The 529570-nt window shown below is 43.0% G+C and overlaps 1 protein-coding gene across 4 annotated transcripts; it reads right to left on the bottom strand.

The window, feature by feature from the left end:
- Window positions 1-42184: 42184 nt before the first annotated feature.
- HECW1 (HECT, C2 and WW domain containing E3 ubiquitin protein ligase 1) lies at window positions 42185-460926 on the bottom strand. 4 transcript variants are annotated; one of them, XM_040353252.1, is made up of 29 exons: window positions 460642-460926; window positions 334463-334520; window positions 283271-283595; window positions 260968-261075; window positions 212832-212926; window positions 176782-176857; window positions 171903-172072; window positions 155730-155872; window positions 154545-154645; window positions 149868-151202; window positions 145597-145698; window positions 142606-142756; window positions 140019-140137; window positions 134466-134587; window positions 133000-133185; window positions 132722-132856; window positions 130968-131073; window positions 124137-124233; window positions 123813-123896; window positions 109547-109656; window positions 104233-104353; window positions 88831-88944; window positions 83922-84074; window positions 78773-78871; window positions 70586-70715; window positions 60142-60288; window positions 54596-54710; window positions 51240-51438; window positions 42185-42637 (listed from the first exon to the last, which is right to left on the bottom strand). In XM_040353252.1, the coding sequence occupies exons 2-29, from the start codon at window positions 334487-334489 to the stop codon at window positions 42526-42528; spliced, it is 4782 nt and encodes a 1593-aa protein (XP_040209186.1). In that variant the 5' UTR covers window positions 334490-334520; window positions 460642-460926; the 3' UTR covers window positions 42185-42525. The 4 variants fall into 4 exon arrangements, with proteins under 4 accessions (XP_040209186.1, XP_040209185.1, XP_040209188.1 ...); XM_040353251.1 differs by lacking the exon at window positions 334463-334520; XM_040353254.1 differs by lacking the exon at window positions 334463-334520 and having other exon boundaries at window positions 150381-151202; window positions 460642-460925.
- Window positions 460927-529570: the final 68644 nt, after the last annotated feature.

The raw sequence follows: 529570 nt of genomic DNA, 5'->3' as shown, positions 1-529570 counted from the left end.
CCCAGTAAGTCACTGGGGCCCCCTTTCAGCCTTAGTTGCTCTGGACCATAAGGTCCCAGAGTCAGGAACTCTGTGTAGCACGTGCGCCCCAGCCTGGTAGGCCATTTCGCCGGGGCCCGTGATGTGCTCACACCCTAAAGGTGGGTGCCGCACCTGGAACCAGGAACCCGCGAAGAACCCCACAAAATGGCGTCTGCCCCAGAAATACCCTCCCCCAGCATGCCCCACAAGGGAAACACCCCCCGATTGGCTGCTGGAGAAAGGGCGCCTCCGCCTGGACCCCTCTGGTGCCACCTGCCATCCAGAGATGGAACTACATCTCTGGAGCACAGAATGACCCACAGAACAGTCCAGGGCTAGCGACAGCCAAATTTAAACAAATCAACATGGATGAGAACAAATAACTCTCTCATCCCACTAAATTTGAAATAGCTCCTGTACTGAAAAGTACACAGGCGCTACACCTACATGAATTTTTCTTTATCTGATATTCCATTCGTCTGTATTGAACTCCGATGGAGAAAAAAACATGCATGCTCGGAAACATTGAACTTTTTTTCTAGGCTCGTTGTAGTGTTGTACGTCACCGTGTTTTTGACAGTCGGAATTTGGTGTGTTTGTGTGTAGGCAAGACAGCTTGAACGGAATTCCATCGGAAAAACCCATCAGAGTTTATTCTGACGGAAACTCTGATCGTGTGTACAGCAAGGGCGGATCCAGAGTCTAGTCTCGGGAGGGGCACTGCCAGAAAATAAGGTCCGGTGTGTCCGCTGCAATGTTGCAGTACCGCTAAAAAATCAATGATCGCTGCCATTACTAGTAAAAAATATTTAAATATAAATGCCATAAATCTATCCCATAGTTTGTAGACGATTGTCAGGGACTGCAGACATGGTACAAGAGATGGTCAGAGACTGCAGACGTGGTACAAAAGATGGTCAGAGACTGCAGACATGATACAGGAGATGGTCAGAGACTGCAGACGTGGTACAAGGGATGGTCAGAGACTGCAGACACGGTACAAGAGATGGTCAGAGACTGAAGACATGGTACAAGAGATGGTCAGAGACTGCAGACGTGGTACAAGAGATGGTCAGAGACTGCAGACGTGGTACAAGAGATGGTCAGAGAATGCAGATATGATACAGGAGATGGTCAGAGACTGCAGACGTGGTACAAGGGATGGTCAGAGACTGCAGACATGGTACAAGAGATGGTCAGAGACTGCAGACATGGTACAAGAGATGGTCAGAGACTGCAGACATGGTACAAGAGATGGTCAGAGACTGCAGACATGGTACAAGAGATGGTCAGAGACTGCAGACATGGTACAAGAGATGGTCAGAGACTGCAGACATGGTACAAGGGATGGTCAGAGACTGCAGACATGGTACAAGGGATGGTCAGAGACTGCAGACATGGTACAAGAGATGGTCAGAGACTGCAGACATGGTAGAAAAGATGGTCAGAGACTGCAGACATGGTACAAGGGATGGTCAGAGACTGCAGACATGGTACAAGAGATGGTCAGAGACTGCAGACGTGGGACAAGGGATGGTCAGAGACTGCAGACGTGGGACAAGGTATGGTCAGAGACTGCAGACGTGGGAGAAGGGATGGTCATGGTACAAGGGATGGTCAGAGACTGGAGACATGGTACAAGAGATGGTCAGAGACTAAAGACTTGGCACAAGAGATCAATGCAGCCTCATCAGTGCCCATCATTGCAGCCTCACTGTACATATGAATGCAGTCCCACTTTTGTATATAAATGCAGCCCCACTATTGTATATAAATGCAGTCCCACTTTTGTATATAAATGCAGTCCCACTTTTGTATATAAATGCAGTCCCACTTTTGTATATAAATTCAGTCCCACTGTATATATAAATGCAGTCCCACTTTTGTATATAAATGCAGTCCCACTTTTGTATATAAATGCAGTCCCACTTTTGTATATAAATTCAGCCCCACTGTATATATAAATTCAGTTCCACTTTTGTATATAAATTCAGTTCCACTTTTGTATATGAATGCAGCCCCACTTTTGTATATAAATTCAGTCCCACTTTTGTATATAGATGCAGTCCCACTTTTGTATCTAAATACAGCCCCACTTTTGTATATAAATGCAGTCCCACTTTTGTATGTAAATGCAGTCCCACTTTTGTATGTAAATGCAGTCCCACTTTGTATATAAATGCAGTCCCACTTTTGTATATGAATGCAGCCCCACTTTTGTATATTAATGCAGCCCCACTTTTTTATAATAATGCAGCCCCACTTTTGTATATAAATGCAGTCCCACTTTTGTAGATAAATTCAGTCCCACTTTTGTATATAAATGCAGTCCCACTTTTGTATATAAATGCAGCCCCACTGTATATATAAATACAACCCCACTTTTGTATATGAATGCAGTCCCACTTTTGTATATTAATGCCGTCCCACTTTTGTATATGAATGCAGCCCTACTTTTGTATATTAATGCAGTCCCACTTTTTTATATTAATGCAGTCCCACTTTTGTATATGAGGCCTAGTACACACGAGAGGATTATCCGCTGGAAACGGTCCTCCGGACCGTTCCCGCGGATAAATCCTCTGGCGGATTTTGATCTGATGGTTGTACTAACCATCAGATCGAAATCCGCGTGGAATCCATCCGGGGTGACATGTCGCGCCGTCGCCGCGATGATGATGCGGCGACGTGCGCGACGCTGGAAGGTAAAGACTTCCCACGCATGCGTCGAATCATTACGACGCATGCGAGGGAGGGGATCGGACGGATTGATCCGGTGAGTCTGTACAGACCACCGGATCAATCCGCTGGACAGGATTCCAGCGGATAGATTTCTTAGCATGCTAAGAAATTTTTATCCGCTGGAAATCCATCGGCCCGAAAAATATCCGCGGAAAAATATCCGCTGGGCCGTACACACCACAGGATCTATCCGCTGGAACTGATCCGCGGATAAATACCAGCGGATAGATCCTCTCGTGTGTACGGGGCCTGAATGTAGTCCCACTTTTGTATATAAATGCAGCCCCACTTTTGTATATAAATGCAGCCCCACTTTTGTATATTAATGCAGTCCCACTTTTGTATATAAATGCAGTCCCACTTTTGTATATAAATGCAGCCCCACTTTTGTATATAAATGCAGCCCCACTTTTGTATATTAATGCAGTCCCACTTTTGTATATAAATGCAGTCCCACTTTTGTATATAAATGCAGCCCCACTTTTGTATATAAATGCAGCCCCACTTTTGTATATTAATGCAGTCCCACTTTTGTATATAAATGCAGTCCCACTTTTGTATATAAATGCAGCCCCACTTTTGTATATTAATGAAGCCCCACTGTGCATGGCACTCACCATGGCATTGTCTCGATCACACACAGCAGGTATCTCCTCTCCCGACGTGTGTCATGGAACAAACAGGAGCTGTAGGTATGTGTTCGGTAGGGCAGTGTGCTTTAGCAAGGTCCCCCCTTAGACAGGCTTGTGTGATAGACAAAACACTGATTCAATCAGTGTTCTATCTCCATCTACTATCACACAAGCAGGTCTAGCACAGGCAGCACAGCCGAACACAGACCCAGCTCTCACACACAGCGAGAGATGCCCGGTGTCATACACGCAGGAGAGAGGGGGAGCGCTGCAGTCAGCTACAGCTCTAAGCAGCCTCAGGACAGGCAGCCTACCGGGCTAGGCCAGTCCGGCCCTGGTGATTAGAGAGTGAGAGACTCGGCAGCGGCAGCTGCAGGCACAATAAAAGCCAATGTGACATGATTGTCTCGGGGGGGGGGGGGCAATTGCCCTGTTGCCCCCCCCTGGATCCGCCGGTGGTGTACAGGGCATAAGACTACCTATAGATTATTTATTTTTGTGCATGAAATCAATCACAGTGAACTTTAGAGGATAATATTTTAAGCATAATATTTTCTGCAATAACTATTTCCTAGGTGCACACATACAGTATTTTCTAAGTAATTTACATCAGATTTTTCAGGCCAACATTGTTGCATAGCTCGTTCTGTGACTTCTGGAACAGGGTGAGTTGCTGTAGCTATTATAAAGCACAAATATTATGTCTTGCGTGCTCCATAGTAACATAAGCTGCACTTTATCGTGTAAATAATTATGACCTTCAAATAATATTGCATGTCATAATCCTTCATTGATTTGTCATGAGGTTTATGACATTGACAGTGGCAGATTTAAAGCAAAACCATTAAAGCTTTATTTGATATTAAACAACAATTTATTTTATCAACATAATATTTTGTACATAAGCATTTCAGTGTTTTAGGCCTAAAACAGAGATTTTCGATGCAGTGCAGTGTATATATCAGGGGTACTGAATTAAAGTTCACAGAGGTCCGGTCAATAGAACTTTGTTCCAGAAGAAGTCAGAGGGGGTTATTTACGAAAGGTAAATCCACTTTGCAATACAAGTGCAAACTACAAGTGCAAAGTGCAGTCGCTGTAGATCTGAGGGGAACATGCAAGGAAAAAAAAAAAACAGCATTTTAGCTTGCACAGGATTGGATGATTAAAATCAGCAGAGCTTCCCCTTATTTCAGATCTACCCCTCAGATTTTCAGCGACTGCACTGCCAAGTGCACTTTCAGTGCAATTCAAGTGCACTTTGGACTTGCAGTACACTTGTAGTGCAAAATGGATTTGCCTTTCGTAAATAACTCCCAGTCTCATGTTTGTGCTACAATTCAGATTCTTCACATCACAGCCTCCCATACAAATCACAGCCCCCCCCCCCCCCCCACTCTTTAGGACCTGTTCACCCTGGCCCTCATGGAAAAATGCAGGGTTCTACTGTGTATGAACCTGTTAGTGTGAGGTCCAGGAAGTGGTGGTGCAATGCGCATTTAAGTGCATCATACCGTGTTTTTTTTTTTCTTTCAACTTTTTTGAAATGTTAAAATTACATTTTATTCATTTAAATGCACCACAGCTCAGTTGTGATGTATAGAAACAGACTGGAAACAGACTGGACATGGAGCCTTGAACTTCGTCGTTTTTTATTTTAGCCAATAGGAAAAATGATCATCTCTTTCATCATTTATTGCTATGTTTGTATATTTTTTTTTATCTTCTTCCTGGGTGAATGTTCTATTTCACAGAACAGATTAAATCGACAAAACACCCATTGAAACGCTTGTTGTGGCGCTAGACGCTTGAATCGAGCATTTCCATTAGTTTGGGAATCCAAACGTTCAAAAATGCCCAAATCACCCCGATTCGCGCAAAACAAAAAAGGGTCCAGAACTTGTTTGAGCTTTAGGCGTTCAGCTTCAGACGTTTTGGAGTGGAGATGTGAACCATCTCCATAGAGAATAATGTATTTTTTCCCCTCTAGCGTTTTATAGCTTCAGGCTTCAGGCTACAAAACGCTCAGGTGTGAATGCAGCCTAAAACAATCATTAGAAGTTGTTTACCTTTATTACTCACATTTTGTCCATTTTTATGCATTACCTTTGTTCGCTAGTATAATATTCCACTGATAAAAAATCGAATTATCTATAGATGTTAAATCCTCATAATCTGAGCTTTGTGATATTGATAGGACTGGATAAAGAAGGGGTGGCCAACCAGTGGCCCGGGGGCCACATGTGGCCCGCGGAGCCCTCTGATGTGGCCCGCGACCTCCTGCTCTGGAATGGTGGGTTGGCAAGCCCAGATCGCAGGTTGCCGCCCCACCATACCACAGCATCAGTGTTGTGAATGAAGCTGGTGGTAGAAGAAGAAAGCAGCTGCGGAGCAGAGCCCCATAAGCCAAAGCATCCTCTACAGCGCTGGCTTTTGCACAGGTGGGGTCTATGGCAAAGTTCAGCTAAAGTCAAGATAGACACAGGTGCACTACTCTGCACCTGCGGTGTGAGTAAACCACAGAACATCATTGTGAAAGCAGTCTTAGGCCCTTTTCACACGATCAGCCCGACCAAATGAGACCCTCAATTCACCTCTATAGAGCGACAGATGTCCGTTTACGCCCGCCTACCTCCAATCCGAAAAACAGAAGGGAGTTCATCCCCTTTCATCTGGGTGGATCGGAGGGCCTATAGAGTAGCCGTGACCTGTCATCCGCCCGCTACGCTCATTGTGGCCCTTGACCAGGGATGGACTGGCCATAGGGACTACAGGGAGTTTCCCGGTGGGCCGATGGCTCAGTGGGCCGTTTTTTAAAACAGAGATGCTGCTTGGAGGACTTTTTTTTAACGCCCTGGCAGTGCCCCAGTGTGAAAGCACTCGGACTGCAGCGGAAGCGTTTTACAGTCGCTTTACAGGCGCCCAAAAGCACCTAAAAAACGCCTCAGTGTAAAAAGGGGTCCTACACTCACCCCCTCTCTTTTACACTCACTCTCTTTTTCTTACACTCACCCCCTCTCCCTCAACCCTCCCTCTCTCTCATTCCCCTCTCTCTCACCCTCTCATGATATACAATAATGGATGTAGGGGCCTTTTGGTGGGCGTGATTTTTATTTGAATTAAAGTGGGCCGGTCTGGATGAAGTCCAGGGCCGAATTTTTGTCCCACTCCAGCCCTGCCCTTGACTGGTTACCAAGTTGCTTAAGTGGCCCTCGCTCTTCAAAAGGATGGGCACCCCTGGGATAAAGCTTTGTGTTTTGTGTCCATTGGCATCAGGCACAATTTTTATGAGCTGTTCAATGACCATTCAACCACCACTGTAGCCCTCCAAACTCTATATGCAAATGCTGATTTACGCATGCCCCCTCTTAGATTTATTTGTCTCCTTTCCATCATGTCATCAAGAGCAGGGCCGTCTTAATTACTTAATAGTAGGGTTGTCCTGATACCACTTTTTTGAGACCGAGTACAAGTACCGATACTTTTTTTTCAAGTACTCACCGATACTTTTTTTTAATGTCATGTGACTTTTTTTTTTTTTTTTTACACAATTTTTGATTATTATTTACATGTTATTTTTTAAAATTATTTATTACAACATTTTTTTATTTTTTTTAATCAGCCCTTTTGGGGGGGGGGGGCTTTGGTGAGATATCAGGGGTCCTAACAGACCTCTGACATCTCCCCTTTAAGACAGAGAAAGGGACTAGGGACACAGATTCCCCAGTCCCTTTCTCAGCAGCCTCAGCTGAAATGAATGGAGAGAAGCTCCTCTCCATTCATAAACTGAAGCATCGTAAACACAGGTTACGATGCTCAGTTATGTGAATGGACAGAGTCCACACATAATATTCATTCGGAAAAGGTAGGAGTTAGCGGCTCCTACCTCCGCTCTCCATCCTGACAGATTGAGGGGGGAGAGCGGCACGGGGGGGGGGGGGGAGAGCTGCACGGGGAAAGCGGCAGGGGGGGGAGAGCTGCACGGGGGGGGACAAGACGGCATGGGGGGGAGCTGCACGGAGGGGGACAAGACGGCATGGGGGGGAGAGCTGCACGGAGGGGGACAAGACGGCATGGGGGGGAGAGCTGCACGGAAGGGGACAAGACGGCATGGGGGGAGAGCTGCACGGAGGGGGACAAGACGGCATGGAGGGGGACAAGATGGCACGGGGGGAGAGCGGCATGGGGGAGAGCTGCACGGGGGAGAGCGGCACGGAGGGGGACAAGATGGCACGGGGGGAGAGCGGCACGGGGGAACAAGACAGCACTGGGAAACAAGATGGCACAGGGGGAACAAGACGGCACTGGGGAACAAGACAGCACGGGGGGGAACAAGATGGCACGGGGGGGAACAAGACGGCACGGGGGGGAACAAGACGGCACGGGGGGAACAAGACGGCAAGGGGGGAACAAGATGGCACGGGGGGAACAAGACGGCACGGGGAACAAGACAGCACGGGGGGGAACAAGACAGCACGGGGGGAGAGCGGAACGGAGGGGGAGAAGACAACACGGAGAAGACTAGTAACTCCCCCCACCACCCGATACCTGACTGTCCAGATATTGGGTGAAGCATCGGACCATTTCCCCCCGAGTACAAGTACTTGGGAAATGCTCGGTATCGGTAACGATTCTAGTATCGGTATCGGGACATCCCTACTCAATAGCATAATGGACCCCTGGGCAAAGTAATGCTCTGGGGCCCCTACAATGGAGACAGTGCAGGTAAACAGACATTAAGTAGGTAGGAGGCAGACAAACGGAGCTTGGGTGGAGCTCCACATTAACTACATGAACAATCATTCTGTACAGCAAAGAAACAGTGGGAAAATACTCCATACATAAAGTAACAAAGCTGTCCTGGGCATGTAATATATCTGCTATATTGATGCCTCCCCAGCACTCTGACCCCTCTACACCCCAGATATGCCCCCAGAACTCTGACCCCTCTACACCCCAGATATCCCCCCAGCACTCTGAGCTCTCTACACCCCAGATATCCCCCCAGCACTCTGAGCTCTCTACACCCCAGATATCCCCCCATCACTCTGACCCCTCTACACCCCAGATATCCCCCCAGCACTCTGACCCCTCTACACCCCATTTATCCCCCCAGCACTCTGACCCCTCTACACCCCAGATATCCCCCCAGCACTCTGACCCCTCTACACCTCAGATATCTCCCCAGCACTCTGACTTCTCTACACCCCAGATATATCCCCAGCACTCTGACCCCTCTACACCCCAGATATCTCCCCAGCACTCTGACCCCTCTACACCCCAGATATCCCCCCAGCACTCTGACCCCTCTACACCTCAGATATCTCCCCAGCACTCTGACTTCTCTACACCCCAGATATCTCCCCAGCACTCTGACCCCTCTACACCCCAGATATCTCCCCAGCACTCTGACCCCTCTATACCCCAGATATCCCCCTCACCTATACCAATAAAGCAGACAGAAGGAGGGGTCTGAGGAGGGAGCATCCCTCCAGGCATTCCAAACCTTTTGAAACAAACAGTGCTGGACAGCTGGGCTCACCATCACATCATCCACAATGCTACAATGCATTCCAGCTGCATTGGGCGGGGTCAGAGCATTACTGGTGCTTCTGCCCTGCCCCTCCATGCTGGCTGTAAAATAATCAGTATGATTCTGCACAGCACGGCGCACCACTGCCAGCCTGCCTCCCCTGTGTTTCCATCACTCTCAGTGCCATCATGGGGACCCCAATTTTGGAGCAGCGTGGGCTCAAGGACTGGCTGCTTTGGGAAAAGTGCAGGGGCCCCGCATGCAGCTGGGGCCCCTGGGCAGTGCCAAAGTGTGCCCTCTTATTAAGACAGCCCTGAGCAAGAGTACTATACAGTATTTAGGGAAGAATATTGAAAAACGTTTGGATTATCCCAAAGCTCCAATTTAAAAATTTGTCTGCATTATATACTTACATTTGTTATAAATACCGTAAGTTGTATTTGATAATCAAATTATTTTGTTCACTTTTAAAGCTGAACAATATTAATTTTTAGTGACCAATGCCTCTTTAAAAGTACCTGATTTTACTCCTGGCTTCGAATGCCAACAAACCCTTTGTATTTTATGTTTTCTTTATACTGTGCCTATTGTAAAATGTAAATGGGACACAAGTCAGAACAGTAGGGCAAAGGTGCAGTGTTTTGACAAGAATTTATGGTTGCAATTCTTGTGAAATGAAGTGAGTAGCTGCCAAATAGTGCCAAATGGGTTAATCAAATACTGCAGACTTTATATGCCCTTACGTGTGGCTTTCAGTGGCAACATTACGTGACTGAAAACACATATACTTTATCTATGATTTCAGGTATTCCACATTTAAAAGAATAGTAACAATACATCATACTTTGTTTTGTCTGATTAATGTGCATTCCATAGGTGAAAGTGAAAGTTATGTTACAGTCACTGTACTATATGGTCTCCTTTTTGTTTGAAATGGTGGGTCACAATTAGATGCGGAGACACTTAAATGTAAACTACAATGGCATAAGATACATTTAGTTAGATGTCACCTAGCGCTCTCACTTAATCACTTCAATACTGGGCACTTTCACCCCCTTCCTGCCCAGGCCAATTTTCAACTTTTAGCACTGTCGCAATTTGAATGACAATTGCGCAGTCATGAAACACTGCACCAAAACCTATTTTTTTTAACATTTTTTGAAACCGATAGAGCTTTCATTTGGTGGTTTTTAACCTCCCTGGCGGTATGATTCTGTCTGAAATTACGTACCAAAAGCGGTACAATTATTTTGCATGGAAATTCTGCGTTTTATACTGTAGGCCTGCAATTCTTAGGAATAACTCACTTAAATCTGTCCAAACAAGAGTCTAATAGGCATCCCGGGTATGATAAAGTTTGAAACACAAAATCATAAAATTATAATATAATAAATAACTATACATAATTATAACAAATGATAATGTATTTATAATAAAAATTATTCAATAATGTAATCAAATCAAAATCACTGAAATTTTCTCAGTTGCAGAATTGTCGCTGTCATTACTTTAATTTTTTTATGACGGATTTCCCCACAAATCGCTATCGCTCAATTCTGAAAGTGATTCTAATTTATTATCGCTGTTTTCTAGCTGCTCTAAAATCACTTTTGACATAAAGGGACACTTTTGGTTGCTATGGACAATGTACAGTTTGTAGGCACAAAAAAAATGTTTTTATTATATAAAACTACATGCAGGACACTGGGCAGACCACTAGGGACAAGGGGGGTGTGTATTTTTTACATACAGTACTGTAATCTATAAGATTACAGTATACTGTATGTAATGTGTTTGTTTACTTTTTTTAATTTGCCGCCGGTCTCCGCCCCCGTGCGTCGTAACGTCGCAGGGAACGGAGATCGGCGGCACGCGGGCACCGTGTGAATCGAATGGAGGACGCCGCTCGCTCACACAGCGGGGATGCATCGCTGGATCCAGGGACAAGGTAAGTACAGTAACCCTGCCTGGAAAAGGTAAGCCAGCGCGCGCTGCAGGCTCTGCACATCTACCCCGAGCGTGACTCGGGGTTACCGATAATTGCATTGAAAATCCACCCCGAGTCACACTCGGGAATACCGCTAAGGGGGTTAATAACCACAGTTTTTTAGTTTTCTGCTAAACAAATGAAATAAGACTGAAATAAGTACGTTTTCTCCCCTACTGAAGTGCACTGATGAGGCGGCATTGATAGGCACTGATGAGGCGGCACTAATGAGGTGTCACTGACGAGGAGGCACTAATATAAGCACTGATGGGCACTGATAGGCGGCACCGATATGCAGCACTGATGGGAACTGATTGGTGGCACTGCTGGGCAGCCTTTATGTGCACTGATAGGCAGCAACGATGGGCACTGATTTGCACTAATAGGCAGCACTGACGGGCAATGATGGGCACTGATGGGTGGCATTGATAGGTGGCATTGATGGGCAGGCACTGACAGGCATCACTGGGCACTAATTAGCATTACTGATAAGCACTGATTGGCATCACTGGTGGGCACTAATGGGCATCACTGGTGGCCACTGGTGGGCATCGCTGATGGGGCTGCACTGATAACCACTACACTGATTATCAGTGCAGATCCCCCCTGTCAGGAGAGTCGCTTATCGGCTCTCCCCTAATCACGCCCTGTCAGCACAAATAGAGGAATGCAGATAACCACACTTCTTAGTTATGCTGTGATCAGCTGTGATTAGCCTCCCAAACACTCCTGCCTTAGCCGAATGTTGGGCCAATCTCTCAGGTAAATCTCTGAGGCCCCGTACACACGTCCAAGAAACTCGACGGGCAAAACACATCGTTTTGCTCGTCGAGTTCCTTGTAAAGCCGACGAGGATCTCGGCGAGCCAAGTTTCCTCATTGACTAACGAGGAAATAGAGAACATGTTCTCTATTTGGCTCGACGAGTTCCTCGTCGGTTTCCTCGGCCAAAAGTGTACACACGACCGGGTTTCTCGGCAGAATACAGCTCCGATCGAGTTTCTGGCTGTATTCTGCCGAGAAACTCGGTCGTGTGTACGGGGCCTGACACTTCCAGACAGTGTTGGAGCTTACCGCTAAACCTTTCCCCCTTACTATGATGAACAGCTTAATTTGCCAATAAAAATGGGCAGAAGATAGGAAAGGTTTGACAAGGTTAAGTGCAACCAGGAAGTGTCAAAGTTTTCCACCCGTGTATTACAGTCACCCTACGTACATTTATTAGTAAAGGAAACTTGCCATTTGATAAATATTGGGCCACCTTTAATAATTCCTGCTTGGTTGGCAAGTGGTAACTAGGAAAGTAGCATTTTTAGAAGGAGGTCAACAATGTCAGCCACTTTAAGGAATAGATTTTTCTTAATGTGTGCTCAAACAATGGTCTGCTTTTTTTTTTCTTTGGTAGTGGAAAACTACATATAGTTAAAGAATTGATATACCATAGATATAGAGCACATTATCCTGTAAAAGGAATGGTAAATAATGTGTCATACTCAGAACATTATTGGAATTCCTTTGTTGTATTATAACTGAAAACGAAAAAAGCTTGACTAACCCATGACATTTTGACAACAGAGGTAGAATTTGCCCAATAAAACAACCATTTATTGTCACTGCCATTTCAAACATCCATTGTAACAAAGGTTACTTGCTTACTTGTACTGTCGCCTTGCTCTGTATAACTGAGCTGCAACTATAGAACAGAGATAAGGACACACATTATGGCCCAGATTCACAAAGGAGTTACGACGGCGTATGTTCAGATACGCCGTCGTAACTCTGAGTGTGAGGCGTCGCATCTCTGCGCCTGATTCATACAATCAGATACGCCTCACTGTTGCCTAGATACGAGCGGCGTAAGTCTCCTACGCTGTCGTATCTTGGTGTGCATATTTACGCTGGCCGCTAGGGGCGCTTCCGTAGATTTACACGTAGAATATGCAAATGACCTAGATACGCCGATTCAGAAACGTACGTGCACCCGGCGCATTGATTTACGTTGTTTACGTAAGGCTTTTTTCAGCATAAAGTTACCCCTGCTATATGAGGCATAGCCAATGTTAAGTATGGAAGTCGGGACAGTGTTGAATTTTGCGTTGTTTACGTCGTTTGCGTAAGTCGTACGCGAATAGGGCTGTGCGTAAGTTACGTTCACGTCTAAAGCATTGACTATTTGCGGCGTAATTTGGAGCATGCGCACGCGTATGCGCCGTTCGTTAGGAGCGTTAATTACGTGGGGTCACGTGTCATTAACATACAACACGCCCACTACCAGCCTACTTTGAATTAGGTGGCCTTACGCCGGCCCATTTACACTACGCTGACGTAACTTAGGGCGCAAGTTCTTTCAGAATACGGGACCTGCCTCACTAAGTTACGGCGGCGTAGTGTATCTGAGATACGCTACGCCTGCCTAAAGATAGGCGATTCTACCTGAATCTGGCCCTATATTTTGAAATCTGTAACAATTTTTTTTTGTTGCCATTCCTGTTAGAACTGAGGCTAAGCTAAGGGGAGTTGGGCCAGAGATGTTTCCATTATGCCTCCATTTGATTTCTGGGCCCTACTGATATTTGGATACAGAAAGCCTTTGTGCAGCAATGACTGAGAAGAGAGGTTCATCCTTCTCATTGATATGTATTTGTGAATCAGGCTGATATGGGTATATAACTATGGGACATATAGAAAAACAAAAAAATATATGGCTGCAAAGGTGAAAAAAAAAATGGCTGCAGGGATGTACTGTAGGTAAGAGAGCATATACGGCTGGAGGGGGAGGGGCGATATATGGCAAGGATGGGGGTAACAGAGGTAATATGACTGCAGGAGAAGAGGATGATGCATGGTTGCATGAAGGGGGGGGGGGGGGGCAGAGGTTTTGGCAGAGGCTTTATGGCTATGTATATGTGTACAAGAGGAGGAGGATGTGGACAGTGTAGGAAAGATGGATATACATTTAAAAAACAAAACATGTACATTAACCTCCCTGGCGGTATGATTCTTTCAGAAAAAAGGTGCTGAAAGCGGTACCATTATTTGCAAGGAAATTTGGCGTTTTACATTGTAGGCCTGTAATTCTTAGGAACAACTCACTTAAATCTGACCAAACAAGAGACTAGTAGGCATCCCGGGTATGACATTTTTTTAAAAACAAAATTATAAATTATAATATAATAAATAATTATAAATAATTTTAACAAATAATAATATAATTCTAATAAAAATTATTCAATAATGTAATCAACTCAAAATCACTGAAATTTGCTCAGTTGCAGAATTGTCGCTGTCATTACTTTTATTTTTTTATGACGAATTTCCCCACAAATCGCTATCGCACAATTCTGCAAGTGATTATAATTTATTATCGCTGTTTTCTAGCTGGTCTAAAACCATTTTTTACATAAAGGGACACTTTTGGTTGCTATGGACAATATACAGTTTGCAGGGAGAAAGAACAGTTTTTATTATATAAAAGTACATGTAGGACACTGGGCAGACTACTTGGGACAAGGGGTGTGTGTATTTTTTACATACAGTACTGTAATCTATAAGATAACAGTATACTATATGTAATGTGCTTGTTTACGTTTTTGAATTTGGCGCCGTTCTCCGCTCCCGTGCGTCGTAACGTCGCAGGGAACGGAGATCGGCGGCACAGGAGGACACTGTGTGAATCGAGCGAGGTCCCGCTCGCTCACACAGCGCGGTGGCATCGCTGGATACAGGGACAAGGTAAGTAACTTTGTCTGCTGCTGCAGCGAGGCAAGCCCGAGTCTGACTCGGGGTTACCGCTTTTGGTATGAAAATCTCACCCCGAGCCAGACTCGGGAATACCGCCAGGGGGGTTAAACATGATCACAATGGTTACTTGTGAATATGTCCCTTTCCTTAGGATTAACGTGCCATTCAGAATATCCGCAGCCACCTTGGGATTGTGTTATTGGTGTAAAAATAGGGAGTCACCCATGGTAGAGCCTAATGCCGCGTACACACGATAATTTTTCGGCTTGTAAAAAACAACGTTTTCAGCCTCTAGAAAAAATGAAGTTTTTTCCAACTTCATTATTAAAACGACGTTGCCTACACACGATAGCGAAAAAAAAATGCTCTAGCAAAGCGCGGTGACGTAGAACACGTACGACGGCACTATAAAGGGGAAGTTCCATGCGGATGACGCCCCCCTTGGGGCTGCTTTAGCTGATTTCGTGTTAGTAAAAGACGATTCACGCTTTTCTGTCTGGTACAGCGTGATGAATGTGCTTACTCCATTACGAACGGTAGTTTTACCAGAACGAGTGCTCCCGTCTCATAACTTGCTTCTTAGCATGTGCAGGTTTTTCACGTCGTTTAAGCCCACACACGATAATTTTTTACAACCCGAAAAACGACATAGTTTAAAACGTCGTTAAAAAATGGAGCATGTTGCAAATTTTTTTTTGTCGTTTTTCAGAACCCGAAAAATGCTGTGAAGCACACACATGATCGTTTTAAATTACATTTTTTAAAAACGTTGGGCCAGATTCATGTAGATCAGTGGATCTTTAGATCCGCCAGATCTACCTGTTTTACGCTCCGCCGGTGCAATTTAGCGAGGCTAGTGCATGATTCATAAAGCACTTGCCTCGCAAATTGCACCGTCGGATCCTAACTCCCCCCGGCGGAATGCAAATTCCGCGGCTAGGGGGAGTGTACAATTTAAATCAGGCGCGTTCCCGCGCCGATTTAACTTGCTCCAAATGACGTCGCTAGGACGTCATTGTTTTCGGCGGCTAGGTTACTTACGGCCATCCGTATTCCCGACGGACTTACGCAAACGACGTAACAAATTTAAAACTCGGCGCGGGAACGTCGGCCATACTTAACATTAGCTACCCCTCATATAGCAGGGGTAGCTATCCGCTGGAAAAAGCCGAACGCAAACGACGTTGAAAAAGAGCGACGGGCGGGCGTACGGACGTGAATCGGCGGTTCTCCTCATTTGCATATGCGACGTGTAAAAAAAAGCGACGACACCTAGCGGCCGGCGGGAGATTACAGCCTAAGATTCGACTGGTGTAAGTCACTTACACCAGTCGGATCTAAGGGAGATCTATGAGGAACTGATTCTTATGAATCAGTCGCATAGCTCCGACCGTGGGATCTCACAGATCCGACCGTCGGCTCTCACAGATACGACGGCGGATCAGGAGATCCGCCGTCGTATCTCTTGATGAATCTGCCCCGTTGTTTTTTACATGCCGAAAAATGATCGTGTGTACACCGCATAAGATTAAATAGTAGCAAAGAAGAACCAGAGGAGGTGTGAGCAAGTAAGGATGGGGGTGAGAAAAAAAAGAAGAAAAAGAAAAACAGATTGTAGATAGAAAAGGCCAAGCACAAGGCAGGAGGGGATCCCGAACCCCTTTTCCCACATCCAAAGTGTAAAAACCAAGCAGACTAGCTGATTCATCCGGGAAACGCCTGCACCTTGAGGTCTTATAGGGACAAGACCTTAGGTGGCATTGTTACTTCCCCAGTTATCAAGAAGGATAAGCCCCTGGTTCCGGTTACCCTTTCGTGGTCTGAGTCGTCGAGATACAGGCTCTAATCGACTCTGGGGCTGCAGGCCTGTTCATAGATGGTGCCTTTGTGTCTAAGCACTCAATTCCGCTGCAGCTTCGTGCTACTCCACTTGCAATTGAGGCTATTGATGGGATGGGAGACCTCTACAGCATGCCCATGTAATGTAAATCATGAGACTGCTCTGTTGACCATGGCCATAGGGTCTCTTTACCATGAGATAATCCAATTCCAAAGTCATTTCCTCACCTCATTTTCCGGTGGTTATTGGTTATCCTTGGTTACAGAGACACAACCCCTCTTTTGATTGGCTTTGTGTGTTCTTTCCTGGTCACCACAATGCAGTAAGACATGTTTTCAGAAAATGGCTAAGGTTTTGTGCACTTCTTCACTCTCCTCTTTGCCAGAGGAGTGCCACGATTTTAGCGATGTCTGACAAAGATCAAGTAGGAATTTTGCCTCCACAACGGTCGTATGATTGTGCAATTGACCTTCAACCTGGTGTCATACCCCCTCATGGCTAGGCTTACCCTTTGTCTGTCTCGGAGGACAAAGCCATTAAGGAGTATGTTGCCGACTCACTTTCTTAAGGATTCGTCCGCAAAGACCATAAGAATTTCACATTCTTGTCTAAAGCTAAATGCCTCTCTCCCAGAAGGGAGTGATGGACTCTTTTCTTGTCAAGCTTCATCTTGTAATGGCACTGTTGAGCGGGAGTGAACCACAACTGCGGATAGCAAGAATTTATGTGAGATTTCAGTACTGAGCCCCAGGCGTCACTCCACACAAACAGGAGTTTGGGGGTTCTCTACACCATCTCTCTCTCACATAAATGAATGTGTTGATCTACTAGGGGTGGACGCATTACAACATGCGACCAAACCCTAGCGTTAAAAAGATACGATTCAGGAGGACGTTCCAATGCACAACTGTATGCAAGTGATTATCAGTATTAGACCCCAGGCGTCACTCCAATCAGAGAACAGGAGTTTGGGGGGTTCTCTACATCAGGGGTCGTCAACCCCTGGTCCGCGGCCCACTACCTTCTGCAGCCAGGCCGCGGGTGCGAGCAGGCGGCATTAGAGAGCCCCACATGCGGCCCGCGGCACTCTGCCATTCAGACCGTCTCGGTACCGCAAGGAGACTTTTCTTCCTCCTGCCGTCACTCTGTAATCCTCACAGAGCCGTCAGCGGGAGGCGGAACAATTCTGGGTGGAGGGCAGAGCTGCCCAAGGTTATCAAACAGGCATTTGGCTGCTAGGACTGTCCTTCATCCTAGCAGCCATACACCTGTTTGTTACCTCGGCCCTCCATCCAGAACTGTCCTGCCCCCCTCCCTGCAACTCCTCTCCTGTCTCTATCCAGACATGCTGTGCCTCCCTCCGATCTGTCTCTGGAGTGTGGGGGGGGGGACTGAGGACTGGAGTGTGGGGGGGGGACTGAGGACTGGAGTGTGGGGGGGGGACTGAGGACTGGAGTGTGGGGGGGGACTGAGGACTGTAATGTGTGTGGGGGGGACTGAGGACTGTAATGTGTGGGGGGGACTGAGGACTGTAATGTGTGGGGGGGACTGAGGACTGTAATGTGTGGGGGGGGGACTGAGGACTGTAATGTGTGGGGGTGACTGAGGACTGTAATGTGTGGGGGGGACTGAGGACTGTAATGTGGGGTTATGATATAAATAGGGGCAGACGACAGTAATGTTAATGGGGGAGCCCAGAATATGACAACACTACCAGTGACAGGGTGAGTGTGAGCAGGGACTGACTGGGACAAATGTGTACAGGGCCTAGTGGGGGCACTACTTTCATCTGCGGAGGTGGCTGTACCCTCATTTGTGGAGGGGGCACTGCCTTCATCTGTTGGGGCCTTACCACATCTGGTGGCAGGCAGCATGGCAACTGACATTCCGCATCTGGTGGCAGGCAGCATGGCAAGTGACATTCCGCATCTGGTGGCAGGCAGCATGGCAAGTGACAATCCGCATCTGGTGGCAGGCAGCGTGGCAAGTGACATTCCGCATCTGGTGGCAGGCAGCGTGGCAAGTGACATTCCGCATCTGGTGGCAGGCAGCGTGGCAAGTGACACGCTCAAAGCTCCCACTGATTCTGCATTATGGTGGGTTTAATGTTTTTATTTATTACTACAATGTAATAATAGAAATAATGCGCTGACAAATTGCCCGCGAAAAATCGCCTACCCCCCGCATGCCATCCCCAACCTCCCCCAACCGGGCAACATTTTCTTCCACGCAGCCGATCCCCGGTGCCAAAAAAGTTGGGGATCACTGCTCTACATCATATCACGTAAACATACAACAGTGCATTAGGCAACTAAGGGAGTAGGCATGAATTACCTTCAACCCTTAGCAAAGAAAAGTTAGAGCGAACATGTTCAATAACTTAGGGCATTGACCCTTTAACAAATAAGAACTTATATCAAGCACGTAGCAATCAAGAACACTGTATGCAAGCAACACGTAGCAATGTAGTCCTATAAGCGCCTAGATGTCTGCAGCCATCACTTTTGTCGCAACAAGGACATGTGGATAACTTAAAAACAAAAACGCAAATGTGCTTCAGGGAAACATGTATCTATGACATCCCTCAATGCACCCTGTCTAACAGCTTTTACTGACGCTGTGGATGCACATTGCCTCCTTCCATCTAAAGGGAGATTCCACGAGACGACAAGTAGGATCTATGGCCAGGCCTCTTTGCACCCTGCTGTTGTTTCAGAGGGCACATTGATGTCTTAGAAGCATGTGAGTGCATTTATTTAGATTTTTTTATATCTAATAAAGAGATTATCATGCTTTGATATGCGCTTCCCTTGTTTTGCTTTTTTGACTTTTATACATTTTTATAACATACTTTTATAAATAAAAAACATTTTTTTTGTTCCCAGAGTTCAGTTTTAAAATGAAAAAATTATAATTTGAATTTCTGTAAATTCAGGATGAATTCATCTTCGGTCCTATTGCAAACCTAATCTCTTTATACAAACAATCCACTTTAAGTTATATAACTGTGGGAAATTAATCTCTAAAGGGTTCAAAGAACTAGATGCATCATATTCACTACATACTAAAGCATTAAGTCTCTCATAACATTCTTTTATTTTTATCTACATTACCTACAGTATATTAATCAAAAACATCTGTGCCCTATACTCGAAATACAGTGTACAACCTTATGATGTGAGCTGTACAGATGTAACTCATTTATGTCAGTCACATCACAAGACTTTGGCCTACAGTTTTTCTTGATTGTAGGTTTTCTAGACAGGCAAGAGAGGATGGATTTGGAGGGTTTTTAATTATAATTTAATTTAATTTGAGCATCTGTGACATAGCATTCAGGAACGATGCCTGAGATGTGTCAACTAAAAAATGTGCTAGCTCTCGGTAAAACTTTGGGAGCGATACGTTTCATTTACTTACCATGAATGCTTTTTATGTTATACTTAAACAAACAATCTAAGATTTTTTTACTTTACAGTTCCATATGCAAATCATTTTTATATGTATAGAGCTTATCATTACAAAATGAAAAAAACACAATTTTCTGGAGCAAAATTACATTCCCAAACCAATGTACAGATCCTTGCTCAGTTCCCATTCCAATGTAAACTATGGCACATGCTAAAGGATTTGGAATTATTCTCTGGAAATCTTGTAATTCACACATCTCTAACACAGTGCACAGTTATGAAAATTACATAAATTTTTCCGTTTTATTTTGAAAGTTTTCCATACTAGCTTCTAGATCATTGTATAAGGAATGAAAGCGAAGGGAGCTGTTTTAAGCTCCCCGAGCCCATGGGAATGATTGCAGAGGGAAGTTTCCAGGTCCCCTTTTCTGCTTCATCCCACACACCTGTGGATTAGTGGGAGTGGTTCAGTCCTCAAGGGGGGCGGTCTTACCCCCCCTCACACCTGTAAGGTAAGGGCATTAGTTCAGGTGAGCTAGGGACCAATAGGGGACAGGCTTTAGGTCACAGGGTACAGGAGAACATTCTGGAAGGAAGGGAGGTTATTTAAGGCAGGAGCAACAAGCTGTGGTGACCAGAATTTCAGGTATCCACTTACCTTTTGAACTCCATCCCCCCATCCCTTGTCGCGGCCTAAGTATTACGTGGTACCCCTGTTGGTTTTGTGAATAAACAATGGGGTTGGTTTAAAAAAAGAGTTAATATCCAACCTGAGTCGTGGTGGCTAGGTTGAGGACTGTTGGTGGTTTAAGTCAATGAGTGTTGTGTTGATTCGTTACATCACAATGGTTATCTGATTAATAAAGATTGATGAAGAAATAAAATAAATAATACCAGTAATAAAGGCCTGAGGCCAAGTTTAACCCGCTACATGTTTTCTGAGTCATTATTTATGTAGGTAACATTCTGCATACAGTCCCATAAGATGCTGATCCACTGTCCAGTGAGCATGCCAAAAGTGGACAGAAAGACGACATGCTGACAAGACACAACAGCATCACTGAAGTCTATTAGACCTGGAGTCAGTGTTGCCAATCATCAGTATTTTTACTGGCAGCCAGTAAAAAATGGGCACTTTTCTCCTGCCAGTGACAGGAAAAGTTTGCCAGTAAAAAATATGGTTGTGACGCTTGGGTCTAGTGGAGGCGGTGCCTCAGTGTGACGTGTGATGTCATGGTGCGAGTGAGCTAAGCGAAGCGGCTGGAGCCTTGTTTGTAGGTCTGTGGGACAAGAGCAAGACAAGCCGGGAGCGGGACTGTCAGTGTTATTTGGACTGGAGTGGACTGAAGGGACCACCTGGCATGGAGATAGACTGTCACTGTGACTCAGGAGGGGACGTGTCACGTTGGTTAGGTGTCATCATCATCTGTGCTGCTGCACACGGCTGTCAGTGTCATTGTGAGAGTCAATGTCATGTGTGTATGTCACCCATTCCAATTTCTTGCCCTCCTGAGTCCTGTCCCCGCGCTACTTACTTACTATTTCCAAAATAAAAAGAATAATAATATCTTACTAAACTGTAATTTTGTAACTTTGGAAATGCCAGTAAAAACGTGGCTGTGCCAGTACATTTTGGGTGCCATGTCAGTAAATTTCAATCTGGTAGGTTGGCAACACTGCCTGGAGTGCTGATGTCACTGGTAGGTGAACTACCTGATATACCTAGAAGAACTTACTGGCTGTTTCAAGACCATTAATATTACTACACAGTAGAGGTAAACACATTCTGATGCTGCGTACACACAATCAGATTTTCCGCCGGAAAAACATTGGATGTTTTTCCAACAAAAGTCCGCTCAAGCTTGGCTTGCAAACACACGGTCACACAAAAGTTATCTGAACTTTCGTCCATCAAGAACGCGGTGATGTGCAACACTATGACGAGCCGAGAAAATGAAGTTCAATGCTTTGTTGGTGGAAATTCCGACAGCAAAAGTTCAATGGAGCATACATACGGTCGTAATTTCCATTCAAAAGCTCACATCGGACTTTTGCTGTTGGAATTTCCGATCGTGTGTACGGGGCATAACCCTTTTTGAGCTATGGAAATTATGATGCTAGGAGTTGGTCTTTAACCAGTGGGAAGGAGAGTCTGACTAAACAGAATTACCCACTCTTTGACAGGAAAAACAGCTAACATATATGTTTTACAACTGTGTTTTTACTGTTCGTAGTTACAAATATTTGGTGTCCCTACTTTCACTGCCTCATCAAGAGTGATCTTAGCCTCAGAAAACCTTAGTACGCGCCTAATATGAACATTACAGGATGGTGTATTTCAAAGGAGCTTCGATATACATGCACATTTACTTCAAGGCTTCGTACAGGCCTGTCTTGGGGGGGCAATGCTGAGACAGGGTCCTTTAGCACCCAAGGCAAAAAAGGCCAAAAATGCACCTCCTTATAAGCTGCAAACTACTTCAGCAGCAGTCCTGCTACTTTCACGCCCTCCTGTTGCCAAAGGCAGCCACCTCTTCTGTCTACCCCTTGGCCCGACCATGCTTTTGAGCTTTGCGTATTGGTTCTTTTTGAAAACGACATAGATAAACAGATAGTGAATAAATTAGTGAACTTTGTACAGCATTCGCCCAGTCTTCTTAGTTTGCTGATAAAAAAACTGTGAAGTCAGTTGTAAGCCCAAGTGTATATTACATATATCAATATAAAGTTTAACCACTTCACCCCCGGAAGATTTATCCTCCTTCCCAACCAGGCCATTTTTGGAATAGGGCACTGTTTTACTTTACCTGACAATTGCGTGGTCGTGCGACACTGTACCCAAATAAAATGTATGTCCTTTTTTTCCTCCACAAATAGAGCTTTCTTTTGGTGGTATTTGATCACCTCTGCTTTTTTTTGTGCTAGAAACAGTGGCCACCCCCCAGTCGGTCAGCGGCATCCACGACCCCCATGGTCGGATGGATGGGGTAAGCCTGGCACTTACCCCATCTAGGTAGCGGACGGGCAGACAGGCAGGAAGCGTGTCCTATGGGCGGCCGCAGCATGTCCTAGCGTGATCCTCCTCCATCTTCCTAGGCGTCCAATAGGACCGCCTGTCCTTTCGGCCATTCGGAAAACGGGTCTCACATCCGCTTCTGATTGGGCGGATCAGTGTTTCAACAGCAAATATTCTGCTCTCTGCCCCTCCCCTCATGCTGCTATTCCTTGTAAAGTCACTGGGCATAAATACTAGAATCCCCTCTGTTATAGGAAGCTATGTTGCACAGTGTCTATGTTTTTTTCAAATGATGCAGCTCAATATTTTATTTCAGAGCGACGCTGTGCGGCCACGTCACATCCCACCGCTCTCCTTCTTTCCTCCCAGCTGACATCAGAGGAGAATCTCAGCCCCCCCCACTATAGTCCTCAGATAGGGAAAGCAGAGCGGCGGGAGGTCAACATGTGCCACATAGCTTTCTATAACAGAGGGGATTTTAGTAATTAGGCACAGTAACTTTACAACCACTTTAAATAAATAAAAGCTGATCATTGTAAGCCCCTGTGTCAGTAGTACGTGGTTTGTCTCAACTCTGTAACTGCTATATCTGCAGAACAGCTTGTTCTTTTGAAAAACAATAGATTTACTGGCAGGATGACCAGAAAATAAATGAAAGAAAGTCTTAAGAAATTGAATGCAGCCATTCCATCTAAGAATTGTTTAGCTGCAATATAATAAACATTGGCTTTTGTGCTTTAAGTGAGCACAAATAATATATCCATATACATTTAGATTTCAGTTTGTTGTAGAAAGATCAGTTAAGAGTTGCTCTTGGTTACTGTGTAATTTCATTAAGGAAGCATATCACGGTGTGTGTACTGTATATCAGCTTGCAGATTACATTTTATCATTTGGTTTTTATCGGAATATAGTGTGCTTTCACTTAGTAAGGGCTGTGTTACATCAATGGGAAAATGTGATTTTAATAAAATGTGTCACAGTGGAAAAAATGCATAAAAAAGGCATATATCTCAGTGATTACATAATAATGTTCATTGACGCCAGTCTAAATTACAGCACAATTCACGGGTTCTGCAGATCCTGACCCCATACTATGGCTGATTACAGGCTGATGTAACTAATGAACTCATTTATTGTATAAGTGTGTTGCCAAGACCAATCTCAATCTTCAACCCATCTCAGTTAAAGGGTAACTTTGTGTAGCGCACCCCCTTAAGGGCCACAGACGGGGCTGGACTGGGACATAAATTTGGCCCTGGACTTCATCCAGACTGGCCCACTTTGACAGGTCTCTCCCATGTCGGCCGGACAACTCCTGCCCCCCCCCCCCCCGGCCACCCAAGCACCCTCTCCCCCTTCACTAGCCACTAGCCGTTCTACTTTATTAGAGTAGAATAGCTGGTACTGGTACTCTTATAGGCAGTACCAGTGGGAAAGCTAGACATTATTTCACCCGGGGCAAAGAATCAGTTCGGTGCCCCCCTTATGGGACAAGATTAGGCAGAAGTGAGAAACTCCCAGGCCATAGCTGTTGAGTCAGCTGTCTGTCCCCTCCCCCCATGCTCCTCTGTCGTTGTCGTCCCTGCTCCTCTGGTCCTCTCCCTGCTTCTTTGTTCCCCCCAGGTGAGCGCTGCGGGAAGGGGGAGAGACAGAGGAGCGGAGGGACGCGGCATTCCGCTGTCACTGAAGCCGGCCCACTGAGCCTTTCGGCCCACCGGAAACTCCCTGTAGTCCCAATGGCCAGTCCATCCCTGGTCACAGATGAACTGGGATCCCACACCCCGCACAGCCAGGCACACTGAATCTTCACAGGCACACCTAGCATCAGTGAACATTCCAGCGGCTTTGTTTTTGTGTCAATAAATGTGGATAGGGATGGGAGATTATGGGATGCCCACTTGACTTCAATATAAACTTCAGGGACAACTCCTTCTAAATGCAGTCTCTATATACAACTCCTCCAGCACACATGTGACCCTGTTGTAATTTGGTAGCAAAGGCTCATTACAGGCAGAAACTTGCTACCCCCAGGGGAGGGCTGGCAGCCTTAGGCCTGGGGGGCAAGTCCAGTCAAGTGGCCCATAGAGCGTGGAAAAGTGATGGATTGAGGAAAACAGTCTAAGATTTTTCATGATCACAAGAGTCCGCACAGAGCCTTCCCTTACATCAGAGTCCGCACAGAGGCCCCCCTTACATCAGAGTCTGCACAGAGGCCCCCCGTACATCGGATTCCGCACAGTGGCCCCCCCTTACATCAGAGTTTGCACAGAGCCCCCCCCCTTTACACCAGAGTCCGCACAGAGCCTTCCCTTATACATCAGAGTCTGCACAGACCCCATATACATCAGAGTCCGCTCAGACCCCATATACATCAGATCTGATGTAAGGGGTGTTCTGGGAAACTTGACTTAAGGGTGCATGCTGTGGACTATTGTGTAAAGAGGGTCTCTGCTCACCAAAGTCTGCCCCCCTCCCCTTTAACAAAGTCCACAGAGCACCCCTTTTTATACATTGGGAGGCAGGAGAGACTAGAGAGGGTGAGCTTACCAGGATGGAGGCTGAGGCACAGGCAGGCTGTCTGATGCTTTTTTGGGTTCAAACTTCCTGTCCAGTGCCCACACATGCCCAGGGAGTGTGGGCAAGGCAGACTCAGAAGGAGGAGGAGCAGGAGCAGATGAGCTCTATCTCTCCTCGTGTCTGTGCAGAGAGAGAATGGGAAGTGAGCGCTGGTGTGCGCTGAGGCTGAGCTATGTGTGAGACGAGACATCGCTTAGCTATGCAGCCATCTACCTCGGAGCTGACACAGGCAGGGCTGCACAGTGGGAGGTGAGCAGCGGCCGTGACCTGTGTTAACAGACCTCCAGCAGGCATATTCCTGCTCTGCAAAAACAGCATTTGGTAGTGGCGGCCGGTGGCTGTGCATAGTGTCACTAGCCCGGGGGGAGATTTCCACCCTGCCCCCCCTGCCAGCCCTCCCCTGGCTGCCCCTATACTTGAAGCACAGATTGGGTGACACAGCTCACACTTTCCCAGCACTTCCTCTCTGTGGTCACTGATCCCAGCACCACCTCTTCAGGCACTGCCAACCCACCTGGCTACAGCTGTCCCTTTCACTAGCCCTCCCGGCTGACTCTCAGGAGATCTCCCAGGTGGACTGACTTGCTCCTGCTGTCCTCTCTTCTTGCTCTGGTGCCTCAAGGAAGGGTTTCCTCTCTGTGTTGTAAGGGGAATCTTTCAGCAAGTACCCAAGCCTAAGTAGCAACAATAAATACAGTATATATTTATTCAAGGGAAGATAATACATGCGTTGATGTCATCAACAAAAGCCAATTCATAAGGGATACATATACATAAAATGATGGTACATATATGTATAAACAATCATATAACACACAGGCATCAAGTGTGTAAATATATAAGAGCGAGCTGGGTCTCGCAAAACGTGTCGGGTACACTTGATGCCTGTGTGTTATATGATTGTTTATACATATACTGTATGTACCATTATTTTATTTATATGTCTCCCGTATGAATTGGCTTTTGTTGATGACGTCAATGCATTTATTACCTTCACTTGAATAAATATATACTGTATTTACTATTGCTACTTGTATTGGCTAAACTGTGCTCACCTCACTCAAAGTCCCAAGGTGAATTTTCTGTTTTGTTGTATATTTCAGGAATGGAGTTGTGTCACTGGTGACACCAGACCATTCTCGTTTTTTCTATGTGTTACTTATTAGTGGCCTTTGCTGACTCTGTATTACTTACTATTGCTCTCAGAACTCTGAGGGCCAGATTTACGTAGAGCGACGCATATATAGACCGGCGTAGCGCATCTCTGTTACGTTTCGAGACGCAAGTACCGTATCCACAGAGTATTTGCGCCCAGATTTGCGCCAGCGTAACGTAAATTCCGAGGCGTAAGGCGGGGTAATTAAAAGTGGGAAGGAAGTGGGCGTGCTCCATTGAAATGAGCCGTGACCCCATGCAAATGAAGGGACGACCGGACTGCGCATGCGCGCATGATTCTGCACCTCACTGCGCATGCTCAGAACTCGGCCCGGCGCAATCAGTGAGATAGGAACTAGGCCCGGCGTACTTAGTGAGATACGCCCTGTGCATAAATAGGCCCAGACATACGCCCTTCCATTGCAAAAGTACATCCATGTGTTTCCCTTCCTGAAGCAAGGTGCTTTTGTTCTGTTGTCTGTGGCTCTTTGTTGGTTTGTGTAGGAGTGTTAGAGGAAAGATTTATAGGAGATTGTATTAGCTGTCTGTTTTTTGTGTGTGTTTTTGCTGTGTGTTTTTTGGTGTCTGTATTAGCTGTCTGTTTGTGCTGTCTGATTTTGGTGTCTGTTTTTTGCTGTCTGTTTTTGTGTCTGTGTGTGCTGTCTGTTTTTGTGTCTGTTTGTGCAGAGTGTTTGGTGGTGATATGGCACCAAAGAAGAGGAAGCTAAACTTCTCTGTCCGTGAGAAGGAGATCCTTGCAAGGGCCATCACCCTAAATGGGCATTTTTTGCATGGCCCTGAGAGCCCTGACATCCCCCCGGCCAGGAAGAGGCAGATCCTGCAGGACATTGTTGATGACATCAATGTTTTGGGGGGGGAGATGAGGACCGTCAGTGGGATCTCCAAAAAGATCAACGATCTGAGGCGGGTGGTCCGTGAGAAGCTGGCCAAGCTTACAGCACATTCCAGGGGCACTGGAGGGGGACCACCTTGCACCATCAGGCTGACTGATGAGGAGCGTGCAGTGGCCCGGTGCTTCCACAGCCAGCAAGTGGTGGGCCTGCCTGGCTTTGACTCCGATGAGTGTAGATCATTAGTGGCCTCAAGTGCAGCTCATCAGTGGCCCCCCAGTGTAGATCAATAGTGGCCCCCAGTGCAGCTCATCATGGAGCCCCTAGTGCAGCTCGTCATTGGTCCCCAGTGCAGCTCCCAGTGCAGCCCCCAGTGCAGCTCAACAGTGGCCCCAGTGCAGCTCATCAGTGGCCCCCAGTGCACCTCATCAGTGGCCCCCAGTGCACCTCATCAGTGGCCCCCAGTGCAGCTCATCATTGGCCCCCAGTGCAGCTCATCATTGGCCCCCAGTGCAGCTCGTCATTGGCCCCCAGTGCAGCTCGTCATTGGCCCTCAGTTCAGCTCCTTAATGGCCCCCAGTGTAGTGGAGTTTCCATCCCAAAATGTGTTTTGCATTATTGTGCTCAGACCTAAAAAAGAAAAAAAGAAAAAAAAAATGTTTTTTTACTCATCTGGAAATGCCTGTTGCTATGCAGTCCCACCTTTGGAATCACCTAGGATCCTGACATCATCTCCCTCTAATGCTCCTGGGAAATGTGTGTCATCATTTCCCAGGATGCAGTGCGCTACCCAATTATCACTCCCCATCCAAGACTTCCAGGAAGTAAGTGCTTGTGGGCTTCACAATGCCCACAAGCAAAATGACAACGGTGTGGACATCTTTTTTGATTGTAAAATAGTAAGTGACCGGATTTATATTATAAAAACGTATGATGAAAGGACATACATTTAAAAAATGCTAATTGTGGTTGGAACTCCGCTTTAAGCTTGGCATTCAAACAACTTCTGTAATAGAAGTCAATGCAAGTTGCTCCGAAGTTGCCCCCAAGTAGTACAGAAACCTTTTTCTAAGTTGGAGTGACTTGTGTTCACTGAGCCTTACTGGCTAAAGCTTAACTTAAACTATGAACTATGGGCCAGATTCAGGTACAATTGCGGCGGCGCAACGTAACCCGTTTACGTTACACCGCCAAGTTTTCAGTGTAAGTGCCTGATTCACAAAGCACTTACCTGTAAACTTGTGGCGGTGTAACGTAAACCCGTACGGCGCAAGCCCGCCCAATTCAAATGGGGCGTGTACCATTTAAATTAGGCGCGCTCCCACGCTGGACGTTCTGCGCATGCTCCGTTCGCAATTTTCCCGACGTGCTTTGCGCGAAATTACGGCGGCCCGCCGTGTTTGTGAATCGCGACGTGCGTAACGTACTTACGCCGGAAAAAAAATAATTCAAAATCGACGCGGGAACGACGGCTATACTTTAACATGGTGGAGTAATTTTACACCATGTTAATAGCACACTTAACTTTGCGACGGGAAAAAAAGGCCACCCAGAGGCGGCCGAGGTACTGCATCCTAAGATCCGACGGTGTAAGTCAATTACACCTGTCGGATCTTAGGGCTATCTATACGGAACTGATTCTATGAATCAGCCGCATAGATACGACAAGAGATACGACGGTGTATCAGGAGATATGCCGTCGTATCTATTCTGTCAATCTGGCCCTATGTGCTTTTCTACAAATGTTTGTGTAGCAAACCCCAGAGGGAGCTGCTTTTGTTTGTTCAGTCTGTTACTCTGCCTTTCAACCCCAATGAACTGTCCCAGCCCCTCTGGCACAATGTGATTAATGTAATAACTCAGCAGGAATACACAACACAGTTCTTCTTGTAGTTTACTTGAAGAAAAGTAAAATTCAGGTTAACATTAGTCAGCCAGGACCTGTGTTAGTACCCAGGACTTGGTGGAAACAGTTTAAAGACAACAGTCAGGAACACTATGCAAACAACGAAAGCAATAGGTAACAATATGTACAGATTAAATAGATTCCCCAATAACTTTTGGTGTGTGTGGGATGCTGTGGCTAAAGGGGAACCCCAGGGTGGCATATGATACCTCTAGTACACACCCAGTGAAATTATATCAATACTCGTGGTGTGTCCCCTTTAAGAGCAACCATGGTAATGTCCTGGAGGCAGAGCTTTGCGTTTTATTTTCTTCACCGGCAATGTAGGAGCTCTGTGGACAATATTTGGATGTGGTATTCTATGAAAAGCATTAAAGGTTCCTGGGCAAAGCCCCCTCACCAAATCCTGTACACAGTCAGCAGTCTTCCCCTGAGAGATCGATCGATCTTAGATGCAGGTGTGTCACAGTGGCTTTCAGTCCTTGAGCTGTTGCAGAGTGTCCTTCTTTAGCATGGACAGTCTGTTCCTCTGGGCTGCAGCTGCATGAACAATCTGTTCCTCTGGGCTGGAGCTGCATGAACAATCTGTTCCTCTGGGCTGGAGTTGCAGGCTGTGGGCCCCTTGGTGGGCCCCTTGGTAGGCCCCGATTCCACACACACACACAGAGTGGAAGAGATGCTCTCCTGATGGGGTGCAGGCAAAAAGAGGCTCTGGCCTAGTTCCTCTGGCTTTTTATCTCCTCCCCCACAGTCCTTTGTTGTTTTCTGATGATTGGCTCAGGTTCTTCCAATAGGGAGTTTACAGACAACCTCCATTAGGGAGTTTACAAACAAGCAGTTCTGAGAGTCTGTGTGTGAAGAGAGAAAGGGGGGTGAAAAAGCCCACTCTGCTGGAGAAGTACCTGCTACATTTGCATTATCCAAAAATTGCCTTTTTAAATTACCTGACCCAAGAGGATTTATATAAAAATATTAAGATATATTATACAGTATATGGGTCATATTTTGGAGATCCTGAGATTATTATTTTATATGGAGGTCCACTCTTTTTGAAGACAAATTCTCTTTATCAGAATTTTCAAAGCACTGCGGGCTTTAAGCATACCAATATTGTTGTAGGTTTATGTATGCGTATAAGATATGTACCAAAGGAAATACAATTTCACTTGCAAAGCATGTTACTTACTGAGTTGAAAACGGAAATGATAAATGGTTTCCTTTAAACTGTGTCTGAGAAAGAAAAACCACCTCACCACACTTCTCTCTATAATGAGGTAATTGGCTCAGGTCCATGTTTGTTATTACATTTCAAAATAAAGCGTGTGGTTTCAAAATGGTTACTTGCAACTAAATTAGAAACCAACAGGATGCTGTACATTCTTGTAATACAATATTTTAGTTAAACTTTGTTTTCTAATTCTAAAATGCACAGTTCTATGAGCTCCCAGGGACCCAACGTTTACTGAAACTGCCAGTCTGGGTGCTCTTTGTCCCAGATGGACATTAGTATATTGCAGTATATGAGTCTGCTAGATTGTCTGGGCCAGCTCATAAATGATATGCAAGAATGTGTATTGCTTAGAGTTGGCTTTGTAGTATTATATCCAAACTGAAGTATAGATAAATCTGTATTAGCATGACAGCAGTTGAAGCTGAGTGAGGGAGCTAGAAAAAAAAATCAAAATAAAACCTTATCTGAACTTATTACTAGTAGAGACTTTGTATAGTATAGAACAGGGCTCAACATTTCAAGCCATGAGCTTCTAGCCAGGCCTCAAGTGTTACTCGCCACCAGTTGCCTCACCTAACCCATACACTGCCCCGCCCCTAATTCCGCCCCATAAAACGCCCTTGTAGATTATGTCTTGGAATGACACTGTTAAATGTTTTATGCCGAATCAAGTTACACAATTAAATATTACCAACAACAACTTTAACAAAATGGGACAGGGCACTGAGGCAGACCAGAGGGACATGGCACTGGGGCAAACCAGAGGGACATGGCACTGGGGCAAACCAGAGGGACATGGCACTGGGGCAAACCAGAGGGACATGGCACTGGGGCAAACCAGAGGGACATGGCACTGGGGCAAACCAGAGGGATATGGCACTGGGGCAAACCAGAGGGACATGGACTTTTTTACTTCTGCAAATATTGCTCTCCCTCTTATGTACAAGACTCCCTCCTCCTCCTCTGCCTTCTCTCTAGAACCAGGTCTTTTCCCCCATTCTCTTGCTGTCTCCTCTGCAACCCCCATCCATCCCCCTCTCTCTCTCCCTCTCCTATTCTACCCACTCTCATAATCAGGAGCCCGTGTGCGGCTCCACACTTGCATGTCCCCACTTCCCCCTTTCATTGTCGGGCAGTGAGGAGAGGAGCTGCAGCACAGCGGGAGGGAGTACAATCCCGCACCAAGATTCACACATCTGCATAGCCATTGACACCACAACACAGCGCACACTGACACCGCACAGCATACTGCCACTCTCTTGTCAGGGCAACTCTTGGTGAGCGCTGTGCTGCACTGCCTACCTGAGACACCCAGAGTGGTGATAATCGCAGTCCTCCAGCTCACTTGTTCCTTCCTACTCTCTGCTCTCCAGCTACATTGGTCAGGTTGGGAAGCCAGGCTCAGAGAGGTCATACTATCAGGTCCCATGGCTTAGTGAGAATTGTAAGGAGAGCACTTGTGTACTGCTCTGCATGTGTACGGCTCACCCGACTACTTTTCCTGGGCACGCACCTTTCCTCTTAGGCCGCCAATCGCAGCGTGGCTCTAAGTGTAGGCACAGATTGGACTGTTGGTCATGTAGAACTGTTATCACTCGCCCCAGCTTAAATCCACTCGCCAAATGCTAGCAGGCGAGTGAAAATTTGTCATCTGTCTTGCCGTGTTGTTTGGTTGGGAGGTATGTAGAGCTACCCCAGCAAGAACCACTGGTGAATAAGGGATTCCCCACTCTGCACAGTCAGGCACACAGGATTTTCCACAGCACTTTGGAGTCAAGAAACAGACCTTTCAGCTTTTTTTGTGTTTTTATTAGGGGTATTTAACTCGGATGGGGATAGGGGTATTGTGGGATGTCCACTTGACTTTAGCAGAACTCTTCAGGGACAACTTTGTCTGTACAGTCTATTTACACACTCCTTCACTCCCTTGAAGCACAAAAACTTCCAGGACCAGCTGACACACTGTTAGGTGATCTGACAATAGGTCAGATTTTAGCAAATGCCCTTTAAAGGCAGGGACCGCGGGAACCTTGGTTGTGTAGCAAAGTCATAGTGCCCATCTGTCCTTCTGTGGCTACTGGGGGTTATAGGCCTGCTGGCAGAAAAACAAACATTTAAAGCATTTTTTTCTCTCGAGTCTCTGATGGGAGGAGCCCCTTCCCTTGTCAGCAAGCTCTTTTCAAAGGGCTTTTATCAGTCTACTAGGCCTCACCCAAGTTCATCAGCGGGAACAGTTCATCCTTCTGGCACAGGTCAGGGTGGTAGGCTGGCCTCGGGCATAGCAACAAAAACACAGGCAGCAATTCTCCCAGCTGCCCATGTAAAGATCCCCACCTGTAAGCTGCACACTCCAGCAGTCCCTCACAGATAAAAATTAGGGTTTGGCAATCTTGTAATGCTGACAGCTCTCCTGACAGCAACAGAGTGGCTCCTGGCAGGCTGTCCTACTTTTATGACCACCACTCTGTCTTTATAGATTGCCCTCCCCAGCCTCCATTCCTGACGAATGTTCTGAAACTGGGCCCAGGTCTCCTCACAATCTCGCACTCGCAGAGGCTTGGGGATGTGCATGTATTCCTACAAAAGGTCATCCTCCCACTCCCACTTTCTTGCGCTGAACCTCCCACTGGAACCTGGAAAACCTGGACAGTTCTCTTGGCTTCCCTTTTCTTGGAAGGACACAAGCGTTGAGGGACTTCCATACCTACTGTTCGAATTTAGCTGCTCTGGTCTGGGTGGTGGAAGGTCTGTTAAAGAAGGTTTATATGATGCTGACTGGGGTCTTTGCGGCTTCTCCGGTGCCTTCCGCTGGATCTGGTACAATCAACACCTCCACTCCTATTCTTCCTCCGAGCTACTGTGTGTCGACCAATCTGCTAACTCATCATCCGAGGGCCTGAATTCTGCCTGCGTTCTGGACCACCCCCAGGCTATGGCCCTTTCACTTACTTTCCCCACTGGCTTGCTTGAAGGCACATCTCTCTTATGCACTGGCACCTTCCAGGTGAAGTCGGCAGAGCAGATAGACACAGCTGGCTTTTCAGGGACAGTGTGTTGTGCAGTACTCACAGTTACCAGGTCCCCTTCCAGGCTGCAGGCCATGGCACATGGTCACCAGGTGTAAGGAAAGGACGGAGTGTCAGGGAAATGTCCGTAGAAGAAGTACTGGCAATCTTGCCAGTAGAAGAAATGGCCATAGAAGAAGTACTGGCAATCTTGCCAGTAGAAGAAATGGCCATAGAAGAAGTACTGGCAATCTTGCCAGTAGAAGAAATGGGAGCCATAGGCTCATCATGTGACAGGAAGATCCTTCCTGATGCCTATTTAAAGAGAGCTCTGACCATCAGGTGGTGCTGACTGGTCTTCAGCAGTTCCCTGATTTCCTGACGCCTGTATTATCTACCAGATTCCTGTTACCGACCCAGCTTGCTTGACTCTCCCTCTGGACCCTGATTCCTCCTGAATACCTAGCTTCTGATCCCGGCTATCAATTTGACCTTGCTCCTGCTGATCCTTGTGTACCTCGCTGCCTGCCTGTTATGAAACCCGGCTATCCTCTGACCACTGCATTCCAGAAGTTCCCGCTACTTGTTCAATGTGACTTTGCAAGTGGGTTGGAGTTCCTCTTAACTCCAGCTGTTCTCTTCACACCACCTTGCCCGGTGCCTGCTGCTCTACCAGTGTCTTCTGTCTTCACCTCCACCTGACAGCACTCCAAGCAATACTCACAGGCACTTGTGTTCTTCCCAACCTGAACCGCCATCTGTCTCATCCTCAGCGGGGTTCTGGGCTGGAGATACAAGGGAGGCCGACCTCATCACATCAGACTCCTACCAGGTACGTGACACCAGGTTCAGACTCAACCCCGCCTTAAGCGCATGATTCCAGGCCCACACCGGTCTTCCTGGGACTTCTGTGGTTGAAAGGTGCACAGTCCTGACTGCAGGTCCATATTGTAGCTAAGTGGCTCCTATTTGCTGGATGTCAGCTTGGTGAGCGGTTTGTCACAGTGCCCGCACCAAATCCAGGCACTGATCTTATTGTGTATTCTGCATGAAGGACACAGCATGCACCCTCTGTCATCTTGCTCCTCTTTCTCGCTGGACATGGCTCCGCCCCCAAACTTCCAGACTGGCTGGTGCCCGTGATCGTGATAAGTAGGCCTTTTCCCGCACGCTCTGTTGTAACCTTTTGCTTGCTGTACTGAAGTTTGCAGGCATAATGATGATGATGATGACACACTGGCAGGATTTGTCCAGACATGCCGCTCAGCACCGACTGTGCCCGAGCAACTGACAGCATGTGGCAGCAAAGAGTAACAGCAGACATCTCTGTGCATACTTTACTATCTTTAGCAGGATTTTAAAGCATAAAGTCTCTTTCCCATCCTTAAGCAGATCGCTGGGTGTATTTTCAGTTCACTGAAAAGCAGGCTGGGCATGATCGCCTATCGTGGTTGCCACAGGTGACAGCACATGGTAATAGTTTACTGAAAATCAGTTTTTTACACACAAGTGTCCATTGTGTCCATCTCAGCTGCGGTTGGGGTAACTGGGTAAGGAGGGTGACAATAACTCCAAGAGCTGCTCCCGCTGGTTGCTAGGGGCAATGGCACTTGATTCTTAGAGCAACAGTCACAAGCAGACAGATCGCATAAGTCCTTCCCTGGTTCAACCCCTTTGCTGGTCTTGGAACAAGGCACAGTTCCCTGGCGCGATGAGAAACTCAGGTTTCTAGGAGCAATGGTTGGCAGGTAACGCATGGGCGGATATCCTGGACAACCCCCCCAAATGTAGCGCTACCCCCACAGGAGCCACTGGTGAATAAGGGATCTCCCACCCTGAACAGCCAGGCACACAGAATTTTCAACAGCACTCTGGAGTCAAGAAACAGATCTTGCAACTTGACTTTAGCAGAACTCTTCTGGGACAACTTCGTCTGTACAGTCTATTTACACACTCCTCAGCTTTCTCCAGCAAAACTGTCGCCTAAAGCACACAACTCCCAGGGCCAGCTGGCACACTGTTAATCTGACAACAGGGCTCAGTCACATTTTAGCAAATGCCCTTTACAGGCAGGGACCGTGGGGCCCTTGATTGTGTATCAAAGTCCTAGTGCCCAGCTGTCCCTTTGTGGCTACTGATCCCAGCACCACCTCTTCAGGCAATGCCAGCCCACCTGGATGCAGCTGCCCCTTTCTCTTGCCCTCCTAGCTAAGTTTCCACAGTCCTGCCAAACTGACGCTGCATCCATCTTAGTCTACTCTCACCAGGTCTTCTCAGGCTGCCTCTCAGTCATCCCTGACTGCAACACTCACCAGCCCACCTCCCGGATGTGATCACTAGCTCCTGCTGTTCTCACACCTGCTCCAATGCCACTGGACAAAATTCCTCCTTGGGATATCAGAGGATCCCTCTTGCACCTGAGCACCAGACTAGGAGGTTACCCTCGAGGCCCCACCGACAGTCTCCTAGCACTCCATCTCCAACTTCCACTCTAACTCTCCTGCCCAGCTGGGCTGACCCTGAGTATTTGAGGGAGCCTGCCCCCTGCGCGGGATTGGTCAGGGCCCTCATGAATACTCCAGGTAACTCCTCCTTACCTCCAATTCCTCTGAAAGTTCCCAAGCAAGTTCCAGAAGTAAGAAGAAGGTACCAGAGATGCTGCCTGATGAGTCATACAAGCCCTCCCTGGATCACTCACCCGACCCAGATTAAACACAGGCTTGGCTGCCAGCCAAGCCAAAATATTTTGCCTACACTAACGAAAGCCTAACATTACATACTCTAGCACACTAGAGGATGCTACAGGTATAAGTCTTAGGAATAAATGGACAGAAATAGAAATCCTTATGCAGGTAAAACATATATGTGTACTTAATATATGTGATTGTCACCGGCGCAAAAAACAGGTTATATTATATTGACCTGCTGCGGTACTGTGTAAACCTCCAAAAGGGTTTATAAGTGAAAGCAAAGGAATGTGGTTACTGCGCTGGTCTAAATGCCCGATGACACAAAATGGTAAATTAAATCTAATACAATAAAGTGCTAAATCCAGTGCAGTGATATGCGTGATAAAACACAATAAATAACTATACAAATAAATAAATAAGTAAATAAATTGCAATATCCAGCTGTCACAAGCCTGTACTATTGCGTAGTGCTAAGTGCAACTACTGTGCCACCATTATTATTTAAATCTTGTTTGGTGGCACAGTAGTTGCACTTAGCACTACGCAATAGTACACACTTGTGACAGCTGGGTATTGCAATTTATTTACTTATTTATTTATTTATTTGTATAGTTATTTATTGTGTTTTATCACGCATATCACTGCACTGGATTTAGCACTTTATTGTATTAGATTTAATTTACCATTTTGTGTCATCGCGCATTTAGACCAGCGCAGTAACCACATTCCTTTGCATATATGTGTACTTAGCTGCTTGTCTGGATTTTTAAATTTAAAGAAAACCCTTGCTTTGTTCTGCATTGGAACAGCCTAGTGTTTATTCAAATTTCCCTAAGCTCAACCATAGGAACAAAAATGTTCCTTTAACCACTTCAGCCCCGGACCATATTGCTGGTCAATGACCGGGCCACTTTTTGCGATTCGGCACTGCGTCGCTTTAACTGATAATTGCGCGGTCGTGCGACGTGGCTCCCAAACAAAATAAGTGTCCTTTTTTCCCACAAATAGAGCTTTCTTTTGGTGGTATTTGATCACCACTGCGGTTTTTAGTTTTTGCGCTATAAACAAAAATATAGCGACAATTTAGAAAACAAATTATATTTTTTTATTTTTGCTGTAATAAATATCCCCAAAAATATATAAAAAATATATTTTTTTCCTCAGTTTAGGCCGATACGTATTCTTTTACATATTTTTTGTAAAAAAAAAATCGCAATAAGTGTTTATTGATTGGTTTGCGCATAAGTTATCACATCTATAAAACAGGGCATAGTTTTATGGCATTTTTATTAATATTTTTTTTTTACTAGTAATGGCGGCGATCAGCGATTTTTATCAGTACTGCGACCTTATGGCGGACACTTCGGACACTTTTGACACATTTTTGGGACCATTGGCATTTTTATAGCGATCAGTGCTATAAAAATGCATTGATTACGATAAAAATGCCACTGGCAGGGAAGGGGTTAACACTAGGGGGTGAGGAAGGGGTTAATTATGTTCCCTGTGTGTGTTCTAACTGAAGGGGGGGTGGGACTGACTTGGGGAAATGACAGATCGCTGTTCATATATTGTATGAACAGACGATCAGGCATTTCTCCCCCTGACAGGGTTCCCGGTTGTCGCTCTGTAACGAGCAATCGCGTGTGCCCGGCGGTGATCGCGCCCGCCGGGCACGCGCATCGGGACCAGGGGCGAGCGGGGGCGCGCGCGCGCCTCCAGTGGCGTGCACACGCCCCTATTGCTATAGCTACGTCATCTCGCGCAGCCGGCGGCTGGTCGGCTAGTGGTTAAAATGTATTACCCCATATCAACAAACCCAGGTATTACCCTTTAGAACTAGTGGTGACATCATAACTCTAAGCAATGCTGTGGGAGTGCCCTAGGCACCACAGGTTGCCTGTAGAAAACTACAAGAGGAGGACAGCAAGACCACTTACCTTTTACAAGGAGAGAAGCAAGTAAGAATACATATTTTTCTTGTATATAGTCAATAATTGTTTATCCAGGAGCTAAACTTTAGAACACTTTATGGTGTTCTATAAAAAAAATTCCCCAGAAATGTTTATTCAAAACCATTCTTTTACCAGGGTGACAGTATAGTATCAAAAATGGCTGGAGAACACGTAGACTTAAAACTGCAGACTCTTTCTATCAAAGCTTGTGTCCTTTTAGGCATACTGCAACACATCACAGTGATGCTACAAAATAAAAATTTCTAAAGCTTTAATGGCATGGTAGGTAAAATCAAGGGCAAACTCAAAGAATTTACATAGTGCTGTTAGATATTCACAACAGCTTCTTTTTCATGGAGGTACCAAACATACCTTCTTCAATCATCACCTCCGATATTGGGGGTGTGTGTGTGCTGTTATTTTGCAAGCAGTGTGAGATCTGGCCACATTCTCGCACTCAATAATGCATCTAGGAAGTACGTAGCTGTACTGTTTTTTCTAGAAATTGTTTTTTTTTTTTTCATTATAACATTAATGTAATGTTTTGATTGCGGCCATGTGACATTAGAGGTAGATTGTAGAATATGGTTCTCTGGGAGGAGGTTCATGGCCAGTGTCTATTCATTGATGTTTTCTTTGCTGTAAATGCCATAGGATGTAGCATAATGGAAAAATAGTATATCCCAATAAATAAAATGTATTTGCATCTAATATACAGCTGTCACCACCAAGAAATATGTAATATAGACTATGAAGATTCCCTGTGAAAGAGCACACCATATCCATAACTCATACGATCCATAGTTGGTTCCCTTTTTCTTCTTGTTTGACAAAGATAATGTCCAAAAAAGTGAAAAAAAAAAAAAAACATACTTTGAGACCATCAAGCCAAGGCAACTGTGTATCAAGAAGAAATCATCCACATGTGTGTGCACTGTGCACACGTATAGGGTATGCTCTAGCTTGTTTAATGTGACTCTTTCATGAGAAAAGTATGACTGTCATTACTGAGCCATTTTTGCAAATGCTAGTTGCCTAGCTTTGTCCAGCTTCTGACTTTTGAGTCACAGATCCAGAACAGGCCTGGAACGTTATGCCCAGCATTGAAGAGGAGGGCCTACATGATTGAGTTTGCAGTCCAGGCTGTTGCTAGGCAGTTTATAGGTCCAAATAATTGGATGGTAAGAAGGTGTGGCAGGGTAGGGCATTAGGGGTTTTAGTAATCAGTGGGAGTTTACTGTGCATCAGTCTGAGGCCGCGTACACACGGTCGAACCATCCGATGAGAATGGTCATTCTCATCGGTTCACCGCTGAAGTGGCCTGATGGTCTGATGTGTGTACACACCATCAGTTCAAAAACCGATCGGGTCAGAACGCGGTGACGTAAAACACACGACGTGCTAAAAAAAACGAAGTTCAATGCTTCCAAGCATGCGTCGACTTGATTCTAAGTTTTGAACCAATGCTTTTGTGTACTAACCATCGGTTTTGACCAATGGTCAGCCGTCCATCGGTTCGATTTTAAAGCGAGTTCAATAATTTTTGTCCGAAGGACAACAGATCGATGGGCCGTACACACGGTCGGTTTGGACCGATGAAACTGGACTTCAGGCCGCTTTCATCGGTTTGGACCGACCGTGTGTACAAGGCCTGAGAGGTTCAGCCTAGGAGAAACTTTCCCTCCCTCCTTTCCCTATTTGTTACTATTGTCTGTAGTGCATTTCCATGGTTTCTCTCCAGTTGCTCTCTTTATTGGGCAGTTGTGTTCCTGGGGCCGCAATTTTTTGCATGTGGGATAGCGGTGTTGTAGCTGGGGGCAGGAGTTCCAGGCTTTTGAATGTCGGCATGGTCAAATTGTCTGTGGAGAATTATGGGTTGGGCCCATCTTTGGAATGGGTACCTTCCTGTAGATGTGACGTCAGTATGGAGATATTATTAATGGGGCTGTATCGGGTGGTAATGTGGTAACTAATTGTTCCCGAGTCGGTGTAATTGCAGCTGGAAGCCGTGGTAAGTGACTTGGTGTTTGATACAGCAGATTTGGTCGACCATGCTTTCCTCCAAATACCTGGATTTAAGATAGTCAGTATTATACAGTCAGTGAAAAAAGTTAAAGGGGTTGTAAAGGAAAAATGTTTTCCCCCTAAATAGCTTCCCTTACCTTAGTGCAGTCCTCCTTCACTTACCTCATCCTTCGATTTTGCTTTTAAATGTCCTTATTTCTTCTGAGAAATCCTCACTTCCTGTTCTTCTGTCTGTAACTACACACAGTAATGCAAAGGCTTTCTCCCTGGTGAAGAGAAAGCCTCTTGAGGGGGGAGGGGGTGAGCAGGCAAGTCAGGACGCTCTCTACTTTTCAGATAGAGAAAGAAGCTGTGTGTTAGTGGGCGTCCTGACACTCCTGCTCGCCCCCTCAAGAGGCTTTCTCCACACCAGGGAGAAAGCCTCGCATTACAGTGTGTAGTTACAGACAGAAGAACAGGAAGTGAGTATTTCTCAGAAGAAATAAGGACATTTAAAAGCAAAATCGAAGGATGAGATAACCGAAGGAGGACGGCACCAAGGTAAAGGAAGCTATTTAGGGAAAAAAAAATCATTACAACCCTTTCAATCTTTCAGGAAATTAAAAAAATACATTTGTTTAATTGTTTGCTGTTAATAAAATGGCGGCTACGGCTGTTTAAATTCCAACTAAGGTGGTCGTGTTTTATTTACATAAAGTGGGTAAGGTGTAAATTATGTTTTGGTCTTGTCAGCCAACAAATCAGCAATACTTCAGTCAAGAACAAGCATGCTGTAAAGTGTGGCCTCGTACACACGACCGAACATGTCCGCTGAAACTGGTCCGGCGGACCAGTTTCCGCGGACATGTTCGGTCGTGTGTACGGCCGACCGGACAATTTTCCGGCGGATAGGACAGGTTTCCAGCAGACAAATGTTTCTTAGTATGCTAAGAAACATGTCCGCTGGAAGCCTGTCCGTCGGATATGTTCGGTCTTCTGTATGACTCACCGGACATGTCCGCTCGGCCGAAAGCCCTCGCATGCGTCGAAGTGATTCGACGGATGCGTGGAAGCATTTAACTTCCGGGTTCGCGCACGTCGCCGCATCATCGTCGCCTTCACGTCGCCTTCACGTCACCGCTTATTCTGTCCGCACGGATTTTGATTTGATGGTGTGTACAACCATCAGACCAAAATCTCCGAGCGAAAATGTCCGATGAAAACGGTCCACGGACCGTTTTCATCGGACAGATCCGCTCGTGTGTACAAGGCCTGTCAGGAAAGTTTCAGAATATCATTGTATTTGTTTCAGCTCAGACACTCGTAAAGTGTTGAAGCTAAAGCATCATCATGATAGTCAGGGAATTAACATTCTTAAAGGAGATGTCAGCAACGACAGCCCCCATATTTGTCTCATGAAAGAGTCACTTTAAGGAGAAAAGACAGCAATGCTGAAAGCGTAATAACCCAATGAACCATTGTTAGCTGCGTTGGAAATCATATTGGTTGCTGTGGGTTATTGTACTTTCGGCAACATAATCGCTGCATGGACTGTCTTGTTTTTGCTGGATTTTGGTCTGTTTAGAAACCCATTAAAAAAAGGTTTCATCCTTAAAGAATTAAATCTTTGGTCTTGCGAGCCATTAGATGTGTTGTATATGTCAATCATAAGGCATCCAGAGTCCACTTTGTTAAGTGAAAGTAAATTCCAGCTTTGTATAATGGATAGAAGATAATCCTTGCACTTAGATCTTCTGAAGAAACCAAATCTAATGATATGGATTGGCATTACACATAAATTAAACAGCATTTGCTTTGTGTATTTGTTGAAAAATGCAGCATTACAAGACCATAAACTACGGGATATATCGTGATCAGAGACACAGTCAAAGTTTAAATCAAAGCATTGCAATATGCAGCTGTGTTTTAACTTTATTTTGAAGGTATGCACAGATATACAGAGCCTTGAGTCCAGTTGTTATTTTTTTTTTTTTTATATTGCATACGGCTTTGTAGATTGCTGAAACTGGAGGAGGAAAGCACAAAGATAAGATCTCGGAGGGAACCAGTTCCCCATGCATGTTTATAAGTAGCTTCTTTTGAAATAAGAATGCCAAAGGAAATAAATAAAAATGAAATGTGAAAACAAGACCACAACGACAACCTGTGTCTGTGGAATAGGAAGGTGGAGTCAAGTCAGGAAATTTTGAAAAGTTCTTGCATTTGCTTATTCAAGTCCAAAAGTACTCGTCTCCTCAACCGCTATCAACAACTTCTCATTTAACATAGAGTAAGATGGGTACGGCGGAAGATCCAGTCGATTGAAGCATGTGTGCGCCCTGTATAAGAAAAAAAAAATATGAATGTAAGTCATTTATATCAAAGGGAACTGCATAAGAAAAAGAATATTAATTTCCAAGCAACATTTTTACCTACTACCTAGCCAAGTGTATGTATGTCTCTATGTGATTCGGTCATATGCAGCCATAAAAATCTGACAGGGGTTCTAATACTTTCCTACTTTACCTAAAAATAGGAAAAATGCTATTTCCAATTTTAGTTTGAACGTTCCCAAATTGGGAAATTTAAGAATCCACGAAAGGGGTTTATACTCAAAACTTTAAGGCCTCGTACACACGACCGGATCTATCCGCTGGGATTTATCCGCTGATCAGTTCCAGCAGATAGATCCGGTCGTGTGTAGGCCCGAGCGGACATTTATCGGCGGATAAAAATCCAGCCGACGGATTTCAAGCGGATAAAAATTTCTTAGCATGCTAAGAAATCTATCCGCTTGAATCCTGTCCAGCGGATTGATCCGGTCGTCTGTACAGACTCACCGGATCAATCCGTCCGCTCCCCTCCCTCGCATGTTTTGTAATGATTCGACGCATGCGTGGAAGTAATTACCTTCCAGCGTCGCGCACGTTGCCGCATCATCGTCGCGGCTCGACACGTCACCGCGGATGTATTCCGCGCGGATTTCGATCTGATGGTGAGTACAGCCATCAGATCCAAATCCGCCAGAGGATTTATCCGCTGGGAACGGTCCGGCGGACCGTTTCCAGCGGATATCCTCTGGTGTGTACGGGGCTTTAGGTCGCGTACACACGGTCGATCCAAACCAATGAGAATGGTCCGACGGACCGTTTTCATGGGTTCACCGCTGAAGTGGCCTGATGGTCTGATGTGCGTACACATCATCAGTTCAAAAACCGATCGGGTCAGAATGCGGTGACGTAAAACACACGACGTGCTGAAAAAAACGAAGTTCAATGCTCACAAGCATGCGTCGACTTGATTCTGAGCATGCGTGGGTTTTGAACCAAAGCTTTTGTGTACTAACCATCGGTTTGGACCTTTCGGCAGCGGTCCATTGGTTCGCTTTTAAAGCAAGTTCTAAAATTTTGGACCGAAGGACAACGGACCGATGGGCCGTACACACGGTCGGTTTGGACCGATGAAACTGGACTTCAGGCCGTTTTCATCGGTTTGGACCGGTCGTGTGTACGCGGCCTTATTGATTTGTTGCATGTGCTCTTACTAACCAAGGAGTTTTTGGTTAGTGCACTAGGATGACGAATGATAGTTGCTTGAGAACTTCTCAAAGGGGCCTTGACTGGTGTAAGCTCAGCATAAAGGGGAGTAGATGTATATACAATTTTGGCCTGACTGACTGTAATGTGTAAGCGACACAATAACGTTTTATTAAGACCTCATGCACATAGGTGCCTGGGGCCATACAACATAAAATTCAGGTGTATTTCCCCAAAAGGGAGCCACAGGTGCCTACAGCCGCCCCAAGGAAATCAATAGCTGTATGCACACATGTACAGATGTACGGCTCTTGAGGCAGACTTTCTGTGGCCTGTACGTCTGTATACATGTTTATTCCAGGACCAGTACAAGCATATACCCATGTTCAATCATGTACAGCTATTGATTTCTATAAATGGCTGTATGGAGCACCTGTGACTCCTGGATGGCAAAGTACGCTCACAGACAAAAAAGAAAGAAAACCACTTCCAAAACTTCTAAACTAAAGAGAAAAGAAAAGGAACGGGGTAACAATGGGACTTTTTTGTACCACAACAAATCCTCAACTGTTCAAAATGGCTCAGCATACAACTTTATTATATCTCTTATATAAAATAAGACCCTAAAAGCAATCATAGTAACAACATCAATATACAACAATATTGTTGGCTATAACTTGCATGACTTTACATATGCGAGATGATCAGAATCTCATAGATTAAATTAAGTCATTTTTGATATCTCATATAGTTGTTTGTCTTAGGTCCCTGTCAGGGCCATCTTAATAGCATCATGGGCCCCTGGGCAAAGTAATGCACCGGGGCCTCTACCAGTTTGCTCCAATTTACACACCTACTTTCAAGAAATAAAGTATAAATAGTTGATAGAATTAAACATATATATTCATTAGCACTTTAAAAAAAAAAAAGGTTTTATAAATGGAAAACATTCCATAAATCAAAGACTAGTCGACACAAAGGGAACAGTACAGGGGGTAATGCAGAGGGGCACAGTACGGGGAGGGGGGTTCAGGAGGGCACAATACTTGGATCAGGAGGGCACAGTATAGGTTCTGGGACACTTCCCGGGACACGACCATATCGGGACAATTTAGTAAAAAGCATAACTGTCCCAGCAAATCCTGGACAGTTGGCAAGTATAATGTAATGCAAGATTATTGTGGTGCCCCCATGTACCTGGGGCCCTAGGAGTGCCCTTGCATTAAGATGGCCCTGGTCCCTGTACTAGTACACCATCATTCATGGAGATTTTGTGACATGGATCTTGAAGAAGCACACAGCCACAAAACACGTTGATCTTTAGCTCCATACTTAACTTCATGTATTCTGTGAGATTGTGACCAGCTCACATATGTATTGTCATGCAAGTTATATTCAACAATATTATTGTATATTAATGGTGTGACTATAATTGGTTTTAAGGTCTTATTTTATAGAGATATCATGAAGTTGTACGTTAAGCCCTTTTAAATGGTTGTGGATTTGTTGTCTCTATATGGTGAAATAAATGTCCGATTATTACACCCCCCCCTCATTTTTCTCTTTAGTTTAGGAAGTTTGGAGTTGTTTTTCTTGTTTTTTGTTGACTGTCTTTAACCTCCCTGGCGGTATGATTCTGTCTGGAATTACGTACCAAAAGCGGTACAATTATTTTGCAAGGAAATTTGGAGTTTTATACTGTAGGCCTGTAATTTTTTTAAATAACTCACTTAAATCTGACCAAGCAAGAGTCTTGTAGGCATCCCGGGTATGATTTTTTTTTAAAACAAAATGATAAATTATAATATAATAAATAATTATAAAAAATTATAACAAATAATAATATAATTATAATAAAAATTATTCAATAATGTAATCAACTCAAAATCACTCAAATTTGCTCAGTTGCAGAATTGTCGCTGTCATTATTATTTTTTTTTTATGACGAATTTTCCCACAAATCGCTATCGCACATTTCTACAGTTTTTAGGCAGAAAGAACATTTTTTATTATATAAAAGTACATGCAGGGCACTGGGCAGACCACTAGGGACAAGGGGGGTGTGTATTTTTTACATACAGAACTGTAATCTATAAGATTACAGTATACTGTATGTAAAGTGTTTGTTTACTTTTTTGAATTTGGCGCCATTCTCCGCCCCCGTGCGTCGTAACGTCGCAGGGAACGGAGATCAGCGGCACACGGGGAGACTGTGAATCGAGCGAGGAGGTCCCGCTCGCTCACACAGCGGGGTGGCATCGCTGGATCCAGGGACAAGGTAAGTAACTTGCCTGTGGATCCAGCGAAAGGTAAGCCGCGCCGCTGCACACTCTGCACGTCCACCCCGAGCGTGACTCGGGGATACCGATCCTATCATTGAAAACCAACCCCGAGTCACGCTCGGGTTTACTTAAGGGATGATACCCACAGAGATAATTGTGCTTGCGATATCATCCCACCCTTTCACTTATCTATGGGAATATGCCCACATTTTACACTGTACAGCCCTAGGTGCTTGTGTGCATGCGGCCTACGTGGTGTGCAGGGAAAGAAATTTCAACCATCTGATCGGTTTGAGTTAGTTGTGGTTACTGATTAATTCCCTAATGGGTTTTGGGGCAGTCAGATGCCTGCCCAGCACTCATAGTAAGGACAGGCATTTTGGCTATGGTCATAGTATTGTTCCGGTCTACTCATAAAATATGGCCGACACATGTTCCACTTGTAATGGTAATTTAAAGAATGCTATGACATTTTTCACTACTTACAAAGTAAAGGCTAATGCCGCGTACACACGATCAGTCCATCCGATGAGAACGGACCGATGGACCGTTTTTATCGGTTAACCGATGAAGCTGACTGATGGTCCGTCGCGCCTACACACCATCGGTTAAAAAAATTATCGTGTCAGAATGCAGTGACGTAAAACACGACGTGCTGCAAAAAAAGAAATTCAATGCTTCCAAGCATGCGTCGACTTGATTCTGAGCATGCGTGGATTTTTAACCGATGGTTGTGTCTACTAACGATCGTTTTTTTCCTATCGGTTAGGAATCCATCGGTTAAATTTAAAGCAAGTTGGCTTTTTTTTTTTACCGATGTTTAAATAACCTATGGGGCCCACACATGATCGGTTTTGACCGATGAAAACGGTCCATCAGACCGTTGTCCTCTGTTTAACCTATCGTGTGTACTAGGCCTAAGACAATTTTGCCTTTTATGTCTTTATTAGAGAACAATCTTTTCTCTGGGTTTTGATTTGGGGAAAAAAGCCATGGTTATGCCTATGTTTCTCAGCAGTCAAGATGATTTTTCTTTCTGTGCTATGCACTTTGCATATTGAGTATTGCTCTTTTGAAGTTCAACTCTAGGATCATCACTCTTTCATAACTTATGTTATATCTCGGAACCGTCAGAACACCTACTGTTATTTTCTCTGTTTATGCATCATAGCTTTGTTTATAGGTCCATGGAGTGCCTGGAGAAAGTTTTTTTTGCTGCTTACATAGTTTCACTTGATGCTTTGGGACAAGTGTAGTTTCAGGGCATTTCTGGGTGTTACTTTGGCCGGTAAAAGGGAAGGGCTAGGTAGGCTTTTCTTGCAGGGAGAATGTCTAGTCCAAGCAGGACACAGGAGGACAAGCCAAATATAGGCTTGACGGGACAGGATTTGTATGATAACTGCAACCAATTCAATTCTGCTCAGCATCAGCATGAATGCCGACGTCACCTCTGTAGTCTCAAGTACTACAGAGGTGACTCAAAACGACACGGTCCCAGACAGGAAGCAACGCTTAATGTCACACAACCAAAAATAGGCCATGCACCAGAAAGATCTACTTTACAATTGCAGAGAGGCAGTAAAATAAACTACAGGGCAGACCTCATAAGGTTTTTACTAAAGCATTAACACTTTTATCTAAATTTGGAGTTCTGCTTTTTAACAGTCCTCATATTCAGCAAAGAAACAACTAAGCTCTATGACTAAACCTAAATGTCTTCAGATGTTTATTGAAAATTATTAGGTTTTCAGGGTATTAATTATCACATAAACTGAAGTCCCTGTGTTTTATTTATTAGTTTACTAAGAAAAATATGGCCACTTTTTATTTATTAAATGATAATGATAAGAACACATTCTGTGCTTTCCGGAGCAGATTAATGTGTGTATGTTCATATGAACACAGTCAGGGCAGCCATCAGGAATTATGGGGCCCCTTACACAGCTTCAGGCATGGGCCCCCTGGAGCAGAGAACCGGGGGGGGGGGGGGGGGGGGGGGTGCTGCCGAAATTGAGAAGGGGGGGGGGGCCTTTACAAAAAAAAGAAGAAATAAAGAAAAAAAAATATATATAAAAAAAAGGGGGTAGCCTTCTGGGCTCTTTAATAAATAAATAAATATATATATATATATATATATATATATATATATATACACACACACACATACACATATATATACAAATTATTATATATTTTTTTTATAAAAAGAAATTACAAAAAAGGGGGGTTGCCATCCGGGGACCTCTTGGCCCTTTAATAATAATAATAAAAAATAAACCTCTGGGCCCTTTAATAAAAAATATATATAAAAAAAATAAAAAAAGGGGGGTTGCCATCCGGGGGCCCTGGGCCCTTTAATAATAATAACAATAATAATAGTAATAAATATATATACATATATATTTTTTTTATAAAAAAAGGGGGGTTGTCATCCGGGGCCCTGGGGATCTCCAGGCCCCCGTGCCCCTAAAAAAAAAAATTGTCCCTTTAATTAAAAATATATTAAAAAAATATATATATTTTTTTATAAAAAATAAATAAAAAAAAGGGGAGTTGCCATATTGGGCCCTGTGGGCCTCCGGGCCCCTTACAGGTGTACTGCCTGTACCCCCCTGATGGCGGCCCTCAATACAGTAATACATAAATTGAGATTGGAGGGATCAGTATGTGTATGGCAAGCATTGGACGTTCAAATCCAAATGAATACATTAAGAAGAAAAAATGGGTGCATATACCACGGTACAACCCCTCATGGATTTTTTGACAGGCAGACCAAAATGTAGGTAAAATGTTTTTTTTTTTTTCCTTATAACAACATGATAAAATAGTACAAATCAACAATGAACATAGTGTTAAGGCACTTTCACACTGGGGCGTGGGGGAATTCAAGCAAATTGGGTGTGCAGTACTGCATTTCGCCAGAGGTGCAGGGGTGCCGGTGACATTTGGAACGGTTCAAAAATACTCGTAATCACTCGGAAATACTCCATTCCTGGGTGTTTCTGAGCCTTTTCGAGGGTTTCCGAGGTCAGCCGAGCTGTCCCTAAGCATTTTCAAGGCTCTCCGGTGCCCCTCCAACTCTGGCAACATGTGGTATTACATGCCATTGAAGTCAATGCGGAACTAATTATTTTGGTTTCCATTGACTTCTATGGAGAAACTCGTTTTTTTTTTTGAAGGGTATGGGAAACTCGCTTTGATATGCATGTGCTTTGGATAACGATCATTCTCCTGGAACGGATTATGCTCGTAATCCAAGGTTCCACTGTACTTTTCTTATGACTATAATACAATTTAAATGTCTCTAAGTTCCTGCATACCTGTACATCATATTAACAACTCTCTATATCTGCTTATCTATACAGATGAGCATCATAATAAACTCTCCAATGCCCGATTACTAACTGGCAGTTTGGCAATACATGGTGGGAGCCTTTGCTCCGTTACCTGGGGTCCCTTTATGTGCAGTTTTGTGCTCATTTCCTCGCGGTCCTCTTGGTTCCATCTGATGCATGTCTGCACTGCCCTCTCTGAGAAACGACTGATCACTTATTCATCAGTTATATTCAATATTTGGTGTTTATAATTTTGTAAGTATAACATATGATTTGTTTATGCCATATATAGATACATGAATGCACTTTCCTTTGCGCTATATGCATTTTTAAATTACTATGGGCCAGATTCACAGAAGAAATACGCCGGAGTATCTACTGATACTCCGGCATATTTTCAAATTCGCCGCGTCGTATCTTTAGTTTGAATCCTCAAACCAAGATACGACGGCTTTTGGCTTCGATCCGACAGGCGTACGGCTTCAGATCGTAGGTGTAATACTTCGGTGCCCGCTGGGTGGAGTTTGCGTCGTTTTCCACGTCGGGTATGCTAATTAGCTGTTTACGGCAATTCACAAAGCCAGGTTTTACGGGCAAGTGCTTGATTCACAAAGCACTTGCCTGTAAACTTGCGGCGGCATCGCATTCTCTTACGTCGTCGCTAGTCGACTTTTCCCGGCGTATAGTTAAAACTGCTATTTCTTGGTCTATCTTTAGACTTGCCATGTTAAAGTATGGGCGTCGTTCCCGCGTCAAATTTTTTTTTTTTTTTTTTGCGTAAGTCGTCCGTGAATAGGAAAGGACGTAACTCACGTCAACGTTCAAAAAATGACGTCGGTGCGACGTCATTTCGCGCAAAGCACGGAGGGAAATTTCAAAACGGAGCATGCGCAGTACGTTCAGCGCGGGAACGCGCCTAATTTAAATGATCCACGCCCCATTTGAATTAGGCGGGCTTGCGCCGGACGGATTTGTGAATCAAGCACTTGCCCGTAAAACTTGCGGCGGTGTAACGTAAATGCAATACGTTACGTCGCCGGAATTCTACCTGAATCTGGCCCTATGTTACTAATATGATATATTTATATTGTAGAACTACTACTACCCAGTTGACATAAAACCTCCGAAGGACTATAATTAGTCTGAAACATGTAAGGTGTCTACATCAGAATGAAAATCAAAAGTGCTCATTTTAAAGGCTTATATGTAAGTTATTGCCATAAAAAGCATATGGGGACCTGTGCACTGCCCTGGGGGACATGTATTAATGCAAAAAAAGTTTTTAAAACTATGTTTTTTTTCAGGAGCAGTAATTTTAATAATGCTTAAATTGAAACAATAAAAATGAATTAAAATATCGTGTCTGAGGGGTCCCCTTAGTCTGCCTGCGAAGTGGTGCATCTGTGCGATGTGTAGAACGCAGGCGCAGCCCATCCTTAATAGGGATTGTTGACAATTGTCTCATTAGTCTGATATTGGATAAATAGGGTGTCTTTTCTCCAGCGACATAGTACAGAGAGATACAAATTTAGTATTGTGCCCAGGAGTTGTTAAACACAACAAAGAATGTGGAGGATTTAGCAATACATACATCAAAACATACTTTATTATTATTATTATTATTATTATTATTATTATACAGGATTTATATAGCGCCAACAGTTTACACATCGCTTTATACCATATATGCCCCTTTCCAGCATTGCAGACACTTCTTTTAGACTAAAGATTCAGCACTCTGAAGATTTTATCTGTAATCATGTAACATACATAACAATTTCAAATTACCTTGGAAGAGATGTTATTTTCCCCCATTTTTCTATACAGAAGCGTCGGAGTCCATTGCTTCCTCGCAGAGCTGCAAACCCTTCGTATGGCACGCTGGATGTTCCAGTGACAAACTGCAAGAGTCGTAACCTCTGCTCATTGTTAAACCTCTCCACGGCTGCCCAGAACCACCGGATGACAATGTGTCCATCGTGATAACCTTCGAGAAAATAGGATAGTGCAGATTTGTAACCAAGCAAACTGCATAAAATGCTTTTAGGTAAAAATTAAATTTCTGGTATATTTGTGCAGTGATGGTTACCAAATAATATACAGTATGTGCATGTCATGTGGGCATCTTATCACTATGTATGGGTTATGAACTCCACAATGGTGTAGAGAAAATAAAGAAAGAAATAGAGGCCTTTCACCCATCAAAATGGAGGTCCACCGTAGAAAGTGTATGTTCAATTTGCAAAGTGAATGTTAGTGAATAAGATGAACATGAATTCATTTTATTACCCAATGTGCTAGAGAAATCCTGCTTTTTTTAAATGTACCTCATACATAATTAATCCCTTGGTGCGCACTCTTGGCTCAGCTATGTTCCCAAATAGGCAGCCGCTAAGCACCATGGCCCACCCACCGAAAGGCCACATATTTGTGTGCCGTCGCTGCAAAGAGGTTAAGGATTCAACGCGAACACAGCTTCACCTTACTGTAATTACTAACATTCTCTTTGCAAAGTGAACATACACTAACCAAGGTAAACATTCACTTTGCTAAGTGAACAGACTCTGTTAGGCCTCACACACACGATAGGTTAAACAGAGGACAACAGTCTGATAGACAGTTTTCATCGGTCAAAACCGATTGTGTGTGGGCCCCATAGGTTATTTAACCATCGGTTAAAAAAATGCCAACTTGCTTTAAATTTAACCGATGGATTCCTAAGCGATAGGTCAAAACCGATCGTTAGTAGGCACGACCATCAGTTAAAAATCCACGCATGCTCAGAATCAAGTCGACGCATGCTTGGAAGCATTGAACTTCATTCTTTTCAGCACGTCGTTGTGTTTTACGTCACTGCGTTCTGACACGATCGGTTATTTAACCGATGGTGTGTGGGCGCGACGGGCCATCAGTCAGCTTCATCGGTTAACCGATGACAACGGTCCTTTAGACTGTTCTCATCGGATGGACTGAGGCTTAACTGTACTTGAAAAGTATATAAAAATATATGGTGCATTCACCTCTGCATGCAGATCTAAAATCATCTGCATGTTTTCTGTTTAATCAAAAATTAAATCTGTTACTCACAATTAATTGGATCCCACCTTCTGATTTCCTTGAGGCACTGGTTAACTTCGCTGTGGCCTCACAGCTCAAAGCATATACCGCCAGCACACCATTGATCCTCAGAATAACGTCCAAAAATGTATTAAAAGAATCACAGTAAATGTCAAAATTTTGGGGCCATGCAGAACCCCGTTATCAAGCATGTGATAAAGGGGTCCTGCTTGGTCCCAAAATGCCACAATTTACTGTTGTGATGTGATAATTTGAATAGATTTCTTGGTTATGCTAAGGATTTGTGTGCTGGCAGTATATGCTTTAACTTGTGTTGATACTGGTTCCCAGTTATTACTTGCTACAGCACCCACTTGATTCCAACTACTCCAGGAACATGTGCAATGGGAATAGTCTGTTTGATTTGGTGGCCTCACAACTACCTCACAAGTGCCTCCCAGGAAGTTCTCATAGTTAATCTGTGAGATATTGTCTGAAGGAAAATTGATTGTACTATTTTACAAAATTTTGAGGTGTAAACATGATTGGTAGGCCCAGGACAGAGAACTAGGAAGAAGACACTAGCCACCGATGGCATTTCTTTTGAACATGGTGGTATGGGATTTCTGGCATGTGGAGGATAGAGCAATGTCACAGCAAGTCAAGTCAGGCAAGTCACGCTAAGAATTTTTCTGTGTACCCTTTATTCATTTAATTGATGCTGGTATATGGTAAAAGTGTGTGTGTGTAGGGGGAGGTGGGTTTGGCTTTAATAAAATGTGCTGTTAAGTACACAGAGAATGTAATTCCCAACCTAGTGTAATGGAAATTCAGTTAAAGGGGTAGTAAAGGTTCATTTTTAATTTTCTAAATAGGTTCCTTTAAGTTAGTGCATTGTTGGTTCACTTACCTTTTCCTCCAATTTCCCTTTTAAATGTTTTTTTTTCTTTGTCTGAATTTCTCACTTCCTGTTTCTCCTCAGTAAAGTGTTCAGTAAGCTGTTCTAAATGACTTTCCACCGCTCGGATGATGGTGGAAAGCTTACTGAGGAGAAACAGGAAGAAGATATCTAGAAGGGAAATCGAAGGAAAAGGTAAGTGAATCAACAATGCACTAGCTTAAAGGAACCAATTTAGAAAATAAAAGACGAACCTTAACAACCCCTCTAATGGAAAAACACCCATTTTGTCTGGTTTATACAGTACTTCATACCCAGGCCTATTTTTTAAACTACTATTGAATTACACTGCCTATAAAGCATTGTAGATATCACTGTAGCCCTGTAGCTAATGGGTTCTGAGTTCAAATCTCATAATGGGTTCTATCTACTGTACATATTGTATTTATGCTCACTTTGTGTTTGCATTAGTTCACTCTGGGTACTCTGGTTTCCAACTAAAACATACTTGTAAGGTAATTTAAAGTGTAAGTCCAGACAAAAACTAACTCTAAACCTGTCCTCTGCCACATTCTAAACCTAATCTACCTAACCATACAAAAGCAAAAATCGCTGTACTTATCTATTCTGCAGCCGATCCGGTCCGGTTTCCAGGGGCGAAAGCTGTGTGTAGGAGAGAGCCGACAACGGCTGTGGAATGGCTGGGAAGTGACATCATCCATAGACTTGCTATAGGGCTTCCGCTGTCGGCTGCCTCTCCTGCACCTGCCTCCACGCTGAATCCGCCGCTGACACCTGATGCTGGGACCGGAGCGTATTAGCTGCAGAATAGGTAAGTATAGCGATTTTTGCTTTACAGGGTTAGATAGATTAGGTTTAGAATGTGGCAGAGAGCGGGTTTAGCACTAGATAGATTTTGCCTGAACTTCCACTTTAATGAATGTAATACAGATGGAAGATTCCCTTTTGGGGGAACAGGGGATGTGATTTGTTTCTATATAGATTGTTATATGACAGTGCTACATACCTGTAAATATGACAAATATATATATATAGATACCTTTATCGACCCTTAGGCAAAGTAGTGATAGCTACTGATTAAATTACATAGTACTACTGAAATAAAACCTATTGCTGTTAAACTTGGATACATAAAAGCAAGCACCGACACATCATTTCGACACTTTACCTCCGCGGTATTCTGTATTATTCCGCCAGTCAATGAGATCTATTTCTGCAGTGCCTGCAATTACTAGCTCCAGCTCCCGTGCGTCAAAAACCGACACAAGCCTTGAATCAACAACCTGAAAAGAATAAGCCTTTATTATATAGCCAGAAACTGTTCAGATTAGTGAGAAACTTGGAAGAAAGCACAAAAAGTGGCAACAAAACTCTTTTTCTTTCACTCTTGCATTTTAGGTATTCATTTGCAGAAGTTTCAGGTTTAGTTATTACATTTATGTATTGAATAAATGTATGTATAAATGAGTTAATCAATACATGTCTGAATCTGTTTAACAAACAATAAATAACATATTATGGTATGTTTGTGTATTTTGTTTAATCAGACTTTAAAGTTTTGGGCTTTTTTCCCCCACAAAAGAAACAGTTGATATATTCAAGTAATACCCCCACCCCACCTTCAAAACAGTCTCAACAGACATATCATTACTAGGTGTAAAGGTATTCACTTATCCATTCATATAGAACATTGAGTACTGTTAATTACATCCATTCAATGTCTACAGTTCAACAGATAGCATGTCACACAAAAAATATATAAGTGATATGTCCTATTACTGCTTGGCTGATACAATAACAACAGTGGGCCTCTGTACCCAATCCTTGATGATGCAGTGGTTGACAGCTAAGCCAGCATTTTGGGCACATTTAAATAGAATGGCCATCCTTTAATTCCACCTGTGGTATGTCCTCTATTATTCTTCAAACATCGCTACCTAAATCACATATACAGAATGTTTGAAATACTATCACCAACTATACTAACATCACCAATAAATACTATCACCAACTATACTAACATCAAGCCAGAACCCTACGCAAAATCAACGATATAGGCAAAAGGCTTGGGCTTTCTTGCTATTTTCCCCAACATTTTCTAAATGTATCTGGTCATCCTCTATGTTGATATACAAGTTTTTTTTATTTCTGGATAAGAATATTGACTGATTGTTTTCATAAATCATGATTAGGTGGGTATGGCGATTGCCACTTTTGGGCTATGAGTTTCTGTGCGGTAAACAGCAATCGAGTTAGGGTTATTTATACAGTATCTGAGGAGTCAAGAGTTCTTTCTCCATCCAAGAATACATATTTTGGGATACAAAGCTATGTTTGCCCAAAATACAGTGTTAACAGTATTAACAACTCCATTCTTATATCTGATTAGTTTTGTACATCTCCATAGAATACAGTTAGGTCCATTTATATTTGGACACAGGCCCAATTTTTTTATTTTTCCAGGAATTTTCCAAAACATATTTAAGCTATAGTAATATAATTAATATGGGCTGCAAGTGCACACTCTCAGGTTTAATTTGAGGTTATGTACATCCAAATCGGAGGAATGGTTTTGGAATGACAGCTCTTTAGAATAGTAAGGAATTTGGACAATTGAATCACAAGCTGTATATGGCCAGGTGTGGGCAACGCTTTTGTTATTTCTTCATCAATTAAGCAACTAAAAAGTCTGGAGTTGATTCTAAGTGTGGTATTTGCATTTTGCAATCTATTGCTGTGAACCTACATCATGTGTTCAAAGGAGCAGCCCATGCAAGTAAAACAGGCCATTGTAAGGCTTCAAAAACTAAACAAATCCATCAGAGAGATAGCAGCAACATTGGGAGTGGCCAAATCCACAGATCTGAGGAAAGAACAATGCACTGGTGAGCTCAGCAACATAAAAAGGCCTGGATGTCCACGGAAGACAACAGTGGTGGATGATCGCAGGATCCTCTCTATGAAAAGTAAAAACCCATTCACAACATCCAGACAAGTGAAGGACACTCTCCATAGGAGGGCATATCTACAATCAAGAGAAGACTTCATGAGAGCAAATACAGAGGGTTCACCACAAGGTGCAAACCATTCATAAGCCTGAAGAATAGAAAAACCAAATTAGACTTTGGCAAAAAAAATGTAAAAAAGCCAAACCAGTTCTGGAAAAGCATTCTTTGGATGGTTGAAACTGAGATTAATCTGTACCAGAATAACAGGAAGAAAAAGGTGTCATCTGTAAAACATGGTGGAGGCATGGGCATGCATGGCTTCCAGTGGCACTGGGTCATTGGTGATTATTGATGATATGACAAAAGACAGAAGCAGCCGGATTAATTCTGCAGTGTTCAGAGATATACTGTCAGCCCAGATTCAGCCAAATGCAGCAAAGTTGATTGGAAGGCACTTCACAGTACAGATGGACAATGATCCCAGGAGCGTTTGAAGGATATTAAGTGGAATATTCCGCAATGGCCGAGTCAATCACCTGATTTCAACCCAATTGAGCATGCATTTCACTGGCAAAACTAAAGACAGAAAGACTCACAAACAAAGAACAGCTGAAGACAGCTGCAATTAAAGCCCATGGGTTCCAGACTTCAGGCAATCATTGCCAGTAAAGGGATTCTCGACAAAATATAAAAAAAAAAATATTTTATTTATGATTATATAAATTTTTCCAATTACTGTTGAGCCCCTGAAAATGGAGGGGGGGGAGAACTGTGTATAAAAATGGTTGCAGTTCCTAAAATTTGTACTTTATGTTTATGCTCAACCCCTTGAATTAAAGCTGAAAGTCTTGTTTTATTTTTATTTTGTTCTGGTGGCAAACCAAACCAAAAGTATGAAAATTGTGCCTGTGTCCAAATATATATGGACCTAACTGTATGCATAAGACCCTATACACACAATTAGATTTTCTACAGATTTTTGTCTTCAGATTTACCAAAACTATGAAGTGCAAGGGCCTGCCTGATTGCAAATGGAAACTCTTACGGTTTTACCTCATATTATATGCTTTGGTAAATCTGAAGACAAAAATCTGCAGAAAATCTAATAGTGTGTATGGGGCTTAAGTGTGTCTGCATTTTGTTTGTGTATTTTACTTAATTAAATTAGAAAATGCCATGGCAAATTATCTGTTTCCAAAAGTACCAATTAAATATTTTTACGCATTCACAGTGCCACCTTGTGGTTAAATGCATGCATTGTCTATATTTTGTCATATTTTACCATTAATACTATTCATTAGTTTAAACAAAAACAATTTGTGGGATTATTCAAATGATAGTGGAGAGAATGATGTGTAGTTGTAGTATTCCATAAAATAGTTTTCCAAATGCACTGCAATGCAGCATATTGGGGGGAACATGTCCTATTGAAAACAATTGATTTTCAGTTGTCCATGCAGTTTACTTGTTTAGATAAAATACACATGTAGCACTCTCTACCTAGTGTAGGTGCTAGAGTAAGTTTTCTTTTGTAGAACAGGTAAATTTAGCCAGGTCATGATCTGTGGGGCAGGCCATGATCTGTGGGGCTGGGAGTGGCTTAGAGTAGGCTGGTGACTGACAACTAGCTTAATTTTTCAGTTACCTCCCTTCTGCTTCTAGAGGCTTCTAGAAAGAAGGTGGGGCAGAAAAGTAGAGCTGTCTGTGGTGTTCTAAGGAGCCCTGACCAATCCCCAACCTGGATTGGCAAGGGTCAGGCCTCCTTAAATACCTAGAGTCAGCCCAGCTGGTGGAGTTGTTCGGATGGAAGAACTGGAGATGGAGTATTAGGCTGCCGGGGCCTTGGAGGCAGCCCACTACTCTGGGGGGGTGACCTTGGGCCAGGGGCTCGGAGCTGAACCGGAACCCCACACAACCCAAGGGATGTCTTGAACAGGAGCAGGAGAGGACATCGTAAAATACTGCCGGGCAAGTCTCCAGGAGGGATCCACCAGGTATCGGTGAGTGACAGGCACATTTGGGAGAGCTGGGAGATGCATGCCGGAGTGGACTGGGAGTGTGCAGTCTGAGATGGATGTAGAGCCAGTGGGAGAGACTGTGATGTTACTGGCAGTGAAGTCGGGTCGCTGCAGCTGGGAGGACTGTCAGGTTCTGCAGAGGACTAATTGGGACCAGTTGTCCACCAATGAGGGCAGCTAGCATTTGAACGTTTGTTGCTACATCATAGGGGCCCGCAGTCCCTGCCTGCAATAAGGTACTGTTGCTAAGGTCTGTATGAAACCATTGTCAGGTCTAACCGTGTGCTAGCTGCACCTGAAGAACTGTGCTGGAGGGAGAAGGAGAGCTAGTCTGCAGCAAGTTTTGTGCAGGAGGAGAATATCTAAATTGTTCCAAGCCATGCAAGAATCCTTTCTGGGCATCCTATGAATTCCTTAACTCCATCCAAGTTCTAATCCCTCAATAAAATACAAAAACAAAGCTGATGGACTTGTTCATTTTCTTGGAGTGTCTGGAAGTGAATGCCGGCGGGGCATGTTGATTGGTGGGCCACAATCACTCAGAAGCCCCTACGGGGGTACCGCTACACACAAACTGTATTACAATGTTGCTAATGTGAATGAACTCCTAAATAGAAATAAATAAATAATTAAAAGTAAAAGACAGAAGGCTTTTTTTAACAGCTACACTATATTGTCAAAAGTATTGTGACACCTGCCTTTACACGCACATGAACTTTAATGGCATCCCAGTCTTAGACCGTAGGGTTTGATATTGAGTTGGACCATCTTTTGCAGCTATAACAGCTATAACTCCTCTGGGAAGGCTGTTCACAATGTTTAGGAGTGTGCCTATGGGAATGTTTGACCATTATTATAAAAGTGCAATTTTGAGGTCAGGCACTGATGTGGACAAGAAGGCCTGGCTTGCAGTCTCCGCTCTAATTAATCCCAAAGGTGTTCTTTCGGGTTGTGCAGGCCTGTCAAACCCAAATTTGCTCATCCATGTCTTTATAGACCTTGCATTGTGCACTGGTCCAAATCATTTGGTGGAGGAGGAATTATAGTGTGGGGTTGTTTTTCAGGGATTGTGGCTGTCATGGACCTTGCAGTGCTGGAATGTTTCTACTCGAAATCCTAATTCATGTATTTCAGAAGATGGGACATTACTGACAGTTCATTGCAGGAGATACTGGACACATTACAAGTGGTTTAGTTGTCCTGACTAGGTCAATAGACAATGACCCTTCAATGCTTGGCTAAGGCTATTGAAATGCTAAGTGGAACCGGCTTGTGAAATACCTTTTATTGTGTTTGCAGGTTACAAGCGGTTGTCAGAGACGGGGCGTCTCTAGGAGATAATTACCTCCACTAAATGACATTGTGGCAGAGGGGGTAGGTGGGGGGTATTGGTGGAGAAATATGTCGGTGAAAGGAGGGTACATCTCACTAAAGGTAGGTAATGTCTTTGATGCTGATTTTTATTTATTTTTTATTTGGTATAGACAAACTGTACCTTACCCTTCTAAGAGCAGCAGTGCCAAAAGAAAGCAATCACTGTGTTAAAAAGCATCTGCTGCTAAGTTCAGGTCCTGAGAACTGTTGATTTGTGTTTTAGCTGTATTTTATATATAATATTGTTTTATATAGTGCCAAAAACAAAGTGCTGTGTTAAATAGTATCTGCATTGGAGTGCAGGTCTCAAAAACTGTTGATTTGTGTTTTAGCTGTATCTTATGCATAATATTGTTTTATATTGTAAGACATACCTCATAAAACCCCCGTACAAGGGCTTCAGTTTGTTGAACCACTCCTCGTTCCACTCGCCATTTTACCATCTTTTCTATATATTCTTTCTTATTCTTTTCTGTTACTTGTATGTTTGTTCCGCCAGACTTTAGCTCTCTCTCTGTGACCTATCAGAAAGTAAGACAATGCAGGTTAACACTAAGGTATCATCACAGTGGCATAATAACATGAGAAATTTTTACGTAACCTAAAAAGCTGACATGATATATAAGTATCATTTCAAAATTTAGAGTTGTCCCCAGGGCAAGAAGTAAGGAGAAATCTTTCAATGGGGACATCTGTTCCATGGACAACTGTCTAATGCTCTGTACACACGATCAGATTTCTGATGGGATAAAGTCCGATGGATTTTTTTGTCGGATATCCGATGAAGCTGACTTTCATCAGTCTTGCATACACACTATCAGACTAAATTCCAACCGCGCCAAAACGCGGTGACGTACAACACTACAACAAGCCGAAAAAAGTTCAATGCTTCCAAGCATGCGTCGACTTGATTCTGAGCATGCATGGATTTTTCTCCAATGGCGTTCCACACAGACGATCGTAATTTTCTATCCATTGGAAACATTTAAAACATGTTCTATTTTTTTACACCGATGGGAAAAAAGACAGATGGGGCCCATACACGATTGGTTTGTCCGATGAAAAAAGTCCATCAGACTGTTTTCATCAGATAACCGATCGTGTGTACACGGCATAAGAGAGGAATTCCTTTGACTTTGGGAGATGACTTAACTTCCCGTTATGCCTTTGGGACAGGAGGGGTTTAACCCTTCCCTACTTTGTCCAAAGCTGCAAGAAAGTTTTGGCTATGCATATACTGTAAGTGAGGACTTAAAGGGGTTGTAAAGGTACATGTTTTTTCACCTTAATGCATTCTATGAATTAAGGTGAAAAAACATCTGAGGATTAGCGGCCCCCCAGCCCCCCCCCCCCCCGTTTACTTACCTGACCCCTCGAAAAGTCCTACGCTGTGAAAGCGCTGGCTTCTCGGCCATGCTTCTCGGCTCATTCATTGGTTGATTAAAAGCAGCGCAGCCATTGGCTCATGCTGCTGTCAATCACATCCAATGACATGGCGTGCCTGGGGGGCGGGGCCGAGTGATACTGTAAATGGCTATAGCCTTTGGCTGTATCACGGGAAAAACTAACCACCATGCTCGCTCGCTCTTATGAAGGTGGTTAGGGCCAGATTCACGTAGAATCGCGGCGGCGTAACGTATCCTAGATACGTTACACCGCCGCAATTTTTCATCGCAAGTGCCTGATTCACCAAGCACTTGCGATGAAAACCTACGCCGGCGGCCTCCGGCGCAAGGCGGGCCAATTCAAATGGGCGTGTGCCATTTAAATTAGGCGCGCTCCCGCGCCGGACCTACCGCGCATGCTCCGTTTCCGAACTCCCGCCGTGCTTTGCACGAAGTGACTTAATTTTTTTGAACGGCGACGCGCGTAGCGTAATTCCGTATTCCCGGACGGCTTATGCAAACGACGTTATTTTTAAATTTCGACGCGGGAACGACGGCCATACTTTACACAGCAATACGATTGCTGTGTAAAGTTAAGGCACCAAAAAAAACGACTAACTTTGCGACGGGAAACTAGACTAGCGGCGACGTAGCGAACGCGAAAAACTGACGGGGATCGCCGTAACTCCTAATTTGCATACCCGACGCTGGTTTACGACGCAAACTCCCCCCAGCGGCGGCCGCGGTATTGCATCTTAAGATCCGACAGTGTAAAACAATTACACCTGTCGGATCTTATGGATATCTATACGTAACTGATTCTATGAATCAGTCGCCTAGATAGAAACAGAGATACGACGGCGTATCAGGAGATACGCTGTCGTATCTCATTTGTGAATCTGGCCCTTAGTTCTTGCGGGGAGGAGCCGAAACAGCCGCCGAGGGACCCCAGAAGACCAGGTTCAGGGCCACTCTGTGCAAAACGAGCTGCACAGTGGAGGTAAGTATGACATGTTTCTTATTTAAAAAAAAAAAACTACCTTTACAATCCCTTTAATTGTGGACATTTTAGACCTTATGCCAAAAGCTGTTTAAAAAGAGAACAAAGCTGGTTGCCTATAAAAACAAATCAAAATCTTTTTCCACTCTTCAAGAGCAGTATGGGAGTTTGAAAGGGAGAATATAATTCATTGCTCTTCTGTACATTTTCAAATCTTTCTGTAAGGCAGTTGAATACTATCCCATCTTATGGCAGTAACCCAACAGCATCTTATGACAGTCACGACTATACCAGACAGGATAAAAGTACTATGAATGGGAGAAATTAGATTTCATTTTTGATTATCTCATTCAGACAGTTGTTCCGCTCAGTGATAATCTGATTTTGGTTCAAGCTTTTTTGTTACTATACATTTGGCTAGAGATTCTTAACAACAGTCAACTTTACAATTGCCTAGAAACCTATGGTTCATCATTTGTTACCAGCAAAGCGTTTCTTCATGTTGAAAGAATTTCCAATAGACTTTATGAAAAGATGCAGATACAATAAATTCACCAGATTGAGAAACTGAATCCCTGCCTCAAGTGATATGAGCCTTCTTGAGCTCAGTAGGCAAGACTGCATATGGACTGAGGCACAAGTACATACATTCCTTTAAGGTGTGTTTCGATGTACTACTCTCTTATGGATAAGTATGTTCTCATTTTTAAATATTGAAAATATTTTAGCTGCTTGTAAAAAATAAATGCATAGCTTCTGTATACTGACATTTGTAGCAGCCTCTGTGTACGGTGTAGACAAATTTAGTTGGGTTCCTCTGTGGGCAGAGGAGCCAGGGTTTATTTGTTTAGAGTTAGCTGGCAGAGCTCCAAGGGCTGAGTCTCTGTTACCTCCTCCTGGCTTAAGTATCTTCTTGAGGGTTCTAGAACTTAAGAGGGCAGAGGAGCAGAGATTAGGTCGGAATATTTACAAAGTCTCCTCCAATCCCTGGGTGAGGCCCAGAAGGTGGAGAGATGGACCATAAATATTCTGGAACCTGGTCATGTGGGAGCGGAGTGCAGGGTCCAGTTGCCTGGAGGGGACCCCTGTTCTGGAGGGCTCTGCTCCTGGGCAGAAGGAAGGAGCCAGAGGAAGAGAGAGGGAGATCAGAAGCAGCAGAAGCCTCACAACCGGTCAGCCTCAGCTAGGCTTAGTGGAAGCCATCCTGGGATCCATTGGGACCTGTTCAGCAGTCACATGAGCTTCAGGATCCACCAAAGGAACTGAGTGAGTAGCTTCAACCACTACACCCCAGAGCCTGATAGAGGAGAAGCAGCCAGGTGCAAGACCCAGCTTGGTTGCTACTAAGGGGCAGCTTAGAGCCACTGAAAGCCAGTACAGCTTCCCGCTTGCTTGGGGGATCTAAGAAATAACCAGGTGCATCTGCTGTTTCAACAGAAAAATTGCATCTGCATTTAGTGTTTGGAATATTGGGAATATTCAGATCAGCTGATCAATTTATTGCATGGAAGGACACAATAGTGACTTTTGGCAGCCAAAAAGGGAGCAAGTCCTCAAGTAGCATCCAAATAACTGGACTGGTTTTTGACTACAGAGTGAATGACAGAAAATTCCTATTGCCTGACTGTGCATGTGAAGGGAACACAAAAATCCAGTGGCTCCTAAGGGGGTAGCGCTACACATTGTATGCATAGTCTACAGAATATCACTGTTAATCAGAGAGGGAATTTCTGAGGAAATAGAATAGTGATGCTTTTAGAAGGCACTTGGCACCATGCATTTAATCTACATACATTATTTAGTTCTTGTTTACACGTGATTAATAAATAAGTAAAGACTATTTTTATATAGAATATGAATAATGTATATTTCTAGTAAAGAATTAAATAGTAATGTTAAAATATACTAAAACATTGACCAAAAGAATGGCAGTCATCCCACGGTATGTAAAAAAACTTTAAGGAAGTGCCAAACTACTCTTTGTTTCAAATTTTATAAAACTATGATCATTAGGTGGTGAAACAATTAAAGAAGCTGAATGGAGCACATGACTAAAAGTTATTTATTTTGCACGCCACCAGCAATAATGCCTTAATAGTCATATTGTGGTGAAGATATTTATATGTCTTTAAAAAAAATTGTTTATGAAATTAGATAGACATTATGGGTTTCATATATATATATGGGTAAATATGTTGGCAGTAAATTTGATAGATGCTGTGCTAAAAATTCTCATTTACAGATGAGAAAATGCAAAATGACTACCAAGGCAAACTGATATCTGATTTTTGGTGTTATCAAAATAGGATTTCATTCAAACACTTATTTTGCCCCCTCTACAATTTGGCTTTAACATGGTCAGATATTTCAGAATTGGTAATTATTTGGACAGAAAGTCTCACTGATTTGTATTACAAACCAGTCAGTGGGAAATTATAGGAAATGTCTACAAAGTGAGGGAACTGGTGTAAACTGTAGATTGATTCCCATTGTCCCAGTGACAATGTGCACCAGCACAAACAGATAGGGTGAAGGTACCCTGTGGGGTATTTTATCACAGAGATGACAGGAATTTTAATGCTTATCTACTCAAAGGAAAAAAAAAGATTTGGTTATGCATAAATGTTAACATCTTCCCGTTTAAAGTCCCCCTGTAAACAAAGGATGATTGCTGCCAATTAAAGTTTTACCAGTTCCAGGGACAACTATCTTGTAAAACCAAGAAATGGGAGGAATCGTACCTTCCCATACAGTGAATAGGACTTTGAAGGATATGAGATGGAATAAGTTAGGAGGGGACAGTTAGACATGTCCCTAACCTAGCTATTTTTTGTGGATTGCCAGTATACGTGTTCGTTTCTAGGATATGGAGGGCTGGCTGTGAATAGTTGCTAAATTTAATTGGGCTGAGATATGTCAGCCATGTATACTCTTTGTGTATGCTGTCATAGATACATTGGATCTGCTGAGACTGGTCTTCCATATCTTAATATTTCAGATATGTGAAAGGTGTCCACCTTATTCCAACTAAGGTGTGATCCAATGTCTGTCAGACCGAGTCCTAGGTTCTGACACTTTAGACTACATGATTGGGCCTTTGTCCGGTCTTTTTTTTTCATGCTGGAAATGCCAGAATCTGATTAAATCGGTGAGCATAATATTTATTCAATGTCTTTATTGGCTGTGATCCTGTTTTTTGTTTATTGTTATTGAAAAACGATGAAATGATTTGTAGATTTTTATGATTGTAACGATATCCCTTTAAATTGAAAATTTAGATGCATATTTGTCAGGAACCATGAATCAGGCAGAGACAGAAAATGCAGTAAAAATCACACCTTTTAATATAATGGTAAAAATGGAACAAATAATAAACATAGTCAAAACATAGCCAGGGTTCGGTAACCAAAGTGGGTAGTCAGAGCAAGCCAGTAAATTAGAAAGCCAGAGAACAGCGTAGTCAGAGGCAGCAAACAGGACCATGAACCAGAAGGGACGTCAGCCAGGCAAGTCTTTAACAGGAACACAGCAGAGAATCTCCAGATTTGACCAAGGTGAAGGCACAGAAGAAATGAACCAGGCAGTTTAAATAGCCAGAAGGGGCTGGCTGACGAGCAGGAAATTATCACCAGCTGAGCCACTGGGGAGTCTTTTCTGATCATATCATTCAGGGGTTTGACCGTAGATAGTCTCTTTGAGTCCATCAAAAAAACAGAAGTTACATAACCCAGAAATGGAACCTGTTCTCAATGGAACTTGCAGTTTTCCAACTTGCAATACAGGTTATTATCTCTCTCTCAGCCTTTGTAGCACACGGGAGACATCTGTGTGGTGGCTCTATAGAGATTTAGAATATATGACAATATTGTCTATATAAATCACCACACATTGCTGCAACATATCTCGGAGGACATTGTTGATAAATTCCTGAAAAACTGTAGGAGCGTTGCAAAGACCAAGCGGCATTACGAGATATTCGTAATGTCCTGTCTTGGTATTAAACACAGTTTTCCATTCGTTGCCCTCCTTGATCCTCACAAGATTGTATGCTCCTCTCAGATCAAGCTTTGGGAAAACCATTGCTCCCTTGAGGCGGTCAAATAATTTCGTAATTAACAGAATCGGATACGCATTCTTAAGCGATTGAGGCCTCTATAATCGATACAAGGTCTCAGTTCATCACTTCTTTTTCACGAAGAGGAAGCCAGCACCAGCAGAAGACGAAGATTTGTGGATGAACCCTTGAGAAAGTGCATCAGCAACATAGTCCTCCATTACTTTATCCTCCGAGACAGACATAGGGTAAACCCGGCCACGAGGGGGCATGTCACCAGGTTGAAGGTCAATTGGGCAATCATACAACCGGTGTGGAGGCAAATTATCAACTTGACCTTTGTCAAAGACATCGCCAAATTCGCGGTACTCCTCTGGCAGAAAGGAGAGTGAAGAGGTGCACAAGACCTTGGCCACTTTCTGAATACCTGTCTTACTGCATTGTGGCGACCAGGAAAGAACAAAGCCAATCAAAAGAGGGGTTGTGCCTCTGTAACCAAGGATAATCAATAACCATCGGATAATGAGGTGAGGAAATAACTTGAAATTGGGTTATCTCATGGTGAAGAGCCCCTATGGTCATGGTTAATAGGGAAGTATGTCTCTAGAGTCACATGGGCAGGCTGTAGAGGTCTCCCATCAATAGCCTCAATGGCCAGTGGAATGGCAAGAAGCTGCAGCAGAATCGAGGGCTTTGACACAAAGGCACTATCTATGAACAGGCCTGCAGCCCCATAGTCGATTAAAGCCTGTGTATTGATGGACGACTTAGACCAAGAAAGGGTAACTGGAACTAAAGGCTTATCCTTTAGAATCACTGGGGATGTAACAACGCCACCTAAGGTCTGTCCCCAACAGGACGTTAGGTGCAACAGTTTTCTAGATGGGTAGGACAGGACTTCAAAAAGTGACCTGTCTGGCCACAATAAAAACAAAATCTCCCTCCTCCTAAAGGCCCTCTTCTTGGCAGAGAGATATGTGAAGTCCAACTGCCTTGGTTCTACTTCACTAGGGACTCGGTACCAGGAGGCATGCAAGATGAGGGAGTCCAGCCTGGGACTGCAAAGCTCGGAGCCAAACATACAGGAGGCTTCCGCAAGTGCTCCTCGAAGGAAGGTCTCTCTTAGGCCGGGTACTCACGACCAAACATGTACGATGAAAGCGGTCCGTCGGACCGTTTTCACCGTACATGCCTGCCAGAGGGCTTCTGTACGATGGTTGTACACACCATCGTGCAGAAGTCCGCGCGTAAACAATACGCGGGGCGTGTCCGCGTCGTCGCCGCGACGATGACGCGCCGATGACGCGGAGACGTGGGTGGGCCTGCCATTTAAAGGCTTCCACGCATGCGTCAAAGTCATTCGACGCATGTGAGGGACGGCGGGCGCCTGGACATGTACGGTAGGTCTGTACTGACGACCGTACATGTCCGAGCGGGCAGGATTCCAGCGGACGGTTTTAAAACACGTCCACGAATATTTGCCCGCTGGGAAAAGGCCCGGCGGGCAAATGTTTGCTGGAATTCGGCCCGCTCGCGCCTACACACGACCAAACATGTATGCTGAAACAGGCCCGCAGACCAGTTTCAGCATACATGTTTGGTCGTGTGTACGGGGCCTTAGAGTCTGGAGTCAATGAGAATGGCAAACATGATCAACTTCTCCAGATCTGTAGGTATGTCTTGGTCTGCTATCTCATCTTTGCAGCAGAAGTGGAGCATGCAGGAACGTCAAATACCCTTTTAAAGGAAGCCACAACCTCAGGGTAACTCTGGACGATGGGTTTTTGCATCTCAAAGAGAGAGTTTGCCCAAGCTAAGGCTTTATCAGAATGCAAAGAAATAATAAAGCCTACTTTGCTTCTATCCCTGGGGATGTGTGGGGCAGCATCTCAAAGTATATTCCAACCAGGTTGAGAAACCCTCTGCATTGAACTGGATCACCCCCAAATCGCTGGGGAAGCGGAGCGGAACCAGACATACCTCTTACAGAGGTAATATTCGAGGCGGGATCAGGAGCGTCTGTAAGGCTATGGAAAATTGATCCATGTCATGGTCCTGCTCATCAAATCTGGAAAAAAATATTACCACTAGGTAGATTGCCTGCATCTTCTGAATTTGTGGCCTTCGCCTACTGTCAGGAATCATGAATCAGACGGAGACAGAAAATGCAGTAAAAATCACACCTTCTAAAATAATTGGTAAAAATGGTACAAATAATAAACATAGTCAAAACATAGCCAGGGTTTGGTAGCCAAAGCGGGTAGTCAGAGCAAGCCAGTAAATCAGGAAGTCAGAGATTAGCATAGTCAGAGGCAGCATACAGGATCATGAACCAGAAGGGACGTCAGCCAGGCAAGTCTTTAACAGGAACACAGCACAGAATCTCCAGATAGGTTTGATTAAGGCAAAGGCACAGAATAAATGAACCAGGCAGTTTAAATAGCCAGAAGGGGCTGGCTGACAAATAGGAAATGATCACCAGCTGAGCCACTGTGGAGCACTGAGCCCAGCCCTGCTATATTGAGTTTCCCTAAAGAAGCGGAGAACCATCTCTGCAAAACGCATTGGATTATCTATGCTTAAGAACTCATGTTGGGAACAAGTATCATTACTGGCTCTGTGCTATATGTTATTCACACTTCTATATGTTTTTATGATGCTTTTATTGATGTTTATAGAAATAAAAATGACATTTAAACTAATTTTGTCTTTGTGCTTACCTCAGCAACAATCTTATATCCTTTAAAGTGGTTGTAAACCCATACAGACCACTTAAACTTACATGTAAGCTTAGATTAAGGCTTACCTGTAGGTGCAACAAATATCTCCTAAACCTACACGGTTTAGGAGATATTTGGAGAAAAGTCTGCACCAATGTCTACGGCGCATGCACACTGTAGACAACGGCGCAGGCGCATTGAGAGTGAGTGACGTCATTGCGGCTCTGGCCAATCACAGCGCAAAAGCCGCGATACCCGGAAGTAACTCGGGTATCAATGGCGGTGGCGGAGGTGAGGAATGAGAGTCGCTTCGGGGGCTTCGATCTCAGGTAAGTAATTCATAATGAGCTAGTATGCTATGCATACTAGCTCATTATGCCTTTTTCTTGCAGTTTTTTTTTTTAAAGATATGCTTTAGAGGGTTTACTTCCTCTTTAAAGTCCTATCCACTGTATGGGAAGGTATGATTCTTCCCATTTCCGGGTTTTACAAAATATGATTGCTGCTTGACTGATAATAGTTTGTACTGTTTTGGACTGGACTGTAGGGCATCTTTGTTGTGTACAGACATTCTAAGAGTCAACCAATCTCAGGGAAATAAACAATTGTTTGTGACTGAATTTTCTGTCCTAACATCATTATTTCCTTCAGCCAGGCCCAGAGCATAGGGTAGAAACATAGGCACTGTTATACAAATATAGGGCTGGATTCACATACATCGGCGCATATATATTCCACCATAGCGTATCTCTTTTACGCTACGCCAACGCAACGCAGAGAGGCAAGCATGGAATTCACGAAGCAAATGCTCCCAACGTTGCGCCGACGCATTATGTAAATTCGTAGGCATAAGCCAGCCTAATTCTAAGTAGGTGGAAGTGGGCGTGATCCATTTAAATGAAGCGTGACCCCATGCAAATGATGGGCCTAACGAACGGCACATGCGCCGTCCCGTGGACGCATCCCAGTGCGCATGCTCAGAATCACGTCGAAAACACTCCCTAAGATACGTCAAATCACTGCCTACAACTTGAACGTAACCTACGCCCAGCCCTATTCACGTACTACTACGTAAACAACGTAAAATACGACGGCTGTTCCCTGGTCCATACCTTTGCATGAGTTGCGCCTCATAGATGGGGAATAACTTTACGCCGGACGTACGACTTACGTAAACCGTGCATATTAATGCACCGGGCGCAAGTACGTTCGTGAATCGGCGTATCTCACTGATTTGCATATCTAAATCAATGGGAGCACCCCTTGCGGCCAGCGTAAATCTGCGCCCACGATACGACGGCGTAGGAAACTTATGTCGGTCGGATGAAGCCTATTTAGAGGCGTATCTTGCTTTCAAAGTCAGGCGCATAGATATTCGACGGCGCTTATGTGCACTATCTCGAGATACGTCGGCGTAAGTGCTACGTGAATCCAGTCCATAGTGTGGTGGTCACAACTTCCATCTGCCATGCTATATTTGTTGGAGGTCTTCAGAGCTGAGCTGAGCATTACAATCTCTTGGTGTATAGTCAATTTAACTTAAAACTGAACTTGACTGTCATTTTAGACATCTGCATTATATCTATAATACTCAAATATTAAGGGGTAGGTAATACAGCAGTTTACAAGAAAAATTACTAATTAAGAAGGTATACTAACCTGACCAAACACTTCCTCATTGACTGTGAATGTCAGGTCTAAAATGTCTGTGATGTCATTGTCCTTCATCCACTGTAAACTCTGGTGGAACTCTTCATCTAAGTACTCCAGATCACTGAGATCACAGGGTCTAGACAAACATACCATAAAACCAGTCACAATTAATAAATCTACAGGTTAAAATACATGAATGGAAGAAACTGGTTAAAAAGTTATAATGGCATGACAATAAAACCAGCAATCCCAAACGAGATTCTGTCACTGTAAGATTACTGAAACATCCTGACAGGTAAGAAGAAGTGCTCCCCCGAGGTGCTTGCACATATCAAAAAGAGTATTTCCCTTTACTTACTGCCCCAGAGATGCAACAGTAAGTAAAAAAGAAAGCTCTTAAATGTAAGGGGGATTCCCATTTTAGACTGTTGTCACTGGAACAGGTGTGCCAATAGAAGATTTAGCAGGGGTTCTAATCCTTCCCTTCATCATCCAGACCTAAAATAAAAGCTTTGGCTATTTATACAATTTAGGAACTTCTTTATTGTTCTGTAATTTGCATACACCAAATTTCTATTTGCCAGTAAGACAGCTCAACATAACGATGGGCCAATAGATATATTTATGCGTGTGTGTTGGGGAGAGGCTTAGTGACAAACTCTGACACCACCTGAAGTGTTGGAGCTTTATCTGTCAGAACAATCCTGTCCTTCAGGCATAGAACATATTGAAAGCCGATGCAGATATGTGCACCTCACACCTCTGGGTGCCTACACTTTATACCCGTCAGCAGTTTCAGTATCCTTAAAGTGACATGCACGTGTTTTGTATTCTAGTGGCATCAAGGTGTTAAGTAGGGTATTTAACATCATGAAACCTAAGTAGTTGAATGGTTTGTTACTTATCCTATACTGTATTATTATACTTCACACATTTGTATACAGAAAGTCTTCATGGGAAAGCTTTTCAGTTAGATACACTGTGAAGAAAATATAATTAAACTACAAATAAAAATATTATAAGAAATGTCCGGCAACCCAAGGCTTCTTCTTATAAGAATTGTATTTGACACAATAGCAGTGTACAATCCACATAATGTTAACGCGTCTTGGCCAAAGCCTTCCTCATTGCATAAGTTAACAGCAATAAAACCAAACTTATAAAAAAAAATAGCCCCTTTGAAAAAAAAAGGAAAAAATGGGAGGTACAATACTTAATTGACAATCATGGAATTGATTAGTCAAAACATGTAAACAGACGATGAAATAGCAATAAACATATTGAACTAGAGAAACGTATAGCAATTGGTGGTGCTGCTAGAAATTTCTATAAGAAAATATAAATTTAATCTACTAGCATTTTCATATTGATCCCCTAGTATGTTACATTTTTACTGTGCTTAATAGATCACAATAGCTTGAAAGTCATATCTCATAGTACAAAAATCTCCAGAAACGTATTTTAAAACAACATTTTTGCTATCAGTCTTACAGGTTCCTCGGATTGATAAGGATTGATAACCCCTGACACAACTTCAGGGCAAAACCCATTCTGCCTCTGATTCAAATTATGAAAGCCTGCAGAAAAACTGAGAGGGAGATCTGCTTCTTTCGGTGTTCCAGCGTCAAAAAGACTGAACCCATTTATTACCATAGCTTTATAGACAAAATGACATCATTCACATGAGCACATGTGATTGGCTTAGTCCATTTAAGGGTCTTCCTGTCACATGTTCCTGTGCCGTCTGTTCTTGGCATCGTGGCACACTTCAGACTCAGAGGGGCCATCTTTCTTCAGTCGATGGAGTGGGCCGGAAGGAGGGAGTTTAGGAGTGCAGTAGAAGGGGCCATCTGTCTTCACTTAATCATTTCCTGAGCACATATTTTTTTTTTTTTAACAGTAAAATTTTTTATTTTGAAGACAGACAACAAAGACACACACAAATCAACGACAGTACAAGCCACAAGGGCAGCAGAGTGATTACACAATCATAGTAAATCAGCATATATATAGCATAGCTGTGGTGGGATAGTAGGCCGGCCACACAACTCACAGGACAGACTTTAGGAATAAAACAAGTGCCAGTCTCGGGGCACCAACCGCAGGAGGGAGGTAGAAAGGCAGGGGAGACAACAAGGACAAGGGCAGGGGAGGGGGGGAAGGAGAGGGAGGTGAAGGAGAAGGAGGGGGGGAAGGAGAGGGAGGGGGGGAAGGAGAGGGGGGGGGCAGCGACCCGCGGGACACCTCAGTCAGGGGCCATCACAGGGGGGTTATCAACAAATCAGTTAGGTGAGTCAATCCACTTCGACCAGATTTTTTCAAATTTGGCTGGACAGTTCCTGCTCTCATACGTCAACCTATAGAGTGGGAGAACTCTATTAATCGTAGCCAGCCAGGAGGACACTGTGGGGAGCTCAGTGCCCCGCCAGCGCAGCAGGATCTCCCTCCTGGCATAGAACAAAGCAAAGGTGATACCCAGTTTGGTGTACCTGTCACCCTCAACCTCACCCAGGTAACTAAGGAGGAACACTTTCGGATCCCTTACGAGCTCCACCCCACAACGGTCCGAGAGGACCTCCGCCACCTCCCCCCAGTACGAAGCTAACTTGGGGCAGGACCATACCATGTGAAGGAACGAGCCCGTTTCCCCCAAACACCTGGTGCACCTGGGGCTCCTGGAGGGATAAATCTTAGCCAATCTCTGCGGAGTGTAGTAGGCCCGGTGCAAAAATTTTAATTGTATAAATCGGTCTCTGGAGGCGATCATAGACGGAAGAAAGGAAGAGACACAGTCCTCCCAAATCTCCTCGTCCAGATCCGGGATGTCCGCATTCCATTTGGCCAGGGCCTCTGCCGTGGTAGTGTCGTATGCTACCGTGAAACGTAGGTATAGGGATGAAAGGGGCTTCCCCATGACACCCGAAATCAGGAGGCGCTCAATCGAGTCCGACTCGAGCGCAACCGGTTCCGGGAACTGGGCTGCAAGAGCGTGCCTGAGTTGTGCATACCTAAAAGTAAGGGAGGATGGAACCTTGTAGATCCGGCTCAGCTCCTGAAAGGGCATCACCACACCTCCCGGCATAATATGCCGGAGGGTAAGGACGCCCCGCCGAGCCCAGACCACCGGGTCAGGGACCGTGTTCAGGTGGGGGAGGAGGGGGTTACCCCAAAGCGGGGTATGTGGGGAGACGGTGTTGGGCTTCAACATTCGAGCCCTAGAGGTCGCCCACACTCGAATAACGGTCGCCATTGGCCCCGTAACGGAGGGGTGAGCCCTACATCCCCGAAACACCAGGTTAGATAGGGCTGCGTAGGAGCCCAGGACAGCCGCTTCCAAGGTGACCGCCGGGTTCTGGCGTGGCTGGGAAAACCACCAACGGACTGTCACCAGGACCGCCGCCCAGTAGTATGCAATAAAGTTGGGGAGGGCCAACCCACCCCCGGACAAGGGAAGGTAGAGGGTACGTTTCGCAACCCGGGGTGGACTACCCGCCCACACAAACGTCATCACTATACTGTCAAGACGTCGGAAGAAGGATTTCGGGATAGTGACAGGGGTCTGGCGGAAGAAATATAGTAATTTGGGAAGTATCACCATCTTCACGAGGTTCCCCCGTCCCACCGGTGAGAGGGGGAGATTACGCCACGTCGCACAGCGCTTGGTCACATGTGCTAACATCGGGAGGATATTCTTCTCCATGTACGACCCCGACTCGAGGCCCACCCTTACCCCCAGATAGGTGAATTCATCCACCCATCGTAGGGAAGTATGTGAGTCAGTGCGAATCAACGAGGGGTGGAGCGGAAGCAACACCGACTTGTCCCAATTGATTCGCACTCCCGAAAAACGCCCGAACGTCTCAAAATGCGCCAGTGCGTTACGCAGGGAGGTAGAAGCATCCGCCAAGTACAGCAGAGCGTCATCGGCGTAGAGTGACAATTTCTCCTCTAGGGGGCCCACCCTGACCCCTCGGACCTCCGGGTCCAGCCGGATGTGCGCGGCCAGCGGCTCCAAAGCCAGGGCAAATAATGCCGGTGACAGTGGGCAGCCCTGCCTGGTTCCCCGCTCCAAAGAGAAGGAGGGGGACAGGGTCCCGTTGGTGCGAATACGCGCTGTGGGGTGAGCATACAACATTTGTATCCAGGACAGGAAACGGGGGCCAAAACCGAACCGCGACAAAACCGCCCAGAGGTAGCCCCACTCGACCGAGTCGAAAGCCTTCTCGGCGTCGAGTGAGGCCACCACCCCGGGATCACCCGGGCCCGCCAGCGCCAGGTGGGTATGTAAGCGACGAAGATTGATATCAGTGCCACGGCCAGGCATGAAGCCCGTCTGATCCGGGTGGACCAAGGCCGTAATAACAGTGTTGAGTCTATTCGCAAGGACCTTCGCGAAGAGCTTTGCGTCGACGTTAAGGAGAGAGATAGGGCGGTACGAGGAGCACTGGGTAGGGTCCTTGCCAGCCTTAGGTATTACCACGATTACTGCCTCGCACATCGAGGCCGGGAGTGCTCCCGCCTCTGAGGCCGACGAAAAAAGGGATTTTAGTTTAGGGGCCAGATCTTCCTCGTAGGCCCTATAAAATTCGACCGGGAACCCATCCGGTCCTGGCGTCTTGCCTCCCTGCATCATCTTTAGAGCCGCCTGTATCTCCTCGAGCTTAAACGGGGCATCTAGTTTGCGCACAGAAGAGGGAGTGAGAACAGGGACATCCACCTCCTCCAGGTAGCTCAACAGGTCGGGCAAATCGTACGCCACCCTGGAGCTATACAAGCGATGGTAATAGTCAGCAAAGCATCTGTTGATCTCCTGTGGAGTGGAGTGGAGGGTCCCCTCCCCGTCCCTGACCTGAGCTATGGCGGACCCACCCGACTGCTCTCTAGAGAGCCAGGCCAAAAGCCTCCCCGTTCGCTCCCCCTGTTCAAAAATGCGTTGGGACTGATGAAGTAACTTCTTCTGTGTCAGGGCCGTCCGTAAAAGAACTGCCTGTTGCGTCAGGGACTGAAGGCGGGAGTAGTGATGGGGTTCCCGGGTGCGGACGTATAGGGCCTCCTGTCTAACCGCCTCCCCCTCTACATCAGTGAGCTCAGCCCTGCGTTCCCTCCGGACCCCCGCAATGATTGTTTGGTAGTGGCCCCGGGAGGAGGCCTTAAAGGCATCCCACACCGTGGTCTCCGCGGCCGTACCTGGGTTGTCTACCCAGTAGGCCCGGAGAGTGTCGTGGAACCTGGGCTCCACCTCCGGGTCGGAGACCCAGAACCTGGAAAGTCTCCAGAGGGTGTCAGTCGGGTCAGTGGTCAGGGTCAGTGAGAGAAGCAGGGGGGCGTGGTCCGAAATCCCGCGAGGGAGGATGGCTATGTCACGTACCCTGGGCAATACCGGCGCCCCAACATATGCTAAGTCAATTCGAGAGAAGGATCTATGGGTGGCCGAGTGGCAGGTGAAGGCCCGAGAATCCGGGTTCCTCCATCGCCATACGTCTGTAAGCCCATACGTGTCCGCCCATTCTGCCAAGCCCTGGCGAGTAGTACCCGATGGGGTGAACCTGTCCATACCAGAGTCCGGGACCAGGTTGAAATCACCCATCAGGACCACATTGTCGCAGGGAAACTGCGCCAACTTGGCCGCAAGTGTTCCCAGGACACCCAGGGAGGCAGGAGGGGGCAAATACAAACCCACTAGAACCCACGGGATATTGTAAATCAGAGCGTGGACCAGCACAAACCTGCCATCCGGGTCTAGAACCAGATCGAGGAGTTTAAAAGGGAGTGACTTGAGTACCAGGACACTAACCCCCCTGGCATAGGTAGAATACGTTGAATGATAATGGTGGCCTACCCAAGGCTTTTTAAGACTAAGGGTCTTGCTACCCACCAGATGCGTCTCCTGCAACACACACACGTGAGGGCTGTGCTTCTTAATGAATTGAAAAACGAGAGACCGCTTGATCGGGGAGTTAAGGCCCCGTGCGTTCCAGGAGAGGACATCAAGAGTAGCCATAACAATCCCCCAAGAAGATCACCAAAGGAGCGAGCAGACACGAGCGGCCCGGATCGTTCACCCCAGCCAGAGTCTGGCCCGGGGAAGGGTCCAGGTCCACCATCCCAGCAATCACTATATAAAAAGGTTGTCGTACTGTCATAGAACACATAACAATCAAACATAACAGGGCGCCAACCGGGCCACCCAACCCCCCCCCCCACCCCGCCACCCCCCCAACATGGAGGAGAGCTTGCATCCCAAAACAGACCCCAGCCCTCAGGCTGGATATGAGGGCAATGAACAAGCGGCTATCCGCTTCTGTTAAACTAAACAGTCAGTGAACCTGAGTATCCACAGAAGGATAAAGTGTGTGGAACACCCGGAGCCCCGGGGGCGCAGTTCTTAGGTAGTAGAGAGCAAATACTCCCAACAGGGAGACAAGGCAAACAATAGTAGTCCAGTTCTTATACGGAGGGGGGGGGGAACACCCCCACCTAGAATATCAGCAGGAGGTAAAAAATGGGGGGGGGGGGGAATAAGAAGGAGTCCATCCGCTGCAGCCGGAACGCTAAGGGGGGAGCAGGGGAGGCATCAACAGGTAGTCAGTGTAAGGGACAAGGAAAAGGGGGGGTTTCCTGCGGAGCTGCGGGTATGTAGGAGGTCCATGTCCACCATCTAGGGGGGGATGGCCAGCAGGCCCAACAGCCATGGAAGGCGACAGGGCGACCCCCGGGTCCGGGAACTGGGCAAACCCCCTTCAACGGGCACAATATGTCCCCATCCCCCCACGGGAAGTCCCCCTCGGGGAGTTACTCACAGTCAGCCGATGAAGGGTGCAGGAGAATTAGCGTTGCAGCCCGCTCAACGCGGTAGGGACTCGGCCCAGGCCGCAGCATCTCTTGGTGAGGTGAAAAACTGTACCCTCTCTCCATCTTGGACCCGGAGCCTAGCAGGGAAGAGCATGCTGTACTTGACACCGCGGTCTCTCAGCATGGCACGGACGTGGTCGAATGACTTGCGCTGACGCTGCGTTTCCACCGAGTAATCCGGGAAGATCAGGAGCCTGGCGTTCTGGAACTTGAGTTCCCCCTGCAGACGTGCAGCCCGGAGGACGGTATCTCTGTCCCGGTAGTGTAGGAGCTTGAAAATGAAGGTGCGCGGCGGTGCTCCTACCGGGCCCCTAGTGGCCGGTATTCGGTGGGCCCGCTCTATAGAGAAGTAGGGGGAGAATCGGGCGCCCGGGAGAATGACCGGGAGGATCTGTTCCATGAAGGCCACCGGGTCCGCGCCCTCCGCCCCCTCCGGGAGCCCAAGGACTCTTAAATTGTTGCGGCGGTTCCTGTTCTCGGCGTCTTCCGCTCTGTGCTCCAGGACCTTCACTCTGGCCTTCAGCGACTGAATGTCGGCGTGATGATCCCTCTGGACATCCTCCAGATCCGAGACCCGTCTCTCCGCCTCCGACACGCGGTCTCGGAACGTGTCTAGGTCGCGGCGTATGAGCGCCGTTTCCGCCTGGACGTGATCGATCTTGATGGTGAGGGCGGATTGGCAGGTGGAGATCGCCGCCATGAGGGCCTCAAAGGCCGCCGACCCAGCCTGGATCGAATCATCCCGCTGGGGATCCACGTGGGACGCCATGTGGTGTGTAGAGGCCGGCGCTCTAGGCCCAGACTTGGGTGGGGTGACCGCGGCGGCGGCGTTACGGCGGGTCCGGCAGCCCCTGTTGTTCCGGCGCATTCCCCGGGGACTAGGGCAAGAAGTGGTAAGGTAATGGTCCGATTTCCACACTCGGATCAAAGCAGGAGAGGATCTCAGAGCGGGAGCTCAGCAGCTACACGTCTGCTCCCAGCGCCATCTTGGACACGCCCCCTGAGCACATATTTTTAACTCTATAATCTGTTGCTTCATTTTAAGTATAATAACACTTGTAGTATATACCCATACATACATATGTATTATAACTCTCTCTCTCTCTCTCTCTCTCTCTCTCTCTCTCTCTCTCTCTCTCTCTCTCTCTCTATATATATATATATATATATATATATATATATATATATATTAAGAAATAAAAGGAAATAAAAGAAAAGAAAAATAAGGAAAGAAAAGCAACATTTGGATGGTTTAGGAGAAAAGTAACATAACACAAAATATTCATTTTAGTAACTTCCATCACAGGTTAACAGTGAATATCCTAAATATTATATACTCACAGCCTTAGAAGAGCCTTATAAAATGGTCTTGTGAAGAAGGCATCCAGAAGATACTGGTGAATGAGAGCAAGGCCAAGGATTCGTCCACTAAATCGAAACCTATGTCACAACCATTAGGCAAGCATTAGAAAGCATTAGAAAGCTTTAGAAAGCAGATACAGTATACAGTACATCTGTTACAATTGGTTGGAAATCATTTTTTTCCTACAATACATTGACAATTCAATTATTAACTGGTTATTTTATACCAATGTCTGTTAGCTAAGGTACACCTTATGGTGCCTATTATAGGCCAGAATTAAAGCCCAATTACAGGAAATTATTACATTCTTGATTCTAAACACCTCTTTCTGAGCCATCCTACAGTGTGATGGATCAAAATCATGGTTTCCTCTAGGAGCTAAGCTAATTTCTTGCCCTAGGAACCAGGTATTTTTCACTGTTCAATCTATTATAGCAATGGTCGCCTCACTGCTCCATCAGTTTTGTTGCCTTTGGAGCCAATGAAAGAGAACAGGTCGGTGGAAGTGTTGATGCCACCAATAGAAGGTGTCCACAACAAGTAGACAGTGATGTAGACACCCGAATTAGAAACAGAAGAGAGAAGGATCGTCATGTGATTGTGTCTTGTGTCCAGTGAAGTAAAATGGTGATTTTAATTTTTTTTTTTTTATATCAGTGGTTAGGTAGATAGAGATGTGAGTGGGGTTGCTAATATCTTGGAGGTGGGCTTTAATCATTTGTTCCTTCTTGACTTAACTGTGGATGTAGCGATAATAGGAGACTTTTTACTTAAAGGATACGAGTTTTCCAATATACCAATAGTAATTCCGACAAAATTTTATTTTTATTTCACAATACCTGTGTGATTTTGGTATGGTTGGAAAGGTAATGGGCTATAGGCCAACTGAAAGATGATCACATACACAGGTACAATTGCGGTTGGAGAGATTCATGTATCAGTAAGACTTATCCGTTCCAATTTTTAATGTTAATAGATAATAAAAAGCGGTGGTGGGTGTGCTTTGTCAATGTGCCTTATTTTTTGTTCTTTTCTTCTTTTTAGTTATGGGTTATAAACATATGAGTCCATCATATCATTTGATAAACTCTGCTGAGCTATCCAATGCAGAAGTGTATATATTTCTATACTTATGAGCATACTATTGCAGTATAAACATTATTTTGAGTTAGTGGTGTTGGTGGTAAGGTCATCAAATTGACAGATGGTCTGTCATATGCAAGTGCTAAAATGTGCTTTGACAGCAACATACCAAGGAAATTATCCGAAACATACCATACAATGGGCAAGTTCTTTAATAATAACAGTCTGAGAACAGAACATTTTTGGAAAGTCTTGAAGGAAATATAAAGTGCTAATTACGTGTTTGTGAATTAATGAGCCAATCTGGAAAGAAGATTTATTACTTTAAGGTCATTGGATTTTAACCAGCAGCAAATTTTCATGAACTTGTGGCTCTGTACGGTAAATCCTGGCATGTCTATTGAAGATGACTTACAAGCAAAGGGGATAGTTAAATCTCATGTTATTGCTTTGACAGATGATCATGAGCCAATATGCTGACTTAACTCTCAAAGCTCAAGACTTTTGCAGCTTAAAGTGGCAGTAAACCCAGATGCTTTCCCCAGGTATATTGTAGGGAACAGAAGCCTCAATCATTCTATCAAACTCTAAAATCAAAGTTGCCCCAATACAGTTTTTAATTTCATGTGCGCAGGTCTTGCTTCAGTTTTTTTTATTCTCTGACCTCTGGGTTGGTTGGAGGAACTATACTGCAGACCTGGTCGTGTTTCTGCTGGTTATACCTGTCCTTCTCCCCAGATTGTGCAGAGCGGGGTAGTGGAAAAGTCAAAACACACATAGGGCCAGATCCACAAAGCAGTTACGCTGGCGTATCTATTGATACGCTGCGTAACTTCTAGGTTGCTCCGGCGTATCTTTGTTTTATATCCACAAAACAAGATACACCTGAAGCTGGGCTAGATCCAACTGGCGTACGTCTTAGTACGCCATCGGATCTAAGGTGCATATTTACGCTGGCCGCTAGGTGGCGCTTCCGTCGATTTCCGCGTCGAGTATGCAAATTAGCTAGGTACGCCAATCCACAAACGTACGTCCGCCTGGCGCATTTTTTTACGTAGTTTACGTAAGGCTTTTTTCGGCGTAACGTTACCCCTGATCTATGAGGCGTACGCAATGTTAAGTATGAACGTCGGGCCAGCGTAGAATTTTCCGTTGTGTACGTCGTTTGCGTAAAACTTTCGCGAATAGGGCTTTGCGTAAATTACGTTCACTTCGAAAGCATTGACTATTTGCGGCGTGATTTCGAGCATGCGCACTGGGATACCCCCACGGACGGCGCATGCACCGTTAAAAAAAACGTCATTTACGCAGGGTCAATAGGAATTACCATAAAACACGCCGACACAGTTACACTACGCCGCTGTAACTTACGGCGCAAATTCTTTGTGGATACGGAAAATACGCTGTAAGTTACGGCTGCATAGTGTATCTGAGCTACGCTACGCCGGACTTATAGATGCGCCGAGGTACGTGGATGTGGGCCATAGTGTGATTTTAGAAAGGCTCCCTTAAGGAGCCACTGTCAGTCATGTAGTCTGGACTGCTCTGACAGGCACTGCTGCCTGAGACTTGGACAGCTAGGAGCTGGAAGTGACCATTTTTTAAAAAAATAAAGTCAATTGGAGCCGAATGTTAAAAACAAATAAAAGCTAATTCCTAGGCAGGGGCTTGTTAAACAAATTGCATGCTGGAATGAGAACTGCAATGATGGGACATGTACCAAAGCAAAAAAAGAACAATTTTAATGATGCTTAAAGTAAAACATTAAAAATGCTAAATTCCTTTAAACCACATGTCTGGAGGGTGTCCTTAATCGGCCTGTGAAGTGGCACAGCTGTATGATGTATACAACCTACTGTAGTAAAGCTGACCTTTACAAAGAAAGAAGATGCCCTTTAAATTGTCATTAAATGGCAGCTCCCGGCCACTGCTGTTTGTAAACAAAGTAGCTGGGGATTCCCCCCATCTGTACTACCCAACCTTTATCCTAAATGAGGATCTGGTATACAGTATATCTAGATTTTATCATGTTTCTTTCTGGCTGAAATGCAATCCGAAAGCACTTTTGTATTTGTACTGCTTCCAAATTACTGAAGACAGAATGCTGTAAGCAGATTAAAACTGGAAAAGAGCATCATCTCATTGTGACAGTTATCACATCGTGGACATGTCTTTTCTGGCTTAATTACCCAAACACTCTGTCAGGCTTCAGCAGAACACACTGCAGAATCTACAAAGAAAATCTGCATGTAAGCAAATACATTTTTAAGTACCACGTAGTTTTAGCTAAACTTTTTCTAATGTCATAACACTACAGTATAAAGCCACGTACACACGATCAGTCCATCCGATGAGAACGGACCGATGGACCGTTGTCATCGGTTAACCGATGAAGCTGACTGATGGTCCATCGCGCCTACACACCATCGGTTAAAAAAACCGATCATATCAGAACGCGGTGACGTAAAACACAACGACATGCTGAAAAAAACGAAGTTCAATGCTTCCAAGCATGCGTCGACTTGATTCTGAGCATCCATGGATTTTTAACCGATGGTCGTGCCTACTAACGATCGGTTTTGTCCTATCGGTTAGGAATCCATTGGTTAAATTTAAAGCAAGTTGGCTTTTTTTTAACCGATGGTTAAGTAACCTATGGGGCCCACATACGATCGGTTTTGACCGTCGAAAACGGTCTATCAGACCGTTGTCCTCTGGTTAACCTATCGTGTGTACGAGGCCTTACTATATTATAGCAAGGGAAAGTATAAAAGTACCTATTTGTTATTACTAAACAGCCACCTTACCCTAGATGTAAAATAGGTAAGTATCTTCAATGCAAGGATTTTAAATGTTTTACAATGTTTATAACTCTACTTAATGAGGAACTCTGTCTAAAACACTAACAAGACAAGTGTACATAAATAAATAAAAAGTTTTGTATGTCTATCCATTTCAATCATTAGTCCATAAGCCAAGCCTTTAGAGGTCTGCAGTGAAGCTGCTGCCAGTCTGTAGAAGGTAGGTTCATAATTAATGATAAATAAGGACTATTATGAAAACTAATATTGATATTTATCACCTTCAGCTATAAAAAAAAAACACATTATAATATAAAGATATTTGCAGCTTTAAGGACCTGTTCACACCAAAAGTCCGTATGGGAATGGCATGTCCTGTGCGTGTTTCCTGCACTGCACGTGGACCTTGTGAGAGGTATGCACGTGCCAATGAATTGTTAATAGGATGCCAAATGCATCTCGCAAACATAATGCGTTTGCCGCAGGACCATACAGTTTGGTGCACCGTGTTCTCAAAAAGTAGAGCTTGTACTACTTTTTCCGTGTTCTAGTGCATTTTGCAGCCCATTCAAATGAATAGTTTTTCTGTGTTCTAGTGCATTTTGCAGCCCATTCAAATGAAAAGTTATTCTGTGTTCTAGTGCATTTTCCAGCCCATTCAAATAAATGTGCTGTCCAAACTACACTGCACTGTAACACGCAGGATCGCACAGGAAAGTGTGTGTTCCACTGTGAATAGGCCCTAAAATATTTATTGCAAATTATGCAGTCTTTTTAATGAGGTTGAGGTCTGCTATTATCCAACATTATCTGGCTAAATATAACTGGACATAGGTGTATCACTGTAACAAAAAATGATAGCTAAATGGCTTAATCAATGTGGTCGTGAAGACCATAGATATTACATAGTGTTGAGACATTTGAAAAACACCTGAACTATTTTTTAAATTATAACCTTGCTGCTAAAAACATATTCCAGATTCCACTATTATCTCATTGGAATTTAGGTTAATATACAGATATAGATCTGCCTAAATCTCAAAGTTCTTAGGAAAGGAATGTCTTCAGTCAAAGGACATCAAAAGACATATTACTCAGGCTAATGGAAACTGTCAAAACAATGATCATTTCATGTCTGTTGTAAACTTACCTTTATAAATGGCACCATGAGCAATATACAGGAAAAAGGATCTATAAAGTTCATGCAAGCAAAATATATGATTGTGTAAAAAACAGTACTTGCCATTCAAGATGATTTTCCACAAATGCAGACATTGGACTTATCTGCACAGTGTATGTGTCATTTGCTGAATACTCAAATAGGCCATAGTATGGATTGAAGAGCTCTTGTGAGAGGAGGAAGAAGAACTCTCTTGAGGGACCACTGTAATCTAGTCTAAAAAAGAAATAGAAACTACATTTAATGACAAACTAAAAATATACTGTAAGGCAGGGGTGTCAAACTCAATTTCATTGTGAGCCGCATCAGCATAATGATTGCCCTCAAAAGGGCCGGTTGTATCTGTAAAATTAGATGTCCAGCGCATCCCCTCCCTTTTACATTAGATGTCAAGAGCCACCCCACCATCAGAAGTTTAGGTAAAATCAGTTCTGGCTCACTGTATCCAGTGTAGCTGCATTTCGTTATTGTCTCACTGTAATCAGTGTGGCTGTGTTCATTGTTCTTGTCTGTTCTATGTTTCCGTGGCTGCAGGATTGACTGCTTCCCCCTGGCTGATCCAGAATGATTCTGGAAGTTATTGGGCAGGAAGAGTCTAATCAGAAGCTGAATATATTCATACAGCCAATGCTGTATCCTGGCCTAGGCCAACAAGGCCCAGGCCTAGGGCAGCACTTTGAAGGGGGGCAGCATGGAAAGAGCCTCCACCGCCTTGCAATACGTTGTTAGTTAAATCTTCTTAGTCCTTTCTATAGAATTATCAGAAATGTATTGCCTAAAGTTCTACTTTAAGCACACTTTTTTTTTTCATTTTGGATAGAGTAAGGGAGGGTTATTGCCCCTGTCAGTTTATTTTTTACCATCCCTATCCCATTGCAGACATTTCCCTTCACTTCCTGACCCATAGCCAAACAGGAAGTGAGAGGAAATCTATGCAAATTAAGGGAATTTATTGCCCCCCCCAGGCCCTTAGAACTAGTGTGCCCACTCGAAAATTACAGAGCGGGTCTTAAACAGCATCAAGGTGTGTGGCCTTGACAGAAAGGGGTGGGTCATATTTAAATTAGGGGGTGCACGAGTTTAGTCAGGCCTAGGGCAGCACAAAACCTAAATACACTACTGCATACAGCCCTCGCCAATCCCTGTGCCCATATGGTGATTGGCAGTCTGTATAATGACTCATAGACTGAGAGTAGCTGGGTCTTTTTTCCTGAGGAGGAGATCACAGCTTAGGGGGGCTGCTAGGCCAATCTGCAATGTGCCTGCGGGGTGTTGAGGTCTCAGTGTGGCTACCTGGAGGCCTGTGCTGCTGAAAGTTGCTGAAAGCTGGCTGAAGGGCTGTTGTCCAAGAATCTAGTCTGGTACCATGCGGTGAAAGTGTCTTGAGGATATTGAAAGGAGGCAACCAATTTTCCAAGGATATTTGTGAGTACAGACTGGTGAGAGAGATCCTAGAGACTGTGTGCTGGTGCCATTCCTCTGTAAAAGGGGACATTGTGTTCTGTGTCCTAAAGAGCTTAGTTTATTTAAAGTGGAACTTTAGTCAGAAAATTAAGTCCTGCTCGGTCACTTCAAGCTGGCCCCTTTTGCAGGTTTAGCCAAGTAAAACCTTAAAAATCAGTGCATGTGCTGTTTAAAAAACAAAAAATACACTGTCTCACCCTGCTGTGCACATGCTCAGTTGCTCTTTTTTCTATGCCAAATTTGTAGAGACTGTTCTGCTGACAGCCTAAAGATTTACGGCTCTGGATTTCAGCAAAATGGCAGCCTCCAGCGAGAAGAAAACGGAGCAATGTGGAATGTATGTTCGTTGTTAAAGAACATTACTTTTTAACAAGTTGTTATGGGTAAAGTTCCACTTTACTTCTTAGTGAAAGAACATTTCTCAGACTTTACAGAGAGCAAGAATAATCTCCTCAATTTGCTATTACAAAGCCCAGTCCATCCTTTTCTTGTACAAGGACTTGGCTCACAGTTCAACAAGAGAGAGTTCAGTGTTCTCAAATCATTACTAAGGGTTACTGGAGTTTCCTACCATTACCCACTACCTATCCAAGTTCTTATTAAAAAATCAGAAAAAGTATACCCCTAGATTGGTTTATGGGCCTGAAGAGTGACTAGAACTACTACTGGGGTAGCGCTACACACATAAGTAATGTGTAATTAGCAACTAATGTGTAATAAGCCCCACCTTTCCCTCATAAAATACTACATTTATACATGTTTTTAAGCCATAGACCTGGAGCAAGTGAAAGGTTGCAGTCCAGAAGCCTGCATTTTCAAAGAGCAAGTGAGAAATGGTAGGTCATATGTAACCTTTTAAGGTCCTATCACAATTCCAGAGTATACAACCTGGTAGTTTTGCAGGTAAAAAAAATTAGACCCACTATTACATGAAGGTGTCCCAAGCAGTCAGGGAATTTATTGGTTTCTTTGAAACACCTTTTAACAAATAGATCACCTTATGCCATATCATTACTGCATTTCATGTACTATAATTAAGCTGTTATAGCCATATCAGTGTTTTATAGACATGTGCACACTGAAATATTTTGTTTCAGAATTTCGTTTTCATCCGAAAAATAAATTTATTTAGTTACTCCCGAAATTCGTTTTTTATTTATTTTGTTTCGTTATAAAATGCATTCTTCCAAAAATCTGAATTAATTAACCACTTAAGCCCGGACCTTTAGGCAGCTAAATGCCCAAGCCAGGTTTTGCGATTCGGCACTGCGTCGCTTTAACAGACAATTGCGCGGTCGTGCGACGTGGCTCCCAAACAAAATTGACGTCCTTTTTTTCCCACAAATAGAGCTTTCTTTTGGTGGTATTTGATCACCTCTGCAGTTTTTATTTTTTTCGCTATAAACAAAAATAGAGCGTCAATTTTGAAAAAAATTCAATATTTTTTACTTTTTGGTATAATAAATATCCCCCAAAAACATATATAAAATATTTTTTTAGGCTGATACGTATTCTTCTACCTATTTTTGGTAAAAAAATCGCAATAAGCGTTTATCGATTGGTTTGCGCAACATTTATAGCGTTTACAAAATAGGAGATAGTTTCATTGCATTTTTTTTTTTTTTTTTTTTTACTACTAATGTCGGCGATCAGCGTTTTTTTTTTCGTGACTGCGACATTATGGCGGACACTTCGGACAATTTTGACACATTTTTGGGACCACTGTCATTTTCACAGCAAAAAATGCATTTAAATTGCATTGTTTATTGTGAAAATGACAGTTGCAGTTTGGGAGTTAACCACAGGGGGCGCTGAAGCAGTTATGTTTTACCTAGTGTGTGTTTACAACTGTAGAGGGTTGTGGCTGTAGGTCTGACGTCATTGATCGTGTCTCCCTATAAAAGGGATCACACGATCGTTGCACCCGTCACAGTGAAGCACGGGGAAGCCGTGTTTACACGCGGCTCTCCCCGTTCTTCAGCGCCGGGGAGCGATCGCGAGGGGGCGGCTAGAAACAAATAGCCGCGCCCTCATCCTGGATCGCTCCCTGAGGCTTACCGACCGCCGCATGTACCAGGGGGGGTCCCGATCGGACCCCCGACCCGCAGAAAGGCAGCGACGTGCGGGCACGTCGTTCTGCCTGCCCGTGCCATTTTGCCGACGTATATGTACATGCGGCGGTCGTTAAGCGGTTAAGGTCGAATCTGTCATTGAAGGCTTAGGCCGCGTACACACGATCGGTCCATCCGATGAGAATGGTCTGATGGACCGTTTTCATCGGTCCCAACCGATCGTGTGTGGGCCCCATCGGTTAGTTAACCTTCGGTCAAAAAAATAGGAACTTGCTTTAAAATTTAACCGATGGACGCCTAACCGATAGGTCAAAAACGATCGTTAGATCGCACAACCATCGGTTAAAAATCCACGCATGCTCAGAATCAAGTCGACGCATGCTTGGAAGCATTGAACTTCATTTTTTTCAGCACGTTGTTGTGTTTTACGTCACCGCGTTCTGACACGATCGGTTATTTAACCTATGGTGTGTAGGCACATCAGTCCATTAGTCAGCTTCATCGGTTAACCGATGACAACGGTCCTCTGGACCGTTCTCATCGAGTGGACTGATCGTGTGTACGAGGCTTTATGGTGTCTGTTGAATGTTCTAAGAAGATTCGACGGAGCAGTTAAACTGTACGACGCCACAATCGTACATTTTCGGTCGAATGTTCCACCTACAAGCTATAGAAGAATTAAAATGTTGTATGACACTAGTAATAATTATATTTATGAATTATTATTACTAGTCAACTAACATTCAAATTCTTCTATAGCCTATGGGCAGAGCATTTGACCAAAAATGTATGCTCGCAGCGTTGTACAGTTTAGCTGCTTGTCGAATTTCTTAGAATGTTCGACAGACACCATATACCTTCAATGACAGATTCAATGCTTATATGCTTTTCTCTGCTTCGTCGAATCTTTGTCGTCGAATGGTCTACCCCAACACTGTCTCTATAATGTCAAATCTTTTCTCTATAATGTCGAATCTTTCCTCTCTATGTAGAATAATCTTGGACTAATAGAGTTAAGGTTAGGCATATTCGACCGCAGATTCGATAGACACAGATTGACACAGATTGCTATTGTCAGCGTCATGTCGAATCTCCTACCTATATCGAACTGTTGTAGCAACGAAAACAAAAATAAAGCATTTTTTTTATGTTGGATCTTTCAGATTTCGGAATCTGTGCGTTTGTTTTAGATAACGATAACGAAAATACCCGAAATTTGGACGAAAATGCATTCGGACGAAAACAATGCACATGTCTAGTGTTTAAATACCTAAGACACATAAGTCTTTCAAAAGAAAAGTAGCCAGTATATGGCTGCTTCTGTGCTGATATTTTTATTTTAGGAGTTTATTTTAGGAGTTTAGGTTGAGTACCAAAAACTCTCATGGATCCACTTTTAAAACAAATAAATTATATTCTTGAGTATGTGTTCTTACCCCTCCTCTCCCACAAATGTGATATATAACTTGTTCCTCTGAAGCTCTTTGCGGGAGTAAGCCATAACTTGGTTAAACGTGCCTTCCAAAAGATGATCACGTCGTATAATAAGCCTATACAGAAAAATAGTAGAGAAACAAACTGCTTAGAGAAACATACAAACATTTATTTAAAAAAACAACATAATAGAGGCCCTCATAGGATACAAACATTTATTTTAAAAAACAACATAATAGAGGCCCTCATAGGATACAAACATTTATTAAAAAACAACATAATGGAGGCCCTCATAGGATACAAACATTTATTAAAAAAAACAACATAATGGAGGCCCTCATAGGATACAAACATGTATTAAAAAAAAAACAACATAATGGAGGCCCTCATAGGATTTTCTTTAGTATGATATACTTGCTGATACATATTTCATATTACTGTACATTAAAGAGCAACTCACATATCAACACCTGACCTTCTGTCACCAGGAAGGGAAAGTCTCTACAGATGGCAAAAAAAAACTCAACAGAGGTTTTAATCCTCTCCCACTCTTTCCAAAACACAATATTTGTCTGAAGTCGAATTTTATTACACCAAAGTATTAACACAGTGTAAAAAAACAGCAAAGTATGTTTTCTGTTCAAACGGCACACCACTATAGAATTGGTTGGTATGGAAAGCTTGCAACATTCATATACAAATGTAATAAGAAAGTACGGACATGCAGAGTGGTAGAACTGACTTATACAAACAAAGGGGCAGATCCACGTACCTGCGCGTAAGAATCCGCCGGGCGCAGCGTATCTAAGATACACTACGCTGCCGCAACTTATTTTTTTATTTTGAATCCACAACGAATCCGCGCCGTAAGTTACGGTGGCGTAGTGTATCTTTGGCGGCGTAAGGGCGCGGAATTCAAATGGATGTAATCGGGGCGTGTTTTATGTAAATACGTCGTGACCCGACGTAAACAATTTTTTTTTTAACTGCGCATGCGCCGTCCGTGGGGGTATCCCAGTGCGCATGCTCGAAATTAACCCGGAAAAAGCCAATGCTTCCGACGGTGACGTCATTCTACGCACATCCCTATTCGCGAACGACTTACGCAAACGACGTAAACATTTCAAATTTCTACGCGGGAAGGACGGCCATACTTAACATTGAGTACGCCTCATAACAGTAGCTTTAACTATACGCCGGAAAACGTCGTAAAAAAATGCGCGTACGTTCGTGGATCGCCGTAAATAGCTAATTTGCATACTCAATACGGAATTCGACGCTAACGCCACCTAGCGGCTGCCGAAATATTGCACCTTAAGATCCGAGGGCGTACTAAGACGTACGCCTGTCGGATCCCTCCGAGATGCCGTCGTATCTTGTTTTGTAGATACAAAACAAAGATACAACGCGGGAATTTTCAAATTACGCAATCCTTTTGTGGATCTGCCCCATAGGCTCTATCATGATCTGACAGATTTTAATGCACCCCTAAACAATTGGGAACAACATCTACGATTGAGTAAAGGAACACAGAAATACATTAATCATTTACAGTCCTTGCAGACTCTTTCTTTTTAGCAGAGGATTCCCCTTAGGCTATAACCAGAATACCCCAGAGTAGTCAGGGCAGACGAGCCTCAGAGACAGACAGTCCATGTAGGATTTAAATCCCCAATTGGGAAATAAACAGTTATCAATAGCAATCCTGAGCTAGTCAACAGTTATAACTGTGAGTTTTTATAACAGTACTTTTAAGATCACAATCAGGACCAGGTCAGAGATACTCACAGGTTCTTTTTAGGTCACATCATTCTGGTAGCTTTCCTTGAGGGGGTGATGACACGGAACTATTATTTAACTACACACTTTACTCTTTTAGGAGTAGTCTCTCTCCTCTCTATAACTGCTCCAGGGTCACAATGGTCACTGGAGCAATCATACCAAATAGTTCCACTCAGATTCCTGAGAAAAGGCTCTACATCCATCATAGCACTAATGTACGTGTGCGTTCCCTCTTTATATAATTCTCTGCCTTTTTCCTCTGCACCCACATACAGCTCCAAGCTCCATGACAAATTATGCCGACGGGCCTAGCATGCTGATGTCCAAGAGGTCACAATGAGTCAGATTTACATTACTTTGTGTGTATTATTGTATAATTTGAGTATTAGTCCATTATAATACTGTTAACCTCCCTGGCGGTATGATTCTGTCAGAAAAAACATGCTAAAAGCGGTACCATTATTTGCAAGGAAATTTGGCGTTTTATATTGTAGGTCTGTAATTTTTAGAAATAACTCACTTAAATCTGACCAAACAAGCTTCTAATAGGCATCCCGGGTATGACATTTTTTTAAAAACAAAATTATAAATTATAATATAATAAATAATTATAAATAATTATAACAAATAATAATATAATTATAATAAAAATTATTCAATAATGTAATCAAATCAAAATCACTGAAATTTGCTCAGTTGCAGAATTGTTGCTGTCATTATTTTATTTTTTTTATGACGAATTTCCCCACAAATCGCTATCGCACAATTCTGCAAGTGATTATAATTTATTATCGCTGTTTTTTAGCTGATCTAAAACTATTTTTGACATAAAGGGACACTTTTGGTTGCTATGGACAATCTACAGTTTGCAGGGAGAAAGAAACGTTTTTATTATATAAAATGACATGCATGACACAGGACAGACCACTAGGGACAGGGGGGGTGTGTTTTTTTTACATACAGTACTGTAATCTATAAGATTACAGTATACTGTATGTAAGGTGTTTGTTTACTTTTTTGAATTTGGCGCCGTTCTCCGTCCCCGTGCGTCGTAACGTCGCAGGGAACGGAGATCGGCGTCACACGGAGGCACTGTGTGAATCGAGCGAGGTCCCGCTCGCTCACACAGCGCGGTGGCATCGCTGGATCCAGGGACAAGGTAAGTAACTTGTGCCTGTGGATCTAGCGAGGCAAGCCCGTGGCTGACACGGGGTTACCGATCGTAGCAGGAAAATCTAACCCCGTGTCAGACACGGGAAGACCGCCAGGGAGGTTAAGAACAAGTAAGTAATTGTAGAGTGGATACCTTTCCTTGTAGACATAGCCTCTGGTGGTAATAATTATACTAACAGAGTATTATTAACTAGTCTTTATTACTAGATAGATAGATAGATAGATAGAGAGAGAGAGAGAGAGAGAGAGAGATATTTTAGAGGTCTGGACCACTAGCCAGCCTTTTAGGTAAAAGCAGTTTTTATTTCCTCAAAAGCAAAGTAACTTTTCTTTAGCATAAAGCAAACAAAAACAGTCCATACACTTCTGGTACAAAAGCAAAGATTCGGCTCACCACCAGCAGAAACCTGACCCACAACAGGGTTCAGCTTAAGCACAGTGGCCCAGATTAAGAAACGAGATACGACGGCGTATCTCCTGATACGCCGTCGTATCTCTGAGTGCAGGCGGTCGTATCTATGCGCCTGATTCAGAGAATCAGTTACGCATAGATTTCCCTAAGATCCGACTGGCGTAAGTGTCTTACACTGTCGTATCTTAGGCTGCATATTTACGCTGGCCGCTAGGTGGCGCTTCCGTATAGTTACGCGAGGAATATGCTAATGAGGTATTTACGCCGATTCAGAAACGTACGTCCCGCTGGCACATTTTTTTACGTCGTTTACGTAAGGCTTTTTTCGGCGTATATGCTATATGACGCGTAGCTAATGTTAAGTATGGCCGTCGTTCCCGCGCCGAGTTTTGAAAATTTTACGTTGTTTGCGTAAGTCGTTCGCGAATAGGGCTGTATGTCATTTACGTTCACGTTGAATCCAATACGTATATTACGGATGGCGCATGCGCAGTTAAAAAAAACCGTCAAAAACGCAGGGTCAAGTGAAATTTAAATAAAACACGCCCCCAACATCCCCATTTGAATTAGGCGGGCTTACACCGCAACACATACGTTACGCCGCCGTAACTAAGGGCGCAAGTTCTTTCTGCATATGGAACTTGCGCCCAAAGTTACGGCGGCATAACGTATCGGAGATACGTTACGCCCGCAGAAAGATGCGCTCATCTTTCTGAATCCGGGCCACTGAGTTTTACTATTGTTGTGATTAAAGCTGGCCATGGATTGATAGAATTTCAAATGAAACTTATTTGGAAATGTCTTAGACTGGTCTTAGATAATACGATTTTCTTTCCTGCAATCGGGGGGTGCGGGGAGCCACCCCTGCCGGGAGAACACAGTTATTATTGCTAGCGACTATAGCTGCTTGCAATAATTGCATTTTAAAAATCTGACATGCTGGTTGCACCCAAATCAGGCCCTGCTGAACTGGCTGAGATTCGAACCATCTATGGCCGGCTTTAGGAAAATTCTCAGAATATTAGCTTCTTGTTCAAAAGATTTTGTTCACTTTTAACATTTGATTTTGGAATGAATAGACTTTACTGAATGAAAACCACACACACTGTTAGGGGAGACAACGGCTGGTAAAAAAAAAACGGCCGACATTTGGACCGTTCGGCCGGCTTCTGTTGGACGTGCATGCTGGAAAACCAGCATCTGACGACTTCCGATCAGGGCTGTAAGCCACTGGCAGAGAACACTCACATAGTGTTGATTGCTGAACTTACCTTGCATGGTTAATACAGCGGCTCCGACCGAGCTCCGACCAAGCTGACAGTTTTTTTTTCATTCAACCTGTGGGGTTGAACGAAAAAAAAAAACAAGAAAAAAAACCCGGTTTTAGAAAATGTGATTGTTTGAGAAAAAATTTCTATCCTGCGCCTTCTAAATTTCTCATCACTGGTCAAAAATGAATGCCAATTTGACCCAGTAATGATTAGCAAAATGAACAAACTTTCTTAGAACCTTTTTTTCCTAAGAATTTTTATTCTACCCATTTATAGACAGCTTTATGAGGATCAGATCACATTTTGGGGCAAATTACTGTAGCCAGTATATATTAATGGCTATATATTATATCACTTTGGATAATGTATATTGTTTTAAAATCTGTCCATGTAATGTGCACAACTTTAATTGCCCTCATGCTATTTTGTCATATTTTTAGTATAGATGCCTGATTCCATTAAAGGGGTTGTAAAGGTAATTTTTTTATTCCTAAATAGCTTCCTTTACCTTAGTGCAGTCCTCCTTCACTTACCTCATCCTTCCATTTTGCTTTTAAATGTCCTTATTTCTTCTGAGAAATCCTCACTTCCTGTTCTTCTGTCTGTAACTCCACATAGTAATGCAAGGCTTTCTCCCTGGTGTGGAGTGTCATGCTTGCCCCCTCCCTTGGACTACAGGAGAGTCAGGATGCCCACTAACACACAGCTCCTTTCTCTATCTGCAACGTAGAGAGCGTCCTGACTCTCCTGTAGTCCAAGGGAGGGGGCGAGCACGACACACCAGGGAGAAAGCCTTGCATTACGGTGTGGAGTTACAGACAGAAGAACAGGAAGTGAGGATTTCTCAGAAGAAATAAGGACATTTAAAAGCAAAATCAAAGAATGAGGTAAGTGATGGAGGACTGCACTAAGGTAAAGGAAGCTATTTAGGAAAAAAAATTACCTTTACAACCCCTTTAACACATTGAGGGCGACTCTGAAACCTGTTTACCATTATAAACCAAGAAAGATCATAATATTGCATTAGAAAATAACACCCTATCCCAAGACTAATACCTAATGCATGCAGCAGATGCCTCCTTTGGAGATGAGAGACGCTAATAAACTTCTAGCTTCGTCATAAAGTAATACTTTACAGTGCAGTATCACTTACTTTCTGTCTCATAGCTTTGAACCTGGCCTGGATTCATCTACTAGTCTGCATAAAAACGTCAAGTAAATTAATTATTTATATCACCTCTGTTCGATCTCTATAACTTAAATCAGAAACCTACTTATACTCATGTCACGTACACACGACCGTTTTTAATGTCAAGAAAAATTCCTTTTTTTAAATTGGACATTAAAAACGGCCATGTGTAGGCTCCAGAGCATTTTTTTCTACGAGAAAAATGGGCATTAAAAATTTAGAACCTGCTCTATTTTTTCTCGTAGTTTTTTACGTCGTCATTTTTCTCGTCGAGAAAAACGGTTGTGTGTACGCTTTAACGACGGGGAAAAAAACACGCGTGCTCAGAAGCAAGTTATGAGACGGGAAATTAGCATAATCAGCCCAAAGGGTGTCGCCATTCGAATGGAACTTTCCCTTTATACTGCCGTCCTACGTGTTGTACGTCACCGCGCCTTGCTCGAGCATTTTTTATCACGATTGTGTGTATGCAAGGCAGGCTTGAGAGGAATCACGTCGAGAAAAACGTCGTTTTTTTCCATGACATGAAAAATGGTCGTGTGTACACGGATTTATACTGGTTAATATAATAGAACACTGAGATGGCATGTTCAGCAGACAAGACAATGGCATGACGGTAAAGGAAATTATTGGTGCTCTGTGCAGCAAACTGATGCCGCGTACACATGATCGGTCCATCCGATGAGAACGGACCGATGGACCGTTTTCATCGGTTAACCGATGAAGCTGACTGATGGTCCGTCGCACCTACACACCATCGGTTAAAAAACGATCGTGTCAGAATGCGGTGACGTAAAACACAACGACGTGCTGAAAAAAACGAAGTTCAATGATTCCAAGCATGCGTCGACTTGATTCTGAGCATATGTGGATTTTTAACCGATGGTTGTGCCTACTAACGATCGTTTTTCCCCATCGGTTATATAACCGATGGCGCCCACACACGATCGGTTTGGACCGATAAAAACGGTCCATCAGACCATTCTCATCGGTTTAACCGATCGTGTGTACGCGGCATGACTGTTGAAACTAGAAACGTAAGTAATGCTTGTTTTGTTAGATGCAGCTAATACCAAAGAAAGTTTGGTCATTCCTAAATGCTTGGGAGCTCTTATATCATGGGTGCTTCATTAAAGGGGTTTTAAAGGTAAAAAAAAAAAAAAAAAAATCCCTAAATAGCTTCCTTTACCTTAGTGCAGTCCTCATTCACTTACCTCATCCTTCGATTTTGCTTTAAAATGTCCATATTTCTTCTGAGAAATCCTCACTTCCTGTTCTTCTGTCTGTAACTACACACCGTAATGCGAGGCTTTCTCCCTGGTGTGGAGAAAGCTTCTTGAGGGGGCAAGCAGGAGTGTCAGGACACTCTCTACTTTGCAGATAGAGACAGAAGCTGTGTGTTAGTGGTTGTCCTGACACTCCTGCTCGCCCCCTCAAGAAGCTTTCTTCACATAAGGGAGAAAGCCTTGCATTGTAGTTACAGACAGAAGAACAGGAAGTGAGGATTTCTCAGAAGAAATAAGGACATTTAAAAGCAAAATGGAAGGATGAGGTAAGTGAAGGAGGACTGCACTAAGGTAAAGGAAGCTATTTAGGGAAAACATTTTTTACCTTTACAACCCCTTTAAGTAATATTGAATAATAATGTGTGACTGATGGCTGTAGTATTAGCGCCTCTGCTGCAGAGAATGATGGATCAGTGAATGGGTCATTGTTTAATATACAATACTCCAGATTGTGTCACAACTCTATATTACTTTATTAATGGCCTGTGTGACTATGGTGAGGACATTAGGATGTCAGTTCCCTTTGGCCAGGTACTATGGTTGGTTTAAAGTTCGCTGTACAACATTGTACATTACAGTATATAAATGTATAATAATGTTCACATCAATTATTCAATCATATTAATATATAATAATGCAGCTAGTGTAAATTGATCCCAGGATTCCAGTTATACAAGCCATTGAGCAATACTGCTCTATATATATCCATATCAGCAGGGGAGGGGAACAATACAACAATGCTGGAATAAATCAGTTTTTCATTTCTGCTGTTTGAAGAATAAGCACCCTTTACTGTAACTAGTATGCTAGTATGATGCAAAAAAAAAAAAATGTTTTTGCTTTTTCTCATTTGGCTATATTTTATACTGTATATGTTAAAAAAGAGCTGTGCATTTATCAGCACCATAAGGCCTGGATTAATATTGAGATTTTCTATTTATGGAAGACTAGTGAGCGATAAAATCTGAAAAATGGGGAAACATTCCTTATTTTATTTTAACAATAATTTATTATCCCTGACAGTTTACTATGCAGTTTTGCTTGCTCCAATTTTTTTTTACTATATGTACAATATCTCACAAAAGTGAGTACACCCCTCACATTTTTTTAAATATTTTATTATATCTTTTAATGTGACAACCCAATAAGAAATCACACTTTGCTACAATGTAAAGTATTGAGTGTACAGCTTGTATAACAGTGTAAATTTGCTGTCCCCTCCAAATAACTCAACACACAGCCATTAATGTCTTAACTGCTGTTACCAAAAGTGAGTACACCCCTACACAAATATGTCCATACTGGGCCTGGTGTCATGTGACTTGTTAGCGTTACAAGATCTCAGGTGTGAATGGAGAGCAGGTGTGTTAAATTTGGTGTTATCACTCTCACTCTCTCATACTGGTCACTGGATATTCAACATGGCACCTCATGGCAAAGAACTCTGTGAGGATCTGAAAAAAAAGAATTGTTGCTCTACATAAAGATGGCCTGGGCTATAAGAAGATTGTCAGGACCCTGAAACTGAGCTGAAGCACGGTGGCCAAGACCATACAGTGGTTTAACAGGACAGGTTCCACTCAGAACAGGCCTCGCCATGGTCGACCAAAGAAGTTGAGTGTACATGCTCAGCGTCATATCCAGAGGTTGTCTTTGGGAAATAGAAGTATGAGTGCTGCGAGCATTACTGCAGAGGTTGAAGGGGTGGGGGGGTCAGCCTGTCAGTGCTCAGACCATACAACGCACACTGCGTCAAATTGGTCTACATGGCTGTCGTCCCAGAAGGAAACCTCCTCTAAAGATGATGCACAAGAAAGCCTGCAAACAGTTTGCTGAAGACCAGTAAACTAAGGACATGGATTGCTGGAACCATGTCCCTTGGTCTGGTGAGACCAAGATAAACTTATTTGGTTTAGATGATGTCAAGCGTGTATGGCGGCAACCAGGTAAGGAGTACAAAGACAAGTGTGTGCCTACAGTCAAGCATGGTGGTGGGAGTGTCATGGCCTGGGGCTGCATGAGTGCTGACGGCACTGAGGAGCTACAGTTCATTGAGGGAACCATGAATGCCAACATGCAGGGGCGGACTGACCATTCGGACACTGGTCAAGAGCCCCATGCCACTAGGGGGCCCCATCAGGGTTGCAAGCCTTAGTAAAACCAGGGATAGTATGTATAAATCTGCGTTTTTTAAAAATCCCAAGATTATAGCTGCCCCGCCTATCCAGTACCTTTTCAGTGTGTGTATGGGTATTCTGTGTGTATATTGTGTGCCTGTGTGTGTATAATGTGTATGTATACTGTATGTGTGTGTATACTGTGTGGCCCCATGATCTCCTATTGCCCGGGGGGCCCATAAGTTGTCAGTCCGCCCCTGCCAAATGTACTTTTTTTTCTTTGTTTACAACATGTACTGTGACATCTGAAGCAAAGCATGATCCCCTCCTTTCGGGGACTCTGTGATGTCGTCATGGAAGAGTAGAAGAGGACTCCAATGGCAACCTGTGAAGCTCTGGTGAACTCCATACACAAGATTGTTAAGGCAGTGCTGGAAAATAATGGTGGCCACATAAAATATTGATACTTTGGGCTGAATTTGGGCATTTTCACTTAGGGGTGTACTTACTTTTGTTGCCAGCGGTTTAGACATTAATCGCTGTATGTTTTTGAGGGGGACAGCAAATTTACACTGTTATTCAAGCTGTACACTCACTACTTTACATTGTAGCAAAGTGTCATTTCTTCAGCGTTGTTACAAAAGATATAATAAAATATTTACCACAAAGTGAGGGCAGTACTCACTTTTGTCAGATACTGTATAACAGGTTTAAGCTTTGCCTGCCACATCCCAACTGTGTTGTAGTTTCCTAGAAGGTTATTGTGTATGGAACATATTGGAAAATCTCTGTACAACTCGGAACCCATTGTTTGATTTCTATGGAGAAATTACAGAACTACTATATTATGGAGAATAGGAGAATGGGACGGTCTGTAGGGGAGAACCCAGGCAGAGCTGACAACACAGTTTTGAATTCCAGTGCAGCAGAGGCAGCGTTTTCAGATCAAGACATTAGGAGCTCACTAAACTTCTGGCAACTCAACAGTTTTTTCTGTACAGATGTAGTGCACTGGTTTTAACTATGGCCCAGATTCACGTAGAGCGGCGTATCTTTGTGCGGGCGTAGCGCATCTCATATGCGCTACGCCGACGTAACATAGAGAGGCAAGACCAGTATTCACAAAGCACTCGCCCTCAACGTTGCGCCGGCGTAACGTAAATTGGCCAGCGTAAGCCTGCCTAATTCAAAGTAGGAAGGTAGTGGGCGTGATCTATTTAAATGAAGCGTGACCCCAAGTAAATGAAGGTCCGAACGAATGGCGTATGCGCGCGCATGCTCAGAATCACGTCGCATATATTCCCTAAGATCCGACGGCTCAATGCCTATGACGTGAACGTAACCTACGCCCAGCCCCATTCACGTACGACTTACGTAAACGACGTAAAATACGATGGCTGTTCCCTGGTCCATACCCTAACATGACTTACCCCTGCTTTATGTGGAATAACTTTACCCGGACGTACGCCTTACGTAAACGGCGTAGATTACTGCGACGGGCGTATGTACGTTCGTGAATAGTTTACACAGACTTTCACTAAGCCCCCATTCACACCTTTCAGCGTGTTTCCCTGTATTGACTATGTCTAAATATGCTCAACATGCTGAATCCCATTAAAGCAGATTTCCGCCCCCGCACAACATTTTTTAAATAGTCAGCAGCTACACATACTGTAGCTGCTGACATTTAATAACAGGACACTTATGTTTCCTGGAACCAGTGATATCGGCACCCCAGCTGTTGTTTCCATCAGCTCTTGGGTGCTGCCGCCGCCATAGTCGGTAAAGGAAACCGACAGTGAAGCCATGTGGCTTAACAGCCAGTTCCTTACTGTGCATGCACGAACTGTGCTGCGCTCTCTAACTGGCCCGGAGGTGGGGGAAGGAGGAGGGGCCCGGACTTGTGATGTATTTTCACCACGGTGAGGTCCAATGCAAGTGGGGACAGGTACCTGTCAAAAAAGGTATCCGCTCCTACACCCCTAACCCCCCAAGAAGTGTCAAATGTGGCACCGGAGGGGGAAGAAGACATATAAACGGGGCTTCCACTTTTATGCAAACAAAAGTCCCATGTGCCACACATTGTTGCAAGACCCTGTGAAAGTGTAAATGACAGCCTCAGCCTGGGTACCAGCAAAGCCACACTCCCCCATTCCCACTTTCACAGGGTCTTGCAGTGATGTGCGGCACATAAGACTTGTTTTGCTCTTACTTGCATTACTTGAGCTGGGTTGAGCGGCAAAGCACAGGAGAAGCTTGAGCCTTGAGCAGAATCCCTCCTTTGGTTTCTGGTCACATGCAGAATCCTCAGTTTCTTTACCCCCTATACCTTGCACGCAATAAAGTTCAAAAGCTTTTTTTTCGGATCCAGGCTTTTTGACCCTATATATAGACTTCAATAACAGTGCAGTTGAACCTCGGATTACGAGCACAATCCGTTCCAGGAGTATGCTCATAATCCAAAGTACTCGCATATCAAAGCGAGTTTTCCCTTTGAACTCAATGGAAACGAAAATAATTTGTTCTGCATTGACTTCAATGGGATGCAATACCAAATGCGGCCAGAGGTGGGGGGCACCAGAGACCCCCGAAAAAGCCAGAGGACACTTCGGCTCATTTCCTGTGCCCCCGTACCTCAGGCCAAATGAGGTACTGCAGGCCAATGTTCGACTTTTCTCAGCTCCCACTGTGCCCTGTCACACACTGCACACCAGGAGTAATTAAACCAACAGCACCCTTGTGGCTTCCCTTACAGCTGTTGCCTTCTCCTCCTCTCTCCTCCCATCAGCTTCACAGCTTTGGGTGCTGCAGGGGAGCCACAGGGGAATTTAACTGTCCAAATACATACCCCCACTTTTCTGACACATCCTATACTGGCATCCCTGTAACCCTGGTGCCCACTTTAAACTGCCCCAATTTTGTGCATTTTTTGCTTGGGTACAAATGATGTGTTGTTTGCCACTTTTTCTTTCTGGCTTTGTGAACTTACCTTTCCCATCACATTCAAAATATTAGCAGGCTTGGATTTACAGTATTTGAGGCCTCAGCAAGCACCCTAATACAGTCGATCTGGGGTGAAGTCTGAACTGAATTTATTCAATTGACCACTCCCCCCCCCCAGTACTACATACAGTATATACACATATCAAGTGTATAGCACGACCATGTTATAGAAGGTTCATACCTACAGAACACAATGAAGACATCAAAGCAGAAAAGGCCATAAATATTTGAAGACATATACACATGCAGGAAACCAATTCTGCTTTCAAACTTTTATGCGCGTGAGGTGCCGCTGATACATACTTAAAAATTTACATTTTAAATCTAAAAACAAATGGCAAATGCACAAAGACCCTATTGTATAAAGCATAGCCTTTGTACAGTACATGAATCTTTACAAGCAGCTCAGTGAAAACAAGGCCAGAATATTTATAACTTGCTAGTTCTCCCGAGGATTACTTCAGTCAGCTCTGTCTGACTCAGTCCTGAAATTATTGCTCATTTGAGAGCCATTTGTATAGTTTTCTAGGGTTTCTAGGAGAATTAAGGTAGTGAGAGCAGCTTGATGAAAGCTCTATATATATTGTTTTAACCTCAGCAGCCTGATTTTAAGAATTCATGGCAGATAAAGGCAGAGACACAAGAGAAGTAAATGTTTATATTGGGAAGTAAAATACACCAGTTTATGGATTGTCAAAGCACAGTCGTGAGTTACTTTTTTCATCGCCTCCAGATTACAGTATATGCTACACAACAGACAGAGAAGGCAGCGAGATTCCAAATGAAACATTTTGTTTGTATTATTAGGTCACTTTCCCCATGCTTTGTTCAGAGTGCAGAGACACATGAAGAAAGGCCAATGGCGAATTTCAAGCATGTTTCCTCTAAGCTGCTATTATTGTGTTGCGATTTCTACAGATCTTCATGGAAAAAAATGAAAATGATAGCTGTTGCTTTGGTGAAATTTTGGCAAAGCAAACAAAAGCAGGAGGAAGCTGAAAACCTTTGATGCTTAAAGAAAATATTTGATTATATTTTGAAATTACTGAAACTTTATAACCACCCACTTAATATACTTAATACACCCTTTTGCTGCAAAACACCCCTGACACATCGAGGCATGGACACCGCTGGAACCCTTATGATACCTTCAAAAATTGATCCAGTTGGGCATCCGGAGGCTGCCCGTAAGGGGGGGGGGTGCAGTGTCAGGAAAGAAGAAATAAGCCCAGGCATATAGTTTTGTACAAACTGAGAATCTGTGTTAGCCAAATCCATAAACGGAGAAAACCTATTAGCCAAATCCATGGACATAGAATTCAAATTAGCCTGACCCACACGCATGTGCGCGCCACTAAGTGGCACCAAATGGACTATATAAACCCCTCAGCTGCACTAGGACTTTGCCTTATGGTCTACAGCGTTCTGCTCCCTGCTACCTGTTTCTTGTGTTTGATCCTATTGCCATTCTGTTCTGTCTGACCACGCTTGTACTCTACTTGAATCGACCCCTAGCTCGCTCTTAGACCACGTCTCTGATCCCTCTGTTTGACATTGTCAACTCTGGCCTGGACCTGACTACTCTGCTGCCTACTGATTTGTTCCTGAAGTGCCTGCTAGTGACTGTTCTGGGGTGCCTGACCCTGCTCTGTACCCAGTCTGCCAAGTCCCTGCTGTCTGCTACCTGCCAGCCTGCCAAATACCTGCTCTCTGCTACCTGCCAGCCTGCCAAGTACATGCTGTCACGATCCAGTCTGCATCCATGTACGCACAGACCCCTCATCTGCAGCCTTCACCATCTGAACTACTAGGCACTTGCCACTCCATGCTTCCATGCCGCTTGTTTACTCTATTGGGGGCACCAGGCCAGAGGAGTAAGAGATCGCCTTACTCTCCATGTCAGGCTCCATCTCCAGGTACGTGACAGAAGGTATGCTGTGGTATCTGGCACCAAGCCATCAGTAGCAGATCCTTTAAGTGTTGTAAGTTAAATTAATCCTTTAAATAAGTAAGTATATGTAATGCACTCAAAAAATCAAAAGCTCAAAGTCTCATCAAAACTTCAGTTTTTAACATTCACCTGGATGGAGACCCCTCTTTGGATGTGATGATCTCTCTTCACAGCACTGGACTGATGAAGCAATCCTGACAGGGAGATCAGCAGCTGCCACACAGGCAGGCCGCCAGATGGATCGGGCATTCACAGCTTCAACACAAACCCACACTGCTCACTGGGGATGCCGGAAGGAACAGACAGTGATGTGGAGGAGATGAGAAGCATCCAGTTGCTAGCAAGTATCCAGATGTCCTAGCAACTAGACACTTGCCTTCTCCTTCATGTCACTGTCTGTGTGTCAGATGCTCGATTGGATAGGGATCTGGAGAATTTGGAGGCCATGTTAATTCATGAAACTCACTGAACCATTTTTTTCAGTGTGGCAGGGCGCATGATCCTGCTGAAAAAGGCTACTGCCACCAGGGAATATTGCTGTCATGAAGTGGTGTACCTGATCACCTGTTTTACACTTTTTTTTTGTTTTACTAATTGATCATATCCTGGCTTTTGACCTTATGATGACCTTGGACTTCATATATGCGGCAAAAAGAAAGGTGGGCTTTAAAGCCCAGTCGCTGGACATGAGGTTGTGTTTTGAGAGCATGCTCCCTTCACACTACCAGTGCACTGACAAACTCTCCCCGACAATTCTCGGTCCCATGCCACCTCTTGGACATTAAAATGGGACTAAACCCACTGGTTTAACTCTTCCAAAATGGTTACTTTTAAGACATGTCGTAAAATGATAACTTTCACTGCTGCTTGTGCTCTCAACAAAACTGTTAAGCCATCAAATGGCTGGTGTCATAGCTGATCACATGTGCAGCATCATGGCAACTGCAGATCAAACTAGGGCTAAGATGGCAGCTTGTTTGGTTTAAAGGATTGTTCTGCTTTAAAGCCAGCTTAAAGAGCCACTGGGTGGTGGCATTAGGCATCAAAGTTGCCTCAATGTATTAAAAAGCTTATGTGAGATGAATTTTATTCTACTGTCGATGTATGGCTGATATCTATAAAGGGAAAACTGCTTGTTTACCTATACTGCCTATATCCACTTGCCTGCTGTGCTTAATAGCACATGAAATCTTAGCTATATTATCTAAAAACATACTTACTTAATCTTCCCCGGGCCTTGCCCATATCCTTTCGCTTCAAGTTTTCTATAGAAGTTTCTTAACTTGGCTTCAAAATCTCTTCTGTATGGGGAAGGAGCCCTTGCACTAGCACGTTGAAGCCCTAGGGAGAATTAAACATGTCAATATACCATTATAACATGTAATGTTGTCACAATGTTTACAGCAGTATTTCCATAGAAAGTGTTGCTACTCTTTTCTAAAATATGCATAGGAGTTACACAATAGTATGTCCCGATGGCTATGAAAATAGAAAATGTCAGAAAACTGAATTTGTGTGTAAAACTTGTGATAAAAATGAAAAACAGGTTATGGTATAGTTGAAGAGAGCAGGGACAGCCATCCCGAAATGTATGGGCTATGCTTAAAACATTTTGTTTGCTTTAGATAGAATCAGTAATGGTAAAACTGTAAAAAAAAATCCTATGCTTTGTTACAATAGGAAGTATTTCCTTTTTACTTCGTATCTTGAAGGCACAACAGAAAATCAGAGCAAACCTCTCCAAAGTAAAGCTGGCCATACACAGAGCAAATTTTGTGGCAAGTTCCTGGTGAACCAGTTGAAATATGAACCTGGTGGCACTAACCCCGTCCAGTCATCTACCTGAAAATCATAAGAGCTGCACAGAAAATCTTAAGCCAAACACCAGCTGACAATGCAACCACTGTTCGGGTATTCTAACAACTGTTGCGTGCCGATATACAATAGTTGGTAGGAATATCATATCATATCATATCAATATTGTTCAACACACAAGGCTAAATGAGAGAAATCTTACAGCGTTTGGCCAACTTAATAGGAAATCTTTTCTTAGACCGTTGTCACCCGATATGTCTCCAATTTACAAGCCGACCTCAATGCGCTGTCCAATTGGGCGACAATGTGGCAGATGAGGTTTAATGTAGATAAATGTAAAGTTATGCACTTGGAGGCTAAAAATATGCAAGCATCATACATACTAGGGGGAGTTCAACTGAGGGAACCAGTAGTGGAGGATCTGGGGGTTTTGGCAGATCATAAGCTCAATAATAACATGCAATGCCAAGCTGCGGTTTCCAAAGCGAGCAAAGTCCTTTCTTGTATTAAGAGATGTATGGACTCCAGAGAGAAAGATATAATTTTGCCCCTGTACAAATCATTAGTAAGACCTCATCTGGAGTATGCAGTTGATATCGGGGAAATTGAGAAAGTGCAGAAAAGGGCCACCAAACTGATAAGAGGCATGGAGGAGCTCAGCTATGAGGAAGGAATAGAGGAACTGAATTTATTCACTCTTGAGAAGAGGAGATTAAGGGGGGATATGATCAACATGTAAAAATATATAAGGGGTCCATATAGTGAACTTGGTGTTGAGTTATTCACTTTACGGTCAACACAGAGGACAAGGGGGCACCCATTACGCCTAGAGGAAATTAGATTTCATCTCCAAATTCAGAGTAAGAGCGTTGAAAATGTGTAATAGACTCCCTCCCAAGGTGGTTCTGGCCAGCTCAGTAGATTTCTTTAAGAAAGGCCTGGATACGTTCCTAAATGTACATAAAATAACTGAGTACTAACATTTATAGGTAAAGTTGATCCAGGGAAAATGCGATTGTCATCATGCTTTGCTGGGGTTTTTCACCTTCCTCTGGAACAACTGTGGGTATAGGATTGGGTATATGGGATTGTTTGATATTTTTTATTTATTTTTATGGTTGAACGAGATGACTTGTGTCTTTTTTCAACCTGACTATGTAACTATGTAACTATGTTTGTCCCCACTGGAGGATTTCTCTGTTTCAGTGACAACTCAAAATGTTATGCCTTTTTTAATTTCCAGTCACAATAGTCACCAGAGAGAGTGAATCGCCTGACCTGTTGAGGCATGGACACCACTGATCCTTTGAAGGTATGCTGTGGTATCTGGCACCAAGCCACCAGTAGCAGATTCTTTAGGGGTTGTTAGTTTGTAAGCTCAATGAATCCTTTTAATAAGTAGGTTAAAATTACAATATATTATACACTCACAAAATCAAATGCTTAAAGGCTCATTAAAACCACATCTCAGTCTTTAACATCAACCTGGATAGAGACCCCTCTTTGGATGTGATGATCTCTCCCAGTCCCCAGCACTGGACTGGTGAAGCAAACCTGACAGGGAGAGCAGCAGCTGCCACCGCTATACCACACAGGCAGGCCGCCAGATGGATCGGACATTCACAGCTTCAACACAAACCCACATTGCTCACTGGGGATACTGGAAGGAACAGCCAGTGATGTGAAGGAGATTCAGTTACTAGCAAACATCCAGATAGCAACTGGACACTTCCCTTCCCCTCCATGTCACTGTCTGTGTGTCAGATGCTTGTTTGGATAGAGATCTGGAGAATTTGGAGGCCATGTTAACTCATGAAACTCATTGAACCATTTTTGAAGTGTGACAGGGTGCATTACCCTGCTGAAAGAGGCTACTGTCAACAGACAATACTGTTTTCATCACGTGGTTTACTTGATCAGCAACAATGTTTAGGTAGGTGGTCTGTGTCAACGTAACATACACAAATGTCAGGACTAAAGATTTGCCAGCAGAACATTGCCCAAAGCATCACACTGTATCCATGGGTTTTCCTTCTTCACATACAGCATCCTGGTGCCATATTTTACCCAGGTAAGAAAAGCACACGCACCTGGCCTTCCACTTGATGTAAAAGAAAATGTGATTCATCAGACTTGGCCATGTTCTTCCATTGCTCTGTGGCCTAGTTCTGATGCTTACATGCCCACTGTAAGCGCTTTTGGTTGTGGTCAGCATTGGCACCCTGGCCAGTCTGCGACTATGCAGCCCCCATACACAACAAATTTCGAAGCCCATTTTTTCTGCATTCAACATATCAACTTCAGGGACAACATATTTATTTGCTGCCTAATGTGTTCCACTGACTTTTAGATGCCATGAGATAATCAATGTTATTTACTTAACCTGTCACTGGTCAAAAAGTTATGGCTGATTGGTGTCTATATAATATATATATATATATATATATATATATATATATATATATATATATAATTTCACAAAAGTGAGTAAACGCCTCACATTTTTGTAAATATTTTATTATATCTTTTCATGTGACAACACTGAAGAAATTACACTTTGCTACATTGTAAAGTAGTGAGTGTACAGCTCCCTCAAAATAACTCAACACACAGCCAATAATGTCTAAACCGCTGGCAACAAAAGTGAGTACACCCCTAAGTGAAAATGTCCAAATTGGGCCTAATTAGCCATTTTCCCTCCGGTGGCATGTGACTCGTTAGTGTTACAAGGTCTCAGGTGTGAATGGGGAGCAGGTGTGTTACATTTGGTGTTATCGCTCTCACTCTCTCATACTGGTATATTTGGCACCTCATGGCAAAGAACTATCTGAGGATTTGAAAAAAAATATTGTTGCTCTACATAAATATGGCCTAGGCTATAAGAAGATTGCCAAGACCCTGGAACTGAGCTGCAGCACAGTGGCCAAGACCATACAGTGGTTTAATAGGACAGGTTCCACTCAGAAAAGGCTTTGCCATGGTTGATCAAAGTGGTTGAGTGCACATGCTCAGCCTCATATTCAGAGGTTGTCTTTGGGAAATAGATGTATGAGTGCTGCCAGCATTGCTGCAGAGGTTGAAGGGGTGGGGGGTCAGCCTGTCAGTGTTTAGACCATATGCCGCGCACTGCATCAAATTGGTCTGCATGGCTGTCATCCTAGAAGGAAGATGATGCACAGGAAAGCCTGCACACAGTTTGCTGAAGACAAGTAGACTAAGGACATGGATTACTGGAACCATGTGCTGTGGTCTGATGAGACCAAAAGAAACGTATTTGTTTCAGATGGTGTCAAGCGTGTGTGGTGGTAACCAGGGGAGGAGTACAAAGACAAGTGTGTCTTGCCTACAGTCAAGCATGGTGGTGAGAACATCATAGTTTGGGGCTGCCAACACTAGGGAGCTACAGTTCTATGAGGGAACCATGAATACCAACATGTACTGTGACATACTGAAGGAGAGCATGATCCCCTCCCTTCGGAGACTGGGCCGTAGGGCAGTATTCCAACATGATAATGACATGACAGCATCCCAACTTTTTGGAATTGGGGTTGTAATAAAATATTACTATTATTGCAGTAATGTTGAAAATATACTGATTATTGTTTCAGCTGTCCATAAAAACAATTTGGTTGGCAACCCTGTATATTAGGGTGGGAAAATGGCAACAGGGACACCTATGGCTCAAATTTCAGATGGTTTATCAGGAACTGGTGGAAATTGGAAATTTGCTCTGTGTATTGCCAGCTTTACTTTGGAAAGATTTCCTCAAGAAGTAAAGGAAAATCCCCCCAGATATGAAAAAAATAGTTTTATTTACCATTGCCTAGTCTATCTAAAATTAATTTAGCATTAAAAATAACTAATAGCATTATAAATGAACAGGGTAAATATCTGGCATATACTAAACAGTAAGGGGCAAATCCTCGTACAGTGGCGCATTTATGCGCCGGGCGTAGCGTATCTAAGATACACTACGCCGCCGTAACGTACTTTTTTTTTTAATCCACAAAGAATCCGCGCCGTAAGTTACGGCGGCGTAGTGTATCTTTGGCGGCGTAATGGTGCGGAATTCAAATGGCTGTGATGGGGGCGTGTTTTATGTAAATACGTTGTGACCCGACGTAAACAACGTTTTTTTTTTAACTGCGCATGCGCCGTCTGTGGGGGTATCCCAGTGCGCATGCTCGAAATTAACCCGGAACAAGCCAATGCTTCCGACGGTGACGTCATTCTACGCAAATCCCTATTCGCGAACGACTTACGCAAACGATGTAAACATTTCAAATTTCTTCGCGGGAAGGACGGCCATACTTAACATTGAGTACGCCTCATAACAGGAGCTTTAACTATACGCCGGAAAAAGCCGAACGCAAACGACGTAAAAAAAAGCGGCGGCCGGACGTACGTTCGTGGATCGCTGTAAATAGCTAATATGCATACTCGGCGCGGAATTCGACGGAAACGCCACCTAGCGGCCGCCGAAGAATTGCAGCTTAGATCCGACGGCGTACTAAGACGTACGCCTGTCGGATCTAGCCGAGATGCCGTCGTATCTTGTTTTGAAGATTGAAATTTGAAATTACGCGGCGTATCAAGAGATAGGCCGGCGTAATTGTTCTGTGGATCTGCCCCTAAATGGGCACATCAAGTGAATTTTTTTTTCAACTGGCAGATTTAATGCTAAATGACGAGATTTCCCACTTTCGATTTATACTTTACCTGGGGAATTCTGAGGGGAGGAACCCGGAGAACAGCGAGGGGAAAAGCTGTATCCCGGGTGGAAGGCTGCCTGTAGTGGGATGTATGACATGATATCTTCTTCAAAAAGGCTGCAAAAAATTCATAAAGCAGAAATGCAATTTTCAGTCATGCATATAAATATATTGTATTTTGCAAATTTCACATTGATAAAATACCAGCTGCCATTTCAACATTTAAAACATTTTTAAACAACTACCCATTTGTGTGAATGGTATGATATATTGGCATTCCCCAAGTACACACTTGAAGGAAATATAAAGTCTTATTGTATATAATTTTATTTAAAAAAGTTTAAAACTAAAAACATGTAAAATAAATAAAATGAAAATAAAACGCCTTTTTTTCTTTTTTTTTAATCAGAAAAAAAAAGAAAATTGCACAAGAATATTTCATATTTACAGTACATTTAAATCTATATGGTGGAGCTCCATTTGATGTGTTTACTTTCCTATTCTTACCTGCTTCACTGGATAAATATGGTTTGCCTAAAACTCAATAGTTCAAGCTCAAATGTACACATACTAACTGAGAAAGTCAGAGTAGCTCTGTAAAGAAGTTCAATGAAAAGAGAGTCCAAAAGAAAACAGCTTCTGTTCTGCTCCCTCATTACAAATCCCTTAATGCTCTGGTATCAGTGTAGTGTATATTTGTAAAATAAAGTTTTAAATATATATAGGTAAAACAGATATAAAACATCAGTTTTAAAGTTTTACATTAAATGATAGAATAAAGCCTTTAAATATTCTTCTTAAAGCTAATGAACTGTGCTGACAAATCAAGATATCTGAAAGTGGATAGGAAGGGCTATCAAGTGCTAGGACTATTGGACTCATATAATAGCTTTGAAATCAGTTGTTTGGGGAAAGGACTGAGCATACTCTGTTACATAAAGTAAAATATTCATTTGAAGAAAGAACAGCTTTCTTAAAGCGGAGTTCCAACCACAATTAGCATTTTGTAAATGTATGTCCTTTCATCCTGCGTTTTTATAATATAAATCTGGTCACTTACTATTTTACAATCCGCCGCCGATCCGCATAGATATTCAAAAGATAGTTTATAAAACTATATCTACACCGTTGTCATTTTGCTTGTGGGCATTGTGAAGCCTACAGGCACTTACTTCCTGGAAGTCTTGGATGGGGAGTGATAATTGGACAGTGCACTGCATCCTGAGAGATGATGACACACATTTCCCAGGAGCATTAGAGGGGGATGATGTCAGAATCCTAGGTGGTTTCAAAGGCAGATTTCGTGGGGCCGCATAGCAACAGGCATTTCCAGATGAGTAAAAAAAAAAAAAAGATTTTTTTTTTCTTTTTTAGTTGTAAGCTACAGTTTAAAGCAAAATTGTTTTTTTGATGGAACCTCCACCTTAATATGTGTTTCCACCTTTGCAGCCACATTTGAGAAACTCTCATATGTTTGCTATGTGGTCCCATTCATATAGCGTACTTAAGATAATTAAAAATATATATTTCTTACATTTCTAGTTGTTTCTTTAGAGCAAGGTTATGCATATAACTCTATAGGCAGCTTGTATTGTTTGGAATAACTAACAAAGGACCAATTGTTTTAAAAGTGCATTAACAATGTACCACCCACCACTTGAGACCTTTGTGGTAAACATAACTTCCTAGGCCTCCTTGCATAGAAGAGAACTTCAGTTTTGGAGTTTTCAGAAAAAATAAGTAAGTATAAAGGGTCGCAGTTTTGTAAGTTATGCTATGTGAATGGGAACATATAACAAATATAAATTAGGTGTTATCCCAAATTGGCTACAAAAATGGAAATACACTTTAATGTTAGGGATGTCTAAAAAATCCCCTGCACATGCCAAGACTGTCCTGTGGTAGAGAATGTTTTTTCTTTTTTTTACAGACAGGGGTTCCAAAAGTTGACAAAAACTCATTTTTTGGATGTTTACTGAGCAACAACGATCTCAGATTTCAATGTCCCGGTTTCTTTGTGGCAGTAGCGTAATTGTGTCAATAGTATAATTGTAGTACCATAATATGCTTAGAGTTAACAAATAGAGAGAATTTAACCTGATATGGCACACTAACTGGTAACATTACAAGAGTGGGTTTGAACACATTGAAATTAGTATGGTTACGTGTATATTTAAAAATAAATGCACAGAGCAAGCAAACTGGCAAAATAGAAGATAAATACTGTATATAGCCAACAACACTGGAAAAGGGGGCTTCTACTCTACTTACTAATTTATTTAACTCCCCAGTGAACCTCTTGACAGATAAAAGGTAAAGATGGCAGCAGGAAAATTAAGACTTATTAAGGCACCCTCTTCCTGCTTGCTATTTGACCACCAGTGATAGGTGGGTACCTTAAACTAAACTTGTCAGTAAATATGGATTCTGTCATTGCTGATGCCTTTTTGAAAATGCTAGCTACTTTGCTGCCATACTGACCACCCGGATTTAATACTTTCTGATATACTGACATGGAACAATATGCGAATCAGGAAAGTCAGAGAAAAGCCAGAATTATTTATTAGCATACTTTTTTCCCATAAAGGGACTTACAGTGGCTAAGCAAGAGGGTTAGAATGACAGTCATGTTTCCTCTAACACTGGAATGCCTTAAGCTGACCATACATGGTTTTATTTTATTTTAGTCAGCAAGTGGGCTGAATCAAAAACTGAAACATCCACGCATTCGAGGTTGATGGGGGAATCTTCCCCATCAATTACTTTGCAATTGTATTCTGACAGCGGGGAGACTCCTGCCTATTGCCTGCAGTGCTGATTGAGCGGCTTTTATCAGACAGGGCAGTTGAACAGAAGTCAATCGATACATCAAAATTGGAAATTTGTCTGGTCCCTGCTAAACCGTCCAAATTTTGATCTATTTATTGCCAGCTTTAGATTGTAGCCGTTCAGAGACCTAATTTCACCTATTTATTAAAAAAATATATATCACCTGTTTTTTGCTTAGTCTGTGACAGTTATTGCTTTCAATCAATGCAGGCAGAAGAGGTGATGTGGTTATATTTATTTGCTGCAACCAAGGAATGATCCAAGGCTGCTGAAGGTAACAATGGGCTTCCAATATATTACACTGCAGTGCAATATTTCAGGTCTTTTAGTAATGTTTACAGGTCCATTTACATCTTACACGCCCCTTGAAAACATAACTACACAAAACGTACGTCGGCGGCGGTACCTGGTCACGTGTACTATGTCCTACGTCACTTCCGAATCGTCTGGATAGTGGTGGAACGCACACCGCCACGGAGGTGGGAGAGCCAGTGTTTTTTTATCAAAGCTTGCAGCCCCAGTGCTGGGAGAAGGGCACATTTTATGTGAGTAGCCAATTGGCTGTTGTTTTTATCCCATTTTAATAAAATAGCGTTGCACTATGGAAGCTCTCTGTTTGTGTTCTATGTTCTAAAATCTCAACATTCTGAGGGTGATGTATCGTACATGCTCCAGTCCATTTATATGTCTGCAGGCATTATCCTGCTCAAGCGCATCTGACCGTCTGTCAGGTCACCTGTGGCCAGGGGACAAGTGCACCCCGTTGGGGTCAGGGATACACCACGGGGTAGTGAACCCTATAGCCGACTGCTGCAATCAGAGAGGAAGCGTGAGCCCAAGATTCCCCAGGGCGCAGAGTCTAAGACCCAGCTTTGTGTTCACCAGAGCCTCTAGTGGTGAGGATGGCCTTCGCTGCAGCTGGATCCAGGTCGCGACCCCTGGGATCCCCCAGGTCACGCTCCACAGGGAGAGAGGGGAAGCAGCATCCAGGACAAGCGATAGTGATGGGTAAGCCGAGGTCAGGGCAACAGGCAGACAAGGGTAACCGAGGGACAGGCAAAAGTTCAGGGTCACAGGCAAACAGGAGAAGTCAAGGACGAGCCAAAAACGGTACACAGGAAGGTAAACGTAGCACACTGCAGACAGGAACTTAAGCTAACAACAAGGTTGAACAGCAAAGCAGACCTGCAGTGCAACAGTTAATATAGACTTCTTGCGATGGCCTGGGGTGGGGCCATACAGGAAGGAGAGAAGATAAAAAGGCAGCCAGAAGAGGGTCAGGCCTCTAATGGACACATGAGGAGAAGTGTCCATGACACTGTCTTTTTCACTAAAGAGGTTAACCAGGTCTGGTAAGCACAATTTACTACTTGTGCACATTGGGTGTCGTACTAATTATCCAGGTGGTGAAATATCAATAAGTTTGCATGACCGGAGACGGTTTTTGTATCACAGCAAGAAATATATCTAGAGGATATTTGAGCATTGATGTTGTATCTTTGTTTGCACAAATGGGACTTTTATTATTGATTTATTGATTGATTTATCACATACAACAGGACCCTTTTTTATTAATTTACTTGTTGCATATTATAGGATTAGTTGTGTAATTAAATATCACTCTATATGACCCCCAGTACACTTTTTAGCCATTTACACATGCACATTATGCTGTATGTTAAGGTGCATTGCATTAAGGCAGCTAATTCACAAAGAATGTGCTGCCAATGCACCCTAGTGTGCCTAAAATCGCGTATGCACCCTTGTTTCTAACATAATGCACTGCTATTCGTCCCCATGCATTGCAACACGTTACAATGGCTTATTTATAAGTTACTGGTATTAAAAAAAACTTTTCCATTTCAATCTACAGCCACTGTGATCTTTTAAAACTTAAAAAAAAGTGTCTTCCTTGCAAAATGGCAATTTGAAGGTGTTAATTACACCATTGCAGTGGTTCTCAACTCCTGTCCTCAGGACAGACTAATGCTGGCCATACATGGGTCAAATTTTGAAAGATCTTTCTTTTGAAAATCTTATCTAAGAATTTTCGTTCGTATTTCGCACCATTAGTGGGCTGCAGCAACAGCCGATTTTCGGGTGGCCATCAAATTTTAATAATCCAACATGTTGGATATTTTTTGAAAAAACAAACAATTTTCTAATCAATGATGGGAGAATTGTGCGAGAAATGTAATCAAAAAAGAAATGCGCATGTGCAAGAAAAGAGAATTCACGGAAAGAAACAAAGGTTCCTGGAAAGAAAGAAGATTCCCAGACATGAAAATTATTTTCTGTAGGAACATGAGGTGAAATTGAAGGTTTGGTCGGTTGAATTTCGAAATCAATGGTGGCACCATCGCAATACAAAACACGAAAATGTTCTGATTTTCGAAAGAAAGATCTTTCAAAATTCGACCCGTGTATGGCCAGCAATACAGACCAGGTTTGCAAGATAACTGAAATACAGCACAGGTGATATCATTTGCTGCTCAGTGATTGCAGTTTTCTAGTCTGCATCTCCCCAAGGTAATACTTAAAATCTGGCCTGTAATGCTGGCCATACATGGGTCGAATTTCGAAAGAACTTTCTTTTGAAAACCAGAAAATGTGTGCGTTTTGTGATCCGATGGTGTCACCTTTGATTTCAAATTTTGACTGACCAAACCACTGTTCCTACAGAAAATAATTTGCGTGTCTGGGAATCTTCTTTTCTTTCCAGGAACCTTCTTTTTTTTCTGGGAATTTTCTTTTCTTGCACATGCAAATTTCTTTTTCGATTACATTTCTCTCACAATTCTCCCACCATTAATTAGAAAATCATTCGTTTTTAAAAAAAATATCCAACATGTTGAATTATTAAAATTCGATGGCTGCACGAAAATTGGCTGTTGCTGAACCCCACTAATGGTGTGAAATACAAACTGAAATTCTTAGATAGTATTTTCGAAAGTAAGTTCTTTCGAAATTCCACCCATGCATTACAGGCTAGATTTTAAGTAATCCTTGGGGAGATGCAGACTATTAAACTGCAAATGATATCACCTGTGATGTATTTCAGTTGCCTTGCAAACCTGGCCTGTTAGTGGGACCTGAGTTGAGAACCACTGCACTATTGGATTACAGAATGTTACCAGAAGTCTAATTTCTTGCTTGTGTATTTGTCTCCCTACTTTTTCAAGAAGTCTGAACAGAGATTCAAATTCAAGTATCCCTTCCAAAAGGGGTTTCATTTTTGGTATGATACTTTCTAAAGTTTTTCTACGTATGGGATGCAGACACTGAGGGTTTTCTCATTACAACCCTCTGTTGGATGGTTATAATTAAATATCATATTCAGAATGAAAAAGGACACAAAACAAACAACAGTTTCTTCAGAACCGAAAAGGTATAAGTCCTCATGCATGCTGGGCATCTACTTAAAAAATGTGCCTGAAGTTGTATATTTCACACAGGTGCATTCAGGCGCATCAAGCATTTGGGTGTTAATGGATTAATTTGTTTTGGTCATTGGAACACATTAACGCTCAAATGCGCCCAAACACATCTAGCGTTTAGATGTGTTTGCACGCATTTAGGTGCTCTTAGCATTTTCTGCTCAAAAGCTCATCTCCTGAATGCACTTTAGATAATAATTTTTTAGCCTGTAAATGCTCCTCTTCTAATATGCCTGCAAATGCCTATGTGTGAATGGACACATACGCTAACATAGAGGTGCTTTTACGGAGAGAAACGCCTGTAAAAGCGCAATTGTTTAAGCCCAGTGTGCATGAGGCCTAAAACTGTGACCAAGTTTGCTAAAGTCCTTCTCCAATGTATATAACCTGGGTAAGATTGTTTTTCTCTACAAAGCAGTTACACTTACAATTCATTTAGACAACACTAAACAATATCTTTATTCTCCTAAAATAATCTATACACATTCACTACTTAATGGCCCTGTAATCTATTTTCATTAAATCGTTTATTACTGTGTTTTTCTGCCACCTTTTAACATCCCCTGTTAGCTCACAGGTGCATTCAGGCGCATCAAGCATTTGGGTGTTAATGGATTAATTTGTTTTGGTCATTGGAACACATTAACGCTCAAATGCGCCCAAACACATCTAGCGTTTAGATGTGTTTGCACGCATTTAGGTGCTCTTAGCATTTTCTGCTCAAAAGCTCATCTCCTGAATGCACTTTAGATAATAATTTTTTAGCCTGTAAATGCTCCTCTTCTAATATGCCTGCAAATGCCTATGTGTGAATGGACACATACGCTAACATAGAGGTGCTTTTACGGAGAGAAACGCCTGTAAAAGCGCAATTGTTTAAGCCCAGTGTGCATGAGGCCTAAAACTGTGACCAAGTTTGCTAAAGTCCTTCTCCAATGTATATAACCTGGGTAAGATTGTTTTTCTCTACAAAGCAGTTACACTTACAATTCATTTAGACAACACTAAACAATATCTTTATTCTCCTAAAATAATCTATACACATTCACTACTTAATGGCCCTGTAATCTATTTTCATTAAATCGTTTATTACTGTGTTTTTCTGCCACCTTTTAACATCCCCTGTTAGCTCAACCTCTCCTTTTCCATCCCTTACTTCCATTTGTTTGGAACTAGAATTGCACGTTAAGGCACACACGATCGGATTTTCCGACGGGAATTGTGTGATAGCAGGCTTTTGTCTAAAAATCTGACAGTTTGTATGCTCCATCGGACAATTGTTGTCGGATTTTCCGACAACAAATGTTGTATAGCATGCTTTAAAACTTTCTGACAACAAATGTGTGCTGTCGGATTATCCAATCGTGTGTACAGAAGTCCTTCAGAAAAACAAAAACAAATGTGACAGGAAGTCAGGTAAATCTGTCGGTGTTGTCACAGACGGGAGATACATTTCTGCCTTGTTTGGACAATACACCAATCATTATCGGGCGTCAGCTACAAACGTAGCCAGAGAAAGGCCGTTGAAAAACTTCAGCCGTTCAGAATGAGGCAATTAAGGCCTCTATAAGTAGCCCAGAGGATTGCCACTAATTTGCTGCATCCTGAAGCTTTGTGAGGAAGGAGAGCAGTACTGGAAGTCTTGTGAGGAGGTGAGGAGAGGATTGATTTTTCTGTGTGATAAAAATCAAAAGACTATTGTTTTGTGCTGTATGACGAGCACTGTCTGCCCAGCGCTAGGCTGAGTCAGACTCCATAGATAGGTTCCTGTGTGGAAGGTAGACGCCCAGAGTGGCTAGGGTTTATTTTATGTTTGATTTTGTTTATGCTGTTTGGATGCTTGCAATTGTTTTCCAGCAAGATGGAAAAATAAACCAAGAACTTTGTTTTCAACCGTCTTCGACTGCCAGTCTGTAAAAAATTCAGTGTGTGGTGAACCCATCCAAGGGGTCACACACCCCGCTACCGAGCTAACCCCTTACACAAAGTACAAACATGCATACTCAGAAGCAATGCTAACCATAACACAACATTAGCAAAAGTTGCCCAAAGGGTTGGCGCAAAAGAGCTGAAAATCCACGTAGTTTCCTGTTTGTTGGCCGACAATTCTTTGCCGTTTGTATGCAACACAAGTTCATGGCCAATGCCCTTCAGACAAAAGCCCTACGCTTTGTCCGCAGAAAATCAGATCGTGTGTATGAGGCTTTAGATGCAGTCATGTGCACTGCTCTTTGCACACACACTAATCTTTCTCGGAAGTGAGCAAGAGAGGGTGGCCACGTTCTACATACAGTAGGACCATGGAGAACAAGCATAGCCACCCTCTAAAAGAAAGTTGGATCACAGAAGGAACAACAAGAAAAAGTAATCTGGAGGTTTGGAGGAGGCTGAGAGCAATAGAAGGTACTTTTTTGAGCTAAAACTACAAACTTGAATAGAATATTTTTTTATCTAGAGTTTAATGTCACTATAATATCTTTCTTATCTTCCATCTGTACAGTGAATACAATGTTCTGCCACAAATACATCATAGTGCTTAACTGGACCGATGCCAAACAGAGACTCACAGTTGAGAAATGCTGCTGATTATGATATCAGTGTTTACATGGCTCTCTGTTAAACAATCCAGCTTCTGTTCATTTCAAATGATTGCTGTTAACTTCAAAGCCTTGGGAGAACCTAGATAACACTTCACAGCAACTCGGAACGGATTCTGTGAGAATGTTACATTTCCTGATTAAACATGTTTTCCAAATTACTGAACACTTCAGACTTCATCTCCGAGTCTCAAATTAAGCAGAAATGATGTCATACACACCTGCAGCTTGCAATATAATATGAAGCTTGAAGTGAATTCATATATTTTAGAAAACTTTATAGATGAAATCAGGGATAGAACAAAGCATAAGTACGTTTCAGAATCTCTTAGTGCCGGAGGTGATTTTCATTTGATACATTAAACTTTATAATGGGAAGAAAAAGCAATAACCTTTTCATCAAAGTACTTAATTTCATCAGTCACCCAGAAATCAGATACCCACCAAACTGTACCTGTCATTGCAATGGGTTAGGATGCCGGTGGGGTTATGTATGGGTCACAGATGAATAGAATATTTTTAAATTGGACTAAAAAAGTCTATTGGTTGGCCTGACATGTTTAGCAAATATCCTTCTTTCTGTGCCACCTGGACGGCTGTCTGGGTGGACATGTGTTACAAGGCTCCGGGTTGCTAGGCCAGCAGCCAGAGGCCTATCCCTGGAGCACCTGCCTGCTAGGCTGTCTGAGGCCTATCCAGGTTTGAGAAAAGTAGTGCGGGATTGGGGCCTCAGGCCGGAAGCCCAACCAAGTTGCAGAGGTTCCGCCGGACGGGGAACCGAATTGTTGCCAGTGGTGAGGGAGAAACAGTTGCCATAAGGGATGACCACTTCTGTCGCCAGGGGCAAGTGAGGATCAAGACCAGGGGTACAGGGGATGGAGTCGCCACAAAGGGATAGCCACTCTTGTTATCAGAGGCCAGTGTATGGAAGTCTGAAGAAGTAGCAGAGCAGCCTTATCACCAGTTGGGGACAGTGAAGAAGTGGCAAAGCTTCAGCAGAGTGTCAAGCCAGGTCCCCAGCGGGTGCGTTATGTGTATAGATCTCCATTGACTGTTGAAAGTTCAGTTGCCATAGGAGACAGCAGTCCTACAAATACAGTTGCTGCATCCAGCTTAAAGACCCCCCACCTGTATAGCTGTCTGTCTATTATTTTTGCCTCAGAGTCTGCCAATTGCTATTGCATCTGTGTAGAGGTGCCCTGGCCCTCTCTCCACCAGTTCTGTTTAAGAGATAGTAAATCTCTTTTTCTTGCATTCAAAAAGTGACTGACGCCCATGTTTCACCACTTGCATTACACCCACCATGCCTAATAACCCACACTTCTAGGAAGGATGTCAGCTCTCCCTGACTCTGGAGGTCACCATTAGGCCTTTATTAGTCAGGACACTGCTACATGTGAAAAGAATACAAGGCATTTTTTGAATGGACAAGGTTGAGGGAGCAACCCACTATCATCACTGTACTGTCGCCGGAGGTGTGTGTTTCAATATTGTAAATCCAATGCTTACAGTACTCTTTGAGATGAATGAAAGCATGAGTTGTAACTAATTTAGCACCACCCACAAATGTTACACTTATAATTAGAGGTGATCTATTTTTACATATAAAGAATATCCACCCCACCCAAGATAGTGGACTACTAAAATAAATATAATTTTAGAGCATTAGTTATTGCATATATGCAGATGAGCTGTCCATTCCACCCTGTTCTGTCGTTACAGAAGGTCAGCTATCCTATGCACCAATAAGTAAAAAAGAAGATGAAAAATTATCCCACATCTCCTTAAAGTGGAATCTTATGCTTAAGACATCATTGGACACCATGGGCTGGAAAGTACCTGTGTGTTAAAAGTCAGCATCTATATTATTTATATATGTAGCATGTACTTCTCCAGTATGATCTAATCTATTAGGGGACAGCTGTCTGCTGCAGCAGCGTGGGCTTTTTCACCCCCCCCCCTTCTCTTTTCACACACAGACACTCAGAACTGCTTGTTTGGAAACTCCCTATTGGAGGTTGTCTGTAAACTCCCTTTTGGAAGAGCCTGAGCCAATCATAAGACTGCAGCAAAGCACTGTGGGGGAGGAGATAAAAAGCCAGAGGAATTAGGCCAGAGATCTCTTTTTGCCTGCACCCCATCGGGAGAGCATCTGCACTCTATGTGTGTGTGGAATTGCGGCCTATCAAGGGACACATAGCCTGCAACTCTAGCCCAGAGGAACAGATTGTTCATGCAGCTCCAGCCCAGAGGAACAGATTGTTCATGCAGCTCCAGCCCAGAGGAACAGACTGTCCATGCTAAAGAAGGATACCCTGCAACAGCTCAAGGACTGAATGCCACTGCGACACACCTGCATCTAAGATAGATCGATCGCTCAGGGGAGGACTGCTGACTGTATACAGGATTTGGTGAGGGGGCTTTGCCCAAGAACCTTTAATGCTTTTCATAGAATACCACATCCAAATATTGTCCACAGAGCTCCTACATTGCGGTGAAGATAATAAAACGCAAAGCTTTGCCTCCAGGACATTACTGCGGTTGCTCTTAAATGGGACACACCACGGGCATCATTTCAATGGGTGTGTACTGGAGGTATCGTATGCCGGCCTGGGGTTCCCCTTTAGCCACAGCATCCCACACACACCAAAAGTTATTGGGGAGTCTATTTAATTTGTACATATTGTTACATATTGCTTTTGTTGTTTGCATAGTGTTGCTGACTGTTTTCTTTAAACTGTTTCAACCAAGTCCTGGGTACTTACACAGGTCCTGGCTGACTTATGTTAACCTGAATTTTACTTTTCTTCATGTAAACTACAAGAAGAACTGTGTTGTGTATTCCTGCTGAGTTATTCCATTAATCACATTGCTAGGTGTGCCAGAGGGGCTGGGACAGTTCATTGGGGTTAAAAGGCAGAGTAACGGACTGAACAAACAAAAGCAGCTCCCTCCCTGGGGTTTGCTACATATATATATTTATTATACATTTATTATATTATATATACTGCATACATATTTATTGTACATATTTTTAAGAAACTAGTGAAGTTTCTCCTTAAAGTAGAATTCCAGGTTTATATCCAACTACTCTTAAAACTGTTCCCTCCCCCCTTCTAACACCCATGCTAACTAACCTGTATAACAGGGCTCTCCAAACTGTCTAAACAAAGGGCCAGTTTATTATCGTTCAGACTTTAGCGGGGGCCAGACTGTGGCGAGCGGGATTGGAATATTTCCTGGCATCAGTGAGAGGAAACATCGCCACGTTTGGTATTAGGGGGAGGAATAGTTTCTAGACATGTGCACTGTCAAAATATTTTTTTCATTTTAATTTAATTTGTTTATTTTCATTTTTCGGGTCATTCGTTATGATCGAAATTCGTTATTTCGAATAAATTTGTAAATTAGAAAATTCTGAAATTAAAAATCCCGAAATTAAAAATCCCGAAAAATTAAAAATCCCAAAATTCAAAATCCCAAAATTCTGAAATTCAGAAATTCCAAAATCCCAAAATTAGAAAATCCAAAAATAAGTGCAAAAATTTGAAAGAACGGAAATCCGAAAATAAGAACGAAAATTTGGAAAAAATAAAATCAGAAAATGTTCTAATTTTTCAGAAATATGGGGGAAATATGGGGGAAAATGTCCCTGCATCTTATAGTCGGAATATACGGTATTACACTGCCCCACGCCGCCGCTGGCTCCGCCCCTGCCACCGCTCGCATCTCCTCCCGCCAGAACCTCTGGAACCTCTGGAAGAGAGGCAGGAGAGCGGGGGACAGACTTTGCAAACCCCCCTGTTCGCCGGGCGATCTTCCGGCTGGCTGGCTCGGGCTGCTCTGTCTTCTGCTAGGTGGAAGAGCAACGTAAGGTAAGGCTGCATTTGTGGGATCTCTCACACTGCATTTACTATGGTCACTCGGCCTTTACTATGGTCACTCTGCCATTACTATGGTCACTCTGCCTTTACTATGGTCACTCTGCCTTTACTATGGTCACTTTGCCTTTACTATGGTCACTCTGCATTCACTATGGTCACTCTGCATTCACTATGGTCACTCTGCATTCACTATGGTCACTCTGCATTCACTATGGTCACTCTGCATTCACTATGGGCTATGGTCACTCTGCATTCACTATGGTCACTCTGCATTTACTATGGGCTATGGTCACTCTGCATTTACTATGGGCTATGGTCACTCTGCATTTACTATGGGCTATGGTCACTCTGCATTTACTATGGGCAATGGTCACTCTGCATTTCTTTGACAATGGTCAGACTGCATTCCATGGGCACTGGAAAATATTTTAGTACACCATTTGGTTCAGAATATTTTTTTTGTGTTATCCTAAAACCTAGGTGCGTCATATGGTCAGGTGCGTCTTGTGGAGCGAAAAATATGGTAACTAACTAACTAATAATAACTAACTATTGAATTATAGGTATTTGAATTTCCTTTCAAATTTGTCTGTTAGTGAACATAACGAATACAAATTTATCAGAATTTATTATTTATTATTATTATTTATCTATTATTTATTATTATTATTTATTATTATTGTATTTGTTACGTTCACTAACAGCAAAATTTGAAAGGAAATTCCAATACCTATCATTTAATAGTTAGTAATAGTTATTATTGGTTAGTTAGTTATTATTTCAGATTTTCTAGTTTTCAGGTCTTCTAATTTTCAGATTTCCGTTCTGATTTTTGGATTTTCATTCTTTTCAATTTTCAAATTTCAGAATTTCCAATTTATTCGAATTTTCAAATTTGAAAAAAATTTGTTAAGCGATTTTCGGTAATTTGAATATTTCTGAATTAACGAATTTGTCACATTTCGTTGAAAAAAAAAATTCGTAACAAAACGAATTGCACATGTCTAATGGTTTCCCATTGTTGTCAGTTGTCAGAATAGTCTTCTATCAGTGGGAAGAGAAGTGCCCAGAGGGCCAGAAAAAGACAAGCAAAGTGCCGCCCCGGGGCTGCAGTTTGGAGACCACTGCTGTATAAGAAAGATGTACTGTCATACTTACCTATTTTCAGGCCGCTTGTATCCGTCCACCCACCCCAAATACAAAATACAGGCTCCTTTCAGTTATAGGCTGGGGGGGGGGGGGGGTTGGGGAGAGGGACATTGAGAAAAACTTTAATTTTAGGCTGAAATTTCACTGTAAGCCACTAAACCTAATTTAGTAAATCAACCTTGCTGACTATGAGTACCCAAACATCCAGTTTGCCTTTTGAACATTTGGGTGACCATGGGACCTGCACTGGATACAAAGACCATAGAAATATATGGTGTGATTAAAGGCATCAGAGAGGGTAAAGTTAACTCTGAGTTCTGCAATTTGCTCACTGATGCAAACTGAATATATTCACTGCACCTGAACTAGTACAGTACCTTAAAAGAATAACTAAATCAGCATCACAAGACAATTTTTCAAGTCCATGAGTGCCCTCTGTTCTAATGTAATGAATCTTCTCCCTGTAATGCAAAAAGAAAGATTGACCTTTACCCGCTGATGTGGTTCAGGGATTTTCATACAAAGGTACAGCTGTACTTTAAATATAAAAGATCCACACCCAAAATTCCTGGATTGCGTATTACAGAAGGTGTTGTAGTCTATGCACTATGTATACTGACAGATGTTCATGATGTTCATGGATGATGAAATGCTCTGTGTGTGTATGTGTGGTTACGTTTTTAGTGCAAAGAAACAAATACCTGAGCGCATGGTTTCTTGCTAAACTGGGTTGACGTTCCTGTAGCATTTCAAATATGTTTGGCTGTCGCAGAAAGGCAACAATCTTATCATTATAAGCTGAAATGAGTAGAAATAGAGTGATTAAAGTATATGTAAACCCTTATCTTGTAGAACAAACCATTTAGTTAAAAATAGAAATATAAGGCAAAACGTGTGTGTGTATATAGAATATATACAGTGTGTGTATATACAGAATCTCACAAAAGTGAGTAAACCCCTCACATTTTTGTAAATATTTTATTATATCTTTTCATGTGACAACACTGAAGAAATTACACTTTGCTACAATGTAAAGTAGTGAGTGTACAGCTTGTATAACAGCGTAAATTTTCTGTCCCCTCAAAATAACTCAACACACAGCCATTAATGTGACTTGTTAGTATTACAAGGTCTCAGGTGTGAATATGGAGCAGGTGTGTTAAATTTGGCGTTATTGCTCTCACTCTCTCATACTGGTCACTGGAAGTTCAACATGGCACTTCCTGGCAAAAAAACTCTGAGGATCTGAAAAAAATAATTGTTGCTCAACTGAGCTGCAGCACGATGGCCAAGACCATACAGCGGTTTAACAGGACAGGTTCCACTCAGAAGAAACCTCGCCATGGTCGACCAAAGAAGTTGAGTGCATGTGCTCAGTGTCATATGCAGAATTTGTCTTTGGGAAATAGACGTATGAGTGCTGTCAGCACTGCTGCAGAGATTGAAGGGGTGGGGGGTCAGCCTGTCAGTGCTCAGGCCAAAATGATGCACATTGCATCAAATTGGTCTGCATGGCGGTCGTCCCAGAAGGAAGCCTTTTCTAAACATGATGCACAAGAAAGCCCGCAAACTGTTTGCTGAAGACCAGCAGACTAAAAATATGGATTACTGTAACCATGTCTTGAGGTCTGATGAAAAAAACTTTTTTTGTCAGCGATTTAGACATTAATGGCTGTGTGTTGAGTTATTTTGAGGGAACAGAAAATGTACACTGTTAGAGCCGGTTCACACTGGGACGGCATGACTTTGGGGGCGACTCGGCAAGGCGTCCTGAAGACGACTTCAGAGACGACTTGCAAAATGACTTCCGTATAGAAGTCAATGCAAGTCGCCCCCGAAGTCGTACAATAACCTTTTTCTAAGTCGGAGCGACTTGAGTCGCTCCTATTAGAACGGTTCTATTGAATAGAATGGGACGCGACTTGTCAGGCGGCTGAGTCGCCTGACGAGTCGCCCCAGTGTGAACCGGCTCTTATACAAGCTGTACACTCACTACTTTACTTTGTAGCAAAGTGTAATTTTTTCAGTGTTGTCACATGTAAATATATAACATATTTACAAAAATGTGAGGGGTGTACTCACTTTTGTGAGATACTGTATATATATATATATATATATATATATATATATATATATATATATATATATATATATATATATATATCTTCCCAGTCAATATCTGTGTGGGGGGGGGGGTGAGCACAAGCCTGACCACTGGAGTACAGGCAGGTTGTGCTCCCAAGTAAAAAGGAAACAAATGCTTTTGCGCTGAAAAGCTTGTCGTAGGATAAGTATCAAAGAAAATCTCCACAAATCACAGAAATTACACCACTGCATCAGCTGTGCTGCCACTCTCAACAGGTCACCCAGAAGAAACTCTACAAGAAAACAAAAACAGAGGGCGCACAAGCCTTGCGCATTACCTTTGCAACACTAAAATGTATTTATAGGTAAAATAACATACTCACAAACGAGTGATAAAATCAAGCAGATGATTAGGGATGGGCGAACGGTTCGGCCTGAGCATAAGTTCGGGCCGAACATTCGCTGTTTTGTCTTTCAGCAGTTCAACCATTTGTTCCCCCCCCCCCCCCGAACCGACCACAATGCATTGCGGCGCTGAACAGTGCATTGCAAGCCCTGATTGGCTGAAGCAGTGAAAGCTTCAGCCAATCAGGGCACAAAGCACTGTCAGAGTCATGATTGGACACTGTCATCATGACTTTATCCAATCATGGCTCATTCCCGCCCCACAGTAAAAAAGTATTCTTTCAATGGCAGCCATTTTCAGTGTGATTTTGGCGTGGAGAGAGATAGAACAGGGCTCTGTTCAGTGCTATTAATTAGTTAGTGTGCTATACTGTGCTATTTTGCTTCAATTGTCAGTGTAGAATATTAGTTTAGTGTCAGTCTAGGGATTGTGAGTGTAGTGAGGAGATCCGTCATTCAGCTTTGCATAGTGTGCAGCTAGAGTGGTGACAGCTCAGATAGTTTCACTGTAGCGTAGTGAGACTGTGTCATTCCTACATACATTAGTGTAGAGTAGGGACAGCTTAGATAGTTTCAGTGTAGTGTAGTGTAGTGAGACCATGTCAGTAATCTTGACAGTAGTGTATAGCTAGAGTAGGGACAGTTCAGATAGCATCAGTGTAGTGATGGTTAAACGCCGTCTAGAAGTAAATAGTGTTAAACTGGCAGTAACACACAAAACGAAATGGCGTTAAACTGGCATTACTGCCAGTTTAACGCCATTTTGTTTTGTGTGTTACTGCCAGTTTAACACTATTTACTTCTGTGTGCGTTACTGCCAGTTTAACGCCATTTACTTCTATGTGCATTACTGCCAGTTTAACGCCATATTGTTTTGCGTGAGTTACTGCCAGTTTAATGCCATATAGCTCTGTGTGTGTTACTGCCAGTTTAACGCCATATAATTTTGTGTGCGTTACTGCCAGTTTAACGCCATATAGTTCTGTGCGTCACTGTATGTTTGGCACATTATATTGCAGTATATTATATTGTATCCGTGGAATATCTGTGTAGTGTGAGTACTCAAATTAAAGGGCACCAAACACCTCTTTACATTGATTAAAGTGCATCTACGTACAAATTTCAACTTCTCCTTTACATTTGCTTATAAGCAGGCGGTCCTCCCTCCCAATAATGTCTGGGAGGACTACAAGGAGAGGCAGACGTTCCCTTGGCACTGTAAGGGGGCCAGCAACAAGCGTGTACACAGGCAAAGGTGGACTTGGTGGTCAGTCCTCAGGCAGGGCTTCATTTCCTCTGTTTAGTGAGTTTGCCCATGCTATCCAGCCACAGCATGCAGAGGAGGTGGTGGACCGGCTTACTAATCCTTCTTCATCCTCCTCATCCTCTGTCACACAAGCAGAGACAAGTGTGCAGTCCCCTGCAGTTGTCAGAGTGGATAAACCTGTCTCCTTATCCACATCTATTCCTGCCATAGCCCTAACATCAGCCATTGAGAAGTCAGATGAGTTATTTGACCACATCGTCAGCCACTTGCTCCTTGATGATGCACAGCCATTACTGGATTCAGATGCTGATCCTGAGGTTGAGGATGACAGGAACATGAGCCTAGAGAGAGGGAGGAACACTGGTAGACAAATTGTCATTCATGTTCCCCAAGCTGCAGCATGATGATGATGATGAGGTCACTGATGCGACTTGGATGCCAGATAGAGCAGAGGCGGAAACTGAAGGTGAGGCGGCACAACCCCAAGGAGGTTGACATAAAAAAAGAGTAGAGAGCAGCCACCCTATTCCATCACATTCTGTAGCTGTTATCTCCCCACAGCTGAGCTGTCTGGGCATTTTTCAGTACATCTGCAGCAGATGGCACTGTTGCAATCTGCAAACTGTGTCACAGGCACATCAAACATGGCAAAAACACCAACCATTTGGGTACCACATGCCTAACAAGGCATTTAACATCCAACCACAGTTGCGCGCTGGCAAGAGCACCTAAAAGCCACACAAAAGGGGCACAAATATGTCCCTCCTCCTCCTTACCCACTTCAGTCTGCCCCTGTGATACAGAGTCATTACCTTTCAGCAGCCTCCACTGACAGGGATGATGGTATAGCACAGGGTGTCCAAGGTCCTAGCAGCTCATCTGCCAGCAGAACACCACCAGCTGTAGACTGTAGCCTGCAAATTTCTCTGCCATATCCTCTGCAGCGGAAACAAAATACAGTCCCTGCCACCCACATGCCCAGCGCCTGAATGCAAGCTTGTCCAACTTTTGCCTTTCAGCCTGGTGGATTCTGCCCCCTTTCTTAAGGGTGTTCCATCTCTCTACCATCACGTGGAAGGGAATGTTCTGGCATAGTTGGGCAAGGTAGTCAGCCGTAAAATCCACCTTACTGCTAACACGTGGTCCAGCAAGCATGGACAGGGACGATATATTTTGTTCACAGCACACTGGGTAACGCTACTTGCAACTCGAAAGGATGCAGGACAGGGCTCAGTGCTGCAGCTTGTTGTGCCCCCACGTCTCCATACAGCTGGTGGTGATGATGCCAGACCTGTGAGCTCTACCCCCTCCTCCTCCTCCGCCACCTCCATGCCCTCCTCTGCATAATTGTCTTATGAACATCAGGTGCCCCTTAAGCGTTCAAAGGGCTTTTCCCAGAGTCAGGCTAAAAGGTGCCATGCAGTGCTTTAGTTGGTGTGTTTAGGGGACAGGAACCACACCAAAGCAGAGATTCGTGCAGCTCTGCAAGGACAGGCCCAGAGGTGGTTCATACCACGCCAGCTGGAGCCAGGAATGGGTGTGTCCGATAATGGCTCAAATCTCCTGTCCGCCCTTAGACAGGGAAAATTGACACATGTGCCATGCCTGGCACATGTCCTTAATTTGGCGGTGCAGTGTTTCCTAAGTGCGTACCCAGGGTTGCAAGATCTACTAAAGCAGGCCAGAAGAGTCTGTAGCCATTTCCGGCGGTCATACAGTGCTCGGTTGACTGAAATTCAGTAAACCGCCTTATTTGTGACATGCCCACCAGGTGGGATTCAACTTCGGGAATGCTGCAGCGACTATACATGCAGCAGAGGGCCATCAATGAGTACTTGTGTCAGTATGGCATGACTACAGGCTCAGGCCACCTTGGCTTTTTTCCCCACGCCAATGGCTGATCATTAAGGATGCATGCATATCCTGGGGTGTGATCCGATTAACTATCCACACCTAGTGACAGAGCACACCGAAGGGTCCCTGTAGCCTCTGGATGCCTTCCAAATCCTCTGGGAGTCAGAAGAGGGGTAAGAAGCTAAGATTCCCCCTGTGTGACCTGGTTGAGACCAGCCCGGTCTCCTGGCCCTTGGGATCCCTTGCAGGCCTTTGGAATATGGTGTTGAAAACTGACCATGAGGAGGGCTCTGCCTCTGCACCTCCAGGCATACTGGAGGTCATGTCAGCTATCACTTCATGCCAGATTGCCTTGACGTCTAAGATTAAACAGGTCCAGATGGTTGTGGGCTTAATTCGTCAGGATTTGGACAAATCCGCTCCAGAGTTGCTGGTGCAGACTCTGTGTGGCATTATGGACAGGGCACTGGAGGCAGAGCAGGAGGAGGAAGAGGAGGACTTCCTTTCCTCTCAAGGCCCACTTTATCTAGACACCATCATTCCTATATCACAGAACACACAGGAGGAGAGAGGGGAGGAGGATGAGGAGGGGGATTCTGGCACTTTCATAGGCTTTGAAGAAGAGGAAGACATGTGTCAATCTGTAAGCAATGGTTTTCAAACCCCAGAACCCTTGGGAGTAGTACGTGGCTGGGAGGAGGAAGTTCCAGATGATGTCATCCTGAGTGACCCTGAGGAGTCTGCTTCTCAAGCCTCTGCAAATTTGAGGCGCATGGGCAACCTCATGCTTCAAAGCCTGCAAAAGGACCCAAGAATACGTGGCATAAAGGAGAAGGATAATTACTGGTTGGCAACCCTCCTCGACCACCATTATAAGGGGAAGATCTCTGAACTCATCCCGTCCCCACAGAGAGTGCAGAGGATAAATCTCTTGAGGACACATTAAAGAGGATTTTATTGAACATTTTTCTTCCCACCCGATTACTGGCCAGCAGATCCTGCTGGATGATACATATGATGGACTTTTTATTGTCTGCTTGATTTTATCACTTGTTTGTGAGTATTTTATTGTACCTATAAATACATTTTAGTGTTGCAAAGGTAATGCACAAGGCTTGTGCTCCCTTTTTTGTGCGCCCAAGTAGTATATTAAGATGAAAACTGCCCACGATAAAATAGATGTGCTTCCATGCCTGGCGTGGTCAGTTTAAAATAGGAAAGCAGGGGGACTGGCAGGTTTACCAGGTCTTTCACACAAAGGATGCAATGCAGCAGGAGAACACGATCCTTTTTAATACAAGTACACGTTAACACAGACACATATCAGAAATATGAAATGCTGAGGTAACATACAGTGTATGTTAACAAATTACATGCTACTAATACTACTAGTATAAACTACTAATAACAAGTACATATTGTAATCAGAAAAAGCTATGGTATGTATTACAATCATTTTGAGTATTAAACAATGAAAAGACAAGTGATGTACTTGACAAAATTCAGTAAGTAAAATGGGGGGGGGGGGGGGGGGGGGGGGGGTGGTGAACTGTCAGATGTTTTTCACCTTGAGGGTGAACATGAGGGTTTTACAACCCCTTTAATGCTAGCACCATCAGCTGCACACACTGTACTTACCTCTGTAAAGAGAGGAAATGTGCACACATCAACTAGATTCTAGTCGGAGCTTATACAGGGCTGAGGATCTCCCTGCCCCTGAGCACCAGTACTGTCACTTTATAGTCACGTCTTTTCACCCAGTGGTTGAACAGAGCAGTTTAGAAGAGGAAAATTAGCATATGCTGCTTGTGGGGCTACAATTACAGATACCTTCACACTTGCAAATGTCCCTGACTAGGATTAGATGCGAGAACCCCAACTCTCTTATCAAAATATTCCTTAAAGGTCTAGACTAGCTTACCTAAAGGTACTGTTTCCTGTGGATGTTGGCTTCTGATCGCCGTTACCAAGCTATTTCCCGGCCTAGCTAGCAGAGCAGCTCCTCTGTTTCTGGACACTTCTGAAGCCTGTTAGAAAGAGATATAACAATTGCAACAAACAGGATTTTTAAATATGCAGGAACATTGTTGTTTATTTCTACTGTTGGTTTGTTTTGCCGATATTAATAGCACAACAGTTGCAATTTGTGCAAAATCATTTATAAATGGGTACCACCCAAAATTAAATGTGCTTCATTTACTGTGTAGAGAAGGTGACCTTAATGCCGCGTACACACCATCACTTTATGTGATGAAAAAAAATGACGTTTTTAAAAACGTCACTTTAATTGACTGTGTGTGGGGGAAAACGTCATTTTATGTCTTGTAAAAAACGACCAAAAAAAATTGAAGCATGCTTCAATTTTATGTGTCGTTTTTCAAAAGTGCACTTTTTACTTCACAGAAATTGACCGTGTGTAGCAAAAAACTTCGTTTTTTAAGACGTTTTTTCATCCACGCATGCCCAGAAGCTACTTCAATGGTAAAACGTGGTGGAACGTAACCTCACTTTGCAAGAACATTGTGAGAAAAACGATGGTGTGTAGGCAACTTCGTCTTTGAAAATTGAAGTTTCAAAAACGTCATTTTTTACTTCACAGAAAGTGTCGTTTTTTTTCATCACATAAAGTGATGGTGTGTATGCGGCATAAGGGTCCTTGCCCACTGATCTATTTTTTATGTGTTTTTGTTTACACCAATGCGCTTTATGGTGTGTTTTTAAAAGTCCTGTAGGCTGCATCTTTGGTGCTCATCTCCCATCTTCAAAAACACATCAAAAGCACATAAAATAACACCCGCGGTGTGTTTTGGATGCATTTTTTGAGTTACATGTCCAAGTTTTACAGGTACATGATTGGAGTCGGAAGTCCAGAAAACACAGCCAAAAAAAGCATAAAAAAATGCATCAAAGACAAAAACACACATACGTTTTTACCATGTTTTTTCAATGGAGCAGTGTGAAAGCAGCCCTAATGCCCCATACATATGAGCGGAATTTCCGTCATCAAAAGTCTGATGTGAGCTTTTCATCGTAAATTCCGACTGAGTGTATGCTCCATCAGACTTTTGCTGTCGGAATTTCCGCCATCAAAAGTTCGAGAGCAGGTTCTCACTTTTTCCGACATAAAGTAATCATCATCCATGCATGGCAGCACATGTAGATCTCAGGTTACGCTCTTGAATGGAGTTGTGAACGTAAAAAAATAAATAGTGAATATGTGCTGCTTTGTAGTCTGTCTCATAGGCATAGTTACAGTTACACTGACTGCAGTATAGCTGACTGGAGAAGTAATGGTCTATGGGGATTGTCTACTAAAGTTGTTCCTTTTGACTTAGCTCATTATAGCTTTATTCTTTTAATCACAAAATCTTGCAAAAAGTTAAGTATTAATTTTAAGGGATCATTTTAACTATCGCATTGCAGTAACATGCAGTAAAACACACATTTTACTGAGCCTTATAATAATGTGTTTCATTTTGAATGGTGATCAAAAGTGAAATACCAACAAAAGAAAGCTCTGTGTGTGGGAAAAAAAGGACATCAATTTTATTTGTGTACAGTGTCGCACAACCTCGCAATTGTCAGTTAAAGTAAATGGCCTGGTCATGAAGGGGCGTGAACCTTCTGGAGCTGAAATGGTTAAAGATTTTTTTTTTCACAAAGAAGTTATCATACCTCCCCAGCACTATAACTTCTAAGTCGCTGAAGATGCTGTCTGTGTGTCAGATGATTTGGAAGGCGGCCATTTTGAAGAGGGATCCGTGGATCAATGAATGTTGTTGCTCGACTATTATGATCTACAAAGAAAGACTGGCAAAAAAAGATAACATCAATACTACTTTCGTATGGTTTTGTTCCATCTGCTACAGTTGTATCTTACAATACTTTAATAGTGTTTCTGATCCTTCCATACCCACAGTCTATAGTGTTTTTTTATGTATATCTTGAATTACCTTTCCTTGTTGGTCAGTTTTAATCTCCCAGCCACGCGGAAGCTCCAGCCTTGTGTCAGCAAACATAATAATAAAGTTCACCAGGTCCCTATTGTGCTGATAGCGCTCAAAATTCCTGGCGTCCCTGCGGATTTTCAGAACCATGTGCTTCAAGCAGGTGCTGTTAGTGAAGACTCTGTAGGCACTCTAATCGTGGGACAAATATGGAGATGGCAAGTCATTAAAGGAAAACTTCATCAACCTAAATTATTCACACATTCTGCCAAAGTCACTACAGCTGCAAATAGAAAAAAAAACATATACCCTCCCATGCTCACACCAGATTATCAAATAACCAAGAGAACAAAGTTACAATACCTATGTGTCAATGGCTTTCCATTGTGACTAGGGATAAAAAAAAATTAAGAATTTAAGTTTTGGGGAAATTTCTTTAAAACACAGAAGATTTCAGTGGAGTCTTACCAGTCTTGCAAAGTAAATTAATGTCAACAGGGAAAATTAAATGTTTTTTTTAAAAAATTCAGAGTGCAATGGGTTTTAAATGGCTCTTGAAGGCTATGGAAACTCATCAGGGTCACGATGAGACGACTCCAGGAAGTGGGTTCATGATGCCCCAAGCCCCACAGCATCATTCACCCCAGATGAGGACCAGCACTAGACGAGGCAATGAGGCTTTGGGTTACATCGCTGGGAACTTGGTGATGATGATTGCAATAAAAGGTGCTATTTTTATTTTTAATCTGCTAGGCAATGTATTTTTATGTATTTTTAAGAATCAAAATTAACCAATTTGAACTGGACAAAGCCATAGTGAGAAAAAATAATTACATTGTTTCTAATGTGCGTGAAAACTTCACAAAGAATTTTCAGCAATTTTGCAAAGTGCATTAATATTAATAGGGAAAGTGAAAATAAGGTGTATCTAATGGTTTGCAGGGTGCAATCGGCATTAAATGGCTCTTGAAGGTTAGGGAAACGCATCACTGCATTCTTTGCTTCAATGTACTTCGAGCGTAGGGCACCATGATGACACACCTTTCAAGGAGTAGGTCCACAATGCCCTGAGCTCACTACATCATTCACCCCAGATGAGGATCGTCATTAGACCATGAAGCAAGACATCTTTGGGAGACATTGCGGGGGAATTGGTGACTATTGGGCATGTTTATAAACAAATCAACTTGAATTGGACAAAACCAAAATGTACTCTTCAAGTAAAAATTGTTATATAATGTGATCATTTATCCAATGAACTTGAGTTAGGTATCTTAAACATCTTCTTTAAATCTCTGGTGCTCTACTCACACTAGTTCTGCACATATGCAATAAAATTATCTTAAGTGGGCCCCCTTATGTCCCCCCATTTGTCCAGATCAGCATGGAGCTAAGCAGAAAATTGTAAAAATCTTGAAACTCTTTATTGTTTCCAGAGGTTGTCATTTAAATAGTCTTACTGTTTTACTTACATAGTTTGCATGCAGCACGGTAAAAAATTCAGGGTGTGTTATAAACTTGACAGCTGGAGACTGCAGTAATAAGGTAATTTTCTGGGAATTTATAGGTGTTAATGTTGCATCTCTTCTAAGCTCTGCAAAGGAGAAAGCACAATGACCTGCTGTTAGAGGTATGACCATGCCATCAAGTGTTACGGAAACGAAAATCCATTTGATCTCTGCTTCACAAGGGACTTGTCATTATAAATCCCAGGTTACACAGCAAGCATCCTTATGAAGGACTTTATTACAAATGTGAGCAGTTTTTGCAAGTGTCATATATAAATCCAGCAGGTGGTCACCTCTTACTGAACACAAGTAAAAGCAGAAGAGAAAACTTGCAGGCTTTCATCTCTGGGTGTCTGTGTCAATATGAGATTTTCTTTCAACCCAAAAGACAGGTTAATGTTATTTTGTACACGTTATCATGTTTCTGTAAGTTCATAAATTAGAAATACAGATGTTCTTGGGTCCTCTTTTATCTTTATATAGCAACACTCACTTGGCAAATACACTTTCTTCTGACACTTACATCATAAACATAATAAAACACTACTTGTCAAAAATAACCCATTTGTACTCAAAATCATTAATGAACCAGAGCTGCTAATCTTATCTGCCTACACACAACCGTTTTTCATGACGAGAAAAATGTCATTTTTTTAATTGGTCATTAAAAACGATCATGTGTAGGCTCCAGAGCATTTTTCGTGACGTGAAAAATGGCCATTAAAAATTTAGGACATGCTCTATTTTTTCTCAACGTTTTCCACGTCGTCGTTTTTCACGTCGTGAAAAATGGTCGTGTGTAGACTTTAACGACAGGAAAAAAACGTGCATGTTCAGAAACAAGTTATGAGAAGGGAAATTTGCATAATCAAGCCCAAAGGGTGTCTCCATTCGAATGGAACTTCCCCTTTATAGTGCTGTTGTACATGTTGTACGTAACCGTGCTTTGCTCAAGCATTTTTTTTCACGATCGTGTGCATGCAAGGCAGGCTTGACAAAAATCACGTTGAGAAAAATTACGTTTTTTCCATGACATGAATAACGGTCGTGTTTACGCAGCATTACTTTAAGATCCCCATATATATTACACACTTTAGGGGTAAGATCTCAAGCTTTCAATTGTCTTGACAATACTGTATTACTCCTCATATGACTTATTTTTACAACTAGGGATGAGCCGAACACTCCCCGGTTCGGTTCGCAGCAGAACATGCGAACAGGCAAAAAATTTGTTCGAACACGCGAACACCGTTAAAGTCTATGGGACACAAACATGAAAAATCAAAAGTGATCATTTTAAAGGCTAATATGCAAGTTATTGTCATAAAAAGTGTTTGGGGACCTGGGTCCTGCCCCAGGGGACATGTATCAATGCAAAAAAAAGTTTTAAACGTTTTCGAGAGCAGTGATTTTAATAATGCTTAAAGTGAAACAATAGAAGTGAAATATTCCTTTAAATTTCGTACCTGGGGGTGTCTATAGTATGCCTGTAAAGTAGAGCATGTTTCCCATGTTTATAACAGTCCCTGCACAAAATGACATTTCTAAAGGAAAAAAAAATCATTTAAAACTACTCGCGGCTATAATGAATTGTCGGGTCCCAGCAATACAGACAAAAGTCATTGAAAAAAATGACATGGGTCCCCCCCCAGTCCATTACCAGAACCTTTGGGTCTGGTATGAACATTAAGGGGAACCCCGAACCAAAAAAAAATGTGTGGAGGTCTCCCCAAATTCCCTTACCAGACCCTTCAGGTCTGGTATGGATATTAAGGGGAACCCTGCGCCAAATAAAAAAAAATGGCGTGGGGTTCCCCCAAAAATCCATAATAGACCCTTCAGGTCTGGTATGGATTTTAAGGGGAACCCCGCACCAAAATGTAAAAAAAAATGGTGTGGGGTTCCCCCCAAAAATCCATACCAGACCCTTATCCGAGCACGCAACCTGGCAGGCCGCAGGAAAAGAGGGGGGTACGAGAGAGCGCCCCCCTCCTGAACCGTACCAGACCACATGCCCTCAACATGGGGAGGATGTCCCCATGTTGATGGGGACAAGGGCCTCATCTCCACAACCCTTGACCGGTGGTTGTGGGGGTCTGCGGGCGGGGGGGCTTTAACAAAGGTGACTTCCAGATCCCGGCCCCCTCCTACGTGAATTGGTAATGGGGTACATTGTACCCCTACCATTTCACCCAAAAAAGTGAGAAAAATGTAAAAAACACACACACCAAGTTGGGACAAGTCCTTTAATAAAAATAAAAATAATAATTCCAGTGCCGTAATCCTTCTACGAGTCCGACCAGCCGTTACGAATGATACCCCCTCTTTACCTGCGGCCTGCCAGGTTGCGTGCTCAGATAAGGGTCTGGTATGGATTTTTGGGGGGAACCCCACGCCATTTTTTTATTGTGGCACAGGGTTCCCCTTAAAATCCATACCAGACCCGAAGGGCGTGGAACCCCACGCCAATTTAAAAAATACATATCTTTGCTTGCACATGGGTGGATGATGGAAGACAGCAGAACCTCACTTCATCCACTTAAGCTAAAAGCAAATTCTCTTGCAAAGTGAACAGCCTATTTGCTCCGAGTAAACTAACCTCAAAGACTTCAGGGCAGCCAAGACTGGACAAGAGTGTGATTGCTGACATAACAAATCACAGGACCAGCATATAAGGCCTCGTACACACGACCGAGTTTCTCGGCAAAAACCAGCAAGAAACTTGCTGGGATTATTTTTTTGCCGAGGAAACCGGTCGTGTGTACATTTTTCGACAAGGAAACTGTTGAGGATCCCGTCGAGCCAAAAAGAGAGAATGTCTTCTTTTTCCTCAACGGGAAGGGAGAAACTTGCCTTGTCGAGTTCCTCGACAGCCTAACAAGGAACTCGACCAGGAAAGCGATGTGTTTCGCCCGTCGAGTTCCTCGGTCGTGTGTACGAGGCTTCAGATTTATGGGCATATATAGTCAGCAACATCCAGTGGGTAACCTAGTGGATCTTCACTTCAAATGAATACCAAAAGTAATGTCTTTACAATCTATTTTGCACAGTCCAGGGCAACAATATACTGTAGATTATAAGTTTTCTATTTGTTTTTTTTCACCTGAAGTCCACTGTAATTTAATTATTGATCTTAAAACTGTATCTTATAAGATAAACTGCATAATTAACATTTTTATATTGTTATAAAATACTACCACTGTATTTGATATCCAGCACCCTAGGTGTTCATTTCAAGATTACTGTACAAAGAATTACAAAGAAATTTTAACTGACTGCCAGTGCTTTTCCAGTGCTTCCATCCTGCTATTTAAGCTCAAGAAGCTTAACGTATATTTCTATGAAACAGTGACATATGCTGACCATACTGATCTGCTTAACAACCATTTTTCTGCGATTCATCTTTGTATTCTGAACTTACTGAACAGGCCTGATTAAGTCTTTTATCTATTTTGTCACCTTGTGCGCAGATGTATTTAAAGTCTGTTCTGCAATAATCTTTAATAAAAAATGTACTTAATATTGGTGTTTGCAAACCCAAGTCTTCTGATGTTGGGAACTCTCAATGACTCTGCATGTGTGTGGTGTTAGAGATGAATTACATTAGTTACTGACAGTGCATAACCTCTGTGAAATTCACTTCTAAAATACAAGCACACTATAAAGATCTACTTAATAATACACCTGCAAAGCTCTCTTGTAGAAATGACAGAAGAATGTGCAAGAGCTATAAAGGTAATTAAACCTAAACCCTCAGTTCTGAAAGTATGGCCCCTTTCAGACTGGGGCGGGAGCCATGGTGGCGGTATAACGCCGCTAAAATTAGCGGCGCTATACCGCTGGGATTGCCGCGGGAATCAGCCGCTAGCGGTGCGGTATTAACCCCCGCTAGCGGCCGATAAAGGGTTAATACCGCCCGCAATGCGCCTCTATAGAGGCGCATTGCGGGCGGTATTGCCGCGGTTTCCCATTGTTTTCAATGGGAAGGAGCGGTGAAGGAGCGGTATACATGCCGCTCCTCTCACCGCTCCAAAGATGCTGCTGACAGGAGATTTTTTTGTCTCCCGCCAGCGCATCGCCCTCGGGCTTTCACATTGAGTCTGCAGTGAAAGAGTTTTTCAGGCGGGATAGCAGTGCTATTTTTAGCGCTGTACCGCCTGAAAAACTCCTCAATGTGAAAGGGGCCTAAGATGCACTGGCTAATACGTTGTCTTGAATTCATTTATGGGGTGTAGTTATGAAAACAAATCACTACATAACAATTCGCCCAGTGAAAATGCATTTGTTTTTTTTGTTTTTTTTTGTCCCATTCGCACAGTACAGGCACTTTCATTGAAGAATTGCTATGCAATTTTTTTTATATATAAATCCATATGAATGTAATTCTATATTATCCACACAGGGAGGCTTGCTTAAAAAGCTTCTGGACAGGGTAATAAACATATAGAGAGACTAGTATTATACAGAAAGTAGATAGGGGTGTATTTATACACAAACCGAAGAGCTATTTATTCATCATGCACGTTTGTCTGTATGAATGCCAGCAACATTGATTGTTACTAGGTCTTTTTGTCTCCAGGGCAAATGTTTATTGATTCATAAGCATAATGTGAACCAGGAAAATTCCATATAATGTCCACTAGGAGCTGAGGATCACAAGAAATAAATACATCTTTGTTACTACTACTACTATATATATATATATATATATATATATATATATATCCTGTATAAAATAATAATACAAATAATAATTATGCAAGGTCTGCATATAATAATGACCACAGCCTAGGCACAGAAGCACTAAAAAATGTGGACCTTGCCATACAATGCAAAGTCACCTCTAAAATGATCTAATGTTAATAGTTCAAAAGGTTCTTTGTGTAGAAAAAAGTTAGGTTCACTCGTACCCTACCCCTGTTTCTGCATGTCACCACTGTCCTTCCAGGAAGATTCCTGGGCAATGCAGGGCAGGTAAAATCCTGAGATAAGCCACTCTGGTTCTTTTTTATCTGTATTTCCCAGGATCTGGGCAGAAGGAGTGGGATGTCATCACATATGCCTCAGGTGGAAGATGGGGTAAATTATAAATCTAGCTTTTTTCATTACAGGTACTCTTGTAAGCTATTAACAATAATGTACATTATGGCAAGGTCCACTTTTAAATGAATTTTCAGTTTTAAAGCAATTGTATTACAACTGGACACAAAGAAGAGGGTTAAGGTGAGGGAGAGACTAGAACAGGATATGCAGTAGAAAAAAAGATTATCATTCAGCAAAATTGTCCATATATCGAATAAAATCAAACTCAACAGTACATACATTACTCTGATTAAAGGAATGATTACATAATGGCATATTTATGTTGAAATTACCTTATTTCCTGGAATGATTCCATTAAGTCCATCAGTAGCATTATTTTAAAACTGAAACATTTATTATTTTTCTCTGCATTACTTACTCCTACTGCAGTAGTACAGATGGATTACGAATCCGTATTACAATAAACAAAAATACCTGGATTTGGTTGTGACAAGTCAGTTTCAGAATCCCCAACCCCAGGAATTCTGTCATTTCGTCCATCAGCTTCTTCCTCTGGCCGCTCAGTTGCAATAGTCCTCTGAATATTTTGATACCTTAATTTAATATAGAGAACAATATGTCACAATGGAGCTCAAAATAAGGTGACCAGATTTTTTAAATGAAATCCGGGGACATATTTTTTTACTAGTAATGGTGGCAATCAGCGACTCTCTGCCCATCGCCGCCTGTCTGACAGCCGGTCAAGTCTTACTCCTCGGGCCCCGGCTACTACTGGGGGGGGAGCGGAGGACTTGAGCCACGGCTGAAGAAAATGCGAGCGGGAGCAGAACAGACATGCACCCGAAACTGAAGAATATTCCCTCCGATCTGACCAGCACATGATCATCATAATGAAAAAAAATCTGATTTTCTTTTTTATTCTGCAATTACTGTCTATGAAATTGTCCCATGTTGAAATCCAATCTGGGGACAAACTTGGTCCGGGGACAGTGTCCTCAATTCAGGGACTGTCCCTGGAAACCGGGGATGTCTGGTCACCCTAGCTCAAAATAGGATAGTACTGAAACAAGTTGCAATTCCCAGCAACAGAAGAGCTATCATAACTCTCTGGCAAATCATACCTCCTACCATCCCTCAATCTAGCATTGCAGCATCAGCATTCAAAACTTCCATGAGTGTCAGATTCCCATGCCCCCTGCCACATGGTGTGGCTCGTTCCTCTGAAAACGACATCACTTTAGGATACAGTGTCTACTGTATCATATCAACCTCCTTTTACAGATGTAGAGGAATTTGTTAACAATGTTTTCTGACTGGTGGAGTGTTGCTATCAGTTCTATCAAAGAAGGAGACAGGGTACAGCAGGGCAGGTCTTAAAATAGACCTTCACCCTTAAGGGTGAAGGTCTATTTTACCAATAAATGGTCTATCTTACCAATAAATGGTATGTCTATCTTACCAATAAATGGTATGTTGTCCTGCCTACTCCCCCTCCCTATCTTACAGTTGGATATTAATGGTATTTTTCAACTAGGCATGCATGCACAAAGACAGCAATTAAGAAGGTCCTAAACTTTGCCAATGGGCTCTGCCAAGACCCGAATGCTGGGAAGAGACCTTTTTTTACCTCTGTGGAAGCACCATAATGGCAGTGCCAGAGGGAAAGTGGAGCAAAAGGACTGACGTTCCTTCTTCAAACCTATAATTCACTCTTATATTACCCTATACAGTATATAATCAACTAAAACCTAATACATAACATAGCATCTATATATGCTTGTGTGGCCACCAGGAAGCTCTTTCATTTGCTTTTACCTATTTAGATTTTCTAAGTTTTTCAAACTGTAAATAACAGAAATTGCAATTACAGGCACTTTTAAGTACGCAATGGGGTGTATTAACTAAAGATGGAAAGTGCAAAATCAGGCTCACTTCTGCACAGAAACCAATGAGCTTCCAGGTTTTATTAGCAGACTTAATTGAACAAGCTGGGGTTAAAAGCTCATTGGTTTCTATGCAGAAGTAAGTCTGATTTTGCACTTTCCATCTTTAGTAAAAAAAAAACATTGTGTACTTAAAAGTGGGGTATGCCTATATACAAACTATATTTAACCTGCCATGGCATTGTATAATACTAGGACATAGTAAGAAACATAATTATTTGCCTTGGCAGCATTAATGGCTACGTGAGACCCTACCTGCATTTACACCTGAGCAGAGTGTATTCCTAGTGCTTTTTGAGCATTTTTTGGTGTTTTACAAGCTTTGTTCAAGAGTTTTTTTGCATGGGTATCAAGATTTGGGCATTTGTTTGATTTCATTGCAAGAAATGCCAATTCCATTTCTACCATGTTAGTAAATAAGATCCATCATGTGAAAACAGTTTAAAATCTGATATTTTTTGCCAAACCACACACAATATTTTAACATTTGATTACCAACCAATATGATGCTGCTGCATAGCTACTGTTGTTTAAAATGTTACTAAACCCACACCAGTAAAATCAGTCTGTATATGCAGTAAAACATGCTTGTTATACTCACTGTGGAACCCAAGGGGTTAATCCACTGCATTATGTAAAGAACCTGTTTGATCCTGGCTTTTTTGATCCTCCCATCCTTCCACTGTCCCCTGATAGTTTCCTGATGACACAGAGTCTATGGAGTCAAGCTGCACATGCTTAGTTTGGTGTGTATTGCTAGAGAGATTTTTTAATTTCTTGGGAGGGTGCATGTGATCAGCACAGGGCCACTCAGCACTGTCCAGACAGAGGGTCAAGGGTCTTGCAGTCTCATTGTTCAGTCAGAAAACTCCTCCTACAAGATTTAATCAGTGCTTGGCTGGACACTGATAGAAGTTACAAGACTGCTCTAACTGCTGATGAGAAAAGGTATTTAGCAGTTTACATTTACTAAAATAATAACATTTACATGTTCTGTGTACTGTGGGAGGTCAGATATAGTGAATGCAGGGTCCTGGGTTTAGTAACACTTTAAAGGGTTACCATTTATTTCTGATGTTATGTTTCCTTAAATAATATCTATACATTACTGCACATACCTTCGGTTTAATTGCTCCATCTGCTGAATGGACCCAGATCTACTTAATCCATCTGGTGTTGCAGCTGTTGTCGGTCTCTGCCATGTCGTGGTGCGATTCACATGATCCACATAGAATACTCTTCCATGACTATCAATACGAGCCTCCCAGTCTAGGTTTCACAATACAGAATTAAGGCAGGCGATAATTTCCAATAGTGACAAAACACAAACTTGTTTATTAAATAACATGATAGATACAGTATCTCACAAAAGAGAGTACACCCCTCACATTTTTGTAAATATTTTATTATATCTTTTCATGTGACAACACTTAAGAAATTACATTTTGCTACAATGTAAAATAGTGAGTGTACAGCTTGAATAACAGTGTACATTTTCTGTCCCCTCAAAATAACTCAACACACAGCCGTTAATGTCTAAACCGCTGGCAACAAAAGTGAGTACACCCCTAAGTGAAAATGTCCAAATTGGGCCCAATTAGCCATTTTCCCTCCATGGGATCATGTGACTCGTTAGTGTTACAAGGTCCCGGGTGTGAATGGGGAGTGTGAAGGTGTGTTAAATTTGGTGTTATCACTTTCACTCACTATACAGCAGTTTAACAGGACAGGTTCCTCTAAGAACAGGCCTTGCCATTGTTGACCAAAGAAGTTCAGTGCACGTGCTCAGGGTGAAAGGTTGTCTTTGGATATAGACATATGACAATTCTGCCAGCATTGCTGCAGAGGTTGAAGGGGTGGGGATCAGCCTGTCAGTGATCAGACCATACACCACACGCTGCATCAAATTGGTCTGCATGGCTGTTGTCTCAGAAGGAAGCCTCTTCTAAAGATGATGCACAAGAAGGCCCGCAAACAGCTTGCTGAAGACAAGCAGACTAAGTACATGGATTACTGGAGCCATATCCTGTGGTCTGAAGAGACCAAGATAAACTTATTTTGTTCAGATGGTGTCAAGCATGTGTGGCGGGAAGTCTTGCCTACAGTCAAGCATGGTGGTGGGAGTGTCATGGTCTGGGGCTGCATGAGTTCTGTCGGCACTGGGGACCTACAGTCCATTGAGGTAACCATGAATGCCAACATGTAATGTGACATACTGAAGCAGAGCATGATCCCCTCCCTTAAGAGACTGGGCCACAGAGCAGTATTCCAACATGATAATGACTCCAAACACACCTTCAAGATTACCACTGCCTTGCCAAAATTGCTGAGGGTAAAGGTGATGGACTGGCCAAGCATGTCTCCAGACCTAAACCCTATTGAATGTAGCACACTGATATTTAGGCAGGGTTGCTAGTAAATTTACCTGCCAGGTATAGTTGCCTTGGCCAATTGATAGGAGATCTATTGATTCCACCCTAACTCTGGAATTGCTGCACTTCTCTCTTCTATCACTAGATGGCCGGGTATCTGGTGTCATTAGATAAGACAAGGGCATTGAAAGGACAGATTAGGAATAGATGGGGTGTCTCAGTCAATGGGCAGGTTCTTCTTGAGTCCCTTGGCCTGCTGGGAGTGCCTATTTATTTGGGTTAGGCTAGGGTATCTGTGTTTGGTGCCACCTGGATGGCTGTCTGGGTGGACGTGTGTTGTGCTGCCCCGAGCTGCTAGGATAGAACCTGAGGCCTATCCCGGGGACATCTGGCTGCTAGGCTGTCTGAGGGCCTATCCAGAAGCAAGAGAGCAGCGTAGGGTTGGGACTGCAGGTTGCAGTCCAACCATAACTTTCAGTTCTGCCAGCCAGAAAACCTGTCATGGTCATGGATCGAGGGGATGCTGTCACCACTAAGGGGCCATCCACCTTGTTATTAGGGACCACTGTGAGTAGCTAAAGCAAGTACCAGAGCAGTATTCTCGCCAACCAGGGACGGTGATGAATTGGGAAACTTCAGCAGGTGTCAAGCCAGGGACCCAGCCAGCAGAGGTGACACGTGCAGAACAGCCTTGTGTGTCAAGCCAGGGACCGAGCAGGCCAGTGGGGTAAAGCTTGAGGAGTATCTGTGAGTTCCAAGGTAGGGACCCAGCAGGGATGCGGGGGCGACGCTTGAGGAAGATACTAAGTGAGAAGATTGGAAGAGATCAGGAGATCCAGTGGCAGTGGATCAGCAAGTCTAGTGAGAGAGACTGGGAGCTCAGTTGAATGAAGAACTAGAAGGGGAGATTGTATAGGAAGTGAAAGAGTTCATTGTAACCTTTGTTAGAAACTGTTCAAGATTGTTGCCATAGGAGACAGCGTGTCTACACATGCAGATGTGGTTTCCGGCTGGGTGCCTTTCCCTGCATGGCAGTCTACCTATAGAACTTTTGGAGTCTAACTTATTAACATTGCAACTACTAAAGGGTGTCCTGGCCCTAAACCCTCTCTCCCACAGTTCTGTTCAAGAGACAATAAATCTCTTTGCATTCAAGAAGTGTCTGGCGCCCATGCACTACACCCATCATGCCTTATAACCCACTCTACAAAGAAGGATGTCAGCTATCCCTAACTCTAGAGGTTCTCATTAGACCAAAGCGGGTCCAGGACATCGCTACATGAGCATCTGTGGGGCATCCTAAAACGGAAGGTGGAGGAGTGCAAGGTCTCAAACCTCCACCAGCTCTGTGATGTCATCATGGAGGCATGGAAGAGGACTCCAGTGGCAACCTGTGAAGCTCTGGTAAACTCCATGCCTAAGAGGGTTAAGGCAGTGCTGGAAAATAATGGTGGCCACACAAAATATTGATACTTTGGGCCCAATTTGTGTGTGGAGATATTTTGAGTGGGCAGAAAATTTACAAGCAGTACTAGTTCACTAGTTTACATTGTAGAACAGTGTCATTTCTTCAGTGTTGTCACATGAAAAGCTATAATAAAATATAAAAAAAAATGTGAGGAGTGTACTAACTTTTGTGAGATACTGTATATGGCAATGGTTAGCACTGATAAAGATAACATTATTGGTAAAACTTCATGCATATACTGAACATTGTTTTTACAAATAAGGCCTTACTTGGTGGGAGTGGCTCATCAATGGTGGGGTAATGATGGTGATCTGTCCGGAGAGAGGGTAACTGACTAACAGGAGTGGCATTATGTGGCAAAGGACATTCACCTAGAGGATGGAAGAGGGAAATGTATTGGTACACAGGTTAATTATTATGCTTCCATTGTTGGTGATATCAATTCCATAAGCGCACATTTATTAAACTTTATCATAATTTAGATAAAAACAGCAATCTACAAAGAATATGTACATAAAAAGCTTTAACTTGTTCAAATCACTAGCAGCACTTTTCTGGCAGTAGTTTCCTTAAGAACTACCTGTGCCTAATTCAGGCAAGCATTTGAAAAGGACAATAAGGGAGTATTGGATCTTTAGCCAGATTCATTTTGGGTACCTCGGTTGTCTGGGTTTGGAGGTCTGGTGTGGTCGAGGCCTCCAACGCTCGGTCAGGTGCTCAGTCCAACTATTGTAAAATATCATCCTTCATAATTTCTGATGAACAAGTCACCTCACCAGACCAAACAACCGAGGTACCCAAAATGAATTAATCTGTATATACAAAACTATGGATATACACTCACAATAGTGATGGGAATATTGCAACCCCTCCTATATAGATCTATTAACTCAGTCCTTCTAATAGTATCTATATAGAAGGGGTTGCAATATTGCCATCTCTATAGTGAGTGTATACAGTGGGGATCGAAAGTTTGGGCACCCCAGGTAAAAATTTGTATTAATGTGCCAAGGAAAGATGGAACAATCTCCAAAAGGCATCAAATTACAGATTAGACATTCTTATAATATGTAAAAAAAAGTTAGATTTTATTTCCATCATTTACACTTTCAAAATTAGAAAACAAAAAAAATGGCTGCAAAAGTTTGGGCACCCTGCAGAATTCATAGCATGCACTGCCCCCTTTGCAAAGCTGAGACCTGCCAGTGTCATGGATTGTTCTCAATCATTGTCTGGGAAGACCAGGTGATGTCAATCTCAAAGGTTTTAAATGCCCAGACTCATCTGACCTTGCCCCAACAATCAGCACCATGGGTTCTTCTAAGCAGTTGTCTAGAAAACTGAAACTGAAAATAGTTGACGCTCAAAAAGCTGGAGAAGGCTATAAGAAGATAGGAAAGCGTTTTCAGATGTCAATATCCTCTGTTCGGAATGTAATTAAGAAATGGCAGTCATCAGGAACAGTGGAAGTTAAAGCAAGATCTGGAAGACCAAGAAAAATATCAGACAGAACAGCTCGCAGGATTGTGAGAAAAGCAATTCAAAACCCACGTTTGACTGCACGATCCCTACAGAAAGATCTGGCAGACACTGGAGTTGTGGTACACTATTCCACTATAAAGAGATACTTGTACAAATATGGTCTTCATGAAAGAGTCATCAGAAGAAAACCTCTTCTACGTCCTCACCACAAAAATCAGCGTTTGTACTTTGCAAATGAACATATAGACAAGCCTGATGCATTTTGGAAACAAGTTCCGTGGACCGATGAGGTTAGATAATAACTTTATGGCCGGAATGAGCAAAGGTACGTTTAGAGAGAAAGGGCACAGAATTGAATGAAAATAACCTCTGTCCAACTGTTAAGCATGGGGGTGGATCAATCATGCTTTGGGGTTGTATTGCAGCCAGTGGCATAGGGAACATTTCACGAGTAGAAGGAAAAATGGATTCAATAAAATTTCAGCAAATTTTGGATGGTAACTTGATGCCATCTGTGAAAAAGCTGAAGTTAAAGAGAGGATGGCTTCTACAAATGGATAATGATCCTAAACACACCTCAAAATCCATGGTGGGGATTACATCAAGAGGCGTAAACTGAAGGTTTTGCCATGGCCTTCATAATCTCCTGACCTCAACGTAATTGAAAATATATGGATAGACCTTAAAAGAGCAGTGCGTAACAGACAGCCCAGAAATCTCAAAGAACTGGAAGACTTTTGTAAGGAATAATGGGCAAAGATACCTCAAACAAGAATTGAAAGACTCTTGGCTGGCTACAAAAAGCATTTATATTAACTCTGCAGGGTGCCCAAACTTTGGCAGACGCCATTTTTTTGTTTTCTGTAATTTTGAAAGTGTAAATGATGGAAATAAAATCTAACTTTTTTTGACATATAAGAATGTCTAATCTGTAATTTGATGCCTTTGGAGATTTTGCCATCTTTCCTTGGCTTCGTTATGCACATTAATACACATTTTTACCTGGGGTGCCCAAACTTCGATCCCCACTGTATCTGTATATCAATACAGATTGATTCATTTTGGGTACCTCAGTTGTCTGGGTTGCCAGTTGATGTTATGACCCTGATATAATCTTTCATCCTGTCCACTCCCCACTCCAATGCTCAGTCGGATGCTCAGTCCAACTAAAATATCATCCTTGATAATTCCTGATGAAGTGGGCACAATGAACCACTAAACGTGTCGATTTAGGTCTGGTCCCACCACAGGATCAACATGCAAGATATCTGTGATCAAAAGTGTTCTATAGATATAAAGAACATGTTGAAGTGTGTAGGTTATGAGGGTGTCATATGAAGGATCATATATTTTTACATACTGTTTATACATTTAATTTGGTTTGTAAATAGATGTTCTATATGTCTAGGTCTAGAGTCGTGTTACTAGGCCCCATAGTGTAAACAAGCACTTTATTACTTTTTTTATGTGGATATGATCATTTTTTAACTGATAAATAACATTTTACAATGTGAAGATTGAAGTGTTTAGTTAGTATATTGGATTCAGCACCTGCTGTCTATTGTATCTTAGCGTTAGTATGGGCGTTGGACTTGCGTTAATACATTTTAGTATGGGCATTAGACTGGCATTTCACAAGCATTAATGATGAGTTAAAAATACTTCCCAAATGCCCTATGGGTAGTTGTGAAGCATTTGATGAGCGTTAAGCCTTAGGCTAAGTTCAAACTGGCATTAAAAGCAGGTGTTTGAGAGGCGTTAAAAACGTCCCTCAAACGCCTATGCACAAGATACAATAGACAGCATAGAGTACTGTTCACACTATCAAAACATGTGTTTGAAGCCTTGTGTCAAGTCAGGTGTTTAAAGCTTTTCAACGCCTCCCATTCAAACCTATGATAACTCTTCACAAATGCTCTAGCAGGCTTGTGGAGCAGTTTTAACAAACCTAAATGCTCATCAAACACTTTAAAACTGCCCATAGGGTATTTGGAGCGCATATTTAACTCGTCATGAACACTTGTAAAATGCCAGTCTAATGCCCATACTAAAAATCATTAACGCTAGTCTACCAAGAGTCTAAAGCACATACTAACGCCATAGGAGCATTTGTTAAGCGTTAGAAATTTAGTCAAGTGTGAACAAGCCCTTAAAGTCTCAATACCCACAACGTAACAATATGAGGAGATCTTTCTGAAATTGTTTTCTGTTTTACAGCTTACACATTCTAAGCCGCAGGCACAGAGGAAGTATGCCTGTACATTAAACTAGAGTGAAGATGGATCAGCCTGCCTTGCTGTTGTGGCTAGGTTCTGCTTTAGACATATAAAGGTATGATAGAGGGCCAGAAGCAGGCTGTACCCACTTGTTTACAGCATGTAGAATGGTCTGTAAATGAAGGAGAGAATCACGTCATTTATCAGACTTCCCCCCATTCATAGATCATGTCACAAGCAGTGTAATTAATGCACTGACTTTGTTAAGCCCTTTAACACTTAAAAAACACACAAGCACATATTCTTTACTTGTTTTGCAGCCTGACTGCATAACAATATTAAAATACATGGCTTCATTTGGGCTTTTAAAGGATAAGATAAAAAAATTAAATGATAAACATTCATACTCACCCATTACTTTAGTGTCCTTGTTATAACTGCAGCTGACCCAGAGCTGATCCATCATGTGACTGCTAATTAGTCATATCTAAGTATATGCTCCCAGTGGAGGACCTTTAGCTCCAAACTTAAACACATCTTAGCATTTGTACACGTTTTGCATTGTTTCTGTATGAAATGACCAACAAACCCATACAGTATATTTACCTACAGTTACCAATTTCACCAAACTTTCAAAATGATTCACATGACATCAGTGACATCCCTATTCTCCAAATATTACTTTTTTTGTTTTTTGCAAATTTTACTTTACTACTCAACAAAAATATTATAATTTACAAAGTATCTTACATACACTTATGTCACTTGTGAAATATAAGAGATAACCTTAATATTTAATATGATATTTATTGATGATTCCATTGAAGATACTTCAATCTAACCTTCTCTCCTACTGCTTGGCCCTGCAACTGGAGATTCAGGGGCACCAGAAGTCCTCTCTGAAGTAATACTCTGACTAGATAGATCATCAGACCATTGAATTGAGCCATCACCATGTTCCCGGTCAGGCTCTGGGCTTTGATTAGAATCAGGCATGGATTCAAATGCGCTATTTTCCTCCTCATCATCATCTTGAGAGGAGAAAACAGTACTTTCAGAGATCCTGGCACTGTCCACAGAAGAGAAACGTGTGTGGCTCGAAAAACGGTTGTGACTATCATAACAGGATGGACTATAACAAGAGGTACTATAGCAAGAGGTGCTATAACAGGAAGTGCTATAGCATGAGGTGTCACAAGTGTCACAGTCATGGTCCCCATGAACCCTTGGACTAGAGTCACTTTCGCTTTCAGTCCTAGGGTGTTCTTCATCTACACAGAGATGGTTACAAACAGGAAGGTGATCAGAAGAAATATCATGGGGTAAAGTACTTCTACTGTTTTCTAGGTCATCACCTTCATCGGCTACAATGTCAATAGAAGGATCAGCTGCCACGGTTTCTGTTTCGCTCACAATGTCTTTCTCGGATGCCTCTTTCACTGTTGACTCTTCATCCATATCTGCACTGTTTTGATCATCTTCTTCTTCTTCTTCTTCTTCTCCATCTCTGACCATCTGAGCAGAAGGCAGACTATGTAACAAGTTGTGAATCCTTATGTAGTGTGTACGAGGTGTTTCAGGTTCTCCACAAGCTGAAGCAATAACTGTTTCCAGCTCAGACACAGGCAAAGAACATGGTCTGTTTTTTCTTTTTACTGTATTTCTCAGTTTTGGCTCACTGTCCTGCAGCTGACTGCTGTCATGTGACTCTTCTCCTTGTTTCTCTTGATTCTTGTCAGTTTCCATTGGCAAGCTAGCTTCCTCTGCATGTATTACACCAGTGCTCTCTTCTTCATCATCAGCCCTGGAATCAGCAGAACCCTCTACTTTGGTATCAGACTCAATAGATAATTCTGGTTCCTGCTCAGGATCTGGAACACTCACTTCGGAGGGGTCATTTTCTTTTTCTGTTGTACTGGCTACAAGAACTCCAGCACATGTACTTGTGATTGGTGTCTTATGAAAACTATGTTGACTTATTGATCTGCTGTCGATGGCTGGGTGCTTATCATGTCCACTTCTAGAAATGCAATCATTTGGCAATTCTGATGTTGGGTTTTCAGTGGCAACTGATGTCCTTCGCTGGGGCTCATTAGAGAGAACTTCCACTGGGTGGCGCAGTGGACTTTCATTCGGAACTGGGTCAGGATCTGCAGTGATCGAAATATCTTCATCATCTAAAGTATAAATTGCAAATCCAGCATTAAAAAAACAAACAAAAAACAAATCACAATAAAATATTTTTGAATCACAGCAGAAGCATTTAATAATAAGTACTCATTACAGCATGAATTAAACCCATTATTGATTTATATGACTAAATACACATCATTATTCATTATACTACCTCAGTACAAACACAAATTGTTCTCCAGAAAAAAGCTATAAAGAAAGAACATATTAATTAGTATCATGCCACCCATGCATCATGGAAGCTAAAACTTAATTTTAAAGACATAATACTGCTGCCTGGTGTTGGTGATGAATAGTTGTTCATAGAATTGGGTTATGATCAAAGCTTAGGTGTCAAGCGCTCACTTGGTGGTTAACCTTTGGGGGAGTGGATTCGATTTTAAGGGAGACAGGAGGTAACATGCACTTTGAAAATTTAAAATTAGAAAAAAACTGCGCTAAGACAAATTATTTAAATCAGAAAAAACATAGGCAGTAGCACTGGTGGGAGAAACACAAATGTACGTAAATAAAGAAAGAACTGCGCCAAATAGAAATTAATTTAAATCAATCCTCAAAAGGGAAATATATAAAAAATAACTGATAAATTATGGCAATCCCAAGGGTGAGTAATAGTGCCAGTATACCATACAAAACAGAGGACCATAAGTTGTACAGGTCCAAAGAAGTCCAATAAGGTATCCCCGCAGTGCTTGCAAACCGAAGTGCCCACCACCGTAGATAAATTGACCGCTTACCAAAAATAAGCCAAAACGCACAGTCGGCTATGACCTAGCTGCGGGCCTTTAGCTTGTGTACTGTATAGGATGGACCTCAGACCCAATGCGGACACCCTGGACACTCCTCCGGTGAACCATATACTTGTATGCTATATGACAAGCTCCGTAGCGATATGGATCAAAAGTAGGGAGAGGACCATAGGGTGATATCGTCTAGCAAAACATTTATTTATAAAAAGTATCGTACTTACATCACAAATATGTATAAAAGCATAGAAAAGAGTGCTGGCCTGCAAATGCGGAAGCCCTTCCTCGAACGAGCTGCGTGGTGACGTCACAGCGTGCCCCCATACGCGTCATTTGTGACTCTGTTTTTTATGGTATACTGGCACCATTACTCAACCTTGGGATTGCCATTTTTTACCATGCACTTTGCCCTGGTATCTTTCAGCACCAAAAGGTTATCTCTCAGCATAGAAAACTTAACACCTTGGGGAAAATTAATGACAAATGTCTAAGGTATACTTTGTCTCAACTGGGGCACAGCCATTCAGCTTTTAAATCTTCATTTCTAAGCTGAGTGCAAACAATGAACTTTTAACCACTTCCTGCCCACCGGCCGTCATATGATGTCCTTGATTTTGTGCGGGGATATCTGAATGATGCCTGCAGCTACAGGCATCATTCAGATATCATCTTTTTCAGCCAGCGATTCCCTACACCATAACAACAATCATAGCGGCTGTTCCCCTGCTTGATCGTTCTTACAGGAGGTGAGAGGCGATGTCCCCCCTGCCACCGCCCTCCGGTGCGTCTCCGACTCACTGCTGTGATCGGTGAGTCGGAGATCGGATCCGCCGGCCTCGGTTGTTTACCATAGAGAGTCTCTATGATTGTCGGAGGGCGAGCGCAATGTTATGACGTCACGCCCGGCCTCTGCATTCAAACAATAAACGCTGCCTCGCCTGGGAAGCTGAGATTGTTTTTTGTTATTTTTTTTATTTCAGACCTCATAGCCTAGAGGTGAGATGTGGGGTCTTATTGACCCCATATCTCACTGTAAAGAGGACCTGTTTACATTCCACGGAATAGAAATAGGAATAAAAGTGATCAAAAGTATTTATTTTTTAAAGTGTCAAACTAAAAAAAATAAAGTATAATTAACAATAAAAAAAATGTTTTCTTTAAAGCGCCCCTGTCCCCGTGTGCTCGCACGCAGAAGTGAACGCATACGTAAGTCCCGCCCACATATGAAATCGGTATTCAAACCATACATATGTGAGGTATCGCCGCGAATGTTAGAGGGGAGAGCAATAATTTTAGCCCTAGAGCTCCTCTGTAACTGAAAACATGTAACTACTGTAGTAAAAATGTTGAAAGCATCGCCTATGGGGATTTTTAAGTACCGAAGTTTGGCTCCATTCCACGAGCGTGTGCAATTTTGAAGCGTGACATGTTAGGTATCTATTTACTCTGCATAACTTCATCTTTCACAATATGTAAAAACATTGGGCTAACTTTACTCAAAAAAAAATTAAAAAGGAAAAAAACATATATAATGTTTGGGGGTTCTATGTAATTTTGTAGCAAAAAATTTATGATTTTTACATGTAGGAGAGAAGTGTCAGAATTGGCCTCGGTGGCAAGTGGTTAAAGGCTCAACCAAGGAATGGTTAAGATTTGGGGACTCTTGAGGTTAGACATAATTTGTAATTTCTTCAGTCCATGGGGATTTTTCAGTTCACTTTTTTTAGTGGCAAAACCCACTATGCCTATCTTTTGGGGCAAACAAGAACTTTCCTTTAATACATTTATATCTGTTTTTTTTTTACTGAAAGTTTACACAATGGGTAATTGGAAAGCTGGCTGCTTTTGTGGGTTTCAGGAACCTTCGGGTGTGGGTTCAGCTTCTCTGGAGAGCACCCTGGTAATACAAAGTCCATGAGTGCTCTATGCAGGATACTGTCAGCACAGCTTATATTATTTCTACGTATTCACACCTTTTTCGGTTTCTGCACATTCCTATTATTCACTAAGGCCCCTATTTTTTTTATTTTTCTAGAAAATAGTATGACACAGGTAGTGAGGTTACACAAGCAAACTTGGGTCACAATTTTTTGTTATCTATTCAAATTAAGGCTACTGACACACTTTCCAAAAAGGCTGAAAATGCATGCAGGTATTAGGAGACGAATGTAACCCATAAAAAGTCAGCTAACCATGCCTAAATGCAAAAGTTTGCTTTAAACTTTTGATAATATGTCAGATATAACAGAGCATGACTTTAATTTTATATACATTAATCTAAATGATATTTATCTATGCATTAGATAAAACTATCAGGCATATATTACATTAAAGTTCAAGAATCCATAGCAACAAATAGGAAACAATTTTTTATTGTTCTGTCTGCTATAAAACGTATACAAATTAAATGCACTTGGTTTTCAATACACTATTTTAAATAAGGCTGAATATGTTTTAAACTAATTAAAGTTGTGTTCGTATATTTTAATATTCTATTAAGGACAGAACTTTTTTCAAATTATTGAGCAGATTATGCGTTGTACAAAATTAAACTATTAACATAATTAAGAGAGACTGTACCAGGATGTATAGAAGATGTTATTTCAAATCGAAATTGCAGTTGTCCACTAACATGATCCGTTGGCAGCCGGCGTCCTAAGGTGTAGCTAACAACACGATCCCTAAAAGATAAAGGCAAGCATACATTTTACATGTTATTATAGCTTCTTTTTTTTTTCCAGACAAGTGATATACACTATATTGTCAAAAGTATTGGGACACCCTGCCTTTACACGCACATGAACTTTAAAGGGGTTGTAAAGGTTTGTCTTTTATTTTCTAAATAGGTTCCTTTAAGCTACTGCATTGTTGGTTCACTTACCTTTTCCTTTGATTTCCCTTCTAACTGTTTTTTTTCTTTGTTTGAATTTCTCACTTTCTGTTTCTCCTCAGTAAGCTTTCCACCATCATCCGAGCGGTGGAAAGTCATTTAGAACAGCTTACTGAACACCTTACTGAGAAGAAACAGGAAGTGAGAAATTCAGACAAAGAAAACAAAGAAAACAAAACATTTAGAAGGGAAATCGAAGGAAAAGGTAAGTGAACCAACAATGCAGTAGCTTAAAGGAATCTATTTAGAAAATAAAAAAACAAACTTTTACAACCCCTTTAATGGCATCACAGTATTAATCCATAGTGTTCAATATTGAGTTGGCCCACCCTTTGCAGCTATAACAGCTTTAACTCCTCTGGGAAGGTTGTCCATAAAGTATATGAGTGGAATGAGTGAACTATAGGAATATTTGACCATTCTTCCAGAAGCACATTTGTGAAGTCAGGCACTGATGTTTGATGAGAAGGCCTGGCTCGCAGTCTCGACTCTAATTCATCCCAAAGGTGTTCTTTTGGTGTTCTTTTGGGTTGAGGTCAGGACTCTCGCTCATCCATGTCTTTATGGGCCATTGAGGTGACCTAACTACACTGATGGTTACATGAATTTCTAACCATATGGTAAAAATTTAAATAAAAATAAAATTAAAAAAACAGGAATGGATTTGACTGGAACACATTCAACAATAAAAACCTAATCCTTCCCCACTACTAAGATGCATTTTTTGTAGCTGCGCTGGTTCTCATTGAAGAGATATCCCATTTAATCCCAAATGCAGACTGGTGTTTTGTGACATAATTATAGAACCATTAAAGGCAATAATTGTAAAGGCCACAATATAAAGGTGTGTAGTTCACACAGACCATAATACTCACCCAATTGCATGTCTTTCCAAAAGTCGTTGAACTGGCATTGAGAGCTTGCCCAAAAATCGTTTGATAATTGGTCGACTCTTTGCAAACTTATCCTTTACTTCGATTTCCAAGACATCAGTTGGAAGAGATACAAAGCTGAACAACTGCAGAAATATTATGCAATGATGTATTACTATAGTTCAAAATGTTATGCTACTATTGACAAATTATTTTTAGAAAAAAAACTGATTAATTCTGACCTCTTCTAAAAAAACTAAATTACACAGAGGATTATTGCTTTCTTAATGCAAGACTTACTTACCATAACCCAACATTGTGAAGCCCTTCTTTATGGAATTTTAGACTGTATCTATGTTATACAATAGCTATTTCGGATAGGAAAATTCCAGTGGGGCACACAGAAATGTTTAGCACTCTTCAAAGAGTAACAGTTTTTATATATATAATATAATATAATACAATACAAAGACATGCAAGACACGAATGCGAAAGAGTTACTATAATCCTCTGTGCACTGAAAAACAAAATAAAACATATAGTATGCTGTTTTGGTATAAGCTTAGCTTTCAACAGCTTAGGTGTAGTGTTATGGTGTGAAAGGAAGTAATATTACACATTATTTTCTAATAACTCTATAGATATGTTATGGCAGACCAGATTGTGTGCCCTGATGGAACTCTGCCCTGGAAATATGGTTAGAACAATCAGCACCCTTATCCTGAGTACCAAACACAGGAACAAAAATTGTTGTACAGGATACTGTTTTGCAATGTTTTAGCCACCGGGTACAGGTGCAACAATAAAGAACTTCCAAGCAATCCTTCAATATAAACAGCTCATTGGCAAAATAATTCAATCAATGCTAGAATAGCTGGTGTCTACTATTATTGCATGCATTGCCCCATATATAGAGGGGAGGGCTGGAACAAACTGGAAGACTCTGGCTTCCCACAGCGTAAAGCATATCTACACCCAATAAAAATATGTATATATTGAATCTGTGCTCATCTGCAGGGCTCCTCTCTTCTCTCCATTTTTTTTCAGGCGTTGCTGAGAGCAGCAGAAGCCATGGCTCCTGTCACTGTCAGTCAAATGTAGTGAGGAGGGAGCATGGGACGAGCCACACAGTGTGTCAATAGATGCACAGAGCCCAGCTCAGGAGCGAGGCTACACTTATGCCACAATAGAAAGTGGCTTCCTATGGTCGCACACGCAGAAAAGGAGGAGCCTGGAGTGCCGGCCGGGGACCTCATAAGAGAAGGTTTGGGGTTGCTGTGTCCAAAACCATTGCCCAGAGCAACAGAAGGTAAATAAAACATGCTTATTATTTGAGAAAGAAAAAACGAACTTGACAATCACTTGAAGTTATGAGTTCTATGTTTCAAGTTTTAAATTCCATGTTTCAAATTCCATGTTCCATGGTCTATGTTTGGAGTTCAATGTTCCATATTCAAAGTTCCATATTCAAAGTTCCATGTTCTGAATTACATTTAACATAATCCATGTTCCATGATCCATATTCTGAGTTGCATATTCCGAGCTCCTCGTTCTGTGTTCTACATTCAGGGTTCCAGTTCCATGATCTAATTTCCATTTTTCACATTCCAAGTTCTATATTTCAAGATTGGCATTACAAGTTTCTAAATCCATGTTTTATATTTGGAATTCCATTGTTCATAGTCCAATTTTCTTATTCTGAATTTCATATACAGAGTTTCATATTCAATGTTCCACATTGCAAGTTCCATGTTTGAAATTCCATACATATAAGTCCTGAGTTCCAAGTTTTAAATTCCATATTCCAAATTTAATGTTCCTTTAAGTTAATTTTCCTATGTTTGGTGCTCCATGTTCCATATTCTGAGTTCTACGTACCCTATTCTGAGTTCCTTGTTCTTGCCTTATTTTAAATCTCATATACAGACTTCCAAATTTCACATTCAATGTTCTGTGACCCATATTCCATATTCTGGTTTCCATGTATTGTTCCATTCTTTACATACCAAGTTCCTTGTTCCATTTTCTGAGTTCCATGTTCCACATTCTGAGTTCCATATTCTGAGTTACTGCATATAAAGTTCCATATTTCCAGTTCCATGTTTTAAACTCCATGTTCCATTTTCAAAATTCCCTATTCTGAGTTCCATATTTCTTGTTCCAAAAAAGTTCTAAATTTCATGTTTCAAGATCTATGTTCGGAGTTTATCATTCCAAGTTCCATGATCCATATTTTGATATCCATGGTCCATGTTCTGAGTTGCATGGAATGTAAGTAAGTTATTTACTTTTTAACATATTTGAACGAACATTAGATCTTCATTTAACTACATGACCAGGGCATTTTGTGCTATTTAGCACTGAGCTACTGTAACTGGTAATTGCAAGTTCATGCAACGCTGTACACAAAATTTATGTCTCATTTTCCACACAAATAGAGCTTTCTTTTGGTGGTATTTGATCACAACTGGATTTTTATTTTTATCTAAACAAGAAAAGGCTAACAGTTGTTTTACTTTCTGTTATAAAACATATCCCATCATTTTTTTTTTTTTTTTTAATTAAATGTCTTTATTGATTTAGACCACAGTGTATTCTGCTACATGTCTTTGGTAAAAAAAAAAATCCCAACAAGTGTATATTGATTGGTTTGTGTGAAAGTTATAACATCTACAAACAATGGTACATACAGTATCTCACAAAAGTGAGGACACCCCTTAAATTTTTGTAAACATTTTATTATACCTTTTCATATGACAACACTGAAGAAATGACACTTTGTTACAAAGTAGTGAGTGTACAGCTTGTATAAAAGTTTACATTTTCTGTCCCCTCAAAATAACTCAATACACGGCCATTACTGTCTAAACCGCTGTCAACAAAAGTGAGTACACCCCTAAGTGAAAATGTCCAAATTGGACCCAATTAGCCTCCCCGGTGTCATGTCACTCGTTAGTGTTACAAGGTCTCAGGTGTGAATGGGGAGCAGGTGTGTTAAATTTGGTCTTATGGTTGTCAACCCAAAAGGAAGCCTTTACTAAAGATGATGCACAAGAAAGCCAGCAAACAGTTTTCTGAAGACAAACAGACTAAGGACATGGATTACTGGACCCATGTCCTGTGGCCTGATGAGACCAAGATAAACTTATTTGGTTCAGATGGTGTCAAGTGTGTGTGTGGCAACCAGGTGGGGAGTACAAAGACAAGTTTGTTTTGCCTTCATTCAAGCATGGTGGTGGAAGTGTCATGGTCTGGGGCTGCATGAGTGCTGCCAGCACTGGAGAGCTATGGTTCATTGGGGGAACCATGAATGCCAACATGTACTGTGATATACTAAAGCAGAGCATGATCCCCTCCCTTCGGAGACTGGGCTGCAGGGCAGTATTCCAACATAATAATGACCCCAAACACACCTCCAAGATAACCACTGCCTTGTTAAAGAAGCTGAGGGTAAAGGTAATGGACTGGCATGTCTCCAGACCTAAACCCTATTGAGCATCTGTGGGGCATCCTCAAATGGAAGGAGCGCAAGGTCTCTAACATCCACCAGCTTTGTGATGTGGTCATGGAGGCTCGGAAGAGGACTTCAGTGACAACCTGTGAACCTGTGAAGCTCTGGTGAACTCCTAAACTGACAGGCCTGGCAAGGAGAGCATTAATCAGAAATGCAGCCAAGGGGCCCATGGTAACTCCAAAAATGTTGCATAAATCCACAGCTCAGGTGGGAGAATCTATCCACTGGACAAGTTGTGCACTCTACAAATCTTTATGGAAGAGTGGCAAGAAGAAAACTATTGTTGAAAGAGAGCCATATGAAGTCCCATTTGCAGTTTGCAAAAAAGCCATTGGGGGACATAGAAAACATGCGGAAGAAGATGCTCTGGTCAGAGCCCAAAATTGTACTTTTTGACCTAAAAACAAAACGCTATTTGTGGCGGAAAACTAACACTGCACATAATCCTGAACACACCATCCCCACTGTGAAACATGGTGTTAGCAGCATCATGTTGTGGGGATGCTTTTCTTCAGCAGGGAGAGGGAAGCTGCTCAGAGTTGATGGGAAGATGAATAGAGCCAAATGCAGGGCAATCTTCGAAAAAAAAAAAAAAAACAGTTTCCTCAGTCTCATGTCTGCAAAAGACTTGAGACTGAGACATAGGTTCACCTTCCAACAGGACAACGACCCTAAACATACAGCCAGAGCTACAATAGGATGGTTTGGATCAAATAATATTCATATGTTAGAATGGCCCAGTCAAAGTCCAGACCTAAATCCAATTGAGAATCTTTGGCAAGACTTGAAAATTGCTGTTCACAGACGCTCTCCATCCAATCTGACACAGCTTGAGCTTTTATACAAGAAAGAATGGGCAAAAATGTCACTCTCTAGATGTGCAAAGCTGGTAGAGACATACCCAAAAAGACTTGCAGCTGTAATTGCAGTGAAAGGTGGTTCTACAAAGTATTGACTCAGGGGGGCTGAATACAAATGCATGCTACACTTTTCACATATTTATCTGTTAAAAATTTTAAAAACTATTTATCATTTTCCTTCCACTTCACAATTATATGCCACTTTATGTTAGTCTATCACATAAAATCCCAATAAGATACATTTACGTTTTTGGTTGTAACATGACAAAATGTTGAAACTTTCTAGGGGTATGAATACTTTTTCAAGGCACTGTATACTGGAATTTTTATTAAAAAATTCTATACTAGTAATGGCAGTGATCAGCGACTTAGAGTGGGACTGATAGTGCGGAAAGCAATCCAACACTAATTGACACTAGGGGGGAACTGAATAGTTGCACTAACATCTCCAGTGATGCTAATACTGTGGTCACTGTACTAATAACACTGGCTGGGAAGGGATTAACATCTTGGGGAATCAAGGGGTTAAATGTGTGCCTAACAAGTGTTCATGCGTGCTGCTTTTTTACTAAATATCTCATTGTTTCTTATCCCTGCTTTGTAAGATTGATCCCTCTATACAGAACCCTGTGTTGATTGTCAACACAAGGCTCTGGGCTGTTCTTGGACATATCAGCAGGTCTCAACCATGAATCATTGGCTGGGATCTGCTGACTAACTCCCAGTGTATACAATCACCGGGGGAGTAGGCTGGCGGGGGAGCGCACATGTGTGCCTTGTACCAGGAAACAGACAGCGGTGTACAAGTACATTGCGGGTCGGCAGTCTGTAAGCAATTAAATAGTGCCTACAAATAAAGGTGATATTAAATAAATGACACATAACATTGATATGGTGTAATCATTCTCATAATCTAAATTCAGATTTGTCCCATGGAAAAAGTATGTTAGGCCTTGTACACACGACCGGATTATCCGATGAAAACGGTCCGCCGGACCGTTTCCATCGGATATGTCCGCTGCCGGATTTTGATCTGATGGTTGTACACACCATCAGACCAAAATCCCCACGGAAAACATACGCAGTGACGTGTCGCGACGTGGCCGCGCCGTCACGATGACGCGGCGGCGTGCGCGACCCTGGAAGGTAAATACTTCCACGCATGCGTCGAATCACTTCGACGAATGCGAGGGGTGGCGGTCGGTCAGACAAGTCCGGTGAGTCTGTACAGATGACCGAATTTGTCCGACGGACAGGTTTCCAGCGGACAGATTTCTTAGCATGCTAAGAAATTTTTGTCCGCCGGAAAACTGTCCGATAGGCCGTACACACGACCGGATTTGTCTGCTGGAACTGGTCTCAACGGACAGATCCGGTCGTGTGTACGGGGCCTTAATCTCACCACTATTGACTACCACCATGAAATTAGAATCAGGTGATCCACCTTTGGGAGTTTGCAGGTAGAACCTGCTTTATTTGAACTTCAGATATCTGGGGTCTGGTGTTCTCTTTTCTGTTGATATGTGTGATGCAAAATTACCACTTCAACACAGGGCACTTTCACTCCCTTCCTGCCAAGGCCAATTTTCTGCTTTCAGCTTTGTCGCATTTTGAATGACAATTGCGCGGTCATGCAGCACTGTACCCATATGATTTTTTTTTTAAAACATTTTCACATTAGAGCTTTCTTTTGGTGGTATTTAACCATCACTGGGGTTTTTATTTTTGCCAAATAAAGAAAAAAAGCTAGAACATTAAAAAAAAAAAGCCCTGGGTTTTTCTTCGTTTTGCAAAAAAAAATTCTTTCTTTATAAATTTAGGCCAAAATGTATTCTACTACTTTTTTGGTGAAAATAACCCAAATCAGTGTTTATTTTTTAGTCTGTAGGAAAGTGTTATATATAAAGTATCTTAAAATTGTTCAATACTGATGCACCGATGAAAATGCCAGGACAGTACAAATATCCCCCCATTTTTTGGAAAATTACGTTTTTTTTTTTACATACTGTCACCAGTGCAGTACAGCGTCATCATATAACAGGTGTGGTGGTGATCAGGGACACTGACTGGTGACAATATGTAAAAAAATGAAATAAAATTATAATTTTTTTCAATTTATTTTAATTTTTTATGATTTTTTTAACACACTGTTTAACACTTTGTTTTTTTAAACAATATGATTGCTTATACCAGTATATTTCACTGGTATAAACAACAATTTTTACTGAATGAAGTTGATTCATTCTGTGTGTGTTGTGATTAGCTGTGATTGGCCACAGCTAATCACATGGTACAGATGGGCTGTGATTGGCCCTGTCTGTACCAATCACAGCTAGCAATGCAATTTTATGCAATGAATTGCATGAAAGAAAACCATCCATTGTTTACAATTGTGATGTGATCTGCTGTGATTGGAAACAGCGATCCCATGGTATCAGCAGCGGGCCGGTACACTGATCAGTCCACAGCCCAACCCAAGGTGCATTCTGGGAGGACATCATATGACATCTGCCCAGAAAGATGAATATCCTGCACGGCCTACTGTCAATTTTTTTTATCAATCATTCCACTATAAGGAGTACAGTACAGGTGGTGTAGATTTCAAATTATTGCCAATTTGTTCAATAAATTCATTCCAAGAATTGCAGGTTTGATTTTAAAAGTAGCCTTCTAGACTGTGCTGTGGACTGATGAACCAAAGAGATCTTTTTGTCAACAGTCACAGTAGACATTTTTGGTGCAAATAAAAACGGGCCAGATTCACATAGAGATACGACGGTGTATCTCCTGATACACCGTCGTATCTCTGACTTAGGCCAGTCGTATCTATGCGACTGATTCATAGAATCAGTTACGCATAGATATGCCTAAGATCCGACAGGTGTAACTGTGTTACACCGTCGGATCTTAACTGCAATTTAAAAATGGCCGCGGGGGGCGTTCTCGCTGATTTACACTGAGAAATATGTAAATATGTAAATCAGCGAGATACGGCAATTCACGAACGTACGCGGACCCGACGCAGTGTTGTTACGACGTTTACGTAGCGGTTTTCCCGGCGTATACTTACCCCTGCTTCTATGAGGCGCAGCCAATGTTAAGTATAGCCGTCGTTCCCGCGTCGATTTTTATTTTACGTAGTTTGCGTGCGCCGATTCTCAAACCCGATCGTCGCAAGTTACGCTCACGCCGAAACCACTGACGTCCTAGCGACGTCAGTGGGAGCAATGCATGCCGGGAAATTTTGCGGACGGCGCATGCGCATTTAAATTGATTTAAATAGTACACTCCCCCTAGCCGCGGAATTTGAATTCCGCCGGGGGATTTACGATCCGCCGCAAGTTTGGAGGTAAGTGGTTTGTGAATTACCCACTTGCCTCTCAAACTTGCGGCAGCGGATCTTAAATCACATAGATCACGCGGATCTAAAGATCTGCTGATCTATGTGAATCTAGCCCAACATCTCAGAACCTTGTACAAACATGTGAGATATGGCGGTTGCATTACTATGGTTTTGGGTTGCTTTGGTGCTTCAGGACCTGGGCAGCTTGAAGTCTTTGAGTCATCTATAAATTCTGCAACAGTTTGAAGTATGCTTCAAAGAATGTTAGGCCAACTGTCTGTCAACTTGAATTTGTACTGGGAATGATAATTATTTGAAGCACACTAGCAAATCCGCCAAGGAATGGTTCAAAAAGAACAAATACAGTGTTATGGCCTAGTCAAAGCCCTGATATAAATCAAATTAAAATGTTGTGGAATGATTTAAAACAGGCAAGCCGTGAAAGGAAGCCCTCAAACATTTTACTACTAAATAAATTGTGCAGGGAGGAGTAATCAAAAATGTTATCACGTGTTCATTATCATTTTTTAACAAGATTCCCAGCCATTTCAGGCTGTTGACTACCCACCGTGGGCAGAAGCTGGGGGCAACATACGTACTGTATTTATATTGTAACCTTTTCCCTACAGGTACATTTTAACACTACAGTACTGTTATACAGTGATTAAGAAAGGAGGGCCTTAGTCTAAGGTATTTATACCACAGTGGTGGTCCATCCATAGGGGGCGCACGGGCGCCGCCTCCCCTATCCATGCGTCCAGCCCCCTGATCTAGATATCAGTGGCGCTGGACCATTGATTCTAATGTGGCAGGGTGTTTTTTTGAAGCCCCTTTCAGAGCCAGAGGCTCTGATAGGCTTCAAAAAAGGGTCGGCTCGGAGCGCAGAGCATTGCGCTCCGAGCCCATCCAGTTGTGTGACGATAACCAAATACATTTTTGCTGTTATCACACTAAAGTTCCTCCCCGCAAATCAGGAGGCAAGTCTGTGAGACCTGTTTCCCAATAGGCCAAAGAGCCAGATGATCCTATTGGATGCCTAGCGCTTTGGCGCAAGAGGAGACACGCGGCGGGGGAAGCTGGAGGAGCGGACACCGGAGCCGCCGTGGCCGATGCCCACACTCCAGGAGAGGAGAGGACACGACAACCACGCCACACGAGTGGGTAAGAGCCAGACCGCCCACGCAGGGGGATGTTCTGTTTCATTGCCGCACCACAGGTGGAGAGTTGTTTGTTACCCGCCCCCCCCCCCCCAAAAAAAAAGAACCCTCCAGTCGTCACTGGTTTACCCTATTTTCTATGGCAAGCTCTGCTTAAAGAAACCAGGGGATGAAATAAGAGGAGCAACATTTTTAGGGTTTATATACAGTTTAATATCACCAGTTGGTTCAAAACCAACAGTAATCTGTTTTACAGCTCATCATATTGACGATTTGCCAAGACCTAAAGCCATGCACCTCTAGACTGCTTATGCAGTTTCTCTATCCCCAGCCTTACCTACTATATTTACCACCAGCTATCTATGCTACTGGCTGTAAGTGTCAATCACACAGTGTCTGATTAGGTAGCTTTGATTACTTTTGTAAGATAATTATAGAAATGTTTATATGAGCTAGCATACTGGCATATCAAAAAAAGTCCATAAAATGCAAAGCTTGCTTGTGATATTAAATATAAAACCACTTACTTGTCCTTTGCAATTATCCTCTCTGTGCCCAGCACACTAAAATATTTATCAGTTGTGCTTTTAATTATCCTCTAAGAGCATGTAGTAGTATATGCCAAAAGGCAGAAAATGGGACAACCAATTAATATGCACATAAGCATTTTAAAGGAAATTATTACATACAATTTAAATAAAGTCATTTAAAGTGACAGGTTTGATGAGTTTTCCAAATCCTTTTATTTAGTGCCAGACTATCCTTAAATTTGCAGAGCTGCAATTATGTAACATAATGGACAGTAAAAAATAATAAAGCATTCCTTGTATTCACCCATTGTTTAAACATAGGGAAGACTGAAGCAGGCCCCCCAGATGCAGAAGTGGACACGTAGAAAACTCACTGGTGGTTATTAGCCAACCTACTGTATATCAAGCTGAAGAAGAAAACTTATTGTTGACTGCTGGATCTGACCTTCCTCAATCGACTGCCAACTACTATAATCTTCCACAACTATTGAGCTTGCTTTTTCATGGGGTGCTTAAAAGAAATGTACAGTATAGTATTTTCTATATTTTATTTGTGCTCAGGAGTAAAAAAGTAAAGTTATAAAAATATTTGTTTCATGTAAATGAATATATTTGTAAAAAAATTTTTTTTTAGGCAAATTAACCACATCCTTACCGCGTCATTGTAAAATGACGGCGGCAGGAACCCCTCCTCGATCCGGGTGGACGTCATATGACGTCCTGTGTCCCCGGCAATCTAGGGCGCGCGCGCCCGCGGCGACGCTCTTGAACCGGCACGGGTGCCCGGTGGCCGCGATTGCCGCCAGGTGCCCGCGATTGTCGGTAATCACGGCAGGAGTGTGGACACACAGATCCACCTCCTGTCAGCGGTGAGGAGACCAATGTGTGTTCCCAGTACAGAGGAACACACATTGGTCTCCTCCCCTTGAGAGTCCCCTCCCCCCTACAGTTATAACACATCTTAGGGAACATATTAACCCCTTCCTCGCCCCCTAGTGGTTAACCCCTTCCCTGCCAGTCACATTTACACAGTAATCAATGCATATTTATATCATTAATCGCTGTATAAATGTGAATGGTCCCAAAAACGTGTCAAAAGTGTCCGATGTGTTCGCCGCAATGTCACGGTGACAGTAAAAAAACGCAAATCGCCGCCAATACTAGTAAAACAATTAATAAAATAAAAATGCCATAAATCTATCACCTATTTTGTAGACGCTATAACTTTTGCGCAAACCAATCAATATATGATTATTGTGATTTTTTTTTTTACCAAAAATATGTAGAAGAATACGTATCGGCCTAAACTGAGGAAAATTTTTTTTTTTTTTTAAATTGTGATATTTATTAAATAAAAAAGTAAAAAACATTGTGTTTTTTTTAAAATTGTCGCTCTTCTTTTGTTTATAGCGCAAAAAATAAAAACCGCAGAGATGATCAAATACCTCCAAAATAAAGCTCTATTTGTGGGAACAAAATGATAAAAAAATTGTTTGGGTACAGTGTAGCACGACCGCGCAATTGTCATTCAAAGTGCGACAGTGCTGAAAGCTGAAAATTGGCTTGGGCAGGAAGGTGCGTAAGTGGTTAAAGGGGAACTTTATGGAAATAAAATTGGCAGGATGGAGGATTTTTAATGCATGGTCTGTCCGCCCTTGTACAGTGAGCTGCACACATGTAACTTACTGTACAAATTTGGCAATGCTGAATCTGACTGAACTCCCGCACCTGGGCAGGAGTGACATCATCCCCGCCCGGGCCAATGACAGCGGCCGGCGATTGAGGCCCGGTAAGCCGGTCGCCCGAAGATGTCAGCGGCCAGACGGGGAGCTTGAGGACGCCGCATCGCTGAAGCTGAGGTGAGTATCATTTTGCTTTAATGTAGAATACCAGGTCTCCAGGGGTTACTAGGCTAAACTTATTATTATTATTTGAAGCTCAAATTACACACATACAGTATCTCACAAAAGTGAGTACACCCCTCACATTTTTGTAAATATTTTATTCTGTCTTTTAATATGACAACACTGAAGAAATCACACTTTGCTACAATGTAAAGTAGTGAGTGTACAGCTTGTATAACAGTGTAAAGTTGCTGTCCCCTCAAAATAACTCAACACACAGCCATTAATGTCTAAACCACTGGCAACAAAAGTGAGTACACCCCTAAGTTAAAATGTTCAAATTGGGCCTAAAGTGTCAATATTTTGTGTGGTCACCATTATTTTCCAGCACTGCTTTAACCCTCTTGGGCATGGAGTTCACCAGAGCTTTACAGGCTGCCACTGGGGTCCTCTTCCACTCCTCCATGACGACATCACAGAGCTGGTGGATGTTAGAGACCTTGCGCTCCTCCACCTTCTGTTTGAGGATGCCTCACAGATGCTCAATAGAGTTTATGTCTGGAGACATGCTTGGCCAATCCATCACCTTTATCCTCAGCTTCTTTAGCAAGGCAGTGATCGTTTTGGAGTCGTGTTTGGGGTCGTTATCATGTTGGAATACTGCCCTGTGGCCCAGTCTCCAAAGGGAGGGGATCATGCTCTGCTTCAGTATGTCACAGTACATGTTGGCATTCATGGTTCCCTCAATAAAATGTAGCTCCCCAGTGCCGGCAGCACTCATGCAGCCCCAGACCTTGACATTCCCACCACCACGCTACGGGGGCTTCGATCTCAGGTAAGTAATTCATAATGAGCTAGTATGCTATGCATAGGAGCAGGTTTTCTGTAGCTGACTGAAGTAAGCTGCAGGGTGGACAGGACACAGGATAGCACTGGACTTCTGACAGGATCAAGAAAAAAGTTTTACACTTCCAACGGTATATTTAATAAACTAATAGGGTTTAATATATTTCTCTATACTCAGCTTTTAAATATAACTAAAGGCAAAACTTTTTTTTTTTTTCGTTTTGGAGTAGAGAGGGATTAGAACACCTGTCAGGTTTTTATTTCTACCCCCACTTCCATTCACCCCTTGTGTCCTGTTTCCATTTGCCCTGCTTACGGTTGTCACCAGAAGTGAAAAGAAAATCTCAAGTTTTGTCACCAGAACATGATTGGAAAGGAAATCTTTCAATGAGGACACTCCTTCTGACCGAATGCTTCTATGCCCCGTACACATGATCGGAATTTGCGCTGGGATAAACTCCAACTGATCTTTCCGATGGAATTCCATTCAGGCTGTCTTGCATACACACTGTCACACCAAATTCCGACTGTCAAGAACAAGGTGACGTAAAACACTACGACGAGCCTAGAAAAATTAAGTTCAATGCATCCGAGCATGCGTCGACTTGATTCTGAGCATGCGTGTTTTTTTCTCCGTCGGAGTTCCACACAGACGATCGTAATTTGCAATCGTAAAAAAAGAGAACATGTTCTCTTTCTAAGTCCGTCGGAATTTCCGATGAAAAAAATCTGATGGGGCACACATGCGGTCGGAATATCTGATGAAAAAATTCCGTCTGACTTTTTTCATCGGAAATTCCGATTGTGTGTACAAGGCATTACTTTAGCTTTGCTGAAATGCCCACTCATCTCTGGATTTATAGTACCGTATATCCATATATTTATCTGTAGAAATGTCTATGGATGGCTATATAGAAGTGTTGAAAATAAATTAAAAGAAAAATCCAGTTTTGTTACAAAAAAATCAGCTTAGTGAGCTATTCTGTAAAGTTCATCCCTTTCACACTGATACGTTGTCCTGCATTTTTTCCTTGCCAGAAAAACGCAACAAAAATGTTTCCCTTTAAATCCTATGGAACTTTTCACACCACTGCGTTACAGCTGCAGTGCATTTTGAAAAGTCCTGCATGCTTTGGTGTGGTTTTGAAAACTGAAACAAAAATGCAGCTTCCCATCGAAATGAATGGAAATCGCGGCAAAATCACATTTTTGGACAACCCATGCAACCCAAAAACACACCAGAAATGCACAGCAAATGCACCTGAAACACAGAAGAATCACGGGAAAAACGCATATGCATTTTTACTGCAATTTTGCTACAGAGCAGTGTTTAAGTACCCTAAAGGAATGCAGATACTTAAGCCCTGTACACACGATCGGTTTGTCCGATGAAAACAGACCAATTGACCGTTTTCATCGGACAAACCGACCGTGTGTGGGCCCCATCGGTTTGTTTTCCATCGGTGAAAAAAAATAAAACATGTTTTAAAATCTTCCTATGGATAAAAAAAACGATAGAAAAAAACGATCGTCTGTGTGGAACTCCATCGGTTAAAAATCCACGCATGCTCAGAATCAAGTCGACGCATGCTCCGAAGCATTGAACTTCATTTTTTTCAGCACGTCGTAGTGTTCTACGTCACCGCGTTTTGGCGTGGTCAGATTTTTGACTGATGGTGTGTAGGCAAGACTGATGAAAGTCAGCTTCATCGGATATCCAACGAAAAAATCCATCGGATTAGATTCCATCAGATATCCGATCGTGTGTACAGGGCTTAATGCTTTTTTTACTACAAAACTAAGGTTGCACTAGGCGTTGATAACAGAGGATGTACCTCTCATTCAAACATCAAGTTGGCAAATGGCATAATAAAACAAGAGGCAGTTTCTTCAAAATAGAAATAAATATAAGTCTGCAATATGTTTACCAAAATCCTTTACAATGTTCATAGTTCACCCGGAGAAAACGAAATTATTACACTCTCACAAAAATACTGTTGAGCTGCCATCTAGTGGTAACAGTTTGATCATGCTGATTAAGCTAAGGTAATCTTTGGTTTTGTAGCTGTTGAAGATGCTTAGATACTGCTAGAGAAGCAATGCACTTCATTTATTTAACTTAGGCTCCATGCACACGAGACGCTGCTAAACTCGAGTTCAGAGGCATTTGGGCATTTTTTTCAACTGCCCCTGAACACATTTAATGTTATCCTATGTGTCCATGCACACAATCAAGTTTTTTGGCGTTTTAAAGCAGTTGGGTTTATGTCTGTTTTTTCAGACGCAAAATTTTGGGTTCAGAAGCGTTTTATTTTTGCGTTTTAAACTTTGGGAGGGTCTACAATGTCTTTGACATAAGCCCTGACAGCCGCAAGCGCGGAAAAACGCAGCTAATCGCGGTAAAACGCAGCTAATCGCTGTAAAACACTGCACAATTCGCGGCAAAAACTGGCGTTTTAAACGCCAGTTTTTGCCTTTGAAAACGTGAGTTTAGAGGTGTTTGTAATTGCTTCTCGTGTGCATGGGGCCTAAGTGTCAGTGGGCAGCTAAGGAGCAAATGTAAATAGAGAATATAGATAATCTGCTTTTCCCAGCTGTAGATTAGGCTTGTGAATTTGTGACTTTAAAGTGAAATTATACTTTTACCATAAAGGCAAAGTGAAAGATTCCCTTTAAAGAAGGCGCCTTTACTTCTGCTGCCAGATCCCTCAGAAGTCATGTTTAAATGTTACATTTCTGAGAAACTTACAAAGGGGTATATATGTCCAGGCTTGCTGAATGGCCTTTTAGGCTCCAGGCACTCTGCTGCAAGAGTTGGTAAACCGATCGGTTTTTTTTCTATCGTTTTTTTAACCATCAGATAATTTTAAAACAAGTTCCTAGTTTTTTCACCGATGGATAAAAAAACGATGGGGCCGACACACGATCGGCTCGTCTGATGAAAACGGTCCATCAGACCGTTTTTATCAGACGAACCGATCGTGTGTATGCAGCATTAGGGTCCTATTAAATTTTTATACAAAAGGGATTCTCTCAACAGTGGTTTGTCTTACAACTTTACACTCTGTCAGGTTCCTTGCAGTTCAAGTGTCTGATCAATAACTATCATGGGGTAACAAGTTTCTGATACGTAGCAGTTATTTGTTGAGTATGTGTGCCTGGATCTGAACAAATTCATAACACATGCATAAACTGGAAATGGTAATGTAGCAGCATGTTATTATTGGGGGGATTAATGACACTGAAGTTGACATCTTTCCATCTTGGGATGTAATACGCACAACCAAGGAAGAGCCTTCAGTAATCTCTACGTTAAACACTATTCCTGGAAAAAAAATCAGTTGCGAAAAAGCTCTTGAAGTCAAGGAAACCCCCATCCCACATGACAAAAATCATCTATGAATCCCATCAAGCCCTTTACTTGTCTCAGCCCTGCCTGCCAACCTCCACAAGCAAGGACTGATGCTCCACCAGCAGCTTTTCCATGGGTCCAGTCTGCTCCATCCAGTAGTGCCCCCAGGTAATTCTTAGAGGGTCGATCACTGGTTGACATTGCTTGCCCCTTTGTCGGTGGCTGAGCGGCAGCAAGGATCAGAGGGGCATAGTGTAATGCAGACTCACCTGACAGACCCATGCTGCTCCCCTGCAGTACCTTTCTTTGGAGCCAGCTGTGCAGTAAAAATCCTATGTGTGTTCTGCAGTGGGTGGGATTGTGGGAAGGGTGGGATTGCCATCAGCGGGGGTTGGTTTTGCAGGTGCGGTGCTTCAGGAGCACTGCCAGCACTTCTGCAGCAGACCAGCAATCAGTTATAATTTTGATAGCTTAGTCCCAACAATTTCAGGTGCCCTTCCTGAGGTGGCACCTATATGTATATTGCTAGCATGTCTTTGGCCCTGAGTGTTCAGGAAGTACCAGGTAGAACTCTGGGCTCTGGTGGCCTTTTGGGTTGGCAGGGTATTGGGGGAAAGGAAAGTTCAGACTGCCTACAGTGCCCCCTGTAAAGTGAATCTGTTACTTTACTTATTATCAAGGGAAGGTTAATTTAAGGTTAACAGTAATTACATAATATAATGAGACTTACTTCTCTTTTCCAAACAGGATTGACAGTGTTGCATATAATTTTTGACCTTTTCTCTTGGCCATGATGTGGGAGTGCTGGAAAAATGCTGTGTTTACCAGGCTGAATGGAAATTTTTAGATATGGGTCTGGATTGAAGAACATCCCTTTCTTTAACCCCAAAGCTTGGAAATCTAAAACAAAACAAAAATTAAAATGAGTACAAAATCATCAAACTAGGACTTACAAAACAGTCTTCAAACATGTTGCCAAGTACCATCAAACATACTGAGGACAGTTATCAAACCTTATCAAACCTTTACATGATGCATTACTCAGTAAGACAGTAAGCAATTGAGCTGCAAGTTCGAAAATTACTTGCTAAGCTATTGGTACACTTGCCAGGCTTCACAAATGTGTTGCACAATTGCAGCAAGTCCACATTGCATGACTCCAGATCAACTTTCTTTGCAAACATTCTGCAAGTTCTGGTTCAGTTATGTCGTGCAGTAGTCCTCCCACCACAGGGGTCACTGTGAGTTGCAGAGCCCTTTCTGTAGACTCACCGCTGCAACTTTGCCCTGGCTAGAGACTTGCCATGCAAATTTGCTACAAATTGCAAAAGTGTCAACTAGAACTTGTGCTTCAAGTGCTCCACAAGTGCACAACTTGCCAGTGAAAATGTGCAGCAAGTTAACAGACTTACAATTCAACACTGCCAATTTGTGGTAAGTTATCCTTTCTATCTGGGAATGCACAATTGTATATTTGCCTGCTTGAGCTTTCAAATATTCTTGTACATGCTTTTAGTTGTTGTTTTTTTTTTTACCAAATCATGGTTGAAATTATTGTACTTTGCATACCAAAACATGCCGCTACCTGGACATCTGCAATACTGTTAATACTACCTGAAATAAAATACAATTGGCCCTATTTACGGTAATTTGTTTTTAGTCAGATAGGTTCACTTTGAAAACAAATTATAAACACACCTTTTTGCAGGTAAAAAAATGTGCATTTCTTACGATTTTTCTCAGGAGTCTGAAAAGGTATTTGATTAATGATATTTTCTACTTTCTGTCATAAAACATGCAATAAAATCGAATTTCTTCATAAATTGAGTCTAAAATGTATTCCGCTACTTGTATTTGATAAAAAAGTGCATATTAATTTATTTGAGTGAAAAGTATAGCATCTACAAACTACGGTATATAGATTTGAAAATTGATCAATTCTGATGTAATGGCCTCTCATTTCTTGAGGACCTTAAAATGTTAGGATAGTACAAATACCCCCCAAATGTCAAATTTTTGGGGGAAAATTAAGAATGAAGTCAAATAAATTTTTCTTTACATACTGTCACCTGTGCAGTACATCATCACCATATGACTAGTGTGACAGTGATCAGGGATAATAACTGGTGACACTATGGTAAAAAAACAAAAGAAAAGAACAAACAAAAGAAAAGAACATTGTTTTTATTTTTTAACATCTTCTTTCGTTTTTTTTACATGTAACGGTCTCCCCGACTTCCAAGGGCCTGATGGTGACCCCCAGAGCCAGGGAGAAGTGACATTCCTCCTCAGGGTGCAGGTTACTAGGCATAGTGGGTGTAGTGCAGGGTGGAAAGATTTGGCCAGTCACTTTTTGTAAAAATTAACAAAGAGAGTTTTATTTCTCTTAACAGGAACAGTGGGGAGAGAGGGTTTAGGGCACATGGGTTGTAAACCCTCATGTTTTTTCACCTTAATGCATACTATGACTTGAAAGGGCACACTGATCTCCATATCCGTGTACTACTGGAAATACGGTATATACAGTGGCGGCTGGTGCTCCATTTTTTTGGGGAGGCGCAAACAATACCACAACCAACCCCCCCCCCCCCCCCCGATCACTCGCCCGCAATAGGGCCTACAGACAGACAGGTAGATAGATAGATAGATAGACATGTAGATAAATAGATAGATAGATAGATAGATAGAGGAGACAGACATGTAGATAAATAGATAGACAGACAGATAGATAGATAGATAGATAGATAGATAGATAGATAGATAGATAGATAGATAGATAGATAGATAAACTAGAGAGACATACATGTAGATAGATAGATAGATAGATAGATAGATAGATAGATAGATAGATAGATAGATAGATAGATAGATAGATAGATAGATAGATAGATAGATAGATAGATAGATAACTAGAGAGACATACATGTAGATAGATAGATAGATAGATAGACATGTAGATAGATAGATAGATAGATAGATAGATAGATAGATAGATAGATAGATAGATAGATAGAAAGATAGATAGATAGATAGATAGATAGATAGATAGATAGATAGATAGATAGATAGATAGATAGATAGATAGATAGCTAACTAGAGAGACATACATGTAGATAGATAGATAGATAGATAGATAGATAGATAGATAGATAGATAGATAGATAGAGAGAGAGAGAGAGAGAGAGAGAGATAGATAGATAGATAGATAGATAGATAGATAGATATGAAGAGAGATAGATAGATAGATAGATAGATAGATAGACATGTAGATAGATAGATAGATAGATAGATAGATAGAGAGAGAGAGAGAGAGAGAGAGAGAGAGAGATAGATAGATAGATAGATAGAGAGAGAGAGAGAGAGAGATAGAGATAGATAGATAGATAGATAGATAGATAGATAACTAGAGAGACATACATGTAGATAGATAGATAGATAGATAGATAGATAGATAGATAGATAGATAGATAGATAGATAGATAGATAGATAGATAGATAGATAGATAGATAGATAACTAGAGAGACATACATGTAGATAGATAGATAGATAGATAGATAGATAGATAGATAGATAGATAGATAGATAGATAGATAGATAGATAGATAGATAGAGAAAGAGAGAGAGAGAGAGAGAGAGATAGATAGATAGATAGATAGATAGATAGATAGATAGATAGATAGATAGATAGATAGAGATAGATAGATAGATAGATAGATAGATAGATAGATATGAAGATAGATAGATAGATAGATAGATATGAAGATAGATAGATGAGAGAGAGGGAGATGTATCACTGTCCTTCACCAGGGATTTAGTAATGAATAAGAGAAGTATTAGATCAGTCCCCCATGGCCCCCCCTTCTCTCCCCTCTCTTGCCTGACACATGTCTCTCTGACACAGCAGCACACTGTCGGGTGAATCTCTGATTTTAGGGCAGAGTTGATTCCCAGATCTCCCTCCACCACCCCGCATACCAACCCCCACACTCCACTGCACATGATATATAAAATATAATGATGGGGAAGGCTTCAGTTCCTTCCTACCTCGTTGCAGCAGATCCTCTCAGGCGGAGCAGTATTGAGCTGCAGATCTGACTGAGGTGACGTCACTTCCCGACTGTCCTTTGACTGTGTGAAAGAAAGCACCGCCCACTGGGCGGTGACATAGTTATCACACTGTGTGCACTCGCCCGGCTATAATACAAGCCATCACGCCGGGAACAGTGGCGCGTCGGTTTGCGCCACAAAGGCATATTTTAGCTGCCGTCTGCTACTGCAATCTTGTGATTGCACAGACGTAGCGCTACAAAATACCGCACTGTGCCCGGCGCCCATACACAGTGCAATAAGGACTTTTTTTTTAAAAAAAAATCGTTTCTTAAAGGGACATGTTTAAAAAAAAAAATAAAAAAAATTTCGATTTTTTTTTTTTTTTTATATATTTTTTTTTTTACTGCCTGGGGAGGGGGGGGGGCGGCGCCCGGGCGCCCCCTATGGACGGGCCGCCACTGGGTATATACTATGTAAAAATCTAAGAATAAACCCTCAATGTTAAAGCGGAGTTTCACCCAAAAGTGGAACTTCCGCTTAATCCACTCCTCGCCCCCTTACATGCCACATTTGGCATGTGATTTTTTTGGGGGGAGTGGGGGCTTCAGGAGGAGTGGGACTTCCTGTCCCACTTCCTCCTTCCGCCGAGGGGCTGCTAAGGCGAATAGCCTAATCGCCTTTCTGCAGCCCCTCCCTGTAGGCGATCGCCTGGGACACGTGACAGGTCCCAGGCAATCGCCTGTCCAATTGGATGGTGCGGCGCTGCTCGCGCATGCGCCGTGATGCTCGCGCATGCACAGTGGGTGCCAGGCCGTGAAGTCGAAAGCTGTCAGGGCTGGGTGCCCACACTTGGAATGAAGATGCCAGAGAGGGGGGGAGAGGAGCGGAGCCCCGGCCGGCGCGTCGCTGGAACGTGGAGCAGGTGAGTGTATGTTTATTAAAAGCCAGCAGCTACACTTTTTGTAGCTGCTGATTTTAATAAACATAAAAAATGACTGGAACACCCCTTTAAATGATTTTTAGGCAGTGTTCTTTTTCTGGTCAATGGTTGTGTTATTGGCATTAATACCAAAGTAAACAAAGAAGAATCTTACATACTGTATGTTTTCATGCATTACCATGAAAACAGCCAAAAACAGGCCTGAGCTATTTTCAAAAATTGTTCTGTCTATCAGCACTGCCTTTGATTACACATATGTTTTAGAGCATTCCAGCCAGTGTGTTAAAATGTAAATGTTTAAATGCAGCCTTCCTCTCGATCAACTGTGTGTTTAAGAGTCTGTGGTTGCGGATTTTCACTTTAATTAAAACATTTTCTATTGGTTGAACTTGATGGCCATGTGTCTTTTTTCAACCTGACTCCCTTTTCCTTTACAAAAACCAGATCTGGTTTTAGTTACATATGCATTATAAATGGCAAAGCAATACACATTATCACAGTGTGGCAAAACTGAAGAAATATTTTTATCTTCATAAGAGAACTCAGTGGCTTGAACCATCATAACTTTCAACCTAGCCAGTTCTCACAATGAATAAAACATTACACTAAAACATTTACCTGAAAGAGTAAAACTGATGAGCCTACGACTTCCTTGCCCCTGAGTTGTATCTTCATTGTTGATACTTTTGAAGATCTGGAAGGAAAAGACGGTGTGAGATACTGGTCAATACAATATTAGTTTCCATTAATGCAAAACCCATATTCTCAGTCAGAAGGAATCAATAATACAATCATTTGATTGCTTTTCCATTAATTGACTCAAGGCTTCCATAGAAATAACTATGTAGGGCAATGTCACATGATGATTTGACTGACAATGCTTTTATTAAAGGAGTTCTCTGACCTAAAACTTTTAACCCCCGCTGTGCCCGGGCTGTAAAACTATACAAAATAAACTGTCACTTACCTGCCTACGATCCCCCGTTGTTCCGATATCGCCGTCCCGTTCTCCGGTCCCGGGCCCCTTCCGCTTCCTGTGTGTCGGTGACTCATAGTGCGCTCAGCCTATCAGCGGCCGCAGCAATGTCCCGTCGCGGCCGCTGATAGGCTGAGCGCACTATGAGTCACCGACACACAGGAAGCGGAAGAGACCGGGACCGGAGAACGGGACGGCGATATAGGAACAACGGGGGATCGTAGGCAGGTAAGTGACAGTTTATTTTGTATAGTTTTACAGCCCGGGCACAGCGGGGGTTAAAAGTTTTAGGTCAGAGAACTCCTTTAATAGAAACGTGTATATCTGTGCTGTGCAGATTCACAGGAAGGGATATTGTACCCCACTGTCTTACAAGTGCAAAAGAAAATGCTGTTGATCATTCTGCCATAGTCTTGCCTGATGAGAGAGAACAATCTCTATTTAAAGTAAAGAGAGTAACCGCTCCAGGTGGGTGTGTTGGGAGAATCAGCAGCAGTTCAGGAAATCAAGGGTGCTGGCAATGCACGAAGCAATTGATATGAGGAAAGACGGGATGGACAGCCGCACTCCAAAAAAAACCATAAGGTTGTCTTTATTGTAAAAAATGGATAAAAGAGGCACTACAAAACAAGCAGAACACAGGGAAAACAGCCTACGCGTTTCACACTCCAATTAGTGCTTAGTCATGACTAAGCACTAATTGGAGTGTGAAACGCGTAGGCTGTTTTCCCTGTGTTCTGCTTGTTTTGTAGTGCATCTTTTATCCATTTTTTACAATAAAGACAACCTTATGTTTTTTTTTTTTGGAGGGAGGCTGTCCATCCCGTCTTTCCTCATATCAATCTCTGTTTAAAGAACACAGGATATCCCCGAATCTCCCACTAGGGAAGAAATGGTAATATGTGAGTGCCACGCACAATAATAAAAAAAAAACTATATGCATAAAAACAACAATATTGATTAACCACTTAAGACCCGGAGAATTATGCAGGTAAAGGATCTGTCCCCTTTTTGCGATTCGAGGTGAAGGCATAGATTAGCCGGTACTGACTCCACGGCACCACTTACGCATCTGTCGCTTCCGCCCATGGGGCTCTTGACCTGGCCACAAACCTCAATACCTTCCGATTGAGTCGAGACGCCAGGAGATCTACGTCTGGCATCCCCATCTTGGGCAAAGAAGCTGAAACACCTCCAGGTGCAGAGACCATTCTACTTGGTCCAGCATCTGGCGACACATTTAGTCCGCCTGCCAGTTTTCCACAGCCGGAATGTATATGGCCGACAGTGCCGGTATGCTCCTTTCTGCCCACCTTAGGATGTGAGCGACTTCTGACGCTGCAGCCGAGCTACTTGTTCCTCCTTGATGGTTGACATATGCCACCGCCGTGGCGTTGTCCGACTGGATCCAGACTGGACGCCCTCATAGCCGCTGAGACCATGTGGAGAGGCAAAGCCTGATCGCCCGAAGTTCCAGGACCTTGATCGGCAAATGGAACTCCTCTGGAGACCAGCGACCCTGGGTCAACTGAACCCCCCAGACTCCCCCACCGGTAAGGCTGGCGTCCGTCGTGATGACTATCCAGGAAGGAACGACTTCCCGGACAGAAGTGCCGGTGAGGTCAGCCACCAACAAGGGAGGCCCTGACCAAGTGGCTCACCCTGATTAGATAATCCAGGGATGATGGGCGCTTGTCCTATCTGGACAGAATTTCCTTCTGTAGCACTCGCGTGTGAGATTGCGCCTATGGTACCGCCTCGAAGGAGGCCACCATGAGGCCCGGGACTCACATGCAAATCGGAGTGACGACCCTTCTGGGATGTCAACTATCGCACCGCAGCCTGAAGGGTCTGCAACTTTTCCCACAGGGAAGCAAACCTTTGCCTCTGAGGAGTCCAGAATCAATCCCAGATATACTAGGCATTGAGTCGTTACCATTACTGACTTCTGAATGTTCAGTAGCCACCCAAGTGTCTGAGGGTCTGATGTTATAGACACGCTCACCTCTAATTCTGAGGTTGAAGCGGCCTTCAGAAGCAGGTCGTCCAAGTAGCCCACGACAGCGATGCCACGTTGTCTTAGTAGGGCGAGAATTGGGGCAATTACCTTGGTGAACACCCTTGGTGCCGATGCCAGGCCAAAGGGGAGAGCCAAAAACTTGATAGTGGTCTTCCCCGACCGCAAAGCGCAGAAGTCTCTGATGTTTTGTGCATATGGGGACATGTAAATAGGCATCCCTGATGTCCAAGGATGCCAGAAAGTCCCCCGGCTGATGGGCAGTGACGACAGAGCAAACCGATTCCATCCGGAATCTTGTACCTTCATGAAGCAATTGAGGGCCCTGAGGTCCAGAATTGGGCGAACGCCCTCCTTCTTTGGTACTATGAACAGATTGGAGTAAAACCCCTGAAACAGATCTTGTACTGGGACAGGAATAACCACCCTGCGTTTCAGCAGGTCTTGAACTGCCCCAAATAGGTCTTCCTGACGAGTCGGTTGTAGCTGGCGGTTGGAGGGAAAAAACAATCTGTTTGGTGGGCAGGATAGAAGCTCTATCTTGTACCCTGAAGACACTACTTTGCAAACCCACCGGTCGGGGACCTGAGATGTACACCGGGTCGCGATTTCGCGAAGACGTCCCCCCACCTGAGAGATGGGTGGGGGCAAACCTTCATGCGGACGAAGCTTTGTCTGCAGGTTTGTTGAGTTTGCGAAACCAGGGACGTCTCGGTCCTGCACCTGCAGGCATCATCACGGTATAACCACTTGAAGTCCAACGACATACCGGTATGTCGCTGGTAGTCAGGTGGTTAAGATAAGATCAGGTTGGGTTTTTTGGACAGGAATCAGCACAATGATGACATTTTTACAGTTTTGCAATGTTCCAAGCTGTGAATAACTCAGGCCCCGTACACACGACAGAGGAACTCGACGAGTTTTGGGATGAAGCCGCCGAGGAGCTCGGCGGGCCGCCTTCTCCCATAGAACAACGAGAACAACGAGAAAATAGAGAACATGTTCTCTATTTTCTCGTCGAGTTCCTCGGCGGCTCCATCGAGCCAAAACTGTACAGACGACAGAGTTTCTCGGCAGAATCCGGGTTTTGACCGAGTTTCTCGGTGAATTCTGCCGAGAAACTCTGTCGTGTGTACGAGGCCTAAGTGTTTACTTATTTATTTAAGTGTTTGCCAATGCTATCTAAATTGCTGGCAACTTGGAGTTAAAGGGAAAAAGGACCTTTTGACCAATTTATTTATTTTATTAAAGTATAAAATGTGTGTTTTTTTATTTGTTTACACTTTTGCTACATGGTGGCTAAATCTGCTCTGAGGAGACCAGCATCATATGCTGCTTGCAATAGTGATCTGTTTCTGGCTAGCTGTAATTAGCCAGCAATAGAATAGATCACTGTAGTATTGAACAAATGTGATGTTACATTGTGTTTACAGTGCCTTCTACCATCACTTTTACAGAGTGCTCTGTAGCAGGAGCATATGCCCAGAGGCTGATTGATCCCACTCCTGGTTTTAATTCCAGTGTTAGACCATCGTTTTCAGCACTGGAATTGGTTGGGATCTGCATAAGCCACTGGCACGCCCACTGTACTTCAAACCTGATTTAGGGTCTGAAGCCAACAGGTTGCAGGTTAAGCACCACTACTGAGTGCTGGCGACAAAACGGAGATGAGATCTGCCGTGGAATTAAGAAACAACTCTTCCTAACAGTGGCCAGAAATAGCTTCCTGTGCAGCAAATGAGGAACGAAGCCAGGAGGATGCAGGTTCCAACAAAATTATGTAAGTAGGAAAGGTAATTAATGGAACATTGCACCATGGGATATGCTGCAGTGCATTGCAGTTCAGGTGCATTATGTAAAAGTATTGGGGTGCCATTCAAAACATATGGAATGCAACAACGCACATAAGGTGCAAAACAAATACATCTAAATTGTGCTGGCGGCAACACAATGTGCTGGTGTGAACAAGCCCTAAATGTACCCTTTGTCCTGGACCTGAGTTACACTTTCCACCCTCACTGTCTTGTGTTGCCCCTTTAATACCCAAGTTGACTGTATAGCCTTAATATCACACTAACACAATTGGATTTTAAGGCTTGACACACAAAATCACAAAGGTTGAGGACAGAGAAGCTAATAGATTTGTATTTACATTTTTTTTTCTAAATATGCCAAGCACTAAGTCTTATATAGATTACTACATTGTGGCATCCTTTAGATCCTAACTTGATTTGAAAGTTATTTCATTTCAAAGCTGAACAATATATAAAAGCCTAGAAGGATGTACTGAGAGGATATGGTATATACAACAAAGAGAAACGAGGCAAGGTCATAGAGCTTATCAGACATAATTCTGTGGCTGTAGATGCTTTTTTTGGCTTGTTGTACTTAAAGCTGACCTCCAGGCAACCAGCTAAATTTACAGTTGAAATAAATATATGCGAACTGTCATATTTTCCAAAGAATTTGAAATTCAGTTCGACCAGACTTGTAATTAATGTACCTCTGTCTAAATAAAGTGAAGAAGGGTTGGAACAGTCCCCAAATTTATGTAGAAACAGAGAGCCGCCACACACCAGAAAGGTCATTAAATCCATGTTTATTGTATGATACATCCACTGGCATTGCAACAACAGTTCCCACCCCAGAACCAACCCACTAACACGTTTCACTCAAAAGGGTTTAGACCAGCCATTCTCAACAAGGGTTCCGTGAAACCCTAGAGTTCCTCCAGAGGTGGCTAAGGGTTCCTTGAGCTGTGGCTAACAGAGCTATCATGTTATGGTGCCTGCTTAGTTCCAGGTCCAACACCACTTGACAGAGCCAGAGCCATGTCTGTAAAGGGAGAATTCTTCCCACTGTCCACCACCAATGGAGGGGGCACATCCCTAAAGACCACTAATGGACTACTTTTAGTAGGGGTTCCCTGAGACCTGAAAATGATTGCAAGGGTTCCTTTGGGGTAAAAAGGTTGAGAAAGACTGATTTAGACTTAGGCCTTGTACACACGGTCGTTCCAAACCGATGAGAATGGTCCGACGGCCATTTCCATCGGTTCACCGCTGAAGTGGCCTGATGGTCTGATGTGCATACACACCATTGTTCCAAAAACCGATCGGGTCAGAACGCGGTGACGTAAAACACACGACGTGCTGAAAAAAACGAAGTTCAATGATTCCAAGCATGCGTCGACTTGATTCTGAGCATGCGCGGGTTTTGAACCGATGCTTTCTGTACTAACTATCGGTTTGGACTGATCGGGCAGCGGTCCATCGGTTCGATTTTAAAGCATGTTTTAAAATTTTGGACCAAAGGACAACGGACCGATGGGCCTTACACACGGTCGGTTTTGACCGATGAAACTGGACTTAAGGCTGTTTTCATCGGTTTGGACCGACCGTGTGTACGCGGCCTTACAGATGAGGAAGGACCAAGAGAAGAAAGGTTCTTATAGACACACTACAACAAACTACAACACAAACTCAAAACAACTGGTCACATCTCAAAGCTTATCTTGTCTTCCAAATGAGTAACAAGTGTACCAGTTTCATAATCCACAACAATAAAGATATGCATAAACCTAAACCCTACTCTGTGTACTCCATCAGATATAAAATGCTTTTTTATCAAACCTTCATTGGATCTTTATTAAACCTCTACATAAAACCATTAATAGAAAATCTGTTTTCCATTAGTAGCTACATGAGTAATATATGTTAATATCATGGGCTAACAAAAAAAAAAAAAAGATGAGGAAACAATAAAATAATTAAGAAAACGTAAATCATTTCTTTCCCTAATTCTTTCTTTTTTTCTTGATTGTTTAAGGATTTTATCTGCTAATGGCTATGAGACAGTGACAAGAAAATCTGCTGTTCCATCTGGAAAGACAGTTGGTAACTATGCCACCAGGTAGTCCCTTTTTGCAACATCATTCTTCGATCCTGTGTAGAGTTCTGGAGGGAAAAACTGATCAACTAAAGACTGAACAACTACTTCAGATTCAGCGATGTGAGTAAAAAGTGTCTACATCATATTGAACATACATCACTGTTTGCCAAAAGGTTCCATTCTGGACATGCAATTTACCCCCAAGTCTGTCTATGGTGATAAACTGGGACAATAGGTTTGATGTAGCTAATGTAACAGGGCTACTTCTCATAGTTGTCATCGTCTAAAGTAATATTACCATCTGTTTTATGTAGTTTGTAGAAGCTAGTGGGAAGAGATGTCAAAAGTTAACAAATATGTAAATTGCTAAATATGTAAATTCACAAAGCTTTACATAAGGATAAGTACCTTTTTTTCAGTCACTTGACTCTAATTTTCATGTTTTCTTAGACTCAGCTGAGATGACTGTCATTTAAAATAAAAATAAAAAATAGGGATCCTTATCCTGGTCTTTCAGCTTTGTCAATTGAGCCAATTGCAATGCATTATTTATAGGAAGATGTGCAATGTAATCCATCATGGGCAAAATAATGCAATCTGATACTTATTAGCTGTGAATCGATTCTGGTTAGAACGGATTCTAGTAGTGAATTGGTGGACTGCAGACATGCATAAGGCTTGTGCATATCTGTTTAGGAATATATGAATTCAAGTAGAAGTAAATATTGCATATATATGTTTTTTTTTAAGCAGTCTATGAAGAGTAACTAAACAGTGACTGGCTGTACATGCACGATCTAGCCGCCAAAGTTTTCTTCAATAAAGCATCATACTCTAAATAAGCTTGCAAAGACAGGATTTGAATGCTTGTACCCAGGGCCGGCCTTTGCGTTGTGCGAGTTGTGCGATCGCACAAGGCGCCTTGGACAATACGGGCGCCGTGCGGCTGTCACATCTTGCAGTCACTTTACTAAAAATGTGTTGAATGTGGCAGGAGCAGGGGCGGCCGCCGCCCGTGTCACTGCTCAGCAAGAGCACGGCACCCCGGCGCTGCGGAGGGGGGGGGAGCGTCGCGCCCGCTGACACTCATGCACGGGGCCTTGACCCTCCCTCCTCCTCTCCTCTCCTTGTCTCAGGTGGTACTGGCCTGGGTAGCGCTGCGCCGTAGCGTAAAGCGTGCATGCGTGATGCATGCCGCTGAGCTTCAAATCCTAATGGCGCCAAGAGGGAGCAGAGCACTGACCGACTGAAGCCGGGACCTGCCTGACAGACTGCCGTAACTCTGAAGAAAAGTAACGGTAAGGCAGCCCGTCCCCTCCCCCTTATCTAGCAGGCTCACACCTGTCATTCCCTCTCCCCCCCCCCCACCTGTACACCAGATTTGAGCCTGTAAAACATTTTTTATATGTTATAGCAAAACATAAAATTATATATTTTTTTCAAAATTGGTCTTTTGTTAGAGAAAAAAAACCGAAAAAAATAAAACGCAGAGGTGATCAAATATCACTGTGCAGTTGTCAGCTTAAGTTAAAGTGGAGGTTTACCTAAAAAAAATTTTTTATCATTGCATTAGGCTATTTAGTAGAATGAGAATCTGCGTTTGTTTTTTAAAAATGCTAGCGGGACATACCTTTTTCTATACAGATGATCAACGCGGCTTCCCGGTATGGTCGTCGGGGCTGGGCGTTCCTAATTGATTGACAGGCATCCCGACAACGCATACAGCGCATCACGAGTAGCCGAAAGAAGCCGAACGTCGGTGCGGCTCTATACGGTGCCTGCGCACCGACGTTCGGCTTCTTTCGGCTACTCGTGACGCGCTGTATGCGTTGTCGGGATGCCTGTCAATCAATTAGGAACGCCCAGCCCCGACGACCATACCCGGAAGCCGCGTTGATCATCTGTATAGAAAAAGGTATGTCCCGCTAGCATTTTTAAAAAACAAACGCAGATTCTCATTCTACTAAATAGCCTAATGCAATGATAATTTTTTTTTTTTTTTAGGTGAACCTCCACTTTAAGCAGCGCACATAGCAAAACATGGCCTATCATGAAAGGGGGGGGGGGGGGAGGGAAATCTTCCAGAGGTCCAATTTTTTGCCCAGAGTTTATTTATACTTCAGGCAGTCTGTAATTGGCCTGTACTCCTACAGAGGATCACTTCATGTTTGTGACACCCCATGTTTATTGCCTGAAGTATAAATAAACTCTGGGCAAAAAAATGTCACGGTTTAACCACGTGAGCTCTGGAAGATTTACCCCCCCTCCATGACAGTTCATTTTTTGACAACTGCGCGGTCATGCGACGCTGTACACAATAAAATGTGTATTTTTTTCTCTGTGGTATTTGATCACCTCTGCGTTATTTTATTTTTTCTGTTTTAACAAAAGACCAAATTTGAAAAAAATAATTTTTTACTTTCTGCTATATAACATATACAATTTTATTAACGTTTTTTCATAAATTTAGGCCATGGGTCTCCAAGCTTTCTAAACAAAGGGCTGGTTTACTGTGCTTCAGGCTTCAGGAGGGCCAGACTGTGGCCATTTGGAGTACAAAATGTCCTGATGTCAGTGGGGAAAAAACCATGCTCCATCTTTTGTCAATGGGAGAAATTTTGCCCCATAATTGGTGTCAATGGGAGTAATGGTTGCCCCATAATCGGTGTTGTCAGGAGAAATTGTGTCCCATCATTGGTGTCATTAAGAGAAATTGTGTCACATCATTGGAGTCATTGGGAGAAATTGTGCCCCATTATCGGTGTCATTGGATGAATTGTGCCCCATCATTGGTGGCAGTAGGAGAAATTGTACCCGAGGGCCGGAATAAAAGCAAGCAAAGGGCCACATCTGGCCCCCTGGCCGCAGTTTGGAGACCTCTGATTTAGGTCAATGTTGTTGGTACAAAATATCCTAATAAGTGTCTACAAACTATGGGATATATTTATGGAATTTTTTTTTTCTAGTAATGACGGAGATCAGCGACTTATAACAGGGCTGCGATATTGTGACTGACAATCTGATACTTTGTGGGAACCAGTGACACTAATACAATGATCACTGTACTAATGACACTGGCTGGCAAGGGGTTAATCATCTAGGGCAGGGGTCTCCAAACTTATTAAATGAAGGGCCAGTTTACTGTCCTTCAGACTTTAGGGGGCTGGACTGTGGCCACTGGAAATAGCAAAAATGTTCTGGTATCAGGAGTAAACAATGCCACGTTTTTTGGTGTCAGTAAGAGGAGGAATTGTGCCCCTTTGTTGGTGTTATTAGAAGGAAATTGTGCCCCATTGTTGGTGTTATTAGAAGGAAATTGTGCCCCATTGTTGGTGTCATTAGGAGGAATTGTGCCCCATTGTTGGTGTCATTAGGAGGAATTGTACCCCATTGTTGGTGTCATTAGGAGGAATTGTGCCCCATTGTTGGTGTCATTAGGAGGAATTGTGCCCCATTGTTGGTGTCATTAGGAGGAATTGTGCCCCATTGTTGGTGTCATTAGGAGGAATTGTGCCCCAGTGTTGGTGTCATTAGGAGGAATTGTGCCCCATTGTTGGTGTCATTAGGAGGAATTGTGCCCCATTGTTGGTGTCATTAGGAGGAATTGTGCCCCATTGTTGGTGCCATTAGGAGGAATTGTGCCCCATTGTTGGTGTCATTAGGAGGAATTGTGCCCCATTTTTTATGTCAGAAGATGAAATATTGCCCCAAGGGCCAGATAAAAGCAAGTAAAGGGCCACATCTGGCCCCTGGGCCGCAGTTTGGAGACCCCCTGATCTAGGGCAATTAAAGGCTTAACTGTTATTCGAGCGTTATTCAAGCGAAGCCTCATCTGCAATCCCAATGTGCTGGTAAAGCACCGCTAAGACCCTAACGTTTTAGGACGTTTTTGCAACGCCTCAGTGTGAAAGGGTAAGGCGTTTTTACAGCGCTTTTTATTCATTACAATGGAGAGGGGCGTTTTTGGAGCGTTTTTTTTCAGTGCTCAAAAGCTGCTCCAAAGATGCTGCTTGCAGAACTCAGTGTGAAAGGTCCATTGAGACGCACTTAAATCGTCTGTTTGTTTATTAAAACAAATTATTTGTTATAAATATTTTTTTCCTCTTTGTGTATGTTTAGGTGACCAGGGGGCGAGGGGTGAAGATGGGGGGGGGGGGGAGGCGCCACAAGATTAGCTCGCACAGGGCGCCTGAACACCTAAGGCCGGCCCTGCTTGTACCTATGGAGAAGGGAGGGGGAGCACTAAAAACAAGAGTCTTTCTCAGGCCTCGTACACACGGCAGAGTTTCTCGGCAGAATTCACCGAGAAACTCGGTCAAACCCGGATTCTGCCGAGAAACTCTGTCATCTGTACACTTTTGGCCCGATGGAGCCGCCGAGGAACTCGTCGAGAAAATAGAGAACATGTTCTCTATTTTCTCGTTGTTCTATGGGAGAAGGCGGCCCGCCGAGCTCCTCGGCGGCTTCACCCCTGAACTCACCGAGGAACTCGACGTGTTTGGCACGTCGAGTTCCTCGGCCGTGTGTACGGGGCCTCAGAGGAAACAATAGCAGTTTTCTGAGAAAATCCAGATTAACTTTCCCCTTGCATGCTCAGCCAGGGGACATTGGCCAGAGTCCTGGACACTAAAGTGAGCAGCTTCATTGACCAAAGGTGAGGCTTGGGAGGTTGAGAATGGTAGTGCCAAGTTCAACATGAGGACATATCTGCTTACCAGGGTTTAATTCATGTCCACTCTGCCTATGGAATAATATAATTATCAGAAGTATTAGGAAAGGAGAGATAGCTGGATACAGACAAATCAGTCTAACTTTGAGAAATGAGTCATACTGATGCATACCAAAAGTACCAAAACGCAGAAACCTAATAATTTACTATTTCATGATGAAATGCCTAACCTTTTTTGTTTACCTTTTCTGTATGAGGATTTGAGAAAAAAGAGTGTTAAACGTTCTACCTTTTTACCCTGGGAAAGGATGCCTAATTTAAAGTGCAGCTCCAGCTAAAACTTTATTTCTTAGTTTTGGAGTGGGAAATGGTTAGAACTATGGTCAAGTTTTTACTGCTATTTGGAGCTCCTGCTTATAACGTTTTACCAGGTAGGACACGAGGGGAGATCTCAAACAGCAACACAGACAGATATAAAATGCTTTTGTTTTGTAAAGTAGGGGGAGGCTAGAACCCCTACCAGATTTTTCTTTTATTACCATCTATGTCCCTGGTAAACAATTATTATTTCTTGAATAATCTTTATTTTATTTTAGTCAGTAACATAAGTGAACAATTCAAAAGTAAAGGACCAGGAAAAAAAATTGAAAACAGAGAAAACAAACAAGACAGTAAAAAAATAATAATAATATATATGTAGGCAATATAACGAAGTGCCAGGAGTCATTACTCACAACATAGGTGTTGGACACCCAATTTATGCTGGAGGGGATGCGCAGAAACTGGAACTATGTTCCATATATGGTGGACATGCCCCAAAATAAAAGCATATTGGAAAGAAGTATTAATAACAATGGAAGAAATTACGGGCACTAAAATACTTGAGGACCCATGGGCTTGTCTGTTCCACTGGGTTAGTTTGTCCATTAAACAGTATAAGAGATCATGGCTTCCCCATCTCCTAAATGCAGCAAAAAGTGAAATCCCTAGACAGTGGAAAGAAATGCCTCGTTTCCACTGAGCGGATCGGTTCGGGTCGCTTAGAATGGAACGGGTTAGAATGGTCCGGTCTATTCTGCAGAGCATTTCCACTGCAAATCGGACCATCCGGGACCATGCAAGGTTTAGAAAAAAAGCCTAGCACATCCACCAATCAGTGAGATGTATTTGTAGGTCCGCCCTAATGGAACCGTTCCAAAAAAGCGTACCGAACCGATCCGCTCAGTGGAAACGAGGCAATATTCAGAGCCCTTCGCTGAGGAGTTGGTTATGTAAAATAAACAAAACTTACAATATGGAATTTTTAAGGTTTAGCGGTGAAACAGGAGAAGAAGGTTTCGTAAGGAGATGGAAGGATTGGTTGATGTACAGGCAATGACTGAGATATGCTGAAAGGATGATAGAGGGAGGGGTGGAGGAGAGAGTCTGAGAGGGTTGGAACAAAAGACTGGCATTTGAAGAGATCCGGGGTTTGGTGGGCGGGGGTGTGTATTTTTATTTTTTTTATTTTTTAGGGGGGGGTGGGTGGTATTAATTTTAGACTGTACTTATTTTGCATTTGTGGGGCCGGTAGTGGCAGCCCAGCCCCGTCTAAAACAAAAAAAATCTAATAACGAAATGGAAAAAAAAAGTATTGGACACTATAGACTGGCTGAGAGCTACCCCATGGTTCATTAAATACAGGGGAGCTCTCATGTGTCACGGACTTTCGGTGTAAACAATTTATTTTACTTACTGTTTGGCGAAACTACTGTTAGCAGGAAAGGAAGTGGGGGTAAATCTCTATAATGCAGTTCTTCATGGGATGGCATGGCTTGTAATCCTTCACACTAAATCGAAACAGTTTTTGGATTGATATACACTTTAAAATGTACTTCAGGAGCTAATAAAATAACACTACATCCAGTTGATCCCAATGATCAAACTCCAGTCATTTCACACATCCACAGGGTCTTGCAGTGAGGTGTGGAACATAGGACCTTTTTTGTCTGTTGTATCATTGGAGCTGGGAAGAGCTCTGTCCTCAAATATAGCGGTGCACTACAGGAGAGGATCTGTCTGGAGCTTTGTTTGGCACCCCCTACTTCAGGGGTAGTGAATTAAAATTCAAGGAGGTCCGGTCACTAAAAAAAAAATTCCGGCCAAGGAATGAATCACAAGTCTGTGCCATGAACGATTGTAGCGTCTATCTTCCCTTCTTTGGCGCAAGCCGCGCTCTCTGGTGCTTTTCTTACAGTTTCCTCCATATGCTCTGGTAATACTCTGTGAATGTAAATGTCCCCAATAGTGTTCCCCCTTACATCAGGGGCCTTTACCAGAGAAATTCATTACATTGGGTGCCCCCATCAGACTACCCCAATAAATCAGTTGCCATCATCAGGGTACCCCCTTATATCAGGTATATAACCATCAGGTTTCTTCATCAGAAAGCTCCCTTGCATCTGGTGTCTTCCATAAGTGTGCCCCCTTACATCATTTGTCCCCAACAGAGTGTCCCCCTACATTAGGTGCCGTCATTAGAGTGCCCCCTTACATCATTTGTCCCAATCAGAGTGTCCCCTTACATTAGGTGTCTTCCATAAGTGTGCCCCCTTACATCATTTGTCCCCAACAGAGTGTCCCCCTACATTAGGTGCTGTCATTAGAGTGCCCCCTTACATCATTTGTCCCAATCAGAGTGTCCCCTTACATTAGGTGCTGTCATCAGAGTGCCACCTTACATCATTTGTCCCCATCAGACTGTCCCCTTACAGTAGGTGCCATCATCAGTGTGCCCCTTTACATCAGAGGTCTCCATCAGAGTGCCACTTTACATTGGGGTCCCCATCACAGTGCCCTCTTACATCAGATGTCCCCATCACAGTGCCCCCTTACATCAGGTGTCCCCATCACAGTGCCCCCTTACATTAGGTGCCCCCATCACAGTGCCACTTTACATCAGGTGTCCCCATCAGAGTTTCCCCTTACATCAAGTGTCCCCATCAGAGTGCCCCCTTACATCAGGTGTCCCCATCAGAGTGTGAGTGTTCCTTTACACCAGGGGTTCCCATAACAATGCCCATTTAGACTCCATTCACACCTGAGCGACAGTCGCGTTCGGCGGTAGCGGCGTATTTTGCCGCGGGTGTGAAACTTTCATTTTTTTTTTTTTTTCAAAAGTCTTCCCATTGCTGTCAATGGGAAAACGCCACTGTCGCCTGAAAAAAAGGGTCCGGGACTTTTTTCAGGCGACAGGCGTTCGGCGTCTATGAGATGTGAACCATCTCCATAGACAGCAATGGGAATTCTCCCCTCTAGCGGCAGAAGCGTCCGGTGTCGGGCGTTTTGTCGCTCAGGTGTGAATGCAGCCTTACATCAGATGTCCCCGTCAGAGCGTCCCTTTACTTCAGGAGTCCCCTTTAGAGTGCCCCTTTACATCGGGGCCTGCATCAGAGTTCCCCCTTACATCAGATGTCCTTATTAGAGTGCCCCATCACTTCAGGTGTCCCCATCAGAGTGCCCCCTTAACATAATATGAGCCCATCAGCGTACCCCCACTCATCAGAGAGCCCCTTTACATTAGGTATTCCCGTCAGCGTGCGCCATCACTTCAGGTGTCCCCATCAGCTTTCCCTTTAGCATAAAATGTGCCCATTAGAGTGTCCCTTAACATAAATTGTGCCCATCAGAGTGAACCTTAACATAAAATAAGGGGCACTCTGACGGGCACAACAAAATGTGTCCATCAGCATGCCATATAACATAAAATGTGCCCATCAGCATGTCCCTTAAATAAAATGTGCCCATCTGCATACCCCTTAACAAAAAATAAGCGGCATGCTGATGGGCACATTTTATGAAAAAGGGCACTATGATGGGCACAATTTATGTTAAGGGCCACTCAACAAAATGTGCCCATCTGCGTGTCCCTTAACATAAAATGCGCCCATCTGTGTTGCTCTTAAAATAAAATATGCCCATCAGAGTGCCCCTTAACATAAAATGTGCCCATTGACAGTGCCCAGTGCCAGCTTGACCCCTAACATAAAATAAGAAGCATGCTGATGAGCACATTTTATGTTAAGGGGAACTCTGATGGACGCATTTCATTTTAAGGGGCACCCTGATGGCCACATTTTATGTTAAGGGGCATTCTGATGGGCACAACAAAATGTGCCCATCAGTGTGCCCATTAACAAAAGATGTCCATCAGTGTGCTCCTTAACACTGATGTGACATCAAGCCCAGCTGGGAGAGAGCGAGAGCTGCGATGAGGAGCAGGAGGCAGGGCGCACACACGCAACGCCATTTAATGACGGCTGCCCTATTTGTTCTCTGGTCATTTAATACAGTTCTACATACATTATAAATCAATAGATGCAATTTTAACTAGAGCTATGATATGTACTGTATATGAATCTGTGTTAATATTGACCTCCTGTAATCCCCTTGACAGCAAACAAAAGAAAAACAAACAAACAAAACAATATTCCCCCATCCACACATTTTGAGGTGGATGAAGGAAGCCTCCCCGCTGCGCTAATGTATTGGCTGCATGCACTGATCGAATGCAAATTTTTTAACAGTCCCATTCAAGAGCAGTTGCTCACTAGGTTGACTCTTCTTGAAGAGGGAATGCCATAGATGTATCTAAATACAGTAAAACCTTGGTTTGAGAGTAACTTGGTTTGAGAGCGTTTTGCAAGACAAGCAAAATGCTTTAATACATTTTGCCTTGATATACAAGTGATGTCTTGATATAAGAGTAGCGTCATGTCACAACTCAGTATAAAAAAGAAGAGAGGGCATAAGTGTAGTAATATGGTTACATTTAATGAAGGTACAACATTTAGCAACTTATTGCTACACTTAGAGGTGCTTCTCTTCTCTTTTATACCCTGTAAAAAAAATGCTTTGATACACAAGTGCTTTGGATTACAAGCATGTTTCTGGAACGAATTATGCTCACAAACCAAGGTTTTACTGTATGTCCGGCCCCTGCTGAACCGGCCGAATTTCAATCACTGCGGAACCAGTCAAAGTTCGATCCATCTATGGGCAGCTTTAGCTGAAGAGAGGAAAGAGCAGTAATCAGGAGCCAGGAGCCAATCAGGACTATATTGATTGTATATTGCTGCAAGTCTTCCATCCTTAAGGCCTCGTACACACGACCGGATCTATCCGCTGAAATTGTTCCGCGGATCAGTTCCAGCGGACAAATCCGGTCGTCTGTATGGCCTAGTGGATATTTATCCACGGAGATTCCTCGGGCCGGACCATTTCAAGCGGATAGAAATTTCTTAGCATGCTAAGAAATCTATCCGCTTGAATCGGGACCAGCGGATTGATCCAGTGGTCTGTACAGACTCACCGGATCAATCCGTCCGCTCCCCTCCCTCGCATGCGTCGTAATGATTCGACGCATGCGTGGAAGTACTTACCTTCCAGCGTCGCGCACGTCGCCGCGGATGAATTCCGCACGGATTTTGATCCGATGGTGAGTACAAGCCTTCGGATCCAAATCCGGAGGAGGAATCTCCGCTGGAAACGGTCCGGCGGACCGTTTCCAGCGGAGATCCCCTCGTGTGTACGGGGCCTTACATGAAGGTTGAGCACATGAATGGCCCCTTGCTTTATTTTTCATTGACAGATGTCCTGGACCTAGATGAAGCTACATTACTTAACTATGGTGTCCAGATATGTCTAGGATTTGGCTGTGTTAGGCCTCATACACACGACTGAACATGTCTGCTGAAACTGGTCCGTCGGACCAGTTTCCGTGGACATGTTCGGTCGTCTGTACGGCCGACCGGACAATTTTCCGGCGGATCGGACAGGTTTCCAGCGGACAAATGTTTCTTAGCATGCTAAGAAACATGTCCGCTGGAAGCCTGTCCGTCGGACATGTCCGGTCGTCTGTACGACTCACCGGACATGTCCGCTCGGCCGAAAGCCCTCGCATGCGTCAAAGTGATTCGACGCATGCGTGGAAGCATTGACCTTCCAGGGTCGCGCACGTCGCCGCGTCATCGTCACGGCGCGGCCACGTCACAGCGTTCGATGTCCGCGGGAAATTTGATCTGATGGTGTGTACAGCCATCAGACCAAAATCAGCCAGCGGACATGTCCGATGAAAACGGTCCGCGGACCGTTTTCATCGGACATGTCCCGTCGTGTGTACGAGGCCTTAGGGGTAATCAGGTCAAAAGAACGCCTGATTAGCAATCCTTTGCAAGGTAAAGCAATTTGCATGTATGTATTTTTAATTGTGTTTTTAGCTGTTTGCCTGGAGTTCAGCTTTAATCTTGGCACAGCATTGCATTTCGTAAAACCCTCAATTATAACACTGATCCTGTGTCCCAGGGCGTTTCAAGGCCGTCAAAAACAAAGTCTTATAATCAGGTTGAAATTGTGAAAAAGGAGACGTAGCATTGTTATGTTTGCTAACAGGTTGCGGCATTATGTTTGCCTGCAGAATGAGCTCCTTTCCAAGGATTAGATGTCAGTCCAAATGGAGCGGAAGAAAATGTTGGTGTATTTGAGAGATAGATAGCGAGTGCCCTGTAAAAACGATTGTGAAGCTCAGGATTTTTCATAATTATTCTGACAGCTGCCTAGAATATCCAGAGGCCTCTGTGTCAGATTGACAATCTGTATAATCTTTATATGCACGCCACAATGCAGTCAATGTATCAATATCTGTTCTACCTAAAGAAATACCCATGGATGCCTTCATTTAATTGACAGGCAGATATTGAGATATAAAACAGAGGCATAAAGATGTAACTTATGCTCTGTTAGGAATTACACATCTGACAATAAACTGAAGAATGAACCAAAATGGCTATTCATGCTTCAAGGTTATAAGGATAAAAAAAAACTTAAAACAATAAAATCCAATATTGGTACGTCATACGAAAAAATATTGGTTAGGAATTTTACAAAATTTCCTGACATACACATTAGTCAGCATCCAGCCTTTTAAATCTTAAAGCTCTTCAAAAGAAAATAATAAAAAAAAAAAAAAAAATCTTTCGTCAAAATCCTTTTTTAGAATATACAAATTTACTGTTAAACAGGACATACTGAATTGAAACATACTGTACATTGCATATCCCAGCTTATCACATAAAAAAAACTGAAGTTTAATTTACTTACCGTATATACTCGAGTATTATGCCGCGTACACAAGATCATTTTTCAGCATGAAAAAAAACATTGTTTTTCAGCATGTCTAAAAAACGGAAAATTGTATACTCACCTTTCCGTAATTTTCCTTTCCTGACGCATCTTCATGGCAGCACACACTGGGTTGTGACTCCGCCCCCACAACCTGACAGGATTGGTTAGCTATAAATTTGAAGGGGAGACGCCCCGCACCATTCTCTGTATATATCATCATAAAACAATAGGGCGGGCATCTGTGTGCTGCCATGAAGATGCGTCAGGAAAGGAAAATTACGGAAAGGTGAGTATACAATTTTCCGTTTTCCTGACGCATTCATGGCAGCACACACTGGGAAATAACTCGCCAGTCGGGAGGGTGCAAGAAAACAGTAATATTTATTCTCTATAGCGCTGAGGAATTGGCTCTAAGAACAGATCTGCCAAAGTCGACGGTAGCCAGGAGAGCAGAATCCACTCTGTAGTGAGAAATTAAGATGTGTTGGGAAGACCAAGTTGCTGCTCTACCTATGGTTTCCGGTGAAATCCCGCAAAATGCTGCCCAAGAAGTGGCCACTGCTCCTGTCGAATGAGCCCTAATGCTCTTTAGGAGTCGTAAGTTGCTGGATGGAATAGGTCTCCGCGATAGCACTAACAACCAAGAGGTAATGGTACGGGAGGTAGCTGGCTGACCTCGTCTGCTCCCGTGTGGGATAATTAAGACAGAATCCGTCTTCCTGAGATGTAGCTGTGAAGTAACTGGAGATGGTAGACTTGACATCCTAGTCATGGGACTCGCCCCTCTCATTAGTAAAAGATGGAAGGACGATGTCCTGGTTATAATGAAAGGAGGAAGTTACCCTTGGATAAAAATGGTCTGAGGGCTTCAGAACCACTCTGTCAGGGGAGAACACTAAATAGGGGTTCCGTAGCCATAAGTGCTTGTATCTCCGACGTCCTCTTAGCTGAGGTGATCGCAATACGGGAAGCCATCTTCAGAGCTAGGTTCCACGGTGAGACTAAGTTGAATGGAGAAAAGGGTGGATTGGACAGGGCCTCGAGTACTACACAGAGATCCCCTTTTGGAAAGGCTGGCCTCCTAGGTGGTCTGATCTTACGCAGGCCCTGAGGAACAGAGTGACCGGATGATGAAGAGCCCATCTAGTACCCGTCATGCTGAAAGGGCGGATACTTGCACCTTCAGGGTACCCGGGCCCGGGCCCTTGTTAAGCCCTGACTGAAGAAATTCAAGAATTTGAGATGGGATTCCAATCTCTTTGCTGCGACGACACGAACCTCTCCCAGATCCTAGTATAGGTGACATCAGTGGAGCTCCTTAGAGCTTGTAATAAGGTTGATATTACCTCCTGAGAGTATCCTAGTTCCCCTAACCTAGCCCTCTCAACTTCCAAGCTGGCAAATGCAGCTTCTCTGGGCTGGATGGAAGAATTGCCTCTGATGTATGAGATCCCAGGTTACTGGAAGATGTATTGGAGGCCGCGTACCTAGTTGTAGCAGGGTCGTAAACCCTGGCCTCCTCGGTCGTAACGGTATTAGTACAATAACCGTGGCTGAGGACCTCCGAAGTCGGGACAGGAATCTTGTAATCCGAGAAGTTGGAAGAAAAATGTACCCCAGCTCGAAGCTCCATGGAAGAGCTAGGCAGTTTGTCCCTTCGGCTGATGGAAAGTGAGCTCTGGACAGGAACCTCTGACACTTGGAGTTCTTTGGCGTGGCCGCTAGGTCGACTTCTGGTATTCCACAAGTTTTCGTAAGAATGGAGAATACCTGTTGGTTCAGGGACCATTCGTTGTTTGAAAGTGTCTCTCGGCTTAGGTAGTTGGCCAACGAATTCTGTGTTGCCGGGACATACACTGCCCATAGATCTAACAGGTGCACTTGTGCCCTTTCCAATATGGGCAAGCTTCCTCTTGAAGCGTGCGACTCCTGATGCCCCCCTGTATCTGGATACATGACTACTTGTTGTCCATCCTGATCAGGACACTCTTCCCCTCTAGAAGAGGCGCAATGGCCAGGAGAGCCTGAAAGGCTGCTCTGAGCTCTAAAATATTTGACACTATGCCCTGAGCCCGAAAGTGCCACTGTCCTTGGGCTACTTGGTCTAGATAGTGTGGACCCCATCCCCCCTGGCTGGCGTTCGATGTTACTACTTCTGGACTTGGGGGAACTATTGGAATGGACTCCCTGAGGTTGGACGGGTGTGTCCACCACCATACTAATTGCTTTACCCAGTTCGGGATGTGAATGGTTTGGAGTATTGACGTTCCATTCCACTGCCTGAGAAAGGAGTTCTGTAAGACTTGCATGTGTCACAGGGGCCACTGTATCAAAGGTATGGATGCTGACATGGACCCCCGGGTACTGAGGCAGGCTCTGACAGTAGACGTCTGGATGATAGCAGATTCTGTACCTTCTGGAGTAAGGGCTTCAGCCTCTCTTGAGGGAGTTGCACCCGGTACAACCTGGTATATTATTCTGCCCCTAGGAACACCCTGACTTGCTGAATGCTCTGGGTGCTGAGGCGATGCCGAATGGGGGGCACCAAAATTGGAAATGAGATTGATAGATTGAGAACCGAAGGGACCTCTGGAAGGCGGGATGATCGGGACGTGAAGGTAAACGTCCGAAAAATCTAGGAGATAGCATCCAGTCTCCCACGTCCACTGTCAACAAAATGGACTGAAGGCTTTTCCAATCTGAGGGCCTCTATTTTGATCGTCTGTTGAACCTCTTTAGGTCCAGGACTGGACGTAGATCCCCTGTTTTTTTTTTTTTTTTTTTTTTTTTTTTTTAAACGGCGCCGCCATTTGGAAGAGGGCAGAGGAGACCGGCGGCATCATCACTGAGCTGCGTGCATGCGCAGAGCGCTGAGGGGTACGCGGCGGTGACCCCGAGAGTATGGGGTGTCAGAGGAACCACAGGGCTCAGCAGAGCTGAGAAAAAAACAACAGGCAGGCAAAGGTACAAAATGGACTAACCTTAGGTGGCAAATGTAATGATACAAATACCTTTGTGGAAGCACACACTGCACTGGAAGGAAAGACAGAGCGAAAGTGGGGGCCACTGCGAGATTTGAAGCTTCTTTAAAGCTTGCTACAGATGCCAGTATAATTCCAGAGCCCCTGAGACCACCAGAACGGGGGTTCCCACCATAAAGCTCATTTAGAGACTGTACAGGAGGGACTTCCAAACAGGAGAGGCTGAACCTGCTGGGGCGATCTGCGGTAAGAGGCATGCTTCTTGCTTGTTCGTCCAATCTGTCAGGTGAGGATAAAAAAAGAGAATGGTGCGGGGCGTCTCCCCTTCAAATTTATAGCTAACCAATCCTGTCAGGTTGTGGGGGCGGAGTCACAACCCAGTGTGTGCTGCCATGAATGCGTCAGGAAAACAACGTTTTCCCAACTTCATCATTAAAACGATGTTGGCTACACACCATCGTTTTTCAAAAATGATCTAGCAAAGCGCGGTGACGTACAACACGTAAGACGGCACTTTAAAGGGGAAGTTCCATTCGCCTTTGGGCTGCTTTAGTTGATTCCGTGTTAGTAAAAGACGATTTGCGCTTTTTTGTCTGTTACAGCGTGATGAATGTGCTTACTCCATTATGAACCGTAGTTTTACCAGAACGAGCGTTCCCCTCTCATAACTTGCTTCTGTGCACGCGGAGGTTTTTTTTGTTGTTTTAGCCCACACACGATCATTTTTTACAACCCGAAAAACGACATAGTTTAAAACTACGTTAAAAAATGCAGCATGTTCGAATTTTTTTTTGTCGTTTTTCAGAACCTGAAAAATTATGTGAAGCTCACACACGATCATTTTAAATGACGTTTTTTTCATGCTGAAAAATGATCGTGTGTATGCGGCATAAGCCGAGTTTTTCAGCCCATTTTTTTTGTGCTGAAAATGCCTCACATGTGAACATTTTTTCGTCTGGAAGACCTATGGCTGGGGAGCACCGATTTTTCAAAGCCGGGCACCCCTTCCATAGACTCCCATGTTAAACATCAGTCTAGTCAAGGACACAGTGAGGTATGGGCACAGTGAGGCATGGACACGGTAAGCATTGGACACGGTGAGGCATGGGCACAGTGAGGCATGGGCACAGTGAGGCATGGGCACAGTGAGGCATGCACATGGACACAGTGAGGCAAAGTGAGGCACAGTGAGGCATGCAGATGGACACCCTAGGCCAGTGATGGCGAACCTTTTTGAGCCCGAGTGCCCAAACCGCGACACAAAACCAATTTAATTTTTTCAAAGTACCAACATGGAATAAATCTACCAGCGGCTCTGTACAGGAGGATAGGACTGATCATCCCTTTGAATGAGCCCTAAGGGACCAACAACCTTACCATTGTGTCCAGATAAAAAACCTTTGTGCTTTTTCAAAGGAGTGCATTGTGCTCAAAATACAGGGATGGGATGGATCAGAGATGGGATGCTCAAAATACAGGGATGGGATGGATCAGGTATGGGATTCTAAGAATACAGGGATGGGATGGATCAGAGATAGGATGCTCAGAATACAGGGATGGGATGGATCAGGGATGGGATTCTCAGAATACAGGGATGGGATGGATCAGAGATGGGATTCTCAAAATACAGGGATGGGATGGATCAGAGATGGGATTCTCAAAATACAGGGATGGGATGGATCAGAGATGGGATTCTCAGAATACAGGGATGGGATGGATCAGGCATGGGATTCTCAGAATACAGGGATGGGATTCTCAGAATACAGGGATGGGATTCTCAGAATACAGGGATGGGATGGATCAGAGATGGGATTCTCAGAATACAGGGATGGGATGGATCAGAGATAGGATTCTCAGAATACAGGGATGGGATGGATCAGGCATGGGATTCTCAGAATACAGGGATGGGATGGATCAGAGATAGGATGCTCAGAATACAGGGATGGGATGGATCAGGCATGGGATTCTCAGAATACAGGGATGGGATGGATCAGAGATGGGATTCTCAGAATACAGGGATGGGATGGATCAGAGATGGGATTCTCAGAATACAGGGATGGGATGGATCAGAGATGGGATTCTCAGAATACAGGGATGGGATGGATCAGGCATGGGATTCTCAGAATACAGGGATGGGATGGATCAGAGATAGGATGCTCAGAATACAGGGATGGGATGGATCAGGCATGGGATTCTCAGAATACAGGGATGGGATGGATCAGAGATGGGATTCTCAGAATACAGGGATGGGATGGATCAGAGATGGGATTCTCAGAATACAGGGATGGGATGGATCAGGCATGGGATTCTCAGAATACAGGGATGGGACGCTCAGAACACAGGGCCCTTCCCAACAAAGCATTGTCCTCTGCCCCCTTCACATCCCCCCCACATACACAGCAGTGTCCTCTGCGAGCCCTCACCTCTCCCTCCCTCACCCATAGCACTGTCCTACCTGTGCATGTGTTCAGCCAAAGTCCTCCATATTGCCATGCTTCAGTGCTGGAGGCCCGGCCTGCACAGGAAGCCGCTCTCCTATTGGCTGCCCAAGTCCAGGAAGGGAGGATAATTCTTCTCTTCCTGGCTATTCAGAGGCATTGCGCGCTGCTTACAGCAGACACTCCCTCTGTGTTATTTCCATTGGGCTGCTTTAGTGTATGCAGGGAGGGCTTTACAAACATCTGCCGTCCCACTGCCCGATCGCATTAATGATAGAAAGGGAGCCGGCTACTCCGCGCCCGCACGGGTGAAAATAACTGCATTGCTGGGGGATTCCCTCTCCTATCCTGGGAGCCTGCTGAGTGCCCACAGAGAGGGGGCGTGCCAGCTGTGGCACGCGTGCCACAGGTTCGCCATCACTGCCCTAGGCTTATACTCGAGTCAATACGTTTTCCCAGTTTTTTTGTGGTAAAATTAGGGGCCTCGGCTTATATTCGGGTCGGCTTATACTCAAGTATTTACGGTATATGTTGCTTTGTTCCCCTCTCATCAACATACAAATTAAGTTATTAAATGAAATCTTTCCATTTTCATCAAATATCTTATTTAGACTCAGTGATGTAATCACTAGGTCTTTGTGGTTCTAAATGCAAAACAGGCAGGTCATGACTGGCGAGAGATTCCAGCATTACTGAAAACAGAAAGCTGTGATGAAGCCAATCCTGTGAGGCTGTGTCTCCATAAAGGTGGATTCACACCTATGCAGTTTTAATGCTTTTTGCATTTTGCAGATTTGGACTATAGAATGTATTCCATAGGAAACCGTGTTAAATGGACTGTAGTGCAAATCTGCAAAATGCAGAAAGCACTTAGGGCCAAATCCACAGTCATTTTTCCGACGTGCATAGCGCAACTACGTTACGCCGAGCTTTGTGGATTGCGACGGGTCAATAAAGTTGCGTCGGGAAAAAAAAAAGATACGGCGGGAAAAAAAAAATTCAAAATTTAAAAAAAATCGCGTCGCTGGACAGAAAGGTCTGCTTTTACATGGTGTACTAACTTTACACCATGTAAAAGCAGCCCTAATTTTGCGTATGCAAACTAAAACTTACGGAGAAAAAACGAAGCTGAAAAGCTTTGTGGATCTCCGTAAGTGCTAATTTGCATACCCGAGGCGGCATTTCGACACGAAATGCCCCCAGCGGCGGATGCGGTACTGCATCCTAAGATCCGGCAGTGTAAGTCCCTTACACATGCCGGATCTTCTGCCTAACTATGGAAAACTGATTCTGTGGATCAGTTCCATAGTTAGGAACAGGGATACGACGGAGTAACAGCAGTTACGCCGTCGTATCCCTTTTGTGGATTTGGCCCTAAAACTGCATAGGTGTGAATCCAGCCTAATTGAAAGAACTGAATTCCAATGAATGAATGGGATGGGCCAGGGGAAGTTAGGCCAAGGTGGGAAGGACTAGACTCTACTTGGACATTGCAGCTGTAATGCAAGATGAAAGGTAAGGCTGAAATTCAGCTTTTAAAAACAGGACATAACGTATGTCACAAGTCCATAATAAGCTCAAACATACTGGAAAATGCTTATGGAGTTCCATGTTGATATGATCCAGGCCACAATAATAGGACAGCAACAGATAATGAGTTTAATAAATCTATTCCAACAATAGGTTGATACGGATGAATAATGTATAAAAACCTATAGTACAAAAGAGGGGTGGTGCCACCATAGTGGTATGGTATATTCATGTTGTTTGAGGACTGCAAGACGTTCATTTTATGAAGTGCTCCCTTTTCTTGTTGCACGCTGTGCTGGATCTGGTGTATTTGGTTGCCCAAAAAAAAAAATATAGAGGTGTGCTCATTGTTCTCTGGGAAAACACAGAACTTTACTATCAGAGGGGCAGATTAAACTGAAAGCACTGTGCTGTTTAATCTATGTGTAAGGGAACAGGATCTGTTTTATAGTTACAAAATGTTAACCTCCCTGGCGGTAATCCAGAGTGTGACTGGGGGTGAATTTTCAGTACCATTAGCCGTAACCCGAAGAAACTCAGGATTGCATCTCAGGATCCTGGTACAGCTTACTTACCTTGTCCCCAGGATCCTGCGATGTCCCCCCACTGTGTGCGCAGGCTGTGTCCTCCACCCCATGCTCTGTGTGCCAGGCTCCATTCCCTGCGAGTGCCGCGACGCATGGGGGTGGAGCCCGGTGGCAAATTCAAAAAGTACACAAAACATAACACATGCAGTACATTACTGTATGAAATCATTTCACACTCCTTTTGTCCCTTAGGCCCCTTTCAAACTGGGGCGGTTTGCAGGCGCTGTTGCGCAAAAAATAGCGCCTGCAAACCGACCCTAAACAGACGCTGCTGTGTCTTCAGTGTGAAAGTCATTTTGCTATAACTTCAAAGCTTAACAGGTGCCCATACAAAGTTTAATCTAGAGTAAGGGATTAAAAGTTTTAGATAGAGTAAGGGAGGGTTATATGTTAACTGTCTACCAAAGTCACTACTGTTGTCTGGTTTTACTGCTGTGGACATCTGTTGTAGATGCCGACTTCTTCTCCTTCACCTATGATCCCTGGTGTTTGAGTACTTAGACCGGCTCAATTTATTTTCCTTAGATGTGAACATAGGCCTGTGGTCAGTCTGTATTCATCACTTTTATCTTATCCACATTGATTGGGTGATGCGGGTATGTGGTAATGGATGCCAGTGTTCTCTGCATCCATGTCAGCAAATATGGCACAGGTGTCTGTGATTATCAAGTTGTTCACAAAGTTGTTCAAATTATTATTATTAATATACAGGATTTATATAGCGCCAACAGTTTGCGCAGCGCTTTACATCAGGGTAGACAGTACAGTCACAATACAAATCAATACAGGAGGGATCAGAGTGCCCTGCTCGTTAGAGCTTACAATCTTACAAATCATACTGTACCCCACATCTATCCACAGGTACTTTCCTAATAATGGCATCAATCGCAATATTAAAAAGCTGGGGTGAAGTAATATGACCCTAGAGGATCCCGGTTTGAATAGGAAATGATTTGGACAATTCATTTCAGATCTGCACGATGCTCCATACACTGGATCCACAAGAAGAAATGCAATAGCCTGGAATGTAAAAACTACCACAGGGTCAGCCTTCTTTCAATCGCTAGCAGGGTGCTCATGAAGATCATCAAACATTCAAGACTGCAGAAACATTGTGAACAGACCACCCAAGAAGAGAATGCAGGATTTAGGCCACATTGGGGCTGCATCAATCAAATATTCACAATTTTTCAACTGGCATCAGGTATGGAAAGCAAACCATCATTATCTTCATTGACTTCAAATCTGCATTTGACTGCGTTCTTTGACCCACCCTGTGGGGGGCATTGGTGAGAGAGAACCTCTGAATGCCTCTGAAGACATTTGTTCTGATCCAATCAAAAGCCTATCTAGACACATATGTACATCATAGCTGGCAACACACATAACAGTCTGGTTCTAAAATTATTTTCTCCAAGCCAATTTACCATCAAATATGTAATGCAATAGCCAACCTGATCAAATGTACATTTAGGCCCAGATTCACAAAGACTGACGACGGCGTATCTCCAGATACGCCGTCGTAAGTCCGAATGGCCGCCGTCGTATTTATGCACCTGATTCATAGAATCAGTTACACATAGATTTGGTCAAGATACGAGTGGCGTAAGTCTCCTACGCCGTCGTATCATGGGGTGCAATAATTACGCTGGCCGCTAGGTGGCGCTTCTTTGATTTCCGCGTCGAATATGTAAATGAGCAATATACGCCGATTCACGAACGTACGTACGCCCGTCGCAATTAGTTACGTCGTTTACGTAAGACATACGCCGGCGTAAAGATAAAGCAGGTCTCTAGGTGGCGCAGCCCATGTAAAGTATGGACGTCGGAAAAAGCGTATCTTTTTTACGTTGTTTGCGTAAGTCGTACGCGAATAGGGCTGTGCGTAAGTTACGTTCACGTCGCAGGCATTGAGCCGGCTTTTCTTTGGGCGTAAATACGACGTGATACTGAGCATGCGCGCACATGCGCCGTTCGTTCGGCCATGCATCTACATGGGGTCAAGCCTCATTTAAATACAACACGCCCCCTACCAGCCTACTTTGAATTACGCGCGCTTCCGCCGGCCCATTTACGCTACGCCGCCGTAACTTAGGACGCAAGTGCTTTGTGAATACAGCACTTGCCTCTCTAAGTTGCGGCCTAGCGTAAATACGATACGCTATGCCCGCGCAACGTAGAGCGGCCGTACGTGAATCTAGGCCTCAATGTATTGTTTATGCCTTCACATTAAATAGTTGTTAGTACATCTATATGTGTCTATAGACAATTTCTTGTCTATATGTGACAAGAAATTGCACAGAGAAGGTTTACAGATTGTAATGCATGCTTCCAGCTTTACTAAGAAATGCTTACAGCTAAAATATCTTCTGGAAGTGGAACCACATGACCTAAAATGTCTACGATGTTCCAAATGTAATCGTCTATTCTGCTACCGAGATTACAAAGTATTAGGAAGATTATAAAAGGTTTGGAAGAGATTAGGGTTTCCATCTTTCCCAGGTTTTCTATTTAAATTTGTATTAATGTCAAAGACAATTATTAAAATGAAATAATTTTGCAAGAATTAAAATGTTTTACTATTGTGGATTATATACTAGAATATTTTTTTACAAAAAAAAAAAAAAAAAGATATATAGTTTGTATTGAACATTAAATCCTGATAGGAAAAAAAAGGAAATAATTTGTCAATGATTATAAAATCAAAACAAAGGCATTGCATATGACAGACCCTCTGATAATTGTACAGTCTGCCGAATGGATATTAAAGAGTGCGTTTAATAAAAAATACATTGTTGTAAGTACCGTACTTTCCTTTCCTAGATCAGCAAAATTCACAACCCTAAGGCCCCGTACACACGGTCGGTTTGGTCCGATGAGAATGGACCGAAGTTCATTTTCATCGGTCCAAACCGACGGTGTGTATAGCCCATCGGTCTGTTTTCCTTCGGTCCAAAATTTTAAAACATGCTTCAAAACCGAACCGATGGACCGCTGCCCCATTGGACCAAACCGATGGTTAGTACAGAAAAGCATTGGTTCAAAACCCGCGCATGCTCAGAATCAAGTCGACGCATGCTTGGAAGCATTGAACTTAGTTTTTTTCAGCACGTCGTGTGTTTTACATCACCGCGTTCTGACCCGATCGGATTTTGAACTGATGGTGTGTACACACATCAGACCATCAGGCCACTTCAGCGGTGAACCAATGAAAACGGTCTGTCGGACCATTCTCATCGGTTTTGTCCGACGGTGTGTACGGGGCCTTACACAGCCCTTGCTTTTTGATCGCAGAGACTACTTTAGCTGATGTTTCCAGAAAGTATAACAGACCAATGGATATAAGACAAAAGCAACTGACTGAAAAACGTGCAACACATCATAGATTTTATTGACACTAAAGTATGCACAGAGTCCATCCATTCAGACAAATTCTGAACTCAAACTGGTTGCAGTCTGGCCAGAGTAGTAGGGCGGTGAAAGTGGGCCAGCAGCACAGATAGTGCCAGGCGGTTAATGCATTTTACGGAAAAAGCTTTTCTGCACTACATTAAAGCAGGACTAAACCCTCCCATCATTTACAGCCAAGGAAGCTGCAGCATCTAAGCCTCTGTTTGATCTGCAGTTGCCATGGTGTTGAGAGCCCAAGCAACTCTGACAGTTATCATTCAGGGCATGCTTTGAATGAAACTGTTATGAGAAACAGTTAATCGGATGGATTTAGTGCCGCTTTAAGTAAGGCCCTGCATGCTAGGGTGACCACATTTCCAAACTGCCATTCAGGGAAACACCCCCTCTCTCACCTTCCCCCCCCCCCAAAAATGAGCAGGGGCCGGGGGTAATGTAGTCTGTTGATGGGGAATTTGGTGGTGGGTTATTTGTCAGGTGAATGTGCCACTTGCCACCAGATGCAGTGCTGCTTGCCACCCATAGCCTGCTACCAGATGCAGTGCTGCTGTCACTCCCTCTGCATGAGCCACGTGCGTAGAAGGAAAGAAGTGGGGTCACTATCTGGAGAGTGATGATCACACCATTCCCTGCTGCTTGCCGCTGGGTGCCAGAGAAGGAGGAGTTGCTGAGGTGGGTGGGGATAGCAGTGCTGCACTAGGCGCAGGCCTCGCTCTCGGTCTCACTGTCTGAGAGTAAATTGTCACTGGTTGCAAGATGCCAGATGCTGGCCCTAGCCACTGGTTGCAAGATGCTGGCCCTAGCAACCAGTTACGGAAATGTAGTTATTAGTTAGTAGGGGGTGGCTGTGTCCTCTATTTCATTCCGGGACATTGTATTGTCCCAAAATGAAGGTGCCCGGGACATGTCAATTGCGGGACAGTCCCTGGCAATCCGGGACACGTGGGCACCCTACTGCATGCAGAGGCGCATTGCCGGTGGTAAAGCCGTGGTTTCCCATTGCTTTCAATGGGAAGGAACGGTGGAGGAGCGGTAAACACACCGCTCCAAAGATGTGGCTAGCAGGACTTTTGGAGCGGTGCTGCTAGAGCACCGCTCCAGTGTGAAAGCCTCGGGGCTTTCACACTGGAGAAACAGCAGCCGCTGTTTCAGGTCGGTTTGCAGGCACTATTTTTAGAGCAATAGCACCTGCAAAGCGCCCCAGTGTGAAAGGGGTCTTACTGAGGTGATATTATTTAGTACAATGTTACCCATCAGATATACTGTAAGAATAATATCAATGATGAGTTTTACCATCTATAGTTGGTGATATGCTGTGAAATTGATGAATCCATCTAAAAAAAAATTGATATATGTTTTACCATAATAAGAGTAAGGCCTCGTACACAGGACCGAGTTTCTCGGCAAAAACCAGCAAGAAACTTGCTGGGAGAAATTTTTTTGCCGAGGAAACCGGTCGTGTGTACATTTTCGTTGAGGAAACTGTCGAGAAACTCAACGAGCCAAAAAGAGAGCATGTTCTCTATTTCCTTGACAGGAATGGAGAAAATTGGCTTGTCGAGTTCCTCAAAAGCCTAACTAGGAACTTGACGAGGAAAACGATGTGTTTCGCCCGTCGAGTTTTTCGGTTGTGTGTACGAGGCTTCATACGTTTAAACATCTATAGTTGGTGATATGTTGTTAAACCTAATAACCCACCTAAAAACACTTAATATATGTTCTTTGTTGTCATTCATTGTTTTTAATGTTAATTAGCCAGAATTTATGGATACAAGCAAAAATGTACTATAGGCATGTAATCATATATTCTATTTTATTTTGTTTTCATGATCTGCCTCGGCAACATTGTGTTTTGCTGGATCATCCTATCCAAGGTCAAATAAATCATAGAACTTTTAAATAAATTAAGTTTAAGGCGGACCCTGAGTAATTTTTTCAACTTTCAATCTATTAAATCTTTTGCCCTTGTTGTTTTAGCTTTGGATAGTAAAAAAAAAAAAACATTCTGCGAGTAAATACCTTTTACAGCCCACTTCCTGTTTCTTGTCTGGTAAAAAGCCTAGGCTTATGACATAATATACAGCTCTGTTGTGTTACACTATGTGATTTATTATTGCTCTGTGTCTTTAAAGGGGTTGTAAAGAAAAACATTTTTTTTCATAATAAGCATCCTTTACCTGCAGACATTTCACTTCCTCATTGTTCGTTTTTGCTCAGAAGTTGCTCTATTTCTTCTCTGTTCTGTTCACTTCCTGCTTGTCTGATTTTACTGACCACCGTGAAGAGAATCATTACACTATTCTGTCTGTCTACGTTGCAGACATTAATTTTAGGCAAACATTTTCCCTTTACAACTCCTTTAATCCTTTTGAATGTTTCGTTTAATAATGGATAGGTAGAAAAACTTTGGTGTTGTAAGCCACATGAAAAGATGTTACAGCATGTTGGTATACTGAGCAAATGAATGAGAGACAGGAAGGAGAGGAAAATATACAGAGCTATGGTGGGAGAGAGTTCAGCTGGACAGAAGGGGACAAAGCTTAATTGTCTGTCTCTCCAACAGTGAGTTTATTCATTGAGTTAAACTGTCTGAATTGATGCAAGGGATACATAGAACACCAGGTTGTGTAAGGCCTCGTACACACGACGGGACATGTCCGATGGAAACGGTCCGCGGACCGTTTTCATCGGACATGTCCGCTGGCGGATTTTGGTCTGATGGCTGTACACACCATCAGACCAAATTTCCCGCGGACAGCGAACGCAGTGACGTGGCCGCGCCGTCGCCGCGACGATGACGCAGCGACGTGCGTGACCCTGGAAGGTCAATGCTTCCACGCATGCGTCGAATCACTTCGACGCATGCGAGGGCTTTGCGGCCGAGCGGACATGTCCGGTGAGTCGTACAGACGATCGAACATGTCCGACGGACAGGCTTCCAGCGGACATGTTTCTTAGCATGCTAAGAAACATTTGTCCGCTGGAAACCTGTCCGATCCGCCGGAAAATTGTCCGGTCGGCCGAACAGACGACCGAACATGTCTGCTGAAACTGGTCCGACGGACCAGTTTTAGCAGACATGTTCGGTCGTGTGTACGAGGTCTAAGTCCTACATGAAGCTGAAGGTAAAGTTTATGGTCTTGTAGTTGAATCAGAACAAGCTCTCTCTCTCTCAATCTTGTGAGCGTTTCCAGGAAGGAAGGGGGGGACGAGTCATAAGAGGGCCAATCAGAGCTGCAGAGCTGGAGGTGTGCCTCTGTATGTCTGTATAAATCCAGGAAGTGAACAGCCAGCAGCTTTAGCTGCCCACATTTAAAATGGCTGGAGCCAGACTCAGTGGAGGGATATTTCTGCAGCATATTTGGCAAGTACAGAATCACAGTATATATAAAATAATATGCAAAGTGGTAGGAGGGAAGCTTCAGAATGGCAAAGATGTTTTTATTACAAATGTATGTGAGCAGACTGCAGTTCCTCTTTAAATATATTTTTGCAGTCCTCTTCTGTAAATGCCCTATTATCTTTTAACCACTTTAGCCCCGGGCCTGTTTTTCAGAGTCGGTGTTTACGAGACAAAACCATTTTTTTTTGCTAGAAAATTACTTAAAGCCCCCAAACATTATATATTTTTTTTTCTAACACCCTAGAGAATAAAATGGAAGTCATTGCAATACTTTTTGTCACACCGTATTTGCGCAGCGGTCTTACAAGCGCACTTTTTTTGGAAAAAATTCACTTTTTTAAATGAAAAAATAAGACAACAATAAATTTGGCCCAATTTTTTTATATATTGTGAAAGATAATGTTACGCCGAGTAAAATGATACCCAACATGTCACGCTTAAAAATTGCGCCCGCTCGTGGCATGGCGTCAAACTTTTACCCTTAAAAATCTTGATAGGCGACGTTTAAAAAATTCTACAGGTTGCATTTTTTGAGTTACAGAGTAGGCCTAAGGCTAAAATTATTGCTCTCGCTCTAACGATCGCGGCGATACCTCACTTGTGTGGTTTGAATACCGTTTTCATATGTCGGCGCTACTCGCGTATACGTTCGCTTCTGCGCGCGAGCTCGTCGGGACGGGGCGCTTTAAAAAAAATTTTTTTTGCTTTTCGCATTTATTTTTATTTATTTTAGAATTTTTAACACTGAAAAAAAAAAAAAAAAAAAAATTATCACTTTTATTCCTATTACAAGGAATGTAAACATCCCTTGTAATAGAAAAAAGCATGACAGGTCCTCTTAAATATGAGATCTGGGGTCAAAAAGACCTCAGATCTCATATTTGGGCTTAAATGCAAAAAAAAAAAAAAAATTTGGAAATGTCATTTTTTCAAATGACAAAAAAATTAAATGTTTCTTTAAGACGCTGGGCGGGACTGACGTTTTGACGTCACTTCCGCCCAGCAGAGCTATGGGGACGGGCGAAGGAGATTTTTCCTTCAGTCTCGTCCCCGCTCAGCTGCCGGATGGTCGCGATCTCCTCCGCCGCTACCGATGGCTACGGTAAGCGGCGGAGGGCGCGGGAGAGCGGCGGGAGGGGGGGGGCCCTCTCCCGCCACCGATAACGGCGATCTCGCGGCGAATGCGCCGCGGAGACCGCCATTATCGTTAACACGGCCGCCCACAGAAGAGATGAATATCTCGATTGTGGCAGCAGCTGCTGCCGTTACCGAGATATTCATCTCTAAAGTGAGGACGTATAACGACGGTGGGCGGTCGGCAAGTAGGACAAAAGACAGCAGATTTTTATTTTGAGCCTCTGATAAACCCTGAAAGACAATCAGCTCTAACAATTACAAACCCTAAATCCAGAAAATCTCAATTAGATTAGCAAGCATCTTTAAGTAACAAATACGAGAAATAATGATGTATTCCATTTGTGGGAAGTGTAAATTGACTTCATTCCTATGAAGTAAACTGTGGCCAGCAGGCCTTCAGAGTAACAAATCTGCGCAGTGGATCAATGGTGATATGATACCTTCACTTAGCCAGTAATGCCCTATAGAAACACAAGCTGAGACAGCAATCCCCTTGGTGTAGTGTACGCAAGGTCTGACCCGAGTATGGGTTGCAGTAGATGAAGTCATGGCAATTATGCAGAGTGTTCTTGACAGGAATCATAAGGAGTCGGTAGCGGAGAGAAACATGGATTTGAAAGCCTGAATTTGTCCAACAAGCTGGATAGCTGTGTTATTCACATGTCCATCTGCTTTGCTTATTGCTGAATGGCAATTTTGCAACTTTAATAACTGCTATCACACAAAAAATAAAGAATATCGGGGACAACACAATACTAAAAGGAAACGTTTGGCTAGAATTAGGTTTTAAGACTCAGGCCTCGTACACACGACCGTTTTGCTCGACAGAATCCATCAAGAAACTTGGTGGCAGAGCTTTTTTGCAGAGGAAAACGGTCGTGTGTATGTTTTTCATCGAGAAAACTGTCGAGGAACTCGATGAGAAAAACAGAGAACAAGTTCTCTTTTTCCTCGTCGGGAGTCTCAATTTCCTCGTCGTGTTCCTCGTCGGGCTGGATTTAGACGAGAAACACGTTCGTGTGTATGCATAGAAACCCGCACATGCTCAGAAGGGTGGTGCCAGTGGAATCAATCTTCCCCTTTATAGTGCCGTCGTACATGTTTTACGTCACCGCGTTTGAGAGCGAGATTTTGTCTTGACAGTGTGTACACAAAAAAAAGCTTGTCAAGTTTCTCGACAAGCCTAACAAGGAACTCGTCGAGGAAAACGATGTTTCATTTACGACGAGTTCCTCGGTTCTGAGTTCCTCAGAGTCTTCTTTCTGATTTAAATTTAAATTTAATTTAATTTAAAAAAATGTTTTATTTTTGTAGAGATATTCTTGAGTTCCTCCATTGTTTTATTTTGTCAGTGCAGCCACATTGCTGTCTGTTTCATTGTCATTTCTTTGGGGATCACTTAGCAGCTACGCTAAAAAATTACTCATTTGCACTGTTGTATAATGTCTGACGTCTTTGTAAGAAGTTTTCATCTCTTTTTTTAACCCATTTTAATGGCCTTTCTTTTTGCATCTAATATTTTAAGGACCTTAAAGGGGTTGTATTTCTGATGCTCTCTGACGCCCCCACCTCTGGCCACATGCGGTATTGCATGCCATAGAAGTCAATGCGGAAGGAATTATCTTCATTTCCATTGACTTCTATGGGGAAACTCGCTTTGATATGCGAGTGCTTTGGATTACACGCATTCTCCTGGAACAGATTATGCTCGTAATCTAAGGTTCCACTGTACTCAATAAAATTCTCATTTAGTCGCTTGAATCTGCTGTCTGATGTTAGCATCAGGGGCACCTCATTCAGTAATGTAGACTGGTCAGTGCAAGCTGCTCTCTGTAGAGTTTATTACTCTTTTTGACATCCTTTGCACTATGACATCATGAGACCCCTCATGTAACAGTGCAGGACTTGCTGTACCGTTGTATTTTAAAAGCCAATAGACAGTGTTCATGTAACCAGGGTGCCCTCCCACTCTACACTTCAAAAGAGAGAAAAACTGGGATGAAGCCTGTTACATGACCACAGTTTAAAATAGGAAATTGGGTCTTTCAATAACATTTTTTTTTTTTTGTGGATCTAGTGGGAATTAAAAATGTGTTTTTCTGCATGCTCATCTTTCAGCTTTAATGTTAATTTATTAAAACAATACTGAAAATACTAAAAGGGGAATCATAACCTTCAGGACACAAATCACAGCAGTGCACAACATACAAGTACTGCACATTCTTTACATTGAGACCAGCCTTTGATGACTAAGAATTGTCTTTGTCACTGGAAAATCGAAATGGTCTAAGTATGTCATATACATACAGTATACCTGTAAGCTGATAGTGAAGCAACTACTACTTACTAGACATTAATGCTCAGCTGAAATATTGGATATACCTGACGTTTTTGACATATTACCTATTTCACGTTGGAAAAAAACACCTTTCTGCATAAATTCAGAAGAGTACATAAATCAATTACTCACAGGGGCAGAGGGATTCTTCACAGTAACACTGGGTGTTGTAGCACGCAGAGCTCCACTCACGCCATGATAGTACTTAAAGCAGATCTTAGTTTCAGCTGAAAAAAAAACAGGCTGTCAATTTATGAATCAGGGAAGATTATTAACATAGGATAACATTATATGGCAACATTAAAGTGGAGGTTCACCCAAAAAATCAATTTTTAACATTAGATTGAGGCTAATTTTACTAAGCAGAATCGGGTGTTTTTTTTTAAATCAATGCAGTACTTACCATTTTAGAGATCGATGTTCTCCGCGTCTTCCGGGTATGGGCTGCGGGACTGGGCGTTCCTATTTGATTGACAGCCTTCCGACGGTCGCATACAGCACGTCACGAGTTCCTGAAAGTGGACGCAGGCGCCGTATAGAGCCGCACTGATGTTCGGCAACTTGTGACGCGCTGTATGCGACCGTCGGAAGGCTGTCAATCAAATAGGAACGCCCAGTCCCGAAGATCATACCCGGAAGCCACGGAGAACATCGATCTCTAAAACGGTAAGTACTGCATTGATTTTTAAAAAAACACCCAATTCTGCTTAGTAAAATTAGCCTCAATCTAATGTTAAAAAAAAAATTCCGGGTGAACCCCTGCTTTAAGTAGTTTAATACACTATTACAGTTGATGGTACTGAATGGTGTAATATTCACTTTTAGGCATATTTAGGTTGGATTGACATCATCATTTCGTTGCACATTACCTGTGCAGAATGCAGAGCTCAGGGAGGACCCATCAGGTCTACTCACTATAGGCTTCCTGCAGAAAACTATACCAAGGGGCGGATTCAAGACCAGCCACTCTGCATAAGGAGAGAGCAGCAATGACTGGTCTTGATTACAGGAGTTTAGAAATAGAACATGTTTTATTTTTTTCCGATGGAAAAAAAATCCTATCGGAAATTCCGATCATCTGTGTGGAACTCCGACAAAAAACATGCATGTTCAGACTCAAGTTGACGCATGCTCGGAAGCATTGAACTTAATTTTTCTAGGCTCGTCGTAGTGTTTTACATCACCGCGTTTTGGACGGTCGGAATTTGGTCTGACAGTGTGTATGCAAGACAGCTTGAACGGAATTCCGATGGAAAATACATTGGATTTTATCCCTTCAGAAATTCCGATCGTGTGTACAGGGCATTAGGTATTGGAAGCAATATGTGATATGGAGATATAATTCTATTTGCAGCCAGTTCAGATAGAATTTATAAGCAATTGAAGCAGTAAATGATCTGGAAATTAAATTTATTTGCAGCCAGTACAGCTAGAATACTTCTGTTTTTTGGGCATCTATGGGCAAGTAAAATATATATTATACTAAACTGGTACTCATATTTTGGAGGCAAAAAGTGATTTCCTTTTGGATCACGTTTGGAGATTTTCTTTTGGATCACTTTTGGAGATTTCCTTTTGGATCACTTTTGGAGATTTCCTTTTGGATCACTTTTGGAGATTTCCTTTGGGAGAATTTATCTGCAGCCAGTATAGATAGAATACCTTCACTTTTGATGGATTTATAGGAAGGTTGGTAGTGTAATGTAGTATACAGTAGGCTGATACTTATAGGCTTTGTAAACAATGATTTGGAGAGTACTTATTTGCAGCAAGATTAGATAGAATCCCTCTGCTATTTTCCCATTTATTCTATTCATAATATAACAGTAAAAAAATATAAATAAACTGAGTTTAATATACAGTATTTTTTAATTAGTATTACTATAATAGAGAACAATACACAAACATGTTTGTAAGCAGTGTTTTTGTTTTTTAAGTTTTTCACATATTTATCGTCATTCTTTACTTGTGATAAGTCATTCGAAAGACATCCCAAAATATTAATTCTCAAGAACTTTTTATTAAAAATTAAACATATGGTAGGAAATAGAAATACAGATACCAAAAAAAGCAATTCTAGTTTGGCTTCTCTCTTACCTTTACAAATACATAGGGCTAGATTCTCAGAGACTTACGTCGGCGTATCAGTAGATACGCCGTCGTAAGTCCGAATCTGCGCTGTCGTAAATTTAAGCGTATTCTGGAAACCAGATACGCTTAAATTAGGCTAAGATACGAGCGGCGTAAGTCTCCTACGCCGCCGTATATTAGGGTGCATATTTACGCTGGCCACTAGGTGGCGCTTTCGTTGAGTTCGGCGTAGAATATGCAAATGACTAGATACGCCGATTCACGAACGTATGTGCGCCCGTCGCAATTAGTTACGCCGTTTACGTTAGAGATACGCCGGCGTAAAGATAAAGCTGGTCTCTAGGCGGCGCATCCCATGCAAAGTATGGACAACGGAACAAGCGTATCTTTTTACGTTGTTTGCGTAAGTCGTACGCGAAAAGGGCTGTGCGTAAATTACGTTCACGTCACAGGCATTGAGCCGACGTATCTTTGGGCGTAAATACGACGTGATACTGAGCATGCGCGCGCATGCGCCGTTTGTTCGGCCATGCATCTACATGGGGTCAAGCCTCATTTAAATACAACACGCCCACTACAGCCTACTTTGAATTACGCGCGCTTACGCCGGCCCATTTACGCTACGCCGCCGTTACTTAGGAGGCAAGTGCTTTGTGAATACAGCACTTGCCTCTCTAAGTTGCGTCGGCGTAGCGTAAATACGGTACGCTACGCCTGCGCAACGTAGATCGGCCATACGTGAATCTAGGCCATAGACTATAATGCTTATTATAAAATGCCTGCTAGCATTTATGAATTATTTATGTTTTACATAATCCAATAGAGAAATGTTAGTGTTTCCACTGATCTGATAGCCTGGACATTATAAAGTGTAACTGGAAAGGATTAGATTTCAAGTCAATCTTCCCTTGTAGTATACCATGACCATGTCACACACATTTCACCCTACAATCTATGCAAGCACCAATAGTTAATATGGTATACCCCACATAGTTACATTGGGCCAGATTCACAAACGAGATACGACGGCGTATCTACTGATACGCCATCGTATCTCTGTTTCTAACTATGCGACTGATTCATAGAATCAGTTACGCATAGCTAGCCCTAAGATCCGACAGGTGTAATTGAATTACACTGTCGGATCTTGAGGATGCAATTCTAGGCCGGCCGCTAGGTGGCGAGGCCATTGCGGCCGGCGTAGAATATGCAAATGAATACTTACGGCGATCCCCGAACGTCCGAACGGCCCGTCGATCTAACTCTACGTCGTTTCCGCCGAGTTACGCCGTGTAAAACTAGGGCTAAGCCCTAGTTGTCTTAAGCCATGTTAATTATGGCTGTCGTTCCCGCGTCGAAATTTTAAAATCAACGTCGTTTGCGTAAGACGTCCGTGAATGGCGCTGGACGCCATTTACGTTAACGTCTAAGCAAATTACGTTGGTGCGACGTCATTTAGTGCAATGCATGTCGGGTAATTTACCCGACGGAGCATGCGCAGTACGTCCGGGAGCGCGCCTAATTTAAATGGGACTCGCCCCATTCGATTGGGCCCGCCTTGCGCCGGACGGATTTAGGATACACCGCCGCAAATTTCCAGGTAAGTGCTTTGTGGATCGGGCACTAACTTGGGAAATTTGCGGCGGTGTAACTTAAATCGTTTAAGTTACGTTGTGCCCGGGCTACGTGAATCTGGCCCCTAGTTACATAGTAGGTGAGGTTGAAAAAACACACCTATCTGCCATCTCCCCTTGTGTGAGCCCACAAATACGTTCAATTTAGGATACAATGATATGTGCCAGCTCAGATTCCCCTGTGTGCAGGGAGCAGAGCACACTGACAGTGATCACCCTGACCAGCTTAAGGCAACATATATGCAATGCCAAGAAATGTATATTTTATATGCTAAATAAAGTAGACTGCATTGCTTTAACTGTAGAAAGCGGATACCATTGCTTTTGTGTTCAGGCGTCACCGCCCTTCGTTGAGTTCAAATGTTTGAACAGTCACAGAAAATACATATAACTAGAAGAGTGAGAGAGAGTCACCAGCGCTCTTTTGGTCTTGTGCGGTCAAGGAAGAATTGTGTAGGGGTTCAGCTAAATGAGACAGACATTCTTGAACTTAGCACTGAACCCCATTGAAGTCTACCCTTTTTTGGTCATTTTCAAGGCTGATAAGCAAGCTATTGTTGAAAAAGGGAATGCGGAACTGGGCACCACCATGCGGGACATGAACCAATAAAAAAAAAGAAGGGATTTCATGCATTTATGGTGCAACTCTGAAAACACACAAATTCTTTTGAACATTGTTTGGGGATGCCTTACTGCTGCATTGGTTTTACAGGGAAAAAAAGGGTGTGGGATTGTGGGATCACCCTTACCATTTCACCAGACCCTTTTTTTTTTAACATGTATCTTAGGTGACCACACACAAAGCCTCCCCCTCTCCTTACAAGGCCCCCCTTGTATCTGCCCCTCCGAGGGGAATGTGTAGAACCAACAGTTAATGTAAATAAACACACACACACCTTAGAATAGGTCCTTTAAATACATTAGAACACAAGGCCGGGGGGCGATTCCGGCCCACCAGGCCATTTCATGTGGCCCTCGCACCTCTCTTGCAGCTTTGGCACCCCCTTCATCTCTGCCCCCACCATGTTTCAGCAGTCGGCAGCAGAGAGGAGGACAGAACCCCTCTGCCAGATCTTGCTTTTCTCTGTGCAGCCGAGGCTCATCCCCAATCCCCCACTGTCTCAGCAGTCGGTAGAAGAGAGGAGGACAGAACTCCTCTGCCAGATCCTGCTCTTCTCTGTGGCTCAGAGGCTCATCTCCAACCCCCCACTGTCTCAGCAGTCGGTAGATGAGAGGAGGACAGAATTGCTCCTAAAGATCCTGCACCTCTGTGACACCCCTGGTTTCTGCATTCAGCAGACTCTGGCAGCTGACTCCGGCCTTCCTCTGCTCCTCTTCCAGACCCTGCACTTGCTTCTTCTTGGCAGCAGCACATGGTAAGGGGGGGCTGCATTGTGATGTAGTAAGGGAGTGTGGGAAACTCATGACTTCTAATGGTGGGGGGAGCGATTCACATCTCATGTAAGGGGGTGGGGTGCTCTGGACATCTAGTCTTACAGATACAGCCGGCCCTTTAAGGGCAACCATAATGCTGATGTGACCCACGATGAAATAGAGTTTGACACCCCTGCATTAGAATTAATATTTGTTTTAATCTCCAGATGTAATTTATTGTCAGTTACATTGCCAGTCATGACAAAATTGCCATCTACTGTTTATCTGTCTCTAACTGACAGATGACACCAACAATGGTCATGATGTCACCCAGCCAACATCCAAACTGACCTGAAACACATTCCTAGTTATGTGGTTGTTATTTACAATTGAGTTCCCTTGCAGATATACCTGCTGTGTGGTGCTTTAATGAATGCAATGCGTGTGCTGCACTGAAATGGGTGACAACAATGCTGCTTCTCCAAGGATACAGTATAGTTAGTGATTGCTGACATCCAATTAATTTGTTTCTGGCAGGATCACCATATAAAAATAAAGCAAAAAATAAAGTAAAGGCCACACAGGGTCCCTTCATCATTGCAAATGTAATTATAATATATCTTTCTTTCCCCTCTCCGCACTAAAGGACCATGGCCTTCTGCCGACCATTATCACATTCTGCTCTATCCACTGCATCAAATCCATGTTGTGACCTACATTGCTCTCGGGTCTTCATCTACATCATTATTTTTTTGGTCTTCCCCTCTTTGCTTTTCCTTCTTAAATATATTTTTCAGGATACTTTCTTTAAATAAATTTAACATGACCATGCCACCTGAGACCCTGGATTTTTATACCTGCTTTTAAATTGCTTGTTTATATTTGCTATTCTATATTTGTCTTAATTTTCCATTCTATGTTTAGCTACTTTCCACCAAGAATCCTATGAAATCCTTCTTTCTCACCAGTTAAGTCTGCCTATCTCTGCTTTACAAGATGCCACTTGCCACCAGTTTGGCCATATTTCAGAGCTGCAACATCACTGGAGTGCCCAAAAGCACAAGGTGTGCAATACTCAGAGACATGGCCAAGGTAAGAAAGGCTGAAAGACGACCACCACTGAACAAGACACACAAGCTGAAACGTCAAGACTGGGCCAAGAAATATCTCAAGACTGATTTTTCTAAGGTTTTATGGACTGATGAAATGAGAGTGAGTCTTGATGGGCCAGATGGATGGGCCCGTGGCTGGATTGGTAAAGGGCAGAGCTCCAGTCCGACTCAGACGCCAGCAAGGTGGTGGTGAGTACTGGTTTGGGCTGGTATCATCAAAGATGAGCTTGTGGGGCCTTTTCGGGTTGAGGATGGAGTCAAGCTCAACTCCCAGTCCTACTGCCAGTTTCTGGAAGACAACCTTCTTCAAGCAGTGGTACAGGAAGAAGTCTGCATCCTTCAAGAAAAACATGATTTTCATGCAGGACAATGCTCCATCACTAGATAGCATACAAGGGCCAGATTCACAGATATCTGCGGCAGCGTAACGTATCGTCTTTACGTTACACCGCCGCAAGTTTTCAGTGCAAGTGCCTGATTCACCAAGCACTTGCGTGTAAACTTACGGCGGTGTAACGTAAAGCCGTCCGGCGCAAGCCCGCCTAATTCAAATGGGGCGTGTACCATTTAAATTAGGCGCGTTCCCGCGCCGAACGTTCTGCGCATGCTCCGTGTGAAAATTTCCCAACGTGCTTTGCACGAAATTACGGCGCCCCAACGTATTTTTTGAACGGCGACATGCGTTACGTCGTTTCGTATTCCCGGACGTCTTACGCAAAAAAAATAAAAATTTGAAATTCGACGCGGGAACGACGGCCATACTTTAACATGGCTGTTCTAAATGTAAGCCATGAAAAAGCAGGCTTATGTTTGCGACGGGAAAAACCGACTAGCGACGACGTAAGAGATTGCGACGAACGCGCGTATCTTCGTGGATCGCCGTAATCAGCTAATTTGCATACCCGACGCTGGAAAACGACGCAAACTCCACCCAGCGGCCACCGGAAAATTACACCTAAGATCTGAAGGCGTACAAAGCCGTACGCCTGTTGGATCTTAGCCAAAAGCCGTCGTATCTTTGTTTGTGAATTTCAAATAAAGATACGACGCAGCAAATTTGAAAGTACGCCGGAGTATCAGCAGATACTCTGGCGTACTTTTTCTGTGAATCTGGCCTTCACTGCATGGGTAAACTTAGGCCTTGTACACAAGATCGGAATTTCAGATGAAAAAAGTCAGACGTAATGGACTTTTTTCCGTCGTGCGAGTTTAGAAATATAACATGTTTTAACATGAAATTCCAATCGTCTGTGTGGAACTCTGATGGAGAAATAAACATGCATGCTCAGAATCAAGTCGACACATCCTCGGAAGCATTGAACTTAATTTTTCTCGGCTCGACGTAGTGTTTTAGGTCACTGCGTTTTGGACTGTCGGAATTTGGTGTGACAGCGTGTATGCAAGACAGCTTGAACGGAATTCCGACGGAAAATTCCATCGGATTTTAACCCATCGGAAATTTCGATTGTGTGTACAGGGCATTAGATTTGTGGTTAGAGCTATCTATCTACTGTATCTATCTATCTATCTATCTATCTGTAGCGCTACTCCCGGAGGAGCCGCTAAATGATTTGGGACCGGCCTACTAAGTTACCCTGGCAGTGTCTACGGGTGCAACTGTGAGAATAGCAACAGTGAGTGGAGGTCCAGACATCCAATAAAGAGTTTTCAAGGCTTTATTGTCCAGGCCAAACACGGCCAACATCAACATACATTAGGAAGGTCAAGGTCGATGAAGGAAGAAATAGAACCATGCGGTATCAGGCCTGGATATAGAACCGAGCAATACACTGCTCTGCTTTAAACCGAATGTATACACGTCGCCACTCTGCTCGGAGTGGGTAAAGTGCCCCTGGACAGACCTCTATAATAGGCCTGGCAGCCGGAGCGTCACTCTGAATAGTACTGGGAGGAACAGGTCTCTCACACAGACTTGTCTCTAGGGCCCCCGCCACAGGCCAATTTCAATAGAGGACTTAAGTAAATAAGGACAGAGAATCCTCCCAGTAAACTTCTTTTGCAAATGGTCCCCGGATGACAGCAAGCATACCTGTCAGTGGTCCGGACACCCGATCCCAAACTAGGATCCTTTCAATAGGACTCGGAACCCAGTGGAGCACTGGGGTCCCTTCTCTCATCAGGATGAGGTTCGCTGCAAAGTTCAGCTCTGGCCAGGTGGGCCACGCCGGCAGGGTCTATGGATGCGCGTACCCTGAAGGTGGGTACCCCACCTGGAACGGGGACCCCGCGGAAAGTTTTCGACACACGACCTCTCTCACAGATATACCCTCCCCCAGCATGCCCCGCGAGGGAAACATCCTCTAATTGTCTGCTGGGAGAAGATCTGTTCTGCCAGAACCCCTCTAGCGCCAGCTGCCGGCCAGGGGTGGCACTGCACTTCTTGACCACAGTCTGACCCAGTGGAACTTCCAGAATGACAGAGATCATCAAATTTAGACAAACATTGAATGGGAGCAAGGTAACTCTCCCGTTCCCCACTAAATTAAAGCGTAGCGCCCATGCTGAAAGCAAGGGGGCGCTACATATCTATCCATCTATGTTATATAGATATATCTATATGTAGATAACATATTTTTATTACTTCCACATAACTTGGTGTTCTTTTCAAAATTTATTTTCACCACATTCACTAAGGTAAGGAAAAATTCTGTTACAAAGTGACCAGCTTATTTGCCTTTAGTAAATAAACCCCATTACTGCCTTTATGTAAAGTGTTTCTAAGCCCAGCACCCTGCATTCACTATATCTAGTCTCCCACAGTACACAGAACATGGACATGCAATTATTTTAGTAAATATAAACTGCTAAGTACCCCTTCTCGTCAACAGTATGTAGCAGTCTTGTGACTTCTATCAGTGTCTGGTTAAAGCTTGTAGGAGGAGTTTTCGTTTTATTCTGACTGTCCTATGAGGCTGCAGGACACCCAACCCTGCCTGGACAATGCTGATTGGCCCTGCGCTGATAACATGCACCCTCAAAGAAAACAATAAACTCTCTAGCAATACCAGGGCTTTTTTTCAGGGGGAACTTGGGGGAACTCAGTTCCACCACCTCTGGCTCAGACCCTTTGGTGCCTGCTAACCACAATCACTTGTAAACACAGAAGTCTGGTTTCTGTGTTTACAAGTGACAGCTCTGCACTCTGTGTGTAACCCCCTGAACTCTACAATCTGTATGTAATGCAATCCTGGTATTTAATGCCCCTTTAAGACCCTTCTACTGTTTGTGGAATTTGAATGGGGTCGTGGTTGAGTTCCTGCACCTATTTTTTGAGAAAAAAAGCTCTGACACCAAACGGAGCATGTGCAGAGTGACTCCAAAGGCTTCGTCTTATCAGGAGATGGTTTGGTGACTGTGGAAGAAGGGGAGGATCAGAGAAGACAGGACCAAACCAGTCTTTTTTTACACAAGGCTGAGGATTAACCCCTTAGGTTCCACAGTGAGTATAACAAGCATGTTTTACTGCATATACAGACCAATTTTACTGTTGTGGGTTTAATCTGCTAACCATGTATTTTTTTTTTAATCAAATTTTTTTGTCCATTTTTATTTAGTACTTGCTATTGTCAATTGCTTTTCTTGTGCTATATATTTGGCATCCATCTTCTACTTTTGATGTTTTATACTTAAAATGTTCTGTCTAGCATCAATATACATCAATTCCCTGGTTTGAGTTTATTAGTGCTCATATTAAAGATTAATGAGTTCAGATTTCAGCTTTGATTGTTGACTTGGCGTTTAATACATTTGCATACATCAAGTTGCGGCGTTAGGACTCTATAAAACCACCCATGACAGTTAGTTTAATTTTGCTCATATGCGGTCTGACTAATATTTTTCACAGTTGGGTGCCTCTGTGAGAAAGCAATTTCTGTTGCTAAAAGGCAGCTCTTGTTACAGGTACATTAGTTCTCAGTTATGTCATTCATTTTGTTCATTTCACACTATACAGTACTAGTGCTCGTTAAGAGGGGAGGATAACATATAACATACAGCTTAAAGAGCAAGCAATTTAGTGTACTAATGCTAAAGCTAACACAAACCTCGGGATGTCTGCTCAATTAAATCACATAATTTAATTTTATATCATTTTCTACAACCATATTTAGTAGGGCTTTCACAGTGCCCTTGAGAAGAGGGCTGAAGCCTCTTGCTACTCTTCTCCACTCTGCAGACTGTCAACCTTTTATTGCTTTTTGGAGGCTACACCTGGGATGAGACATAACTTGATACTGACAACTGAATTAATCTCATTGACAAGTGTGCCTCACAACTGCAGCAGCCCCGTGGGATGATAATAAACTACATAAGCCCCGGACCATTACGCTGGTCAAAGACCAGGCCACTTTTTGCAATTCGGCACTGCGTCGCTTTAACTGACAATTGCGCGGTCGTGTCGTGCAACGTGGCTCCCCAAAAAAATTCACATCCTTTTTTCCCCACAAATAGAGCTTTCTTTTGGTGGTATTTGATCACCTCTGTGGTTTTAATCTTTTGCAGTATAAACAGAAATAGAGCGACAAGTTTGAAAAAAATGTAAAAAAAATTACTTTTTGCTATAATAAATATCCCCCAAAAATATCTAAAAAAAAATGTTTTCCTCAGTTTAGGCCGATACGTATTCTTCTACATATTTTTGGTAAAGAAAATCTCAATAAGCGTTTATTGATCGGTTTACGCATAAGTTATAGCGTCTACAAAATAGGGGATAGTTTTATGGCATTTTTATTAATATTTTTTTTTTACTAATAATGGCGGCGATCAGCGATTTTTATTGTGACGAAAACATTATGGCGGACACTTTTGACACATTTTTGGGACCATTGTCATTTTTACAGCAATCAGTGCTATAAAAATGCACGGATTACTGTGAAAATTAAATTGGCAGTGAAGTGGTTAACGACTAGGTGGTGCTGTAGGGGTTAAGTGTTCCCTAGGGAGTGATTTTTACTGTTAGGGGGTGTAACGGAATGACCTGTGACACCCAGAGACTTTTGAAGGATGGGGGGTACTCCTGTGCCAGCGTCACTAATGACTCTTGGGTCTAGGGTCATCCTGTGCCCCTTTTGGGCATAGGGTGACTGAGAAATATTAATTATAAATTACATGAGATGGGACATTACTGATAATTCATGTTTTGCAGGATATCTTGGAATATTACAAGTTGTTAAAGTCTGACTCCAAATGGAGTGTTTTCATTCAATGGGGGGACACATGCTTTTGAGGTGTTAATTGCGTCTGCTTCTAGACATTCCATTGTGTCATGCTAATACTGTTTGTGTCCATTGTACTAATTAAGTCTGAAAGGTCAGATGTCTCCTTTCAGGGGTGGGGAATTAGCATGTCAATTATGTTTAGTAAAGCAATGTTTTTTGTGTAACAGGTGAGGGGAACTTGTCGGAGACAGGACGTCTGGGGGATAATTAACTCACCTGAATGCATTATCTAAAAGAATGTGATTGAAGCCTCATTGTGTAATGTGTGGGTGGAGTGTGTCTTTGTCCCTGTGATTAACTGTAACATCCAAAAAGAAGGTACAGCGCTGATGTGAATGAAACGAATTGTGAGTGAACAATACAATTATGAAAAATAATCAGTGACTGAATAAATAAATTAGATATTGATAAAAATAGTTCATAAAAATATCCAAGAGTGAATGTACTGATCCTTCACCAATCAAGAATTAAATATAAGTGACAAAAATAGCAAATGTAAATCAGTGAAAAAAAGAGTCCAATGATAAAAAAGGCAAAATTCTTATTTCTTTATCTTCCACCAAGTATGACACCCGTGTGATGGTATTCCAATCTGCTTACCAGATTAACTGACCGTGATTGCGGTCAGATAAAGCCCAGAGATCTTTTAGAGTCCTCTCAAGTGGACTAAATGGCAACAGGTTATACAGATCATCTACTGCTCCAAAGCTCCAGAGGGAATAGGGATACGCTCATATATTCAAAAAGAAGAAGAAACGAGAAAAAGCTCCATGGTGAAGTACTGTATGTAAGGTTGGTTTATTAAGGGAAAGATAACACTTACAATTCAGATGATATAGACAGGCTTGTCACAAATCCCAGCGTGTGCAACGCGAACTGACAATCGAATCCTAGGTAGCTGTGTTCAGTGTGTATAGCTCTCTCCGTACAAGCGATGACAAGGTACGCTTTAGGCCACTCCTACGTACGTTTCGTCGTAAGACGTCGTCGGGGATGGACCAATAGCGCGCCGGCCAACGCTAGAGCACTATATAGTGTCCGGCCGCCATTTTGGTTGTGGGCGAACGCTAAGGGCAAGCGGAAATAGCTGTATACACACTAGAAAGGAACCGATGGAGAATCGAATCAAGATGCAGATGACTGCCATCTTGTGGAAAAATAGGAGAAGAGTCTTACCACACACTGAAACACAGCATACAGGAAACGAATGGGACATAGTGTGCAAAATGGACTAGACAAATAGAAGTCCATTAATACAAAGAACATAAAAAACCTGAATATCTTAATAGTATAAAATCTATGATAATATCTTTAATTAAATAAAATTAATTAAATTAATTAATTAAAACATTAATATATATGTCTCAATTATTATAATATATAAAATATTAAAAAATATTATAAAAATATTATAAAAATACGGTAAAAAATGGAAAAGCTATGTATTACTGAGAAAACAATTTATATCCCACTCTACATTCAACCCAAAGGGGACAAAACTTTTCATATTAAAAATCCATTGAGTTTCACATTTGGATATAGACCGTACTTTATTTGTTCCTCTCCAGGGAGCATTAAGTTTTTCGATAGGAAGAAATAGAGATCCTGCAATCTGTTTATTGTGGTATTTGGCATAATGTTTAGACAGATTGTGTTTAGAAAATCCTCGCCCTACGTTTCCAACATGTTCTTCCAATCTGACATGTAATGCCCGTTTTGTACGTCCTATATATTGTTTAGAACAAGGGCATTGTATAAGATAGACTACATGATCACTAGTACAAGTGATAAATGAGTCTATACTATATGTCCTTTTGGTCTGAGTGGACTGAAAAGACAAGAGCTTACGTCCGCGAAAGGAATTTATTTTACAAATGTTGCACTTTCTGCAAGGGTAGAAACCTTTCATGTCTTGGAAAAACCCTATTGTGTTTGGTGGGTCAATTACATTCGGGGCAACTTTTAAACGCAATGGGGGTGCTCCTCTAAAGATGACAACTGGTTGATCCGGAATAACTGCCCCCAGAATGCGATCATTTTTTAAAATCTTCCAATGTTTCTTTAAGATTTTTTTAACAGAGAAGTGCTGATTGGAGTAACCGGTGATCATGGCATAACTGAATTTAGGGTCTATATTTTTTCTCGAAGCATTTTTGGTGCAAAGTAATTGATTTCTATCAATTGTTCCCACTTGTTGAATGGTATCGTCAATAGTGGCTTGATCATAACCTTTTTCCAAAAACTTAATTTTTAAAATGTCAGCCTGTTGAAAATAATCTTCTGATGATGTGCAATTTCGCCTAATCCTTTGAAGTTGGCCCTTAGGTATGGCCTTAAGCCATTGGGCATGATGGCAACTATTCAGAGGAATATAGGCATTGCGATCTGTCGGTTTGAAATGGGTTGTGGTTTTAATAACTCCATCGTGAACCAAAATATTTAGATCTAAAAAATGAATCTCAGAATTGCTGGCCTCATACGTTAAAATTATGCCCTTGTTATTCCCATTTAATCTGGCAAAAAAACTTTCTAAAGAAGGGAGATCTCCTTCCCAAATTATCAAAACATCATCGATGTATCTTTTCCACAACCTCAGCTCGTTGGGGGGGTTGGTGTCTATTAGATCCCTCTCCCAAAAGGCTAAAAAAAGGTTCGCTAGGCTCGGGGCAAATTTAGCCCCCATAGCCACGCCTCTTGTTTGTAAATAAAAATTCTTTCCGAACCAAAAATAATTATGAGTGGTTGCAAAAATCAACAAATTAATAATGAAATCTCTTTGGATAATAGAAAGAGTGGAATCTTGTTGAATATAAAAACGAACAGCCTCTAGTCCATCATCATGCGAAATGATCGTATATAAGGAATTTACATCCGCAGTTGCGAGGATATAACCATCCTTCCAACCACATTCATTGAGCAAATTGATCACTTGTGTTGTGTCCCGCAAATACGATGGTGTAGTAATGACCAGAGGTTGTAAAAACTCGTCAATATATTTTCCCAAACGTGCCGTTACTGAGTCCAAACCACTGATAATTGGGCGCCCTGGCGGATGGATGGAGTTTTTATGCACCTTGGGCAGGTAGTACATAATAGGAATTCGTGGTGCTGAAGGCACCAGAAAAGCTGTCTCTTTCTTATTTAATACTCCAAGAGAATAACCCTCATTAATCAAAGTTTTAAGTTCCTTTTTAAATTTAACTGTGGGGTTGATGGCGAGCTTGCTATAAGTAGCAGTATCAGACAACAACCTTTCCATCTCAGAAATATAGTCAGCTTTATTTAATATCACGACTCCACCACCTTTGTCCGCCGGACGTATGACGATGTCATTGCGTGCACAAATTGATTTTAAATTGCTGTGAAATTCAGTATTATTTTTAATCCGCGGGATTTTAAGGTCAATTATATCCTTCATAACTAGCTCTTTAAAAGTTTGAATGGATGGGGCAATAAATCCTGGAGGGTTAAACACAGATGCGTTAGATAAACGTGAGTGCCTAATTGGAACAATATTATCGTTCAAAATAGAAGTCCTAGGCTGAGGTCCAGTGTTATGAGAGACAGGTTGAGTTGTAACTGAACTCCCATGTGGATTGAGCATAAAATATCGTTTAATATTCAATTTGCGTATCAGTTTATGTGCATCGATAAAGGTCTCAAATTTATTCAATGCTCGTGGGGGTGCAAACTTGAGGCCATGGCTTAACACTGACTGTTCTCCTGTAGTTAATTGGGCTGAACTCAAATTAAACACCCCGCTGATATTCACTGTTTTCTTCTCTTTGGCCCTGATGCGCCTCCCCCCTCTGAGGCCCCTCTGTCGTCGTGAGCCCTTTTGGGGGTGGCGTTGGCCCTGGGAAAAAAATGATGATGAACGGACTCATTTCTATTCAGCATAGACGGTGAGTCATGTTCACGTCTAAATCTGGTGGAGTGATTGATATATTGAACCGGGTGTCTAGAAATAGTGGGATCTATTGTCGATTCAACTCTTTGATGGTGCATGAGAGGTGAGAATCTATTATGCGTGGTGATTCTATTATCACTGGGATAAAACCTGGAATTACGATCCCCAGAGCGATCTCTATGGTCATCTCTAGGATGATTGTATTCCGGCTGTCTGCCATAAAAGGAGCCATGGTCGTCACGATAATCTGTGTGTCCTCTAGTACGCTGATAATCATCATAGTCAGAAGGACCACGGCGACCATTGCCCCTTTCGACATAATATCCTCTATCACTGTTCGGTGCTCCTCGAACGTGAGTAGCCCGAGGGCTCTCATTATAGTGTACGTGGTTATATTGGGGGCCAGGTTTCTTTTTTTTCCCTTTATTGTTTTTAGGTCTCACCGTGGTGTAACCCGGTGGGATCTGAGTTGGAGGGTTAAAAACAGCCGGTCCTGCCATGTCCATGGCAGGACAGACCGTTGAACGTTGATCTCCCTGTTCAGAAGGTAATACCACCGGGGTGCCAATCCACGAAGGTAAAATAGGGGCAGAGGAGGCCTCCATTTCCTCGACTAACTTGGCCTGCCATTTGAAAACCAAACCGTTGGAGTAATCGAGAAAATCTCGATTGTATTTTTTCTTCTTTTTTAATTTCTGTTCATGATCTTCTTTCTCTAAATAAGTTTTCAAGGTATCGGATTTATATTTATAACTGTCGAGTTCTTTAAAAGGGATAAGCTTCTCCTTCAATGAAATCACTGCAACCACTAATAGTGATAGACACCAACCCCCCCAACGAGCTGAGGTTGTGGAAAAGATACATCGATGATGTTTTGATAATTTGGGAAGGAGATCTCCCTTCTTTAGAAAGTTTTTTTGCCAGATTAAATGGGAATAACAAGGGCATAATTTTAACGTATGAGGCCAGCAATTCTGAGATTCATTTTTTAGATCTAAATATTTTGGTTCACGATGGAGTTATTAAAACCACAACCCATTTCAAACCGACAGATCGCAATGCCTATATTCCTCTGAATGGTTGCCATCATGCCCAATGGCTTAAGGCCATACCTAAGGGCCAACTTCAAAGGATTAGGCGAAATTGCACATCATCAGAAGATTATTTTCAACAGGCTGACATTTTAAAAATTAAGTTTTTGGAAAAAGGTTATGATCAAGCCACTATTGACGATACCATTCAACAAGTGGGAACAATTGATAGAAATCAATTACTTTGCACCAAAAATGCTTCGAGAAAAAATATAGACCCTAAATTCAGTTATGCCATGATCACCGGTTACTCCAATCAGCACTTCTCTGTTAAAAAAATCTTAAAGAAACATTGGAAGATTTTAAAAAATGATCGCATTCTGGGGGCAGTTATTCCGGATCAACCAGTTGTCATCTTTAGAGGAGCACCCCCATTGCGTTTAAAAGTTGCCCCGAATGTAATTGACCCACCAAACACAATAGGGTTTTTCCAAGACATGAAAGGTTTCTACCCTTGCAGAAAGTGCAACATTTGTAAAATAAATTCCTTTCGCGGACGTAAGCTCTTGTCTTTTCAGTCCACTCAGACCAAAAGGACATATAGTATAGACTCATTTATCACTTGTACTAGTGATCATGTAGTCTATCTTATACAATGCCCTTGTTCTAAACAATATATAGGACGTACAAAACGGGCATTACATGTCAGATTGGAAGAACATGTTGGAAACGTAGGGCGAGGATTTTCTAAACACAATCTGTCTAAACATTATGCCAAATACCACAATAAACAGATTGCAGGATCTCTATTTCTTCCTATCGAAAAACTTAATGCTCCCTGGAGAGGAACAAATAAAGTACGGTCTATATCCAAATGTGAAACTCAATGGATTTTTAATATGAAAAGTTTTGTCCCCTTTGGGTTGAATGTAGAGTGGGATATAAATTGTTTTCTCAGTAATACATAGCTTTTCCATTTTTTACCGTATTTTTATAATATTTTTATAATATTTTTTAATATTTTATATATTATAATAATTGAGACATATATATTAATGTTTTAATTAATTAATTTAATTAATTTTATTTAATTAAAGATATTATCATAGATTTTATACTATTAAGATATTCAGGTTTTTTATGTTCTTTGTATTAATGGACTTCTATTTGTCTAGTCCATTTTGCACACTATGTCCCATTCGTTTCCTGTATGCTGTGTTTCAGTGTGTGGTAAGACTCTTCTCCTATTTTTCCACAAGATGGCAGTCATCTGCATCTTGATTCGATTCTCCATCGGTTCCTTTCTAGTGTGTATACAGCTATTTCCGCTTGCCCTTAGCGTTCGCCCACAACCAAAATGGCGGCCGGACACTATATAGTGCTCTAGCGTTGGCCGGCGCGCTATTGGTCCATCCCCGACGACGTCTTACGACGAAACGTACGTAGGAGTGGCCTAAAGCGTACCTTGTCATCGCTTGTACGGAGAGAGCTATACACACTGAACACAGCTACCTAGGATTCGATTGTCAGTTCGCGTTGCACACGCTGGGATTTGTGACAAGCCTGTCTATATCATCTGAATTGTAAGTGTTATCTTTCCCTTAATAAACCAACCTTACATACAGTACTTCACCATGGAGCTTTTTCTCGTTTCTTCTTCTTTTTGAATATATGAGCGTATCCCTATTCCCTCTGGAGCTTTGGAGCAGTAGATGATCTGTATAACCTGTTGCCATTTAGTCCACTTGAGAGGACTCTAAAAGATCTCTGGGCTTTATCTGACCGCAATCACGGTCAGTTAATCTGGTAAGCAGATTGGAATACCATCACACGGGTGTCATACTTGGTGGAAGATAAAGAAATAAGAATTTTGCCTTTTTTATCATTGGACTCTTTTTTTCACTGATTTACATTTGCTATTTTTGTCACTTATATTAAATTCTTGATTGGTGAAGGATCAGTACATTCACTCTTGGATATTTTTATGAACTATTTTTATCAATATCTAATTTATTTATTCAGTCACTGATTATTTTTCATAATTGTATTGTTCACTCACAATTCGTTTCATTCACATCAGCGCTGTACCTTCTTTTTGGTTGTAATTTTTTTGCTTTGGGTATTTAGAGCAATAGGTACCAGCTGCTTTTGTCTTTTATTATTTTCACAATTTTTTCATCACGTATTAGCGCAGTGTTTTCCTTTGGTTTTTTCCGTAGGTTTTTTTTGGTTTTTTCCGTAGGATTTTTTTACATTTGTTTTTTTCTATACCACAACATTGCTGCTTACTGTCCATCATGGATATTTTTGAATTTCGCACTCAATATAAATTGAACTCTGAAGGTGTGTTTGATGGTGTCAGTACCATCCAGACGGATGAAATAGGAGGAATTTTTTTGCGATTAAAGAATTTACTTGTTTCAGAGTTACACACCGGTTGGGACATAGCCTATCTTGTCCCAAAAAATGGTACCGCGAAGCTTAAGATGGGAAGTTAGCCCACAGAAGGGGGAAACTGACCTTGATGGTTGGCATGTATATTTCAATGATACAGGTGTCAGATTTTTAGAGTTTTTGATTGATAAGAAAAAGGGGAAACTTAGATCACTTAATGAAGAGGTGATTTCATTGAAGGAGAAGCTTATCCCTTTTAAAGAACTCGACAGTTATAAATATAAATCCGATACCTTGAAAACTTATTTAGAGAAAGAAGATCATGAACAGAAATTAAAAAAGAAGAAAAAATACAATCGAGATTTTCTCGATTACTCCAACGGTTTGGTTTTCAAATGGCAGGCCAAGTTAGTCGAGGAAATGGAGGCCTCCTCTGCCCCTATTTTACCTTCGTGGATTGGCACCCCGGTGGTATTACCTTCTGAACAGGGAGATCAACGTTCAACGGTCTGTCCTGCCATGGACATGGCAGGACCGGCTGTTTTTAACCCTCCAACTCAGATCCCACCGGGTTACACCACGGTGAGACCTAAAAACAATAAAGGGAAAAAAAAGAAACCTGGCCCCCAATATAACCACGTACACTATAATGAGAGCCCTCGGGCTACTCACGTTCGAGGAGCACCGAACAGTGATAGAGGATATTATGTCGAAAGGGGCAATGGTCGCCGTGGTCCTTCTGACTATGATGATTATCAGCGTACTAGAGGACACACAGATTATCGTGACGACCATGGCTCCTTTTATGGCAGACAGCCGGAATACAATCATCCTAGAGATGACCATAGAGATCGCTCTGGGGATCGTAATTCCAGGTTTTATCCCAGTGATAATAGAATCACCACGCATAATAGATTCTCACCTCTCATGCACCATCAAAGAGTTGAATCGACAATAGATCCCACTATTTCTAGACACCCGGTTCAATATATCAATCACTCCACCAGATTTAGACGTGAACATGACTCACCGTCTATGCTGAATAGAAATGAGTCCGTTCATCATCATTTTTTTCCCAGGGCCAACGCCACCCCCAAAAGGGCTCACGACGACAGAGGGGCCTCAGAGGGGGGAGGCGCATCAGGGCCAAAGAGAAGAAAACAGTGAATATCAGCGGGGTGTTTAATTTGAGTTCAGCCCAATTAACTACAGGAGAACAGTCAGTGTTAAGCCATGGCCTCAAGTTTGCACCCCCACGAGCATTGAATAAATTTGAGACCTTTATCGATGCACATAAACTGATACGCAAATTGAATATTAAACGATATTTTATGCTCAATCCACATGGGAGTTCAGTTACAACTCAACCTGTCTCTCATAACACTGGACCTCAGCCTAGGACTTCTATTTTGAACGATAATATTGTTCCAATTAGGCACTCACGTTTATCTAACGCATCTGTGTTTAACCCTCCAGGATTTATTGCCCCATCCATTCAAACTTTTAAAGAGCTAGTTATGAAGGATATAATTGACCTTAAAATCCCGCGGATTAAAAATAATACTGAATTTCACAGCAATTTAAAATCAATTTGTGCACGCAATGACATCGTCATACGTCCGGCGGACAAAGGTGGTGGAGTCGTGATATTAAATAAAGCTGACTATATTTCTGAGATGGAAAGGTTGTTGTCTGATACTGCTACTTATAGCAAGCTCGCCATCAACCCCACAGTTAAATTTAAAAAGGAACTTAAAACTTTGATTAATGAGGGTTATTCTCTTGGAGTATTAAATAAGAAAGAGACAGCTTTTCTGGTGCCTTCAGCACCACGAATTCCTATTATGTACTACCTGCCCAAGGTGCATAAAAACTCCATCCATCCGCCAGGGCGCCCAATTATCAGTGGTTTGGACTCAGTAACGGCACGTTTGGGAAAATATATTGACGAGTTTTTACAACCTCTGGTCATTACTACACCATCGTATTTGCGGGACACAACACAAGTGATCAATTTGCTCAATGAATGTGGTTGGAAGGATGGTTATATCCTCGCAACTGCGGATGTAAATTCCTTATATACGATCATTTCGCATGATGATGGACTAGAGGCTGTTCATTTTTATATTCAACAAGATTCCACTCTTTCTATTATCCAAAGAGATTTCATTATTAATTTGTTGATTTTTGCAACCACTCATAATTATTTTTGGTTCGGAAAGAATTTTTATTTACAAACAAGAGGCGTGGCTATGGGGGCTAAATTTGCCCCGAGCCTAGCGAACCTTTTTTTAGCCTTTTGGGAGAGGGATCTAATAGACACCAACCCCCCCAACGAGCTGAGGTTGTGGAAAAGATACATCGATGATGTTTTGATAATTTGGGAAGGAGATCTCCCTTCTTTAGAAAGTTTTTTTGCCAGATTAAATGGGAATAACAAGGGCATAATTTTAACGTATGAGGCCAGCAATTCTGAGATTCATTTTTTAGATCTAAATATTTTGGTTCACGATGGAGTTATTAAAACCACAACCCATTTCAAACCGACAGATCGCAATGCCTATATTCCTCTGAATAGTTGCCATCATGCCCAATGGCTTAAGGCCATACCTAAGGGCCAACTTCAAAGGATTAGGCGAAATTGCACATCATCAGAAGATTATTTTCAACAGGCTGACATTTTAAAAATTAAGTTTTTGGAAAAAGGTTATGATCAAGCCACTATTGACGATACCATTCAACAAGTGGGAACAATTGATAGAAATCAATTACTTTGCACCAAAAATGCTTCGAGAAAAAATATAGACCCTAAATTCAGTTATGCCATGATCACCGGTTACTCCAATCAGCACTTCTCTGTTAAAAAAATCTTAAAGAAACATTGGAAGATTTTAAAAAATGATCGCATTCTGGGGGCAGTTATTCCGGATCAACCAGTTGTCATCTTTAGAGGAGCACCCCCATTGCGTTTAAAAGTTGCCCCGAATGTAATTGACCCACCAAACACAATAGGGTTTTTCCAAGACATGAAAGGTTTCTACCCTTGCAGAAAGTGCAACATTTGTAAAATAAATTCCTTTCGCGGACGTAAGCTCTTGTCTTTTCAGTCCACTCAGACCAAAAGGACATATAGTATAGACTCATTTATCACTTGTACTAGTGATCATGTAGTCTATCTTATACAATGCCCTTGTTCTAAACAATATATAGGACGTACAAAACGGGCATTACATGTCAGATTGGAAGAACATGTTGGAAACGTAGGGCGAGGATTTTCTAAACACAATCTGTCTAAACATTATGCCAAATACCACAATAAACAGATTGCAGGATCTCTATTTCTTCCTATCGAAAAACTTAATGCTCCCTGGAGAGGAACAAATAAAGTACGGTCTATATCCAAATGTGAAACTCAATGGATTTTTAATATGAAAAGTTTTGTCCCCTTTGGGTTGAATGTAGAGTGGGATATAAATTGTTTTCTCAGTAATACATAGCTTTTCCATTTTTTACCGTATTTTTATAATATTTTTATAATATTTTTTAATATTTTATATATTATAATAATTGAGACATATATATTAATGTTTTAATTAATTAATTTAATTAATTTTATTTAATTAAAGATATTATCATAGATTTTATACTATTAAGATATTCAGGTTTTTTATGTTCTTTGTATTAATGGACTTCTATTTGTCTAGTCCATTTTGCACACTATGTCCCATTCGTTTCCTGTATGCTGTGTTTCAGTGTGTGGTAAGACTCTTCTCCTATTTTTCCACAAGATGGCAGTCATCTGCATCTTGATTCGATTCTCCATCGGTTCCTTTCTAGTGTGTATACAGCTATTTCCGCTTGCCCTTAGCGTTCGCCCACAACCAAAATGGCGGCCGGACACTATATAGTGCTCTAGCGTTGGCCGGCGCGCTATTGGTCCATCCCCGACGACGTCTTACGACGAAACGTACGTAGGAGTGGCCTAAAGCGTACCTTGTCATCGCTTGTACGGAGAGAGCTATACACACTGAACACAGCTACCTAGGATTCGATTGTCAGTTCGCGTTGCACACGCTGGGATTTGTGACAAGCCTGTCTATATCATCTGAATTGTAAGTGTTATCTTTCCCTTAATAAACCAACCTTACATACAGTACTTCACCATGGAGCTTTTTCTCGTTTCTTCTTCTTTTTGAATATATGAGCGTATCCCTATTCCCTCTGGAGCTTTGGAGCAGTAGATGATCTGTATAACCTGTTGCCATTTAGTCCACTTGAGAGGACTCTAAAAGATCTCTGGGCTTTATCTGACCGCAATCACGGTCAGTTAATCTGGTAAGCAGATTGGAATACCATCACACGGGTGTCATACTTGGTGGAAGATAAAGAAATAAGAATTTTGCCTTTTTTATCATTGGACTCTTTTTTTCACTGATTTACATTTGCTATTTTTGTCACTTATATTTAATTCTTGATTGGTGAAGGATCAGTACATTCACTCTTGGATATTTTTATGAACTATTTTTATCAATATCTAATTTATTTATTCAGTCACTGATTATTTTTCATAATTGTATTGTTCACTCACAATTCGTTTCATTCACATCAGCGCTGTACCTTCTTTTTGGTTGTAATTTTTTTGCTTTGGGTATTTAGAGCAATAGGTACCAGCTGCTTTTGTCACTTATTATTTTCACAATTTTTTCATCACGTATTAGCGCAGTGTTTTCCTTTGGTTTTTTCCTTAGGATTTTTTTACATTAACTGTAACATGCTTGTACTGTATATAAGAAAGCTAAGATACCATTAAAAGTGTTCATTCATTTGACTCAGAACACAGAGCGTATGTCTCGTCTTTCTGAGGGAATTCTTGTCGGACTGTCGGATAAGCTGTCGTGGCCGATGGAATGGCATATCGTAAACGGTGGTGACCGTTACAGTGGTGGCAGCGTGGCTACACATGAGATGTCACCGATGATCGTTCCCGATCACAGGGAACAGCCATCAGTGACCGTGTCACTAGGCAGAAAAGGGGAATGCCTTGTTTACTGCCTGAGACCCGCGAACACGCTCACGAGGCACTGGGCGGCAGATTTAAAGGGACGTACCTGTACGCCAATCTGCCTGCCCGTGCCATTCTGTCAATGTACATATGCGTGCGGCGGTCGGCAAGCGGTTAAAGAATAGAGTGCAAGATAACACACACTAGCTGGCACAGAGGTTGCAAGACCTAAGAATATTATCAAAATAAATTAGAATGTTAAGATGATAAAATACTATTAGTATTTGTTTAAAAACATTTTTTTATCAGTTTATTTGGTTATTTAACCCCCCTGGCGGTATTCCCGAATCTGACTCGGGGTTAGATTTTTGTGCTATGATCGGTAAACCCGAGTCAGACTCGGGCTTGCCTTGCTGGATCCACAGACAGTGTTTACTTACCTTGTCCCTGGATCCAGCGATGCCACCGTGATGTGTGAGCGAGCGGGACCTCGCTCGATTCACCCAGTGTCCTCCTGTGCCGCCGATCTCCGTTCCCTGCGACGTTACGACGCACGGGAGCGGAGAACGGTGCCAAATTCAAAAACGTAAACAAACACATTACATACAGTATACTGAAATCTTATAGATTACAGTACTGTATGTAAAAAATACACACCCCCCTTGTCCCTAGTGGTCTGCCCAGTGCCCTACATGTTCTTTTATATAATAAAAACTGTTCTTTCTCCCTGCAAACTGTAGATTGTCCATAGCAACCAAAAGTGTCCCTTTATGTCAAAAATGGTTTTAGAGCAGCTAGAAAACAGCGATAATAAATTATAATCACTTGCAGAATTGTGCGATAGCGATTTGTGGGGAAATTCGTCATAAAAAAATAAAAGTAATGACAGTGACAATTCTGCAACTGAGCAAATTTCAGTGATTTTGAGTTGATTACATTATTGAATAATTTTTATTATAATTATATTATTATTTGTTATAATTATTTATAATTATTTATTATATTATCATTTATAATTTTGTTTTAAAAAAAAATCATACCCGGGATGCCTACAAGACTCTTGTTTGGACAGATTTAAGTGAGTTATTCCTAAGAATTACAGGCCTACAATGTAAAACGCCAAATTTCCTTGCAAATAATGGTACCGCTTTCAGCACCTTTTTTCTGAAATAATCATACCGCCAGGGAGGTTAAATGTTTACATTTAGCAACTAGCTATCTTTGAGAAGTGATGCTCAATTAAATTTAAATAAGTTACATTTTAATTACAGTTTTTTAAATATAGAAAACTGCAGCACGGGTACTCATCTGCACCCCCTAATAAAATAAACAATGAGCATATAGACCTCAGCAGTGGCGGCCCGTCCAATAGGGGCGCCCCCCTAATCCATGCACCCGGCCCCTAATCTACATGCAGAGCGCCGGATGCATGAATTCCAATTTTTGAAGCACATGATTAGAGCCAGAGGCCACCTACTTTTGTGACAATAGAGAATTACTATATTCACTATTGTCTTCCTGATTCTACTCCCGGCTAATCAGGAAGTTGGTCTTGAGACCGTTTGGCAAGGAAGTCTGAGGCCCCATACACAAGAGAGAATTTATCCGCGGATACGGTCCAGCGGACCGTTTCCGCGGATAAATCCTCTCGAGGATTTCAGCAGATTTCTCTGCGATGGAGTGTACTCACCATCGCATTGAAATCCGCGCCGAAATCCTCTGGCGATGACGTGTCGCGCCGTCGCCGCGATTATGACGCGGCGACGTACGCGACGCTGTCATATAAGGAATTCCACGCATGCGTCAAATCATTACGACGCATGCGGGGGATCCCTTCGGACGGATGGATCCGGTGAGTCTGTACAGACCAGCGGATCCATCCGTTGGAATGGATTCCAGCAGATGGATATGTTCTGCATGTCAGCAAATATCCGATCTGCTGGAATCCATCCCAGGGGAGATATATCCGCGGAAAAAGATCCGCTGGCGTGTACACACCATAGGATCTATCCGCTGAAACCCATTTGCTGGGATTTATCTGCGGATGGATTCTATGGTGTGTACGGGGCCTCAGGAACCACTTCCTGTTCAGCCGGGAAGAGAATTCTAATGTTTGACTAGTAATAATAGTTAATAATTATAATTATTACTAGTCATACAACATTGGAATTCCACTATAGTGGGCGGAGCATTCGACCGGAAATGTACGATTGCGGCGTCGTACAGTTTAGCTGCTTCGTCGAATCTTCTTAGAACATCCAACAGACACCAGAAGCCTTCAATTGACAAATTCAACCTTAATTAATTCTGATTTCTGTACGAATGCATTTTTTAACTAAACAAAATAAATAAAAACAAATTTTGGGAGAAACTATTTTATTTTTCAGGCGAAACAGAAATTTCAAAAACAAAATATTTCAGTGTGCACATGTCTATATTTTGCACTATATTATCTATTCATTATTATTACATTGTCACTTTGGAAGCTGTTGCACTTTAGATTTTATTATACATTTATGTAATATCATTCAATACACAACACAATCAGTAATGTAATATGTAATATAGCGAATAAACTATGGGGTAGATTCAGAGAGAATCGCCTATCTTTAGGCGGGCGTAGCGTATCTCAGATACACTACGCCGCCGTAAGTTTGAGCAGCAAGTTGTGTATTCACATAGAATTTGCGCTGAAACTTACGGCGGCGCAGTGTAACTGGGCCAGCGTAAGCCCACCTAATTCAAAATAGGCTAGTTGGGGGCGTGTACTATGTAAAATAGTAGTGACCCCACGTTTTTGACGTTTTTAACGAACGGCGCATGCGCGTCCGTGGACGTATCCCAGTGCGCATGCTCCAAATGACGTCGGCAAATCGTCATTGCTTTCGACGTGAGCGTAAATTACGTCCAGCCCTATTCGCGAACGACTTAAGCAAACGACGTAAAAAATTCAAATTTCGACGCGGGAACGACGTCCATACTTAACATTGCGTACGCCTCATAGAAGCAGGAGCAACGTTACGCCGGAAAAGCCTTACGCAAACGACGTAAAAAAATTCCGCCGGGCGCACGTACGTATGTGAATCGGCGTATCTAGGTCATTTGCATATTCTACTCCGAAAACGACGGAAGAGCCACCTAGCGGCCAGCGTAAATATGCACCCTAAGATACGACGGCGTAAGAGACTTACGCCAGTCGGATCTTAGCCTAATTTCGGCGTATCTTGCTTTCTGAATACAGAAAGATGATACACCGGCGCAGCTTTGAATTTACGGGTCGTATCTATAGATACGCCGGCATAAATTCTTGCTGAATCCGGCCCTATGTTTATAGATACTGAAATCATAAGAGCCCATCCTCAGTAAAATATTAATTTGTACTACTACCAGGACAGAATTTCATGGCTATAAGGTCTTTTGCCAATACAGTCTACACGAGGACAGGCAGATGCTTTCACAAATCTCCTGGCACCACGTGACTTTTTTGTCTCATAAAAAGCAATTCAGCGCTGTTTTATTTTTCATGTGTAGGACTTAAGGACAAGGAAAATGCAGAGAATGCCTGCAGGATACGTCATGTAAAAGCACATCAGATCTGCTCTACTTCTTTGATGTTTAAGATTAAAAATTGAAACATATAACTGAATTTTCTTTGAAGATGGGAAAATACATGTTCTATATAGATCCGGTAAAATCTACTGAAATTTCTTTTATTTTTAACAGTGTTAAAAACTGTATATTAATCTAAAATATATGTTGAAGAGTTTTCTGTGATGGCCGCATTGCCATAAGCAGTATAATAAAAAGGAAATAAAAAGGTCTCAAGGCTCAAGTGTAATTCTGCCTACTGATTTTCTACATGGCAATACAATTATATACCAGAGCACTGTGTTTGTATTATAAAGAACAAAAGATTTCCAGCCATTATAAGAGGAGAAATAATAATGCTGCTAAATTATATGACAAACTATAACAAATACAACAATTTATATATAATAAAAATAAATACTGATGAGATATTCATTCTCACTTGCAACAAACGCATTTTACCAATGAAAGATGTGTTAGCTAGTTACACGGGTCTCGTGCTTTAAAGGAACAGGATCCTTTTTTTTTTTAGGGTTACAAACACTTTAATGCTAATTGCAAGTAAAAACTAAAAGGGAAAAACAGTATTTGTAAAGCAATACACAAGTGCATTATGTTAAAAGACAGCGGCTACAAATACTGCAGCTGCTGACTTTTAAAATATGAACACTTACCTGTCCAGCGCGCCCGCGATGTCGGCAGCCGAAGGCCAAGCAATCGATCGTCCCTTGGCTGCACCCGCCGCCATCCTCGGTGAAGGAATCGGGAACTGAAGCGTTGCGACTTTACTGCCCGGTTCCCTACTGCGCATGCGCGAGTTGCGCGGCGCGCCGTCACTGGTACCCGCTCTCTCCTGGGAACAGTGTGTTTCCCAGAAGACAGCGGGGCATGCAGGTAGGGGCGTGACTGCCGAAGAGTGTATTCCCGGAAGTAGGTGCAAATACCTGTCTTAAGGGCCGTACACACGGTGGGACTTTTTGCCAACAAACTTCAAAATCTGCAAGTTTTCAAATTTGTCCGATCGTGTGTACGCTCCATCGGACCAACTTTTTCGGGTTTCATCGGACAAAAAGTTTGGTCTGCAAACGGACAAACTTTACGTCAACAAAAGTCCGATGGTGCCTAGTCCGACCGTGTGTACAGCAAGCCATTGGACTTTTGTACAAAGTGCAAATACGCATGCTCAGAACCAATGTTAAAATCAACCATCAACAATAGCAGAAGTTAACCAAAGGGTGGTGGTAAAGAGCAGAAAAGAGCAGAAAAACCACGTGATGTTGGGAAAGTTTTAGAAAAGTTTGCAGAAATGTCAGAGCGTGTGTATGCTATGGGTGTGACCGGACAACTCCCTTCGGACAAAAATCCAAGGGAAAGTTTGTTGGATGTCCGACCGTGTACGAGGCTTTAGACAGGTATCTGCACCTCCCTCCCCCCCTGAAAGGTGCCAAACGTGACATTGGAGGGGGGGAGGGTTCCGAAAACCGGAAGTTCCATTTGTGGGTGGAATTACACTTATAGTATATTCTGTATAGCCCAATTTTTTTTTCAGTAGTGGATAGAGTAGGAAATAATTAGAAACCTTGAAAAGTTGTCATTGTAGTTTGTGTCCATTCTAGGTAGAATCACCCTCTCTGGCTATCCTGTTGACTTTTTCTATCAATACAGAAGATGATGGGAAATTTTATTTGTTACAGATGACATCTAAGCAGGGAGCGGAAACTCTTCCAATGTTGACACCAACGCTGTATTTTGGCCTAGGCCAACAAGGCCCAGGTCTAGGGCAGCACTTTGCAGGGAGGCAGCACGGAATGAGTCCCCGCCGGCCGGCTTGCGCTACACTGTTTGGGTGGAGCGCCAGTCTTATGGGGTGGACTGGGCTGAAAGACAGATTAGTTTAGCGCCCCCATAAAGTGGCCGCATTGCTTCAAGTATGCGGGTATCATTCCGCAACTGTGGGGGGCCGCTTCTAATTTTGACTGTCCTATCATCCTGGACCACAAACCTTCCTCACTGTGCTATATGTTTTCTGCTGCACCATTGGCATGGTTATATCTTCTTAGTCCTCACCATAAAATTATTAGAAATTTGTGCTTAAAGTAGAACTATAGGCAACACTTTTTTTTTTATTTTGGATAGAGTAAGGGAGGGTTATAGCCCCTGTCAGTTTATTTTTTACCATCCCTGTCCCATTGCGGAGATTTCCCTTCACTTCCTGCCCCATAGCCAAAAAGGAAGTGAGAGGAAATCTATGCAAATTAAGTGAATCCATTGCCCCCCAGGCCCTCAGAACTAGTGTCCCCACTCGAAAATTTTAGGTTGGGTCTTAAACAGCATGGGGTGTGGCCTTGACAGGTAGGGGTGGGTCATATGTAAATTAGGGGGTGCACAAGTTTAGTCAGGCCTAGGGCAGCACAAAACCTAAATACACTACTGGTTGACACACACCTGTTCTGGTGACACTTGTCTGAGAAGGGATTGCCACTAACTTTGTAGAGATTTACTCCTATTGTGTTGCCAGAAAAAGAAAAAGAAAAAAAGAAATACGAATAAAAAGAAACCAAAAAATCTTTTCATCCTTTTTTTGCATCTCATTGCTGCTGAACTTCTCTAGCCTCTGCAGCCACCTTCTACACAGATCTATACAGGACTGTTAGGCAAAAGAAGTGTACTTTGAGAATTTTTTTTTAGATTAGATTACAGTCAAAATGGTTTCAGGCCCCTTTCACACTGGGGCGGGAGGTGCAGTGGCGGTATAGCGCCGCTTAAAAAAGTGGCGCTATACCGCTGGAATTGCAGCGGGATTCGGCCACTAGTGGTGCGGTATTAACCCCGCTAGTGGCTGAAAAAGGGTTAATACCGCCCGCAATTCACCTCTGCAGAGGCGCATTGCGGGCGGTATTACTGCGGTTTCCCATTGTTTTAAATGGGAAGGAGCGATATACACACCGCTCCTCTCACCGCTCCAAAGATGCTGCTTGCAGGAGATTTTTTTCTCTCCCGTCAGCACATTGCCTCATTGTTAAAGCCCTCGGGCTTTCACATTAAGAATGCTGGGCCGGAGTTTTTCAGGCACTATTTAGGCACTATTTTTAGCGCTAAACCGCCTGAAATACTCCTCAGTGTGAAAGGGGCCTAAGGGTCAGGGTAGAATTTCACATTTTACTGTATAATCCCTAAGGCCAGATACCTTGTGTCATCCTCCCACAACTGATTTGGAGATTCAACCCATTACGGACAAACACTCACAGCCCATATTCCATTTATGTTGATACTTTTGTCACAAAGAGATAAGTTGATTGTATTGAAAAATTACAAACTAATGACAAAAGTATCAACATAAATACTAACTGAAACACTAGAAAAACGCAGAGTTAAAATGCATTAATTGTTGTGATGCATTAAAAGAGCATTGCTGTGTTAATTTAAATAGATATAATAAAAACTGATATAGTATTACTAAAGAACACTAATCACTGCACTAGTGTTGTCTAAACCGCACATGCAGGGAAAAGGGGGGGGGGGGGCAATAAGATTTTACTGGATCCGTCAAAGCAATACAATATATCTATATACTGCATTCGTATTGTTGAAACATTTTTCTTTGCCTTGAAAATGTGTGCTTATCTTCAGTTCATGTCTGCGGCGGGTAAAATAAATGTTCTACTTATTGCATAACTACAGATCCTACAGACTTTAGCTACTGTATGTAGTCTGGCCATCTGTTGCTTGATTGAGAAGCAGCTCTGACAGAATGCAAACAGTTATCAAGCAGCTGGTCTGCACCATCCAGAGGCTAGCAAGGAGGAAACATGCTCATCAAAAGGGATGCTGGAGATGAGTTCTTTCACTTAGGCTTATCAGTTACACTTGTAGACTCTTCTCTTAGTGGATCTAAATGAGTGGCTACAAACAGAGATATTGAGGGAGCAGATTGAATTCTAGACACAGGCATAAAGGAACAAAAAATGACAAAGGATTCCTGGAATGATGCTAATGAATTTATGGGAACTAAATGTCCACAACATTTTAAAGATACAGAAAGAGAAAATTGTAAATTGCAACTTGAATGCATATTTATAAATTTTGTTTTTGACTTTAGTTACGCTTTAATTGGCATAAGATTAAGTAGCCGTGGGAACACTATAGATTTTCAAATAGGCTTGCTAGGCCTTACCCAGGTGATCCCTTTTAAAGTAGATTGATCCAGTCAGTGGCGGTGCATCCATAAAGGGCGAAGGAGCCCGGCCCCTCTCTCCTGCAACTGTCTATCACCAATAGATAGATTCATGCACTGCATAAATCTATCTATTGTCGCCGCTGCCGCCCCCTATTCAGGTGTCCGGGCATCTGAATTACAGCGGCGGGGGTGTTTTTGGAAGCACCTGATTAGAGCCGTCGACTTCAAAATTGGTAAACAGCAGGTGCAATGCTGTGCGTTCACTGTTTACACAGTGTTGTGTTAGGGAAGCGAATAAATCGCTTCCCTAACACTGACCCGCCTCTCAGCCAATCAGGTGCTCGGGTCTGGTTACCCTGTCACCTGATTGGCTGAAGGTGTCCAATCATAGCAGAGGATGGGAAGAGGACGGGAGAAGACATGGAGGACTCAGAGCGTGGAGGACAGTGCCGAGACAGGTAAGTGCTGGGCGGGGAGGCACAATAGCAGCATTTAATGGGGCACAGTAGCGGCAACTGATGGGGCACACTGGCAGAAATTGATGGTCACAGTGGTGGCAATTGATGGACACAGTGGCAGCAATTGATGAGCACACTGGCAGCAATTGATGGGTACAGTGGCTGCGCTTTTTTTTTTTTCATTTTTTTTTGCGCCCCCCCAAAAATTCTAAACACCAGCCGCCACTGGATCCAGTACAGCAAATTTTTCGATTAAAAACTGAACTGAACTACCTAGCAGGTAGACCATATTCCCTGTATATACTGTATATTAAAGTTTTTTTTTCAATTATGACGTTAACAATATATATGATCTACCATCACTTATCGGTGCTCAAGAATGTAAAAATAAAAGTGTCTGGATTCAATGTTAATTATAAATAAATATTTCATGAGCTTCATTTACTACACTGCTATATGCAGCTTTTACTGAAATATGCAGTTTCAATTAGCTTTTATTTTCCTTCAGTGTATCTTTATCCTCCCTGCGGAAATAAAAATAGTCACTGGTATCTATTTGAAAGTCTACCTATTTCTGCTGTTCACAGAAGAGCTGTCTCTTGCCGTGTAGTTAGTACTTAAATTGCTTTTACACAGCACGGAAAATGGCTCCTGCTTTACCTGCATCCATTTTCTGATTTCAGTGAAACACCCAGTCACTTAACCCCCAGAATCCGATTCTACTTTCTGAAGACTGAATTATAGCTGAGAACAAAGAAGTGAAAGTATGAAACCCAAAACATACAATTTTGGTCTGGCCGCTTTACAGCTGACTTCCTGAAAAAATGTATACTCTATCATCACAGGCTCAAGAAACATCTAGTCCAAATATATGGTCTCAGTGATGCATGGAGAGATAGTATTGCTTGGTAAATACTCAAAAACACCTTTCATAATAATAATAATAATCTAGCATCACTATAAACTCTAAATACCTAGGCCCGGATTCTCGTACGAGTTACGCCGGCGTATCTCCAGATACGCCGTCGTAACTCTGAGTCCGAGCCGTCGTATCTATGCGCCTGATTCTTAGAATCAGTTACGCATAGATTTGTATTAGATCCGACTGGCCTAAGTCTCTTACGCCGTCGGATCTTAACTGTATATTTATGCTGGCCGCTAGGGGCGTGTACGCTGATTTACGCCTAGAAATATGTAAATCAGCTAGATACGCAAATTCACGAACGTACGCCCGGCCGACGCAGTACAGATATGCCGTTTACGTTAGGTTTTCCCGGCGTAAAGTTACCCCTGCTATATGAGGCGTACCAATGTTAAGTATGGACGTTGTTCCCGCGTCAAATTTTGAAAATTTTACGTTGTTTGCGTAAGTCGTTCGCGAATAGGGCTGGGCGTCATTTACGTTCACGTCGAAAGCATTGGCTTCTTGCGGGTTAATTTGGAGCATGCGCACTGGGATACTTTCACGGACGGCGCATGCGCCGTTCGTAAAAAGCTTCATTTACGTGGGGGTCACATAAAATTTACATAACACACGCCCACATCTACCACATTTGAATTAGGCGGGCTTACGCCAGCCTATTTACGCTACGCCGCCGCAACTTTGGTTTGAGAATACGGCACTTGCCTGTCAAAGTTGCGGAGGCGTAACGTAAATAGGATACGTTACGCCCGCACAAAGATACGCGGTTCTACGTGAATCCGGGCCATAGTCTGTAGAATTATATTTTGATCTTTTGCATGTAGTTCTGCTGTATTCCAGTATAAGTTTCCCTAAACATTTTGATGCTTGCAGCAAAAAAAGAAAATTGTCTTTCTGGTCCTAGGGGATCACAAATGTTCTGGCTTTCCTAGAGATGTCCCAGTTTTTACCACTAAGCTATTTTTTTCAGGATTCATGCTGGGTTCTCCTAAAAAAAGTATTCTCTTATTATAATAGAAATATCGAATTTTGCCAATTTGACAGCAAAGATTAAAACTGCTACCATGTGTCCTTGAATTAAGTGGGAAGGTCATGTTGCTGAAAAAAAGGTGTTAATGGAAATACAATGCCCATGTCTTTGCTACTCATCTTAACTCTCTTTATGTATGATTTCCATCAATTCCTTTTTTGGAGGTGGATGTAGCTACATACAATATAATCAGGGGTTGACTGGGACCCACAGGGCCGGATTCCTCACAAGGCCACCGAGGCCAGGCCTCGGGCGGCAGTGGGTGCAGGGGCGGCGCGATCCCCTCCCTCTGTCCTCAGGTGCACGGATGTCACGGAGCTGGGTCTGTGTGTGCAAGGTCCTGCCCCCCTAGACCAGCTTGTGTTATTGTCGATTAAATCAGTGTTCCGCCTATCATACGAGCTGTTCTAGGGGGGCGGGACCTTGCACACAGGCACAGACCCAGCTCGGTGAAATCCAAGCGCCGGAGGACAGAGGGAGGGGAGCGCTGCGTGTTATTCATCCAGGAAATGGCGAGGCTGCCTGGAATCAGTGGGCACAGAGGCTGCAATTAGTGGGCACAGAGGCTGCAAGAAGTGGGCACAAAGGCTGCAATCAAGGGCACAGAGGCTGCAATTAGTGGGCACAGAGGTTGCAATTAGTGGGCACAGAGGCTGCATTCATGGGCACAGAGGTTGCAATTAGTAGGCACAGAGGCTGCATTCATGGGCACAGAGGCTGCAATTAGTGGGTACAGAGGCTGCATTCATGGGCACAGAGGCTGCAATTAATTGGCACAGTTATTTTCTGTGTTCTCTGTGTGGAAATATGTTTTTAATCAATCTATTGTAGCAGTCATCGATAAAGGACGAGAATGGTGGTATGTGTGTGTGTGTGTGTGGGGGGGGGGGCATTGGAGGACCCGGCCTTGGAGCAGCAAAGGTAGTAATTCCGGGCCTGGGGACCCACCAAGGAAACCTAGGCTTTAGACCCCACCTTGCCAACGTGTCAAAATTTTCAACATGACACAACTACGGCGTTCAGCTGAAAACATTGCTTTTATTTCTAAGGCCACAACATGACACAAGACAATAATATGCTGCAAATATATATCACATTTGCATACAAGGGAATATAAACGTTTGTTCTTTATGTTATTACAGGTATACATCACAAAATATTTGCATCTTGCAGTTGCTAGCTTTATCGTTCAAGAATGAAATATGAAATTGTGCTCTTGATTCCCTATCACCAGACTCTGAGCACATAACATAGGTAGATGCAATCCAGCTTCAGTAACTTGGCATATACTGTCCTAAATTCTTCTATTCAGCTGCTGGGAGTCTATAGAACCACTGCGTGAATCACAAATTACTTGAAATTTGCTTTGTTAAATTTCCCCTGAGGATTGGTTGGATATGTTTTGCAATATGCACAGATGCACAAAGTCTATGGTGGCTAAGGAAACAGTTGTTAAGCTCCACACTAGGTGGTATTAAACACCAAAAAAAGCTAAACTACACAAGTTTTACTCCTCAGTCCCAGAAACTTATTTCAGAGGCTGTCCACACAGAGGCTCACATCTCCATATTTTCTGGAGCTGTAGGGCGATTAAACCAGTTTGGCAGAGGGTGTATGTTAAGGTCGCTGTAATCACAGGGATACAATTTAGCGCAGTTCACTGGACGATTGTACTACACTAGCGCACATCTAAGGTCCAATGGGATTAGGTTCTGAGACTTATGGATGCCATTCAGTTTATGGAGAGGATGCACCATACTATTATGGATACTATGCCTGTGTATATAATAGGAAATGGAACTCTTGGTCTGCTTATGGATTTATAAACACATGATAACATGCCTACAGTATTTAGCAGATTTACTTGATACCCTTGTATTTTTCCTTTCTGTTTTATTTTTTTGTAATTTAGAGTTGTTTTTTTCTTTTGTTGTTTTCTGCCTATTCAATACCAGTTCACATTTAATTATTACCATGGCTAACTTGTTAAAAAGATACTTGGTTGACTCCTGAAAGGGACAACCATTTTGTATGTTCTTTAACATTTATGCAATAAAGACAACAAAAAAAAAGAACAACTACTCAGGAGATAGTAATTGATGGTCGGACTTTAGAGGCAAGACTCTAAAGTCCGACCATCAATTACTATCTCCTGAGTAGTTGTTCTTTTTTTGTCTTCTAAACTTACGGATGTGGCAATGTGAGTGCTCCCCCCTTTTCCCTATTTTTTGATTCAACATTTATGCAATATTGGACTGATACTTAATATATGCAATATCTGTATGTGTTTTACTTGTTTTTTTATATATAATAAAACATCTTTTACAGCCCCAATGTGGCAATGCTGGGTATCTGAGCGATCAAAAACATCACCATTGATACATTGTGGCAGGAAGTTTTTACATACCAAGTAATTGTTCAGGCAAGTGTTGCTAAGTATGAGGCCTCGTACACACGACCGAGTTTCTCGGCAAAAAACAGCAAGAAACTTGCTGGGAGATATTTTTTTGCCGAGGAAACCGGTCGTGTGTACATTTTCATTGAGGAAACTGTCGAGAAACTCGACGAGCCAAAAAGAAAGCATGTTCTCTATTTCCTTGACGGGAATGGAGAAAATTGGCTTGTCGAGTTTCTCGACGGCTTCACAAGGAACTCGACGAGCAAGACGATGTGTTTCGCCCGTCGAGTTTCTCGGTCGTGTGTACGAGGCCTGAGGAGTATGATAGCCTTCATTAGTTATGTAGACTTTAGCAATGTTTCTAGAGTTAGTGAGCATGAAAGAAAATGAGAAAATTTATCAAGGATGTCATCAGGCAAGTGTCACTAAGTATCATGAGCAGTGGCGGATGGTCATAACCCGCAGCCACCCCATCATCAGCAGCACCGGAGCACTTACCCCGACGATTTATTCGCTATTGTCACACAACTGTGTGACTCTATCTCCAATCACGTGCTTCAAACCCCCCTTTTGGAAGCCATGCGTCCGGCACCCTGCATGTAGATTAGGGGACCAGACGCATGGATGGGGGGCAGCGCCCATGCGCCCCTAATAGACGGGCCGTCACTGATTATGAGGATGATGACTGATGTTACAGACCTGAAATCATAAGTGTACCCAGCACTCATGATGTTGACATCAGTTATGTAGACTTGCAATGTTTCTAGAGTTAATGAGAGTAAGGCCCCTTGCACACAGGACCATCCAGCTGTAGTAGGTCCCTCTGGTGATTTTAGTACATCCATTAGGGGCAGGTGTAGCATTTAGCCAAAAAGGAACCAATGGAGGGGAATTATACAATGTATGGGTACCAACATATACCCTCAGGTCACTCACCCGCTCACTAAAAATTAAAGTGGGTCTCCTTGGCCAATATAAGACATATACAAAAAAATACAGTACAGAAAAATCCGCATTTGCAACAGGACCATGTTAATGAGTCGCAGGGGTGTAGTAAACCAAAATGTGAGGAGAATAATCACATCACAGAAGACATAAAGTTAGCTTGTTTGCCACTAGGTGGCTCTGTTTCCAATATAGCATTATAAAGAGAAAGTGGTAATTGGGCGTTAGAACATTTCAGAGCCACACAGGACCCCTTCGTCAGGCACGTAAAGGGGCCCTGCGTGGCTCCGAAACGTTGCACTATTCTTCAATAACAATTGAGACGTAATTGATGATCCTTGGTGTGCTGGCAAATATATACATTCGATCTGTGATGTTTCTAGTTGCAGTTGGTTGTTTCTACTCCTAAAGCAGGAAGGTGTGCAATGGGAAAATCGATACTACTTGTGAGGGGTGTGATGCCTTTTTTTCAGGGGGCTACATCTGCATTTAATTTTATATTCATATTTTATGTAAAATGATTATAAATGTTCTGATTCTTTCTGATACATAAGGAAAACTAAGTTTTACATTTGAAATATGGTACAAAGGGTAATGATATGCAGCAATCCATGGAACCAATGTTTTCAGTCTTTTGCAATGATTACACTAAGCTGCTGAAAGCTAATTTTGATTGCTAGCTTGTTACTGCATGTTGATGGCCTGATGCATGGCTCTAAAATGAAGATACAGTAACTTAGATAAAACACCTTAGAAATACATTATATATATATATATATATATATATATATATATATATATATATATATATATATATATATATATATATACAGTATATTACAGGTGTGTGTATATATATATATATATATATATATATATATATATTGTGACAGGAAGTCAGGTAAATCTGAGGGTGTTGTCACAGACGGGAGATACATTTCTGCCTTGTTTAGAAAATTCACCAATTACTATAAGGTGTCGGCTGCAGAGGTAGCCAGAAAGGTTTAAGGACGTTGGATAGCTTCAGCTGTTCAGAATGGAAAAATTAAGGCCTCTATAAGTTGTCCAGAGGATTACTACTGAATGCTGCATCCTGAGGCTTGTTGAGTTAAGGAGAGCAGTGAGCTGAGGAAGACTTCTGAAGGTGAAGTGGTGGTTGATATTTTTGCTGTGTGATAAAAGAATCAAAAAGACTATTGTTTTCTGCTGGAAGACCAGCAGTGTCTGCCCAGCAGTAGGCTGTGCCAGACTCCATAGGTAGGTTCCTGTGTTCTGAAGGTAGACGGCCCAAGTGGCCAGGGTTTATTTTATGTTTTGTTTTGTTTATGCTGTTTGGATGCTTGCACTTGTTTCCAACAATATGGAAGAATAAACCATAACCCTTGTTTTTCAACCACCCACGGCTGCCTCTCTGTATAATTCAGTGTGTAGTGAACCCACTCAGGAGGTCACACACCCCCGCTACCGAGCTAACCCCTTACAATATATATACAGTATACCGGTATATAATTATACTATTTACTAACGTATAAAAGGTTTTAGTGAACAAAAAAAGCTTTATATAACGCATATGGTTTGAGAAATGATTAGTGCAAGAGAACATCTCTTTAATGCTTACAAAATTGTAATAGTTTCGCAATTATCAGTTCTCTGTGGAGATAGAACTGCAATTTCCCAAAAGAGAAAATGCTTAAGAGCCTGAAGAACATTAAATGAGACAGGTCTGCTCTATGTCCCAAGGCAACATGAAGCCTTAATACGGTTCTCATCATAAGTCTGACAAACCTGTCAGACCCCCTAATTTTTTATGTAGAACTTTGAGATATTAGCCATTGAAAATCTGGGTCACTGATTATCTAATTGGAATTACACATCACAAGACCACAAATTGGAAATTCTGTAAAGAAAATCTTTATATTATATGTGGGTGTCTGGTTCTGATCTTGCTGCGCCTACTCTTGTGTATTTCTTTTATTCTGTATTTGCTTTATTGGAAACCAATGAGATAAGTATAATCAATTAAACAAAAATATAATTAGTTTGTAAATGTACATGTCAATAAATTGGTTTAAATACAGCATATTTAAACCCAAGAAAAAAGGGTAATATACTGTTGTTTACCAGTCCTTAAAGGGTTGTAAAGGTAAAAAATGTCTTCCCTAAATAGCTTCCTTTACCTTAGTGCAGTCCTCCTTCACTTACCTCATCCTTCCATTTTGCTTTTAAATGTCCTTATTACTTCTGAAAAATCCTCACTTCCTGTTCTTCTGTCTGTAACTCCACACAGTAATGCAAGGCTTTCTTCCTGGTGTGGAGAAAGCCTCTTGAGGGGGCGAGCAGGAGTGTCAGGACGCCCACTTATGCCGCATACACACACGATCAGTCCATCCGATGTGAACGGACCGATGGACCGTTTTCATCGGTTAACCGATGAAGCTGACTGATGGTCCGTCGCGCCTACACACCATCGGTTAAAAAAACGATCGTGTCAGAACGCGGTGACGTAAAACACAACGACGTGCTGAAAAAAACGAAGTTCAATGCTTCCAAGCATGCGTCGACTTGATTCTGAGCATGCGTGGATTTTTAACCGATGGTAGTGCCTACTAATGATCGGTTTTGTCCTATCGGTTAGGAATCCATCGGTTAATTTTAAAACAAGTTGCCTTTTTTACCACCGTTTATCAGCTAAGGATTTTGAGAAAAACGAATGTTGCTGTGATTCACTGTCTGCATTTTCATTGCGTTTGTGAGTGTAACTTTTGGAGCTTGTACAGAGTGTTTTTATTAAACTGGTTAAACGATATCACACTATTGTGCACTTTCCTTCTTTTTTTCTTTATTCGTTTGGAAACTTTTTGGATCATATCATTGGATCATGCAAACTGTGTGACACATCGGAGAGATTTGAGGTACATGCTCATTAGCCAAGCACACGAGTGTAAGGCATATTGTTGCGGTGAGTGGCCATTTTGATGGGTGATTGGAGCACTAAACACTTGAAGCCTCGTACACACTACCGAACATGTCCGCTGAAACTAGTCCGTCGGACCAGTTTCAGCAGAAATGTTCAGTCGTGTGTAGGGCCGACCGGACAATTTTCCGGCCGACCGGACAGGTTTCCAGCGAGAACCCGCGCATGACGTCGAAGTGATTCGACGCATGCGTGGAAGCATTGAACTTCCGGGTTCACGCACGTCGCCGCGTCATCGTCGCTGTCACGTCGCCATCATGTCGCCGCCACGTCACCGCGTATTCTGTCCGCGGGGATTTTGATTTGATAGTGTGTACAACCATCAGACCAAAATCTGCTAGCAGAAGTGTCCGATGAAAACGGTCCGCGGACCGTTTTCATCGGACAGGTCCACTCGTCTGTACGAGGCCTCAGGTGTGGTGGAAGTCCTTGAAGATTGGAGGATCACTTACTTTACTTTATGAACTTTTTTAGGATCACTTACTTTACTTTATGAACTTTTTTTGCTACTTCACATCATTTAGTTGTTTCACGGGTTCAATTCATTTACTTATATCCAATCGCATGTTTGTGATATATCTTTGTACATTTATTTTGCATGTTTGTGTAATTTGTGTACATCACTGTTTCATTTAGTAGAATATTTATTTATTCCTTTAGCGCTGTTAATATTTATTGACACTTGATTTAAAGGGTTAATTATCAAGTCTTGCCACATATTCTTAATTGGATTTAGATCTGGAATTTGACTGGGCCATTCTAAAACATGAATATGCTTTGATCTAAACCATTCCATTGTAGCTCTGGCTGAATGTTTAGGGTCGTTGTCCTGCTGGAAGGTGAACCTCCCCTAGTCTCAAGTCTTTTGCAGACTCTAAGGCCCCGTACACACGAGAGGATCGATCCGCTGGAATTGATCCGCGGACCGGTTTCAGCGGATAGATCCCCTGGTGTGTACGATCCAGCGGATATTTATCCGCGGATATTTTTCGGGCCGATGGATTTCCAGCGGATAAAAATTTCTTAACATGCTAAGAAATCGATCAGCTGGAATCCAGTCCAGCGGATTGATCCGATGGTCTGTACAGACTCACCGGAACAATCCGTCCGAATCCATCCCTCGCATGCGTCGTAATGATTCGACGCATGCGTGGAAGTCCTTATATCATCATCGCGGCGACGGTCCGACACGTCACCGCGGAGGGAATTCCGATCTCATGGTTAGTACAACCATGAGATCAAAATCCGCCAGAGGATTTATCCGCGGAAACGGACCTCCGGACCGTTTCCGCGGATCGATCCTCTCGTGTGTACTAGGCCTTACAGGTTTTCTTCTAAGATTGCCCTGTATTTGGCTCCATCCATCTTCCCAGCAACTCTGACCAGCTTCCATGTCCCTGCTGAAGAAAAGCATCCCCATAACATGATGCTGCCACCACCATTTTTCACGGTGGGGATGGTGTTTTCAGGGTAATGTGTAGTGTTAGTTTTCCCCCACACAGGGTTTTGCTCTTAGGCCAAAAAGTAGCAACCTCCCTCGACACAAATTTCAGGCTGGTTTTATCTTGGTTGACAGTGATCTTGTCAGAAGTTATAATGCTGATAACAGAGCAACAAAACCACAGAAAGACACGCGACTTAATGCTTCGGGGAGAGATAAGAAAACACTACAGATATATGTGCTTAGGTCACATTTTTATGAATAAGGTTTACATCCACTTTAAGTGCATATCTAGTCAAATGCAAAATCTGCATAGGTATCCCGGTCCTGCCAATGATAGCAAATCACAGCCGCTGGAGGTGCTCACAGGGCTGGAGGAGATGTAGAGGTGGTCCTCCCCCAAGCTGACATCACTTTCGCCTTATACCCATAGGGGTCCCAGAACTTTTCCTCCAGCCCTGTGAGCACCTCCAGCGGCTGTGATTTTCTATCATCGGTGGTACTGGGACACCTGGCAGATTTAGCATTTGACCAGATGTGTACTTAATATGAGTGCTAACATTTGTAATAAACTGCCCACGAGAGGGCACCTTTCCTTTTCTATACACACCCACACACACAGGAGCAGTGGGGAAAATCGCATGTGATTGCGCCCATTTATATTGTATTGACGCAAATCGCACTGCAAAGTATCAGTACTCTGTATCGACGAGTACTTGACCGAAAGTATCAGTACTCGCTGATAAAAAAACAGGTATAGGTGCTATTCTAGTTCAAGTTATTGATTACAGTGTATTTTACGTAAAATTGTTACACTTTTTATTAGATGTACTTTCTATCCATGCTGATTTACTGGTCTAATAGACTTGTGCACAAAGCTAATTCTAGTTGTTTTCACGCATCATAAAATAAAGTTTTGATTATGCAAAGGCCCCGCCGGGCCTTGTCATGTGGCCAGCGCATCGGCCACCGTCAGCAGGGGGATCTCTGTTATGGCATTAATCAGCCAGGGGCCGAGCCGAGGACAGATAGGCCTGAGAGCCCCGGAAGTCGGGAGAATAGCTCAACCACGGCCGCCTCCTCCTTGACCTCTCCCCCCGCCTCCGCCTCCCAAGAGGTGAGAAGTGGCGGGCACAGCATCTCCTGTGCCTCCAGAGCATGGATTGCTCTAACTTCCCGGGGAACATGCTGACTGGGGACCCAGAGGACGGGCACGCTGCCAGGGAGCTGCTGGAAGCATCAAAGGAGACACACTGCCATGGAAGGTAGGGCTAGCAGTCTCTCGTCATCTCTCTGCCTCCCCCTCCTCCCCCTTTCCCTCAGCTCCACTGTCTCAGTGATCCCAATCACCATTGCTGCAAAAAAAACACAATTGTACAAATATATAAATAAACAAACTCATTTTATATAATTATTAATAAAATGTTTATTCACAGCCATGTTGTTTTTTGGATGGTTTTTATTGATTGTTATATTGAATTAGTTTGTTTATTTATATATTTGCACAATTGTGTGTTCTTGCAGCACTTGTGATTTGGATTCACTACCCAGCAGGGCTATCTTAGAATTATTGAATTTGATGAATTGTTTTATGAAATTTTCTGTACTTTATTTATTTGCTTTATTTGCACAATGAGGTTGAGGTTTCTTGCAGCACCGGTGATTGGGACTTACTATCCAGTAGGTTATTTTATAATATTTCAGTTAATGGAAACTACACATGTCATATTCACACTATAATACTTGTTGAAGCACCGTGCACTTGGGATCAATACCCATTAGGTTTTTTTTTTTTTTTCAACCTTTTTGATTTTTTTCTATATATATTTTGGTTTATATATAGATATACCAATATATATATATATATATATATATATATATATATATATATATATATATATATATATATATATATATATATATAAATATAGAACATTTTCAAAAAGGTTAAATACAAAACCCTACTGGGTATTGATCCCAGCTGCACAGTGCTCCAACAAGTATTATAGTGTAGCTCCCATTAACTGAAATATTATAAAATCCCGCTCCTAATGCCTATGATGGCTAACCTGTGTAGAAAAGATGTAAACACCCATTTTCAGGCTGTCCAGTCATGTTATTCCCTGTGTAAGCCAGTGGTGTATGCAGGGGAGAGGAAGGAGCACCAACAACAGATGGGACACAGGAATCTTTATTTGATGTCACCATTCCAGGCTTTACCAGTCATTGACGAGCACGCTCTCCTCTCCCCTGCAGCCACCGCTGGCTCACACAGGAGATCATGTAACCAGACTATCTGAAAATAGGTAAGTCTGCGAGTCGGGGGGGGGGGGGCAAATTAGCCCGGGCGCTGACAACCCACGCTACACCACTGGTGTGAGCGCAGATATAACCTTTGAGGGCAACCAAACTACTGATGCGGCCCTGATGAATTTGAGTTTGACACCCCTGTTCTAGAAGAAGAATGTGGTCTGCTAGGACAGAAAGTAGATGACAGCTAACATACTTGGGATGTCTCTTTAGTAAGTTGAATTTTCTTTTAAACAAATTGGGAGATATATCTAACCCACCACTTGCCAAGATAAGCGTCACTTTCATCAGCCATACTTACATCAGGAAAACCAAAACAGTTTTTCAACACATCCTTCAGAACATCAGTTCAACTTTAATTTAGAAAAATATTGTTGGGGAATTTTTAGGGTGCTTGCTTTCTGACCCCAAGTTTTAATATATGTTCACAACACCAAATACAAAATAAACTTTGAAGAACATACAATTGTTTAGTTCCATAGACACCACCATTGCAGCCCTTTCCTTAAAAATATTGGTTGCTTGGCTGTACTGCTTTCTACGGCATTGACCTGGATAAGTATGGAGGTCAGGATAGTCCTGAATTTCCATACATGATTGTTTTAGGTTATTATCTTCAGATGGAATGAAGCCATTAGATCAGCATGACAATCAAACTACTAGTATCCTTAGTAGAATGTCAAAGATGGCAGCCCCTATATCACTACAGACTTCCATTACTTAACAAGGAATAACCGTAGATGCAAAATAAGCCCATGCAAGCAATCTAAATCATCTCATAGTAACAGCCTAGTCAGATGATAGCTAGCTTACGAAAACCCAAAGCTTGAGCTTTGCAGAGGTTAAAGGCAGACTTCAATATTTTTTTTTTTTTTTACACCCACCCCCTCTCCCCAACTTCAATGTTTTTATGTGTATAGTCTCCTATACAATATTGCACTTCAAAACATTTGAACTATATCCAGCAGGTCTAAAAGGGCCAATAAAGGAACTTTTAGTTCAGTCAGCCCCCTCACTATATATAGGGTGCAACAGAGTAGCCATAGTGTCAGTGGGCCAGATTCACAAAGAGATACGACGGCGTATCTCCTGATACGCCGTTGTATCTCTGAGATCCGACAGTCGGATCTATGCGACTGATTCATAAGAATCAGTTACTCATAGATCTCCCTTAGATCCGACAGGTGTAAGTGACTTCCACCGTCGGATCTTAGGCTGCAATCTTCCGCTGTCCGCTAGGTGGCGTTTCGTGTTTTACTCGCGACGATTATGCAAATGAGGAGATACGCCGATTCAGAAACGAACGCCCGCCCGTCGCTTTTTTTTTACGTCGTTTGCGTTCGGCTTTTTCCGGCGGATAGTTACCCCTGCTATATGAGGGATAGCTAATGTTAAGTATGGCCGTCGTTCCCGCGCCGAGTTTTGAATTTTTACGTTGTTTGCGTAAGTCGGTCGCGAATACGGATGGCCGTAATTTACAATGACGTCCTAGCGACGTCATTTGGAGCATGTGTACTGGGAAATTTCGCCGGCAGCGCATGCGCAGTTAAATCGGCGCGGGGACGCGCCTAATTTAAATTGTACACTCCCCCTAGCCGCGGAATTTGAATTCCGCCGGGGGAGTTACGATCCGCCGGCGCAAGTTTGGAGGTAAGTGCTTTGTGAATACTGCACTAGCCTCGCAAAATTGCACCGGCGGATCGTAAATCACATAGATTACGCGGATCTAAAGATCCGCTAATCTATGTGAATCTAGCCCACTGAATTGAAAGCTGTTGCAGAAAAAGAAGCTGTCAAACTGCAGAGGGAGAAATTAGGGTCTGTTAGGAAACTGTACTTAAATTCTGATTGCTATCTCTTTGGGCAATCTCCTGTTTGCTGTCATCGTTAGCTGCTAACCTATCCTTATCAAACTTTTTGTTCTTTTGTTCTTTTTTACTGCAAGGCTTCCCTTTCAAAAATTGTATTTTGTTTCGGCTGTTGGTATTTTAGGGGTTTTACATTTTTTTGGGGGTATATTGTTTATTTTGTTGATAGGGCCTTTATTTCAATTTAGGCATGCACATTGGGGCTTAGCCTTGTTGTCCTAAATTGTCCTGTAGCTAGCCAATTTGACACCACTGTATTATGAGTTTTTTAGATTTTGTAGTAAAGCCCCAGCCTGTGCTGTTTGTCTCTAGTAAAGTTTGGCCTAGCCTTGCTATTTGAAATTGTACTGTTGCAGGCCAGTTTTACACTGCTGTGTCATCTGTGGTCTGTTAAATTAGAAGTCCACCCTAACGCTAAAATGCCTGCATCTACAGACATGCACTATCTAACACTAAACTCTCTAACCCTGTAGATAAGAAATCAGTATACATACCTTTTTTTGAAGCCGATCCGACCCGATCCCACACTGAGCTGTCAGCTGCGGCTTTGCTGTGGAGGCGGGTGCAGAGGACACGTCCGACAATGGAAGCCCCATATTAAGTCTATGGGTGACGTCACTCTCTATTCATTTAACAACCATTGTTGGCTGTGTCCTTTGCAGAGCTTCCGGATTGGATTGGCTTAAAAAAAAAGGTATGTATAATGATTTCTTATTTACAATGCTAGATAGATTAGTGTTAGATTGTGTATGTCCATAGATGCAGGGATTCTAGTGTTAGGGTGGACTTACACTTCAATTAATGTCCTTAAACATTTGCCTGTACTCTTTTTCTCCAGTACATTTCAGCCAATTCTCCCTCATTAAAATTGTCCTGGTGCTGGCCTATACTATACTAGTTCTATACTGCCGTGTATTAAATTATTAAATCTTAAAGTGAGTTTGACAGAAATTGGCCAGTGGCAGGCAGTGGAGTATTTAGGTTTTGTGCTACCCTAGGCCTGACTAAACTCGTACAACCCTAATTTAAATATGATCCACCCCTTCCTGTCATGGGCACACCCCTTGCTGTTTAAAACCTGCCCTGGGGACACTAGTTTTGAGGGCCTTGGGGAGGGGGGAGTTCCCTTAATCTGCAGAGATTTCCTCTCACTTCCTGTTTGGCTATGGGGCAGGAAATGAACGGATGGCAAAACAAACAAAAAAAAAACTAACAGGGGCTATAACCATCCCTTACTCTATCCAAAATGGGAAAAAAAGTGTTGCCTATAGTTCTACAAATTCCACAAATTTCTGCTAAATACTGTATATGGAGGACTAAGAGGATATAACCATGCCAGTGGTGCAGAAGAAAACATATAGCTCAGTGTTGAAGGTATGTGGTCCAGGCAGTGAGCAAAGGAAGGATCGAGGGCAGGAACAAATAAATCCATCTGCTTATTTTTCTCATCAGCAATCAACAGAAATAAAATTAAGATTCCCTAATATGTACAACTGACACAAGCAAAGGATTGCAGGAGAGTCCTACTACCTACCTGCCAGGTATAGATGACCATGTCAGTGTCCCTTGTGTTTGCACCATCCCTATCATACCAGCAGCAGTGCGGCCGCTTTATGGGGGCGCCAGATCGATTTATCTTGCGGCCCAGTCCACCTCATAAGACTGGCGCTACACTAAAAGTGTAGCGCAAACTGGCGGGGACTCTTTTCATGCTGCCCCCCCTGCAAAGTGCTGCCCTAGGCCTGGGCCTTGTTGGCCTAGGCCAAGATACAGCGTTGATGGCAGGACAGTTTTGCATCAGTGAGAACATGGACAGCCACAGTGAACTACTGTCCAATTTCGATTTGCCAATCTTTTACCATTGATGAAAAATAATTGTTCGCTGGTAGAGCTGCCTGAAAAAAAAAAAACGAAATATATTTTTTTTTAAACTAAATTTAACTAAGATAATTGTAGATAAAAACAAAAAGAATGATCTCCAGAGCCAAATATGTACCGCCAGTATAAGAGGTCAAAAACTGTCTGTGAAAATCTTACTGTTTTGTAAAACCAGGTACAGTTCTAAGGCCTTCCCTAAATTTGTTATGTAAAGGATTTACTGAAAGTACTTTTAGTGTTGCCCTTGAAAAGACCGTTTCCCTGCTGTACGGTATTAGAAAGAAAAAAAAATTGCCTCTTAGCCCTAAAAATAAGCCAGATTTTAACAACAAAGTTGGCCTCCCTGACTTCATTGGGATTTGTCTCTCGGTTTGGGTTTGCCGAATTATGAACAAGAGTCGCCAACCCCTTGGCATATCGAACCCTGCCAGATTCTCCCATCGTTATCAATGAATAGTTTTAAGAAAGCACCCTTTATATATAAGTGCACTTACGTTCCACAAAGTAAGAGCTGGCATCAACCTTCCAGACTATCTGCCCCCGGTGAGAGCCATTCACACCACGGTTCTTGTAATCCAGAAAATTTTCAGACAGCACTTCATCTGCAAACAAGGTTGAGAAAGTTGAATGAGAAACACAAAGTACTTGAAAAGTGTATATAAGCCCAAGAACAAAGATGTAATATACTGTAACTTAACAGTCTTTAGATGTGGTGGCTAAAGGTTTTTTTTTCAGAAAAGTACCTGCTGATCCTGCCATAAATCCATTGTATTAGTAACTTCACCTGTACTGAATTGAAATCTCAATGTTATCAACTTTCTTAGTTTCAACTTTTTTAGTTCTTTTTGGTAAACTACAGAACACCTCTCCATATGCTGCGGAGGCAAGAAAGAGGAAGGTGTTTGTAGTTGAAATCAGGAGAGAAGCCTAGGTTGACAAACTGTTCCACCATAGATAAGAGTAAAATTAGTTAGCTTTGTCCCCCTAGGACAAAAAGTGTGTTATTTGCAAGATCACCAAGTGAAAATAAAGAAAAGGAAGCAAAAATAAATGTCCAGCCACCACATCTAAATATTACTAAATTGCACCCAATAAGTCTGTGAATGAAATTTAACCACTTCCATACCAGGTACTTACGCAGCTTCCCGCCCAAGCCAATTTTCAGCTTTCAGCACTGTCGCACTTTGAATGGCAATTGCGCGGTCATGCTACACTGTACCCAAACAAAATTGGCGTCCTTTTTTCCCCACAAATAGAGCTTTCTTTTGGTGGTATTTGATCACCTCTGCGATTTTTTTTTTTTTTGCGCAACAACTAAAAAAAGGCTGAAAATTTGGAAAAAAAATTACGTTTTTATTTTTTTCTGTTAATTTTTTTGTAAATAAGTTTTCTCTTTCAATTACGGGCACTGATATGGCGGCACTAATGGGCACCGATGGACATCGATGAGGTAGTACTGACGGGCACAGATGAGGTGGCACTGATTGGCGGCGCTGGTATGCGACACTGATGGGCACACATAGGCGGCACTGATGGGCACACATAGGCGGCACTGATGGGCACACATAGGCGGCACTGATGGGCACACATAGGCGGCACTGATGGGCACTCATGGGCGGCACTGGGCACTCATAGGCGGCACAGATGGGCACTCATGGGCGGCACTGATGGATACTTATGGGTGGCACAGATGGGCACTGGGCATGGATGGGCACTGTGGGGTGGCACTGATGGACACTGGGGTGGCACTGATGGACACTGGGGTGGCACTGATGGACACTGGGGTGGCGCTGATGGACACTGGGGTGGCGCTGATGGACACTGGGGTGGCAGCACTGATTTTTGCCAGGTTGCCAGTCAGTGCCCATTTGTGGGCACTGACTGGCATCTTTTTCTTTATGCTTTTTTTTTATTTATTTTTTAGACTTTTTTTTTTTTTTTTCTGGCATTTTTTTTTTTTTGCCCACCCTGGTGCTCCAGGGTGGGCATCCCTGGTGGTCCAGTGTGGCGATCCGAGGGGGGGCTGCGCTGATAAACAATCAGCGCTAACCCCCCCTGTCAGGAGAGCCGCCGATCGGCTATCCTCTACTCGCGTCTGTCAGACGCGAGTGAGGAAGAGCCATCGACGGCTCTTCCTGTTTACATCGTGATCAGCCGTGGTTGGACACGGCTGATCACGTGGTAAAGAGTCTCCGCCGGAGGCTCTTTACCGAGATCGGAGATGCAGGGTGTCAGACTGACACCCCGCATCACCGATCGCCGCGATGCGCGCCCCCACGGGCGCGCGCGGCATGAAATCCTGCAGGACGTTCTAGAACGTCCTGTCAGGATTTCATAACCACTTCCCGGACGTAAATCGGCCATAGGCCGGGCTGGAAGTGGTTAATGGAATAGCTGGTTATTTTAGTAAGGCACAGAGCAAAATGGAAGGGCAGTAATCCTTAGTAACCAATCAGAATTCCACTTAATAAAACTGAAATCTGGTTGTTATTGAATGCAAATTTTGCATGTCTTTTGCTATTGTTAATACTATTCTGCTGAGAAAACCCTTTGATGAATCCGTCTTCCAGGCGCAATATATATTTCAACCCAGGGGAGGGCTGACAGCCTTAGGCCTGGGGGGCAAGTCCAGTCAAATGGCCCATAGAGCGTGGAAAAGTGATGGATCGAGGAAAACAGTCTAATATTTTTCATGATCACAAGAGTCCGCACATAGGCCTCCCCTTACATCAGAGTCCGCACATAGGCCTCCCCTTACATCAGAGTCCGCACATAGGCCTCCCCTTACATCAGAGTCCGCACATAGGCCTCCCCTTACATCAGAGTCCATGCAGAGGCCTCCCCTTACATCAGAGTCCGCACAGAGGCCTCCCCTTACATCAGAGTCTGCACAGAGGCCTCCCCTTACATCAGAGTCCGCACAGACCCCATATACATCAGATCTGATGTAAGGGGAAACTTAATTTAAGGGTGCATGCTGTGGACTATTGTGTAAAGAGGGTCTCTGCTCACCAAAGCCTGCCCCCCTCCCCTTTAACAAAGTCCACAGAGCACCCCTTTTTATACACTGGGAGGCAGGAGAGACTAGAGAGGGTGAGCTTTCCAGGATGGAGGCTGAGGCGCAGGCAGGCTGTCTGATGCTTGTTTGGGTTCAAACTTCCTGTCCAGTGCCCACACATGCCCGGGGAGTGTGGGCAGGGCAGACTCAGAAGGAGAAGGAGCACATGAGCTCTATCTTACCTTGTGTCTGTGCAGAGAGAGAAGGGGATGTCAGCGCTGGTGTGCGCTGAGGCTGAGCCATGTGTGAGAAGAGACATAGCTCAGCTCTGCAGCCATCTACCTCGGAGCTGACACAGGCACGGCTTCACAGTGGGAGGTGAGCAGCGGCCGTGACCTGTGTTAACAGAGCTCCAGCAGGCATATTCCTGCTCTGCAAAAACAGCATTTGGTAGTGGTGGCCGGTGGCTGTGCATAGTGTCACCAGCCCGGGGGGAGATTTCCACCCTGCCCCCCCTGCCAGCCCTCCCCTGTTTCAACCTAGTAAAAGCACAAATAAAAGTCCAAAAACAACATAAGTTATGATGTTGATATGGCAGTGTCACGCAGGCACTTTACGAGCCAATGCTATTTATACCTTCAATAGCTGTAGATGTCAATTATAGCTTAATGGCCAAACAGTACACCGCAAAATGTATTTTACTATCCTATCCATAGGCTCAGAAAGGCTTCTTTCAGCTGGTTTGAAGGCAGCATCTCCTACCACCTTTTGATGCCTGCATTTTTGTGATGACCCATTATTATGTGACACCTCACCTAAACAAAATTCTTATTCTCAAAAAAACAATCACAGGCATCCACTACATAACGCACAGTTCCACCCAGAAATGGAACTTCCACTGTCTGGATTCCTCCCCCCCCCCCCCCTCCAGTGTCACATTTGGCACTTTCAGGGGGGAGGGGGGGAAGCAGGTATTTGCTCCCACTTCCAGCGAAAGATCGCTGCAGTGATCTACACCATGTCTGGCCCTTCCTCCGTCCCTCCTCAGAACACACAGCGCGACTCGCACATGCGCAGTAGTTAGTTGTGGTTATGTACACTGCTCTATGCACAGTTACACTACACATACCATAGTCCCTAGTCCATATCTGTAGTGAGCAAGGGAGGGTGACTAAGTTCCTACATACAGTGGGACTAAGGAGAATAAAGGTAGCCAGCCTTTACGGCTCCTTCCACGCGAGGCGGACTCTGTCGCTATGGAGTCCTCCTGCTCCCGCCGGCTCAGTGGGAGATCTGTCCGTTGATCTCCACTGAGCTGGCGGATGACAAGCTCCTCTCTGCTCACTGAGAGGGGAGGGGCTTGTCGGGCACCGCTATCTCCTATGGGGAGATCGGACGAAAACGGACAGCATGTCCGGTTTAATCAGATCTCACCTGATCCGATCCGCCATGGACGGATGGGGACGTATCCCCATACGTCTGTTTTTAGCAGATCAGGTCGGATGTCAGCGGACATGTCTCCGCTGACATCCGACGCTCCATAGAGATGCATGGAACGGTCGTTCAGGTCCGCCGTCAAAACTGACAGGCGGACCTGAACGGTCCGTTTGTGTGAAAGGGGCCTAACAGGAATTTATAGCTTTTTTACTGAAAAAAATTATAAAAGGAATTCGGAGTCTGAAAGCATTAAAAGGTAATTTTTGAGTTAAGAATACATACTTGTATATGTATGTATATGTATATATATATATATATATATATATATATATATATATATATATATATATATATATATATATATATATATATATATATATATATATATATATATATTTAAACTAGAGTTTAGGGTCACTTTAAGAACACAGATGTAAGAGGAAGAATGTGATGTAACATGCCAGAACCCATTCACCTTACTGAAATGTTACTTTTACAGCTAATTAACTTCATGTTATCTTTTGGGGTCTATTTAAAAAACATTTGTTGAAGGCTGAACAAAATGTCTCACTACGGGGGTTATTCAGAAAGAGTTAGGCTGGCGTATCAGTAGATACGCCGACCTAACTCGGAATCTGCGCTGTCCTAAGTTTAAGTGTATTCTCAAACAGAGAATATGTAAATCCCTAGAAACGCCTATTCACGAACGTACGCTCGGCCGACGCAGTACAGATAAGCCGTTTACGTAAAGCATTTTCAGGCGTATAGTTATTCCATCAAATAGCTGGACTAGTAATGTTAAGTAAGGCCGTCGTTCCCGCGTCGAAATTTGAAAATGTTACGTTGTTTGCGTAAGTCGTACGTGAATAGGGCTGATAGGCTAATTTACGTCCACGTTAAAACCAATACGTCCTTGCGGCGTACTTTGCAGCAATGCACACTGGGATATGTACACGGACGGCGCATGTGCCGTTTCTAAAAAACTTCAATCACGTCAGGTCAACCCATATTACCATAAAACACGCCCCCTCAGCCTATTTTGAATTGGGCGCGCTTATGCCCGCCGCATTTACGCTACGCCGCCGTAACTTAGCAGGCAAGTACTTTGTGAATACAGTACTTACCTTGCAAACTTACTGTGGCGTAGTGTAAATGCCATACGCTACGCCGCCGCAACTATGCGCCCGCCTACCTGAATCCAGCTATACGTTTTCTAATAGATTAATTCTTGTATCTTCTGCTCCATCTAGTGGCCAAAATATGGTATATTTTCTCAATGAGGTATTTCAGAAAACCTTTCTACTTTGATCACTAGATGGAGCTGATGGCACAGGAATTATTCTATTAGAAAACATACCATGAAATTTCTTTCAACTTGCACAAATGTTTCTAACTTTTGTGCAGCACGTTTTACAAATGGATCCCTTTGTGTTATGAAATGCCGCTGATACTGCCAAGAAGAGTAATTACTGTCAAAATAACTTTAAGTGCAGATAAACTGTACATTGTAATGGCAATAAGTGTGTCTCTGCAGGGTGTAAAAGAACATAGCTTGTTAGTTCCCTACTCATGACTGTGCTAATAAAAATACTAGACTGTTCAGGTAAATGCCTAAATACACAGCTTCATATGTGTTAGATAGAAAAAAATTAGTCCTCCAGTACCACTGTGGACTTAAAGCAGACCTACTCTGTATCTGAGCACCACAAACCAAAAACTTTGATTCATTCACTTTTATTAGTCAAAGCACACTAACCCATCCATCAATGTCTCCATGCTTTCAGTAAGGGCAGATAACGGGGGTGGCGGCAAACAGTGCACCCACCATTTGCTATTCTAACACACCTGGGTGGGCCCCAAGCGCAATGCTCTGCGTCCAGAACCCATCCTATTTTGAAGACTTATTAGAGCCTCTGACTCTAATCAGGTGTTCAAAAAAAAACAGCAGCTGTAATTTATGCGCCTGTCGTCCTGAAAGGGGCTGGACGCATGAATAGGGGGTGGCGGCGATGGAAAGGGGAGGCGGCACCTGTGCGCCCTAATGGATGGGCTGCCCCTGCTCAGAACAGAGAGCAGTCACTAGTGGTGTACCACAAGGCTCTGTACTAGGTCCTGTTCTATTTAATCTCTATGTAAGTGATCTAACTAAAGGTTTGTTGGGGTAGGTATGTCTTTTTGCTGATAATACAAAGGTGTGTAATAGGGTTGATATCCCTGGAGGGGTCTGTAACATGGAACATGATTTGGCATTGTTGGAAGATTGGTCGAAGCAGTGAAGACTGCAGTTCAATGTTTCTAAATGTAAAATAATGCACCTAAGGAGAAAGAATCCCTTGAGAATGTACAACATTGGTGTTACAGTGTTAGCCAGCACTACAGAAGAAAAAGATTTAGGGGTACTTATTTCAGATGATTGCAAAATGAGCAAACAGTGTGACCAGACAGTGGTAAAAGCGAATAGAATTCTGGGGTGCATCACTAGAGGGATCATTAGCAGCAGTATGAGTTTCTGATTCCTCGATATCGATCTTTTGTGAGACCTCATGCAGAATACTGTGTCCAGTTCTGGAGAACTCACTTACAAAAAGATATTGGTAAGATAGAACGAGTCCAGAGATGGGTAACAAAAATGGTGACAGGTCTGGGGGATAAAACATATCGAGAGCGACTTCAGGAACTTAATATGTACAGTCTGGAGGAAAGAAGGGAAAGGGGAGACATGATTGAAATCCAGTGGCGGCTAGTGCTCCAAATTTTTGGGAGGGCGCAAACAATTGAAAAAAAAAAAACATCAATTGCAGCCTCACGGTGCCCATAAAACGCAGCTACTGTGCCCATCAATTGCCACCACTGTGCCATCAAACGCAGCCACTGTGCCATGCCATCAAACGCAGCCACTGTGCCATGCCATCAAATGCAGCCACTGTGCCATGCCATCAAACACAGCCACTGTGCCATCAATTGTCACCACTGTGCCCATCAATTGTCGCCACTGTGCCATCAATTGTCGCCACTGTGCCATCAAATGCAGCCACTGTGCCATGCCATCAAACGCAGCCACTGTGCCATGCCATCAAATGCAGCCACTGTGCCATTAATTGTCACAACTGTGCCCATCAATTGTCGCCACTGTGCCCATCAATTGCCGCCAGTTTGCCCCCCTAAAAAACCCCCCGCCAGATTGCTTCCCCCCGTCCCCCAGGAATTACCTTTCTCGAGTCAGCCATCCTCCCTCCACACTCCCTCAATGTCTTCTCCCGAGTCCCGCCCTCGATGTCGCTTCAGCCCATCAGGTTACCGGTAACCAGACCCGGTGAACCTGATTGGCTGAGACGAGTGTCAGTGTTAACCATAGAACGCACACCCAGTACATCCCCTGGTTAACTATTTGCTGGCTCTGAAAGGCACTTCCAAAAACCAACAAACTAATGTTATTCAGATGGCCGGTGCTCACTAGGGGGCCGGTCATCTGAATAGTGGGCGGTAGCGGCACCGGTAACAATACATAGAGATTCATGCAATGCATGAATCTCTATGTATTATAGACTTGAGTGACGGCGCAGGAAAGAGGGGGCAGCGCTCCTGCGCCCACTATGGAAGCACCACCACTGTTGAAACCTTTAACCATTTTAATATGAAACCAAAATGAAGAACACGGGGACATGACCTCAAAACGAATTTGAGGGAAGTTCAAAACTAATCTTAGAAATTATTATTTTACTGGAAGGGTAGTTGATGCTTGGAATAAACAGAGCATATATCTATAGTCAGACAACAAAGTTAACAAAAAAAAACAAACAATAAAAACAAAACAAACAAGAAAATAAATAAATAAATACAAAAACAAAAAAAATGGGCATATTCAATGGACTACTCTGTCTTTTTCTGCCATCACTGTTCTATGTTTCTACTTGTTTTGGCTATAGGACAGGTAGTGAAGGGAAATCTCCCAAATGAGACATAGACACAAACCTAACCAGGGTTATAACCCTCCCTAAGGCCTGATTCGCACCTATGCATTTTTAGTGCTTTTTGCATTTTGCAGATTTCCACTGCAGTCCATTTAACATGGTTTCCTATGGAACACGTTCTGTAGTGCAAATCTGAAAATTGAAAAAAGGACTAAAAATGTAAAGGTGTGAATCAGACCTTACTCTATACAAAATGACAGAAAAAGGTTAGTTCCACTTTAAGTGTGTATTTGATTATTTCTTCTTTGGGATGCAAGTGCCGTGACGTCAGATTGCCCCTCCCCTAGGCGTTACGCCACAGGGGCATGTGGCTTTCTCAGGCCGCAACTGCTGAGTTTTTACGGTGTCATGTATATAAACAGTTTTAAACAAATGCGGCAAGAGTTTGCTATGTTACAAGCGCCTTGTAAATGTAAGTAGTATATTGAGTAGTGAAACAAAAAAAGTGGGTATCTAAAGCGCTAGCCAACAGTGAAAATGATAAGTGACCAGTGAAAAATCTAAATGCTGCTCAAATCTAAATTGTGCTAACAACAAATAAAAGGTATAAAGTGGGAGTGATGAGCGCAAACTGAAAATCTAAAAGTGAATGAAAGACAGTCAGTCAGCAGACAGTCATCTATAGGTGAACTCAAAAAATGGCAAAGACTGTGAACCATAAATTCAAGTCCAAAACATGAAACAAATGTGACTAATGCATCAAAACATGTAAAAAAAAAATACAAAGTGTATAAATCAAATGGATGAACTTGTTTAAAAACTTCTGCCCTTAGACATCAATGTAGAAAATCTAGATGAGACTTCACAGTGATTGAGCTCACAGAGCGCTTACCTCCAGTTAGAGGATAATGCGTGTCAACGAAATCCTCCAAATGCTGGGATGGAATCCAGGAACGTTCCCTCCAGTCAATGGATAATGTGTGTCCACGAAATCCTCCTAATGTTGTAATGGAATCCAGGGGCGTTCTCTGTGTACAATAGCTGTGCAGGTCCAGGCACAGTGGAGTCAGCTCACAAGCGGCCACAAATGTTAACGGGAACAAAATGAAGGAAAAAGACTCTCATCGTAAAGTATGTAAGCACTTTTAGAAATTTAATGAAGATAAAATGTGCTTACATCAAAGAAACAAATAAAAAAGCCAAACAACGGCACTTCCGGTGGACGGTCAAGGTAGACGTGACCGGAAGTGACGCGATACCCTGACCGTCCACCGGAAGTGCCGTTGTTTGGCTTTTTTATTCGTTTCTTTGATGTAAGCACATTTTATCTTCATTAAATTTCTAAAAGTGATTAAATACTTCACGATGAGAGTCTTTTTCCTTCATTTTGTTCCCGCTAACATTTGTGGCCGCTTGTGAGCTGACTCCACTGTGCCTGGACCTGCACAGCTATTGTACACAGAGAACGCCCCTGGATTCCATTCCAACATTAGGAGGATTTCGTGGAAACGCATTATCCATTGACTGGAGGGAACGTTCCTGGATACCATCCCAGCATTTGGAGGATTTCGTTGACACGCATTATCCTCTAACTGGAGGTAAGCGCTCTGTGAGCTCAATCACTGTGAAGTCTCATCTAGATTTTCTACATTGATGTCTAAGGGCAGAAGTTTTTACACAAGTTCATCCATTTGATTTATACACTTTGGACTTTTTTCACATGTTTTGATGCATTAGTCGCATTTGTTTCATGTTTTGGACTTTAATTTATGGTTCACAGTCTTTGCCATTTTTTGATGTTTCTATAGATGTTTTCAGTCTGCTGACTGTCTTTCATTCACTTTTAGATTTTCAGTTTGCGCTCATCACTCCCACTTTATACAGTATATTGAGTAGACCCCAGATTGTTGTCACAAGATATGTTTACATTACTTGTAACAGAAATAAAAGTGCTAAAAAAAATAAAAATAAAATAAAATGTTTTAAAGTACCCTCGTCCCCCCCATGCTCAAACACACGTGTTGGTCCTGCATGCATATGTCAACGGTGATTGCACCACACATGTAATGTATTGCTACGAATGTTAGGCCACGTACACACCATCGGTCCAAACCGATGAAAAAGGACTGAAGTTCAGTTTCATCGGTCCAAACCGACCGTGTGTACGCTCCATCGGTCTGTTGTCCTTCGGTCCAAAAAAAGAGAACTTGCTTTAAAATCGAACCGATGGACGGCTGACCGACAGGTCAAAACCGATGGTTAGTACACAAAAGCATTGGTTCAAAACCCGCGCATGCTCAGAATCAAGTCGACGCATGCTTGCAAGCATTGAACTTTGTTTTTTCAGCACGTCGTGTGTTCTACGTCACCGCGTTCTGACCCGATCTGTTTTGGAAACAATGGTGTGTACGCACATCAGATCATCAGTCTGCTTCAGCGGTGAACCGATAAACGGTCCGTCAGACCATTCTCATCGGATGGACTGACCGTGTGTACGCGGCCTTAGAGTGAGAGCAACAATTCTAGCACCAGACATCCTGTGCAACTGGTAACCTATAAAGGCGTTTAAAGCATCACCTATGAAGAATTTGTAATACTGTAGTTGGTGCCATTCCGCAAGAGTGCACAATTTTAAAGCATGACATATTAGGTGTCTGTTTACTCAGCGTTGATATTTTAAAAATTGTGTCTTATATTGTGTTTGTGTGCATTAAAATTCCTCTGGTATGGATTTGGGGGGGGGCACGTGTTTTTTTATTTTTTTTTATTTTGGTGTGCAGGGACCCCTTCCTATCCATATCAGACCCAAAGGGCCTGGTATGGATTGGGGGGACCCCACGCTGTTTTTTTTTCACAATTTGTTTTTTTGCTGACAATTCTTTTTTTTTTTTTTTTTTACATTCAGCTGTCAGCAGAAAAAATAACGCAAACCACATCAAAAATTGCATCACAAACGCATCACACAAAATGGCTCCATCTGTTTCGTGTGACGTCACTACGTACCAGCTTGAAGGCGAAGCCGTGGCTGTGTGGAATATTTCCTTTGCTTTCCAAATGTCTTTTTTCCTGTGCAGTGGATTTTTTTTAAATAAATGTTGTTTTTAAAAACTGCACCCTACTGAAGCCTTTTTCTTCCATTATCCTCCTTATATGCGAGTGCCTGCGCTGGGATGTGCTGCATGGATCCAACAGCTATACGGGATACAAACAACAAGTGAAATCTCTACCTCATAAGGAAGGATTGCCCAGAATATAACTGAGGAGTGGAATATCTTTGTTGGCTGATTATTTGTGAGAGCGAATTTGATCTTTATAACCTGAGATCCAATCCTTCTGGTAAGAAGTGAGTATTGATTTGGAGAGAGCACCTGATTGAAGCACTTTTGTTTGTATATCACCTTTCACTGATTGAGCACAGATAATTGGACTATTTGACCGTGGACTGGATTTATTTATTTTTTTATATATTTTTTTTCATGACTGAATTCATTCAATGATTTACCACGGATATGATTTGGAATATGTGTCACTTATAAATAAGTGATAATTACGGTAGGTTATATACTTTATTTATTTACAGATTGGTTGTGTATTTAGGCTTACATAAGTAGCAGCATGTTTTATCACATACTATTTGTTTCACATTTTTCATTTTGTTTTTTACACTATTTGGGCAAGCGCAGAATATTTATATATTTTGAAACATTGTTTGTATTGCTATTAATTAGGGATGAGCTTCGAGTTTGAGTCGAACTCATGTTCCACTCGAACAATTAGGGGTGTTCGCGGCAAATGCAAAAAGCCGCGGAACACCCTGTTAAAGTCTATGGGAGAAATCTAAAGTGCTAATTTTAAAGGCTAATATGCAATTTATTGGGGACCTGGGTCCTGCCCCAGGGGACATGTATCAATGCAAAAAAAAGTTTAAAAACGGCCGTTTTTCCGGGAGCAGTGAATTTAATAATGCTAAAAGTGAAACAATAAAAGTGAAATATTACTTTAAATTTTGTACCTAGGGGGGGTGTAAAGTTAGCATGTGAAATAGCGCATGTTTCCCGTACATAGAACTGTCCCTGCACAAAGTGTAATTTCTGAAAGAAAAAAATACATTTAAAACTGACTTGCGGCTATAATGAATTGTCGGCTCTGGCAATTCAGAGAGAATTCATTCATAAAAAAAAAAAAATAGCGTGGGGGTCCCCCCAAATTCCATTACTAGGCCCTTCAGGTCTGGAATGGATATTAAGGGGAACCCCGTCGTCAATTTAAAAAAAAAGACGTGGGGTTCCCCCCAAATATCCATTCCAGACCCTTCAGGTCTGGTGTGGATTTTAAGGGGAACTCCACCCCAAATAAAAAAAAATGGCGTGGAGTTCCCCCAAAAATTCACACCAGACCCCTTATCCGAGCACGTTAACCTGGCCGGCCGCAGAAAAGAGGGGGGACAGAGTGCGCCCCCCTCCCTCTCCTGATCCATACCAGGCCACATGCCCTCAACATGGGGAGGATGTCCCCATGTTGATGGGGACAAGGGCCTCATCCCCACAACCCTTGCCCGGTGGTTGTGGGGGTCTGCGGGCGGGGGGCTTATCAGAATCTGGAAGACCCCTTTAACAAAGGGGACCCCCAGATCCTGGCCCCCCTATGTGAATTGGTAATGGGGTACATTGTACCCCTACCATTTCACGAAGGAAGTGTAAATAGTTGGAAAAAACACACACACACCGTAGAAAAAAGTCCTTTATTAATAAAAAAAAAGAAAGAAAATCCAGCGGTGGTAATCTACTCGGTCCCAGCTCCCTGCTCCAACGTTGTCTGTATCCAGCGACAGGTGATCTCCGGTCCAGCGATGAGAAGATCCATCCATCCAGAGCGCAGCCACGCAGACCTCCTCTCTCCGCTGGACACAGCCCAGCGAATGACGCGGCTGAAGCTGTGACATTTCTTATATAGGGGAGGCGGGGCAACCCGTCACATGACCCCGCACCCTCTGATACAAGGGGGAAGACTGGGCTTCCCCAGTGACGTAGCAGAGGGTGCGTCAGAGGGGGCATCCCCTATATAAGAAATGTCACAGCTTCAGCCGCGTCTTTTCTGCAGCCGACCAGGTTAACGTGCTCGGATAAAGGGTCTGGTGTGAATTTTTGGGGGAACTCCACGCCATTTTTTTTTAAATTTGGGGTGGAGTTCCCCTTAAAATCCACACCAGACCTGAAGGGTCTGGAATGGATATTTGGGGGGAACCCCACGTCATTTTTTTTTATGAATGAATTCGCTCTGAATTGCCAGAGCCGACAATTCATTATAGCCGTTTTAAATGTCTTTTTTTCTTTCAGAAATGACACTTTGTGCAGGGACAGTTCCATGTACTGGAAATGTACTGGAAACATGCGCTATTTCACATGCTAACTTTACACCCCCCCAGGTACGAAATTTAAAGGAATATTTAACTTTTAGCATTATTAAAATCACTGCTCCCGAAAAAACTGCCGTTTTTAAAACTTTTTTTGCATTGATACATGTCCCCTGGGACAGGACCCAGGCCCCCAAACACTTTTTAGGACAATAACTTGCATATTAGCCTTTAAAATGAGCACTTTAGATTTCAAATGTTCGAGTCCCATAGACTTTCACGGGGTTCTAAAGTTCACACGAACATTTGGTGTGTTCGCAAGTTCTGGTGCGAACCGAACAGGGGGGTGTTCGGCTCATCCCTACTATTAATAAATATACTAATGTTATAGAATGAAAGTGTATTCTGTGACCATAGATTTCCTTAAAGTGGATGTAAACCCCCCCAATTTTTTTTTTTATGTCACAATGTAGAGTATAAGATTTCTTATCATCTGTGTCCAGTCTTGCCACACAGAGTTAATCCAGTGCTGAGCAATCCTCTTTTAATGTTCAGTGAAAATTAACAGAATTCCAGATAAAAACTTGCCAAATTATAAAGTCCGTTTCTCTGTTCTTTCTTTGTGTTACAGGTTATTTACATATCTAGAGCTTGGACATGTTTATCATATGTTATGTTATGTTTATCATAATATGAGGTGATACAAAGTTCATTGTATATTACCAGCATATGTAAATAACCTGTAACACAAAGCAAGAACAGAGAAACGGACTTTATAATTTGTCAAGTTTTTATCTGGAATTCTGTTAATTTTCACTGAACATTAAAAGAGGATTGCTCAGCGCTGGATTAACTCGATGTGGCAAGACTGGGCACAGATGATAGGGAATCTTATACTCTACATTGTGACATCAAAAAGAAAAAAAAAATTTGGGGGTTTACATCCACTTTAAGTACTGCTGTGCTCTATGGGTCTGTTCACACCATTCGGCTACAAAATGCACTTGTATTTGTGCGTAAGTGTTTTTAGAATATTTTAATGTATTATGGTAAAATGTAAAGAAACACAAAATGCGCATTACAAATGTTTCATGTTTGCTTTCAGTACATTTGCTTCTTTTTCATTTTTGTAATTTTCTGCCTCTATTTTGTGTGTTATGCACTAATTTTGCAGCTCGTCATAGTGTTTTACGTCACCGCGTTTTGGACGGTCGGAACTTGGTCTGACAGTGTGTAGGCAAGACAGCTTGAACGGAATCCCGACGGAAAAGTTTATCACGTTCGGAAATTCCGATCGTGTGTACAGGGCACAACTGACAGCTCATCATCATGTTCTTAGCTATTGATTTCACATACAATAACGCTGGGAATGAAAGGAACAACATTTGCATATGCTAAAGAATAAATATGATTTTGCAAAAATAATATGTCTTTGTAACTAATACAGCTGCTAAATTTCCAAGCCTAAAATTTTGGATTGTATATCTGCATCCACACCGAATGCTGACTTGGGCTACAATAAATGATCCATCTGACCACTGGATATACTGTATCGTTTTTACTTTCCTAATAATATTTTTATTCTTATTATAATATTTAGACTTATGTGTAATATTATTATTTTAATAATAGTATTTTCCTTATAATACATTAATTTTATTTTTTACTTTCCTAATACTATTGATTGATGTTTTAGCACAGAGGTCTCCAAACTGTAGCCCGAGGGCCAGATGCAGCCCTTTGCTTGCCTTTACCCGGCCCTTGGGGCACTGTCCCTTCCACTGATACGAGACCCTATTCTGCCATCTGACACCGACAATGGAGCACTATTTCTTCCACTGACATCATTAATGGGGCATTATTCCTCCCTACGATACCAGCAATGGGGTACTATTCCTCCCCCTAATACCAGATGTTTACTCCCACTGATGCCAGGAAAATTTCCACTCCCGCTGGCCAAAGTCTGGCCCTCCAAGAGTCTCAAAGTACCGGCCCGCGGGCCATTTGCGACCTGCAGACCAGTTATAAATGGCCCGCAGGCAGGGTGGAAGTGGGGGGAGCAAAGAGTAAAAAAAAAAAAAAAAATTTTTTTTTTTTTTTTTTTTTTTTTTTTTGTGAGCTGGTGCTATCTGGTGGTGAGCCGTTGGTATTACAAGTTATTACCACCAGATGTGAGCAGACGCCATCTGGTGGTGGCCGTTGGTATTACAAGTTAAGCATTACAAGTTAAACAGCAATTCTAATGTCATTTTACACTATTTTCACTGCCATCTTCTTCCCTCTAATTAGAACCCCCAAACATTATATATATTTTTTATCCTAACACCCTAGAGAATAAAATGGCGATCGTTGCAATACTTTTTGTTACGCCGTATTTGCGCAGCGGTCTTACAAGCGCACTTTTTTGGGAAAAAATTACACTTTTTTTAATTAAAAAATAAGACAACAGTAAAGTTATCCCCATTTTTTTTTTATATTATGAAAGATAATGTTACGCCGAGTAAATTCATACCCAACATGTCACGCTTCAAAATTGCGTCCGCTTGTGGAATGCCGACAAACTTTTTTACCCTTTAAAATCTTCATAGGTGACGTTTAAATAAATCTACAGGTTGCATGTTTTAAGTTACAGAGGAGGTCTAGTGCTAGAATTATTGCTCTCGCTCTACCAATCGCAGCGATACCACATGTGTGGTTTGAACACTGTTTACATATGCGGGCGCTGCTCGCGTATGTGTTCGCTTCTGCGCGCAAGCCCGTCGGGACTGGGTGCGTTTTCTGGCTCCTAACTTTTTTAGCTGGCTCCTAGATTCCAAGCAAATTTGTCAAACCCTGACTTACACTAGTGCTGGTGGTAATAATGCGCTCGCTGACACCAGTGCTGGGCAGGGCCAGATTAAGAACATCATGGGCCTGGTGCTGAGGATTTTGGTGGGGCCTTTTAGGCTGCATTCACACCTCCGCGACAAGTAACGCCGCGTACGCGGCGTATTTTGCCGCGAATAGTGTAACTTTTTTTTTTACAAATCCTTCCTATTGCTTTGTATGGCCGAACGCCAATGCCGCCTGAAAAAAAGGGTCCGGGACTTTTTTTCATGCCGCAGGTGTACGGCGTCTATGAGATGTGAACCATCTCATAGACAGCAATGGGAACTCTCCCCTCCAGCGGCACGAGCGGCCGGCGTCGGGCGTTTTGTCGCGGAGGTGTGAATGGGGTGTAATAAATAATAAATAAATGCGTGGGAATGACATGAACGCAGCCCAGCCAAGGCAAGTGACCAAAGGCACAGAACCCAGAAGGAAGACCGGGTGAAGATGTAAGCGCCCGGGCCCCGCCTGATTCATCGCAGCACTGGAGGGCTCAGTCTGAAAATTGAAGTGTACACTATGTGCTAATATGCTGTGCATACTTGTACGTTGTGGCATAACCTACCCCAGGGCCTCTAAAAAGTAGTAATGTCAGGAAAGTTTACTACCGCTTTATTATCACAGGATCCCAGGAGCCTCTCATGGGGCCCCCTACTGACCCGGTGGACGGTGGCCCTTGGGCAGTGCCTAAGTGCACAGTTGCCAACATTTAAAAAATATTTTCAGGGACACTTTTTTATATAAGTGCTATATTTAGAGTAGCTGAGATCCCCGATGTTCCTCTATACATCATAGTAGTAATCACAAAATTAAATGAGTACTAATAATGGGGCAGAACAAATATGAGAACTGATATTTCCTTTAGTTGAACTAACAAAAGTGTGTCCATTCTAGAGCTGGTAACATTGAGGATATTCAGTATAATTTTAAAGAACTGTTTTTGTGGGTAAGCGACATAGGGGAGGAGTATGGACGGTATATAAGTGGGAAGTATGTGCAGGTGAGGGAGAGGAATGTGGAGAGTCTAACAGTGGGCACTATGTACAGGAGAGGAGTACAAAGGGTACGGAAAAAAGCACTATGTACAGGAGAGGAGTGTGAAGGGTATGACAATGGGCAGTATGTACAGGAAGAGTGAGGGGGTATGACAGAGGGTAGTACGTACCAGAGAGAAGTGTGGAGGGTATGATGGGGCAGTATGTACAGGAGAGGAATGTAGACGGTATGATAGTGGGCTCTATGTATAGGAGAGGAGTGTGGAGGGTATGACAGTGAACACTATGCATAGGAGAGGAGTGTGGAGGGTATGACAGTGGGCACTATGTATAGGAGAGGAGTGTGGAGGGTATGACAGAGAGGAGTGTGTAGGGTGCGACAGTGGGCACTAAGTACAGGAGAGAAGTGTATGACAGCAGGCACTAAGTACAGGAGAGGAGTGTGAAGGGTATGACAGTGGGCGCTATGTATAGGAGAGGAGTGTGGAGGGTATGACAGTGGGCACTATGTACAGGAGAGGAGTGTGTAGGGTATGACAGTGGGTACTATGTATAGGAGAGAAGTGTGGAGAGTATGACAGTGGGCACTATGTACAGGAGAGGAGTGTGGAGAGTATGACAGTGAGCACTATGTACAGGAGTGGAAGGATATTTAGGGACTGAGTAGTGGTTAAGCGGGTCATACATGGATTGAAATTACGCCAATTATGCAGAGACCAGCCATAGTCAATCTATGTATGGGCTAGCTGGTTTTACACAAGTCAATCTATTAATCAACTTGAGTACAACCAGCCTGTTTTTTTTTTTCTTAAAACAATCAGTGCTGCCAGCTAAAGTTAGCAACACTGATCATTGTACGCACTGGCAGAACACAATAACACTGCAGGAGTGATTTCCCCATCCACAGGTCAGCAGGTGAGAGGGTGTGTGGGGACAGGCTGGGGAGAGATACTAGTCAGTGGCTGGGTAGGCACTGGTAGTATCAGAGCCAGATACACACAGGTTACATACGCCACGATCGTTAGAGCGAGAACAATAATTCTAGTACTAGACCTCCTCTGTAACTCTAAACATGTAACCTAAAAAAATGTAAAGCATCGCTTAGGATACCAAAAAAAATTGTGCTAACTTAACTAACTAACTTTTTTTTAATGAATGAAACATTTTTTTCCAAAAAAAATGTTTGAAAAATTGCTGCGCAAATACCGTGCTAGAGCTGCACAATTAATCGTTAAAAAAATCGTGATCTCGATTCAACCTCCCCTGACGTTCTTCAATGCAGAGTTTGCTGATTCTTTCATATAACAAGTGGAGAGACTTTCAGCTGTCAAAAGAAAATATCTGGGCAGTCTGCCAAGTTTTTAACAGGAAACATTGTAACTGACACTTCCTTCTTAGATCAAAGGAATACACTTCTGTGTGTAAAGAACAAATCTGGGCAGTCTGCAAAGTTTGTAAACAAAATGAACATTGTAACTAACTAACATTGTAACTAAATTTAACCACTTAAAGTCCAACACTTGTTTCTTAAGTTAGAAAGCAATATTATTTGCTAGAAAATTACTTGGAACTGCCAAACATTATATATATTTTAGCAGAGACTCTAGGGAATAAAATGGCTATTGCTGCAATATTTTATGTCACACTGCATTTGCCCGCTTCAATGAATAATAAAAACCATAAAAACAAAACAGTGAAGTTAGCCCATTTTTTTTTTTTTTTTTTTGTTTTAATGTGAAAGATGATGTTACGCCGCAACAATCTTGAGAGAATTGTGAGCTATCTTCTAAGCAAAAAAATTGCAATTCTCATTTTAGCCAGAATCGTGCAGCTCTGTACCCTGCAACATAAAAAGTGCAAAGACCACCATAGAGTAATTTTCTAGCAAAAAACAAATGATGATTTTTACATGTAGTAGAGAAGTGTCAGAATTGGCCTGGGTGGCAAGGGGTTAATTACCATGAGTAATATACAAATAATTATTATAAGCACTGTGATCCTATCAGTCTGCTGTAGTGTGTCAGCTTGTATTTATATTGGCCGCTCTGAATGTAGCTTCTGACAGGCTGTGCAAGCAGGCCCGTATCTCCGGGAAACCATAAATGATAGCCGTCCCATATTTTAACCAGTTGTGCGGTAGCTCTTCCCATGCCTACCCCCAAATGTGGGGTTTCTGTGACCTCTGGTCATCGAGCTACAACCCCCCAAATTCGATCTTAAAAAAAAAAAAAAATCTTAAAAAAAAAAAAACATTTTTTTTTTTTTTTTTTTTTTTTTTTTTTTGGGCAAATGGGCCTGTCTTGAGAAAGGGGCCTGGAGCTGCAGCTCCATCAGCCCCATTGTTAATCCGGCCCTGGTGCTGGGGGTTAATAATGTGTTCGCTGACACCAGTACTGTTGTTTTTGAAGTTTGAAAGTTTGCATGCGGCCCCCCATGGCATATGAAAACTTGTCTTGTGGCCCTCAGTTAATTTGAGTTTGAGACCCCTGGTCTAAAGGACAATAAACCGGCCCTTTGTTTAGAATGTTTGGAGACCCCTGTTTTAGCATATGGTACTGCTGCTTTCACCATTTCCTTTTCTCTATAAGAACTGATTTCTGCTTCTACAAAGAATGCCAATGAAAATATATGCAAGATCTGTAGTGAGGAAATTATTTAGGTCACAAGTCAAGCATATCATATACAATGGCCTTGTTCACCTTAATATTTTCTGCAAACACTCAAATGATTCTATTAATTAAATGTTCCTTTTATTGTTTTTCAGGAATTTACCATTAAGCCAATCTAAGTACTGCATGAAAGCATGGCTGTTTCATAATTCCCATAGTTTATTGTTATTTTTTTGTTTTGTGATGATTCTATTCATTTTGGGTCTCACTTGATTTACTTCCCTCTCGGCTTAATAGACGTGAATTAAATAATTCAGTGTTTGTCTCGCTGCAGTTACACAGCGACTTGATTGAAAAGCCATGTTTTTATGTCCTTAGATGAACTCATTAGCTTAAAATAAATTGTAATTCTATGAAATGGTTTCTAAAAATGTAACCATTACAAACCGAAACAATAAAACTGGAGGGTCCATAAAAATATGTTGGAAACTTAACTCAATATGGTGTAGGTTATGAGGAATTTAAAGGATTTGTTTATATAACAGCAGAACCCCATCAATCAGAATCAAAGTTTAACTGCATGCTTTTAAAATATAATACATTGTCCTTGCTGCCTATGAAAAAATGCCATTTACGATGGGTTACTGTACTGATTAAATCACTCCAACAGCATCCATCTTTGCTTTAAAAAAGCCATTCCTTGCCACCACTAGAGGGTGCTGCTTGGAGACTGAAATAATTGCATTGAGATGATTAAACAACCCATTTCAATTAATTCAATTTTTTTTATTGCACTTTAGAATGTGCTCAGGGTTGGGAGGTTACAGTCAGGAAATGTTGAGAAATGGTAAAATATCATACACACATTTTTAGAAGCTGTTGGGACAAGTACACAAATACAATTATAACACAAGTACAGTTAAACTTTAATGGCTAAGTTCACCTTTTTTATTTATTTTTCTAAATTCCAGCTCCCCTATGTACCAATATAGCATTAATGTACTTTACACAGCTTTGCATTTATTTTATACACGCTTACCTCACTTTCTTCATGGCTGTTCAAAAACACTTATTCATTACTTCTGCCTTACTTCCTGGACAGACTTTAGGTTAGTTGACCAGCAGAGTGTAGATGATGCAGCGTGTGTGATAGGCCCCTTTCACACGGGGCGGATCAGTAATGATCCGCCTCCGTATGTCTGCAAGCTCAGCGGGGATCGCTCCATATATCCCCGCTGAGCCAGCGGATGACAGGGCGGTCTCCACACACTGTGCAGGGACCGCCCTGTCTTTTCTCCGCTCTCCCCTATGGGGGGAGCGGATGAACATGGACCGTGTGTCCGTGTTCATCTGATCCGCTCTGCAGACGGAAGAAAAATAGGATTTTCTTCCGTCTGCAAAATCGGATGTTTGCGGAGGTGGACGATTACAGGTGTCAGCGGATGTTCATCCGCTGACACCCGCAATCACATAGGGACCAATGTATATCCCTTTTTCATCCGCAAACGGATAGATGAAAAAGCGGACATACGGTCCGCACGCGTGAAAGGGGCCTTACGGTCCGTGTTCATCAGCTCCCCCCATAGGGGGAGACGGAGAACAGACTATAATAAAAATAGTGTGGTAAATACATACTGTATATCAATCAACTATATTAGGTCACAAGAAACTAAGCTAAGAACTACTAAATGTGATTTATATAAAGAACCTACATATAAAAGGATTATGTGCTATGTGAATTATGTACATAATCCTTCTATATGAGGAGACTTTTTATAGCTTTAGGTGGATGATTAAATAAGTCTTTGTTCAATCATTTTTTTTTAAATTGTTTAAAAAAAGTGCAGGCTGTATGGGTGCCATTCTGATTCTAGGTTCAATATTTAGTGAGTCACCAACCTGGAAAAGGAAAGCAGTATATATACTGTGTGTTTATATAAAGTATATATATATATATATATATATATATATATATATATATATATATATATGTGTATATATATATATATGTATATGTATATGTATATATTGTACAGGACGCCATGGCTGGGTCCTGGAAGGACGTTATATTTCCCCTCTGTTTGGACTGTGGTGCCTTTAAGGGAACGGAAAGGGTTAATGCACCTGTCCAAGGAAGGAGTTTAAAGCAGACAGGAAGTGCAGGTGAGAGTGAAGGAGTGTAGGAGAGTCTATGCATGGTGAATGGTGGACAAGGAAAGCTGTGGAAGCTATGAAAAGCTGTGAAAGGACTTGGCAGTGTGTTGCCTGAAAGCCTGCTACTGAAGGACTTACCTGCAAGGACTATTTAACTGCGATAGCAGTTCTGAGCTGTACAAGTCGGTGAGACTGTTATTTCTTTTGTTTTTGCTGCTGCTAAGCCATTTAAGTTTAATAAACCTTAGTTTTGATTTAAAAAGCCTGTGTCCTGCGATCAAGCTGGTCCCCCAAACATTACAATATATATATATATTTATATATGTATATATATATATTTATTTATTTATATACTGTGTACATTGTAAATACAGGCCCTGATACCTCTAGACACCTAGTTTGACTTATACAGTACATAACTGAAAGAAAGGGTATCGCCTTTAACTGACCGTGCTCTGTTTTGAACACTTACCAATTAGATACATGCCAATCCAATCCCCAGCATCAACTTCTTCTTTAATATCCCAGTAGATAACCAGGTCCTGGGAGTGTCCAATGGCATAATAGGAGCTGCTGACCATTAACGTTGACCGACTATCCGACGTGACGAGGTCGGTGTCACTGGTAGACCGTGGTATGGTTACTCCTTCATGAGGACTATTCCTGATGTCCATGTTATGAAACTGGTCAGGATTGTAGCTGTACCGTAGAGGTTCTTTGCACCGGCGCCTATTTTGAGAGTTCCTCGAAGGAGAAGCCATGGCAGCCAGGCCGAGGAACCTATTTTGGTACAAATTCTGTAAAGAATTGAAAGATATAAAACGTGTAAAAATGTGTAATACAACAAAATAAATTATAAATGAATTGCATAAAACTTTATTTTATAATTCCAGTCTAATAGTCTATTTCCTATTTATCAAAAGCTTAGTGTTCCTCTTGGCAACTAACACATCAGTGTTCACATTTGTAAAATCAAGAACCTCGCTGATCAATTAAATACAGGCTAGAGCGCAGTAAAGATTGTTTGAAAGGACCTTTACCTGATGGGAAGAATGTGGTTTAGCCGTGGTTCACACTGGAACGATTTGACATGTCAAATCTGCGGCATTTGCCGGCAATTGCCAGCAATGGCACGTCCTAATCTGTGTGACACCGCATCTGCGGTGCTGCACAGATTTCAAAAAGCAGTTTCTGTATTACTTTTTGCGATTTTTGGCCTGCGATTTACATTGACATCTGTGCAGAAACTGAACTTGCACGGCTTCACTCCCGCAGCCCAGTGTGAACCCGGGCTTAGGCTTAAAACAACACAGGTTGAGTTGATTCAACTCACATCTGAAACAAAAACGCCCTCAAAACTTACAGCATGTTAGGAAAGGGGTAAGTGTATCCTGCTACTCCTGTGACAATCATTCCTGGATCAACATACCATTAAATGTTTGTTATGACAAAATAATGGGCTGGGTAATTGTTATGCCGCGTACACACGACCGGACATTCCGACAACAAAACCGTGGATTTTTTTTCGACTGATTGTTCGCTCAAACTTGTCTTGCATACACACAGTCACACAAATGTTGTCGGAAATTCAAAAAGTCAAGAACGCGGTCACGTACAACACTACGACGAGCCAAGAAAAAAGTTCAATGATTCCAAGCATGCGTCAAATAGATTCCGAGCATGCATAGGATTTTTGTGCGTCGGAATTGCATACAGAGGATCAGAATTTCTGACAAGAACTTTTGTTGTTGGAAAAACTGAGAACCAGCTATCAAACATTTGTTTTCGGAAATTCCGACAGAAAATGTCCGATGGAGCTTACACACAGTCAGAATATCCGACCAAAAGCTCACATCGAACATTTGTTTGTTGTCAGAAATTCCAAACGTGTGTACGCGGCATAACTCATAAACAGCCAAAAACCTTTTCTGATGAAATTGTGTACAATATTGCTAAAAAAAACCTGCATCAGCAGCATTATATATCCAAAGAACTATTTTTTCCCCTCATCTAGTAATTTACTACTAGCAACTGAGAATTTTTTTAGGGTATGTGTACTTTCACAAACAATGTTGGGAGACAGCCTTATATGAGTCTCTACAGTCTCACTGCACAGGTGTGGACAGCAGGGAAGAAGAGGCAGAAACAGTATACAGTGGAGTAAACTGTGGTTTTCTTACTATAGTAAGTAAGCTGGAGAGAAGGTTGTAAAGGTAAAAAAAAAAAAATCCCTAAATAGCTTCCTTTACCTTAGTGCAGTCCTCCTTCACTTACCTCATCCTTCCATTTTGCTTTTAAATTTCCTTATTTCTTCTGAGAAATCCTCACTTCCTGTTCTTCTGTCTGTAACTACACACAGTAATGCAAGGCTTTCTCCCTGGTGTGGAGAAAGCCTCTTGGGGGGGGGGCGATCAGGACACTCCTGCTCACCCCCTCTCCCCTCAAAAGGCTTTCTCAACACCAGGGAGAAAGCCTCGCATTACGATGTTGAGTTACAGACAGAAGAACAGGAAGTGAGAATTTTTCATAAGAAATAACGACATTTAAAAGCAAAATCAAGGGATGAGGTAAGTGAAGGAGGACTACACTACTGTAAAGGAAGCTATTTAGGGAATTTTTTTTTTTACCTTCACAACCCCTTTAAGGTTTGACTAGTCATACATTGTTAGTTTTTGTTTTGTTTAGCTAGAAAAGTGAATGAAGGAATCCTCCTGCTGGGACGTTATTTTCTGAGAGCTGCACCTACCACCATCAGAATACACGGATCAAGGGCTACAGACGCTGATCAAGAAAAGTTTTCTAGCATGTTCTTTCCACAGAAGTTGTTAAAATGATTGACTTCTAATGAGGGGAGATAGCCACACACTGATCATATTTTGACCAATCCCTGTTAAAGAGACCTAAAGAGACCTAGACCCCTTGAATTGATCAAAACTGGAAAAGACACGATCTGGAACAGCTGTGCATGACAACCGATCAGATTCTAATTTCAGCATTAAAGTTTAGGCATGCATATTTTTGCATAATTGTATTGGTCCAGCCTGGACCAGTGAATGTACAGTAAAACCTTGGTTTGTGAGCATAATACGTTCCAGAAACATGCTTGTAATCCAAAGCATTTTTTTTACAGGGTATAAAAGAGAACAGAGGCATCTCTATGGCCTCGTACACACGAGGGGTCCGATGAAAACGGTCCGCGGATCGTTTTCATCGGACATGTCCATTCGGAGATTTCTCTCTGATGGTTGTACACACCATCAAACAGAAATCCGTGCGGACAGGATACGCGGTGACGTGGCCGCGCCGTCGCCGCGACGTGCGCGACCCTGGAAGGTCAATGCTTCCACGTATGCGTCGAATCACTTCGACGCATGCAAGGGCTTTCGGCCGAGCGGACATGTCCGGTGAGTCGTACAGACGACCGAACATGTCCGACGGACAGGCTTCCAGCGGACATGTTTCTTAGCATGCTAAGAAACATTTGTCCGCTGGAAAACTGTCCGATCCGCCGGAAAATTTCCGGCGGAAACTGGTCCGCCGGACCAGTTTCAGCGGACATGTTCGGTCGTGTGTACGAGGCCTAAGTGTAGCAATAAGTTGCTAAATGTTGTACCTTCATTAAATGTAACCATAACCTCTCTTCTTTTTTATACTCAGTTGGACCATGACACTACTCTTATATCAAGACATTGCTTGTATATCAAGGCAAAATGTAATAAAACATTTTGCTTGTCTTGCAAAACGCTCTCAAACCAAGTTACTTTCAAACCATGGTTTTAATGTATATGCCATACCGGTGAGATCCCAGTTGGTTCTAAAAAGTTACTGTAGTAAGCACTGCTACTAGAATGAAAGCCGCTAGCTTTCTTTGGTTGGACAAGGTGAAGAACGGGCAATGACATCACAATCTGCCCTTCATCTATTCATAGAGGAAATGCAAAGTGTTCTCTGGATGGTGCCTGTGCCAAGCAAGTGACTATGCAGTAGGGCAGCCACTCCACATAGGACCCAGAAGCTAGCATCAATCACTGTAGTAGCAGGATCTACTACAGAGATTTCTAGCTTCCACAGGGATCCCAAAGTGATGACACATGCATACTTACATTGGTCCAAGCAGGATCAATTTAACTAGGCAAATATGTGTATACCTAAATTTCAGCTTTAAGCTTTGAAAATGAAAGATCAAGGTGAATGGTGGCCATGGACACCTGCTCCAGATTCTGTCTGCTCAATTGTTTAATAAATTCCCTTCATGGTGGGTAAGAGTAAGTTTTAAAAGCACACTTTCCCTTTAAGCTATAGTGAGTTAGCCAAGAGAAGTGCAAAAGCCCTCCACTAAATACTGTAAAGTACAATGGTGGTTAAAAATATACTGCACTTTTATTTTCACCCAAAAAGCCTATAGAAAAATGAACAATGGTGTGTGGACTCATGTAAGCCTTTATATCTGTGTGGTCAGCTATACGTTTTGGAGTTGGACTATAATGCAGCTATGGCTTTTAACCACTTAACCCCCAGACCATATTGCTGCCCAAAGACCAGAGCACTTTTTGCAATTCGGCATTGCGTCGCTTTAACTGACAATTACGCAGTCGTGCACCAAACAAAATTGGCGTCCTTTTTCCCCCACAAATAGAGCTTTCTTTAGGTGGTATTTGATCACCTCTGCGGATTTTAGTTTTTGCGCTATAAACAAAAATAGAGCGACAATTTTGAAAAAAAATGAATATTTTTTACTTTTTGCTATAATAAATTTCCCCCAAAAATATATATAAAAAAAAACATTTTTTTTCCTCAGTTTAGGCCGATACGTATTCTTCTACATATTTTTCGTAAAAAAATATTGCAATAAGCGTTTATTGATTGGTTTGCGCAAAAGTTATAGTGTTTACAATATAGGGGGTATTTTTATGGCATTTTTATTAATATTTTTGTTTTACTAGTAATGGCGGCGATCAGCGATTTTTTTTCGGTACTGCGACCTTATGGCGGACACTTTGGACACTTTTGACACATTTTTGGAACCATTGGCATTTTTATAGCGATCAGTGCTATAAAAATGCATTGGATTACTATAAAAATGCCACTGGCAGTGAAGGGGTTAACACTAGGGGGCGGGGAAGGGGTTAAGTATGTCCCTGGGTGTGTTCTAACTGTAGGGGGGTGGCCTCACTAGGGGAAATGACTGATATTCTGTTCATACATTGTATGAACAGAAGATCAGCATTTCTCTCCGTCACAGGGCCGGGAGCTGTGTATTTACACACACAGCTCCCGATCCCCGCTCTGTAACGAGCGATTGCATGTGCCCGGCGGCGATCGTGCCCGCCGGGCACGCGCGCGCCCCTAGTGGCCTGCGCGAGAGCCGACGTATAGCTACGTGCTCTTGCGCAGGGGAGCCGACATGCCGCCGTAAAATGACGGCGGCTGGTCGGCAAGTAGTTAATATACAACCACTTACCCAACTTGCATACAGTTGTCAGTACAAGAAATGGAGGCATTGGCCATTGGGCACACAGCTGCTCTGGCTGCTATCCTCTATCCTGTATCTGTTAATGCCACTACTTTAAAAAGCAATGCACTGCTAGTGGTACCTTATAAACACCAGACAACAAATGACACTAGATTTTTGCGAAGGACTAACGGGGCTGGTTGAGCGCGCTAGATCCTCTCACTCCCTCTGCCCCGTTGGGCTTCAAAGCGGAGCAGGTAGGGCGGGCTGTGTGGGAGGACCCCCTCACACACCCGCCATTGCCACCCAGGGCATGGAGAAAGGTGGCAGATTGCCTCTGGGGGAGGCCTGCCTACTCCCAACTCCTGCAGTCCGGCTCCTCTCTCGAGTACACATACAAAATACACTTTAAAAGAAAAAAAAAAAGAAAGCACTATTTGTGGGAACAAAATGATAAAAATTTAGTTTGGGTACAGTGTTGCATGACCACGCAATTGTCTTTCAAATTGCAAAAGCGCTCAAAGCTGAAAATTGGTCTGGGCAGGAAGGTGTATAAGTGCCCTGTATGGAAGTGGTTAATGAAAAAATAATGACCGTCGGATTGCCTTCCCCACACTTGAAGGGTTTAATGTTCATTTTGTCTAGAGATACAGAAATAAATAGCTTAACTTTAAAACTGCAGCTAATATAGGTAAGCTGTAAGTAAATGATTTTATTAATGTCTGCCAATGTTTAAAAACCCTTGATGCTAAATCTGTAATAATATATGTAAATGGGACATCCTTGTTTTGATCACTGAAAATGAGCTACAATTTTCCGTCTGTTGAAAATGTCTGGTAGTTCCAGTATATTTGAGAGCAGAAAAAATTTCATTTTCATTTTCAGGAAATCATTATGGGGACCTAAAATGGACCAAACTGCACCCTATTAAAAGTATAGGAAGAGATCTTATTTCAGACTAGTTGAACGTTACAATACAACAAAGCAAAAAACAATACAACAATCACATCTGATGCATAGAAACCAAGGAACAGTCCTTTTACTTTGTTTTCTAAACCTAGGGGCATATTTATAAAACTGTTAAAATTATGTCCACCCAACATTTTAAAATACTTGTCACCAGGAAGATACACCTGCAGGAAATGTTTGGTGAGTGTCATATTCACTTGTAGGAAATGTTTGGTGAGTGTCATATTCACTTGTAGGAAATGTTTGGTGAGTGTCATATTCACTTGTAGGAAATGTTTGGTGAGTGTCATATTCACTTGTAGGAAATGTTTGGTGTGTGTCATATTCACTTGTAGGAAATGTTTGGTGAGTGTCATATTCACTTGTAGGAAATGTTTGGTGAGTGTCATATTCACTTGTAGGAAATGTTTGGTGAGTGTCATATTCACTTGTAGGAAATGTTTGGTGAGTGTCATATTCACTTGTAGGAAATGTTTGGTGAGTGTCATATTCACTTGTAGGAAATGTTTGGTGAGTGTCATATTCACTCGTAGGAAATGTTTGGTGAGTGTCATATTCACTGTTTTGTAAAGATACCCCCTACAGTTCAAGATTCTTTATTTTTTTCCAATTTCCACCCATCACATTTTACATTGAGCATGGCATGAATAATAAAGGAAAAGAAAACTTGTGGTGCTGCAACCCCTAAATGTAATGTCCACTGGGGCAGGTGTAATAGCCTATGCCAGGTGTGACAATAGGAGGTGCTGTCACAGTAATATTGGTAGTTTGGGGGACACAGGGTGTGCACATTTGCTTGGTGCAAGACTTCAGAGCGTAGATGTGGACTGGAGAAAATTGCTTTCGCAGCTTTCTCCAGGTTTTGGTATTCTGGCATGGGGCTCTGTAGTTTGGAGAATCCACAGTGTCTGGGGTGGGACGGTATCTCCAACCCTGTTTCCAGATTTTGCAGGTGACTCAAGTGAGCACATACCTTATATTGAGGGTATAGGAAGACCTCATGGCTCCCAGTTGGAGACTGCTCCTCACCCAGAGAGACAGGAGATCTCCAGGAATCAGAGGGGCTGCGGGAGGCAGCCAGAACATGTGTGACTGCAAGAGGCAGTAAACGAATTAAGGACTAAGGCCAGAGCAGAGCTGTGGGCACTAAAGTGAAGCTGTCCACATTGAAGAATCCTGTGGTCTGTGTGACCAGGATAAAGAGCAGAAGTACTGCTAAAGAGAGCCAGGAGGGCTAGCATTTTCCGTTGTGTGTATTTGCTGGAGAAGAACCCCTGCGTGGGAAACTTTATGTTACAGATTTCTATTTGCCTTTTTAATAAAAATGGGCTACCATGCCCTAAAATATAGTTCCCGACTGGCTTGAATCACTGACAAAAGCATCTACCACGAGAGCTAATGGTCCCCCATGTTACACAGGATATAAGCTGTACATACTGTAGACCAGGGATCCTCAAACTATGGCCTTCCAGCTGTTGCGGAACTACACATCCCATGAGGCATTGTAAAACTCTGACATTCACAGACATGATAGGAATTGTAGTTCCTGAACAACTCGAGGGCCATAGTTTGAAGACCCCTGCTGTAGACGAACATCAGAGAGTTAGAAAATCCATCACTGATTTGATTGATGATAATATGCTTTTTTCAACATCCATCATATAAAATAACTGACGTGTTTCTACCTCAACTTTAGGGCTTTCATCATAATCTAAGGACCTGAGTTTGGGGCAGAAATGCATCAATTCTTTTATATGATGGATACTTTTAAGTCTTGATGCATACTTAAATAAAGGTTGAACCATTGTATCATCAATCAAGTCGGTGCCATATTTTCTAACGCTATGGTGTGAATGAGGTACACCTAGTTCTTCCAAACTTATTCAAAATTATTCTGCAAACAAAACATCTACAGATACACAGACAGTCATTTAGTTCTTAGGTATATTTGGTGCACTAGGACGAGTGTCCACCATTGATAAATGACAGCTGATCAATTAAAGTTGAACTCCAGGATTTGTAAAAAAAAAAATACCCTTGCAGTTGTGGGACTTTATGGGAACTGGCATAAAAAAAGATTGCTTTGGAAAGCAACTGTTGGTTAAAAAAGGTACAAGTATGACTTAGGCCTCATACTCGACCGAGGAAACCGGTCGAGGAAACTGTCGAGGATCTCGTCGAGCCAAAAAGAGAGCATGTCTTCTTTTTCCTCTACGGGAATAGGGAAATTTGGCTCGCCGAGATCCTCGACAGCCTAACAAGGAACTCGAGGAGCAAAACGATGTGTTTCGCCCGTCGAGTTTCTCGGTCGTGTGTACGAGGCTTCACAGTATAAAGACAAAAGGACAAGGTTGTGCATAACAATGCATGCATTTTATTTGAAAGTGGATTTGTTCTGACATCTAGAGAATGGTATGACAGTGCTGATTAGACTCTACTACTTACATATAAAAATAGTTTGTAAAAGTAAGCAAAAAATGTATAAATTCAGAATATTAAATATGTATAAAAGAAATGTACGGCCAAAGTTTTTTTTGGGCAATAATTCTCCTGTGAGACACAGGAGTGAACTTACTTGGGCTTAAGTCCGCTGTCAGCTGACATCACAGAGCTGCTGTAGACTCTGGAAGGATCCCAACCATATTGTCGTGATCCACTCAGCTGCCTGATGGACAGGTGGCTGCGTCTCTGAACTTGGCTTAATGCTGAAGCCAGCTGAGCCTGCCCTCTTTCCAGCCTGGCGCTCCAGTGAATACTGGAGGGGTAAAAGCGGTGATTGAGAGTCACTGCTCTCTGCTCAGAGCTGACTGAGAACTGAGTGAACAGCGGTCATAGGATCACTCAGTTCTTGGGTTAAAAACCGGTGGGTCAAGCTGCAACATCACACTGATGCTGTAGCATGAAGGTGAGTATAAAAGTAATTTTTTTTAGCAACCCCAAACTTCTCCTTTAAATGGCACTAATCAGTGTGATTGCTGATTATACAGTCCTATACTTTAATGAAGATTTTTATATTACTAACTCGTGACTAATGCCTCGTACACACGATCAGTTTTACCGATGGGAAAACTGTGAGGAGAGCTTTTGGCCGGGAATCTGACGTGAAAACTGCCACCAGACAAAAATAAATAAATCAGTTCTCTTTTTTCCCGGAAAACCGGTGGACTTTTTCCTGGCGTTTTTTGGCAGTTTTCGTATGGGAAAAAATGCGATGGAGCATACACACAGCCGGGATTACCGACCAAACATCGTTGTTTTCCTGGAAAACCGGCCGTGTGTAGGGGAAAGACTGAACCAAGCAGGTTCCCGGCTTTCCCCTCTGGATTTCCGACGGAAACTTTTCCCGTCGGAAATTCCGTATGTGTGTACGAGGCATATGACCAAATTTTGTCACATACAGTTGTATATGGACATTTAACCATTTGGTTCAATTATTGCACACCAACTGCAACTTTTGTGCAATCTCACTGGACTATTTTTATGATTTATTTGCTATTTACTGTTTTACTATTTTTAATTTATTTGAATATAATTATTTCACTATATATTATATTTCACTAAGCGCTACACATATACCCACATAACCTTCCATTTGCTTTTATTCAATTAGCTGTGTTAGCAGCTTCACTTTTATATTAGTAGCGCAGAGTTCTTCACTATATTAATCATGAGGCCTCGTACACACCATCGGACATGTCGGCTCGGAGATTTCGGTCTGATGGCTGTACACACCATCAAACCGAAATCCGCGCGGACAGAGAACGCGGTGACGTAGACGACACCGACATTCTCTCTCGCGCGAGTTCAATGCTTCCACGCATGCGTCGAATCAATTCGACGCATGCGTGGGATTTCGGTCCGCTGGTTAGACGTACTGTCCGCCGGACAGCTTTCCAGCGGACATGTTTCTTAGCATGCTAAGAAACATTTGTCCGCTGGAAATCTGTCCGCTAGCCTGTACACACGATCGGATCTGTCCCCTGAAACTGGTCCGCGGACCAGTTTCAGCGGACATGTCCGGTCGTGTGTACGAGGCCTAAGAGTACCAAGGCCAGTGGAATACGGAAACACTATCTGGGGCACTATTATCTGTTATCGTCTTCAGGAATCAGGATCCACACCACACAGATGTCCTGATTTATATCTTAACCCTCAGTTAAACTGTTGCTGTGATGTAAAAGAATTAGATTGTATTCTGTATATGGGAAATAAGCCGTATTTAATACTGTAAATAAACTGTCATTTCATTAGGTACAACTGTTAAGTAAGTGTATACACCCTTTGCCTCCAAAACAGTCTGAATTCTTTGCAGCGTGAGTTCAACACCTTCGCTGATAGAAAACGTTTCATTACATTTTTTGGCCATGCTGACTTGATAGAATTTTTTTTTGCAGACTTGTGGGTCAAAAATGAATGTTGAAAAAAAAAAAAAATTTTTGATTTCTACCCATCCTAAAGAGTCATGTATTGCAAATTCTGACACTATTGAAATGTTCCAGCAGAAATAAAAATTCTGGCAGTTTACTGATCTTCTGTTGCCCTAAGCCACCCTATTCAAGATTCTACATTCTGTGCCTTCAGAAATGCTCACCAGTGGTGAAAAATGGTTATTATATCAGCTACAATGAGTTTGGCCATTCCTACCTGACTGCTTTTATTAACAAGATGTTTTTATTCATAGAACTGCCTCTCATTGGATGTCTCTTTCCTCACTTTCTCTGCAAACACTAGAAGCTGTAGCGCATAGCATTCCCAGGAGATCATCAATTTCTAAAATGCTAAAGCCACTAGATTTGGTGTCAACAATTATTCTGTAGTATGATCTAATCTGATTGCATAGCTTCCAACTGTCCATGATTTCGAGGGACTGTCTCTTATTAGAAATAAAGTCCCCCTTTCCTCCTCATTTGTCCCTCATTTTGGTCTGATTTATATTGTTTAATAAAAAATGCACTACTTATCTATCAAAAAGTCAAATTTCCAAATGACTGCATTCATAAACTTCAAAAGCCAGTATAAAGGCTTAATAGTGGTAAAAGAAGCACTTGTGAGTTTAACCAATCATTAATTTTTTTCACAATTCTCCTTTAAAGGGGGTCATGATAGGGGTGTTTCTAATTACTACACACTTTTGCTAATAGGTGTTCCTCATTCCTTACTCAGAGAGTTGTGAGGTATGTGATTGCAATTGAGTCAAAATCGATTAGAAGGGAAGTTATGGCTATTTGATTATTTTGTAGATTCATTATAATCAAATAGGTAAAAAAACATTCTGTATTTATCGGCGTATACCGCACACTTTTTTTCCCTGAAAATCAGGGCAAAATCATGGGTGCGCGATATACGCCGATACCCGCTTCCCGCGCCGTGTTTGAATGCCTGCGCCGACATATACCGAGCGCAGTACACTCGGGTACATTCGGCCAGGCTCGGCTTCGCTCGTAGTCATGCTCTGTGACGTTTATGCGTGAGAAGCCGAGCCTGGCCGAATATACCCGAGTGTACTGCGCTCGGTATACATCGGCGGAGGCTTCAAACTGAGTGCGGGAAGCGGGGATTCGACATGAAGACAGCGCGGGAGAAGCTGGGAGGACACCACCGAGGCCGCAGAGGGACGCCGGACCGGACGAGGCCGCCGATGGATGCTGGGCAAGACACCAAAACTGTAAGTGGTAAGATGTAATAAAATGTTTTTTTTACAGGATTTTAGGGTCAAAATTAGGGGAGCGCGCAATATCCCGATAAATACGGTAAGTGTGTATGGTTACCATTAGACCTGCCCAACTGACACCCCCCAATGATTTCCAATCATGAACAATCCATCTCCTAGAGCAGGGATTTGCAATTAGCGAACCTCCAGCTGTTGCGGAACTACAAGTCCCATGAGGCATAGCAAGATTCTGACAGCCACAAGTATGACACCCAGCGGCAGAGGCATGATGAGACTTGTAGTTTTGCAACAGTTGGAGGTCCGCTAATTGCATATCCCTGTCCTAGACCAAGGTCCAATGATAGCCCTCACTGTCCTGTGTGGGTGTGTTTTTTTTTATAAGAGAGTTTAAGTGAGTTTATACTGGATTCTGTACAGTAGTGGAGACAGGTGTTCTATGCTCCCCTGGCAATGCTTGGCCAGCCACATAAAGGCCTGCCCATCAAGACGAACTTCATTAACATAATCACACCCAAGTACCAGCACAGTGAATGAACATAATCTAGAAATAAGTCGGCAGTCTGCGTTTGCCTTTAACCACTTTAAAGCGGAGGTTCACCCAAAAATCAACTTTCTGCAATTAGATCCAGCATACTGCTGACATCTGCAGTATGCTGGTCTTTTTTTTTTGTACTTATCGTTTTAGCCGGGTTTCTTATCTGGCTCCGAGCAGGGATTTCTGCGGGGAGTAGGCGTTCCCGAAGGCAAGTGTAGTCGATTGACAGGCTTGCATAGCATGTCACGCCTTTCCGAAAATAGCTGAGGTGACACTCAGCTGTTTACGGCGCTATACGGCGCCTGCGCCTGCCGTGTAGAGCTGACTGCGCAGGCGCCGTAAATTGCGGAGTGTCGCTTTGGCTATTTTCGGAAGCCGTGATGCGCTATCCAAGCCCGTCAATCAACTACGCTTGCCTTCGGGAACGCCTATACCAGGAAGTAATCACTGCTCGGAGACAGATAAGAAACCCGGCTAAAACGATAAGTACAAAAAAAAAAAAGACCAGCATACTTGCTAGAAAATGACTTAGAACCCCCAAACATTATAATTTTTTTCTAACACGCTAGAGAATAAAATGGCGGTCATTGAAATACTTTTTGTCACACCGTATTTTGCGCAGTGGTCTTACAAGCACAAATTTTTTGGAAAAAAATTACTTTTTCGAAATTAAAAAATAAGACAACAATAAAGTTAGCCCAATTTTTCTTTATATTGATAAAGATAATGTTACGTCAAGCAAATTGATACCCAACATGTCACGCTTCAAAATTGCGCCCGCTCGTGGAATGGCGTCAAACTTTTACCCTTAAAAATCTCCATAGGCGACGTTTAAAAAATTCTACAGGTTTCATGTTTTGAGTTACAGAGGAGGGCTAGAGGGCTAAAATTATTGCTCAAGCTCTACCTCACATGTGTGGTTTGAACACCGTTTTCATATGCGGGTACTACACACGTATGCGTTTGCTTCTGTGCACGAGCTTGTCAGGACGGGGTGCTTTAAAAAGAAAATTCTTATTAATTTTACTTTATTTTATTGATTTTAAAACTGTTTAAAAAAAAATTGGGTCACTTTTATTCCAATTACAAGGAATGTAAAAAGACCTCAGATCTCATATTTGGACTTAAATGCAATAAAAAATAAAAAAAAATTGTCATTTGAAAAAATGACAAAAAAAATGTTCCCGTTTTGACGTCGCTTCCGCCCTGCAGTGATATGGAGACGGGTGGGGGAAATCTTCCCCTCACTCATCTCCATACCACTGACGTGACAGGACGCGATCGTCTCCGCCGCTACCGACGGCTCCGGTAAGCTAGATAAAAGTGATCTCGCACCGTATTCTTAAACAGAATAGTGGAACAGAAAAAGGCCAGCAATCATGTCATCGCTTTACAAAAAAAAGTAGCTTTTTCAGAGCGGAAAGACTAAAACTTTTTTACATTGACATTGTACAACTTTCTGGCACAATTTTCATTTAGATTTTCTAAAACCATATAATATGAGGTGAAACGTAAACACTTTCAATTTGTATACAATCAGGCACTACACTGTTGAAGATAAATCTAAAGGAAATTGAACAATAAAAATGGTATAATGTGTAGCCAGCTTTAAGCCCTGTACACACGGCTGAATGTCAGATGACATTGGCCGGTTCATTAAAAAGTATTTGGTTATTACCTAGAAATATGATTTTTTTCAGGACAGGTTTCACCTTTGGTATACATACATACATTACCAAATAGGCTTTCATTGTTTTTCAGTTGAATATGAAGTGAAATGGCACCAGAGGGAAAAGGAATTGCCGTATATAAAGAAAATAAGCTCTTCAAGTGTGACAGAGCATGCTGATAATTTACAACTAAGCATCGGAACAAAGGTCTTTCCCTTAAGAAAATATATTCTGGGCAGAGCACAGCCAGACATAAAGGCCTGCTCCACTGTCACATCCCTCAAACTACGTATATCATGGCTGCCTCTCGCCCCTCTAGCTAAGGGAATAAACATTCCCGCCTTTCGTATTGTCTGCATCTTACAGATAAAGGGCTTAAAATGTGCTTGGTAAATTGCATTTCACAGAGAATCACCAATGAATACATTTTGATCCTATGGAAGTGATACATATTACATGTAAATTATTTTGTAACACTTGAAGAAGGTAAACATATTGCAGCTATAAAGAAATATTTATGGAAAGCTACTTGGCATGGCTGGATTGCGAATAGGACATGAAACATTTTAGCTGCAAGGTTGTAATTACCGTATTTATTGGCGTATACCTCGCAATTTTTTGCCCTGAAATTCAGGGCAAAATCGTGGGTGCGCGATATACGCCGATACCCGCTTTCCCGCGCCGAGTTTGAACTACTGCGCCGGCATATACCGAGCGCAGTACACTCATGTATAGTCGGGCAGGCTCGGCTCCTCTCGCAGTCACGTCCTGGACATACAGGACGCACAGGACGTGACCGCGAGAGGAGCCGAGCCTGCCCGACTATACACGAGTGTACTGCGCTCGGTATATGCCGGCGCAGTAGTTCAAACTCAGCGCGGGAAGCGGGGATCGAGCGGGGAGGACACCGGTAATGGACGCCGGACCCGACGAGGAGGACACCACCGAAGCCGCAGGCGGACGCCGGACCCGACGAGGCTGCCGATGGACGCCGCGCAAGACACCAAAACTGTAAATACTAAAAAATAAAATTTACAGGAATGCGCAATATCCTGATAAATCCGGTATATCAATATATATTTGTAATATTTTTGCTGCATCATTTATAGTATACAGTGTCTTGCAAAAGTATTCACCCCCCACCCTTGGCTTTTTAACTATTTTGTTACATTACAGCCTTTAGTTCAATGTTTTTTTAATCTGAATGACATGTGATGGATCAGAACACAATAGTCTAAGTTAGTGAAGTAAAATTTGAAAAATATATACATAAAACGATTTTTCAGAAATAAAAAAATGATAATTGGCATGTGCGTATGTATTCACCCCCTTTGTTAAGAAAGCCCATAAAAAGCTCTGGTGCAACCAATTACCTTCAGAAGTCACATAATTAGTGAAATGATGTCCACCTGTGTGCAATCTTATGCCGCGTACACACAATCATTTTTCGGCATGAAAAAAACGATGTTTTAAAAAAATGTAATTTAAAATTATTGTGTGTTGGCTTCACATCATTTTTCGGGTTCTGAAAAACGATAACAATTTTTTTTCGAACATGCTGCATTTTTTAATGACGTTTTAAACTATGTCGTTTTTCGGGTTGTAAAAAATGATCGTGTGTGGGCTAAAACGACGTTAAAAACCCGCGCATGCTCAGAAGCGAGTTATGAGACGGGAGCGCTCGTTCTGGTAAAACTACCATTCGTAATGGAGTAAGCACATTCATCACGCTGTAACAGACAGAAAAGCGTGAATCGTCTTTTACTAACAGGAAATCAGCTAAAGCAGCCCCAAGGGTAGTGTCATCCGCATTTAACTTCCCCTTTATAGTGCCGTCATACGTGTTGTACGTCACCATGCTTTGCTAGAGCATTTTTTAAAAACGAGTGTCTGTGGGCAACGTCGTTTAATGATGAAGTTGGAAAAAAACAACTTTTTTTCTACATGATGAAAAACTTCTTATTTTTTTCGTGCCAAAAAATTATCGTGTGTACGCGGCATGAGTGTCACATGATCTGTCATTACATATGCATACCTTTTTGAAAGGCCCCAGAGGCTGCAACACCTAAGCAAGAGGCACCACTAACCAAACATTGCCATGAAGACCAAGGAACTCCCCAAACAAGTAAGGGACAATGTTGTTGAGAAGTACAAGTCAGGGTTAGGTTATAAATAAATATCCAAATCTTTGATGATCCCTAGAAGCACAATCAAATCTATCATAACCAAATGGAAAGAACATGGCACAAAAGCAAACCTGCCAAGAGATGGCCACACACCAAAACTCACAGACCGGGCAAGGAGGGCATTAATCAGAGAGGCAGCACAGAGACCTAAGGTAACTCTGGAGGAGCTGCAGAGTTCCACAACAGAGACTGGAGTTTCTGTACATAGGACGACAATAAGCCGTACGCTTCATAGAGTTGGGCTTTATGGCAGAGTGACCAGAAGAAAGCCTCTACTTTCAGAAAAAAAATACAAAATGGCACGTTTTGAGTTTGCAAAAAGGCATATGGAGACTCTCAAAATGTATGGAGGAAGGTGCTCTGGTCTGAGGACACTAAAATTGAACTTTTTGGACATCAAAGAAAATGCTATGTCGAGCGCAAACCCAACACATCACATCACCCAAAGAACACCACCCCCACAGTGAAACATGGTGGTGGCAGCATCATGTTGTGGGGAGGTTTTTCAGCAGTCAGGACTGGTAAACACACAGCTCCCTTTTCTTTCAGGGGAAAAATGACTGATCGCATGTTCATACAAAGTATGAACAGCGATCTGTCATTTCCCCTAGTAAGTCCCATCCCCCTTTCAGTTAGAACATAGAGAGGGAACACAATTAACCCATTGATCGCCCCTAGTGTTAACCCCTTCACTGCCAGTGACATTTTTACAGTAACAGTGCATTTTTTTAGCACTGATCGCTGTAAAATGTCGCAGTCCCAATAAAAATCGCAGACCACCGCCATTACTAGTAAAAAAGAAAATAACAATAAAAATGCCATAATTCTATCCCCTATTTTGTAGACGCTATAACTTTTGCGCAAACCAATCAATATACGCTTATTGTGATTTTTTTAACCAAAAATATGTAGAAGAAGTCTAAACTGAAGAAAAAATTGGGGTATTTATTATAGCAAAAAGTAAAAGATATTGGGGTTGATTTACTAAAGGCAAATCCACTTTTCACTACAAGTGCACTTGAAAGTACAGTCTCTGTAAATCTGAGTGGAAGATCTGAAAAGAGGGGAAGCCCTGCTGATTTTATCACCCAATCATGTGTAAGCTAAAATGCGTTTTTTTTTATTTCCTTTGCATGTCCCCCTCAGATCTACAGCGAAGTGCACTTTCAATGCATTTTTAAGTGCACTTGTAGTGCAAAGTGGATTTGCCTTTAGTAAATAACCCCCATTGTGTTTTTTTCAAAATTGTCGCTGTTCTTTTGGTTATAGTGCAAAAAATAAAAACCACAGAGGTGATCCAATACCACCAAAGGAAAGCTCTATCTGTGGGGAAAAAAGGACGCAAATTTTGTTTGGGTACAGAGTCGCAGTGCCAAATTGTAAAAAGTGGGGTCTGGACAGGAAGGGGGTAAAATCTTCCGGGGCTGAAGCGGTTAAAGAGGGAATCACACATTTTATTATTGGCTGGGCCCTGCTTGTGTCTTAACGGTTTTAGTGATATACCCATATATTACTGTCAGATTATTAGGGACAATAAACAGCCATTTCCAAAAACTTGAAACACTATATTTACGTATCTATTTAGACAAGGACCATTTTCTTTTGTTACTCAAAACTATATAGTGCCAGTCTTGCCAGCAGAATCTCTAATTAAATCAAATGACTGTGCGCTACACTAATTAAGTACCAGAGTTTAATTTGATCTCTATTCAGCAGACCTCGAAGCACTTCTCTACATAGCTGCATAGAGAGAAGGCTAAATGGAAAATGTGTCCATACAATTATACAAGATGAACAGAAAGGAGTACAAAATACTAATTATGAGCTTCAGAAGGGAATGAAGTGACAGGTGTGGACAAATCTCCAATCCTAAGGCCATTTTGGATATTGAGCTAATCCTCTCTTATATCCTTCAGTTTCCCAGTTACAGTCTTTTATCCACACTCCCTAGTCTTTTAATCTTACTTTAGTTAATCATATGTACTAATCTCAACATTTTTGGTTAAAGGTATCCACTGCTGCTTCCAAAATAAAAAACAAAAAACATGGGTTATGCCTGGATGTAATTTTAGCTGATAAAATCTAGTACAAAAAAAAAAAATGAAGTTTTGTTCATTTACTTCAGTTTTAACAATAAATCTGAATTTCGTTTGCATGTGTAGGAGCTCCGTATTATGTCCATTCCTGATCAGTGTATAGTGCCTTTTGGATTTAAAAGCCCAAGACCAGACAACAAATAAAATGTTAATTTATGATTCACTAAAGATCAATAAAGTAAGCATTTCCATGCAATTTCTTGAAAATAGTTGCTTGATTCATTATTCCTACACACATTTTTACATGTGAATGTATGCAAAAAAGATACATTGACTTGCAAATTTTCTATTCATTCTAAGTAAATAAAAGCTTAAGGCAGTATTAAACCCAAAACCCCCAAAAATATGTATTGCAGCTTACCAATCCAATCATTAGTTGTGGTGGCTGCATTAGTTTTACTTTTAGTCTTTTTTTCCCTCCGTTTTTACCTGGTGATCTGGCCAGTTACACACCTCCTGTATTGCCTCCACACTGGATGAAAGAGCACAGGGGCACAGCAAACAGCAGCTATGCTAATCTGGGGGGTGGGTAGTTGTTGGAAGGCAACATGGGTAAATATCTGGATACAGCCAGGTGACCTAAGTTGGAAGTTGAAGATTGACCGAGCAGGGTGTTGATCAATGCCTCTGGCAGGGGGGAGAGCTTTTCTCCACATCACCTGGTGTGATAAAGATTGAAATGCTTGATTAACACTTGGCAAACAAGCTTCAGAGAGCGCCACTTCTGCCAAGATGATTGATGGAGCTATAGAAGATCAAAGGGCCAGCTGTCACTGAAGATCAGCTAGTGGTGATTCATTAACGAATACTGCCCCTAGAGGACACTACAGCAGGACGGACCGAAAAATAATATATTAAGAAGGAATGCCTCTTAACTATTTGAACTTGTCAAAATCCTAAATGGGCTGGCAATGTGGTTGTGTCTGGGTGGTATATGAGTGGAGTTTAAAAAGATCTGTTATATACTTTTACCCTACATTTAAACATGATACATGAGAAACTTCATCATTATTATACCAATTCTATTCTTTGTTTTCAAGAATGTTGTTATCTCAAAACCTATGTTATTTCTTGTAAATGGAAAATAAAAATATTTGAAATGAAAAGTGCACACAGAATACAAAAATCTCTCTCTTGCCTGATGGATCTCATGCCAGTGAGCCCAGCTGACGATACTGGTCATAGAGGTCGACCTTACGTAACGTATCATTGATGTTTTTGTATTTCATATGCTCTGTAATCTTTTCTATAGTTTTTTTTATTAGCATTCCTACTTTCTTGGGAAATAATTAAGATGTTGTTTTATTAAGCAGTGTGTTTATTTTCATAGCTAACCTTATATCATTGTACTATCACCAGTAACATTATCAGAGCTTTGATAGTCTAGCTAATTATAGGTATAGACAAGTTAATACATATATGAAATAAATAGAGGGAATCCATAACCACCTAATATTTATTTCAGTAGTATTAGATATACTAGCAGATTTAGACATATCATTGATGTTTTTGTATTTCATATGCTCTGTAATATTTTCCTTTGGTGTTTATATTAGCATTCCTATTTTCTTGGGAAATAAATAAGCTGTTGTTTTAGCAGTGTGTTTATTTTCATAGCTAACCTTATATCATTGTACTATCACCAGTAACATTATCAGAGCTTTGATAGTCTAGCTAATTATAGGTATAGACAAGTTAATACACATATGAAATATATAGAGGGAATCCATAACCACCTAATATTTATTTCAGTAGTATTAGATATACTAGAAGATTTAGATACACAACAACAAATTGAAACCAAACTCCAGCTCACACTGCAGTTACACAACCAAGTACAACAGGTTTTACATTAATAAATAAAAACTGATAATTGAAATCACCCCTGTCAGTGATACATGGTTTGTCTGAAAACTCTTAACTGATACATTTGAAGGAGAGCTTGTTCATCTGAAAACAACTGGTAGATCACCAAGTGAAAATAAAAGAAAGAAAGCCTAAAAAATAAAACCATTACACTGCAAGATAATTTTCTTTCACTTAACTTTTTTCACTTCCTGTCCCATACCCAAAACAAAAAGTTAGAGGAAATACTTCCAAAATTTTAACCAGGATTACCAGAACTAGTGTCCTCATTAGAAGATTTCCCCCATATTCTTCTGATTACAACACAAAATTTCGGATTTTCACTTTTGGTGATAATGGTCACCAAGACAAAGAGGGTGAATCTCTCCAGCAGAGGCACATACATAAATAAAAACATGACAAGTGCTCTAATTCCTTTCCACTCTATCCAAAATAAAATCCTTTAGTTATACTTAAAAGTGTAACTTTACTCAAAATAAAATTGTGACGAGGCAGGTTTTTTAATACAGAAGAGACATAAAGGGGTTAATTAAATACTAAAACCGGAGAGTGCAAAACCTGATGCAGCTCTGCATAGAAAACAATCAGTAAAATCACCAGTGTTAAAATCCTGGTGTTAAGGTGTTTTTGAGTAAAGTGTTAATATTGGGGTGTTTAATTACAGCGAATAAACACTATTAGGCCCTGTACACACGAGAGGATATCCGTTGGAAACGGTCCGCCGGACTGTTTCCAGCAGACATTTCTGCTCCCGATTTTGATTTGATGGGCTGTACACACCATCAGATCAAAATCCCAGCGGAAAACATACGCGGTGACGTGGCCGCGCCGTCGCCGCGACGATGACGCGGCGACGTGCGCGACCCTGGAAGGTAAATACTTCCACACATGCGTCGAATCACTTCGACGCATGCGAGGGATGGGGATCGCTTGGACTTATCCGGTGAGTCTGTACAGACGACCGGATCAGTCCGACGGACAGGTTTCCAGCGGATAGATTTCTTAGCATGCTAAGAAATTTTTATCGGCTTGAAAACCGTCGGCTGGAGAAATGTCCCCCGAAAAATGTCCGCTAGGCCGTACACACGACTGGATTTGTCTGCTGGAACTGATCCGCGGATAAATCCCAACGGACAGATCCGGTCGTGTGTACGGGGCCTAAGTGTAAAAAATCCGCTCTATCCATGTTAATTTAACTCTGAACAGTGTGGATTATATAAACACCAGGAAAGTGTTAAAAAAAAACTCCCACAGAGTTAAATAGACACTGGTGATTTTACAGTGGCAGTTTTTTTTTGTCTGTCAAAGCATAGCTAGTTGTCAACCAGCCGTCGTCATTATACAGCGACAGGTTGGCTCTCCTGCGCAAATTGTCGTAGCTGTATGGCGGTCGCCAGAGCCGATGCACGTGGACAGCGGCCACTATGTCTGCCGATGACTGCTTTTGCTCCTCAGAGAGCCAGAACAGAGATCTGTCAATGTAAACAGACAGAACCCTGTTCTGTCAGGGAAGTAGAGAGAGGGAGAAATCTGCTGTTTCTAATGATCAGGAACAGCGATCTCTCTCTACTCCCTGTCAGTCCACTCCCCCCACATTTAGAAACACCTTCCTAGGACACACATAACCACTTGATGTTAACCTCTTCCCTGCCAGTGACATTTAATACCGTAATCAGTGGCTATTTTTAGCTCTGATCGCTGTATAAATGTCACTGGTTCCAAAAAAGTGTCAAAAGTGCCTGATCTGTCTGCCGCAATGTTGCAGTCCCACTAAAAATCGCTGATCACCGCCATTACTAGTAAAAAAAAAATCAATAATAAAAATGCCATAAATATATACCCTATTTTGTAGACACTATAACTTTTCCGGAAACCAATCAATATACACTTATTGCGATTTTTTTACCAAAAGTATGTAGAAGAATACATTTTGGCCTAAACTGATGAAGATTTTTTTTGGGGGGGGGGTATTTATTATAACAAAAAGTAAAAAACATTGTTTTTTTTTTCGAAATTTACACTCTTTTTTTGTTTATAGCGCAAAAAAACAACAACGCAGGGGTGATCAAATACCACCAAAATGAAAGTTCTATATGTGGGGAAAAAGGGACATCGATTTTGTTTGGGTACAGCGTTGCACGACTGCACAATTGTTAGTTAAAAAAAATGGCCTGGTCATTAAGGGGGAAAATCTTCTGGGCCATAAGTGGTTAAAGTGAATGTAAACCTTCACATATACCCAGTGAAGTGAACAGCCTTTAGATGATACACAGAGATTAAACAAATCTCCCTACATAAGTTTTACATTTATATCTGCTGTCTTTAGCTTGCTATATTCTTTAGAAAGTGCACATTGTGTTAGAGATTTTCTCTTCCGGTTCAGCACTGGGAGTGTAGTCTTGGCATACACTGTGTGACAGCCAATTGGAGGAAAGCCTCTAAGTGTAGCAATATGGTTACATTCAAAGAAGGTGCAACATTTAGCAACTCACATGGTTGATGATTAAAAGAGGCACATCTATATATGCAGGGATCCGGGGTTAAACAAACCACATAGACCGTCCTCACCATTGGCTCTCACCGATATCAGTCTGCAATCGTGACCAGGAAGACTACCCTGCAGTAGAGTGAGCTGAAAGCAAGACTTGAACCGCTAGTGGAAGGGACAACATCAATGGAGGTGAGAAGAATGGTCTATGTCGGGGATATGCAATTAGCGGACCTTCAGCTGTTGTAGAACTACAAATCCCATGAGGCATAGCAAGGCTCTGACAGCCACGAGCATAACACCCAGAGGCAGAGGCATGATGGGATTTGTAGTTTTGCAACATCTGGAGGTCCGCTAATTGCATATCCCTGGTCTATGTGGACAGCTTTACCCTGGATGTCTGCATACTCAATCATGTGAGTTTCTAAATGTTGTACCTTCATTAAATGTAACCATATTGCTACACTTAGAGGTGCCTCTCTTCTATTTTATGACATGGCACTACTCTTATATCAAGACATCGCTTGTATATTAAGTCAAAATGTATTAAAAAATTTAGCTTGTCTTGCAAAACGCTCTCAAACCAAGTTACTCTCAAACCAAGGTGTAACGGTCACCACCGTTTGCGATATTCCCATTCCATCAACCACGACAGCTTATCTGACACTCCAACCATCCAACAGACACGATCCATACCAATTCCCTCAAGGAAAACGAGACAAGCTCCGTTCTCTGAGTCAAAATGTATGAACGATCTTTAATGGTTAGCTCTCAGCTTTTTATGCAGTACAGGCATGTTACAGGGACAATGAAGCTTTCCACCCACACATCACACAATAGGGGGGCTTTAATACACCTTCTCTTAGACAATGACATTCAGTTGAGTTAATTATTCCCCCAGACATTCCGTCTCCAACAATAAGTGATTCACCTGCATAATACACATTCCTTTACTAAACATAATTGACGTGCTATTTCCCTACCCCTGAAAGGAGACATCTGACCTTTAGACTGCTAACTCATAACACATATCTATCATCAATAGCATCTTCACACAATGAAAGGTCTTAGGAGCAGACATACTTAGTTAGCATCTCAACAGCCTAGGTTAAGCATTGAAGTAGACACTCTTATTGACCGGTTGGGGTCAGCATGAAATCAAACTGTAATATTCCAAGGTCCTGCAAACATGGATTATTAGTAATGTCCTATCTCATGTAATTTATAATTAATATTTCTCAGTCACCCTATGCCCAAAAGGGGCATAGGGTGACCCGAGACCCAAGAGTCATTAGTGACGCTGGCACAGGAGTACCCCACATCCTTCAAAAGTCTCTGGGTGTCCCGTGCCATTCTGTTACACAAGGTTTTACCTGTACTGTATTGGCTTTTAACCTAAAGTGTCCATCCTTCACTGGTATTTTTGTAAAAAGTATCTTCTGATCACATTAAACACCCCCTAGGTTTTCTATATCTCCTGAGTACTTGGCAGGATCTGTCATTTATTTTAGCTTCTGGATCTGTTTATCTTGATATCTTTGCAATATAGATTCAATTAAATATTTATAAGAAATGTATATAGAGGTACAAAGACAGATTGATACCTCTCTATAAAAATAGTATGTTCATTCAGTTAAACTAGGCAAATTATTTTATAAATTGTACTTATGCTTTAAAGAGGAAATAAACCCTATATTAAAAAAAAAAATGCAGGACAAAGGCATAATGAGCTAGTATGCATAGCATCCTAGCTCATTATGAATTACTTACCTGAGAACGAAGTCCCCGCAGCGGTCCTCGAATATGACCTCCGTTGCCGCCATGATACCCAGAGTGACTTCCGGGTATCGCTGCTACGGCGCTGTGACTGGCCGGAGCAGCGATGATGTCACTCCCGCGCATGCACGCGGGAGCCGCCACTAGCGGCATGGTGCCGTTAGTAGCGGCACACTCAGTGCGCCTGCGTGCATAGACATCGCTGCTGTCTTTCTTGGAAATATCTCCTTAACCGTGTAAGTTAAGGAGATATGTCTTGGACCTATAGGTAAGCCTTAATCTAGGCTTACCTGTAGGTCAAAGTGGTCTGAAAGGGTTTCACAACCACTTTAAAATATATTGTTTTACAGTGCGCTCTTTTAGTTTCTCTCGTGCTACATGAAAGCATTAGCCTATATAACAACTCACCATACAATGTTTTCTCTATGGGATCTTCGGAAACATGCTTTTTAGGTAACACTTTCAATGACTGAGTCAAAAGTTATGCTAGTAAAAAGATCAGTATTTCATGTTTAGCTATGGGACAATTCTTACAGTGTCAGATATGCTAATGATTGGACTTCATAATTTACAAACTGTATTTAGTAGTATTCATGGCTCTGAGAGTGCTAGGTTGAATTGGGTCTCATATACAGTATTTAGGCATATCAGTGGAATGTGCAAAAATATATGACACTGTGCTTGTGGAAAAAAAGTAAATCTTGAATCTTAAATCTAAAAAAATCATACAGTGTACAAACATAAAACATGAACCAACCACTGCCCTCACTGGTAAAAAATCTCCTCTGGTTATTAAATGGCCAAAAGGATAGAAGCACAAAGCATATGAGATAGGTACTCTTCACTCCTCCTCAACCGTAACAGCCATGTTAAGAAAAAAAAAGAGCCAAATTCTCCTAGCAGTGTAAAACCCAATGAATACTTTATTAAAAAATAAGTAAAACCACTCTTGTATATTAGTGAATTACAGTGCTGTACACAGAGTTTTAGTCTGGAATGACATGGGTGCATGGTAATGTCACTGGGTTCAACTCTGCCCTACGTGTTTCATCAGAGTTGATGTCATCAGGGGCTCAGAAGGTGCACTGGATCGCTAAATCAATATTTCTGATGATATTCTTTATAGCGCATGGAAAACATAGTGGTTAGAGACCACAAAATGTTTTCAGGTTCTGTTATATTCCCATTCCCATTTATATTAGGAGAGTATCTTTATTTACAGTCTTTGTTTGAAAGATACTCCTTCTCAATTAATCTCTCCATAAGGACTCCAGTTTCTACAATAAAATCCTCCACTTTAGAACAATTGCCTCTATGGAGTAAAAATTTACTTTGTGGTGTTGACCTCAGCCATAACTAGTGATGATAGTTATCCAGAGGGATACAAAAATTACAATTCATGGACTTAAAACGAATAATGGTGATCAACGTATTATCCTCCACAATGGTCTCCAAATTGTATAAGTTCAAAATGTTCCTCTGAGTACTATACCACAATCTTTAGTATTAAGTTTCCCCATAAACCCTAGTCATGTATATACCATACCCACAGGACAAACTAGGGTCTCCCATTAGCATAGACTACATCCTACTCCTGTTTGGCCATATAAAAATTGCCCAAAACCAGGGGAAAATGTTGCCTTCATAGCAACTCCCTTGTTTTGGAGATAATGGGCCAGATTCACGTAGGAGAGCGTATCTTTATGCGGGCGTAGCGTATCCTATGTACGCTACGCCTCCGCAACTTAGACAGGCAAGTATTCACAAAGCACTTGCTCTGTAAGTTGCGGCGGCGTAGCGTAAATGGGCCGGCGTAAGCCCGCGTAATTCAAATTTGGAAGGGGTGGGCGTGTTGCATTCAAATTAGCCGTGACCCCGTGTAAATGAAGCGCCGATTGTACGGCGCATGCGCGCGCATGCTCAGTATCACGTCGAATTTACTCCCTAAGATACGCCGGCTCAATGCCTGTGACGTGAACGTAACCTACGCACATCCCCATTCACGTACGATTTACGTAAACAACGTAAAAAGATACGCTTGTTCCGACGTCCATACTTTGCAATGGCTGCGCCTCATATAGCAGGGGTAACTTTACGCCGGACGTAAGCCTAACGTCAACGGCGTAGCGGGCGCAAGTACGTTTGTGAATCGGCGTATCTAGCTAATTTATATATTCGACGCGTAAATCTACGGAAGCGCCCCTTACGGCCAGCGTAAATATGCACCCAAGATACGACGGCGTAGGAGACTTACGCCGCTCTTATCTTGGCCAAATTCATGCGTAACTGATTCTAAGAATCAGGCGCATAGATACGACGGCTCGCATTCAGTCCTTTGAGAATCTGGCCCATAAGTGTCCCTCAAACCAGATATAAATATGGGTAGCAAGAAATTCCAGTAAATCCATAATGAATTCCCTTTGGATGGTAAGTGTATTGGGGTCCTGGCTAAGGTAATATTCCACTGCACTATAACCTAATGTGTGTGAGAGAGACCGGTATAAAGAGGGGCTACTGCTGTGGCCAATGTATAACCATCCTTATATTAAATTTCCCCGTAGCACATTAATAGTATGCAGAGTATCCTTTAAATAAGAAGGCATCTTGCTTACTAGAGGTTGCAAAAAGTGATCTATATATTTACCCACTCTGGATGTATTAGAATCAATCCCTCTTACGATGGGATGCCCGGAAGCTATGAGAACCAGGTATGCCCTTTTCCTTTTTATCCAATGTACCCTTTATTGTAAGCCCTAATGATTAAATTCTGTAGTTCTTTTATAGGGGACTGTAGGTTTATGCTTTAGAGGGCATTACATTTCCCTATCAGCAAGGATTTTGTTAATTTCAAAAATGTAATACTCATCTTGCATGACATAACCCCTCCATATCTGCAGGTCTGATAATTAAGGGCCAGATTCACCAAAGAGATACGGGCCAGATTCACTCCTGATACGCCGTCGTATCTCTGTTTCTATCTATGCGACTGATTCATAGAATATCCATAGATATCCATAAGATCCGACAGGTGTAATTGTTTTACACTGTCGGATCTTAGGATGCAATACCGCGGCCGCCGCTGGGTGGAGTTCGCGTCGTAAACCAGCGGCGGGTATGCAAATTAGCAGTTACGGCGGATCCCCGACGGATTTTCGCGTTCGCTATGTTGCCGCTAGTCTAGTTTCCCGTCGCAAAGTTAGTCGTCGTTTTAGGTGCCCTAACTTTAGTCAGCAAACGTATTGCTGTCTATAGTATGGCCGTCATTCCCACGTCGAAATTTAAAAATGAACGTCGTTTGCGTAACACGTCTGGGAATACGGAAGTACGCTACGCGCGTCGCCGTTCGAAAAAATGACGTCACGGCGCGCAAAGCACGAAGGGGTTTGTGAAACGGAGCGTGCGCAGTAGGTCCGGCACGGGAGCGCGCCTAATTTAAATGCCACACACCCATTTGAATTGGCCCACCTTGCGCCGGAGGCCGCCGGCGTAGTTTTCATCGCAAGTGCTCTGTGAATCAGGCACTTGCGATGAATACTTGCGGCGGTGTAACGTATCTAAGATACGTTACGCCGCCGCAGTTCTATGTGAATCTGGCCCTAAGTTCTTTCTATCACGCAACTGTTGGTCACCATTTTTTCAAGAGTATGATCTATCCTGGGGTTACAAATTTTAAGTTTGTCAGGATTTTTCAAAATTAAATCCCTAAAAATGAATAGACAGGGACATGGCACCTGGAGGGTTTGAAAGAGAGGCATTAACTGAATTAGAATTAGAATTTTCATTGTTGTGATTCTCCTGTTATCTTTCACTGGGTTGGTGATGAGCTAACGCTTAAAACAGCATTAAACCCAAAAGCAAACATTTATTAGCTTACCAATTCTTAGATGTGATGGCTGTATTCTTTCCTTTTAGGCTTTACTGCATTTCTTTTATTTCCATCCTGTGATCCAGCCAAGAAGTCTATTGTTTTTTTACAAGCTCTCCAGTAGAATGTATAAGTTGACATGGATGAGACAAACCAATTAACACTGGCACGGGTGATTAAAATGATCAGGTTTTATTTATTCATGCAAAATCTTTATCCGAAAAGGCAAAAAAAAAAACAGCTGTAACTGATTATAAAGTGTGAGCTTGGCTTAATTTTTTTTTTAGCGTATCTAAATCTGCTAATACATTCAACACGACCCTCTTCCAGACAGACAGTGCTGCTGTCTGCTATGCCTTCTTCGCTCATTCCTTCAGAATTGTGTCTCACTAACACAGGAGGTGTGTTACTGCCCAGATCACCGGTGAAAACAGAGGGAAAAAGCCAAATGAAAAGCAAACTGATCCAGCCACCACAGCTAATCATTGGTAAGCTGCGAAATAATATTTTTTTGCATTTGGTTTTAATACTTTAATATAATTTTAACATTTAATTTGCGGATATATTTAGAAATTTCCATGAATGTTTGAAGTTTAAGCCGCTTCTCCAAGTTAGCCCTTTCTTCCATAGTCAGTTATACCTTACTGACCCGTGCTATTCACATCTTCTTTTTTATTTTCCAGTTGCGTTTTCTACCCCCCCTGGTGCCTCTCTTAAGCCTGGTACTAATAGTTTTTTACCCACTGGGTTAAATGGAAAAAAAAAACTGACAGCTCTTGTCGGAGCCTCTTGTTTAATGATCCAACGTTACTATAGCAATCTCCCCTGTTGAGCTGTTGTGTTCTGACAACGCGATGCCCCCGCCAGAACACTTCAGTCAGCACTCTCAGCCAATGGCTGGGTGTCAGCTGCTAGTTTATTCACCATGCTCATCTGACAGAAGCGGGCCAAATGGCTGGCTTTTGTTGGACCGACTGACATACACATGAGCCGAATGTCAGACATTTTTCATCGAACCGGCCAATGTCTCCTGACTTTCGGCCCGTGTGTACAGGGCTTTAGTTCTATTCCTTGTTTTTCCCTAATTTGATCTAAGAAAATCCCAATAATTAGGTCTCTTAAGGTCATGATTGTAGTCAGACATGCCCCCTGAGCTATCCCGATGAGAATAATGAAGAGGGCATCATGATATCCATTCCTCATCTCGTTGTTATAATCATCATCCTCTCTGTTTGTCAATAGATGGCATCTGGTAAACATTGGGATATTATGCCTCCCTGGATATCTGTTCCTTATCTGTGGTGAACTAAGTTCCTCTCTTTTTCTTGGGCGCATATACTTCCTATCTGGAGACCTATATGAATATCTCCCATTCTTACTGAATGGATGGGATTTAAACTGTTCTTGCTGCACCCATCCTCTCTTTAAGGGGCCCGCTTTCTTCTCCATGCTTCAATCAGGTATTCTTTTTTCTCCCTCATCTCTTTGTATGTGATAAAATACATGTCAACTATTTATAAATGCTTTCACCCAACATTAACACATCTTTCACCCAGGATTCACATGTTTCTAACAGCATTAAACTGGAAATATCTGTGAATCCTGGGTAAAAACATTTACCAATAGACCCCTCTATGTTTTGCCTCGTTTCCACTGAGCGGATCGGTTCGGTACGGTTCGGTTCGGTACGCTATTTTGGGTGTTTCCATTATGAAAGCGTGCCATAAAAGCGAACCGTACCGGACCATCCTGGGTCCTGCTTCAGATGTGGGGCCATAGAAATGGAACGGTTCCATTAGGGCGGACCTACAAATACATCTCACTGATTGGTGGACGCGCTAGGTATTTTTCCTAAATCCTGTATGGTCCCGATGTTCCGATTTGCAGTGGAAACACTCACGAGAATAGACCGGTCCATTCTAAACCGTTCCAAACATACTGACCCGAACCGTTCCGTTCAGTGGAAACAAGGCAAGTGGACTGCCAACCAAAGCCCATTTTGCACTTAAATATGGTTTACATATATAATTTGAAGATGTTAAGTATAATATATTTCACTTTTTCTGTCATGACTATAGGATCCAAGTACGTTTGGATCCAACACCTCCTACCTACCATCTCCTACCTACATTTCTCCCAAAGGCATCCAAACAATTTTCCAATCTAGCTCATGACCAGGTCTCACTGGTGGAACAGCAGTCAGAGCAATTAAAAAATCTCGTCCAACCAATTCTTTTTTTTTTTCTGGATAAATTAGCATTAGAGATGTTTTCCAATTGCCTCTCCGTTCCCAAGTCATAGGCTAAATACGAGTAGCTGCAAAATGCACTGGCTAGAAGAGATGGTTGAGGCATAGATGGATACCTGCATTTCTAACTTTTCTCTACTGTCTATTGCCAGCTTTGGATTTATCATTCTGCTGGCATATTGGCAGATTGTAATACAATTTACTTCAGTTGTATATTTGAATTGTATAGATGTATAAGATGTATAAATATTATTTTATTTCCACTTTTTCATTATTTTTTGCACTTTAGTAATGCTGATCTTATACAACCTTTTACAGCCACTGCCTGTCTATGTACACTTGCCCTGGATTTGTCATTGCTCTGGGCCACCCTCATTTAATTGTGATGTAATGGTAACCTTTTAAATTCATTGTTTTTTTTTTATATAAGGTTTTGGAAACCACTTTTTATTTTTTTATCGTAATTCTTAACCAATAAGCCATTTTTATGTCCTGTAAGTTATCTGGATCTATTATCCTTATGATTTTTTACTGTACAGAATGTTTGTTTATTCTTATCTTGATGTTTCATTCAAATTCATGTTGAAAACTTAATTTTCTAGTGTTTTAATTTGTTAGCAGACTTGGACACAAGTAAATAAAATATTATTTCATTCTACTGTAATTGTTCCCAAAAGTCGCAGATATTTAGCCCAAAATTCAAACAACACGGTCTGTTGATCATAATGATGAGTATGATTTTCATGTAACATAGTGTAATGATAAATGGTAATAAATATTTGTGTTTTACTTTAGGAAAGCGTTATTCCCCTTTCAATGGCGTGCAGGAAAAAACATCTGTCTCTGAGAATTGTTAACATAGAATTAGAATAGCATGCTGGTGACATTTTCAAATATTTGTGATTGTTATAAATCAAAATGAAAATCCATTCCCTAATGACAGCATTTGACGCTCTTGAAATAATATGACATTCTGATTATCCAACTTCATTGTTAGGATCTGGGGTTGAATCTTGTATATTTGTATTTATTTATAAGCCACTGGGGCAAAATGCTACCTTCCTGTCTGACACAGAATATTGACATTGTCAGGCAGGTTAGCAATACCTTTTATTTTGAACAAAGAATCATACATTTTATTAACTTGTTGGTGTAAATTTTATGAAACAGAAAATATTTATATGCTTTGAATAACACTCTGCATTCATGGAATGACTGAAAAAAATGATTTTAAATAATGTTTTTTTGATTCCCCCGACATATTAGCTAGCAGTAAAGTCCTTTAAATCACATTTTAGTCCACCATAACATATTACAACAGCAAAGACTCCTAAAGCCTCAGGCCCCATACACACGATAGAATCCATGCGCTTGAATTTATCCGCGGATCGTTTTTCAGCGGATCGGCGGATTTATCTGTTGATCCGCTGTCACGTACACACTAGCGTATAAAAATCCCCGCGAACCAGAACGTATGCAGCGTAAACCACGTAAGACGTCACTATAAAGGGGAAGACCAAAGTCAACGGCGCCGCCCTCTGTTCCGCTTTTGCTAGTTCCGTGTGACCGCGTGCTAGTGAAGGTTTGGTTAGAGCCGATTCGTGCTTTTCAGTCTCCGTGTTTTGACAGGTGGTATTCTTGGGTTCAGTGCGTGTGCTTGCGGGTTTGCAGTTGGCATTCGGGCACAGGCTTTCAGCACGTTTCCGCGTACTGTGCGCTCGTATCTGTGTGTCGTGCGGGCTTAGCAGGTTGTGCTGGATTTGGGGGTGCTTCTGTTGGAGTGTGTTCTTGACTGACCAGCCTGTCGGTTTGAATCCATGATGGAGCAGCATCGTCGATTCTCGCGAATTGGTGGTGTTTATGGGTTTGCTTATGGACAGGCTCAGCGAATCAGTTGTTTGGGCAGGAACACTGGGAGGAGGCGTTTCTGGACCAAGAATTGGTTGCGCCAGCGTGACCATTTTTCACATATGCCTCTGCTTAGGGAACTCCAGGAGAATAATCCTGATGATTTCAGGAATTTTCTCCGCATGACGGACCCCGTATTCAACCGTCTGCTGGAACTTCTGTCCCCCTATATCACGAGGCAGGACACTGTGATGCGGGAATCCATCACGGCCGAGCAGAGGCTTATTGCCACGTTGCGGTACCTGGCGACTGGGAGGAGCCTGCAGGACCTCAAGTTCTCCACAGGCATCTCTCCGCAGTCACTTGGGGTCATCATACCGGAGACGTGTACTGCCATCATACATGTTCTGCAGGAGGAGTATATTAAGGTAAGTTCCCTAATTTTAACATCACCATGTTTTTTTTTTAAATGTGTGATAAAGTCTAATTTATTTTTCTTCCATAATAACCATGAGATTTGAATCTGCTGTGTGTGGGATGTTCCCTTTTCTCCCCATGCATGTTGTTAACCTTAAAAATTTTTTATTTGGGCCTACCTGCATATTTTGTCCTTACCCACCATAAACCTGTCCAGCATGCTTTGCTAGGCCCAAACACACCTAGCCAATTTTTGCATTTGTGGCTAATCAATTGTAGCTCTGCCCCCCCCTCCTCCCCCCTGAAATTAGTTTATTGCTCTATCATCAGAGGGATGTGGAGTCTGATAATTAAGTGGGCCTATATTGTTTTAACTAAATACTCACTTCACAATGATGTTATGAAATTAGAATCCTGTTTTTGAAGTTGCACAATGTGATGGTTTTTGTATTGTGATTGCAATGTTTATCTGATAAATTACTTAACATTTTTTTTTGGTTTGTCCCCACAGCTACCCTCCACACCACAGGAATGGCAGTCTGTGGCTTCCCAATTTGCCCAGCGTTGTGATTTTCCGAACTGCGGTGGAGCAATAGATGGGAAGCACGTCCGCATTGTGCCCCCACCCCACTCGGGGTCCGACTATTTTAACTACAAGGGTTTTCATAGTATCGTGTTGATGGCGGTGGTGTCGGCACAGTATGAGTTTCTCTATGTGGACGTGGGGAAGAACGGCCGGCTGTCAGATGGGGGAGTGTTCTCACGGACTGAATTCTACGATCGTCTACAAACTGGTGGTCTGGCATTGCCACCAGATGAAGATAATGTGGAAGGACTTCCGTTTGTGTTCCTAGCGGACGAAGCTTTCGGGCTTGGACCTAACCTAATGCGGCCTTTTCCCCAGAGGACCCTCACCTACGAGAGGAGGGTGTTCAATTATCGGTTGTCCAGAGCTCGGAGGGTAGTCGAGAATGCCTTTGGGATTCTCTCCAACCGGTTCCGCCTGTTCCTGACAGCTATACATCTGGCGGAATATAAATTGAACACCATTGTATTTGCCTGCTGCATTTTGCACAACTTTTTACGCAGGCATTCCCAGACGTACCTACCCGACAGCGTTTCTGAGGCAAGACTACTCTCAGATCCTCTCCCTGGGCTGGTCACTGGTCGCGCTGGCATTGGCACCCAATCTGCTCGTGAGGTACGCAACAAATATGTTGAGTACTTCATGGGTCGGGGGGCCATTGCTATGCCAGATGATATTACTTTCTAATTCGGCCCCCAAAAGAAAGGAATATTCACAGAAATAATAAATAATTAGACCATTGGACTTTATACAGTTGTTTGTCATTACTGCTTTTTCTCGTTTTATCTGTCTTCCTGGTTTTCAAAAAAAATAGTTCACTTCTAGTGCCAAATGTAGGGTTCAGGTTTTAGTAAATAAACACAATTGTACATTATTCACTCATCTACAAACTGGGTATCCAGCATATAAAAGAAGAAAGCCACTCATTGTTTGTTTTTTGGACAATCTTTTTTTATTTTCAAGCTTTTTCATTTTCCTTGCTGACTCAATCAAATGTTTCTTAACAAACATGTCAACTTTGATTTTTTGCCTAGATTTTTTTTCTTTTTATATTTTTGAGTTCTCGAATTCTTGGAGTTTTAACAATCATTATTCTCCTATATTTTTGGAGTTCACCAATGTATTTAAAATTGACATTTTTCCCACAACTAGAATATTTCACAATAGTAAACAGAACACAATTTTTGTGTGTGAAATTTTTTAGAAACAAATTTTTTTTTTTTTTTTCTGGGAAAATAATTCAAATCTTCCACAAACATTTGTGTTTACATTTTTACTGTAATTCAAAAAATCAAAAAAAAATTTATTTTTTCTTTGATTTTAATTTTTTTTTTTTTTTTTTTTACTTTTTGGGCTTTAAGATTGAAGCCTTTATTTTTTAAAAAACATATAAAATGTGTAAAACATGTAAAAGACAAAAATGTTTCACTTGTACATCCCAGTCATGGTGTGAGTTCACACCTGAACACGCCAAAATTTGAAGATGCACACACCAATGGACAAATGTCAGTTCTACAACATCTAAACAACAACAAAGGGCGAAATGTGCTATCTGCCATCATGAGTGATCAATGTCTGTGTTATGTGGGAGCAAACCCTTCCTCCAAAACTACTTGAGAATGGAGGAGGGGGTTGTACCCACAAAGCACAGATAATCCAGATTCTGTGATGGCAGATAGCACATGTTGCCACACTGTGTGTGTGCATCTTCAAATTTTGGCGTATTGCTGACTAAAAAAATAAAACAGGTTGGGGGATGGGCGGGTGGGGGGGGGTGGTCAGTCTTTGACCCGGCCCATCATGTCAATGATGTTTTTATATTTCAGTTCTATGGCACTCATTTGTTGGCGCATAGTTTCCAGCTCGGTGCAGCACTCTAAAAAGTATGATTTAACATTTTGTTCCATGAGATGCAATCTTTGGCGCATGTTGTCCATCTCACTGCTGCACTCCATCACTTGCTGTATTATGATTCCAGCACTGGCGGCAGAAAAATGATGACCAACATCTTCATCCCCTACAAAATGAAGCCAAAGAAATACAATGTCAGAAAAAGCCTGTCTAGATGTATATAGGGTTGCCACCTCATCCCTTTAAACCACAACACATATTAATTTTACAGGTTCTGTGGCTGATTAAGGTGGTAATTAAACTCATCTGGTGCCATATCAGCATTACACTAGCCACAGAACATGTGTAATCCATATGTGTTTGTGAATAAAGGGATGAGGTGGCAAGCCTATCTACATCTGTTTTTCCATATCAAGCTGGTGTGACACTGACCTGATGGTGTGCTCCTTCCAACCTCCACATCTTCGACATCTTGAATCACTCCTCCTTCTTGCACCACTTCCCCATCATCCTCCACGACTCCTCCTTCCATCAATCCACCATCTTCTAAATTGTTAAAATCATCCTCATCAAATTCCCCTTCCTCATCCACAAGTACCAGATCCAAGATGACTCCATCCTCCTCTCTTCCTTGCACATCCTCCTCCTCCTCCACATCCTCCTCTCTTCCTTGCACATCCTCCTCCTCCTCCACATCCTCCTCTCTTCCTTGCATATCCTCCTCCTCCTCCACATCCTCCTCTCTTCCTTCCACATCCTCCTCCTCCTCCACATCCTCCTCTCTTCCTTCCACATCCTCCTCCTCCTCCACATGGCGAGATGTTTGATGTTGGCCTTGTCTGGCCCTCTCAGCCTCCTCAAACTGCAGGCGTCTTCTTTCCCCTTAAAAAAACAATGACAAAAAGGTATACTCATCAACACACAGATATTGTAGAGCAGAAATCGCATACATTGCTTTATTAAGGAAGAGGCTTTTTTTTGGGGATAAATTGGGTCTTCTCCCCCCCACTCCTACATTTTGGATGACTTCTATGGCAAGCTCTGATTCGGGCCCTTTTTGGCAAAGTGACACACATGGATGTCCCCCCCCTTAAATTTTAACACGGACACCATACAAATTTCAATCATAATATTTAGGTGGAGACACAGGTGCTCTGGATTTCAGATATGAAAACACCAGCTTAGTAGCACTGTTGGCATTACACAGTCTTGGATTTGCATTTTCAACAACTCTATTTGTACACAATGTTTACAAACCATGTTTTTGGCCAGAGAGGCATGTCCAGGTGTTTTGTTCCTGGGCTAACATCGTATTTGGGAGAAATAAGCTGATGTCAAAGATGTTTACTATTAACAGTCGTTGCCCATGAAAAATGTTGGAGAACAACACCTTCTATTTCAACATGAGCTCAGAAGTACAACCAGGCCAAGGAGACAGATGTAGAAATGTACCTGACCAAGCTAAAATTCAAAAAAGGTACCCCCCCCCCCCCAAATAATATAATTAACTTACTTTTCTTTAAGATTTTTTTGATCCTCTTGTACTGATGTGGCTCCCTCAGTTTCAAATCAGACCACCGCTTCCGTAGCTGCTCCTTGGACCGGGTGATCCCAAACATTCTCTTCATTTTTCTTGCCACCTTCTCCATTATTTTCCCCTTTCTGCGGTTGGGGGTCTTGTATGGCCCATATTTGCCATCATAGTCCTTCCTCCGCATTATATCCACCAGCTCTATCATTTCCTCAAAAGCCATATTAGTGGCCTTATACCGTTTGGGACGGGATCGGGACGTTCCTGCCTCTCTCCCCTCACTTCTGGCCTGAGAGCTCCGTGCATGGTCGCCTGTCATCGCCATCTTTCATCCCCACAGAGATTAGGGGCGTGGAAACCAGGAAATGTCCCGTCATGGGCGTGTACGAGGGCGGCGGTTCATGCATACGCGGAGTGTAGAGAATGAATAAAACGTAATTACGTAGGTTACGCGGAGATTCTTCGCTCGTTTCACAGAAGTTACCCACTTAACGCCAGATATTTTGAGTTAACATTGATTAGGGGGCATGGCAAAGGCGGTGTGTCACGCACACGCGGAGTGTCTAGAAAGGAAGCCACGTGGTTACGTAGGTTACGCGGAGATTCTTCGCTCGTTTCACAGAAGTTACCCACTTAACGCCAGATATTTTGAGTTAACATTGATTAGGGGGCATGGCAAAGGCGGTGTGTCACGCACACGCGGAGTGTCTAGAAAGGAAGCCACGTGGTTACGTACGTTACGCGGAGCTGATTATCACATTTGACAGAAGTTACCCACTTAACGCCAGATATTTTGAGTTAACATTGATTAGGGGGCATGGCAAAGGCGGTGTATCAGGCACACGCGGAGTGTATAAAAGGGAAGCCACGTGGTTACGTACGTTACGCGGAGATTAATTGAAGGTGCTTCACGAGGAGCTAGAGATAGTAAGGTAAGAAAATTGGAACATGGGATCAGCAGAGGCCTAAAAAATATAGAGCCATGGGATTGGGGTTTGGTCTGTTGTTTGCACCCTTTTAACGCTACTTATGTTTCTTGTGTCCCCAAAACGTTAATTCCTTCTCACAATGCTTTCACACATCACTTTAATGTAGATGTGAAGAATGCTCTACGTATTTGTAGTTTCTGACAGGTGTATTGTGATCATGCAAGTATTGTTCTGTGTTGGTTGGCCAGAGGTTATTATGAAGTGTATTTATATGTCAGGAATGATGAGGGGCATGCTAGGTACACATGAAATAGTGCCTTGAGGAATGGTCAAAATATAAAAAATGGAGGATGGTTAGAGATGACACGTATTTAGGCAACTTTTTGGTAAAATGGGCTGCATATGAAATAATTTTTGGTCACAACAATGGGGCAGAGCTGGGCAGCATTTTAGCTGCAGGAGACACTGTGTTTGCATAGTAGTTTTGAAATCTGGTGCCACATATTCTTACAATGTGAATGCTGTGCATTTTTTGATGCTTCTTAATTTTTATTTTTACAGTGTGTTAATTGTGTTTTTTGTGAAAAAACATTCACCAAGGAAATGGACCAGATTGTGGGCCAAGAGGCGATCAGTATGCTTATAGCGAAGTTTCGGGAGACGCCCCTACTTTGGGATAGAAGACACCCCCTCTATAAAAGTCGGGCGCGCAGAAGGACAGCACTTGCTGACATTGCAACATATATGCAGACATGGGTTCCCGACTGCACAGGCAACATGGTCAAGAACAAATTGAACAACCTGAGGGCCGCATTCCGCACAAAAAGAAGACAACTACGGGCGCAACGATCAGGAGCAGCAGCAAGACAGTCCACGGAGCCAAGTCTGTGGTACTACCAGGAGCTGGAGTTTTTGGGGGATCAAATGGATGGCCGGCGATCAATGTCAAGCCTTCCACCCAGACAGCAGGGCAGCAGACCTTCCACGGATCACCCTAGACAGGAGGAGAACAGTGAGGGGCTGGCTGGCATGCGTCCAGAACTTCGATTGAGCACTTCTTCAGATGAGGTAGAGTATTTTACACCAAATTTTTGGGCTGCTAATTATGGTTTAATTCTTGAGTTGATATTGTAAGCACAAACTAAAAAATGGCAGTGAAAATTCGGGGACTGAAAAATAGGGGTCCTGGATGACAAGTACAGGGATCAGAAGGAGAGTAGATTAAACATTAAAGTAAGCTAAAACAAACCAGTCTAGAGCCTTGAAAATGTGTGTGATTTGCTGGTGTCAAATTGTAAAAAATGTCCCTTTTTTGCCACAGGAAGAAGAGACCAGCCTGGATTTGACGGCTACTGAGCCCGAGATGCATGGCAGCCAGGAGGAAGGGGTCATTGCCAGCCAGGAGGAGGAGGCCGGGCCAAGCACTAGTCAGGAGGGCCCCAGGCCCAGGGCTAGCACAAGCCCACATGTCCCTCCCCCCCAGGTCAGGCAAGCAGGCCTAATGAGGCGCAGGAGGGAAGTGGAGGATAGGAGCCTTGAGATGATAAGGGAGGCAAGCGCCATAATGAGGGCCCCCCTCACCCGCACTGAGGCCTACAGTGCCTATGTTGCACACGAACTAGCAACAGGGGGGGAGGAAGATCAGAGGCGTGCCAGGAACCTATTTAATCAGGTCATTCTATGGATGCAGAGGGGCTGGCTGACGGATGACACCGAGATCAGTGACCCGGCCCATCCTGCCCAACATCTCTTACCTCCTCCTGCTGCCACATCCTCCCCATCTGCAAGAGGCCATTTCAGGATCCGTGGAAGATCTGCTGCAAGGAGGGTTAGAAGGAATAGGAGACGATGATTCCCGGCCTTCCATTTGATCCCCCAAAAACTTTTTGCTTTTTGGACTACCACAGCCTGGGCTCCATTGGCTCGCTTGCTGCTGCTCCTGGTTTTTGTTTTTTGTAGTTGTTCTCTTTAGTTGTCGGTATGCGGTCCTCAAGGTTTGCCATTTTGTCCTTGACTATGTTGCCTGTGCAGTCTGGAACACAAGTCTGCATGTATGTTGCTATCTCAGCAAGTGCTGCCCTTCTAGTTATTTTTTTGTTGAATTATGTTTGAAATAAATGGTGAGTTTATTTTCATAAATACCTTGTCTATTGTTTTTTTACACTGTGTTGATTAGGCATGAAACATTTTTGGTAATATGTGTCATTTAGAAAGGACACCAACTCCTTGTGGGGGGGGGACATTTGGTGTACCAACTTGGTGAAACAAAAAAGGAAAAACACACGCATAACAAAAATGGTGACATAACCTCACCCAAAAAAATACACAACAAAATGTGCATGAAAAAACAATGGTGCAAGAAATTGCACAAAAAAAAAAAAAAAAAAAAAAAAATGTGCATGCAAAAACAATGGTGCCAGAAATTTTTACTGGACTGCAGTTGTGTATTCCTAGGCACTAGCAACTCTCCATAATTTAATTAATTTGTTCATGTAATTGAATACCCATCTAACTTATTTTTAAAGTCAACTATACAAATATCATGCTCAGGAGCGGTTCGTCCATAGAGGGCACTGGCTACAATTGCGGGGCACAGTGGCTAGAATTGATGGGCACAGTGGCTAGAATTGATGGGCACAGTGGCGACAATTGCGGGGCACAGTGGCTACAATTGCAGGGCACAGTGGCTACAAAGGATGGGCACAGTGGTAACAATTGATGGCACAGTGGTGACAATTGATGGGCACAGTGGTGACAATTGATGGGCACAGTGGTGACAATTGATGGAAAAGTGGTGACAATTGATGGCATGGCACAGTGGTGACAATTGATGGCAAAGTGGCTGTGTTTGATGGGATGGCACAGTGACTGCGTTTGATGGCATGGCATAGTGGTGACAATTAATAGCACAGTGGCTGCGTTTGATGGCATGGCACAGTGACTGCATTTGATGACATGGCACAGTGGTTGCGTTTGATGGCATGGCACAGTGGCTGCGTTTGATGGCATGGCACAGTGGCTGCATTTGATGGGCACAGTGAGGCTGCAATTGTTTTGTTTTTTTTCGTTTGCGCCCCCCAAAAGATTTTGAGCACCAGCCGCCACTGATCATGCTTGATTTCACATAAACACGGCCTATTTTACTGTCAAAATATATGGAGCCCCTCTTAACCTTTGCATTGTGGCAATATGTGCTTTACCTAAATGCACAGCTATGCATATTAGACATGAATACGAATGCATTTTCGTCCGAATTTCGGGTATTTTCGTTATCATTTTAACAAACGAAAACAAAGTCACAGAATCCAAAATCCGAAAGATCCGACATAAAAAAATGCTTTATTTTAATTTTCGTTGCTACAATAGTTCAACATAGATAGGAAATTCGACATAATGTTGACAATAGCAATCTGTGTCTATCGAACCTGTGGTCGAATGTGCCTAGTCCAAGATTATTCTACATAGAGAGGAAAGATTCGACATAGAGAGAAAATATTTGACATTATATAGAGACAGTGTTGGGGTAGACCATTCGACATGAACGACGAATATTCGATGAAGCAGCGAAAAACATACAAGCGTCAAATCTGTCATTGAAGGCTTATGGTGTCTGTCGAAAGTTCTAAGAAGATTCGACAAGCAGCTAAACTGTACGACGCCACAAAAGTACATTTCTGGTCAAATGCTTGGCCCATAGGCTATCGAAGAATTCAAATGTTGGTTGACTAGTAATAATAATTTATAAATATAATTATTACTAGTGTCATACAACATTACCATTCTTCTATAGCTTGTAGGCGGAACATTTGACCGGAAATGTACAATTGCAGTGTCGTACAGTTTAGCTGCTCTGCTGAATCTTCTTAGAACATTCAACTTTCAATGACAGATTCAAATTTAATTAATTTGGATTTTCATGTGAATGCATTTAATAACGAAACAAAATAAATAAATAAAAACAAATTTTGGGAGTAACTAAATAAATACATTTTTCGGACGAAAACTAAATTCCGAAACTAAATATTTCAGTGTGCACATGTCTAATGCATATTACACATGTGCCATTCATTTTCTATGGCATCCCAATGCTATAACACAATGCATCTGCACCGTGTAAAACAAGTAAAATACCAATAAGATTTAGGATTCTCATTGTTCTCAGAATTTTGCCAGAAGGATTGTGAGATCACCTTCGTCTAGATATAAAGAGCACAAACTGTTAAAAATATGTATACACTCTAACTTACTCCACAGTTTTTCTACCATTAATGTTGCAATTTGAAATGGGGGATGGGATGGGGGCTTATGTATTAAGTAGCCTGGGCATACTAGTGCTTTAAATTAGATTCATTTTTAGGCACTTAGGGTGATAATTCTCTATCCCTGTCTTTCAATTGTGCTCTTGCATTGGCACATGAACTTTCATTGGAGATTATAAGTGGTCATTTCAATGCAGTTATGGCCACTATTGTCACTATAAGGAAACTGCCCTGAGAAATAATGTGCAGCCATACCTGGCATGCATATAGATAAAACGTGGCTACATAGAGACTTTAGAAGATGAGCAGCACTCAAATGCCAAAGGATTAAAAAAAGGGTGAAACAGTATTTTAACCATTTGTCCACCGGGGCCTATTCTGGCACTTCTCTCCTTCATGTAAAAATCTATTTTTTTTTGCTAGAAAATTAATCCGAACCGCCAAACATTATTTTTTTTTTAGCAGACACCCTAGGGAATAAAATGGCGGTCATTACAACTTTTTTTCTCGCACAGTATTTGCGCAATAATATTTCAAAGGCCTTTTTTGGGGGGAAAAAAACGGTTTCATGAATTCAAAAATAACAAAACAGTAAAGTTAGCCCTATTTATTTGTATAATGTGAAAGGTGATGATACGCCGAGTAAATAGATGACTAACATGTCACGCTTTAAAATTGCGTATACTCATGGAATGGCGCCAAACTTCGGGACTTAAAAATCTCCATAGGCGACGCTTTACATTTTTTTTACAGGTTACTATTTTCGAGTTACAGAGGAGGTGCTAGAATTGTTGTTCACGCTCAAACGCATGCGGCGATACCTCATATGTGGGGTTTGAACGGCGTTTACATATGTGGGCGGGACTTACATGCGTGTACACTTATGAGCGTGAGCTACCGGGGCCAGGGGCTTTTAAAAAAATAAATATATATTTTTATTTTACTTAATTCTTTTTATTTTTACACTTTTTTAACTTTTTTTACATTACATGAATGTAAACATCTCTTGTAATAGGAATCACTGTGACAGGTCCTCTTTATGGGTAGATGTGGGGTCAATAAGACCCCACATCTCTCCTCCAGGCTTGAAAGCATGAGATTGTGAAAAAAATTCACCGATCTCATGCCGACAGCCGCAATTTGTTTACTTCCGGGTACCCCGGTGTGACGTCACAACGTTGTGCCCGGGCCTCTGACGGTCATAGAGATGACTGGTGACCATCTGTCGCGAGCCAGCGCAGGGCGATTCGTTCTACGGGCCCCAAGGGTTTTCATGTACTTTAAAACATAATTATGGCCAGACTATGGACATTCAAATATTTACATATTTTTAACAAGTAGTAAATAAGCTTATAAACAAGCCTTTGTTGATCCTTCTAGCTGGTGGTGCTGTGGAGTCATTTATCCTCAAATTTTACAGCAGAAAGCACTTACCGTATTTTTCGCCGTATAAGACGCAGTTTTTCTACTCCAAAAAACGGAGTGAAATGTCCCTGCGTCTTATATTGTGAATGCTGACAGTCACTGCACCCCCCTCCGTCGCCGCCGTGTCATAATCCCTCTCTCATAGGAGAGAAGACAGGACATGTGATGCATTCCTAGCAGGGGCATACCAAGAGGGAGTGGGGGGAGACGTTTTGCACCCGGGTGTCAAAACATGGGGGATGTCAGTAGCAGTGCAATGGGGGTGCGCTCCGCACCTAGATCGGGTGTCACCCGCCAGAGGTGACACCATCCTGAAGGCAGTGAGAGCCTTTGCTGTTTGTTTTTTTTCAGCCGAACCCCCCCCCCCCTCCCTTTCAGGGCCGTGGTCTAGTCCTGTCTGACTTCCTGCTCCTTCCCCCGCAGCTGCTGTGCTCTGAATATGTCACCACAACTAATTCCTAGCTGCTTCCTGGGTACATCTGAGAGCCAGCCAGCCAGCCAGCCAGAGGGGATTATAATGGCAGTGTCTTCCACTGCCTGAGGTGAGCTGTTGATAAGGGGGCGGGAGGTGTGAGCTGGCATGGTATCCATTGCTCATCACCTGAGCTAATGTGATAGAGGCTTAAGCTGTGTTTGTGTCTGTCCTGCCACCCTGAGCTGATCTGGGAAGGGGGGGGGGGGGGGGAGGTTGCTGTGTCCACCACCACCACCAGATATAGTGTAGCTGAGCTGATTTGATAGGTGGGGTGGTATTGCTGTGTGTCCACCACCCACCTATAGTAGTAGTATAATATAAAATATTTTAGTACACCATTTGGTTCAGAATATTTTTTTTTCTTGTTTTTCTCCTCTAAAACCTAGGTGCGTCTTATGGTCAGGTGCGTCTTATACGGCGAAAAATACGGTACTTTATTTGAGTATATAAACTAAAAAGCACCTTTGGATATGAATGAGTACCCAAAGTACCTGATATCAGCTGCAAAATAAACTTGCTATGTACCAACAGAGCAATATAGATTGAAAGAAAGAAAAATGCGCTAGAAATCAACTACTAGGATATATAACAAACTGGTAGACAAATATACGTATATGCAACATAAATTATAACATATGATGATCCCATATGGTGCTCGTGCTCGTGTTCAATAAAGACTCCTATGGACTGGTGCTCAGACTGGGTGCCCCACATAGATGTGCACTCACCGCAATGTGTGGACCAACTATCACTAGTGTGGTTTATTAGGCATGTGGGGATACCCCAAACTCAGATCTTTAGGATGACGTCTTATTGATAGAGATGTTGCTCGTAGGGATGAATGGCGATTCATTACGCAATGCCGTTTAAAACATTCATTGATTCCACAAAATAAAAAAGGTTACACTTACATTGCTGAGTGCCTAAACCCCTGTACACGCGATTGGTTTGTCCAATGAAAACAAACCGATGGACTGTTTTCTTTGGACAAATTGATCGTGTGTGGGCCCCATTGGTTTGTTTTCCATCGGTGAAAAAAAATAGAACATGTTTTAAATTTTTCCTATGGATAAAAAAACAATAGTAAAAAAACGATGGTCTGTGTGGAAGTCCATGGGTCAAAAATCCACGCATGCTCAGAATCAAGTTGACGCATGCTCGGAAGCATTGAACTTAATTTTTCTCAGCACGTCGTAGTGTTTTACGTCATCGCGTTTTGGCACGGTCGGATTTTTGACTGATGGTGTGTAGGCAAGACTGATGAAAGTCAGCTTCATCGGATATCCGATGAAAAAATCCATCGGATTAGATTCCATCAGATATCCGATCGTGTGTACAGGGCTTTATAGTCCTGGCACCCGGTGTGTATAGCAGGCAATTGATTAAAAGGTTAATCGGCCCTGAACGGAATAGTCCTAGTAGTGGCGTCCTGGTGCACGATTCCCTGGTGGTTTCAATTGGTGCTCCAATTGAAACCACCAGGGAATCGTGCACCAGGACGCCGTTACTAGGACTATTCCATTCAGGGCCGATTACCCTTTTAATCAATCGCCTGCTATACACGCCGGGTGCCAGGACTATTAGGCACTCAGCAATGTAAGTGTAACCTTTTTTATTTTGTGGAATCAATAAATGTTTTAAACGGCATTGCGTAATGAGACTCTTTCTCTTTTGATCCCCATTCATCCCTATACATCTCTATCAATAAGACATCATCCTAAAGATCTGAGTTTGGGGTATCCCCACATGCCTAATAGACCACACTAGTGATAGTTGGTCCACACATTGCGGTGAGTGCACATCTATGTGGGGCACCCAGTCTAAGCACCAGTCCATAGGAGTCTTTATTGAGCACGAGCACCAAATGGGATCATTATATGTTATCATTTATGTTGCATATACGTATATTTGTCTACCAGTTTGTTATATATCCCAGTAGTTGACTTACTTTATTTACTTGGTTAATTTTGCTAACCCTTTCCAGCAATGATGCGGCAGCCTTATAGCCTTCTAATCTCTAATATAAACACGGAGCATTTGTTATGAAATTGGAAACATAGTGCTGAATCCTGACTTGAGCACCTTCAGAGCATATCTTATCAACTTTCAGGATACATTTCTCCACAGTGCTTGTACCTGCAGAGGTCTTTTTAGAGTTTGTTTACTATGTAATAAAAAACATCTTTCCCACCCCTCTTTTACCTTTTCGGCATTCTTTATAAATGTGTTGTGTTGTGTTTTTTTAGAGTCTGTGTCAGCAAGCTCAAACAGATTTTTGCATTCGAATACAAGTCTATGTGAATGAAAAACCACCTGAAGCAGGTCAAATGCAGTGTCAGAATGAGGTTAACTGCAGGTTAAATGCACCTATTAATGAATTCTGAATGGTTTCAAAAGCATCTCAAAGTGACATAAGTTAATGCCATCGACACAAGTCCAAAGCCAATCAACACAGGCCCTTATACTCAACATTCACCATCCATGTCCCTCGAGGCACCATTTCCAGGTGCAGGGAAATGGTTATCCAGTGCTGCTAATGTGCCCACCATGTGCTGATGTCCTCACTGCAATCCATCCTCTGCATCCTGAGATGACCACACCACAACCTATGTAAGCATCCATTTCCACTCCTAAAAAAAGACCCCTCCTCTTGTTTACAGAATAAAAAAAAAGACAGTTTTGGAATCAATTCATTACAGATTTAGGTAAGTAAAAAGAGGAATTCTGATATTTTTTAAGTGTTTTCATGCAAGTGATTAGTGTTTGTTAATCTAAAAAAAAAAGAGAAAGTATCCTGTTTCCTTAAAGTACGTTATACAGCACAGTGCTTGTACTGTTTAATTTGGCCCCGTGTATCACCTAAAAAAACCTGTCTGATCCTGCCTGGCTATGCCATCCCCTCTGTGAACCGACCACTGTATCATGGCTGCTGAGCCCTGACACTGTGGTCAGTTTACGTCCCATACTTCAGCCGCAGCCCTGCTTTCTGCTCTCCTGTGTCCTCATCCCCCCTCCCTGCCTGTCAGTTCTGTCCACTCCACGATCGCCTCCTCTTGCTGCAATCAAATCTATATTATGATCATGCCATCCCCTCTGTTATATAACGCTATGTACCCCTTTGCCTGTGCTGTATAAAAAAGCTGCAGATTATGATGTGGTGGTGCACCCCTAGCAGGTCTGCTCATTACAGCACGGGTTCACTAGAAGTATGTTAAATGAAGTTTTCTGTCATACAATCTGGAAGAGGACTGGTAGGAGTGCTTTTTTTTTTTGTGGAAAAGTGAAAGTTGCATTTTTTTTAAAAACATTGGGGGGGGGGGACATTCAGGGGGCAATTTTTTCTCTAAATAGTTTGTAAAACTCAAATTCTGTTTTTACCCTTTCACTGCCAAGCCTGTACAGCATACGGACCTATAGAACTGCTTCCAGCTGGTCAGGTCTGTAAACCATATGGACCTCATTCCTCCTTTTGCTATAAGCTCATGGTCACTTCAGACTCTGCTGAACAAGCCAATAGCCCTGATCAATGGATGACAATCCCTCCCCACTGCCCCTCTAATTCCCCCTACCTTTCTGCACCAGTGCCTGTGGCACTGATAACACCTACCCCCCCAGCACCGATCGCCAGCATTGATCGATTGTAAATTCTCTGCAGCTGCCAGCCTCCCACTGGCTTTAGGTGCTGCAGGGAAGCCACAGCAATATAAAACAAATAAATTCAGCACTTGGCGGGTGGTTGTTGCAACCCCCTTCCAGTCGCTCCCATGCTCCCCCCATACCGGGAGCCCCCTCCGTGCTGTGCTGCTAGCCAGCTCTCCCTCCTCCCGTTTCCTGCTCCTTCAGCTTCTGCTGGTCAAAGTGAAACTGTCCTGTCAGGATGGAAAGCGGTGTGTGTGGGGGAGGGGTGGTTGGTAAACAAGTGTTTACCACCCCCTTCTTTTCCTTAGATGGTCATAGTGAGCGATCAGTACTGATCGCTCCTATGTCCATTGATCACAGTGTTTACTATACTCCAGTTTTGTGAATGAACAGGAGTCTCTCTATTCATTCGAGTAAAGTGCAGCTCTCAGGATGCAGAGAAAGGGGACTGTCTTCGGTCCATTTCTCTGTCTTAAATGGGAAACATCAGGGGGTCTTTTTATACCTCTGGTGTGTCACCAAAGACCCCCCCCCCCTTAAAACAAGTATGAAATATTGAAAAAAAATAGAAGTGTAGCGCCCTGCTCCTGATGACCAGGCACTATGTTAAATTTAGTGGGTGTCTGAGCTGGTAGTTAGCTCAGACTCTGATGATTAAGTCTAAATCAGCCTCTGTTCCGGCTATGGCTGCGCTTGGAGGGTTTTCCCATTGTTTGCCTGTAGGTGGCATTACCACCACAGGCCAATGTTGGAACACAGGCAAGCCAGAGTACATTAAATGTCTTTTCCCAAAGGAACAGCCCAGTGGGAGTGGTCTCCCCGCTGGGCATGCTGGGGAAGGATACTTAAGTGGCACACACCATTTTCTGAGGTCCCTTTTTGCCTCGTAGCCCTCCTGGCTCGAGGCATGTGATGGTCCATTTTCAGCCCCGGGACCACGTTGGCCCGAGGCTGCATTACTGCCGGGTGGGCCCAGTCGCCTTGACTGGGGCCTGCACTTTGAAGGTACTCCTGTGCTGTCTGTCCTGTGGGAGGAACCCACTCAATGGAAGAAACCAGGGGAGGACCTGTCCTGGAGTGGGTCAAGCAGAAGGCAGCTGGTGTCTCGGGAGAGGCCTGGTAACTTTATTGGAGGATGCACCGTATTCTATGATGCCTTACAGTGTTGCCAGGTCGGCTAAAAGGCTCTAAACTGTACGGCTGGAGATCCGGATACTAAATCCTGTGGCAGAGGATTCTTGAACACTTTGGGCCAGAGTCAGGTACAATACGGCGGCGCAACGTAACCCGTTTACGTTACACTGCCACAAGTTTTTAGTGTAAGTGCCTGATTCACAAAGCACTTTTTTTTTTTTTTTTTTAAGGTGTATTTTGTGCGTGTACTCGAGAGAGGAGCCGGACTGCAGGAGTTGGGAGTAGGCAGGCCTCCCCCAGAGGCAATCTGCCACCTTTCTCCATGCCCCGGGTGGCAATGGCAGGTGTGTGAGGGGGTCCTCCCACACAGCCCGCCCTACCTGCTCCGCTTTGAAGCCCAACGGAGCAGAGGGACTCCCTATAAGGAAGTGAGAGGATCTAGCCCGCTCAACCAGCCCCGTTAGTCCTTCGCCTCTCTTTTTAGAGACCGCGTGGTCAAAGTGTGTGATGTTAACCCAATTTCGAGTGCGTGTTAGTGTGGTGGTTTTTGTGGGAGGGGGGTGGGCGTACTAAGCGCAGGCTTACCTCGCATAGCACACCCACCGGGAGCCGGGCTGAGACCACCAAACTCAATTCACATGTAGCCGGGACCGGGATCCGAACCCCTAGCTGCAGAGGTGAATGGCTTGTCAGCGCAGTGCCAATCGCGTTGAGCCACCGCAGCTCCAACCGATTCGCAGCTCCGCAGATTCACAAAGCACTTACCTGTAAACTTGCGGCGGTGTAGCGTAAACCCGTCCGGCGCAAGCCCGCCCAATTCAAATGGGGCGTGTACCATTTAAATTAGGCGCGCTCCCGCGCCGGACGTTCTGCGAATGCTCCGTTCGCAATTTTCCCAACGTGCTTTGCGCGAAATTACGGCGGCGCGACGTGTTTGTGAATCGCGACGTGCGTAACGTACTTACGCCGGAAAAAAATAAATTCAAAATCGTCGCGGGAACGACGCCCATACTTTAACATGGTGGAGTAATTTTGCACCATGTTAATAGCACACTTAACTTTGCGACGGGAAAAAAAGACTTGCGCCGACGTAACGAATGCGAAAACCTTCGTGGATCGCTGTAACTGCTAATTTGCATACCCGACGCTGGAAAACGACGCAAACTCCACCCAGAGGCGGCCGAGGTACTGCATCCTAAAATCCGACGGTGTAAGTCAAGTACACCTGTCGGATCTTAGGGCTATCTATGCGGAACTGATTCTATGAATCAGCCGCATAGATACGACAAGAGATACGATGGTGTATCAGGAGATACGCCGTCGTATCTATTCTGTGAATCTGGCCCTTTATTTTTACCCTGAAAGAAAGATCTGTGGCAGAGACTGTATTCTTTTTGAATACATTGAGGCTCCTGCCAGCCACAGAGTCCGTGAACCCAGAAGGTGGGAGAAGATGGAAGCGGCCTCCAGTGATGATATCGCATTGCTGGAAGGCTTCGTTTTCAGGAAATAAATACTAGCACATTATGCCTTTACATTGCAGGTAAAAAAAAGGAAAACGACCAGCAGTTTACAACTGCTTTAAGTGGGGGAGATTTATATGCACAGCACAGTTTTACTTATGCAGTGGACTTAAAATACGTGCACAAATGCAAATTAAAGTGATAATGCAGTTTTCTTGCAACAGCCAAAGTAATATACATAGAAACTGTAATAAAATGCCCAGCACAATCCTTTGTAAAGCTCTCCAACACATTGCCTTTTCTAAATTCATACACATAGGATTCAACAAGCAGCTTCACTTCAATTAGCATGCAATTTACAGAATTAAAAGTGGCAATTTCCAGTGTCCGTATTATCCCATTGTAGGGGTCTATGATTCATGAATACTATAAAATTATACAGAAGAAACTCTGACGTAGGTATTTATTCTTTGCTTACTTACTTTTGATTCTATTTGTTAGATGAAAAGTCATGTGCAATCACCTTTACTCAAATGTATATTTTCTAATGTATAGTTATGCCGCGTATACACGATCAGTCAATCCGATGAGAACGATCTGATGGACCGTTTTCATCAGACCAAACCGATCGTGTGTAGGCCCCATCGGTTATTTATCCATCGGTTAAAAAATTTAAGTTCTAAGCTCTGTGTAATTAGCTGTAAAATAAGCCCACACAGCCCCATAGAGAGAAAGTGGGAGGATTCTTCCTAAGGCATGTGTCTCAATCACATTCAAACTTCCAGGGTAGGGTTGAATCTGAGAACAACTTTTATAGCACCATCAATGGGAGAGACAACAAGGGGTCTGCAGTGTGTGTGTTTCTGCATCTCAAGCAGACACACCAGGATAACCAAATAACATACAAAAGGGGCTAGGTTAGACTGGTGTAGTAGAGCGATATCTGGATGAAAACCTGATATTTTCAGCAGGTAAGCTATATTCCTGGAGTACATCTCAAGGTTTCATTTACAATTTTACCTGAAGTGAGCCTTTAGTAAAACTGTGAGGTTAAATATTTGATATATTTGTTTATAAAGTTACAATAAATCTTGTAAGCAATATGGTAATGTCTCTGCAATGCATGCAAGAACATGTATGTCTTGGTTTAAAAATGGAATGGCATTGGTTGGTTTGATTAAGAGGTAAGGCCAGTTGAGGTCTATGGTGCATTCCATTATGAATGATAAGTGAATTTATAATGGAATGGCATGAATAGGGTTTATAATCAGAAAAATACACTGACCTTAACACTACACAGGTGCAGCAGCATAATGACCCGCCAACTGCAAGCACATCAATTCCTAGAGAAAAGTCCAATGAGATTAACTCAGCAATAGGCTCCGGATATAAAACATACATTACTAAATCATTAAATAGGTCAGTATAAGCTTGAAGACATTTTATTCACACAGCAATAAAAACTACTAAATCCAATAGGAAAAAAAAAAAACCTCTTTGAATGTGAATTATATACTTGTATGTAAATAAGTCTTGTAAAATATCAAGTTTTGTAACATTGCACTAGTTTAAATGACATTAGGTTCCCTTTGCACTTTATTTAACCTCCCTGGCGGTATGATTATGTCAGATTTTTCATGCTGAAAGCAGTACAATTGTTTTGCATGGAAATTTGGCGTTTTATATTGTAGGCCTGTAATTCTTAGGAATAACTCACTTAAATCTGTCCAAACAAGAGTCTAGTAGACATCCCGGGTATGATAAAGTTTGAAACACAAAATCATAAATTATAATATGATAAATAACTATAAATAATTATAACAAATAATAATCTAATAATAATAAAAATTATTCAATAATGTAATCAAATCAAAAACACTGAAATTTGCTCAGTTGCAGAATTGTCGCTGTCATAACTTTCAGTGTTTGATGACGAATTTCCCCACAAATCGCTATCGCTCAATTCTGCAAGTGATTCTAATTTATTATCGCTGTTTTCTAGCTGCTCTAAAACCACTTTTGACATAAAGGGACGTTTTTTGGTTGCTATGGACAATCTACAGTTTCCAGGCAGAATTTTTTTTATTTATAATATAAAAGTGCATGCAGGTCACTGGACAGACCACTAGGGACGAAGGGGGGTGTGCAATTATTTTCTACAGTACTGTAATCTGTAAGATTACAGTATACTGTATGTGTACTGTGTTTTTACTTTTTGGAATTTAGCACCGATCTCCGCCCCCGTGCGTCGCAACGTCGCAGGGAACGGAGCTTGGCGGCACTCGGGCACTGTGTGAATCGAGTGAGGAGACAGCTCAATCACACAGCGGGAGACATCGCGGGATCCAGGGGACAAAGTAAGTAACTCTGCCTGGATACTGCGATGCGATCCCGAGTCTGGCTCGGGGTTACCGCTATTAGTACTGAAATTCCACCCGAGCCAGACTTGGGATTACCGCCAGGTAGGTTAATGTCATTGTATAAGGAGCAAAAGGGTACAGTAGCTGATTTACGTTAAATCATCTTTTACTGTACTTATTGAAGTTGATCTGGCTATTAGAAGCTACTTGACCTCACTGCGTCTTTCAGCACTATGTAATTAAAAATAAATACTTTGGTTCATTGCACTATTAAAGTAATTAATTATCTGCACATGCGTTTGGTAGAAGTGTTATAAGACATCAACAATGTTGACTATTTGAGTAAGAGTAAAGCCTCATACACACGATCGGATTTTCCGACGGGAATTGTGTCATGACAGCCTGTTGGCCGAAAATCCGACCGTTTGTATGCTCCATCGGACAATTGTTGATGGATTTTCCGTGGACAAATGTTGGATGGCAGGCTTAAAAAATTTCTGCGGACAACAGTCTGTTGTCGGATTTTCCGAGCGTGTGTACACAAGTCTGTCAGACAAAAGTCCAAAGTACAAACACGCATGCTCGGAATCAATGCTCATCAAACACGACATTAGCAGAAGGTGCCCAAAGGGTTGTGCTCAAGAGCTGAATTTTCACGTAGTACGTAACTACGTTCATGTTTGTTGGCCGACAATTGTGTGCCGTTTGTATGCAAGACAAATTCCTGGCCAAAGCCCTTCGGACAAAAGTCAGAGGCTTTGTCTGTGGAAAATCTGATCGTGTGTACGAGGCTTAAGACATCAACAGTGTTGGATTTTTTGAGTTTAAATTAATGCATAATTTACATAATTACAGTAACATAAAGAGAAACAGTGTTTAATGCATAAACGTATAACATCAACTATATCAATTATTTACCCTTCTGGTTAATACAGAATGTTTGAAAATATGACTTTAATATTAAAAGCAAAGGTAAAATTTGCTAGTCCATTGTGGTATAAACCTGTGTAATATTTTTTAATAAACTTGCATGTTTATGCACTTAGAAGACACCATTGCTGGTGGCCTTATCTTATGAAACAATATAAATCATCTAGAAATATACATTTCAGACAACATCCTTCACAGCTGAATGATGTCTATGAAGGTTACAGTGTGCTCTAAGCTCCTCCTCTTCTGCATGAGCCAACCTAACAAGCTGCTTTCTATGGGGAAACACGTGTGGGCTCGCCCCCGAGCCAGGCTGTGTGCTTCCACAGACACACACAGTGTGTCTCGGCCCTGACACTACTCCCCCCCTCACAGGATTTGATTGACAGAAACAAGAGCAAATGGCTCCCGATGTTGCTTCTATGTCCTGTGAGAAGAGGGAGAGAGACACTACTGATGGGCAAAAAAAAACTTCCTGAATTGGTTGCCATATACTGAGACTCATTCCATATTAAAATTAATTTACCCAGCTCAATATTCTAAACCTTTATACCTTTTCTAAAATGTTCTTCAGCAGTATATGGAAAATTGGAAAGAAACTGTGCTAGATACTGAACAAACAAGAAAGAAAAGCTGCAATAAAATCACAGTCTATTCAATCCGAGAGCTGCGATTACCATGTAAACAATAGATACAAAAAACAAACAGTGAGAAAAAAATATAAATCGCGCTACCTCTAAACCATGTGAAACAAATGTTTGAATCACAAAATACACAAAACTATGTGATATGTGATGGTATAAATCAGTGGTGCCCAACCTTTTGAAGGCCGAGGGCCACTTAAGCGACTTAGTAACCAGTCTCAGGCCACAATGAGCAGAGTGGGCAGATGACAGGTCTGTGTCCAGTCTGCATATGCAAAGCGGACACAGACACAGCCCAATCTACTCTATGGGCCCTCCGATCCAATCAGATAGAAGGGGGCAGATCCACTTGTTTTTTTTTAGCAGATCGGATTGGAGGTAGGCGGGTCTAAACGGACAAAAGTCTATTTAGATCTGCGGCTCCATAGAGGTGAATGGAGGGTCCGATTGGGTCAGACCGATCATGTGAAAGGGGCCTAAGGCTGCTTTTACACTGATGGTCTGTGGTCTATTGTGGCGCAGTGTATGGTTTTCCCGCCAGTTAACTGCACTTTGCCATAGACATGAAAAGGGGCATCTGCTTGATGTAGTATTCTCGGTAGTGGGAGAATCCACCGTTCCCACAATCAAGCAAGTGGTCTGGTCTGATCATTACCTAGTGCAATTTCAAATTCTTACCCTAAACACCACGGATAAACCAAAAGGAGCCCTTATGCAACCCTCCCTCCCGTACAGAAATTTGAAAAAAATCACACCTGATTTATTCCACAATACTTATTCGAACCTCGAATCCTACACAAACCCTCTTGAGAAAGACAGCTATGAGGCTTTACCTGACGACTTCGAGGAAAGCATCAAGCAGTTAAATGAGAAACTCAATGCTTTTGATGGTAAACTTAAGGCCACGCTGGACATAGTGGCACCCTTCACCCAATCGAACTTTAGGCCAAAAATTTACAAATCCAATCGTTGGTACACCCCCAAATTAGCCACCTTCAAAAATAACTGCCGGAAGCTAGAAAGGAAATGGCAAAAAAACAAAACTAAGGCTAATAAAATCCTCTATAGAATACAGGCCCGTGCTTACTTCCAGTTAGTAAGGAAGCATAAGAGAATAGCCCTAGCATCCCGCATCGAATTAGCGGCCAATAGCCAAGCGGAACTATTTAAAATCAGTAAGGAGCTGTTTAATCCACCACTGGCCTCCCAACAAATTGTCCATTCTCAAGCTCTATGTGACAATCTACTTGAGGCCTTTGTCAAAAAAGTTTGTGACATCCAAGCTGGCCTAGGTCCCCCAGTCCTTGTTCCCTCAGCAAACCTCACTATTAAGATCGACCGGCCCAATCACATCATTCCCTTTTGCTCCTTTCAGCCAGTAACGAAATCTCAGCTCTTCAGCTCCATTAAACATCTAAAACCCTCTTATTATGCCGATGACACGTGCCCAGCATGGTTGCTTAAGGATAACATCAACACAGTCATCGATGAGATTCTGATCATGGTTAACCTCTCTTTGACAACTGGAGAGTTTCCAGATAACTGGAAACATGCCCTGGTCACACCAATTTTGAAAAAAAGCACGCTGGATGCCAAAGTTATGTCCAACTACCGCCCCATTTCAGGACTATGCTTTCTGGCTAAGCTGGTGGAACATGAGGCTCTTATGCAACTTCAAGCACATTGTGAATTACAAAATCTCTTTCACGATGCTCAATCGGGGTTTAGGCCCAAAAGAGGGATCGAGCTATCCATCCTGGCCACTAGAGAAAGGCTGCTGGAGTCGAGAGACGCGGGGGGGTCGGCGGCCTTGGTACTGCTTGACCTCTCCGCGGCTTTCGATACTGTCAGCCACAAGATCCTCCTGGCTCGGCTGCAGGACGAGTTCTATATTACAGGCCTACCCCTTACTTGGATATGCAATTTCCTGACAGGCAGAACATTCCAAGTAATATTGGGCTCATTTAGGTCAGCGAGGGTGCCCCTTCTCTGCGGGGTCCCTCAGGGCTCGGCAATTTCACCGTGGCTGTTTAATTGCTATGTGAGGCCCGTGATAGATATCATCTCTTCATGGGGATTGGCCACTCAGGTATACGCTGATGACATACAAATTGTGGCCAGTGATGCTCTTAACCCCACGGCAGCCCACCTTCTTTCCTGTTGCCTCTCATCTATCCAGACATGGATGAAGGACAATCGTTTGGCCCTGAACGTATCCAAAACTGAGGTACTTCTTACAGGTCCAACACAAAGTTTAAACCTGCTTGCAGAGTGGCCCGTATCAATGGGCCCGTGCCCCACTCCATCCAGCCAAGTAAGAAACCTGGGTGTCATATTTGACAATAAACTTTCATGGATTCCACAGGTGAGGAACTGTACCAAGAATGCCCTTTACTATCTTCGGATGCTGCGACGGGTAAAACATCTGCTCTCCCAAACACACAGAAATACACTAGTACAGGCCTTAGTCATCTCACGCCTTGACTTTTGCAATGTGGTATACCTTGGACTCCCTATTAAATGGCTCTCCAAGCTGCAGCTGGTGCAGAACCAGGCAGCTAGGTTGATTACGGGGACCTCAAGATGGGACCATATATCACCCGTTCTCAGACTACTTCATTGGCTCCCATGCGCAAGGAGGATCGAATTCAAGGCTTTGTGTGTTATGTTCAGGGCCTTCAAACAACATGGCCCACTGTTCATTAATAACATGGCCATACATTACCACCCCCCCAGGGCACTGAGATCGGCCGATCAGGACTTTGCTGTCATCCCTCTAGTAAGGTTGATTTCGTTCGGTGGCCGATCCTTCAGAGCCAGAGCCGCCTCGCTTTGGAACCTTCTCCCGTTGCCTTTGAGGAAGTCCACTGTTCTTATTACCTTCAGAAAGGCTCTGAAAACCTTCCTCTTTGGGGCAAGTTGATTATGACCACGCCTATTAAACTGACCTGGCCCCTCCTCCCCTCACCCTATGTCCCCCTCACTCCAAACCCCCTTGCTACCGTTTGTTTTTATTGTTGATATTTTATATGGTTTCTCTTTCTTTTATGTACACGAGCCATCAGTTCGTCTACGAAGTCTTTTTTCTTTTCTCTTGGATTGCTTTTTGGTCCAGAATAGACCAGCGGACCTCCTTCCAGCGCTTAGACACACCCTTCAGGGTGTATGTGGCGCTGTAAAGAAATATTAAAATCAATCAATCAATCAATCAATAGACGTCTATTATATTCTACAGGCGTGGTGCACTTTCTGAAAAGCTGCTTGCTTCCTTTACTGCCGGCTTCATTTACAACACTGATGCTCTTGGATGGCAGGTTGGCAATCTGGGCTTGCAAACCAGCCATCCCAGGGCAGGAGGTCGCGGGCCACATCAGAGTGCTCCGCGGGCCACATGTGGCCCCCGGGCCACTGGTTGGGCACCCCTGGTATAAATCATAAGCTATGTGAAGAAGTAATATTTTACGAAACGGACGTAGGGCGGAGCGGCACGCTGTCGTCACCCAAGAGCTCCAAATGTTCCCCCAGTGGACAGGTGTCTGGGAATTTGTGTACCGGCCGGCACATCAGATTCAAGGCATTTTTTTACTGCATGTTTGTAAGTGCAATACAACTTTTAATAAATCTTTTTTACTCATTTAACCTCCCTGGCGGTCTTCCCGAGACTGACTCGGGGTTAGATTTTCCTGCTACTATCGGTAACCCCGAGTCAGTCTCGGCTCGCCTCGCTGAATCCACAGGCACTTTTTACTTACCTTGTCCCTGGATCCAGCGATGCCACCGCGCTGTGTGAGCGAGCGGGACCTCGCTCGATTCACATAGTGCCTCCGTGTGACGCCGATCTCCGTTCCCTGCGACGTTACGACGCACGGGGACGGAGAACGGCGCCAAATTCAAAAACGTAAACAAACACATTACATACAGTATACTGTAATCTTATAGATTACAGTACTGTATGTAAAAAAAACACACCCCCCCTGTCCCTAGTGGTCTGCCCAGTGTCCTGCATGTCATTTTATATAATAAAAACCTTTTTTTCTCCCTGCAAACTGTAGATTGTCCATAGCAACCAAAAGTGTCCCTTTATGTCAAAAATAGTTTTAGATCAGCTAAAAAACAGCGATAATAAATTATAATCACTTGCAGAATTGTGCGATAGCGATTTGTGGGGAAATTCGTCATAAAAAAAAAAAAATAATGACAGCAACAATTCTGCAACTGAGCAAATTTCAGTGATTTTAATTTGATTACATTATTGAATAATTTTTATTATAATTATATTATTATTTGTTATAATTATTTATAATTATTTATTATATTATAATTTATAATTTTGTTTTTTAAAAAATGTAATACACGGGATGCCTATTAGAATCTTGTTTGGTCAGATTTAAGTGAGTTATTTCTAAAAATTACAGACCTACAGTATAAAACGCCAAATTTCCTTGCAAATAATGGTACCGCTTTCAGCATGTTTTTTCTGAAAGAATCATACCGCCAGGGAGGTTAATGCGCTATGTGGAGCTGTTATTGTTTTTTACATGGTGGGCATTGATGTTGGTGAAGTTTAATCACTTGTGGATGAGACCCCAATGTTAAGGATCGTATCTGTCTGAACTGCAAGACTGGGAGCGACTACCTAGTATATGCTGTTCATGATCCCCTGTCATAAGGGATCATGGCGTTCTGGTAAGGAGCCAATCTTTAGTTTGGTGGAGGATACATCACTTTTCTTTGGACACGTTTTCAACTGATTTTGGAACTTGGCACAGAGCACGGGTGTTTGGCATTTCACTTGTTAAACATTTATGGACTTTATTGCTACAATATTTACTTTATTTATATATTTATATATTTTTTATTTGGTTAATATTCATTGATTTAATGATATGATTTAAATTCTTTTTGATGTTCATTATTTTTTTTAATCAGAAAAGGTATTTATTGAGAAAAAAGAACCATACACGATTACAAACATACACATTACATTGTGCAGCATAAAAAATACCGGATACAGGCTGTATCCTAACACATTTATCTTCTCGCACAAAAGGTTACTAAACAAGATGATGTTCATTATTAATATCATCACTGTTTCACTGCTATTGAGGGGCTTGAGAGTGCTTTATAGTGCCCTCTAGTGGTTACCAACCTCTCTTGTTTTTTTGGTATATTAGTGATTTATATATACCATCATCTATCACATAGCTTATGATTTATACCATCACATATCACATGGATTACATTTTTGAGCTGCCCCTTTTTGGAAGGACATACAACCATCTTTGAGGTGGCAGACCACTTGTCCAAGATGGCACACTTCCTGGCCATGATATGCACACATACCTCTAAGGTAAGGGTGGATATCTTCATCAGGGAGATCTTTAAATTACATGGTCTCCCTTCTAGTATAGTCTCGGACAGGGGAGTGCAATTCACAACAAAGTCCTAGAAGCGTCCATGCAAGAGCCTGGCTTTTGGTGTGCTACTATCTTCGGCTTACCACCCACAGAGTAATCGTCAAATGGAGAGAACCAATCAAACTTTGGAACAATATTTAAGAGGCTTTGGTTCCTTCTCCCAGGATGACTGTCTCTCCCTGCTCCCATGTGCCGAGTTTGCCAACAATAACTCGGTACACTCCCTTCTTGGCAAATTACAGGTTCCACCTGCCTGCTCTTCCCAACACCATTCCTGTAACCTCAATACCAGCTAACCCTTCTCCAGTCAAACCTCCAAACCCTCCGGGAAACTATGCAAAAGGCCCAGGAGGATGCCAAGAGACATTATGGCTGAAAGAGAAGGGGCAGCCTAGACTTCAAAGTGAGAGACAAGGTCTGGCACTCTTCCGTCAGCCTCCGGTTGCCCTGTGCTTCTAGGAAGTTGGGGCTGAAATTCATTGGCCGTTCCAGATCAAGAGGGTAATCAAACCTGTGGCCTTTGAACTTGCCTTGCCGGAATTCTATAACATTCACCCAGTATTCCATGTTTCATTGCTCAAGCCAGCCTTGCCCAGTCCCTTTGCGGGGAGAGAGAAGGAGTCGCCCCTATCAGTCCTAAAAGATAGCGAACCAGAATTAAAAGTGGAGGCCATTTTGGACTGCCAGAGGAGAGGAAGGTAAGCCCAGTTTCTTGTTAAGTGGAAAGGGTACCTGCCTGAGGAGAATTCCTGGGAGTCTGCAGGTAACCTACGTGCTCCTAATCTCCTGCAGAGTTTCTGTACCAGGTATCCTGAAAGATGGGCTGCCAGAGGCTGCCCCTTGGGGGTCACTGTAAGGGAAATGGCTGAAGGACTGGCAATCCCACCCAAGACAATCATGACCGCCATGGCAGAGTGTGACTGATGTGGGCAGTACTTTCGGGTTTATTTAAGCCTGCTGTTGGAGCCCCTTGCTGGATTATTGTCACTTGACAGGTGTTTCCTGTGCTCCTGTGTTTTCGTTATTCCGATTCCACCTGTAACTGACCTGGCTTGTTCTGACTTCTGCTTCGGATCCTCTTCTGATTAACCCCTGGCTTGTCCAACCGACTATGCTCTTGTCTGCTCCCTCATCTGTGTTTTGCATCTGATAATTATGGACTGATCTCACGTGTATGACCCCTGGCTTGTCTTCACCTTCTGTTCCTGGGTTGCCCTACTGGAGATATCTACCTGGATGGAGTGCTCAGTGGCCCTACAGATCATCCCAGTAACTCTCAGTTCTTTCCAAGTGGCTGGCTCATCACCAGCAACAGATGTCAAACGTGCACCTTTGGGCACTGCTCTCCCTGTATAACTTCCAGGGAAGCACTGCCCTCTCAACAATCGGCCTCTTTCCTGACTCCTGACAGCAGCACAGTAGTGACATTATCAAATCTCTCTCTTGTTGTAAGAGGCAGCGGGGCCTTACACCTCACTATGGAGATATAGAGATAAGAAGCTGTATGCACATGACTGCCTAGGCACTTTCACATACCAGAGGTACTAATAGGCACAATTTGCTTTTTCAAATGTTCCCTATGACATAGCAAATCTTCACTTTCTGAGTTCTTTGCCAATCTAGATTGCATATGCTGACATATGCACCTCCTCTTGAAAAAAATTAGGGCTGTTACTGATTAAAATTTTCGTGTTCGATTAATCGTTTTTTTTTTTTTTAATCGACTAATTTCGATTAATTATAATACACATACAGATCTAACTACTTTTAGCTGATCTCCTTGCATTGCAACTCTGCATTAGTCAGTGGTAAATGTGGTATACACTGTATACAATATACAATACTATATACTATAATACGTTAGTTTCCACAATCTATGACTTAACTTCACAGTTCACACAAATACGTTTTAAATTCAAACTGTAGCACTAACGCAAGTAATTTTTTCTTATTAAACTTTAAGAAAAACGTAGAAAGTTAGTTTAACTTTAATTATAAAACGTATATAGTATATTGACTGTCAGTCACTTTATAGTAGGCAAGTAGGCATCACTTTAGCCAGTCACGCAGACATACCAAAGTGTTTACATTTTCTGGAAGCAGACATTTTATTGACAATATACCCTGAAGAACTGAACAGTCTTTTGCACGAAACAGATGTTGCCGATACACAAAGAATTGTCTGCACAAAACTGCTTAGGACATGAAAACGATAGATATTTTCTGCCCCCTTCCCCTGATGGAACCTGATGCATCCTCCTGCTCCACAGATGCAAAGGTACCTAAATCCAATGGGTGCAGTTTGCTCGCATCCAGCAGGGTAAGTCTTAGGCCGTGTACACACGGTCGGTCCAAACCGATGAAAACGGCCTGAAGTCCAGTTTCATCGGTCCAAACCGACCGTGTGTACGGCCCATCGGTCTGTTTTCCTTCGGTCAAAAATTTTAGAACTTGCTTTAAAATCGAACCGATGGACCGCTGCCCGATAGGTCCAAACCGATGGTTAGTACACAAAAACATCGGTTTAAAACCCGCGCATGCTCAGAATCAAGTCGACGCATGCTTGGAAGCATTGAACTTCGTTTTTTTCAGCACATCGTGTGTTTTACGTCACCACGTTCTGACCCGATCGGTTTTTGAACTGATGGTGTGTATGCACATCAGACCATCAGGCCACTTCAGCGGTGAATCGATGAAAACGGTCCGTCGGACCATTCTCATCGGTTTGGATCGACCGTGTGTACGCGGCCTAACTGTCCAGGCTGTCCGGTGACGTTAAGAATTTTGATAGATCAAAAAAATTGAAGTTTAATCGAGGAATTAATCTTTAATTTCCCCAGCCCTAAAAACAATGTTATTTTTATGAACTTCTAATGCCAGTCAGATTGAGGCACATGAGAGTACCAGGTTTCATAAATACGGCTTATGTTTTCACAAGAACAGTACTAAGTTTGAACACATTTGCTGTTGATAGGGGTTATACAGTATAGATCATACAATAAAGGAACATTGTAGTAGTTGTAGGTGAAACGAAAACCATCCATATCACATAAAGCTATCAATTTGGCAGTAGCAGAAAGCTGTGTCATGTTAGCCATCAATGAAAGCTAAAAGTCTAAAGTTAAAGTAATATCTTTTATTGACCAACTCAGCAGACTGAAAACTGAAGGCTATGGAAGTGCATTAGGTTCAAAGAAACCTAACTTACTTCAAAAGCTTACATTTATTTCACTCTACAGTTCTAGCGAATGGAATCACTTCATGTCTGAGCTATTACTTTATTAACTGCGTTTACTGTACATGGCTCCCTACCAATAATAGAGGACATCAAATGACACAAGCAGATAACATAAAAGCTAGACAGGTTCACCAGTATCAATAAAAAAGAAAACACACAACAAGGAAACATAAATCCTGCCTGATATTTGAACCCTACATATGAGTAAGACAAAAGGAGTGGACTTTAAAGGCACAAGTACGGTATGTTGAATAGAAATACTTGTGCCTTTAAAGTCCACTTAGGGGATACCTTCCCTTTGTCTAGATAATTTGGATGTGGCACTTCATTAGGACACTTTTACCGATAAAAAAAAATTGTTAAATATGAGTAATCTCATCTGAAGATCTGCGTTCCCTACTTTCAAAAAATTTGCTCTGAAACTGTCTGGACCAGGTTGTGGTGAGTACAGGCAACAATTACAGCACTTTTCCAACAGACACACAAGGGCCATTTAGAGTGAGCCGGGTCAGGAAATGCCCCCAGTCATGTCTTCCACAGAACAACCTTAAAGGGGTTGTAAAGGTTCGTCTTTTATTTTCTAAATTGGTTCCTTTAAGCTTGTGCATTGTTGGTTCACTTACCTTTTCCTTTGATTTCCCTTCTAAATGTTGTTTTTCTTTGTTTGAATTTCTCACTTCCTAGTTTCTCCTCGGTAAGCTTTCCCCCATCATCTGGGCGGTGGAAAGTCATTTAGAACAGCTTACTGAACACCTTACTGAGGAGGAACAGGAAGTGAGAAATTCAGACAAAGAAAACAAAGAAAAAAAACATTTAGAAGGGAAATTGAAAGAAAAGGTAAGTGAACCAACAATGCACTAACTTAAAGGAACCTATTTAGAAAATAAAAAACTAACCTTTACAACCCCTTTAATGGAAGATAACGCCTTCCTGGTTCTGTAGCTGCCTTTTCCAAATGCAAAAAGAGTGGCTTTGGGACATCCATTACTAGCCTGCTCCTATACCTAAACTGCGCTTATGATGCTAGGAAGTTCACCATATAATAATTAAAACATTTTACAATATGAATAACTAAATCATATGTCATTTGATTAAAAACATTGCTTTTTGTTTCATTTCAAAGTACTTTATGTGGCAAAGTGGAACCCAAATATTCATTGAATAGAGATCATAAGGGAGTAACTTCTTCTTAGACCACAAAAATGGATAGAACATAGGTTGTGACCCAAGAAGGGATCTTTGTGCACAGTGGATGAAAATAGGGTAAATCCAATTGCTTCTCTGCTCCATAAAGAACAGAAAACCATTTGATAAAAACTTGTCGTGTTGAAGCTCCTTATGTGTATGCGCTTTTTCCCCGACTAGGTGTTAGGCTGCCACAATCACAGTGATATTATCTTATCTACCGGTGCCCACAGGAACAAATAGGTATATGGTTGGTTTGGTTGTCTAAAATTAACCACTTGAGCCCCGGGCCATTGTCAAATAATGGCTTCACGGTGGCTCTGAAAATCCAACAGGACGTCATGGATTCCTCTGGCCACTGGGGGGCGCGCGGCGCGTCCCCGAGATGCCGATGCGCGTGCCTGGCAGTCGCGATGTCCGCCAGGTACCCGCGATCGGTAATGACAGAGCAGGGACGTGGAGCTCTGTGTGTAAGAGAGGAGGGAGAGAGGAGACCGATCTGTGTCCCTTGTACATAGGGACACAGCATCGGTCACCTCCCCCAGTCACCCCCCTCCCCCCACAGTTAGAACACAATACAGGTACACATTTAACCCCTTCCTCACCCCCTAGTGTTAACCCCTTCAATGCCAGTCACATTTATACAGTAATTAGTGCATATTTATAGCACTGATCGCTGTTTAAATGTGAATGGCGCCAAAAATGTGTCAAAAGTGTCCGATGTGTCCGCCATAATGTCGCAGTCACAATAAAAAAATCGCAGATCGCCACCATTACTAGTAAAAAAAAAAAAAAATAATAATAATAATAATAATTCTGTCCCATATTTTGTAAGCGCTTATTGCGATTTTTTTTTTTTTTTTTTTTACCAAAAATATGTGGAAGAATACGTATCGACCTAAACTGAGAAATTAAAAAAAAAAAAAAAAAAATTGGCCTATTTATTATAGCAACAAGTAAAAAATATAGAATTTCTTTTCAAAATTGTTGCTTTTTTTGTTTATAGCGCAAAAAATAAAAACCGCAGAGGTGATCAAATACCACCAAAAGAACGCTCTATTTGTGGGGGAAAAAAAAGGCGTCAATTTTGTTTGGGAGCCACGTCGCATGACCGCGCAATTGTCAGTTAAAGCGACGCAGTGCCGGAAGCTGAAATTTCACCTGGGCAGGAGGGGGGTATATGTGCCCAGTAAGCAAGTGGTTAATTAGGTGGAACTCTTATGTACATTGTAAAATAAATTATGAGTTTACAGGTATTCTTTAGCTTTCATTTAAAAATGAATATAATTCTGTAAATTCCTAAAGCACAATTACAGAGGATTAACAATATATGATCATGTAATCAATAAATTCACTATATTTTCTTTGCTATGTTGTGTTTTCCAGTTATATTATATTCATGTAAATACGGTATATAATAATGTGCAAAATTTAAGTTGCCATAGAAACAAGAAAATACTATTTATCAAGGTGCATTTCCGATGTAAGAAATTGAAATGAGACATTGAGTTTGAACTACATAACAATGTTACAACTCCAGATAGCTTTAGAAATTAAATTCACAATATTCTGTATGCAGACAATCACAACACTCCAACAAGTGGCTGTTTTGAATGATTTTGCACACACTTCAAAAGTCAATAGAACATTTTGAAATGTATCAGGAGACATAGTCAAAACTGTTTTTTCATTGGTACCCATTCCCGTGGTCTTTGAAGCAGTAGGACTTTGATAAGCAACCTTCTTAAGAAGAAAGACAACCTTGATGTTCTTTTATCTGTACCATGAGAGAGATAACACTGTAACAGTATGGAGTTGTACAAATCTCATGATAAACTAAGGCAGAGATTATGAATGGCAAAGTGGAAGTCAGTGAGCAGTGTTTTTTATTCCGTATCTGGCCCATTTACAGGGACATATCTGAGGACTGTCAGCCTTCACAAGAGATACCTAGAGGCTATCAATATCAGCATGTATTACTGTTACTCTGATTCTTCTTACTGTCTGACTTGCACAATTGTATTGTAAATCATTCCCGGAAATGTGCTTTCAAAAATGGATTCGAGCTTAAAGAAGAACTGCAAGCTGAACACAAAACTTAAGCCATGTACACACGACCGAGAAACTCGATGGGCGAAACACATCGTTTTGCTCGTCGAGTTCCTTGTTAGGCTGTCGAGGATCTCGGCGAGCCAAATTTCTCCATTCCCGAAGAGGAAAAAGAAGACATGCTCTCTTTTTGGCTAGACGGGATCCTCGACAGTTTCCTCGTCGAAAAATGTACACAATGACCGGTTTCCTCTGCAAAAAAAAAAACCCAGCAAGTTTCTTGCTGGTTTTTGCCGAGAAACTCGGTCGTGTGTACGAGGCTTTAGTAATAAAAACGACATATGAGTATATGCTTGCCTATGAAAGCACTGTTTGGCAAAAAAAACTAATGATACAACTTTTCAATATTCCCAAAGAAATATATTATTCAAACAAAATCAATTGTATGATCATTTATACTATCATTCTTTTTTACTTTAGCAAGGGCCACCCAATGAGGACCCAAAATGTAGTAATCAGGATGGAGCATCTCTTGCTGCTGAAATATTGAAAAATAGCTGTAGGTCGCTGTAAAGATACTTTGTGCAGACTTCCATTGTTGTCTGTATGTATTTCTGTAGGTACAGAAAAACAGGAACGCAGGAAAAAATGTTTAAAGACCACCAAGGGTTTATTTTAATAAATGGTAAAATAACACTTCCTAGCATTTAGGGGTTCTAAATGGACCTATTTGTTGCCCACCAATCCCTCCTCACAGGGTTTGATTGACAGCAGCAAGAGCCAATGTGTCCTGTGAGAAATAGAACAGTGCTCTTGCAGATGGCACAGCATTGGATTGGAAGGGGAGCCAATTAAGTATTTTCTGGGGGGGGGGGGAGATATTGATATTGGAAGACTTTTCTACCTTAATGTAGAGAATGCCTTAAGGTAAATAATAATAAAAAAAATGTATGCCTTTAGAGACACTTTAACTGGAGCCCTTTATATACTTCAATATGGCTTATATCTTGACTGTGAGATTAATATACAGTTGGGTCCAGTCCTTCCAACCTCAATCTATTACATCTTCCTCAATATACCTCTAAGGCATGAAAAGGTGCGAATAAAAAAAAAGCTTTCAAAAATACAAATCAGTAGAAGATCTGAATAAAGAATGATGAGCGCAAACTAAAAATCTAAAAGTGAATATAAAGACAGTCCATAGGGGACTGATAGCAATCAATAAAGATATGCAGTGAATTCAAAATTAGTGAAATAACCCCAAAACTGATAATAAATCCAAAAATAAAAGTCCAAATATATAAATCAAAGTTTGGATAAATCAATCTGGTGTGCCAGTGATAAACAAAACTTCTGCACTTCGGGCATCAATGTGGACAATCTTGATAACTCTTTGCTTAGCCTGGGCTCACAGAGCGCTTACCTCCAGACACTAGGTCATGCGTATCAACGAAATCCTCCCAAAACTGGAACAGAATCCAAACAGTGGGTAACTCGTGTTGCACGGAATCTTCCCAGTGCTGAGATAGAGTCGAGGGGCGTTCTCTGTATCCAATACCAGTATCGGTCCAGGCGCAGCGAAGTCGACACCACAGGATAGCCACAAGGTGTATCAAGAGCAAATGTAGAAATAAAAAGCTCTCATGGTGAAGTATGCAAGCACTTAAAATTTAATAAAAGTAAAAATGTGCTTACATTGAAAAAACGAATAAAACGCCAAACAGCGGCACTTCCGGTGGACGGTCAGGGTGTCACGTCACTTCAGGTCACGTCTAACCTTATGCATTACGTCACGACACGTGACTTCATCAGAGGTTGAAGATCTGCTTTTTTTACTTTCACTCAGACTCACAACTCTAATGCCCTGTACACACGATCGGTTCGTCTGATGAAAACAAACCAATGAATTTTTTCATCAGATATCCGATGAAGCTGACTTTCATCAGTATTGCCTACACACCATCGGTTAAAGATCCGATCATGTCCAACGCGGTGACGTAAAACACAACGTGCTGATAAAAATGAAGTCCAACGCTTCCAAGCATGTGTCGACTTGATTCGGAGCATGCGTGGATTTTTGACCGATGGATTTCCCCACAGACGATCGTTTTTTTCTATCGGTTTTTTAACCATAAGAAAAATTTAAAACAGGTTTTATTTTTTTTCACCGATGGGGAAAAAAAATGATGAGGCCCACACACGGTTCGTCCGATGAAAACGGTCCATCGGTCCGTTTTCATCAGACGAACCGATCGTGTGTAAAGGACATTATTGAGAGTTAGTGCAAAAATGATCTGCATCCTGTTTAACTACTTGCCGACCTGCCGCTGTCATTCTTCAGCGGCAGGTTGGCTCTCCTGCGCGAGAGCCCATAGATCTACGTCGGCTCTCTCGCAGGCAACTAGGGGCACCCGCTCGCTCCCGACTCACGTGCGTGTGCCCGGCGGGCGCGATCGCCGCCAGGCACATGCGATTGCTCGTTACAGAGCGGGGACCGGGAGATGTGTGAGTAAACACACAGTTCCTGGTCCTGTCAGGGGGGGAAATGCTAATCCTCTGTTCATACAATGTATGAACAGAAGATCAGTGATTTCCCCTAGTGAGGCCCCTTCACTGCCAGTGGCATTTTTATAGTAATCCAATGCATTTTTATAGCACTGGTCGCTATAAAAATGCCAATGGTCCCAAAAATGTGTCCGCCATAATGTCGCAGTACCGAAAAAAAACGCTGATCGCCGCCATTACTAGTAAAAAAAAAATATTAATAAAAATGCCATAAAAATACCCCCTATTTTGTAAACGCTATAACTTTTGCGCAAACCAATCAATAAATGCTTATTGCGACTTTTTTTTACGAAAAATATGTAGAAGAATACGTATCGGCCTAAACTGAGGAAAAAATATGTTTTTTTATATATTTTTGGGGGATATTTATTATAGCAAAAAGTAAAAAATATTCTTTTTTTTTCACAATTGTCGCTCTATTTTTGTTTTTAGCGCAAAAACTAAAAACCGCAGAGGTGATCAAATACCAATAAAAGAAAGCTCTATTTGTGGGAAAAAAAGGACACCAATTTTGTTTGGGAGCCACGTCGCACGACCGCGCAATTGTCAGTTAAAACGATGCAGTGCCGAATCGCAAAAAATACTCTGGCCTTTGACCAGCAATATGGTCCGGGGGTTAAGTGGTTAAAGGAGAACATTATTCATAATTTTTTTGTGAGTAGAGGTGCGAGAGTGAATAAGGACATAGTCTTATATTTTAATACATTGCATTTCAACCTTGCTCTACTAGGCTGCAACGTCCAACCCCAGGGAGAACATGCTATATATCCAGCATATATTTAGTCCACAGTTAAGCCTCGTACACACGACCAGTCCATCCGATGAGAACGGTCTGAAGGACCGTTGTCATAGGTTAACCGATGAAGCTGACTGATGGTTCATCGCGCCTACACACCATCGGTTAAAAAAACAATCGTGTCAGAACACGGTGATGTAAAACACAACGACGTGCTGAAAAAAACGAAGTTCAATGCTTCCAAGCATGCGTCGACTTGATTCTGAGCATGCGTGGATTTTTAACCGATGGTTGTGCCTACTAACGATCAGTTTTGACCTATCGGTTAGGAATTCATAGGTTAAATGTAAAGAAAGTTGGCTTTTTTTTAACCGATGGTTAAATAACCTATGGGGCCCACACACGATCGGTTTTGTCCGATGAAAGCGGTCCATCAGACCGTTGTCCTCTGGTTAACCTATCGTGTGTACGAGGCCTAAAAGTACTGAATGCCCAGATGACACTATGGTTCTGGTCTATTGATACATTAAAATGGTTCTAAAGGCATACGTTTTTTTTTCTTTAAAGTAAAAGGCCTTCTAACATCAGCTTCCCCCAGCCCTTCTAAATTTTTACATGGCTCAACTTTTATATCAGCGTTGTGCTCGTCTGCAGCAGCACTGTTCTCTCTCCCTCTTCTTATAGGGCACAGAGATACCACTGGCTCCTGCTGCTGTCAGTCAAATCCTGTGAGGGGAAGTAGGGGCATGGCCGAGCTGCACTGTGTGTGTCTATGGATGCATACAGACTTGCTTGGAAGTGTGCCCATATGAGTGGCTTCATAATAAACAGTTTGCTAAGTGGGCACTTGAAGAAGAGTAGGAATGGATAGTGCCAATGGGGGACCTCAGAGGAAGTAAGGGGCCGCTTTGTGCAATACCATTGTACAGAGCAGGTAAGTATAATATGTTTATTTTATTATTTTAAACAAGTATGCCTTTTTGAGTGCTTTAACCATGTACAGCCCTAATAAGCTTCAGTAGTTAATAGATTAGTTGCAAACAGCACTACTTTTACACTGCTGTAGGTGGACCATGTAATGCATATTGCAATGCAGCGCTACCACCATCCAGACCTTTTGGGATCAACCGAAAAAAGACCAGCAAGAAGAGTAAATGTGAAAAAATGTATTAGATCTGATGTAATGAGGTTGATTTACTAAAGGAAAATAGACTGTTCATTTTGCAAGAAAGGCCTGTTTGCCTTTAGTAAATCAACCCCAGTTTGCCTCAAGAAGACTTCATGAAGATTTCATGAAATGTATATACACTTCACAATCCAAACAATAAATGTCCAGGATGGAGCCTATAATCCTAAGAAATATTTCAACCTACAATGGGCATTACTAACAGGTGCCAAGTTACCATTTAATATAGCACATAGTCTTTCCATCAATTGTTTGGGCCACAAAATCAGCTATTATGCCTGCACACCACCATCATATGCAGCGGCGGTGCGTCCATAGTGGGCGCAGGAGCGCTGCCCCCTCTCTCCCCTGCGCCATCACTCAGGTCTACAATACATAGATTCATGCATTGCATGAATCTATGTATTGTCACCGGTGTCACTGCCGCCCACTATTAAGATTTACTGGCAGTTTGTTGGTTTTTGGAAGCTGGCACTGATAGGCTTCCTGATTACAGCCTGTTGGCTCTAATCAGCTTCCAAATAGTTAACCAGGGGACGCACATGCTGTGCGTTCCCTGGTTAACACTGACACACGTCTCAGCCAATCAAGTTCACCGGGTTTGGTTACCGGTAACCTAATTTGGCTGAAGCGACATCGAGGGCGGGACTCGGGAGAACACATTGAGGGAGAGTGGAGGGAGGATGGCTGACCCGAGAAAGGTAAGTACCGGGCGACGGGGGGGTGGGGAGCAATCTGGCGGTTTTTGAGGGGGCAAACGTGCAGCAATTGATGGACACAGTGGCAGCAATTGATGGGCACAGTGGTGACAAGTGATGAGCACAGTGGCGACAATTGATGGGACAGTGGCTGCATTTGATGGCGTGGCACAATGGCTGCATTTGATAGCATGGCACAGTGGCTGCGTTTTGATGGCATGGCACAGTGGCTGCATTTGATGGCATGGCACAGTGGCTGCGTTTGATGGCACAGTGGCGACAATTGATGGCACAGTGGCGACAATTGATGGCATGGCACAATGGCGACAATTTATGGCATGGCACAGTGGCGACAATTGATGGCATGGCACAGTGGCGACAATTGCTGGCACAGTGGCGACAATTGATGGGCACAGTGGCTGTATTTGATGGCACAGTGGCGACAATTGATGGGCACAGTGGCGACAATTGATGGGCACAGTGGCTGCGTTTGATGGGCAGAGTGGCGGCAATTGATGGGCACAGTGGTGGCAATTGATGGGCACAGTGGCTGCATTTGATGGACACAGTGGTGGCAATTGATGGTGACAGTAGCTGCGTTTGATGGGCACAGTGAGGCTGCAATTGATGTTTTTTATTTATTTTTTCGTTTGTTTGCGCCCCCCCAAAAATTGTGAGCACCAGTCGCCACTGATCATATGTATGATTGCAATATACTGTATCTTCAGTCCCCCTTGTACTGCTTTACAACACATTTTGATATCTCTTAAATTAGAACCAAACTTTGTTTCAACAAATGAAGAGTAATAGTAAGATCTATTCTTTAATTTGCGTAAAGAAATGAGTCAAACCAGTTTCACAGTGATTAATATAGCAGAGGTGCCAACATCTTTGCCTAAGAGCCGGTTCACACTGGGGCGACTCTTCAGGCGGCTCAGCCGCCCGACGAGTCACGTCCCATTCTATGCAATAGAACTGTTCTAATAGGAGCGACGCAAGTCGCTCCGACTTATAAAAGTTTCTTGTACGACTTCGGGGGCGGCTCGGGGCGACCTGCATTGTCTTCTATACAGAGGTCATTTTGCAGGTCGCCTCTGAAGTCGTCTTCAGGATGCCTTGCGGAGTCGCCCCCGAAGTCGTGCCGCCTAAGTGTGAACCGGCTCTTAAGCTGTTACACTGAACAATTGAAAGTATTTCTTTTATAAATAACGTGTGTATCATGTTATTTTCTTACATACATATCTTTGTCTCTATATTTGCTTGATGTGGTTTTGTAGACATTGGGGTTTAGAAGCTGAATATGCAAAATAATTGATATTGATGGCATAGCAACACAGTTGCTAAGGGATGCTTGTAATTCACTCCATACCCATACACCACTTCTTGCATGTGTGCAAAGAATCTTAAAGCGGAGTTCCGGCCACAATTTCACTTTTTAAATATAAATACCCCTGTAATACACAAGCTTAATGTATTCTAGTAAAGTTGGCCTGTAAACTAAGGTCAGTTTTGTTAGGTTGTTACAGCATTTAGACACTTTATAAAATAGAAATTGACTGGGGCCATCTTAAGTGTGGGCATCATGAAGCCAGACTGTATGACTTCCTGGATTTCAGCCTTGCAGATCTTGCACATGCTCAGTGCTGCACAAGCAGTGTCAGATCAGGTTTCAGCACCTGTGCTGTCCAAGTCACATGATTCTTTGAGACTGGGGAGTGCACAGACTCCTGGAAAGTTACACCCACTACATTCCCAGGAGTCTGTGCGGTGTAGGTTAGGAAGCTTAAGCACCTAGGTGCAGGAAGTGGGAAGATTAACTATTCTGCCTAGCAACAACACTTTGAAGGCATCTAAAAAAAAAAAAAAAAAATCGTAAAGGACTAATGACATTTTTTTAAAACTACTGATGTAATGTTATATTTATGGGTGGAACTCCACTTTAAGTTCTTAATTATTTTTGGATAATTTTTTTCCCCTCAAAAATCTTAAGGTGGTACAAATAAAATGGATAGTTACCATATTAGTATATTTATTCTATATGTAAGGATACATAAAAAAAAAAACATTTTAAAGTTTACCTTTACGGTAGAGATATTTAATTATGAAGGTTCTTTACATTTTATGTTATTTAAAATAACAGCTGAAGAGTGCCCCAGGCACAGAGTACCCCAATATATTTTTTCTTGTGTGAACTTTATTACCCATGCAATCCTATTGGCTTATCATTATGATGGACAGTCTAAATGGCCTTTAGGAATGTGTGCGAGGCAGAAGAGGACAGTCAAGCTTGGCCTTTTAGAAGTGCCAAAGCTTTGCCTAATCAAAATATCCAGTAAAGTGGGGGACAATGAAAGCTGTTGCAGGTATCTGCTGGTTCATAGGCGATCGTATATATGAATTATGATTTCAGTCTGAAACCCTCAGGCCCCGTACACACGACCGGTTTTCTCGGCAGAATTCAGCAAGAAACTCGATGGGAGACGTATTCTGCCGAGAAAACCGGTCGTGTGTACACTTTTCGCCGAGGAAACCGACGAGGATCTCGTCGGGCCAAAAAGAGAACATGTTCTCTATTTCCTCGTTGGGCAATTGGAAAATTTGGCTCGCCGAGATCCTCGGCGGCTTCACAAGGAACTCGACGAGCAAAACGATGTGTTTTGCCCGTCGAGTTTCTCGGACGTGTGTACGGGGCCTCACTTGCAATCTTTGGTCGTTTGGTCAAGCACAGTTTGGCATTCTAGAAGAATTTGGTGAATGCACTAAAAACTAAAACAGTGATGACCTGTAACATCCACTAGATTAATAGGCTTTATGCAGACTGGGCATTTTTTCTGCTCCTTTTTTCCCCTAGAGGAGTTATAGGCAGGGGAGTTTGAAGGCAGAAAATGTATTTGCTGTCTCCTCAAAATAACTCAACACAACAACTAATGTCTAAACCACTGGCAACAAAAGTTAGTATTGGAATTCATGCCAACATGTACTGTGACATACTGAAGCAGAGCATGATCCCCTCCCTTCAGAGACTGGGCCGCAGGTCAGTATTTTAAAATGATAACGACCCCAAAACACCAAGATGTCCACTGTCTTGCTAAAGAAGATGAGGGTAAAGGCGATGGACTGGCCAAGCATGTCTCCAGACCTGAACTCTATTGAGTATCTGTGGGGCATCCTCAAACGGAAGGTGGAGAAGCACAAGTTCTCTAACATCCACCAGCTCAGTGATGTCATCATGGAGGAGTGGAAAAGGACTCCAGTGGCAACCTGTGAAGCTCTGGTGCTCAGGAAGGTTAGGGCAGTGCTGCAAAATAATGGTGGCCACACCAAATTTTTACACTTTGGGCTCAATTTGGACATTTTATCTTAGGGCTGTACTCACTGTTGTTGCCAGCTGTACACTCACTACTTTACATCGTAGCAAAGTGTCATTTCTTCAGTGTTGTCACATGAAAAGATATAATAAAATATTTACAAACAATGTAAGGGGTGTATTCACTTTTGTGAGATACTGTATGTATGCATATATGTGTGTGTATTTATGTATAAATAAATATTTAATGGGACGTGTTTATGCTTTATAGGTTTCTTTTTTTGCCTTCCTCTGGATCCGTATACTGTATACAGGTTTTCTTTTTAGTTACACTATTTTTTTTTTGTCTGTTGGTTGAAAAAGATGGTCTTTTTTTTATCTGAATAACTATGTAGCTATATCTATCTATCTATCTATCTATCTATCTATCTATCTATATATATATATATATATATATATATATACACACACAGTATCTATAGATATATATATTTTTTTAAATAGTGAGATATTTACTAAATAATAAAGGTGACAAGGAATAAAGTGTATGTCCTCTTAGAACAAAAAACAAAGCAGCAATTATAATCTTGACAACAAGCCAAGATAGATTTTATGAACTCTTCCCTATTTTTCCAATTATGCCTTACAAACTAGATGGATGAGATAAACAGTGAGAAAACCAAATAAATACATTTTTAAAATAAGGGGAATCTTACTTTTTCTTTGCATTTACTTATGAAATGGATTATGATACGAATGTATCTCTGTTATTTAAGTAATGCACTTCTCTTGAACAAATTAAGCTGTACAGTACAGAAACTTTGGCAAATATGAATTTTGTTTATCGTTGTTTTTGTAGAGTGAGACAAGAAGCTTTTTTGATCAAATAATAAGCATGCTTTGAAAAAGCATAGCTAACTGTGACACGATATTTGGGGCCTCTGCCAGCTCACTTGCTGAGAAGATTATCCTCTTCTGCTCAACACGATCCAAAGGAAAAATAAGCCAATAAAAAAGTCAGCTGAGGAAATAGCAAAAAATAAAAATAAACTATGAATGTCCCGAAAACATACACCAAACCAAACTAGGTGAAACATTTTTATCATAGAAATACTCGTTTTTTATTTAGTGACGCAGTATGAAGAGGTTTAGAACAGAGTTGCCTGCTTCTCCATTTGGATAATTTAAGTTTTGAAAGTTATGCTCTCCATAACCAAAAATGTGATATTTATATTTGTGGATTTGTATTTATTTATGATGTAAAAATAAACTGTCTAATAAAGCGATATTAAACACAAAAAAACAAAGATGTATATTGCAGCTTACCAATTCTTAGATGTGGTGGGTGCATTTGTTTTCTTTTTGTCCTTTATTTTTACCTGGTGATCCGACTAGTAAGTCTGTTATTTTTCAACAGCATGCTGTCTAGCAAAAGTGGCATTTAGAGGGTTAAAGCAAACCATTTAACACTGACAGGTGTGCTCACAGCGGTCAACTTTTATTGTTTATGTAACATGTTTATTCCAAAAGGAATATAAAAACTGTTGCTATAACTGCTTAAGAAGTGTCAGCTGGAGTTCAGCTTTAATCCATAATGCCTAGTACACACGATCGGGAAAACCGAGAACCTGCTCTGTAACTTTTTCCCCCTACACGAGGCCGGGTTTCCCGACAGGAAAACTGCCATGAGAGCTTTGATCGGGAAACCCAGCCATGTGTATGCTCCACCGCAGTATTTTCCCATAGGAAAACTGCCGACTGCTGTCGGGAAAACTGCGATGGAGCATACACACGGCCGGTTTTCCCGACCAAAAGCTCTCATGGCTGTTTTCCCGACGGAAAACCGGTCGTGTGTACGAGGCTTTAGTCAAGTCCATCTAAATCTGCTAGTCTAACACTACCCTCTCGCAATGCTCCATTGCTCCTCAATTTAGATTGGAGACATCCTAAGACAGGAAGTGTGTTACTGGTCAGATCACCAGGTGAGAATAAAAGGAAGAAAAATGCCCATAAAAAAAACGAATGCAGCCACCACATCTAAGGATTGCTAAGCTGCAATACACAGCTAGTAAAATAAGTATTGAACACGCCACCATTTTTCTAGGTAAATATATCTCTAAAGGTGCTATTGACATGAAAGTTTCAACACATGTCAGTAACAACCCATGCAATCCATACATTCTAAGAAAGAAAAACAAATATGTTCAGAAATTAAGTTAAGTGTAATAAAATGGAATGACACAGGGAAAAAGTATTAAACACGCTAACTGAATAAATACTTTGTTGGTAATGACAGCTTCAAGATGCCTCCTGTATGGAGAAACTAGTCACACGAATTGCTCAGGTGTGATTTTGGCCCATTCTTCCACACAAACGGTCTTCAAATCTTGAAGGTTCCGTGGGTCTCTTCTATGAACTCTGATATTTAGTTCTTTCCATAGATTTTCTATTGGATTCAAGTCAGGTAATTGGCTGGGCCATTCTAGCAGCTTTATTTTCTTTCTTTGAAACCAATTGAGTTTCCTTGGCTTTGTGTTTGGGATCATCGTCTTGCTGAAATGTCCACCCTTGTTTCATCTTCATCATCCTGGTAGATGGCAGCAGATTTTTTATCAATAATGTATTGTTAAATGTTTCCATTCATCTTTTCTTCATTTTTTTTTTAAAGTTTGCCAGTACCGTATGCTGAAAAACAGCCCCACACCATGATGCTCCCACCTTCAAACTTCACTGTTGGTGGAGTAATGTGCAATGCAATTTGATCTCCAAACATTGTGTGTGTTATGGCATCCAAAGAGTTTCATTCTGGTCTCATCTGACCAGTGACCAGACTATATTCTCACAGTATTCCACAGGCTTGACTAATTGTTGATTTTTCTTCAGCAATTGAGTCTTGCCTGGTTAGCATGCATATAGACCATGGAGGTTGAGCGCATTACTTATTGTTTTCTTTAAAACAATAGTACCTGCTAATTCCAGGTCTTTCTGAAGTCCTTCACAAGTGGCCCTTGGCTAATTCTTGTCACTCCTCTGTTGAAAATCTTGCATGGAGCACCTGGTTGTGTCCGGTTTATGGTGAAATTATGTTCTTTCCACTTCCGGATTATGGCCCCAACAGGCTCACTGGAATGTTTAGAAACCTTTCTGTAACCAATGCCATCAGTATGTTTTGAAACACTAAGGTTGTGAAGGTCTTGAAAGAACTCTTAGCTTTTACCCATCATGAGATGTTTCTTGTGTGACACCTTGGTAATGAGACACCTTTTTTAAGCCATCAGTTGAGACTGAACCAGCTGATATTCATTTGCAATGACAAGGGGCAGGCTTGCTTTCTAATTACAGCTGAACCTTGGATTACGAGCATAATCCACTCCAGGAGAATGCTCGTAATCCAAAGAACTTGCACATCAAAGCGAGTTACCCCATTGAAGTCAATGGAAACTAAAATATTTTGTTCAGCATTGACTTCACAGGGATGCAATACCGCATGCGGCCCGAGGTGGGGGGGTGCCGGAGAGCCTCAGAAACGTCCGGAAAGGCCGAGGACACGTCAGCTGACCTCGGCAAACGTTGGAAAATCTCGGAAACTGAGCATTTCTGTGTCTTTCCGAACATTGCCAAACAGTGCAGATCGGCTGCGATCGTCGCTGTTCGGCTCAGACGCCCCCGCACCTCAGGCCAAATGCGGTACTGCAGGCCCTATTAAGTTGAATTCTGCTCATCCTCGAGTCAACACTCGCAAACCGAGTCAGAATTATTTTTCAAAAGTTGCTCGCAAATCAAAACGCTTGTTAACCGCGTTACACTTAAACCGAGGCTCCATTGTACTGATAGAATTCAACTGGTGTCTTGGCGCCTTTCTTCATGTGTTCAGGACCTTTTCCCTGTTCCACTTTATTACACATAGCTTAATTTCTGAACTTATTTGTTTTTGGATATCTTTGTATGTATGGGTTGCATGGGTTGTTACAGACATGTGGTGAACATTTCATGTCAATAGCACCTTTAGACTCCATTCATACAGGGGCAACACGACTTCCAGCACGACTTTGGGAGGCAACTTGGACACTACTTGAGTATGAATCACAGCGGGACATGAGACAACTTACAAGGCAACTTCAAGTTGCCTCCAAGACAGTACAAGGCAACTTCAAGTTGCCTCCAGGACAGGAGGCTTTCCAGTGGCCAATCAAACAAGAATCAGCTCTGTGGGAGGGAGGGGTTTGCCTGAGAAATGTATGTTCTCCTCCTGTATTGTTGCTTCTGTTAAATCAGTGATCCGACTTCTGAGACGACTTCCATTGAAATCAATGGGTACAAGTTGCCTACAAGTCGCCTAGAAGTCGGATTGAAGTAGTACAGGAACCTTTTTTGAAGTCGGAGCGACTGCAGTAATGTACATTAAGATGGCTCCATTCACTTACATTCATTTTCTCATGCAGTGCCACTTGAGGCGACTAGGGGCGAATTGGGGTGACTTGAAGTCGGATCCAAAGTCGTCCCTGTGTGAATGGGCTCTTAGAAATATATTTACCAAGAAAAATGTTGACGTGTTCAATACTTATTTTACCTGTTGTATAAAATGTAGTTTTTTGGGTTCAATAATACTTTGAGTTATAAAATGGTATAGCTGGAATTACACATGTTTCCCTAAGCTCAAGAGTATTATCCCTGAATTTAAAGGCTGGACTGAAATAGATATAAAAAATCACTGCAGAAAGTTGCACTGCTTTGATATGCTGGTGGCAGCAAACAGTTATATTTAACTTTATGGTTTAAACATATTATTTTTGCCTTCTGACTCAGTTTTGGTCAAGAGCATTCCCAAATCTGCTGACTAGACAACCTATTAAGACAGTAAGTACCTGATAATCTAAGTTAGGCTTGATTCTTTTACCAATTAATTAATCTCATGTAATTCTGAACTGATATTAATCAATTTACATGTGATTACAAAATGCATGGAGAAATTAGTGTCATTATGGTTAATAGCATTATACTCATTTCTACATTTTCATCTAGTGCAGTTTTATAAAAAACCTGCGAACAGCACTTTAGCGGCATTGTGCAAATAATCACCTGCAAAGTGTATACATTTAACACACATTTAAATGCAGGAAACAACATGTCTTTCCCTGGAAAATACATTTAAAAACACCTGCATCTGTGTCAAAAACACATTAAACTGCATTTTGGAATTTCCTGAGAGCCTGCAAAAGATCCCCTGGAGCCTGATTAAATAAAACCGTAAGTAAGGCGAAATGCATTGAAGTCAACTTGTTTTTACTTTGATTTACTTCATATAGAAGACACTTTCTCTTCTCCAACTTCCCCTGTACAAGAATGTATATTTGAAATGAAAACAAATTCATTTTAATATGTTCTGTAAATCACAATTCAGTAAATCTAAACTTTAGGACATAGATGTCCTATGCATTCTTCATGTATGATGCCAAAACCCTTGTCAAGACTAATCTGTAAGAAATCTGGAAAGAATTGTAGTACTGGTCAATGTGCAATTTGGTCAACATTTAATACCTCAAAGTCATAAAAGCTTCAATCATGGCCAGTGGCGCCCCGTCCATTAGGGGCGCACAGGTGCCGCCTCCCCCATCCATGCGTCTGGCCCCCTAATGGAACACTGCACCCTGAGTTCACCCAGTTTGTGTGATAATAGCGAAGTATTGTCACACTGATTCTCCTCATGGCCAATCAGGAAGTGGGCCCGGGGTCCAACACCGAATTGGTTGAAAGGACAGTCAATCCTATTCTACGCCTAGGAGGAGGAGGGAGGAGATGCACGGCCGCCCTGAAGAGACACACGAGAAGCCACCGCCCAGAGGGAGGTTCTGCCCGCTTGATGGGGTAAGTGCCTGAGCGACCGACCGACATGGGGGGGTGTGTGATTGACCTGACCGATTCTGTGGGTGCATTGATTGTCGTCCCTCCCCCCAAAAAAATCCACCATCCGCCACTGATCATTTTTGTGTTGCATGCACCTCTGCATGTTTTTTCCTGATCATCCTCAAGTTAAAGCCAAAATGAAAGCTCCCCCCTGAGGGTCTCACAGATGTACCCTGGGATCCTGGGAAGGTTACATAACCAATGCCTACCAGGGAACCCTCTTTCATAAACATGCGCCTTTTTTAATGCAAATTCCATATAATATTGCACTCATCTGTTTAAAAAAAAAATATTATTTTAAACTGATGAGGCTATTTTAGTATGGAAAATGTGTGAGGTGAGGTACAAACATCTTTGGTAGGCCAGATGAAAATAAGAAAGAAAAAGCAGGCCGCCAATTACATTTTCTTGAAGAAAATGTCAGTGCACGTATTGGATGGGCTAGAAACAGCTCAAAAAGGAGGAAGGTAAGAACTATTTATAACAGGAATTTATATAGTGGTCAGTTTACACAGAGCTTTATATATATAGTATATATTCACATCAGTCCCTGCCCACAAGGAGCTACAGACTAGAGCCAATTTTGAGAGGAGCCAATTAACCTACCAGCATGTCTTCGGAGTGTAAGAGGAAACTGGAATACCCAGAGCAAACCATACAAGCACTGGGAGAACATGGAAACGCCATGCAGGTAGTGTCATGGTTGAAATTTGAACCAATGACCCTAGTGCTGCAAGTCAGGAATGCTAGTCACTAAGCCACCGTGCTGCCTCTACTTACTACTAGCTTTATTCATTTTAGTAAATAGTTTGCATTATGTAGTCAGGCTTTTTAAGGTGTGTGGTAGCGGTGGGGAGGGTCGTTCTGCTTTAAGGTCAAGGCTTAAAGTGATTGTAAAGGTACTTTTTTTTCTTAAAATAACAAACATAGTATACTTTCCTGCTCTGTGCACAGAGTGGCCTGGAAATGTTTCTTCTGGGGTCCTATGCTGGTGCTCCAGGCTCCTCCTCTTCTGTGTCGGCTCCTACAGCAAGTACTTCCTATGGGGACAGATGTTCAGGCTTGATCCAGAACTGCACAGACACAATGCAGCCCCTCTCACTCTCTGCTCACAGGATTTGATTGACAACAGCAGGAGCCAGTGACTCCCACCCTGCCTCTTTGTCCTGTTAGGAGAGAGAGCAGTGCTGCTGCAGATAGGCACAGTGCTGGATTGATATTGGGCTTGGGTTAGTATTTAAGGGGGACTGGGGGGAGCTGACATTGAAAGTTTTTTTTACACTAATGCAGAGAATGCATTAAGGTAAAACAACATTTGCCTTCAGAACCACAAACACGTCGCTAACATTGTCCCTGTATGCTAGAATGACTGTTTCCTAGGCATGCACAGGAGTTACATCATACCACCCAACCGTCCCGGATTTCGCGGAAATGTCCCGCGATTCGCGGTAAATCCCGCGGTCCCGCGAGCAGTGCTATTGTCCCGCAATTACCGCAGCTGTATCACGGGAGCGCGCTCGCAAAAGCTTTCCACCATGCGAGCTTGCTCGCATGAAGGGGGAAACTTTTGCGAGGAGGAGACAAGACAGCCGCCGAGGGACCCCAGAAGACAGGGTTAGGGGCCACTCTGTGCAAAACGAGCTGCACAGTGGATGTAAGTATAACATGTTTTTTATTTTTTTAAGTTTGCCTTTAGTGTTCCTTTAAGTGGTTAAATCCCAACTGAAATTTAGCTGCTGGCAGGGGGGAGGCTTTTCTACTGCTGTAGCTGTTTTAGAAAGAAAATTAGTCCGAAAACATTGAACACATTTTGTTTTGATGCACCTGAAATGTATTTAGCTGATTTCAACTGAAGGTTCAGCTGAGCTATAAGAGCAAACACAGCTGAGAACCGCCCAGAGCTCATAATAATTTGCTGCTATTGCCAATCCATACAGCAGCTGCTAATGAAATGCAGACGTGCACATTTCTGAACTGAATTAAGCATTATTTTAAAATGTTTCTAAAATAATCTCAGATATTTATAGATCCATATTTACTGTAAGTATGCTTGGATCCTATATTAAAACTATAAAAATCAAAGCAAGAATAAATGTAGACAAAAACCCAAGTTGCAATAGCAATAATGTGTCACCTTGAAACATCAGCCAGCATTCTTAATATATATAATGCAATTAAATTCCTATGTGTTTTTCGACAGAATAACATATTACATTTATTTCATTTTTATAGCTAGGTTTTGAGACACTCATATAGAGATAGAAATGTATTAGAATACAGTGCTACTGCTTAACCAAGCAATAAATCTAACAGTCAGGCTATAGTGAGGGTGAAGGTTAGGCTACATAGATGAGTTTGTCTGAAATAGTAATGCTTGAGATAAATCTGTCTCATGTATCTTACAGTGCTGCTTCTATGTGTAGTGTTCAGTACATAAATGCCATGGAAGACTGTTCTTAGAAGCACTCAAGAGCCTGTTGTGTCTGTTTTTCCAAAGACCTCACAGAACGTATGTGTAACGGAATGACCCGTGACAAACAGAGACTTTGGAAGGATGAGGGGTACTCCTGTGCCAGCGTCACTAATAACTCTTGTGTCTAGGGTCACCCTGTGTCCCTTTTGGGCATAGGGTGACTGAGAAATATTAATTAGAAATTACATGAGATGGGGGACATTACTGATAGCTCATATTGCAGGAGATATTGCAAAGTGTTGGTTTATTCTATGACTCATCTCTCTGTGTAGACGGTTGACATGCTAATTGAGTCTGGTCCAGGATCTCTCATGATGTATGCTAAATACAGTTGTGTGTGTGGAATGGAACTTGTCATGCTGTATGCGGAGACAGAACGTCTGTCTAAAGATGTGGATTGAGGGGTATTCATTGTGTGATGGTGTTTTGTTTGAATTCTGTTAATGAAGGAATGTGATTAGGTCATGATAATTATAGCCCGGCACCGAGATGTCTGGAATGTTTAGCAATTAGCCATCTGAAGGTGTATTGAAGCCCCCCCCCCAGGGTGTGAGGTGTGGGTGGAGAGTTTGATTGTTCCTTTCATGATTAAACTGTATATAAACTTGAGAGCTAGCCATTAAAGTTGTCTTTCATTTGAAACCAGAACCCAGAGCGGTGTGTCTCAGTTATTCTGGGAAATGGGATGGATCGAGTCCTGTTGGTTGGAGTGTCAGATAAGATGTCGTGGGTTGATGGAAGGTCGTAAACGGTGGTGACCGTTACAGTATGTGTTCTGTTCCTTTATCTGCTCACTTTTCATAGTAAAACGTGAAGGAGAGGACTTTAAAAAAAAGTCAGTTCCCATAGCAACTTTCAGTGTATAACCTGTAGAGGTTACCGTGGTTGTAAACCCTTACAGACCACTTGTACCTACAGGTAAGCCTTGATTAAGGCTTACCTGTAGGTACAAGAAATATCTCCTAAACCTACATGGTTAAGGACAGGGGTGCCCAACCTTTTGAAAAGTGAGGCCCACTTAAGTGACTTGGTAACCGGTCACAAACAGAGCGGGTGGATGGCAGCCCACTCTACTCTATAGAGCGTTTGTAAATGGACACAAGTACATTTACATCTGCCACTCCTTAGAGGTGAATGGAGGGTCCAATTGGGTTGGACTGTGTGAAAGGGGCCTACGGCTGCTTTGACACTGATGTACTACCCACACCACGTGTGAAGCACATTTCCCCTGTGGCTTTCCTGCAGGTTAGCTGCACTTTGCCATAGACTTCTATTATATCCTGTAGGTCTGGTGCACTTTCAGAAAGCTCACCACACTCGCAGTTTATTGCTCAGTGCAGGTAACTCGCAGGTGCACTGCTCTGCACCTGCAGATCAGTTTAAAGCAGCCCAGTAACCACCGCAGAACAGATATGCCCATATATACACATCGGCCCGGATTCAGATAGGAGTTACGACAGCGTATCTCCGGATACGCCGTCGTAACTCTGAGTGTGCGGGGTCGTATCTCTGCGCCTGATTCGTAGAATCAGTTACGCATAGATTTCCCTAAGATCCGACCGGCGTAAGTCTCTTACACCGGCGTATCTTAGGCTGCATATTTACGCTGGCCGCTAGGTGGTGCTTCCATAGATTTACGCGAGGAATATGTAATTTGGTAGATACGCCGATTCAGAAACGTACGTCCGCCCGGCGCATTTTTTTACGTCGTTTACGCTAGGCTTTTTCCGGCGTAAAGTTACCCCTGCTATATGAGGCGTATCCTATGTTAAGTATGGACGTCGCGCCAGCGTCAAATTTTCCGTCGATTACGTTGTTTGCGTAAGTCGTTCGTGAATAGGGCTGGGCGTAATTTGCATTCACGTCGAAAGCATTGGCTTTTTGCGGGTTAATTTGGAGCATGCACACTGGGATACGTTCACGGACGGCGCATGCGCCGTTAGCCAAAAACTTCATTTACGTGGGGTCAGCCATCATTACCATACAACATGCCCACTGCATGGAGAATTTAAATTCCGGACCACATAAGCTACGCCGCCTTAACTTAGGGCGCAAGTTCTTTCTGAATACGGAACTTGCGCCCTAATTTACGGTGGCGTAACTTATCTGAGATACGCTACACCCGCCGATAGATACACAATTGTATCTGAATCCGGGCCTATGATTTTAGTAATAAACTTACATTTAGGCCCCTTTCACACTGGGGCGTTTTTCTAGCGTTATTCGAGCGTTTTTCTATCGTTATTCAAGCATTTTTCGAGCGTTATTCGAGCAAAGCCTCATCTGCAATCCCAATGTGCTGGTAAAGCACCGCTAAGACCCTAACGTTTTAGGGTGTTATTGTAGTGCCTCAGTGTGAAAGGGTAAGGCGTTTTTACAGCGCTTTCAATTCATTTCAATGGAGAGGGGCATTTTTGGAGCGTTTTTTTCAGCGCCCAAAAGCTGCTCCAAAGATGCTGCTTGCAGGACTCAGTGTGAACGGGTCCATTGAGATGCATGGAGAGCATTTTAATAGCGCTATTTTTAACGCTAAAATGCTGTAAAAGAGCTTTAGTGTGAAAGGGGTCTTAAAGCGGATCTCCCATGCCAAAACTTTTTTTTGGGGGGGGGGGTAGTTAAACAATTATTGTCAAGGCTTACATAAACTCACATTTCTCGTTTTCAAGGTCCGTCCATAGCTGATGCTGTCTGTAATAATAACTTATATTATCCCTCGTCAGCCGTTGCCATCTTCACTGTGGGCATTATGAATCCCACCAGAAGAGACTTCCTGGATGCGGTGATGCTGTAATCCCAGCATCCACCGCTCGATCTTGCGCTTGCGCACTCGCACCCGGGAGCAGCGGCATCAGCGTCGCAGTATCTGTCCTGTAATGGACATTTTTGTAAAGCCCGCCCTCCTGCCTTTGTTTACATCACGCGTCACTTCCTCCCCCACGAAATCGCACGATGTTTAGTATAACAGGGCAGAATACGATAGCAAGGGAGCTATAACACAAGCTCCCAGAAGACACTGCGCGGGACAGGAAACACAGAAAAACCCGACAGAAACCGATGGCTGCAGACCGGAAGCCCATCTAGTTTAACTGGTACAGTAAAGCATTTTTTATTGAAAATATCGGTTTAAGCATTGTTGATCAGCAGTATTATTTTTGAGGTTATGTTTAATTTCGGGTGGAGCTCCGCTTTAATAACAGTATTCTATTCCATCCCAGATCAGGAGGTCGTGGGCCACATCAGAGGGCTCCGCGGGCCACTGGTTGGGCACCCCGGGTTTAGGAGACATGCACCGATGTCTACGGCGCATGCGGCGTAGATAACTGCGCGCAGGCACACTGAGCTTGTAGCTTCTAACGATGATCATGCTGTTAACATGACGTCATCGGAAGTCACTCCGGGAGACATGGTGGCGACGGAGGAGGCGAACGAGGTTGGCTGCGGGGGCTTCGATCTCAGGTAAGTACTTCATAATGAGCTAGGGTGTATTTTTTTATTTTATTTTTTGTTGAGTTAAAGCGGGAGTTCACCCATGTATTAAAAATTTTTTTTCCTCCCCTTAGATTCCTGCTCGTTCGGTCTAGGGGAATCGGCTATTTGTATTAAAATATGAGCAGTACTTACCCGTTTTCGAGCTGCATCTTCTTCCGTCGCTTCCGGGTATGGGTCTTCGGGAGCGGGCGTTCCTTCTTGATTGACAGTCTTCCGAGAGGCTTCCGACGGTCGCATCCATTGCGTCACTCGTAGCCGAAAGAAGCCGAACGTCGGTGCGGCTCTATACTGCGCCTGCGCACCGACGTTCGGCTTCTTTCGGAAAATCGTGACGCGATGGATGCGACCGTCGGAAGCCTCTCGGAAGACTGTCAATCAAGAAGGAACGCCCATTCCCGCAGCCCATACCCGGAAGCGACGGAGTAAACGGGTAAGTACTGCACATATTTTAAAACAAATAGCCGATTCCCCTAGAGAAAACGAGCAGGAATCTAAGGGGAAAAAGTGCCCTCTAAGGGTGAACCCCCGCTTTAACTTCCTCCTTAAGGCTTTGTGTACACTGCTGCTGGTAAATTGACGTTTAGGAGCAGTTGAGCATTTTTCAGCTGCCCCTGAACTCTCCTCTATGTTATCTTATCAGTACAAGTACACATGGTCGTTTAAAATCGGTTCTAGGCAGTTGAGATTAAAAGCATTTTTTGGAAAGCAAAAAATAAATAAAAAATGCGTTCAGGGCAGATGTTCAGAGGCATTTGAAACGAAAAAAATGCCTGAAACAGCTTACAGGTACATTAAACTGGTGTTTAGCCACATTTCGTTTATAGGCGTTTTTTAACCGCTACCATACCGCGCCATAGGGAAATGACGGCGGTAGGAACCCCTCGCCGATCCGGGTGGACGTCATATGACGTCCTGTGTTCCCGGCGATCTAGGGAGCGTGCCCGCGGCAGCGCCCGTGACCCGGCGCAGGTGTCCGGCGGCCGCGATGGCCGCCGGGTGCCCGCGATTGCCGGTAATCACGGCAGGAGTGTGGATCTGTGTGTGTAAACACACAGATCCACCTCCTGTCAGCGGTGAGGAGACCAATGTGTGTTCCCAGTACAGAGGAACACACATTGGTCTCCTCCCCTTGAGGGTCCCCTCCCCCCACACACCTTAGGGAACATATTAACCCCTTCAACGCCCCCTAGTGGTTAACCCCTTCCCTGCCAGTCACATTTACACAGTAATCAATGCATATTTATAGCATTAATCGCTGTATAAATGTGAATGGTCCCAAAAACATGTCAAACGTGTCCGATGTGTTCGCCGCAATGTCACGGTCACAGTAAAAAATCGCAAATCGCCGCCAATACTAGTAAAAAAAATAATAAAATAAAAATGCCATAAATCTATCACCTATTTTGTAGACTTGTGCGCAAACCAATCAATCCAACCAATCAATATACGATTATAGCGGTTTTTTTTTACCAAAAATATGTAGAAGAATACGTATCGGCCTAAACTGAGGAAAAAAAATTTTTTGTTTTTTTTTAAATTGTGATATTTATTAAATAAAAAAGTAAAAAATATTGTGTTTTTTTGTTTTTTAAATTGTCGCTATTTTTTTGTTTATAGCGAAAAAAATAAAAAACGCAGAGATGATCAAATACCACCAAACGAAAGCTCTATTTGTGGGGGGGAAAAAACATAAAGATTTAGTTTGGGTACAGTGTTGCATGAAAACGCAATTGTTATTCAAAGTGCAACAGCGCTGAAAACTAAAAATTGGTCTGGGCAGGAAGGGGGGTGAAAATGCCCTGTATGGAAGGGGTTAATGGAGATACATATGTAAAGAAGTCAAAAGAGAAGAACTATGGGCTTTAATTTGCTAAAGACAAATAGACTATGCACTTTGTAAAGTGCATTTGCACGTGCAGTTGCTCCAGAACTTAGTAAAAATGGTAAAGCTTCACTTTGCAAAGAACACCCAATCACGTGCAAGGAAAAAAAAAATGTTTGCTTGCACATGATTGGATGATGGAAATCAGCTTTGCTTTGCTCATTTACTAAGCTCTGGAGCAACTGCACAGTCTATTTGCCTTTAGTAAATCAACCCCTATGTGTTTTCTTTTTTTAAATTACAGTATGAAAACATTCAAATGATAGACTTGGCTACAAATAACACAGGCAGCTCTTTTTCCAACCCATTTTTTTTTTTTTAAATAAACATATCTTTTGTTTCCAACTGATACAAGTAGAAAGGTTTGCAGAATAAAAATAGCAGCGCTTATGTGGAATGAAGAATACTGTACTGGCTAAATCGTTCTCCTTTTCTAACAATACTATTGATATTTGCAATGCATGAGGATCTGCAATTATCAGCCTTGCTGCTCCCAGTTCTGATCAGGTAAATCAACTAAGAAAACACAAAAAATAAAATAAAAAATGCACTGGCATAGTGAAGATCACTATATATGTTTTTTTTTCAATAGTCATTAAAAAATCTACCTATGAAGGTGATATACAAATGTGTCCCAATTATATATATGTGGCTGAATAATATACACTATATGACCAAAAGTATTGGGACATCTGCCTTTACATGCACATGAACTTTAGGGGGCAATCCTGTGGTCATAGAATATAATTAGGCAACTGGTTAAAATACACAGCCAAAAAAAAGAAAACATAGGAGGAGCCTTAACGATGACCCTCCTAGATTTAGTGTAGCACGCCACTTTGACACCCACCATAAAAAAGACCTCACACCACTCAAGGTCACAGCTATCCAATCCATTCCAAGTACCTTACCTGAAGGTGAAAGTTTAAGGGAACTCTGGGCACAAGAGACGTACTGGATATATAAACTAAACAGTTTAACACCAGAAGGCCTAAACAAAGAACTAGAGGTGAACACCATGCTATAGTCCCAGGCCCCATCGGTCCACCCCTTGGGTCTTTCCTATGTTTCATCTTCCCGCTTCAACAACTGGTCAATTTTCCATTATATATTCAACATTCATCTCCTTACATTATTCACATAATCAATTTTTCCACCTGGCCACCTCAGTTACCCAGATATCTTCTCCTTCTGTGTTCCCTATATCCACTTGTCTGGATGAACTCTTCATTTGTGGGGTTTTACTACATCATTCTTATCATTCGGACACATATCCACCCTCTTTTGTCACTATTTTATTATCCTTGCTCAATAATCGCTATTCATTTCCTTCATACCCCCCCCCCCCCCCCAAGAGGTTGTATAGTCCTCCAATTTTTGCAATACATCCCCTTACATTAGGGTTATAATATTTATACACTAATGTTTTATTTCACGGTTTCTGTTTTTACTTTTTTTGTTTGTTTTTGTTTTGTTTTATTTATATTTATTTTCATTTTTTTATATATTTTTTATATTTTTAGTTGATTATTTTTATCTATTTTTTTTATTTTTTTAATCCTTATTTTTATTACTATTACTATCCATTATTTATAACTATTTTGTAATTTTTTTCATATCATTGCTGTATTTTTGACCTTTTGGATCATCCAATTCCACTATTTAATATATTCAAGACATTTAATATGTCTATTATTTCACACATCACAAGTTCTTCTAGACTATTTTACTTTGTAGTTGATCTTTTTTTTTTACGCTGGATAAAACATTTATTTTAAAAAAAATGTATACAAATAAATAACAATGCACATATTAGCCTTTAGATAAATAAACAGATAGAGAGAGTGTTATTAAATAAATTGTTATAATTTTTTTTAAATCACCCATTTTTATTTATTTATTTTTCAAAAAAAAAAGTTTTATTGAAGGAGATAATCCAGATTACAAAAGCATCTTCTAACAGATAGGTAATTTTGTGAGAACAAAACTGCATTTGTTATAAATGTATGTAATACAACTTACTGTATGTAGAGGCATAAACAAACAGCAAGAACAGTAAAAAAACAGTAATTATGCCTAACACCCAAAGAGGGTTTTTACAACTAGTTAAATCAGATGAAAGCTTGTCTGTAATATGGTTTATTGGGGGGCTTATGAACAGTAAGGCCCCATACACACGATAGAATTTATCCGCGAATACGGTCTAGCGGACCGTTTCCGCGGATAAATCCTCTCGAGGATTTCCATGCGATGGAGTGTACACACCATCGCATTGAAATCCGCGCCGAAATCCTCTGGCGATGACGTGTCGCGCCGTCGACGCGATTATGACGCGGCGACGTGCGCGACGCTGTCATATAAGGAATTCCACGCATGCGTCGAATCATTACGACGCATGCGGGGGATCCCTTCGGACGGATGGATCCGGTGAGTCTATACAGACCAGCGGATCCATCCGTTGGGATGGACTCCAGCAGATGGATATGTTCTGCATGTCAGCGAATATTCGATCTGCTGGAATCCATCCCAGGGGAGATATATCCGCGGAAACAGATCCGCTGGCGTGTACACACCATAGGATCTATCCGCTGAAACCCATTTGCTGGGATTTATCTGCGGATGGATTCTATGGTGTGTACGGGGCCTTAGGAGTATCATTTTGTCTTGTGTTATAGTAGGGCTTATGGGGGGGTCTGTGGGGTTGATTTGTTTCTAAAAGTGTTATGTGGGGGATGGGTTGGGGTGGCTGGTTATTATCACGCTAAAGGCGTGTTTTTTTTAGAGGGAATAGCAAGTCACTATTGAATGCTATTGCGAGCTGTGAGAACCGAGCAATCGGCAGTGTTAGATCGCTCGGTTCTCAGTTTTATAGGTGTCGGGTGACAAATGCAACATCAGAGCAATGATGCATCCACCTAGGTAAGTATGAAAAAACAAAAACAAAAACAAAAAAACATAATTCTCTTTAAAGTTGTCACTCCTGAACTTCGAAAAAAAGCATATTTTTTTTATTTTGTAATTATTTTTGCCATCAAAATATATAGACAATTAAAAACTCTTGAATGACTGTACCATTAAAGAAAAGCTTTGCGTATCTCAAAGAAAACAGTCTGCATAATAAATTTATATCATAAACAAAAATAAAGTTTTTGTAGAATTATTAGCACCATAGCGGAAATATGAAAATGCACCACCCCATTCCGACTCACCCCCCCACTAAGTGGGAGGCCCATTTTCTATGCTTCCCGTTTGCTTGATAAATGTACAGCTGATCACCTTCAAAAAGTAAAGACCCGTTGTTAGTGAGCTACCAGAACCCCCCCCCCCTGTCAGGATCGTCCCTCCTACCTCAACCATATAGTGCCACTCGCCGGCAGGGAAAGCATTTTCATAACCCCTAGAAAGCCAAGTACCTATCTCCTACAGTGGCACCTAGCTGAGGAACAGGGGAACTATGAGAAAGGGAATATTTGTGCTCCTCTGCTACACTAGTAATGCAGGTCCATTATGTATAAATCTTGAAGGCACTAGTTCTAAACTGGTTATTTGGCAAATCTGTCCAATTTAAAAGGGCTGGTATGACTTTAGAAGGGCTGGTATGACTCAAAACTATGGATCAATATAATTACCAGTGAGTTGTCGAGCCTGATGTTTTATGATGCTCCAATTGGCTACCAATAATCCTAAATCACATATGATGCCTCATTGAGCTTGGTATGTTTGGTTTAATACACAAATATAAGCATGTATAGCATGTTTGATTTTCATCCAATCTGGTACTGAGAACAAATATGTAACTCTTAGGTACTAATTTAGCATCATGGAAGGTGGTCATGTTATGCCCCTTCCACACGGGGACGGATCCGTTTGCAGCGGTCCACCAGCTCAGCGGGAGATCTCTCCGCTGATCTCCGCTGAGCCGGCGGATGACAGGTCCCTCTCTGCTCACTGAGCAAGGAGGGGCTTGTCCAGTGCTGCTTTTTCCTATGGAGAGATCAGACAAAAACAGACAGCATGTCCGTTTTTATCAGATCTCACCCGATCCGCCATGGACGGATGGCGACGTATCGCCATCCGTCTGATTTTAGCGGATTGGGTCGGATGTCAGCAGACATGTCACCGCTGACATCCGACGCTCCATAGAGATGTATAGAGCGCCCGTTCAGGCCCGCCGAAAAAACTGACAGGCGGACCTGAACGGCCCGACCATGTGAAAGGTTCCTAAGAGAGGGCTTAATAAATGTCCTGAAATTATTTATACACATACATTGTTATGGCATGTCATGCTAAAGGGGCAATTTCCCTTTAAAAGTATTTCTCCATCCTCTGCTTGTCATGGACTAGTTCTATAAATGGAAATGCTCTGGCAGTTGGGGGCCTTCAGTCTGTTGATCTCTGCAGTCAGAGTTGTTGTTAGGGACTCTTGAGGCTGATAGTTGAGGCGACCTTGAGGACAATCAGAAACATCAGACATAGAGGCTCCTGACATGAACATACTGAATTATAAAGAATTGCCAGAGAGTGAGAAAGTGGATTGGGTAGAGATAAAAAGGTGTTGGTTGCCTAGACAACAAATGAAAGATTTAAGAAAATAAGTGAAATTGTCAAATCTTTTACTACTTCCGCTCTCATACCTGTATGCTGCCTATGGTCCAGAGCAACCGAAAGTGGAACTTCCGCTGATTTGTCTCCTCCCCCCTCTGATGCCACATGTCTCCTGTTTCCACTTACGGGAGTTCGGCACACGGTACATGACGTCTCCACGCGGCTCTCTCATCCCCCCCTGCCACTGGGCCAGTAGGAGAAAAGAGCGGAGCCTCAAGCATGCGCAGTAGGGTTCCCAGTGTGAAGCTTTAAGGCAACACTGCTGGGTTTTCTTACCCGCAATGGCAGCTGCGGCATGCACCCGACAGATGATGGAAACATCAGCTGCAGTGCCGACATCATTGGACTCCAGGACAGGTAAGTGAGAACAAATACTTAAAACTGATTCTATTATTTAAGCAATATATAGCCAAAAAACTAACAAGACTAAAAAATTATTATTTATTAGAATAGTGTAAGGCCCCATACACATGACCGAGGAACTCGACGTGCCAAACACATCGAGTTCCTCGTCGAGTTCAGTGTGGAAGCCGCCGAGGAACTCGGCGGGCCAACTTTTCCCATTGAACAACGAGGAAATAGAGAACATGTTCTCTATTTCCTCGCCGAGGTCCTCGTCGGCTTCCTTGGCCGAAAGTGTACACACGGCCGGGTTTCTCAGCAGAATTCAGCTCCGACCGAGTTTCTGGCTGAATTCTGCCGAGAAACTCGGTCGTGTGTACGGGGCCTCACTGTGGATAGCAAGAATAAAGTTTATTTTAGCATGTGCCCCATATCCATTCACTTAGGGTGGGGGGCCGGTATCTGGGGGCCCCCTTATTTAAAGTGACAAAAAGCCTTAAAGTGACAAAAAAAAGATGATTCTGTTACAAATCATTGTAAAGTTATTTAAGAATCAAGTAGGGGTTTTCTCATTTTTTTCTTTATGGGACACTGAAGCAAAAATTAACCAACAAAACAAGAACAAATTTAAAAAAAGTATAAATATTATTGGTAAAAAAAACTGAAAAAAAAAGTTAGGGTTGATTTCAGTAAACTAATGCTTACACACGCTAGTTTTTCGGCATGAAAAAAACGATGTTTTTCAGCATGTCCAAAAAACAACGTTTTTCCAACTTCATCATTAAAAACGATGTTGCCCACACACCATCGTTTTTGAAAAATAATGAAGAAAGCGGGGTGACATACAACACGTATGACGGCACTCTGAAGAGAAAGTTCTATTCGCCTTTGGGCTGCTTTTAGCTGATTCCGTGTTAGTAAAAGACGTGAATGTGCTTACTCCATTATGAATGGTAGTTTTACCAGAACAAGCGCTCCCGTCTCATAACTCGCTTCTGGGCATGCACGGGTTTAAAACGTCGTTTTAGCCCACACACGATCATTTTTTACAACTCGAAAAACGACATTTTAAAAAAAGAAGTTAAAAAATGCAGCATGTTCGAATTCAGAAGCCGAAAAAATGCAGCATTTTTCGAATGCAGAAGCCGAAAAACGATGTGAAGCCCACACACGATCATTTTAAATGACGTTTTTAAAAACGTTGTTTTTTTCATGCCGAAAAACGACCGTGTGTACGCGGCATAAGTGTTTATTGATGGGTTAAAAAGAAAATTTTATAAAGAAAAAAATCCCTCTTTCTTACCTTCCGGTTTCTTTAATTGACATGAAATACAGATCGAAGCTCATCCCTTTGATCTGCAGATGAATGAAATGGAGCAAAGTCGGGGGTCATCTTATACGCCGGTAACCTAACATGCAGACCGCATTTTTCAAAAGCCGCGCCTCCTCCTTCTGCTGTTCCGTGATAGGCGGAACACTCAGCTTCTCAGCAGAGCCTCTGTTCAGTGTTCCGCCTATCATGGATGCCCTCTCGTCCTCGGTCTCGGACGAAAGGGCATCCGTGATAGGCGGAACACTGAACACAGTGTCTCCTGGCAAGCGGAGTGTTCCGCCTATCTTGTAACAGCATGAGGAGGAGGCGCGGCTTTTGAAAAATGGACAGCCGCGGTCTGACAGATTCTGCATGGCAGGGATAAGGTAAGGGATCGTCGAGACATGCAATGGCACAGTGAGGTATGCAGTGACACAGTGAGGCATGTAATGGTGCACAGTGAGGCATGTAATGGAGGCACAGTGTGGCATGTAATGAAGGCACATTGAGGCATGTAATGGTGGCACAGTGAGGCATGTAATTGTGGCACAGTCTGGCATGTAATGATGGCACAGTGAGGCATGTAATGGTGGCACAGTCTGGCATGTAATGGTGACACAGTCTGGCAGGTAATGGTGGCACAGTCCGGCATGTAGTGGTGGCACCGTCTGGCATGTAATGGCACAGTGAGGCATGTAATGGTGGCACAGTGAGGCATGTAATTGTGGCACAGTCTGGCATGTAATGATGGCACAGTGAGGCATGTAATGGTGGCACAGTCTGGCATGTAATGGTGGCACAGTCTGGCATGTAATGGTGGCACAGTCCGGCATGTAGTGGTGGCACCGTCTGGCATGTAATGGCACAGTGAGGCATGTAATGGCACAGTGAGGTGAGGCGAGGCATGACTAGTAGGAAGAGGGTCGTCTTATAAGGTGAGTATATACCAAAACCAACATTTTAGCTGGAAAATTAGGGGGTCGTCTTATACACCGGCAAATACGGTAGATTGTTTTACTACAGCTTCAAAAGTTAAATTTACTGTATTTTTCCAACAGAGGAATTTATTTTTATGTTTTCCTCTTGTTGCTGTTATAAAATATCTGGTACTGGTAAAGTACAGGCTGTCAGATGCTGTATGTCTGTAACTGCACATCACACACACTGTACAGGAATGGATGAGCTGCCTCGGATGCAAACAATTCATGTTTGGGCTGCTTATCCATCCCTATTTATATGTAACCACTCAGATGTTCCTCTTCCTTTTACATACTCTGGTGATACACCGGAGAATTGGGGGGGGGGGATGATATCAATCAATGTCTGTGAGGGTTAATAGATGAGACACAAATGTTCGGTGTGAGCTTTTGGTCGGATATTCCGACCGTGTGTATGCTTCATTGGATATTTGCTGTCGGAATTTCCGACCACAAATGTTAGAGAGCTGGTTCTCAATTTTTCTGATCATGTGTATGAAATTCCGACACACAAAAATCCTATGCATGCTCGGAATCATTGAACTTCATTTTTCTCGGCTCGTCGTAGTGTTGTACGTCACTGCATTCTTGAGATTTGAAATTTCAGACAACATTTGTGTGACCGTGTGTATGCAACACAAGTTAGAGCCAACATTCCGTCGAAAAAAAATCCACGGTTTTGTGGTCGAAAATTACGATTGTGTGTACGTACGCGGCATAACAGTCAGAAGTATACAGGAGCACATACAAGGACGTTTTGCAGTGCGCAGTGTGTGCTCTCTCCTGTTGCCCTATGATGAGCTCACTGGCTTCAAAAAAAGAAAGTAAACACCAGATATGTGCAGCCGGTGTTCCTTTAGATTGTGTCAGGCCCCGTACACACGTCCGAGGAACTCGACGGGCAAAACACATCGTTTTGCCCGTCGAGTTCCTTGTGAAGCCGCCAAGGATCTCGGCGAGCTGAAATTTCCCATTGAACAACGAGGAAATAGAGAACATGTTCTCTATTTCCTCGCCGAGGTCCTCGTCGGCTTCCTCGGCCGAAAGTGTACACACGGCCGGGTTTCTCGGCAGAATTCAGCTCCGACCGAGTTTCTGGCTGAATTCTGCCGAGAAACTCGGTCGTGTGTATGGGGCCTTAGGCCTCGTACACACGGCCAAGTTTCTCGGCAAAAACCAGCAAGAAGCTTGCTGGGTTTTTTTTTTTGCCGAGGAAAACGGTCGTGTGTACACTTTTCAACGAGGAAACCTCCGAGGATCTCGTCGGGCCAAAAAGAAAGCATGTCTTCTTTTTCCTCGACGGCAATGGGAAAATTTGGCTCGCCGAGATCCTCGGCGGCTTCACAAGGAACTCGACGAGCAAAACGATGTGTTTCGCCCGTCGAGTTCCTCGGACGTGTGTACGAGGCTTAACGGAAGTGACGTTCCCGCCAAAAAAATACTTACTGCGCATGTGATATGTGTTCCAACAATTGTTCCACGGCACTATGCATTCCAAACACTTCATGACTGACAGGGTAGCAGAAATCTGATAGAACACCCATGCGGACATCTTACTTCACCCTGATACGTCTTGAATCTCAGAGTAATTTTAGCAATAAAGTGAGCATATATAAATAAATATACTGTAGTATATTGACATGTGTGATGCTGTTTGGATGTTCATTTGGAGATTGCTATCCATAAGGAATGTTGCTGTTATTGTGACACCAGGAAGATAGCCTTTTTTTGCGGTTGGCTTTTTGATGTTTTCTGCCATGATTGAAGATTTAACACTGTGACCATATCAGCATTTGGAAGCTGCTCATTAACTTTGCAGTTGTTTGTGGCTATTCTGTGGAGATTTCTCCCAGTGCAGCATGGCAGAACTTTAATCAATTTAGCGTAAAATCGCCAATTCCTGTGTATGGGATTTCTGATGTACTTTGTGGGACAGCTTTTCTTGGGCTGATTCCAGACCTACATGATTGAGACAGACAATTGACCCATTCTGCTGTATCCTGGTGGGAACATGCAACGCCTCTTTTGAGGTTTCCCAGAATTACTACTTATTGAATCAACTCTATTGCACCGACTTCTCTGTCAACTAACAACCTGAAGAAGCTATCATGTGAAACGCATTGGTCTATGTCTCTTTTCTCATACTTTGGTCCTGAGTGTTTATCATAGTTCATCATTTTTGTGACGATTGAGGAAATTGCTCACCTTGTTGTAGGGGCTGTTTACGGGTGTATGTGGAGTTTTCTGTTTCAAATTTTTGGTACACATGTCTTAAACGATATTAGACATTTTTATGTATTTAATAAAATGTTGTTATTTTTATACATTACTGTGTCATATATTATTCCATTAGGAGGTCTCAGCATCTAAAAGTCCCATTACTCTATTTATTTTTGTTCTAAACACCAGGGCCCAGATTCACAAAGGACTTACGACGGCGTATCTCCGTCGTAAGTCCGAATGTGCGCCGTCGTATCTTTGCGACTGATTCATAGAATCAGATACGCCTCACTGTTGCCAAGATACGAGCGGCGTAAGTCTCCTACGCCGTCGTATCTTGGGGTGCATATTTACGCTGGCCGCTAGGGGCGCTTCTGTATATTTCTGCGTTGAATATGCAAATGAGCTAGATACGCCGATTCACGAACGTACTTGCGCCCGGCGTATTAAAATACGCTGTTTACGTAAGGCGTACGACCGGCGTAACTTTACCCCTCATAAAGCAGGGGTAAGTCATGTTAAGGTATGGACGTCGGAAACATCGGAACAGCGTCATATTTTACGTCATTTGCGTAAGTCGTACGTGAATGGGGATGGGCGTAGGTTCCGTTCACGTCGACTAAGCATTGAGCCGGCGTAATTTAGGGAGAAAATTCACTGTGATACTGAGCATGCGCGCGCATGCGCCGTTCGTTAGGCGCGTCATTTACGTGGGGTCACGATTCATTTCAAAACAACAAGCCCCTTATGAGCCTACTACTGAATTACGCGGGCTTACGCCGGCCCATTTATGCTACGCCGCCGCAACTTACAGAGCAAGTGCTTTGTGAATACTGCACTTGCCTGTCTAAGTTGCAGCGGCGTAGCGTAAATAGAATACGCTAGGCCCGCACAAAGATGCGCCCAGGTACGTGAATCTGGGCCCAGATATGTGCAGCTGGTGTTTCTTTAGATTGTGTGACGGAAGTGACGGTCCCACCCAAAAAATACTTGCTGCGCATGTGCTATGCGTTCCAACATGCATTCCACGACAATATGCATTCCAAACACATGACTGACAGGGTAGCGGTAATCTGATAGAACACCCATGCGGACATCTTACTACACCCAGATACCTTTTGAATTTCAGAATGATTTTAGCAATAAAGTGAGCGTATATAAATAAATATAGTGTATTGACATGTGTGATGCTGTTTGGATGTTTAATTTTGAAAGCCCACAGGTTTATCGCTGGGCAGTGCAGGGTGTACCAACATGGCCTCCACCACCTTCCTACTGCTGGCGCCCAGCTTCATTCAAAATGTAACATTAAAACAGCATCACAGATGTCAATACACTATATTTATTTATATACTGTATACGCTGACTTTATTGCAAAAATTACTCTGAATTTGAAGACGTAGCTGTGTGTAGTAAGATGTCCGCATGGGTGTCAGATCATGAAGTGTTTGGAACGCATAGCACCGTGGAACGTATGTTGGAATGCATATCGCATGCGCAGTAAGTATTTTTTGGTGGGAACGTCACTTCCATTACACAATCTGATGGGTACTGGTAATCTGATAGAACAACAGAACAAACAGAGCTGAGCACCCTGCCGTGGACTAGAGGTGCTGGTCCCAATGGCTGCTTCATCCCTACAATAACCCACAAAGGAGCTATCACAGGCTGCAGAGAATTTTAGGAAGGCTTCATTTAAATATAGATTTGGACTACATGTTTTAAACATAAAGGGAGCCCTAGCTGGCAGGCAGGTTTAACACACCATGCTTCTATACCCATAACCAAACTCCAGCCAAACAGTTAATTACACATAAGAAATATATAATGTATATGACAGCTGTTTTACCAGATAAAGGATTTGTGTCTTTGTCTAACCAGTCATGAGATTTACACAGCTCTGCCACACAGTACTATCGTGTCTAGCAGTTGTGGAGACCTAATCTTTTTTTTTCAGTTAACTACTTGCTGACCAGCCGCCGTCATTCTACGGCGGCAGGTCGGCTCCCCTGCGCGAGAGCCCGTACAATAACGTCCGCTCTCTTAGCGCCCCCCGCTCGTCCGTGACTCCGGTGCGGGTGCCCGGCGGGCGCGATCGCCGCCGGGCACCCACGATTGCTCGTTACAGAGCGGGGACCGGGAGCTGTGTGTGTAAACACACAGCTCCCGGTCCTGTCAGGGGGAGAAATGCCTGACCGTCTGTTCATACAATGTATGAGCAGCGATCAGTCATTTCCCCTAGTGAGGCCACCTCCACTACAGTTAGAACACACCCAGGTAACATACTTAACCCCTTCCCGGCCCCCTAGTGTTAACCCCTTCCCTGCCAGTGGCATTTTTATAGTAATCCAATGCATTTTTATAGCACTGATCGCTATAAAAATGCCAATGGTCCCAAAAATGTGTCAAAAGTGTCCAAAGTGCCCGCCATAATGTTGCAGTACCGAAAAAAAATCGCTGATCACCGCCATTACTATTAAAAAAAAATATTAATAAAAATGCCAAAAAACTACCCCCTATTTTGTAAACGCTATAACTTTTGCGAAAACCAATCAATAAACGTTTATTGCGATTTGTTTTTACGAAACATATGTAGAAGAATATGTATCGGCCTAAACTGAGGAAGAAAAAATGTTTTTATTTATTTTTGGGGGATATTTATTATAGCAAAATGTAAAAAATATTATTTTTTTTCAAAATTGTTGCTCTATTTTTGTTTATAGCGCAAAAACTAAAAACCGCAGAGGTGATCGAATACCACCAAAAGAACGCTCTATTTGTGGGGAAAAAGGGACGCCAATTTTGTTTGGGAGCCACGTCGCACGACCGCGCAATTGTCAGTTAAAGCGACGCAGTGCCGAATCGCAAAAAGTGCTCTGGTCTTTGGGCAGCAATATGGTCCGGGGGTTAAGTGGTTAAACTTATACTTTACCTTGTGACTGCACAGTGAAAAGAGAAGCAGCACATTGATGAGTTCATTTATCTGTCACTTTGCTCTCTCTTCCTTTCAGCATATTATATTATATAATATTAACATTGCTTTATATTTAATATAAAATATTAACATAGTTTCATATATTATATAATATTAACATTGCTTTATATTTAATATAAAATATTAACATAGTTTCATATATTATATAATATTCACATAGTTTTACCACCTGTGGAACCCAGAGATGTCAGCACCCCAGCTGATGTTTCCATACGCTCTCAGGTGCTGTCGATGCCATAGCCGGTGAAGGAAACTGGTAGTGAAGCCTTTGCCTTTGTACATACCACCCACCGCCGTACACTCCGTACTGTACATTCCCTATTTAACATTACTGCAATATGCATATGTAATCTCGTAACTCTATTAAAGCACACCCCATTTAAGCCATGCCCAATATGTAGTGCAATATAAGCCACACCCACATTTCACAGTCGGGGGTGCGAAGCGCCACCTCCCTGAAATGAGGATTGGGATGTCTGTATAAAGGGCCAATCAGTGTTTAATAATTGTCAATATAATGGTATCTTTGAACAGTTTCTGGCTTTGGAAGTCACAGGAAATAATAATGTTATGCATCACACTGCTTAGTTTTAGAGATGAGATTAGAGTTTGAGGCAATGCTGGGTTTGCCCCATAATTCTGGCTGTTTATGGATCAGATGAACTTACGTGTTGATTTACTAAAACTGGAGAGTACAAAATCTGGTACAGCTCTGCTTCCAGGATTCTTGTCAGTTGCAGTAAAAGTCAGTTAGGATAGGTTATCCGCGGGTCATGTTGGTCTCGGCAGCCCATCATGATCCTCCTTTTTTGTTAATAGAAGACTTTATCATAGTTTGTATGTAGTTTGTATGTATTTATGTATGTGTTTATGTCTGTGTTTATGTACAATTTTTACTGTGTACTCCTTATCCATTCACTGAGTTAGACTTTAAGGGCCAGATTCACAGAAGTACGCCGGCGTATCTACTGATACACCGGCGTACTTTCAAATTTGCTGCGTCGTATCTTTAGTTTGAATCCTCAAACCAAGATACGACGGCTTCTGGCTTCGATCCGACAGGCGTACGGCTTCGTACGCCTTCGGATCGTAGGTGCAATACTTCGGCGCCCGCTGAGTGGAGTTTGCGTTGTTTTCCGCGTCGGGTATGCTAATTAGCATTTTTCGTCGATCCACGAAGGTACGCGCGGCCATCTCATTCTCTTACGCCGTCGCTAGTCGGCTTTTCCCGGCGTATAGTTAAAGCTGCTATTTTGTGGCCTATAGTTAGACTTGCCATGTTAAAGTATGGCCGTCGTTCCCGCGTCAAATTTTTTTTTTTTTTTTGCGTAAGTCGTCCGTGAATAGGAAAGGACGTAACTTCAAAAAATGACGTCGGTGCGACGTCATTTCGCGCAAAGCACGGCGGGAAATTTCAAAACGGAGCATGCGCAGTACGTTCGGCGCGGGAATGCTCCTAATTTAAATAATCCACGCCCCCTACCCGGATCATTCGAATTAGGCGGGCTTGCGCCAGAGGGATTTACGCTACGCCGCCGCATCTTTACAGGCAAGTGCTTTGTGAATCAAGCACTTGCCCGTAAAACTTGCGGCGGCGTAACGTAAATGCGATACGTTACGCCGCCGCAGATGTACCTGACTCTGGCCCTAAGTATATCTTTTTACAGCACTTAGGGATCCCTGAACTCTGAGGTATTCACATATTCAAATGTCAACTCTTTCCTGCATTATAAATGGCGGACCTGCCTTTTCACACCTCCTGTACATTCCTACTGGCTATTAATATTGCCCATCATAGTAATTGGTCAGTTCCTGACACTACAATGAAATTTAAAATATACATGTAACAGCATACTAGCATTAATGATTCCTTAGTGCTGAGGAAATATTTTGTAGCTTTTTTTCCACTCTAGCCTGTGCTAATATAAAAGCGGAACTAAACCCTCCTATTCTTTAAAGTCAAGGAAGCTGCCATCTTAGCTTCTGTTTGATCTACAGAATCAGAGCAGAAGCAACTGTCACAGTTACTATTCATGGCATGCCTTGAATGTAACAGTTTTGGAAAATGTTTAAATTGAAGTTTTTTTTTTAAATACCCAATCGGATTAAAGAGATCTAAAGAGATTTTTCTGTTACAATAATTTGTATTGGTGCTTGAAGGGGATAACAATAATCATGCTAGCCAAACATCTTTCTGATTCACTAATTATGATTCATAATTTTTATATATAAGTCATTTTGTAATTTATTGTATTTTAAAGTTAACTTTCCTTTTCAACTTTCAATCTCTGCATTTTTTTTAAACAGCCAAATTTTGCTTCCATTGAATATGGCAACTTGGAGGCATTGTACATAATGGGACAGATACACAAAGAAATTAAGCCGGCATATCTACTGATACGCCGGCGTAATTTCAAAATTCCCGCGTCGTATCTTTGTTTTGAATCCTCAAAACAAGATACGACAGCATCTGGGTTAGATCCGACAGGCGTAGGCCTTAGTACGCCGTCGGATCTAAGATGCAATTTTCCGGCGGCCGCTGAGTGGCGTTCACGTCGTAATCCGCGTGGAGTATGCAAATTAGCTTTTTCCGACGATCCACGAACGTACGAGCGGCCGTCGCATTCTTTTCCGGCGTATAGTTAAAGCTGCTATCTGGTGGCGTACTCAATGTTAAGTATGGCCGTCGTTCCCGCGTCTAATTTTGAATTTTTTACGTCGTTTGCGTAAGTCGTCCGTGAATGGGGCTGGACGCCATTTACGTTCATGACGAAAACAGTGACGTCCTTGCGACGTCATTTGGAGCAATGCACCCTGGGAGTTTTGACGGACGGGGCATGCGCAGTTCGTTTGGTGCGGGGACGCGCTTCATTTAAATGAAACACGCCCCCTACTCGCCGCATTTGAATTCCGCGCCCTTACGCCACGAGAGATACACTACGCCGCCGTAACTTACGGCGCAAATTCGTTGAGGATTCAAACTTATGCCAAGTAAGTTACGGCGGCGTAGCGTATCTTAGATACGCTGCGCCGATGCAGATCTTTGTGGATCTGCCCCAATGTATATGCAAGGCAAAAGTCCTATCCCATGATGAGTGAGTGACATCACCGCCATGGGCGTCCGCTGAAATTTTTTCAGGGGGGGGCGCTTTGGCAGAAGCGATACACAGACGCATTTTACCCTTTCTTCGACCGCAAGTGGGGGTTAAAAGCGTGCCCCCCCCACGTTAAAATGTAAAAACACCCCACTGTGCCCCCTGCATTTTTCAATATCTCTTTGTCACTACTGTGTCCACAACTGCACCTCTGGACCCCTTTACATTACACAGCACCTCACAGCTCTGGACCCCTTTACATTACACAGCACCCCACAGCTCTGGACCCTTTTACATTACACAGCACCCCACAGCTCTGGACCCCTTTACATAACACAGCACCCTGCATCACTGGCCCCCTTTAAATTACACAGCACCCTGCATCACTGGACCCCTTTACATTACACAGCACCCTGCATCACTGGACCCCATTACATTACACAGCACCCTGCATCACTGGACCCCTTTACATAACACAGCACCCCTTTTCCTTGACTGAAACACTACACTATATTGACAGTATATTTATTTCAGGTCTAAAAGAGGAACCTTTTGGAATGAGGGACAAATGGATTATATTCCAGAAGAGGGACAGGCACTCTAAATAAGGGCCAACTGCAACTTTTTATCTTGTACGCATTTTTTGGGGGGAAAAAAAGAGTAAATGTAGAGTAAATAAATACACGCTTTAAAATTTCACACACTGGTGGAATGGCGCCAAACTTCAGTACTTAGAAATATCCCCATAGGTTACCTGTTTAGAGTTACAGAGGAGGTCTAGTACTAGAATTATTGCTCCTCCGCTAACATTTGCGTGAATACTTCACATGTGTGTTATGAATGCTGTTTACATATGTGGGCGCGACCTACATATGTGTTCGCTTCTGCGAGCGAGCATTCCGGGGGGGCGACGGCCGCTTTAAAAATAAATAAAATTATTGCGTTTATTTTACTATTATTTTTCCATTTTGATGCTTTCATTTTAATCTTTTTTTCCTATTACAAGAAAACATCCCTTGTAATAGGAATAGGGCATGACAGATCCTTTTACAGTGAGATCTGGGATCTGTAAGTCCCCAAATCCAAATAAAAATACAAATTATCTCGGTTTCCCAGCCGAGGCGACGGCATGTTTTCAAATGAAGAGGCCGGGTGTGATGTCATAACATCGTGCCCCACCTCCGAAAGGTCATAGAGACTACCGGGGACCATCTGGGCCTCCGCATTCTCTACGGTTAACTTCCGGTGCCGGTCGATTCCTTCTCCAGCTCGCCAATTGCACAGGCGAGGCAGTAGAAGCACCGAAGGGCGACGGGAGGGGATGCCGCTATTATTGTTCTTATGGTGCAGGGAATCGCCGGCTGTAAAAGAAGATATCTGAATGATGCCTGTAACTGCAGGCATCATTCAGATATCGCACTCAAAGTCTGCAAAGTCATTTGACGGCGTGCGGGCGGGCGGGAAGTGGTTAAAGAGCTAAATAAATAAGCCACCGTGAGCCTATATGTATAAGATGATGCAGACTGAAAATACAGCTCAAGGAGGAGTGGAGCAGAGAAAGCCTCCATAGCATCAGCAACCTATTTTTGGCTAGCTCAGGTCTTTTAGTACCAATACTGCATGCACTAATTGTTTCATAAACCGTAGAGAAATTCTAGGTACAGATAAAGAAAGAAAAGCATAGGAACCTTTTAGATTAACATGACTCAAAGAATCACCGGGGATATGCAAAAATTGTGATCAGCCCACAATTTCTATTTCAATAACCACGATGGATGTCTCCTCCCTGTGGGAATCTCCTATAATTTCTGCATGCAAGTAATTGCTTCAGCAGGAATTCCAGCCAGCACAGATAAGCTGATATCCCAGAACCCTCCAGGCTTCTTCTAATAACTACTATAGAGTGAGGCTGCTGTGTATTGACTGGGAGTTAAAGCATGACACGTACACTAATGGACTGTGTCTTGCTTTTATATAATGAAAGCAACATTGCAAACACCTCTCATACTAATTTATTACATTGGGAGTTTAAAAGGGAAATTTCAGTGTAGAGATATGGCAGTTGCCATTAGTGATTTGTTTTTAAAGAGACCATTTCAGATTGCCCATTACAAGTACTTGTGCAAATGCTCGGTATCGGCACAGATACGGTACAACCAAAGTAAAAAGAAAAAAAAATGCCTAAGTGTCCGTGTCCAGTGGGATGAAACAATGTGTCGGTGTCAGTGGAAGTAAAAACTGCCCTGACATTAGTGGAAGTTAAATATGCCTTGTTTACAGTAATCACTGGAAGTAAAAGCATGCCCAGTGTCCATGGTCAGTGAAAGTAAAAAAATGTTCTAAGGCGGTAGAAGGAAAGAAATGCCCTGCTTTTAGCGGCCAGTTAGAGGAAAAAATACCCTAGCCTTAGTAGTCGGTCAAAGTAAAAAATGCCCTGGTGTCAGTGGTTAGGAAAAGTTGACCTCTTGTCATTGGAAGTACGAAATGTCCTGGTGTCAGTGGTAAGTGAAATGAAAAAAAAAATCCCTGATATCAGTGGTCGGGGGGGAAGCCCCAAGGAAATGGATCAGTGGAAGGAAAAAATGCCCCAGTATTAGAAGTCAGGGTAAAGAAAAACGACTCCTGCGTCAGTGGTCAGTGGGAGAAAAAGGTTCCTCAGTCTTAGGCCGCGTACAAGCGGTCGGTCCAAACTGATGAAAGCGGACTAAAGGACCTTTTCATCGGTCCAAACCGATCGTGTGTGGGCCCCATCGGTCAGTTATCCTTCGGTCAAAAATGTTAGAACTTGCTTTAAAATTGAACCGATGGACGCCTAACCGATAGGTCAAAACCGATGGTTAGTATGCAAAAGCATCGGTTAAAAACCTGTGCATGCTCAAAATCAAGTCGACGCATGCTTGGAAGCATTGAACTTCATTTTTCTCTGCACGTCGTTGTGTTTTACGTCACCGCATTGGAATCGATCGTTTTTTTAACTGATGGCGTGTAGGCACATCAGACCATCAGTCAGCTTTATCGGTTAACCGATGACAACGTTCCTTAGGACCGTTCTCATCGGATGGACCGACCGCGTGCACGCGGCCTTAGAGGTCAGTGGAAGACAAAATTATCTGAAACCAATGTGGTCAGTGGGAGTAAAAATTGATCCAGGGTCAGTGGAGAAAATAATCCTTGTGCCAGTGGTCAGTGAGAGAAAAAGGGGTTCTGTCTTTGATTGTCAGTGGGAGGAAAAATTGCCTCATCTCAACCTCTCCTGCTTAATCTTACACTGTTCATCCAGGTTCCTGTAAGGACCAAGAGAATTAATGACTAAACATAGTGGAATGATGTAGGTCAGGGGTCTCCAAACTTTACAAACAAAGGGCCAGATTACTGTGCTAAAACTTTAGGGGGGCCGGACTATGGCCAGTGGGAGAATAAAATGTCCCGGCATTAGCGGGAGTAAACAATGCCCCATCATTGATATTAGGGGGAGTAATAGTGCCCCATTTATGGTATCAGTGGGAGATATAGTGCCCCATCATTGGTGTCTGTGGAAGGAATAGTGCCTAATCATTGGTGTCAATGTAATGAATAGAGGCCCATTGTTGGTGTCAGTGCGGGGAATAGTCCCCCATTGTTGGTGTCAGTGGGAGGAAATGTACACCATCATTGGGGCCAGTGAAAGAAATAGTGCCCCGTCACTGGTGTCAGTGGGAAGAATAGTTCCCCCTCATTTGTGTCAGTGGGAAGAACAGTACCCTACTGTCGGGGCAGGAAATATGCCTCACTGTTGCTGATGATGGAGGGAATATTGCCCCAAGGGCCAGATAGAAGTAAGCAAAGGTCTGCATCTGGCCCCGCCGTTTTGGAGACCACTGATCTAGGTGGAGTTTGTGAGGCAGAGTCTTTTGCTGGATTAGAATAATGGGCAGCAGGAATGTAGACTCCATCCCTTGTGCTTGCACCAGGGATAGGAATCAGGACATAGCAGCATTATCCCAGGGTCCACAGGTCTCTAGGATTTCCCTCAACTTGCAGAACAGTCTGCAAAGTGTCATTTGGCTGAGAGCACTTATGGGCAGACAGTCGTCAGACCTTTCTTGGTCATGACCCTTCGTCAGAAGCTGGCCGAACGACCAGCTTCTTTCGGACTGGCTGCTGTCCACACGGGCCAAATGTTGGCCGGTTCAATAGAAACTGGAGGATGCTGCCCGACATTTGGCCCGTGTGTACTAGGCTTTATGTCTATAAAGTCTCACTTTAATGAAAATACATCACTAATTATGTAGCTCAAGCATTTTAATGCACCTTGAAACTTTGGTAATTGCTTTGTTATGCAATTACCTCCTTTAATCTTATAATGTACTCATCAAAACACATTAGACTTTCCTGTGGTAAACTACACCCATGGCATATATGTGAGTCATATACACTAATTTATGCAATGTTTCACTGATTTATATTACCCTAGGTTATTATCAATAAACATGGCATGATTGTTTCTTTTTTGTGCTGCCAGTGATCATATCATGCTGTTTATGCACACACAGCAGTATCTGTAGTCACCCCCTTGCCAACTAATCACAGGTTTCTCTTAATTGGAGTATCTGCTTTGTGCATAAACATTTGAATTAAACTAAAATAACCATTCAAGTTCATGTCACAATTTTATTTGTAGAATGAATATGTGGTGGTTGGACTACTATTATATGTCTTTGGCTAGTTATTTCCATCGGGATAAACTCAGACGGATTTTTCTGACAGAATTTCGTTCAAGCTGTCTTGCAAACACTGTCACACCAAATTGTGACCATCCAAAAAGCGGTGATGAACAACACTACGATGAGCCGAGAAAAATTAAGTTCAATTCTTCCGAGCATGCGTCGACTTGATACTGAGCATGCGTGTTTTTTTCTCCATCGTAGTTCCATACAGACTATTGGAATTTGCGATAGAAATTGTTTTCATCAGAAAAAAAGAGAACATGTTCTCTTTCTAAGTCTGTTGGAATTTCCGATGGAAAAAAACAATAGGGCACACACACGGTCGGAATATCCGATGAAAAAATTCCGTCTGACTTTTTTCATCGGAAATTCCGATCGTGTACAAGGCATAAGTGGTTTATTACATACTACTGTATAATAGTGCTAAGGGAAGCAATACATATTATTTGACTTAAATTATTACATGAAATCACATAGACTAAATATTAACCGTGTATCCAAAGTCTTGGATTTCCAGATTTTTTCATTTATGAAAAACAGCGACAACCTGTTTTAAAACTGAGACTATTGTGCATTGTCAGTAAGTACTGATTTTAGCTACCTTTGTAATTCTACAAGAGTAACTTTTATGTGATTTTAGTCACTTGTATGTGACTTTCATGCTACACATGGTTCCCATTGTTTAACATACCAAGAATGATTGATATTACAGTTATGACATTTCATATACAGTTTGGCGCATATACAATTTAATGGCTATATTCAAAATCATCATGCATCACCATTTCTGAACAATTACTTATTGTTTTCATTGTGTAGCTTGTACTTGAACTTAAAGTTTTTTCTTTGTGAAAAGCATACTTGCAATGAAACTGTATTGGATATAGGCATGCATTCAGAGAGGAGGATTATGGGCTCATGCACATGAACTTTAGAGATCCAAAAGTATCTAGAATAAAATTCCTGCTACATTTCTGTGCATGGGGGGCCACTGTGGTGCATACAGCCATGCACTTGCATGGTTGTATGCTGCTGTACTAACCGATATTGAAACCTGTGAATAGCTGTTTACCAGCCCAAGCGCGACATTTAAATGCTCTGCGTTTTCACATTGCATTCCATTGCACAGAGCAGATAAGTATAACATGCATGGGCGGACTGACCATTCGGGCACTCGGGCACTGCCCGAGGGCCCCATGCCACTAGGGGTCCCCATCAGGGTTGCCAGCCTCAGTAAAACCAGGGACAGTATGTAAAAATCTGTGTTTTTTTACATCTGTCCCTGAAATGTCCCATACCGACATCCTTTTGGTCTAAAAATCCCAAGATTATAGCTGCCCAACCTCTCCAGTACCTTCTCAGTGTGTGTATGTGTATTCTGTGTGTATGTATACTGTGTGTGTATACTGTGTATGCATACTGTATGTGTGTATACTGTGTGGCCCCAAAATCTACTGCCTAGGGGCCCCATAATCTCCAATTGCCCGAGGGACCCATAATCTCCTATTGCCGGGGTGCCCCGTAATCTCCTATTGCCCGGGGGCCCCATAATCTGCTATTGCTCGGGGGCCCCATGAGTTGTCAGCCCCTGATAACATGTTTGTTATTTTAAAGAATGAGGCCCCGTACACACGACCAGTTTCCTCGGCAGAATTCAGCTTCCGACCGAGTTTCTGGCTGAATTCTGCCGAGGAAACTGGTCGTGTGTACACTTTCGGCCGAGGAAGCCGACGAGGAGCTCGACGAGGAAATAGAGAACATGTTCTCTATTTCCTCGTTGTTCTATGGGAGCTCTCCTCCCGCCGAGCTCCTCGGCGGCTTCAGGGCTGAACTGGCCGAGGAACTCGATGTGTTTGGCACGTCGAGTTCCTCGGCCGTGTGTACGAGGCCTAAGACTTAACAATCGATTTAACTCCAAACAAATGACTTAAACAGATGAAATACACATATAAGATCTGCCATGAGATTTGTATTACTGTCCATACAGTTCTGAGATACACAGCTCTGCTTCACAACAGGCAGAACAGGGGACCTAAATTTATTTTAACTTACAGGTCACTGTGCTCTTTCTTTCTAATGCCATGTTCCTTGCTAGGACATGAGCATTGCAGCACAACTGACTGGCTCCTTGTGTTGCTTCTCCCTCTACCAGACTGAGTTCTGCTTTAGTGGGGATCGCAAGAGGCTGATACCAAGTCAAATCCAAGGACTTAAGCCCTGTACACACAACTGGGATTCCCGGTGGTATAAAGTCCCAACGGGAAAACCGAGAACCTGATCGGTAACTTTCCCCGTGTACACACAAGAGGTTTTCCCGTCGGGAAAACTGCGGGGAGAGCTTTGGCCGGGAATCCGAGCCGTGTGTATGCTCCCTCGCAGTGTTTCCCCATAGGAAAATTACCGGGTTTAAAACCGCCAGGAATAGAGAGCAGGTTCTCTATTTTCCCGCCGGGATTCCCGTCCATTTTCCTGTCGGGAAAACTGCGAGGAAGCATACACAGGTCCGGTTTTCCCGCCCAAAAGCTCTCTTGGCAGTTTTCCTGGCAGGAAAACCGGTCATGTGTACAGGGCTTTATACTGCTTGCATTTAAAAATGAATTGTCATGCTGTTTTGCTAAGTACATAGCTAAGAAGTAGTTTGTGCATTTTAGCGCTGCCTGGAATTCAGCTTTAATGCAAAGTTATTGCGCTGTTTCAGCATCGGAACCTCTGTGCGCATGTGCAGTTACCAAATAACTGTCCCATAATATTGTATCAATTCGATTTACATTAAAATAAATACATTCACACACGTTATTTAAAGGAAAAAATAAAAAGGAAAGGAAAACAACATATTCTGTTAATGAATTTCATCCTAAACAAAGACATCAGCCCCAACAACATATTACCATTTGCCAGGAGGATCAAAAATGATTTTTGTTCTTTGTTTTACCATCTGCTAAGGGTATATATTGAATACAAAATCAGTTTACAGTAGTTTGATTTAGATTATCATACTTTCTCTTATTTTAGTCAGATGTACAGTGTTCATGGTGTCTCTTGTTACAAACCAACCACACTGTATGCCAGAAGAAGTAAATATTTGATAAGATATGTTGCAGTAGTTGCCAAGGTTTCCTTTAGGATGGTCTTCGACTTATGCTTCATATTAAATATTCATATTATCATTTTATCCTGAGCAAATTGCCAATACCTGTTTATCCCTAAGTCATGCACATCAGTAACTGACTAAAGGATAGCATACTGTATAAAAATACTATTATAATCTGATATAAAATTTGACTTTTCAAAAAATGTGATTTGATTCTTTCAATTTTTTTTTATTGATATGGTTTATAGCAGAAAGTCAAATATATATATATTTTTTCAAAATTGTGAAAATAAAAACCGCATAGGTGATCGAATATAAATAAAGCTCCATTTGTGGGAAAAGGTTACGGTTCTTATTTGCGTACAGTGTCTCACAACTGCGCAATTGTCAGTTAAAGTAAGCGCAGTGCCGTATCGCAAAAAATGACCCTGGTCATGAAGGGGGTTAATCTTTCGGAGGGCAAGTGGCTAAAAAAACGTGTAAAAGCACAATTATTTCCTTTCAAGATGCTTTTTTACTAGTAAGGCCCCTTTCACACGGGCGGACCATTTAGGTCCACCTGTCAGATTTTTAGGCGGACCTAAACAGACGCTGACATCCGACCAACTCCGATCCACTAAAGTCAGACGAATGGAAACCCTATTTTCCATCCGTCTGGTAGATTCAATGAAAACTGACTCTACGGTCAGTCTTCTTCCGATCCCCAATAGGGGAGAGCGGCGCTCTGACAGGTCCGTCCCTGCACAGTGTGCAGAGATGGAGCTGTCATCTGCCTGCTTAGCGGGGATCAACGGAGCGATCCCTGCTGAGCAAAGTGGAGCCCCTTACGGAGAAGTCAGACTTACGCGAGAAATCACTAGCGTCTTCTTTTTTTGTATTGTTTTTCTCTATTAAAAGACTATGGTGGAACGTGAGGGCCACCCTGATATCCCGAATTAACAGACTCAAAACAACCACAGCTGAAAAGGCAGACAAGGTTCTGGAGGAGCTTTCCCTCACAGAACGTCAGTATGATACTGACCCAACTCCTGATAAAGCCTCCTGCCTTAAACTGCAATCTAGAGTGGTTAATCAGCTGCAACATGAGATGTCCTGAAGAAAACTTTTTTTCTCTAGACAGAAACTCTTTAAGCATGGAGAGAGAGCGGGAAAGCTATTAGCATACATGGGTCACAGGATAGACCCCCAGTAATGATCTCCCTGCAAAACCCGTCAGTTGGTGACTGAACCTATAGCAGTAACAGCAATGTTCCACAAGTTTTTTAGCTCTCTATACACCACCACTACATCCGCTGATTTAACACCTATTGATCGCTTCCTAGAAGGACTCACCTTCCCACAACTGACCCCAGCCCAGATAGAGAAACTTGAAGCGCCACTAAAGACTAAGGAGATAGCAACGGCAATAGCCAGTTTCCCCAGACTCAAGTCATCCTGGTCTGATGCATCGAAATCTATTCCCAACACAGTGAGACTCTCCTACCTCAGATGCTTGCCCTTTACACTCACCTATTTGAGAATTTCACCTTACCAGCATCCATGAGGGAAGCAGTAATTGTGCTCATCCCCAAACCGGGCAAGGATTTGGGCCTCCCCGAGTCAAATAGACCAATCTCCCTCCTTCAGGTAGATATCAAAATACTGGCAAAAATGTTGGCATTGCGCCTCGATCAGGTAATCCTAACCCTTGTGCATGAAGATCAGGCCGGCTTCATGCGAGGCAGGAACACCTCATTTAATCTTTTATTTTTTATTTTTCCATAAATGTTTTATTGAATGAGAATAAGATGAAAAATTAAACATTTAATCTTAGAAAATTGTTCATAAACATGCAAGCCCATTACAACAATGTTGTTGAGTGTAGTGATAACACTTGACACAGCCAAGGCATTCAACTCGGTAGAGTGGAACTACCTGTGGACAATATGGCTTTGGCCCTAAATTTGTTAGATGGACCTACTTGTTGTACCAGGCCCCAGTAGCCAGAGTAACAGCTAACGGATGTCAGTTGGATTCTTTTGAACTGTCTACCCTTTATCACCCCTACTATATGCCTTGGCCACGGAACCCCTAGCAATATCCATCAGAGGCAACCCATTGATACAGGGCTTACATGTAAGTGATCTAGAAGAAAAAATAAGCATGTATGCTGATGACACATTACTATATCTAGCAGATTTGGGCCCCTCTAGCTGAGGCCCTACAAACAATTGAACATTTTGGCTCTTTTTCCGGCGCTCAAGATCAACTGGGAGAAGTCGCAAATTCTCCCACTCGTTCTTGCTCCCCAAACCGAACTACAGACCCAATTATCTCTACAACAAGTTAATAGTGTCAAATACTTGGGGGTGAGTGCGAACTATGTATCACTAAATATCGAACCACTGTTCGCCCTGATTAAATCTAAAACACAAATATGGGCGCGCCTCCCTCTCGGGATACTAGGTCGTATTAACCTCTTAAAAATGATACTCTTTCCTATAGTTCTATATGTATTGTGGCACACCCCTGTATATTTACCTCTGAAATATTTCAAAACCATAGTTGCAATCTTCAAACTCTTTGTTTGGGGGGAAAGATAGACACAAATTGGTGTGGCGACTACTCAAAAACCCCACTGATCGGGCTGGTACAGCCCTACCGGACTTCAGCCTATACTACCTAGCATCCCAACTATCCCAATTGTTTCATATAGATAAGGCTGACAGGAAGAGATTTACTTTACTCATGTGCCCTACCTGGGCCCAGCTGACAACGGACCCCATATGCGCCATAGCAGCGGGTATAGAAAACGCTACAAAAAAAGAGGAGCATGGCTCCCTCCTAAACCACTACAGAAAGATATGGAGACTGGCCTCGGCCAAACTGGACATACCCGTACATAATGACTACTCTCCCATCTGGTAAAATAGAGCACTCCAAGAATTCTTAACTGTATCAGATTCGGAGGCTTGGTGTAGAAGGGGAATTTTTTACCTCTCACACTTACTCAATGCTGGCACACTGAAAACTAAAATTAGAATTTACTCTCCCAAATCGCATGTTTTTCCGATTTCCACAAGTTCGACATACCATCCACTCCCAATTCCCAGAATCGATACCTAATACCACCCCCAACTCTATAATGGATGTAGTCAAAAGTGAAGACCCTCAGAAACTAATATTCACATTCTATAACATGCTACATACACCCTTGTCTATGAAAATAGCCTATAATATAAAAACACGTTGGGAAGGTGACCTAGGGACCCTAGAGGATGAAGACTGGAATGAGACACTTGACACTTGTAAAGCTATCTCACCCAGACTGTCTGACAGATTGACTCAAATCTACATCAAACATACCTCACACCTGTAAGAATGGCCAAATTTAACCAGGGACAACCTTGCTTATGTCCATTATGTAATCGAGAAACCGGCACTTTCTACCACCTCCTATGGTCCTGTCCATGCATGCAGGGATTCTGGAAATAGTTGGTAGATTTTCTTCATGACCCTAGACCACAGATGCTGATACTGACAAATACACCAAAATCTTTATGCACAAGACTCTACTTTCTGCCCGAAAAACAATTGCTAAACTTTGGATGAGACAGACTCCCCCCAGACTATCTGACTGGAAGACTGACGTAAACATCACGTTACCCTATAAAAAATTAATCTACATTAATAGAGGATGCCCTACAAAATACAACAAAGTTTGGAACCTCTGGCTCAATGCCTCTGATACATGTGTATAGCACTGTGAACATGTCTCCCTCTGGGACCGAGTCATGTATGCCACTTTTTTCAAGTTTACATAATCGTGAAAAAGTATGTTGACGCTCTAGAAAACAAATGTGACTACAATATAATAATCTCTGTACCTACTCAGGAATTTTATGTATTATATATATGTCATGTGTGAACTGATTGTACTGAACAAAGTATTTGTGCATTAGAAATTTGTACATGTTTTTGGGAAATAAAAACGTTTAATTAAAAAAAAAAAGACTGGTGGAAAAAATCTCAGTCAATAATTAGGTTGTGAACTGAACTGCAAAATCAAATTTAAGTTTGTCCATCTCTGTTCATTCCTCATTTCACAGAACTCCCTCTCTCAATTGCTGTCTGTAATACTACTGTGGGTTTGTTGAAGAAGTACACATGGATATTTCCTCCAATTACATATAGTAATAGAGGAAGCATAATAGAGTCTAAACAGTTAATAGTCTCATATATGCTGTGTGTAAAAAAAGTTATACCTCTATGGTGATCAATTTGGGACCAATATCTTACACATTTTTGGTTAAAAGATGCAGAATAGGAAGGAGGGATGTCAAAATACGTACACCATGCACTGATTTAAGAGTCTCTCCTTGTGATAACGTGAACATTACAATAAATAAAGGAGGAACAGTCATTTTTCTTTTTCTTTTTCATTTTTTGTGCTACCAAACATTAGGAGATACATTTAAAAAGATACATTTGCTTTTCGAGATATTCCCTGTTTTTTGTCAGCCTTTTTCACCAGGCTTTTGCATTCATGAAAGTACAACAAGCAAAGAGAGTAAATGCAATAGAAGATTTAAACGCTAACACTTGATTCACACCTATGCATTTTTAGCGCTTTTTGCATTTTGCAGATTTGCACTACAGTCCATTTACCATAATTTCCCATGGAATTCTGTAATGCAAATCAGGAAAATGCAAAAAGCACTAAAAATGCACAGATGTGAATCAGGCCTAATATCCCCCTTTAATAGGTATCAAATGTACAGCCAATGTACGTGTCTTTGGCATGTAATATTTGCCATAATTATAATGCAAAGTATTTAAAAGAAGGAGTCAAGCCTGGGTGTCAAATATTCTCTAAGTGATCCTCCCCTGCTAAATATGCCCATCTGTAGTCATAACATGCTGAAGTATTCCAAAAAATTACCTTGCTATTTAATTAATTTGTCATCACTCTAGTCGATGAGTTATTGGGATCGCTGCACTATTGGTTTACAGCAGGGGTCTCCAAACTTTATACACAAAGGGCCAGTTTACTGTCCCCCAGACTATAGGGGGGCCAGACTGTGGCCAGTAAGAGTAGAAATTATCCTTGCGTCAGTGGGAGTAAACAGTGCATCTTTGGTGTTAGGGGGAGAATTAGTGCCCAATCGTTGGTGTCAGTGAGAGGAAAAGTGACCCATAGTTGGTGCCAGTGGAAAGAATAGTGCCCCATCAATGACTTCAATGGGAGAAATAGTGCCCCAACGTTGGTATCAGTGGGAGAAATTGTGCCCCATCATTGGTGTCGGGGGGAGAAATAGTATACCATTGTTGATGTCAGAGGAAGGAATAGTGTCTTGTATCAGTGAAAGGAAAAGTCACCCAAGGGCCAGATAAAGACAAGCAAAGGGCCGCAGTTTGGAGACCACTGGTTTACAGGATCGTATAATACATGAATAGTATTATACAGTAAAACCTTGGTTTGCGAGCATAATTCGTTCCAGAAACATGCTTGTAATCCAAAGCACTTGTATATCAAAGCATTTTTTTTACAGGGTATAAAAGAGAAGAGAGGCACCTCTAAGTGTAGCAATATGTTGCTAAATGTTGTACCTTCATTAAATGTAACCATATTGCTACACTTAGAGGCTCCTCTCTTCTTTTTTATACTCAGTTGTGACATGACACTACTCTTATATCAAGACATCGCTTGTATATCAATGCAAAATGTATTAAAACATTTTGCTTGTCTTGCAAAACGCTCTTAAACCAAGTTACTCTCAAACCAAGGTTTTACTGTATATAATGTACTTGTAAAAAGTTTGAAATTTCCCATATTGTTGTGCTGAGAGAAATGACAGCACACTTGCTAGTGTTTAGATCAAAATTCTCCATAATACTATACTATTGGGAGAAATTACACATAATGAGAAATGAATATTGTGACTTCTACGAATGGCAAAGCAATTCCAGCACTGAAGAGTTTATCTAAATGGAATACTGAAACAAGATAACTGGATGTGGCCCACAATTTCATGAAATTGTGTGTACTATCTTTAATGATGCTGTATATGGTTGCCAGTGTATAAAAAGGGTGCCAAGCTGTAAAAGACAGAGGAAAAAAGTACACTTTGAGTACTTCCAAGTATTTATTATGCAAGGTTGATACTAGAATCTACCATTGTTGTGGCAATGCAACAAAACAAGCAATTAAGCCCTTTGTACTGTATGTGCACTATTGTGCTTATCTAGGTAGGTAGGAAAAAGTGCCATGGCTGTGCACAAACTGAAAACATGGATTTCTGATTCATTTTAATATCTCAGACACAGGGGGTTATTTATTAAAGGCAAATCCACTTTGCACTATAAGCGCAAAGTGCATTTGAATTTGCACTGAAAGTGCACTTGGAAGTGCAGTCGCTGTAGATCCAAGGGGGACATGCAAGGAAAATAAAAAAACAGCATTTTAGATTGCACATGATTGGATAATAAAATCAGCAGAGCTTCCCCTCATTTTAGATCTAACCCTCAGATTTACGACTGCACTTCCAAGTGCACTTTCAGTGCAATTTCAAGTGCACTTTGCACTTGTAGTGCAAAGTGGATTTGCCTTTCGTAAATAACCCCCAGAGTGTCATTGTACCTTGAAGGCGCGCAATTGCATGATTCACAGGTGTTGGGTTCTTGGTCTATATATGCCAACCCTTGCCAAAATGTCAACATGCAGATTCCAGTCATGCTTTTTACTGATGTACATTGTATGTTGTGCTGTTCGTCACATACACTGACCACTGCACTCTGTATGCTATGTTGTATGTCACATACTATTGGCTGCTGCATTTTTTAAGGATATACTGACACTTTTCCATTCAAGGCAAAAATGACAGTGGTTGTGTAAAGCTGCCCACCAACACACTGACTCACCTCAGTAGCTTTTTCCTACTGCAGCATCCATTGTAAAACACTTGGCAGGGCAATTTATTCATACAACGCAATACATCATCTTCAATACACCAGTGAAAAGACATTCTACTAATAAATTATAAATGCCTCTATTAGTCTCTCGAATATATATATGTGCTTAAAGGTATCTTCCCAGCTTGCACCACTGTGTTCAAAATCTTGTGGATACCTCAACGTAAGGGTCACTTCCGGATCACACTGATAGGCCACGGTCGAAACTAACAGCAAATAAAAGGGTGATAACAAGGTCGGCTCCTTGTCTACTGAGGAAGCCCAATAGGAGATCGTAATGCATATAGGTGGGAGGAGCCAAACTCATGACATCACATAAAAGATATTTCAGCATCAGTGGTGAGCTGAGGATTTAAAACGCGTGTTTTTTCATGTCTTTTTGTGAGTGAATTTGATCCCGTTTTAAGATTGCATTTTCTTTCACAAGTTTTTGAACACAGTGGTGCAAGTTGGGAAGATACCTTTAACCACTTAAGACCTCGGACCATTATGCAGGTAAAGGACCTGGCCCCTTTTTGCGATTCGGCACAGCGTCGCTTTACCTGACAATTGCGCGGTCGTGCGATGTGGCTCCCAAACAAAATCGGCGTCCTTTTTTTCCCACAAATAGAGCTTTCTTTTGGTGGTATTTAATCACCTCTACGTTTTTTTTTTTTTGCACTATAAACAAAAAAAGTGCGACCCACAGCTGGGCACGGCGTTGTGCGCGCGACACACGGCTGGGCACTTAAAGGGCAATGTACCTGTACGTGCTTGTGCCCAGCCGTGCCATTCTGCCGACGTATATCGGCGTTAGGCGGTCCTCAAGTGGTTAAGCACGTATATTCAAGAGAATAATAGAGACATTTATAATTTATTTGTTGAATATATTTTCACTGTTGTATTGAAGACTATGTATTGCGTTGTATTAATGAATTACGCGGCACTGTAATATATAATTTACAATAATTGGGGTGTAATCAGTGGAAACAGTGTAAGCAGCAGTTCAGTCCCTTTTGTACTATATTTTATTTTATTATAAAGTTGGAGTCCCATATTGATTTATAACTTAGGTAGAGTTTGCATTGATTGTGTTACACTTATTTTTTTTTTTGCGAAACACTTGCCACTTCCAATGGAGGAAACATATGAAAAGAATGCACTTCTAAGTGCAGTAACACCAGTATATTCTTTTAAAAAATGTGGTTAAAGCAGAGTTCCGGCCACAGTTTCACTTTTTAAATATAAATACCCCTGTAATACACAAGCTTAATGTATTCTAGTAAAGTTAGTCTGTAAACTAAGGTCCGTTTTGTTAGGTTGTTACAGCATTTAGACACTTTATAAAATAGAAATTGACTGGGGCCATCTTAAGTGTGGGCATCATGAAGCCAGACTGTATGACTTCCTGGATTTCAGCCTTGCAGATCTCGCACATGTTCAGTGCTGCACAAGCAGTGTAATAGGTTTCAGATCAGGTTTCAGCACCTGTACTGTCCAAGTCACATGATTCTTCGAGACTGGGGAGTGCACAGACTCCTGGAAAGTTACACCCACTACATTCCCAGGAGTCTGTGCAGTGTAGGTTAGGAAGCATTAAGCACCTAGGTGCAGGAAGAGAGAAGATTAACTATTCTGCCTAGCAACAACACTTTGAAGGCATCTAAAAAAAAATTTTTTTTTCTTAAAGGACTAATGAATTTTTTCAGAGCATACAGCTAGGCAACAGTAGTTAATTCCCCTTCCCTAAAAAATTACATTCTGCCTATCCCTTTGGCTTAAAAACTAGAATAGTTGTCTAATAACCATACTAGCCTAAAGCGATTGTAAAGGCTGAAGGTTTTTTGTGAACGGCGCATGTGCCGTTCGTGAAAAAATCCCAGTGCTCATGCTCGAAAATCTGCCGCAAAACGTCATTGCTTTTGACGTGAACGTAAATTACATCCAGCCCTATTCGCGAACGACTTACGCAAATGACATAAAATTTTCAAAACTTGACGCGGGAACGACGGCCATACTTAACATTAGCTACGCCTCATATAGCAGGGGTAACTATACGCCGAAAAAAGCCTAACGTAAATGACGTATAAAAATGTGCCGGCCGGACTAACGTTTCTGAATCGGCGTAACTACCTAATTTGCATATTCCTCGTGCAACTATACGGAAGCGCCACCTAGCAGCCAGCGTGATTATGCAGCCTAAGATACGACGGTGTAAGGCCCCATTCACACGACCGAGTTTCTCGGCAGAATTCAGCCAGAAACTCGATCTGAGCCGTATTCTGCCGAGAAACCCGGCCGTGTGTACACTTTCGGCCGAGGAAACCGACGAGAATCTTGTCGTGCCAAATAGAGAACATGTTCTCTATTTCCATGTGTACACTTTCGGCCGAGGAAACCGACGAGAATCTTGTTGTGCCAAATAGAGAACATGTTCTCTATTTCCTCGTTAGTCAACGGGGAAACTTGGCTCGCCGAGATCCTCGGCGGCTTCACAAGGAACTCGACGAGCAAAACGATGTGTTTTGCTCGTCGAGTTTCTCGGCTGTGTGTACGGGGCCTTAGTCACTTACACCAGTCCGATCTTAGGGATATCTATGCGTAACTGATTCTCTGAATCAGGCGCATAGATACGACGGCCCGCACTCAGAGATACGACAGCGTATCAGGAGATACGCCATCGTATCTTGTATCTGAATCCGGGCCTATGTGTCTTATAGATGCATAGAGCAGGGCTCGGGAGCAAGCTCGCACCAGTGCCCCCATTGCAAACAGCTTGCTATTGGGGCACTGGTCAAGGGGGAGGAGCCAGGAGCATTGGCAAGGGACCCAACAAGGAGGGGACTAGGGCTGCTCTGTGCAAAACCACTGCACAGAGCAGTTAAGTATGACATGTTATTAAAAAAAAAGCCAGACCTTACCACTTTAATGTTATTTTTGTATCTTGTTTTTTTCAAAATTTTGTAGAAGTCAATACGACGTTGTCACTACTTATCTGACAGCTTTAGATTGGAATCCTACTGGTAGGTGTGGGATTTGATCTTCCTTTCCATAAAAAAAAGTCCCATAGGAATGGCTATATAGCTACTCGGTATTCAATCTTCCAATAATTCTTGACTATAAATAATTAAGTTTACTTAGAGGTTTAGTCAATGGATTTATTGTAAAAAAAGCCTCGCTAGCTATGCCTTTGCATAGCACAAAGAAAGGTCGTTGATGTAATTCTAAACCAGACCTTCAAAAAAAAACTGATATGTGGGATCAGGGTAATTGATAATCTTGTTGTTAAGTCTTACTCATTAGAAAAGCCTCTCTAAGTGTCTAGCTTTTTCTGAGCAGTTTATCATTTTAATGAGAACAGAATCTAATCCTATTTTACAGAAATGTGCCATATTACTTCTTTTCCCAGCAGAAAAAGACTGGTAGGCATGGGCGATGCTCTTATTTTAGAGAGATAATAACAGTTTTATACTTTTTTGGTATATTTCCTAAAATTTGTATTTTTGTACTTTTTGTTAACATTATATTTGCTTATGTTTTTAAAGTGCTTAGTTTTTAGGTTTCCATTTTACTAAAAACAGCAAAATTGTTGTCAGTTTGACCAATCTAAGCATCACTTGTGTTGATCACGTAGAGTAGCAATGAAGGAAAAATATAACAATAAAATACTGTGATAACATTTTAATCTCAGAAAATTATATCATGCTGAAATACAGATTTACAGAGACATGCCACTATCCTTTTGTATCAGAAACAAAGCTTTGACAGGCGAAGCTCTCATCTGTACTTGAATGTCACACAAGCCTATTATTATTACCAGACACATACAGTATGTCTTATTCACACAGCCCCCTTCTGTTTCTTATGAATTTAGGTCAGATTTTAAAAATGATGAAAAACCATGGTAAAATGAAGCCAAATGAATTTTAACGTGCTGACTGGATTACCATGGTTTATAGAAAGATGTACATTCTAGTCGATGAAGAGTGAAAAATGTGTAGAAAAACCTCCATCGCTATTCACAGTGTGTAGTTGAGTGAACCTTGGACACTGCATCAATTAAATACACACAGAAATTTTATACAGTAAAACCTTGGTTTGAGAGTAACTTGGTTTGACAGCGTTTTGCAAGACAAGCAAAATGTTTTAATAAATTTGCCTTTATATACAAGCGATGTCTTGATATAAGAGTAGCGTCATGTCACAACTGAGTATAAAAAAGAAGAGAGGAGCCTCTAAGTGTAGCAATATGGTAACATTTAATGAAGGTACAACATTTAGCAACTTATTGCTACACTTAAGCCCCGTACACACGGTCGGACTTTTGCCCAACCAACTTCAAAATCCGTAACTTTTCGCATTTGTCCGACCGTGTGTACGTTCCATCGGACCAACTTTTTTGGCTTTCATCGGACAAAAAGTTGGGTCTGCGAAGGGACCAACTTTACGTCAACAAAAGTCCGATGGTGCAAAGTCCGACCGTGTGTACAGAAAACAATCGGACTTTTGGACAAAGTAAAAATGCGCATGCTCAGAAGCAAAGAGCAGCCGGAAGCCTTCTGTCTAGTAAAACTAGCGTTCGCATTTGAAAAAGCACATTCGTGACGCGGCAAGTTTCGAAATCTAGAAAAGCACTCACACAAAACGTCAACTAACTATAGAGTAGCTGAAGGAACGTAACGGGTGACGTCGGAGAATTGAACTTCCTCTTTTAAACGCTCGGCAGTACGTTGAAACGTCACTACGTTCGTGTTGGTTGCCGAAAAAGTCTGAGCGTGTGTATGCTATGGGTGTGATCGGACAAATCAATTAGGACAAAAATCCAAGGGAAATTTTGTTGGATGTCCGACCGTGTGTACGAGCCTTTAGAGGTGCCTCTCTTCTCTTTTATACCCTGTAAAAAAAAGTGCTTTGGATTACAAGCATGTTTCTGGAACGAATTATGCTCGCAATCCAAGGTTTTACTGTATATGTTTTTGCATGCTCCAAGATACATGGAATTCAAGAAACCTTGTGCAAACTACACAATAGGCATATTCCAGCAAATGGAGCAACTAAAGCCTCATACACACGATCGAATTTCTGTCAGACAAAGCCATGGAATTTTTTCCGAAGGGCGTTGGCCATGAACTTGTTCTGCATACAAACAGCAAAACTTTTGTCGGCTATCAAATAGAATCTACGTGTTTTTTCTGCTCTTTAGCGCCACCCTTTGGGCAACTTCTGCTAATGTGCTATGGTTAGCATTGCTTCTGAGCATGCATGTTTGTACTTTGGATTTTTTTCTGGTGGATAAACACATGATCGGATAATCTGACATCACACATTTGTTGTTGGAAAATTTTAAAGCATGCTATCCAACATTTGTTGCCGAAAATCCGACAACAGTTGTCCGATGGAGCATACAAACGGTCAGATTTTCCAACAAAACCTTGCCATCACACATTTGTTGTCGGAAAATACGAGGATTAAGGCAGGCGTCTCAAACTAACAGACCTCCAGCAAGGCAGACAGTTAGAAGCATGACTCCCACAGTCATGATGGTAGTTTTGCAACAGCTGGAAGGCCGCCAGTTTGAGACCTCTGAAATAAGGTTTCATGCACACTGGACGTTTTGCACATTTAGGCATGTCAAGTGCATGGGAGTTAATTCATTTCATTGGCCAAAATAATTTAATCTACCCATTAAAATTAAATAACACTCAAGCGCTAAACACGCCTATCGCTTAGGCTCGTTTACAGGCGTTGAGTGTTTTTTTCTGCCAAAACGCCTGGATACGCTGGCAGTGGGGTTTTTCTTTCTGCCTCTAAATGCCCCTGATTTTAAACCTATTTGAACACCCATTTGTGCATGGTCACATAAGCTAGTATGCAGGAGCCTTTAGAGACAGAAAAAAAATGACAGACGCCTCTAGGAGAATCAAAAAAAACATCCAGTGTGCCTAAGGCCTTTCTCTTCACTGTACCAATTACTGCATGGGCGAATAATCATTGCAGGTTGCCAACATTCTAATAAAGTACCTGCAGCGAGAGACAAAGAGGATTTGGTTGTGATCCTAAAATTAATAATATGATCCTAGCAAAATGGAGTGTCTAAAGGCAAACTAAACAAACGAGCCTCAGAAACAGCATCATCAGATAAAATATTTCCGCATTACTTTCCAAACATCATGCCAGGGATGGAAGAAAGAATGACAAGGGGTCTCATAAAATGAAAGCTAAAAATAGGGCTGGTACTAGTTTTTTCCTGATATTAGAAGGATGTATAGAGTAGGTTGTTGCCAGGATCACTTCAATCTAATAGCTTGCCAAAGCTCTGCATGTGATGCACCAGGTAAACTGATTACTCAAAAAAGATGGGCAAGAGCCAGGGATTGAGGGAAGGAGTTTGTTTTCTACAATATCGGGCTGACTTTTTAGTGGGGTTCAAACCAGTGGTAACAGGTGCTTATTTTTTTGGGGGGGTGGCAATCTACCTGGTCGGTCGACCCCCTGTTACTCGATTGTCAGCACCGCACTCATCCCATCTAGGTCGCGGGCAGCACTAGGTCGGGGGCGGCGCTTCCTCCTCTGTGGCTTCACACTGTGTCTCCTCCTCCTCTGCTTCACAGCGGCTTTCCCTGAATCGTCTCAGGGACCAATACAATCGCTTCTCCTCTCAGCCAGTCGGGTCTCAGGACAAACTTCCTGATTGAAATCAGGCTGGCACCCTGCATACAGTATATATTAGGGGCTGGGCGCATGGATTAGGGAGGCGGGGCCCCTGTGCCCCTTAGGCCGCGTACACACGGTCGGACCAAACCGATGAGAATGGACCAAGGTTCAGTTTCATCGGTCCAAACCGACCGTGTGTATAGCCCATCGGTCTGTTGTCCTTCGGTCCAAAATTTTAAAACATGCTTCAAAATCGAACCGATGGCCCGCTGCCCGATCGGTCCAAACCGATGGTTAGTACAGAAAGCATCGGTTCAAAACCCGCGCATGCTCAGAATCAAGTCGACGCATGCTTGGAAGCATTGAACTTCGTTTTATTCAGCACGTCGTGTGTTTGACGTCACCGCGTTCTGACCCGATCGGTTTTTGGAACGATGATGTGTACGCACTTCAAACCATCAGGCCACTTCAGCGGTGAACCGATGGAAATGGCCCGTCGGACCATTCTCATCGGTTTGGAACGATCGTGTGTACGCGGCCTTATGGATGGACCACCACTGGTTCAAACTATATTCTAAGGATAGTTTTCTTTCAAAGCGGAGCTCCAACCAAAATGCAACTTCCACTTTTTGGAATCCTCCCCCCCTCCGTTGTCACATTTGGCAACTTTCAGGGGGGAGGAGGTAGCAGAAACCTGTGTAATACAGGTATTTGTTCTCATTTCCGGCATAGATCACAGCGGTGACCTACACCATGTCCGCCACCTACTCCCCCCCGCCCTCCGCTGTCTTCTGGGAGACACACAGGTCCCAGAAGACAACAGGAACAAGTGGGAACGTGCAGCGCGAGTCGCACATGCACAGTAGGGAAACAGGAAGTTAAGCCGCAAAGGCTTCACTTCCTGATTCCCTTACCGAAGATGGCAGCGGAAGCACCCGAGAGCTGAGGGAGAGATGAGCTTCAGGTGCTCACATCGCGGGCGCCTAGGACAGGTAAGTGTCCTGATATTAAAAGTCAGCAACTGCAGTATTTGTAGCTGCTGACTTTTAATTTTTTTTTTTCAACGGAACTCTGCTTTAAAGAAAGGGTATCTGCTGGTCTAGGGGGAATTTCTGGGTAAGCAGCCGGAATAATAAAACTAGGTTGGTTGGGGAATGTCAGAATATATTTGAAAAGATAGATCAGATAGGGGCCAGCCATTAGTGATATGAAATGGAAGGGGGCAGTTTTTTGGCAGTGGGTAAGGAAATTGCTGTGTTACAAGCAAAAGTAGAACAAACATAATATTGTCTATGAACACAAATGTTCAAAATATGTGTTTACTGTTGTCAGAAGCATAGCATTCATAACAGGGGAATTTAAAGGAAATTCTTAAAAGAGTCATACTAAACCCTGTCGTAATTACAATCTATTCCTTTCTAGAAAGTATTCTTTCTTTGCAACCTAGCAACCAAAAATTGATATAGCGCTATAAGCTAACTGACCAATCATTTTGCTTAATATTTTTTCATTCTCGAGGTTATTTTTAGCTCCTTCACACCATGTTTCTATATATAAACCAAGCTTGTCTCCGAATGCATATTAAAAAAGAAGGCCTTCTTGTTTGATCCTTGAATACATAATAGATATTTATACCCTGCATGGTGTGCAATACTTTTTAAAATTAATTCATACGAACATTCTTCATCAATTTTGCAATTGTTTGATAAAATATGTCCAGTAAAATAAATTGGAAGCGACTTTGCATGCTAAAGAAATCAGATGCATTATTTGAAATTGTCTCTTTTTAGTTATCTTCTGCATAATACAATTTGTGGCGTAAGCAATATCTGGTGCAATGTTGCATTATTCACATTTAAACAACAAACCATTTCCCAACAGTCAACTGAGAGATTGGAATTAAGGTTGACATGTTGAATTCCCTTAAATGGGATTTCTATTTTTGCCTGTGACCCTGTGACCTTGTATGAATCATAACAACATACTGACAAGCTGTTTTCCTGTATATTTCTCTGCTTATTGAAAAGAAAGCATTTACCGCTTTGCCTAAATAAAATATTACTGCTAAGATTGATACCAAAGCCATCAACACATGGAAGAAGCTAAAGAAAACCGATCCAGAACAGTAAAATCAATTGTGGGTTACTTCTTTCTTTACGGCTTCCTACGCATCAAAGATGCCGGTATCACTGACGTCTACCACCATTGGGTTCAACAAGACTGGCTAAAAACAAACCATTGTAGCGCAATAACATCTGGGTTGTAATCAGTAAAACCGTGCAGACAGTTTAACTCTTTCCGTCCAGCTCCGGCATCCTTTTAGTTGGACTATTACGCCCAGGTAGCGTGAAGGTCAGTCTAATCACCTGATCACTGTGATTGGCTGTCACAGTGGTCACGTGGCAGGGGCGGACTGACCATTTGGAAACTCGAGCACTGCCCGAGGGCCCCATGCCACTAGGGGGCCCCATCAGGGTTGCCAGCCTCAGTAAAACCAGGGATAGTATGTAAAAATCTGTGTTTTAAAAAAAAGATTAAAGCTGTCCCGCCTCTCCAGTACCTTTTTAGTGTGTGTATGTGTATTCTGTGTGTATATGTACTGTGTGTGTATACTGTGTGGCCCCATAATCTATTGCCCGGGGCCCCATAATCTCCTATTGCCCAGGGACCCCATAATCTCCTATTGCCCGGGGGCCCCATGAGTTGTCAGTCCGCCCCTGTCACATGGTTGGGTGCCTGAGCCCCAGCCTAGGTCCCAATCATTACTAGAGACTGGGAACTGTCTGACAACTCCTTCACTTTGCTGGAAGTGAACAATTATTAATATTATTATACAGGATTTATATAGCGCCAGCAATTTGCAGAGCACTTTACAAAATGAAGCAGACATTACAGTTACAATTCAATTTGGTACAAGAGGAATCAGAGCTTGAGCTCATTAAAGCTTACATTCTAAGAGGGAGGGTCAAGTAGTACAAAAGTAATAACTGTAGGAGATGAGCTGATGAGAAAGTACAAACGCAGTGTATAAGTTAAAGGGGTTGTAAAGGTAATTTTTTTCCCCCCTAAATAGCTTCCTTTACCTTAGTGCAGTCCTCCTTCACTTACCTCATCCTTCGATTTTGCTTTTAAATGTCCTTATTTCTTCTGAGAAATCCTCACTTCCTGTTCCTCTGTCTGTAACTACACACAGTAATGCGACACTTTCTCCCTGGTGTGGAGAAAGCCTCTTGAGGGGGAGGGGGCAAGCAGGAATGTCAAGACGCCCACTAACACACAGCTCCATTCTCTATCTACAAAGTAGATAGCGTCCTGACCCTCCTGCTTGCCCCTCCCCCCTCAAGAGGCTTTCTCCACACCAGGGAGAAAGCCTCGCATTACTGTGTGTAGTTACAGACAGAAGAACAGGAAGTGAGGATTTCTCAGAAGAAATAAGGACATTTAAAAGCAAAATCGAAGGATGAGGTAAGTGAAGGAGGACTGCACTAAGGTAAAGGAAGCTATTTAGGGGAAAAAAAATTACCTTTACAACCCCTTTAATAGCAGGACCATTTTGCTGGTCAATAACCGGGCCACTTTTTGCTAATCGGCACTGCGTCGCTTTTCCTGACAATTGCGCGGTCGTGCGACGTGGCTCCCAAACAAAATTGGCGTCCTTTTTTCCCCACAAATAGAGCTTACTTTTGGTGGTATTTGATCACCTCTGCGGTTTTAATTTTTTGCGCTATAAACAAAAATAGAGCGACAATTTTGAAAAAAAATAATAATATTTTTTTACTTTTTGCTATAATAAATATCCCCCAAAAATATATATAAAAACATTTTTTCCCTCAGTTTAGGCCGATACGTATTCTTCTACATATTTTTCATAAATAAAAATCGCAATAAGCGTTTATTGATTGGTTTGCGCAAAAGTTATAGCATCTACAAAATAGGGGATAGTTTTATGGCATTTTTACAGTATACCGATATTTACAGTATACTGCACAGATGATGTCAATGGCGCATGCGCTCTGAAGAAACGGGCACCCGTGCCGTTTCTTCAGTAGCGAGTGCCATGACTGGCGGCTTCCGCATGCATGGTAGTGACATCACGTGGCTCCGGCCAGTCACAGAGCTGGAGTCCACGGCCCTGGATAGAAGATGGATGTGGCCTGCAGCAGGGACAGCACGGGCTTCATTTGCAGGTAAGTGTCACATAATGTGCTAATCTGTGATGCATACTAGCACATTATTTATTTACTTTGCAGGGGTGGGTGAAGAAACTATTTTTATCAACTGTTTACTTCCTCTACAAAGTCACTCTGTGAATGATAACTGTCACAATTACTTGTGCTGTCAACTGTCAAGCTAATAAATGGCTGGTGTTATAACTGATCACACGTGCAACAGCATGGCAGTTGTAACTCAAACAGAGGCTAATGTGGCCACTTCCATGGCTGTAAATGATTGGAGGGCTTAGTTCCACTTTAATTAAGGTATTGCAGCTGAAGATGTAGACCACTGATCAACACACAGCACATAAGTCAAGATCTCCAGTAGTCTGACACACCCCCTGCCAGGGCTGGCCCTACCATGGGACCCAGTGGGACCATGGGTCCTGGGCGGCAGGTTCTGAGCACATGGACGCCCAAGAAGACACTGGTCTCGCCCGATCGCTCTTCTCCTCTGCACCCCTTATCCCACTGTGTGCCCAGCACCACTGCTATTAGAGGTAATGGCAGAGCACTCACTGTCATACCCACACAGCTGGCCACCCACCCAGGCTGACGGTCAACAGCGTGAAGGGGGAGGAGCTTTCTACTGAGCAGAGACCCTGTGAATAAAAGAGGAATTACTATAGGCATGGCTGACACTGAGAGAAAGTATGTCAGAGCTACTAACCCCATCTCCACCACCCCTGCCTGTGTCTATCTCCCCTACCACCCCTGTCTGTGTCTAACCCCCTCTCTAACACCCCTGCCTGTAGCTAACCCTCTCTCTACCACCCCTGCCTGTGTCTAACCCTCTCACTACCACCCTCGCCTGTGTCTAAACCCGCCCACCACCCTTGCCTGTGTCTAAACCCACCCCCCGCCCACTTCACCACCACTGCCGCCACCTCTGTCTGAACCTCACCACCATTGTTGCATGTAAATCTGACTTAATCTGACTGCTAAATTTAATTTTGGTTTTAATTGTTGTGAGTGAGTGAGTGAGTGAGTGAGTGAGAAACTTATATAGTGCAAACAAATGCGAACTTAATCGCCTCGAGGCGCTGGCTTCCAGAGTTGTACAGGTCTTTCAGAAGAGGTGGGTCTTCAGTTTTTTCCTAAAAACCCGATGGTTTTCTTCCAAGCGGATGGTCGTGGGTAGAGCATTCCAGAGCCGTGGTCCTTGGACCGAAAATCTACGTTCTCCCTTGTGATATAAAATAAATATAAAATAATAAATGTGAGGGCCTTTTGGTGGGCGTGACATTTTATACCTGGGCCCAGGCAGCACAATGTCATGGGCCGGCCCTGCCCCCTGCACAGCGCTACAAACATTGAGCAAGGCTTTTGATTTCAGAATTCTGAAGGTAATAAGTTGGACCAAATCCAGTCTACTGAACAGCTATTGCTCCCTAAGCAGCGCTGATGATTGGAGCACTGTGCAGGGGATGTTCAGAAGAGCAAGACAGCTGCACCCTTTTTTGCTGTCAAGACTTGGCATTTTAACAAAAGTCGCAGCACAACATAAGTGCAACTATATGTTGACAAGCCACAACTTCCCATTCCACTGCCCAGTCTCAGAATCAAATTCCTCCCAGAATACCTGATCTTACATCTAGTAATAATCTACAATATTTATATTAAGGTAGTCCGTATATAATAGCAGTCAAAGTTGCTATTTGTTTAAGATATGGCAAGAGATCTTGTAGGGAAGTGGAAATTACCAAAACAGGGGAAAGGTTTTTTTTCTACTTTGACATCCCAAATGTGTAGTTGTGATTTCAGTTGTTCAACAATGTTGCCAAAGTTGTCTTTTTTCTCTCCAATGTGAAGTGACAAAATGTAAAAAAATGTATAAAATAAAAATTGTACAGGGTGTTTTCAGAAATGTCTGAGCTTACACCTAGAGATCTGTTTGAGCTGTGATAGCAGAAGGAGAGCAAATTTGACAGCTTGTAGAAGTGATTGTGTGGCTTCCCAGCCCATACAATTACTTGTACTACAAACACAGAAGACATAAAACATACAATCATACTTTAGTTGCTATTGCAACTGAGAGTTTGTTTTAAATGTTTCTCTAGGCCAAGCTTTTTTATTTTATTTTGGATAGAGTGAGTTGGATCTGTGGTAAAGTTTTTATTGCTGTTTGTGTCTGTACTGGGGAGATTCAACCCTCTGTTTGTATTGGTAATTATTTTCACCAAAAAAAAAAAAATAAGATTCAAACTTTTGAAATTGTCCCCATAATAAGAGGTGGGGATAGTGTTAATTAAAAAAAATATAAAAAAAATAAATGATGGGGGATTTAAGCATTTTTAACTGTATCCAAAACCCAATAAAGTTTTGCCTATACATACCCTTTATTTACATACCCAGGATACATTGATTTTTTTTAACATCAAAAGTTTATTATAGAAAATTGAAGCAGTACAAATCAAAGCATAGTCACAGTACAGATAGCATGTTACAGTACAAACATAGCAAATATACCAATCTCAGAGAAAGGATGAGGGTTTACGTTGTGAAAACCACAGAAAATTAAATAATGTGCCTAATGAAAATACTGTAGGCGGCATTGTGACAAAAAGGTATCAGTATAACGACATAGGTCTAACGATCATTGCAGGATACATTGATTTAATTTATCTTTATTTTAAACAATATAAATAACCAGAAAATATGCAGTATGTACATAGGAAATGTCTAGTTTGTAGCCGAGTCATTCATTTGATTGTTTTGTATGGCTTTGCATTACAATCAATGGGCACAGCATATACAGCGCTGTGGACTCCAACAAAATGGCCGTGATACTATTTCCGGTTTTCGGATATATAAACAATACCATCACCGCCAATCAGGTTCCCCAGATGAAGACACGTGATCCTGTGTCGTAACGCGTAGGGATTGGACGGACGTACACCTGGAGTGACGTAAGCTGGCGCTGTGGACGCCGCTCGTTTTTTAAACATTGCTGCACGATTTTATTTCGCTTGATGTAAGCACAGGTATTTCTTTTAATAAACACCCCTGAGTCTTACCTACTTCACTATTGGAGCCCCTCCTTTTGTTTTGCTTTCTCCTTTTCCATCGGGGTCTGAGTACTGTCTGGACTAGCTGAGGAAACATACACTCGTTCTGAAGGAGGATTTGCTGTGATCATCCATTAAGGACTGCCAGGGAGGCTTATATTAGATGCCCATTATTATTAGCCTGGAGGTAAGAGTCCTGTGAGCCCAGGGAGGGATGTGTGTGTTCATTTGTCTACAAATCTTGATCTGATTAAGTGAAGATTCAGCAACAATAGCAGTTCCATTTGGCAGCTTTTTATCTATTCATTATAGGACTATTCTGCACGTTACCACTTTACCATTCCCTATTGGTATTGGCGATATAGGACTATTTTGCACGTCACCACTTTACCATTCTTTATTGGTATTGGTGATATTATCACTTATTTATTTATTTAATAATGTTGTGACTTTTTTTGCACTTGCACTTTTGGCCTTATCCATACTGAGCTTGCGAGCTCTTATATTATTATTATTATTATTCATTTATTTGATATTCACTCACTATTTTGATTTTGTTCTTTGTTTACACTTACCATGTTTGTGTGATACGTTGCGCAGAATCCCATTTATTATTGATCACTATATCTGTGTATTGTAGACACTATTAGGTTTTGCTGCACTGTATTTATTTAGTTTAGGTTATTATTCATTAAGGGTTCATAGTAGCGCAAAAGCACTCATCACTTTATAGTTTGTAGTTATGCATATTTTTTAAAGCCCTCCATTTAAAAAAATCACTTTCCATGTAAGATTACCTATACTGATCAGTGGATCTACAGTGAAAGAACGACTAATCAATTTAAGAAGCTAAGCTAATAATCAATTTAGGAAGCTAACTTTCTGCTGTGCGACTTTGAGCAATACACAACCACTTTCTGTCATGGTCGGCGCTCATGTTTATATCTCCTAGTTATCAGCACAACAGGGGTTATGTAAAGATCCAGTCATTACCATTGGCCAAAATAGTACATTAGCTGGGCCCCCAGTAGCTCATATCGCAAAGACCTCTGGCACATGTAGCCACAGTATCTCCACTGTTACCTGCCCACCATTATACCATAGAAAGGAGAAGAATGGAACTCAAGGGGTCATGCGATCACAAGTATACAAAACAGAAAAAAGGCATTTATCTAGAAATGTATATAAATGATAAATGTACATTGTCCAGGTCCAGTGGAGAGGAAACAATTACTTTGATGGTTGTATTTGTGCATTAATGGTCTAAGCTCTCTAACTGTATATATTAAAGGATCTACAAAATGAAATAAAACATCCCTTTATGCACAGAACAGCAAGTTTAGTACCAGCTAAGGACAGACTTCCCACTTCTGCTGATTAGCTGTGTCAATAGATTCTGATTTGCATTATATTGGCAAACAGCAACCCTAATTTATCTGTAGAAAGTCAGTATACATTACAGAAAGTCTATACTCAGTATAGGAGAATTCCCTGCTGATGTTTTCTTGCCAGAATATTTTCACACTGCTTGATCTGCATACAAAAATGTACAATAAACACATTTCTGTATCCTTCTGTCACCAGCAAACTGTGGTAGTCATAATAAAACCAAATTAACAAGAGAACATTATTAACCTTCATGACCATTTAGAAACAAATCAAATGGATTTACAGTAAAAACAGGCAGAATGAGGGATGCTAATATCTAATGACAGAGTACAAGAACCGATACGTGCGGCCATCTTGTTACACCCAGCCCAAACTATATGGGCTGGGTGTAACACGATGTCCTCTGCTGGCATACTGTGGCCGAGTAAAGGGTGTACCAAGCTGGGCGTCTCTGACGGCAACACAGAGCGTCACTTCCGCGACCGAATGTGATGGCTCCTGCATACAAAAATGTACAATAAACTAATTTCTGTATCCTTCTGCCACCAGCAAACCGTGGTAGTCATACTTAAATCAAATTAACAAGACAACATTATTAACCTTCATGACCATTTAGAAACAAATCAAATGGATTTACAGCAAAAACGGGCAGAATGAGGCATGCTAATATCTAATCACTGTCCAAGGCCAACTAATACCCCAATTGACTGGCTACTAGGGTTGTCCCAATACCACTTTTTTTAAGACCAAGTACCAACATTTCGCCGATATCCATTACCGATACTTTTTTTAAATGTCATGTGACAGTTTCTCAAAGCACAATACAGATTAGGTAGCACTGATCTGTAGCACTGATAGGATTAGGTGGCACTGATATGCAGCACTGATAGATAGCTGAATGGCACTGGCAGATAGCACTGACGGCTGGCTGGCACTGGCAGATGGCACTGATGGCTGGCACTGGCAGGTGGTACTGACGGCTGGGGGGCACTGGCAGGTGGCACTGACGGCTGTCGGGCACAGGCAGGTGCCACTGATGGCTGGAGTACACTGGCAGGTGGCACTGACTGCTGGCTGCCACTGGCAGATGGCACTGACAGCTGGCAGGCACTGGCAGGTGGCACTGACGGCTGGCGGGCACTGATAGGCAACTCTGCACTCTGACGGCAACGCAGAGCGTCACTTCCGCGACTGAATGTGACGGCTCCGGTCGCCCTGAACTCTGCACTCCCTGCCAGCTCGACGCGCCACCCTCCGCTCCGCCCACCGATCGGCCCGCTACTCCGCCAGGTATCGGCTAAGGCATCGGGAGCATTTGTGCAAGTACAAGTTCTCGAGCAAATGCTCGGAATCGGTCCCGATACCAATACTAGTATCGGTATTGGGACAAGACCCTACTGGCTACTGTTAATATCACATTAACAAGATTAGATAACATAGTCACACGTGACATACCGAGTCTGGGAATGGTGAGGCTAAAAGGAATAGTTTGCCAACACAATAGTAATGTACAGTTCTCCTTGGCCCACTATGGACAGAAGCAATAAATAGAGGAGTAGGGCAGGTCTGCCAGCAGTTTAGTTTTAGTTGTACGGACCCATAGAACCCTGAACCACAGTTGATCCAGCAGGTGGTAACCTTATAAGCATGGTCCAATTTGGTCCACAGTTCAAAAATTCCTTTCGGATCCTCCAAGGCAATCCAAAATTCACTGGATCAACAATCTGAGGTGTTACTTATAAATATTAAGATCCTTTTTATTACTTTCATTTAGAAACACATTTTTTTAAAAAAAACAATCTACAGAGTTGGCTAGAACTATCTCCTGAGCCCTGAGGATGTCTATTACACATTTTTACAGCTCTTACTGAAAAGAAGCCTTTCCATATGAGGAGGTTACATTTTTTTTCCCTTCAGACACAAAGAGTGCCCCCTTATCATCTGTGACAAGTGGACAAGTTAACAATATGGACCAATTATGCATTTAAACATGGTAAACACCCCTTCTCCAGGGATTGACTGTTAATGTTAGAAGTCAGCAATGGTAGCCTACACATTTTTTCTCTTTAAAGGCTTACTTTAATAGCTCATTCCCTATAAACGTTTAATTACCTAACATATTTTACAATTTACGCTACTAAATAAACATTTTATGATGGACTATTGTATGCGTTGTATCTTTAATTCAATAGTCACTCTTTTTCAGTTGTATATAAAAATAAAAATCCTGCAGTAGTGTGTGAAAATATTTTCTACAGAGAAGGAATTTTAAATTTCAGTATGATCTAAACCAGAAAGATTTTTCTTTCTTTTTTAAGCCTTGAAAATCTCTGGAGAATTCTCAACTCGCCATCTCTGCCTCTACAGCTGTAAAAAGGCTCTTTTGCATCATAAATTATTCATATGTGCTATTTTCCAGCATTAACATTGCTTGAGCTACCCAAACAAGTATTGAATTTTTCTATGTGTATCTTTTCCTCTCAGTTTTCAAGGCAGATTTCGCTCCATATACTACTCATTAGCCATTTTATTTAACCACTTAAGCCCCGGACCAATATGCAGCCTAAAGACCCAAGGGGTTTTTACAGTTCGGGACTGCGTCGCTTTAACAGACAATTGCGCGGTCGTGCGACGTGGCTCCCAAACAAAATTGGCGTCCTTTTTTCCCCACAAATAGAGCTTTCTTTTGGTGGTATTTGATCACATCTGCGGTTTTTAGTTTTTGCGCTATAAACAAAAATAGAGCAACAATTTTGAAAAAAAAGCAATATTTTTTACTTTTTGCTGTAATAAATATCCCCCAAAAACATATATAAAAACATTTTTTTTCCTCAGTTTAGGCCGATACGTATTCTTCTACCTATTTTTAGTAAAAAAAATCGCAATAAGCGTTTATCGATTGGTTTGCGCAAAATTTATAGTGTTTACAAAATAGGGGATAGTTTTATTGCATTTTTATTTTTTTTTATTTTTTTACTACTAATGGCGGCGATCAGCAATTTTTTTCGTGACTGCGACATTATGGCGGACACTTCGGACAATTTTGACACATTTTTGGGACCATTGTCATTTTCACAGCAAAAAATGCATTTAAATTGCATTCTTTATTGTGAAAATGACAGTTGCAGTTTGGGAGTTAACCACAGGCGGCGCTGTAGGAGTTAGGGATCACTGTGTATGTGTTTACAACTGTTTGGGGGTGTGGCTGTAGGAATGACGTCATCGATCGTGTCTTCCCTATAAAGGGAATGACGCGATCGATGCGCCGCCATAGTGAAGGACGGGGAAGCCGTGTTTACACACGGCTCTCCTCGTTCTTCAGCTCCGGGGAGCGATCGCGACGGAGCGGCTATAAACAAATAGCCGCGCCGTGGTCCCGGATCGCTCCCCGAGCGGACCCGACCTCCGCATGTAGCGGGGGGGGTCCCGATCGGACCCCCCACCCGCTAATAGGGGAGGACGTACCCATACGCCCATGTGCCTGTACGTGCCATATTGTGGACGTATATGTACATGGGCTGGTCCTTAAGTGGTTAATTTGAATAGAAAAAAAAAATGTTATCAAAGAATAATGGAGCATTGGATGTGATAAAATCTAAGAAAAAAGGCAAATGCTTTCATAAACAGCTCTTGACACAGGGTATCACATCACCAGAGCACAAGGAGTAAATAGCTTCGAATACTGCCAGCTTTACTATAACCTTGGAGCAAAATAGACTTAAAATGTTGTGTTTGTATAGAGTAGAAAAAATATCTACCTAACAAGACCTGTCCTGTTACTATTAATCAATTATGTTTTAATATATGTTTATAATTTAAGGTATATATAAATGTAGCGCTCACCCCCGAAGGAGCCGCTGGTTGATTTTGGGATCGGCCTGCTAAGTTTCCCTGGCGGTGTCTAGGGGTGCAATTGTGAGAACAGCGGTAGTGGGCGAAGGTCCAGACAGCCAATAAAAGGATTTTCAATGCTTTATTGTCCAGGCCAAACATCAACACGTATTGGGAAGGTCAAGGTTGATGAAGGAAAGAGAAGAGAACCTTGCGGTATCAGGCCTGGATGTTAATTGGAGCAATCAATACTGCTCTGGATAGTACAAATTGCAACTCATCGCCACTTTACTTGGAGTGGGTAAAGTGCCCCTGGACAGACCCCTATAATAGGCCTGGCAGCCGAAGCGTCACTCTGAACTAGCTGGGAGGAACAGGTCTCTCTCACAGACCCGGCTCCAGGGCCCCTGCCACCTAAGGACTTAGGTGAATAAAGAGAGCGAATCCTCCCAGTTGACTTTTTCCTATATAGGCCCCCGGATGACAGCAAGCATACCTGTCAGTGGTCCGGACGCCCGATCCCAGACTGGGATTCTCTCAACAAGTCATGGAACCCAGTGGAACACTGGGGTCCCTTTTCTCCTCAGGATGAGGTTCGATGCAGCTTTCAGCTTTGGCCAGGTGGGCCGCGCTGGCGGGGTCCATGGATGCGCGTACCCTGAAGGTGGATACCGCACCTGGAACGGGGACCCCGCTAAGATTTCTCAACACATGACCCCTGACAGATATACTCTCCCCCAGCATGCCCCGCAAGGAAAAACTCCTCCAATTGGCTGCTGGGGAAAACTTGCTCTGCAAGAACCCCTCTGGCGCCAACTGCCGGCAAGGGGTGGTATTGCACCCCCTGACCACAGACTGACCCAGTGGACATTTCTGGGAAGACAGAAGTCCCAAATTTAGACAAACCACGAATGGGAGCAAAGTAACTCTCCCATTCCCACTAACTTTAGCGTAGTGCCCATGCTGAAAGCAAGGGGGCGCTACATAAACTCAACACCACAACTACAGTATACACACACAACTATATCACCAACAGCGAATAAAAGCTTTATCATGTTAATGTAATTTACAATAATTAAAAATCTGCAGCTTTCATTAAAACAATACTTGCTGATCATGCAGTGAAGGACCCTTTTCAGGCACTTTCTGTTATAAGGTGACAACGCCCTGTCTCTCAATTGTAATTCTGTGTTGTCACCCTGTGAAGATGACTAACAGCATTTTCAACACACATTATGCAAGCATTGCCCATTATTGTCACCATTAGGAAATCCCCATCTGGGAAATGCAATGCAACCATCACTTTAGCAAGTGCATATAGTAAAGAATGCAAGAGATTAGCAGCACTGAGATGCAACAAAGTATGAAAAACAATAAAAACAATATTTCATTAAAACAAAAAAAAAGGCACTTTTATAATACACAATGGTGGTTATTTACGAAAGGCAAATCCAATTTGCACTACAAGTGCAAAGTGCCCTTGAAATTGCACTGAAAGTGCAGTCGCTGTAAATCTAAGGGGAAGATCTGAAATGAGGGGAAGCTCTGCTGATTTTATCATCCAATCATGTGCAAGCTAAAATGCTGTTTTTTATTTTCCTTGCATGTCCCCCTTGGATCTACAGTGATTGCACTTTCAGTGAAATTTCAGGTGCACTTTGCACTTGTAGTTTGCACTTGTAGTGCAAAGTGGATTTGCTTTTCGTAAATAACCTCCAATGTACGGCGCAAAATACATGTCATCCAGTTGGGGTTTACATCTAATTTAAAGTGGAGCTCCACTCAGAAGGGAAGCTCCACTTGCTCTCACCCTCCCCTCTTCCACTGCCACATTTTGGCACTTTTTCGAGGGGAGCGGGTGCCTGCTATGCGCAGCCCCTCCACCCCCAGTTGCCTTCTGGGACATGTGTGTTCAAAGAAGCGCAGTGCGGCTCATGCATTCACAGTAGGAAACCTTAATGAAGATGCTGGCGCCTGCAACCAAAGCTGATCTAAGGCCGTGTACGCACGGTCTGATTGTTGCACGACCGAGCGTCTGCTTTTTGTCAAAAGGGCGTGTTCAGGATTTTGTTTAGCATACTAATTATCCGCAAATTGTCATTTGACAAATACGATCGTAGTGACGTACTACAAGAGTATAAAGAGGAAGTCCATTGCTCAAGCGCCACCCTTTGGGCCCCTTCTGTTATGTTCGTGTTAGTAGAAGTTTGGTGAGTGTTGATTCATGATTTTCAGATCGTACAAAACAAATGCCTTTTAAAATACGTTTGGCATAACTACATGCAAAGCACCTTCATTATTATCCCATTAAAGAAGATGAGAATTTGTGCTGCATTTCGACATTTCATCAATTGCCGCGCCACGAATGTTAATTCTAGATTACAAAAAAGTAGTGTACAAGACCGAACTCTTCCTAGTCGTTCCTTGATTCCGAGCATAAGTGTTTGTAATTTCGACTTTTGTGTGATGATTTCTGTACTGACCAACCGAAAATCATTAATTGAAGTGAATTAGGAAGATTTTAAATCATTTGTCTGGTTGGGAGTGCTTCTGAAGAGCTCCAGTGTGATCAGGGATTATTGGAACCCTTATAAAGCCTCATACACACGATAGGTTAATCAGAGGACAATGGTCTGAAGGACCGTTGTCATAGATTAACCGATGACGCTGACTGATGGTCCGTCACGCCTACACACCATAGGTTAAATAACCGATTGTGTGAGAACGCGGTGACGTAAAACACGACGACGTGCTGAAAAAAAAACGAAGTTCAATGCTTCCAAGCATGCGTCGACTTGATTCTGAGCATGCGTAGATTTTTAACCGATGGTTGTGCCTACTAACGATCGTTTTTGACCTATCGGTTAGGAATCCATAGGTTAATTTTAAAGCAAGTTGGCTTTTTTTTTAACCTATGGTTAAATAACCTATGGGGCCCAAACACGATCGGTTTTGACCGATAAAAACGGTCCTTCAGACCTTGTCCTCTGGTTTACCTATCGTGTGTACGAGGCCTTATTCGCACAAATATATAAAGAGGCTCCTATAACACATAGCGGTTTATTTACTAAAACTGAAGAGTGCAAAATCTGGTGCAATTCTGCATAGAAACCAATTAGCTTCCAGGTTTTATTGCCAAAGCTTAATTGAACAAAATGAAATTAGAAGCTGATTGGTCACCATGCACAGCTCCACCAGATTCTGAGTGCACTTGTTTTAGTAAATCTCCCCCGGTGTCTTATGTTATATTCTAACAGGCCCCAGTCAGGCCTGTTGGCTGTATGATCTTACCCCCTTCTCAGTGATCATGTGATGAATCTTAAGCCCCATACACACGGTAAGACTTTTTGACAACAAACTTCAAAATGAGCAAGTTTTAAAAAAAATCCTACCGTGTGTACCCTCCATCGGACAAACTTCTTCGGTTTTCATCGGACAAAAGTTCGCTCTGCAAACGGACAAACTTTTCGGCAACAAAAGTCCTACGGTGCAAAGTCTTATCGTGTGTACAGAAATGTATCTGACTTTTGTCCGAAGTACAAATGCGCATGCCCAGAACCAATGCTAAAATTAACCAACAATAGCAGAAGTTGACCAAAGGGTGGCAGTAAAGAGCATAAAAACCACATGATGTTGGGAAAGTTTGCAGAAAAGTCTTGCCGTGTGTATGCTATGGGTGTGCCCGGCCAACTCACTTTGGACAAAAATCCCCGGAAAAGTTTGTTTGAAGACCGATCGTGTGTACAAAGCTTAACAGTACAGAAATCTTCATATGCACTGCTCATTCACGATTTTTAATTCTCAGAACATCAGCATAATTCATAATGATGGCACAATAGTATATTTAAAGGCCCATACACACGGTCGGACTTTCGGCCAACAAACTTCAAAATCTGCAAGTTTTCAATTTTGTCCGATCGTGTGTATGCTCCATCGGACCAACTTTTTCGGATTTCACCGGACAAAAAGTTTGGTCTGCAAACGGACAAACTTTACGTCTAACTTTTTGTACAAAGTGCAAATACGCATGCTCAGAACCAATGTGAAAATCAACCAACAATAGCAGAAGTTAACCAAAGGGTGACGGTAAAGAGCAGAAAAGAGCAGAAAAAACATGTGATGTTGGGAAAGTTTTATAAAAGTTTGCAGAAATGTCCGAGCGTGTGTATGCTATGGGTGTGACTGGACAACTCACTTCGGACAAAAATCCAAGGGAAAGTTTGTCAGATGTCCGACCGTGTGTACGAGGCTTAAGACTCACTATAACAAGAAACTGCACTGCACTGCCCACATGTTGGGTCATTATGATTGGGAAAATTTCAAACATAGCCTGGTGGTGTTATAACATGTTTGCATCCTCCTGCCCCCAATATATTCCTACTGCCTCACTGGTGCATGTGTGGGAGCAAGAGGGCAAGCCTTGACATTGTTGGACAATTGAGCTCAAATGAAACCCTTTCCATTAAAGTGTAAACGCTGAATCTTTTTTTTTTGTTATGGCTGGAGTTCTGCTTTAAGCAAATTGTTTTTGCTAGACCTGATAAGCAGCCCAGCCAACTGAAGAAGTACACATGCCAGGCTGACAACACTCCCGCTAATTGCATCACAACAGCCTAATGTTGTCAGGCTTCTATTACTGACTAGCTCCCCAGGTGAGAAAATTTGCAACAGATGCATGCAAAATGTATTTGCTTAAAAAACCTGTATGCCGTCATAGATTTGTAGGTAGATTCAGGTAGATCGGATTAAATTTAGGGCGGCGTAGCCTAGCCTGTTTAGGCTACACTGCCGTAAATTAGCTAGGCTAGTAGTGATTTTCAATCTACTTACCTGCTAATCTACGGCGGCGTAGCCTCAAACGAGCGGGCGTAAGGGCGCCTAATTCAAATTGGTTGGAGCGGGCGTGTTGTATGGAAATGAGGCTTGACCTCACGTTTTTTGACATTTTTTTCTACTGCGCATGCGCCGGGCGCCTACATTTCCCAGTGCGCATTGCGGCTAAGTACGCCGTACGGGCCTATTGATTTTGACGTGGACGTAAACGACGTAACTCCCGATTCGCAGACGACTTGCGCAAACGACGTAAAAAATTCGAACCTCGTGGCGGGAACGGCGGCCATACTTTAACATTGTTATTCCACTTCATAGGTGGAATAACTTTAGGCCGCCTAAGGCCTTACGGAAACAACGTAATTCGACTGCGGCGGGCTGGCGTACGTTCGGGAATCAGCGTAAAAGCTCATTTACATAATCTACGCCGGCCGCAATGGAAGCGCCACCTAGCGGCCATCCGAAAAATTGCAAGCTAAGATAGAACGGCGCAAGCCGGCCTATCTTAGCTTTGTTTAAGCGTATCTCTGTTTGAGCATACGCTTAAACATACGGCGGCGTAGATTCAAAGTTAGGTCGGCTTATCTGCTGATAAGCCGGCCTAACTCTTTCTGAATCTACCTATTTGTGTTTACATACTGTAAACTTTAACCAGTTAGCAACCGCCCTATAGACGAAATACGTCTACAAGGCGGTTGCTTAACTCTGGGAGGGCGTCAATGTACGTCCTCCCAGAATCGTGCTCCCGCGCGCCCTGTGGGGCGCGCACACGGGAGTCTCCGTGACCGCCGGCTCCTCCGGACCCGGCTGATCACGGATCACGGTAAATCGCCGCTGATAGCGGCGGTTTACCACGTGATCGCTCCGTCCAATGACGGAGCGATCACTAGTAAACAAACCGGCGTCATGTGATGACGCCGGTTCCTCCCTCTCCTCTCTGTACCGAACGGTACAGTGTGAGAGAGGAGAGGGGAGAGAGCTGCTGCTGCGGGCTGGATCTGTGACACATGCAGTCACAGATCCAGCCATCCATCCCTCCCTGTGCAATACTCTGCAATGCCCCCATACTCTGCAATGCCCTCATACTCCTCAATGCCCCCATACTCTGCAATGCCCCCATACTCTGCCATACTCTGCAATGCCCCCATACTCTGCAATGCCCCCATACTCTGCAATGCCCCCATACTCTGCAATGCCCCCATACTCTGCAATACCCCAAAATACTCTGCAATGCCCCCATACTCCGCAATGCCCCGCAATACTCCACAATACCCCGCAATACTCCGCAATACCCCACAATACTCCGCAATACTCCGCAATACCCCGCAATACCCCACAATACTCCGCAATACTCCGCAATACCCCGCAATACTCCGCAATACCCCGCAATACTCCGCAATACCCCGCAATACCCCACAATACCCCGCAATACCCCACAATACCCCACAATACTCCGCAATACCCCACAATACTCCGCAATACCCCGCAATACCCCACAATACCCCACAATACCCCGCAATACTCCGCAATACCCCGCAATACCCCACAATACCCCGCAATACTCCGCAATACCCTGCAATACCCCACAATACTCCGCAATACCCCACAATACTCCGCAATACCCCACAATACTCCGCAATACCCCACAATACTCCGCAATACCCCACAATACCCTGCAACGTCGTCTATGGGGATTTTTAAGTAGCGAAGTTTGGCGCCATTCCACGAGCGTGTGCAATTTTGAAGGGTGACATGTTGGGTATCTATTTACTCGGTGTAACTTCATCTTTCACATTTATGCAAAAGAATGAAGAAAAAATACTAAATTTGCTAAATTTTATAACAGAAACAAAGAAAAATTATTTTTTTTTACAGAATTTTTAGTCTTTTTTCTCTTATAGTGCAAAAAATAAAAAACCCAACGGTGATTAAATACCACCAAAAGAAAGCTCTATTTGTGTGAAAAAAAGGACGGAAATTTCATTTGGGTACAGTGTTGTATGACTGAGTAATTGTCATTCAAATTGTGAGAGCACCGAAAGCTGAAAATTGGTCTGGTTATTAAGGGGGTTTACGTGCCCAGTGGTCAAGTGGTTAATCCATAGCAGGTATAAGGCATTCAGGATTCAACCAGGATTCAATTCAGGATCTGCGCAAAGCACTGATGTTTCAGTTACGTACTGTTGATGACACCTTTAAAAACTGGATCACAGCACCTTCCTCTAGTGAAAGCACCTCCCCCACAGTAAGACAACACCATCTAGGCACACAGTTTAACCTCTGATCATCCCCTGATGTTAACCCCTTCCCAGCCAGTGTCATTAGCACAGTGACAGTGCATATTTTTAGCACTCATCACTGTAAAAATGTCACTGGTCCCCAAAAAAAAGTGTCAGTTAGTGTCTAATTAATTTGGCTGCTGCAATATCGCAGTCCCGCTATAAGTCGCTGATCGCACCATTACTAGTAAAAAAAAATCCATTAATATATATAATAGTTTGTAAACACTATAACTAATTGATATATACGCTTATTGGGATTTTCTTTTAACAAAAATATGTAGCAGAATACATATTGGCCTAAATTGATGAAGAAATTCGATTTTTTAATTTTTTTTATTGGATATGTTTTTTAGCAGAAAATAAAAAATATAGTTTATTTTTCAAAATTGTCAATCGTTTTTTGTTTATAGCACAAAAAAAAAACGCAGAGGTAATCAAATACCACCAAAAGAAAGCTCTAATTTTGGGAATGTTTTGATTTGGGTTCAGTTTTCTATGACTTCGCAATTGTCAGTTAAAATAACACAGTGATGTATCACAAACAATGGACTGGTCAGGAAGGGGGGGGGGGGGGTAAATCTTCTGGAGCCTTAAGTGGTTAAGTAGGCACTTATCCAGCTAGCAGGCCTTATTACCTTCTCCATGTACCACATACTGAAAAAAGCTTATTGATTAACCTTGATCAAGGTTACATTTACAAACAGAACTTGAGAGGTCAGAGCAATGAAGGGAACTAATTCTGTTGAGCTGCCTTTTTAACCAACCAAATGTAAACAATTTGTATACAAATTCTAAAACACAGATATAAAACATCTAGTTTAAAATGGATAAACGTAAAATAGAATAAAACTTAAAATTTAGGAATATACATTTACATACCCTAGCAACATTTATGATTTCTTGGCCATTTTTCAGAGAATATGAATTATAACACAAAAACATTTCTTTCACTCATGGTTAGTGTTTGGCTGAAGCCATTTATTATCAATCAAAAGTGTTTACTCTTTTTAAATCATAATCACAAAGGAAACTACCCAAATGACCCTGATCAAAAGTTTACATATCCCAGTTCCTAATACCGTGTATTGCCCCCTCTAACATCAATGACAGCTCGAAGTCTTTTGAGGATGAGGCTCTTTATCTTCTCAGATGGTAATGCTGCCCATTCCTCTTGGCAAAAAGCCTCCAGTTCCTGTAAATTCTTGGGCTGTATTGCATGAACTGCACGTTTTTAGATCTCCCCAGAGTGGCTCAATGATATTGAGGTCAGGAGACTGAGATGGCCCCTCCAGAACCTTCACTGTATTCTGCTGTAGCCAATGACAGGTCGACTTGGCCTTGTGTTTTGGATCATTGTCATGTTAGAATCTCCAAGTACGTCCCACGAACAGCTTCCTGGCTGATGAATGCAAATGTTTCTCCAATATTTTTTAAATAACATACTGCACTCATCTTGCTATAGATTTTGACCAAATTTTCTGTGCCTTTGTAGCTCACACATCCCCAAAACATCAGCGATCCACCTCCGTGTTTCACAGTAAGAATGGTATACCTTTCATCATAGGCCTTGTTGACTCTTTTCCAAATGTAGTGTTTATGGTTGTGACCAAAAAGTAAAATTTTGGTCTCATCACTCCAAATAACTTTGTGCGAGAAGATTTGGGGCTTGTCTCTGTGCTGCTTGGGGTAAGCAGGATACTTTGTGGCATTTGCATAGTAATGGCGACTTGACCATGCAGCCCATCTTTCTTCAAGTGCCTCCTTATTGTGCATCTTGAAAGAGCCGCACCGCATGTTTTCAGAAAGTCCTGTATTTCACCTGAAGTTATTTGTGGGTTTTTCTTTGCATCCTGGCAGTTGTGGGTGAAATCTTAGTTGGTCTACCTGACCGTGGTTAAAGTGGAGTTCCACACATTTTTTTATGTTTGTCTGTGCTGCATGCTATAATCTCATAGTGTTCAGAATGGACAATTTTTATTTAATTTGTTGCTTGTAAATACCTTTATTTTGTAGTCCTTCATTACTTCCTCCTCCTTATTTGCCTAGGAAATTTGCAAGGGTTTCTGGGATAGGCATCATGTTTCCCAGTAGTCCTTGCAAACCTGACTGAAACCTATTACATTGCTTGTGCACTGAGCATGTGTGAGATATGCAAAGCTGAAATCCAGGAAGTCATACAGTCTGGCTTCATGATGGCCACACTTAAGATGGCCACGGTCTATTTCTAAATTATAAACTATTTAAATGCTGTAACAACCTAACAAAAGGTTAGTTTACAGACTAACTCTACTAGAATACAATAGGCTTGTGTATTACAGTGGTATTTATATTTAAAAAGTTAAATTGTGGGTGGAACTCCCCTTTAACAGAACCCCTAATTTTCCACTTCTTGATTAGAGTTTGAACACTGCTGATTGGCATTCTCAATTTCTTGGATATCTTTTTATATCCCTTACCTGTTTTTTACAGTTCAACTACCTTTTCCCGCAGATCCTTTGACAATTATTTTGCTTTCCGTATGACTCAGAATCCAGAAACATCAGTGCAGCACTGGATGAAATATGCAAGGGTCTGTCAGGAGACCAGAAACTCATTGAACTTTTATACACACACACTAAATACAAGCAAACAGATCACAGGTGAGGATGGTTACCTTTAAAAGCAATTCAAGCCCCTTTGTGTCAATTGTCACCAGGGTATGTAAACTTTTGATCAGGGTCATTTGGGTGGTTTCTGTTATGATTATGATTTAAAAAGAGTAGTTGATTGATAATAAATGGCCTCAGCCAAAGACTAACCATGAGTGAAAGAAAAGTTTTCTTGTTATCATTTATATTCTCTGAAAAATGGCCAAGAAATCATAAATTCTGCCAGGGTATGTAAACTTATGCGCACAACTGTATTTCAAGTTATAGTTTTTTTTCAACACATTGGTGAGTACTTTTGCAACGTTAAGATTCAAAATAAGTGAGCCAGAAATCTGACAGTATGTTAAAATAATTTATTTTGGCAGTTGCAGATTAGATGTTTCATTAATGCCAACTACAACCAATCTTTCTTCCTTCCATTTTTTGGCCAGGTTAAAAAGTTAAAAAGTTAAAGGCAAGGGGCTGGATTCAGAAACGAGATACGACGGCGTATCTCCTGATACGCCGTCGTATCTCTGAGTGCGGGCTGTCGTATCTATGCGCCTGATTCATAGAATCAGTTACCATAGATTTCCCTAAGATCCGACTGGTGTAAGTGTCTTACACCGTCGTATCTTAGGCTGCAATATTTATGCTGACCGTTAGGGGCGCTTCCCTAGACTTCCGCATAGAATATGCAAATTAGATAGTTACGCCGATTCAGAAACCAACGTCTGCCCGGCGCATTTTTTTTACGTCGTTTGCGTTAGGCTTTTTCCGGCGTAAAGTTACCCCTGCTATATGAGGGGTATATGCGGCGTATCCTATGTTAACTACTAGCCGACCAGCCACCGTAATTATACGGCGGCAGGTCGGCTCTTCTGGGCGAGAGCCCGTAGCTATACGTCCGCTCTTCGAGCGGCCACTAGGGGCGCGTGCGCGCCGCCGGAGGCGCGCATGCCCCCCGCACGCCCCCAACTCCCGTGCATGTGCCCGGCGGGCTTGATCGCCGCTGGGCACCCGCGATTGCTCGTTACAGAGCGGGGACCGGGAGCTGTGTGTGTAAACACACAGCTCTCGGTCCTGTCAGCGGGGGAAATGCTGATCTTCTGTTCATACAATGTATGAACAGAGGATCAGAGTTTCCCCTAGTGAGGCCACCCCCCCCCCACAGTAAGAACACACAGGGACATACTTAACCCCTTCCCCGCCCCCTAGTGTTAACCCCTTCACTGCCAGTGGCATTTTTATAGTAATCCAATGCATTTTTTTGGCACTGATCGCTATAAAAATGCCAATGGTCCCAAAAATGTGTCAAAAGTGTCCGAAGTGTCCGCCATAATGTCGCAGTACCGAAAAAAAAAACGCTGATCGCCGCCATTACTAGTAAAAAAAATATATTAATAAAAATTACATAAAAATACCCCCTATTTTGTAAACGCTATAACTTTTGCGCAAACCAATCAATAAACGCTTATTGCGATTTTTTTTAACGAAAAATATGTAGAAGAATACGTATCGGCCTAAACTGAGGGAAAAAAATGTTTTTTTATATATTTTTGGGGGATATTTATTACAGCAAAAAGTAAAAAATATTATTTTTTTTCAAAATTGTCGCTCTATTTTTGTTTATAGCACAAAAAATAAAAACCGCAGAGGTGATAAAATACCACCAAAAGAAAGCTCTATTTGTGGGAAAAAAAGGACGCCAATTTTGTTTGGGAGCCACGTCGCACAACCGCGCAATTGTCAGTTAAAGCGACGCAGTCCCGAATCGCAAAAAGTGCTCTGGTCTTTGACCAGCAATATGGTCCGGGGGTTAAGTGGTTAAGTATGGCCATCGTTCCCGCGCCGAGTTTTGAAAATTTTACGTCGTTTGCGTAAGTCGTTCGCGAATAGGGCTTTGCGTAAGTTACGTTCACGTCGATACCAATGAGGCTTTGCGGCGTAATTTCGTGCATGCGCACTGGGATTTTTTCATGAACGGCGCATGCGCCGTTAAAAAAAAACGTCAAATACGCGGGGTCAAGTGAAATTTAAATAAAACACGCCCTCAACATCCCCATTTGAATTAGGCGGGCTTATGCCGCCACACATACGTTACGCCGCCGTAACTAAGGGCGCAAGTCCTTTCTGAATATGGAACTTGCGCCCAAAATTACGGCGGCGTAACGCCGGCAAATAGATAAAGCATTCTATCTGAATCCAGCCCATTGACTTTTTACTGTTACTGTGGATAACACAGGCAGCTTGACAAGATGATGTTTCAAGATGAGACAACTGTCATGGCACACGTCTTGTTTTCATAACAATACCCTTCTTAAATAAATATCAATATATTTCTCTGTACTAAAGCTTTGAAATTGTATGTTTGCATTTTTTTCAACAACAATGCAAATTGCATTTGTCTTACATTCAAAATCTTTGAAATAAATCATAAAACAAGCAGCAAAATACAAATTTGAAAGTCGTAAAAAAACACTTCAGGTACACTTTATAATATAATAATAACCTAGAAATTGTATTCATTTAAAATACATAATAATATAGCTGGCCGTTGTGTGTCCCTTTTAGACTGCATTAAATCTAGTAGATCAGAATGACAACCAGGTAGTTAGCATTTGCTGAGGGAGAGGCCAGCTTTTGTTTTTTCTTTGCAGAATTCCTTAACCACTTAAGCCCCGGACCATATTGCTGCCTAAAGACCCAAGGTGTTTTTACAGTTCGGGACTGCGTCGCTTTAACAGACAATTGCGCGGTCGTGCGACGTGGCTCCCAAACAAAATTGGCGTCCTTTTGTCCCCACAAACAGAGCTTTCTTTTGGTGGTATTTGATCACCTCGGCGGTTTTTATTTTTTGCGCTATAAACAAAAATAGAGCGACAATTTTGAAAAAAATGCAATATTTTGTACTTTTTGCTATAATAAATATCCCCCAAAAACATATATAACATTTTTTTTTTCCTCAGTTTAGGCCGATACGTATTCTTCTACCTATTTGTGGTAAAAAAAATCGCAATAAGCGTTTATCGATTGGTGTGCGCAAAATTTATAGCGTTTACAAAATAGGGGATAGTTTTATTGCATTTTTATTATTTTTTTTTTTTTTTACTACTAATGGCGGCGATCAGCGATTTTTTTCGTGACTGCGACATTATGGCGGACACTTCGGCCAATTTTGACACATTTTTGGGACCATTGTCATTTTCACAGCAAAAATGCATTTAAATTGCATTCTTTATTGTAAAAATGACAATTGCAGTTTGGGAGTTAACCACAGGTGGCGCTATAGGATTTGGTGTACACTGTGTGTGTGTTTACAACTGTAGGGGGGTGTGGCTGTAGGAATGACGTCATCGATCGAGTCTCCCTATAAAGGGGATCACTCGATCGAGGCAGCGCAATAGTGAAGCACGGGGACGCCGTGTTTACACACGGCTCTCCCCGTTCTTCAGCTCCGGGGAGCGATCGCGACGGAGCGGCTATAAACAAATAGCCGCGCCGTCATCCCGGATCGCGCCCCGAGGGGACCCGAACGCCGCAAGTCGCGGGGGGGGTCCCGATCGGACTCCCGACCCACGTCTAGGCAGGGACGTACAGGTACGCCAATGTGCCTGTACGTGCCATTCTGCCGACGCATATGTACATGCGGCGGTCGGGAAGGGGTTAAAGGGGTTGTAAAGGTAAAGAAGGTTTTCCCTAAATAGCTGCCTTTACCTTAGTGCAGTCCTCCTTCACTTACCTCATCCTTCCATTTTGCTTTTAAATGTCCTTATTTCCTCTGAGAAATGCTCACTTCCTGTTTTTCTGTCTGTAACTCCACACAGTAATGTGTTTCTCCCTGGTGTGGAGAGAGCCTCTTGAGGGGGCGAGCAGGAGTGTCAGGACGCCCACTAACACACAGCTCCTTTCCCTATCTGCAAAGTAGAGAGCGTCCTGACCCTCCTGCTCACCCCCTCAAGAGGCTTTCTCCACACCAGGGAAAAGGCCTAGCATTACTGTGTGGAGTTACAAACAGAAGAACAGGAAGTGAGGATTTCTCAGAAGAAATAAGGACATTTAAAAGCAAAATGGAAGGATGAGGTAAGTGAAGGAGGACTGCACTAAGGTAAAGGAAGCTATTTAGAGGATTTTTTTTGTTACCTTTACAACCCCTTTAAAAAGCAGGGATGGAAAGGAGGAGAAAAATGGGCACTAATAACTCACATACAGTAGTGCACCACCACTAAATGACAACTGTTGGTATCCATTGTTCTGCGGTCATGTTTGAGGCAGTGATGGGCTTGTGCACAGTGCTAGCATCATGTGATTTTTTTTTTTTTTTTTTAGCGGCTGCTGGCTGCAAATTAGAGTGACATACGTTCAGCTTTTTTAACAATACGCAATATAATCAGGCTGTCTGCATTATACTATTACATATTATATTATAATTAATATAATATTATTATTTATTATTATATATTATATTATACATGTTATATATTTCTGGTTCTAGTGTTCTACTCTTGTCAAACAATGGTAAAACATGAATTATTAACACTAACCTTGTGTAACTAACCCATGTAAAGGGAAATATAATGTTTTGAGGGCCAGTTCACACCATAGAAACGCAGTATGGATGCGTTCCAGATGCTTTTCTGCATGCGCGTTTATGACATGTTTTTGATGCGTCCCAGTGCATTTTCCCCCTCTTTTCTATATATATATATATATATATATATATATATATATATATATATATATATATATATATATATATATATATATATATATATATATATATATATATATTTAACATATCTTTAGACTTATCATTTCTTTCAGTATAAAATACTTTTGTTTCTTTTTTTTAGTTAAATACTGTGAACATGTTTTTTTTTTACAGTTTTAGCCTTTGGTTACTTGACACAGTAATGTATTTTACCACAGGTCTATATCAACCCACAGCTTTTGATCATGTACCCTGGGCAGTAGATGCCTTTCACTATCCTTTGTAGAGAACAGCACTAAAGCTACAGCCTACATTATTATTATTTAAAGCGGAAATCCAGGCAGATATGAAAAAAAAATCCCCTTTACAGCAGCACTCAAACTGGGAGAGGGAGGACAAGGAGTGAGAGACAGTTAGGTGTGTTGAATGCAAATGTGCTGACAAAGGTAGAAGTGATTATAAAGTATTAGCTGAAGTTTATCTTCAGTGTGTTAGTGTATTTAAATCTGCTAGTCCATCCAACAACCCCCCCCCCCCTCCAGTCTGACAATGCTGCTGTCCAAAGGTGCCCCTGTGCTCATTCATCCAGAGTGTTGGCTGTATAATACAGGAGTGTCACTGGGTAGATCACCAGGTGAAATCAGAGGGGAAAAAGCCAACAAAAAGAAAACCAATGCAGCCACCACATCTCATGATTGGTAAGGTGCAATTTTTACATTTGTGGTTTTGAGTTTATTAATGCTTTAGGCCAGGTTCACACCTATGCGAATTGAGTGCGGCTTAAACCGCATCCAATACGCAGAACATTTCTAAATACATTGTTTTTAATGAGGCTGGTTCATATATGTGCGATGCATTCGCACTGCGCATTGCAGTAAAACCGTGTGCGTCTTTTAGGCATTGCGGTGCGGCTCAGGTGCGAATTCAAGCCCATTATCTTCTATGGGAACGCAGCTGATTCGCAGATGTGTTCAGTTCTCTTCAGGAATTTCTCTCATTCAGCTCAATACACTTCTCCCCCACTCTCCTCTCATCCGTAACTTCTCCCAGGTCTCCAAATTCGCATCTAAAAGGTTGCTAATCTGCTGAACACTTCTCTTATCTCTCTGCAGAGATAAGAGAGCTGAAATTCGCACCGCACTAGTGTGATTCCGGCCTCAAGGATAAATATTTGCCAATTTCCATCACTGTGTCCAGTGAAAGAGCCTTGGTGCCCCCAGGTTTTTTTAACCACTAAATAATTTATAACTTAATAATATTTATAGCCTTTTTTTTTTCTCTAACGTGTGTCTATGAGTACTGTAGTATAATAGGACATAATAGGAACCAAGCTACACCGAGGACAGTCTGTAATAGTCACCATTCAATGAATACCATGAGTACAAACTATTTTCACTGATCAGTAGTAACTATAAAAGATGATTGATAATAGGTTTTAGAAGAAGCGATCTGACCCTTTTATCATTATGCCATTTATACCCTCAAAGAATAACATACAAACTATACAGTAGATTCATATATTCTTGCTATCACTACACTACCCACATTGTTGCTTCTTGCTGTCTTACAAAATGTTCTTTATTGCGTTGTTCATTTAGCTGATATGTGTGACACTCTGTGCCAATGCTCTATATACAATAAAGAGTTCCTTCTTTAAGTGAATCAAATTAGTCAAGACTTACCCAAGCAAGACTACGAAAAATGAAGGATCAAAGGGAAATCATCATATATATAACAATGAATAGACTTGGGCTGACTTCTTGGCAATAGCATAGGAAATGTCTAGAGAATGAAATAAATTACTGAAAGTAAACTCACTCCCCTATACGGTAGATACCAATTGAGATTTGAATTATTAATTTATAAAACCTCTGCTTCCTAATATTAACTTCACTGGGTCTCACCTACTGGCATAGCTGCTCTGGGTTCTTGAATTGTGTGGGCTAAAGGTGACCATACACAAAGAAATGTGTGGTCAATTAAGGTACAAACATGCTGGGTATTTTTCTGCATTTTGCAATCAGCTGAAAATATCAAAAATATGATTAATCAGTCATTAATCCCGGTCTCAGCTACATGTGAATTGAGTTTGGTGGTCTCAGCCCGGCTCCCGGTGGGTGTGCTATGCGAGGTAAGCCTGCGCTTAGTACGCCCACCCCCCTCCCACAAAAACCACCACACTTACACGCACTCGAAATTGAGTTAACATGCACGCACTTTGACCATGCGGTCTCTAAAAAGAGAGGCGAAGGACTAACGGGGCTGGTTGAGCGGGCTAGATCCTCTCATTCCCTTGTAGGGAGTCCCTCTGCCCCGTTGGGTTTCAAAGCGGAGCAGGTAGGGCGGGCTGTGTGGGAGGACCCCCTCACACACTCGCCATTGCCACCCGGGGCATGGAGAAAGGTGGCAGATTGCCTCTGGGGGAGGCCTGCCTACTCTCAACTCCTGCAGTCCGGCTCCTCTCTCGAATACACGCACAAAATACACTTTAAAAAAAAAAAAATAATCAGTCAGAAATTAATCTGATCTATTAAAAATGATCACTTAAAGGGGTTGTAAACCATGTTCACCGTAATGCATCCTATGCATTAAAAGACACGTATGGGTTTACTTTTTTTTCTGATTCATACTTACCTTGGTGGATGGAGCATCTGCCCCCTGCCGCCTCTGCACTGAGAACCGAGCCACCGAACACCGCCGATGGCTCGGTTCTCACAGATACCCGTCAGTCAGCTTCTCTCATTGGAACGCTAAGCAGTAGGGGGGTGGGGAGTGGGGAAACTGGCGGATCCTGACTTGGAAGTCGTGATGACGCACTGCCCTGACTGATGGCAGTGATGTCTGCGTAGAGCGGACTTCAGACCGCTCTCCGTTGAAAACGGGTCACAGGAGTGCAAAACGAATTGCACTCCTGTGACCCATAGGAGAAGCCCAGCCTAAAAAGCTCAGGCTGGACTTCTCATTTAAGGTGAAAAAACACCTTGCAGTGTTCGGCCCCCCCCCAGCCCCGTTTTACTTACCTGAGCCCCGAATTTCCGTGGGCGCCTCCCCGCCTTCCTTCCCTATACGGATTTCCGGCTTTGATTGGATAGATTGATAGCAGCGCAGCCATTGTTTCCCGCTGCTGTCAATGAAATTCAATGATGTGGGGGGCGGGGCTAAATCATAGACTCAGTGTCTATGGACGCTAAATCTATGACTTCGGAGCGCGCCCGTGAGGTGACCCCCTTGGGAGAGAGCTTCCCAGAGGGGGTTATCTAATGCAGGGAGGAGTGGCGAGAGCCCCCATGGGACCCCAGAACAGGTGGATCAGGGCCACTCTGTGAAAAACAAACTGCACAGTGGATGTAAATATGACATGTTTGTTATTTAAAAAAATAAAAAACGCGAACCTTTAGTGTCACTTTAATCAGTTTGTAATATGATTTGGTTTTAACACATACAAGCAGATATTTGATAAGTCAGAGGTAATCAACAAAATGTTGCCATGGTGGACAGATTTGGCAGAGTAAAAATCATTTAAGAGCATTAAATCTTATGTAATCATATTGATACTTGTGTAGCCACCATTAAGGCTGATGCACATGAGGCAATGGAGCTGTACAGCATGCAAGAGCATATAGAACCTACGTGTTTATGCAGTACAGCTGCATCCCATAGTTGCTTTCGCTGGGCGGATGTATACAGCAGCTATGGCTCCCGGGAAAGGTTTTATACAGGTTCTGCGGGCAGTGATTATGTGATGTTTCAGGTCTTGTGCCAGATGGCTTCCCTTCTGTACAGTAGGGAAGTTTACTTGCCACCGCTGCCATTGACAGAACACCACTCTCTGATGGGATGAGGTGGAGAGGTGGCGCAATGATGTCACAATCTCCACCTCATCTGATCAGACCACCTTGTATTCATTGAAACAAATACAAGGGGTTCTGCAAATGGCGGCAGTGCCAAGCGAGCAATCCCCTATGATCAGTGTGCAGAAGGGAAGCTGGTGAGCACAGGACTCTAGAGGATCGTTGCTATCACCATAGTCGCAGCGACTGCTACAGAGATTTCCTGCCTCTGCTTCCACAGCTCAGCAATAAAATATACATACTTTGGTTTAAGCTGGACCAATATACAGTAACTAATATTCCTGCTGGAATTCATCATTAATATGCACCTGATGCTTTTGTACATTATGATTTGTAAGTGTGTATTCTGATTCTGCCATATTATGGTCCATGTGTTAACCTTACTCATTGAATACTGTATTGATTGTTTTTCTATTGTATCTATAGGTCTTGTGCACCCTTTTCTTCTCCCCTGAAGAAGGAATATACAAAACATTTCCAAACGCGTTTCGTTTTGGGTTCAGCTATGAACACCTTGAAGTCTGCTTTGCCATTACTCCATCTCGGCCCTCTTGGTGCTACAGCCTACCTCAAAAATTGGGTGGTTGTTTTGTACTTATTTATTTTATCATGCTATGCCTCTATGTATTGTATTGTCCCTCTTTTGGGAATTGTTTTTACTTTATGTGATAAATAAACTTTGTTATATTTTATACCTTTTGTAATGCTCTTTCACACTCCCATAACCTGCCTATAAAGTCTACGTTGGGGCAATCTACTTTCTAGTGGCATATTGGGATATTGGCAGGTGTATTGGGGTTTTTCAGTAGTTCACTAGCTCCTCCCATTTACAATATACCATAACTGGAGTCCAGCTTACATCTGTCAAGAGACTAATGTACACTGACTTCTCCTGAAGGTAGTGCTACCCCCTTAAATTGCTTCTGGATTTTTGGGTCCTCCCTCTTATGCATAACCAGGCAACAGGAATTTTTCAGAACCCACACAGAAGTCAAGAACCAGCCCAGGGTCTTTGGTTTTGTTTTTGGTTTGTTAAAGGTGAATTTGGATAGGGAAGGGAAGGTATGGTATGTGCAGAACTGTAACTTGAGTGCAAACTGGGGACTTGATTCTGTCTCTGGGTACTAAAAATCACTATGGTGTCCCCTCATAGGATAAACAGATCAGCTCAACTGGGTAGCAAAAAGGTTCCAAACACTGAATGCAGATACTCTCTCTCAGTTGAAAATACTACTGCATCAGACTGTTCCTTAGATTCTTAGATCCACAAGCAAGAGGTATAAGATGGTTTTACAGGCTTAAATTGGCTCTAAGCTGTCCCTCTGGAGTGATCAAGTAGGGTACAGACCAGGTCTCCAATCGAACAAGTCCAACTTTGGCTCCCAGGATGGCTTCAGCTAAGCCTAGCTGAGGCTGAAAGGGTGTGAGGCTTCAACTGCTTGTGATCTCTCTCTCGCTCTTCCTCTGGCTCCTTCCTTCCGCGCAGGGGTCCCCTCCAGGCAACTGAACCCTGAATAATGCTTCCTTACTGCCAGGCTCCAGAATACTTATGGCCTATCTCCCCACATTCTGGGCCGTCCCCACACAGGGATTGGAGAAGACTTCATAAATATTCCATGAATAATCAGGCCTAATCTCTGCCCCTCCACCCTTTATGTTCTAGAACTCTCCAGCTGTTCCAAAAGCCAGGGCAGGGAACAGCGTCCTTGGAGCTCTTCACATCGCAACAATTAACCCCAGTTCCTCTGCTTATAGAGCAGTGGTTTTTAAGCTGGGGTCGGGACCCCCTCGGGGTCAAATTAGTTCTCAGATCAGCAGATGATCTTGATCAAGAGCAGCTAAGCTGGCTGAGTAAAACTCCCCCCAGCATTGCCACTCATTCCAACTCCCCACCAGCACTGCCACTCATCCCAACTCCCCGCCTGCACTGCCACTCATCCCAACTCTCCTCCAGCACTTCCACTCATCCCAACTCCCCGCCAGCACTGCCACTCATCCCAACTCTCCTCCAGCACTGCCATATATCCCAACTCCCCACCAGCACTGCCACTCATCCCAACTCTCCTCCAGCACTGCCACTCATCCCAACTCGCCGCCAGCACTGCCACTCATCCCAACTCTCCACCAGCACTGCCACTCATCCCAACTCCCCGCCAGCACTGCCACTCATCCTAACTCTCCTCCAGCACTTCCACTCATCCCAACTCCCTGCCAGCACTGCCACTCATCCCAACTCTCCTCCAGCACTGCCACTCACCCCAACTCGCCGCCAGCACTGCCACTCATCCCAACTCTCCACCAGCACTGCCACTCATCCCAACTCCCCACCAGCATTGCCACTCATCCCAACTCCCCGCCAGCACTGCCACTCATCCTAACCCCAGAAGGGGTTTTAATACTGTACGAATGGAAGGGACTCAAGGAGCCCTAAATGTCCGTGGGTTAGGGGTGCAAATCACTTGTCTTGTCTTGGGTGCTGACGACCCACGCTATTAAAATTCTACAGTTAGGGGTCCCCACAACTTGAGAAATGTTATCAAGGGGTCACGGCACTAGTAGGTTGAGAACCACTGTTATAGAGGAGCTCAAATGTAAACTGTACACTGAGGATGCTAAATGAAAATTATAATTGTCCAGTTATAATGCAGATACTTTAGTAGTTATTTGGGTCCTTGGTTCAAAACCCTTTCTGGATACTCTTTACATGGAACCTATGTGTTTTTTGTGTCTCTTCCAAATTCAAAAGTATTGTGTAAAATTTTGTAAACACAGAAAATACTGGAAAAAATGTATTTCCATTTTACAAAGCCTAAAGCCCCATACACACTATCAGTTTTCCTGATGGTTTTCTCTTCAGGTTTACCAAAACCATCTAATATGAGGTCAAACCTTAATAGTTTCAATTTGAATGCAATCAGGCAGGCCCTTGTACTACATGGTTTTGGTAAACCTGAAGAGAAAACCAGCAGGAAAACTGATAGTGTGTATGGGGCTTCAGACTCCAGCTCCTGAAACACTCACCACTTTACTTCATATACTGTATATAGAGCCAGAAAGAATCCCACAACAACATATCAGAATATTGCTTTTACTGTCTCAGTTTAAATAGTTAAAATGTAACAAATGATAATAGGACTTGATGAACAAAGTTGCAGGCACAGCCCTGGACAAATCATGATTAGACAGATACATAGATCTACCATAACTTAATGACCACCCACCTAATATTGAGTAGAGCTGTATTTGGCTATAGACACGGGCAGGGCCCTCCCAATGCAAGGGCACTGCTGGGCACTGCCCAGGGGCCCCAGGTACATGGGGGCCCCACATTAATCTTGCATTACATCATACTTGTCAACTGTCCTGGATTTGATGGGACAGTCATGCTTTTTACTAAACTGTCCCGATATGGTCGTGTCCTGTAACCTATACTGTGCCCTCCTGATCCCAGTATTGTGCCCTCCTGACCCCCCCTGTACTGTGTCCTTCTGCATTCCACCCTTTACTGTGCCCTTTGTGTTGACTAGTCTTTGATCTGTGGAATGTTTTCCTTTTGTAAAATCGATTTTATTGAAAGTACTAATAAATATATGTTTAATTCTATCAACTATATATACATTATTTTTTTAAACTAGTTGTGTAAATTGGGGCAAGCTGGTAGGGGTCCCAGTGCATTACTTTGCCCAGGGGCCCATGATGCTATTAAGGCAGCCCTGGACACGGGTCAGCAGCCCCATACACAACAAACCGCAATGCCCATTTTTCTGCTTTCCACATACCAAGTTCATGGACAACATGTTTACTTGCTGACTTATATATATCCCACTGACTTTCAACAAGTTAATCAATATTATTCACTTAACCTGTCAGTGGTAAGAAATGGCTGATCAGTGTGTATTATTGTAGGGGTTTGGGGTAAGATGGATTTTTTTTAGCAGTGTACATATATTTTAATAGTAAGGTTTTTCTTTGATTCACAAAACACACAAATTATTTTAACAGAGGAAATATGTATGCTTCAAAAAACAAAAATGTTTCTCTTTTTTTGTATTTTCCATTCATAGTAGCTGTATTTGCACAAAGGTCACTTAAAAGCCCCAAATAAGTCATCTACAAGTGACATTATCCGAACAGGATGAACATTGAATGCATCTATTTCCTAAACAACTTCTAGACAAGATATTTCCTGCACTCTACTCCTCATAACAGTCTAAGCCGGACATAACAGCAAAAGGAATAATTAGTAAACAAAATCCCTGAAGGGCAAAATGACTAAAATTTGGAACTAAACTGACTGCGTAACCTCTGCTATTTTTATACACCATCACTTCAATGTCAAATCTATATGACAGTAATAAAAACATGAGATATGCCAGGGAGGCATAAAAAGAATCATTTGCTAAGTATATGACGCAGGCATGACTAAATCCATGCCATGCATGGGTCCCCTCTTCAAAGCTTGCATCACTGATGAGGTATTTTGCAAAATGGAGGTCTTGCTACATTAACCACTTAAGGACCGCCTAACGCCGATATACGCCGGCAGAATGGTATGGCTGGATACAGGCACTTACAGGTACGTTTAAGTGCCCAGCCGTGGGTCAACGCTCCATGACCGTGATGACGCAACGCCGCTTGCAAAACGCGTAGAGGCTTCTGGGTAAACTGCTGGGCGGAAATACGTCACACGCAAATCCCCTGCCGCTGAACCACACAGAGACCGAGGCGTGGATAGCACGCCTGCGGACGAAAACAACACACGGAGGAGTGTTGGTGGCGCTTGGTAATGCTGGAGAGACTGGTGCCAGTCTAAAAGGCACAACACCATGTGAGTGCATTTTAAATGTTTTACACTAATAAAGCAAATTTTTTTGGAGCATATTACACTATGTTGAGCCCCTTGTTTAAAGAGAATCATAACATCACCTCATGGGAAGAGGAAAACAGTGAGCGGGCTGGAAAGAGAGGAAACATCCATTTTACATCTGGGAAATAGCGTGTTGGTTGATCTTAAAGGCGTTTATTATATTTGGGTCTAGTGAGTATACATTTTGGAGGTTGGTGGCGGTGGCACAACTGGTGGAAGATTCACTTATGATCCATTCACTTTACGGAGCCCTTTAAAGTGTTTTGATTTTGTGGAGCATTGGACTCTTTTATATTGAATTCATATTTTTGCAACACTTAGTCACTTTTGTTTTTTTGGTGTATTTATTTATTAGATTTAATTATGCTGTTGGTTTTTTATCTGTATTATTTATAGAATTAATAATAGGATCAGCGCAGTAATGTATTTTGCACAATTTTCACACACCCCATAAGTTTGAGATGTTCACTGTACTGCAGCAGACCACTTTATCATATTTATATGAAATTACAAAAATATTTACAATATTGATGAGCGCCAGTGACACAAAATACACATTTATGGTTTTATATATATATATATATATATTACAGTATCTCACAAAAGTGAGTACACCGTCTCACATCTTTTCATGTGACACCACTGAAGAAATTACATTTTGCTATAATGTAAAGTAGTGAGTGTACAGCTTGTATAACTGTAAATTTGCTGTCCCCTCAAAATAACTCAACACACAGCCATTAATGTCTAAAACGCTGGCAAAAAAAAGTGAGTACACCCCAAATTGGGCCCAATTAGCCATTTGCCCTCCCCCTGCATCATGTGACTCGTTCGTGTTACAAGGTTTTAGGTGCGAACGGGGAGCAGGTGTGTTAAATTTGGTGTTATCGCTTTCTCTCTCTCATAATGGTCACTGGAAGTTCGACATGACACCTCATGACAAAGAACTCTCTGAGTATCTGAAAAAAAAAAGAATTGTTGAGCTACATAAAGTTGGCCTAGGCTATAAGAAGATTGCCAAGACCCTGGAGCTGCAGCATGGTGGCCAAGAACATACAGCGGTTTAACAGGACAGGTTCCACTCAGAATAGGCCTCGTCATTGTAGACCAGGGGTAGCCAACCAGTGGCCCGGGGTCCACATGTGGCCCACGGAGCCCTCTGATGTGGCCCGCAGAGCCCTCTAATCTGGCCCGCGGAGCCCTCTCATGTGGCCCGCGACCTCCTGCTCTGGAATGGCGGGTTGGCAAGCCCAGATCTCAGGTTGCCGAGCAGCCATACCACAGCATTAGTGTTGTGAATGAAGCTGGTGGTAGAGGAAGAAAGCAGCTACGGAGCAGAGCCCCATAAGCCGATGCTTCCTGTACAGTGCCAACTTTTGCCACAGGCGGAGTCTATGGCAAAGTTCATCTAACCCACAGGATAGACAGATGCACTAAGCTGTGTGCGTAAACCACAGCACATCAGTGTGAAAGCAGTCTTAGGCCCTTTTCCCATGATCAGCCCGACCCAAATCGGACCATCAATTCACCTCTATAGAGCAGCAGATGTAAACAGACTTTGTCCGCTTACGCCCGCCTACCTCCAATCCGATCCATTAAATCAAATAATTTGTCCCTTTCCATCTGGGCGGATTGAAACGGAGGGCCTATAGAATAGCCGTGACCTGTCATCCGCCCGATCCACTGTACGTGACCCACGACAAATTGCTTAAGTGGCCCTTGCTCTTAAAAAGGTTGGGCACCCCTGTTGTAGTCCAAATAGGTTGAGTGCCCGTGCTCAGAGTCATATCCAGAGGTTGTCTTTGGGAAATAGACGTATGGGTGCTGCCAACATTGCTGCAGAGGTTAAAGGGTTAGGGGGTCAGCCTGTCAGTGCTCAGACCATACGCTGCACACTGCACCAAATTGGTCTGCATGTCTGTCCTTCCAGAAGGAAGCCTCTTCTAAAGATGATGCATAAGAAAGCCTGCAAACAGTTTGCTGAAGACGAGCAGACCAAGGACATGGATTACTGGAACCTGTCAAGCGTGTGTGGCGGCAACCAGGTTAGGAGTACAAAGACAAGTGTGTCTTGCCTACAGTCAAGCATGGTGGTGGGAGTGTCATGGTCTGGGGCTGCATGAGTGCTGCCGGCACTGGGGAGCTACAGTTCATTGAGGGAACCATGAACACCAACATGTACTGTGATATACTAAAGCAGAGAATGATCCCCTCCCTTCGGAGACTAGGCAGCATTCCAACAAGGTAATGACTCCAAACACACCTCCAAGATGACAAAAAGAAAAAATGTGCCTACTAAGTGCAGTATGTCTGATAATATTGAATTTATTAATTCATTAAAACAGCCAAATGGCTACTCACTAAAAAGTCGTACAAAATGCGCTCATAAGAAGGGAAGTGCAGCCACTGTGGATAGTCAGCCAATGATGGTGGCTTCTCTGGTGAAGATATTGTTGGTTGCTGTCCAGGAAAGAAGCGAGGCAGAGCACTGCGGGAACAGCGAATCCCGGAAGTACCTGTTCGGCAGCGTGCGTTTCAGCCTGGAGTGCATACGGCTCTCGGTGACAGGAAGTGACGTCAGCCAGGGGCTCGTAGTGATGACGCGTTTCAATGCTTCCGCGTTTTCATCAGATCTAATGGGAGGAGGAGACTGGCATACTTATATATGCTCTGTAGAACGAGATGGGGCTTTAATAACAGTATTCTACTCTATCCCACAGCAGGAGGTCGCGGGCCACATCAGAGGGCTCCCCGGGCCACTGGTTGGGCTCCTATGACATAGGATCTCTGTGGTTACCTACAAGGATAAAAGGCCTGGGCTGGGTGTAAAGCCATCTGGGCTGGGTGTAAGCAGATGCTTAGCAGATGGCTTTACACCCAGCCCAGGCCTTTTATCTAAGGCTGGGTTCACACCATCACTGCATCCATCTCACAGCAGGGGTCCAGTGAGTCCTGGTTCACTGTTTCAGGTTCGATTTCAGCCCGAATTGTGGGCTGTCTTCAGACCTGAAACAGACCAAATTACCAAAATGCACCGCAGCTGCTATGGAGATATGTGGACCGTCTCCATAGAGAGCCGGTCAAAATCTCCTGCTATTGCGAATTGGAGCTTATCTCTTAAACATGCACCATTTAGGAGATATTCACAATTTATGGAGCCGGTGACGTCCCCAGCACATGCACACTGGGCTCCGAAGGGATGACATGTTGAGAATGCCATCCCTTCTGAGCGCTGTGCCATGGCTGTTGCTCCCCTGATAATGCGTGGGAGTGACGTCTTTGCGGCTTGGCCATTCAAACAGCTGGAGCCTAAGAACCTGAAAGGAAGACCTGGTGAAGCCCTTTCAGCGGTGACAGCAAACCGCTGGAGGGCTTCATTTTAAGTCTTTCATAATGTGCTATACTAGTGACATTAACTTGCAGGGGACCTGATTTTTTTTAGTTGCACATTTTACTACCACTTTACCAATGAACAGTGGATGTGAATACCTGTTAAGAGACAAGAAATACATATTCGGATCTGATCATCTTCCATGAAAGGTCAAACTGTCCTGTGCATGTTAACATTTAGAAGATCCCCATGTTCTGGGAAATTACATAGGGCACAAGGCTGCTGAACTCGATGTAGATATAAAATACACAAATGAATACAAGGAATAAAGATTTAGGCCGGGTTCACACCAGTGAGGCTTTGAAATGGCGCTAATTCAACGCAATTTTAAAGCCACAGATCAGTGTAATTTGGACCTCCGATTTCACTGTGGCTTGTGACTTTATTTAACAGAAGTCAATGCAAGTTGCAATGAAACTGCAGAAAAGAAGTTAAGAAACCTTTTTCAAAGTCGCTGAGATTTAAAGTGGATGTAAACCCACTCTCATCCTTTCTAAACTACTGCCATAGTGCTGAGCTATAAGGATATACACGCCTCCTGCATGTATCCTTACCTGTCAAATGTTTCCCCTCTGTCTGTTATAAGAACTGAAAAACTGCAGATTCTGTGGGTGGATCTGTTGTCTGGAGCTCAGTGGGTGGAGTCGTGACGTCAGTAGACTCCCCACCCACCTCTACACTGCCCTTACACTAAATTCTGCTATGATCACTATCATCCAGTCAAAATCCAGAAAAGTAACCACATGACTTCAGAAAAGGAGTGGGGGTGTAAATTAAAAAATAATGGCTGTCTCCAGGCTAGTGCATGAGATATGTAAATAACCTGTCATTCACAGCAAGGGGGCGGAACGGACTAAGGTTTTTTTCTGTAAGTCCGTTTTATTTCACTGAACAATAAAAGAGGATTGCTCAGAGCTGGATTAACTCTGTGTGGCAAGACTAGGCACAGATCATAGGAAATCTTATAGCTAGATTCAGAAACAGTTAAGCCAGCGTATCGGTAGAATCTAAGCCGTCGTATCTTTAAGTGTATTCTCAAAATGAGATACACTCAAATCTAGCTAAGATGCGATGGCCTGCGCTGTCGTATCTTAGCTTTCTATTTAGGCCAGCCGCTAGGGGCGTGAACGCTTATTTACGCCTAGAATGCGTAAATCAGCGAGATACGAGATACGCCTATTCACGAACGTACGCTTGCCCGTCGCAGTAAAGATACGCCGTTTACATAAGGCGTTTTCAGGCGTAAAGTTAGTCCAACAAAAAGCTGGCCTAGCCAATGTTAAGTATGGACGTCGGTCCCACGTCGAATTTTGAAATTTTTACATCGTTTGCGTAAGTCGTTCGTGAATGGGGCTGGGCGTAATTTACGTTCACGTCGAAACCAATAAGTCTTTGCGCCGTAATTTGGAGCATGCGCACTGGGATATGTCCACGGACGGCGCATGCGGCGTTCGTAAAAAACGTCAATCACGTCAGGTCACGATTCATTTGCATAAAACACACCCACCTCTTCACAATTTGAATTAGGCGCGCTTAGGCCGGCACATTTACGCTACCTAGCCGTAACTTAGGACGCAAGTGCTTTGTAAATGCAGCATTTGCTTCTCTAACTTACGGCTGCGTAGCGTAAATACGATACGCTACGCCGGCTGAAACATACGCCGCCCTACGTGAATCCAGCTATTATACTGTACATTGTGACATAAAAAAAAAAGATTTGGGTTTATATCCACTTTAAGTTGCAACGATTTGAATGGTTCAATTGCCGGCAATAGGGTACGACTTGTCACATGACTTTGAACTGTCAAATTGCATGACAATTTGACTGTTCAAAATCAATTTGACTTAGGCCTCGTACACACGATAGGATAGTCAAAGGACAACGGTCTGAAGGACCGTTTTCATCGGTCAAAACCGATTGTGTGTGGGCCCCATAGGTTATTTAACCTTTGGTTAAAAAAACAGGAACTTGCTTTAAAGTTTTATCGATGAACGCCTAACCGATAGGTCAAAAACGATCGTTAGTATGCAAAAGCATCGGTTAAAAACCTGCGCATGCTCAGAATCAAGTCGACGCATGCTTGGAAGCATTGAACTTCGTTTTTTTCAGCCCGTCGTTGTGTTTTACGTCACCGCGTTCTGACACGATTGGTTATTTAACCTATGGTGTGTAGGTGTGACGGACCATCAGTCAGCTTCATCGGTTAACCTAAGACAATGGTCCTTCAGACCGTTGTCCTTTGGCTATCCTATCGTGTGTACGAGGCCTAAGGCCGCGTGCACACGGTCGTTCCAAACCGATGAGAATGGTCCGACGGGCCATTTCCATCGGTTCACCGCTGAAGTGGCCTGATGGTCTGATGTGTGTACACACCATCGTTCCAAAAACCGATCGGGTCAGAACGCGGTGACGTCAAACGCACGACGTGCTGAATAAAACGAAGTTCAATGCTTCCAATCATGCGTCGACTTGATTCTGAGCATGCACGGGGTTTGAACCGATGCTTTCTGTACTAACCATCGGTTTGGACCGATCGGGCAGCGGTCCATTGGTTTGATTTTGAAGCATGTTTTAAAATTTTGGACCTAAGGAAAACAGACCGATGGGCTATACACACGGTCGATTTGGACCGATGAAACTGAACCTCAGTCCATTCTCATCGGTTTTGTCCGACCGTGTGTACGCGGCCTTAGAGTAAGGCTGGGTTCACCTACATGCAAATTGGATGCGTTTTAAACTGCATTCAATTCGCATGACATGTGAATATGACTGGCTCTCACTGGTGCCGCTTCACACAAGTCCGGGGCGGCCGCAATGTGGTTTCAAAAAGGGTCCTATGTGCTTTTGGGTGCGGTGAACCGAGGAACAGAAACGCGCTGGACCCCGGACTGCAAATTGCAGCCACACATACTGCATGTGAACCCGGCCTTAAGAATTTCATAGAACGTGATCTGGGAGGAGACAGAAATTATCTTTATTATATTCTCAATTCTCATACAGTATAATTATTGTCAGTATTATTTAAAACTCTAAATCTGAATGATTTTAATTAAATGTTATTAAGATATATAGTATACTGTGTATAGTTGAACTATACAAGAGGATACCTATTTGTTGTTTTCCCTTCTTTGATACAAATTAATGAGCTCTGCAATCATTAATAAATCATCAAATGTATTTTGAAAAGCAAAATTTGATCTGTTACTGTATTAGCTTCTTGCAGACCATGTAGAGCAGGGCTGGAGCAAGAGGGGAAGAAGCAGCATGAGGAGCCAATCAGTTAATGTGCTGACAAAAAGCATGTCAACTGAAGGACAGTGAAAGAAAGATGAACCCATCACTGTGTGTTTTTCTCCTTTCTCATTCAATAACAGGCTGGGGTGGATCCGAAATGACCTTGTCTTAGTGAAAGTGGTTTAAATTATGGTAATTCTGTGACATATATTCACTATTCCCTGTGAATAGACACTGGGGCAGATTCAGGTACCTGCGCGCCTAGTTACAAGGCGCAGCGTATTGTATTTACACTACGCCGACGCAACTTACAGGAGCAAGTGCAGTATTCACAAAGCACTTGCTCCGTAAAATAGGGCCGGCGTAAGCCCGCGTAATTCAAATGTGGAAGGGGGGGCGTGTTTTATGCTAATATGTGATGACCTGACGTGATTGACGTGATTTACGAACAGTGCATGCGCCGTCCGTGTACATATCCCAGTGTGCATTGCTTCAAATGACGTTGCAAGGACGTCATTGGTTTCGACGTGAACGTAAATTACGTCCAGCCCTATTCGCGAACGACTTACGCAAACGACGCAAACAATTCAAATTTCGAAGCGGGAACGACGTCCATACTTAACATTGGCTGCGCCACCTAATAGCAGGAGCAACGTTACGCCGAAAACGACTTACGCAAACGATGTAAAAAACTACCGCCGGGCGCACGTACATTTGTGAATCGGCGTAACTAGGTGATTTGCATAATCTACGCCGAAAAACGACGGGAGCTCCACCTAGCGGCCAGCGTGAGAATGCACCCTGTGATACAACGGCATAAGAGAATTATGCCAGTCGTATCTTAGGCTAATGTCGGCGTATCTTGCTTTCTGAATACAGAAAGAAGATACGCCGGCGCAGATTTGAATTTACGCATAGATACGCCGGCGTAAATTCTCTCTAAATCTAGCCCACTGACGTGTCTCACATTGCAGAAAGTATGCCTTCTGACTTAAAGAGGTGCTGAGAGGAGGCGTGTCAGCAGGTGGAGTCAGTACGGGAATAACTGCTTGCAGTCAATAAGGTACCATGGGATATATAGTCCTAAGGCTAAGTTTACGTTTATGTAATTGCAGGTATGTGTGCGGATGCATTAATTCTCAATGGCACCCCCACACATCTGAAAAAGCAGCCCATAATCGCATGGTGAAAAAGTGGTTGTGATTTGGAAAAAGTGTAGGGACCTTTTTCTGCATTTCCCGCAGATACAGCAACCTATTCAAATAAATGGACGACTGTGCCTGCATAAAGAAACCACACATTCCCAAGATTTTGCACTTTTATTTGCACTAGAGCACTTTGAATTGTATTGTATGAGCACTTTATGAATTATTGGATCTTTAAAGGCATGGTTGGTTATACATATACTATATTACAAAAGTATTGGGATTTCTGCTTTTACACACACGTGAACTTTAACCTCCCTGGCGGTATGATTCTGTCTGGAATTACGTACCAAAAGCGGTACATTTATTTTGCAAGGAAATTGGCGTTTTATACTGTAGGCCTGTAATTTTTAGAAATAACTCACTTAAATCTGACCAAGCAAGAGTCTTGTAGGCATCCCGGGTATGATTTTTTTTTTTAAAACAAAATTATAAATTATAATATAATAAATAATTATAAATAATTATAACAAATAATAATATAATTATAATAAAAATTATTCAATAATGTAATCAACTCAAAATCACTGAAATTTGCAGTTGCAGAATTGTCGCTGTCATTATTTTATTTTTTTTATGACGAATTTCCCCGCAAATCGCTATCGCACAATTCTGCAAGTGATTATAATTTATTATCGCTGTTTTCTAGCTGATCTAAAACCATTTTTGACATAAAGGGACACTTTTGGACAATCTACAGTTTTTAGGCAGAAATGACATTTTTTATTATATAAAAGTACATGCAGGGCACTGGGCAGACCACTAGGGACAAGGGGGGTGTGTATTTTTTACATACAGTACTGTAATCTATAAGATTACAGTATACTGTATGTATTGTGTTTGTTTACTTTTTTGAATTTGGCGCCGTTCTCCGTCCCCGTGCGTCGTAACGTCGCAGGGAACGGAGATCGGCGTCACACGGGGACTGTGAATCGAGCGAGGAGGTCCCGCTCGCTCACACAGCGGGTGGCATCGCTGGATCCAGGGACAAGGTGAGTAAACCAAGCCTGTGGATCCAGCGAAAGGTAAGCCCGTCCAGCCCGAGCGCGACTCGGGTTTGCCGATCCTAACATGTAAAACCAACCCCGAGTCGCGCTCGGGTTTACCGTCAGGGGGGTTAATGGCATCTCAGTCTAAAGCCTCATACACACGGTATGATTGTTGGCCAACTGAGCATCTAATTATTGTGTGCCAGGATCGTGTCTTGCACAGTAACAGTACACAATTGTCGTGCTACAAACATGAATGTAGTGACGTACTATGAGGAATTTCAGCTCTTGAGCGCCACCCTTTGGGCCCCTTCTGCTAATTTTGTGTTTGGTGAGCATTGATTCCGAGCATGTGTGTTTGTACTTTCGACTTTTGTGTGATGGATTTGTGTACTGACCATATGAAAATCAGACGTCAAACCGATGTCCGCCAAAAATTTCCTAGCTCGTCATCCAACATTTGTTGGCCGAAAGTTGGACAACAATTATCAAAAGGAGCGAACTAACGGTAAGATTTTAGGACAACAGTCTGTCAACAGACTATCCCCTTCCAACAATCGAACCGCGTGTACAAGGCTTTAGACTTTCTCCAAAGAGGAAAAAAACGATTGATAAAATATATCATAAATATTTTACACAGTTAGAATGTTGAATATTTCCTTTGGATACTGGGTATTAGCTATGACGATTCAAGTGGAACTATAGGCAAAAGTTTGTTTTTCATTTTGGATGGGGTAAGGTTTATTTTTGCTCTCTTTGTCCTATTGGCTAGATTTCCCTTCACTTCTTGTCCCATATCTAAAACAGGAAGTGAGAGGAAATCCCTGAAAATTAACCAGTTCCCGACCGACCTCAGTACATATACTGCGGCAGGTCGGCTCTATTGTGTGAAACTACGTACCTGTACATAAATTCGTGCAATAGCAAGCAGGGGGCATGCAAGCGTTAACAGAGGCGCGCGCTGATTGGCCAGAGAGGGATCCAATCAGTGGGTCCAGTGGCCACCCGCGATCGCTCCCCAGAGATACAAGAATAGCGATCTGTTGATGTAAACAAGGCAGATCACTGTTCTGATAGGGAAGCAGACACATGGATCTCTCTGTTCATCCAGTCAGTCAATCCTTAAACACAGTAAGGCCGTGTACAGACGAGCGGACCTGTCCGATGAAAACGGTCCGTGGACCGTTTTCATCGGACAGGTCCGCTCGGAGATTTTGGTCTGATGGTTGTACACACCATCAAACCAAAATCCCCGCGGACAGACAGCGCGGTGATGTGGCGGCGACGTGACGATGACGCGGCAACGTGCGCGAACCCGGAAGTTCAATGCATCCACGCATGCGTCGAATCACTTCATCGTCATGCGCGGGTTCTCGGGCCAGCGGACATGTCCGATGAGTCATACTAACCATCGGACATGTCCGACGGACATGGTTCCAGCAGACATGTTTCTTAGCATGCTAAGAAACCGGTCCGGTCGGCCCTACACACGACCGAACATGTCCGCGGAAACAGGTCCGCGGACCAGTTTCAGTAGACATGTTCGGTCGTGTGTACGAGGCCTCAGAAAGCATCCCCTAGGGCAGTGTTTCTCAATTCCAGTCCTCAGGCCCCCCCAACAGGTCAGGTTTTCAGGATTTCCCTCAGATGAAAAGGCTGTGGTGATTACTAAGACAGTGAAACTGATCAAATCACCTGTGCAAAATAATGGAAATCCTGAAAACCTGACCTGTTGGGGGGGGCCTGAGGACTGAAATTGAGAAACACTGCCCTAGGGACACACTTAACCCTTTGATCACCCCTGGCGTTAACCCCTTTCCTGCCAGTGTCATTAGTACAGTAACAGTGCATATTTTTTATCACTGATGACTGTAATAATGTCACTGCTTCCTAAAAAAGTGTCACTTAGTGTATGATTTGTCCACTGCAATGTCGCAGTCTTGCAAAAAAAAAAAAAAACACTGATCGCCGCAAATTCTAAAAAATGCTGCAAAAATATCCTATAGTTTGTAGATATGAATGAATGCCCAGGAGTGCCCTTGCATTAAGATGGCTCTGCATAAGGCCTATTGTCATTGTCAAGTTACTGCAAATCAATTATATGGGAAAATTCAGAAATAAAATATTTACTCCCTAATGTTGTTTACAAAAGCTTCATAAATATAAATGCATTACAAGCTGATTCTACAAATTTACTTCCGCAATAAATTATCAGTCACGCTAATTCTAGTCCCAAAAATAAAATGATTCATTCCAAAACTGTGTGCAAGTTTTTTTTTTTTTACAATGATATGACGAAAGACAGCTAATTCATTTAAATATTCCTCCTCTGCCTGTACGAATATATGTACTGTGAAGACAGTTACAATTTCACACTAGAATAAAGATACATCAGTGTGTGAAATAATGTTACCGATCAGCTGTTTCCTGCTGAAAATTGAAAACAAAGAACAAGAGTCCTACTGGAAAAGCCAAAAGTTTTAAATGAGATCTCTGCAGTAACAACGGCAATCCAGTTCTAATCACAGATCAGCGCTGGCCACCTGCTAGGCACGTCCTGAAAAGAATGCCAGAATTACTAATTGGCCCATGGTCTCAGACCCACCCAGAGTCACATCGTAATGAATGGACACAGATGTCAGCCAGGGGAAGCGCTCATCTTCACCCGCAAAGTAATAAACTTAGAGATTTTGATCTCTGACAATTCTATAAATTACTTTAGCGACCAACATCTCACTTCACACCCTCACACAACACAATAAAGCGACAACAAACATAGGCACTCAGAGCTCACATAAGACCTGAGTCCTGTAGTAAAAACTCCAGCAAGCGAGCAAATAATTTGTCGATAGTCTTTCACAAACTATGGGGTAGATTCACATACAAATAGATCGGCGCAGCGTATGTGAGATACGCTACGCCGCTGTAACTTACATTAGGCCGGTTCGAATCCCCAAAGAATTTAAATCGGCGATTAGGGGGCGTGTTTCATTTAAATGAAGCGCGTCCCCGCGCCGAATGAACTGCGCATGCTCCGTTTCTAAATTTCCCGCCGTGCATTGCGATAAATGACGTCACAACGACGTCATTTTTTTTTACTTAGACGTGAATTACGTCCATCCCGATTCACGGACGACTTACGCAAAAAAAAATATTCAAATTTCGACGCGGGAACGACGGCATAATTAACATGGCAAGTCTAACTATACGCGACGAAATAGCAGCTTTAACTATATGCCGGAAAAAGCCGACTACAGACGCCGTAAAAAAATGCGCCGGCCACTCGTACGTTCGTGGCTCGTCGGAAATAGCTAATTTGCATACCCGATGCAGAAAACGACGTGAACGCCACCCAGGGGACGCTGAAGTATTGCATCTTAGATCCGAAGGCGTACGAAGACGTACACCTGTCGGATATCTAACCCAGAAGCCGTCGTATCTTGTTTTGAGGATTCAAAACAACGGTACGGCGCGGGAAATTTGAAAGTACGCCGGCGTATCAGTAGATACACCGGCGTACTCGCTCTGTGGATCTACCCCTATGTGTTTACTTCCAGGGGCAGACTGACAACTCATGGGGCCCCCGGTCAATAGGAGATTATGGGGTGCCCCCGGTCAATAGGAGATTATGGGGCCTCCGGTAAATAGGGGATTATGGGGCCCCCGGGCAATAGGAGATTATGGGGCCCCCAGTCAATAGGATATTATGGGGCCCCCGGGCAATAGGAGATTATGGGGTCCCTGGTCAATAGGAGGTTATGGGGCCTCCGGTCAATAGGAGATTATGGAACCCCTGGGCAATAAGAGATTATGGGGCCCCCGGGCAATAGGAGATTATGGGGCCCCAGGGCAATAGGAGATTTATGGGGCCCCTCGGGCAATAGGAGATTGTTGGGCCCCCAGGCAATAGATTATGGGGCCACACAGTATACACACACACCCATACAGTATACATACAAAGTATACACACACCGTATACATTCACACAGAATACACATACAGACACTGAGAAGGTACTGGAGAGGCGGGCAGCTATAATCTTGGGATTTTTAGACCAAAAGGATGTCGGGAAGAGACATTTCAGGGACAGATGTAAAAAAAAACACAGATTTTTATATATTGTCCCTGGTTTTACTAAGGCTGGCAACCCTGATGGGGCCCCCTAGTGGCATGGAGCGCTCGGGCAGTGCCCGAGTCCTCAAATGGTCAGTCTGCCCCTGTTTACTTCTAATATCGGAATTATAGCGAAATTACTAAAAAAAAATAATTCCCTCTTAACTTTTTTTTTTTTTAAAAGCATGGGCCCACAAAGCTCACATTAAACTTGCACCTGTTGTAAAGGACTATTTGTTGTAAAGTAAAAAAGACTCCTATTGCTGACCTCTCCTCTTAAAAATGCATAGAAAAAATAAAAATAAATAAAAAATAAAAATTTGGACACCTTGGTTACTGTATAGGATTTCTCTCTAAGCCCTGGTTCACATTGATGCTACTTTGAAATCCCGCTACTTCACTTGAAGTTACGGGATTTCAAAGTAGCAAGGTCAGTGCGATTTTAGCTACTACTTGATAGACATCTGTGTGGCTTCATGCACAGAGATCTATTGAAGCCGCACCAGAAATCGGCGAAAATAGTGCAGGAACTAATTTCGCAAATCGGTGCGGCGCCACAAAATCGGTGTCGCACTGATTGGAACAGTACCATTGCCTCCAATAAAGCTGCAACTTGTCATGTGATTTAATCTCTCAAATCGCATGACAAATCACTCCAATGTGAACCTAGACTTACCCTGCCAATAAAACTGAGACTACCACCTCAAACCCCCCCCCCTTTTTTTATCTATTGATGAAACTATTATATTTATAACTTACCTAATATGGCATACTATTTTTTATCTGGGTGACATTATTGCTCCTTATATAGAGATTTTTTTTTTTATCTTATGGATATATTGGTAATATACTGTATTTATCTGCGTATACCGCGCACTTTTTTCCCCTTAAAATCAGGGGAAAATCGCGGGTGCATGATATACGGCGATCCCCGCTGTATCTGTGTCAAAAATACATGGCAGCCTAGAGCCGAGCCGAGTGTACTGCGCACTCGGCTAGGCTCAGCTCCGCCCGCCGCAGCCTAGAGCCGAGCCGAGTGTACTGCGCACTCGGCTAGGCTCAGCCACGCTCGGCTCCGCCCGCAGTCACGCGAGAGGAGCCGAGAAAAGCCGAGACAAGCCGAGAGGAGCCGAACACACAGGAAATCTGTCTCCTCTCTGCGCCAAATCCAAAAACAAACACGGCTGCAACCCCGGGCAAGGTGCGGATGGACTCGCAGACGGACACGCTGGACGGAGACGGACACCTGGATGGAGGCTGCAGATGGACACCTCCAAAGCCGCAGACGGACACCCACAAGGCTGGACGGACCCCGCGCAAGGAAGCCGCAGATAGACACCCACAAGGCTGGACGGACCCCACACAAGGCCGCAGACGGACGCCGGACAAGGCCGCCGATGGACGCAGAGCAAAAATGTAAGTTTTCTTTTTTTCCTTAAACTACCTTTCTAAGGTTGGGGTGCGCGTTATACGCCGGCACGCGGTATACCCCGATAAATACGGTAGTTATTGCTAAAACTTATATTTTCCTGGTATTAATTTGACCTGTTGCAATCCTGTATATCTTAAAAAAATAATGATTTTATTTAAAAAAAAATGCATACAGCATGGCTCTCATATTGACCCTCTGGATTCAATAAGTTGGAGTTGATTTGCTGAAAGCAATTAGGCTGTTTGCTTTGCAAGGAAAGTTGCATATTGCAAGGGAATTCCCTCCAGTGCTTAGTGAATCTCACTTCGCAAAGAATACCCAATCACGCGTACGGGAAATAAACAGTATTTGTGCTTGCACATGATTGGATAATAGAAGTCACCTCATTCCCTAGGCTCTGGGGAAAATTCCCTTGCAAAATTCAATTTCCCTTGCAAAATGAGCAGCCTATTTGCCTTAAAGGGGTTGTAAAGGTTTGTTTTTTATTTTCTAAATAGCTTCCTTTAAGCTAGTGCATTGTTGGTTCACTTACCTTTTCCTGCGATTTCCCTTCGAAAATTTTTTTTTCCTTGTCTGAATTTCTCACTTCCTGTTTCTCCTCAGTAAGCTTGCCCCCATCATCCGAGCCATTGGGCTGGGGGTTAGTCAGCGTGCTCGCCGCCTCCCTTGGGACTACATCCCTGCGGGGAGACGCTGTTTACAGCGTCTCCCCGCAAGGAAAGGGGCGAGCACGCTGACTACTAACCCCCAGCCAGAACGGCTCGGATGATGGGGGCAAGCTTACCGTGGGGGAACAGGATGTGAGAAATTCAGACAAAGAAAAAAAGACATTTAGAAGGGAAATCGAAGGGAAAGGTAAGTGAACCAACAATGCACTAGCTTAAAGGAAACAAACCCTTACAACCCCTTTGAGTCTTTAAATAGTAACCGATAAATTATAATGTCTGAGGCCTCGTACACACGGACGAGTTTCTCGGCAAAAACCAGCAAGAAGCTTGCTGGGTTTTTTTTTTTTGCAGAGGAAACCAGTCGTGTGTACACTTTTCGACGAGGAAACCGACGAGGATCTCGTCGGGCCAAAAAGAGAACATATTCTCTATTTCCTTGACGGCAATGGGAAAATTTGGCTCGGCGGCTTCACAAGGAACTCGACGAGCAAAACTATGTGTTTTGCCCGTCGAGTTTCTCGGCCGTGTGTACGGGGCCTCACTCTTCTCTTTCATGAGCAGCATGCAAGTTTCAAGTCTGTGACTGAGAAAGTATTGACGCTTAGTAGGTCAACGTAACAGCCGGGCAACTAGCAATTTCAGGAGGAGGTCAGCCATGGCAACCCATATGACTGTCTCCGGTGATGGGAAAAATAACATTTCCTACAACCTAGATCCTAATTTGTATTTATTTTTTAGGAAAGCTATTGGGTTTCCAAAACACAGCTTTAGAGTCTGACCTTGCAAGGTCCCTTTAAAGATTTCCCTGGGGTTTTGTCCTTATCCATCATATAGTATCATGTACAGCAATAGAGATGTAGTGCATTGCCTAACCACACATAGACATAGCTCCATATCTAGTGTACTGGATCCTAAGAGCAGATCTGTAAGCATCATGCAGCTGTCTTGGGCTCTTTGAAGAGCAAGCTTTGGTTCAATGCAGATTTCTGTATCCTTTTCACTGCATGATGCTTGTGCGTGAAAGCCCTCTGCGATTTATGATTTAATAAAACACGAATCAACAATCCAGCTTATATCAGCCAACAGAAAGCAAGCCCCCCCCCCCCCCCATACATTCTTACTACCTCACCACCCCCATACCCCCATACTAAACAAGGCTGCAATGGATTTCATTATTTCAATAGCATTATAGTAGAGGAGCTGTCCAGTGCTGATCTCCATTCACCTCCATAAATCCAATCCTAGACCCTGCAATGGCACATTTATTGCCTACCAGCAAGCACTGACACCCAACATCCAGCAGCATCCCTACCCTGCACCCCCTATACATCAACCACTATGACACAACTAAAGCCTAGCAAAGGCTGTTTGAGGATCTGTAGTGTCACATGCTAAGACACAGCTGTCACACACACAAAAAGGCTGCACTGAGCTTCTCTTTGTTTAAAGCCCCCATATGGAAGACTTCCCTATGTATAGACAGGCCAGTAGCAATACAGCTTGTGCTAATGGATACAGCAAACCCATCCTAAGGGGGAGGAGGGGGGGGAAAGGGGGGGGGTATGGGGGGCTAAGTCAGCTTCTAATCCTTTTATACCATTCCCATTCTACCTGCAATGGGATGACAGCACAGCACCAGGTATTAGATCCGCAGTGTGCATTCCATGCCTGATCAGGTAATGCATTGCTGGCATAAAATCGCTGCAGATCCTCCAGGAATGGGAGAGGATACAGATCTACACTAGAAAGTCAAATAACACCAGCTCCATACAATGGCTGGCAGCTACAGGGTTAAAATAATAATAATAAGAAAAAAAAAAGGGGACCTTACCTGTATAATAAGTGTCCGGGCAGAATAAATCATAATCCACTGTGCCAAGCCAAGGGTTTATATCCAGCAGCACGTGTCGGGCATGACTCAGGACGTTCAGCACTGCAGACAGAGGACAGCTCCGGAGGATCACAGGAGAAGGGATCACAGGAGAAGGGATCACAGGAGAAGGGCAGCGATCCTGTCATCCACTCCATGCACCATATCCCAGCGCAGGCAGCAGATGTGCGCACCACTACAATGCTCAATGCTGCTGCTTGCTGCTGCTGCTTGCTGCACTCTCCCCCCTCCCTGCACTAGACACTCTCAAGGTACCAGGAAAGCTGCAGCCAACCACAAGCTGCCGATCACTGGCTGACAGGTCCTCCCTTCCCCCCTCCCACCACTCCTCCTATCACATCCAACCTCAATATACTCCATTCTTCACCATCACTCTCTACATAAAACACATTTAATCCTCTCAAGCTCACTAGACCTTGTTCTACTTCAGTCTGCTACAACCAGGGCAAGGGTGAGGTTGTGCCAGCAGCTCCTCATTCACCTTCCACAAGTTCTGATGGATAATGGTGACTGGCTACAGGCATTGGGGTTGATTTACTAAAGGCGAATAGGGCTGTTGCACTTTGCAAGGGGATTTTCCCCAACGCTGGGGTGGGCAGTAGTGTTGCTCACGAATATTCGCATTGCGAATATTCGACTTGAATATAGCATATTCGAGAAATCGCGCTATATTTCGAATTTCGCGGTGAATATTCGCAATTCCGAATATTCGCATTTTTTCAATTTGATTTTTAAAACAGATCACATCCTATCGACGTCTAAAAGCATTGCTGGTATGATTAGAGACCCTGGGCCGAGTAGCTAAGCTGAGGCGATCCTTTTATGTTGCCAAATTGAAAAAAAAAAAAATTGCGATTTTTCGCTATTGCGAATGCGAAAATGATTGCGAATTTTCGATAACTGTGGTAGGAGAACTCTGATTGTCTCTGATGCAAAAGGGGGGGGCTTTGTGTATGTGTATGTTATGAATATTTGTATGTTTGATATTATTATTTTTTGTAAGAAGGAAAAAATTGCGCATACCTTAAAAAAGGGGAGAATACAGCAGCAACTCAAAAATGTTATACAACATAATTTAATACAAGACAGAAAATGGAGTCGCTCTACAAGAATAAAAAATATGTCTAGTGACAAGACATGTGGGCAAATTATAAAATAAGCAAGCGCAAATAACTTGTGAAATACACAGTGAAACAAATATATAAAGAAATATAGTCCCAATAATAGAAAAATAATCTTTCATAAAAATGTCTTTGATATGTGAAGTGAAAAAAAGTCCAAAGCATGCAGCATGAACGTGTTCAATCTTCAAGGTGTTTGATTGACAAACGGCTGTGACAGATGGATAGAGTAAAGAATCACCACCAATGCAAAACACTTTTTATTTTGTATTGTAAAATATCAAGAATATTCTGAGCCAATCAGAGTGCTCCTTCCGCATTTGCCGAATATTCGCAATTATTTTGTATTGTAAAATATCAAGAATATTCTGAGCCAATCAGAGTGCTCCTTCTGCATTTGCCGAATATTCGCAATTATTTTGTATTGTAAAATATCAAGAATATTCTGAGCCAATCAGAGTGCTCCTTCTGCATTTGCCGAATATTCGCAATTATTTTGTATTGTAAAATATCAAGAATATTCTGAGCCAATCAGAGTGCTCCTTCCGCATTTGCCGAATATTCGCAATTATTTTGTATTGTAAAATATCACGAATATTCTGAGCCAATCAGAGTGCTCCTACAGCATTTGTCGAAATTGCGCAATAAATATCGCATTCGCATGTTGCGATATTTCGATAAAATATCACGAATATTCTGAGCCAATCAGAGCGCTCCTCCAGCATTTCTCGAAATTGCGCAATAAATATCGCATTCGCATGTTGCGATATTTCGATAAAATATCACGAATATTCTGAGCCAATCAGAGTGCTCCTACCGCAGTTATCAAAAAATCGCAATTATTTTCGCATTCGCAATAGCGAAAAATCGCAATCATTTAATTTCGATAAAATATCACGAATATTCGAATTTAGCGAATATATCTCGAATATTCGAATATATATTCGAGATATATCGCGAAATCGAATATGGCATATTCTGCTCAACACTAGTGGGCAGCATTAAAGTGATACTAAAGGTTCGAGTATTTAACCACTTGCTTACTGGGCACATATACCCCCTTCCTGCCCAGGCGAAATTTCAGCTTTCAGCACTGCGTCACTTTAAAATTAAAATTGCACGGTCGTGCGACATGCCTCCCAAACAAAATTTACGTATTTTTTCCCCCACAAATAGAGCTTTCTTTTAGTGGTATTTAATTGCCTGTGCGGTTTTTATTTTTTGCGCTATAAACAAAAAAAGAGCGACAATTTTTAAAAAGGGCCAGATTCTCAGAGACTTACGTCGGCGTATCAGTAGATACGCCGTCGTAAATCCGAATCTGCACCGTCGTATATTTAAGCGTATTCTGGAAACCAGATATGCTTAAATTTGGCTAAGATACGTGCGGCGTAAGTCTCCTACGCCGTCGTATCTTAGGGTGCATATTTACGCTGGCTGCTAGGTGGCGCTTCCGTTGTTTTCCGCGTCAAATATGCAAATGAGCAAGATACGCCGATTCACGAACGTACGTACGCCCGTCGCAATTAGTTACGCCGTTTATGTTAGACATACGCCGGCGTAAAGATAAAGCAGGTCTCTAGGTGGCGCAGCCCATGCAAGGTATGAACGTCGGAACAAGCGTATCTTTTTACGTTGTTTACGTAAGTCGTACGTGAATGGGGCTGTGCGTAGGTTACTTTCACGTCACAGGCATATCTTTGGGCGTAAATACGGCGTAATACTGAGCATGCGCACGCATGCGCCGTTCGTTCCGCCATGCATCCACATGGGGTCACGCTTAATTTAAATACAACACGCCCACGACCTGCCTACTTTGAATTACGCGCGCTTACGACAGCCGATTTACGCTACGCCGCCGTAACTTAGGATGTAAGTGCTTTGTGAATACAGCACTTGCCTCTCTAAGTAGCGGCGGCGTAGCATAAATAAGATACGCTACGCCCGCACAACGTACAGCCGCCCTACGTGAATCTAGGCCAATATTTTTTATTTTTTTTATTTTTTTATTTTTTGCTATAATAAATATCCCATTTAAAAAATATATATATATATATTTTTTTTTTTCTCAGTTTAGGCCGATATGTATTCTACATATTTTTGGCAAAAAAAAAAAAAATCGCAATAAGCGTATAGTGATTGGTTTGCGCAAAAGTTATAGCGTCTACAAAATTGGGGATAGAATTTTGAATTTTTTTTTATTATTGTTTTTTTTTTACTAGTAATACGGCGATCTGCAAATTTTCTCAGGACTGCGATGTTATGGCGGAGACATCAGACACTTTTGACACATTTTTGGGACCATTCACATTTATATAGCGAACAGTGCTATAAAAATGCACTGATTACTGTATAAATGTGACTGTCAGGGAAGGGGTTAACACTAGGGGGCGAGGAAGGGGTTAAATGTGTATCCTGGGAGTGATTCTTACTGTGGGGGGAGGGGACTGACTGGGGGAGGTGACCGATGCTGTGTCCCTATGTACAAGGGACACAGCATCAGTCTCCTCTCCCTGACACACAGAGCTCCATGTCCCTGCTTTAAAACTGACGATCGCGGGTACCTGGCAGACATCGCGGCCGCCAGGCACGCGCATCGGCATTGCGGTGACGCGTCAGGCGCGCGCCCCCTAGTGGCCAGAGGACCCGAGGCCGTAAAAAGACGGCCTCCCGGATTTATAGAGCCACCTGGAGGCCGTCTTTTTACTATGGCCCCGGACTGAAGTAGTTAAAAAAAATATAACAAACATGTCATACTTCCCTCCACTGTGCAGTTCGTTTTGTATATCGTGCCCCTCTGCAGTGAAAAGATGATGTGCTGTAACCTCTAGTAACAAATCAGTGAGCCGTAATGTATGCTGTAACCTCTAGCAACCAGTCAATAAGTGGTAATGATATGCTGTAACCTCTGGCAACCAATAGCAATCACTGCCTGATCTGATACAGTAAACTGTTTTTAAGTCTAGCTGATATTTATTGTATGTCTCAGAGCAGGTGGAGAGCAAAATTGCATGGGGGGGTCGAAGAATTTTTTTGCCCAGGGTCCAATCAACATTAAAGACGGCCCTGTCCACATAGATAATCCCCCAAGGAGAAGTGCTCTCCCGGGGGGTTACCAGCGTCCATGGACACAAATGCCAGACTCGGCCCGGCCCCCCTGGCAGGCGCATTATTGGATTTGATTGACAGCAGCGGGAGCCAATGGCTTCGCTGCTATCAATCTATCCAATCAAGAGCCAAGAGCCCCCGGGCAGAGGGACGGCAGGGCCCCGGCGTGGGACATTCTAGGGCTCAGGTAAGTAAAACAAGGGGGCTGGGGGGGGCCAGTCACTGGCAGGTGTTGTTTCACCTTAATGCATAGGATGCATTAAGGTGAAAAAACATGAGCCTTTGCAACCCCTTTAAAGAGGTGGAGATCTACCTGAGCAACACAGGAAAAGTCAAAGATCATCGGGTACAGTGTCACCTCCTCACACCTGATTTAAAACCCAGTGGCAGCTGGGGTTTTATTTTAATTTTTTGGGTGGGTGGAAAACCACTTCCCCAGTCAGCGGCACCACCCCTCCCTCCTTGCTGTCGGTTGGGTCACCCGCAGGTTACTCGCGGTTGGTCAGTCATCCAGCCTAGCACTTACCCCATCTAGGTTGTGGGCGGGCAGCACTCCTACGGGTGACGGGCGGTGGCTTCTATTGCGTCTTCTCCTCCTCTGTATCATGGCAGCTTCCGCTGTGCATATCCTCCCTCATTCTCCTAGGCAGCCATAAGGATCCCATGTCCTTTCAGCCAATCAGGTGACGGGTTTCAGGACCTGGCTGGGAGGAGAACAAATATTAATTCGCTATTGTCACACAACTGGGTAGCCTCCGGCTCTATACGTGTGCTTAACCCCCCCCCCCCCCCCTGGTTGGAATCCAATGTGTTTGGCACCCTGCATGTAGATCAGGGGGCCGGATAGATGGATGGGGGGGGGGGGGGGGCGGCCCCGACAATTGCTGTACTACCACAATCACGTTCATTGCACAGTAATCATGGGTTTAAATCAGGTGGTGAGGAGCCAACATATCGCCTCCTCACCACCTGTCAACACACACTCAGATTGATTTTCAGAGGAGCAGCAGTACCTGCTGTACTTGTGATTGAGCCCTTAGTTGCATTTGACAGCAGCACCCTTGGGACTTGTTCACACATAAAGGTGGGGTTGGTAAAACAGCAGGAAATAATAAAAGTCTATGGCTAAGCACAGCAAACCCGCAGGAAAGCTGCAGGTTCACTGTACCTGCGGTGTGGGTAAACTGCAGTATATCAATGTGAAAGCAGTCCTATCAGTGGCGGCTGGTGCTCAATATTTTGGGGGGGGGGGGCAGCACGCCAATGCCACCTGACCCCCCCAAGACTCCCTGGCCAATCAGGTCTCAGGACCTGCTTCCTGATTGGTCGGAAGGAGATTCAGGAAGACAATGGCGAATATTAATTTGCTAATGTCACACAACTGGGTGGGCTCAGGGTGCAGTGCTCTACGCCCCGAGCCCACCCTTTTTTTAAGTTAATAAGAGCCTCAGGCTATAATCATCTGCTTAAAAAAAAAAAACATTGAAATCCATGTGTCCAGTGCCCTGCTGGCTGCATGAATTAGGTAGTCGGTCCCCCTGCACCCCGTATGGACGAGGCACCACTAAGTCCTATACTATTATGCGCAGTGTGTTGCTTCACACTGACCTGAAGATCATTGGACAGGAGCCAGCACTACAGAGGAGTCATCGGCTTATGCGGCTCTTGCTCCCTACTACAGCTCCAGTAGTCCCTCTGCATTGCACTCTGTTTGATGCTCTGGGATGGCGGGTCAGCAAGCCCAGACCACGATCTACCAGTCACCTGTCCATGATCTACTGACTTAAAGCAGGGGTGCCCAACCTTTTGAAGAGCAAGGGCTTGGTAACCGATCACAGGCCACAATGAGCGGAGCGAGTGGATGGTAGCCCACTCAACTCTTTAGAGCCCACTCTACTCTCAGCACACCAAACTTGCAGGTAATAGAAGTCTATGGCTCAGTGCAGGTAACCCACAGGTGCACTTCTCTGCACCCGTGGATCAGTTTGAAAGCAGCCCAGTAACCACTGCAGAACAGATATGCCCATATATACCCTGTGATTTTAGTTATAAACTTACCTTTAATAACAGTATTCTATTCTATTTAATTCCATCCCAGAACAGGAGGTCGCGGGCCACATGAGAGGGCTCCACGGGTCGCATGTGGCCCCCGGGCCACTGGTTGGGCACCCCTGCCTTATATGCATCTCCCAGGAAGTCCAGAAGTTTCCAGGCAATCCCATTGGATCCCAACGGAACATCTCATTAATAATTAAAGAGACAGTACCTACCATAACACTGTATATTTCCTCCATACTAAACACACTAATAACCTAATAACCGTGTGTTGGAAGGCCACAATCTCAAGAAAGGGGGCCCCAATTAGTGCCCCTACTTTTATCATTCTCCTCACCGCCATTAATGTCATCCCTTCCACGAGCGGTCCAAGCCTCTCTTTCAGATCGCTCTACTGGAGGGTAGTCTTTCCTATCATGATTGCAAACTGACAGCGGTGAGAGTCAGCGGTGAGGAGAATGGTCTATGTTGATAGCTTTACCCCAGATGCCTGTATACTTAGACGTGCCTGTTTTAATCATCAACCATGTGAGTTGCCAAATGTTGTACCTTCATTAAATGTAACCATATTGCTACACTTAGAGGTGCCTCTCTTCTCTTTTATACTCTGTAGCGCCTGCTGGATTTTGCTTCTAATTCCCTTGTGGAGGCTTCCATTTGTGGATGGACATTTTATGGTTACACAACCTGGTCACATTGCTAAAATCTTTTTATATGGACTATAAATTGAAGGACTTATGAATAAATGGTTGTGGAACGAATCATTTGAGTTTCCATTATTTCTTATGGGGAAATTTGCTTTGATATACAAGTGCTTTGGATTACAAGCATGCTTCCGGAACGAATTATGCTGGCAATCCAAGGTTTTACTCTACTTACATTGATCCAAGCTGGACCAATGTAACTATGCTACTAATACCATTCCTGGAGTTCATTTTTAATTAAGTTTGAAAATGTTATGTCTGTGCCCATTCCCCTTACATAGAATAAAAATGGAAAACTACTATTGCCTTATCAAAAGACATACATTTTCCTTGTGTAACTTTCCCCAACTATAACATTGTGAGGAGACGTGGCCACACATCTCAGTCTCTTAAAGTGTTTCTATGGTCCGATTGTAAAATCATATATTAATTTCTACATTGTTTTTCAATTATTTCAAGCCTAATCCTAGTATTTTGAATGATCTTTAGGTTTGTAAACTTACTTTGTAAAGATCCCCACACATTTATTCCCTTGAATTCAATGATACATTCGCTATATTGTCAAAAGTATTGGGACACCTGCCTTTATACTCACATGAACTTTAATGGCATCCCAGTCTTAGTTTGTAGGTTTTAATATTGATTTGAGCCATCCATTGCAGCTATAACAGCTTCAAAACTTCTGGGAAGTCTGTCCACAAGGTTTCGGAGTTTGTTTATGCGAATGTTTGACCATTCTTCCAGAAGCGTATTTGTGAGGTCAGGCACTGATGTTGGACGAGAAGGCCTGGCTTAAATCTCCGCTTTAATTTATCCCAGAGGTGTTCTATCGGGTTGAGGTCAGGACTCTCTGCCGGCCAGTCAAGTTCCTCCACCCCAAACTTGCTCATCAATGTCTTTATGGACCTTGCTTTGTGCACAGGTCCAAACCATTTGGAGGGGGGGGGGGGGGGTTATAGTGTGGGGTTGATTTTCAGGGGTTGGGGTTGTGCTTGGCCCCTTAGTTCCAGTAAATAGAAATCTTAAGGAGTCAGCATACCAAGATATTTTGGACAATTTCATGCTCCCGAAATTGTGGGAACAGTTTGGGGATGGCCCCTTCCTGTTCCAACATGACTACACACCAGTGCACAAAGCAAGGTCCATAAAGACATGGATGAGTGAGTTTGGGGTGGAGGAATTTCAACCTGATAGAACACCTTTGAGAGATTTAGAGCAGAGACTGCGAGCCAGGCCTTCTCGCCCAACCTCACAAATGCGCTTCTGGAAGAATGATCAAACATTTTCCATAGACACACACCTATACTTTGCAGACAGCCTTCCCAGAATAATTTAAGCTGTTATAGCTGCAAAGGGTGGGCCAACTCAATATTGAACCCTACGGACTAAGACTGGGATGCCATTAAAGTTCATGTGTGTGTAAAGGCAGGCGTCCCAATACTTGACAATATAGTGTATTTACTTTGACCTGTGAGTGGGTACTGCTGTGTCACACATTTCAGAGAGCCTGCCTTTTGAACTACAGGGGTGCTAAGAGTCAGTACAGCTTGCAGAAAGTAAGGTATCATGGGATATGTAGTCCTTAGAAATTGAAAAAGTAGAAGCTGAAAAGCATGCATGGAATGTAAGAAGTTATGGAAAGAGATGGCCAGCAGACAGGCATCACTCACAATATGAAGGGAGATTTTTCAAGTAAATTTCTATTGGATTGTCAAAAATAACAATTTTTTATATTGTTATTGCAATGCTGATGTTAGTAAAAATGAAAGTATATGCTGTGATCATAGAACTCCTTTCATTTCTTCCACATGTGTCTGTCAAAAACTGATTTTAGCAATGCAGTTCCCTAATCTAGTTGTATTATGTTGTACTATGTGATCACAGTTCTTTACATATCAGTTCATATCTACAGATAAATTGTAATTTCATAAAAACTTACATGAACAATATATAATACAAATATATACTATAAAGAAGCCATTCTAGTACTCCTTGTTTCAGAATAAGTGCTAAAGAAGTGTTTCCCCTGCACATGCCAGTACCCATCCAAGTACCTACCCAATATGCTATATCTCCTGAAACAGGCTGTCTGTTATTTGACCTCCATGTAGACTTCTGCGAGAGGCTGAGAGCCAAATGTGAATACTGTCATCACGGTTGCAAGGAAGAGAAATTTCAGTTGGCAGCTAAAGAAAATGACGATGACTGGTTAGATACTGAAGTGGACATGTATTTTTCAATACAATGCAATTAAAAAATACCTTGTGCAACAATTTTATATGCTAAGACTTTTTTTTATTACTTTAGAGGTAAATCAAAACAAAACATTCCCTTATGCGATACGATTATACAGAGATATTAGTTACTGCAGATATAAATGTAACGTCAAAGACCTCATCAATCATTCGAGATGAGGTTTGGGTTTGTTGTTACCATAGGTTTGAGGCAAAGTTCACGGTTTTGCATAAGCCCCCTCACAGGGCAGCCAAAGTGTTAAACCCTGTACACACGACCGGGATTCCCGGGGGTATAAAGTCCGCCAGGAATCCCAACGGGAAAACCGAGAACCTGCTCGGTAAGCTTTCCCGTGTACACACGGCCGGGTTTCCCGTCGGGAAAACTGCGGGGGGAGCTTTGGCCGTGTGTGCTCCCTCGCAGTGTTTCCATATAGGAAAACTGCCGGGTTTAAAACCGCCGGGAATCCCGGCAGGAAAATAGAGAGCAGGTTCTCTATTTTTCAGCCGGGATTCCCAGCAGTTTTCCTGTCGGGAAAACTGCATGGAAGCATACACACGGCCAGTTTTTCTGGCCAAAAGCTCTCCTGGCAGTTTTCCTGTGTGTACGAGGCTTTAGTGTATTAGAAACTGCTGTGGGCAAAGGATAGGATAAAGCCCAGCTTTGAAACTGTATATCAGGGGTGCCCAATCTTTTGAAGAGCGAGGGCCACTTAAAGTGGATGTAAACCCAAAAAATATTTTTTTTTATGTCACAATGTAGAGAATAAGATTTCCTATCATCTGTGCCCAGTCTTGCCACACAGAGTTAATCCAGCTCTGAGCAATCCTCTTTTATTGTTCAGTGAAAATTAACAGACTTCCAGATAAAAACCTGTCTAAATAAAAAGTCCTTTCGTCCCCTTGCTTCGAGTGACAGGGTTTTTACATATCTCATGCACTAGCTTGGACACATGCACATTCCTGGATGTTTATCATAATATGGGGGGTGATCCACAGTTCATTGTGAGAGGTAATGTATGTCACTCGAAGCAAGGGGACGGAAAGGACTTTTTATTTAGACAGGTTTTTATCTGGAAGTCTGTTAATTTTCACTGAACAATAAAAGAGGATTGCTCAGAGCTGGATTAACTATGTGTGGCAAGACTGGGCACAGATGATAGGAAATCTTATTCTCTACATTGTGACATAAAAAAACATTTTTTTGGGGGGTTTACATCCACTTTAAGTGGCCCTCGCTCTTCAAAAGGTTGGGTTTACATCCACTTTAAGCGACTTGTTAACCGGTCGCGGGCCACAATCAGCAGAGCAGGTGGATGACAGGTCTGTGTCCCCTCTGCATATGAAGAGGGGACACAGATAAATCCTACTCTACTCTATGGGCCCTCTGATCCAAACCGCCCAGACAGAAGAAGACGGACCCCTTTTTGTTTGTTTTTGTTTTTTAGCGGATTAGATTGGACTGGGGGTAGGTGAGTGTAGACAAACACAAGTCCACTATAGAGATGAGCTGGGGGTCTGAATGGGTCCACCTGAAAAACGGACAGGCGGACCCGATCAGACCGATCATAGGAAAGGGGCCTAAGGCTGCTATCACACTGATGCGTTGCGGTTTACCCGCACCGTGGGTGCAGCGCAGTGCACCTGTGACTTTCCTGCAAGTTGGATGCATTTTGCCATAGACTTCTATTATATCCTGCATGTGTGATGCACTGTTTGAAAGCGCACCAAAACTCCTGCATTCAGGTGATAACAGAAGTCTATGGCTCAGTGCAGGTAAACCGCAGGTGCACTGCTCTGCACCTTTGGATCAGTTTGAAAGCAGCTCAGTAACCACTGCAGAAGAAATATGCCCATATACAGGTATAATGTAAGATTCCAGGATGATTAAAGGGTCACTAAAGGAAAAAAAAATGTGCCTAAAATTAATGTCTGCAAGGTAGACAGACAGAATAGTGTAATGATTCTGTTAAAAAACAAGTAAATACCTATTAAATTCCTTCATCTATATCACCTCCGGCATTCTAGTTTCTGGTCTCTCATTCACTTCCTGGTTTGCATCGCTCGTTCATGTAAGAACTACATTTTCCAGTATGAATTGCGTCACGCCCAGTAATTCACACCTCCTTGAAGTCTCCAACATGTAGGGAGCGTCCTGCCACACAGATGTAGTTACCAGAAGAGGGTGAGCACGTTACTGACCACCACAGTAAAGCCTCCCTTCACAGTGGTGAGTAACAATCAGACAAGCAGGAAGTGAACAGAACAGAGAAGAAATAGAGCAACTTCGGAGAAAAAACGAACAATGAGGAAGTGAAAAGAGGAATGTCTGCAGGTAAAGGATGCTTATTATGAAACCCCTTTAAGCTCTAATGGTATATGCGATTTCAGGAACACATGCAGGACCGGACTGGGGATAAAAACCAGCCCTGGAAATAATTTCATACCAGCGCCATGGCATCATTATAACAACCCAACATCATAACCATGATAATGTCATTAATTTCTTGTTAATAAAAAGGGAAAACCATGCATTTTAAAGCACATTTGAAAAGCGTATTATATATAGATAAGACATATATAAAAGCACATAGGGCTAGGGATAGATAGATTTTATATATATATATATATATATATATATATATATATATATATATATATATATATACACATATATATATATATATAAAACAGTAAATTTCCATTTAAAGTAGTAAAATTGGAGCAATCTTAAAGGGGGATACCTTGGACTCTGGGAATGTGTGTGTGGAGGGGGGGGGGGTAGTCTGGTGACCAGAGACCACCTTCCGCAGAAAGAATACACTTAGGTAAGGGGGGGTGTGGGTTACTGATATAGGGGGGAAAACTTTAGATCAGTGCCCCCTTACATTATTGTATTTATTCCCCCTTACATCAGTGACCCCACTTCCCCCCCCCCAAACTGGCCTGGCGGCGCTGTCACTGACCTCCTCTCAGGTGCACCGTGCAGGGATCACTCAGATGGCTCCAGCTTGGTGGCTCTGGTTTTCCTATAGTCTCCTCTCCACAGTCCACACACGTCTGACTTCTCCCATGATCACCATCCCGGCGGTGCTCTCATTCTTGATTCCTCTCCAGACTTTCTCAGGGACTGCAGACATGATATAAGACAAGAGATGGTCAGAGGTTGCGGACATGATACAAGAAATGGTTAGAGGCTGCGGGCATGGTACAGGAGATGTCAAGATGTCAGAGGCTGCGGGCATGGTACAAGAGATGTCAGAGGCTGCAGGCATGATAAAGAAGATGGTCAGAGACTTAGAACATGATACTAAAGCTGTTAAGAGAATGTGGACATGATACAGGAGATGGTCAGAGACTGCAGACATGGTACAAGAGATGGTCAGAGACTGCGGACATGATACAAGAGATCAATGCAGCCTCACCAGTGCCCATCAATTGCAGCCTTACTGCACCCATCATTGCCGCCTCACTGTGTCCATCATTGTCGCCTCACTGTGCCCATCATTGCAGCCTCACCGTGCCCATCATTACAGCCTCACATGTTTATCATTGTAGCCTCACCATGCCCATCATTGTAGCCTCACCGTGCCCATCATTGCTGCCTCACCATCATTGCAGCCTTACCGTGCCCTCATTGCAGCCTCCCTCACCATCATTGCATCCTTACTGTGCCCTCATTGCAGCCTCACCAGTCAGTGCGTGCATTACGCACAGTGGGCGTCATCCACTGTGTCATGTAGCTGAGTGTGAAAAGCTTGGCCGCGCTATGACAAAAGTCCTCCTCCTCCTAGACCAGCTTGTGTGACAGACAAAACACTGCGTCTATCACACAACCTGGTCTGGGTGGAGGGTGAGACTTTTATCACAGCTCGGTCAAACTTTTTACACTCAGCTCCATGACACAGCGATCTCCCGCTGTGTGACAAGTAGGCAGGAGGAGGGGGAGGAGAAGGGAGGGGAGCACTGCAGCCACAGCATAGATCAAAACAGCCTCATGGCAGACAGCCTATCGAAAAATGTCCCGGTATCCCGATAGGCCAGTCTGGCCCTGAACATGTGTCAGTCCAGACTGTATTTTAAAGGCTTGGCAGCCCACTTTAATTTAAATGAAACAAAGTTGAAAGAAAATAACAGCAATTTCCCTCACAGGGGGTTCCACCATTGCTATATAGTTCCAACTGTCAGCCTCCTGGCTTACTCTCTTGCAGAACTGCTGCTTCAGACCTCACGCCTAGGCCTTTGGGTTGCTCCTCAGAGTGTATGTTCACACTGCCAGCTGCAACCTCCCTCTGTTAGGGGACATGGGTGTCCTCTTACACTCATACACAAACGTCATGTCTGTAGGGCGTAGTCTTCCTGACTCCTCGGCCAGACTTCCTGTCTTCTTGGGTGGAGCTATCTCCAAGTGAAAGCCTGAGCTCTATCCCTGGGAAGTATATGAACCCAGCCTACTTCTGCCACAATTAGGCGTAAATTGCTAATCCACAGCGTGACCCGGGGTCGCCTCTCCACAATACAATGTAAATTTAGAATATAAACTGACCTTTAATAATACTCTTCCATTCAGGAATCTTCCTTGCTACAAGTATTGCCGGCAGTTGCTGTCCCAGGGGGAGTGCAATTGGTATCACTCCACCTGGGACAGGAATCGGCCCTTTACAGGACACATTGGCTTATGTGGCTCTTCTCCCTATGCAGCCATGCTTCCTCTAGCACCAGCTCCATTCTGAACTCTGATGTTCTGGGATGGCGGGTCAGGATTTATTTTTCAGTCATAGGGGAGTTCCAGACTGTAAAAAAAATGTAATAAAAGTCAGCAGCTACAAATACTGTAGCTGCTGACTTTTAATATAAGGACACTTATCTGTCAAGGGATCATGCGATGTTGGCACCTGTAACGGTCACCACCGTTTACGACCTTCCATCAACTACGACAGCTCATCTGACACACAGACAAACCAACAGGCCTCCCATTTCCCCAGAATCAAGACGAGACACGCAGCTCTGTACTTGTTTCAAATGAAGACAATTTTAATGGTTTCTTCTCAGCTTATATACAGTACACAGGTTACAGAAACAATCAAACTGTCCCCACCCACATATCACACCTTGGGGGGCTTCAATCACATTCTTTGAGCGAATTACTAAACATTCCTTCATTAACAGCATAACAAACAAAACACCATCACACAATGAGTTCCCTAGGCAGACGTTCTGTCTCCGACAAGTACATTCCACACATAAACAGTATTTAGCATATATAATTAGAGGTCTGGGAGCAGACCTGGATTAACACCTGTCCGTTACAACACCTTTACACAAGGACAATGAAATGTCTTCCAGGCCCTGACTCAATTAGCATGTCACTAGTCAGGGCTAATCATATAATGAGTCACTATTGACTGGTTGGGCCAACATCTTGCAGTATCTCAAAATCCTGCAATACGAACTATCAGTGATGTCCCATCTCATGTAATACATGAATTAAGATTCACTTGCCACCCCATGCCCAAAGGGCACAGGGTGGACTCAGACCCAAGAGTTATCAGTGACGCTGACACAGGAGTATCCACCATCCTCACAAAGTCTCTGGGTGTCCCGGGTCATTCCGTTACAGCACCCCTAGCTGATTTGTCAATCGGCTTCAGGTGCAGGAGCCAGAATCTGTAGTAAGGGAAACAGGAAGTGAATCTTTGCGGCTTCACATCCTGTTTCCTACAACGCATGCGCAAGTCGCGCTGCACTTTCTGAAAGGCCTCACCTCTGTGTTTCCCAGAAGACAGCCAGAAATTACGCAGATCGCCATGCCAGGAAATGGGTGCAGTTATCTGTCAAAACCGTCCTTCCCAAAAATTGCCAAATGTGGCAGTGGAGTGGAGGGGTGTGCACACAAGCAGAGCTTCCCCTTTTGGGTGGAGCTCTGCTTTAAACTTTTTTTTTTCCTCGCTTCTCTGTAGCTTTTGTTTTCTGAGTCGTATTTTATTTTGTGGTTTTCCTTTTTTTGTTTTTGTTTATAATTTTATGTCAATAGGGTCATTTTTTTTTAGGTTTCGGTGCTAAAAGCAAATCATTTACTTGTAACTGACCATTTTTGCTTGAAACTGCCTTTTGTTCACAGCATGCAAGTGCAAGTGCAAGAACAGTGTACACTTAAACCGCCTCAAATTATACCAGGCAAATTTACCACGCCTCCCTTATCCCCAATGTAAAAATAAAAGTTAGGCATACACTGGTTAGGCCTATTATGCCTGATTATAACTGTCTGGTGCTGGACCATTTTCTACTACTGTATCCTCTTCAGTATATCAATTCTTAGTAAAGTCAGAATCTGTGATTTTTTATTATGCTTCTTTATATAATCTTTATTTATAAGGTTATAGATTAGACATATCCATAAACGATAAAGCAAAAAAAAAAAAAAACGAAAAAACTACTATGCTTTTTATTTGAAGTGCAAGTCTACCTGAAATATTATTGCTTTTTTGATGTAGCGTCATTTTCATGCTCGTTCTATTTTATATAGATTTGAAGGTTCTTACTTGGTAGCTATCTGTGTGTCAGACAGTGCAGTCTGCATCTTTACTGAAAGACGGCTGTAAGAAAATACAGGATAAGCCATCTGTTCAGTGAAAATCTGTTGACAGTTTTCCGTGTATAGACTTGCATTAGGCCCCTTTCAGACTGAGGCAGGAGCTGCGGTGGCGGTATAACGCCGCTAAAAATAGCGGCGCTATACCGCCGGGATTGCCGTGGGATTCGGCCGCTAGCGGTGCGGTATTAACCCCCGCTAGCGGCCGATAAAGAGTTAATACCGCCCGCAATGCGCCTCTATAGAGGTGCATTGCGGGCGGTATTGCCGCGGTTCCCATTGTTTTCAATGGGAAGGAGCGGTGAAGGAGCGGTATACATGCCGCTCCTCTCACCGCTCCAAAGATGCTGCTGACAGGAGATTTTTTTGTCTCCCGCCAGCGCATCGCCTCAGTGTGAAAGCCCTCGGGCTTTCACATTGAGTCTGCAGTGCAGGAGTTTTTCAGGCGGGATAGCAGCGCTATTTTTAGCGCTTTACCGCCTGAAAAACTCCTCAATGTGAAAGGGGCCTTAGGATAAGTAGAAGAATAGGTAAGCACAATCACAATAGTTCACTACCTAACAGAAAGCATGTCATGTGTATGTAATTAACAATAGCGTAGCTCTTTAAAAATACATTTACAAACTGTTAAATATTTTTTTCTTAAAAAATGAGTATAAAATGTGCACAAAACTGATATTTTCACACACTGTACTGTATATAAATTGTGAAAATAAAAAATACTGTTAAAAAGACAATAAGGAAGAGTGCAATCAAGTTTAGAATTGGCATGAAGGGAAGCCTCAGGGAAAACAGCAATTATTCTGCATCTAGGGATTGCGGGAGAGACACACACAGGCTTGCTATAATCATGAGTCACTTTTAGCTTTTATTCATTTAGGCATAGACATATTGCATGTGAGGGCTTTTGAAGAAAACATTAAGGGAAATTACAGAGGCAGAAACTCACGTGACGCTAGCGAGGCTTTTCAGAGCGCCGAGTTTGACTGTTTACTTGCAAAAGTTGACCAGTTGTAAAGATGAAGGTAAAAGTTAAATAACAGCTAGATGAGCCTGTATGGCTTACAAATGTTTGGATGTCTGAAAGCTTTTCCTTGAAAAGGAAACCTTTACTGGGAGAGATAAAAAATAGGCCTTCACTGAGTTGCCTTTTGTGTTTGATATCCATACTTTCTCACTACAGTGTAGGCTGCTACGTCAAAAATGTTGTGTTCTCACTGTAAACAGTGAGTTGGCCCTCAATTTCTTTAGGCTGTTCTAGAATTCACAGGCTTCAGATTTGATTACTCACAAATTTCTGGAAAGTATGCCCAGCAGGTGGCTGGAGGAGCTAATAAATAGTGTGGGCTCTGGGACAGCTGGGTGTTCCTGCTGCAGGGATTCCACCAACCTGGTTGGGGGTTGATGCCCCCCCCCAGCATGCATTTCTACTGATTCACGTTGACAGTCATGGAGGTCCCAACTGCAGCAGAGCTGGGCCGTCTACACCTGCATCATCTCTGACACCTCAAGGTTTTTGGTGGCTGTGTACTATAGGGGTATCAGCACCAGTGTATGTCTCTCAGGGGGACTGCTCGCACAGGATCCCTGTTTCTGGCCTTTTTATAGTCTCCCTAGAGCAGTGTTTCTCAATTCCAGTCCTCAGGCCCCCCCAACAGGTCAGGTTTTCAGGATTTCCCTCAGATGAAAAGGCTGTGGTGATTACTAAGGCAGTGAAACTGATCAAATCACCTGTGCAAAATAATGGAAATCCTGAAAACCTGACCTGTTGGGGGGGCCTGAGGACTGGAATTGAGAAACACTGCCCTAGAGGAACTGTATACTGAAGAGTTGTGACCGCTCAATTAGGGGCGTAGGGACACTGCCCCCCTATCCACATGTCCGGCCCCCTAACCTACATGCGGGGTGCAGGACGCATGGAGCCTGAGGCTCTAATAGGCTTCAAAAAAGGACAAAGCACTGCGCCCCAAGCCCACCCAGTTGTGTGACAATAGCGAATTAATATTTTTGGACGGATTGCCGCCCCCCAAAAATATACCACAAGCTGCCACTAATAGTCGACTAAAATACAACAAAATCTAAAACAATTCAGATGACTAAAATACAACTAAAACTAATAATGGCATTTTGTTCCAAAGTCAGACTATGACTAAATTGCAATTGAAATTTGACACCGAAATTAACACTGGTTATATATCAAAACGGCTAGATCTGTGTCTGTAGTGCATGTTCAAACCTTAATACCATAAATAATAACATGTTATTAGATTTTTACTCCAGGAGAATATAATACATTTGGAAATTCTAGAAAATGCTTAAATAATGCATTACAATGTACTGTAACTAAACCCATTTTATTTTGGCCAACCAAAATGATTTTAGTCGACTAAAATGTACTTGATATTTTAGTAGACTAAAATACAACTAAAACTAAAACAATTCAGATGACTATAATACAACTAAACCAAAAATGTAGTCAAAAGACTATGACTAAAACTATTCGACAATTTGACATTAAAATGTACACTGACCGCAAAGGCCAGTTAGGCCCCATGCACACGAGACGCTGCTAAACTCGAGTTCAGAGGCATTTGGGCATTTTTTTCAACTGCCCCTGAACACATTTAATGTTATCCTATGTGTCCATGCACACAATCACGTTTTTTGGTGTTTTAAAGCAGTTGGGTTTATGTCCGTTTTTTCAGACGCAAAATTTTGGGTTCAGAAGCGTTTTATTTTTGCGTTTTAAACTTTGGGATGGTCTACAATGTCTTTGAGATAAGCGCTGACAGCCGCAAACGTGGTGAAACGCCGCTAATCACGGCAAAACGCTGCGCAATTCGCAGGAAAAACGGGCAAAACACCGGTTTTTGCCTTTGAAAACGTGAGTTTAGAGGTGTTTGTAATTGCTTCTCGTGTGCATGGGGCCTTATAGTTTGGGGTGGCTGCCACTTTTTTATACAGTTGGATGAATTGAGTGCAGGGAGGCACTGAATGCCTTCGCTGCCATTGTGCTTTTGATGGGAGTCATGTGTGTCCCTGTGCCCTTAAGGAGGGTGGGTTCCCTCCAGGCATACTTGTCCTTAATCTTTCCATTCTTATATGTGCTGCTACTATGGAGGCTCTGAAGAGGAGAGTGTGTAAGGAGAGAGGAAGGGAAGTTGAGGTGGCTCACGGGGAGACTAAACAGAAAAAAAATCCCCTCTGCTGTGCCACAGTTGGGACCCACCAGAGACGTGACAGGAGTGTGTGTGACAGGAGTCTGTCCCTGGAGATGAAGCCATAAGATCGCTTGGGTTCTGCCAGCTGGGGAACATGAAGAAGGAGAGAGAGAGACACACACACGTTTCTCCACAGCACTATTGGGGGAAGGCTGCCTGGGAGAAGGGAGAGGATCAAACGCAGAGGGAAAGGTGCTACCATCCTGGGTCAGTATGCTTGTTTCCTGCCACAGATTCATGGCTGGTCGTGGACATCCCACCAGAGAGGGACCCTGCCTGCATCTCCAAGCGCATTCCTTGAGGCGTGAGAAGTTACGGTTGTGGAATAGCTAGTCGGCAACCCTGTCTGCCAGTGCCAGGACATCTTCTTTGGGCCTTGCCCAATCCTCCACATGTCAGAACACTGCATGCAGACACCCGTGTTGTTTCTCTGCCTCACCTAAGTAGGAGAATCTGTGTTACACTAATACCCTGCTGAGCAGTTATAGTATCCACCTTGCTTACCGGGATACTGCCATCACACTTTACATCACCCCTGCCTGCCAGGACATCTCTAAATACTGTACACCTTGTTTCACAGTACACCAACACAGAGCTAGCAGAAGACATACGTCCTTTTTCTTTCTAAAAGACTACAACCCATTTCCCCTCAAGGGATTGGTCCTGTTGGTGCTTTGTGGGCAGTGGCGTATCTAGGGTATGGCAGCCATGCCAAGTGCCATGGGCGCCATATGAAGGGGGCGCTGTTGAGTGGCTGGGCAGCAAGGCACTTACCAGGGTCTGAGGGTCTCTTCTTCCCTCCTCCCGAGCATAGGCAGGATCTCCTTTTCAGCACCTTTGCTAATGGACAATGGCAGCGCTATCCCTGCTGCGTTCAGCCACAGCCCTCCCCTGTTCTCCTAGGCTCTCACATTCCATCTGGTCAGATTGGCAGCGCACAAAGAAGAAGGAGGAGGAACATCAGTTTCTCCCTCTCCTCTGTGAAAACTGAGGCCTGAAGTGATGAAGATTTCATCACTTCCAGTATCGGTTCTGCATTTACCTGGCCTTGGAGGGCAGAGGAGGGATCAGGGGGTCTAATAAACCCCAGATTTCTCCATAAAGAGGATATGTCACTACCCAAGATATCACAAGGGATGATAAATATCACTAGCTTTGTTAAGGTTATCTGAAAGAAGGGTTTCAAATGTTTCGACAGGGGCGCAGTTTTAGTGCTTGCCATAGGCGCTATTTTCACTAGATACGCCTCTGTTTGTGGGACCCCTATCTACATTCAGAACTCTATTGTTGGCAGAGCGAGTCTAGATATTAAAGGGCTATATTGCTTGAGTCAGTTAGAAACAGAGTTCTCACAGTTTCTGGGACTGTGGTGTTGAGGTGTAGAAGGGAGTGGCCTAATATACATATTGTCATCCCTCTGCCCTTCTGTGACCTGTGCTCATTGATCCCAATAAATATCAAGGTAAGCTGCTCAAGTGTTTAATATATACAGTATATATATATATATATATATATATATATATATATATATATATATATATATATATATATATAATATCTCACCACAACAGTAAGTACACCCCTCACATTTTTGTAAACATTTTATTAGATCTTTTAATATGACAACACTGAAGAAATGACACTTTGCTACAATGTAAATTAGTGAGTGTACAGCTTGTATAACAGTGTAAATTTGCTGTCCCCTGAAAATAACTGAACACACAGCCATTAATGTCTAAACCGCTGGCAAAAAAAGTGAGTACACCCCTAAGTGAAAATGTCCAAATTGAGCCTAATTCAGCCATTTTCCCTTCCCGGTGTCATGTGACTCGCTAGTGTTACAAGGTCTCAGGTGTGAATGGGGAGCAGGTGTGTTGGTGTTATCGCTCTCACTCTCTCATACTAGTCACTTGAAAGTTCAACATCGCACCTCGTGGCAAAGAACTCTCTGAGGATCTGAAAAAAATAATTGTTGCTCTACATAAAGATGGCCTAGGCTATAGGAAGACCCTGAAACTGAGCTGAAGCATCAGGGCCGATCCTAGGGTCACATGCGCCTGGGTGCAGAAATATTTCTGGCGCCCCTACAAGGGCGTGGCCACCTTACTAACTCCTCCCTCTTTACAAATGTTTCTATGGCAACGATTCAAACACAGAGATGCTCCCCTAAGGAGTTATCGTTACACTGGGATCCTCCCATGATCTCTTAACAATAAACAAAATACAGAAAGAGAAGCAGAGTACTCTAATTGGACCTAGAGGGAGGTCTCTCTAATGGACACAGAGAGGTCCTCTGTTAGAGAGTCTGTTTAGAAAGAGCCCCCAGACATAATACAGGAGATGGTCAGAGACTGCAGACGTAGTAAAGGAGATGGTCAGAGACTGCAGACATAGTACAGGAGATGGTCAGAGACTGCAGACATGGTACAGGAGATTAATGCAGCCTCACCAGTGCCCATCAAATGCAGCGTTATCAGTGCCCATAAAAATGCAGTCTACCATTGCTCACCAATTGTAGCCTACCAGTGCCCACCAAATGCAGCCTACCAGTGCCCACCAAATGCAGTCTACCAGTGCCCATCAAATGCAGCCTAGCCAGTGCCCATCAAATGCAGCCTAGCCAGTGCCCATCAAATGCAGCCTAGCCAGTGCCCATCAAATGCAGCCTAGCCAGTGCCCATCAAATGCAGCCTTGCCAGTGTCCATCAAATGCAGCCCGATCAGTGTGCAGCAATGCAGCCTGATCTGTGTCTAGCAATGAAGCCTGGCATGTGTCTGAATCTGGGATTTGAATATCTCAGCGCGACCCTGTCCTCCCCTCCCTCAGTCCGCCTCCTCCTCCTCCAGTTGCTGCTGTAACAAAGTCCCGGCTCCTATAATTTACATCACACTGATTCAATTTGCCATTGGATCAGTGTTCCCCCTATCACTAGAGCCGGAACTTTGTTACAGCGGCCACTGGAGGAGGAGGAATGGGCGGACCGAGGTAGGGGAGGACAAGTGCACCTTGATGACAATGAGAACCGCGTTCCTGCTGTGGAAAAAGTACAGGAACGTTGTTCCCACGCGTTCCTGCAGGACTCGAGCTCTGGGTGTTCACACCCATGCGATCCAATTCCTGTCCGAATTTGCAGATCGCACTGCGATATGCGAACTGATTTGGGGGTGCCATTAAGTTCACATGGGGCAGTGTGAACTGCCGGCAGGAGACATGCGATGTGGGAACCCCCAGTGGATTTGCAGGGTTTCCGCATTGCAGCAGTATGAACCGGCCCTTAAAGCGAAGCTCCACCCTCCACCTCCACTCCCGTCCATTGGCACCCTCCCCCCTCCGGTGTCACATTTGACACCTTTCAGGGGGGAGGGGGTGCAGATACCTGTCTAAAGACAGGTATTTGCACCCACTTCCAGCCACACAGTCTGCGGGTAGACTGCAGGCAGGACGTCAGATCCCGGCCCCCCCTAGTTGTGTTCTGGGAAACACTCGGCTCCCAGAACACAGCGGGAGTCAGTCAGCACGGCGCATCGCGGCTTGCACATGTGCCGTAGGGAACCTGCAGTGAAGCCGGAGCGCTTCACTTCCTGATTCCCTAACCGAGGATGGCGGGGGGGCAGCAGAGTGACGAGCGATCGCTCGTCCTCTGCTGCGGACGCCGCTGGACTCCAGGACAGGTAAGTGTCCTAATATTAAAAGTCAGCAGCTGCAGTATTTGTAGCTGCTGGCTTTTAAACATTTTTGTTTCATTGGACATCCGCTTTAATCCTAATGGCATGCTGCACTAGGAATCACACCCACACTGGAAACTGCTCTGCATTTGCGATTCCTGTGCGGGCTGCGACTCCAGAAATGATGGAGGGTCCTTTTGACCTTTTCTTTGTATTTAAGGAGGCACAGCAGCCCATACAGTATAAATGGGCTGCCATGCCCACACAAAACGCACCTTGCAGAGCCACATCAGTGTGAATTAAAGGAAAAAATCCCCCCCCCTCTACCGCTTAAGAACCCCCCACCCACAAGCAAAACTCCCCACTGCAAAACACCACCCTCCCTCATATATCCTCACAATATTACCCCCCCTGTCTCCAATCACACCTCAAGGCGAAAATATCTCCCTCATAGATAATGCTAAAGAATATCTCCCTTAATTCAACAAACTTCCCACTCAGGAGCAAATCCCTACCAATAACCACCCCCTGTAAATTTCTCTACAAAAAACTTACAGGGGGTCCTTCTCCAAAAGCAAACCCACCCCCTTTCCTTAACCTCCCCACCAAAATAAACTCCCCCAGGCAGGAATTGTCACCCCCTCCTTCCTCCACATAGAAAGTCATGCCTACCTGACCTTATCTTCAGAAATCGGCACGGCACAGTCAGAGGCAGGAAATCTTCTGCATCCCCAGTCTCCCTTCAGCTGTGTCAGAGCTGAGGAGGTGTCTAAGAGTTCCCTCGGCAGTGTGCCCTCATTGACAGATCTCTCACGATCCAGGAGGAGGAGGAGGGAGTGGAAATCGCGTCAAGCCCAGGCAGGGTTACATGCAGCCAGGGCTCCTCCCAGTTCCATCTCACCCGCCCCAGCCGACTCCATGTTAATGCAGCACTTCTGGGCTGCTCCTTGTCCCGGCTCTCTCCCCTGCTCTGATTGCCGACCAACGGTGCTCCTGACACTTTGGCGCCCCCTCCCCTCTGGCGCCTGGGTGCAGTGCACCCTGTGCACCCCGTCTGGGATCGGCCATGTGCAGCATGGTGGCCAAGACCATACAACGGTTTAACAGGGCAGGTTCCAATCAGAACAGGCCTTATCATGGTCGACCAAAGAAGTTGAGTGCACATGCTCGGCATCATATCCAGAGGTTGTCTTTGGGAAATAGATGTATGAGTGCTGCCAGCATTGCTGCAGAGGTTAAAGGGGTGGGGGATCAGCCTGTCAGTGTTCAAACCGTACGTCGCACACTGCATCAAATTGGTCTGCATGGTTGTCGTCCCAGAAAGAAAGCCTCTTCTGAAATTGATGCACAAGAAAGCCCGCAAACAGATTGCTGAAGACAAGTAGACTAAGGACATGGATCACTGGAACCATGTCCTGTGGTCTGATGAGACCAAGATAAACTTATTTGGTTCAGATGGTGTAAAGCGTGTGTGGTGGCAACCAGGTCAGGAGTACAAAGACAAGTGTGTCTTGCCTACAGTCAAGCATGTGGTGGGAATGTCATGGTCTGGGACTGCATTAGTGTGCCAGCACTGGAGAGCTATAGTTCATTGAGAAAACTATGAATGCCAACATGTCTTTCCCTTTCCCATGTACTGTGACATACTGAAGCAGAGCCTGATCCCCTCCCTTCGGAGACTGGGCCGCAGGGCAGTATTCCAACATGATAACGACCACAAACACACCTCCAAGATGACCCCCGCCGTCCTAAAGAAGAGGGTAAACGTGATGGACTGGCCAAGCTTGTCTCCAGACCTAAACCCTATTGAGCATCTGTGGGGCATCCTCAAATGGAAGGTGGAGGAGCGCAAGGTCTCTAACATCCACCAGCTCCATGATGTCATCATGGAGGAGTGGAAGAGGACTCCAGTGGCAACTTGTTAAGCTCTGGTGAACTCTATGCCCAAAAGGGTTTTAATGCAGTGCAGGAAAATGATGGTGGGCAAAAAAAATATTGACACTTTGGGCCCAATTTGTACATTTTCACTGTGTGTTGAGTTATTTTTAGGGGACAGCAAATTTACACTGTTATACAAGCTGTACACTCACTACTTTACATTGTAGCAAAGTGTAATTTCTTCAGTGTTGTCACATAAAAAGATACAATAAAATATTTACGAAAATGTGAGGGGTGTATCCACTTTTGTGAGATACTGTATATGTGTGTTTGTATATACACACATGTTTCATCCTATTTTTGTGTTCTTTGCTGTTCTTATTGCCAGAGGCTATTCATCAAAGTTAAAACCTTTACATGTTATGCGTCTATGTTATTGTACTTTGCTTTTATATTTCAGTAAAATCCAGATTTGAAGTGGAAGTAAACCCATCCATTTAACCGTTACAAAAAAAAGTTACATTACCAGTATGTGACAGAAATATTACACTCCAATTAGTTGTGCTCTCAACCAAACTGTCAAACCATCCAATGGCTGCTTTCATAACTGATCACATGTGCAACATCGTGGCAGTTGTTGATTAAACAAAGTCCAAGATGTCAGCTTCCTTGGCTGAAAAGGACAGGAGGGTTTACTTCCACTTTAACTTCTCTCACTATAACTTGTGCCTGTTTACTGGTGTGCTTGCAATAATGTTAGTACCAGGTGTGCCAGAGGGGCTGAGATTGTTCTTGGAGTCGAGATGTAGAACAATGAACCATAATTTACCAAGCGGCTCCTTCGTATAGCATAGTATAAGTAAAGTAAGTATTCTAAAAAATATAATAAAGCAAAACATACTGTATATGGTAGGTTGCGTGTGAAGGGGAGTGGGGGGTGGTAAGTGGTTGGAGCACTAGGTTGGGCTTTAAAGGACAACTGTACTCTTTTTTTTTAACTAGTTGCCTCCACTCCCTGAGTGCTGTCCATCCTGGTCTTATAGTGATCTTTTACTGTACTTCATCACTAATACAGCGATCTTCACTGTGCAGTCCACCGCAATGAAAGTCTTTCCTACAAAAATGGCTGATTTGTAATGCAAAGTAACACTCATGGCAGCCACCAGAGGTTGTTGTTTAGGGTACAACTGCTCCACAGGAATTAATGGGGCTGAAGTGCCCATTTTTAGAGGAAAGGTTGTGCAGCTCCAAGTGGAGCAGAACAAAAAAAGGGCACTGGATCAGGGTTGAAGGTAAGTATAGAAACTAGTGACAGCATTTATGGGGCAGGGGTAACTAAATAAAAAAAACAAGTATGGTTGTTCTTTTGAAGTTACAGGATGCTACTGAGCAGGAAGCACAGAGACAGTTTTCTGGTGATGAGCTGGGCATTGAGGGGAAGTTAGGTTTTTCAAGGGCACAGCTGAGACTCATTCATTTCCAGGTGCAATGTTTTGCTGAGCCAGGGAGAAGGCACAGCTCTATATCCAGGGATGCTAGGGTCAAGAGATGCTGGAGATGGAGAGAATACTTTTACAGTGACATTGGTGAGTCATGAATTGGGGGTGCACAGATCTCCAGGTACAATCTGCTTTTGAGTTGAGGATGAAGGGACCAGTTCATTTCCAGCGATGCCATGGTACTGAGCTGGGAATGGGGGCACATTGAAAAAAACTGATGCCCCGTACACACGATCTGGGTTTCCCGGCGGTAAAAAGTCCGCCAAGAATCCCGGGGGAAAAACCGAGAACATGCTCGGTCACTTTCCCTGTGTACACACCAGTTGTTTTCCCGTCGGGAAAACTGTGACGAGAGCTTTGGCTGGGAATCCTGGCCGTGTGTATGCTCCACGCAGTGTTTCCCATAGGGAAACTACTGGGAAAAAGACAGCCAGGAATCGCAGCAGGAAAAAAGAGAACATGTTCTAATTTTTCGTGCCGCGATTCCCGGCGGTTTTCCTGTCGGGAAAACTGCCATGGAGCGTACACATGGACAGTTTTCCTGGCCAAAAGCTGTCATGGAATTTTTCCTGACGGGAAAACTGGTCGTGTGTACGAGGCATGAGAGATTTTGTTTCGGTACAGTGTGCAGCTGAACCAAGATTGAGGATATGGGGGCAATTCCAGGCACATTGTGGGCCTTAACGGGAAAAATAGAGACTGGTGCGCATAAAGTCAGATAGATTGTTATGCCGCGTACACACGATCATTTTTCGGCATGAAAAAAAACGTTGTTTTTCAAAAACGTCATTTAAAATGATTGTGTGTGGGCTACAGATCATTTTTCAGGTTCTGAAAAAACTATATCGTTTTTTGGGTTGTAAAAAATTATCGTGCGTGGGCTAAAACGACGTAAAAAACCCGCGTATGCTCAGAAGCAAGTCATGAGACGGGAGCGCTCGTTCAGGTAAAACTACCATTTATAATGGAGTAAGCACATTCATCACGCTGTAACAGACAAAAAAGTGCGAATCGTCTTTTACTAACACGGAATCAGCTAAAGCAGCCCAAAGGCGAATGGAACTTCCCCTTTATAGTGCCGTCGTACGTGTTGTACGTCACCGCGCTTTGCTAGATCATTTTTCTAAAACAATGGTGTGTAGGCAACGTCATTTTAATGATGAAGTTGGGAAAACGTCGTTTTTTGGACATGCTGAAAAACAACGTTTTCTTTCATGCTGAAAAATGATCGTGTGTACGCGGCATGATAGATTATTATAGATTAATTCGTTTTTTTACAAACAAACAGGATTCTTTTCTCTACTACATACAATATGTTTACTATGTGAATGAGCGCACTTTGGCTAGTCATAATTACAACCCATTGCTGAAAGTTATTTTAAAGAAGTAATAGATTTGCAATATTCCATCATTTTAGGGCAATGTGTCTCAGTGTATGTGTCGCTGGAACAGTGGCTTAGACAGCATTTTAATGATATAATTGCCAGCTGTCCCTGATTTCCAGACACAATCCCAGAGCTTGAATATATGTCCCTGATGTACCATAAAAAATAAAAAAAAATTCTGCTTGTTAGATAAACAATGTTCATCTATCTATAATAATGATGGATTTTGTATTTTAATATTTAATAATGAAAGCATTTTTTAAATTAAGAGTCATTTTTTCTGTAAATATGTCATAACTGGCTACATTAATAAATATAATGATCTTAAAGGGTAACTATAGCCAAAATCAAAAATGATATATATGGTATAGTCTGTCACTACCATTACCATAGCAGTCCTAGTTTTTCTCAGTCCCTCCCACCCTATACAATAGTTTTATAACCCAGTGATTAGGCCAGTAATGCCCCGTACACACAATCGGAATTTCCGTTGGGATAAACTCAACAGATTTTTCTGACAGAATTCCGTTCAAGCTGTCTTGCATACACACTGTCACACCAAATTCTGACCGCCCAAAACACGGTGACGTACAACACTATGATGAGCCGAGAAAAATTAAGTTCAATGCTTCCAAGCATGCGTTGACTTCTGAGAATGCATGTTTTTTTCTCTGTCAGAATTCCATACAGGCAAACGGAATTTCCGATAGACTTTTTTTTCATCTGAAAAAAAGAGAACATGTTCTCTTTCTAAGTCCATCTGAATTTCCGATGGAAAAACTCTGATGGTGCACACACACGGTCGGAATATCCGATGAAAAAATTCTGTCTGACTTTTTCCACTGGAAATTCTGATCGTGTGTACAAGGCATGAGGCCTCGTACACACGACTAGTTTCCTCGGCAGAATCCATCAAGAAACTTGGTGGGAGAGCATTTTTGCCCAGGAAACTGGTCGTGTGTACATTTTTCATCGAGGAAACTGTCACGGAACTCGACGAGCAAAAAAGAGAGCAAGTTCTCTTTTTCCTCGACGGGAGTCTCAAATTGGCTCGTCGAGTTCCTCGTCGGGCTGGTTTCCGACGAGAAACTCGAGCGTGTGTATGCTAAGAAACCCGCGCTTGCTCAGAATAAAGTATGACGGGAGTAAAAGTAGCATTTGTAATGGAGATAACACATTTTTCAAGCTGTAACAGACTGAAAAGTGCAAATCGTCTCTTTTACTTAACACGCAAACACATGAGATTATCAAAACCAGCCCCAAGAGTTGTGCAAGTGGAATCAAACTTCCCCTGCCGTTGTATGTGTTGTATGTCACCGCGTTTGAGAACGAGGAGATTTTGTCTTGACCCGTGTGTACGCAAAGCAAGCTTGTCGAGTTCCTCGACAAGCCTAACAAGGAACTCGAGTCGAGTTCCTCGGTCGTGTGTACGAGGCCTCAGTCTGTTATTTTTTTACTTCCTTTAGCAGCACAAGCTGTCCAGCAAAGATGGCAGTTAAAGTGCTTATGTTGATCAGTTATTATTAATTTAGGTAAAACCTTTACACCCCAAAAGAAGAAAAAACTATTGCAGTGGCTATGTTGCTCCTCTGCAGATAAAGTGAGGAGTGACTGTAGCCACTGTGTCAGGAGGTGTGTTACTCGCCAATCACCAGGTGAAATTAAAGATATAAAAGCCTGAAAAAAAGAAAATGAATGCAGTCACCACATCCAATGATTGTTAAGCTACAATATATAATACATTTTTGTTTTGGGTTTAGTTACACTTTAAAGTATATGTCCAGCCAAAACTTGTATTTTATCTTTGGATACTTTGAAGGAGGTTTAAAACTCCTGCTTTTTATTGCTATTTGGGACTCCATTAAGCCCCCCTACACACTATCGGAATTTCCGATGGAAAAAGTCAAATGGACTTTTTCCATCGGAAATTCCGACCGTGTGTATGCCCCATCAGAAATTCCGATGAGTTTCATCGGAGTTTAGATAGAGAACATGTTCTCTTTTACTCCGATGGAATTCCGATGTGATTTTGGTTGGACAAAGGTCCGATCGTGTGTTTAGGGCTTTAGAGATGTACAGTATTCTCTCTTTTTGTCCTGCTTACAAGACTTTACCAGACAGCTAGTGAGGAGAAATCTCACAGAAGTTAACAATACAGACAGAAATAAAAATGCATTTCTTAATTAGAGTAAGTTAAATCTATAACCCCTGTGACATTTTTGTTTTCTGTGTATATCCAGGGCTACCACCAGCCTAGTATTTCACCAACTGGGATGGTAAGTTTACACTATCTTCACATGCAGATCACAGCAGGGGTCCGGTGCATCCTGGTTCACTGTTTCAGGTCTGATTTCAGCCCAAATTCTTGGCTGAATTATGATCCGAAACAAACCAAAAGACGCACAGTGCTCTTGTGCGAATTTGCACCGGAGCCGCAGTGGAGATATCTGAATCGGCTCCATAGAGAGCCAGTCAAAATCTCCTGCTATTGTGAATTGTATTTGGAATCCTGCATCCAATTCGCAATTGTGTGAACCCAGCCTTAATCCACTTAGTATTTGTGACTAGTAAAAAAAAATGCCAGCACATTAAAGTGGAACTAAAGCCACCGATTTGACTGTTTCCCAAAATGGTTACATTAAAGGGATGCCTTTAATGATAACTGTTGGTGCTTACTTTACTTTTCAACGGAACTGTCAAGCCATTAGATGACTGTTGTCATAGCTGATTATATGTGCAGCACCATAGCAACTGCAGATCAGACAGAGGCTAAGATGTCAGCGTCCTTGGGTGTAAAGGCTTGGAGGGTTTAGTTTTGCTTTAACTGTTTCCCCATTTAAGGTGTGCTTTGAATGACAATGGTAACAGTTACTAGCATGCTTATGCTTGCTCTCAACTGAACTGTTAAGCCATCAAACGGCTGGTGTCAAGGCTGGTCATATATGTAGCACCATGGCAAGTGCAAATCAAATAACTTCCTTGGGTGTAAAGGATTCCTCTTTACAGTGATAATAAACCCTTATATAGACCCACGGACGTGATTAGCCTCAGGCGATGCATAGTGGTAAAAACTGTAGCTCTTTTTCCGTAAACCTGTTATGTTGCAGTCTTCTCTCCTCTAGAGCCTTCCAAGATACACAGATCAGATGTTATTTCCCATCTTCCAGGAGGCAGGGGGCAGGGATCTGATGTAACACACTGCACAGCACAGAACAGAGAGCTGAGTGTAATCTGATACCTAAGTGTAGAGAATGGATACAACCCCTTTTAAACAGAGTCTGAAAGGGAAACATACACATTTGAAGATGTCAATCACCTTCTGGAAGGGGGTTTACCTTGTGTCAGAGAAAACTATCAGAAGTGAAAGGTGCAGAAAAGGAGAGAGCAGCCCGAATTCACATTAGTGAGTCAAGTACAATTTATATGAATATATTTTTTGTTCATTGTTTCTTTCAATGGCTTACAGCCACTTTAACTCAGGAACAGAGGTGGCTCTAGGCTTTGTGAAGCCTAAGGCCTTGTACTCACGGCAGGACATGTCCGATGAAAACGGTCTGCAGACCGTTTCCATCGGACATGTCTGGCCGGGGACTGCCCGGGGACTTCTGTTCGATGGCTATACACACCATCGAACAGAAGTCCGCGCGTAAACAATATGCGGGGCGTGTCCGCTGTGTCGCCGCGACAATGACGCGGCGACGTGGGCGGCCTGCCTTTAAAATGCTTCCACGCATGCGTCGAAGTCATTCGACGCATGCGAGGGATGGCGGGCGGCAGGACATGTATGGTAGGTCTGTACAGACGACCGTACATGTCCGGCCGGACAGGTTTCCAGCGGACTGTTTTAAAGCAAGTCCAGGAAACCTGTCCGAACCGCCCGAAAATGGTCCGTTTGGGCCAACACACGGCCAAACATGTCTGCTGAAACTGGTCTGTGGACCAGTTTCAGCAGACATGTTTGGTCGTGAGTACGGGGCCTTAGACAAAACTTAGACAAAATTTAGACATGAGGCCCTGCACTCACGCCCATAATGGGAAAAATAATTCAAGCAAGAAAAATGGCTGCAGAAAATGCATGGATCTGCTAGTGCACGTTGGTCAGCGAGTGCATGTTGGTTAGCGAGTGCATGTTGGTCTGCGAGTGCATGTTGATCTGCGAGCGCACGATGGTCTGCGAGCGCTCATTGGTCAGCGAGCGCACGTTGGTCTGTGAATGCACGTTGGTCAGCGAGTGCATGTTGGTCTGCGATTGCACGTTGGTCTGCGAGCGCACATTGGTCTGCTGATAAGCTGTCCCATTCCAATATTACTTTGTTTTTCCAGCAAGAGCCTGGAGCCGACCCAACAACTATCCCTGTCCCACCCTGGTCATTGCTGACGATGGACTGAAGTCGCATCTCGCCAATGCAACCCAGCTTATTAACCACTCCTTGCCACACAACACACTGAAGGCCTATCGCACTGCTTGGAACACTAACCGCAAATTTTTGGCCCCTTGCCCTGGGGCAGCAATAGGCGACGTTAGACACATCCTAGCCTTAATATAGTATTGCCACACGCAGCTGACCCTTTCTCACAATACTATCACGCTATATCTAGATGGCGTCCAGCATTTCCTGTTCCTGCAGGACCCCAGTAAACCGTCAGTATTCTTGAGCCCATGCAGTCAAGTCCCTCCTACAGGGCATACAGAAGCACCAACCTGTAGTCAGTGGCAAGCACCTACCTTTCAAGAGTGCCCTCTTTAGGGACATGCCTGAAATCCTTACTCGTTCCCCGTTTAGGGCTTTGCCCAGCCTAGTCACCCAAACAGCCATCTACCAGGCCTTCTACGTTCCCTACGACCTAGTGAATTTACAGTCAGCGGCTCCGGCAGTCAGATACTGCTCCAACGCCACCCGACTCGCTTTCGAACCACTACACTCTCACAGTCTGCAAACGCAACAAACCAGCCCCGGGGTTGACATCAACCTGTTTTCAGACTAACAACGCCTGACGCCCAGTGACAGTGCTCGACCAACTACTGCTCCATCTACCCAGCCAATCTGATGGTAGCTCGTTGCTACCCTTTCTAAACCAGCTCCCTGAGTGGCAGCCAGTTTGTCAAGCATGTCAGAATCCTCCTAAGCAACTTGGGCTTCAAACCCCAGTCAGTTCTCTGGACATTCCTTCCGAATTAGAGCAGCCTCAGCTGCCTCCCAACAAGGAGTACCAGACCACGTAATCAACATACTAGGCTGATGGAAGTCTCCTTGTTTTGCCACATACATCCCAAATCCTCAGGAAGAAATGGCACAAGCCTTTACCAAGCTGGCTCAATAAATACAAGAAATCAATAAAAGCTTATTTCCCTATCTGAGTCTTTTGCCCCCTTTTCTTGGCATACTGACCAGACCACCAAGGCACACTTCAGGTCTATTTATGTTGTAAGTCTTGTTACGTGTTTATGTGATCCACATCTCTCTTGGTCAGAGGGCCACGACCATAAATTAGAAGGCAAATATGGTGGCCTGAGTTTATGGGAGGAGCCCGGAGGGTATTTAAGCAGCCCACTCACACATACTCTTTGTCGGTTCAGTGTGCGGTACTACACGTCACTGGGCCAACTCTTCCCAGCTCACCTCATGTCCGTGAGTCTGCGCATTCAATCGCATTCGACATCCTCCCGCCCTTTCCTTTTTCAGGGCACTTCTCAGCATATCCTTCTTCAATTAACTACCCATTACTTACCTTGGGTATGCCCCCTTTTCTTGGCATACTGATCAGACCACCAAGGCACACTTCAGGTCTATTTATGTTGTAAGTCTTGTCACGTGTTTATGTGATCCACATCTCTCTTGGTCAGAGGTCCACGACGATATATATATATATATATATATATATATATATATATATATATACACATACACTCTAATGCCTCGTACACACAACCGGTTTCCCCGACAAGAAAACTGTCATTTTTTAGATTGGTCGGGAGAACCAGTTGTGTGTATGCTCCATAGCAGTTTTTCCAATTAGAAAACCGCCCCGCAAAAAAATTAGAACCTGCTCTATTTTTTCCCGTCGTGTTTCCCTTCATTCCTTTTCTCGTTGCGAAAACCACTCATGTGTATGCTTTTCTGAGGGGGTAAAAAACGTGCATGCTCAGAATTAAGTATGAGACGGGAGCGCTCCTTGTGGTAAAATTAGCATTCGGAATGGAGATAGCACATTCGTCACGCTGTAACGGACTGAAAAGCACGAAGACTGAAAAGCGTGAATCGGCTCTCACCAAACTTTTACTAAAACAAGGATCAGCAACAGCAGCCCAAAGGGTGGCGCAATTTGAATGGAACTTCCCCTTTATTGTTGTATGTTGTATTGTTGTATGTTGTTGTATGTGTTGGACATCACCGCGCTTGGTCAATCGTTTTTTTTGCCTGAACGTGTGTATGCAAGGCAGGCTTGAGAGGAATCATGTCTGGAAAAACTTCAGTTTTTGGCATGTCAGGAAAACCGGTCGTGTGTATGAAGCGTCAAGGGGGTTGTGTATTGTATTTTTGCATGGAGTGGTGGATCTTATTTGTGTGTCCATTTATAATTGTTAGGCCTTATAACATCCTATAGAGACCCACTGAACCCAGTCTCTTAAGTTTTGGGATTTAGCCAATATTTTTGGTATGTTGATAACATATCTATTACCTAGTTCATCAATTACTGTGGTTGACACACTTTTGTAAATCAATTCCAATTTTTGATTAGACTCTTGATCGGTGTCCTTTCCTTGTGTGTGGGGCTCCTATGCCCTCCGGGACGGGCCACTCTCCTTTGGGCCTCTTGCATGGCTGCATATTTGGTAAGATGATCTACTATAAGGATTCTCAACAGCAGATAAAATATACCTGTATTCTATACTCAATGTCTGATATCTACTGTATGGCTTGATATGTATTTTGATTAATGTATGTTCTTTTTTTGATTTATGGTTACAAATTGATAATCGCTCTATATAACCTTGGATTCTTTCCTAAATGTACAGAATATAACTGAGTACTAAGATTTGTAGGTAAAGTTGATCCAGGGTAAATCCAATTGCCTCTCGGGGGATCAGGAAGGAATTTTTTCCCCTGCTGTAGCAAATTGGATCATGCTCTGCTGGGGTTTTTTGCCTTCCTCTGGATCAACTGTGGGTATGGAGTTGGGTGTATAGGATTTTACTGTGTTTTTTATTTTTTTTATTTTTTTTATTTTTTGTGGTTGAACTGGATGGACTTGTCTTTTTTCAACCTGACTAACTATGTAACTATGTATATGTACAATAAAGCTCAAAGAAGGGGTAAAACTTCATCCCCGAAACATGTAGAGCAATCAATACACAGATGGTATTATTGTCATAACTGTCATGCCATGTACACATAATCGGTTCATCCGATGAAAACGGACTGATGGATTTTTTCATCAGATATCCGATGAAGCTGACTTTCATCAGTCTTGCCTACACACCATCAATTAAAAATCCGTTCGTGTCAGAGCGCGGTGATGTAAAACACTACGACGTGCTGAGAAAAATTAAGTTCAATGCTTTCGAGCATGCGTCGACTTGATTCTGAGCATGTGTGGATTTTTATTTGACTTGCCCACAGACGATCGTTTTTTTCTATCGGTTTTTTAACCATCAGATGATTTTAAAACAGGTTCTACGTTTTTTCACCGATGGGAAAAAAAACGATGAGGCCCACACACGATCAGTTCGTCCGATGAAAACGTTCCGTTTTCATCAGACGAACCGATTGTGTGTACGCGGCATCACACTTCTGTGACTATAGAGCTATGTTGGTCAATTATCCTTGTTGTTTTTAAACATATTCTGTATTTTATGATGTACATTTTTGTAATAAATTATTAATTTTATTTAAGACTGTTTTACGTTTTCAGACGGTACCATCAAAGTCCATTATAGCTTCCTCCCTGTATTTATGACATTACTGGTCTGTTTGCTGCATCAGCTTACTGCATATCCGTATAGCAGTAATGGCTGTTACTGTGGCCAAATTCATGGTGATTAAAAGATATATTATTAATATATGAATAATATAGATACTATTATACATACAGATGCTGCAAGATAATAGACACTTTTAATTTTGAAAATGTACTGTACATCCACAAGCAAATCTTTTTTTTTTTAGCATTACTTTGGTGATAAAATAGGAAGGATTTTTTTTTCACTACTCATAATCACTTTTATTCCTGTCATTATCACACACAGTCAGGAAAGCAGCAGGGAAGGTGTAGCTGCTTCGCTCCTTCTCCCGGGGCACACTCCGACAGCACCTAAAACCTTCCACTATAATTGGAATCACTTTGTTGTAGTCAGTTCCTATAAGAGGAAAACTCCTTGACAGTGGGAAGAAAGAAGAGACTCCAGCTGATGTCGTATATTAATGCTGCCATGGCACATGTTTCTGAAACCATGCCGGGTAACATGGTAAATAGTTTTTTTAAAAATAACCACATTTACATATTTTCTAAACTTCTGAAGATTAAATAAATAAATTTGTTTGAGAGAAGATTTTTTTCCCCTCCACTATTACTCAATTGCATTGGACAAATAAATATAGAAGAAAGCCCTAATGAAGTCGTTTCACTTAGCCACCAATCAGATTCCGAAGTGTCTTGGGCATTTGATTATGATTGGTGATGCAGTAAGCAGAGAAAGAAAAGTTGTTATGTAACATAGAGTTATCAGAAAAACGAGCAGACAAACAGTTTTGTGCAACTTGATGTTTACTAAATGAATGCAGAATAGTTTCACAATGCAAACAAAATAGTAAAAGGATATGCAATATTCACGGAACAAAGAATAACAGGCAATGCAACTATTGTAATAGCAGAGGCTGCCTAGGGGCAATTTCCCACTAGGTGGCAGGACATTATAGAAAAACAGATTCTTAAAAGTGGATGTAGCGCCCCTTACTTTCAGTATGGGCACTACGCTACAGTTAGTGGGGAATGGAAGAGTTACTTTTGCTCCCATTCACAATTTGTTTAAATTTTGGGACTTCTGTCATTCCAGAAATGTCCACTGGGTCAGTCTGTGGTCCAGGGATGCAATGCCATCCCTGGCCAGCAGTTGGCGCCAGAGGGGTTCTGGCAGAGCAAGTTTTCCCCAGCAGCCAATTAGAGAAGTTTCTTTCTTGCAAGGCATGCTGGGGAAGGGTATATCTGTGACAGGTGTCACGTGTTCTAAAATCTTTGTGGGGTCCTTGTTCCAGGTGCGGTATCCACCTTCAGGGTGCGCGCATCCATGGACCCCGCCGGCGTGGCCCACCTGGCCGAGATTGCAGACTACTTGGAACCTCATCCGGAGGTATAAGGGGACCCCAGTGACTCACTGGGTTCCCGGTTCTATTGAAAGGATCCCAGGCTGGGTGCCGTTCGATTGGGGAGTCGGTTTGAGGAGGACCCCGGAGGCAGGTTGTCCAACAGAGCCTGAACAAACCAATTGGGGATCCGGTGACCAGAGCACTGACAGGTATGTTTGCTGTCATCTGGTGACCAATGCAGAAATCTACTGGGAGGATTCGCTCCATTTACCTACCTAGCTCAGTTATTGTAATTGGCTTGTGGCAGAGGCCCTAGAGCCAGACCTGTGAAAGAGGCCTGTTCCTCCCAGAAATCCTAAGTGACATCTCGGCTGCCAGGCTTATTAAAAAAGGGTCTGTCCGGGGGTACTTTACCCACTCAGTTGGAGTGGCGACGAGTTACAAATTGGTACTGTACAGAGCAGTACTGACTGCTCCATTTATTATCCAGGCCTGATACTGCAAGGTTCTTCCTCTCTCTCTTCATCAACCTTGTCCTTCCCAGTTTATGTTGATGTTGGCTGTGTTGGCCTGGAAAATAAAGCATTAAGAAAAAACCCTTTATTTACTGTCTGGACCTTCGCTCACTGTTTGTTTCTACAACTGCACCCCTGCGCCATATCAAGGTAACTCAATATGCTGATCCCAAAAACAAACCAGCGGCTCCTTCGGGGGTAGCGCTACATGGAGTTCCACCTAAAAGTGTAATTTCCACTTATCTGTCTCCCCCCCCCCCCTACGGTGCCACATTTGGCACCTTTCAGGGGGGAACAGGTACTTAATTTTTGACAGGTCCCCCTTCCCAACTTCCGAAAATCGTGCCGCAGCACCATCCCTCAGAAGTTTGGCCCCCTCCTCCTTTCTCCGCCATCGGGCCAATTAGAAAGCGCAATGGGGCTCAGGTAAGTGTAAGGGGGGCGAGAAGGTTTTTTCCCTTAATGCATACAATATATTAGGGTAGAAAAACCTTGAGCCTTTAGAACCATAGGCAAGTGAAAGGAAGTGTCTCTGATCTGGACACACAAAAGAAAGGCCGTGGATACAGGACCGCTCCAGTTTAGACTCAGTACGTGCTAGACAGTAGGCACAGTGCTCTCTACAGAGACTTCACCGAAAGCTGTGTGCTACTATGCCCTAAACTGGAATGCCAGACAAAATAGTGGAGGGCCAGACATATACAAATATATTTTATATACAACCATCAGCGCTCAGGTGACAAAAGGATACAAACTGTTGAAGTCACTAATGGCCAAAGTCCACTCAAAATGTCTCTCATTGAATGTGGGATGAGAAATACAGCCCACTGCCTTGCAGATCTCTCTAGACTGAGAAATGCTTACAGCACTACAAAATAAACACAGAGCGCACCGACCTGGTGTAAAAATCCTCAATACATTTTAACTGAAATAGATATCTTGTACTCACAAAGATGCTTGATAGAAGGAAGCACATGTAGCATAAAATCCATAAAATTGTAATCCTTTTCAAATTTATGGATTCTATGTTACATGCTCTTATATCACACACCTTTGTGAGTACAAGATATCTATTTCAATAGAAATGTTTCAAGGATTTTAGATGATGCATGTGCACTCCCTTTTTGTTTTGTGGTGGAGGATCAGACACCTGGTGTTCTGGAACACTTATCATTTTATCCAACACTGTTGCATAGGATTTCATTATGAATGTATAAATACCTTTGTACTGACATCTAGTAGCAATTTTGTGTAATTACAACTTGTTATTGCTGAATTCCTAAGTGGTCCAGTTTATCAGTATGTTTGGGTTAGTTGGCTTAGTCTTTAGATACACCAGTCCCTTCTTCTTCATGGATCCTCAGTAAGTTACCAGCCTTCATAGTAGGAATAAAGCTCAGAAACGCGTGGTCTCTTTACACATCAAATGACCAGTGAACATCTCATGTATCCATTTAACAATTAAAACTGCATTGGATTAAACTGTTGTGTCTTATTGGAGGGTTGAGTTGTCTGTGGAGGGCACCTGTTCTGCAGGTGACCACAATGGCTTGATGGATCAAGGTGTCATGTACCTGGTTGAGGTTGACTTGATGTGAGGGCTTGCCTTATAGGGTGCCCACGTGTCCCGGATTGCCCGGGATTATCCCGTAATTGACATGTTTGTCCCTGGTCCCGGGCACCTTCGTTCCGGGACAATACAGTGTCCCGGAATTGCCCCCTTGGTCGATCTGATGCCCCCTAAAAATTGCCGCCGCATTGCCGCTGTCTCTCTCTGCCCGCTGAGCTAGTTCTGTCCTAGATCGCTTCATTTCCCCCCAGACGCGCTGCCTGGCTCACTGCCAAAACAACTGGTTGCTAGGCATGGCCCGACTGGCGTCTAACAACCAGTGATGTCACGACGAGGAGGAGAGTGGAGCCCCAGCACAATGCCATACACTTCTTGAACTGTTTCCCCGAGGGATGATGACAGGGTATAACAGGGCAAAGAGTGACAAGGGTGCCTGTAGAAGATCTGGGCCAGGGGGTTTTATAGCACATGTGCAGCTGAAGATAGATCAGCACTCAAGCTGGAGGCTAGCAGATGCAGGATCTCAGGTCCGTGGTCAGACAGACAGGAGTTGGCAACAAACGGGTGGCAGGAGTGCAGAATCAGGAACCACAAGCAGAGTCAAAACCAGGCCAAGGTCAGTATCAAGCAGGCAGATAAGGTACCGAAGCAGCAGGCAGAAGACAAGGTTGTGGTCACAAGCAAGTCATCAACAGGGGTTTAGGAACAAGCAGAATCAACAAGCCGGGTCTGGATACAGAAGTACACAGGATCAGGTCACAGGCAGAAAGAGCTAACAACCACCCACCAATGATCCAGAATCCTATATGGCTTTAAATAGGCCACTTGAGGGTGTACTCACTTTTGTTGCCAGCGGTTTAGACATTAATGGCTGTGTGTTGAGTTCTTTTGAGGGGACAGCAAATTGACACTTTTATACAAGCTTTACACTAACTACTTTACATAAGGTGTAATTTCACTGAGTGTAATTTCCTCAGTGTTGTCACGTGAAAAGATATAATAAAATATTTACAAAAATGTGAGGGTGTACTCACTTTTGTGAGATGCTGTATATATGGCACTTACATATTAAATGGCGGGATGTCAATATGCATTACAGGTCTTATGGGCGTACATAGGGGTATAGGATCCCCACAAATACCTAGAAAAGCCCTTGTATATGATAAGTTGATGTATAAAGATATTAATTAGTTGATGTACAAAGATATTAATTAAAAAAAAAATTATTGTCAATGTGGGCTGGTAGTAATATAGGTTCAAAAAGGTTGTGTATGATGTATGCAACAAAACTTACAATGCAGCGGTAATATCAAATCCCCATATACAGTATATTGCATTGACTGAATTATATATCAGGTACATAGAAGAAGGTGTCATTTAAGGTCCCATGTACACGGCACACTGCTAAAAGTACGTTCAGAGGCATTTCAACGCTTTTTTCAACTGCCCCTGAACTCATTCAATGCTATCCTATGTGACCATGTACACCGATCTCGTTCATTGCCGTTTTTAGGCAGTTGCGTTTAACAGCGTTTTTTTTAAAGCAAAAAAAAAAATGGGTTTAGACGCCGACGATATCCATGTTTCAGACGCCTAACGCGACTAAACGCAGCTAAACGCGGTAACCCGTGTTTATCCGCATTTCGTTTTTCGTTTTTGGCCATTTAAAAAAATAAAAGCACAAGCAATTCACTTAGCAGTGGCATTCCTACCACTGCTAATTTGAAAGTTTCAGCCGAAGGCAGTGTCGGAACAAGGTCATCCAGCGCCCAGCCAAACCACTCCCCCCTCCCCTGTTCATGATGTGCAAGCTTAGGGGCTCCTACGCCCAGAAGTCACTTTTATGTCAAAATCACTGCCGCTCTCACTACTCCTGTCAGCCTCATAACAGAAGGAAGGCACCCTTATCACTACAATAAACCATTGGGCCCAGGGCAACCGCCCCCTAAAATCATTAAGCAATGCATTGACATTTCACTTACTTTATCCTTCTGCTTTGTCTACCTTTTCTCCCTTCACGGCCAATGATGCACATAAAAACCTTTGTCTTGCTCATTCTTTCCACCGCTGTGACCAAGTCCTCTTAGTTTACTTCAGAGGCGGGGGGGAACCGGAGATGTCATTCAGTGCCAGGGAAGTGACGGGACCAGAGGTGCATCTCAGAATCCCCACCAATAAAATAAACAAACAGGCTGGGCCACCTCTTTGTTTTATTAAGCAGTGGGGACTCAGAGATTCACCTCTGATCCAGTCACTTCTCTGGCACTGAATGACATCTCTGGTTCCCCCTGCCAGGAAAGTGTCATGCAGGCAAGAGGGTGTGCTTAGCTGAGAAAACCCTCCTCCCCTCCTGAAGACTCCTGGAATGTATGACATCATTTGCCTAGGACTAGAAACCAGGAAGTAACTGAAGAAATTAAAAAAAGAAAAATGGAACAACTCTACTGAACGTAAGGTTGGAGTTAAGCTTCACAAAACTGGATGCTTCTTTTAAAAAGGATAAAATTCACTTCTTATTCTTCTTTTTATTATTATTACAATTTCAAATGAATGATTATCAATGTTATTTATAGTCATTTTACATAACATACCTTTTATAATGCCCATTAAGATTTATGATCTTTTGAACATGCACATTTCTCTCATACCAAAAAAAAAAGAAAAAACTTGCAGTTGATAATTTAACTGGTACACTTGGTAGAGTAATTATTGTGGATCTGGTTTACTGCAGAGGTTGACACATTTTCTCTAAAACAGCCCAATGTATTAGGCTCTGTGCAGGCAGATGGTCTAAACAGCTCAGAAACCCTAAATGCAGACAGGGCCTAGGGGGGTCACAGCAATATTGTCATATGCTATAGCATCTGTCACATTTGAACTTAGTGCACTACACAGTAGTAAATACATGCAAAATTAAATAAGCAATAGGATATGAGCACTACCATTAATAATGGGAAGAAAATAAAGTATATATCAATAAAATAATACTACTAAAAAATAAAAATAAACAGGGTGTTTATACAACCCTAGAAAAAACAGCAATCAGCGCACAATTGTTACAAATAAAACTAAATTGATTGCAAGCTGAACACCAACAGAGGCAATCACAAAAAAACTCAAAAAGTACAAATGATAAATTATAATAAAAGTGCAGCGCAAATAAAGTCCTTGACTGAAGAATCAAGAATTAAGATGACACCCAGTGAGATAGCAAAAATCTTCTGCAATTGTGATGATATCCTCCACCAGTATAAGAAGTGCCTCCTTACCAGATGAGTTGGACCATATCTTTTCACAAGTGGTCAAAGACAGCTTGTTCTCACCATAGGGGAGATGGTGCAGTGGAGTCCAATGCGGCAGTGAATAGTAGGTCCAATGCGGAATAAAAAATAAAAACACGTTCTAAGTGTAGACTGTATTTATTCCAGGGAAAGGTAAAAAACAGCACTTCACCATACTACAGTCAGTCTGGTATGTCTGTAGACAATCTGCCAGAAAACAACTGGCCAGTAGGCGATAGGCAATGTAAAATAAAATAAAAACTTGGGGCAACAGCCACGAGCAGCAGCAGAAAGGACGCCGGTGACGTCACAGGAAAAACTCCAACCCAAACTATACAACCCTAAAGCCTCGTACACACGGCCGAGGAACTCGACGGGCGAAACACATTGTTTTGCTCGTCAAGTTCCTTGTGAGGCTGTCGAGGAACTCGGCGAGCCAATTTTCTCCATTCCCGTCGAGGAAAAAGAGAACATGCTCTCTTTTTGGCTCGACGAGTTCCTCGACAGTTTCCTCGTCGAAAAATGTACACACGACCGGTTTCCTCTGCAAAAAAACAAAAAAAACAGCAAGTTTCTTGCTGGTTTTTGCCGAGAAACTCGGTCGTGTGTACGAGGCCTGATTCTAAAAAAGTTGGGCAGCTGTCTACATAAACACGGAAAGCAAAGATTTGCAAATCTTATAATCCCATATTTTATATCTTAAAATAGAAAGTAGAAAACATATCTAATGTTTAAACTGAGGGAAAAAAGCAAAATTTTAAGAAAAAAAAGAGGTTAATTTTGAAATTGATGGTAGCAACATGTCTCAAAAAAGTTGGGACAGGGCAACAAAAAGCTGGAAAGTAAGTGATACTAACAAGGAAGAGCTGTAAGAACAATTTGCTTTTGGCATGGAAGAAGGTCTTCCATTTAACCATCTTATCTGATGCAGATTAGGTTATAGGCACTTTGCAAATCCAGTTTCTAAAGCACATTGGCTCTTGTTACTTGACTACAAGGGTTTTTAGTAAACAACAAGGATTGCTTATTCCTACTGTGATTTTACTGATACTTCTTGTGAATAGGGCACTGACGATTAGGGTCTTTATCTCTGTCACCCGAATCGCTCTGGTCCTTTTAAAAGATATTGCTCTATTAAAGTCTTTACGTTTAGCTGCTGTGTTATCATGCCTTGATGAAGATGATGAAGCAGGCAAGTCGGGTTCACTGAAGCTGAAGCTGGGATCGTTTCTCATCCAGGCTTGATCACTGATGAACCTGCAAAAATATGCGAATGGAGGAAAAGATACGTTATAGTCTCTTTTGTACCTTGAGCCCTATTGTGCCCATTTCTTTTGCAGGCCGTATGGCAGTTTAGACACCACTAGATTTACACCATGAGCAGTGTCCAGAAAGCTTAGTGCGGGTAAACGTGGGTCTGTCTTTGCCAACTCTAGCTCCATGAGAAGGTCACTCAGATCTTGAAGCTTGCGATAGTCTTTGTTCCCTATTTTTGGGAAGTTTTGCATTCTCTTGAATAGAGTGCTCTCTATGGTTTCAGAGCTATCATAGGCTTGCTCAAGTCTAGCCCATGAGGCGACAAGACCTGCATCTGGGTGGTCAACATGCACTGTTCTCAGTCTTTTAACACGATCTGAAGATTCTGGCCCCAGACAATTTATGAGCAAATCAAGTTCCTCCTTGGCAGTAAAGTTGAGATCAGCAATAGCAGTTTTGAAGGTTGATCTCCAGGCCCTGTAGCTCTCTGGTCGTCAAACCTTGAGAGGGTAGTGTTAATGAGCTCACGGCGTACCATATACAGTATCTGGCAAAATCATTCAAGTATGATCTCTCACTCTTTGGTGCCAAAGTAACTTGTGGAACCCCTCGGGTGTGAAAGTTCTTTGGTGAAGTAGGGTGAGGTTTACCAGGATAAAATGATGTTGCAAGAGCGTTTAACTGTGTTGTAATCCCTGAGGCTTGTGCTGGCTGTGGCTTGAGCTGCGGCTTGATACTGGAAATCACCTTGTTGTCAGCTAGAGGTGATGTGGTTTGCTGTGCACAGATGCACTTGTGTTGTAGACTTGAAGAGGCTCAGGCATTTGAAGCTGAGAGGTCTCTGTGTTGAGAGTCAGAACAGTGTAGTTAGTAGGAAGTACAGGAGATGACTCTGTATCATCGCAAACACTATGCTTTAGTACATATTCACTGGTGCGTTCAACTGGGTCTTGCAGCTCCGCTGGGATAGAACAGTCTGAGTTAGCACTTTCTCCCAACGCTTATTCAAGGACCCTTAGCCTTGCTAGGGCAGCTGCTTCCTCCTTTTCTATTTGCAGAACCTTTATTTGGGAATCTGCCTCTGCCTGTTGAGCTTTCATCTCTGCTTGGTGAGCTGCTTGTTGAGCTACTTGTTGAGCTACTTGTTGAGCTACCATCTCTGCTTGTTGAGCTCCCATCTCTTGTTACGGAACCATGAACCAGACGTACAACAAGAGATAAGTGAAAATAAGAAGGCTTTATTGAAAATCAAGCTGTAAAGCAAAAGTCCAACGGATGGTGAAACCAGAGGTCAGGAACCAGAAGGGTAGTCAGACGAAGCCAGGATCAGGAACCAGCAGGGAAGTCAGACGAAGCCAGGATCAGGAACCAGCAGGGAAGTCAGACGAGGCCAGGATCAGGAACCAGCAGAGAAGTCAGACGAAGCCAGGATCAGAACCAGAAGCAGCAGCAGTCTTAGAAGCATGTGCACACAGGAGGACCAAGCAAGGAACTGAAGTCACAGACCTCCTATATATGTGAGCCAGGTATCCAGCTCCTCCCAGTGGAAAGGAGGAGCCGCAGGGTGGGAGGCTACAAGAGACCTAGAAACCAAGATGGCCGCCAGCACATGTCAAACGAAGGAGACAGGAGAGAGGTAAGACCATGACAGTACCTCCCCCTCAAGGGCCCCTCCTCCGCGGTGCAAAAAACGGTTTCTGAGGGAAGCGTGCGTGGAAGGCTCGGAGCAAGGCAGGAGCATGGACATCTGCGGAGGGAACCCAGGAACGCTCCTCAGGACCATAACCACGCCAGTGGACCAAAAACTGCACCCGACCGCGGACCAGGCGTGAGTCCAGGATATTGCTCACCTCATACTCCTCGTGATTGCCCACTTGGACCGGACGAGGCCGAGGAACCGAGGAAGTGAAGCGATTGCACACCAGTGGCTTCAACAGGGAGACATGAACCACGTTGGAGATCCGCATGCCAGGTGGAAGCGCAAGGGCATAGGCTACCGGGTTTACCCTGCGAAGCACTCGGAAGGGACCAACAAAGCGAGGAGCCAGCTTGGGAGTGGGCACTCGAAGGTTGAGGTTGCGGGTGGACAACCATACACGGTCTCCGACCTGGTAGGAAGGAGCAGGCGCTCGTCTGCGATCAGCCTGGAGTTTCTGGCGCTGCGCAGAGACCTCAAGGGACCTCTGGATCTGTACCCAAGAAGCACGTAGAGCAGAAAGGTGATCCTCCACAGCCGGAATATCCTGGGGAGAGAATGCCTCCGGTAACACGGCAGGTTGGAACCCATAATTGGCCATGAAGGGAGACGTCCCAGAGGAAGAGTTCACAGCCGTGTTCCTGGCAAACTCAGCCCAAGGCAGGAGGTCAACCCAATTGTCCTGGTGATCGGAGACATAGCAACGAAGGAATTGCTCCAAGGCCTGATTGGATCGTTCTGCGGCCCCATTGGACTGAGGGTGGTAGGCCGAGGAGAAGGAGAGATGAATCCCCAACTGGGAGCAAAAGGCGCGCCAGAACCTGGACACAAACTGACTCCCCCGATCCGACACTATCTCTTTGGGCAAACCGTGCAACCGGAAGACCTCCCGGGCAAAAATCGTGGCCAACTCTTGAGCAGAGGGTAACTTCTTGAGAGGAACACAGTGGCACATTTTGGAAAACCGATCCACAATCATGAGAATGACCGTATGGCCACGGGATGCAGGGAGGTCCACAATGAAATCCATCCCCAGGTGTGACCATGGGCGCTCCCCGGTGGCTATGGGTTGCAGCAGGCCCAACGGAAGGTGCCGAGGGGACTTACTTTGGGCACAAACGGAGCATGCCGCTACATATGCGGCGATGTCGGAACGTAGGGAAGGCCACCAGAACAGACGTGAAACAGCCCAGGACAGCTGATTCTTACCAGGATGCCCCGCGGTCTTGGAGTTATGGTAGGTTCGCAACAACCGAGTGCGCAACTCCTCAGGCACAAAACATCTGCCGTTGGGTGTCCCAGAGGGAGCACCAGACTGAGCCGCCAAAATCTGCTCACCAAGGGGAGAGGTCAGGCTGGTGCGAATGGCGGCCAGGATCTGATTCGGAGGTATGACCGAAGTCGGTATAGATTCCTCCCTGGACAGCTCGGAGTACTGCCGTGATAAGGCATCCGCCCTGATGTTCTTGGAACCAGGTAGGTAGGAGACCACGTAATTAAAACGTGACAAGAACAGAGCCCATCTGGCCTGACGTGGTGTCAACCTCTTGGCCTCAGAAAGGTAGGTCAGATTCTTGTGGTCCGTCAGGATGAGAACCGGAACCACCGAGCCCTCGAGCAAGTGCCTCCACTCTTTGAGAGCCTGCACTATGGCCAATAACTCCCTGTCACCAATCTGATAGTTGCACTCCGCGGGTGACAGTTTCCGGGAGTAAAACCCACAAGGAAGCAGCGGACCCTCTGGTGTCCTACGCTGAGACAGAAGGGCGCCTACTCCCGTCTCGGACGCGTCCACCTCGAGGACAAAGGGCAACCCAGGGTTGGGATGAGACAGAATCGGAGCTGACACAAAGGCGGATTTTAGGGCCTCAAAAGCCCGGATGGCCTCGAGCGGCCAGACCTGGGAATTACTGCCCTTCCTGGTCAGATCCGTGAGAGGCTTGGCCAGCATGGAGAAGTCCCTGATGAACCTCCGATACTAATTGGCGAAGCCCAAAAAACGCTGCAAGGAACGAAGACCACTGGGCTGAGGCCACTGCAAGACAGCCGAAACCTTCTCAGGATCCATGGAGAACCCCTCAGCGGAAATGATGTAACCTAGGAAGGTTACCTGGGATCGGTGCTTGTTCTCTCGTAACCGTTGCAACACTCGTTTGACATCCAGAATGTGGGCCTCCCTGGATTCAGAATATACCAAGATGTCATCCAAATAGACCACCACACACTGCTGCAACAGGTCACGGAAAACATCGTTGATGAATTCCTGAAAGACTGCGGGCGCATTGCACAACCCAAAGGGCATAACCAAGGATTCATAATGACCGGTCCTGGTGTTAAAGGCGGTCTTCCACTCATCGCCCGCCTTGATCCTTACCAGGTTATATGCCGCCCTCAGGTTGAGTTTGGTAAAGACCGTGGCCCCTTTAAGGCGATCGAACAGCTCGGAAATCAAGGGTATCGGGTAAGCGTTCTTGATCGTGATGCGATTGAGACCCCTGTAATCGATGCAAGGCCTCAACTCACCGCCCTTCTTTTTCACAAAGAAAAATCCAGCCCCTGCCGGGGACGAGGATTTGCGAATGTGACCACGGGACAGCGCCTCCATCACGTACTCCTCCATGGCCTCATTCTCCGCAACCGACAGTGGATAGACCTTGCCGCGAGGAGGAACGGCACCAGGTTGTAACTCAATGGCACAATCATATGGGCGGTGCGGAGGTAGGGCAACTGCGCGTACCTTATCGAATACATCCCGGTACTCCTCGTATTCAGGAGGCAACAGAGAGTCCGAGGAAGTACACAGCAACTTGACAGGCCCATGGATGCACTTAGCCCCACACTGTGGTGACCATGAGAGGATCTCGGCCGATCTCCAGTCAAAAGTCGGATTATGCTTCTGGAGCCAGGGGTACCCCAAGACCACCGAGTAGTGTGGAGACGAAATAACTTGGAAGCAGACCGACTCTCTGTGAGCGGCACCAATGGCTACCCCCACTGGAAGGGTCTCATGAGTCACGTGTGACGGTTGGAGGGGTCTGCCGTCTATCGCCTCTAGAGCCAGCGGGCAACCTCGAGCCTGTAGAGGAATGGAATTGGCGGAAGCGAACTCACTATCAATGAAAAAAACACCAGCACCAGAGTCCACCAACGCCTGGGTCGTCACCGAGCCCCCGACCCAGGAGAGGACAACAGTGATCAGTGGTTTATCAACACGGGAAACCGGGGACGAGGAGACTCCACCCAAGATCTGCCCCCGACAGGATCTCAGGTGCGAGCGTTTCCCGGACGGTTCGGACATGCCAACCGAAAATGCCCATCGAGACCACAGTACATGCATCGGCCCTCGCGTCTCCGGAGTACCCTCTCCCCCTCGGACAAGCGAGCAAACCCCAGCTGCGAGGGTTCACCCCCAGACAAGTCAACACCAGGAGGCGTGGGAGGAGAGGGAGGCACGGGTGGGACAGCAAACGTAGGCGCCAAACTGTTAGGAGGCCTCCGCAGGCTCACCTTAAAGGAAGGTCTCTCCCTGAGTCTGGTGTCAATCAAAATCAGGAAAGAAATAAGAGCCTCGAGCTCCACTGGTAGGTCCTTAGCTGCAACCTCATCCTTCAAGGCATCCGAGAGACCATGAGAGAAAGCAGCGACCAGGGCCTCATTATTCCAACCTACCTCTGCTGCCAGGGTACGAAACTCAATGGCGTATTCGGCTACGGATCGTGAACCCTGTCTGACGGACATAAGGAGCTTCGCAGCAGAGGCGGCGCGAGCCGGCACATCGAATACCTTCCGAAGAGAAGCAACAAAACCGGAAAACTCGGCAACCACCGGATTGTTGTTCTCCCATAAAGGACTGGCCCAGGCCAAGGCCTTGTCCGAGAGCAGCGAGATCAAGAACCCCACCTTTGATCTCTCAGTGGGAAAGGCATGTGGCAGCAACTCGAAATAAATGCCCACTTGGTTAAGGAAACCTCGGCACTGAGTTGGCTCTCCCCCAAATCGCTGTGGAAGGGGGGCAGAACCGGACATACCCCGAAACACCGCAGGCGCAACAGCAGGTGTCGAGGTAGACTCTGGCGCAACAGTCGGATCGGCCGTAGGAGCGGGCCCAGGAGCGACGACCGACCCATCGGCAACGGGAGCAAAATGAGCCGTGCGTTCAAGCAGGGTTTGCAACGCCACGGCGAACTGACCCAACAGGGACTCCAGCTGATCAAGTCTGGCAACCAGCGTGGGTAGCGAGGATGGCTCTGTACCGTCAAAATTCATGGCTTGGTCCTAATGTTACGGAACCATGAACCAGACGTACAACAAGAGATAAGTGAAAATAAGAAGGCTTTATTGAAAATCAAGCTGTAAAGCAAAAGTCCAACGGATGGTGAAACCAGAGGTCAGGAACCAGAAGGGTAGTCAGACGAAGCCAGGATCAGGAACCAGCAGGGAAGTCAGACGAAGCCAGGATCAGGAACCAGCAGGGAAGTCAGACGAGGCCAGGATCAGGAACCAGCAGAGAAGTCAGACAAAGCCAGGATCAGAACCAGAAGCAGCAGCAGTCTTAGAAGCATGTGCACACAGGAGGACCAAGCAAGGAACTGAAGTCACAGACCTCCTATATATGTGAGCCAGGTATCCAGCTCCTCCCAGTGGAAAGGAGGAGCCGCAGGGTGGGAGGCTACAAGAGACCTAGAAACCAAGATGGCCGCCAGCACATGTCAAACGAAGGAGACAGGAGAGAGGTAAGACCATGACATCTCTGCTTGGTGAGCTGCTTGTTGAGCTACTTGTTGAGCCATACACACTGTCTGAAAGCCAAGTAGGTAGGCATTGTGGTGGAACTCACTGGGTCATTGAGGACCAGCGAAAGAGTGCGAGAGAGCACAATATGTACATAATGTAGCACAATATGGAGCGGTAAGCTGTTGAGTCCTAGCAAACTGTACCAAAAACATGCACAATGTCCCATTCTGATGGAAATGCATTATTAGTGACAAACTCTGAGTGGGGACAGGTTGTGCTTTCAAGTCTACTTGAAGCATATGTATGAGTCTATCGCTTAACCTAAAGGGGAGATTTACTAAAACTGGAGCATGCAAAATCTGAGGCAGTTCTGCATTCTCAGCTTCCATGTTAGAAGCTGATTGGCTACGATTCACAGCTACAGCAGAGTAATAAAACCATTAGATAGACAGACAAACAGGCAACCAACATCACATAGCTTTCTTTGTGCATATTTCATTTAAGAAAGAACTCCGGGAAGAATAAATCTTTTTCAATTTAGTTATGTCTTAATGAAAAATAAGTCAGTTAATTAAAAATTAGCCAGTGCTTGATTGCTTTGCAGAGTATTCTCCAAAACATGGTTACAAAAGGGCAGAGCAAAAGGAAAACCTCACCATCTACTGTAAATACTGCTGCACCTTCTTTGCCCAGTCACAGGCTGGAGTGAGTTCTTGACAAGGCCACGGCGTTTTTACAGCCGCTTTTAGGAGCGTTACAGCTTAAAAACGCTTCTCCGTGTTATTCTATGACCTCATGCCCACACAGACGTTAAGGAGCTCTAAGTGGCATAGGCGTTTTTAAGCTCCAAAAAATAAAACCAGGACCTGCGCATTTTGAGGCTCCAGCGCTAGAGCTGTAAAAATGGCAGATGCCAGTAAAAGCTGTTAAACGCGGTTTAACACAGTATACAGAGTGTTAAGCCTCGTCAGGGGTTTCTATGCCTCTATTCAAAAGCAATGGTTACCTATTGGAGCCCATTGATTTGAATAGTAGTCGCACCAGAAGTCAGATCATGATGATCTGACTTGCAGGGCGACAAGTGTGCTGAGGATCTTGAAGGGAAACCCCCCCTCCGCCACAGTGAAAAAAAATTGGCGTGGGGTTCCCCCCTAGGATAATATCAGACCCTTCGGTCTGGTATGGATTTTAAAGGAACCCCCACGCCAAAAAAATGCCATGTCAGACCAGACCCTTACCTTAGCACGCAGCCCCCAGTGCCCCGGTCCCCCACCCTATGTGAATGGGGTGCATTGTACCCCTACCTATTCACCCAAAAAATTTCAAAAATAAACACAGTACACAGGTTTTTAAAGTATTTTATTAAGGCAGCTCCGGCGTCTCTTTCGATTTCTTCTCCCCCTCTCTGGCTCTTCTCCCTCCTCCAGTGATGTCTTCTTCCTCTGTCGGTTCTTCTCCCTCTCCAGCTTGTCTCCTTTCGCTAGCGTGGCCAAACGTGCATTGATACCAATGCAAAACACAGATACAATTTTAACGCTGCCTTTTTCCTGGGATCGGTACTAGCTTTACAGCTCATTTTTTATAACGCCCTTGAACATGAGGCCAGCATATGTTCTATTTTTATGGTGTTTTTTTTTTTAAATGTGCAAAGAGAGATCATACAAACTCTTGCAGATTAAATCAAACTATATATAACATTTAATTAAATAATAACAGATAAAGATATTAAATGTGAAAATACTGGAAAAATATTGGAAAAATGTAACAATAAACTTGTGTGACAAGTTGGGGAATTTGTAGCTCAATGGTAGTTTACTGCACATCAGAATAACCTTATAGGGCTTTTTCTGTCCACTTTTATTTAAAAGCAATACAAACGTTCATATAGAAGTCTTCTTACTCAGGGGGTTCTCACATCAACACAATAAGAAAAAATAACATTCAGCCTCGTTGCTCTTTATGCAGCTTTACTGCTCAGCGTAGTATTTTGGTCTTCCTGACAATCACGCTGTACCTCACCTCTGTGTTCTTTATGCAGCATCCCAGCTGTTCCGTCTATCCCAGACCGTCACACTCTCAGGCTTATGCCTTAATCTGTCCTGTCCTGGACAATATGCTGCAACATGCCCTTCCTAAGGTTTCCTTGCAACCACTGAGGCCTTGTACACACGAGAGGATCGTCGCACCGTTTCCAGCGGATAAATCCTCTGGCGGATTTGGATCTGATGGCTGTACACACCATCAGATCGAAATCCCCGCAGAATACATCCGCGGTGACGCGGCCGCGCCGTCGCCGCGACGATGACGCGGCGACGTGCGCGACCCTGGAAGGTAAATACTTCCACGCATGCGTCGAATCATTACGACGCATGCGAGGGATGATCCGGTGAGTCTGTACAGACGACCGGATCAGTCCGCTGGACTGGATTCCAGCGGATAGATTTCTTAGCATGCTAAGAAATTTTTATCCGCTGGGAATCCGTCGGATGGATTTTTATCCGCCGGGAAATGTCCGCTAGGCCGTACACACGACCGGATCTATCTGCTGGAACTGATCCGCGGATCAATCCCAGCAGATCGATCCGGTCCTGTGTACGGGGCCTGACACTCTCAGGAGGGTGGAGCTCTAACCCTGTCTTTAAGATAAATGCAGCACACACCTGCATTATTCGTGAGCTTGCTTCCCAGAAAGATTGGCCCAAATAGCCATATAAAACAGTGACATGGGGTCACCCTGCCACATTTGTCTTTCGCCTAGGAGTTCCTGTCCATTTGTTTTCCAACGGCTTTGCAGATGATCAAACCAGAAGTGTACATGTAACAGCCCTGGGGAAAGACTAAAGCCTGGGACACACTAATATCTGGGTTAAACGAGAAAAAAAACTGACAGCTCTGGTTGGAGCCGCTGTACTACTATCCGACGTTAGTACAGCGATCTCTCCTCGTTGAGCTGCTGTGTTCTGATAGGGGGACGACCCCCCCACGCCAGAACACTCTGGTCAGCTGCTGGTTTTTCAGCATGCTCGTCCAACAGGAGCCGGCCAAATGGCCAGCTTCTGTCAGACCCGCTGACATACACACAAGCTGGTTTTTATTGAACCGGCAATGTCTCCGGACATTCGGCCCATATGTACTAGGCATAACTTTTTACAAGTTTTGGCTGTGGTATATACGAGAGTAATTGGTATTGTTGACCAGTTGTAACCCCTGGAAAGTAGCATTACCTTTCAAGGAAGATAGCAAACATTCCTTCAGTTGGTCAGTTTGTAGTAATGACATTCCTGTAGCATTAGGTTAGTCCAGTGTTTCCCAACTCCAGTCCTCAAGGCACACCAACAGGTCATGTTTTCAGGCTTTCCATTATTTTGCACAGGTGATTTGATCAGTTTCACTGCCTTAGTAATTACCACAGCCGTTTCATCTGAGGGAAATCCTGAAAACATGACCTGTTGGTGTGCCTTGAGGACTGGAGTTGGGAAACACTGGGTTAGTCAACGGAAAACTATTCCTATACCAGGCTTGGAAAGCATTCTTATGTATTAGTGCGCAATAATAGGTAAAATTAAATTTCTCCATAAGCATAATATAAATTTTACCTTCAAATGATTGCTGCAGACTTATATTCCGAAAACATCATGACAATGAAAACCTCAGGATAGTTCCAGCTTTTTCATGCAGTCCTGTGAGCTCCCTCATTCAGTGCACCGGATGCCATTCCAATGCAATAACATAGTCAGCCTGTGTAGAACACAGGTGGCCATTTTTTTCAGGGAGAACAAAAAAGGACTCTTGTCTGCTAGTAAATTTTTTTTTTATAATATCCACCTAGAGCGCATGTTTGAGTATATGTAAGCATTGCAGCAAAGCATTTTTTTTTTTTCATGGTATGAGTTTAAAGATACTTGTATACTTGTATACTTGTAAAGAGCAGTTGTATACCCTTTTTTTTACTTACAGGTAAGCCCATAATAATAATAATACTAAATGTATGTATGTATGTATGTATCTATATAATATAATAATAATATAATAATATATGGTTTAGGAGATTTGCATGCAGCTGCTGACGTCACCATTGAATGAATGAAAAACTTATATAGCGCGGCACATGCAAACTGAATCGCCTCTGGGCGCTGGTTGTTCGTGTCTCAATGACATCAAAAGAGCTTCTTCTGAAAGTCAGGTGGTTTTCCTCCAACCGAATGCTGGTTGGTAAAGCGTTCCATAGTCTAGGACCTTGAAAAGCAAACCTTCTTTCTCCTTTGGACTTGTATTTGGTTTTTGGTACCTTGACCAGATTTTGGTCGGTGGATCGCAGAACGCGTTTGGAATTGTGAGGTTCTATCTTGTCGCAAAGATATTGCAGAGCCTTCCCATGGATGCACTTATGTGTCAGGCAGAGTGCTTTAAATGCAATTCTGTCTTTTACTGGCAACCAGTGAAGGGTTCTCAGCGAAGGTGAGATTGATTCCCATGTTTTTTTCCCAGTCACCAGTCTGGCGGCCGTATTCTGTACGACTTGCAGACGAGAGATTTGGTACTTTGGGAGTCCGAGGTAAAGGGCATTTGCATAGTCCAGTCTGGAATTTACGATTGTTCCCACCACGACTGCTACGTCTTCTTTGGGGATAAATGGAATAAGTCTGCGTAGTAGGCACAACAGATGGTGCGATCCGCTGACTACTGACCCTATTTGTGTGTCCATTGTCATGAAGGCGTCGAAATGACTCCTAGACTTTTGACTTTGGAGCTAGGGGTGAAGATTTGGCCCAGAATGGGCGGCGGTGTCCAGGTTGTTGCTAGTTGACTCTTTCGGCTGGCGTGAAACATAAGAAGTTCTGTTTTGGAACTGTTGAGTTTAAGATAACTCTTAGTCATCCAGTTTTCTATCGAAGAGAGACATTTCTCTAAACTGAGATGATGATCCTTTTTGTTGCAGATGCGAAAATACAGTTGCGTATCGTCTGCGTAAGAGTGATAGAGTAGTTCTTGGCTACTGATAATATCAAAGAGAGGGTGAAGATAGATGTTGAACAGCACCGGTGACAGGGGGGATCCTTGGGGGACTCCACATGGCACCGTGCGCTTTTCCGATGTGAAAGATCCCAGTTTCACTGTTTGTGATCGGTTTTCAAGAAAGGAGGAAAACCATGGTAAATCACCTTCTGCGACTCTGGCTATCTCGGCCAGTCGCATCAGTAACATTTTGTGGTCTACTGTGTCAAAGGCTGCGCTTAGGTCCAGCAGAACGAGGAGACAGGATTCTCCTTCGTCTGCGGCCTCGAAGGCATCGTCCCATATTTTGAGTAAGGCCGTTTCTGTCCCGTGTCCGGGACGGAAACCTGATTGAAATCGATCGAGTAGATTGTGGGTATCTAGATGCTGTTGCAGCTGTTGTACCACTATTTTCTCCATTATCTTGGAGAGAACGTTTAGGCCTGTTATGGGACGGCGGTGAGTTGGGTCCTTGGGATCCAGGTTAGGTTTTTTCAAGATGGGCTGGATTGTGCCCTCTTTCAGCAGGGAGGGCACTATGCCTTCCTTAAATGACTGGTTTATAAGCTGTGTGATGGATGGTGCCAGGATGTCGGCACATTCCTTCAGCAGTTTGGTGGGGATGATATCATTGGGTGCTGTGCTGTTCCGCAAAGCACCAATGATATTTTTTGTGGTATCGATGGAGATCGGTTCCAGAGTGAACTTTGTTGATTGTAGAAAGTTTCTGTGGGTGTTTTGTGGTTGATTGAAGGGGGGGTTGAGGGGGGTATTGTTTTGCAGAATACTTTCCCGGATTCTTTCAATTTTGTTGATGAAGAAATCCGATAGTTCATTACAGAACTCTTGGGTGTCTGAATTGGGGACTTCAAGACATCCTGGATTCATGGTCTGGGTGACCATCTTGAAGAGTTCGCAGGGGCGGTTTAGGGCGCTGTTAATCGCCATAGAAAAATGATGTTTCTTGGCTTTGAAGATTTCTTTATGATATTGGGCCTGATTTACTATGCTCTGTGCGCTGCACTGGTTCATGCGTTAATTAGTACTCCGGGTGGAGGCTTAATTGGGCGCATGAACCAGCGTAGCAGCCGGCGCATTGAAAGTAATATGTAAAGCCGCGCCAAACTCCCTATAGAAGTCTATGGGAGAAATCAAAAGTGTTCATTTTAAAGGCTAATCTGCTAGTTTTGTCCTAAAAAGTGTTTGGGGACCTCAGTCCTGTCCCAGGGAACATGTATCAATGCTTTTTTTATTTTTTAAAACGGCCGTTTTTTCGGGAGCAGTGAAATTAATAATTCTTAAAGTGAAACAATAAAAGTGAAATATTCCTTTAAATTTCGTACCTAGGGGGGGTGTAATGTCAGCATGTGAAATAGCGCATTTTTCCCGCACTTAGAACTCCCCCTGCACAACATGACATTCAGAAGGAAAAAAGTCATTTAAAAATTCACACGCGGCTATAATGAATTGTCGGCTCTGACAATTCTAAAGGGATTCATTCATAAAACAAACAAAAAAATGTAATAAAATCTTCTTTTCTTCTTTCCTTCGGGTTTCTTCCGCTGCTTCTTTCTTCTCGTCCACATCTTGCCCGACGTCTTCTTCTATCTTCTCCGTCCGTCCTTCAGCCTTCTGGTCCCGCATCTTGCCCGTTGTCTTGTCCTGTCTTCTTCTCCGTCCGTCCGCCAGCCTCCTCGTCCGCATCTTGTGTCTTCTGCGGTCTTCTTCTCGGTCCGCCAGCCTTCTCGTCCGCATCTTGTGTCTTCTCCGGACCCAGCGTTTGAATTTGAATTGGCCGCCGTGTTCCCGCTCCTGGGACCCGCCCCCCTCTGACGCCACAAGTAAACTCCTTAGAAGGTCATGTGCGTCAGAGGGGGGCGGGGTCACAGAGCGTCACACAGCGGGGGAATTCAATTTCAATCGCGCCGCCCGGAGAAGAAGTTCCCGCCGTGTCACACTCATGTGACCCCGCCCCCCTCTGACGCACATGACCTTCTAAGGAGTTTACTTGTGGCGTCAGAGGGGGGCGGGTCCCAGGAGCGGGAACACGGCGGCCAAATCAAATTCAAACGCTGGGTCCGGAGAAAGACACAAGATGCGGACGAGAAGGCTGGCGGACCGAGAAGAAGACCGCAGAAGACACAAGATGCGGACGAGGAGGCTGGCGGACGGACAGAGAAGAAGACAGGACAAGACAACGGGCAAGATGCGGGACCAGAAGGCTGAAGGACGGACGGAGAAGATAGAAGAAGACGTCGGGCAAGATGTGGACGAGAAGAAAGAAGCAGCGGAAGAAACCCGAAGGAAAGAAGAAAAGAAGATTTTATTAAAAGATTTGTCAAAAACCGGCTACTGTCATTTTTAACACTTTGACATTTTTTTGGGGGTGAAATGGTAGAGGTACAATGTACCCCATTACCATTTCACACAGGGGGGGGGTCAGGATCTGGGGGTCCCCTTTGTTAAAGGGGTCTTCCAGATTCTGATAAACCTCCCGCCCGCATACCCCCACAACCACCGGGCAAGGGTTGTGGGGATGAGACCCTTGTCCCCATCAACATGGGGACATCCTCCCCATGTTGAGGGCATGTGGCCTGGTGCGGTTCAGGAGAGGGGGGGGGCCGCACTCTGTCCCCCCCTCTTTTCTGCGGCCGGCCAGGTCAACGTGCTCGGATAAGGGTCTGGTGTGGATTTTTAGGGGGACTCCACGCCATTTTTTTTTCAATTTGGGGTGGAGTTCCCCTTAAAATCCACACCAGACCTGAAGGGTCTGGTATGGATATTTGGGGGGACCCCACGCCATTTTTTTTTCAATTTGGGGTGGAGTTCCCCTTAAAATCCACACCAGACCTGAAGGGTCTGGTATGGATATTTGGGGGGACCCCACGCCATTTTTTGGGGTTTTTTTTACGGCGGGGTTCCCCTTAATATCCATTCCAGACCTGAAGGGCCTGGTAATTTAATTTGGAGGGACCCCCTTTTTTTTTTTTTTTAATGAGCAATGACTGTATTCTTTATAGCCATGAGTACTTTAAACTTCCTTTTTTTTGTTTCACTTCAGAAATGACATCTTGTACAGGGACAGTTCTAAGCACGGGAAACATGCGTGTACCCCCCCTCCCCCCCCTGTATGAAATTTAAAGGAATATTTCACTTTTATTATTTCACTTTAACCACTTCCATACCGCGCCTATTCTGGCACTTCTCTCCTTCATGTAAAAATTATATTTTGTTCCTGGGAAATTAATCAGGACCCCCAAACATTATATATAATTTTATAGCAGACACCCTAGGGAATAAAGTTAGCGGTCATTTTTTATTTGATTTCCAACGGTATTTGCGCAATAATTTTTCAAACGACTTTTTTTTGGCCCAAAAAAAAAAACACGGTTCATGAATAAAAAAAAAAAAAAAAAGTAAAGTTAGCCCAATTTTTATGGATAATGTTAAAGATGATGTTACACCGAGTAAATAGATACCTAACTTGTCACGCTTTAATATTGTACACACTCATGGAATGGCGCCAAACTTCGGGACATAAAAATATCCATAGGCGATGCTTGTTTTTTTTTTTACAGGTGACCAGTTCAGAGTTACAGAGGAGGTCTAGGGCTAGAATTATTGCTCTCGCTCTAACGCACGCGTCAATACCTCACATGTGTGGTTTGAATGGTGTTTACATATGTGGGCGGGACTTACATGCATATTTGCTTCTGAGTGCGAGCTTCTAGGGACAGGGGCGTTATTTTATTTTTTTTTTTTTTTTTTTTACCTCATATTTTTATTCTTGCACTTTTTTGACACTTTTTTTGATTTTGGATCACTTTTCTTCCTATTACAAGGAATGTAAACATCCCTTGTAATAGGACTAGTGTGTGACAGGTCCTCTTTATGGAGAGAGGCGGGGTCAATAAGGCTGGAAAGCATGGTATTGAAAAAAAAAATAAAAGTTCTCATGCTTTCAGCTGCAATCATGTTCGTTCAGCACAGTGGTGTAGTGTATAGCACTTTGACCTAGCAGCAAAAGAGTCGTTGGTTCGAATCCCGCCCGTGACAGCATCTGCATAGAGTTTGCATGTTCTCCCTGTGCCTGCGTGGGTTTCCTCCCACAATATAAAAACACGCTGTAAATCGGATCCGGTCTAAATAAGCCCTAATATGCAGTAGTATATTTAGGTTTTGTTCTGCCCTAGGCCTGACTACATATCTGCACCTCCTAATAGAAAAATGACCCACCCCTTCCTGTCAAAGCCACACCCTGTTTTTGTATGACCCGCCCAGTAATTTTCAGGGGACCCACACACTAGTTCTGGGGGGGCACTGGATTCCCTTAACCACTTCCGTACCAGGCACTTACGCACCTTCCCGCCCAAGCCAATTTTCAGCTTTCAACACTGTCGCACTTTTAATTGGCAATTGCGCGGTCATACAACACTGTACCCAAACAAAATTGGCGTCATTTTTCCCCCACAAATAGAGCTTTCTTTTTTTGTTATTTGATCACCTCTGCGATTTTTTTTTTTGCGCAACAACTAAAAAAATACTGCAAATTTTAAAACAAAAAAACGTTTTTATTTTTTTAGGTTAATTTTTTTGTAAATAAGTTTTTCTCTTTCAATTACGGGCACTGATATGGCGGCACTGATGGGCACCGATGAGATGGCACTGATGGACATCGATGAGGTAGTACTGACGGGCACAGATGAGGTGGCATTGATTGGCGGCGCTGCTATGCGGCACTGATGGGCACTCATAGGCGGCACTGATGGGCACTCATGGGCGGCACAGATGGGCACTCATGGGCGGCACTTATGGGTGGCACTGATGGATACTTATGGGCGGCACTTATGGGTGGCACTGATGGATACTTATGGGTGGCACAGGTGGGCACAGATAGGTGGGCACTGTGGGGTGGCACTGATGGACACTGTGGGGTGGCACTGATGGACACTGTGGGGTGGCACTGATTTTCCCAGGTTGCCAGTCAGTGCCCATTTGTGGGCACTGATTGGCATCTTTTTTCTTTTTTTTTAATGCTTTTTTTTTCTATATTTTTTTTTTTTTTGCACACCCTGGTGGTCCAGGGTGGGCATCCCTGGTGGTCCAGTGTGGTGATCCGAGGGGGGGCTGCGCTGATAAACAATCAGCGCGAACGCCCCCTGTCAGGAGAGCCGCTGATCGGCTCTCCTATACTCGCGTCTGTCTCCGTGAGAGACTCTTTACCGAGATCGGAGATGCAGGGTGTCAGACTGACACCCCGCATCACCGATCGCCGCGCTGCGTGCCCCCACAGGCGCGCGCGGCATGAAATCCTGCAGGACGTCCTGTCAGGATTGTGTAACCACTTCCCGGACGTAAATCGGCCATAGGCTGGGCGGGAAGTGGTTAATTTGCATAGTTTTTCTCTCACTTCCTGTTTGGCTATGGGGCAGAAAGTGAAGGCAAATCTCCCCAATTGGACACAGATAATACAAAATAAACTGACAGGGCCTATAACCCTTCCTCACTATCCAAAATTAAAGAAAATAAAACTTGTTGATTATAGTTCTTGTCAGGGGCGGACTGACCATTGAGTCACTCGTGCACTGCCCAAGGGCCCCATGCCACTAGGGGGCCCCATCCGGGTTGCCAGGCTCAGTAAAGCCAGGGACAGTATGTAAAAATCTGTGTTTTTTTTAGATCTGTCCCTGATATGTCCGAAAATGACATGCTTTTAATGTGAATATCCCAAGATTTTAGCTGCCCGCCTCTGCACTACCTCCTGGCGTGGTGGCCATCTGTAAGCCAGAGGGGCCCCATAATCTTCTATTGCCCAGGGGCCCCATGAGTTGTCAGTCCGCCCCTGGTTCTAGTTTAAGCACAAATTTCATAGAGTTTTATTGAGAGCCCTAAGAAAATATAACCATGCCAGTAGGCCAGGATAGAGCGTTGCTAATATGTAGGAATGTGTGTGTTAGAGCACCCCACCCAATGTTAACTAAAAAATTATTAATTTGCAAATAAGTATTATCTGCTAATTTTTTGGGGGATGTCTGCACCCCTGATAGTGACAACATTTGTGAGGTGTCTTCACCCTTTCTAATTCATTCACTTCCTGTCACATAGCCAAACAGGAAGTGAGGGTAAAACCTTACTAATATATTTTCTTGGGGACACAGAGATCAATCTAAATAGTTTCCCATTATGTAAATTGCACTCTAGCATTTTGCTGTGTACACCCCAAATTATTAGGGATCTTGGACTTTGGGGTCCATTTACTAAAGGCAAATCCACTCCTACAAGTGCAAAGCAAGGAAGAAAACAAAACAACTTTGCTTCTACAGGATTGGATGTTAAAACCATCAGTGCTTCCTCTATGATTTTCAGCAACTATGCTTGTACTGCAGAGTGGCTTTGCCTTTACTAAACCCCAAACTAAATAATCATTTGGGGCAGGGATCCTCAAACTACGGCCCTCCAGATGTTGTAGAACTACACATCCCATGAGGCCTTGTAATGCACAGACATGACGGGAATTGTAGTTCCTGAACAACTGGAGGGCCGTAGTTTGAAGACCCATGATTTGGGGTGTACACAACAGTGCTGGAGTGCAATTTGCTTAATGGGGACACTAGTTAGATTGACCTGTGTCCCCAAGAAATGACACTGGTAGGGTTTTAACCTCACTTCCTGTTCAGCTGTGTGACAGGAAGTGAAGCCAATTTTAAGAAAAGGGACACAAAGCTCAACACAAAAATAAAAAAACACAAAGCAGGGGTTCTAACACTCACTTGGCTTCCCTCAAACACCCACAATTTGAATAGGATTGCCTTGCGCTAGATTTAAGCACAGTGCTGTAAATCAGCACGTCAAGCCTGTCCACCAATAGCAAACCCCCCCCCCCCCCCAGGCCATGTTTGCAGGTTTTCCTTCATCTTGTACATGTGCTTTAAAATACAGTCTGGACAGCAATTCTTGATAAGAGAAATCCACAAAACATGTCCTGTCGGGGGTACTTGAGGGCTGAGGACCACTGCAGAAAAAATAAAATAATTACCAGTTTTCTCTTTAAAGTCATGGAGAATAAACATGGCAAACATTTCATGATTACACACCAGGAAAGAAGCTTAGACACACATAATTTGTTAGGCCCAAACCGATTTCAGCTGCAGCTGTCAACATATGTAGCATGAAAAAGTAACAAAAGACAAACTTAACAATTTTAAAATAATTTTTATTGGTCAACAAAACAAGGAAAGCGAAAAAAGACAAACAAACAAACACAAACAAAAATACATTTCAAAATTCTAACTAACCATAGCTTCACACATTTTTCATAAAATAAGGCCACATAGACAAATACATCAAAGTGAACATCATTTAAAAATAAACCAAAACCATTGGCAAAATAAAACAAAACCCATGCAACAAACCACATTTGTGTTTAGCAACAGCATTTCTGCCAGCCTGCCCCTTCTGAGGGCAGCTGAGGACTGATCGATCCAAGCTTTTTATAACAGTGCTAGTAATGAAGCAATTGAAATCACATGAACAAATTGCAGCCTCTAGTTTGGGTGAGCTTGTAATTGGGCACACCTGCAATTAACCCAAACCACGCTCTATGAGCATCCAAGGAGTGTTTTTCACCTTTTAAAAAGAAAGGATATTTTTTTTCTAAGTGTTTGAGCATGCTCAGTTCATCACACATGTAGGAACCAAGCTGCAATGGAATGAGAGCTTTTTTTTTTTTTGTTTCCCCTGATCTGATGCTTTCCAGCCTGAAGGGGAGGTGTTAAAGACAGAAGTAAACACGCACATTTAATAATCTATTTGTGTGAAAAAAAAGGTTGCCAATTTTGTTTGGGAGCCACGTCGGACGACTGCGCAATTGTCAGTTAAAGAGACGCCGCGCCGAATCACAAAAACTTGCCCGGTCATTGACCAGAAATATGGTCCGGGCTCAAGTGGTTAAAAATTAACAAAACACAAAAGTGAGCCCAATTTTTGGGGATAATGTGAAAGATGATGTTACACTGAGTAAATAGATACCTTACATGTCACGCTTTACTATTGGAAACACTCCTGCAATGGGGCCAAAATGAATTCCGTGAATATCCCCATAGGCGACCTTTTTCTTTTTTTTCCAGGTTACCAGTTTATAGTTACAAAGAAGGTCTAGTGGTAAAAGTATTGCTCTCGCTCTAACGCACGCGTCAATACCTCACATGTGTGGTTTGAACGATGTTTATATATGTGGGCGGGACTTGCGTAAGTCCCGCCCACATATGTAAAAATTATTTTTACTTTTTGCTATAATAAATATCCCCAAAAATATATATTCTAAAAACTAAAAAACCCCTCAGTTTAGGCCGATACGTATTCTACATCTTTTTGGTTCCAAAAAATCGCAAATAGCGTTTAGTGTTTGGTTTTTGCAAAAGTTATAGCGTCTACAAATTTTTTTTTTTGTTGTTTTAACTAGTTATTGGGGCGATCAGCGATTTTTATCGGTACTGTGACATTATGGCGGACACATCGAACACTTTTTTGGAACCATTGGCATTTTTCTAGCGATCAGTGCTGTAAAAAATGCATTGCTTACTCAAAAAATGCCACTGGCAGGGAAGGGGTTAACACTAGGTGCGAGGGAGGGGTTAAATATGTTCCCTGGGTGTGTTCTAACTGTAGGGGGGGGTGGGACTGACATGTGTAAATGACAGATCGCTGTTCATGAAGGGGAACTCCAGACCCCCCCCAAAAAAATAAGGTGGGTTCCCTCCAGGTGCATACCAGGCTCTTAGGCTTGGTCTGGAACATAAGGGGTTAAACCCGCGCAAAAAAAAATAGCGTGGGGTCCCCCCCAAGATCCAAACCAAGCCCTTATCCCAGGCACGCAGTCTGGTCAGACAGGAATGGGGGTGGGGACGAGCGAGCGCCCCCCTCCCTCCTGAGCCATACCAGACCACATGCCCTCAACATGGGGGAGTGTGTGCTGTGGGGGAGGGGGGCACTGCCCCCCCACCCCAAAGCACTCTTGTCCCCATGTCGATAGGGACAAGAGCCTCTTCCCGACAACCCTGGCCGTTGGTTGTCGGGGTATGCGGGCGGGGAGCTTATCAGAATCTGAGAGACCCCTTTAATAAAGGGGTCCCCAGATTCCGGCCCCCCACCCTATGTGAATGAGTATGGGGTACATCGTACCTCTACCCATTCACATGGGGGAAATGTAAAGTAAAAAAAACACACCACACAGAATAAAATATTTTATTAATCTGCTCCGGAGCCCCCCCTTTCTTCTTTAGCTCTCTTAGAAGGGGGGGTTTCTTCTCTCCCGATCTTCCGCCAGGACCCTGGGCTTCGGTGATTTCTGCCGGGGGAGGGCGCCATCCCTCGGTCCTCTCCGGAGCCTTCCGCCGGATGCCCCCACCCCATTTAAGCTCTTTTTCATTAGGGAGGGGCATCCGGACTTCGGGGTCTTCTGCCGGGGGATGGCGCCTATCCCCCGGTCTTTCCGGTGCCTTCCGCCAGGGTTCCGGTCTTCTGCCGGGGGTGCGCCAACTCCCCGGTCTTTTCTCTTCTGTCTTCTCTGCTCCCTCTTCTGCCTGGCTCCCCCGCGGAGCCAGGGCTTTCTTCCGTCTTCTTTCTTCTCTCTTCCTTCTTCTGCCTGTCTCCTCCGGGAGCACAGGGCTTGTCTCCGCTGTCTTCTTCCTTCTCTTCCATTGGATGTTGACACGACGAGGTTCCGCGCTGACATGCCGTGTCAGCGGCGGGCATGGACTTATATAGGGTAATGCCACCATGTGACCTCAACCCATGTGACATCACATTCCCTGGGCATGATGGGAATGTGATGTCACATGGGTTGAGGTCACATGGTGGCATTGCCCTATATACTTATATATGCCCACTGCTCAGACGGCATTCCAGCGCCGGACCTCGTCGTGTCAACATCGAATGGAAGAGAAGGAAGAAGACAGCGGAGACAAGCCCTGTGCTCCGCGGAGGAGACAGGCAGAAGAAGGAAGAGAGAAGAAAGAAGACGGAAGAAAGCCCTGGCTCCGCGGGGGAGCCAGGCAGAAGAGGGAGCAGAGAAGACAGAAGAGAAAAGACCGGGGAGTTGGCGCACCCCCGGCAGAAGACCAGGAAGACCGGAACCCTGGCGGAAGGCACCGGAAAGACCGGGGGATAGGCGCCATCCCCCGGCAGAAGACCCCGAAGTCCGGATGCCCCTCCCTAATGAAAAAGAGCTTAAATGGGGTGGGGGCATCCGGCGGAAGGCTCCGGAGAGGACCGAGGGATGGCGCCCTCCCCCGGCAGAAATCACCGAAGCCCAGGGTCCCGGCGGAAGATTGGGAGAGAAGAAACCCCCCCTTCTAAGAGAGCTAAAGAAGAAAGGGGGGGCTCCGGAGCAGATTAATAAAATATTTTATTCTGTGTGGTGTGTTTTTTTTACTTTACATTTCCCCCATGTGAATGGGTAGAGGTACGATGTACCCCATACTCATTCACATAGGGTGGGGGGCCGGCATCTGGGGGCCCCCTTATTAAAGGGAGCTCGCAGATTCCGATTAGCCCCGCCCGCATACCCCGACAACCAATGGCAAGGGTTGTCGGGAAGAGGCTCTTGTCCCTATCGACATGGGGGCAAGAGTGCTGTGGGGTGGGGGGGCAGTGCCCCCCTCCCCCACAGCACACACTCCCCCATGTTGAGGGCATGCGGTCTGGTACGGCTCAGGAGGGGGGGGGGCGCTCGCTCGTCCCCTCCCTCATTCCTGTCCGGGCCAGACTGCATGCTTGGGATGAGGGCTTGGTTTGGATCTGGGGGGGACCCCCGCGCCGAATCGGCGCGGGTTTAACCCCTCACGTTCCGGACCAAGCCTAAGAGCCTAATGTAGCCCTGAAGGGGGACCCGCGCCGATTTCAAGTTTGAAATTTGGCGCGGAGTTCCCCTTCAGGGCTGAAAACAGCTCGGAGATTCCCGTGCGCCGCGTCACGCAGCGCAATCACGGGTACGCCGCTTGGTATTTACCAAGATTTTCATGGCGCACTGACAAGGCGCACGGGAATCCCTGACTTTTCTCTCTGCGCATGCCCAGTATGCAAATGAACCTCCCGAGGTTCAGGCGCACTGTGCAAGCGTACGGGGATCTGTTTTCAAAAAACACTTTCCCTTTCAATTCGGCCCGCCAAACACTTCAAAACACATGTCACTTCACTTCCCCTGCATCCCCCCACCTCCCCCCTAATAAACTCCCGCCCAAACCCCCGCAATTTACAGTTTAATGTGCCGTGCGCCAGGTCTGTACTGGTGCACAATGCACCCTCTCCTGGGCTCACGGAGCACATTAGTAACTAGGGAAATACACTGCACTAGCAGCGTATTTCTTTAGTAAATGGCCAAACGGCTGCTACTCCTGCTTTTACTCCATGAGTCATGGAGTAAAGGCTTGGTAAATCAGCCCCATTGTGTTGTTATTGCCTTGTAGATGATGAGGTTATCCTCTGAAGGGCTTCTTTTCCAGGCGGCTTCCGCCCTTCTGCGCTCTTGCTTCAGTAGCGACAGCTGGTTGTTGAACCAGCCGGACTTTTTTTTCCGGATGCGGGCTTGAATGCCTGGCTAAAGGTCTGGCAGACACTGCCGCACCTTGCGGGGAAGAAGACGTCCATGCGGCTCCGGCCACTCACATCGCCGGAGCCGCAAACCCGAAAGAAACGCAGAGGGCAAAATGTCAGCTCCCTCGGCGTGGAGGGGGCCACGATATGGGGACCTCGTTCTAAGGTAAGTATTGGAGTCCAGGACCTTCGCTGTATTTTCTAGTAAGGGTACCTGAATCACAAGGCTGGTTGATGTTGCTAAAGTAAAAATGGTGACACAGGACAGATTAGAATTTTTGACCTGATCAATAGGTAATTTTACCCTTATCAAAACAGATATAACAAAACAGGTATCAACACAGGTATCAGTAGACGCATTAATAACCCCCAACACAGGTATCAGTGGACGCATTAAAAAATCCCAACACAGGTATCAGACGACGCATTAATAACCCCCAACACAGGTTTCAGAAGATGCATTAAGAACCCCCAACACGGTTACCAGTGGACGCATTCAAAAACCCCAACATGGGTATCAGAAGATGCATTAATAATCCCCAACACGGGGATCAGTGGACGCATTTATAACCCAAAACATAGGTATCAGTGGACACATTAATAACCCCCAACATGGGTATCAGTCAACGCATTAAAAACCCCCAACACGGGTATCAGTGGATGGATTATTAACCCCCAACTCGGGTATCAGTGGATGCATTAATAACCGTAATATATAGGTATCAGTGGATGCATAAAAAAATACAGGTATCAGTGGATGGATTAATAACCCTTAACACAGTGTCAGGATTATTGGGTTTAAAATAAGTTTTATATATATATATATATATATATATATATATATATATATATATATATATATATATATATATATATATATATATATATATAAATATATATATATAGATAGATAAATATATAGAGTATATGTATATGCAAGTCTGTATATTGTTAATTTTTCATATGAACATGGGGGAAGCCATTTTCTCTCTAATGCCCTGTACACATGATCAGTTTGTCTGATGAAAACGGTCCGATGGACTGTTTTCATCGGACGAACCGATCGTGTGTGGGCCCCATCGTTTTTTTTTCCCATCGGTGAGAAAAAATAGAACCCGTTTTAAAATTGTCTGATGGTTAAAAAACCGATAGAAAAAAACGATCGTCTGTGGGGAAATCCATCGGTCAAAAATCCATGCATGCTCAGAATCAAGTCGACGCATGCTCGGAAGCATTGAACTTCATTTTTCTCTGCACGTCATTGTGTTTTACGTCACCGCGTTGGACACGATCGGATTTTTAACTGATGGTGTGTAGGCAAGACTGATGAAAGTCAGCTTCATCGGATATCTGATGAAAAAATCCATCGGTCCGTTTTCATCGGATGAACCGATCGTGTGTACGTGGCATAAAAGTTGAATCAGGGTTCATAATTGCTCAAGATGTCTCACGAGGAGACTGTGTAAGTCTTGCCTGTACCATATTCCCAGGTTATAATTCAAAGGTTTGAACACATAGTAAAATAAGGGGAGATTCTACAGACGATGTATAGTTTAGAAAATCGTATTTCACATGAGCTCACAGTAGTGTTCTTTGCATGAACAAAAACAGGCTTATTCACAAATAAGCTATTGGATTATATATTTTAAATAATAATGTTTCTTTCATAATATTTTAACAATGTATTAGTTATTCATAAAAACCTGTTAAACACATATATATATATTATTATGGTAAAAGTTGTAAACATGGGCCCGGATTCACATACATCGGCGCATAGTTATGCCGGCGTAGCGTATAGAATATACGCTACGCCGACGTTGCGCAGAGCGGCGAGCACAGTATTCACAAAGCACTTGCTCCCAAATCTACGCTGGGTTCCCTCTGCGTAACTCGTCGTAAGTGGCAGTGGGCGTGAGCCATGCTAATGAGGTGTGACCCCATGTAAATGAAGGGCCGAGCGCCATCAAGATACGAATAACGAACGGCGCATGCGCCGGCTCATGGACATATCCCAGTGTGCATGCTCAGAATCACGTCGGAACGAACAACTAAGATACGTCGAATCACTGCCTACGACGTGAACGTAACCTACGCCCAGCCCTATTCACGTACTACGTAAACAACGTAAAAAACTATATATTAATGCGCCGGGCACAAGTACGTTCGTGAATCAGCGTATCTCACTCATTTGCATATTCAAATCATAAATCAATGGGAGTGCTCCTTGCGGCCAGCGTAAATATGCGCCCACGATACGACGGCGTAGGAAACTTACGTCGGTCGGATGAAGCCTAGTTTCAGGCGTATCTTGCTTTCAGAGTCAGGCGCATAGATACGACGGCGCATAGATAGACTTACGCGGCGTATCTCAAGATACATCTGCGTAAGTGCTACGTGAATCTGGGCCATGGTATTCTATGTATGAGACTGTCCATGAATAACTGTTGGTTTATCGTTA

Source organism: Rana temporaria, chromosome 5 (genome assembly GCF_905171775.1).
Source record: "Rana temporaria chromosome 5, aRanTem1.1, whole genome shotgun sequence".
In the NCBI taxonomy this organism is placed as follows: domain Eukaryota; kingdom Metazoa; phylum Chordata; class Amphibia; order Anura; family Ranidae; genus Rana; species Rana temporaria.
The sequence above is the reverse complement of the archived record's forward strand: the minus strand, read 5'-3'. Positions and strand labels throughout refer to the sequence as shown.

What these genes read in the sequence shown, in the direction of transcription:
- HECW1 (XM_040353251.1), bottom strand. Translation starts at nt 460,674, where the DNA reads ATGATTTATTCTGCCCGGACACTTATTATACAG. An exon ending in ATCCTGTTTGGAAAAGAGAA is followed by an intron (nt 155,873 to 171,902) that starts GTAAGTCTCATT and finishes ATATTTCTGCAG; the next exon opens with TTGTTCAGCTTTGTATCTCT. An exon ending in ATGAGGAAGTGTTTGGTCAG is followed by an intron (nt 60,289 to 70,585) that starts GTTAGTATACCT and finishes ACTTTCTGATAG; the next exon opens with GTCACAGAGAGAGAGCTAAA.